General features: G+C 39.8%; 12 protein-coding genes and 1 long non-coding RNA gene across 25 annotated transcripts; 7 read left to right on the forward strand and 6 right to left on the reverse strand.

Moving 5' to 3' along the window:
• Positions 1-1,359: 1,359 nt before the first annotated feature.
• Positions 1,360-334,752, forward strand: camta1a (calmodulin binding transcription activator 1a). Of its 8 annotated transcripts, none has more exons than XM_057363019.1 (24): positions 1,360-1,560; positions 5,162-5,263; positions 22,976-23,079; positions 154,675-154,742; positions 198,629-198,764; positions 269,365-269,436; positions 297,624-297,777; positions 302,924-303,064; positions 304,506-306,709; positions 307,446-307,572; positions 308,261-308,395; positions 322,020-322,162; positions 322,297-322,487; positions 322,585-322,663; positions 322,767-323,121; positions 323,714-324,177; positions 324,531-324,709; positions 324,955-325,198; positions 325,708-325,779; positions 326,172-326,192; positions 328,416-328,615; positions 328,889-328,963; positions 329,174-329,204; positions 330,239-334,752. In XM_057363019.1, the coding sequence occupies exons 1-24, from the start codon at positions 1,536-1,538 to the stop codon at positions 330,269-330,271; spliced, it is 5,355 nt and encodes a 1,784-aa protein (XP_057219002.1). In that variant the 5' UTR covers positions 1,360-1,535; the 3' UTR covers positions 330,272-334,752. The 8 variants fall into 8 exon arrangements, with proteins under 8 accessions (XP_057219002.1, XP_057219008.1, XP_057219000.1 ...); XM_057363017.1 differs by having other exon boundaries at positions 1,361-1,560; positions 322,294-322,487; XM_057363020.1 differs by having other exon boundaries at positions 1,361-1,560; positions 322,294-322,487; positions 328,892-328,963.
• Positions 334,753-337,404: 2,652 nt separating this feature from the next.
• uts2a (urotensin 2, alpha) lies at positions 337,405-338,203 on the reverse strand. Its single transcript, XM_057319916.1, has 4 exons — positions 338,101-338,203; positions 337,772-337,882; positions 337,605-337,648; positions 337,405-337,518 (listed from the first exon to the last, which is right to left on the reverse strand). The coding sequence occupies exons 1-4, from the start codon at positions 338,201-338,203 to the stop codon at positions 337,405-337,407; spliced, it is 372 nt and encodes a 123-aa protein (XP_057175899.1).
• Positions 338,204-340,423: 2,220 nt separating this feature from the next.
• Positions 340,424-356,643, forward strand: ccdc187 (coiled-coil domain containing 187). 3 transcript variants are annotated; one of them, XM_057319579.1, is made up of 13 exons: positions 340,424-340,655; positions 341,530-341,618; positions 346,462-346,524; positions 347,003-347,132; positions 347,531-347,621; positions 351,038-351,116; positions 352,357-353,475; positions 353,936-354,048; positions 354,793-354,867; positions 354,956-355,090; positions 355,480-355,568; positions 355,663-355,724; positions 355,806-356,643. In XM_057319579.1, the coding sequence occupies exons 2-13, from the start codon at positions 341,567-341,569 to the stop codon at positions 355,964-355,966; spliced, it is 2,169 nt and encodes a 722-aa protein (XP_057175562.1). In that variant the 5' UTR covers positions 340,424-340,655; positions 341,530-341,566; the 3' UTR covers positions 355,967-356,643. The 3 variants fall into 3 exon arrangements, with proteins under 3 accessions (XP_057175562.1, XP_057175564.1, XP_057175563.1); XM_057319581.1 differs by lacking the exon at positions 352,357-353,475 and having other exon boundaries at positions 355,806-355,976; XM_057319580.1 differs by lacking the exons at positions 340,424-340,655; positions 341,530-341,618 and adding an exon at positions 342,714-342,883.
• Positions 356,644-358,193: 1,550 nt separating this feature from the next.
• tnfrsf9a (tumor necrosis factor receptor superfamily, member 9a) lies at positions 358,194-361,435 on the reverse strand. The gene is given in 8 exon segments (XM_057319582.1): positions 358,194-358,330; positions 358,425-358,562; positions 358,661-358,830; positions 358,940-359,012; positions 359,115-359,252; positions 359,396-359,515; positions 360,279-360,432; positions 361,244-361,435. Coding segments are annotated over 8 exon segments (1,029 nt in total). The 5' UTR covers positions 361,349-361,435; the 3' UTR covers positions 358,194-358,199.
• Positions 361,436-364,646: 3,211 nt separating this feature from the next.
• Positions 364,647-389,592, reverse strand: dvl1a (dishevelled segment polarity protein 1a). Of its 4 annotated transcripts, XM_057319436.1 has the most exons (16): positions 389,163-389,592; positions 383,584-383,653; positions 382,616-382,737; positions 377,998-378,110; positions 374,733-374,871; positions 374,443-374,536; positions 374,274-374,343; positions 372,025-372,164; positions 371,253-371,329; positions 371,105-371,172; positions 370,845-370,922; positions 370,092-370,226; positions 369,382-369,549; positions 368,948-369,166; positions 367,720-367,757; positions 367,135-367,249 (listed from the first exon to the last, which is right to left on the reverse strand). In XM_057319436.1, the coding sequence occupies exons 1-15, from the start codon at positions 389,330-389,332 to the stop codon at positions 367,753-367,755; spliced, it is 1,668 nt and encodes a 555-aa protein (XP_057175419.1). In that variant the 5' UTR covers positions 389,333-389,592; the 3' UTR covers positions 367,135-367,249; positions 367,720-367,752. The 4 variants fall into 4 exon arrangements, with proteins under 4 accessions (XP_057175415.1, XP_057175418.1, XP_057175416.1 ...); XM_057319432.1 differs by lacking the exon at positions 367,720-367,757 and having other exon boundaries at positions 364,647-367,249; XM_057319435.1 differs by lacking the exons at positions 367,720-367,757; positions 377,998-378,110; positions 382,616-382,737; positions 383,584-383,653; positions 389,163-389,592 and adding an exon at positions 376,351-377,953 and having other exon boundaries at positions 364,647-367,249.
• Positions 389,593-391,006: 1,414 nt separating this feature from the next.
• mxra8b (matrix-remodelling associated 8b) lies at positions 391,007-399,184 on the reverse strand. Its single transcript, XM_057320174.1, has 10 exons — positions 399,034-399,184; positions 397,333-397,359; positions 396,927-397,229; positions 396,715-396,816; positions 395,728-396,219; positions 393,201-393,359; positions 392,637-392,667; positions 392,466-392,536; positions 392,052-392,129; positions 391,007-391,962 (listed from the first exon to the last, which is right to left on the reverse strand). The coding sequence occupies exons 1-10, from the start codon at positions 399,050-399,052 to the stop codon at positions 391,937-391,939; spliced, it is 1,308 nt and encodes a 435-aa protein (XP_057176157.1). The 5' UTR covers positions 399,053-399,184; the 3' UTR covers positions 391,007-391,936.
• A 511-nt stretch (positions 399,185-399,695) lies between these two features.
• On the reverse strand, positions 399,696-401,685 carry aurkaip1 (aurora kinase A interacting protein 1). Its single transcript, XM_057319585.1, has 4 exons — positions 401,598-401,685; positions 400,857-400,951; positions 400,300-400,766; positions 399,696-399,963 (listed from the first exon to the last, which is right to left on the reverse strand). Exons 2-4 carry the CDS (start codon positions 400,906-400,908, stop codon positions 399,847-399,849), a joined length of 636 nt encoding a protein of 211 aa, XP_057175568.1. The 5' UTR covers positions 400,909-400,951; positions 401,598-401,685; the 3' UTR covers positions 399,696-399,846.
• Positions 401,686-403,109: 1,424 nt separating this feature from the next.
• LOC130571803 (uncharacterized) lies at positions 403,110-404,541 on the reverse strand. The gene is made up of 3 exons (XR_008965127.1): positions 404,443-404,541; positions 403,452-403,553; positions 403,110-403,359 (listed from the first exon to the last, which is right to left on the reverse strand). It is a non-coding gene; the product is annotated as an uncharacterized LOC130571803 (long non-coding RNA).
• Positions 404,542-404,617: 76 nt separating this feature from the next.
• Positions 404,618-413,892, forward strand: slc25a33 (solute carrier family 25 member 33). The gene is made up of 7 exons (XM_057319864.1): positions 404,618-404,777; positions 407,129-407,302; positions 410,598-410,675; positions 411,554-411,654; positions 411,776-411,842; positions 412,490-412,770; positions 413,075-413,892. Exons 1-7 carry the CDS (start codon positions 404,737-404,739, stop codon positions 413,275-413,277), a joined length of 945 nt encoding a protein of 314 aa, XP_057175847.1. The 5' UTR covers positions 404,618-404,736; the 3' UTR covers positions 413,278-413,892.
• Positions 413,893-414,730: 838 nt separating this feature from the next.
• tmem201 (transmembrane protein 201) lies at positions 414,731-427,192 on the forward strand. Its single transcript, XM_057319769.1, has 11 exons — positions 414,731-414,922; positions 415,872-415,992; positions 416,146-416,334; positions 416,687-416,866; positions 417,295-417,635; positions 417,743-417,946; positions 423,131-423,357; positions 425,121-425,183; positions 425,337-425,618; positions 425,878-426,006; positions 426,084-427,192. Exons 1-11 carry the CDS (start codon positions 414,813-414,815, stop codon positions 426,179-426,181), a joined length of 1,944 nt encoding a protein of 647 aa, XP_057175752.1. The 5' UTR covers positions 414,731-414,812; the 3' UTR covers positions 426,182-427,192.
• A 1,886-nt stretch (positions 427,193-429,078) lies between these two features.
• On the forward strand, positions 429,079-430,511 carry foxl2l (forkhead box L2-like). Its single transcript, XM_057319710.1, has one exon. The coding sequence runs from the start codon at positions 429,148-429,150 to the stop codon at positions 429,982-429,984; it is 837 nt and encodes a 278-aa protein (XP_057175693.1). The 5' UTR covers positions 429,079-429,147; the 3' UTR covers positions 429,985-430,511.
• A 1,701-nt stretch (positions 430,512-432,212) lies between these two features.
• Positions 432,213-455,849, forward strand: pik3cd (phosphatidylinositol-4,5-bisphosphate 3-kinase, catalytic subunit delta). The gene is made up of 23 exons (XM_057319686.1): positions 432,213-432,680; positions 433,500-433,674; positions 433,976-434,204; positions 434,939-435,165; positions 437,596-437,775; positions 438,426-438,581; positions 439,280-439,369; positions 441,277-441,495; positions 443,306-443,402; positions 443,610-443,740; positions 445,132-445,182; positions 445,370-445,537; positions 445,679-445,800; positions 446,192-446,335; positions 446,424-446,523; positions 448,211-448,389; positions 448,897-448,997; positions 449,098-449,176; positions 449,391-449,558; positions 451,720-451,843; positions 452,078-452,223; positions 452,499-452,631; positions 453,336-455,849. The coding sequence occupies exons 2-23, from the start codon at positions 433,534-433,536 to the stop codon at positions 453,468-453,470; spliced, it is 3,120 nt and encodes a 1,039-aa protein (XP_057175669.1). The 5' UTR covers positions 432,213-432,680; positions 433,500-433,533; the 3' UTR covers positions 453,471-455,849.
• Positions 455,850-456,114: 265 nt separating this feature from the next.
• Positions 456,115-477,287, forward strand: ctnnbip1 (catenin, beta interacting protein 1). The gene is made up of 4 exons (XM_057320079.1): positions 456,115-456,257; positions 463,213-463,330; positions 463,698-463,788; positions 475,517-477,287. The coding sequence occupies exons 2-4, from the start codon at positions 463,235-463,237 to the stop codon at positions 475,573-475,575; spliced, it is 246 nt and encodes an 81-aa protein (XP_057176062.1). The 5' UTR covers positions 456,115-456,257; positions 463,213-463,234; the 3' UTR covers positions 475,576-477,287.
• The last annotated feature ends 8,411 nt before the right edge of the window (positions 477,288-485,698 follow it).

Raw genomic sequence — 485,698 nt, forward strand, 5'->3', positions numbered from 1 at the left:
ACTCTAAAAAATTGATTCTTTCTTTGCTCGTAATCATAGGGGAACCACTTTTTGTGCTATACTGCACCATATCTTTGTGCTTCAGAGGTTCTTTGGGGTGACCGAGGTGCTATATAGCAGCGTTTCTGTATAAAGAACCTGTTAAGCCCCTGTATGGTTCTTCAGCGGTTCTATATAGCACCTCACAGTCATCCCAAAGAACCGCTGAAGAACCACTGAAGCACAAAATATGGTGCTATAGCACTAAAAGTGGTTCCCCTATGATTACAAATCCTAAATTACATTCCATATATACAGTACATCGAGCTTTATTCTGTCCGTATAAGTAGGCTGCTGGGGAACTAATTTAGTCAATTATCAGTTGTATTGTCTGATTGCCTGGTCCAAATGTTTTCTTCACGGGCCATACAACATATTTTAACATTCCAAGACTTTGCTCTTAGAAAATGAACAGATACAAATTTGGAAAGCGCCTATGTTATCAAGCTACTGCAAGCAATAAAGATCACGCTTTGATGATAACATTTCATGGTGGGTTTTCGCTGCGGGCAAAGAAACATTTAAGCCATTATCTATACGGTCAATACAATTACCGAATGCTTAATCTAACAAATAATTAATCAGCTTGGGTAATGCGACTTCCACGACCCTAAATGCAGTTTTGAGGTTTTCTAGACAATTCAAATGGGATCTAGACCACAGGCACAGCATGGGTAAACTATTAGTAAACTATTAGAATAGTAAATCAAAAACTCTCGTGTCCAATGCTTAGCTATTAAAGCTACACTAAGGCTTTTGGAAGAACAGGGACTTTGCTTGAAAACCCTCTGCAAAAAGAGCAGAGTGCACGTGGAGCTGTCCGTTCAGCACCACATCGCATCGCTAAAGTGCATTCAGCGCAACGTTGCATTTTCAAGGTTAACCTATGAATCGCGATGTCTTCATCTCGTTGCGTTAATAGGAACCAATAGTGTTTGTTATAACTCAGAGGGTATTTTAATAATCCTTACTGGTTTAGCTGTCATAAAAATAAACAAAACCCAATAAACAAATATTGTTTAGGTCTCTTAAACAACCTCATGTAATGTTAACATAAACATCACTCGTAAATACTATTCTGTGGCCTGTTGCTTATCAGTGAGCTATACCGTTCATAAACTACCATAATGTAAAGGCGTTATCAGTCCTATTTACATTTAGCAACTTACAACATTTACATCGCCTCTTAATTTGCTCGAGAACATTTCACGAGCGCTCACTTTGGATTGGTTCGGTTCTTCTTAAAGTGTACCTACACAAAACATATCACCCAATGGTTCTCAGAGACATTTGAAGGGGGGGATATTTTCTTTGCTCGCACAAACCATTTCAGAACAACATGGTCAGTCATAGTCCGACAGCCAATGGTGAGTGCGCTCTGATTGGGCTCGCCTCTGCCTCGCCAGTCCCTTCTCATGCTGCTGTCCTCTGCGTGAACGCGCGTGGTACCCAACGCTCGTGAAGAGGAGGAGGAGGATGTGGCGCGCGGAGGGGAAATGGCTGCCGAAAACAAGCCGGAAGGTAAGTGAGAAACATCGGGGATATTTTTTTACTTGTACGACAGGAGTGTGCGAGGGGAAAAATTTGGCGACAGGCAGGGGAGAGCCGCCAGTTGAGAACCGAGGAGCTTTTGGGATTGTAAAGCCTCTGTGTTCATCCTGACACACTCGTATTTCCAGCACGGAGACATCACATCACCCTAGCCAGCATCGATAGCTAGCCAGCAGCGTGCATTACATGTATTTAAAAACAAACAGGAGCAAAAGCGCGAGAACCTCTGAAAATAAACAGAAATCCGTCTCGCGCTCAGTTTCCCTCAGCCTAACGGTCGCGCTCAAAGCCAAACTTGTTATTCGCGGCGGTTGTCGATTCCCAACTTCTTTTTTCGATTTATAAAGCTTCCTCGGTCGCGTAAATTGTTTCGGAGTTGGCGGGTTCTGTAGATCGTAGTTTGACCCAAAATATCATACAGCCTGGAATTTCAAAAATAGTGCTGGTAATCTTGTTTGACCGTAGATTTTTCTCCCAGACAGTTTTACGCGTCCAGCTGACCTTATTTTAAGTTTTTTTTGTGTGATTTTCGGTCATAACAATATATATTTTTATTTGTTTCAAGGACGTAGTCTTTCTAAACACTCCTCCCCATTAGCCCAGATAGACATACATAAAGACAACAATTTAAATCACTGAATAGTTGAATAACCTTGAAATCAGATGTTTGCAGATCAGGACGTTTAACGTTAGCGTTGTGCATATTTTGTATTTGATAGATAAAAAGGTAACATTTCCCCCCCGTTTGTTTTGCAAGGAAATGAGAAGATTTGTCATTAAAGACCATACACGAGCCATCCTTTAGATATTGTTATAAAATACTTTTTAGGTTTGTCTCTAAAACGAACGAGTCGAAAGACACCCGTAGATTAGGCTATGATTTCAATTTATAATAGTAAAGCTTTATAAGGCATGAATATGTCTGAATTATGACATAGATGTTTTGATTATTATTATTATCATTCAGCATTGGTTTAGTTTAGTCATTGGCTAATACATAATTACATTTGATTCGCATTTGAAATAGCTACGTCAAACTGTCTCCTCTCTTGCATGACTCATGTAATATTAAAAATATGGTTATGAATAACGGAATTTTGGAAAAGTCATCATTAGTTGCGAGGATATTTTGTTTGCAATTCACCTTCAATAGCAGATCAAAGCCAGCAATGCTTTATTAGCCACAAGGTGGAGACATTGAGTTAAATAAACCTAATAATAGTCGAATCATGATAACAGATATCTTGTAATTATACGATTGACTCAAGCGGATACAATCATTGTAACACGGTGTTTCATAGTTAACAAATTAACCTTTGAAGAACCTTTGAAGGCAGGAAAACGGGTGGATAATTCATAGTGCGCTGATGAATTCTTAACTGCTCATGATGCTGAATGGCTTAGTGGAAGCTGCAACAAAAATCTCATCACTAAACCTCACTCCCAAGTAATAAATTATGCACAATAAAATATAGAATATATTAGCCTAATATTAGTGACATCAATAATATTGCTCCAGACAAATCCAGGGTTTTGAACAAGTTACGATCCACAGGGGGGTGATATTGAGCTTCTTAAGTAATCACTGTTATATTTTTAATACTGTCAGCTAAGTCTACTGGCATTACCATAAATATACATCTACCTTTGTTTTCAGCACAGCACAGAGGCTAACTACCTAAACTAGCATTGTGTTATGTGTGTGCTTGTGTGTCTACGCATGTGTTTGCCAATCTCTGCATGTTTGTGTACATTTCAGATGCAAACAAAACACATCATGTAATGTGTCTCACACCAGCCTGCTTTCTGATATTGCATCTCAGTTGCCAAGAGCTTTTTAGAAACCCCAACCTGTGACTCCTGTCGCAAAATGGGTTCAGTTATTTTTGTCATACTTGTCAGGTCAATGTTTGGGGGAGGAGCCAGTGCTCCACACCTCCATTTTAATATAGCATCATGCTATATTAACTAACTAATTTCAGGATCAGATATAGCTTGCCGTGCTTTATATTAACGTTGTAGGTTACAGACTTTCAGCAGGTGAATTTGCCATTGTATATGCTGCATGCCATTTTAGCACTGATTGTTGCCTGTAATGTAACCTTTTGTCCTTGAAGCATTTAAAGTGTTTGCATAGAGCGCTGTTCTCCAGGGCCTTATTATTTGGCAGGGTTTTTTTGCACATAAGGACAGGCTGTTCTTAGCTGGAGGCTGCTATGAAAACATGGTTAATGTCTCACACACCCCATAGCGTTCTCCTGTCTCCTGATATGACCCAGCTCACTTTTTAAATTCCCAAAAACTGGGAATATTTCTGTGGAAGGTGGGGTTGGTGGTGGCGGGCTGGGATCTATTATGAAGCTGCACATGTAAACATGTTGATAGCCTTTTTTCTCTAGACAGCTATTTAAAGTCAAACTGACATCAAAACCCTATTAACTTTCTTATTTACTTGAGAATGATCCATCAGTGCATGTTTTTCTGAAGTCTTTGTAATCTTTCATCAAAAATATTAATTTGTTTCACCTTGGAAACGACTTTACGTTTTGGCTGATGTCTCCAGGCCCAACCACCTGTCATACATGGCAAGCACTTTAAAGGGTATTAATGCTAAAAGCTGTTCAGTCATTGACATAATGAGCCATTCCTTAGCAAATTACCTTTTCAAGTTCTCTGCATAGTACTTGTTCCACAGTTCTTAGTTTGTGGATATGCTTTAAGATTTTCTGCTTTAATTGAATTAGTATGGCAGGGATAGATAGGGATGCCACCTCTTCCTGGGGAGCCGTGACAGATCCTTTCAGATCCTTGTCTTCATCCTTCCCTACCTGCCTCGCACAGAAACACACATTAACTCTATCGATTGGTGCAGCTTACTAAAATGCAGACAAAATCGAGCCTCGCCAAATAGCCCTGGAACCACAATGAATGTGATGGCTGCCCCTATTGCTAGCCGTTAGGGGCTGTTTCTTTACTGTTTATTTCAGCACCTAAAGATTTATTAGTAAGATGGAAGAGTTTTGTGAAAAAACACAAGAGCAGGTACACACACTCACAATATTAGGCATTTTCAACAAATCAATTAGCATTCTCTGTTAAATCCAGCGAACGTTCATCAGTGTTATAAAAATATGCATGCAGTCTCTAGTTACATGGAAACAGAGTTTGCCTTTGCATTTCCCATCCACATCACCCTTGCCTGCAAATGAAACTGCATTTTCTCCCCACAAGGCAGCACCTTTGGCCAAAGTAATCCCTTTAAATGCACCCCTAAATGCATTTGATAAAAAAAGGGAAGAAGCAAATAGGCATGCTGAACTCTGAAGCTATACGGTGCGGATTGTTTGGGAGAGGTGTTCTTCAGCATGAAGATGGACACATTTGGGATGCATGGTCTTGCTGACAGGGGTTGGGCAGGCCTGACTCTGCTGACCCCAGTAAACAGTCTTATAAGTTCCTGCTATGTGCATGGGGAAAGTAAAACGTAAAAAATGCTGAGCCGTCGTACATCCGGGAATGTGTACTTTTCCCAGAATTCTTTTTTTCTCCACTCTCTCTTTGCTTCCTGAAGGACTGAAGAAAATCCGTAATCCGGATCGAATGTACAGATCAGCCGTGTGTTATTCGGGCCATGCTGCTCCTAAGAGTGTCAGTGATGACACAGAGACGAACAGTAAGAGCTGCTTATTAATATTGCATTTGTGGCATTGCTGGAAGGGGCCACTTGCTGCCTAATCTATTATTCATCCATCGATTCATTTATTTACCTCTTGATTTCATTTGTTGTCTTTTCCTCTCTTGGGATTTACTGTTGGTGCTTTCTGCCGTGATTGACGAGACAGCGGTTTGACAGGGGTTTGTTGTCAAAATCAGAAATGCTGTCAGTAAATGAAAGTGATGGTGGGTGGGTGAGCCAGACACACCTTGTGCTCCAAATGCAAGCTCACGGTACACATCAACCTTTAAAAACGCATCCATCCTGCACATCCAAAAGCACAGCATGTGTGTTGCATACTAAGCTTTACCATTTGTTGAAATCATTAGTCTAGGCTAGATGAGACATTTTCCCCTCAGAATAGAAAACATGCATATTTTATGTTATACTTCAAGCATAAAGAACTGTTTGTTTGGTTTGGATCATGTGTATGTTAGTATGGCTTAATGTGCTGTGTGGATTTCAGATTACCCTAAAAGTGGCACTGTTTTAATGTTTAATAGGTAGGTTATCTCTTCTCCTGACACTTCTGAAGATTTGGTTGATCTGTGTAATAAAAGCTGTTCCTTTTTTTAGTGTAAATTTGTAAGTGAAGTTAAATCAGCCTCATTTTCTTGTTATGCTGGAGTAAGTCTTTGCTGCTTCAAAACTCAAACATGTTAATGAACATGCCCAGAGATGTAAAGTAAACGGCAGAAGCGATATTGTTCTAGATGGCGCGTGCGTGTGTGTGCGTGCATGCCTGCCTGAGATCCACCTGCGCTTTACGTATCGAGTCTATCCCTCGCGCTCGCATAGTCCCACGATGTAAGCGATGTGCGTGCCTGTCTGTGGCAGCCCGGTTGATGTTTGGTGCCCGGAGGTTTTCGTATCACTGGGACAGTAAAAATGCAGCATGGCCTGGCAGAAGCAGGTAAACCATTCATGTGAGTAATTGTGGGAGTAGTTATGATAAGGATAAAGGGCTTTAGTGGGGATCTGCTGGCGTGTCTCTTACTGTCTGCTGTGTGTGTGAACGCGCGTGCGCGCGCTCGCAGGTCCTCACCTCCTCTCTTCCCGAGATGGGATTTTCATGGATGGGTGAGCTTGGCGGAGGCTGAAAATACATAAGAAGGCTCGTTTTTCTCTTCGGTTTGTTGCAGGCACTTTGGTAGCTGAATTAAGTCGCGGTTGTGGGCTTCTTTAAAATCGTGGATTCAGGCCAGCCACCCACTGTTCTGAATGCAGACAACTTTTATAGGAGATGTTGGTAATGATTTAGTCAGAGTAGAGCCAAAAACTGACAAGCCTAGTTAGGAAACAAGACTGCAAGGTTTTAGTCATCAGCTGAGATACTTTTGGCATTATTAGATTTAGTCCTGAAATAACTTTCATACAAATTTATTAAAGAGGAACCTCAGCCAGAATTGTGATGGTTGCGTCAGGTGCTGCTGGTCATTAATGTCTGCTGAGAACTCATCAGATGTACCCAAGTCTCTGACATCACCCACTAAACCACATCAGTGTTTTTAACAAGGCTGCCTGCTGGTGATTTGTCACAGTGACTATAGCTAGCCTGACAAACAGCACTATGGGCAGACACAGCTGAACACTGCTATGTTATGTGTCTAGTCTGAGCGTTCATAAAATTCAGAACATTATGAAAAATAAAATAAGGGTAACTACTCGATTTCTTATGTTTATTATACGCTAGGCAGTTTGGCTTGTTTCCAGTATAATTGGCTCCTTATAGCACATTTTCCATAAAGTAAACTCATACTTTGTTGCTCATACAATTACCGTTTCCCCATTCAGTTTGCCTTACACATCAAAACGTAAAAGATGATATTGAAATATTACATGATGCTGTTTGTAATCCTTAACTTAGACACCACGTTCCCTTTGTTCAGCCAAGACCAGTGTTTGCAATTAATCAAGCATATTATTGATTTTTCAATGCAACAGCAAAGCATGGAAAATAAATGATGTAATCTATTTTTAAAGAGAGGGCACTGATTAAAGTGTCAATTAAAACACATTTCTCCATTAAAGCAAATGCAGGTGTCAAGACAGAGATTTAAAAATCTCTTGCATGACTGTGGATGCGCCAGCATCTGGACTGGATTGTGCATTATTCCCTTCAAACCTGAATTCTTGGCAGAGTTCGAAAAATACATGTATAAAGGTGCTAAAAAAAGAATACTTAGTGGCCAAAGTTTTAATGGCACATTTGAAATTGGGCTTTCTGTCATACAAATCAGTTTAATGTTGCAATAAATCCATTAAACTTTTATAAGATTGTTAATATGAAATGCAAAAGTCTATTACTCTATGACAAAAGTGCTAGTCACATTTCTCTCAAATAAAAATGCGAAGGGCTATATTGGTATTTGATTGTCTGTTAAACATACAATCAGTCATCCTCAAGATCTGAAGCAATGTCACATGCTGCATTTATAGTAATGCTTGCCAGGTCTAAAAGGTTTAAGATGATTGCCTAAAGAGATGTTAAGTCACTCACACATTTTCTTACCTTATCTCACAGCTATCTGCCTTAAGTGTGACTGATTGCCCGTGATTGGCAGCATACGATTAAGTCAACATTATGTTGTTCGAGAAGGCTTTTGCTATTATGCTTCAATCAATGCTTCTTTATTCTCCTTCATGATAATAGCGAGGTATGGCTTCTCACAATGTAGAAGTACTTTGAGTCAGTAATAGTGAGTAATAGTGGTTTAGCTTTGGGCCTTTTTCCAGGTAATCATTCGTCCTTAGATTGACATCCATTTAAGGAAATTGATGGTTTGTTTTGAGGCATTGATTTATTGATGCGGTGGTTTTAAAGTTGCATCTTAATGATTTCATGCGGTGATTCTCTCTCTTTGATTAGACAGACTCATTCAAAAACCCGCTGTGCATAGAGCCAGAGAGAGGAATATCGCAGATATGTAAACGGAGTAGATAAGAATTGCTGTGAGACTGTGTTCCTATCCACATTAATTCATTACACATCTGTGCTAATTCTGCATGGCTTTTCTAACAGCTGTGTTTTATTTGCTTGTGGGCCTCGTGTACGTAAAAACACATGCCTGTGGCTTGTGCTGTAAGCCTTTTGCTTGTCTTTTCTTAATCTATAATGTTTTCGCAGAAATATCTAAATATTGAAAGGAGCTCACTAGAACTTTTAGCTTGTCTTCTTTGATCTTCTGTGGATAAACATTAAAAACCACGGTCAGCGATATTCTTGGTCAGCGATATGCCTTATATTTCTGTATTTTGTTACATTTGCGAAAACATCAGACCATGGGTTCTATTCTTAAACCCCAGAAGCTTCTGAAAGCAGCTAACCATTTTTTCTCAGGGAGTGAAATTTAGATGACAGTCTAATCTCTGGACAGCACAAGCTTGCCTGAGAAGTGTGTGGCCCGACCAGTCCTTAGTTTAAATTGAGTTCATCAGTTGAGCTGTGATAGCAGGATCAGAGGTTTTGTGCAACGGCGGACTTCTTACAAATAGCCCAATGGCTACGGCTCAATAAGAGCAGCCAGGAATTCAATGATGGAAAAGATGGGGTTTTACTAGATCATTTAAAAAAAGGAATCACAGCCTTCTCATCTTTTTATGATTGTCCTATTTTATGTGTACTTTATCAAAGTTGTGAAATGTTCTACCACAATAACACTCTGATTATTTCACCCCTTTTCTCTTGTTATTTGGTCACAAGAGCTTTATTAAATCACTATTGAATAGATCAATAATGCAGCTGAGAGTGGTTTTGCGAATATCGTCTCTTCTAATGTTTAGTGATTTTATTGGCGGACTACAGGGGGAAACGCCAGAGTCTTTTATGTTTTCATTACGTGGAGAACGTAACAAAGCCAATTGCCTATACAGCAAGTTACAAGGGGGATGCATATTGAAATAAGAATCAATAATATATTCATACATTTTGATACAGACAGACCTCAGATCTGAAAAGGAGGTTGTGTAATAATACGACTTTTTAATCATGTTTAATCTGATGAATCATGCTATTGATGTTTTAATACGTCATTGACGATAACCTTTTATTCTGGAGGTTGTTTACTAGACCTCGCAGAGGGAAGTGACAATTAAAAGCAATTGTCACTCACTGCACAAGCACACAGACAGCGAGAGAGAGAGAGAGTGCTGAGAGTTTTGCGATGTGGATGATATTGATTTTAGATTTGTTTTTTCAGACCTCTCAAGTTTCATGACCCACACTTGTCTCCAGGGTGAGACTAGCTCAAGCTGGCGTGACTGATATTGTTAAAGCTCCTAAACCGTCTCCTTCAGCAGTGGCATCTCAGATAATCTCAGGATCAGTCGCCTTCTCCCCGCAGAAATATATGTCCACTTCTGTGACACACTTGGTACCTCTTACCAACAGCAGCGCATAAGTGTCGGAGGTGAATTCAATAAACAATCGTGATACTTCGTGTGGTATTTTAGCACAGAAAAAGGTATTTGCTAACTGCCCGTAATCCAGTTTAACCAGATGGTAAATAGGCTGAAATATTACTGAATTGTATTCAAATTAGGTCAGTTTTTCAACACAAACATTCCTCCTTTTTATGTTATCTAAGCAAATTTTAAGTTGTACTTTGTTAAAAGACTCAATTTATGTCATGTGCATGTTGCTCATGTGCTGAAATCAGGCAGTAAATAAAATCGTATTGATAAAAAAAGAATTTTCTCTTGATAATGGCAGCAAACATTCATCAAAGGATGGATTAAATTATAGTGTTCAAGAATTTTGTTCATTACGCTTAAAAAATATTTTACATCAAATTGAACATGCATTATGCATGAATGCATGATGTGCTCTCTAATGGAGCAATAGTTTCTTCCTGTAAAATACATGTTAAATAAAGTACTAAATTGATTTTCAATCTCTTAAGAAAATTGAAAACGATGTCAATACATGCATGAAAAGGTTAAAGAACCAGTTGTACCAGTATGTATCTAGATTTCACTGGTGCCGCTTTACAGTTCCATGTATGCTAGACTGTGGCATACCTTTCGTGTTTTAGGGCCAAAATAAATTGGACAGACCAGCTGAGAAAGTAGTTGTCTTCGGTATCTCTAAAATAATAAATAGAAAAGCCCTACTGTATTTGAAGAGATCACTACAGGGATCTTGCAAAAAGCAACATGTCTTTTGGGAAATACTGTGTTTGCAGTTAGTAAGTGTTGGACTGGGGCCCATCCCACTCAAAACCCTCAAACTCCCACAATCCAACAGTTAGACGTTCTGAGTTCAAAAAGAGCTTGTTGTGTGCCCATGTGTCTGCAGGCTCAGCTGTGTCAAGCCCTGCTTGGTATATTTTGTCCTACCTGCCTCTTTAATGAGAGAATTCCCTTCTGAGTGGGTGGCAAGCTAAAGCACGAAAAACATTTTTCTGCCACCTCCACTACTAATCTCACTCACTATTTTTGAGCCTTTTCTATGGCGTATTTATGGATGAGGTCACACAGCAGTAGAATGTGATTGCGAGTCCTGTTTTTGAGGGCTTAATATGGTCACGGTAACACACAGTTCTAAATATGAGAGTTTTGTGTCATCTGAAGGTTTTAGTCACTGTCTTTTATCATAGCTGCTTCCATCAGTTTTGTGAATTGGGTACAACCCATATGCTGCATTCTGTACCCAGTTACAAATAAGTAAAACATGTAAAGCCACTGTCAGATCATTAGGATTTGAATGGACTCATTTATTAAATGTCATATTAAAGGGGTAGTTCACCCCAAAATGAAAATTCTTCCGTCATTTACTCACCCTCATGTAATTCCAAACCTGTTTGGTTTGATAGTTTGAAGTATGTTGGTAACAGAAACTGTTGGTCCCCATTGACTTACATTGGTTTTGCGTCCATACAATAGAAGTGAATGGTGACCAATGGTTTTTGTTTACCAACATTCTTCAAAATATCTTATTTTTTGTTCTGCAGAGGAATGAAAGCTAGGTTTAAAATAACACGAGGGTGAGTAAATGATGACAGAATTAAAATTTTGGGGTGAACTATCCCTTTAATTGTAGTTGTGTTACACTGATGTCGGTTTCACATTAGCACATTCGGTTCATGTGAACTCCAGTACGGTTCGCTGCTGATATGAATGCAATCGTACCAAATCGCGGAAGTGAACGCTCCAAGCTGAGAGCTGTATATCTCATTTCTGTTAGCCTTCAGCGTTCTTAAGAGCATTTTCAGTACATTTGTAAGACAGACAAAAGTGTAGCCTACTGAAGCTTTGGAAACAAACCTAACGGTTCAAAAACATAAATGTATAAAAGTGAAGCGAGCAATGTTATACATTTTGCCGCCTTCTCATGCGTCGTCGTTACAAGCGTTACAGCTGCAAGCTTGATGATGGAAACGAACCGCGGTTCGAACCCAAATAAAATTATATGAACGCAGTCCAGCGGGGGCAGGAGGAGGGGAGAGCAATCGAACTCGGGTTCGGACCAGGCAATCTAACTAAATGTGAAACCACCCTGAGAGATTCTGATGTTTTGGAAGATGCAATTTGTGATATTTACATTAGCCACTGTCACTTTGGTTCCAGGCGTTATTTATAGCTATCACACAAAAACAGAAAAAGGTCTTGATATTCTATAAGCTGAATAGGTCAATTTACACACTTATATAGTAAATACACTTGTCAATACAGTATATTATATTTTCCTGCTTTCCTCTTTTTCTTCTGTACTTATTTTCCTCATACTCCTGACTAGTGAGATACCGTCCCCTGATCAAAGCTTAATAGTCATTTTCTGGCCCCCAGCTCAACTCAGCACAGCACATCTTCGAAGAAAACAGACTATGGTTTCAGCCTGCCTTGCGCTTTAGGATCTGACAACTAAATTGTTGCTCACCGGTTAGGAGACAGAATTATGTTAATGTCCACTTTGTCACCAGTGTTTAGGCAAGAAAATAAGAGAAACAAGGCGGAATTAGAGGCTGGAGACGCGCAGCGGGATGTGCCGTCTGCATCCACGAGATCAAAGCGGGAAGGAGAGCCGTTACGGCTGCAGCTAGGTTGTTAGACAAGACTTCATTCTCTGTTGCTCTCCCGTTGATGTGCACGGCTTACAAAGATGGTCCCCGGTACCGCTGTCCACAGACATAACATCCCCCTTTTACTCTGCAAATAGTTTTTTGCCGTTTGTTCCCTGGCACTCGGCACAATTTTATTTTTATTTTTTATGACGCCGGAGCTCATTCCCGCTCCCAGAGCCGCAATAATGTCAGATAAGAGCGTGTTGACACTGATAGACTGCTCTTTATTAAAGCAACCAGCGTTAGAACTTTAGTGAATTAGCATTCTGCACTGTTCTCCATCGCCTTTAACTGCAGAGCAATGAGCCCTCATTTTAGTGTCATTCATTTTATTTGGTGAAAAAGGAGCATAGCCCAAACATCTCAAGTGGTGTTTCAAGTCGAGCTCTGGGAGGAGTTAAAAAGGCTTTTTATTAGTATGAGGGCTTTTTAATTAACAACCAGTCATCTAATCAGAGCTGGAAATGCTTCTATTCCGCACAAGTCAGTTTCGTACCTGTCTTCATATCCCTAATAGCATTTTACGCTGATAAACGTCTGCTTTTAATTTATAGCGAACACAGTGGACAGCTGATTTGAGATGTTTGCCTTTTAATTATGGCCCCTCGCTCTGTTTTATCACAGTAATATTCTGTTTCATTATTCTCACACAGATAGTAACTCACTGAAGTAACTGTCCTGTGTGGAAGCTTATATTAGTATTCAGAAATTGTTATACGGATTGGAATTTCACTCTGGAGAGGATGATTTTAACAGTGGGTGTGTCTGAGCGAATGTGTTTGTTGGCTCTGATGAGTGGCGGTTCTTGGGTATTTGTCAAGTATGTGTATGTGGTTTGATATTATTACAGAAGAGCAGGTATTAGAATCCTGTCCAAGCTGAGAGGGCTCCACCTACACTGTCTGATCGGCTTCTGAGGGCTGTCTGGAGATGACCAAGGCCCGTTGTCAACCCACCTCCCACCAATACAAAATGAATGTTCACCAGCTTGATTTACTATATTGTATTGTTGTATTTTCTCCATAAATGTTCTATTTTATTGTGCAAGATTACACTTTTTCAATGAATCATTCAAATGTAGCTAGTTGCTCCTCTGAAACTACATTTCTAATAAAGGTAATGTACAATATGATAAAATAATATAGATTTACCATAAGATATCATTAGAATAAACTCTAACATATTAAATTGGTATAGTCATTTGTTAATTTATAGCATTCTGTTTTTTCCTTATTAAAGCGGTCATATGGCGCGAATACGTGTTTTTCTGTGTCTTTGGTGTGTTGCCCATGCATGTATTAGACATGTAAAATTGCTAAATTAAAGTGTCGGAACAAAAGATGCATTCTATCTAAAAGTGAATGCTCACCCAGACCTGCCTGAAACACCTCGTGTAGCCACACCCCCACAAATCTACGTCAGTTCGTGGTATGATTTGACAAAGACCACCCAAATGTATATGCAAGTAAGGTGGGCGTACCTGTCAGTACAATTGCTTTGGAACCTGATATTCCAAATATGGTAAGAGGCGTTACATTTCCGTCACACGCTTGCAGTATTCGACCAATCACTACGCACTGGTTAACTGGCCAATGGCACACCTCACTTTTCAGAGCGATGAGCTTTGTAAAAAATCTGCGCGTTTCAGAGAGGCGGGGCAAAGAGGAGCTATAAACATGCACGGTATGTGAAAAATACAGCGTTTTTGAACCTTAAATCGTGTATAAACATTGCATTACATCTAAGACAAACGATAATATTTGTTTTTGCCATGTCATATGACTCCTTTAAATTAGATTATCCAGATATAGATTGGTTAGTTATTTGTTTAGAATTTACTGACTATGAGTCCAAACTGCTTAAATCAGTTTACTTTAAATATTACAGTATGTGGTGTTCAGGTCTGTAGGACCTTTTTCAATGCTTAAGGCTAAAATACACTACAAGACTTTTGCCTATTCCAGCCATTACTACAAATTCTGTTAATGTTTTTCAACTTTAAACATTTATCTTTATTCAAGATTAACATGTTTTTTATTGACCTATTCCATAAATCTTTCTTTATCAGGAAATAACTTTTCTTAAAAAAAAAGAATGGCACCTTTTCATAACAGTTATTTAGGTAAACGATAAGATATTATATTGTAATTTGGATAAGTATCTGTTCAATATTTTCACATACATTTTTAAAACGGAATAATATTATAAGTCAAGGGTTTATTGAGCAAAATGATAAAACTGACTAGTGATCAGTTATAGCCAGAGATGGGAAGTAACGAAGTACAAATACTTCGTTACTGTACTTAAGTAGATTTTTCTGGTATCAGTACTTTACTCCACTATTTTATTATCCACTATTTATTTTTCTGACGACTTTTTACTTTCATTTCTTACATTTTTACGCAAATACCTGTACTTTCTACTTCTTACATTTTCAAACCAGGCTCGTTACTTTAGTTTTAATCTGTATTTGATGCACAATCAATATTATTTCTTGTCATTGCGTGACTTTTTCAACCTAATGATAGGTCTGACTAAAAGCCGAAGCGCTGTGTGAGGTGGCCACTAGCCAATCAAATGTAAGAAGGCGGGAGTTACTGTTTACAGAGCAAAGCGGTGACCAATCAAATCAAAGAAGACGGAGTAACTGTTCTCAGATCTCGAGCGTGATATTCTGCATCATGTGTGGTGACTCGTGAATGGTAGGGTTTTTTAGCGCCAAAGGACCAGATTTTAAATATGTAATTTAGCTATTTAGCTATTCGCATGTTCTACAAACATATACTTCACGAAAGATGTACTGTAGTTCTGTCAGAAGTTAAGGCAGCTCGTTAAGGTAAGCGCATTATTGTTGTTAATTAGTATGTATTAATTGCATGTTTTTGCTATCGTGGTGTGTGCGTTAAGTTCATGAACGAGTGAAAAATACCTGCTCATTGCGTTGCTTTCGATGAACTAATTATAGTGGGCACTTTTGCACAAAAATGCGCTAATTTCCTGATTGCCATTTGAAGTGGTTTCTGGACATATCCTATTAGTCTTATTTTCTAATTTTCTTAATGCATTTGCTTTGTTTGATCTGTTTGATCTATTTTCCTGATTTTTATTATATTTTTTCATCTTGTCATGATTAAAATTATAAGGAAATAAAAAACGATCCTTATCAACGTTGATTGACATTGCAATAAAATACTATCACATTATTTTGGAAGTTAAAATTTTGGGCTGGTTTTTGTTGGAGTGAGTAGGCTTTAGTGAGCCTTTGGGCTGGAAATCATCCACCCAATCTAGCAACACTGACATCAGTTTTAATGTTGAACGAGTGTAACGTACAATGTAAGAGGCTAAACATTTAATGTGTTTTTAAATTTAAATGTGTTTAACCAATCGAGAAAAACAGTAATGGTTAGGGATGTAACGATTCACTCAGCTCACGATGCGATGCGAGTCACGATTCTGATCTTACGATGCGATTTATTCACGATTTACTCACGATTTATTTTTACAAAATGAGTTGAAACAAATTAGAAATGAACAACTTCCCTTGCATTATTTCTTAAATGCTTCACGTTTCTTTGTATAATTAAATAATGTTTTATTTCAAATAACAAAACTAAACTGCATTTTATAACAAATTAATAATAGAAAAAGTCTCTTTAATATAAACAAACTAATACTGTCTGAGCTTTTCTTGGATTTTTTTGCATTTAAGAAATATCAGCATGTCCTCGTTTAGATTTGCAGTGAAAATAGCGGCCCCTGGTGTCCAAAAAATGTATTGCGATTCAGTTCACACCTCAACCGATTTGAATTGTCACTGATTATAACCAATTTTCAACCGGCTCACGGTGAATCGTTACATCCCTAGTAATGGTTACCAAGTCAATTGACTTGCCTAATTAATTATCTCTTTATTTCTCAGTTTTCTCTTTTTGACAAGATCTCCCAAGTGTCTACAAACCTTTGTATAATGATATGTCCATGAATGGTCTGTGCTTAAAATTTAGGACAGTTAATCTAAAATTGAAAGCAGTGAAATTCTGTTATAAAATGTTTTGACAATCACAGTACCAAACAGTCATTTCCTGGCTATTACGCATCGCAGACATAGGCTAGTAGTAGGGATGTAATGATTCACCGTGAGCCGGTTGAAAATCGGTTATAATGAGAGACGATTCAATTCGGTTGAGGTGTGAACTGAATCGCAATACATTTTTTGAACAGCAGGGGCCGCTATTTTCACTGCAAATCTAAACGTGGACATGCTGATATTTCTTAAATGCAAAAAAATCCAAGAAAAGCACAGACAGTATTAGTTTGTTTATATTAAAGAGACTTTTTCTATTATTAATTTGTTATAAAATCGCAGTTTACTTTTGTTATTTGAAATAAAACATTATTTTATTATGCAAAGAAACGTGAAGCATTTAAGAAATAATGCAAGGGAAGTTGTTCATTTCTAATTTGTTTCAACTCATTTTTTAAAAATAAATCGTGAGTAAATCGTGAATAAATCGCATCGTGAGATCAGAATCGTGAATCGCATCGCATCGTGAGCTGAGTGAATCGTTACATCCCTAGCTAGTAGTCTAAGAAGCTGCCACGGACCAAGGCGGAATGCAACACAAAGAATAGCTAAAATTATGGTTGAGAACTTGAGACAAAGGGAATTCTGTCACAATTATTATCAATACGCTTGTCCTTTACACTCTTATCTTACATCATAATTGTATTATAAATTTGTGTTTTTTTCCACTACCTAGGTAGTGGCAAATAGATTTATTCCATCAGTCTTTTTTATGCTTGTGTTCTACTAATGGTAGTTCAGTTGTGAGGTACGAGCGTGACTCTAAAACAGGTAGTAGTATTGGCTACTTTTTACTTAAGTACATTTTAGAGCCCATACTTTATACTTTTACTTGAGTAAACAAGTTTAGTCAGTACTTCAACTTTTACTTGAGTACTTTTAAACATGAGTATCTGTACTTCTACTTAAGTAAAGGATGTGTGTACTTTTGCCATCTCTGGTTATAGCTATAATGTTAGCTATAGTCTAGCATCGAACAGAAGAAAATTTACGGGTTTGCCTGCTCATCCAGATGTAATGGTCAACTAGTTTGACTTGCTGTCCTTGTAGTATCCAGAGACTAGGTTTGAGTTACGATATAACACAGTTTAGCTATACTATTAATATTAAGAGACCTTCATGATTTCGAATGGTTATCACGGAACTTTCCCGTGTCATACGCCAACCGGGCTGCACAGGGCTGAATCACATGACTTGCCATGTGTCTCGATCAGCTCCCTTGCTCATGAATCAGTATATCGTGTATACGGGTCCAGGCACTGGAAAGCACCCTGGCTCCCTTCTCATTGGGACAATGTTCACTTATTTTGTGTGGTGGTACTTCACAGCTGGTAATAATCAACAACCTGAGAAACACTTTCATTATTCTGTTACATATAAGTGCACAAATTTGTTCGATTATTAAATTTAACTGTTGTGTTGCCTGCCTGTCTAGCAACGTTTGTTTATACATAACATAAAATAAGCGTTTGTCTTTTCAAAAGTTTCATGAAGTTCATTGAGTTGGCTCCTGCGATTTCGTTAAATGTCTTCAAAACTTGCCACGTGATTTCAGGTAAGGGAACATGGGGGAGCATCAATGCTCCCTGGTTTTTGCAGTGCATTGTGGGAATTTTTAGGGAACAAATGTTACAGGGTTGTTGCTAGAAGGGATACAGCTACAGCCGGTGGTTGTGCAAAATCTCGCCATATACTGTAATTACAATAGCTAACGCCTTCACCTACCCCAATCCTAAACCTAACCTTCCAATAATAAACAAACATTAATCAACAGTTTACACGTGACAAAAATTATGCGGCATTGAAGTGCGCATGCCCAGTGGAGGTAGCTGTATCCCTTCTAGTCAAAACCATGTTTCAGTGCACTGGAAAGATTTTGCGAATGAGACAGCCCTTAAAATGGCTGACTACCTGATCAGTGCCCTGACTACTGAACAAGGGAGCTGATTGAGAAACAGTGATTTTAAGTCTGATAAGAGCTCCGAATCACTGATTTGAAACAAACGAATGGGGAAGGTTTCGAAGCTACTTAAGTATAAACGTTCTCGTTTGTGTAAGTTTATGGAACTCGGAACGGCATCAGTGTAAACATTCCGTCACAATCTGTGAACAGAACCCAAGCGCAGGCAGATGGGGGTTAACACAAAAAGGCTTTATTGATAAAAAACTGAAAATAAAAACCCACAATGGGGAAAAACACTCAAAACAAAACAAAACAAAACAAAACAAAACAAAACCAAACACAAACACTTCCCTCAGGGGATGGGCAAACAAAGGAAGTCCAATAATATTCACAAACGGTGTATAAGACAAGGCTAGGGAATTTGGACGACAGGATAACCTCATAGGATAGCACGTAATGGCAAGTCGAAGGTACAACAGACAAACCGATACTGGACAGAAGGAAACTGGGACTAGATACAGGTGAACACTAACAAGGGTGATGACAAGGGCCAGGTGGGAAGAATTAACACTAAAGGGAAGACCATGACATGGGGCAGGTGAAGGGAATGAACACTAAGCGGGATAATGATGGGGAAACATGGAGGCGGGGCCACAGCACGAGACAAGGAGACACGTGGCGTAATGTCAAAACATACACGACAACACACACACAAGACATGGTACTGTCACGACCCTGTCCACCAAACTAGAAAACTCTGGACAGGAGGGACAGGTTCATGACACATTCAGCCAATCACACGTGAGTGTTATGAAGCGAATCGTCTTGCGTTACCTGCAAGCGCATCTTTGTTTAAAATTCCCGCCGGGTCAATAATCTGTGGTATCAGTGTTGCTCTCTCAATTCATTCCCATTTTATATGTCAGGCAGGGAATTTACTGTTAAATGCACCCCTGAACATACACTGAGGACAATTACATCCTTCTACAGTCACAGTAAAAGTATGTAACATTATTTCGTGTTTTGGCGCCATTGAAATTCTGCGTTGTGATAACACTGGTAAATATCCTTCATTGAAACAAACTTGTTTTGCGCTCAAATCATTTTTTGGTTGGTTATTGCTATGTTCATAATTTAAGGCAGGCTGTCACATTTGTAACCGAGAGGGGGTCGCTTGCTTGTTTTGGTGGACAACTGTGTCACCCCATTTGGCTGCAATGTCCCAGATAATAGGTAGTTTGTTTGCAAATATTTTTGTTTGATGTGGCATTTTATGATATACATTGTTATCCAGTATGCTTTCTTTATTGTAAACATGAATGTAGTGATTACATATCTAACAGCAAAGTTGCATAGAAACTCAATTTGCAATTATGAGCGCACTGCAAGAATGCACCTGCTGCTTGTTAAAATGTCATTCTAATTAAACTATTTTTAGGATACTTTAGACTATTTTGAGGTTTCATTTAATTTTTGGGCCGCTGTGTTTTTGATTTACGTTTGTTTCCTTTTACTGGCACTGCTTGCTGCACAGATAAATCTGTTTCCTCTGTGTGTGGGAAGGTGCCTAGTTGTCATCAGCAGGTGTTTTATGCTAATGGTAATTGAGCAAGTCAAATAATTTCAGATAGCAGTATCTGCTCTCCACAGTAAAACTCATTTACCCTTGTTCAATCTTTCCCATCAGTGTATGACGCGATCAGCACATAGCCTACCCCATTCTCCAGAATTATCTCTGTGCCCCAACTGGAACAGTGCAGAGCCACTCTGCTGTTCACGGCATTATCGGGTAGCTGTAAACTCTTTGTTAGGACTTTGCTTCAGGCTGGGATTACACTCTTTTCAAAGAGCCGTTTTCCCCCCCTCTCACCCACCCTTTTTAATTCTTTAAAGATTTCAGTCATCCTTTAAGTCCATATTTTGCAATATTGTCTTTTATGGCTTTAGATATCTAAACATCTGAGCAAATTAAAAATAGAGGTGTTATAGAACGGACAGGCAGGGTGACTTTGCCTTTAAGAAGCACTGGGGACATGAAGTTTACCATTTGAAGTGTGCATCTTTGATTTCTGGTCAGCTTCTGCTTGAGACACAGGCCTTTGTTTTATATTCACAAACAGAAGCCCGCGTCTTCTTGGGGTTCTCAGACAAATTGAAAAGGGTTCAGGTAACAAGAAGAACACACTTGAGAGAGAATCACATTTCTTGAATAAACTATAAGGCTTTGTTGAGCACAGTCGCTGTAAGACATTTTCAAAGGTGATATATAGGTAGACAAGAAGGACAAGTTAAAGTCAGTGCTTCTAAACTAAAACTCACTAGTCTGCAAAACTCCTGAGGATGTTTACCTCATTTGTAAGTCGCTTTGGATAAAAGCGTCTGCTAAATGAATAAATGTAAATGTTTATATTCAATATATTCAGCTGAGAGACGCTTCTCATATTTAACCACTTCTATTCAGTTCACCCTACGATAATTACTTGAATAATGGAGAGTAAAACCAGATCTGGAGACATGACAGTGACAAGTGATTTTTCTCAACGTTTCTTCATTGAATTAATATATTTTGGCTGTTGATGGAACACTGAAGATCTATAATACGATTATGTCATTTAGGCACACATTTCTCAGTCTAAACAGATGACAAAATCCTATTCTCTGACATATACAGATGTCTGCAATATCAGTGTTGATTGCATGACAACTAGGGAAGCATGAAAGATTCAAAACAGGACCACCAACCAGTTTAGCTGATGCTACTGTCAGAGAAAAGCTAATACCTTTCTCACATTACGGGTTATTTTCTGTCATCGCGATCGAGGAAGCGCTGATATGACGAAAGGGGCCTTCATAGCAGGATAATTTAAATTTTGCATAACAGCCCGACTGCGTAACATAAACATGGAGACGGTGTAATTGGCTGCAGCAGATTGATATGTCATCAATGACGCGAGCTGTGGCGTGTAAGCGCATTAGCTTAGAGAAGAAGGAAATCGACTGATTTGCAAGTGTGTCTATAACCACATTCACACGACTTGGTACAGCGTCAGAAATGATTGTTCTGTCACAATTAGAGCCTAAGCAAAGTGGAAGGAGTCTTTTTGATGGTGACTCAGTCAGTCATATTATGTTACAGGTTTGACTCACTGTGTTTGTTTGGATTGTCTTGGTTCTCTATTTTTGTGCTGGTATTGAAATGAGTTGCGCTCACAAACGATTCAGATATATAAAATTAGGGCTTGGTTGTTCTACCATAAAATTAAAAGGAAATTTAAAGTAGATACTGTATGTTGTCTACTTAGTCACTACTCATTTTTTGTTTGTTTGTTAAAAAGAGGTATTGAGAAAGAAGATTGACTTGGTAACAGTGTGAGTGTCTTGATAATGTCCTGTAATGATATAATGTCACTGGCTGAACAATCTAGTGTGTGTGTTCTTCTGAGGATTATAATGTGAAAAATCGGTTGATAAAGTCCTTATGTCGGTGCTCTCCCACAGTTTTAAAATGGGTTAAGATCTGAAGTAGATGACTGTCTAGACATAATTATGGTCTGATTTTCCCCCATTGTTGTTCATATTAAGATTGTGAGGTCATTCAGATGACAATTATTTCAAATTCTGTTATATCATTTGATTCATGTCATTATGACATGGTTTTATTTGATCTTACTGCAGCCAAACAGTAACTTAGCTTAGATTTATTATCATATCAAGAAGCAAACTTTCCCCCTTACAGGGAGAACAACTGCTGTGTGGCCCAATCCTTTTTCTTCCTTGCACAATCTTGCCATATTGCGAGGGTTTTATTGGAACGGGATGTGAATGTCATGTGGGTACTGGTGACAGACGAATATATAATCAGCGGTTGGTCGTAACAAGGTGATAATAATTGGACTCAATTCACTGTTGTAGACAATTTCTTTGTAATTTAGGAATTCTGCCTTGAAAGTGAACTTTCATTTAACAATGAAAGATAAATGGTGTGATTTGACTGGCCTGCCAAGCCCTTAGGAATAGGAAGGAGAGACAGACATGGTAAGAATAGAAGAAAGCCTGATATATAGTCCTGCCTTAATTGCCCCTGAACAAATTGTATTTTCTTTTTCTTTTATCTTTGGCTGGCATTTGTGCTTTTACTGTTCTTTCTAGCAGTGAGGATCAGGGTGGCTTGGTACTTTATTGGGCAGTTAAAGTCTTAATAAAGCTTAGCATCAGTCCCCCTAAGCCTTTGAGAGTGGACTTCCACCGCCGAAACACCTGAAGTTTGATGATTCTCATCACAATATGTCACAATATTTCTTTTTACCTCGCAGCACTGTGGCCCATTAATTCAGAATTTTATTCATCCAAACGTTTTACCTTCATTCTGTGCATTGCTTGTTAGCTGCTGCGCTTTGCGGTCGGAATAATTGGCGGCCATTCATTTATGATCCTTGTTATGTGCCGCGTATGAGAGATGCAGAAGAACCGCAGTGGATAATCATGATGTAATATTAAAATATATACACTTGCTATTTTACCTGTTCACTAAGTCTTGTATGTTGGCATGATGTATTGATTTATGAAAGAAATGCGTACTGCTGCTCCGCTCTAAGACCTTGTGTGCTTTTTCTCTGCAGATGAACATGGACATTTGAAAATATACCTGCCCAAAAAGTTGCTTGAATGTCTACCAAAATGCTCCACGTTGCCAAAAGAGAGACACAGGTGGAACACCAATGAGGTAAGGTCACCTCTCTCCGCCATCTGCTACTGTCTTTTTTTAACTCCTGCTGACTTCATAGAGATAAAACCTTGTTTATTTTAGGCAGCGAAACGGACACAATGTGTTAATAGAAACTTCACTAGGGACTCTGCAGTCAGTTCGGATATTAGCAGCAACTGCTTGATTGCCTCATTTTTGCGGCGGGAGGATTTAGATCTAGCACCCTGTTTTTTCCTTACTGTGATTCTTGCACACTGGACATGTGTCTTTCTGGAAACAGCAGGTTAATAAAGTATATTAATTTTCACATTTGCAGTAGTTTATTATCTGCACATAAAACATTTATGTTTTGGCATTTCATATTTCAGCATATTCTTCTGCTTTTGGGCTGGCAAATCGCACAGCGGTTTGTAAGTGAAAACTTGACGGTTTATCATTTTTGGCCATCTGTTCCAGCACCAGTTTTATTCGTAGATGTTTGAATTCCCTGGAAAATAGGCAGATATGATTTTTAAAACATACTAACTAGTTGACAAGAGAGAAAATCCTGTCGATAGATCTCATATAGTGCTAAATTAGAGCAGAGCTCTGAAATTCATTGGACTGTCTGTTCATCTCGATCTCGTTCATCTTTCTTTGAGTCTGACTCAGTCTTTCTCGCTTATTGCACCGATTAGTAGTATTTCTTGTACTGTTTCAGGACTTCTTGAAATGTTTTCCCAGGAGACAAGGCTTTGCGGTATACTGTTTTAAAAATAATTATTTTTTTAGTCATCAAGTTGTTTAACTTGGCTTTGTTGTTTATTGCCGTTCAGTAGATGCTGGCATGCTGTTTCATACTGTGCCTTATCTTACAAATCCATATACCTAATAATCTACATATGGAAATGCGTTTTAAGTACGTTTATCAAAGCCTAAAGGTATTTCAGAAACAATGCCTCAAACAAATAAGAAAAGATAACAACCCTCTTAGATTTATGCATTGAAAATGAAAAATGTTTTTATTTGTATGACTGCAGGATGAAAAATCAGAGACTGTTTGCTCCAGCTGTCCTTGACCTATAGGCCAGCCATTTTAAATTAGTTCATTTCTTTTCAGCCCAGCTACTTTATCATTTAATGGAAATGAGAGGGTGTCTTGCTTGATTTTTGTGTTTTATTTGTTGTTCGTGTTCAGTCTGTTGTGCGGCGCGTCTCCCTCCTCGCAGTGGCTGCGGGGAGATATAAACGAAACATTGTTTTGCAGCCGCAAGCTGGAGGATTTTAAATGACTGAGTTTCTCTGAGGAGATTCATAAACTCATAGCTCAGTCAAGGCAATGCTGTTTTATTGCAATTGATCCCAATACAGCATGCATGGGGTTCGCATTAAGTGACAGGCAGCAATATTATCAGAGGACATGAGAGGAATTCTGTGTGGCGTGTGCGCATGTTGAGCGTTTTTAGTTCTTTCGTTATTAAAAGTCTTTTTTTTTAATGAATGACATCTGATGAGAAGTACTCAGGTGAGCAGGAGTGCCCGTCTGGCTTTGTAATATCAGAACGCCTGCCACAGCCACATATAGAACTCTCCTGACAAATCACTGACGCTGCCCTCTTAAAGGGATATTTATGAATTGGAAACTCTGCTTTATCCCTCTGTGTTTCCTTTTGTGGAGTGTCAAGGGCTGTTTTGAAGGTAAAACAGTTTGGATATGAATGACAATGCCAAAATAGACATTGAAAGCACCAGCCGTTAAATGTTTGTGTCTTGTCATATTCGGCTTGGATGTTTTCCCTGTATGGTTCTTTTAACCAGAGACTGTTTTGTTGAATAATTCCTCTTTGAAGTGCAAATATGGCATTGTGGAATATGGTTGTTTATTTGGGTTCATTTCCATGTAATATGATGAAATGCACAGAGAAGTTGAACATTCCCTTGTCACTCAAAGCCTGCCGATTCACGTCAGGCATTATGCGTGTTATGTGTATATTTTTAGTCTGGTTTGGAATGGTACATAAGGAAGGAGAGACAAAAATGTTGCCGTAGATCAGCGGCTGCCTTCCTAATTGAAGCTGATGGTTTAACGTGTTTGACCTGCGGTGTTGTGCTTGCAGTCACAATTAATTTCGCGAAATGATGTCATCTTCACCCCAGTATGAAGTGTTTGCACAGACATAAAACTCTGTGCAAAAAGGAAGCGATCTTGAACCTTTCTCTGGATTGATGCCACCCTCATGCATTTTCAAAAGACTAGATGGTACAGCTTCTAATTTAGATCAGGAGAGTTTCATGGGTAGGAGGCCAGGCAACCTTACCCCAAAAGCAAGGGCATTTGTGTGTCACGTGTGCGAGGCAGACACCGCGGCTGGAGTGACTCACCGATGGCAGACTGAGAGGTATTAAGCAGTCTCATTGCTGCTGATTGTGTGACTCTTACTGAATGTGACACCTCCTGTATTTCCTCCATATCCCTCCTGCTGCTCAGGCATCTTTGTTTTTTCTGCCTGAAATAACCATGTGCGGGTAACTGTGAGGGTTCATTCTGAGTGCATGCGACAGGATTTTCACGATGTTGTAATTCTTGTAAAGGTGTTGTTTCTTTGACTTCAACCTCATGCTTGATCACTTCACTATTTTTGTATTTAATGTGTCTGATTATGAGTTTGTTAATTATTAAGATAAGACAAAGGATTTATTGACGTGAAAGATTTGTATTATGTACTATTTCAATATTTCAATATATAATAGTTTTGGAATTTAGATGCAAGGGGAGAGTAACTTCTGTCGTGCCAGCTGGAGTCCAGACGTCATAACCTCTCATTTTTCTGCCGGTTGGTCAGGACTGTCTGTATATCTGTCTTTATATCTCTCCCTGTGTGCATTCATGGGCAGGATGTGAGCTGGAATACATTTTGAAAATGTCAAAAATTATATAAACCAATTTGCTCGAAATGATGGTGTAGGTTTAAGGCGAGAGGGGGAGGCGAGAAGGGAGGTGATATGCACAAAAGCACTGCTCTGTTTTAAATGGTCAGAGTGAGATTTTAAGGAAATACAGGCTGAGGATTGACAATTTATTTAAGTGGAACAACCACAGCACCACAGTCCTGTAAAAAGGCTTAGAAAAAAGCAGCATAACAGAGTTTGAGGCAAACATGAAAACTAGAAAGGGGGTCTGTGAGATCTGACAATGGCTTTTGTTAACAGAAATCAAAGGAAAATTGTTGTTTGTCCAGGTCAGATTTTATTTTTGTAAAGCTAGTTATTTTAAAGTTAGTCTAAAAAACACACAACTTTTACGTGAGGCTATATATTTTTAACACAAGCTTAGTGTAAAGGGTCTGTGAGAAACAAGACATTCCAGGTTTCTTTTACCTTTTTCATTGTGACTTTGATTTAGCTTTTCAGATAAAGTTTTACAGAAACAAGACCAGTTTAACATATATTGTTTAGCATGAGAGCCAGCCAGGTTCAGGCAAAGAATAATGATGTATGTCAAACTTGTAAGATGTCCTCTCATCAAAAATACTCTCATGGGGTGTCCAGCATCTTGAAAAGTGTCAACACTGCTATCAGAAGACTGGAAAAGTGCTGGTCTCTGGAAGGGACCCTGTGGGAGAGAGAGATAGGCAGGAAAAAGGAGCTAAGCTAGTGTGACATTCAGCCTCTAATGAGTGGCAGGCATTAAAGACCTGTGAACCTTCTCTCGACTCTGAACCCAAGCCCAACCGAGGGATAAGTGCGCATCAGCTCAGCTCTACTAAGGAATTCTACACATTTAATGCCCTGTCATCACGACTAATCCGCTCTGCCCGGCACTGCCGTGGCACGGTGCCCACGTGCAATATGCCTTCACTCCTGCTGGGTTGCCATCGTGGACGCACATGGCACTGGAGCAGCCCGGGGAGAGTCGTGGGCAGAGAGAACTGAATCTTCCGGTTACAGTCACGTCCGGTGGCAACGTCCAGCGAGAGGGTTCTTATTATGCAGGATGTGGAGGGAGAAAGAGAGGTTTGGCTCACCGGGCCAGAAAAGACTGCATTTCCCCCACCAAATCAACCACAATACGATACCTCCCGTGAGAGGTGGTGCACCTGCCGGTGAAATCCATTTACAGATTAAATACTGATCAGAGCAATCTTCTGTTTTTGATTACAGGGCATTGAGAGCCTCCCAGTACCATGTTGTTCTGCAGATTACAATTGAGAGGTTAAAGGGGTCAGATCAGCCAAAAATGAACATTCTGTGATCATTTACTTGCCCGTGTGTTGTTTAAGACCATGACTTGCTTTCGTTCATAAAACACAGTGTGTTAGACTATTTGAAGAGTTTGGTTCCAAAACGCGATAAACGGCATTAAAAAAAAAAGAGTTTCCGCCAAAATCAGTATTGTATCAGGTCGGTATTGAAAAGTCACTTTTTAATTTTACACGAAATGCGATATCCGCCGTGTTATTCTGTCATGTTTTCTCCCTTTTTTCCAAACCGCAATATACTGTACGGCAGTCTCACTTCTCTGCAGAATGCGATATATCCGTTCAACCAATCACAGCACACCATTCCACGCACTGTAAACAGTAATGGCGGCGCTCTGAATACGTTTCCCTGATCTACTTTGTATTCAACAAACAAACAAAAAAATGAATAATTTTGACGGCATTGATGAACCTGTGCTGATTTCTGTGGTGGGGAAGAAACGTAAGCCATCAAAATCGAATCATTTACGTGAGGAGATTAAGAAGATGAGGCACTAATTTATAGCATTAAAAAGATGACCCGTTGAATTCATTTGAAGAGCGATGACTGATTGAATGTATTTTTAGTCCAGTGCCTGTATGTAAGATTAGTATTGTATTGAGTTCAGAGGCTGTCATATGTGGATCAACTCACTTTGTTGTATTTTCAACAGTTTCAATATGAAAAATAACTTTTATATTGATTCAATGGATTTATTGCATTTTGAAAACAATTTTATTTATGGATTTATTATCAGTTTTTATAATAAATCTTTTAAAATCTAAATCTGGATTTGAATTTTTTTTGTTACCTAAAGATGCTATATGAAACTTTGAAACAGAAAATAGTGGTTTTCATCTTGCCACTTTCTTTGTAAAGAAAACACATTTTTACTCAAATTAATCAAAATGGATTTATAGCGTTTTGGAACCAAACTCTCCTAATTTGTTCTGATCATTTCTTCCTCAATTAGGAAGTATCATATTGTCTCAGTGTTTTCACCTTGCTTTTACCAAACTGATTTATCCGCCCCTTTCGTTAATATAAGGAAAAAATAAAGGTGTTACTTTTGAAGATTTCACTTTTAAGAAGTCGTACTTTTTACATTACCCACGTTTGATTAGTTTCACTCCTCTGCCAGGGTCCAACAATAAAGGGAACGTCCTTCCTTTTATCTCCTGTCTCCCATCTGAATCTTTCCCGACCCCCCACTTGCCGTCCCTCCTGTGGAATCTGCATCACATCTATTCAATAACAGTTTCAGGTCATGGCTTCAATTATATCCACATCTCTCTGTCGTAGCTTTGAAAATATAATGACTGTTTTGCAAGCATAGACTGAACAAATAATGAAAGACCTGCATACTAACAAAGCGAAACCTCTATGTAACCTTTATGTTACCCATTTGTAGTATGAACTTGTTGGGGTTGGCCAGTGTTGAGTTATTTGCAGCAAGCTTGTTATAATGAAACTGCCTTGGCTGCTACTATGTTATTTATTAACAATGCTTTAATTTTAATATTATGACGAGTAGTGTTGGCTCGATACCAAAATTTTGGCTTCGGTACGATACTAGAATCTAATACCGTAAATATCGGTACCACAGGTGATCAATAACCAGCCCCAAAATAAATTATTTGAAAAAATATTAAGAAGACTCCAGAAACTGCTGTAACTGCTTTAATGCATATTTGACATATTCTTATATTTTACATAGCACCATTTTATTTTTACACTTTTACACTGTATTACTGAAAAATGCTTTGGTTATATAGACTTATCATCATAATCCCACAAATATGAACCATTAAATTTTGAACAACAGTTAAATGTTTCAAGTAGGTCTATTTAACAGTAGCATTCAAGATGAAAACTGAACGATCAATAAAAATAAAACACTGCACAGTCTTCACTGCATGAAATAAATATGCAACGACTCTAAATAAAGCTACAAAAGTATCATTTTCTCTTTAATATGTGACACAGATGTATTAGGTTACTGTCACTTTAAGGCAAATTCTTTTTTTGATGCGGATATACTGTACATTTAAAACACAACGGACTGTGCTTATGTGAACCTTTTGTGTTTTTGACATAACAGCGTGTGTATTTGACAGTATAAGAACATATACCAGACGCGAAAGAGAACTTCATGATGATTAGTAGAATAACTGAGATGTCTGGAACAGAGATAACGTTATGCTATGTATGCCGTTGAATGGGGATGTACAGACGCATCGCATCATGTAGAATTATACGTTACACTGTAAAACAATCTAAAGATCTCCGCAAAAGTAGAAAGAGCCGAATTTGTAATAAATCACTCACAGTGTCTCAGTTTAAATGGTCGCAAAAGTGCTTGTAGAGGGCTTCATCTTGTTCTTCTATTTTGCCGGTTCTGCGTCAGTTCTGTGGCATACTGCCGCATAGCGGTGAACTTTGGAACAGCAGTGTTTGAAGTACCGAAACGAGCAAAATTCTGGTATTGAACCGATTGAAATCTAACATGTACTGGTAAATTTCCAGAACCGGTTTACCGTGCAACTCTAACGACGAGTGAGTCATTTATGTAGTGGCAGGATAACTCTTTTTAAATGAGCACTTTCTTTCTTCTTTTTTATAAATTGCTGTATGCTAAAGTGATAGTTCACCCAAAAATGAAAATTCTGTCGTTTACTCACCCTCTTGTCATTTCAAACCTGTGTGACTTTCTTTCTTCTGCAGAACACAAAAGAAGATATTCTGAAACATGTTGTAGGTAGGGCTGTGACGGTGGCCGTGACAACCGCACCACCGCGGTGGTAAAGTGCCATGACGGTGGAAAACTGCCACCGGCGGTAGTGCACGTCACTCTGACAAATGTAGGTGTAATAAATATGAGAGTTGCGATAACGATTACTAGTTGTAGCCTTTCAGTTGTGGATGGTTTTATTTAAAAGATTTTACATTAACAGAAATTATTGGCATACGTTTCCGTTGGTGCGTTCGAGCGTGGGCCTGCACGGCAAAACCCAGGTTATTCTGTGGGTTTTGCAATGGATCTTGTTGTGAAATGAACAGATATGTAAAATCAAAACTGCTATGACCCGCTTGCTTAGTGTCGGAGCGCGCGCAGGTTTTGCCGCGGTTGCGGAGAGACATCTCTTCATTTGCGCTCCTGTGCACATCTTCTGAATGCGCATTTAGTGCAGCTGTACACATTTTAATCTGGACAATGTCAACAAGTAAGTTTCACATCAACGAGTCGGAAAAAGTAAAGTTTTTATGGCAATCTGAATAGGAAAGCCAATGTAGGTTTAAACCGTTTGTTTCAAATGGAATTGTTAAGGACTGTAAGGGTTAATACTCCACTGACTGAAGTTACTGCAACAAGAGCTTTTTTATTTAGTATTTATCTTTCTAATATATCTTTTCTAATTTATCTTTCTTATATCATTTAAGTTTTCATTATTTACTGATGTTTATTTAAATGTTTTATATGCTGTAGTGTGCCGTTTCACTGATAGATTTGCGCGTTAAACATTGACGGATGTTTCATCCTCATTTATTTCAGATATCATATTTCAATTTCAAGTATTTAACAATTTCAAGTATTTAAATAAGGTCTATATTTCTCTTCCACTCGTCATGTGGTTGCTACACGCAAATATAATAATATAAATATTATTTATATAAATAATATATATTTCTCAACCACCGCGGTCGATTTGTCTATTACCACCGCGGTGGTAAAAAACTGCCACCGTCACAGCCCTAGTTGTAGGTAACCGAACAACGGCAGTACCCATTCACTTCTATGGACACAAAACCATTGCAAGTCAATGGATACCGTCGTTGTTCGGTTACCAAGTCATACAGGTTTGAAATGACAAGAGGGTGAGTAAATGATGACAAAATGTTTATTTTTCATTTTCACCCGAATTATCCCTTTAATTTAGACCACGTTATAATACAGCTTTGAAATGTAATGATGTCTTTTAAGATCTGGTGAAGAATACACAAGTTCTGTTTCTTAGATTTGCATCTAAATGAAAAGATATGTTCTTCTGTAAGAGATTATCTGACAATTACTGCTTTATGGATAAATGAACGAGCATAATTAAAGGCGAAAATAAATCAGTAGAGGTTAAAGAACATTCAGAAAAGCACAACCGTTACATTCACACTGCAGCTCACTCATTTGAAAGGGTTAAATCTGTAGTAATTGGTGCTTTTAAGGGTGAAGTGTGTAATTCCTGCACCATTTTAATTGATTGAACTAAATTTCCAAGCTTTTATCTACATAGAGGTTCAGCAGCAAACACTGCTGTGTTTGTTTAGAGCTATCGTTTCTATCAATGCTATGTGTTTGTCGCTCAGTTTCACAGTGAGGATAACACCCTTTATGTAGCAGACAGACTGTATTGACTGCCAGTGGTGTCATACACACACGCTCATTTTTTCCAAGCTCCTCTTGTTTTTCTTTCAGAAAGGAAATGTTGTCTTTATGGCACTAGTGGCTGCTTCGTATTGCTCTTATTATGGATGTCATAGCGTTATTATGGATGGCAAAGTTTGGCAGAGATCTGTTCCAGCACTGGATGGCCAGCGTGCTGATGTATTGGCCTGTCTACGTCTTTCAGAGCCCAGACTGCTTGTTATTTAGACTGGTAACATCCATCTCTCCGCCTGCTTTTTTGAGTATCAGTGCTACAGTTGCTAAAGGGCCTCACTACCCCACCACACCATAGATGAACCTGAGCTCATAGGATTATTATGGGATTAAATCTGGGATTACATGAGTTAATACGTTGAATCGGTTCTTGTCATAGAGATGAGTATTTTACGTTTGGGTTATTACAGCAGTTTGGTTTTAGAAGCAGTCTGCTTTTTTTATTCTTATTAGTTTGTTACAATTAAACCTCAGTCTACCTGTGATTGAACGTTTTGCTGCTTTTGATGTTGTAAATGCAACGTTCCTCTCAATTGCGACTAATTATAATGACCCCATATGAATTGCAAGAGTTTACTGAGAAGTTCATTAGCCTCTCTGGGGCAATCAGTGGAAATTAAAGGTCATGTTTACTTGTTTGTTTTGGGTGAGAGAAATGCTTTTACTATTTTCGAACAGGTGCCCAGAGCATGACTTGAATATGAAATGCAGCGCTCAGGGGCCGCTCAGGTTGAGCTGCTGAATCTTCTCTGATGTTGGATTTGAGATTAGGGTTCAAATGCCACCTCCTTCTTCTGGGGATCTCCGTTCGCATAAATACATTCATTTGCAAACCAAAACAATTTCCTGTTATTTGTTTATTGATATGGGGAGATATTTATTTCTAGTTATTTCCTGTTGAATATTTTATAGTGTTAGGATTGCTGCCAGTATTTCATTTAGACCATTATGTTTTCGAGAACTACTCTCCTCTTGAATGTGTCGACAAGGACTCCCACATAATGATAGTAATGCTTGTAATGCGAAGGCAGATTTCATGGCAGCAGTCAGATATGATCAGTGCTTTGAGTCTTTTTGTTTGGTGTCCGTTTGTTGTTTACTGTGAATTACAGTCATTTTTTGTGACGTTTGTATTTAGTCAAAATTAAGAAGTCTTCATTTACTCATACTCATGTCATTCCAAACCTGTACGGTTTTCTTTAAACACAAAAGAAGATATTTGGAAGAACGTGGTAACCAAACAGCTTTGGACCCAATTGACTCCCATCGTATGGACACAAAACCACTGTGACATTTCTTAAAATATCTTCTCTTGTGTTCCACAGAAGTAAGAGTCATATACAAGTTTTGTCAAGTAAATTGACAAATTTGATTTCTTTCTCAGGTGTCTTATCCGTAGTAAAATGTCTGCAACGAACAGCTTCTCGTGTTTAAATACACGGGCTTGCTGGTTGTAAAACCTAAAGTGCATTTTACCAGAGTGCATTTATAAGTAAAGTGGAGGCGTGTCTGGCCATTTTGTTCACCGTCATCCTGTTTCCGAAAGCATCAGTTGTGTAGCCTGGGCTGAGCTGCCTCTGTCTGTAATGAGAACCTACCTGCGGGTCATTCTGGGGTCTTGAATGCTACAAGGACTTTTCAGTTTTCTCATGGCTTTAAGGCAGGGGTCTCCAGTACACTGTGATGACAGGGGTGCCTGTTCAAAATTGCCTGACCTCTATTGTTGCACATGCAGGTCACTTCACCTCCTATGGGAACTTCTAAATTGAACCCAGCTTGCGCTTTCATTTTTTATCGCACGCTACGCCTCCCCACCTCCTCCTTTCTTTTCTCTTCCTCTCATCTTCCATCTTTCTCCTCTGCCTCATGTGTTCAGTGAGGTGCAAAGTTATTCAAGGGTGAAAAAATAGATTTCTACCTTCAGTTTTGAACTTCCAAGCCAGTCTTTTGCATTGTGAAAGACTTTTAGGTTATTTACCGGATAAAAGGAGCAGGATACGGCTGCTACGTGGCGCTTATTTGCATGCTCGTCTCAGCGCATTGTTTTGCGGCTAATATTTACAAGAGTCTGAAAGTAAATGCCATCGTGTTCTCAGCTCTCTGGATCAAATGGCAGGGGAACCAATGTGCACACAGTGAAGTCTGATGTATTATTCCATTTCATGGAGTCTGCCAGCCTAGTGCGCATACCCCGGTAATCCATACCCCTGCCGCTCGCCCCCACTTGAAATAAATAGGATTGGTATCTATCTCCCTGACTCTCAGAGATGAAGTGATTGATGGATCTTGTACAGGATTAATTATTGAAGCTAGCGGTTTCCTCTCGCAGGCAGACTGTAGAAGCCTGCCAAGAGTTGCCTGGAAGATGGGCGTACACATACACCGCCCCTCGTTTATGAATGCGATCTCTCTGTGAGAACCCAACGATTTATCGTTCATCATTTCAATTGCATTTATTTACTTTTTAAAGCTTGAATTGAATAGCTTGGGGTGGGAGATAATCTGCATTTTAAAGCAGGGCCGTATTTTGTCAATGCTGAATTTATAAAAATTGTGTATATTTTCACACAAATATTTTGGATAATTCTCCTATTTATGTTTTTGAGCACCATTTGCTGTTCTGTGAGGTGTTTTTTTATTTTCAATGCCCTCTCAGTTTTTTTCTTTTTTACCATAATCAAATCTTGAGATTGAGACAAAATTGTAATAAATCACTGTTTTATATAACTGTAAGCATAAAGAATCACAGTTTTATCAAATTTGGATCCAGAGAGATCTATAATATATTACCAGAACCTACTCATTCTCACACCTTAATAAAAAAACTGAAGTAAATTATTTGTCCTCTTTGAAGCTCTTGTGATCTTGTTTATGAAGGACATTGACCATTGTTGTCTTTTCAGTTTTTTTAATGTCTTGACCCCTTGGAGCTGCAGTGTATCAAGGCTAACTCAGCTTTCTTGGTGTCCTGGTTCTCATGTCCCTCAGGGTTAGTCACATGCTTTTTTTGTATTTTGTTCTGGTCAGATGCAGTCGCTGCACGTCAGTTTGTACGAGCACAATCCTTTTTCTTTGCTAGTGGAAATGACCTCATCCATCTATCCCAGTAGGACTTGTTTTCAGCAGTTTCACAGGAAGCCCTTCATGTCCACATTAGAAGCGGTAACAAGAGAGAAACTGTGCATTGGGGTTGGGCACTGTATGGACAGAGGTGGAGCTGGTGATTTACAGAGACTTCTACTAACTCCACCATGCTGACGGTTTTCTTCTGGTTCAGTGGGAGGAAGTTCTAGCTTAATCAGTGGAAGGACACGCAGGTCTTCTGCTTTGCAGGATCCCGCCTCTTTTTCTCTTTCTTGTTATGTTCAGGGCTTTGATCTTTAAAGGTCCTTGAGAATGAAAAGCTAGCAGGCTGGGACTCGCTGCGTTTGGAGTCCAGCCCATCTGCAGCTCCATCTAACGGACATCCCTGGACACAGCAGGCCTTCATTTACACACACTCTCTCTCTCTCTCTCTCTCTCTCTCTCTTCTGCCCTCTTTCCTCGTACCTCTCATTCGCTCACTATTCTTGACGTTGACTGATACTCTAGCTTCTTTTCGTCAACCAAAACAGGTTTTGTGTGATTGTTTATCCCCCAATGACCCTGTTCCTTTTGAACCGTGATATATGCATCTGCTTTATGTCGTCAAGGGTAATCATTCTCACAAACCCAAAAAGGTTGTTTTTGCTGACAAATGCACTTTTTCCCGTTGGTAAAATCTTTCTCCTAGAGTCATCACAACAGGTTACAAGCATACATCGCATAAGAGGAAAGCATTAGAGTCGACATTTGGCAGCACAGCAGAACTCCCTAAACTCACGGCTAACTGGACTGTCATTAAGTCTAAGTTAAACATTGTGCCGGTGTCAAAATCTGCAAGGTTTTGCCAATGTAACATGCTATTTGCCACATCACATTATTTCCCATTCCTATTTTTTGTATGAATGTATTGTAAGTGGATGGTAGTAGTGAGAGATTTTCCTGCTCTGAAAGGTGTGAGATAGCTGAATCGGGTTGGAGTGCCTATGTCCCTTCACACTTTGAAGACCAGCTCTCTGACGCTACAGGGTCTCCGAACACATTTCCTCTTGCAAAACCCCTTAACATCTTTTTAAATCTTAACTCCACAGCTTAGTTACAAGCAGCTTGTGTCTGCAGAAATTCGCCGGCTCTTCAGCAAGGTACCGAGATCATTAGCGTATGGAAGCCTTTGATCTATGGCTTTATATATCACTATACCTCATACTACTTGTAGGGCTGTCTGCGGACAGCAATGGATGACACCGGCTGACCTTTACGGGACTCCGGCATTCCAATAAATCGCAATATGAAAGGTCGCTCTTCATCTTCTGTTTTTATGCTCCTAAATGTTACTTCTGCCACATTGGTCAGATTCTCCAAACCCCCTGACAGGTGTCCTTCACGAAGGTCGGCCCTTGAGTTTTTCTCATGCGTTGGTAGATGTTGGCCCATGTCCACCATAGATCCATATCTCAGTAAATGCCAAGTTAAAAAGGCTGACACGGCTATAATCGTTAATGCCGCCGGTTGTTGCTTATGGTATATGGGATGAGAGAGCATAGCGATGGCTAGTTAGTCACAGAATGTCTTCGTTCTAATTGTAGACTGATTAGAAATGATCGAAGGTGCCAGACATGGTCATATACCCTGGAGGGATCTTCTCTCGCAGAACTCGCTGTCATTAAAGCCGGTTGAATCGCTAGCTGAAATCACCAGCGTTCTATTGGTTTATTTCAGCATGTGATTTTATTCACACTTTTTTTAACCTGAGATTCAGTTTTGATGAATGAAGTAACCAGTAATTATTCAGATGGGGAGGCAAGCCTCCATGCTTCTTAATCACCTTACACACTGATTCTCTTGCTGAAATCTAATTAGACTATGAATGCTCCTTCGGTCTGAATGAGACGAATTTTAGATGCAAGCACGTACCCCATAGCCAGAGGTGTACGGTCGAATCGTGTATATGATGTGTAGCAGTCCTGAACACAGGACTGTTTTTACATTGAAATGAATCCAGAAGTGACCAGCCAATCAGGAATAGCCGTGATTTGTATATGCTGAGCTGTGAGTTGGAGGCCTCATGTTCCTGTTTGTTTCACTTCCACCTCGGGCCGAGTGCCATGTGATGTGTCTCAAAGTTTCCATCCTGTCTGAATGAGAGAATAGGGACTGGGCAATCGCTATAGAGTTGGTTTGGTAATTCGGTGTTGCGAGGTCTCAGGGCCGCCATCATTGACGGAAAGATTCATGAGTTTATGCTCTACCACCACAGCCGAAAGGTTGAGGTGTTGATGGGGTGTGTTCAGGCAGTTCATTACGTGCCCTCTTCCAACCCCTTTTCTCCTCGCCTGTCTTTTAGAGAAACCTTGAGGTTCTATTGAAATTCCGTTGAGCTTTGCCCCCTTTCGAGATATCTGTTGATGAGGTAATGCAGGGCTGCGATAGCTGTGCTCCCTCCACTGCTTAACATTTCTCTAAGTCATGTTTACATAATTAGCGAGCTCTCGGAGAGCCTCTGCATTTTTAAAAAAACGTAAGGAGCTAGTTAGTAGTCCACTCGGTGTGCCTTCCCCCTTCGATTCCTCTGTGCTGAAGATACGCATAGAAATACAACCGCGTATTACCAGTGTTTTATTAGTACATGTTGCATTTCGTGTTTGCACGAGAAAACAAAAACACAAGCACATAATGAGGTAACTGTGTTTTCTGCGAATAAATGACAGAGGCATACTGTTAATTATTGTAAATTGATTTTTCCCTTATCAAGCCTGTCCAGCATCCCTCTGTGCTGCTATCAGCCTCTGAAATGCTATTGTTTCATTTACGGCTACTCTTATAGTAATTAGATGTTTCAAATCGGTGAAGAAACTTAATTAGTAGCCATTGGTTTATGAGGGCCTGCTCTGTTGTTTACGACAGAGATGTGTCTATTAAAGCTATTTTTGTCCCACAGCGCTGCCGAAGAATTATGCGATTGATTGATTTTAGTGAAGACCATATAAGATGGAAGAATAGACTGTTAAATCTCGCCTTGCCCCTGTTTGACCGTATCGCCGAATATAATTATGTAACTAACTTCAGAAGCCAACGACTGTGACGCTGTTATATTAGCCTAGTTACATGCTGGTGTGAATGACTTTTTCACTTTTTTCATAATGTAATTACAGCAAAATTTTGTTATAAGTTGTTATAAATGTTGTTAAAAGTTATAAGGACGCGTGTTTTACAATTCAGATTTCACCTGGTCGAAGGAGCTTTCGCACCATAGATAGAAAACTACTATTTAATTACAAACCGGATGAGAGCTGTAAATCTCTCTCTCTTTCTCGCTCTCCTTTGGTGTTGTCTTGAGAGATGAATCAGCTAAAGCATTGCGGCATCCACACACAAATCTTCATTAGATGTGCTTGATAAACCATTAATCCATTTTTTCACTCTTTAATTTCCGTGCTTTTTTGGTGCGACAACATTCTGGGTTTGAAAAAGGGGAACGTGGTCCTTAGTCGCCGGGGTAGATGCCGTGTTTAATTGAACACGAATTAAATTCAGGCTGTGAGGGATAAACATGCAGTCTGTTCGATGAATTGCACCGTTGTAAACATTGGTGTCAATCGGACAAGAAAATATTGAAAATACATCTTGCCAAAAAATCTCCGGAAACTTAACATGAGCTGTGTGCAACCTGTTAATGCCACGTACACCTCTCTTAAAGGGATACTTCACCCAAAAATGAAAATTCTGTCATTCACTCACCCTCAGATCGTTCCAAACCTGCATACATTTCTTTGTTTTGCTGAAGTGAACACACAGGAACATATTTAGAAGAATGTCAGATCTCGCCCCCCATTGACTCCCATAGTATTTATTTTCCCTACTTTTCCTAATTTCTTCCTGTGTGTTCAGCAGAACAAAGAAATTTATACAGGTTTGGAACAATCTGAGGGTGAGTAAATGATGACAGACATGGGTGAAGTATTCCTTTAAGGGTTAGGATCCCATGGGGGCATTTGTGGACAAAAGCTCTAGTTAGTATTCTCTGAAATTTCAGTAATGATCAGCTTTCCAAAAACGAGGGATTTAAATGGAGAATAATGAATGTTGTATTTGATAAACAGCATGCAGCTCAGATCACAGTGAGACAGTAATTTGAAATATTTGTAGATCTTTGATTATTTTCTGTATTTGTGCTTCATGCAGGAGGGTGAGTGTTTCATTTGTCCTGCTGATTGCTTGTTACATTTTCTCTGACTAGTATAAATAATGTAAAATCAGAGCATTTTCTGCCCCAGAACCAATACGTGCTGCAAGTTTATTTTCCTGTCAAGTGGCTGGAAATATTCCTCCCTTTGCATGCTGCTCTAGCGGTTTGTGAATTTGATTAACCAAATTGCAGAAATTTTTCAAACATTTCCAGAAAATTGTCGCAGATAGAGACGCCGGGAGATGAAAACCGCCTGCGTGTGACCTTGCGGTAGACAATCAATGGCCTTTATCTTGCCCTGCACATTATAAATCCTAGCACCAGCGTGGTCAACAGGTCCTTGTAATATATTGACCCGCGATGCAGCAATTTATCAGTTTGTCTCTGAGGTTAAATAATTTAGTTTTTTAGCTCAGTCCGTACTTTCTCTTGTTCCTCCTCATTCCCAGAGTTCCTCTAATCAAAGATGGCCATGAGTTTTGTCTGATGTTGATGGATTAGATGTTGCAGATGTGGAAGGAATAACAGCGGGCCTTCTCTAATCGTGGATGGTGTCTGGAGAGGAAACAAACATTGCTGCCTTTGTGTTTACCGCCGTAATTCCGCTCTGCTTTTCTGTTGACACGGACCCTGGAGTTATAACCTCTTGAATCAACAGAGGATATCAGCGTATGCATAGTCGGCAAAAGAAAATTGCTTTCATTTATTGGAGCAAACTATAGATTTTTACTCTGCTTCTCCGTAGCAAACTAGCACCTGAAGGCTCCTTCCTGCTTTTTAAATTGGAGTAATTGAATGAAAAAAAAACGGTGGTGTTTTTTCTCTCTCTTTAGTTTGAAAAAGGTCTGATTTATTTTTAAGGCCACGTATAATATAAACGTGCCTGTAGCCTTCACATGAGGCATGGAAGAGTTAATGGAAGTGGAGATGTGCTTGACGTACCTAGAAAGCAACTCCCCAATGTTTGTGTAAATGCAAGCTAAAATTAAAACCTGTATCTAAAAACTCCTCTTTACAATGTCCTTCATTCCTGTTCCTCTCAGTAGATACTTTGATACTTTTTCCAAGCAAGATATGCAGTGGGGAATTAACAGGAGATTGAAAGTAGATAGCGAATAGCGTACAGAGGATTGAGTTGGGTTTGCATGAAAACACGAGGCGGGGCGTTCCAAGGCTAAACCTTGAGCCAAAATTCCCCCTTAACCAAACTCTGCTCAGTGAGATGAAAGACAGAATTGTTCTGATATTCTGATCAAAACCGACTATCTCTAAACTCCAAAGGAACACCTGGAAATCTGGAATATGGACATGCACGAAAGAGCATTGTAATGCATAAAGCGATGTTTAGATATTTGTGTAAACATTTGCCTGGGGTGTTTATCAATGATTTATTTAGTTGATTTATTTTTGCCCTCCTCTTCGTGCGGTGCATTTAGGGATCATAATTGACTCATCTAAAGGCGTTTGATGAATTCGCTTTGTTTCCCTAGTTTTATGATTATGAGTGGCTGTAAATCCTTAAGTAGGCTATGAGAAATAAACCCAGGTTTTTTTCTAAATAATGACTGACAAGAATGACATTTTTAATTTTTCCTTGAAAAGGGCCATTACACGTTATTCAGCTATTACTGTATTCACCAGTACCCTTATTTGATTGATAATCATGAATAATTCTTCTGAATCTGAACTCTTTCAGTAGGTTGAATTGTTTGCCGGAACCTGACAGCATACTGAGCCGCAAGAAATGCGGCATTCTTGTTTCTTCGCAACCTGTTAACACGCTGCGTTTCCCAGTGGCCTGTTCGACATGTAAGCTTTTTAAATGAGTGAGCCAAGCTGGCAATATTGTGTAGGTTACAACAAGCTAACAGATAAGGTGGAACTTCATGCCTCTATAAATGCCATCACACTCATATCAAACATGGCCCGGCAGTTGCTAAAAGCCAACGTAATTGCCATGCTTTTTTAACACGTTCCTTTCAAGGCCAAAGGATCTGGCGGAGCCCGTAGATTAGCCCACGGGAACAAGTGATGTGTGAACTGATGTTTGATTGTGTGGAGGGAGAAAGGTGTTATTGTCGGAGACGCTCATCAACGCATTTGCAGAGAGCTCTCTTTTTGATACCTGGCCTCTGACTCCGGCACTGCGTACGCTGTTATTAATCCCATGAAAAAGCTTAATGTCTCTGTAATTAGAGGAAGGTAAAAGACGCTAATGCAACAAGTGGACGTTTTCTGCCTTTGGGTTTTATGTAGGAAAATGCGGTTATGAGTGGTGGGCTGCGAGCCATAGGATATTATGTCTGGAAATAAAGGCCTGCGTTATTGTTTGAAATTTCTTTCCACTTACATGCAAGTGCTGCACTTTAGAGAGAAAATGTCCTTAGGGTTTCCTGTTACAAATGTTGTTGCTTGAAACATAGCTTTCAAAGACACTTGCTTGTTTGTTGACAAACAACAGTCTCGGAAAAACGACTCCCCCAGGCACCACCGCGGACGAACCTCTGATTTAAACCGCAAATATCTCTTCTCTGCTGTTATGGATGATAATCTGTTATATAGAGATGCGATAGGAATTTCAGCCCCGTGTCCTCCCCGAGTCGGTCAGGCGTGTTATCTGATGTGTATGTTCACTGATAGTCTGGAAAGTTTAGCTGTTCATTTGCACCTCCCTCAGAGGGTGGACTGCCATGTAAATAATAGATACCCTTGGGCATGACGCACACAAGATAACCTTCAAGACAGTCATGGATCAACAGCTTTACATTAGTTGATAGGATTAAGGGGGAAAAATCTGCAGGAGTCTCTTAATAGAAAGACAATCACCGTGTCTGGTGGAAGGATAGAGACATGTGTGTATTTGCAGCACAACTGGAATTACCACAAAAAGGGCTGGTCAGGTTGTGTGGCGCTGTACTGTATGTAGTCAATGGAGCAGATTTCAGATGGGTCATGTGGTAGTGAGGTTAATTGGATCATGTCATTTCACACTTTTAGTATCAATACAACAGGATGATTGAGATTTGTTACTTTTATACAATAGTTAAAGGGATAGTTCACCCAAAAATGAAAACTCCGTCATCATTTATTCAGCCTCTTGTCATTTCAATCCTGGATGACTTTCTTCCGCAGAACACAAAAGATATTTTGAAGAATGTTGGTAACTGGCACCCAGTTTTGTGTCAACAAAATACGTAGAAGCGAATTGGTGCCGGCGCTGTTTGGTTTCTTCAAAATAACTTATTTTGTGTTCTACGGAAGAAAATCATACCGGTTTAAAATGACAAAAGGTTGAGTAAATGATGACAGGATTTTTATTTTTAAGTGAACTGTCCCTTTAATATAAACACGAAGTTATTGTCAGATAACGTATTTGGCATAATTTTGTTATCGGTTGTATTAAAAAAAGCATTTTTAATGAAACACTACATTAGTTGCCTCTAACACGATGATTAACTGTGAAAAGTGATAACGTTTTCCAAGAGCTAATGACCAAAAGTACAGAAATTGCTTTTTTCCATTTGTTTGTCTTTTTTAGGGATTTAGCATATGGTCTTATACATGAGTGGTAACGCATAGAGAACAAAAGTATTTTGTTTCCCTCCCATCTGTCCATCCAGAGCACTGTACTCAAAATGAGCCGTGTCTCATCTCTAAAGACTGGACCCGTGCTGTGCTATGGATCTCTGTTTTTAGTGTTCTGCTGGCTAGATTAGCAAAACAAAAGCTATAGCGTTTTGACAGCAATATCACAGTGCTTGTTTTTGAGTGAACCACTGTGACAGCGAGAACAAATAATAACCGTCTTTATATCCAATGTCTCGTTTTTTGTGAAGTAGTGTTGGTATCACTTTCACTGGAGTTAAACAGAAGTTTTAGAAGTTTTTTTACTTGCAGACGAAACGGGCTGAGTGACAAGTCTCTTCTCCTTGAAAAAAAGATTTTAAGGGATGCACTAAAATGCAAAGTTCAGGAAGATAAAAACCTAACTTCTTATTCACGGTTAGAGTTCTGCCCCAGTTAACCTTTTTGTTCAGGGGTTTCCTTTATTTGAATAATTGAATGATTTTGGAGGATTTCTTGTAATGTTGCATGTTTAAAACAGTTCTTATAATTCATAATGACCTGATCTGAAGTAATAATGTACGTTTAGATAAGGGGTATTTATAGAAGCATGAATCACTCTGTTCCCCATAAAATAGACAAATCTAGGAATAAAATACCAGTGTTGCAAGCAACGGGGAAAGTGATTGCGGCAGACAAATGATTACAATGAGCATGAAAGTCTTGCTCTCATTACTCAGCCGCGTATGAGATATACTCAGGGCGGCATTAACGTGACTTTGGAAGAGGAATTAGAGAGTAATAACTCATAAAACAGTGCAATTAGTACAAGCAGCTGTAACACGGTGACCCCCATTCATCAAAGCAATTGGTCTTGCGTATTTAAATTGCGAAGCAAATTTGTTTATTTTATTTTCGTGACACGGCAAAGCCCTGCAGTCACGTTTCGGAAGCTAGTTCGGAGAGCAGCGGGTCTTGTCTGACTACTGGTCTTGTCCATGTATAGATTCTCTGCTGCCAGGCTCCTGAAGGACAATGAGACCACAGGCGGTTCCCTGCCCAGGGGCAGAGGGGCTAAACCAGGCTCTGTAGGCATCTTTATTAAAGGAAGTGTAATTAGCCTCCAAGGAAGGTGGGCTAAAGGGGAGACCTGCAATAATTGAAGTCTGGAGAGAGGAGCTGTATATGCCGTCTGAGGAGCTGTATATGCCGTCTGATGTCCTGTGGTGTTGCATAGCATTTGCACTTAGGGACACCAAGCCTGGAGGCGCACACACCTTGGTTTTTATCTGGTAATACTGTTCCATAGTGATCATGTTGCCCAGCCCAGTTTATCAGTCATTTTTAGCCATTTATCCTGCTGGCACGAATAACAGATTTTGTATTTCCCTGTGATCCATATCTATCAATAGACTTCTAGTTAATAACATTTTGTATTTTCTCATTACTCAGATCAAATATTAAATAATGTTTGCATGCTATAAGAGCCATCGTGTAGCTATGTATCTTTATTAAATGAACCTTATAAAACCGTGTATCGGTCAACCAGAACTGTACTGTTTTGGTAATTCACAGAGGCAGCAGACGTTTCTTCTTTTTTATTCTCTCAGCAGCCTATTGGTAAACACCCCGAGTGCCACTAAATTCAGAAAGGAAGAGTCTGAGCTATGAAACAAAGGCCTGATTTGCCTTAATCATCATTTGCTGTGGAATGGAAAATCAATGGCCTTTGATGAGAGTGTTTTGCAGTGTGACAACGTGAAATGTGAGATTGGACTTTTAAAGCGCCTCCTGTCTTTGTTGTTTTGGAACTCCATTCTTTTAATGTGTGGGAAGTGTTCCATCTATTATGGAGCGCTTGTCTGTCAAGGAAATTAGTTTCCTGGGAACTTTGAATGGAGGATAAAACCCAGAAACCTAGAAATGAGGTTTTTTTCTTGCTTTGTTGGAATTGAGCTTTGCACAGGACGCTTTGCTTATGTAACAGACGGGATGAATGTGTCACTCACCGTCACTGACAGTCCTCCGTAGGAACATTTGATTAAACCTACGTTGCCAGTCTGAAGCTCACGTTGAGACTGACTCTGTTTTTTTTTTCATCTGGGTTTATATTTAAAGAAACATTGATGTGCTAGTTAGGCCTATTTCCCAGAGTAACCCATTGGCTGCTCTTATTATGAAAAGCATGTGTACTGTCACTCAGGTGACCCCATGCTCAGATTATTTATTCCTAAACTTTCTGGTGAGGTTTTGGATATAAGCAGTTATATATATATATATATTACTAAAGAATATACACACACACACGCACACACACACGCACACACACGCACACACATACACACACACACACACACACACACACACACACACACACACACACCCACACACACACACCACACACCACACACACACACACACACACACACACACAACCACCGATACAATACATATATATATATATATATATTATATTATATATATATATATATAGGCAGCAATGACAACTACACAACATGTAGGTGCTTTTGTCCTTCAGATGTGATGACCGTTGCTCTTGGTAATCAGGAAAGCTCATGTGAGGTGATTCTAGCTGTTCTCCTGTATCTGCGATAGCACACAGAGCAGCTGTAGTTTGTTCTAATGACGCCCGGGCTGACAGCTCTCCCTCCACTTAAATGAGCAGTGGTGCGCTCACAGCGGGAGCTCCTTGTCTGAGATGAAGTTCAGAATTGCTCCTTTTTTCTGCTCTCTTCCCTTTCTCACTATTTGGATAAGAGATTACAGCTGAATTAGAGACGGATTTGTACTGTAGTTCATTATCTTCTCTGTGCAGCAAACAGAACTTCAGACATCTCAAGGACAGCCAGACGTTTTTGAAGAGTTACTATTGGGCATGAGTGTTTAATTCATGTCACATCTCTTGTGTTACTAAAAACAAGCAATAATTTAGAAGTACATTTGTGCTTCTCCCTACCTACTCTGCATACATCACACATACACACATTAAATATTTATATACCCATGCCTCTTGTTTGTTTTCATCGCTTAGTTCATCGCAAGTCTAATTTTAAGACAATTACATGAAACAAACACATATGGTGGGAAGAGTTGCTGTTCTGGAGAGTGAGGCAGTAGCTCATGTCCGAGGGGAATGGGCCACATCAATCAGGATACAATGATTTTCTTTCATTTTTACCAGTAATGGCCATGTTTCCTCCAGAACCTCCTGGATAGCATTTAGTGATGGAACACTTAAGAGCAATAGACTCAACACTGTGTACACTGGACTAGGCTGCTAGATTGAAAAGTTGCATCAATACCCGCTCGACTCACCTTAGGCCAGTAGTGAGTGGCACAGAGCTGTGCACACAAACCTATTGATGTTATATACAGTATGATCTCACATAATTATCTATGTCTATATCCATGTTCTGTATTCTACATTCTTTTTATGATGCATTTATTCTATAATAAATTCAAACAGGTAAGATAACGTGAAGACAAAGAGAGTCTAGGTTGAGGGGTTTAAAGGGGAAGTTCACCCAAAAATGAAAATTCTGTCGTCATTTACTCACCCTCTTGTCATTTTAAACCTGTATGAATTTCTTTTTCTGCACAACACAAAAGAGGTTATTTTGAAGAATGTTGGTTACCGAACAACAGCGGTACCCTATTGTATGGACACAAACCAATGCAACTCAATGGGTACTGCTGTTGTTTAGTTACCAACATTCTTTAAAATATCTTCTTTTGTGTTCTGCAGAAGAAAGAAAGCCATACAGGTTTAAAATGGTAAGAGGGTGAGTAAATGATGACAGAATTTTCATTTTTGGCTGAACTATCCCTTTAAGGGCCTGCGTTGTGTTCGTTAATGTTTGGGGCTGCATAAGGGGTTTTATCCAGGGTGTGGTGGCTCTGCCTTTTAGTTGCAGACTGTGGCCACCATAGACATCAGGAGCATTGGGTTGCAGCAAATGTGCATAGATTTATGTCCTCCAAGTATTGAGGCTGTTTATCAGCATAAGCGAATGGCGAATGTGTAATTTTATGCTGATGGATACGGTGGCTCTCCGAGGCCATTCTCCAGTGCTGAAGTGCTTACAGTGTGGCTTCATGATGAAAGAAAGTGGGAAGGGCTGATGTGTGCGGAGCAGGTGCATGCCATCTATGACAGCTCGTACCAGTCGTTCTGTGGTCACTCAGACTGTGCGGCAATGCCCTGCTCCATCTGGACTTTGCTCACAAAACACACACACACATGCGAGTACTCTGTCGCACATGCAAATAGCGGACCACCCACATCATCTTCACATACAAAACAACCTTAAACAGTAATGAAATGACATGTGGGTAGTTGTCAAATAAACTGCAAGTGTGTCCTATGGTGTGACAGCAAAAATGTAGAAAACAAACTATCAAAGAGAAATCTCTCTTATGCTATTTTATATTATAAATATGTATACATATACAATTTTTTGCTTTGTCACATAGGACACATTTAAGGTTTATTTGTCAGTGCATGGATGTTTTACTAGAAGCCTCTGGAATTGCAGTTTGGTTGCTTTAGTTCATGTCTGTTCTCTTTTATACCATGTAAATGCTTGCATACTCCTAACAGTTTTGAAAAAGAAATGGACCAAAAATATTGGCGATTCAGTTGATACTTCAAAAGGTTTTTGAGTAATTTTAAATCACTTTTTCTCTAGATTGAGAATGCCCCTTGCAGTAGACTAGCAAATAGCAAATCATTTTACTGTAATATAGCGTGTTGGCATTGACCAGAAAACTGCTTATCAAGTCATTTCACCGGGTCTTTAAACACACATTCATTTGTATTACCTGCAAACAGTTTGGTCTATGATGCTTGCAATTTTGTTTGCCTCCTACTGCATGTATATTTGTGGGATTTGTTTTTGAGCCATTGCCAAGATGTCATCGATTGTTCTGTGGTTGTTCTATCTGTTGACACTAGACAGCACACCGGATGGTGGAATGTATATTCGTATCAGCAGAGGAAATATTGGTTTGTGTTTATACATCTTGTAGTGTCTTATATTTTGGCATCTGTACACTGATACAGTCTTCTTTCTCTTTTTACACTTGACAAGGCAAGCGCTTGCAAGTTGCTGAATTAAATGCAGGTTTTAGACATATTGTCAGGGGAAAGAGAAGAGGAAGTGCTGTTTTATCAAGAGTTAGTCCTTGGCTGTTTATACCTCACTGAATGTTACCCATAATTTAGTAAGTGGGGGATTTGCCAATCAACCGTGGCCTAAAGGCGAATAGAAGGTTAAGGTGTGCCTGTTTAATTTACTGTAAGGATAGGTTAGAATTTAGGAAAAAATCGAGCGTTCAGTTTCTTCGGTTTCCTTTATAAATCTCAACACGTTTTAGAGTCGAGAAACAGATTTAATTTATTTCCTTGGCATGATGAATAATGATTATTTGTGCTAGCCTTCAAGTTGACTTTGGTCTCCGAGTCATTAGCGTGGTAAGATGGAGGTTGACAGTTTCTTACTCTGGTTGTGGTTTCAAGACAGATGCAAATTGGTGTGTTGGGAAGATGTGGAGGGATTGTAAATATGCATGTTTTATTTCCAGTGGAAGCACAGGAACAAACGGCTGACTGATTTTGTGTATATTGTTGATTTATTTGCACTTATGATGCCTCTGTTCCACTGAAGAACACATGACTGTACAACATCAAATGGAACAAGGCAAGTTTATGTTAACATATTTCAATAATAATTAAACTTCAGTATGTAACATTTTTGATGGTGGTACAGCAGGCAAAACAATTCTTAAAGGGATATAAATGAAAATCCTGTCATAATTTACTCACCCTCTTGTCATTTCAAACTGACTTTCTTATGCAAAACACAAAAGAAGAAATTTGGTAAATGAACGACGGTGATACCCACTGACTTTGGCATTGGTTTTGGTTTTGTGTACATACAATATGGGTACTGCCAATGTTCGGTTACCATCATCCTTCAAAATATCTTCTTTTGGTTTAAAATGACATAAGGGTGAGTAAATGATGACAAAATGGTCCTTTTTTGGCTTAACTATCCCTTGAAAATTTACCAGGGACCAGAAAATTATAGAAACTTGGGCTGGGCTTCTTTCTTTGGTCTTTTAGGCAGCCACCTCGCGATGCCCTAGCAACCACAAAGCAACAAATAAGCACACGAAGTAACCTGCTGTACCACTTGCATTTGTTCTCAGAATGTAAAACTTTTTTAAACTTAGGCCCAATGTTGTATTAAACTGTCTAGGCTTGATCTTTTTATGTTCAAGTCTCTAGAACAAGCAGGTGGACTTCTCTTGAGCCACAGGGTCACCGTGGAGATCAGGCTGTGGTTTTTTTTTGAGCGCTGTGGTGAGAAGATGAGAGCCCAGCATTAAATTAAGCCCGGTCTCTTGGCGCTGTGCTTTTTAATGCATTCTGGCCACCTGCAGAGCACCCTGCACCCACCCATACAAGTGCCGAAGTTGTCCAAAATTTGCTGATGTTTCATCGGGCAAAGCTCGTCTGCCATCCGTATACAGATCGATAAGCAGGCAGAGAGATGCACCAGGGTGTGGAGACCCTGTTGCCGGGGGCAGCAGGGCCGTGTCATTACCGCCTCCATTATGATCCCGGCCTTAATGCTGAAATTGAGTCTGTAACAGCCTCATCTCTTGCCCTGATGTGATTTCGAGACACCTGCCTGTCTGGGTCAACAAGCGCAGGCTTTGGTCCTCATGCTACCATGGCAACTTTTTTTAAACTGCCTCGCTGATGTCTGGGGTTGGATGTCTGAATATTGTTCCTGGTAGATGAGATGGAATCAACAGAATTGTCGGCTTGACGCTTTTGGGCAGGCTATTGCAGTTTGATATTGGCTCTAGCTAATGTAAGATCACATGGTTCATTAACACCACAAAGCAATTATAAGAACTGTGCAAAGCTGGCTGTAACTGACCATGCAGAATGCAATTTTATTCACTCGCTTGATGTCTGAAGCTTTTTTGGCATTTTAATTTGTTTGTGACCAATAACAAATGTGTTTTTTCTTCCATTCTTTTCTAAGGGCGTGATCAATAGTTTGAATGAGGTGTTGTAGCTGTCAGATTAGGACATCTGTTGTCGCAAGCCTTCATGAGAAAAACACTCTAATTTCGTGCCCGCTAATGTCCAGATAAAGCCAATTTAAATCGTTGCGGCATCTCATTTATTTTCGTTTCCTCCTCAGATGTTTTCCCACAATGGATATGCAAATCAAAGAGGGAAAAATTCCAGCCTTTCTTTGCACAGACATAATAGAGGCATCACAAACTTTTTGACGGAACAATAGTCCATTTTAAACCCTTAATAGAAATGCATCCTTGTCTACTGATAGACAAGCCCTGACAAGAGACCAACTCTAATAATTACACTTTTATGAAAGAGGCGGAAAACAATGAAAGGACATCTAAAGCCAAGCCTGGGCGTTCTCGTGAACAACAGCGATATCAGGAAAAATGTCTGCCCAAGCGTTCCCTGCTGAATGGTGCATTTAGCTCCGAATAAAGTGATGTATTCTGGGTATTTAAGGCTCACATTGGGAAAAGACATTGCACATTAACTTTATTCATGCCCTGGGATGAGACCCTCAGTAAAGGCTTCTTGTGATATGCTTGTATCTGTGCTGTTTGCATGGGGACAAAAACAATATAAATTATGCCGCCTCTGAAGGATGGTGCGCTCCACACAAGGACCGTGATAGGGTATTGATTCTCACTACATTGCTAAAATTGCCTGTCTGCCTCGCAGCTCCAAACACACATGTGACAGCTCCAATATAGTCTAGGAACCATGCTCTTTTCTGGGCCCTTCTTACCGGGGACCCCTGCACGGGTTTACCTTGGAGAGGTTCAAGAGACTGGAGTGGAGGTAACTTTGGATGTAGTTTATAGAGACCAGAACAACGTAAAACAAGACACTTCTTTTCAGCGATAATACAGATTTAGTTTTTTCATTTTTGTGGTTGTGTAACTTAATGTGAAAATGAGCTTTTTATGAAAATTTCAGATCAAGTTATGGTTTCAAGGACACCAACACTAAATAGATTTTATGCATAAAGACATGTTTCTGTACATATTTAATAGATGAAGATTAGCCTCTAGCATTCCATTTTTTCCAAATGTTTTTAAACAGATTGTAATGCATGGGTTTCCACTGTTAAATAAGAACATAAGTTCGCCTTCTGCCTTTTAACATAAACTCTACAAAATGCTGGGTTATTTTCAAAAAAGGTACGAACCCAGCCGCTAGGGCTGGGTGATGTGTTTAAAAAAAAGATCGATAATCGACTTTAAAATCATCGCAATATCCGATAATATCAGGTGTGTTTGACTTCATGCAACGTTGCACATACGATCAGCGTACTGATGTCATACGCGATCAATCTGTGGATACGGACCGGGAGGGAATTCGTTCCAGACCCGCCAAGTGCCAAACAAACACGCACGCAGGCACGCGTGCACACACACACACACACAAGTGCGCCATGCGCACAAACCAGTGTTGCAGTGACTTCTTTCATCAGGTAAAGCGCGTAGATAAACCATAGCTTTTATGCAGTAGAAAAATGTTGCTGGTACAGCGCGCGAGCATGAGGTTTTGCTTTGCCGTCGCAGCTCGTCTTTTTCTTGGTCTATCTGTGCCGCGACCAGAAGAAAACAGCAGCACATTCAACTGACCGAACAAAACAGCGCTTCCAAAATTCTGTCACTGTTACTGACTGCCTGGGCATATGAACATGAATGTTCTCGCTAAAGCCTACATCGCATGATAATGTTATAATGCGTGTTTTCCATTATTATCGATTATCATCTGGTATCTGTCTGTTGTAATCGACATCGATAACATTGTCACATCGCCCAGCCCTACCAGCCACTGGGCTAAATTAACCCAGAAAATGGTTTGTATTTGACCCAACAATAGGTTAGAACAACCTATACCCAACGGTTGGGTTTGTCCATTTTTGACCCAACGCTGTGTTGAAAATAACCCAGCTCAAAATTGCTTTCGTATGGAGACCTCTTTGATACCTCTCTCTGACATTTCCAAACAGGGCTGGATGGAATCAACATCTTATCTCCATAGGAACACAGACGATTTTATGATTTAAAGCAGTGCAGTGACATGATACCTCTAGCCTTTGATTTTAAGCGTGGGTTGATGCCCAAAGAAATCGATGAAGCCCACAAAGCCCAAACGGGTACCTTTGCGAGGTCCACTGGAAAGGAGAGGCGGGATGAACGTTTTGGCAGAAATTACATCTCTTTTATCAGGATTACTTGAAAGCAGGTCTGACAGTATCTGCATGCTGCTCTCCTATGATAAGCTCCATCATGTTTTGAAGGGATTGGGGCTGTGGTGATGGTGGGGAGCATGGGGCATCAAAAAGCTTTCATTTTTTCATCTTGAGGAACATGAAATCACAGCTTGACCTCACACGCTACTCTATACAATAACCACTGCGATTGGCTTAAAATATCAGGTGGAAAAGTGGCCCCTGTTAGGCGTCTGTCTGATATTATGGACTGAACAGTGCTTCGAAGAACAGTGATGTATGGGTACGTATGTCGAAGTGTTGAAGGTTAGCCATCAGTTGCATCTCTCTCCAACATCACTGTTTTCCCTCGAATTTCTTCTCCAATCACTGCACTTGCAATTCCTTTTCCTTTTGGCTCATCTGGTGTCGCTGGTTTTATTGATAGACTAGGAATGAACACAGGAATGTGCATTTCAATGCACCTCTCCTCTATCTTTATCGCCGTGTCACCTTCTCTGTTTCTCTTCTGTTCACTCTCTAAAGACAATATTCGTGGGCACAAGTTGTTTGAATCTAATAGTTTTTATCCCTGCAGAACATCTCCGGAATAAATATTTTGGGCAAAGGAAAGGAATTGAACCTGCTATACTACATGTATCGATCAGCTCTTTAGCGAGTCCCTGGATGGGTAATTGTGTCTGCGTGCTTCACCATTTTAAACTAACTGCATTTCATCTGATGGGGAGAATAATCCATCGATGAAGAAATAGATTGCAGGCGAAGGCATGCGCCACGGCTGATGTGCAGAAAGCCCATTAATACAATCAGGAATGCGTATGCCATTGTCTGGAAACCATGTTTGAAAGTAGACTCCTTCCATTTGAAGTTCCCAAATATAATTGTGCATATCTTTTGATGACTTGCATCTCATTAGGAATTTGCATATCCCACTGAAGTGTAATTTGTCTTTGATGATTAGCTCATGTTTAATGGGGCTGGAATTGCTTTGTCTCTGCTGCACAATCACACCCTCTCCTGTGCTCTTTTTTTCTCTTTTTTTTGTGGGGTTGGGGCGTAGATCGCATTGTAGCTGTGTGTAGATTTTGACTGTTGAAGCAATGACAACGTAAGTGAGTGAACCTGACCCAAATGTAGCGGAGTAAAAAAAACCTCAGATAGTTTGTTTCCTGTCAGCCAATGATAGAGGAGAGCGAGTGGAAGGGTCTGCGATTCGCTTGACCCGGGCTTTTTTGTAGCTGATTTTTTCTGAGTGAGGAGATTTTAATAGAACATAAAGAACATACTCCAGAGAAAACAGTTTTAGAGACATTTAAGCCCTTCAGAAATGTTTTAAAGGAATAGCTCACCCGAAATCTAAATGTAAAATAAATAATATCTCATCCTCATTCCTCACGTCATCCAAAACGAATTGTCTTGCATTGAGTAAACAAAGTAGTTGTCTGACATACAGTAATGTACAAGCATTTTAATTTAATAAAATAAATACTGTAAGAATGGTGATCACAGCTGGTGACTGTGGTGCCCATTCACTTTCATTTTATTAACAAAAGCAACTTTGACATTCTCTAGAACGATGTCTTTTTTATTCTAAAGTAAGTTATACAGGTTTGAAACAACATGAAATGATGACACAATTTATTTTTAATGTCAGCCATGTGTTTAATGGTCACTCAGCATTTATGTCTTTCTAAAGTTCCCATCATGTAATTGAGATTTTTATGCTGCTAAATGTAATATAAACTGGTCACTGATGAAGGCACTTGATGGCTTCTCCTGTGTTGATTTTATGCTGCAATAATCTGATCAAATTGATTTTAACTAAGAATTCCAGTCGAAACAAGGTTTCAAGTTTTACAGTTTTATAGTTAAAAGTTCAACTTTTAATGTGAAATATAGATTCACCTAGATTTTTTCAAGGTGTGTTTTCGTGGTTTGAATTGATCTGAGTTTGATAATTAAATCAGGAGAGGATCACAACAAACACAGAATGACAACAGAAGTGAGACAGATGATGATGAGGGAAAATCACCTTTTTTCTGTCAATGTAAATTTGATAGAGCTGATGCACCTCTTATTATTAAATGACATGGGCCCGTATTCTTAAAGCTTCTAAGAATCCTCCAAGAAAGCTCTTAATTTAGCTTAAAAACTTCTACGTAGGAGTCTTAGCTTAAAAACGATTCAGGACCAATCTGAGAGAAACTCTGAGCAAGGAAAAGACAAAAAACTTTTATCTTAGTGAGGCTGACCTCGTTGCTATGTATGACACAGTCTTTTAAAGACTTTGATTGGTTGGTTGACCAAGAAGGAAAAAAGAGCGCTTTTAAGTATAGGGTCATTAGTTTGAAATTGCACATGTCTTTTTCCTGTTTTACCGTACTCACGCACACGCGCACACACACACACACGCACTATATATATATATATATATATATATATACATATATAAATATCCTTTCCTTTTTTTTAATTTACCATGCTGTTAACATCAACGTATTTGATAGAAAATGAACAGTGACACAATAAGTTTCTGTAAGTGCTGTAATTGTTTGTGTGATCACTATAGAAGGTTGTGACAACCGAATCATCTCTGCTGCATAGCTGCATTTCTCCAGTTGCTAAATATGTTAATGTTGTGATTTCATCTATTTCTGGTGCTATGGCATTTCTGTGCTGTTTTGGAGATGTTAGCGTGTGTCTCTAATAGGATCGGTTACAAACATGTGTTGTGTCTTATTAACTCACTGTCATTCAATTCAATGTAATTTTATTTTATAGCGCTTTTACAATTTGCATTGCATCAAAGCAGCTGTACATGAAATCAACATAATCAAAAGTTGAACACACACACTATCCCTAACCCAACCCCTAAACCTAAAGATCATAGAAAACTTGTTGCATTTAAAAAAATATCGTTCTGTACAATTTATAAGCTTTTTTGCCCATGGGGACCTCAATTTTGGTCCCCACAGTGACACGAGTCCCCATGTGTTTCTGTGCATTCAGGTTTAGGTCCCCACCGGGATATAAAAACATGAACACACACACACACACACACAAAACAATAAAAAAATCTGATAAACCTTAAAAGTAATATGGAAATTGTCAGGCACTGCAAGACATTTCTTCTCACTTTTCGTGTTTCGTCCATTTTCTTTGCTGCTAAAGAAACTCTTAAGTCTCTTAAAAGTCCTCCTCCATACTCCTAAAATTTTGGACCTTAAGAGCTCTTTTAAGGGTTAAGATCCTTTATAAATTACTTTTTTATTTACTAGGATCTTTTCTGTAATTCTAAGGGGAAACGCCCACATTTCTAAGAATTTTCTTAGAATTTTGTCACTAGGAGCAACTCTTTGCGCTAAGATTTTTCATGAATACGGGCCCTGGTCTTTAAAAACACCTCCTGTGAATGCATCATTGTTACTATTTACAGAAAGTGATCTTTTTATTGCCGCTCGCTCGGACAAACACCACAATTCTGTTGCTAATACTTAAATGTTATAGCTTTGTTAAAATCCCAAACCCTGTATATTAAACTTTTACATGTTACTTGTTCCACGAGGTTTGTTTTTATAGACACTAATGGCACTTTCAAATTACGCAGCTTGTTGAAAAGAGGTGTGCTATTACTTTAATAAGCGGTCTGCAAAAATACCCCGTAGTTGTAGACCGTAGATATATGAAGGAAACAGAATATAATTTGGCTGTTTTGACTGGCCTGTAAGCAACCAGGAAACCCTATCAACCCCCTAGAAAGAAACTACCCAGAATGCCCGAGCAAGTGATCCGGAGCCCTCACAAGCACCTCTCACATTTCCTTGAGAAAGATGTAATGAACTTGTGTAATGGGCTTGTGCCCATCTAAGCTGCACTCCTGACAGGTTCCCACTATCATCACATTATTCTGGAGAGCTTCTGATTACCTCTGTGTGTGTCGGCCCTCTCGGTAGGTGTCATGCTCCATACTTCGTGTATGGATATGTACTCCTGTACTCACCTGACTGAGGTGGTGCGGTGCGGTGCGGTGTGTGTTCTGTTAATCACAGCTGGCGTGAAATGTCACCAAGGAAATGTTAGCGGTTCCTTCACGCTTATTAGTTGGAACATCATGTGTGGGTTTCTTAGACATTAAGGCACAGCCCTTGTATGCTGTTTAATTCACCTAAACTTTTAGAGTGGTTTCAAATATACAAAAGTGTAACTGATGACTCATCCATAAGTAAACGATGTTGTCTAATTTGTGAATACTTCACTTCACTCACATTTCCCACTCTCTCTGCTGGGAGTCTTAGTTTATTAAAAGCACAGCTAAGTTTGAAAAGCGTGACTAGGAGTTTGTCATTCTACCTGAGAGATAAAAAGCCGGATGTATGATTTACTGTGGGGATAAGGGAAGCACACTTGATCCTGTGGTGAATGATGTTCTTGATTCATTGTGTTTATTCTGATTTACTGATTCGCTATTATATTTATTTCCACATACACATCTGTGCCGCTGCCATTATAGTTTATGTTGACCATGACCCCTGACCTCCTGCATACTCTTGGTAACCATATCATATTTATTTATTTTAATGCACCTTTCTGTTTTTCATCATTTATCTGTTTTGCTGATCCCATGTGTTTTGTTACACGCACCGTGTTTACACTGGAGGGGGCATAATGTGTTGTGACATCATGCTGTAACAACTACAGGCTGTCAAGAGCTGAATGTCGGAATGTTTAATATACTTGGACCATAAGCTAAAGCTTGAGGCTATAACAAAACAGTCAAATGAAAAAGAGAACAACAAAGAACTCAAATAAAATCTAGTGGTGTCTAGAATTTGCGTGGGCTACAGAAGAACAGTTTTATAGTCCTTTTTCGAGCTGTCGAGATTTTTATGATGCATTGACAAGCTTATTTGAAAGATTACCGCATTGATGCATAGAAACAAATAATCGATTTGCATTTAAATATAACATGCCAACAGTTGGCGGTTTTAATTATAAAAAAAAAACTCTCGTCCCATCTTAAAAACATTGCTTTCAACATAAGTTATATAAATACGTCTTTCAAACTGCATTTCAAAATCAGTGTGAGTGAATCAGCACCTGGGTGTCTTTCTCGCACTCTCTCTTTCTCTCGTCTGATGAGTTTAATGCGTGCAGGAAGCTGTTGGTCAATAAAGTGCGTGATATTTCTGAACGTGGACTGCTGTTTATAGCTGTTGAAAGTTGTTTAAACTGTAAAGCGCTAATTCGACGCACAGATGATGCACACTGTGTAGCGATCTACTCGCAAAGAAGCACGCGTCTTGTCAAAGCGGCACGTCAAAACTTTAAGAGCCGCAACGGTAAAAGTGCGAGTCTGAAAGAAAGTGAAGTGAAGTGAGACGGACTCTAAGATCACCACCTTATAACACATCTGAGGTTAAATCTGAGTGAAAAAGATAGTTTAAAGCGTTTGTATTATTAATAATACGTTAGAATTGGCGGACAAGATTCATCGAATCGTGACCCTCTGAATCTTAATCGAATCAATATGCGAGGCAAGTAAAGATTCACAGCTCTAGTCCTTTCAATTCAATTCAATTCAATTTTATTTATATAGGGCTTTTCACAATGTGCAGCTTTACAGGAGAAAATAAGAAAAACTGAAAAACACAAAAAAGGTCAAACACAGGACAGTGCATGGTATTTATAGAACAATCAAGATTATTCTAGTAAATAATATCTAATAAATGCAGTCTCCCGGTGGTTTATTTAGCATATTTTGCATTAAGTGAATGCTTGGCTGAAAAGATGTTCACAACTGTGTAAACATATTTAGTTTGTAGACCAAAACCATTGCAAAGTAGCTTTTGTGTTCGCTAAAGTTTACAGTATTGAAATACAAAATACAATTCAATTCAAAACATTAATATTTTACAATGGAACAGGGAAATAATAGAAGACATCCAAAATAAAAATCTAGCATCCATCCACTAAAGGTGCCTCAGATTCCTCTAGAGTTTCTTTATTGATTCTGAACAATACGGTCTGGTTTTGACGCACCACAATGTGCCACTCACATCCTGTGTAGACACAACCAGCACTCCCTGAGTACTTATATTATTTCAATCCCATTTTATTTTCTGTTAATAAATTCTCCTTTTTTAATTAGTTGAATTATGTTGGATGACACATGCTGCTGCATACACTTGCCTTTCAGTAATCCATGCGGTATGCTTCCTTTTCAGGTTTTCCTCTGTGTTTTTCTCTGAGCTCTCAATATGTGATTGTGTGTGTATGTAAGAGAGAGAGAGAGAGAGAGAGAGAGAGAGGAAGAGTAATGTGTGCTGCTGGGAGATGTGTGAATTCAGCATATTGGCCTGTTTGTTTCTTGTGTCTCTCTATAACTTCCCAGTCTTCCACAACAAGCACTGCCTAAATCTATGAGTCGACGTAAATAGAAGGCTGGATAATTCATTTATAGCTTCTTGAGCACAATCAGTAGCCAGTAATTACACTGTTACATGGTTCATATCAACAGCTCCAGCATGTTCTGGTTATCTTGCAGTAATTCTGTAATTAAAATTTGATGTATGGTTACTCCCTCCAGACAAACCCGGAGTTCACAAGTATGTTTGTACGCGTGCATGCGCTTGCATATACACGGGCAGAAAGCGTGCAAGAGCCCGGGTTAGACATGAGGTGAGTTGGCAGCCTCGGAGAGAGACCAGTTTGAAGGTTGCCGCCCTGAGCTGTAGTCTTGCTTGTCTAAGCAAAGAAAACGTCACCTCTCGTCAATAGATAACAGACAAGGACGCGCACGGAAACACTACAAAGATTGTCACGCATGCTTTATTCATTACTTCTCTGTCCTCTTCAAAATCAGGAAGGAAGTTTCAACGTCCTGTAAAACAGCGAGTGGTCCCGGGCCCCGAGTGAGTCGACAGATGCCCTCCAGTGTGCACTAACAAGTGCCCTTCCCGTCTGTCTCGATGAGCCAGTTGTATGTAGTGGCTGCCAGCCGACATGTGAAGTGTGACCGGGGTCAAGCGTGTCCTCACTCCGCCTTATCAAAACATCTTTCTTTCCAGTGTTGTATGAAGCTTCACCTTCACGCTGAACTGTCACACGCGCATTCTATGTTGATGGGATTTCTCTTTGACCCTCATTTGTTTGTCTGAGTGTTGTTTATACATCTTGTCAGCTTGTGTTTCTGGAGGAGAGTTGTAGTGATGAGGAGCACGAGGTCACTCTCAGCAGACTGGCAAATCCCATTATAATATGTCAGGGTTCCAATGACATCATCTGCTGTTTTTTTTGTAATTTTTGATTTTTAGATGTGAACAGGGATCTGGAATACCAAACAAGTTGTGCAAGTTAGTGATTATAAATACGTTAAAGGAACAGTACATCCATAAAAAAATTCTGTCGTTTGATTCACGCTCATGCTTTTCTAAACCTGCGCGACTTCCTTTTATCTCTGGCACACCAAAGGAGATGTTCAGTTGAATTTCTGGCTTTTGTTGTTGCGTCTGTCTTAACCAGTCATGTTGATGCATATTTGAACATACAGCACTGAAGTGAGATTGAGATTTGAGGTCTACAGTGGAGAGCGAAATTGTTATGAACGACGACTCAAATTTCAGTCTGTTCATCTATTGCATGATTAGATTGAACAAATTTGATATATAGCGCACAAGTAAGATGGAGTACTTTTCTGGTGCTTTTTGTCAGTTTTGGATCTTGAAGGTGTCCATCCCATTTTTTTTCAGTGTATGGATTAACTCGCATCTGAGATTTTGTTAAACTGCTATAAAAGATTGTGCAGGTTTAGAACAATGTAAAGGTGAGTAAATGATGACAGATTTTTTAGATTCTTCCGCTTCCTTTAATACTGTAAGTGACTAAGTTCAGTTTCATTCATCTCCTGGCCGCCATCTTGTTATATGGCACCAATTAGCTCCTCCTCCGGAGGCTTCAGATCGAACACAGAAAGCAGCCAAACTGGAGGGTGTATTTAAAATAATCTCCTATATAAGATCCAATCTGCCTTGTGCCTGTGCGCCAAGTTAGCGTGTGCGGAGCGGCTTTTAAAATCTCATTTATTTCTGCTGTGCAGATGACACTGGCACAGAAAGGTCGTCCGCTTGTTTTTGAGCTCGGGGGAACATCCCCTGAATTTATTTGAGAGAGGGGCCGACGCAACGCGAGCGTGGAGGAAAGGACACGGGATGGGGAACGAGATTACAACACGGCCCGTGGAGGCTCGGAACACAAATAAGCGCAGGAAGAGGAGATTGAGGTTCAGGGATGAGGGCGAGAGTGCATGGTGATGTTACCCTGTGGTCATGCCTCGGGGGAAGATAAGCTGCATGATTCCTCTTGCAGTGCTTCTCTGCAACGTCAACAGGATGCCGCATGTCTGATAGTGTGTCGATTCATTGTGCGTGTCTGAGAGACCCTTTTCTGTTGATATTAGTAAAAGCAACCACATGCAAAGTATTCATTTAGAGATGCTTCTATGGAGATTTGATTGCTCCTATCTCAGCACATCAAAGTGTCTGTAGATGCACAGAAGCATGTAGTGAAGCTTCATACCGCCACATGTGAGGAACACTAAAACCCACCTTTATCAGTCGTTCAGGGCCTTTCAGCGCCAGCAGTGAAACCGTGTTAAACCAAATAGCTGAACGGCAGTCATATCGCTGGCTGGCTTTCCCTCCCCGGCACGCTTTGTTAGCTTCGGTGTTGTATTTCAAGGCCTGATTAGATGTCACTCAATTAAAAGCACATTTGGCCTAGGAGAGAGTGTTGCCGTGGCTGCTATGCGGAAGGTGGAGAGCCCCTCGGTGCCTACCCAGAGTGCTCTAATTAAAACCGCTCACAGCGCCTGGAGAAGAGCCGCACGGCGCGGCCGGGAAAGTTTCTCACCGAATCAATGACAGGCGTGGACGCCTCTCAGATGAAATTAAAAAGAATATGTATTGAGAAAGAGGGGAAAAAATGAAATTGAAGGAGTCACAAAGGACTACTCCTGATTTGAAGCTAGCTTTGAGACGGGCTAGGATTAATACCGCTCTTCTAATATGCCGCAGATTGGCGCTCCCTTGGTGGTACAGATCAGGTAGGGCCCAGTGAAGCACACATCACTTTCTAAATGCTTCATTATTTTACTCTGCGAATCCCTGAATAGCGCTGTTTTAATAAGCTTAGATATATGGCTTTTTGAACGAGTCATGTCGCTCTCCATTTTACATTCAACCACCTGTCACGTTTGTCTTCAGAACATTGCTAGTTTCATGTAAATAACATAGACTGTGTACAACATGCACGTAGTGTCCGTGACGTCACCCATAGGTTTCTGATGAGCTGTTTTGAAGCTTAAAGTGGGCGGAGCCAGCCTTCGCCATTTTAGCAGCGCGTCACTCCCGGATAATCGAAAATGGGCAAAGAAGCAGAACGTGGTTGGAACTGAGGCGCCTGGTTGCTGAAACCACTTTTCACTCAAGTGGCCACGCACCTAATTTGCTGAATTTTAAGGCTTAATATAAGTTAAAAGGGTGAGTTGTGAAAACATTCACCCTCCCCACAGTTGTCATGAAAAATTAGTTATATAGACCAACATCATTTTTTGTACCAGGCTGTAAACATGTTTTTTTCTGCTGTAAAGTTACCCATTTTAACATGGGGACGCAATAAGATTCTGCTCTCTTTTGGAGCCAGTCTCTAGCGGCCAGTCGATGAATTGCTGTTTAAGTCACTTCCGTGTTGGCTTTACGAGATAGATTGGAAGGTTACCACATGGTAAATACATTAGCCCACTGGAAAACAGTATACATTAGTGATTCTAAATTAATATGGTGCTTGAAAGACTTAATTTCTGTCGTTAACTTGCGAAGAATGGCACAGAACAACCTGATTGGTCTTAATATGCCAAATTAAACGCTGCCAAGCTTCACAAAACGAGTCCTTGAAGTATTCCAGAGTGCACGATTCAAATCATTCTACTCTGGTAATGTTATTTATGAGACTCTAACCGTTTAAAAACTACCTCAAGATTGGTCATTTGAAACCATCCCCGGATAGACTTGAACAAAATTTATTTTTACTTTATTGCAGTGCTTTAATACGACTTTGGCTAGTGGGAGGGGAAATACCGCACCTGTAGCATATGAGAAATTACGCTCTCTCCCGCCGCTGGTTTCCCCCCAGTTTTTAGACTCCGTGCTGCTTACTAAATGGCACAGTGTTGTCACGTTGACCTATGGATTGATGGATGGTTTGAGATCCCTCACACTATGAAAAGTGGAATGCAGTCGAGTAGAAATGGCCTTTATGGGTCATGTTTGCCTTTCAGCTTGAGCAGATATGTGAGCACTTAATCGTGCAGGGTGGGAGGAAGCGGGTGGACATCTGAATCGCCGTTCCGCTTGGCTTAGGCTGTCGATGCCACATTTGAGTAGCACATTCGTACTGACTTGCACACTTGAATAATATGGAGATGATAAATGGTAAGACGTTGTGACCTTCGAGGGAAACGTCCTGACGTCCTTCTGCTGAGGAACCACATGCCCCAGGGGTGTCTGTGGTTCTGCTTTCATGCTGTGTTGGACATTTTCCGATTTGAATATGACCGGATTGTAAAGTTTTCTTTGGACTTCAATGTGTGGCTGTGTTTTAGAGACAAGGTTTCTGTGCTGAAGCCTGGGATTAACTGTATTAGCAGTGCACAGCTCGGGCGTTTCGAATCAAATGGGAAATGAAATGAAGTAATTAGTTTGCTGGTGTTAGTCCATCCTCCTGTTTGGATCTGCAGTGATTCCACGTTGGTCCCCATTACCTCTATTAGAAAAGATTTTCATGCTCACAGTTTGCTGCGTAGTGTTTTATATTTTTAAACAGCTGTGGTTCCAGCAAGCCAGCAAACAGAAAAATTAGGTCAGTATTAGGTCAGTTGTACTTGTTTAAGGTTCATAAACTTGACTCACACCTAGATTTAGAGTTGGTTGTCGAAACGCCCGCTGTTGTCTTACATTGAGTTAAATGTCATTCTGTAAGAGAAAGCGGAAGTTTTTATTGCATTCTTATAAACATCTGGTAATGACAAGCCAGTAAGCTCTTTGCTAGACAGACATCTGGGCATCATTTAGACCCGCATTACATTTATGTATTTGGCAGATGCTTTTGTCCAAAGTGACTTGCAGTGCATTCAAGTTTATCATAGTTTTTCTGTTCTGTACTGAACCCATGACTTGGTCAGCAAAAATGTAGACCTGTGATATACTAAAACTTCTAATAGTTGTGCAGGAGTGTTTTTTTTTTTTGTCGCTTGGGAATAACCATCAGTTAATGTTTATATAATTAAAAAAAATATATTTTCTTGCCTGTGGTTTGGGAGACCAGCAATATATTTTAGCACATGCACCTGGTGTAGCTGTCAGGCATATTTTATGTAAAACAGTCAGGTATTATTGCATTATGAATTCATTCCAAATGTCACTTAGTGACTAGGCTTATAGAGGTCTTGTAGAAAGTCACATTTCCATAATATATCCTTGCGTTACACATAGTGTACTGAAACCCATCTCCCAGCATGCATTGTTGACATGATTTCTTCTTGCCCTCCAAAAATAGTCCAGCTATCTCCTTGTTCTTGTACAGACCAAATAAATAATGGCGTTTCTGAATGGCTGATGACGTTTTTGAGTGATAAGCTCAGCTGGGCCACCTGTCTGTGCATCGGAGACCCAGGGGGACCAACGAGACTAGCCAAATAAATGGCAGCCTAGAGCAAGCAGCGAGGGTTAAAATAGAAGAGAGAAGAGCCTGTAGTTCTGCTCGGTGTAGTCGGATCAATATGAAACCTCATTACGGGAATGTCATAGAACATTTGTGCACTTTCTGCTCCATCTAGCACCAATTTTGCTGGATAAGCACAGCTCTCATTTGCCCATTTTAAGCATTTTGTTAAAGAGCAACCCACAAACATTAGGCTTATCACTTGCAGCCCCAAGGAGTATTCTCCCGACTTCTGTCTTGTTCTGGACTGTCTTCCTGAGCGTCTGAGGCAGGCAGGTCAGCTAGAGAGCAGATTACTGTGTGCGTGCCCATGTGTGTAAGAGAGAGAGACGGTGTTACACACAGGCTGGGCTTTGACACCCACTGTTAACCCTGTAATTAATCCCTTAATAACCTAGTTAGTATGCTGCTGTGCAAACCTTTTTGTATATGTCAGGTTCTGAGGAAAGCTCCCCATGCCCATGCATTGTTACATTTTTTCTCAATCAACAAAATTCACAAAACAAAAATGTCAGGGTTTCTGTTGTAGTCTTGGGTATTTTACCTGTACTGTTATTGATACATATAGTAGAAAGGGCAGGATGTGATGGAGAGAAAAAAATGGGGAGTCTGACCCAAAATTCTACAGCTGATGAAACATTTGAGAGACGATTCCAAATTTTTATTCAATCAGCATTTCTAGATGTTTTGTGGTCATTCCAGTCCAGTGCCTGTTGAATTTCAACAAAATTAAACCTCAGGAGTGACAAAGTCATCCAACTGCAATGTAAAAGACTGACATCATGACAAGACACACGAAAACTGTGATAAAAAAATCAAGGTTATCACATAAAAAATGTCTTGAACTTTTCCTAAATACATGTACACATATTACTGTTGTATTGCTTAAAAAGTGAATATGAACTTTTCTTTGCAGTATTTGGGTTCTGAAAAATACAGAGAATCTGTTTCTCCAGTTTTTCCAGGTCTTTGAAATGCTCTTTGGAATTTTTTTCGCAGCTGTATATAACTGTATATCTACGTATTGGTCCAAATGTTTCCTTTTTTGACTGTGTACAATATTGCTGACTTCGACAAAATCAGCCATAATCGGATGCTTATACATTTCAAGGTTTTCATGATTAGACCAAATGGAAACCAGAGAGAGAGTTCAGATAGGCTAAAGTGAGCGCTGGTTTTTATGTGAGCGAGCAAAAAATGGTGAGCAGACTTCACATAACACTTGAATAATACATGATCTGATTATAGCCAAAAAGCAAAAAATAAAAATTCCAAAAAGGTCAGTAAGACTCGCAGATGTGATTACGGTCTGAAAATCGTCCAACACCTCGCTAATGAATGGCACCCTCCCCTCACCCCTTCAGCTCTCTCATTGGCTGGCATATTAATCATGAAGGAGAGGCTGTTTTGTCATGCCCATACCCTACTGAATGGTTCGGCTGTCGTTGTGTGGCTCAGAAATGGCTTCTAATCAAATTGGAATGAAAAATGAAACATTGGCAGGCGAAAAAGGTTGAGTGGCTGGCTGGTGGTGACGGCTGTCTAATTAAACTACAAGGCTTTTAAAAAACTAAGCTTTGGTAATGGAGAAGATCACCATTTGTGTGCGAGATGGTCTCGTAGACTGCATTATGCCGTTTAGCCTCTAGCTGTATGTCACGACTGTCTGGATGAGCACGACAGACATTGATAATCTGAAATTTGGGAATTGCGTGGTATGATGAAAGCAGAGATCAGTTCATTCGCTGAAATGTGACACTGATAACATTTCATACCTCAAATAACTCTCCCCCTCGAACCTCCATTAGAATCGCTTTCGCTGAATAATGAAACGTCTTCGGGGCGTTTGAGACCCGCTTACAGGAGAGCGGGATTCCGCAGGCCAGAGCTTGGCAAAAGGATTGATTGGCTGGGTCTGTGAAGAAATCATATTGTGTGGTGTGTGTGTGTTTTCCTCCTCCTTTGGCTTCAGCGCACTTGACAGCCAGCCATCAGGGAGAGTGTTTTACAGCTCCCAGAGAGCCTACAGACTAACTGCACATGACCTCCAGCATTGAATGATGAATGGCAAAAGAAGCTCCTCTCATCCATCGCGGCCTCAACCTCTCCACCGCTCATTCTCATTCCGTCTGAAATGCCATGAAAGGGCCCACTGGAGACTCGGGTGTACGGGTAGCTTGGAAAAACTCGTTCGCTGCCTGTTTTATCTGCTTTTGCATGTGCTTTACTGATAGCAGAAAATCTCGATTCATTTCGAATCACAGGCTTTGAATGCACACGTCAGCAACAAAGACGATGTTTCCAAAGCAAATCTTCGATAAAATGCAGCTCAGCAGCTAGACTCAGCTCTAACGTGGCCATCTCTGCGGCCGGGCGAGGTGGCTATGTAGCTGTGCTTGAAGGATGAAAAATTCAGAGCAGGGCAGATGTACAGTACCAGTCAACATTTTAGACACACTTGAGAAAAATGTATATCATGATGTTATAAGTTAATGAGTTATAAGAAGGTGTATTTTTCAATGTTTGAAATGACGTTTGTAGACAAAACTATAGTTTTGCCAACGTATTAATTTCATTCATTAGAAAGCTAAAACTTAACAATTTTAAATGGATTACTTTGACCAAATAATGAATAAAAAGCACCCAATAAGAGTACAGCATAGAAGTTGGTTCAATGCTCTTTGAAAAGCTTCCCAGGTTAAGACCTCAAAAGGATGGATGTTAAAATTTCAAGTTCTAGTCAAAAGGTGACAACTTTGAAGATGCTTAAATATAAAAATGAAGAGACCATTTCAAAGACCATTTTCATTTTTTGGTGAATTACTGTTTACAGGTATGTGTTTAGGTAAAAAGGTTTAGTTTAGGTTTTATTCTTTAAACTATTAACAATATTTCTCCCAAATTTCAAATAAAAATATTGTTTCTATTTGCATTTATTTGCAGAAAATGAAAACTGGAGAAACAGGTAAAAAACAGAAAAGACGCTCTGTATTTTTCAGACCTCAAATACCGCAAAGAAACCAAGTTCATATTTACTTTTAAGAGATTCAACACTAATATTTGAACATGTATTTAGAAAAAGTTCAAGAAATGTTTTGTCATGACCTCGATTTTGTGTCTTGTCATACTGCCAGTCTTTCACATTGCTGTTGGATGACTTTGTCACTCCTGAGGTTTGATTTTGTTGAAATTTAACAGATACTGGACTGCAATGGCCACAATACATCTAGAAATGCTGATTAATAAAAATTTGAAATGGTCTCTTAATTTTTTCTGTGGCTGTATTTTGGATGTTTTTATCCACAACATAATTCCCCGTTACAATTGTGTTATTATTTCATGGTTTTGATGTGTTCTATGTTAAAATTTGGGGGAAAAGTGTAAATAAACAGTTGCTAAGTGCTTCCAAACTTTTGACTGGTAGTGTAAGTTGAGCATGTCCTAGCAGCAGAAATTGTTGAAGAGATTCTCAGTTATGATGGTGTATCTATAACTGAACTTGCCAGATGTATCTCTGTGGTAATGTTTAAACCTAAACCTGATCTTCTGCATGTTTGACCTGAAATGAAGCCCAGTTGGCTGTAGAAAGGAGGCATTGTAAATGTGGCCTTCACAGTTAATCATAACGCCTGCACTCTCAGCGCTGATTGTATTGCTGGCTCCAGGGATCTGCCATAATTGGATCCTTGTAAGTGGGTTGGAGAAGCTAAACAACCAGATTGCTGTTTGTTTATACCTTTCATATATTAGTAACGTGCCGAGACTTCTCGAGCAGTCTGGGACTTGTTTTGTTACTCGCCAGCCCTAATTAGTAATTTATTCTTAACATATGCCTGGATTGTGGCCCTTTCCAGCTATTTATGATTAACTCGACTTTAATTAGAGTTACTCGTTCTCGTTCGGCTCCGCCCAGACATGCAGTCGACGGAAGACACCTGGAGCTTGCCCAATGAACACAGGCTAATAAAGGTGCCCTTGAGCAGTTTTTTCATTGGTTTCACACCTACGCAGAAGACAATGTGGTTAACTATGGTTAGAATAAATATTTGGGATGTTGGAGATGTTTCTTTATCTCCAAGAAGATAAGGGAAAATATTCAGTACTGTAGAGCATTCTGATCAATGACAGAAGTTGACATTTACTTCTTGCTCCATTAATGATGCCATAGTTTTTTGGTTTTAAAGTGAGAATATTTGTTTCTCTTTTGTATAGGAAAAGAGAGAAGTTTGTTTTCTGTGTGAGTCTGGCCATTGCAAAGTTCGATTGCATGCTTTTTAACCACAAATAGAGACGGCCAAACATTCAGAATTACATTCAGACAACAGAAATCTTGTAAATCACTGACAGAAATATTCATGCACCTGTTGTGATGCATTCAAAGTTTTGTTTCTTAAATCAAGTGTGGTCCCGGCGAAAGCAAAAGTGATTGCTATTGCGTGCTATCCTGATTGTATAGCTTCGTTTGAGACAGCTGTTTACTTTTCCTTGCATTATAAAGAGCCTCTATATCTTCTCATCTCCGTGCTCTTTTTGAATGCTGTGTGGATTCCACATGGCAGACAAACATCCCTGCAAGCACAAGATTAATGTCACAGGAATTAAACTCAAACACACTGATCTCTCAACACGCACCGCATTGCTCTCCTAACTTAATCAAATTGGTGTGCATTAATTTCAGATTAATATCCTCTCTGTATTGGTAATTATCTGACAGCTCTTTGTAAGTTTCTTGTCACCTTGGGGAACAGGAAATGTTCCCATCGATTGTACCGGCGCCGCCTCGGGCCAAGTTACATTTGTGGAACTTCCCAAAAATGTTTCCCATTCCAAACCTCTTCATTCCAAAAGTGGTAATTAAAAATGGATCATTTCCCATTAAGCACCCTGATGGGCTTCAAGGGGGCCACAGGTGTAAAGAGGGGGGCATTATTCATGTAGCCTGAAGTGTCCTGCGATAAAGCTCATTTTCTTTAACAGTAGGGTGGTGAGAACTGAAAAACAGGACAATTTTCCTTCTGCCTTGAATGGGCTCAACAGGGTGTCTGTCGTTTCCTCTAAGGTTACTGGGAAAAATGGTATTTCTGCAGGTTGGGATCACAACTCCTGCTATTTTGGTCTGTTCCATATTCCAAGACTGTTGTACAAGGTTGTTTTTGTTAAAAGAATTGTGTTTACTTTTACCACTTGTGATTGGATTTTGGGGAAGCGTCTTAAATGTCACATGATCTGTTATCTGTCACAAGACCTTTTTTGCCAAAAGTACTTTTTTCTCGGTTCGTTTGATGTGATGTGAACTGTCTTCTGAACCCGGGTGAGCACCGGCAAACTGTACCCGAGTACGCTTAAAAAGGGAGGTCTGGGTGCGGTTCATGTGAACTCCAGTACGCTTCGTTGCTGATATGAACGCAATCGTACCAAATCGCGGAAGTATTATTTGTTAAAAATTAGGGCTGGGTTTTGCGACCAAATTGGCGATTCGATTCTTATTTATATGGTTTCGATTCAATTTCGATTCAATATTGATTAGTTATCAGTACTTAGATTAAAATGCTAGTTTTGCAGGCATGGAATCCACATTTAAGTATATATGCTGGTAACTGAAACTCTCCTTGCGTGTCACCATTGCGTATCTCGGCTCCAAAACATTGATAAGATTGTGAAAGCCCTCGTTCTCAACTATCGCGTATGGGCGTAAATCCTTGCAAATCAGCATTACTATAGCGTCAATTATTTTCTCAGCGCGAGGTGAATCTGACTGTAATTTGCAGGCAAAAGCAACGTCTAGCCGTTGCTGTCCAGAATCGCATGAACCAGATATCGCGTCAGGGTGACATCTTGACAGGTGGTTTCGTAGGTTTGTTGTGTTGTTGCAAAATCGTAGCTCTTGCGGGCACAACTTTCAAACGACAGTTGTTTTGTCGACTTCACCTTTGCCGTCATTGCTTTTAAACATTAAGTGCTTCCACACATCAGACTTTAATTTAGCCGGCTCTGGGGTCCATTGGCTACCGTGAGCTTCCGCCATGATCCGTCCCCCTCTCCCACTTTTTATTTGAATTTGTTTTGTTTTAAATGTATCAGCACGAGTGATTGCGACATCTTCAGGAAGATAGGCGAAATACAGATATCCTTGAACTAAAGCACACGCATTAAGAATCGATTCGGGATTTCCCGAATCTATATTGTTTCATTAAATTGAAGATCGATTAAAATCGAAGAATCAATATTTTTTACCCAGCCCTAGTAAAAATGTGTACGTGTGTATTTCACTCACTTTTCTGACGAGCGTGACTGACGCGCTCCAAGCAGAGAGCTATAAGTCTCATTTCTGTTCGTCTTCATCGATCTTAAGAGCATTTGCAGTACATTGATAGACGAAAGGGCCGTTATGTAACGTTACTGAAGCTTTGCAAACAAAACTCACGGTTCAAAAACAAAAATGTACAGTATAAAAGTGAAGCGAGCAATGTAAGGCATTTTGCCGCCTTCTCCTGCGTCGTCGTTAAGCGACAGGGTAAACAGCTGCAGGCTTGATGACGCAAACGACCCGCGGTTCGGAACCCAAAAATAATTATATGAACGCACTCCAGTGGGGGCAGGGGGAGCAATCGTGAAACCAACCTGAGATAGCTAGTATGGAACGCGTGTCCCACATGAACGCGCATCAGTACAATGGGCGGAGCAATTCTCTCCTGGGAACAGTCCAAGTGGCGGTAAAAAAAACATTTAAACTTTACATATGTATGAAATATATGTTTTTTCGCGTATTTTCAGTTTCGGATGGGCATGCTCATATGTTGGTTTTGATATATTTTAAAATATATGATGTAAAAGATTATTATGGTACTGGAAAAAAGCTGAGATTCAGCGGCACCCCTAGCCAGTTGTCACGGCACCCACTTTGGGAACCACTGATTTACACTACAAACATCTTCAACAGTAATGATATAAGAGAAATATAAATGTTGAAAAGTGGTCACCCTTCATGTTTGTGGGTTTTGCAAGAACTTGTTAACTTTAAACTCAAATTGTTTATTTACAAAATGTTTATTTTCATTTCCTAGCAGTTTTGAAGATATGCGGTTTCCATCCAACAGCAATGAAATACAACATGGTCACATGCATTTCCAGCTGCCTCCAAATGTTGTTTAAGTGATTTCATCACAAAACATAGACATCTGGATATATCATTGTGATCACATTGCCCAACATGTTGATGTCAGGTGTACTCGGGGTCTCAGTCGCCTTACGATTCCAGAGTACATGAGGGATTCTTGAATGCAGTTTAGAATACTGAAGGGAGCCATCAGTCTCTGTGCTTTTTGTGGGGGGTAAGGGTGTCTTAACACCTAACCATGCAAGTGCAAAACACGGACAAGCTGCACTGCCAGCACCTGCCAGCCTCTGACGTCTAATGGCTTCTCACTATTAACGTTTGTGAAGTTCATGCGTGCTAATTGAATAACGAAATGGATGTTTTAGATTGTGTTGACAAGTGGAAACATTGATTTAGTGGCAGCGCTTTGGCTCCTTTTCCATTGATTCAGAGCACGAGTATAAATCACCCACTCATGCCCTATAAAACCACGAGACCCCTAACCTCACAAATACTTACCATTAGAGGAGATGGCATACGTATGTATGATTATGGCCATGTCAATACAACATTCAATGTTGTATCAATGAAGCCTTTTATTGAGTTTCCTCAAGTACACATGTGTTTTGGTACGTATAAACCCAATTATGGAGATTGAGAATGGCTATAGGGAAGTCATCTTGTATACCAGGTGTGTATGTTTCAAGTTGGAGAAATATAGACTCTCACCTTGTTTATCATTGTAATTATTCTGTCTTTGAACTCAGCATGAGAAGCCCTAGAAACACACAAGCCCTGGGACTCAGAGGATGTTTATATGCAACAGCCAGACACGCAGAGCGAATGCGCTCTTCAGCCTCCAGCCGAATTTAGCCAAGATGAACTTGGTGGAGAGCTGCCCCCTTTTTTTTGCATTAAATTTCTTTTGACTTGCTCTCATGCGTCTTCTAAGCACTAAAGAGATGCAGTTGGATGGAGATGCGGAGCGGAATCACTCATTTTTATCTCCCAGATGGGGCAGGCTGGCATCAGCCAGGGCTTTCCTAGCTTTATGGCCTCTTCTCTCACTTTTGTTTTCCACGCACGTTCTGCTTTTTAATGTGCCCTGTTTTTTCCCTGCCATGCCTTGCTGTTTAATATGCTTGATAAATTTTATTCCCATATTTATGCCCCTTTTACGCTGGTCGGACTCTTTCCAGGGGCTGGCCCACTTCCTCCGTGGAGAAAGCAGAAATGAAATGGCTTGCTTCTCAAGAGAATCTAGTTTATTTGTTGCCATACACGCTTCAAGGAAAAAGTGGGATGGTTCCTTATGCCACACTTATCCACGGCCACACCCTCCTGATTACGTGTAAATAGAGGTGGACGATATGATCAAAGTCAGCAAATACTGTATGAGATTTGTTTAATCTAGTTTTTTTCCCCCCTATTTTTCTTTATAATTATGGGCTACTATTTTTACTCTGTGATCAACAGGATCAACTAGCCTGATGAAACAATTCGTTGCTTTATGAGCCACTCTGTCCAGTTTCATGTGGCTCGTGGAAACACCAGAGTTTTGGCAACCCTGTTATTTTTTTCAAGCTGTGCGCTCGTTCCAAATGCTCATTGTACCGAGGACGAGGTGGAACTGTGACCTTGTAGAAGAGGAGGGCATATGTGCTGGAGCACCAATATAATATAAAAACCACATAAGCAGATTTTTGGGGAGAGCACAAGCTGTAGTCATGCTGCTAATGGGTCCAGATGCTTTTTGCTGTCTGTTTGCGAGCACAGCTCAAGAATAGTTAACCAGGGCTTTTTCAGGTGAGTCTGTGAATGTTAAAAGTTCAGCTGACCCTCTAACAACCGTTTGATTTACATTTTTCTTCATCTCCGTTTGCCCTCAGGAAACAGCTAATAAATGGTGGAATATTTCCAGCGAAATGCTCACATTACCCAGCTTGTGAACAAATTTAACACAACGCTAACCTCCTTTTATATACAGAGCACATTTCGCTCACTGTGTGCTGTGGAATGGTGAAGGGGAAGGGCGTGATGCTTTCTGTGAGGGGGATTCAGAACCATCCCAGCATGCGATATAGATATGTGCACAGCAGATGCTCGCATGGAGCGTCGCCTCATCTGTAATTGCTTCGCTATTATGGCAGGATGAGCGATAGTGCTGGTGGCAGCATCGTCAGTGTCTTGACTCACTGTCAGAGCAACCCAGTTTAACCTCCCCCTTATGTAAGTGACATCAGAGTAATGTGAGTATCGTGAATTGAGTAAGCAGTTTTGTGCTGACCTCAACTTTGCTTACAGGTGTCTGTGACTATAGAGTGTAACACTGGCCACTGATTTTCATTTTTCCAAACTGTTTTTATCTGGTGTTTCAGAAATTTTGTTCCTGAATATATTGTTCATTTTCTTTGTAGGAAAAAAACATCCTCCAAAACGTGTTATAAGCCATGAAATATTGAAATAAAACTGATAAAGAATTAGAAGTTTTTGGAGAAGAGTGCACAGTACTTGTTTATAGCTATACGACAAATTCCTATAATGACAAGTTACATTATTTATAAATATAAATAAATAAAAATATATAAATGCCTACCCAGATGTGTGTGTGTATGTGTGTGCTCCTACCGGTCTGCCGTTTAAAAAAAATATGTATGTACATTGTATATCGTCGCTGTCGGGCGGAATCCTCGTATCTCCAAAACCATTATTTTTCAGGAAATTAAAAAAACTGCATATCTTTTGAGTTTAATTAATGATACAATTAAACATTGTATCATAAAGTTGGTATTATACCTTATATTGCTATCATATACTGTTGTGTACCAACATTAACACAACATTTCCCCAAAACCATGTTTAATCGGAGATACAAGGTTTATGACTTGGGAGCAGGGAGATACGAGATTACGCTGTCATTGATAAGAATGGTATGGACACAGACGTCGCTGCTGCCAGCAGTGTTCATCAAAGTCTGCGGTCGCGTTGAGCCTTTTGACAAGAGACGAGGCTTTAAAAGCTAATGAAAGCTAATGATTGTGGTTACATACATCTTCCTAAACTCTATTTTAAACGTTAGAGCTTTGAGTGATGCAATACCAAAATAAAACGTTAAACAGGCTGTCTAATATAGGCGGAAATTAATCTGCACGCAAATTAAGTCGGCAGTCGCGTTGAGCCTCTTGACAAGAGAAAAGGCTTCAATAGTTAACCAAAGCTAACGACTGTGGTTACATACATCTTCCTAAACTCTATTTTAAAGGTTTAAGAACTATAAGTGATGTAATACAAAAAACGATGAGCTGACTAGGCTGTCTAATAGGCGGAAATTAGCCGAATCTGCTCGCAAACTTACCTTCGTGGCTCACGGGCTTCCTTCTGCACCGAAGCATTACAGCTATCGATTTTTAACAAAACAGACCTACTCAAATGTATTTAACCTAACTATTTTCACTCATTATTGTCTAAAAAACTTTCAATCAGGAGACGTAATGCCGAGAGGCTCCCGCGGAGTGAAGAAGAGGTGGAGTTACGAGACTTCTCAGACAGTTGAAGTGTCCAATGGAGTTAAGAGATTTGCTCTCAAGCTATTTTCAACACTTTAGATTGGTTAATAATTTGTAAAAATAACAGACCTACATGGGGACTGACCAATAGCATCGATTTGTGAAAAAATATGAAATTGACCAAATTTGGACATAGGAGGTTTCCGCCCGACAGCGATGATATGTGTGTGTATGTATGTATACAGTATATGTGTGTGTGTATATACGCGCGCACACATATATGGGTTGACAAATACCCTACATGTGTCCTATTGTGGATATAGCAAAAATTTAGGAAATAAATGTATTCTTTTAGTATTTATATTTATAGTGAAAAAAGAATACAGTAGCTTTATCTTCGTTGTTTTTTTTTGCTAAATTTTGCGAAAGGACCCACTGACGATATATCTCTCAACTACTCATACACCTATACATATATTATATATTTATATATACTGTAATAATTATGTCATTTACAATTCATCAACAGTATTGCTTTATTGGCATGGATTGTGAAAATATAATAATTTACACTACCATACAAGGTGTTTAAATGTGCCTAAAGACAATGATGTTGTTTACAGTGCCTAATGAGAGTGGCCTACTGACCTGTTTTTGTTTTTATTTTAATACAAGTAGGATCTCCTCAAGTTAATGGGCATTTGGGCAGATGTAACTGTCCCCTGGTAATTTATGCTTCTATGAAAGCATAAACTACCACTTAACAATCGCATAGTGGCTGTGTCTTGAAAGTTTTTGTTTTTATTAAAAAAGAAGAGGGTCTTCTGCAGAAAATGAATTGGGTTTTACTTCTGGAACCCGAATGCCGCACTCCACTGTAACAAAGGCAGAGCTTCCCACAACGTTTTCAGGTAGAGTTCATAATAGGGACGCCTGAGGGCTCTGGTTTTAGAAAGACAATTGGAGATGTTACGCTATTTCATCAGTCTGTCTCTCATTTTACAACCAGGAAATCGTTTCGATGGTGCAATATTGTCAGGTATTGAATTTTCCGAGGCGCACCGTTGCCATTGTGGTGGTATGCCACATCCGCGCTCAACTTAAATCCATTTAGAGATGTTTATTGGCAGATAGTGCACTTTAAAAAGGCCTGGGAGTAATTCCTAGCTATCAGTATCCAGAGGGAATAATAGATAAGAGAGAATGAGAACAGTCTGGGTGACAGAGGCAGTGAAAACAGTGATGATGAGATACAGTGTTGGCTAAAAGCTGGCGAGTGAGAGAGAGTCTGTGCTGTGACCTGCTTCTGAAACGGGTTTGATAACAGCCCAGCCTGCAGGAGGAGCACGTTCCCACGCCCGCTTTGACGTATCCACGTGCTTCTCGCAGCAACTGGTATCATAAATGAGGGCAGCAATGCCGGCGCTCATCAGTTTATGTAGAAACGTGCTCTCGCACCCCAGAGCCGCTAATTGTCTGACCTCGGATCGGTCGCGTAAGTCTCGTTTCACCGTCAGGATAAGTAACTGCAGCGTAGTCTCGTAGACTCATCAGCAGGGCTTAAAGAATTAATCGAAGGAGATGAGAAACGGCCTGTTCATTTAAGTGAAGTCGGTACGTTGGGGAATAGATGCTTTGTGTTTAGTTAATGCGTTTGCTAGGTCTGCCTCCTGTGCATTTGAATGCGAAAGCTTTTTCTAATACATTTATTTACTGCTTTCTCTCTTTTGGTGCCATGTTGGAATGAGTTCTTTTGTTTTATCTAATTTCCTTTGTTGTGGCGCAAACAAGAAAGTTGTGGCGATTCAATTACCCCGGTCTTTAGAGATTACTCGCGTCACGCAAAAATGCATCGGCTGCATCTCCCACGCCACCTGTGTCTGTCTCACGCAAGGCCTTAATATCTCTTTCTCTCTAGCTTGCCGCATGGTTTCTAAAAGGCAGCTATGCAGTATACTTGCTTTGCCCAAAACACCGAGGGCTTCTTAATTATTACAGTAACTTTACATGTATATAAATGATGTTTAATATTGTTCTTCTAATTAGGAGGTGAAACACCAAAGGCGCATTCAGGCTCGTAGGAAATTACTGATAGCATATTTTTAAAGTAACACGGCGGTATCTCAAAGGCCCCTCCACAGCCCTCCCCCTTCAGTTTACCCTTCACATGTCAATAGTTTGCAGTACAGCCAGCTCCCATTTTGCATTGTGCTACACTAAGACCGTTCAGGAAACATTGCCAAGGTTACAGCCCGTCACTAATTTTCTATAAAGATGCCCGAAAGTTTTAATACGTGCTGCACTCGTCTTCTTAAAACCCTCTCTCGTTCTGCACCTTCGTAGCTGCTCTGATGGAGCAATGTCATAAGTGTCAGGTTGGCGGGGAGTGCTGCATATGCATGCTTGTTAGCGTGGCGTGTGACAGTCCAGATGCCAACACTGGGGTGAGGTGCATAGTGACACCCCTCAGGGTGGCAGGCGAGGTGGCACACACTTTGTGCTGTGACTTACCAGCAGTTTGGTGTTTCTGTAATTTGGAAGTAGCGATTTCATGTAATTGTGTCTCTGAACAATATTACAGAGGATTCAGTACACTAATTCATCACCCTGCGCTTCCTGCTGCTCGCTGATGTAACTTGCTTGAGCGGTTGATTGTAATTGCAAATCTTGATATTTGTGTCCGTGACCGGTTTTCAGGTTTTTTTGGAGGAGTATTTAAATATTTGCCACCTGAATTTTGCTTTTTGGCAGTTGTGGAATTGGGCATTATTATATAGTGCTTGTATTGAAATCCTTAATGTTTGGTTAGTTTTGAAGAAAAACAGGCATAGCATTTTGTGATGGTCACTTCTATTCGACAGTGTTTTATTTGAATTAATAGGTTACCCAGGACTTGAAGGTTCTGTTCTGTTATTTTTTTTGTTAAAGAATATAGTATGACCCTGTACTTTGAATATGCAGGATTGTAATGTCAAATTAGACACTTTTATCATAGAAACGAGTCATGGTCTGGGGCAAACTATTTCTTTAAAGGGATAGTTCACCCAAAAATGAAGATTCTGTCATCATTTACTCACCCTCTTGTCACTTCAGACCTGTGTGACTTTCTTTCTTCCGCAGAACACAAAAGAAGATATTTTGAAGAATGTTGTTAACTGGCACCTATTCACTTGCATTGGTTTTGTGTCCCATGCAATAGAAGTCCATGGGTGCCGCCGTTGTTCAGTTAGCAACTTTATTCAAACTAGCTTCATTTGTGTTCTGTGGAAGATAGTAAGTCTGAAATGACAAGAGGGTGAATAAATGATAACATAATTTTCATTTTTGGGTGAACTATCCGTTTAATATTCCTTTAATGTTTCATTTTCTTCCTGCAAAATATGAATTAGCAACTTCAGTGCACATCTCTTAATCTATTTCCCTTAATTTTGCTTTATTATGCACATTGTTTTCATGAAAGCATCTGTTTTTTCACATTTGCTATTCCCCCTCTCACCACATTTTAGCTGTTGTGGTGCTAGAGATGTGTTAACAAATCTGTTCCTCACCCTGCATCAATATGGATGCATCCAGCTTGCTACACTTGCGTCTGTGGCAGTGTCGCAGCAGATAAAGCACTCTGTATGTCGTTCGCCTCAGCTAATTTTTGTTTATTATGTATTTATGGTCCATGCCTGAGATTCACAGTGATCAAATTCTACATTTCCAGCTTGGCTCTCTGAGTTGCCTTGGCACACAACAGATACTTCCCCCTCTCTCTCTCTCTCTCTCTCTCTCTCTACCTCAAGCTTTTGTGACCCTGTATGTATCTTCAAGCCCTTTTATGTTGTTCTTTCACTCCCTTTCGTCTTCGCAGAATTAAGGCACTCGGCAATCTGATGAGCAATTTGAATTGCGTTTACGAGAGCATGCCGCAATTCTCCTCGAATCTCGACATGTCACGCGGTCGCAGCCAAGCTGCTCGCACAGCAGATTTTCAATTCATATTTACAATGTTTTTGCCTTTTAATTGCCCAGAGCGAAATGTCACACGAGCGCATGGAAATGAAGTACGGGGAGGAAGACAGCTCGAGTACCGGGCTTTGACATCCAGTCACACAGCGCAGACTCCCGCGCACCCGTGTATATTTAGTCTGGTATGAAAGCATTTCTCTTCCACCGTGAAGCAGAGTAAAGGGATGTGCTGCCACATCAGCACTTCCTGCTCTCTGCTCCTTAAGTCTGTGTCAGTTTTTGTGAAATACACTAATGTGGAAGGCACCAGTCATGTGTGCTCTGCTGATCTGGCATGAATACCCAATGAGAGTTTGTGTGAGAGGGGGCTGCCTGTGATGTAAGTGGCGTTTTAACTCTTTCAAAGCGGTTAATTATTCATCCGCCAGCAGGCTGGAGATGACCGAGGTACAGCGGCTTTCTGTCATTTTGAGTCCTTGCCACACCAGTCATCTCTGAGCACAAGAGGACGGGCTGTGAAAGGACAGGGAAAGTTTGCAGCATGCTGAAGCATGCTTCTTTTCCTCATACGTTTTGTAGGCAAAGCACATGCGGTAAATGTTAACAGTACAGCTTACAATTCATAATGATATGGGGAAATTAAAAGACAAGAACTACTCTGAGATTTGACTCATGATAGGGTGAGAATTAAAGGGATGGTTCACAAAAAAAACTGTCATCATTTACTCATTTACCCTCTTGTCATTTCGAACCTGAATGACTTTCTTTCTTCTGCAGAACACAAAATAAGGTATTTTGAAGAATGTTGTTAACCGAACAATGGTGTTAGCCATTGACTTGCATTAGTTTTGTGTCCGTACAAAGAAGTGAATGGGTACCGTCATTGTTCGGTTACCAACGTTCTTTAAAATATCTTCTTTTGTGTTCTGGTTATTGGTGAACTATCCCTATAATATCTTCTGAAGGAAACAATGGCCTTTGTCAGTAAATAGCCTACTTCATCAGTGTTTGGTTGTGTTTCCTTGTCATTTTATTGAACATGTTTTAAAATAGGAGAAATGATCATAGGGTGTCGCACGTTCTGTGCCGTTTATTTGCTTTTTCAGACTAGTTTGGTTGGTTAGAAATTAGAGGTTAAGGGCCAGATTTGCTAACAGCTTGTGGCAGTGCATATGCCTTTTTCTGCTGTCGGTATTTACTAAAGACACGCAGTGAAAATTAGCGCTGAAAGGGCGTGGACACACATGTTTTTTCGACTGACCTTATTGCACATGCATTTGTAGGAGTTTCCTCTTCAGCAGTGATGTATAAAGTACCTAAAAGCAATACTTGAGTAAATGTACAAATATCTTGCCAGAAAATTACTTAGAAGGTAGAAGTGAAAGTATCCTTTTAGAATATGACTTGAGTAAAGTCTTAAAGTAACAGATAAATATTGTACTTAAGTAGATTTAATATAAAAAGCATATACTTTTGATACTTAAGTATTTAAAGTAGTGCTGTCAATCGATTAAAAAAATTAATCGGATTAATCACACATTTTTTCTGTGATTAATCACGATTAATCGCACATAACTATTATATTTTAAAATATACTTTTACATTTTAATAATTTCACATTTAATCTTCAAATTGATGTAGAAACAACATATTTCTTTAACAGCATCGTTTTATGAAAGCTAGCATTTTGATATTAGTACTGTAACTCATGTCTCTATTAAATTGATTATTTTAATATGAATTATAGCCATTCAACAGTATAATTGAGAGCTCATGTAGGAAACATACAGGAATTGAAGGACACTTTACAGTCTTTATTAATGCTAAATTATAAATTAAATGCAGAAGAATTCTCATTAAAGCTACAAAATCACATTGATTTCTTCTTTTATTTTCTTCTTTGATTAACATTAGTGACAGGAGTCAGAGCAGCACGTTTAAGAACGTGGCCCCTTTAAGAGCTGCCCCAGAACGCAGATCTGACCGTCACCGCGCTCCCATTTTCACAACACTTTGCATTCATTTAAGATTTTATTTTACACTTTGAAGTCTGTGCTTAAGAAAATGCTAGACAAAACGGGCTTTCTGACATAATCTTGTGTGGTTTTATCCATTCAAGCACGAAAGAGAACTTAACACGGATGCGCTGTCTGACAGAGATTCACCGACGCAGCCCTTAGCAAGTGACTGTTTACACCAGACTGGACCTCGCGTTGCGTTTTGCCGCGTCCCACAGTTTAGAAGCGGTTTATCTCCATTGAGCGTGTCAAAGCAACTGTTTCAAATCACGCTTAAGTGGTTTAAAAGCCTGTACACGAATAAGAGCGTGATTACATAAAGTAACGCTAGACAAAGGATGTCAAAACAAACGGATGCTGCGTTAATTGCGATAAATATTTTCTCACGCGTTAATTTGAAAAACTTAATCGCATGCGTTAACGCGTTAACGTTGACAGCCCTAATTTAAAGTAAAGTTGAAGCAAACGTTGTTGGTCAATTTTTTTATTTTTTAGCATAAAGATCAAAAATGGTGCTTACATAGAAATTTACAACTTTGAAAAAGCTCTGTCTCAAGCTCAGTAGTTTTATCTGGAACAACATGTTGCCAAATTGCTAAACTATCAAAATACAAGTTCAGAAACCACATTTTTTAAACTTTATATAATATATAATGTTTTATAACTTTATAAATATCTTTATAACTTTACTTTATAAAAGGATAGTTCCCTCCCACCCCCAATATTATCCCTCTAAGAGAACAACTTGGAACATAATCTGAACAAATCTGTCTGGCCCTTACTTCTGTAGAGAATCTAGTTTAAGCCAAATGGTCGGAGTCATTGAAGAGCCATCAACCCCCACTTCCTTTTGTCCTGGTTTCTTTTGCTATCATCATCAAAAGACCATAGCAAAAACCTGGCTCCAGGGGTCTGGTTTTAGAGTGTTGATAACTTTTTGTCTCTCTGTTGGATATTTACGACCCCTATGCTTCAAAGCATTGGTGAGAAGTCTCTGTCTCATCTCTAATTTAACAGCTGAGGCTAACCAGAGAAATGTCCCTGACAATAGGAACTTATGTGATTAAACTGTCCTTTTCTATACATATATCTAACTATCTAGGTTGTGTGTTGGCGCTCGTGCCATTTTAAATAGTCTGTCACAGTTAGATATACAAGTTTAATTCAGGCTTTATTTGTATGCGTTCCATCTGAATGAATCATGACTTGTTGCAATTCAAACCTGTCCATTTTTGATATCTAAATGTTTGTCTTTACAATTCCTCCTTGTATATATACATTGTGTGACCATAGAACACTTTCTTTTCATTATGTTATAATTGGGAATGATATTTTGTAAAGTTGCCAGGAGGTCATAAAGATGCAACTTAGCTGTTGAGTGGACAAAGAACCTCTTCCCTGCTCAACTCTGATTGGTCGATTCAAACTCAGGTGGGCATGCCCTCCTCATGAGGTTAAATATCGAGCCTGCTCTGAAAACCTTCTTGTCTTGTCGTCCTCTCTTCTCTCCCGGCTTCGTCTCTTCCTCCGGTCTCTTCGGAGACTGCCGTTCCCCTTCTGGGGAAAGGGATGGAACAATGGACTTCTACTGCCACGTGGTTAAGCCATGCGGGCCGATCACGAGGCCCGCAACTTTCGGCAGGACTTGCCTTCTGAAACCCTTTGAACAATTCCATCTCTACACGCGCATACGGATATCGGTCCAGCACAGAGCTTGCAAGTATCCGTTTCTATTTATAGAATAGCTGCGTTAAGTCTGTGCCTCTTTGTTAAAGATGATTTTTATTGGTGTTCAGAAATCGCTGCCATGCCCTCTCTCTCTCTCTCTCTCTCTCTCTCTCTCTCTCTCTCTTCTCACTCTTTCTCCCTCCGCGCTTCCAAGCGCATTTGTGTTTCATGTATTTGTTTGTTTTATGCGATCGTCATTGTTTTTGTTATCATGTAGAGTAGAGTTTAATAAACAACCATATATATTCATTTGTGATGGGCTTTCTGTATTCACGCTCACAGACTTGGTCCCTTTTACTGTGTTTCGATTTACGCTACCTTTGCTCTAAATCCTGTTTGGTAAAGTCACGTTACTTATGGCCATGAGTTAATGTAAAGTATATAATATCATTGAGGCATTTGCTGGACGAATGCATACAAGTATTGTTATGCTTCATATTACTAATCAGAGACCGTAAAATATGTATATTTGATCACTAAACTAAACTAATTCCTTGACTGAAATTGATGTTTTAAATAACTTATTTCATGGGTATGACCTTGAAAGATCTGGTGGAGAACCATATTTGGTGAGCTTTGCTCATCAATATAATAACGTTAGCTAAAACCGCTACACTTCTTTCCTTGCATTTCCCTTACAGTAACAACTCAGTCATTTGATAATTCATTGAAACTGAAAAATGAGCTGTTTATCTTTAAAAGAAGCAGCACATTAAAACCTTGTGTTGAAATTAACCGCGGAGAGCACCTTTTTGCATTTGCACATAGAGCTTTAACCAATGATTGGTTCTGCATTGTCATGGTGACCAGATCGCCGACTTGTCTGTTTCAGTTGTGTTTCTATGCTTTTATCTTGTAGTAACGCACATGCTTAGGGGAAATGTTTCTGAGGAAAAGTATACATATTGTTCAGGAAATGTAGTGGAGTACAAGTAAAAGTATGGAGAAATATAAAGACTGAAGTAAAGTACAGATACTCCCAAAAAATACTTAAAGGGGTGCTGCAACGGTATGTCATGCATTCTGACTTCTTGTTAAACGTGCTGTCTTCTCATGCTTAACATGGTCAACTTGTCAAAAATTGAGTTGGCGTATTACGTAGTATTTCTGTGCTCGATACATTCCCCCAGCAATCATACAGGTTTCAGATTTTTTTTTCGAACATATAAAACTGATTCGTAACAATTTTTCTTAGTCCCTTATTGGACAATTCTCCCGGAAAAGCACGCCCACGCGGTGCATTTGGGTGATGAATGTTATATAAATGGTGGATATAACGCTGGATTTGGATATCGTTTGAAACTGATATATGGAGCCGTCCCAGCACTAAAACATGCCGGACATGAGCCGCATGTGGTGAGTGAAACTGATGTCTGTAGTTCAGCCTACCCCTCCTCACCCGCACACGGCGTATGATTTCAGAAATAATCGTACAGCTGTATCTATCTTTTAGAAATGTGATCAAACTAAATACTTCTTGACGATACGAAGTATGCAATACTACTCTATAGGTACTCAAGATTAATATGATATTGGCAGAAACCGCGTGTGTTAGGGCCGCTTTAAGTACTGTACTTAAGTATTTTTACTTCATTACATTACAACACTGCTCTTCAGATGCAAACTTTATGGGAGGAGAGTATTTAAATGAATCACACAAGGCTATTTACTAAGGTTTGCGCTTGTCATTGTACTGGTATTTGCGGCTTTATTTAACGCCCCAAAAAAGCACGTCTTAAACCCTGCACTAGTGATGCGTGGATGAGCTCTAACGTCACCCGAATCCGCTTTTAAAAATAAATCACCCATCTCTCCATCTGAGCTGATGGCGATCTGTGGCGCGTGTCTGTTTGCATTCCGTTATTAGTAGATTAATGAGCAAAACTGTCATGGCTCTGCTTCCTTAGTCATGTTTTTCTTGGTCCTGTAGCAGAGCCATGACAAAGTCTTTGGTTATGTGTGGAGAGAAACATATTATTGTCCGTTTGACAGTAATATACGTTCTCTCCAGTGTCTTGTCATTGGCCCCATTCCTCTCGTTTCCTTGTTATCCTTCCCTAAGTGTTTGATTACCCACACCTGCCCCGTGTCGTTATCCCTCGTTTGTCTTCCCTTTAAATACCCTCTTGTTTCTTTGTCTTGTGCTCGTGGATTGTATCTGTATGTTTCGTGTTCATGTGCTTACCCGTGTTCCTGGTCCTTGTCTGTTCGTGTTTTGTGAGTTTTGTGCCTGATATTATTTAAGACGTTTGGTCGTGTCCTTGAGTTTAGTTCTTTGTCTTGTTTTCATTTTGCCCCCACGTGGGAAGTCTTTTGTTTTGTGTGTATATATATATATCCTTAGTTGATTTTCCCCCATCGTGGGTTTTTGTTTTGTCTTGTTCTGTTGTAAATAAATATATCTGTTAACCCCTTCACTGCCGTTGCCTGCGCTTGGGTTCTTCACCCCACGAAAGTCGTGACACAAAACCTCTTCAAGAAGCTTATTTTACTTTTGAGTACAGAACTTCTACATTGTTGCTCTAATTTGCGCAACGTTTAGTTGATTGCGTTGGTCATTATGGGAATGAGATATTGCGTCTGTGTTTTTTGATGTTTGACTGAAGTGTCCACAGACGTTTCCACTCCCATCGGCGCTTTTTTTGAAATTGTGTTAAAAGAAAGTATGTTAATGTTGGAAAAACACATGCCTGCTTTAATGTAACAAACTTTATGCAACAAAAGTTTTTTTAACTACTGGTGAGGGGATGACTCAAAGTGAAATAGCCTCAGATAACTTTCATCAGGCCACTGTTTTCAGCAAACGTGAAGAAAGAGATCTGCAGAGTGATTAAATAGGGCGTAGCAATGTCTGTGAGTCAGCAAGTGTTTTGTTTTGCAGTTTAATTTTGTTTTAACGGTAGCTTAACTCCCAGCACTATTTGTTACATCTTGTGGTGAGAAACTAGGGATTGTTGTCATTGTTACATATTATTTTATACAGTCTTTACTGTTGCTGTGTGTAGCATACTGAACATAAATTTGTAATAGTATTTTGTCTTGCGTTAAACTCAGGGGCATACGCGTGTTTAATTCCTCACTCGCTGCTGTAGCTTAATTTGTCCCAGTCTCTCATTATCTCATTGAAAATGCCAGCCAGCTAATTAGAAATCGAAACAAAAGTATGAAGGCAAACATTTTACGAGCACACTAAAACTACGACAGTAACAAACATGACGGCCCTATCGTATAGATGTAGGTTTCAGCAACCTCGTCCCCCACTGGCGGGGTGAAGAGATTCATCTTGATCCTGGTTTTATTCATTAGACTTCTAAAGGAATAATTAACAAGGATTTAAAATGGCTTTTATGGATCACCTGCTGTCACCAATATCATTTTTGTGATTGCACAGCAGAAAAGTGGCAGAAACATCGCCGATAACGTCTGGCACTGAATTGTCTTGCAAGATCAGTAAGTCCCCAATTAAAGCAATATATCCCTCAGTCTACATAGCTCAGCACCTGGAACCCACAGAGCACATTTTACCACAGCATGCAGACGACCAGAGGACAGAGGATAATCCCTTCTATTCTTCTATTCACAGCATTCTGTGTCAGCTCAGTACTACCTGATTTTTCTATTTTTAAAGTACTCAAGATTTTTAATATACTATCTGTGCTATTGGGCCCAGGTAAACATATTTAAAGAGAAAGTCTAAAGTCAAGATACTGTAATTATTCAGCAGTGCCTTTCCAAAGAAAAAGTTTTGGTAATCTTTTATCAAAATATGTTAATATCTTTTTCTGCCTGTGATAAAATGTCCTTTTGTGGTTGACCTGCACAGACTATTGAATAATGTTTGGCAAATGACTATTTAGGCATTAATTTAGATTTAGATTTAGATTCAATTTATTGTCATTGCACATGTACAAGTACAAGGCAACGAAATGTGACCTCTGCATTTAACCCATCCAGAGAGTAGTGAACACACGCACAGCAAGTGGTGAACACACGTACTCCCGGAGCAGTGGGCAGCTATCACTGCAGTACCCAGGGAGCAAGTAGGGGTAAGGTGCCTTGCTCAAGGGCACCTCGGTTGTTACCCGCCAGCCCTGGGAATCGAACCGCAACCTTCTGGTCATGAGTCCGACTCTCTAACCATTAGGCCACAACTGCCCCCTATATTTACCAAACTCACGTTGCCTTAATTCTTAAAGGGATAGTTCACCGTCATCATTTACTCATTTACCCTATGGTCATTTCATACCTGAATGACTTTCTTTCTTCTGCAGAACACAAAAGATATTTTAAAGAATGTTGGTGACCGGCCATTGTCCATACAATAGAAGTGAATGGGTACCGCGTTGTTTGGTTACCAACATTCTTCAAAATATTTTCGTTTGTGTTTTGCAAAAGGAAAAAAGTCATACAGGTTTGAAATGACAAGAGGGTGAGTAAAGTAAATGATGACTGAATATGCATTTTTGGGTGAACTATCCCTTTAACACCACTTTTCAGGTTCCAGTCAATTTTCAATAGATTCAATCTAGCCCCTTCCTATTTTGATAATCAATGAATATTCACTGATATTTGACTCAAAAATGTCAAATTATGAAATATATTGAGATGCATTTTTTATACTATGTGCTCTGTATACTAAAAATCCTCTGAAAATGCACAAATACATGTGTTACATCTGATGTGCTGCGACCTGGTAAATATGATCATCCTACAAGCAAACAAACACCCCTTTGACAGCAGAAAAAGGAGCAGCTTGTACTCAGGTAATGGGACAGAGCTATTAGCAGTGTCACTCATTCCACCAGGCCTGTCAATGACGCCCGGTCTAACGCCATCTCCCTGCCCACATCCACACGTTTATCTCTCAGATAAATTAAGTTGGGCAGAATGTGGCTGGGCGGGGCGGTTGGTTTAGGTGTTGCATCCCCACCTATCATGTGATGGCCGAACAGAGTTCCCCGCTCTGTTGACTTAAGTTAATAGCACTGATGTCCGTCGCTGTTCCTGACAACCTCGTCAGAATTCATAGAGCGATTGACAGACGCAGAGAGGGTACAAACACCAGATAATTACATGCAGCGGCGCATTTGTCAAACCACTGACCCATCATGCCACAGTGCCTGAAATGCCACAGATGTACCTCCCCGCATGCCTCCGCAAACAATAAAACAACCAGCCGTGCACCGTCTAACACATTGCTAACTTTTACGATTAGCCACCTGCGTGTTAGAGAAGGGTCAGCGTTCTGTAAAGCACAGGCGAGGTCAACTTCACATACAGCGCCTGTCCGCTACCTCCATGCCACAACGGTCGATCCCGGAGAGGGAATTGCCAATCAAAGAGTATGTCGGGCCGTAGGACGTTAATGGAGGCAGCCGTCAGCGGGAGAAGGCCGGACCCATGACGTTCATGCTAGCTTTTCAGATGACTCTCAGACAGGTTGACAGGCTTGGAGCCCTGACTGCGGCCTGTAAAGGTCACCTGTCACGCTGGGTTATATATGTCTGTTTGGGCAAATATGCCAGAGGAAGAAACTCACAATACCAATACCTATTTATAGTTAAGCCAAACTTGTCTGTCATGGGACAGCTAATAGACCTATTCTTTCTATTCTTTTTCTATTTTATTGGCAAAAATCTAGTTATTGCATTTGGTTTTGCATGACAGAAAACTTCTCACAACATTTGTTTAAAGGTGCTATGTGTAATATTTAGGAGGATCTACTGACAGAAATGCAATATAATATACACAACTATGTCTTCAGAGGTGTATAAAGACCTTACATAATGAAACGTTATGTTTTTATTATCTTAGAATGAGCTATTTATATCTACATACACCGCGGGTCCCCTTACATGGAATTCGCCATGTTGTTTCTACAGTAGCCCTAAACGGACAAACTGCACTACAGAGCGAGTTTCATAAATATGTTATCTCCTTCAGCAAAGAAGCGAAAACGCAACAACATATTGTCCTTTGATATCCGCCTTTATGCTTCGAAATGGAGGGGTAGAGTGAGCCATTGGTTGCAATTGGCAACCTTACCACTAGATGCTGCTAAAATCTTCACATTGCTCCTTTAAATTTCTGCAAAATGAAGTCGGCTATCATTGTTTGTGTATATAATTTGGCTTATTTTATTGTGTTTTTAACTAACAATACATGTTGTCTATATCACCATATTTGAAGAATTTGACATATTTAAAAAATTCCACAGATTCTGCGTCAAAATCAGCACAACAATGGTCTTTAAATTCAGTCTGGGCCAGCCCATAGGCATAGTTAGCCATGAATACATTTCCACCCTTTAAAGCCTCAGTCCTGGTATGCAACGCAGCCAGCCATCCCTCTTCTGGGATGCCAACCTAATCTTGTGGCTGTTTTCCTTTTTGCTTTTCCCCAGGTAAGGTGTGAGACTGTCCATCGCAGGTCCTACCTGAGTGTGCTGAGATTAGGACCTGGTTAAGAGGTGTCCATAATTTAATTTTAGACACCTTAATGTGCATTAAAGTGGACAGTGAGACGAGATAAAGCTTTCCCCAGATGAGAAGCGAGGTGGAGATGCTCTGTCACTCAGCACCATCAGAGACCAGGATAGTGTTAATGCTGAGGGCAAAGGCTCATGGGAAGGGAGCGGGCACCCTGTAAAAACATGCTGATGAGATTCACTCTCTCCTAACTCCTCGGTCTACTTCCGCAGTCAGGGGAGAAGAGATTTTTTTAACCTTTGAAATTGTGAAACACTCTAAATCTGTGCAAATAAAGTGGGGAAGTAATACCAAACAAAGTATGTTCTGAATTCTTAATCTGCTCATTTTCTGGCGTGTTGAACTTCTAAATCTCTCAAAGTAATGATTTTTCCTAACGTTTAATAATATAAGTAAACTAATTAGAGCGGCTTATGTACCATTTGCTTTTCAAAAAATGTTAAAACAATGGAGAAAATTGGAGCGTACGAGTCCCGCAAGTCCCTTCTCATCAGCACCTTATGTGAAATGCAAATGTGAACATACTGTATCCCTGTCATCATCAAGTCATTGTTATCTCATTAGTGAAATGGCAGGCAGTAATTCCTCAGTATGTGTGTTTTGCTTGTTGTTCGTTTATTGGATGCATGTTCATTTCCCAGCAACCGTTTTCATTACGTTTTGTTTACAGACATTTCAAATAGATTTATTCACTGTATTGATTTTCATAGGATTTGTTTTCCAATGCCAGCTTACAGTCCATCGTTGTAACTGTTATCAGCATGATATTCCACCTGTAGACAGGAGGTTAACACCAAGTGAAATCCAGACAGTCTGTAGCAAATTGAAAGTGAGATTGAGACTGATATACTCTCTTTATTCTTATTACTTGTCATTCTGCAAAGCACCTTGGATTTTTATGTCTCTTTTCCTATTGGATGGGGCCTGTTAATTGATCGAGGTCACGCAGATTTCGGTGCAAGTAAGAGGAGGTGCATTCTCCCTCCAGGAGTTTAGCAGAGGAGATCAATACAAAGGAAAGGTTGTAAATACATGGGTTGAGAAAGCACCTGTGTTGGCAACAGGAGCACTCCGAACCCCGCCATCACCAGAGTAATGTGCAGCCCCGAATGTAGTTAGTCAGAGCCAGAAGTTTGGGCTAGGTGTGAAAAATGTGGAGTGTCGGTTTTGGGGATGTTGGGAGGGCTCAGGAAGGCTTGGGCGGATGCTGAAACTCTCAGTGGAACTTCCAGCAAGTGTCTTTACTTTGGAAGGGGAAGATCAAAGAGACGAGTTTAAAGAGCGGGGGGGTGCTTAAAAGTCTCCCTACGGTTTTGGGTTTTGGGAGTGATCTAGGTACAATATACCGCAGGTCTATTGATGTGGTGCACTGTTGTTCCATACACTCCCCTGTACAAAAAAAATCAAAGATGGAGCCTAAATTGCGTCTTGCATCCTTCTGACTGTGTGTGTCGTGTCTGTGTTACACTGTGATGAGGGGTTTTTGATAAACATTTGTGTTTTGCAAAAGTGCTGATGGTTAGGGTTCAATGTCCTTTTAGTATCAAAAGTGAATTTTGCCTCATTTGCAATATCATAATCATAAGGCTTAATCAGGCATTGTTTATGTAAACAACTCGTTGTGCGCCTTTGCAACAACTGACGTTGTCTTTCTTTACCCCTGAGGATGACTGAAATCGATGCGCAGGCCAGTGTTATTTGAGATCAAAAGCCTTTCTCTCCGGGTCAAAGATGGAGTGTCGTATAAACCTTATAATAAACACACAGTAGCTTGTTCACTTCCAGTCTCTCTGATAGGCGTTTAATGAATCCTCTGTGTCACATGATAAGTAGCCAGCCGGCTAGCTTGTAGAACGTGTGTGTTTTCTTTGGCAATTGTGTGTGTGTATGTTTGTTTGTCTTAATTACCTGTCATTTGTGCCACATGCTGAATGTTGGCGGCACAGAGTCTGACATGTGTATTCGGCTGGGATCCAGAAGGTTGCCATGGCGAGGTGACTCTGTGGTTCACAGACTGGAGAGTGGCTCATTAATGACTCTCTGTGCACTGCCACCTGTGGTACCTCATTGGGTTAAGCTTTACTACCTCAATTATTACTGCCCGGCCTTATTTCAGTATAGAAACAAAGAAAGAGCTGGGGGGGAATAAAGATGGAAGTTATCTTGTATATCAGAAAATCTAGCTTTCAGGGCTCAGAGATAAGGATGGTCTGCTTGCCCTATAGTGCCAGTGTTGTGACTATATCTCTTATGTCTTATACATGTTTTCTTATGGTCAGAGTTATTACAGTTATGTTTTTGGTTTTATTAATATTTTGAATTAGCTTTTATTATTTATAGTTTTAGTTTGTTTTAGTTTAATTTTTAGCATTTTTGTTATGCGCTTTTGTCATTTTGTTTTTTATTGGTTTATTTTTTATGTAGCGATATGAGATTAATTTATTTTCATTTTGGTTTTAGGTTACTTTTTTCTATCTTTTAAGTTAAATCAACTTAAAGTAATGTTTTTTCTTCAATATGTTGCCTAAGGAATAAACTGAAATAAAAGTTTTTTAAATAGTATTTAGGCCAATATTTTATTTGATTTCAATAAACTGAATAAACTAAAATTTTAGTAAACTATAGTAACCTTGCTTGTTGTTTTAAAACTTGATTAAATAACTTTCTTGATGTATTGGATTTTGTTGTTGTAGTAAATATTTTTGTTTTAAAGCTGTAGATACTGACACAGTTGAAAAAAAAAGTGAGAGAGGCTTGTTGTAGTTTTGATGGCATCAGTAATAGTGTTGAAAATCATATACAGTCCTTTTCCATTTTCCAAAAGTGTGTTTATGAATTTATAGTCATATTTCAGTTGTATTATGTATAGCTAGCTGTACAGTATACATATATTTTGCTATTATTGCAGGTTAAATCGCAAGCCAAGTAAAAATAGTGAGCTACTGGCCTGACCAACCCTGCCTATTACGTTAACTGTTTTTCTCCTGTAATTCTCTCACACAGTGTCAACATACAGCAGGAGATCTGCACCTTCTGATGCTGGAGGTTGTTATACCAAATCATGACAGCATTTCACAGCTCATCAGTGATGTATGCTAAAGCGAGTGTCACTATAGACCCCTTTCTCGCCGACGTCACGGCTCTAGCTGGAGGCAAAACAAAGGGAAAACTGGAGGTGGCCAATACAAACCAGCACAGATTCGGCTACATAAGGAGTTTAAAATATCATCTTGTTGTGTTGTTTAGTGCCACAATCGACAGAATACAGTCTCCAATTTGATATTTTAACACATGCCACTGCCAAACAAAAACACGGACGACAGCTGTAGTTAAACACAATAAAACTAGCGGACTGAACCGAAACGATCATCAAAAATGCTCGCGTTTCACTTTATAACACTTAAGATTAAAAAGCTACAGTCTTTTGTTGGTGTGGATTATGATTTGGGTATGTGTCTAAAAATATCTCACGTATGCCCAAATCAGAAACTAGGGAACAATGTTATTTTTCACGCAAGTTTTGAACTCATAGGGTTTGCTCGCTAACTTTGTTAGTTATACAACTAAGTTATCAACTATCGGCCAGAAACTAAACATAAAGGAAACTGTTTGTCATCTATTTTTCTTTAGTTGTCACAAGTGCATTAATGTAAAGGGAGAGGGAACAGTGAGAATGCTCATGTTATGTATCAGGTTTGTGTTCAAGTAAATGCATTTGCTACTGTTAGTACACGCAGGCATCTTTAGATTTATACGCTCTCAGGTTATCTTTACTATACACGCTTGGTTTCTCTGTCTGGTAGGTGTAATAGGTGTAGATGTCAGGCCACTTAACTGGAGGTAATCCTGTCAGTTCTTCCCTGGATCCATTGAGTGAGCGCGTACAGGTCGGCCAGGTTTATGGTGTTAAAGTGACCTTAAATGTTAAAACTTAATCTGATTTTTTCTAGTTATTGTCAAAAAGCAAGCAAACAAAACATGCTACCTAGCATTAGAAATGCGGTCAGTGGGATCTTTCTGCCTCCAGCTAAGCGCCGCCCACAAAAACGCGTCACAATGTTTACTAACAGTAAAGGCGTCTATTCTAGTGCTCATACTTTTCATACTGTAGGTATTTCAACACAAATCTGTTGTTTGTTTGAACTATGGACATGAATGATGCTTTTTGTTGGGCTTTGTAAAGACTAGCATCTTTTTAGCTTTTTTGAGAAAGTGTTACCTTTGTTGTTAGCTGGGTAAAAGGTCTAGTGTATGAAATTTAGGGGCATCTAGTGGTGAGTTTGCAAATTCACTCCACCCCTCCCTTTCGAAGCACTACGGTGGCTGACACAGGACTAAGATGCTGTCACCTTTTTGCTTCTTTGCCAAGGGGATAGCGTATTTACAAAACTCGCTCTGTAGAGCAGTTTGTCCGTTTAGGGCTACTGTAGAAACAACATGGCGAATTCCATGCAAGGGGACCCGCGGTGTGTGTAGATAGAAATAGCTCATTCTAAGGTAATAAAAACATAACGCTTCATTGTGTCAGCTCTTTATACTCCTTTGAAGACATAGTTATGTATATTATATTGCATTTCTGTCAGTAGATCCTCCAAAAAATTACACACTGGATCTCAACCTGGTGAAATCTGAGAGTGCTGAGGTTTCCTTTACATATCACTCCCCTCCATACATACTCAAAAAAATTCCTAATTCACTCTCATTTAAAGGTTCCATACCCTGCTTTTACATTTTTGCACATCTCCGATTGAAATTGTTAAACAGGAACCATCATGTTTAAGGCTAGCAGGTGCTATCTGTCAGATGTTAACCTGAAGCCACTGTTCCCACTCGCTGCTACCTTAACAATTGACGTCCAGAAGACTTATTTTTAAGTATTCATGAAAAAGGGGTCGTTCAGAACAAGGTGACTCAACTTTGAGCTTGTCCACAAAGAGACGTGGCTACCCTGTTTAAGAAAACAATTGATTGAAGGTACGAAATGTCTGAAATTGACAAGGTCAGCTTTACTCTGTACGTTGTACATTTAGTGATACAAGAATGTTTCCTTACATCCTCAAAATTAAAATATATTTTATATGTTGACCATTTTTTGTGATTTTTTAGTGATGCTGCCTTTTGTGTGATTATGCACTCCGGAAGTGGTCCATGATATACACCCTGGTCTTTTTTTACACCCTCTCGTATGCCTGGCAAGAAGCAACCACTGAAAAGTTCTGCAACAAAGAATCATCTCTCCAGACACTTGAATGGTATCTGAACACCCTGAGCTTCCTTTTACAAGGCCATTTTAGTGTAACTCAGTGGCTCCTTCACGTAAGAGAAATCCACAGAAAATCTGCTGTTAAGTGTTTTTTTTTCTGGGCTGACTGAAGTGTGTCCTTTCAGAAGTATCCTTTCTCCGGAGAGATGTGAAGACTCGCCCATGCACGCACGCAAACACACACACACACACACACACACACACACACACACACACACACACACACACACACACACACACACACACACATGACCGCTTCAACTCTCCTGTACTGATTGCATGGACAGCGATGGTCTGGAAAGCAGACATATCTGACATTGAAATTGAATCTGGTCCTACGTTTGCGAGGGAAAATCCAAAGTGACAGAAAAGCAGATAATGGTTTTGCTGTAGCTTCACGCCTGAATGTATGTCCACACAGGGCAATTTCTAAAACAATGCCGTGCTTGACGTTTTTATGACAGGCTTTTTTATTGTACTTTTCCCATTACGCTCATGTGCACCATACACTTCAGTCAGACATCTCCAAAGCGTTCAGTTATCTTAACTCCCCCCACTCCTCGAGCGTGCGAGAATCTCATCACTCCTCCTTTTTTCTGACTCCTCTTTTTGAATCCCCTGATCCCCGCCCATTACTTCCACTCTCATTTCCGACATCTCTGCACTTTCCTGTCCTGCACTTTTGAGCTTCCCCTCTAACTTTTGACTCCTTCTGTTAATGTCCCCCTTTTCCCCTTCCTTTCGCATCGTCTCTTTCGCTCTGAAATGTTTTTTGAACCCCCCTCTCTCATTACTTCCTCTTTGCTTATCTCCCTTGTGTTCTTTCTCTTTTACTCTGTCTGTTTCTTTCCATCTCATTCTCTATCTCTCCCTCTGTCTGACGGTGACCTTGAAGGTTTTCCTCCGCTGCGTGTTCAGACACACAGCTCTCTCTTGCTCTCTATCTTCCTCTTTCAGCCCAACTTCCCTGGCTGGGATCCTCCTATGCCCCTAACTCATGTTTCAGCTCCACTGGCTTTTAAAACTGTAGAAATGCAATCGAAATGTGATTCATTACATCTAAATCTGATAACTGCATATCAACCTGAAAGTTGATCTTTGCTTTGTTTTATGAGACGGCGTTGTGTATCATGTAAACTTTGAATCCCCATTGTAATTTATACACTTAAAAGGTTAGTTCATTTTAAAAATTCTGTAATCATATACAGGTTCACGCTGTATTACTTTTGTAAGACCATGATGGCCCAAGTCTCTATCCAATTAACTGTGTAAGACACAGATTCTGTTGCATATCTGTTTTGGTATTCAACAGAAAGAAATCTGGTAAAACTTTACAATAAGATTGTGTTTTTTAACATTAGTTAATGCATTAGCTTACATGAACTAACAATCAACAAAACTTCTACAGCATTTAATTCATGTTAATTTTCGCATTTACTCATACATTGTTAAAATTAAACGTTGTAGTTGTGAACACTTGTTAATGCATCATGAGCTAACATTAATTGTATTGACATTCACTAACATTCACAATGATTAATATATGCTAAAAACGACATTGTTCATTGTTAGTTCATGTTAGTTAATGCATTTAGTAATGCTAACAAATACAACCTTAGTGTAAACTGTTCACAGAAATCCATTTGGGTTTGTACTGAAGTTAATAAAAATGACTTTTTTATTAAAATTTTCCTATCAATGAAAAATTCTGGACCGTTTTACACAGCAGCTTTCTTAGAGCAACTTGCACAACGTAGCCGGCAGCTGTCTGGGACAACAATTAATTGCTGGTTAGCGGTTATTATACAGCAAGAAAATATTTGACTGCTGAAGTCAACGATTGACCAATTAGATGCAAGTATTCCAGAGAGATGCATAATAAACTATGATAAACAGTCCTTAAAAACTCACTTTATCAGCCTGTCTTGTGGATTAGAGCTGGCACTTCATGTCTTTAATTTCCCATGTAATGGGCGATGTGATCGGCAAAATAAAACTAATTGGACTCTGTTATTAAATCAAGGGCGATTAATTTAGCACCACGTGTGTCTTGTGTGATTTACAAAGACGGGCTGTGAATGCGGATCATTTTGCTAAATAAGACATTATAAATGTACCAGCAGGTTGCTGTTTGCAGTGAAAATGGAATAAAATAACACTGTTTATCATCAATTAATAGATATCTTGCCATCTTGCTTTTCTGCTTTAGTGGTGCTCATAAATAATGGGCCCTTATAAAAGGTCACCTCTCCATTGTTTTCAAATGAGAGCAGTGAACACATTTGCGCTCTGTGTCAGATGGCAACACCCAAGAGCATATTTTTGCATATCCTAATGAACATTTGTGAGCTACTGTAGATGAAGGTAACAGAATGAATTGATGCCTTGGTATGAGCAAGATGAGAGTAGTTTAGACAGCATAACCTTAACTCAAATGCTTTTTTTACATTGCAGTTCTTGAGAAACACTATGAGGTCTGTCTTCAGGTTGGTTGGTGAGGCAACATCTAGCATGACATCATTAATTATATTCTCTTGCAGTTGTATGAATTGGTGCACGTAACATTTACATTCATGCATTTGGCAGACACTTTTATCCAAAGCGACTTACATTGCATTATCCTATACATTTGTTTACGTAGGATTTTTTTTTTAATTAAGAAAGTTGCAATTACAGATGACCCTCCCCAAGAATGTTCCTCACGACCCTCTAGACTTTGCAAGTTTCTCTCAGCGTACTTTAAATACAGTGCTGAAAATCTGAGCAATACGATCCAGCGAACGAACCATCCATCTGTCTCCAAAATCACTGCTAAAATCCCAGCCGTTGGGCATGCTCTCACTCATGTGGTAAATAGTCTGGCATTAGCAGAATTAGGAATTCAACCATGTTCCATCAGTCTTGGTGTAATCAAGGGCTTGGCCCTCAGGTCAGCCGTATGTGTGTTTGTGTCAATAAAACTCCATCACTCGTATGACAGCTGTAGACTGCTGAGAAAAATAGCGCAAACCAGGCTAAGAGGGTTTTCTCATCTCCCAGTTGGGTCAGGTTGGCTTGCTAGCTGGCTCTAGGACAGTTTCAGCTTGTTAGGTTGGTAAACTAGTCAAGCACAAGCATGTTAAAGTGATAGTTCACCCAAAAATAAAAATCCTCACTGCTTCCGAAATCGCCTACTTCCATACTATATAGTAGGCGAAAATGAGTATGAGTCATGAATAGTATGTCCGAAACCTCAGTATGCAAAAAACAGTGAGAAATACCCGGGTGGTCTACTACTTCCGCTAAGATTTGTGAGTGTGCATCGGATGTACACTTCTCTATCCCATGATGCCACTGGAGCTGAGCAACGGTCAAATTCCAAAAGTAAATATATAAATATAGCGGAAAACTTTGGCGGACGTCCGTTTTTAATGTTAGTGCCAATAAATGAATTTCTCGTGACTAAATTAAGTTTTTAACAATGCTCACGTATAGGTCGTTGTTAATATGTCATAGGTCAAAGAACATACGGGTCACATGACCATAAAACATGGCGGACGCAGTATGTCCAAAATGTATTCATACTACTCCCACTCATACTATATAGAACGTACTGTTTTAATGGCCGATAGGTAGATAATTATTCAAATTAAGTACGTACCATCACAGTATGCGATTTCGGACAGCGTCTGTCTTCATTTTCTCACCCTCGTGTTTTTCCAGATCTGTATACATTTCTTTGTTGTGATGAACACAGAGAAATATATTTAGTAGAATGCTTGTTACCAAACAGTTCTTGGCCGCCATTGACTACCATAGGAAAACATTCAACGGTAGTCAAAAGTGCCCCAGAGCGGTTTGCTTTACATTCTTTAAAATATCTTCTTTTGTGATCAACAGAACAAAGAAATTTATGAATCAATTTTCCTACTATGGTAGTCAATGGTGCCCAAGAACTGTTTGGTTACAAGCATTCTTTTTTTTAAATATAAAGAGTTTGGTTCCAAAATGAGATTTCCCGTTTTAAAAAAAAATCAAAAATCCTGTTTTTTTATTGTGCAGTCCAGTTAATATCAATCAAAACGCAGTTGGTTTGTTTTGTTTTGAGCCACAATAACTAAAAAGATACAGCTAACTAACACAATAAAACACAATAAAAACATGTTAACATAATACAAAAGAACCAAACTCTTTATATCTTTCTCCGTGTTCATCAGAATCAAGAAGTTTATACAGATTTGTTACTCGAGGGTGAGTAAATGATGATAGAATTTTCATTTTTGGGTGAAATGTTCCTTTACGTTGTTTTATTTCAGCTGAAAGTCACAATCTTTTGCTACTGAATGTAGGCCTTTTGGTGGAGCTTGCCCAGTTCTTTTCTCCCAATCCTCTCTCTCACAGATTTCCATACCCTTTCCCTCTCTCTCTTTGTTGTATTTAATTGTCTACTTCTTAATGATAGTAAATGAAATGCATAATAAGGATTAGGATCAATTTCACGACCGCTTTTTAATTGAACTCTGTCAGTGTGGCTTCCATTGCTCGACAACATTAAGAATGAGTCTGCGTTTGATGAAGCGATTCGGCCTGTTCCCTGGCATCCACGCTCCTGACTGTGTTTGTTCTCTATCCAAACTTTCACCGCTGAGTCCTTTAGCAGGCAGACAGTGTGATGAGCCACCTGATTGGTTGGCACATATGCCATAATCAGTTAAATGACAGACAGGCTCACAGCTGCACAGTGCAAGCTAAGCCAATTGTGTTACAATTAGAGGCAGCTATTTTGAGTTTCGGAGCACAAGATGGCTTTCACATGAATAATTTGGCCCGCAGGCATTATCATTATGCAAAGGCTTTGAAAACTTGTTTGTTCCCACATTTAATTGAACCACCCGTCCCATCTTTGCTCCGGTCCAGGTCAGAGATGTGTAGGAGACATTTTAGGGCAACACCAAGAATACCACACTTGTCCAGATGAGTCATGTGATTAGTGCCGCCTCGCTATAGTTTGTAGCGTGAGAGCTTGACCTTTCGTAATGGTTCTGCACGGGTCTGAGAGAAGGGTGGAACGATATTATGGTGGCTGCAAAACACGCCAATGGGGAACAATATCAGCAAGGGTTAGAGTGGATGGAGGAAAAATGCTGAGCCCAGGAAAAGTGGCTCTCATTGCAAGGGGTGAAGTGGAGGCAGAAACTGTGTCACTTAATCCGCACTTGTGTCAAATGTTGATTTGACAGAGCCACTGGGCCACGGTGCAGCCGAAAGGGCATCTATACCTGCCCTAATTCAACTAGCTGCGCAGCCTTTCGCTCAGTGTTGGGATTGATTTGGCCAAGAGGTCGAGACCTTCTCGGAGACCTTGGTTTGTGTTCTGCTGCCAGGAGATGAGATATTAGAAGACTGTTAGAAAGAGAACAAAACCCTTTCTACACACAAACACTATGTGTCAACCCTTGGCCACATCGAGGAGTTTTGAGATAATAAATTTAACAGACTTTTTTGAGAGTTTCACTGTTGAGTTGTTGCTTGGGTTGTGTGGTGTTGGATGGAGCAAAGAAAAAAAAGTTTTTTTGTGTGTAGTCTTCTTTGCATCATTAAAGGGACAGCTCACTCAAAAATAAAGATTCTGTCTTCATTTACTCACCTTCGAGTTGTTCCAAATCTGTATACATTTCTTTGTTCTGTTGAACACAAAAGAAGGTATTTGGAGGAATGGTTGTAACCAAACAGTTCTTGGCCAACATTGACTACCATAGTAGGAAAAATGACAATGGTGGTCAAAACTGCCCCAGAACTATTTGCATTCTTTACAATATCTTCTTTTGTGTTCAACAGAACAAAAAAATGATAATGCAATTTTTCCTACTATGGTAGTCAATGCTATGGCTAACTTTCCAAGCTGTGTTTCGGTCGCATGTGCACCGAACGCTCAGGGCAAGCTGTTGTACCGAACACGGCAGGCCCGACTGTTGGTGTCGCTCCCCTCGCTGGCCTGCAGGTGTAAACTTGGCGGTCTATTCCGACGTGCTTGTCAGAGGCCCATAATAAAGCATGCTCTTAATCAGGACACATCCACTCCCTTCAGCTCAGCGCGGGCCTTCACAATCACTGGCTGGCAAGCCACAGGAAAGCAAATGAGTTTGCAGTCTAGACATCTGTGCTGCTGGTGGCAGGTTGTAGGCAGGATAGCCTACTGTGTGTCCCCGCACCAAATGAGCTGAGTGACTCACTTCATCACAGTCAGGCACTTCCTGTTTGACATTATGATATGATTTGGACAAGAATGACGCCTTATCGGAAGGCGAAGTTTGCTGTGACATTAATGGAGTCGGTTTTGTCACCGTGGGTTGTACCGGATTAGAAATACACACAGACTGATTCATACATTTTAATACTCGTGGTGTGCAGTGGAAATGGTACATTCTAGTATTACATTGGCTTTTGTGTGCTGCAGAATGTAACACCTCTGCATAAAGGTTTCTGTTCTCCCCGCTGACCGGCCGCAGTGACCAGTGCTAAAAACATCCTCTTAAAAGCATTGAAATTGCTGCATGAGATAAAATGTGCAATTTTCCTCATGTTCTATAAAGTACGCTGTTTTGTCTTCATTACAATGGCTCCTGCAGGTTTCCCTTGTGCTTACAGACTCGGGCTGATTGCGTGTCTCGAAACGTTCCCGTTCTGGGCTGCTGTCTATAGAGCGGAGGCCCATTCCAGCTCTGTCGGAGAGCCGGTGTTTGTTATGCAGGTTTAATTATGTCCAGGGGGCCTGAATGTGTAGGCCGTGTGCACACTCCCCCTCTTGTGCCCTCAATCCACAGCGGACAGACTTGATGTCTTTTTCTCCGCTCTCCTTTCTCAGCGAGCGAAGCAATTAAAGGTCATATCAATTAGAGCGTGTTGTAGTCTCCAGCCTCATTGTAAAACAGCTTGCTCCCTTGTCAGAAGGGCGGGCTGGTATGTTTCGAGCGTACACGGTAGCCGAACCTCCGATTTGGTGATGTTTGTGGGCGGCGGACCTCGCAGAGACATGGCAGTCGGGGAGATGTGATGGAGATTAATGGGGTGATGGGTGGGGTTAATGATGGTCTGTCTAAACAGTAATCATACATGTCTAATCCCCAGGTTTTTCCTCTGTTGATCAGAGATTCTTCGTAGAGTGTTTTTTCCTTTTCAAAATTGTCTGTTACATTTCCATGATTGTGGAGAATTAGAGTCGCGAGAGAGCGGTCAGGTGACAGCACGGTGCACTGTGAATGTTAAAGCATTTTATTTTAAGTTCCTTTATGTGTCTGGTATCGGCAATGTGTTTAGAGCCAGATGAAATCAGAAATGTTGTCACTGATGATCTTCTGGTCCTAATGAAGAAAACAAGCCTGAAAGAAAAAGACAGTTAAGGGCCCGATCAGACAGAACGCGTTTCTTGCTGTTAGACGCGCCTCCTCTGAATTGTTGGCAATTGAATTCAGTTGGCAGGGAGTGATTTGCGCGCTGCTTATGTGCGCTGGGCGCCTTGCATTTTTGCCGCCTGCTGTGGCACACGTTTTTGGCGGAGCGCTCTGAGCGCCTGAAGTTGAAAAAAAAACCTCAACTCTGAGCAGAAAAGCGCTTGATGTCGTCCGTATTTTTCCCATTATCCCATTGTCCAGTTAACTGGCCAATCATAGCACACCTCGCTTTTCAGAGCGATGAGCTTTGTAAAAAATCTGCGCGTTTCAGAGAGGCGGGGCAAAGAGGAGATATAAACATGCACGGTATGTGGAAAATACAGCGTTTTTTAACCTTAAATCGTGTATACACATTTCTTTACATCTAAAACAAACGATAATATTCGTTTTAGCTGTGTCATGTCACCCCTTTAAAGTTTCTGATAATATGACAGTTAACAGGAACTAGAGCGCTCGCTCTATAATCCTTGACTGACAGGACAGCTTTTTCGGTGGTTACCTAGCAACATAAAAAAAACTGCAGCACACTGCTCTTTTCAAAGAGTCAACCAAAAGAGCAGCGCGGCGCGCCTCGCGTTTTCGAACATGAAAAGCATGCTCTATCTGATCGGCCCCTAAGACTGTCAGTTTTTTGTAGCAGTGTTGCCATGCCTTCACAGATTAGTAGTATGTGAAGGGATTTTTAAGTTTTTTTAAAAGGATGGTTTTCTCAGAAATTAAAATTCTGTCATGTTGTTCCAAATCGTTGCAGTTTGACTTCTTTCTGTCTTGCTCAGTCACTATTCACTTTAATTGCATAACATTATTTTCCTGTTTCACAAAAAACATGGGTTTGGAGCAACATGAGGAACCATTTAGTTTAATTTCGGGTGAACCGTCTCTTTAAAACGTGATAAATACAATGTTCTGCTGTATCCATTTGAGTTGAATTCAAATGTCAAGGGTTTTAATGTGATCTTTCATGCTTTTAACCAGACAGCCTTGTCTATGTCATTGCAATTATTAATGTCAAAAGGAAACAAGAAGTTCTGTAAATTCTGCAAACAAAGAGAGAGAATGAAAAAAATATAACACAAAACGCACACCTCCTCAGAGATCGGAGAGAGTGTCTGTGGATGAGTGTGCAAACAGGGATTTGTTTCTGAATATATTAAGTGTGATAAAAGTGTCATAGCCGGTGTGGAAAAAGTATGTAGATATGCAAGCGCTGGATAAACCTCCCATGTTGTTTATGTTAAGAACTATAAAGACCTCATGAATAAATCACAGCCTGATCATGCACATAAACATGCCACATTTAACATACAACCAGAGATCATGTAGAAATAAGGTTTGGGTGGCCATTGGTGGCATTTGCCTTGCAGGTTACGATAATTGCTTTGGACTGTTTGAGTGACAGGGCAGCCAGGGGCAGGCCCCGAGTTCATGGCGCAGTTTACGGGTACACCCCCAGTTCTCTGTCTCACAGGGGAAATGATGCTGTGAGCGAGGAAATCCACAAATTCCCTTGTTAGTCATAATTGATAATGGATGCCGTCGCAGGTCACCGTGACATGTTAATAAATGTTACCATTCAACTCCCAAAGGGCCGAATGAGCATTTACTCTGTGGAAATGCAAATCTGTTACCTTGTTTATGAAGGATGAGGAAGTCAGTGAGCTTGTTACAGCAAAGCAGGGGTCGAAAGGGCATTACATCATATCTATTTTATAGGCGTTTAAGAGTATATTATATTGTTTCGCATGTATTAAGTTAAGCTACATAAACAAGATAGCTTAAACACTCATCTCCAAACCTTTAGGTAAAGGCATCAGCCAAATGATTGCTATTTTATTAGTGATGCTTGTTAAGTGAACCCTACTGTAAGTTTACTGTTGTTTTTCTTACGACATTCACCTGGCATGCAAAGAAATACAAGAAGGAGGAACTATAGGTAACCAAAGATCACAGATGTGGAATTGGCATGCAAGCAACACTCATATATTTAATAGAAAAAAGAAAAATGTAGTTAAATTAAATGAAAGAATCCTTATCAGTGCGTTGTGGGATTGTGTCAGAATGAACCTGCCGAATCACACAGCATTAATGCTACAATAACACTCATTGTATAAACTTTGCCATTGCTTTTGTCCAGAATGTTACCTTAAAAATGACTTTCGCTCCTATTCTAAAAGCTTTCGAAGGTCTCTTTTTACATAATTCGACTCTTACCTTTGCAGTGCTTTTCACTAACTTTCAAATCGTTCTTGTTTCTCCTCTATTCCATGTCTGCTCTGGACCTTCGCTCCTCGGAAACCTGCCGTTCTCTGCTTCACCACAGGTAAGAAAATACTTGGCAATGCTTGATTTAACTTCAGCTGTTCAGGGCATATGTTCCACCCATAGATACGCTTTGGTCCGATCTGAACGTCAATAATCTTGTTGGCTTTGTCAGCCAGCGCCGGTACGAGAGGCCGAGAAAGTACGAGACTTCTTGCAAAGTTTGTAGTTCTCAGTAAGAAAGCTGTCAGCAGACCGCTCTTCGTCTGCAGTTGTTTTTGTTGTTGTTGTTTTTCGGTCCGTGCTGAATAGTAATGGCGAGGCCCCCGCGGCAGAGAGAGCCGGCTGTGTTATTATGGAGGTGTTGTGTGGCCAGGGGTCTCAAGGGCTTACCTTAATGAGACGGACCAGGGCGCCAGGCTGTGATCTGACTGGCATCGAAACAGGGGTGCCTCAGCAGGACCTCTAGTCTCCCAGCTGGCGTCCGACCCTGTGCCTGTTTCGCTGCGTGAGTGTTTTGCTTTACTGCATGCTGGGGAGGCTGCAACGTGCCCCCCTTGCTGGAGAGCTCTTAGGTGGTCCATTGATCCAGGGTCTCTCCACGGGCCTTAGTGTGGTCCTCACCGAAGCCTGCATGTACTTTAAAAGTCATCAGAAAATTGAAAATGATCGATATCAGGTAATTGGCCTAAAATATTCAGCAGAGGTTTCTGAAGTGTTCTGCTCATCCACGTACTTTCAGAAGCAGTTTATGCACACCTAACTAAGTTTTGTGAAAGTTTTGCAGTAATGATTACAGTCACACTGTCGGCTTGGGGTCTGTTCTTTCCCTCAGCTTTGATTCCTGGGGTGGCCCAGCTCACAGACTCCTCACATTCCCAAATGCCTCTGCGGTTTGCCGATGTATTGGTGGTAAATGCCAGTTTAAAGCGCACAAGTCATTACACACGTCAGCAGACCCAAATAATTCATTCACGCTGGCCAGCATTCCATAGACGTCACACCTGGCCTGTGTTTCGGGTCTTGTCACGGTGCGTGGGAGAAAGACACCCTCTGTTCTGCTAGGTACAGCTGGATGAGCAGGCGGACAGACAACACATGAATGTGGAAGAAAGATGTGGATTGTCTGGCGGTTTGGATATACAGATTTATGATAACAGGAAGTGTGGCTAGGAATAAATTGACTACAAGCTGTGTGTGTGTGTGTGTGTGTGTGCGTGTGTGTGTGTGTGTGTGTGTGTGTGTGTGTGTGTGTGTGTGTGTGTCTGTCTGAAGGAAAATGACAAAGGGATGGGCGGGATCGTATCGGAGCTAAACCCTGAAAAGCTAAGAGCTTGTTGGCTCATCGGGTCCCAGCGCAGCACATTGTTGTTTGAATTGATTTTGTCTTACTTACGCACCCTGCATTGAACGTGCCTCTGTTTTGTGTCCTTGCTTTCACTTTGAACCCCAATTCAGCTGTCAATGTACCTCTATTTGTCTCTCATATATCCAGAGGATTAAGGTGTTCTTTTCATTTGATAGAATTGACCGACATCTGAATCGCAGAAAACTGTCTCATCAAATAAAGTGTCTTATCCAATCTGCAAATCTTTATATTTTTAAAATTGTCTAGGTGGTGTGTTTGGAAGGTTTATGTAATCAGGTCTGACAGTAACTATTGTAGTTTATAGCTGAAGATGAGGAATTTGTTAGAAAAGTGTTTTTTGGCTATTTTAAAATGGATACATTTAGAGATACAGATTATGAAAGAAGGTTGAATTGTTTGACTTCCAGCAATGTTCGTAGTTACCTTGCTAACCTACTAGTCAATGTTTATACAACGTTGTAAGGTGACCTACAGACAGTTGTAATGCTGTTGAGCTGTGCTGTTGTTTCATCACTACAAAAGTTAATGTTTGCTGATCTGATGATATCCTTTTTTACACAGAGGCTTTTTAAAAACAGGAAAATTCAATTTACAGAAGACAGCAAGACTTTTATCTTCCAACCAAAAGCATTTTTTTTTCTTTTGTTTACCTTTATTAAAAACACAGCGCAAAATGAAACAAATCTGTGAAAACTACTAACACGAGCTGGGCTGAATTTTCTACGGTGAGAACGCTAGATGACACATAATTTTGACATGTAAATTGAACCTTTTTATCAGCGTCTTATTCCCAGCCAATTGTAATTCTGGTTATTGGTCCAATCCCTTTCTGACAAATAATACCCTTCACGTTTCATCCACTGGGCAAAATATATGCATGGTTTTCGGGGTTTGCGAACACCGAGCACGCTATCTGCACTGCTCACAGGCGTCCCTTCATTTCTCTTTCTCTCTGGCATAGTTGCGACGTCTTTTTGTTGCTTAATTTTTTCTGCGCACTTTGCTGAGTAAGTTAAACGTTAGAGGCACACGTAATGGGAGTTCTGTTCTCAGAGCGACGCTTGACAAAAAGCGCTGGAGGTGTGGTACGTGTGCATTAGGCTTTCAGAGTGAAACCAGGGTTTCAGAGTCCCCCATCGGTGCTCCTGTTGGGAGACTGTGGCCCTACAGAAGTCCCTGAAAGGGGAAGGGAAGATTTGCAGAATGGCAAAAACTAATAGCAGAGATGGAGAGAGAGAAGAAAAGAGAAGCAGAGAATAAAAGGGCCCCTTTTAGAGAATAGCAGGGATAAAGGAATGGATGGATGAAACAGATTTCTATGCACTGTGAGAAAAAGAAGGGTGTGAGAGGGCAAGGCTGTGTGTTATTCCCTGGCGGAGAGTTGATAAACAGAGCCTTTTATCACCTGTGAAAACACTGTGAGCAGGCAGGGTCCTTGGGTTCCTCCAGGGAGAGACACTCACTGGCCCTTTATTGACTATCCGTACTGTAGCAGGAACACAACATGCCACAACACAGCAAAGGATACACAAATTATCTCTTATTTTTATTTTTTTAACCCCTTGAATTATTTATTTTCAAAGGAATGTTACTGGGCATTATTTGTGAAACATAAGCACAACATATCATATCGGAATCCATTATTAGGAAAATTATGGTTTAAAGGGATAGTTCCTGTCATCATTTACTTACCCTCATTATTTTAGACCTGTATGACTTTTGTCTGCAAAATACAGAAGAAGATATTTTGAAGAATGTTGGTCACTACCCATTGACTTGAATTGGTTTTGTGTCCATTCAATAGAAGTGAATGGGTACAGCCGTTGTTCGGTTACCAACATTCTTTAAAATATCTTCTTTTGTGTTCTGCAGAAAGGAAAAAAGAAATACAGGTTTCAGAGCAAAAATTATAACAAAATTTCCATTTTTGGGTGAACTATCCCTTTTAATGCTCAGAGATTTGTCCTGCTTATGGTTAATGAATAAGACCCAGTGTTTTAAAACCTAATGTTTTTTTTCTAGTTTTTGTTAACATTCTGTGTTTTGACCATGAATAAGCAGTGTCTGTCCTGGAGTGCGGCTGTCCTGTAGATTTTTGCTCCAAATCAAACAGACCTGCTTATCATTTTCAAGTAATCCTGAAGACTGGTTAGAATTTTCAGGTGTGTTTGATTTGGGTGGAGCTAAAATCTGCAGTACAGCGGCACTCCAGGACCGATTTTGCCTATCCCTCTGTCAGAGAATTGTTCAAATATTCAGAAATAACTTTATAACACATTTCAGTGCCACAGAATTAGACACATTTTAACTTGACATGCTATCTTAAAAGGGACAGTTCACACAAAAATTGTGTCTTCATTTACTCACCCTCAAGTTGTTCCAAATCTGTACAAATGTATTTGTTCTGATGAACATAGAGAAAGATATTTGGAAGAATGCTTGTAACCAAACAGTTCTTGGCCACCATTGACTACCATAATAAGAAAAATTGCTTTATGAATTCCTTTGTTCTGTTTAACACAAAAATATATTTTGAAGATTGTAGGAAAGCAAACAGATCTGGGGCACTTTTGACTACCATTGTCATTTTTCCTACTATGGTAGGAAAAAACAACAACAACAGGACCTTGTATCCACATTTCAGGTCAGATTAGAGGTTTCTCCATTGGCTGTATGTTGAAACAGCACCGACCGGGTTCTGCACTTCCACGCTGCTACCAGTCAGCTTATTTTAGCTCGATGGCCCCATTGTCAACAGCATGATTAATATTTACCATACTCTCTTTCCATATACAGTTCTCACCAGAGACGTCCAGCCCTCGACAGAAAATACTGAGGAGAGAGCGTGCTTGTGCACGTTTGTGTGAGTTGTGTCTATTATTGCTCCTCACACGTGCCCTTGAGCCACAAAATACAACGAACTCGCAAAAACATAAATGACAGGCTCATTTGAAAGAGGTCTGTGACGGTTGCAGAGAAAGGGGACCAGCGAATAAAGGATCATTCTTGCTCCGATCGGAACGTGGTCCCTGATCGTCGGGCCCTTTCTGCTTGTGTTATCTCCTCGAAGACAATGTAAGCGATGCACGGGATGCATGCTTTACAGAATAACACAAAACAAAACGCGGCTAATGGCACAGAGCAAATCTTAATTACAAATCTGCTAAAGAGTGACAGGGAAAGGGATCAAATGAGCTCGTCCAGAGCGCATCAGGAAGTCTCACCTGGATCACTTATTGATGTAAACCGGCGTGTGGTTTGCTTAAATGTGATCTCTTGATTCATTACGGTTCTATCAGTCACACTGTATTGTTTTGATAAAACAGCATGTTGTCATTATGTAGCCACTTACGATTGTAAAAACTCACTTATGTCAGCTCATTCACAACACTGCCTCCCTGTGGTACTATGGTATTACTTTGTTTTTAAAGGTTGGAGATTATTTGCTTTAGAAGTTATTCCTGTACCGTATTTGGCTCACACCAACCAATCATCTCGCAGTTATGTAACCATGCTTCCCATTTATAGTCTTATCATATATTTTTGGTCTTGAATTTTAGCGGCCTGCGACTTTTCTCCCTCTCGTCCTCTTTCTCTCCCCTGATCTCTCTGAATCTTTCATCATTTCTCTCCCATTTTGCTCCTATTCTCTGTCCTTTCTGTCTCGTGGCTTCACAGGTACATAGACTTGCTTCATCTTCTCTCCTTCACATTTCAGCAGCAGCCCATTTCAATTCTCATCTCTCCTTCAAAGGGTCTTTCACCATCCCTCTCTCGCTTCGTCTCTCTCTCTCTCTCTCTCTGGAGAGGGTGGAGCAAGAGAAGAGGGCAGCCTTGAAAGACAAAGATGAAAGAGAAAAGACGAAACAAACAAGCAAACAAATAAACCCTGCAGTAAAACATCTTTTCCATCTTGGTCGTGGCAGGAAAACCACAGCGGAGGCAGAGCAACAAGGCCCAGGTGGTAACATGCACGTACACAGCCACAGAGCTTAGAACATTGACCCAGAATGCTGAGAGGCTGGGATCATGTTTCCGGATGAAGTTCTCGAGAACTTTGTTTAAACGTTCTGCATTTCTGGTCAGCTTATGTTCGTTTTGTTCCGAAACTTAATGAGCTGCATCTATAGACAGCTGCTTTTTAATAAAGCATCTTAGCCATTTGGCTTGATCTCCATAGACAGCAACATGAATTGCGCTTTGCATGGGAGAGTGCCATTGACTTCCATTGTTTACCTCATTTGTAAGTCGCTTTGGATAAAAGCGTCTGCTGAATGACTAAATGTAAATGACAGTGTTATCCCAAATTATCCATATTTTGCCTGAAATTGATGTAGATTTCTAATTAACATAAATTTCAAGCCTTAAATGTACTAAGATGAGAAAAGCAAAGGTGGACAAGGCGAGAAAAAATGTTGGTGTTTTATAGATGCCACAGTACTTCTGTGACTGCCTCCATTGACAGCTCGCTCAGTTTTGTACCAGTTTAGAGCAGTCCTGTTTTAGATGCTGCAGTCAAACTTAACAAGCCTAACTAGCGTTGCTGGAGAGATTGGACTAGTTAGCCGTTTTTTCCACCAGTTAGATCAGAATAAACCAGCTTGAACATTATTGCTCCTCAGCTATTACATCACACTTTGGCTGATTTCATCACATCATCTCAAGTGCTATTTAATGAACAATGTTAGAAAAGAAACACTCCTGCAATCTATCACAGCTGTAATTGAAAAGCTACAGAAAACACCCTCTATCATATGCCACGCTAAGCCAATTCTTAAACATTCCCCAAACACCCGCTGGATATTTACCCCACTGGGGAGCTGTTCCTTGGGGACAGCGGCTATAATAAGGGGTTCAGAATCTGTCTGTCTCTCCATTTTTATTCATCTGTTTTGCTCATTATCTCCCACTCTCTCTTTTGTTTTGGTCAGAGCGCTGTACAGGGGTTTAATGAGGGCTATATCACAGACGCCGGCCAGTGTCAAATGTCTGGCCTTATTTACAGGTGAGGGCTTGCAGGACATGGAACTGGGCACAGGGAGTTAATTAGAGAAGAAGGTGAGGTGGTCAATGATGGGCAGCCCCTATACAGTACATATACCCCCAGCTGCTCACGCAGCTGATGGGAAGGCTACTTGACCTTCAGAGCTGGCCAACATGTTCTGGGCTGGTCAAACTAGCATGTTTCTGAGTTACATGCCCATAGCTCTTCTAAGACGCACACACATTTCCTTGGCATCTGAATGATGACATAACACACTTCCATTGTTTTTGGATAAATGTTATATAGAGTGGGTCATGTGGGTGGTCAACTGACTAGTGTTTATTTTGTCAGCTAGTTTTAGTCCCACGACAAATATACTTTTTAGTTTTTATCTTATTTAGTCATCCTTGTCCTGTTTTTGTTTAGTCAAGTTTAGTCGACTAAATGTCTATGCATGTTCGTCTCGTTTTAGTCAATACAAACTTGGTCACATTTTGTCACGCTGTATAATGGTTAAAATGATTTTAAAAAATGATTTTGCTAAAAATTATAATCACAGTGATTGTTGTCGTCTGAGAAATTAGTTTTTATATTTCATTATACAGTAAGTAATCGCACAATCGCAAACAAACAATTTACGCGGAGATGAACGTGGCTCGAGCAGCTCATGAGAGAACACAGACCGGCTGGAGATCGCTAAACTCTTGTTTATTAACTTAAGATCCTCAACGGCGCTTCCACAGTGAGAGCATTGGCATATGGTTGCCAGATTGCATAAATAAACTTACTCACTAGCAGAAAACGTATATTTTTTTAACCTTTCATACCTGTTTGGGGTATCTGAACTCCTGTTATCTGGCGACCACAAGCATGAACGCTAGAAAAGCAGAAGTTTGCACTAAATCTGTTATATTTCTCTTCTATTTTTTTTCGACAAAGACTAAAAGAGTTTTGGGTACGTTTTTTTTTCTTACTACATTTTAGTCTCATCGTTTTTCATCAACGATATTGCGTGCTGATATAGTCTTAGTTGTCGTTTAATGGCCCTACATTTCGTCTCGTCATCGTCTTGTCTTCGTCCTGGGAAAATAGTCGTTGACGAATATTTTTCATCATTATTTTCTTTAACGAAATGAACACTACAACTGACAAGACAAAATATTTGCAATTTAGTTTAATTTGGACATTTTTAGTGGTGTTCTAAGCAAACTGACAGTGTGCTGTGCTGTCGCTGTTAGTTTAGTAAAACCTTCTTGGAAAAGTTGTGGCTTTAGGTTCATCCAGTGTCATGCATACAAATATTAAAAGTGTCATCTTTGGCTGTTGTGTTGCATCTTACTTTTTTGGGCAACCCTCCATGAATGAAAACAGTGTGTTGAGTTAAAAATAGTAATAAAAAAAAGCAGACTTGAGGTGTGTTTTAGGTGTTATAATGATTTTAAGCACAAGAGGTTCTGCATTTTTAAGACCAAATGGTAGTCGATGTTGTGAACGTGGCTTGCACCAGTGCACTGAATTAATACTGCTGTCCAATCTATAATGACCCCAGTAAACTTTACTCAATCCTGAGTAAATTGTCATGTGAAATAACACACCGGAGACTACTGTTAGATTTCATCACTGAAATTGTTTCATGTCACTATAGGCGGAGATGGGCTAAAATTTATGTTCTTTTGCCTGTAAAAGCTGTCGTGGGAAGGCGGTCCTGGCTACAGCCACATTATCTGCACTCCCTAATAAAAGGAATGTCACATAAAGTGCACGGAATGTCATTATCAATAAATCACAATTGTTGGAAATTGACCCTCGATCCAGATCACACAGCAAGCAAAAAATCCACTAGCAAGAAAGCCCTTTCTATTTATGTCAGTCACGGCCCACAATCCACCGGTTTATTACTGAAAGAGACAATTAACCTTTTTAAACTGACGTCACTCTGCCAGTGTGAGAGCTGGAAAAACACAGATGAAAATGATTCAAGTTAAACATTCCAAAGTTTGTGTAGGAATTAATGTGATCTGTGGATTTTTAATTGACAGGTAAAACATTTATAAATAATTTTAATATTTGACTGTATTGGTCCAGATTTATCCTTAAAGACCCAGTGAAATCAAAACGAAAGTTTTTTTCCTTTTATTAAAAATGAGTGATCCTTAAGGACGTCAATAAACGGATATGCTAATAAGCGCTGACAAAATTAGCATCTAGGAGATATAATCGTTCAAAACTGACAGTATGGCACGTGCGCTCAAACAAATCTAGAAATTTCATGACATCACACTACACTTCAGCCACTCCTCAAAGTTCTTGTCCAATCATCCATTCTCCGAAGAACTCTCTAGACTCCGAAGAGTCCCGCCCCCTTCACTAGCAGAGCTGCGGAAGTGGCGCCTCATATCAGCCACTTGTTCGCACATTTATTATGTCCTGCATGGTGAATGATGCATTATGCACTAGATGGGAGATAGGGGATGATGCAGTGCAAGCATTTACATTAAAGTCTTAATTTTGCGTTAGTGTCACGCGAGCGGTTGCACGTGAGTGTCCTCCGGTTAAGAGACACTATAGCTCAGAGCTGATCATATGCGTGAACATATGCGCAAATCCGCGGAGAAAACAAAACGTATCTTATTCGTTTCAAGTCTACACAGTATGTTGAATGTTAAGGCTCTATGGAAGAGATCAGACATCACAGCCTTGGTGAGCAAAGTAGAAGACAAACGCCAGTGTCACTCACCAACGTAAATAACAAGCTTTAAATGAGACATCACTGGTAACACCGATCTGCCTATTCTTTTCAATAGACTTACACTGTCACTGTGGCTGTCACGCTTTGCCTGCCTGAGGCTGACTGCTGTAAACGAAATGCTATTGGTTATTTTAAAAGGGGGAGGGGCCACTCGATAGGTCTCGCGCTCTCTGCATTTTTCAGTTGAAATAACTGCACCATATCAAATTATGCTGCGTGTTGCAAGGCATTGCAGTGGCCTTTAAGTTAAAGGTCCAGTGTATGAAATGTAGCAGCATCTAGTGGTGAGGTTTCGAATTGCAATCAATGGCTCACTCCACCCCCTTTCGAAGCACTAAGGTTGCTGACACAGAACTAAGATGTCGTCATGTTTTTCGCTTTTTTGTCAAAGGAGATAACAGATGTTTTTGCTGTTTTGTCATTGTTTCACATTACCTCTGCTATTGGCAGACCTCTGTAGATGTTTGGTGCTCACACAAAATACTAAGTAAGTGTTGCTTGCTTTACAAAATAGGTTAGTCATTTAATTACATGCTCATTGTAACATCAATGCTGTGACAATCCTGAGTCGTGTTGGCTGTTTAGTTTCTGTAATGGATTTTGGAGAACTAGGGACTTTGTGTAAATGTTAGATTATGTCTACGAGAATGTTATTTCAAAAGAGCAAGATCCTTGTTTTCATGTCCCCTAGTCCTGCATATTCACTGTGATGTTTTAGAAGGATGAAGATTATAATCAAATCATATACCACTTGACTTATTTTTAGAAATGCAAACCGTATTTCTTTATCCCCGCTGAGAGTGAAGGAGTTTTCACACTTTAAGATGGTTATCTGACAACACTTTAATTCCATTCAAAAGAAGTCTGCTTTACTTTGTGCGCCAAAGTATACGAATAAATGATATTTGATTATTTTTCCCCATGCAACTACACATCAAATGAAAAATATAATTTACTAGTACTTGAGATTATTGCTCGAGTCCTATTTACTTAAATCTTTATATCTCTTTTTGGGTAAAGTTCCTTATCTCTTTGAAGTGTATTGGAGGATTCTCCTCTTTCTCTAGTGCATTTTATTTCAAATCCTTTTTAAACTGTTTGGGTTTGAGGCTTACTGCACCTCTCAGTCACCTCACTGCAATTTCAGGCACATTTCTGTTGTGCTCAGCTTTTTGCAACTTCCTCAAGATGTTTGAGATGCCACTTGGCTGCTAAAACAAAGTTATAACAAATCAGCATAGCTACTCCTTGAGGGGCAAATATTTGTATTTGTTCGTGTAATCCGCTTTTACTCTGCCAGCTGGTTGATTAGTTTCATTTGGAGGGCATTTTCTCTCTCAGTCTTTCTCTCTCTCTCACTTTCTCTTTCTCTTCATCCCTATCAGTGATGGTTTGAGTGGCAGAGTTTGTGCACCATGACAGCCAGTCTACGCTCTGTTGCATTGAATCCTGAGTACACTAGTCATAAATGCAATATCCTGAAATGGACATGGCTTGAGTTGGGAAAGGAGCCCATGCTAGCAGTATTTGAGTCCAAAATGTGTGTGTTTTCTGTGCGGAAGCTGAGCTACTGTAGAGGAATGTGCTCTGCTCTATGTGTCTTAATTGGATGGACTCCGGACCCCGGGGTCGGCCCACCTGCTCCTCTCATTCTGATGGAGAGCAGGGTGCCAAACCATTCCCAAGAGAGGGTTATTTAGCATGGAAGATAAGAATGAATGCTAACAAATGACCAGATGTCGCCCCCTACAGGTTGGCAGTCATTGAACGGTCAATTTTTGTGATGTACTGTACACAACCGTTGTGGTTTTTGGCAAATCATAGTGTCTTTTGGGGTATTCTGGTAAAACTGTGGATATATTTGGGTGGATATAAAACCTTGCAAACATCTTAGGCAAATTAGATTAGATAATCAGATTTTCATTTTTTATGTAGATCTTGTGTGATCAATGTTTATTTGTATATATACAGTATACACACATCTATTTTTCCTAAGACCTTTGCACCGTACTGTATATAGTACAAAAGGTAGAAGAAAAGAGTTTCAAATCAGCAAAAATAAAGGTACTAGCAAATTGAATATCTGCATGATAACGGTAGGGACTAAAGCAGATGTAAAAACGTGAGGTACAGATTGTAAATATGCATTGTTCTTACATAGAACTAAGGGTTAGAAATATGCGTGATGAATTAAAGTGTTTGAGGTCAGAGGGAAGCGTCACATGGCCAGGTATACTTTTATTTTGTCTCTTCTATTATAAATGTGAGAAGAATATTTTGGCATATGGGCACTTAATATTTCATGGTAAAAGAGGGCTTGTTAGGTGATGGACACTGGTCTGTCACTGTCTTGTAGGACTGAAACGATTCCTCGAGTAACTCGAGTAATTCGAATACAAAAAAATCATCGAGGCAATTTTTGTTGCCTCGAAGCCTCGTTTAATCCATTTAACTACAGTACACATGGAGCACTGCGTTTCCCCACGGACCGTTATTACTGACGCACAGCCCGCTAAACTCTATTCATGTTACAGGGCTCTGAAGTCTCACCGCGAGACACACGCATTTTAGTCTGCTCACACGTATTTCTCATGCTTATAAATAAGTGAGAGCTTATTGAAATGGTGAACTGCTATTTTATTCAGTTTTAGTGTATTTTGAGAGTGAAACTTGTTTTCCGGCTGCATTGAGTCCATAAAACTAGATTCGGATGCCGAATCTTGTTATTTACACATGTCATCTGGCTGTTCTGCGTGTCTGAGTGAATGAACTGCACAGTTTAACGTGCTACACGCATGATGCTCATGAATTTGTCTGCGCTTTATGAGGACATGAACTCATGAACTTAATCTCCAGAGTTGCTCTGAGAGTTTATTTCAGAACATTTTACTGAGTGAATTTAACACACTAAAAAATAAGAGTCTTTCGACGACCTACCAAAATAAAAGACCGGCTAAACCTAGTATTTTTATGTGGACACATATATTACTATTTAATAGTAAAAAAAGAAACTAAAACTAATTTAGATAAACTAAATGCATCATGCATAAGCTGAAGTTAGTTGTTTACCTTTTTAAATTTTTATTAATGTTTCTTATTTATACATTTGTATTAGGCCTATATTTCATTTTGAATGTAATATTGCAATGGAATGTACTAAATGGGTTTAGTTTTCACAGATATTAATGTATGCAATTTCAGCAATAAATGTTAATTTTTCTAAAAAGGAAACAAATTAGTTGTTCATTTTAAGAGACCTGTCTTATTTTCTCTTGTATATTTAGTATTGCTCTTTAATAAAGAAAACGTACTTATTATCCGAATACCCGATTAATTGATGGAAAAAACAGTAGAATACTCGATTACTAAAATAATCGATAGCTGCAGCCCTACTGTCTTGTATGAAGTCTACGTGCCAGTAGCTGTATGGCCACAATCGCTCTTTAAATGGCCCAGATTTAATTTGTAGTGCAAGATGAATCATCAAAAGTTTTGGACTTTTTTTCCTGAACAGAGTGAGACTGTAATTTTTAATGGCCTCAAAGCTCAAAAACATGGCTAGAAGCCACAAAAAATTCAATTTTGATTTCATGGGGTCTTAAAGATACAGGGACAGCGAGAGGGGCGGGAGATAATGTATTTTTGTAAAAGAGAGAGCGAAAGGAGATGCAGAGCTACCAGGCTGACGGAGGCAATTAGATCTATTATTAGTCTGACAGTGGAAGGATTGATGCACACAATAGTCAGTGTGTAAGCAGAAAGCTTAAGACGTGAGCAAAATTATCATTGTGAGAATCTCCTAGATTATAGAGGCCTTCATTAACATTTTCACACATGGCTGCTTAACTAATGAGAAAAGAGCCCCATCATGCAGGCAGATTTATCAGGATTTTACCACCAGGCTACCTGGCCGCACGAGAACTTGCTTTTCACCTTTATAGCAAAGAGAAGGACAGAACCTGCACAAACCCGAGAGAACAGACCGGCCTATGATGCTAACCTTTCTCTGCCATTATCAAATCCTCTTTCCCTGTCTCCCAGTCTCCGTGTGTGTCGCACACTCTGATTGGCTATTCAGAATATTAGCTTTAGGTGTCAGAGCTTACCCCCGTGCGCCTGGGTTGAACCCTTTACATTCCCACCCGCCGACTGCTGAGAAATGTTTTGCGAGGGGAATTTTCCCTTCTGAGAGCTTCATTCGAATGAAAAATAGTTCGCTATTTCACCGTAAGTGGAGGGATCGACAGAGTAGAACCCAAAGAGGGATCTGGGTGACATATAGGAAGTGAAATGGATTATACCCCATTAGTTCTATATGATATCTCGAGGAAGCAACGGACTCGCTTCCACGTCTGTCTTAGGTTTTGCTGACTCACTCATACTTTTTGGAGATCTGTTGGAGGCTTTCTCTTTACACAGAGCGAATGATAGGTGAGAGGTGGAGGAGAGCTCTGAAGCAAACACAGGGCCTTCCAATTATCGGCTGCTGCCGGAGCGGGGCTGTCAGGCTCCGCGATTGGCTGGAGACGCAGGGTTCCCTCCTCCCGCTGGCAGTCAGGTGTGAAAAACTGACGACGGCTGATACAAAAGGGTGGTAGGCTTATTTTGGCCTCACGCCAGTTTCTTCTCAGTATCAATAATGAACATTTTAAAGAACAGCTTTGGCGAGGAGCAAACCCACCTAATGTCCTTAAGACAAAGAGAGATATTGCTGCGGACAGGGGGCTAGAAATCAATTTCCCATTTGCTGCTTTAATTTGGGTGTGATGGGTGGAGAGATTAGGGCTGCGGGTACCTGTAAGCTCCTTTTGGAAGGGCCGTACCTGACGCCGGGGGTCTGGCCGCCTCGACCTCGTGCTAATTAAAATCCCGGATTGATCCGCAAACAATGCGATACCAATCTGTCCTCAACAACCCCGACAAGCACATCTTCTCCAGCCAACATCTTGATAATAGGCTCATAAAGCATGAGCTAATGGCACTTTCTGGGCCTGGCCCTGTCGTGTCAGACTCTTTAAGACGTGTTTGCTTATTTTGCGCCCGAGGTGGTGAGTCGAACCAAGGATTGCTGGATGGCAGCATTTGGCTGTCCTCTAGATTCAAAGCGCGTCCTTTTGGTGAGGTAAGGTGTGTGCTGTCCAAACCAGTTAAACGCACAGTCACGCTCCTCTCTGACTTCCTGTTCCTGGCCAAACATTCTCCGCCCCCTTACAGCTCCCTCATGCAAATGCAATTCACTAAACTAGAACCACAGATAAATTTGTCCATTTTTTTTTTTTAATCCCCAAAGGGAACACAGATGCTGAGCTTCACCGCCTAACTTGCACGTTTTGCATTTTATGTTTATTTCTTTACCCAAAGATTAATTGCAAAAGATACATGAGTGGTGAATCAGCACAATACGTGTTTAATGGGCTGAATTCATGTATTGAAATAAAGCACTGTCCTCAGTGGCAGTGGTGGGATGCGATGTGACCATTTCCTTTCATAGAGGAGCACTCGTGATGTTTATGTGTACTCGTACACATTATCGTGGAGTCCCTAAAGGTGTTTAGGTGTGTCACCCGTCTATAAGCATTGCTGTACTCCTGCATGTGAAATGAGAGGTTTTTTGGGAAGGGTCCCTCAGAGGAGTTAATTAAACTGCTAGCAGCTCGAGCTGATGAGACACCCCACCTGACCTTGAGTCTTCTCTCCCCCCACACGTGTGCAATTACACCTGCATAATCAGCCCTGCCATTAGTGCCGCCTCCCCCCTCAGCCCCTCCCCCTTTCTATACACTGCCATCACATGGGCACCTGTCTTTAATAGCTTTTAATGTTGTTGTTTTTTTCTGTTGTATTTTCAGTTTAGTTTGGCTTTTAGTATGTTAGTTTTAATTTGGTTTTAGTATTTTTTTGTTTTAGTTTTTATTGTGTGTTTTGTTTTAATATTTTACATTTACATTTTGCAGACACTTTAATCTGAAGCGACAAGTTTTAAATAGCATTACATCTCTCAGTGCTTTCTCAGTGTTATGAATTGATATCTATTGTCATTCTAATGTTTGGAGGCAATGAAGATAGCTTTGTAAATAATATTCAGTGTTTCTAGAACTAACATTTTATTTTATAGTATTTAATTTTGATATAAATGTGATATTTAAAAAAATATATATATAATTTTGTGATTTTAGGTAAACCCATGCTCGCCCGAAAAAAGGAACTCCGCATTGGAGTTGTGTTAATACTTTAGTTTAGTTCTCATTATAATTGCTTTAATTTCAGTTAACCTTGTTTTAGACACCCAGCTTTGCCTCTTGTACCGTAAATTACCAGCAGGCCTTGCTCCGGTATGCTACAGTACCTGCTTGAAAGGCTAAATCCCAGAATTATTATTTTAGCGCTCATTCGAGCATGTGGGTAGCACAAGTCCCCCTTCCGAGTGGGAGATGACGGATTGTGTGGTGTCGTGACGAATGCAAATGATCTCTCTGTCAAGGCTCCTTATTTTAATGTGGCAGGAGATTTATTAGACTTGCTTTGCATTGGCTTTCAATTGGAGCCGCGCAGCTCCCAGGACCACAGGTTGGAGATGTACAGTACAAGTGCTTGTCTCCAGGCATCTGCTATGTACAGTAGCACAGCATCATTAATGCATGTTGTCATGTGTAAGGATAGACATACTGTATAAACACACCAGAGGTTTATATTTCAATCCGCAAACTCGATCATGTATGTTTTGTGGGTGAGAAGTGGTTTACTTATGGCCATTAAAAATACATTAAGGAAAGGGCTGATGGTGCAAGGCGTAGACCGAGATGTTCTTGGATGAAGATCCACCGGAGAATGCAGAGCGAACTGGTTTTATACCCACAGAAGCCCTGCGTCTCTGCCCTGTTTCCACCACTCCGGGTCAGCGCCACCCTGCTGGGTCCACGAATCGCTCAGCTGTTTCTTTAAAAACCTCCATCCATGAACGGAACGAAAACTAGACAGAAAAAAAAATGTTTCGTGAGAATGGAATGTCACAGCGGATAAACATCACAAGCTGCTCCATATTTATTATGTGCAACAATATGACTTACAGAGAATTTAGATTAATAACGCTCAGCCCGGGGAAGTCATTTCCTTCGGAACGAGTGATTTACATGCGGTATCGCCTGGAGAGAAGCTTTCTCCAGGTCTTCTTTTAGCGTCAGCTGAAAATAATGACATTTAACACCGTGTCCAAGGTTAATAGGTGCTCTCGCATCTTTTGAACTCCATCCCTCTCCTGTGCTTTTAAATGTAGGAGTGGTTTTTATTACAAAGTTATGCCTCATAGGACATCGATGCGAAAGTCTTTGGAAAGGTCATCGGAAAACTTATGCGTTGTCTAAACTGTTTGCCTCACATACAGTAGGTCCTCTTGTTTTGCTTGTTTTATTGCCCGCAGTACATTTTTTCTTGTGCTAAATTTGTGTTAAAACTCAAGGGCCAAGTTTTGTTTGATATTTTATTGAAGTTACGTGGTCAAGCGTGTGCTTCATGTTGGATCCCAGTCCGTTTTGTTCTGTCGGTTTGGATGCAGGTCTGACGTAGGTGTCTCTGTAAGCATAGGAGATGTTAGTCATGTTTCTACTCGTGTCTGATGCCTCTGCTGCCCTGTGGAGCTAAAGGTGTTCTGGTGAAGTCAGCTCTCCTCCAAAATTAAAGAAAAGTAGTATCTGAACTGAAAGAAGGTGATGCACCACCCAGGAAAAATATATTTTTTACGATTGCCTCTTCCCTGTGTCATATGATTGTTTTTAACAAGCCCGGCTCCCCTGTCTGGTGCAAGATACTTATTGATAAATGATTAACGTCTGCAGAAGGTATGAGAAGCAGGATTGCGCCTTCCTTCGGTGAGCAGGCCTGCTCTTGAATATTTTATCTGCACACAGATGTGCTGCCGATGTCTGTGTAACTGCTCCTGGCTACACAGCTCTGCTCTATTAGAGCCCTTGAACAATGATCCCTTTAGTCCACTCCAGCATTACTTTTCAGACCTGGGAAAGATCTCAACACCAGGCTTCTTTCAATTTTCAGTTAAGAAGTTCATACTATAGGGCCATAGAGCGTTTGTGCCTGTTCAATGGAACTGTGGTTACCATGTCGGCCAGAAGTTCATCATTCTGGGCTAACATTTTTCTTTTGCACTTTTTAAATGTTTCTAGATAGATGACATCTTATGATTAGCTTAGTGTGTATATGTACAGTATGTGTGTTTGGCTATTTATTGATAGGAATAGGTCACCTTCAAAATGAAAATTTTGTCATTATTTTCAAGCCCTCTTGTCATTTCAAACCTGTATGACTTTCTTCTGCACAACACAAAAGAAGATATTTTGAAAACCACTGGTCCCCATTGACTTGCACTGGTTTTGTGTTCATACAATAGAAGTGAATGGGAACCAGCGGTTTTCAAAATATCTCCTTTTTGTTTTGCAAAAGAAAGAATGACAACAGGGTGAGTAAATGATGACTGTTCCTTGAAGTACATAATAAGATAGCATATCCTATTTCTGTAGTTTAGTACAGTACAACACTGTATACTGTGATACTGCATAGTACTGTATCCCACAATGCAATGCCCTGGATTTGCCCTGCAATTTTACTATCTAATATTTTAATTCATGAGCCAAGCATTTTTAAAATATTTCTTTTCATTATTGGATTAGACTTCAGTTTTTGCACAAAAATGAGTAAAAATGCCAAATAACAATTTGTTGATCGTTTGTCAAGTTGCTGACAAATTTGTCTGAATTGAACATGCAGTGTGATGAGGTCAAGGGAAATGTAGTGACGATAGCAAACAGGAAATGTTTTTTATTTTATTTTTAAAATAACAACTAGTAGTATAGCATATAGTAAGTAGTAAGCTATCCTGTCAATCCAGACATGGCCAAGGTGTATACTGTAGTGTACTGTAGTCCCATTCCACCCTTCTGTCTGTCTTACACTGCCATCTCCTGTCGTCCTGGACGAGGAGTCAATAGGGATTTAGTAAGACTGAATGCTAGACAAGCGCTTAAAAATACAACAGTGATCAAAGAAACCTCTCCTTTAATCCTCCAAACTGCCTTTCCAAAAAACACTGCAACTGACCTAAAGTACTACTGCTATTTTTACTCCTGATCACAACACAACAGCAGAAGAGGGAACCCTTCATGTTCACAGAGCGAAATTAAGGGTGCAAAGCATGAGGGAATGAAAGTGTGTTTGTGTTTAGATGACTGTGGGTTTAGGAATGTGCGTGGCACACTACCTGTGTATTGGACAGACCCATTTATCTGGCCACATTGGGATAACCAGTTAATAACCTTGTTCTCTAGCAAGGAGGGTTATGTCCCCCCTGTGTCAGTTTTAAACCTAGAAATGAAGTTGTACCTAAAAAGTGTTGGGTTGAAACAGTGACAAATCCAGCGACTAGTTCTCACAAGCACTCAAAGTTTGACAGGTAAGTGGTATCAAACGATTAAATTAAAGGGATAATTCACCCAAAAATGTATTTAACCTCAAGCTGTTCCAAACCTATATATTGCATTTTTTTTGTTCTGTTGAACACAAAATTAGATATTTTGAAAAGTTCTGGGGGACCTTACCCTTTTAATTTTTCATACTATGGTACAATGTCTCAGAACTGAAAATTGCTGACATTCTTCCAAATATCTTTCTCTGTGTTCATCAGAACAAAGACATTTATTCAGAATGATTGGAACAACTTGAGTAAATGTTGACAGAATTTTCATTTTTGGGTGAACTATCCCTTTAAACTGGGAGTTTTTCTAGTATATTTTGGGTTGTTTTTATAACATATTCAGTCATTTTTACATTTTAAAAGATGGAAAGCCTGATCTTTGCACATGTCTCAATTTCTTCTGTTTTGCATATAGCTGACTGTACACAAACCACTACAGCCGTACAATTGTTGAATGACTTTCTTTTCTAAACCACTAAAACTAAGACATTTTTTTCTTGTCAGTATGATGGAGCCGTCCTGTCCAAATGAGTGATTTTTGTTTTTTACTAATAGTCGAATATCTGGCAACATCATGCATGCTTTTTCAGCTTTTAAGTAAATACAGTATGAAAATAGTGACACATACTTCAAACATCGACAACGCAGCTTTTAAAATATCAGTTATCATGCTAATAATATAAAGTGATAAATTGTTCAAATCAAATAGAACAGCAGTCTCACGTGCACGTGTATGCAGACACATTCTCTTATTCACAAAGAACAGACGTTATTGTTTCGATATTTGTACTGATAGACTGTCTTTGTGCACTCATCACAGAGGCGGCTCGATCATAATTTAACCCAGATGAAGAGAGAGAGAGCCACTGTGATGGGAAGGTGTCATTTTTTTATGAACTGTATCTTGAAGCAATGATCAAAGTCCACAGATGTCAAGTCATCAAAGTCACTGCTCTCATATAGAGTTATAGGATGGCTTCGTGCCTCTGTATGCAGAGCTTGGCAAAAATACATCAAAATGAATTTTAAAATTAAATACCAAATACCTTCATTTTATTTATTTTTATTTGATTTATTTATTTAGTGTATCAAAATAAACTACAAAATACAGAAGCCACACCACGTATCAAAATAAACTAAAGTATTTTTGTATTTTAAAAATACTAAAAAAACTTTTACACGGGAGCATGAAATTTTTTAGCAAACCTTCCATCAATCAATTGCCCTATTTGATCTATTCCTTCACCATTACACTGACTCAGTTGATTAAGTAAACAATGTTTGATATCAACAGCTTTTCTCTGCCTGAGTCATGCAATAAATTTGACATATCCAACCAGTTAACAGATCAAATATTCGAATATCCCTGTGATCTCCCAGATAAAGCTTACAGCAGAGTGTCTACACCAGACATGACACGACACTAGAAAAGACAATAGAACACGCTAGCACCCATTTGATTTTCAATTTTGTCCACACTGGATGCGGCGCAACGTGATAAACCCATTAAGAACAAGCCGTTGTCGTGTCGTGTCGTGCTGGTCGCGTCTGGTGTAGACACAGTGTCAGTTTTGAAGTAACCAACAGTTTAATTTTTAATAGTTTGCGAATGACTCATAATTGTATCCTAATTTAGTTATTTGGTGTTTGGTAACGAAGGGCCTACTTTGCATCAGCAACACTGACTCAATGACAAACAAGTCATTCATAAGAAGACAACTGATGGCTCCTGTATTCATAGCAACTAGTTTCTAACTATTTAATCATCTGATTGTTAATCATAAATATAATAATATAGTATGTGTCAGGCATTTGTTCTTGCAATGGTATACTCAACTAAACTAAACTCAAGTTTATTTATATAGCGCTTTTTACAATTTTCATTGTTACAAAGCAGCTGTACATAAGACATATTGACTATAAGCAGAACAATTAAACTTGTACCTGTAAAAACAAGAAAAAGGTGAAAACGCAGAAAACAGACATACCCACATACAAAACACTCCACACACACAATATGCACGTAGACATAGACACACACACACGGACGCGCAGACACACAGACACGCACGCACACACACACACACACGTACACAGACAAGTACGCACAGACACGCACACACGCATGCCGGCACGCACAGTGAGAGCACACATTTAAGATAATGGAGAGGGAAGCACAGGTCAAATATAACAGACAATAAATTCCTATATGCAATATTAATTAAGTAAAACTTTAAAATTCTAAAGCAGCCCCCCGGCCAGGAAAATAGTGCAAAAAAACAGTATGCAAACAGTGGCGAGGAACCCAAAACTCTAATCGAGAAAAAAAACCTCAGGAGAGCCCAGGCCCAACCAGGGGATTCCAGTTCCCCTTTGGCAAAAGCTGCCAGAGTATACAAAGTATACAAAAACATGATCCTACTACAGCTACTTTGATAAGGGTAAGCAATCAAATATTTATTTATCATCATTGGACACCTATTTGGAAGTAAAAAAAATCTTTTAGCATTTCAACAATAATTAAATGATCAATATGTTTTGTAGCCATATGTTGAAGCCAAATATATTTAAATGTAGCCAGAAATGTAATCGGAAAGTAGAAACAGAATTTGTCAACTTAACAAAGTCTAACAAAAACAGTCAAACTGAGATCACAGGTCTCATTAGCTACTGATGCCTTTCAACACAACACATTATATAAATTGGCAAACTATTTAGCTAAAACAAACACCAAAAGTAACATGAAATGTTACAAATTATAGCAATTTATGCAAAAGACGATGGAAATCTGGCAGCCTGCACGTTTCTTACCTTGACCACCTTTCTTCCATATGGATCTGTTTTCTGTTTTCAAGTCTGGGCAAATCACTGAGTAGGCACCAATCAGAGGCCGCATTTTTATGTCATGATGTAGACTTCTTACAAAGTATTTTAAAGTATTTTTAAACTACAAAAATTCAGTAAAGTATTTTGATACAAAATATGAAGCTATTTTCGTTAACCCTATCAAATACAAATGACAATTTAAAATACGTACTTAAAATACAAGTATCATAAATACTGCCCATCCCTGTCTGTATGGACCTTTTTATTATGCCGCACACTGCTTTGTTGTGGTTGCAGGTCTGGGAAACCTTAGCTAATAAAATAACATGCGAGATGACTTAACTCCCTCCCTCGCTTTCACCCACCCACACGCACAAGATGTGCGCTTCATGGCTCATTAAAATATAAATAGGTTTGTTTACATTTGGCGAAGCCCATATGTACGACAACACGAGAAGAGTTAACATCTTTGACAGGCTGGCTTTAATTGTTTTTGCCATGAACATTATACAAATGCACGTGGTTCATCGCTTGTGCCTCGTATGTTACTAACATCCCCTTTAAATCTCGCCTCCTTCAAGATGCGTCTTAAATCACGGTCCCTGTGAGTTTTAGAGCCAAAGTACTATAATGAAGCATTACATTGTGTTGTGCAGTATGCTTTGGATTGCATCTGCCGTTGTAGATTTGATGTTTTCCCTTGTGTCTACTGTAGATTTGTATTCAGCAAAAAGCATGTTTCAGTTCACTGAACCTGCTGGAAAATCCAGTTTAGGCTGGTAACACAGTAGCTGTACCTGAAGGATGGTTGGCCACCAGCAAACGGTCATCTTAGACAGACTTCATGCTTGAACACCGGAGCATGTGATGTAAGCAGTCTGGGCTGCAATTTAAGACGACAATAAACGAAGATTAACACGGTATGGAGGTGGACCACGGCAGAAGGCAGACAAACAAAGATTACAAAGATTGACGCAGGATAAAGAGCAAGAGAGACAAGAACAGAGTGAACGTAGAGCAATAAATGGCTCTAAAGGGTGGAAGGAAGAGTGGATTGGGGCTCAAGGTGGAGAGCTGGGCCGCGTTGGATGAAGGATGATGGTAGGAGGTGGAGTAATGGCAATGATGAATGGTTCGTGGCTCATCAGCGTTTGCCAGGTTGGTGTGTACAGATTAGATTTTAATACAGTACTTTGACTTCCCACTAGTAGCAAATAATCACAGAGCGACCAAATGAAGGGTCGTTTTGCTCAGAAATGAACCGAATGTGCCCTTGAACAAGAGCCCTTTCAACTATGAATGATACATTCGTTTTAATTAAAAAGAGAACGTTGACAGACAGAAATGAGGGTGCTTGGGAAGAGCAGAGCTGGTTTAATAGTTGTTTGATGCTCAAAGTAAAGTTTGACAGGTCGCTCAGTTAGACATGCCCCCATCCGTTGAACGTGAAGAATGATTGGCACCTCATGATCATAATGGTTTAAATTAGGGCTGTCAAACGATTAATCGCATCCACAATAGAAGTTAGTGTTAACATAATATATTTCTGTATACTGTGCATATTCATTTTGTAAACACTTGTGTTTTATAAACACAATAGCATACACATACATGTATAAATATTCAGGAAATAGATGTATTTATTTATATTTACCAATTATTTAAATTATAAATACACTTTTTAAAAATTCTTAAATATATGCGTGTATGTGTTTATAAATACAAAATTGATATGCATAGTGCACAGACATATACTGTATATTATGTATACACAAACGTTTCATCTGGATGTGATTAATCGCGATTAATCGTTTGACAGTCCTAATTTTAATTGAACTAATGATTTGACCGTGGCCTTCTGAAACCTCCATATTTCGTCGTAAACATTTTCTTTGCCATAAATCATTATAATTTGTCACCCTTTGTGTTAGTCACTGGGTTTTGCAAATATCTAACCAATAAAAAGTATTAGAAAGTGCTTGTCAACTTTGACATTACCGCGGAATCATGAACATTGAACATCCGAGGTTTTGGAAGGACAGCAGCTATGTTTAGCTTTCACAAAAATGTTTAGCAGACACTTTAATGGTGCTTATTTAGTCAGTTCTGTTGGTTTTGGCCTCCAGTCCTTGTTGTTGTAAAATAACCCTCTTACGTTTTCTGCTACACGCATCCACCACCCTAGTGGCCAGACAAGGGGACAAAAATAGTGTCCCGTCTGTTGCCAAGGTTACTACATTGACAACACGACACGGCCATTCATTCTCAATACTGTATCTCTCTGGCCTTCTGTGCGCACACGTCTGCTAATCTCAGGCCTCAATCTGCCCTCCTGTCTGTTTTTGAAGGGTGGCGGGAGGGTTTGGGTAGGTAGGGGAGGAGGGGGAGGAGGGGTGCGTCTTCCCTCTCGTTCTGAGCTTTTCTCCCGCTCTTTAGCAGCCGAGCCCGACGCACGTCCGTGCGCACCTCCACAGCAGCTCACTGATAACACTTCCTGCTCGCCACCAGAGCGTGAGAGCTGTAATTGAAGCCGTTTCTATGCAGGCCCATGTGTCACTTCTCCATTTGCAGGTATGCTCTGTTGAGAGGGGATGGCACTGAGTGGTAGAAGAATGGGAGTCACATTAAAACTGTAATTGAAAGATATGTTATCATGCCTGACTCTTCTCAGGGGCTGGCACTGCGTGCAGAGGAAGGGAGAGAGAGGGAGGTATCAGAAGCTTTCCGCTGCTAAAAGAGAAGAAAGGAGACCTTTTTTAATTAAAAAAGAGCGTTCAAATCGAGATCCAAAAGTTGAAACTGGATGCATGTTTGGCATGAATAAGTCGCCCCTTGCCTTTGTTCGATGACATTGACAAATAGAGTTCTGGGCTGTAGAGAGAGAGGGACACTTATCTTTGATGCATAATGAAATCAAAGTCATGGAAATGAACATGTTCTTTGAGGTTCAAGGGGCTGACGCTGAACTCAAATTATCTTCCTTTGACAAAACACGAGTCAGGCCCGTGTCGTTTTTAAGAGTGGGGTGGAACAGAGTTGACGCCGTCTTTCAGAAGCTCTTTATGAAATCATCGATCAAACCCGTTATCAGATCTTTAATTACTGACCAAGATGCTCGTGGTTAGACGGCTTGATTGACGCGTTTTTTAATTCGGGTTTTGGAGTCGGTTTCATTACGGTGGAGCAGATGAAATCAATTCAAAAGGCAATTTGGTTGCTTGGAAAATCTGCTTAGAGGTGTACTGTAAGGGTCATTGGGAATATTGATTTAAACGTCGGCTCACCTCCGATTTGCTAGTTTGAAATGGAATTAGACAGAACGTTGGTGAATTATCAGTGTTATTCAAATATGGTTTGTTTTTTTTGTACACTGGATAAATCTAAAGTTCATTTTTTGTGAAAATTTCTAGAAGGCAAGATGACTGCTATGATTAGGTCAGCAAAACTTCCACAATGTAGCAGATAAAAACGCCTTCTTGATTATTTTATATATTAAAGACAATCATTTGCATCATTGTTCTTACACTAACATGTAAACATTAAAAGAATGCTGTCGGGTACTGTGCATCGATACTGTATATACAGCAGATGAAAGGGTGTCACATCTGTTACTTACTACAGTGCATTGTGTATCAACCAATCAGCAGCCAGGACTGGAACAGATCTGTTTTACACCGCTACTATATATTTATATTGCAAGCTTTTGTATTTAATATCATGTATTGGACTCTGAACCAGATTGAGACATTGATTAGCAAAGTCATATGCTTGATCACAGAGCCGTTCTGTAGAAAGTGGCTCAACTCCCACGCTATTTTTTCTACCCATCTGTCTGATGCATTCTTTTCCCCCCAGGCCACCAAACACTTTGAACACGGCTATTTAACCAGTCTTACCATGCACAGCCTTCAGATTTTCATGACAGATGCTATTTTCAAGATGTTCACATAGCCGTTTTCACTCAATTGCTCCTAGCAGCGTTCCCAAATAGATTTAGCAATGACACTGTGAGGCAGAGGAGGGCCAGATAGGCTATAAGGAGAAGAGAAGAGACCAAAATAGCAGCGTTCTGCGGAGTTCATTTATGGGTGCCTTGAATGCATTTGAATTACTGGTGCTTCATCTGCCTTGAGCTGATTTTTATTAGCTGCCTCTTTGTGCAGGATTACAACTGTAGCATCCATTTTGGGCCATCTTTTTAATGTTTGAAGCATAACTTCAGCCTAAAAATTTCCCTCACGCACGTCTTGTCAGAACGACGCGTTCGCTAGCTTGTACTTAATGGGTTATTTTAATGTCACTGGTCACAAATTATGAAACAAAGCTCGCAATTAAAAATGTTTATTACGCACATTCGACGCTCCCCGGTTTAAGCGAGAACTCTCTCATCCTAATGTCTTGAGAGAATGCGGCAGATATTCAAATGAGTTACTTTGTTATTGGCAGAGCTTTCGCGTTGCTTAAAATTAATTCTATTCTCATGAGTGGCATATATAACGTTCATCTTGTATCTGCTGAACATCGTCTCTGGTATCGTTCTTTAATTTATGCTGTAATTCGGCCACGGTGATAAATGTCCTGCGTTAGATAAGAGAAAATCGTCCCCGAGCGCGAGGCCCTGGTGCACTCCATCGCATTGTGTTCCTCTTGAATGATTTGGAAACTATTATTTTAATCAGGTTGAAGCCTCTCAGTTGTGCTTTCTTGTGAACAATTCCTAAAAATGCTGTTATTGCAGTAATACCAGAAAGGAGCGAGTCGAAAGCAAGATTTTGCTTTTATCATTCACAGTATCGCTCATAGGTTATGCTGGTTATATAAAATTTTGACATGCAACTTTTCTTGTACTTTTCTTGACTTTTTCCAGGCGGGCGACCAAATGGGTGAAGAAATCGCATAGACTTGCATTAAAGGAGGCCATATCTAGGTATCAGAATATTTTAAAGACATAGTTGGGGACACTTTTGACCTGGCACTTAGCAGTAGCCTAGAAACAACCCGGAACACCCTAGCAACAGCATAGAAATGCACCCAACATAGTGGCGGCGGGTTTCGAACCTAACCATTTTTTTCAATAGCTTGTTTAGAGCATTGTTTTGCTTTTTTGGGGGTTAAACGTTCCTCATTACTGGCAGACATGAGAAGCACATGGCATGGATTTGTCATAATTAAAGCGAGGCTTGGCTCGGCATCTGAGAGAGATACGCAATAAACACTCCGGTTTATTTAGAACACTCTCCTCGCTGCCTCAGGGGACTTGGGGGACCTCCTCGCACTAAATCTAGTTGCCAGAACATATGAGGGGGATAAAGAGGTTGTATTAAATTTGTTGACTCTTAGATCTCCTCGCAGGCAGCTCAGTATTGCATTTGTTGGTTTCCCCGGCCCTCCTAGCCCCTTTTCCTAGTTTGTTGTATTGAATCAGACAGGACCAAGATCCTCTCCACTGCATGAGTTCAACACTATTGAATTGCTTGGCTTGTAGATCCACAATTTTAACTTCTTTAGACCATATTGAATTTACCGTCCCGGGATCAATAATGCTTTTTTTTGCGGACAGTATTGAACCAGGGGTTCTTCAGATGCTGAAATTGGCCAGATTGCTTTCGAATCTCCCGGTCACACCTAGATGAAGGCGTTCTCAGTTTGAAATGATAAGCGTAAAAATTCATTTTATAAACGGCGTGTGGGTCATAAAGCAGAATCAGGTTTTTCCTTGCATATTCACATGAAGATTGAAGAGAGGTTGCGCTTCAGGCGAAGGTTATGAGTTATGACCGAATTCCTCGGTCGGGGAAAGAGTAATGCTGTGGAATTGCCATTTAGACCTGTCTAAACCTGCATAAACAAAAAGAAAATAGGCCGGTGCGCACAGAAGCGCACTTTAGCCCAGATTTTTTTCTTTTTTTAACTTTCAGAGTGGGAAGCGGGTTTATTGTATGGGCAATTGTAGTGCATTTGGATTTTTACCTCCAGGGTAATGAAAGGCCTAATAAATAAAAACATCAGTGTTGCGGTGAGCGGCTCTAGCATATGACTGGAATGTAGTGAGGCCTGGATATGCACGGTCTCAGGGCGGGGGGGTGGCAGTGCCTGGCAGAGCTGATGAATGGATGGCACGCCGCATTTTGACAGAGACGAATGTGACGGCCCCGTGCTATCGGAGCGGGTGGGTCCCTGCTGAACGGGCTGAGGGGAGATCACATGATCAGACCCCGTCCTCCAATCTGAAGCCCCGGCGAGAAACCACAAGCTGCTTAGCCGAGGAAGAAGACGAGGAGCTGGGGCTTGTCTGTTGGGTTTGACAGTGACCTTCTGCCTCAAAAAATACATCTGTTGCCCAGCGTCCCAGATGGCTGTGCCTCACTTAGAGCTTGGGGACGGGCAAAGTGATAGGATTGTGCCGCTCTAGTCTGGATAACCATCAGCTCACCGGATTTGTCCTTCATGGGTCGTCATTAGTGTTTGGTCAGGTTAGGTGCCTGGAGACCAACCCACAGGCGTCAGATAGTTATCCCTCCTCAGCTGAAATGCAGAAAGACTGAATGTGATGTGTTCTCACTACGGTCAGTACATGGGAAGGTTAGATGCCTGGAGAGTGTCTAGGGGCATCCACATTATGTCCCTTCATAGGATGGAAAACCATGGATACTAGTGTCATTTAATATTACATAGCCCTGAATGTTTTTAGTGTTTGTATAAGCTTTATTTTGACAACTATCAGCTCTTTAATGCCTGATTATTTTTATCACTGTTAAATATATTAAGACAAGCTAAATCTTTGATTATTTGCATAAATTACAATATAATTATAATAATATTGGTATATCATAGCATATTTTGCAGCAATGTACAGGCTCGTGTAAATGATGTTGCAGCGTTCTGTTTGCAGACAACATCAAAGAAATTACGTTTTTTTTAAATAGATACTGAATTTTTTACAGATGTAAAAACGCAGAATAAACTGTTGTGCTCTTAAAAAACTTAAGACATGGTGCCAACTTATTGCACCATTGATTGAACGTTTTTCTTATAATCTCAATATGTTTTTATTTACAGTCTGTAACACTTTACAAGTTGTATTTATTAACATAAGTAATTTGTTACCATTATTTATAGTTTTATTTTCAGTTTAATTGTAGTTGTATTAATATTTTGAATGAGATTTTATTTTATATTTTTAGTTTTTATGTTAATTATAGTTTATTATGCACTTTTGTCATTTGATTATTTTTTTATGTAGCTATATGTTTAATTTATTTTTATTTCAGTTTTAGTTTAGCTTTTATTTTCAGTTAATAATGTTAGTGCGTTAACTTGTTACTCAGGCAACATTTCTACTTTTCGTTTTTCTACGTTTATAAGTTATATTTAGTTCAATATTTTATGTAGCCTAATTTAAATGAACAAAAATGTTTTAAATGTTTTACTTTTAGTAAACTATAACCTACATGAACTCACAATTAGCAATTTAGTTATTCAGCATATTTTAATCTTCAGCATTTATTAAATGTCAACGCCGCCGCCATATTGGTGAGGGCAAAAGCCGAAGACAAAGACATACGAGTGAATGGTGGAGATGCAATTTTCTGGATAAAAACACAACATCGTTTTCATTTCTCAACTAATTTCACTACTTTTCTATTTACTTGGAGTACAGAAACGTTTTGGCTCCAGTTAAAAATGGTTTGTCAAGCAATCATCTAGGCTTAATAATTGTGTACACGTCGCTAATGTGAAATAATTTAAGGTAGATTAAATGCTCATGATCAGAAGACAGCTCGCTCACTTTAAAGGGGTCATATGGCGTGAACACGTGTTTTTCTGTTTCTTTGGTGTGTTATAAGTTGCCCATGCATTTATTAGACATGTAAAATTGCAAATGTAAAGTGTCGGAAACAAAAGATGCATTCTTTCTAAAAGTGAATGCTCACCCAGACCTGCCTGAAACGCCTTGTGTAACCACACCCTCACAAATCTACTTCAGGTCGTGGTATGATTTGACTAAGACCGCCCAAATGTATACGCAAGTAATGTGGGTGTTCCTGTCAGTACAATTGCTTTGGAACCTGATGTTCCAAATATGGTAAGAGGCGTTACATTTCCATCACACGCTTGCATTATTCGACCAATCACTTCGCACTGGATAACTGGCCAATCATAGCACACCTCACTTTTCAGAGCGATGAGCTTTGTTAAAAATCTGCGCGTTTCAGAGAGGTGGGGCAAAGAAGAGTTACAAACAATCACGGTATGTGGAAAATACAGCGTAAAGAAACGCGTTTTGAAAAGATGTTGTCAGCAATCACAGACATTCGCATTCGGATGGGATTAGATATCTCAGAGAACCACTGAGTTGAGCGAAAAACAGTAGGTAATTTACTCTAAAATATTTACAGAGATCGTGTAAGAAAAAAACAGACTTGGCAGACTCACACGGGATTAAAATCACAGAGTACGTCTGAGAAACATGAATTTCTCAAACCTCCTCCTGTTAAACTAGTCCTGTCCGAATAGCGCTTTATTTAAAAGACTGTAAGTGTCAATTTTTGTCGTTTAACTGACACTGACCCTAAGGTTAATGAGCATTCTTTTGTTTTTATTGACTTTATTGACTATTTGCACATTTTCTATATTTTTTCTATATTTTTCAATATTTCATTATAGCGTGCATTGCGAGGATCCATGCTAACCTTCGAATAATCAGTGACCCTAGAAGCGCTCCTGCTCGAACTCCACCCAAACACTAATCTTTCCACCTTCATCCACCAGAGAATCGTTTAATGTTGCACCAAGCAGACCCATTACAAATACGCATGAGCAACTCAATGGGAAAGAGAGATGATTAAGAGGCTCTCTGTGTTAACAGAGGAGGATATCAGATTTTATTGAGCTCTCTTCTATTCACTAGCAGGTCTCGCTGATAGTCTGCGTTGCAGACTGAACCGACCGGCGACCGGGCTATTAATAGACTATTGATGAGTATCGATTTCTGGCTCGCGTGACACACAAGATACAATGAGCAATAGATCCCTGTGAAAAGCAGTTTTTTCTTTTAGCTTTGCACCAATTGCATATTATTATGGCCTTAGAGAATTTCTCTGATAGATTGGCCAGCTGGTCTTTCACAGTCTGTAGAGAGAGAGAACTGGATAAAGCGAATGCTCAGATTGGTGACCATTTGTAATAAGCTCAAAGAAACTTTTAATCTTCTCGGCCGCAAAGATTTTAAAACAATCAATAATACGAGCGAGATGGGAGGCGACTGATGCTCTGACAGTTATGTGGACGTGTTTTATACGAGCCTCGGATCGTCCATACAAATGTGGAGAAAAGTTAAAAAGCCCCGACAGACGCAATTACACATGAATTAGGAGGATAATGGCCGGGGAGAGCGTGTTATATCAATAACCCCTTTAATGGTCAATCTCAGCAGGGGTGTCTGTTGACTTGTGTGGATTTACTTAATTGATGAAAAGCCATATAGCAGGTGGCTTACTTGTCTTCAACGAGAGCAAAACTCAAATAGCCAAATTAAAACCTGAATAATAGATGAGAGACAGTGGGATGTGATCGGGGAGAGAAAGTGTTGTAATTATTCGCTCATAGAAAGTGGAGCTTTCCTCCTAACCTGCAGGGACTTTGTAAGCAGAGCCGAGAAGAGTTAAATGCACATCTCCAGGGTAGACCAGAGTTATGGTGATCCACGGTAGAACTTGCATGTCGTGTCCTTGTGGTTGGTTGGGTAAAGTCAAAGAGCTCCACTTATTCAACCTGAATGATTTAAATCCAGAGTGACATCATTTTAATAGAATTAGCCACTGGAATGAGAGCCAAAGTTTCTGTGTTTATGCAAGCACGATGGCTGTGGAAAGGTTGTTTTTGTTGTTACAAGGCCAAATTCCTGTCACGCCTGCTGCGCGGAGTTGACACGATGCTCTGCTTTCTGCCATCGTCAGTGTTGTCTTTCGCTGTCAGCACATGCGTGTTACCAAACATCAGAAGATAATTTGAACGGAGAGGGTGAATTACCGGTGAAATCAGTTCCTTCTCGCTGCGAGTTTTTGTTCATCCATATTCTCTTGTAATAACAGCCCGCAATCCTACGGCTTTTTTCCTGGCAAACAATAGTTGTTCACGTAATGATTCAATTTTTCAACTGTCTTTGCGAATGAAAGAGACCATTTATTCTTGTTTAGCGTTTTTGCCGTAATAATGAAGAATGCTAACTAACAGCGCTGGGTGCTGGTGACGAACCTTCCACGGGGCAAGATAATCTGCATATCAAAGAGGTCCCTCAGAGGCCCCGCTCTAAGAAACGTGTTCGACACGGCTCCCGCCTCCCCTCAGGCCCTGGGTGGCAGCGGAGAATGCGCCCTGAACAAGAGCCAGACGTGTTTGCTACACAGAACTTTCCACAGCGTTGCCTTTGAGACACCAGTTCATCTGGTCAGCTCTTTGTTGTGCGTGAGGATTTAGGCTTTAGGTTTTAGGTTTGCGAGGTATGTGCGATATGACAACAGGCCACAGCAGCATGAGGGCTCGCTGTGTGAGATGGCCAGACTGTTGGCCTGTTGATCAGTGGTAGATAAAATGCCACCTGCTTTTTCTAACAAGAATGCAACTTGCAGATTCCTTAATGGTTTAATGACCGTTTTAGGTAGAGCTACATAAAAAAAATATATACAGTATACATATATATACATATATACACACACAAATATATATATATATATAGTATATATGTATGAAGAGATAACTAGTTTTTTTTAAAAATTCAAAAATCATGTTTTTTTTTGTTATCGTGTTTTTATTGTGTTTTACTGTGTTAGTTAGCTGTATTTTTTTTTTAGTTGTTATGGCTTAAATCAAAACAAATTTTGATTGATATTAATTGGCATGCACAATAAAAAAACATGATTTTTGAATTTTTAAAAAAGTTATCTCGTTTTGGAATTAAACTCTTCATATACCTGTATATATATACTTTGTAAAACTTTAGGGTATATCAATATAGTTCTTTATTTGTGTAGAAAGTGATTTTTTGTAAGATCAGTAAACAGCATGAGTCCGATCAGTATACTGTTTACCTGGCATAACACCTTCTTTGTACAGTAACATTTGTGTCCATAATCACCACTGTTGTTATACGTGAACCAGTCGGCTCACCAGATGGGGCTCCACCTCATGAAAATTTCAGGTGCTTTTGTGGCTTCGGATGCTGTAACGGCTGGATCCCGAGGAGTTATCTGTGTGGAGTCTTCCATATAACTGCACACTGGTTTTAGCTCTCTCACACACAGATGGACGGCGAGCCGAGGGAATCTCACGCGGAATGATCAAAACAGCTTGACATGCTGGAGGAAATGGGACCGAACGGAGAAGAGGAAGAGCAGGAGAGGAGTTAATCACTGCGCTAATGTCGTACTTCATCATCGCTTTCCTCAACGCTACTGAGCTCAGCTTCGCTCGGCCATTTCCATCCGTGCACTTTTTGTTGCTCTCCGGCACAGATGCGACTCTTCACTTGCCCCCTGCCTGAGCCCCACATTAAAACCCCAGGATTACGGGCCCATTCCTGTCCAAATACAGCCACCTGGGCGACAGTCCATTCACGTTATTTAGAGAGAAAGAGAGTGAGGAAAAAGACAAGAGGAAGAGTGAAAAGGCTGTAGTCTGATGTATGAGGAAGTTTCTGTTCCTGTCATTTGAAAGTTGGCAGTGTTTTGAGTAAAAAAAATTAAATTTCTGTCGCACTGGTTTTAACAGTTTTAACATTCACTGGCAGCACATAAAAGGGATCGTTCATTCATAAAAAAATGTAGTCATTTATTCACCCGCATGTAATTTAAAACCGTCATAAGACTATTTCTTCTGTAAAACACAAATAAAGAGATTTTGAGAAATGTCTAAGTGGTTTTGTGTCCACATAATGGAAGTCAACTGGTGCCAATATTGTTTGGTTACCAACAATCTTCAAAATATTTTTTTTGTGTTCTGTTTGAAATGACATTAGGGTGAGTAAATTAGTAAATTTAAAACATTTAAAACTAAGGCGTTTTTTGCAGTATTTGCCCATACTGTATCTTACAGGATTGCATTTTTATCAACAGTTATTCTTTTTTAATTACACAATTATTGTTTTCATGATTGATCATGGCTGTCATTTCCAAGTGCTCGTGTACTCTTGGGTACTCGTGCACATTACTAGTTTAGATGCAAACATTTCATATAGAGCCCACAAAGGGACTGCATTTGACCATATTGGGGGCTTGGGCTCCACCCGGTTGTGCTATCTGGTGAAGGTGAGTGAATTTAAGAGCCTGCTCCCTGGGGTCCATGTTGTGTAGACAGATACAAACAAGATCCCGGGGAGCACCGTTCTGCTCCACATGGCTGGCCATGGATCCCATATTGAAAAAATTGAATTGCGAGTTCCCGCAACTCGCTTTCCCTGAACCCTTCTGGCTTTCTGTAGTCCATAAGTAAATGATTATATTCATAATCCTGATCATTACGTGTAAAACAGACAAGAAAAACTAGAAAATGGTCACTCTTTCTCTGTGGGGGAGGATTTACTTTCTTTAAGGACTGCAGCCAATAGAGGTGAAGGTTCCTCAATCGTCTCCGTCAAAGCATTGTGTGTTTTTATTTGCGTGCTTGCGTCAGTGAAAAGTGACAGCCTGAGTGACGTGTGTCAGCTCCGAGGCACGAGAGGAGTGGCAGAAGTCATTTACCAGGAGCCAGGAATGAGACGGCGATGACTCTTGCGCTTGTTCCAGCCCACCACCCCCTAATAGCTCTAATTAATTGATGAATGAGGTCAAATTGAAGATATCTCGCCAAGTCTCAATTTGCCCCAACGCCCGCTACCATGTTGTTTTTCTTAACGCGCCGTGCACCTCGTCTCCCTCTTTGCTCATCTGCATAAGACCTTGAGATGAATGTTAACTGTGTTTAATTAGACAAGCGGAGGGATGGATGGGTGTGCGGTGCTTTTGGGGGAGGTTTGATGACAGGGCTCCTCGCTGGCAGGGGTGCAGCACCGCAGTGCTTCTGGCTGGGATGGGACATACACATCTGGTTTTAAACAGACTCCTGTACAGCCTCTGTGGGATTTTGTGGGAACGCTTAGCCTTTTTTGTGAAACCTTGGGCATTTACATAATTTAGGAAGCTAATGTAATTATTAACTTTTTAATGATGTTTGGAGACAATGTGTGGCTCGTCTTAGTGCCGGTTTGCGTCTGGGGAGGCATATGCAAAATGTCATGGATCTAGGGTTCGTACAGGGCTTAGAATGTTAAATGTGCTTGAATATTCAATATTGCATTTGCTCCTGGTAAATGCTTGATGCTTTTGCTTTGACTGTCTTGTGTGTTATAAAACCATTTTTAACCTTTTCAATTAAAACTATCCAGTTTTTGTGTTTCCTTATTGTAATTTAACACTCAAATAAATACTCACTGGGTTCTAAATGTCAGAGAAAGATGAATGTGTGGTTAATAACCTGTTGTTTTCATTTTATAAGGAACCATGATACACAGTGTGAATCGGAAAGAATTCTTGGTGATGTAATCGAGGTTGGTGGCCTGATTATAGTTCCTTTAAAATTCCTGAAAAATATTTCACTCTCATTCTTATGAACCCCTACGAGCCCTGTCCATCATCAACCTTGAGATTTTAAAAACCCAGTCTTGAGAATATTAAACTAGAAAAAAATAGAAGCTCAGATTTGTCTCGCTTGTCATTCCACCATCTTCTGACAAGAATGTCGTTCCGTGTTAAAGCATTGTGGTGAGGTGTCTAAGTGCCTCAGGCTTGTCCTTATCTCTGTCCTTCCGACTGAGGTGTGATCCTCTTGGCTCAAAGAATTTCCGCCGCTGTAAGCCGTGAATAACCACTGTGATCCAGAAAATGATGGACATGCCATTTAAACAGCAGTGCCACGAGATAAGCCGAATGCAGATGTTTTCTTATTTATTATCCCCTTGCTTCCCCTGCTCAGTGTTTTGGCTGTGTCTATTGCAGACAGTAGAATGGAGGGTTTCTTTTTTTGCATTTCCTACTTCCTCATGGATGACCTTATCTCTTGTTCGTAGCCAAAACGTGCTGCTTGGCTGTAGATTACAGCTCTGCGTAAGGTTCTGCATTTATTACTGGCTCTTGATAATAAATAATAGATAAAAATGTATTTGTTCAGATGAACTCATAGAAAGATATTTGAAAGAATGCTGGTGACTAAACAGTTCTTGGCCACCATTGACTACCATAGTAGGAACAATTGCTTTGTAAATTTCTTTGTTCTGTTGAACGCAAATGAAAACATTTAGAAGAATGTAGGAAAGCAAACCGTTATTGTTATTTCTCCTACTATGGTAGTCAATTATGGCCAAGAACTGTTTGGTTACAAGCATTCTTCCAAATATCTATCTCTGTGTTCATCAGAACAAAGACATTTATACAGATTTTGAACAACTCGAGGGTGAGTAATGATGACAGAATTTTTATTTTTGGGTGAACTGTTCCTTTAAGGAAACATTTATAGTTGTTAAACTGTTGCCGGTAACAGAAGAAAGGCATGTTTCTACCATCTCTTAAAAAAATGGAATTGATGAATAAATGCTGTCATTGCCGTTTGCAGTGTTGTGTTGTGTTTAGACACTAATTAATGTTGGATGAAGAAGACAATTCCTAACCTCTGCTCTCTCCCGTTAACACTATTTGTCTCTGAATGACCTCTGATTTCACACTGCATTGGTTTTCCCTGTTATGGACAAGAAGCCCTTTTTTCGCTGACAACAGAAGAATTGCTATCTGTTAAATAAGTAATTCCTAACCGCTCTGTGAGTTTGCCAGCAGCAAAACATTGGGATTGCTGAAAAGGCAGACAGACAAAACATAAGGAAACAGCCACTCGAACACATCCTGCATCTGCATCCTGCCTCTTCAGTTTGGTCATCTGATAATACATACAGTATACAAGATGTGTACGCTGTACACAAAAAGTTTGAATGCAAAACTTAATACAGTTGTTCCCCCCCTGAACATTTCCTTAAGCAAAAGCTTTTGATCAGATGTCATTTCGTTTTTACTTAGATAAGGAAAATGTTTTTAGAGGCAAATGCATTCAGTAAGGAGTGTTTTTTTTCTCAGTAGACGTTTGGTATACGGCATATAGACCCTTTTGGAAGATGTAAACACGATCCAAAAGCACTTCTGTGTTCCATTTTCCTTTCTGCACACATACTGTATATACTGTATATAATTAATTCTTAATGATTTTTGTTTAACATTTAGATGCACACTGTAGTTACATTTTTCTTCCAAAATGGTCTATTGGCACAATTGACCCTTGGCAAAGCCCGCCCCCTTTTGCTATGTCCGAGTCGACATCAGCCAAAGCGCTCCCACTGCACTAAAGAATATTTATCGTGAAATAATCGTTTCTGGAAAAAAGTGACGTGTTCTTTCAGCCAAAAGCAATAAGAAAGTCTGCAATATGCATTTGAAGTATATATTCAGGATGTGAAAGTGACTCAGAATAAAGTAAACAAAAGAAGGATCGAAGCTCTAGCCTAAGATCAAATTTGACCTCCGATAAAATTCTGGCAGTGTTGGATGAGATGCAGTCCTTCAGCGCGGATCATTTGACAGTCAGTCTATGAGGTAAAACTCCGGACAAGTCTTCTTGTATGAGTCTGTTTTAAGAAGTCTTTATTGTTGTACATTATGACAACTAGGATTCCACACATGTTCGTACAGTGCGACGACCAGTAACATTTGCGAAGGACTTTTTAAAACCGCATAATGTGCAGCTGGTTAAACTCTGTGCTTTGATTGTCGGACAAAATGGCGAATTGCAACAGGGGGCGCATAATATCGGCGTTATGATTGGTCGATCAAACTCCATGCGAAGAGTCAATTGAGGAATATTACCTGACAGAAGCTTTTGTGTCTGTGATCCAAGATGAGTATGTTGTTTACAGAGTTCAAGGCTAACTTTATAGTATATTTCTCTCTTATCTCTCTCTCTGTCCCTGGAAACAGTTAGAAAAATGTGTTATTTTAATTATTGGTAAACAAAACTATTTTTCCGTCTGTCTTTCTCCCACTTTCCGTCTGTCTCTCTGTGCTCTTCTATGATGAGGGGATTGATGTGCTTGCACCTGGCACTGTGAGTTTTGCCTTATAGTGCCGGAGCAGTTGCCAGTAACATTGATGCATGGCCATGAATTATATTACGCCTTGGCAGCAGCTCACTCCTAAATTCATCTTTGTACTCAATGATTTATTTATTACAGTGCTTGCAAGGCAGCTCTGTATTGATATTCCTCAAACATTCTGGTGAGGGGTTTGTTCGAAAGCTCTAACCCTAAGCTTTAAACTTCTTCAATTAATTCATCCTGGACCACTTAAAATACACACTCCATTCAAACTGTTCCGTAGATACTTTCAGCCCGAGGTGTGCCGTCTATTTTTGGTTCACGTAAACATGACTTTTTAGGACATTTAGGATTAAAGTTTGAAAATTTCTCAACGATTTTTTGCGCTGATACTTCAAAGTGTAACAGTGATGGCGTTATTGTAATATTTGCATACCCAATTGGTATTCTTTTATACATCTTTTGCATATTGAATTTCCTGAATAAATTGTGGTTTCTGAATAAAGTTAACCTTTTATAGCTGTCGACTGGAAAACGAAATTCAGAACCATAGCCTGAAACCATAAACTGGCCTAAAACATTAAGGCTGTTCTTTTGCTGCCTTGCACGCAGTGTTATTTCCTATAGGAAATGCAAATTTTGTTTAGTTTTATTTGTCATCTTTTTGTTAGTCTGGAAAAATAATTCAAAAAGAAAAATGAAAGAAATGGAATATGATAAGGATATGCAACAATGCCGCTGGATGCGTTTCTGGAGCTGAGCAGATGCATTGAATCAAAACTGCATCTGTAGGTTATTATGCAAAGCAAGGTTGCAACACCGTGCAGGTAAACAATCAGTAAATGAGAACGAGCATTAGAAGATATTTCACGTTTTGTCACATTTCAGCTGACCCCGGATATCTGGATTTTACTTTTTTTTCTTGCATGGTTTGCTTGTTAACATCTAAACATGGCTCCTTTGTTTATCCCGGTGAGACTCATTGGTTGCGATTAATAGATTTGCGATATGTCTACAGAAGATCATGTAGCTACTGATGTAGAACAAACAGACAGAGGAGGTGTCTGAGGAGTGGTAGGAATAGGATTATAAATCTTTTTTCTTAATTATTTACAATACTAGGTTTGAGCGGGTCAGTTTAAATTACATTATTACTATTGGAGGCTATGGAGTCATGCGCATTTTATATTTTAGATTCAAAGTATATTCACAGTTTGCCTTTATAACCATTTTGAAAACTTCTTGGCATTCTTCCTCTCATCTTTAAGTACAGTATTTCCTCACACAGTTATTGGAGTTCCCATATATATTCTTGGCACTTGTTGGCTGCTATTCCTTCACTCTCTGGTTGAACTTGTTATTTAAAAATAACTTAAAAAAAACTTTAGTTTTAGATACAGTATAAGAACAACTCAGCCTGCATTTGATATGTTGTCTGTAGTATTTGTCTATATAAAATACATGTAAGCATAAACCTTTAGAATATCATTAGGATTGTGAGAAACACTTGACTGTTACTGTATACAGTATATATATGTATTAATTTCAGTGTATACGCCCGGAGGAAAGAAAAACACAAATGAGGTCTCTCTTAAAGGGATAGTTCACCCCAAAATGAAAATCATCATTTACTCACCCTCTTGTCATTTCAAACCTTTATGACTTACTTTCTTCTGCAAAACACAAAAGAAGATATTTTGATGAAAGTTGGTTACTGATCAGCACTGTCCCCATTCACTTCAATTCTGTGGACACAAAACCAATGCAGTTAACAACATTCTTCAGAATATCTTCTTTTGTGTTCTACAGAAGAAAGAAAGTCATACAGGTTTGAAAGGTGCGATGAAGTGGTGTTGTTTATTGTTTTATACTGTTGTACGAGGTCTACTTATGACGTTTGCGTGGTTTTTACATTAAAAATCATCAAAATCAATAAGTAATAGGCTATTTTCTACCCAGGTTTTGAGGCCAGCTCTGCAAATGCTCGGTTTTAATGGGCGTGCCGCATTGAAGACACTTGGAAGTAAACGCCCACCGCTTTGATTGGATAGCAGTTTGCGTAGTTGGAGCCTTCTGTGAATTTGGTTCGAGACGTAACGTTAGCTTACACGTTAGCACCATTCACAGTTTTCGCACGGCATCAGTATTATCTGGAGACCTCCTGTGATTTATAAATGACCTCCCCACATCAGTATTTCATGTGACGCATTCACACGGGATGATTTGACTCAAATTTACTGACTTATTTCCCGGATGTGATGGCAAGGCTTTGCGTATAGTTTGTATAGCCTATACTTGTATTGCGTTTAATGGTATATGACCGTACCTGTCAGCATTTGAGACCCGTGATCGCGAACCGGACAAAAGATCACCGCAATCACGGGTCTCAAATGTTATGAGAGTTTCCATGATAAATAAACAAATGGGAGACTCCCGGTAACTTATGGATATCACCCAGCACCCGAAATAATACCAAAATACTCTAAACAGCCTCCATTATTCGCAAACGGTGGATAAAACCTTGAAAAATAATATATGAGCCCACCAAATCACAGAGATGGCGATTCGCACGGGCTTAAGATCACAGACAACCTCTGCAATTAATACAAATGACTAGACGTCCCCAGGTAATACTAATCTCGTGCGAATAGTGCTCAGGGCACATCAAGTGATCTCTAACAAAGCAATGGAGATGCATACTACAAACATGTTTTACTCACATAAGATTGCTGCGCCATTCCTATCAGATCCAATATTGATGGCACAGACAGCAATGCTTTTTAATTCGACCTGTGCCTTGTTCACGAAGGAATCCGCAGAGAAATTAAACGAACAAACGCTCCATGTTTTTCCCACATGAGCTGGAACTTCTTTAAAAATAAACTTTAACCACGCATTCCTAATATCGGAATCCGAAGGAAGGTTATGCAGTGACTGTATTCTTCCATAACCAGGGATGGCACAATATTTAGCTATCTTTAATGGCATGTTTGTTTATTGCTTGCTCGCTCTATCTGGTTCTGCGCCACCGGTTCTGTCATGCGCGAACCAGTGGGCGGGGCTAGAGAAGTAGTCGTTGATATTTTTCTTTGGAGGCGGTGTTCAACCTATCAATGTCGTCATAGATAGGTGCATTCCAGAACCTGGCGTTCTCTGGGCCTGGTGTCAATAACAGATGTAATCTCAGTAACAAGGGCGTTTTCAGTTCTGACACTTACATGATGTTCGCGTGAATACGATTCCCTCTTATATAACAAAAGCTCGGGTTAAAATTGTGATTTTAATTCATGCCTCCTTGAAATGACAAGAGGGTGAGTAAATGGTGACAGAATTTTTATTTTTGGGTGAACTATCACTTTAAGTTTCAAATCTTGTGAGCATTATATTTTTATTTCACTTAGCTAATAAAATCTAGCATTACATGTCTGAACTGAAGTAATGTGACATTATTGGCCCAGGACATGCCGTAGCCCTGCCTTGATGTTATTCGAAAGGTAAATGCTGTTAAGGAGAGATTTTGCTGGGTTTGACTCAATCTCAGTGTGACCTTCACAGTCCCACTGACTCTTTATTGTGATCACAGCGCGAGGCGGCAGAGGAGGGCAGAAGCGCCGGGCCACTTGTCTGGTGCTCTGATGGCCAAACAAAGGCAGCGTGGCCGATGCATCGAACAGATAGCACAAACACACTTCAATTAAAGCCTGCCTTCCTTCTCAAAGACAAATCAAAGCGGGCAGTTCAATGGCAAGAACAATACTAGGATAGACAGAAAAAGAGAGCGAGAGGCGATTCTCTCCGAGTGATGACTGGAGTAGAGTTCAGTGCTCTATTAAAGCTCACTTTAGGTGAGCAGCTCATTTGAAGTGAGAGTTTGTCCTGCCTGGCAGCTCTTTCGGTGATTTCAAGGGTTTCCTCAGTGTATATGCTTCTTGTGAAAAAAAAAAATGCAGCACTAGGCAGATATTTCTTTTCCCAGACGTGCATTTTATTTTAAAAACAAAAGTTTTCTTCTCCACTGTTTGCATTGGTTGTTTTTAACAGAGCGGAGAGGAACGCAAATAACGCCCTGGGCTGCACGGGTGACCGACACTGGCAGGACAGTCGAAGTGAGGCATGTTTTTGCTCCGAGCGAAGTAGGTGGTTGTGGGCTCGCCCTGGATTGAAAGTTCGAATTTGGTTTCACGCAAGGGTGCCCCAGTCATTTGCTGTGCTGAATAGTGGAATTCACTGGATAATTCCAGCATTAATTGATTCTGGAGAATGAAATAAACAGTGTGCAAAAGTAGAGGCTCAAGCCAACAGACCTCTTTCCAGAGAAGAGTTGTTGTCGAGACCAGGCATGGGTCCAAGTCATTGTTTTAGAGGTCTCAAAGTAATGATGGTCAAGTCTGGATTTACACAGCTTCAGTCAGGGTAACTTCTCAATTCATGCCACAAGTTTATGAGTCTATAATAATTTATTGCATAACAAAATTGTGTGTGCATATTACAGATCATTACATCTAAAGAAAATGTGTGAACTCTGGGGTGCTTGGCTGTTTGCCAGGGTGTTATGTGGTTTCTAAGCTATGCATTTGCTAGGATGTTGTAGGCTGTTACTAAGCCATTGATTGGTGATGCTAGGTTATTGTCTATTGGTCCAGATTGAAATAGCCCATCCCAAAGGGTCTTATGATATTGTTTGTCAGACAGTAGATCTGGACACGGTACCTCTGGCTTTTTGCACATCTACTACAGTATAGGATAATGGGCTCAATGGCTATGATTAGGCCTATGTAAGGGCTTTGTAAAATAATGAAATATTGATTCATTGCATTTCTCTTTATGAGGTTTTAAATGACGATATTATTGTTGGTTGACTCTCAAGTAGCCCTTTCACTAAGTCAGGTCTAGAGTCTCTGTTTCTGGTTAAAACAGGGCTTTCAGATTAGTCATGTGAATGATCAGGTGTGCCAGGGCTTCAAAGTGTCTCTGTCTCCTGCCCTAGTTTCTCACACATCAGGAACGCCACAGGGACTCCCTTCAATGTGATTCAGTGACACTGTATTAGACTCACTTCTTACTCTAATTCCCACTCCACCCATGATCCCCACAAAATGAGTCTGTCTCACAGAGATTACACTTGGAATGGCGCTGCCACCACCATTAAATCACTCAAGGGTTTGATTGGCAGCTTAAGGTGCCAATGCTTTAAAAAGGCGATTTAACCAACTCGAATTTCATTCGATAACAGTCACACCATCACGATGATGTCATTGTTTCCAGTGGTGATTTTCTTGTAGTAAAATATTGGGAAATTTCCCAAAATAAAAAACCTTCTGTCCACAGAACAGAGTTGATATGAAGTCAATACTTGCTCTCTTTTTACCGGTGTGGATGGTGGTTGGTGAGAGGCTGTGAAGGGGAGATGTCCTGCTGAATGGATGATAAAGGAGGCTCAGAGCATGGACACGAGAGGGCAGATTGGAGGAGATCTCGGCAGGACACTGGGAAGTGAACCTGGATGCTCCCCATGGAGGTAGAGAGAGTGGGAAAGAACGGCCGACATTTACAAATGAGTCTGTTCATCGCCACATGGGGGAATTGTGTATCCTATTGTGTCCCAGCCGAAGAACTGCTCAATCCTCCCCATCATCCATAAAAAGCAGGATAAGGAGAAGGATGTGCGCCTGAGCTCTGGTGCCCAAGGCAAGCGACAGAGGGCATACTTAACTTCCCCTTTTCCCTTCATTTCTTCCACATGAAATTTGAATTGGAAGGATTTATCATGCAGACCCTGCAGGGTATAATGCCGGGGTAAAAACTTTAAGCTCTAGTCATAGTGTTTTTTTTATATTTCTGCACCTAAAAATGTATTTGTCATTTTTTGTGACAAATGTCTGTCATTATTGATGCATATTGATGTCATTTAAAACATGTATGCTGTTATTGTCATAGTTGAGGACTAGTTTAGAAATATCATGTCCCTTATCATAGAAACCTCCTCTAGCACAGATGCCGCTTAAAAGTAGTCCATGTGACTTGTGCACTATATTCCTTTTGCTCACTTTAGTACACGTGTTGTATGGAACTCATTAGTCCTTATAGGGACTTGACCACGATGGGCATATTTTTTGATTCTGTATAGGTCAGTTGGTCAAGCATTGTTGTCATTGGTTTGATCCCAAGGAATTAATATAGATTGAATGCGTTGTACGTTTACAATGTAAACTTTTGTATTGGAAAGGGAGATATGAGTTTTTCATTTTTCTATTCCACTGTAAAACGTAACAGCATATGCGTTTGGAATGCCAAGGGGGTAAATAAATAATGACAGGATTTTTTGGTGAACTATTCCTTTAGTTTATCCGTGACAGCTTTAGATTTCTTTCCATGTTGTGCTTTTCTTTGCACAGCGAAGCCAACAATTTCATCTCTTAATAGAGTTTTGTTTCAGTGCAACTTATTATTCCAAAATAATACAATTTTGTAGCATGGACTGCGGTGTCTGATAATTGTTTTCCTTTGTTTTGCATTGTTCAGCGCTTGGCCTCCAGTCAGTATGCCTTCCCACACCCCCTCTCCGTTTCATACACACGTAGACCTTGGCACATCACCGCCAAGGCCGGGCTGTCTGGCTGGCGGTGGAGATGGTAGAGGGAGGTGACGCTGACCATCTCCAGCATTTTTTCAGCCCTAAATGATGACATCCTCTCAAAGAGCAGTTTCATTTCCATTGCATGCAGTGGGACCTGGCACCAACAGCAAACCAATCTCGCTAAGTGCCAACACTCCCCCTTCCCCACACCCTCCCCCTGCACATCCTCTGCCTGCTACCGCGCTCAGAGGCTGGGCTGTGAAAACAGAAGGCCCAGACGGAACGTCTGGAGCTCAGCCACTCACTCAGCCCTTGATGGGGAAGATTCAGTGCTGTGAGATGGGGATAATTTGTTTCAAGAGGCCTCGAAGTGTCTGGGACCCTGGGAGGTGCCCCGCAGGCGAATCAGCATGCCAAGCCAAACATTGACCACCAGCTGGAAAACATCTAAGCTATTCTGGATCAATTCGGAATTGATCTTAGCACAACTGTATGTATAATGTAGGCTGCCAGGCGGTTAAGACTGGCTGTCTGTCTGACCAGTGCTGGGAAGGAGAAATGATCTGCCCACACCCTTTAAAAGCATATTATGGGAAAGGGCAAAGGGCCTGAAGAGACTTTCAAATGAGCTGAGAGCGATGCCGCTGCGCAGTAAATGGATTCCATCTCGGCCGGTTTCGATTCAGATGCTTTCCAACCGTGCTGACGCGGGTCCTGCGCATCCAGCAGACCCGTACGGCGCGTCCCAATGCTTTCTGTTGAGTCGGCAGGCCGGTGGCCAAAAACTCTCGGAAGGAGGCGCGGCACGAGGCGTGTACAGAGGGGCTGTAACTGCTAGTCGGCTGCGAGTGCCGTTCCTCTTCCTCATTTGGGCAGCTCGAGGAGCCCTCATGCAGGGATTAATAGGTGGTTGACTGGAAAGCAAAGCTTTTTAACCCTGCTCAGGGACTCGTAGAACAGCACCACACCACACCAGCAGATGCCAAGTGCAGCTGTCAGGAGCCAGAGTGCTTTTGTTGTCCGCTCTCTCTCTCTTTTCTCTCTGTGTTACTCTCTACTTCTCTGTGCCTGTTTCCAGACCTCTTTTGGCTGAACTTGCATACCACTTGAATATTTTGGAACTGACTTCAGATTTTTTTTCTTTTCAAAGCCATCTGCTGGATTAATGATTTCTATTGTGTATAATATAACGTTGTGTCTTTATTAATAATGTTTCTTATCTCTGTTGGCCAGTGTGTTGGCTTGGTGTTCAACAACAACAACAAAATATGCTGGTCAACCGGCATGGGTTTTCTGATGAAGCTGGTTGACCAGTGTTTTTGTTGAGTACCAAACCAGAACTTGCATTTACTGTAGGGCACGCATAAAAGCTTCACCCCAAAATAAAGATTCTGTCATCATTTGCTCACCCTTTTGTCATTTCAAACCTGTATGACTTACTTTCTTCCGCAGAACAAAAAAGAAGATAATTGGAAGAATGTTGGTTATCGAACAACGGCAGTACCCATTGACTTGCATTGGTTTTGTATCTATACAAAAGAAGTGAATGGGTACCGCTGTTGTTCAGTTACCAACATTCTTTATAATATCTTCTGTGTTCTGCGGAAGAAAGAAAGTCATGCAGGTTTGAAATTACAAGAGTGTGAGTAAATTGTGACTAGATTTTCAATTTTGGGTAAATGATCCCTTTAAAGCACTCAGAATGTTCTGCAAAGCTTTTACGCTCCGCTCTGATGACCTTCTAAACTTGAGATGTGGAACATAATTTAGTGTTTTCTTATTTTACCATCCGATGATATTGAAGCAGGAATTGTATCCAGTTTATTCTTTTAAACATAAGTGTGTAAAATACAACAACATGCTTGTTTTTAATGAGCTGTGTGAGAGATACTGAGCTCCACAGCTTATTCTGGAGTCCTTGACCTTTTCTCATCCCCTACTGACTCTCGCTTGTCTCTGTTATACTCTCACACCTTCGTTCTCTGTTCATTTATCCTCTCATCTCCCAACCGTCCCTCCCCGCGTATCACTCTCTCCTGTGTCTAATTGCATTTCAATTCGCCCTAAGGGATGCCTGGGTAGTTCAATCCTCTCCCCCGGTTTCCCTCAAATCCATTTGCACCCTGCCCCGGCCAGGTCAGTTTCATGGGTAGCCCTGCAGGAAATATCAGATGACCTCACTTTCCAGTTGAGAACAAGGTATCGTGGGGAATAGAATCAGTTGAGAAGTACAACCCCCCCACCCTCATATCCATCTGCCCCTCCTGCACAGACTTCTTGATCTCAAGTGTACAACAAGGTTGAAATATACTCTGATATCGAGCACACCACCACAAGTTTGAGGATTTTACATGTATCCACTTTATTCACTATTCAATCTAACAAACTGTTCTAAATAAAGTAAACAAATATCCTTCCAAAGGCCTTCTGTAACCCATTTACTCATTCCATCATATCTGGGACTTATTGGTGCCTTTAGAACAAAATGCAACACCGGGGAAACGCATGAAAGTTAGTTTTAGTGTTTGACTCTTTTCAGAGGAGAACGAAAAACAGTGTGTGGGTTGAAAGAATGAGGTTGACATATGTGCTACCCATGAAAACTCATGCTGTGAATGATGAATCCATTTGATCAGTTTTACAAGTCACTTTTTTGTTTCAAGCTCAAAAGAGACATCCAGACCTTTAAATGAAGCGGTCCCAAAGTGCCACATTAGACTTAATAGGGTATTAGTATTCAAATGGAAGGGTTTGTTCCTCTGAGAATGTCTGTGAGCTTTTTAGTCTTTGTCGGCTCAAATGCTCGATGGCTCATGGGAACGGAGAGATGTGTTAAGGATGGTGTTTAGAGAAGAGTGTCTGATGGGTGCTGGGATAATGCCAGTGAGACGTCTATCTCCGCTTTTAATGGAGCGCCTATAGTTGCTTCAAGTGATCGGCCCTGTCACTTCCAACCGCAAATTTTGATGTTCTCGCCGCCACTCTTTACCCTCATCAATCTGAGCTTCAGTGGGAAAAGGTAGCATTGACACACAATGGAGTCACAGGTCAGCCAGGGATGCGGGTACTGTGAATGAAACGAACACCGACATCTTTGTGCATTAAAGAAATAGGATTTGCATTCGAAAAGAGTGGGTGAAATTCTGTTTCCTTTACATTGCTGTTACTGTGTAAATTTTCCACATCAGACACAAAAGAAAGGGGACGTATTTGTCATATTTTATTTCAGACGCCAGACGTTCCTCCATATTCACCAAAGACCCGCTTGCCCTCGCTGCTGTTGCCACTGACAGTTTGAATGAATAGCGAGGTGCTTGTTGTCCAGTATTCTAGCAGCGAGCCTTTTTCAAATTGAATCAGAGATGGTACCCTGTTTCTCATTTACCCGTTTGGGAAATGGCACATTTGCCCTCAGACGAAAGCAGAAGCAGAGGACATGGAAAAAAATGAAGCGTTGTTTGATGTAAGGCATTTCTCCTTGTAAAAGTGACACCATTTAGCATATTAAGAGCATTTTAAACAGGTGCAAGTAGATGCGGTTTCCGGTGATCAGCCTTTCTGATGTAAGCTCCTGATACATGGATTTTACAGACTCTGTAATGTCAAGGTCGTCGGCTTTGTGGTAATGCAAGAATACAGCAAAGGTAACAGGCGTATGCATAGACAGCTCAGAGGTGCATTGTTCTTAGATTTTAAAGGTTTTGCTTCCTTTGACTTGCATTGTATGCAAACCCAGTTAGTGTGTTATCAGGTCCATCAAGCAGATCACCTTCCTAGAGCTGAGAAATGAGAAAGACAATTGCGTAGCTTTATTTTTTAAATATGTTAAATATCTCCTCGAGTGCTTGAACAGGTTTGAAGGGCTGGTTGTAATAGGTGGAGCTCATGGATAGATGACAGCTGTTGGCTAGACTTTGATGCACCATCAACGAACAGTTGCACGCTCTTGAAACTGTGGTCAATCAACCTGAAACTGAGCTAGCCGCTCATTACAACGCCGAACAAACTTTGTCCCTCGCAGATGTTTAATGGCTCTACGTCTGTTTTTGTTTGGGGTGTTTTTTTTCGCCCGAAAGGTTATTGCACCTTTATGGTTGATCAGGGGGGTTAGAATAATCCCCAACATCTGTTCGGGGAACGGGTGGGGTGGGTGGGCGATGCCGGCATTTGCCTTTTATTTGCCGGACCGGGCCTCTTGGCTCACCCCTCTGGCTCCTAGTCGGCTTGTTGACTTTTAATGGGAAAGCAATGAAGAAGAAGAATCTCAGACGGTTTCAAGGTCAACGAAGGAGCTTCACCCCGCTATCTTTCTTGCTTTTAAACAAACAGGCCTCCCAAGCACAGCTGCCCATTAGCGGCGTGCGCCAAAAGGATTCAAGAACAACTTTAGTAAACGAATTTTCTTAAGAGCACGCATTAAATGTTTTAATTGAGTGGTTAGTAAGGCACAGTGTTCTTTTAATTAGAGAAACAAATTAAATGCTTTTTACTCAGGTACATTGTAGGAGACTTGGACATTGTTGAGCTTTCGCTTGCAGCTTATACCAAATTAAAATATAGCAACTCGGCTCCATTTTCATTTTGGAATATCCCCTTTATTCGCAGCCAGGCCGTGAAAGTGTGCAGTTCTGATGATGGAGAGATTCTCTCTCTACCTTTTCAATTCTCTATGGTCATATTCCACAGTCTCTTGCTGTCTTTCCCTCTGGCCCTGTTGACAGGAGAGCAGAACGTTAATCAGAACAGCCCTATCTCTCAGACAGCACCTGCAGGCCATCGCGCCAACCCTAGCATTCGCTGTGCGGGCACTGCCAGTCTTGGCACCCTGGTACCTCCAGGGATGGCTCTACTGCCAAGTGTGACAGGATTAACCATTGAGTTCTAGCAATAGTTAAGCAGTTTCTGACTATAAATATACATTACACCTCCCAGGGGCTACAGCATCCGAGCATGGCACTGGTTGGTGGAAATCTAGTAAATTTTTGGCTATTATCGATAGGCTTACAGTGTTTAATTAGGTTATTAAATAAAACCTTGTCAACCTCAGATGTGTGGAGAATGTTGAAATTGATTGTAGTGCAATTGATTTAGATTACTTAAACTGCTCGGCCTAATGTTCTAGAAAGCACGTATATTGATTGACAGATTTTTTTTAAATAAAGGTATTGGTCTGCCACAAGTATTTAAAGTAATCAAATAGGATTGAAAAGCAAAAACAGAAAAGAGTACAATGCTGCTATATATACTGTATACATGTGATGAATCTATTGAATCTCTGAGCAGCATTAAATAAAGTCAGAAACTGTATGAATAGAATAAATCTGGTTCAATAAACCATTGCTCATCACTTCTGCACAAGTGCGGTCTCTGTCATTGGATTTGTCAGCAAAATTGTAGTGCATCTTTATATTTTGAGAAATTGTGTTCAACTCTTAAATTCTGTTTCATCTCAGTTTACCCAGAACAATGCGTTAGGACCAAGAAATAATCAGATTCCCGTTAGATGGCATCATTTGTGTCCCTCTGCATTTCCTGCTGTCTTTGTATGAACAAATGACAAATGTCCTCAGTGAGAAATGAATGGCTTGCTGTCACAGGTAATCATGAGGTTGCTTGTCAGGACCCGGTCTGCTTTCATTTCCCATGATTAGCTGTGTGAAGGAATGATGGGATATGTTTCACTCATCCACTTGTCTCCTTTGTGGGGAGACAGTGATGACTGGGTTAACATTGATACCAGAAATTGCATCGTCTGCTGTCATGTACATTGTGTTTCTAAGAAAAGATTTCTCTTTTGGCAATCAGACAGCCATTTCTAAACAATACAGTTAGTGTCACGGACTGGCGTGGAGAAGAACCCAATAGCAGGCAGGCGTGAAGGGGTTAACAAAAGACTTTAATATAACAAAAACAAAAACCCACGATGGGGTGCAAAACAAAACAAGGAAAAGAACATGGAAACAAAACAAGAACTCAAAACAAAACACTTCCCACGGGGGGGCAAAAATAAACTAATAAACCAAACAGCGACACAACGTCTTAAACCAAACATAGAAGGGGAAACCAAGGGCAAGGCAAAGTACTTACAGCGACACGCCACGCCATAACATAACATAACATAACATACGAGGTACACAGAACAGACCGCAACATATGTAATACACGGACACAGAACAGACCGCAACATATGTAATACACGGACACAGAACAGAACGCAACATATGTAATACACGGACACAGAACAGACCGCAACATATGTAATACACGGACACAGAACAGAACGCAACATATGTAATACACGGACACAGGACAAAGAAACAAGAGGGTATATATAGGTAAGACAAACGAGGGATAACGACACAGGGCAGGTGTGGGTAATGAAACACTCAGGGAAGGATAACAAGGAAACGAGATGGCGGGAACAGAAACGAGACACTGGAGAGAACGTATATTATTGTCAAATATTGTCAACATATTGACAATAATATGTTTCTCTCCACACATAACCAAAGGCTTTGTCATGACTCTGCTACAGGACCAAGAAGAACATGACTAAATGATGCAGAGCCATGACAGTTAGGGCTAGGTTTGTGTTTGTAATCGTTTTGTTTAGGTTTTCAAAGCCATCTCACTCTGTGTCTCCTAAAGGTTTAAAGGAACCAACTGTTTTTGGACTTGTTAAAGTAACCACAGGATTTTAAGAATATGATCTTTTGCATATTAGTTTTGTTAGAATTTTTGTGCAATAATGTATGTTTTTGTAGTGCCATTTTACAGTTTTACATTAAGTTGTGAGTTGGAAAACTGTTACTGATTTTGCATTGAAATGAAGAACTCTGAGAACAGCCAGAGATTGCAATATGGATTCATTTTTACATTTAATTCTTCCAAGGACCAAAATATATAGACTATCATTCGTTTTTTATATTTTAAATATTAATATTACTTATTTTTAGCCTTTAATTTTAAATCTGTGTTTACTGTACAATGTCACCAGTTGCCTCTCCTAGAAAGTTCAAGCAGAGAATCTTATACCATCTTGCTACTTAAACATTATTGTTTATGGTCCTAAAGAGCAAACCCTGAACTGTAAAGTCTTCCTCTTAGATTAACACACATCCTTATTTCTGTCTTCTAGGAAATTGCAGCATACTTGATAACGTTTGAAAAGCATGAAGAATGGTTGACAACATCCCCTAAAACAAGGTAAGAGACTTCATCTATCAACTCACTATTTAGGCTCCCTTTTACCCAGAATTCCAGGTTGTATCATCACGGTGGCCAAATGAAGCCATTAGCTTGATATTCCACTAATGAAGCACTTGAAAATCTGCCTTCTTAAAAGTTGGGTGTTTGATATTGGTGGACATTGATGGCAGTTTCAAAGGGTTTACTTCTTTTTGGAGTTAGCCTGACAGGTAATGGATTATTAATGTGGCCTAATAACTCCGAATAGCCTATTAGCAGAGCTCTTAGCTCAACGCTGTGTCTCATCTCTTCTGTGAGTGTGATGGTAATGTGTTCATATCTAACAGCGAGTTAAACGTCTGCTAATAAATGAAGGTGTGAACTCTGCGTTGTCTGGGTGCTCAGAAAGTGATAGAAGGATGATGTTAAAGAGGAAAAACTGAGCATGTGTAGTCTCTGAGCAGGTGTTTGTTTGCATGTGTGTGTGCCTGTGAATCGATCTGTCATCAGGGTTTATGGCTGATAGCTTGCTCCTGGGTTCGAAACAGCTCTGGTGAATCTGCATGATCCCAGAACCCACGAGAGTAGAATTTGTGTTTTTTTTTTAAGTAGGCTGTCTCTACAGTTTATTGCCTGTAAGCCAGACCGGCAGTGAGGGATTTGAGGTGTACTTGTGTGGCATTTTTCTAGTGTCAGTGGTGTGGAGAGTCGATTGCATCTATTTTTACGACAACTTTGAGTTTTTGCATTGTGACTGTGTGGCACATTTTCCCCAAACTCTCATTACTCTGAAGGTTGTACTGCCACTTATGCAGTAAAAAGTAAAAAGTAAAAGACCTCTAAAAGTTACAGTATTTAGGATCAAGAAAAAAGTTTTAAAAAATAGACCAAATTAATGAAAATGATCAGAAAAAAATAGTTGGTTATCTGGATACATGGCACATTTAGAAAATCTCATTTTCATGTCATTAGTAGTTTATTATAATAATAATAAAGTATTTACATCATGGTATTATTGTTTTCATTTATTTAATGTATATTTATGCTGATTATAGCAAAAAATGTATTTAAATCTATTAGAAAATAGTGATGATATGGTAATCATCACTGAAACTAATCAGAATATTCTCAAAAAGGATGTATTAAATAATAAAAGATTTTTGTGTTGATTTTGTGTTAAATAAAGAAAAAGGACAACACAAGATTGAGTTTAAATTAACTAAATGGGTTGTCTTTGAACAGATTGTGTTGTTTGTCTTGTGCCCGCCAAATAATTGTCATGTTGTAAGAAATCTTGTTCTAATGATCCTTGTTCTAATATCAGCTCAGATTTTTAAGTAAATTTTAATTTGTTGCTATAATTTGTATAATTTTGGGAAGAGACATGGGATTCGGCTTCATCAGATTCACCCACATTTCATTTGTCCTCCACTCACAATGTCAGTGCTTTATTAGGTGGTATTTTAGGAAGGTCATAGCATGGGCATCTTGCGTTTCTGTGTGTGCACATGCCAGAGTGTTCCATCAGTCTATTTTTCCTGGCCTCAGGTTAAGCCCTCCAGTCTCCCGTTCCAGCCAGTTTGTCAAAACAGAACAGTGCTTTCTTCATCACACCTATTTCCAGAAGGAGGTCCCTCTTCTCTCCCAATTAGAGAGAGTCGTTCTCATACTATTAGACAGCTCTGAGTACCTTTTCCTCTGTGCCAGACAAACTGCTAACTCTCACGCTTTCCTCTGTGCACAGGAAGCGTCGGCCACCATCGTAGCAGAGATAAACTAAAGCTGACGAGAGATGTCAGCACCCAATTCACACTGTGTTTAATGCATCTGGAGGGAGTTCCTTAGAAATGATAGACGGTTTTATTTGCACGTGCTGTCTACAACTTATCAGTGTTGGATTCACTAAACGTAATTACTTAATTTTTTTAAAAACTCAAGCACATTTAACAGCTTGTTCGCAAAACTGCAGGTGACTGGTATGCGAGTGGTTTGCGAATAAGATTTTGCACTGAAATACTGCTCTTAATTGTTAAGTTATATGTAAATTTGCCCCACTTGCCATATTTCTATCTCGATCTCCCTCATTCTGTCTTCGCCATCCCTCTCCGCACCGTCCTGTTGTTATTAACAATCCTAATTCATGTGCAAATGGACTTTGAGTACTCCAACTTCCACCCAATTTTTCCCTCTGCCTCCATGCCTGTAAGCGACATTGATAATAGCTGGACATAAAGCAAAAGCCAATTTAAGACATTTCCTTGTGTAATTGCTGGAGATGAGTTGAAGAGCACCCTCTCGGCTTTTTATCTCCACCACAAAAAAATGAAGCCATGAATAAAGTGTACATCTCGGCACTCACTCATTACAGACTTGGCACTCTGTAATATGTATTATCACTGGCTGGATGAAAGAAGGGAGGCGCTCCCGTATGCGCTGGAATGTTGTAGCGGAAATCACAGTGCACGCTTTGGACGTGTGGATGAATTCAAAATGATTTGTAAATTCAAAAATAAATCGTAACTATTGGTCACCTTCATGTTTTATTGTGAGTTTTGCAAACATTTAAGCAATAAAAAGTGTTAAAAGGAGCTTTGTCAACTTTAACAACACTGTTTAATTATTGAAAATAATGACATTTTTTTAAACAAGTGTTTTGAAAATATGCGGTTTCAATCCAAAAGGGACAAGAGGATGGGCTGTGATGTACATTTTTATGAAAGTGACAAGCCTTTTGATTGTCCTCACCAAAAAAATACTGTAGTTGTCAAGTTGTGTTTTAAAGAGTTTTGTTGAGAGATCTCTTTCTAAAGTGTCAGGACTCTCAGCAGTGTCTATAGTTAGGAAGGGAACTTTGATGAATGTTGTTGTTTATCAGCATGCATGGTGTTTCTTTCAGCATGGGTGTTCCTGAAGAGAAGACAGAAATGGAAACAGAAAAGAGAGGTTTAATGACAGTAGCGCATTGACTGACAGCTTCACATTTTGATCCCGGTGGTCAAAGTATAGTGAAGGGCGAGGTTTAAGGGTTATGAGAGAGGGGGATATGGTTAAGCGATTTCGCAACAGCATGTCATTTACTCCTCTTCCCGGTGGAGGCCAACTGCTCGCAGGCGCCAGGCTACAGGAACTGACTCAGCCTCTGGCCAGGCCAGACTGAAGAGATGAGGGAGGCAGAGGTCAATGGGCCATGGAGAGTGTAATAGCTAAGCAGGTGGCCATGCACGTATGGAGGCATAGCCTGGAGCTGTGGACTCAAACACACAGACATAGAATAAACATGTGAGAAGCTTGTGAAAAAGACAAACAGAATATTGTATTTATATTACTTAGTCTCTATAGAGCAGGGGTTCCCAAAGTAGGGGTCGGTATCCCCGGGGGGTCGCAAGAGGATTTCCAGAAATCACCCGCAGATGACGCAAATGAATGTGTACACGTTTCCAAACATTTTTCACTTAGTGAATGTTTGGGCATATAAATATGAATTAACACTTTGTCTGTAAATGCACTGTAGTTTGTTACTTAGACTGAACTTTGTGCTGCATGAAACAAAAAACTAGTATAGTAATATAACCAAAATCACCACATATTGCAAGCATGGCGCAGACTTGTCATTCTCTGCACTGAAAGCAAGCGTGCACTTCAGGAGGACGGAGTAAGAGTGGGCAGGAAAAAAGGTGAAAGGGACTTTTTCACTGTTTAAATCAGTGGTCACCAACCCTGCTCCTGGAGATCGACTGTCCTGAAGATTTCAGCTCTAACCCCAATCAAACACACCTGAACTATCTAATCAAGGTGTTCAGGTTTGCTTGATAATTACAGACAGGTGTGCTGAAGCAGGGTTGGAGCTGCAGTCTGCAGGACGGTCGATCTCCAGGAACAGGGTTGGTGACCACTGGTTTAAATGGTAAGATGCTTTATTGCATTCCTCCTTTACATGCGGTAAATAAAGTAACTTTATTGGTAGTTCATTGGTAATGAACATGCTGTATTCCCGTTTGTAAAAAATAATACATTATTATCGAGTATAGTTTAAAAATAGTTTTGAGGCTAGATCTGGTCAAGTAAGTGGCATAGCATTGTTACGTGATGTTTAAGGAAAATGTCCATTAATTTTACTATTTGTTGCTTGTGCCTTTATGTTCCCCTGCATTTCAGACATTTTGCCTAAGAACATTTATTTTGCACATTGTGACTTGAATCTGGCTTGTTTCGTTTTCTTATTTATTATAAAGGTATATCCTGATCTAAACAAATTCTAGTGGTCTAAACAAAAAAATGTTTGATTGTTTATTGTTGCGCTGCACTTTGCGCTGTACCCTTGTTAACCACCTGGTTTCGTACCCACATACGCACTCACACACATACACACACGCACGCATGCGATTCGACTATCAGTCGACTATAGGCAAGGCGTGACAATTCTGATTCAACTATGTAAATCCTTAGTCGAGGACACCCCATGCAGATTATTTTTCAGGCTTTAAATTTAGGATATTTGTATTTGTCGAAATGATGTTTGTATACTTTACCCACCTCCTAGGATAGCGGGGGCACGAGTCCCTGGCACTGTTATTTTGGGGGTCGCGGGCTGAAAAGTTTGGAAACCCCTGCTATAAAGAACCACAACAAACACGGCATTCTCCCTGGAAAGCAAAGGCTTACTGCATGATAACAACACAGGAATTAATCCACGTGTGCAGGTGAAGTTTAGCGACGTGTCTTTAAATAATCACAGGGAACTATGGAGAGAAAATACCAGAGTCCAGTGATTGATGTGCTCAGTTCCTGTAATAAACATTCCCTTTTAGACAGGAAGTGCAACAGTGGTTAAAATCAATAGGAGCGCTTGCTTGCCGGCCGCTGGAACAACAGTACAGCTAATTCAGGCCATACCTGTCAAAGCCCAGAAAATCTCCCACAACTCCAGCACGCCGCACTTTAATTTACACTGGCGGCCACCTCCCTTTCCATTTCTATTAAAAGGAGAGCTCTGCATTAAGTGTTAATGAAAGCTAGGCCGCCTTGTGATTTAGGTGAGCTCGGGCCGAAGCCCCGCAGCGCTGACTCCGTGAAAAGCGCCGGGATTCACTGCCTTTCCTCCATCAACTCACACACAATGACATGCACGCTATCTTTAATGAGATACTCTCTTTAGTCTAGACTGGAGAAATAAAATTATTGGAACTTAACTTCAGTAGTACTTTTGATCTCGTGGTACTTGTGTTCAGAGGAGATAAAACTAATATTTAAGATGTTAAAGAGATTGTCGTCTTTTTATTTAAACAGCTGATTCTCTTTTTTCTCAACAACAGGGTTTCGAATGTTTTGAACTAGATCCAAAAAGGGCTTCTTTTAAGTCACAGTCGATACAGAAGAGGCTGGCGTTGTTGACTAGCTCTCCTCTAGTGTTATATGCTGATTTCAGATGGAAGTATTGGATGATTAATATACAGACTTGGTTCCAGGATCTAGTGCATTAATGTTTGAGGGCACATGTCCTTCAGTCAGCTTCATGCACTGTGTTGGCTGGCCTCAGATCTACGTCATATGTTTTTGGAAGGCATCCAGCAATACTGTTCGCTAATTATTGCCATCCCACACCTTAGTCCTTGACTGAAAATAGGACGCACTTATACAAAATACTTGCAAAGTGCTCCGTTTGCAGAAAGACAGGTTGAAGCATATATTTATTTATAGTGGAAAGGAGAGATGTAGCCAATATACAGCCGCGTAAAAAAATAAGAGAACATTCCAAATTTTCATTTCAAATCATCATTTTTAGATGTACTGCGGTCATTCCAGTCCAGTGTCTGTTGAATTTCAACTAAATCAAACCTCAGCAGTGACATAAAGCAATGCGAAAGACTGACAGCATGACAAGACACATACAAACTGTGATAAAAATCAAGGTTATCACATAAAAAAATGTTTTTAAACTTTTCTAAATACATATTAATATTAATAAATGAACGAATATTACTGTTGTATTGCTTAAAGGTGAATATGAACTTGTTTTCTTTGCAGTATTTGAGGTCTGTTAAAAATACAGAGCATCTTTTCTGTTATTTTCACCTGTTTCTCCATTTCACCATTCTCCATTTTCTGCAAATAAATGCAAATACAAACAATTTGTTTATTTGAAATTTGGTAAAAATATTGTTAGTAGTTCACAGAATGAAACAAAAACAATATTGTTACCTAAATTTTAAATTTTCAATATTTTACCTACTGTATACTCATGCCAATGAATAGTAAATTTCAAAATCAGAAAAACTGTCTCTGAAATGGTCTCGGACTTGTAATGCAAGAGATGGGTCGGCCTCTCTTACTGTTGAGCTTGCTATTGCCTCCTATATTGAAGCTATCAAACAATAAGTAGCTCTCTTCTGAGGCCCCGCAGTGACATTGTAGTCTCCCACCTCTGTGCTCTCATGCAATATGCCTCCCTCTTTCACTTCCTCTCTTCCTTCTATTCCTTTATCCCGCTCTTGTTCTCTCTTTCTCACCGCTCGTCCCAGCATGCACTTCAGCACAGATCCCAGCAGAGCAATCCAAAAGACACAGCTTTGATTAAAACCCACGGCAACATTGCCAGCTCAGAGAAAGGACAACACAAATGAGCGTACAGACCCGGCCGCACTAACAACAACAGAATATCATTAAATCAACACGCTCCACAGCGACAATGGTGCTCTAGCATTGTGTGGATGTGTTTGTGGTTTTGCATGTGCATTTGTGAGCGTGTAGCTCCAAAAACTCCTCGATGCTGCCTACGTATGCATTATAGACCTGTTTGGCTGTTTGTTGAGGCAGCCGAGCAATATTCTCATCAAATTGTCGTTCTGTCATGACAATAGTTGACCTCAGAGAAAACAGACCATAGATGATTACAGTATACCCTAATGGTCGTTATTATTGTGTCAACCTAAATCCATATTTGCTCCGTGCTATAAATTGAGCGCCTACACATTTCGAAACAAGTTGACGTCTAAAACTGAGCTCGCGTTGCTTGCGGACTTTGTGTCTACAGGCCAAAGATATGGCAGCTTTAGCCGAAAACCTCTGTAACCTTCTCCAGGTAGAGTGATTAAAGCTTAGCCCGTCTGACGTCAATGCCCCCCATCTATCCACGTGCCCTGAGAGGACACAATGCACCACAAAAGAGCTGCCAAGCCTGAGGCCTGACCAAGGGCAGTTGTGCCACCCACCGGGCCCCTGGGCAAGAGCCATTCACACCCTTGAGGAAAATGGAAAGAGAACGATAGAGAAAGACGGGGATAGGGAACGAGGACAGGGAGACAGACAGACAAGTCAATTGGAAGAGAAACGGAGTGGATGAAAAATGGAAAGGGGAACAAGAGTGAAGATGATGGAGGGATAAAGCGGAGGAAAATGGAAGCATGTCGATAAGGAGAAAGCAGAGTGAGTCAAATGGAGATGGGCTGAGCTATGATGGATGTGCATTTAAGTAGGGAGGGGACATCAGAAACCAGGTAGGAGAGAGCGCTGAGAAGAGGCTTAGATGGCAGAAAAATGCAGAACGTCATTGTAGATTGAGATGGAGACTGACAGAGTAGAAAAAGTCACATGGTTTGAAGCTTGTTTATGGAAATGCATCCTGTCAAGAAATGAGATATGGAGCTCAGTGCAGAACATCACCCAAAATTTGAAAGAATTTATGCACCCAAACATTCCAGTTTTCTCATTATTTACTCACTCTTACTGTGTATTGGCTCAAACCTGTATGAAGAGAATTTTAAAGAATTGTTTTAATAAAATGGAGGCTTTTCATTTTCAAGAAGGATTTCCACAAAAAAGTCATACAGGTTAGGAATGACATATGGATGAGTACGTTATTTTGGAAAGAATTGTTCCTTTATTTGCTGTCTCTTCAAGTTAGCGAATCTCTTCCCCCCCAAGTCCCCATCAGTACAGATTATGTTTTGGTCCATGGTCTCCATTGCCCACAGATGAAACTGTTGCCCGCACAGCGGCAGCAGGAAACACCTCAGCATGGTATTTGTCCACGTGCCAGTGGGCAGAGAGCAGAGAGGTTAACCTGAAGAGATTCAAGCACAATTAAAAGAGCGTGGCCATGTGTAAACAGTAATGCTGGCAGTGTAAGGGGAGGCTGCGGCGCAGGTCCTTCGAATGAGGGGATGCTTGAATAATTAAGCTGGAAAGAAAAGTTGATGTCAAGCAGGTGTTCAAGGAGAAAGTGTCAGCCAAGCGGGCCGAAATGTGGAGATGTGCTGCCACTGCAGTGTAATAATAAAGACTTAATTCAATTAGCGCTTCTGCACCTTTGCACAGCACACTGGCGGTCTGTCAGCTCCAAACAGCCCCTGTACTGTTCTCCAGACATGAAGCACGCTTACATAAACACACGCACCTTCACGATAGCATAGCTAAATGATTGTAGTCATCTGTACTACCTCTGTATTCCGTAGTCTACGTCTTCTCGCTGTCTGAGCTACCTCACTCCACCCTCTTTGCATTACATTTCTTTCCTCCTTATGTGGTGGTGGACATCTTCATGTGAATGGGAGGTCACCCCTGAAAAAGTGAGATCTCTCTTATTTTTCCATTGTTGCTCTGAGGCAGCAGGTGAAGATAAAAATAGAAAAAAGAAAGCCGCTTTTTAGATTTCATACAGTATGTATCTCCTCGGAAGCATTCAGGAGACCTTCAAGTCATATTTTGTAGTCACAAGTCACAACTTTGTTTAAAACATAACTACTGTTAGTCTTTGTATAATGCTAATATTATACATAATATTATAGAGGGTATGCAATTGACGTCACTTTCCCACGTGAACATGCCTTTGATGCTTATTTACTCATAATTGACCCTTCGCAAAACCCGCCCCTCTTCGTTCTTGTTGCTATGTCCGTCAAAGCTTTCGATGTCAGCCATGTGCTCCCAGTGTAAATGTGAGCACCCCTCTGGGGAAATCCCAGCTTGCTCATACATGTAAAATGAGTAATATATCAATAAGAATTATATTCCGCCTTAAAACACCACTTCCCGAATGCTTCCGTCTGTAATTCGTACATTAATGATTCCAACAATATCGTGTCTCGTATCTGTATTGGTATAGTTGTGATGTGAACTCCGCTATTCTCCTTCATTTAGAATGATTTTTAAAAGTTATAACTTATTTATTGTTTATCGTTATAGTATGAACGTCCATTAAAGCTGGATATACTGTATATCTCTGTTTACTATTACAATAATTAAAAAGCAATTTTTTCCATTTTAATCACCAAAGCTCTACTGTCGGACTGGTTTGTTTGACGGACAAAATGGGGTTAGTCACGGGGCCACATTAAATCAGTGTTATGTCAGATCTCGCGTCAATCAAACTGCTTGCGAAGGGTCAATTAGATTGAGACTAGATTATGAACCTGGTTTTTACATGCAGGGTCACATATACTATACTATATTATACACTATATTAATTTCTCACATGTCTATTTTATTTCTCTCAAATCTGGACACATTTTAAAGGTCCAGTATATTAAATTTAGCGGCATCTAGTGGTCGGTATTGCGAATTGCAAGCAATGGCTCACTCCACCACTCATCCCTCCCTTTTAAAGTACTACGGTGGCTGACACAGTATTAAGATGTCGTCATGTTTTTGCTTCTTTGCTGAAGATGATAATGTATTTAGGAGCCGCGTTCTGTGGAGCAGTTTGTCCGTTTAGGGCTACTGTAGAATCAACATGGTGAATTCCATGTAAGGGGACCCGCAGTATTTGTAGATAGAAATAGCTCATTCTAAGGTAATAAAAACATAACTCTTCATTATGTAAGGTCTTTATAGACATCTGAAGACATATGTATATTATATGGCATTTCTTTGAATAGATCCTCTAAAAAATCACACACTGTACCTTTAATTAAGTTATTTAGTAAAATGTTTGAGACAAAGTTAATGCACAAATCAAAAGTGTGTAATTGTGTTGTTTGTTAAAACATTTGCTTCTATCCTTGTTTAATTTGCTGAGACAGCTGTACGTATTGTAAGCCATTAGCAGGTTTTCCCTGAAAAGTGTAAACACTGTGGCTCTTTGGTGCTATTAAAAGATTTTTAATGCATTTTCTTTTTTGAGAATCATTCAACCCAAAACCTGAACATTGTTTCGATCAATGGTGCAATTTAGGGATGGTTATCTGTTTGTCCTAGCATTGGAAGACAAAAGTTTCTGAACAGTCATTAATTTTGCAGGTGCATTTGATGCTAATTGCACTAAACTTGCACACTTTGGCTTTAAATGAAACAACTGAAGACTCCAGTGTCATAAGTTACAATCAGTGAGCAATACAAATTTCCTCTGAGAACTTTGAGATCAGTTCAGCGCTCTCTGGTCAGTTTCAGTAGAAAGAAGACAAATCACGGTATAAGACTTACTGACTGTAGATGACAGGAACAGGTTCTGTGGGTGGCACAGAAGCAGTGGACCAGCCGCTTCTCTCCTGGAGCTGGGAACGATCAGTCCTGCTCTATCTGAAAGCCGAGCGGACGTGAAACCGGACTGGGGTGTGTGCGTTGTGTTATGTAAGATGGATAGAAAAATAGTACCTGGGTTTGTTCCAGGGAGATTCGTGAGTAACCAGCACCACCGCACTTCTGTGATTCACACACACCGGTCCTGTTCCATCTGCAGGTCTCCAGCCGGGTGGAGTGGCACAGGAAGAACACAGCGTGCCCCTGTGGGTGTGTGTGTGTGTAGGGTACATGTATATGTTGGCTCCATAATGTACTTTTTGCAACTCCTGCCAATGCTGGGTAAATTGAGAAAAATTATAGACGGGCTGAAGTTAATGTTTGACATACCTGTCCCCATGGTGGGTGAATTGAGAGAACTTATTGGCCATGAAATTGCATAATGCATTATTGGTTTTGAAAATGATTATTTTGTCCCTGTGACAGTGGAATTGGCTGTTGTTTCTTTGTATTTTTGTGACAAACGGTCTCGCTTGTCATTAAACCCAATGTGATTTACTCCATTTTTTTAGTTTGGATGGCTTAGTGTGTTGCACGTGTCTGTAGAGGAAAACAAACTAGTCAATCTATAACTCGCCTTCCACTGGGGTAAAACTTCGATTTTCTCCTTAGAAGACACTAAGAAGTAATTGTTTACGTCATCGACAGTCACGTTATGATAAGTACGTTTTTAAATATAGATTGGACATTGGTAAGTGATAATTTTGTTCATGTATGTAGGTGTTCGAGTGCACGTTTGCGTTAGATTCTCACATCATAGCACACAGTTGCATGTCAACATTTCTTTGTGTGTGGTTCAGACCCCCGTTACAGGTCATTAATCCACATCCAGAACACATCAGTCCCGCCACGCTGTGAACAGTGTGCTGTCAGTCAGAGAGGAAAGATTCTGTGTGTACAGACACAGCGAGAGAGACATGCAGGAGGGCGTCTGGAATCAATAGCTTATATATAACCCCTCTGACAGGCCAAGGCTCTCTGTAGCACTCACCAGCAGCAGGACAGCATGCTTCAGGAATGGATACCATTGATTTAGGGCCCAACATGGGCCGGGCGACCGCTACACCCGTTTCGTGCTCTCTCACTTTTGCCGTTCGTTTTTTTGTCTTTCGTAAACGAATACACGTGCACGTGCAGTCTCCTTGTCGAGATATATAACTGTTTCTTTACATTATCGTCATTCTGTTATATAAAGCGTCGTTGTCTTTAATGTATTCAACTGCCTCGAGTTCTGACTGCATGCCTTAAAGCTTTTCTTTAAAATGCTCCATTACAAACTGTGAAAGGATGGGTTTGGAAGGGACTACCCATAATTAATTTGCACCACTGAATTAATTGTCTAAAGTGTAAGAAGCCAATTGATAAATTATTCAGCCATTTTTGATGTGTGTGTGTTTGAAGGGAAGATAGGAAGAGAGAGGTAAGAGCCATTCGAAATTGGAAAATTAATATTCATAACTTTTTTATGATGTTAAAAATGGCTATCAATTCAAGGTTTAGGGACGATTTAATGAACGATGGTAGAAACAGGCAATTTCTGCTGGGGGTCAAGGATAATTCAGACAAAGCAGGGCTCTGATTCCTACCTAATTATTCCGCTCTGTTGAGACGTATTATGGTGTTGATCTTGGATTTATTAAGATAGTCAGAATTTGACAAGAGTACCTCTAAAATATTAGATACGGTGTCTCTCTGAAATCATTTCGGCTCTGTTTATCTAGTCTATTAGACATCCGACAAAAGCAATTCTTCAGTTATTTTCTTTCCATTTTCATTTCATTGATCATGTTTGGTAGAGTGAATGTCCTCTTGTCAGGTTAATACTGTGTGTAATCCAGCTAAATCAAGCTGTTCAAAACTAATAGCAACACCATAAATCCTTCATTACAGTGTTGGCAGGGCAGTATTGAATTGATATTCCTCAAACATCCTTTTCCTGTTCTTCTTTACAATTAATTGTCCCTGCGAACTTACAGACTTGATTTAAACTTGGAGTGCAGTCTTAGATGCTACAGTAGGTGCTGTCTAATTTTTGAAAGTGTAAGTAATTTAGTGGCATCTAGTGGTGAAGTTGCAAATTGCAACCAAAGGCTCACACCAACCCTCCCTTTCCAAGCACTGCAGTGGCTGACACAGGGCTAAGATGTTGTCACGTTTTTGCTTCTTTGCTGAAGGAGATAACGTATTTCCAAAACGCGCTTTGTAGAGCAGTTTGTCCTTTCGGGGCAACTGTAGAAACATGGCAAATTTCATGTAACGGGACATGAAGATAGAAAGAGCTCACTCTAAGGTAATAAAACATAACGCTTCTTAATGTCTTTATACACCTCTGAAACATAGCTATGTATATTATATTGCATTTCTGACAATAGATGCTCCAAAAAATTAGACACAGCACCTTTAAATTATTTACCTTTTAAGATCTCCTATTGGCTTAAATCACGACTGTGTAAGGGTACGATCAGACAGAACGCGTCTTTTGCTTTCTGTTTTTGTTTTCAGTTGGCAGGGAGCGTTTTGCGCGCTGATTATTCGCGCCGGGAGCCTCGCGTTTCTACCGCCTGCTGCGCCTCGCATTTTAGGCGGATCGCTCTGAGCGCCCCAAGTTGAAAAAAAACCTCAATTCTGAGCAGAAAAGCGCTTGACGTCATGTGCGCTTTTTTCCATTGTCCAATCGGATGAGTGGAGAGGCGGGGCTTCCCTTGTCGCAATGCTCGGAACGCCTGGAGACATGGAGGAGAAACTTGTTGTGGCTGTTTCGGGTTACCTAGCAAAAAAACGCTGCACGCTGCTCTTTTCAAAGAGTTACCAGAGCAGTGCGGCGCGGCTCCCCTCGCGTTTTCGAACATGAAAAGCGCGTTCTGTCTGATCGTACCCTTAGCCATTCAGAATCTAACAGGCGATTTTGTCGATGCCTCTCTTCTCCTGCACTACCAAAAAAAATCACAAATTGTCTTTAATGTGGCATTTTGTTCATATAGAATCAAGGCCTAAACTTACCTAAAATTGTTCTTTTGCTGTCTTTTAAGCGCTGCTATTTCCTTCAGGAATGCAAATCTAGTTATGTTGTTCTTTTTTGGTAACGGATGGCTCAACGTGCAATATGAATGAATTTTCCAGACGCATAATTGAACGCCGCAGATTCAAAGCGGGATCTGCTGCTGACCTCACTCTGAGAAGAGAGAGATGCATCAATTTGATTTGGATATGATGATGTTGGAATGGACATGAAGAGTGTCAATTATTTACAGGTGATGTGCCTGTTGAATTGGCAATGAAGTGCGCCGTAAATTGCCTCGCTCTGCAATCAAGCCCTCGGAGGAAATAATGAAATAACTGCCGTAGGAGCAGGCGAACTGCTGTTCAGACGCCTGTTTGACTGGGTGATTTTAGAAAGGGTGGCCGGCTTTTAAAATGACACGGGGTGGTGAAAGGCAGGAAATTACCCTGCTAAAATATCCCTAAATCCCCTCGCTGCGAGGAACAGTCTGTGCCGCGGGTCCATTAAGGCAGGACATATTGTTCAGATGGCATTTTTGCAGTGATCACATTTAATGCTCAGCCCTGTTTTCGGTTCTACTCTGCTCTCGTAATGGAATAGAAAGGTCTTTATAAGTAGAATCCATGATCTGGGCTGGTCTTCCCGCAATGGGCAGATCTTGGCCTGGCCGAGGGCCTCGGCTGCCAGAGGCTCCCGATGTGCATTTTTGGATGGGGATGGATGATGGGCAAGGGCCCTTTTGAATTAACTGGTGAAAAAGTTAATTACAAGGAATTATTTCTGGTCCGCTTGATAGCCTTCTTTATGGGGGTGTCTCGCTGACAGGAAGTGATTTGGTGTTTGTCCAACATTGTGTCTTTCAATGCTGGCATGAAAGCCATTCGTTTCACAGGCAAGTGTGTCTCAATATGTGTACCATCTTTTATGTTTCCTTACAGAGACGTATATAGACATACAGTTTATATTTATATAGACCTTTATAGACATATTTCCTTTGTCCTTGAGACTGTGTGTGCTTCGTTTTTCAAGTTTGGTCTCCTTGCGCTCGCTCTCTCTGACCTCTTATTTACCCTGCATCACTCACAATAACATCAGTTCTTACTCGTGCATCTCTCCAGCTGCAGAAATATGCACTCTGATCGTATTTATGGAAACAGAGATGATTTCCCTTCACTTTTTTATATGCGATTATCTCTGCGATGGAGCGACAGGGAGAGAGAAAAACGTATTGTTCCAGCATTAAAGTAGCCAGCAGCTTAGATGGGCGGTAAAATCAACCACGTTGTTTTTTGCTTATTTTGTCAAAGCAGGTGATGGCGCTCCACAATTAGGGCAGTGCAGGATTAACTCTGAGCTGGGAACAGGTTGAGGCTGTTTTTCATATTTGAGATATGAAATGTGTTTTGTGACAAACCAGAATCCTGATAGCAAAACATTTCCAAATAGCAGCACATGACGAGCTAACACTGTAAACTAGAGCGAGGGTTCAGATGGCGGGGAAGTCTGTGTACCGTGTGTCTGTATAGTGTGCAAATCCTGAGGCTAAAGATGAATAAACAGATTAAAAAGGCATCTGATTCAATATCGTGGCATTGTCCCTGTGTGCCAGGCTTGGATGACATCTCAGCAAGAGCTTTTGAAATCTGATAACCATTTACATCTTCTGTAAAGTTTCCCTTGCTGGTTTGAGGTTGTGTTTGTTTTGTTACTCAGGTATTGTCTGATATATGGACTATTATGTAATGTCATTTAGTTTATTAAGGAATATATTTGGAAAAGCGAGGGTGAGATGTCTTGCAGTTTCCTAGTTGTGGACACAGTGTTTTTTGACATTCAGATATGCATATTTTCATTTGTACACAGCAAAATCGCCAGTGTTAAAAAGGATCAAATTAACTCTCCCAGTGTTTATATAATCCACACTTTGAGAGTGTGGATTATATATACACCGTGAGTGTTAATTTGACCTTTTTTAACACTGGCAATTTTACTTTGTATTTTTTCTATAACTAGAGGTACAGTACTGAAGTATTTTGTCTACTCAAGTACATGTTTTAAGTATCTGCACTTTGTGTACTTTAGTGTTTTTACTTTGGAAAATGTGTACTTTGCATTATGAAACATATACCTTTTTTACCTTTAATTCTTAAGTACATTAAAGACCTAGTACTCCCTTAATTGGACATTTCACCTTAAAACGTTACTCGAGTAAAAGAAAGAAAGGATTATATTTTTATTATACTTAAGTATTAAAGGTCCAGTGTATGAAGAGAAGAAATACTGTACCTAAGGACTGTCCAACTCTGCCTTGAACTGACAGACCTATTGGATACTGTTAATAAATTTATTTTTATATTAACCTGCATCCATTAATGTCCACTTCAGGTAAATAGCATAATTAATCTGAAAAGCCAAAATATGAAGATGTACTTCAGCAGAGTTTGTTCACTTTCTATGTGTTTTAAACAACCTTTTGAATATCCTTCAAAAACGCAGCGCCTCAAGGCTTACACATTTTGGCAAATCCTTTAAAGTACTCATTGTAGCAGCCTGGAAACTTGTAAACACAACTTTGATTCCCGACTGACAAGAACCTGTGCACCCTGACTCGCAGAAATTGCGTCAAGCCAGCTAATCAGATTTGAGCTTTATTGAAGCTCTTCCAATTTTTCTGTGCAATATGCGTCAGACGGTCGGTTGAACCGTCCGCTAGCGTGCCATCTGAGACTGAGACTATTCAGATAATATGAGTTTAACAGAGGCACTGTTCACACCGCACCAGATCCGTTTTGTATTACAAATTCAATCTTAAGGACTTGCTGCATTGTCGCTTCTCAAGTAATGAAATCAGATTCATTTGTTCAGCCAGTGTAGTGAATAGGTAGCATGTCTACATTGGCTGCCTTTGCAATGACGTAAGCATCAGTGGTATTGTCTTCACAAACCAAGTTCACTTTTTGGGCCACTAAATAGCCCACACATAGATTTCCACTTTTAAGTGTGAATGAGTAATGAGCGTCTCTGACGTTACAGTCACGTTATGTCCCAAATGAAGGAAAGCAAAACTTCTTGAAATCTGATCTGACTCTTCAGACTGACATGCATTTCAAAAATCCTATTTTAATCAGATTTCAACCCACATGTGGGTGTGGTTTGGATCAGGTTTGTAAAAATTCAGTTTCATGCGATTTTTTTCTTTTTAACTCTGTTTAGACTACAAACAACTAAACGGATTTGAGTTGGATTTGCCAAAAATCCAATTTCTGCTGCCTGTCTAAAGAAAGCCTCGGAGACTCGGTCTTTATGATTTCAATTCTGAGTCTCATTCAGTCTGATTTTAACTCCAGGCTTTGTTCTGTCAAGACAAACAATTTGGGATTTATTCTGTCTCACATTCTTTCTCAGTCTGATCTGGCTCATTTTAATGAACGGTCTGTGTTCATGCGCTGATCTCAGACCAGTCTGTTTCCCCAAGCCTCAGCTGCATCCCCATACAGCAATGTGTGTTTTTTTCCCCGAGAGCCCTGACCCAAGTCTTACTTTTGGCAGTTCTCACAGGACACTGCTGGATGGCACTAAACCAATTGTAGCTCATATGTTCTCACTGTTCTTTATCTAATCTGGCCCCTCCTCAGATTTCTAGCACGCCACATGATTCCTTTAAAATGCTTAATTAAGGATCCGTGATTCAATCGCACTAATTGAATCATGGATGGCATGCGAGGCAACGTCTGTTCCGAGGTTGAATCTTGTAAACAACAGCGGAAGATGACTGTCAGAATGAGACTGGAAATGTGAGGAGAAACAAAAAAGAGGAGATGACAAGGAGAGTTCGGGTAGAGAAGGGGCAAAGAGATGGGAAGTTCCGGAAGAAGACAGGAAGTGGGAATTTAGAGACTTGGATTGTTATAAATTTATATATTTCCATATGAGTTTAGAATGTTCACTTTCGTATATTTTATTTTTAAAGTTTAATATTAATATATTGACAAATTAAGTTAAAACAGTGGAATGTAGCCTTTAAAGGGGTACTGCAACGGTGTGTCATGCATTCTGACTTCTTTACAATGTTAAACGTGCTGTCTTCTCATGCTTAACATGGTCAACTTGTCAAAAAACGAGTTGGGCGTATTACGTAGTATTTCTGTGCTCGATACACTCCCCCAGCGATCGTACAGGTTTCAGAAAGTTTTTTTTCGAACATATAAAACTGTTTCATAACAATTTTTCTTAGTCCCTTATTGGACAATTCTCCCGGAAAAGCATGCGGCACGCCCACGCGGCAGCAAGGAGAGCAGGAGAAGGAGCATGCGCAGACGTCACTTTCACTTGTGTGCAGGAGAGAGAGAGAGAGAGCATACGTTTGCGAAGTTCAGGTGTTTGTTTGTTCACTGCATTTGGGTAATGAATGTTATATAAATGGTGGATATAACGCTGGATTTGGAGATCGTTTGAAACTGATACATGGAGCTGTCCCAGTGCTAAAAGATGCCGGACATGAACCGCATACGGTGAGTGAAACTGATGTCTGTGTTTTGTGGGCAATGGATGCGCACGTGCTTTAGTTCAGCCTACCCCTCCCCCCCGCACGCGCCGTATGCTTTCGGAAATAATCGTACAGCTGTATCTATCTTTTATAAATGTGATCAAACTAAATACTCTTCGAAGATACGAAGTATGCAATACTACTCTATAGGTACTCAAGATTAATATGAGAGTGGCAGAAACCGCGTGTGTTAGGGCCGCTTTAAATAGTGCTCAATTGTAAAAAAATGCATTGTTTTTGTCTATCCAAGTAATTATTTAAGGTAACAAAAAAATAAACAACAAATAAATTAAAATCAACGAGAGGTTAGCTTTTTCATTGTCAATATTGTTCTATGATTATTATTAAAGGGATAGTTCACCCAGAAATGAAAATTCTGTCATCATTTACTCTTGTCATTCAAACCTGTATGACTTTCTTCTGCAGATAAGAAGATATTTTGAAGAATGTTGCAAACCAAGCAACGGCGGGACCCATTGACTTGCATTGGTTTTGTGTCTATACAATAGAAGTGAATGGGTACAGCTGTACGATTATTTCCAAAAACATACGACCTCTTGCACGCGTGCGGGGGAGGGGAGGTTGGGTTTGGAACTAAAGCACGTGCGCACCCATTGCCAACAAAACAGACATGACTCAGTTTCACTTACCACGTGCGGTTCATGTCCGTCATTTTTTAGCGCAGGGACCGCGCCATCTATCAGTTTCAAACGATCTCCAAATCCAGCGTTATATCCACCGTTTATATAACATTCCTCACCGAAATGCAATGAACAAACAAACATAGCTGAACTTCACGAATGCAGTGCTCTCTCTCTCTCTCTTGCTCCAGCTGGTTGATGCGTGGACGTGCTCTTTCTTCTCGGTCTGGCGGGTTGACGTGTGGGCGTGCTTTTCCAGGAGAATTGTCAAATAAGGGACTAAGAAAAGTTGTTACAAAAAGGATTTTCAAAAACTTTCTGAAACCTATACCAATGCTGGGGGAGTGTATCTAGCACAGAAATAATACATTTTTTGACAAGTTGACCATGTTAAGCATGAGAAGCCAGCACATTTAACATTGAAAAGAAGTCAGAATGCATGAAACACCGTTTAATAGATGGTGGCAGGTCTTCAGGCTGTATTTACAGGGCAAAGCCTAATGTACACAGAGGAAAATCTTGATTAACTACTTGATCCTTCTTGCTTGTTGGATGACTAGTTGAGCATCGTGACCCATCTCTAGCCTCAGCCCCTTCAGGACAGAATTAGAGAGAGAGGATGAGAATGTGTCAGTAATTGTTGATGCATGCATGAGTGTCTCAGCGTGTGTGTGTCTCAGGCCTTGTGGCATAGGATTGCGTGCAGATTTGAAGTAGTGGAGCATGGGGGCTGAGGAGAGGTGGCAGGGGACTGCTGAAGGTTGGCCATGACGGCCTTTGTGCTGTTATATTAGACACTCTGTGCCTGTATTTCAAAAACATTGCCAGAATTTTAGAAGCTTTAGCAGTCATTCTTAACAATAAAATACTGAATTCAGACATTTACTGTGAAAACAAATCAGACTAGGTCGGTTTTCCTTTGTGAAACAATACTTTACCAAAAATAAATAAATAAATAGAAATCACCCCAAAAATGGTGCTGCATTGATGGATTGCACTATAGGGGAGTACCCAGAAGCTCTTGCTGTGAATAATTGAATTATGCATCCTTTTGCAAAGCATGGGTATGTATAGGGACATGTAATTAGTTGTTATTTAGAATTAATAGAGGTTTTAGCTCTTATTTAGTGGTGTTGATGTTGTTTTGCTGTAAATAGCGTCTCTCGTTTGAAGTCACCATTATGGTGATTAGTATTCCCTTTGGTTGGAGACTTGGACCTTATTCAATTTTAATTACTTCTCTCCCAACAAGTGCAATAATGTTAGAAGGGTGGTTGTATTTTATGTTTTAGTACATATAGGTATATTATGCAGTGCCACGGGTCATTACCAATTCACAAGCAAGGCATGCTGTGTTGGCTTAAAGTGGGAACTGATGGTTACCGGGCTGCAGTGCTTCTGTGGTTTTATGTAGAGTGACAACATTTTGCAGTACAAGAATCTTTATTATATTTCCTCAACCAGACTTGCACAAACATCAACACTTGGCACACAACAAGTGTCGTGTGCTAAAAGTGGCAACAAAAACAACAACAGCAAATGAAACGATGCAACCGCATAATTTATTCATGCAGCTGTGCATGCTGGGAGTGTGGATATCAGACTATTACACTTCAAATCTGTTACACTATGATGGTTAAAAATGCATCTGTAAATTGCATTAGAGTGTAACAGTTTAACTTTATATAGAACCCACTGAAAAAAATTAAGAGACCATTAAAAATTATAATTTTTTTCTGAGTTTACTATTTAAAGATATGTTTAGGTAAATTTATAATTTTTGTTTCATTCTGTGAACTACTAACAACATTTCTCCCAAATTTCGAATAAAAATATTATGTTTATTTGCAGAAAATAAAAACTGGAGAAACAGGTCAAAATAAAATAAAAGATGCTCTGCATTTTTTCAGACCTCAAATACTATAAAGAAAACAAGTTCATATTCACTTTTAAGCAATACAACAGTAATATTTGTACATGTATTAAGGAAAAGTTCAAAAAAAAATTATCACTGTTTTCATGTTCAGTCTTTCACATTGTTGTTGGATGACTTTATGTCACTGCTGAGGTCTGGTTTTGTTGATATTCATCAGACACTGGACTGGAAGGGCCACAATTCATCTAGAAATGCTGATTCAATGAAAAATTGGAATGGTCTTTTAATTTTTCTGCGGCTGCATTTATATGTCAATATTTTTGTCACACTGCCTTTTTATACATTCAGTTATATAAGATGCAGGCTTCTGCTTGTGTTTCTCATCCATAGCTCTCTCATTTCTCACCCATCTCCCCTGGCGGCCTGCCCAGCCCTAACCCGAGCCCCAGAGGTTCACTTGAAGGTATCATTGTACCACACTGCACAATCCCCTCCACTCAGCCCAGGCCAAGTTCCGGACTCCCTCTTCTTCGCCGCACATCTGGAGCACAGCTGGTAGAGGGCATGGGTTACGCGTCTCCCGTCGTCTCCAGAGCATAAACAGGATGCAAGGTGGAGGCAGGTGACTCACGTATTCGCAATCGAGAAATAATTTCCTGCGCCGCAGATCAATGCGAGCTATTAAGCAGCTGTACGCGGTACTTTAGTGGGCGGAGGAAATCCAGCCTCTGGTCCCATATGCTTTCTGAAAATCCTATCTATCAGGGTGTCAGAGCTGTCATGCCGCACTCACTTCGAGCAGCAGGCAGGGGCCAGATGCAACAGGAGGTCCTTGTTTGAAAAGTCGCCTAATTCACGCCAGAGATGGAGAGATGGATAGCAAAGTGGTTGAGAGAGCCAGAGCGGATTTGTTTACAGCAGCTGTCCAAATCATGAGTGTTAATTCCCATTTTCTTTGCACTTTACCGTGACTTCGCGGACTTTGTTGACATTGAATGTTTGGGCCCCAGTAAGCCAATACCTAAACTAATTAACCGGCCAATTACGGCAATTTTCCAATTTGGAGAAAATTTTGGGTAAAATGCAAGTCTCAGCCAAGCGGATAGATAGCTGGGAGATTGGCCGTAAGTGAAGTTAACTGCAGGGCTGTGCTTGGCGTTCTCCCTCTGGTGACTAATTGATTTAGCATAACAAAGCATAGACTGACATTTATTCATCATCGTGGCATTTAAGAATGCTTAAAACATCCTTCCTCTGTGTTAATGGTGACACGAAATGGATTCTGTGTTTGTGTGCGTTCGCTGTAGGCAGTAGGGTTTTTTTCATTGAATACCTTCCATCTAAAAGTCTGTGACTGCTCATAGATCACTTGACACTTTGTAAAGGTCTGATGACCAAAATGTTCCCAGCTGCACATTATAATTTAGTGACTGAAAGTAGCAGAGCCTCTCTCTCCATTTGTAGCGCACTATACACATTGATCTATTAAGTTTATGTTGTGAGTTTTCAAGTGGCTAGCTCTGAAATCAAGTTGCCTGGGAAGACTCGGGCATTAGTAATCCATACTCTCTAAATGAGAGTCCATTAGCATAGCACTTCTGTTAGCACCTGAAATGATCAGTTTGCTGGGCTGTAGGGCCTTGGGAATCCTTGAGAGAGACTTTTTGTCTTGTTTTAGACTGAAAAAATGCAATAAATTCCCATTGTGCAGCTGTCACGACAACCCAAGAGTCTTCAAAAGTCACTAGTCTTGTTTATTTTGCCACGTTTTGAGATGAATTGCACACACTGGAGAAGCAGTGCCTGAAGCAACTGTGCATTTTATCTGGCTTCAGTTTATTATCAGAGACTCTGTCTGCCTTGATGTTTTTAGTGGTAGAGGATAGGGCAATCGTATGCTCATACTTGTTATTATTGCTCAAACTTGAAAACCTTTGTTCAGTAATACAAGTATTGAAATTTAATGTTTAATTTTATCAGACTTATGTTTTTCTCCAAGTAAAAAAGTAAAACTGAAGAAAAATACAATAGATTTGGACAGATATACACGAGGATGTGTACTGTAGTATTTAGGGACCAGACTATGGCATTGTTGTGTAGGTATGAAAACACCTGGCAACCCAGAATTAAGGGTATGGTTCACCCAAAATTGTAAATTATTTCATTTACTCACCTTCATTTCATTTCAAACGGATGTGGCTTTTTTTTCTTCTGAAGAAGATATTTTGAAGAATGCTGGTAACCAAACAACACTGGCCCCTATTGATTTCCATTATATGGACACAAAACCACCGAGACATGTCTCAAAATATCTTCTTTTAAATGACATGATGATGCACAAATGATAATAAATGATTATTTTTGTCCTTTTAAGCATCATGTTGCCAAATTTTGTATGTAAATAGGTAAAACTCAAGGATACATTTATACAGATTTCATGATAGAAAACGACTTAATGTATTTCTCGGAGGAAAATTCTGATCTGTCTGATGGAGCGATCTGCCTCAGAGCAGGTTGATGGAGAGCAGGTTGATGGAAAGCAGGGAGGACCCGACTGCTCTATATCTTCATTCATTTCCCGCTCCGTAATTAAATAGTCAGTTCCATGTAGTATGGAAGCCATTGACTCGGCAGATGTAGCGCTATGTTAAACTTTATATCACTTGAAAATGGTTTTCAAGTGCATTCAAGACTGAGATCACCTAGCTGTAAAATGATCTGTTTTATGGTGCCATTATCAGCGCAGTATTTTTTAAAGATGCAGTTCACTTTAGACTCACGGGACGCGGGAATATGCGAAGAGAGAGAGAGAAAGTACAGACTTTAATTGTGTCCTTGATAATGGACAGGATTTTAATAGCTCAGAAATGTATTAGTGATACTCTTTAAAATTCTGCATGAAACGAATATTATTTAATGATCCTTTAATGATTTTTGTAGTTACTGTGTATTCTGCTCGACAAAGAGGATTGTTTTTCTTCACGATGCATATTTCATTTCTCATTGTGCTTGTTTTAACTGTGGTTTTATACTCTTTACAGTGTCAGTGCCAAAAGAGGATATCAATAGTGACCTCTATGACATCAAGTAAAAAAGAAAGTTAGGGGCAAAAGAGAGAAACAAAATAGGCGTTGAGTAGAGAAACGTTTCATTGTGGTAGCCAGAATGTGACCAGTGTGTTATATCGTGCAAGTACATCCTTCTTACGGTACGGCCCTCTGCCAGCATTGATACTTCATGCCTGGCAGTGAGCCATCAGCTCCCACTATTGTATACAAGGACTGAAGACACCAGCGAGGAGAGAGAAAAAGTGAGTGAGTGAGTGTGTGTTATATTTATGTTCTTATTTTGTGTCACAAGGGAGGGGCTCTCTTAGCTTCTCAGCATAGACTGGCTGGAGTCTATTGATCAGCCCATGACTTCTGCCAACAGAAATGGAGAGAGCGAAAACAGAGAAAGATAGAGAGACAAATGGGGCAGAAAGAAAGCAACAAAAAAGGGAGAGAGAATAAAGCCGACCTGGCTTTTTTGTCCTGCCGGTAGAGGAGAGCTTAGATGAGCTTGTTTAATTCATCACTGTCTCTCATTCCCATGGACACCACAGGGACTGAGATGTTCCTGAGCAGGGACGCTGTCCCATCCCAGAATGCTTTTGTGTGCCTTGCCGTTGCACTGTATGCTGAACTCTGGTCAAACTTAATAATATAAAGTTTGAGTTCCAGGAAAGGAAGCAGTAAGTAGATTCCAGGTTATTGACAAGATGCTGCCCTACAAAAGTCATCCACGTTCTTGTTAAAGACACGTGACTTTCAAAAGGACAGACTATTCATATTAATATATGTAAACATGCATATACAGTTCGGATCAGTGTTGAAAGCGTAAGGAAAGGTTTTTGGTGCTGGAAGCCAGTGTAGAAAATCTGAAAAATGATGAGATATATGAAAACGTTGAAAAGATTTACTCCCCCAGGGGGTGTTGAGAGTGTCCCTCAAGACCAAAGCACAGCTCAGACTATAAAACATAAAAACATATGAGCTGTCTTCTGCACACATACTGCACGGAAACAGCAGCGGGCCGCTGACTGAACCCAGTGGAGGGGCTTGAGCCTTGAGTCCTGATTGATCATCACTGGTGCTTGTGAAACCGCTGGTCACATCATCCAGTGAACGTACTGTACATATTATATATATATTATAATATTACAGATCAAACAGTGTGGAAGGAAAGCACAGCATATCTAGTGATAAAAGGATGTTATTAATCTGGAACGTGGAAGAACAGTTCCGTAGTGGGAATTTACAAGAAAAGAAATTCTCTCCCGATACAAAATGTAATAAATTGCTGCGGTTATGGTCTATACGCTTCAATTTAATCTGCTGGAGATGATAAATTATTTTGGTTATGAATCCAAAGCGAAGCTAAACATAGGACTTGGAGGAGAACTGTTGGAATGGCTGTAGCCATTAGTCAATAAATTAAAAAGTAATTAGTTTCTGCTTCTGTGCTCTATTTGAAGAGTTATACACAAGTGTAATGAAAATGTACCTGTGCTGTTGATTAGTAAAAGGAAGAACATTTCAAAGTTGAGTTTTGCCTTTGAATTTCCCAGGACGGCTTATCTGCGGCTCCTAAATGCCACGAGGTTTGATGGCCAGAGGAAACTATTATATGTTGGGAAGCTTGATGAAATTATTAAAATGATCTTTCTTTAGTGGTTTTCAGTATATATACTTCATTTCCATCAGTGTCGAGTAATGATTATGTACATGTCTTGAAGTGTTTGATGAATTGGAAACATTCAAGCAAAGGGGGATGACGAGATCTCGACCTTTTCCCAAATGCTGACCTTTCAATCACTCGGCAGCTAGCGTTACATTTATAATCAGCGCTAATCAGATGCATGGAAGCGCTAAGACTCTCAACAAGCCAGATCCTGCGTCTCTCCATATCAATAACAGTAAACGCTCACAGATTTTTCTGCTAATAATACGTGATACGACCGGTAATATGACAGTGTAAAATAAATAGACGCGTCGTATCCCGGGTTCAACTTTATATGGGAGGCTTTCAGATAAATTTATACATTAAACAGGTCTCGATCTGCTGCCAACCTATGGGAGGCATGAGCCGGCATTAGAGTGTGAAGGATGATTTTGAGCTCACCCGTTTAAGTGATTGTTAGGATGGAGGCAGGTGTGCGCTGATAACATTAGTGCATCGGTAAGGCAGCCCCCACCTCCCTGACAGGCTTTCCCGCTCTCCACCCGGACTCGCTCTGTGCCATTGTGCGGCCTCTGTTTGTGGATGTGCGTGACTGGTTCCGACAAGCCCCCGGCTTAACTCGTCAGGTTTACCTAATGGAACCGGACTGCCTTTCTTTTTCACACCATTGTGTGTGAAGCGCGCCAGTCAGCCGCCCCGCTTTTGTGGTCGGCCGGCGTGGAGGCTATTTGTTCTGTCCGCCAGAATGAAGGGTCAGTGGAGAAGGAAGAACAGAGAAAATTGGAAACACAGGCACAATCAGAGTGACAGCAAACGACGACAGCTTTAGAGATAGAGACAGGAAGCCAGAGAAGAGATAGAAATGGCGAGACGGAGTGTGGCGACTTGAGTTGAAGGGGTTGAGTGTGACAGGTACTTGTGCAGAGCCTTGCAGAACAGACCACCTTTGCTGGACAACTGCAATATGTTGTGCATTTGTTGCTTGTGTGCTGGTGCGCCAGCCTTATCTTTTCTGTTTTAGATATAGATTTACTTCTACTTGACATCCATAATACCAAAATAAGTCAATATTGGAGTTAAATTACAGTAGATTGAAAAGACTAGACATAGGATTCAGATGTCATATAAGGTCAATTTGGCATGGCACAGAAGGGTGTGTGTTTTCACCAAGAAATTAAGATTCTGTCATATTTGTTCCCCCACATCGTTCAAAACCTTTCCTTATTCTGTGGGAGATGGATAATCGTTGCAGAAGCTTCTTATTGCTGTACCCTTTTCCATACTGTAACAGTACACAGATAAAGGACGTTGCCACGGGTGGTAGAGTGAAGGTAAAATGGCTTTAATGAAACAAACTGGAACCAGGAACAAAAAAGGGTAATCCACAAAATATAATCCACAGAGTTAAAACATGCAAAAAAAAACAAGAACATCCAAAAAGGTGAGTAATCCACAGAACGATGCAAAAACACATGCAAAAACATCCACGGAACAAGAAAACTAGGGTTAACTTCCACGGGAGAAACACGTATGGAACTAGGTAACATTAAACTTACAACAAGACCTGACAAAACACAATGGGCAAAGGAGCTGTGTCTCATTTCGTAAGGCTGCGTCCTCCAGAGGTCTCATTCGAAGGCTGCTACATCATCGAGGCTGTCTCGTTTCATAAAATCAGGTAGGACTCTCCGGAGGCACCCTTCAAATGCGACCTTCTTTGACAGAAATTCGGTGGATACATGAGCTGTATCCTTCGTTGCTAGAGATAACCCACAATTCTTTGTGTCAACCAACATCTGTTATTTGAATAAACAGCAACAGCTGCACATTCAATCAAATATGTGATGTTTAAATGTTAACAGTTTACAATTTGTGCCACGTTTTTTTAATCTTAGCAGGCATATGTAGTAAATAGGTTTACAAGTGTTTAGTGATTTTTTGATTTTTAAACGTTTTGAAACAGTAAGGCAAAAATTGTGTATTTGTTTAACTCTTTTAGCATTGTTTAGGGTAGAAAGTAACCAACTTTTACCTCTTAAATCATGTAGAAATCATTTAAATTAATTTGACAGGCGTGCGAGACAACGTGTTGTCATAGCAATGTGGTACTTCCCGTTTCCTTTTCTGCCAGTATGTCCTACGAAGGATGTCTCGTTTAATCCCATGTTGAGAATCCTCCCGCATCCGCATCCTTTAGAGGATGATACCTATGGGGGACACAAGAACTCAGCTTTACGAAACAAGACACAGCTATAGTGTCCGGATAACGAGGATGATGGGGTGCAGGTGACAGTCAATGATGACAAACAGGTGCAATGAGGGACTCGTGAGGGAGCGTGGGGAAAGAACATCCTGGTGCAAAAACAGAGAAAACAAACTAGGGACCGACGGGAGTGTCACACATACAATGAAAGTGAATGGTGACTGAAGCTTTGTTATTTTCTATTTTACATGCAGCGAAAGTTAATTGTGACTCAGGCTTTCTACCCTTTTTTTTACAAAGAATGAAAGTAAATGGTGACTGAAGCTTTTTATTCTTTTTTTACATACAGTGAAAGTAAATGGTGACTGAAGCTTTCTGCCCTTATTACAGTGAAAGTCAATCGTGACTGAAACTTTCTATCATTTTCCATACCTGTACAGTGAAAGTAAATAGAGGCTGAAGCTTTCTATCCTTTTTAGTGTACTGTGAAAGCAAATGGTGAATGAAGCATTCTATTCTTTTTTTTACAAAGTAAACTGTGAATAAAGCTTTCTCTCTTTTTTTTTACATACAATTAACATAAATGATGACTAAAGATTTCTATACGTTTTGTTACATACAGTGAAAGTAACTGGTCGCTGAAGATTTCAGTTTTTTACATAAAGGGAAATAAATGGTGACTGAAACGTTTTTTTGTGTGTGTGTTTGAGAAAAATACCTCATTCAGGTTTGGATTAACATGAGGATATACAGAATTAAAATTTTTGGTGAACCGTCCCTTTAACATGCAAGATTGACCAGCTTGAAATCGTACTAATCCAAGCTGGTCTGTTCAGCAGGAAAAGAAGCGAAGGGAAGATGAAATATGGAGAAAGGATAAGGACAATGAGGCAGATCAGTCTCAGCTGAGGGCGCAGGCAATTAGAATAAAATGAGCTGGACCTTGGCAGAGGCCGGGGCAGAGAGAGAGAAGCTGATGACAGAGTGAGAGAGGATGAGGAAGAATATCCTGGTGATTAAAACTGAATGATTAGCTCAGTCCGTAAGCGCCGTGAGCACTGTGACGGGGTCACCTGCGCCCTAAAGGTGCGACGTGTGTCTGACAGTAATGAGATCGCGTCTGTGCATCTCCCTGTTGGAGCTTCGATGGCTGAAACCGCCAACTCCCAGTCTGCTTCTCGCTGTTACTTCATATGTGACACAATGTCTCTTCTGCGAACCGTCTCATTCTGACATCTATCATACTATCTTTTGCTTTGACATTGAAGGGACAGTTGTCCTTGTGAATTCCGTGTCTGTACAGTATCACCACTGTCAAATCTCAGGACTGTTCCAGAAAATAATAGCCGCATGGTCATAGAGCAGACAAATAGATGTTCTGTTAAAAAAATTGAGGTATTACAGATGCCCTCGCGTTTAATATTTCTGCTCTCCAAGATACTGTACCTCAACAAATTCACAGTTTTGTGGAAAAGACTACCGTAATGCACTGTGACAAGATAAGCGAAGTCCAACATAGTGAATGAAATGGAAATATCTCATAATTGATCATAACTGTATTTAATGTAATACTGTTATTGTTAAAAACGTTTAATTATTAATTATATTCATACTGTTCCAAACTAATGAGGTTACAAAATGAAAAATTATGTTTCCATAGAAATCCTGTGTATGCAATAGGCAGCGGTTGTTTTATGATCACGGGTTTGTTATTCTTCCTTATATTCTAAAAAATAAACTACACACTGCTGAATACACTGCAGACAATAAGGACAGCAGCTAAACTCATGCAAATCAGTCATTAATATTTCAGACAGCAAGGCCCCTTTAACAATTCACAGCGGAGGACAAAATGACTGCGCTGGACCGCGACAAACAACTTGGCTGGCCTCTGGAGAGGACCCTTCGTCTGAGAAATGGCTTTGACTAAAAGTTGCTGATGTGGTATTGTGATTTTCTTTGTGGAGGGTCTGAGGGGCAGAGGGTGGTCATTATTGGCTAACGTGAACGAGGCCTGCTTTTGTAAATCCAGGCTGCACTGGGTTATCAGAGCATACAGTGGTTAATCGAGCTGAATGGGGGACTGATGCAGAGTGCCGCCTGCTATCCAAACAGTCCAGAGGGGACACTTTATCCCAAAGGTTCTTGAGCCCAGTATCTCTTTCTAACACTTCACTACAGATGGACACTGAGGGCTCTACAGGTGGTCCGTCTGAGTATAAGTGTTATCAAGAGAGATATCTTATCTACCTAACTCAACTGCATCATACAGTATGCACAGTATTGTTGTAAGCTTTGAGCGTCACTAGAATTGTAAGTGGCGTCTGCTACAGCTAGCTTTACTATAGTTTCTTTAAAGAGTTGTCAAAGTTTTGAAAGACAAATTAATTACAGTACCATTCAAAGGTTTGGAGTCACTTATTCACTGTTAATTTTCATCTTTTTTACAGTTTTTCCTTCATTTTAGGATAATGGTAAACGCAAGTAGTTCCATTTATGCTGGACTCTTGCTGACTTTCTATTGTTTATTGTTCAGTTCAAGTAAAAAGTAAATTAATTGTACTTGAGATTTGTAATAAAATGAATTGTATTATAAATACACTCTAAAAAATGCTGGGTTATTTTCAACACGGGGGGACCAATAAGGGACCATCTCAACTGTTGAGTTGTAATTAACCTATGCTGGGTTTTTTTAATCCATTGTTGGGTCAGATATAATCTATTTGCTTGGTTAATTTAACCCAACGGCTGGGTTCGTCCCTTTCTGACCCAATGCCGAGTTGAAAATAACCCAGCATTTTTTAGAATGAATGTATTATATAATATGTTGAAATATGTTTGTATATGTTAGGATCATGAGAAACATTTCTGTCAGGTGACTCTAAACCTTTGATCGGTATAGTGTATAGAGCGATAAAGGCTTAGATATGGGCTCCTGCGAGCCATTGAACCAGTAACTACCTTAGTGACCACATAGCCACACCATGGCAAGCTACAACTGTTCCATTATAATTTTCTTAAGAAAAAATACTTATTACCGTCAGCTCTGAATTCTAAGGTCCTTGCCGGAATCTTGCCATGTTCTGACTGAGAACATAGATGTCAGTGTTTTAGATGTGGAGGATCTCAAAAAGAGCTTTGCAAAACTTGAGCTCTTTGAGCATCGGAGCAGTTAATCAGCTTCTCTCTGTGACATCTTTGCTGCATGGTAAAGATATTATTGTGTCTTCTGTAAAGACTACCACTGATTCAACAGGCAATCATTTAGAACAGTGCGAAGAGAAAAGGACTAGAGCAATAGATGGCCAGCCATTCCCTTCACATCCGTCAGCTATTCTAGGGCTTGAGTCCAGTCTGATTGATTACAAACACATTGTGTTCTGTGGATAAGCATGCAATAGTGCCAGAGAGAAATTAGCAAATGGTAATATTTGAATTTGTTTGACTTGTTTATACAAATATTAGGATTTAGCAGATTGAAATGAAAACATATTTTTCCTAATATGTGTCATGATTGTGTTCTGCTTCTTCTCTCTCTCTCTCTCTCTCTCTCTCTCTCTCTCTCGCTCTCTCTCTCTCTCTCTCTCTCTGCTGGCTAAATAATCAGTACTGTACAGTAGTTACGTCCACGTTAGTGTGTGCGAGGATGAAATGGACACCAGGATGGTATGTGTCTGTACACCAATGTTTTTTTTTGTCAGGCACCCTTTTAAAAGTAGTAAAATAATTCTGATCAAAATTTGACCATTATCTTGTTTTTCCTGATTGTTATTGTTGGCATATACTGTAAAAGTAATAAATAATGGAGACAAAATTGAATTTATGTTGGCCACTAATAATACTGATGAGTTATGGATATAAAAGTTAGACATTTTGGTTGAAAGATTGCTGTAAGATTCAGCTTGATGTCACTGTTTCTGTTAAGTGGGGGAAAACAAACTAACAAGTAATGAAAATGTGTATACTTCTGTGATCCTCCATGGCAAAAATGGTGTCGTGATGGTGTCTAAAATCTAAGACAGCTACAGCTATGTCTAGGTAGTCAAGAATTGAATAGTCAGTATGAAGGTACTTAAAAGAAGAAATCCATAATATTATGTCAATAAAAAAGCCAAGTAAATATTTAGTGTAAACATTTTTTTTATTTATCAATGTTTTTTGTTAATTTTTCATTAATAATTTAATTTTAATGGTGTTTTCATTGAACCGTAAATGTAAAGCAATGCGTTTATTTTCATCAGTGACGGAAAACAAAAAACGGTTAACTTTTTTATCCATTATTCACCAGTATAATGTGCCAACACTTAATCCATTTTTCCATTATTCATTAGCGTTATGTGCCAACAACACTGTTTAGCATTCATGGATAGCGGAGCAGATTATGTTGTTGTGTGTGTTGGGGGTGGGATGGGGGGTGGAAGAGTGAGGTAACAGGTCAAAGGGACCGGCAATATAAAAACAGAGAGAGGTCAAATCAGCGGTTGAACGTATCCTATGTATTTTTGTACACAGACCAGCAGTATTGGCTGGGCTGCAGTGATGTTAGCTGGAAACAGAACAGCAGACACCTGCAGAGCTTTTTTGAAAACTGGGCATTGACAAACCTCCTACCAGGATGTGTGCGCTCAGACCGCTCCATCAAACCTAAGCAAGCACCTTATGAATGACTCATCATTACTGCATGCTAAAAGCTTCGGGAGTTCAAGGCGACGTGGGGACACGGCTGCTGCCAGCCAGCAAATCGCATGTCTTGCCGCCGCTCTGCTGGGCGTCAGTTGGAGGACAGGCGGTCGGCCTGTTGTAGAGGCTGACAGTGGCGGTCAGCGAGCCCTGGGGGAGAGGACGTCCTGCGGGGTGCAGATGGGGGTTCTGTGGCTCGCCGTCAGGACAGGTGGGCCGCTGTCACCCCATCCCAGCAAGCAGGTGGCCTCTTCCCCCCCGGAGGTCACCTTCACACGCGGCAGCGCAAAACCTCCTGCCGACTGCCCGCTCGCTCATTTGTAACACCTCTACACCCACCAACAAACACACAAACACCATTATTATGAACAGAGTGTCTCTCCTGTGTCCCTTTCACTCACCTATCTGCAGTCAGAGGCCCTTGTGAATCAACACTGTTGTATAAAAGCTCTCGCAGCCAATCGGCTTATGCCTCATCACACCTCCCTCCATTCCGTAACTGGTTCTCATCGTTTCCCAAAATACATCTGTCATTGATCATCCCCGTCTGACACCTTTACTTGCTCTTGCAACTCCTGCAAACCAATATAGCCTAATTAAAATAACAAAGTTCTGTCAATAAACCGAGAACAGTTGTATAATTACGGTCTGCGTGAGGACGTCATAAGCAGGCAATGTCACGGCCCTAACGAAGGAAATAAATCGATGGCAACTAGACAAAGCGCTGCTTTACGATCCCCTTCCCCTCCGAAACACAAAGGCAGTCGTAAAACGCGTCCGGGGGAAAGTTTAATGACAGTCTTAAAGTGTCGGGCACCCTTTGTCAGTTTCACTGCCATTCCCTTAACGTGACAATGGGAACGCCGCAGTCTTTGCTCTCTACTCAGCCTCATTAGTCGACTCTTTCCTTTTCCCAATCGCTCTTTCTCGTCTATTCTCCCTCCGGAGACAATTGAGTGACAGGTTTCCCCCTTAAACTGTGCGTTTCGGTATTGACAGACACACATCTTGCTTTTAAACCAATTTGTAGTGAGAGTGTGATTTGGCGTGAACGTGAATACCCACGATGCCTCTGTGCACTGGATGACGTGTGTTGTGCAGGACTAAATGTCAAGCAAGGGTGATTTCATCCAAAAGAAGTCAATTTCCATCATTCGGCCGCTCGGATTTCAGGCTGGGGGGAAGGCAGCCTTTCTTGCTCTCAGGCCAGAGGTGATGCTGCCAAGACCAAAGGCTGCAGAAGGCCATCCAGCGGCTCAGCTGGTTCTTCTGAAACATGAAACGCATTTGTCTTCACCCGCACAAGTAATCTGAGAGCTCACATTTTGCTTTATTTAACCCTCTTGTTCTGCTGAGATTCAATTTACTATAGTAACTTCATATTTGCTGTCCCAAAGACTGCAACTTTGCATAATACCAATTTATGATACACACCTCTTCATGTTTTTATTCTTTTCGTATGTTTCTCTATCCTAATCAAAATATTTAAGATCATTTAATGACTTGTACAGTATTTACTGTACGTTCATGTGGTGTCTCAGACCCCAAACAGAAGTTTAATGTTTCGTTTTCCATGGTGGACATTTGAAATGTTATCAGGTTAAAATAATAACCAATTCTTGTAGATTTAAAAGGTTTATGAGCTACATTGACTTTCAGACTCATGAGCACAGAACATGAGGCTTAACAAGATGGAGCAGCTCTCACCATGAAGCTCCACCAGGGAGCACCCTGCCCGGTCGGCGTCTGTTTTTTTCCTCCACTATTTGTACCATGACTCTGAGTTGAGGGTTTCTCAGCGGGGCTGTTAAAATGCACTTCTCTACTGAAGGACTGCAGAGAAACTCATCCATCGAAAGTTAAAAAGAGATTAGGTGTGTGTGGAAAGACAAGGTTCACACGCCGGGAGTCCTTCTGTCCTCTTCTTGTTCTCTCAGAAAATGAGGTTGGTTACAGAACACACTGAGATGACTCCGGGTACTTGTCTAAAATGTAGTGATGTGTTACAAGAAAGTACTGAGGGACAATGAACACTTGAGATTCTCTTATCCTGTGTTCACTATATTCTACATCTATCACGCTATGATCTGCTGCTTCTGCTAACAAACTTGTTCAGAGAAATCGTTTGGCTGAGCAGAGCTTTGCTCCAAAACTTGATGTCAATGGAAAGTCCCCAGCATGACTGAAAAGCAAGCGTGTGTGTTTGTTTGTGAACTAGTGTGAATTCTGAGCAGTCACTGACTGGGTGCTGATCTCCGATCTCCAATTAAGTGTGTGGCGCTGGTGGGGCGTGCGAGGGTCATGATTGATGGGTGAAAGGTGAGATAGACTCTTTGATTCGCTCGACCACCCTGAGAGAGATGCAACTCAACTGTAGCTTCTCCTGATGACCTTAGACTCTAGACCAAAAACACTATATCATATACAATCTCTCTCACAAACCCATCCTCTCTCAGTCTGATCAACTGTGATTAAGAGCTTGTGAACCTCCTTTCTTTCTTTCTTTCTTTCTCTCTCTGTCTCTCCACCGTATTTTTCGTGCAGAATTGCATTACGAAATCATAAGTCATCAGTTTTTTGTTGTCGATACAGTAGGTGTGAGGTGAAGGATTGATATGGAGTGGACTCTGGGTTGGTGAGTGAATGACGTGCCCAGGTGATCCATAAGATCTACATTGACATCTCATCTGATGGGAGGACAAAAGATGGTCTGCTCTGACACCAGTCAGTAATATTGAGAAAATGTGGACTCTGGAACGTGAAATTTTAAAGTAAAAGCTATCCATCTTATTTACCTCTGTATCATTTACAGGTCTTGTAAAGCTGTATTGATATTCTTCAAACAATGCAGAAGTTACAGAAAACTGTGGAGAGGCAGTTTTCTTCTACTTCAGCGTTTACTGCAACTGTTTAATTAAAATAACTTTGAAGTGTTGTAGTATTTAGGAAATATACACTCTTAAAAAAAGATGCTTCTATTTTTGGCTAAATGGTTCCATAAAAAACATCTTTAACAACTGAAGACCCTCTTTCTGTCTCACAAAAGGTTCTTTTTTGTGATTATAAAAAGTAAGATAAATGTAAAAGTAAAGTAAAAATGGTTCTTGGTTCTTTGGGTAACCAAAAATGGTCTCATCGGACGCACGTGCCTGACCAGAAGTTAACTTCCGGTCTGTGTTTTGGTTATAATATACCGATTACATTTATTTACATTATTTAGATAAAATTATGTATTTAATAATTTATAAAATAATATTAATACAGTATTTTATTGTATATTTGTATTAAAGAGTACATAACTAGGGATTTTACTTTGGTTTATGGAGTGTCCAACAACAAGTTTATGTACATAGAAGGTGTAAAAACACTATTATTTCATAATAATAGCTAGTTACTTTTACCTTACTTCTTGACTGACTCTCAAATGATTCATTCCACGATTCATCTGTCTAATCCCCTCCTTTCCGCTAGCCTAGTCTGATGTGATTGGTCAGATGGTGTAGTCTGCCGTGATTGGTCTACCGCGAATGAGGCTCACGAGCACAGTGTTTGGGGGAGAAGAGTGAAGTTTTCGCAGGCAGTCCTAGCAAAACGTAGGCGGGGACTATATGTAGTGACGTAAATCCTCGGCAGTTCACGAATCGGACTAGGGACGACTCGTTTGCTTGATTCAGAGTCGACTCCCTTTTTTCCAAGCCAGTAACTTTGTTATTCATTCACCTTTGGATTTACAACTTGGCAGACTGCTTACTTTTCAAACACGGCAACATTACACACTGCATGAAATGTCATCTTCATGATCTCATGTTATGTACTCTTTAAATTACGTTAAAACGATTCAACAGTTATCGATTCTTGGTGGAGATCACTGGCACTGCCATTGTCCATATGGCATCACTGTCAAGAACCTTTTAAATTTTAAATTAAATTAAATCTTTATTTTTAGTGTAAGGTTAAAGATGGAAATTATCTGTTGGCAGATATATGATACATTTTCAGCATTCAGATCTTAGCTGCCAACAATGAACCAAACTGTGGTGTTTTGTTTTCTGTTTCATTTAATAATCCTTATGTGTTAGTTTCATGACACTGGCAAAGCTGTAGAACATTTAATTTACACAGAACCACAGCTTAAGACCTAAGCTCACCTAAAACTTTAACACTTTTCTTTTGCTGCCTTATTTTGCTGGTATTTCAGCTGGAAATACAAATGTATTATGTTCTGTAAACAAGAAGCCATACCATTTTTCCTACATTATTTGCCAGGTTATTATAGAGGAGCGGAGAGTGTTCAACCAGATCTTTGAATTGCTGTAGAGGAATGATGAGATCATCTAACAGGCCTCCTTCCAGCTGCTCTGCCTAGCTGTTAAACGCTTATAAAAATGTCTGCGCTCACTTTCTCCGGCTCTCTCTCCCACTCTTTCCTTCAATGAGTGTCAGCACCACGTCGTGCCTGAAATTATTACGTGAGAGAAAAAGAAATAGAATCTCCATGTCTCCAGGAATGATAAATGTCCCTCCACTCACATCACTTTCTTGGGAGGATAGTCTCCACAGTGATTCACAGACAGTTCTACTTCCTGTTGTTGATGCTCCTGGAGGAGATCTTGATAATTGTGGTTACGGTGCTAATGTATGACACGTCCATCAAATAAAAAAGAGTGTTGTATTTGTGTAGCATGGAACTCTGAATATGCATCATGCTCATTACTAAATATTCGCATAATCAAATAAGCACCGTCGGTAAAATTGTAGCCAATTCCAGTTCTGCGAGGTTTTCACAGCCATGGCGGTTTTAGATTTAATTGCGTGGCTATTCTTAGCAAGAGCACAGGAAAAGCTCTGGAGGCTTTAGATATTTGCGAGCTGCTACACGAAATTAGGCGGTAAGCAATTCCTGCGCACCCAAGTTTTATTGAGAGTACAAAGTATCCTCTTCACCAAATGTCATAATAAGTAACGGCAACGAGAAATCAGACGGCAAACAGCACGCTCTGAGCAGAAGAGAGAGAGGCAGATAGATCTCATTTACAACAATCCCACCAGCGATCAGCACTGGAACCAAAAAACATGCTTCCTCCGTTCACTTAAATTAGCGAATAACAGCCAATATACCGAGCGTGTGCAGCGCATTTCAGGGTTAGGACAGGGAATGTGATTTTAATAGATTAGATTTTACAAACGCTGGATTTGCATAGAAGCGCACGCACTCATGCCCACGTCTCGCTGTAATGCCGCTACTCCTGTGAGATTGAGAGAATGCACCGAGAGCGTTTTGTGAAACAGTCAAAAGAAATGAATTTGCCTCCCAGTGGAAGGTACTGGACAGCCTGAGAGAGGCCCTTTTGAAGAATGAGGCCAATGTAGCGCCCACCCCACACAGGCACAGCCTCCCGAGCCACATCGACCAACGCTTTGATGCCAGCCTGCTCGGTGATTTATTCACGCACGCCTGCCTGCTCTTCAAAAGCTTTAATTAAAGCCGGCTACAGCGGTGTCATTCCTCAGCAGAGAGAACGGCCCAGCAGGCTCGCTCGGTAACACAGTGAACCATTGAACGGAGACCAGATGTTGTCCCATTGCCAAAAATAAAACTGTGATGTCATAAGTACATCTTATTTTGCTGTCACTCTCTCTCTGTATGTGTTCCTCTCTGAGGTCTGAATATCAACCGTCCCATCAGTAGCCGCTGTTAGGCTGAACTTTCCATTTGGGTGGCGTTTCGGGCACAGATAAAAAGCACAGGCCCCTCCCCTCCGACATCTTTTATCTTACCCCGTAGGTCCAGGAAGGCAGAGACATTGTGCGAATCGGTGTAATTTATTTCCTTTTTAAATTGTCTCGACTTCTTCCCATCACGATAACCGAGTCTGGAACATCTGTTTTGTGCTGGAAGCAACGAGCATCAGTTCTCAGGCAATCAGATATGGGAGAGAGAGTTTGGAAGTCACCTGCCGGAGAGGTCAGATTTAGCCTTTACTGCGATGCATTGCCTTCACATAATTTTTGTGTTTGTGCTTTGTAGGATTGTTGTAGAGGACATGATATGCTTATAAACAAACCTACACCATCATACACATGCAGTGAGGTTTAAAAGACCTAATTCTATTGTGCATTATTCTAATTTATTACAGTATTTGTTTTTATAAATTAGGTTTTGATCATCAATAAAAGTTTCATTTGATAAATGAACGTTTCTTTGTGTTTGGTGTTGGCAATATTTGTTATGCCAGACATGCAGGAGATGTATTCGGCTGCTGAATTTCAATCTCAGGGCTGTGGAAGATTTACATTTAAAATAGTTTTACACATAAATCACTTCCTGATGGTTCTGTCTACTCATCTGCACATCATCGAACCCACATCGCGCTCCGATTCACACTGACACTTGTTTAAGAAGTCTGTAGGATACTTGACTTTCAGATAATTGTCATTTGTGCTAATTGCACCAAAGTCTATTTGGCTTGCGCTTCACAGATTGCACATTGAGAAAAATCGAGACTGAATCCAAAATCACTTTTATTTGCTGTCCAGTGGAGTAGACACAGATGCACAGTTTTTTTTCCAGACTCCAGAATACATTTACCTCATTCATTTTAAAGGGACAGTTCATCATTTATTCACCCTCATGTCATTTCAAACCTGTATGACTGCAGAACACAAAAGAATATATTTTGAAGAATGTTGGTAACCAAACAACACTGACCCCCATTGACTTCCATTGTATAGGACTTCCATTGCGACTCGAAATCACTGAGACGTTTCTCAAAATATCTTCTTTTGTATTCTGCAGAATAAAGTTTATTACTTTATTACAGAATAAAAATTACTTATACTGTATCTTGTGTAAGGCCCCTGGACCCCTCCAGGTGTGTGTGTAGAAGTGGTCTAGTGATGCATCACTCTTTGTGAGCCTGTCATTATGACTTGAGGGTATGGTATGCTGAATGCTGATTCAGTGTAGATTGACAGGCAGCTCAGTGTGTGTGTGTGATGTACACAACCAGGGATGCTGTGCGGTTTATTTTATATTCAGGGTGTGTGTGTGTGGTCTGGTTTGTGAGTACGCACCTGTGAATATCCGGGCATGCATGGGTTTATGTCCATTCATATGGTGCACATTGTAGATGAATGATGTGTATATCTGTGTCTATGTTGCTCAGTTTTAACCGGAGGTTAGACGTGGCGTCTACAAGCCTGATGGGTAATTGATGACACTCGCTCCTGTGGAGATTGGCATGAGCCTTCCTGATCTTCAAAGCTCTCTCTGTCTCTCTCTCTCTCACACACACACACACACACACACGCACACACACACCTGTGTATATACTCACAGGTCGAGAGCAGAGAAAAACAACAAGTGTTGCATTAATCAAACAGCCTCTCTTTCCAGGGGAATTGTAGCACTTTAGAAGAACTGCCTGGTCTGGTCCTTTAGTACCACTAGATCACCCAGGCAAACATTGCACCCTCTCTAATGCACTCTGTTGACAACTTTTCTTCATCAGAGTTACTGTGGTCATAATTCTCACGCTTCGCTTTTGGGTGTATCAGTCTCAGAGCAGCAGTAGCCCCAAAATGTATTTGGGAACTTAAGCCACAATTAAAAATGTATGAATGTTATTGCATTAGAGAACAACATATCAAACCAAGTGGCATTTATTTTAAAGAGAGAAAGTGTAGCATAGTTTTCAAGCAAAACGTTTGAAACACAAGAAGACGTTTTTATAGGTTTTGAATTATGAAACAGTAGATGAAAGATGAAGACACATTCTGGTTGTCATGTCCATAGTTAATGTGATGAACTACACCTGTGGATAACTTATGGAAACTAACTTTATACATCCACAGAATATTGTTCTGTAATAAGGTCAGTTTTTGCAGAGGCTGTTTGGTTTGATATTTTGTTATTCAATCTAATGAAATTCATATATTTTTGAGCAATTTTTTTGTTTATCCAAGCCAAACTTCTTCATCCCGCAAAATGATTTTTCAGAGTAATAGTCTACTGGGTTAAATCAGTCTGGGGGAAATGTATACAGTATTTAGAAGAAAGTTTTCTCTTTGGTAGCATTGTCGTCATACTGGTCTCTCTTCCCTTGCCTTTGGTTAATTTAAATTTTCGTTTGATTAATGTCTGACATTCATTTACACTGTAATAGGATGTATTGATTCATGTTTCAGTACAGATCTGTCTTTGGTGTTTCAGTACAGATTGCTTCCTCTGCTATTAGATTTTTTCTTTTTAATTTGCTTTTTGCCATTTTTACCACTTATTTATATGACAGTGGAGAGAAAAAGGAATTGGACAAAGCTGATTGGAACTCCGTCTTTCTGATGAGCTCAATGCGTTAGAACTGACCTCTGGACCGTGTCTCAATCACAGTTCGACTTGGAGTGAATGAAAGTCTTCATCTTATTTGAGAGTGCACGTCACTTTAAATATTTTAAATCTTATATTAACTTAATTTTAAACATGAATTTTAACGGTGCTGTTCATTTATTTACTGTTAAACCTTTTAAGTGGAATAAAACGCTTTAAAAATTAAAATAGATAGGACAAGATTCTGGTAATGTCCTAATGTCATTTGGGAATGTGAAACACATTTGTACAGCGCAGTTATTATATTGCCAGCCACATTCTCATGTAGGCCTAGGCCTTCACTCATTGGGCGGTCATATTGAATGATTAAACTAAATATGAATTGTGAATGTGAATGCTATTATGTTTGGTAAATGAAGGTTCTCTTGAGATTCCGGATGAGTCCGTGTGCAGACTGAAGGCCAAAGCTGATTATCCTCTCGGCTAACCTGGTGAGACTGAATCACATTGAGTTGTTCTGAATAAAGGCGTGATAAATTTCCATATTAATCTGTCACGTTTAGGCCTCTGAGACACACGAGCCTCCTGTCGCGGTGCCTTGATAACAGGGAAGTTGGCATTTCACCGCAAACATATAAATATGTATAATTCTGGTAAGTGTAATTGAATGGCTTATGTACACAGACGGTGAGACAGAATTCTCACAGGCCAAGCACACGCTGCTCGTGCCTCAGAATACGCCCGTGACTTAAAGTAAAAAGTTCCTGTGCTCTCCTTCAACTTCCTCAAATTGAAAAGTGGTGCATTTGTAATGTTTTTCATAGGAAAATGCTTTGCGCCGATAAGTAAGGCACGAAGACCTTTGACCTCCGAGCCTAACCCCAATTCCACAAGCTCTCCCTGCGAGGGGGAAGGTCCTGAACCCTATGAATTTTCTGCCTTATTCATTTTATTCATTCATTTAAAGATGTTTTGGTTTGTTGTTTCACCTTTGGATGTGTAGGTACGTGCAGTGTAGCCGTGGTCTTAGCAAACATTTGAGGTGTGCTGCACTGTTTTCTCGGAAAACACAGGGTTTATTTACTGAGTAAGGGGGCGTATGTACAGAATGATGGATAGCTTTCTCTAGGTATTACAGACTTCAATGTGGTGTTTGCAGTTGTGACTGTCTAACTTGTGAATGTTACAGCCAACGACGTCCATCTGCCACATGTGCATATAGAAATGATTTAATAAAAATGTATAGAACACAGACATGCCTGTGCCACACCTTATGGGTAAATAGGAGTCGTGAATATTCAACCGTGTGCTAATCAGTGTTTGGTGTAACTAGTTACTAAGTAATTAGTTCCTGTAATTGAACTACTTTCCCCTTTAAAAAAGTAAAGTAAGGGATTACTCTTAGTTTTTCTGTAATTTAATTAAACTTACTTCTGATGTTATTGAACTAAATACGGTGTAATGTATACAATAGTGGAATTGACATTAAAATTCAAAGTCTAACTTAAAAATGCATGCATTAATGTATCTTTCCCACATTTGTAATACTTAAGTCAGTTAATGAGAGTACTTTATGTAGTTTTATATTATTTATTTGAATAAGATTTTAATGTCTTTCCTTGAATCACTAATCAAGGTTGATATAGAATATTGAAAGTAATTAGTAATAAGTAATTAAATACTTTTTGGAGAGAGTCATTTGTACAGTAATCTAATTACACTATACTTATATTTATATAAGTACTTACTAATATTATACACCCTTACTAATATTATTAGTAACTAGTAATTAATTACTTTTTCAGAGTAACTTACCCAACACTGGTGCTAATAATGCATGTGTGTGCGTAGATGTGCTTGAAATCTGATTAGGTTATTGTAACTCTTCAGGTCTACCGAGATTTTCCTCCCGTTTCTTCCGTGCCACTTTCTGTCCTTGTGTCTCGGGCTCAATCCCACAGCAGGCATCACAGGCAGCAGATTAATGACTTAAACAGTGTCGACATGGTCCCAAGATCAGAGAGAAACAGAGAGGAGAAGAATAGATGCGTTGCAGCAGGAAGTCTTTCAGAATGACATTCAGACAGAGGAGACCAGCGAGTTGAATGAAAGCAAGCGCGGAGGATGAGAGGTTCTAGATGATGACACGATGGAATTGAAACAATGAGAGATTGGAGGTGGGATTAGAAGTGGAATTAATTACGGTTAAGGTCAACAGATGACAAAGTGTGGTTTTATAGAATGGTGGAATGAAAGAGAGATGGGCAAACCGACGTGGCAACTACCCCTGGCACTTGACAAATTGGCCGAGGGAGAGGGATAGAGGATTTTGCATGACAGATTTTGACTGGCATCTCTAATTAAAAGGTGCTGTCAGGGGGCACGGTGTGGGGAGAGAGGGGCCCCCATCAACCCCTGAGACTCGTCCCCGGAAATGATTGATGAGCAATTGCAAGATAAACAAGACGCCCCATGAGCTGAGCTCCAAACTGATGTATGCAGTATTATAAATAAATGTGAGCTGGAAAGAAATGATAAAATAAACAAGACAATGCAGGCAGACAATGACTTGCTGTTTCCAGAGAGGGAAGGCAGTTTGGGTACATTGGGTGGGTGTGTGTGAGTGTGTGTGTGTGTGTGTGTGTGTGTGAGAGAGAGAGAGAGAGAGAGAGAGAGAGAGAGAGGTGAAGTATCATATGTTCGCTGCCATGCTGGGGTAGAGTGATGGCTGGCTAACAGACGTTAACTGCATCTGGTTTTGTGGCTGAGACTTTGCTGAAGAGCCAGAACTCCCACACTCCCTAACCCTCAAGCAACAAAACTGCAGCCTCCTGGGACCTAACCAGACTCTGCCAGCCATAGATGCACATTAATGCCTTCGCCTGTAGCTTTTTACTGAGTGTGCAGCTCACGCTGTGTGTGCGCAGATGCGCGGCCGAGACTCCGGGTGCGAAGGCGTGTTTTTGCAATACCTTATCACCCTGCAATTATTAGGTGTTGGGGAACATGTGTACTGTCATAAAGAGAAGCAAACCGGGGGCTCTTCAGATACATACACGCTATCATTATCAACCAGAGGGCAGTGGAATGGTAAAGTGAGAATGAATTATGAATGAATTGTTGAGGATGTTTTTCCATGCGGTTTCCTGCGGGACGTACTCCAGCGCGTGCTAGGCGCTGGTCGTCGTTTGGTATAAAATATGCTGTGTGGTGTTGTTCCCTTGACAAATAAACAAAGCCGAGTTTTAGTATGTTTGAAGCCAACATGCGCTGAAAAATGAGCCTATATGTTTTTTTATACACATTTCTGGTCTTACGGTAAAAACACACTAAAATGGACTAAATCCTCTTTCTTTTTTGTCCTTTCTCTCTCTTTTTCCCTCACGTCTGGAAATAGGCCACAGAATGGGTCGATGATCCTATACAACAGGAAGAAGGTGAAATACAGAAAGGACGGCTACTGCTGGAAGAAAAGGAAAGATGGGAAGACCACGCGAGATGATCACATGAAGCTCAAAGTACAAGGAGTTGAGGTAACGCAAGTGCAATAATAGCTGCTTTTAAGGAAAGAAGCCTTGTCCTGTGTTTTTACCTTTTGTGCCCTTTTGTGTCGCGAATGCACAGCGGACCCCAGTCGACTCTAACTTTTCCAGTCCACACTGAGAATAAAAAAATGGCCAAGCAGCAGCCCGAGTTTAGTTTTCCCTTGATAGCAAACAAAATGGAAGCAATTGTTTGTACCTTATTAAGCGCAGGATGTTTGCTCTGCTTCAGAGTGCCGGCATTAATCTTCCCCCATGCTGGGAACCACTTCCATCACAGGTAGACTGCGGGGCCCTTTTCTGCTTTTCCGCGCCCTGGCACGGCCCCTCTGCGTGCGTGTGTGTGCGTATGTGAGAGCTCCCTTTGATTTATATCCACTCATACACACACGCACACACCAAACAGCATGGCTGCTGGTCCAGAGTTTTGCTCTTTTGTTTTTGAGGGTTGTACTGAACATCTATCAAATTTGGTGTCACTTAGATAGCCGAGCCTCTTGTCGTGGTCATGTGTGGCACGTACACGATACACTTGCCAAGATGTGTATTATTCTCAGTTTGTTCTCTCTTCATCGAGCTCTCATTAGATAGTGAACAGACTTCACTTAACAGCCGAATTTCTGCCAATCATTTTTTGGCAGAACATTATTTCACAGCAGATGTTTTAGATGAAGTTTGGAGTTACTACAGATTGTCTTGTTCTCTGGCCTTTTACATTGTAATGGGACGGTGCACCCAAAAATGAAAATCCTGTGATCATTTAGGCGCCCCCAGTGTCAATCTTCGAACCCTGAATTTTGTGTGTTTGTTTTAACATGTTTTTGTTTTGTTTTTACATAGAATGAAAGAATAGTGATCAGTGAATAGTGAATAGAATGAAAAAAACAGTCTAATATAAGTTGTCTATGCATGTACAAGTTATATGTCTACAAACATAAAATTGCTTGGTTTGAAGAAAAGACCCCAATGATTTTTTTTTGTACTTTTTCGTACTTTTTAGCATATTAAAGTCGGCATGAAATTGAAGTAACGATCATATTCTTTTCCGTATCGTGGCATATATCCGAGTGAAACGGCTTCTGAAATGAAAGAAAATGTAGGGCGGACTTGATTTTCCACATCGAGAACTGCTTACTAAATGGAGGTAGATTTGACTGCGAGTTTGCAGTAAATCGTGGAGGATTCACGGACTCAGCATTGGCACCCTCCCATAAAGAAAGCTCTGCCATCGCGTCATTCCTCGTGACAGGAAATGATGAGAAGTCATTTCGAGGATGGGTCAGTGTTTTTTTATTCAAAATTATGAGGGCACAGATAAGTAAATTAAAAATAGATATGTTTTTTTTTCAATTTTGATTTCATGCCATCTTTAAAGTCAGTTACAAAACATGTCATTTGACAGCATAAATTGATCATTTAAGCGATTTTTTAAATTCATGAACGAAAATGAAATTTGAAAGCTGTGGCAGAAAAAACTATTTGTTTGTTAATAATACTTAAATTTCCGTCCGCTTCTTACACAAGGTTGTTGTGTGACTTTGTACAGTTTGGAATACTTGTATTGACTGCTTTCAGCTTCTGGTTGCTGGCTGCTTTCTCTGAATACACTCAGACAGTCAAATTTTCTTCATTTGTAAAAGTCCCGTACTGTGATACTAGGGTGATTAAATGATACCAGAATGTTCATTTTTGAACATTGCATGAACTCCTCCTCAAAGGACATTTACAGTTATAAAAGTTTCTCAGTACGGCAGCCAAAGTTCTTCACAGCTGAAATATATGAGAGTTGCTGCAAGGTTCTCCATATATAATGCTCTGTCATCTTATTCTCTGGCCCTTAGACACGCTCACTTCTGCTAAAGATCTCACATGAGCTGAGGTAACTCAGAGTTGAGCTCACTCACTGAGCTGCAGAAACCCTCGAATAAACCTTGGGTGTCTCAAATAAACATGTTTCTCTCTTTTTTTGTACCTTCAGCCACCATCACCAACTGTCATCTGGCAGGCTCATCCTCTAACATGCCTCCATATGTTTTTTTCTGTATAAACGGCTGTGGCTTACAGTGGGCTAATTTCAGTTGGGCGGCACGACAGCTTTGGGTGCTGAGGTGGACTCAGCAGAAAACAGCATGTCTGGCAAGAGGAAAGAAAAGAGAGAGGAGCGCTGTGGAACACTTCCTAGCTCACAGCAGGCTTTAAAAATCCCACTCTGCTCTCAAACGCGGTGTAAGAAGAGACTACAGTCAAATGACAGAGTCACCATAGGTGGAGTGTAATGAGGACTCAGTTGAGATGGTTCCAGCGGCGAGTGGACTCTGATGGTGCTGTGTTTATACACTTCTTGCGGTATAATGGGGGAGAGGCCGTTCTGTACGTCCTCCCGTAGTTCTCTCTGACCGCGCGGGTGGCGATCAATCAGAGCTGTGCTCTTCAAGATAATAACCTTGCCCTATCAGTCTGCCTCAGACCTGTTTACTGCAAACGCTCATAAATTTCGTGACCTTCACCTTTTAGAGCAGTTTCACCGAGGGCTTTTTCTCACAGACTGAAGTGTCATATTTTTTTATATTTTATATTTAAGACGTAACACAAGACGTTGTTCGTTTGCAGAGCGTAAGGATCTGGCGGGTACATAAGTCTGCATTAGTGAGTGAAGATAGGGGGTGCCAAACCAGTGGTGGTCTTGTAGGCCAGGAGCAGAGTCTTGAATTTGATGCGAGCGACTATAGGGAGCCAATGTAACTTAACGAAGAGAGGAGTGACGTGTGCTCTCTTCGGTTCATTGAAGACCACTCTTGCTGCTGCATTCTGGATCATCTGTAGAGGTTTCGTTGTGCAAGCAGGAAGTCCATCTTTAATGTTTGAATTATTAAATCGATACATTATGGTCCTACATAAGAGGTGTACCATATGCTAGCATATAGATGTTCTCTATAATGTAGATATAGATATATGGGGAGTTGATAGACTAATATGCAAATTTGTCTTATGGTGTGACAGCAAATCACACCATGTCAAACCATAGGACACATGTATAATTCATTCGTCAACTACCCATATATTATAAACCTGTAGATGTAAGCATATAGATGTTCTATAGTCATAAACTAAATGCCACCAACATGGTCTTTTTGAATCACTTTTGGCTGGTTGCGATACAGCTTGTGATGGCATAAAGACACTGAATTGAATTAATTTGCAGCACTATATGTTTGACAAATGACACACGGGGTAATTGTTCTGGAAACCTGTTTGAAAATATTTTGATGACACTTGTGGCACAGCATCACGTCTTCTCGTAAACAGCAGCTGTAGTGCAATTTAGATCTAAACAGTAAGATCTCAAAAAAATGCTTGTACTGAGTTTCAATATTGTGATGTGTTGTGCCTGGATCAGTTGTTGTTCCTTTAAGTGGGGACTCTGGAGTCTCTCTCTCACTTTCTCTCTTTCTCTCTCTATATAACAGATGAACCTTGAGCTCCACAGTAAAACTCCTTGTTCCCTAAAATTGGAGCAAGACGTGTGTTACAGCATTAGTACTTAACAGGGCGTGAAATAGCAGCCTGGCTTCCTGACGTCTCCCCTTCACTTCAGTCGAGGGTGCAGACGGGGAGATAGATGAGCCCCCCCCTCTATCCTCTTTCCCACAATGCAGCAGGGCCACCTGAAACAGGCATGTCCATCACTGCCCGACTACATCCCTTCTCGTTTTTATCAGTCGTCTCCCTCCGCTGACCCTCTGTAGCAAAGACCTTATCAGAAAGTCAATCACCCATGATTCCACCTCTGCAGCAGATCGACTCATTTATATTCCTAATAATTCCTGGCCAGCTAACCACTTTCAAGGATAGCTGTTTTGTCTTTTCATTACTTGCCTTTTTAGCTACATCAATTCAAGTGGCAAAATTGAGGAATAATGTGCCAGGAAAAAATGCTGAACATTAGAAAAGTTTAGTGTCACATACACAGGTAGCTGATCTCAACTCTTCATTTCTTTACTGTATTTTGGCCTGAATTTGATTTCCGTTGCCCATATTAGGGCCATTGTTAAAGGTCTGACCTTTGAGTTGTACGAAATAGGAGAGGCAAGTTTCGTAATATTTTAATAATAATTTTGTATGGTTTGAGGTTAGTATTGTTTTACTCCAAGTTGAGCAAACTGCAAGCTCAGTGTGTTTTGTATGTGTATGTTTTAGTGAAATCTTGCCACTAAGCAAAAACAGTTTTAGTATTTGACAACATCTGGGGCTTAGGCCAAAAACATCAGGGGCATTTAGGGGTTCCTCCCCTGGGAGAAAATGTTTTGCTTTACATTTTACAACAGTTCAGATCCTAAAGATATCAACCCAGATATAGCACATGCTGAAATAGCACATGCTAACTAATGTCGAAAATATATTTTATATATCTTAAATGTATCTTTTTTATTTTCTAAATGTATTACTGGTAAGTATGTGTTTAAGTATTTTTGTTTCATTATGTGAACCAGTGACAAAATTTCTTCCAAATTCCATATAAAAATATAATTTATATGCATTTTATGCATAAAATTAAAACTAGATAAACTAGTGAGGTAACAAAAAAATGCAATGTTGGAGTGGTCTCTTCATTTTCCACAACTGTAAATTTAGCTTATTACAATTTAAGTGTTAATTACCTTAAAATGTATCTGCTAGGTACAAAAAGTGAGTGTAGGAGATTCAGATTAAAATATATATTAAAAATAAATGAATTAAAATCAAGCATTGATCGATTGATAACAATCTTGAATTTGTTTCTAAATGCGCTGTAGCAACTGCCCTTTTGTTTAAAATATCCATGGAGCAACTTTTAGTCCTGTAATTTGGGGTGTTTCACTTCTGATAGGACTTTCACTTTTAATAATTCTCAATTCAGTCACTAAGATGTCTCAGTTTTCTTTTATTAGGAGTGTTTGTTTTTATAACCATTATTTTCAAGACAGGCCAGTGATGAGACCAGATTGTGTGTGTGTGTGTGTGTGTGTGTGTGTGTGTGCGTGCGTGCGTGCGTGCGTGCGTGCGTGCGTGCATGTGTGTAAAAAGAGAAAGAGTTGAGAGAGGACAACCCATCCTTGTCAATAGCATCTGAGTTGCAACCAGCATTTACTCAATAACTCCGACTAGACAGTTCCATTCAACTCCTGGCCAGACCGCTTACATCCAGAGCTAAGCTCAAATCATTTGTGGCTCCAGTCCCAAAAGATTGACCCTATAGCGACTCTCATGCCACTTAGATAGAAGGGCTTTAGCACCTCCCCTCTCCTGATTGGCTATTAATCCAGGTTGCAGTGTTGGTACACAGTTGCTCTCCCCCAGACCCAACTCATGATTCAGGCGTTCTAATAAACTCCCAAACACGTATTGATTTCTCTTAAGTGAGGGCGGCAGGGTGGGTGAGTTTTTCATTACCCAGTGGTAATTATACAGATTGAAATAAGCTTTCTTATTTAGATTCAGTTCCCTCTCTTAACCGCCACCTGTAATGTCCATGCAGCGGCACTGCGCTATTGCGCCATTCCTACCTCAAACAATCACCTGGACCCCAGCGCGTCATTCACGTCGACTCTAATGCGTGATATTAGCCGTGCAAGAATGCGATGAGTACGGTTAATGGAGCATGCCTGCAGCTCAATCCCTTCTCCCTATTGTTAATAATGAAGACAAATGTCAAAAGAGTCGTTTCTAATGCCAGAATCAAGCAGACACCTTTACAGCGGACAGCAGCCGGGAAGGTTGCAGCATGTCAACTGTATCACAGCTCCGCGTCCAGATTAAATGCAACAGCTACTTTGCAGGATCAGCGGTACGCAGCCGTGTTTATTCGTGTTAAAGCATTCCGCCCTCAGATCCAATTATCAGCATGTTTTTTCTCCAGGGGGACGTTTCGTCTGTAATTGTTTAGAAAATGGCTATTATTTTGCGATATGCCATGCTGTTGCGAGCAGGGCGTGTCAACGCAGAGTGTCAATACAGATGCGGTCGCCGATGGCAACAGCTTGCAAAGCCAGATGCAAGATGAGCGGGAGGAAGTGACATAACAGGCTCTCTTAACAATCCGCTGCTTCCAGCTCTTGTGTGAAATTACCAGATAGAAACTGATAGACGTGCAAAGGTAAAGTTTCTATTCGAAGTTTTTTCCAAACTTCCAACCTATGCCTTTTCCCTGACTGTCTGGAATTCATAGACAGCTAATCGATTTACCTAGGGTCCCTCTTTTATATTCTCTCTTCCTCTATCTTCTTCTCCCCCCCCCACTCCATCTGCTCTGTTGTATTTCTCTATATGACTGCTCACTCCTGCAATCTCTGTGTATCGTGTGTATGTGCGTGTGAAAGACCGAAGACGAATCCGGTTATGATGTTTCAGAGTGTGCCGTTGCCATGGTTTTGGAACTCTTCCAAACCCTGGAAGAGCGAGAGATTTGTTGAAGTTTTCGCTCCAAAGGTGCGGGAGGACTGTTTTCCCATGATGCTTTGCTATCTGTTCAAATGTTGTCAATAAGAAGAATTACAGATGAAGAGAACTGTCAAATCACTTTTCTCCTCTTCTGGTTCAATGGCAGGGTCTGTTCTTCTGTGTCAGGTGCAGAACGCAAGGACAGCAGAAAAGGAGCTGCGAAATATAAAATATTCGATTGTTTCTCGCTCAGAATGAAGCATCACTATGCCAGTATGACCGTGGAATGAAGATCAATAGCAGTCTTCCAATAACACATTTCACAAGAGTGCTGTACAACTAATTTACAAAGTGCTTTGTCCCTCCATCCATCTTATTCCTTTGATCTGTTTTTATAAATCTGGCATGAGCCAGACTTCCTAAAGCGTCGACCCTATAGCTCATTAAAAGGAAGTGCTAGTCAGTGAAGTTGTAATGTCTAACTCGTCCTATCATCTCTTTTAAACCCGGTGTAATTCGTTTGCGGTATGTACAGCTCATAATCTTCACATCGTGTTGAGTAAACCAAGTCTTCTTGCATCTTTTACTATCAAACCGTAGGATTTTAGTGTCTTCTCCATGCGGAGGCAGAATTGAGTGACAGAATAAGCGGATATGAATTATCTACTCTTTTCTATAATTTAATTTTCTCTCTGACGCAAGGATGGTGTCGTCATCCTGGCAAGATCCCTTCTCAGAACCCCGGCCCAGAGTACGAAAGAGAGACTGTGTGATTTCCGTCAGAGGTTTGGATTGAATTTTGGAATGTTTATCAGACATATTTTACAGCTCTTGCCAATATGGATGGCATGCAAAAGAAAAATGAACATAGCCTTGGGTATACAAACATGATGGTTATGTTTTTATATTATATGTTGTATAGTTTTAACAGGGGAGATGCTGTTTATATGATTCTCTCCGTAAACTCAGTAAAATAATACACTAATATGTTTTTTGAAGGCTGTATGTATAATACATTAAGCAGGTTTTCATAATTCATAATAATAATCATTGAAAAGCGTTATACATTTTCAATAGTAATTCTGTTTTAATGCATCATAATGCTTAACTATTTATGATTAGATTTTTAAACTGAAGGGTGTAATGTCTCCGCCTATTATAAGTGAATATGATACATTATATTCTATACACAGGCTTTAAAGGTCCAGTGTGTCATTTTTTGGAGGATCTTTTGACAGAAATGCAATATAATATACATAAGTATGTCCTCAGAGGAGTATAAAGACCTTGCATAATGAAGCGTTATGTTTTATTACCTTAGAATGAGCTATTTATATCTACATACTGTACACCGCAGGTCCCCTTACATGGAATTCACCATGTTGTTTCTACAGTAGCCCTAAACGGACAAACTGCTCTACAGAGCGCGTTTCGTAAATACGTTATCTCCTTTGGCAAAGAAGCGAAAACGTGCTGACATGTTTGTCCTGTGAGAGCCACTGTAGTGCTTCAAAAGGGAGGGGTGAGTGGTGAAGTGAGCTGTTGGTTGCAATCCGCGACGTCACCGCTAGATGATACACTGGACATTTAAGTAAATTAAAAAATGTTATAAGATGAACATTGGGATTTTCAGTCAGATGAAACTCAGCGGTCACATGAATGCCACTGATTTTCGCCAGATCAGCGCCAACTGTTCGCTATTTGAGGGACGTCTGGCCTTTTCGCTTTTAATTATCTGCCTGACCAGTGGAGCTGTACAAAAGACATTTAAGAGGAGTATAGACATTGAAATCAAGAAAAGATAAAGGGAATGAGAAAGACCTTACATCGAGGTAAAGCCATGGACTCCACATCAACATCACATGCTCATTCTGTCTATGATTATTAGCTGTGCTATGACCTTATGTTCACTCCGCTGTAAACACAGACAGACATTACTGATGATTTTTTATGGGCAATAACACCTTCATCGCTAATACCTACTCGCTCATGTAGAGGAGAGCGTAATGAAGGAGAGACGGCTTTGTTTTGATGTATGATTTGGTGTGCCGCGCTTTACTCCGCTCATGGGGAACGCGTAGCTTGTGACTTATTTGTCAGCTGGAATTTCAGCATTCAGCACACAAATCAGAGAGCGAGTTCAAAGCAACAACACTTAGCATGCAGCTTTAAACGGACTAGTGAGCTCTTCATAAAGTTTTTTTTTACATTTAAGTCGTCTGCATTTCCTTTTTTAATTACATACGTCAGGGCCTCGGTCAATGTTATCAAGTCTCGCTTTCCAGCCCTTGACTGAGAAGTGAGGATTAGCTTAACTTTGTAGACAACAGATGCTCTCGTCTCAGAGTGATATGTGTAATGTAAGAGTAATTGTGATGAGAGAATAGGTAATAGATGTATTGTGTTGTCAGATCCGCAGGGGATTTCCCATGAGGCCTCTCTACGGAAAGATGTTCACAGAGCCGGCTGCCAATCTGTGTTTGTCGTGGCTACATTCATTCAGTCGTTCTCAGATCAGCCTCTCATTGTCTGTTCTGTCTACTGTGAGCATCAGCGATTGAATTCACATCATAACGGTTTGACGTTCACCCTCTGTGACGTCATTAGCGTGTCAGTTTGTTTTGTGCACAGTCTGCAGAATCTCACAGAATCAATAGTTCAGTGACTCACAGAACTCATTCACGCAGCTTTCCTTCAAGGTTCTGGCCCCTTGCGCTTTACACACCGAAGGATGTTTATTTCTGCGAGATGATGGCTAAGTCATGCATTATTGACATGTGCTGTACGACTTTCAAACTAATTTGTTGCTATATGTTTGCCTAATAACGGTAAAATCAAACGTAGCAATAAACGTAGCAATGTTCCGACATCCAGCCTTCAAAGGCACCGTAATGAGCGCAGAAGGGAGTTCAAAGGGAATGCTAAAGTGTTTATATAGAGTAATATAGTGTCCGCAGAATTGCTTTTTTTTCCCTGATATGGAGGGAGTTGATATTTAACATGAAAGGGCTTCTTAAGAGGGGTTTAACAGAAAAAAACAGGTTAAAGCCTTTGGCTCCGGGCAACAGGGAAACAACACTCCTGCCCACTTCCCGGCGTTCTCATGTCCCGTCTCTCTCTTTTCTTTCTCACAATTGGCTTTGCACAGCGTTTTTTTCTGATAAGATGACTTGTACAAAATACTTATTGGTTTAGAGCAGGGGTCTTCAACGTTTTTCAGGGCAAGGACCCCTTAGATGAGCGATGCATGGAGCAGGGACCCCCTAAATGTGTAAACGGAGCTATTAAAATAGAAACAACCCTATTGTCACAGCAATATTATGTTAAGACATTACATTAGCGCTATTATGTTATTGTTGCACATAGCCTAAATACTTTTCTGTGTGTTATTTTTGTTTTTAATATAGATTGCTTGATTATTTTAAGGGATTTGCAGCATCAAACATTGTACTGTGAGATGGACAATTAAACATTTATATGAACCTTAGTTTTTATTAAGGCTTCAATGAGATGACTGACCCTGGTTAATGGCACAAAGACTATTCTAGTGGAGGTAGGGGTTGTCTCTGGATGCGAAAGAAATTAGTGCAGATTTTATGCATTCTGTTGTAAAATCAGGCGGCCGTTTTATTAAGTGTCATTCTTCTTTTTCCGCTTCTCTGTGTGTTGCAGAACACACCGCTATTTTATAATTCTGAGCTCCTTTGTCTTTCTCGTGGATCAGCATTGTCGCGGCTGTTACACGAAAATTAAGTTTTTTTCTGCAGAGCATCATAGCAGACTGAGGAGAGCAACGAGTCCGCGCTATTTTCGGGGCAACTTCTTGGACGTGCACCAGCAGTACATGGTGCGTGTTTCATTGATTTTAAACACGTACGGTAACGTTAGTTCTGTCAGAGTTTACAATGCAGAAGCGGTGTGTGTCATTTGGCTGTCAAATTAGCGCTTTACAGTTTTAACAAATTTGAACAGAAGTTCAGAAACATATGAGAATGCACTTTATTTGCACGCAACTCCTTTCATGCATACTTTTATCGGAAGGGAGATGCAGATTCTAACCCTACCGGTTTTTATGATGCAGATGTAACGTTTCTTCCATTGCTTGCTTCCGCTGCCTGAATGGATGTTTTTGTCTGCACGCACAGGTGTTAAAATTGCAATGCGCGGGAGCTTCAATGAGTCCGCGCGGCCGCCCACGTGCGCAGCTTAAAGAGAACATTGGTTGTAATATTTCTGTACCCATGCTTTACGTTGCCTGTGAGTAAACAGTAATTAGCGGACCCCTTGCAGTTCCACCACGGACCCCCGATTGAAGACCCCTGGTTTAGAGGGTATGCTATGTTTCACCAATGATTTTAGAATAAATGAGAACTGTTGGATATATCTGTACATTTATGGAAGGGGACATATTGTGAGAAATCATGTTTTCCTAGAATCTTGAATAGTTTCAGATGATCAGCTAAGTGTGTGAGAAGTGATGCTTTTGTTTTGTGAACCGTAAGGATGTACAGTATACTTTGCAGTGAGGCTGAATGATGAGGCAGTTGAATATGGGTTGTTGACAAATAAATGTGTAAATGTGACTGCAAAAATTTAGGGAAAAAACTAACAATGAAAATAAATATGGTATATTTGTCAACTACTATATCATTTATATGTATTGCACAACAAAGCTGTTTCTCATTTCACATGGAATGAGGCAGTTTACATAAAGTCTTATAGGCAACGCACCCATGTGGCCTTAATGATGTCATTGGAAAGGTTATTTTAGACTAGGTTTTATGTATATTGTATCATAAAAGATCATGAAATCTTTTTTTGACCATTTTTTTAGGAATCTGTAGTGATGAATAGTGCACAATAAGGGATTTCTATTAAATAAAGTCAATAGGGACCATTTTAATGTTGTCCTTATTACAACAAAAATACAGCTTTTCAATTGCAAAAAGTCATATCCAATCAGAGTCCTTTTGAATATTCAGATTCCCCATGGAAGCATCGAAACAGATCTCTCTTCAATACAATGACTCTCTCCAGTGTCCTCACCCTAAGTGAGCTGAAACATTTAAGGACTTTTCTGCACACCACAGACTCGACAAGAACCCACAATACGAATCAGCCACTTGTAGCTCGTACTTGAGAGAACGCACAGCCGCTCTCGCATACGCACACACTGTGGCCGTCATGCCAAATCCACTGTCTTTCTTCAAGGATTCGGGATTAAGGAATCCCCGGCAGGAGAGAGATGGATCTATTAGAAATGCCTCCAAAAAATGAATAGGAGAAACGAGAAAAAGGATGGGCTGCAGAGAAAAGGAGGGAGTGAAAAAGAAATAGAGGAGTATCACGCATAACAGAGAGAAAGAGAATAAACGCTATATAGCCTCAGGCAAACAGTGAACAATTGCGACTCTGCCTTGTGTGACCCACTGCAACCTTAAACAGCAAATTTTTTTCAGTCAATTAATTTCTGCTGGTTGGAGATGGAGCGCTCACTCAGGGGGCCTTATATGTCTCAGTGCACAGAAGGGCATTAGTCAGCAATACAGAGCTTCTTCTCGATGACGCCGAGCACAGAATCATCAACAAAGGCATTATCAAATACACAAAGCATAACACTTTCTCATAAACGCAATATCAACACTCCGCTATAATATTAAATGGCTTTTGAAAAGTGTTTCCTCTTGCGAATTATATTTGAGATTATTCCGAGAGATTTTCTCATCTACGAAGAGTTTGTTTAAATGTGTGTGCTGTACATGGCGCTTGTGCGATAGTTATATTTCAGTCCCACAACATTACAGTGTATAAATCAACTGTAGGGTGAGAGCTGAGCTCATTCCTAAAAAGCTTTAGGCACTGTGGGTGCTGATTTCTTATTGGCCAGTAGTGATTGTAATTTAGGATTTAAGAGTAACTGTGTTTGTGAACAGTCAATGTGGTTTAAAGCTTAAATGCCTGTCTTGGTGAGGTTTAAATGCAAACACAGACAATTATGTCATGAATAAATGTAAATTGGCATATTTGAGGCACAGTGCATTTCAAAATATTCAACCTAAAGTGCTGGGTTGTTTTATCCCATTATTGGGCCAAATATTAAGATTTTCTAGGTTAATTTAACCCAATGACTGGGTTTGTCCCTTTTTACCCAAAATTGGGTTGAGCATAACCCAGCCTTTTTAGATCTATGCATTAGGCTTTATATGGCAGTATAAATGTTATTGTTTTCCTTACTCTTGAAAGTCTGCTTAAACATCTGCTAAATGCCCACAGTAAATGTAACTGTAAACCTATTAGATGTCATTGATATTAGTAATCCAACAACTCCTAATCAAATTAAATCAAATTTGTATTGATCTATTTAAGTCAGACAGTAAAAACTACAAGCATTTTATATTTGATTATTGTGTTTCAGATTGTTTAGTCTTAAATTTTGTTTTTATTTGTTGTATTGCTTAGAATTGTTTAAAATTCACTATTAATGTTAGTGTAATAGAAATGTATTTAATGAAATAATAATCAATAAGGAGCAATTCAATTCCAATTACATTTTGCTATAATATTAATACTGTGGAATTATTATTCCAAAGTATTAATATTATATTAATGCATTGGAATTAAATAATAGTATGCTTTACTGGAGCCAATGCCCACCATCCAGTCATTTAGTTAGAGGAGAAGTGATAAAGTTACAAACCCAACTAAATAGACATGCTAGAGAGAAAGAGAAGTGTGTCTGTGAGGAGTAAAGGAGAGACAGCAACAGCATGAATCATGACTTCAATAAAGAGCCCAGCACAGATCAATACAGCCCACAGCGGAGAGAGGACACACTCCAGCCCACACTGTGTGTGTGAGTTGTATGTTTAATGCTTGTGTGTTCGCGTGTGTGTGTGTGTGTGTGTGTGTGTGTTCTGTGCAGGTTTGCCCTTGCCTCTTGCATGTCATCTGTCTATAAATGTTTGATGAAAGGTGGCTCTTTTTAGACCAGAGCAGGTATCTAAGCCCATCCATCTATAGCAGTGATTCCCGGCCATGAGCAGGTGAACCCCGGGGGCTACTGCAGCAGGTTCCTGGGGTTCTTCGAGAGATTTCGATTTAGCCGTGTTAAACCTACAGTGTAAGACTTTAAAATATTAGGGCGTAAAATTCTCAGAATTGTTCATTTGAGAACTTAAGAATCCTACAAAATTATTATAGTAAATCATAACTCATTAAAGTATGAAGGCATACATTTTTATTTACTTTTAGCTTCCATTATTATTGTGGTGGGATTGATGCTGTTTGACTGGATTGCTCAGCACCAAAGTCTTTATAGCTGTTTTTTCCCATTCTCTCTTTACTCCATAAACTCTGTGACCTCATCAGCCTCGAACCGCAGCCAGAGGCTGGTGGCCGTGAAGGATTCGCTGGTCCGTAGCCGCCGGGGAGAATGGGCCGTTCTCCAGGGGGAGAACAGGGACACAACGCTGGTCAATTCCCATTAACACAGAGAACTGCTGGGGAATGGAGTTGCTGAGAGCATTGCAACTGTGATCTGTAGCAGTCACGACAACTCTCAGAGCCCATGCTGCTCTGGACACCGGTGTCTTCAAAAGACACGTGCCATGCAGTTAAATGACTGGAAAGTGTCTTCACTTGGAGGGGGAGAGATGGAGGAAAAAAAAGAAAGGCGCACTGTTCCTTCTTTTTTCCTTTATAATTTGGGCTGTAAAGGTGAAGGACATGTTATAGCTGTTTTCTTTTGTGTGTGTCCGTGCGTGTGTGCGTGTGGTGACTGAGCAGGGAGTAAGAGAGAAATCTTGAGATAAAGCTCCATGGCTTTCTGTGTTTAATGGAGCTTAATCCCAAGATTTCCCATCCACGGGGTTGAGATAATTCAGGCTTTATGAACCAAACACACACAAGATCATGTGATTTGTTCCTTTGACACACATGCCAGGAGTCTAAAGATGAGCTTAGAATCTTGAAGAGACAGGACTATTTTAGGCACAAGAAAAATATCTGAAAACATTAGTATGTAAACTTTCTTCAACAAGGTGCATTTTGAGATTTCATACTTATTCCCTTAAGTCTTTCTTTCCAGTATATTTTTATATCTGTATTGTGCCTGCCGTTTCAGTGCATTGTCACAATTAGATAATTTATTTCTTCCTTCAGCAGTTTTTTTTCAGTTTTTTTTATTAGGTTAGTATGCTCTGTTTCTTAAACATATCAAATTATTTTTATGAAAAATTATATTTTTAAACTACAGTTGAAAGGAAAGTTTGTCAAGGCTTCAAGTAAAAGTTGATGATGTTGGCTCATACTATCGCAAAACATAAAGCGGGGCGGGCCCGCCCACTAGCAGTGATGTCATATAAGCTTTTTAAATTAGAAGTATGACAGATTTGCTGATCGAGACAATTTAGCTGCCTCTTCAATACTTTCCTCTTTTTTCTGCTTTTCTGTGCTAAAACTATTTTCAGTCATTTAGAAAGTGGGATAATGCTGAGCTTTTACATTTTCAACCAACCAGTTTGATGATTCATTCATTTCAATTCATTTTTTCATTGATTTTTTTATTTGGTGACAAGTACTTTTGTTTCATTTACACACACAGATCACCCAAAACTCAGGCACAAACTGTATTTTCTCTTCATTTGATTGTGCCTTTACAACCAAATGTCCTGCTGATTGGCACCAACTGTTTTTTTACAATCCCTGAGCCCAGGAGAGCAGAATATCAGCAGTCCAAGCCCATTCGGGCATTGCCCAGGTGAGCTGAGCATGCTGGGATACTGACCAACACTAATGTGTCTCCTCTGACTGCCCTGGGCTAACATGCACACAGTAATTGTCTAGGGACTTTGACCGGCCCAGCACAGCACTAAACAGACGAACAGCTCGACCCTAGAGAGAGGGAGAGAGAGAGAGTCAGTTGAAGCTGAGAGGTTTGTGCATCGTTTAGATGAGACTTCAGCAAGAGCACTTCCTCTGTGTATCTCTCAGCTTGTCTGACAGTTACGGTGCCACATGATGCCCAATGGCAGCATCCGCACTGCCACTACTATCCGCTTCTCCCAGCGCTCTCCTTTTCATGTAATAAGTCCGATAATTGTGCCATAAATGATTTCATCACCTGTTTCAGTGGAAAGCCGGCGATTATAAACAGCTGGGGTGAACACCACGTGTGGTTAGAGAACGACAGAACAGGGTTAAGGTAGGATTGCAGATGGGTGTAATGTTGCCTTCAAGTCGTGTTAGGATGATTGCGTTTACGAGACCAACCCACACAAAGTCGTAATTGACGGTGGGACACTGTGGATTTGCTCAGAGCCCTGACTTTCAGAGTTGGAGTTGTTGATTAAAGAGCCGTTGTGGAAGCAGACATTACGTTTTTTTTTTTTTTCTCTCTCTCTCTCTCTCTCTCTCTCTCTCTCTCTCTCTCTCTCTCTCTCTCTCTCTCTCTCTCTCTCTTATATATATACACATTACATTTACTTGAACGTGCATCACATCATAATTTCAATTTCAGATCTCATAAGTAGTAATGTCCCAGGAGTACAGAGAAGATCAGTTCAGCTTTTCTTCTGAATTGTGGTTTATGCAAATGACTTTTTGTGGTCAGCCAGACAAAGAAACCAATGAGAAGCAGGTAATGAGAGAGGAAGATGGATAGCTAGACAGAGCATGTGACTGGTGGAGAGAGGGTGAGAGAGGCCTCTTAGGGCTAACGACATTAAGCGCCGCTGATGAATCGACTCCCATTGAGCCGTATTGACTTCACCTGTGCTGTCTGCCAATACCACAACACGCTTCCCCAGCCGCAAGCTCGGCTTTTTTCAATTAAAAGAAATAATGTGATTTCTACTGCCGTGGCCTCTGAGTAAGTGTGGCAAGTGATGGCATGATTAATGTGCCAGCCTACGATTCAGGATGTGGCCCCACAACCTCAGCTCGGTGCTCCGACCGTCTCACATTACCTGCTGAGATGGCCCAGTCTGGCACGCATGTGGGTTTTTACATCTCAGCTGTCCATCACCGAGCTCTTTCCACCGCCGTGTGACCTTACCCAGCTTTAGATATCTGCAAATACACTCCATTTACATCAACTAACCTTTAATCTACTGACACAGAGTGTGTGTGTGTGTGTGTGTGTGCGTGTGTGTGTTTGTGTGTGCGGTGAAAAGATAAGGAGGGGACAGTCAGGTTTCAGCATGGTGCTTTGAAGGAAAGAGGTTCTTTTCTGAAGAGAGATGTGAAATCGATCGTAATGATCACTCGTGTGCACCTCATTTGCCTCCATTATTTCCCTGTAGTGCATTTGATGGTGATATTTGCTCCAGCTCTAATCTGGTGATGTCTTTTAAAGGGTGTACATGTTTGGTCTGCTGATCAGACTGCAGGAATGGTCCTATAGATCTGATGAAAATGTATGGTTATCGTGACTGATTGAATTTTAATTTATTGTTAAGAGGCTGTCTGGAGAATTCAGTCAGAATCAGTTCGACCTCTGACAGCGATGTTTATTTCAACACACTGTCTACATTCAAGTATAACTTCTGCAGTAATTCTAGCAGATCAGTTTTGAGTGTTATCGGTTGGATTGATCGGCTCCATCGTTTGATCCTTATTTGATGAAATACAGATGACATAAACATAAAGGTTTCTTTCCACATACGGCAATAATATATCATTAATTGTATCAGGCAAAAAATGCTGAGTTTGTGTATAAAACACCATCTATAAAGGGTCTAATTTACATGAAACAGGGTGTGTTTGCTATTGAAAAAAGAGGCAATTTAAATACTAACAGCGCAGCACTATTTTAGAGCATTTAGTGTCTGTTTAGGTTGGTTTGCATTGAAATACAGCATGCAAAACTTGCAACAACAAAAAAATGGTTTTAGTGTCGTAGTGGATTCACCTCTTTACAGTATTTATTAGTGCTTTTCACACTGTGTGGTTATGCAGTCTGGATAGTAGCTAATGTACTGTTTCTAATGAACCGATGTGCCTAATACACAATAGCCTATTTTCTCAAGGTCACCTCGGCCGTTTCATTAGCATATTCAATGGCTTCAAATATTTAACATCGTGCTTCTATGCACTGCAGGGTGTTTAGTCAATAACACACTGAGAGGGGCCGTTGGTCAAACAGGAAAAGAAAAGTACATCAAATCCAGTTAATCATTTTTGTAGTACATCATGTATAACGCAAATGTCTTCTTTCTTAATTTTTACATTTTTTCTAAGACAACAGTGTTTGTTTGGGTGCTGGGTGGACCGTTTGTGTTCACTAGGTCTGTTGCCCAACTTGGAAATGACAGCACGGAGTGAGGGATGCCGAGCCCTGGGCTTCTGTTTGTCTCCGCTTGCACAAGGTCAGAATGTACCTTGTCCAAATGTGCAGTCAAGCAGCCCTGCTACAAACATGTGCACGCAAACATAGATTCATGAACTCTCTCTCTATCTCCCTCACTTTCGCTCTTGCTCGCTGGTACGCACATAAATTCACTCGCGGTCCGTAGGGAGCAGGCCAAAATGTCAACCAGAGCACTGGGCTGCTTCCTGCGGCTGCAACTCTAGGCTTAATTCACAGCAGCACCTGCTGGTGGAAATGGGCACAGACGATACACAGAGAGGGTGCACATTGGAGAGGTGTGTAGCAAAAGACACAGGAAAGGCTGCAGTATGTCTTCTTCCTCTTGTTTCATGCATATGGAAAAATCAGTTTACTTGATTTAGATTACAAACACTTGCACTTAAGTTTCAGGCTTTTTAGGCTTGTTTCTGCAAGAAGTCTAAATGAGTGTGAAGTCTGTTCCCAAATTAACTTCTAAAAGAATGATGTCACAGGAGTGATGATGTAACAGGTTGCAGGAAGCCAAGTTCCGGTAAAAGCGTCTGCCAAATGCATAAATGTAAATGTAGAAAAGTTTCAGTTTATGCAAATGTGACACATACCAATAACAGCGAATGCCTCTCTGCTGTGAGATCATATAGTCGAGTGTAGGCAAGACAGAGGAGTTGTTACAGTGAGCAATTTCACAATTTCACTGTTTTCTGTCATTTTCTCACATACAGGGCTATAATACAGAAATAATGTGTCAGAAATTGACGGCATTCTAAGTGATTTTGATTCACGCATCGATAATCGTTCATCCCGTTCATGATGTGATGTATTATGCACCGGTGCAATTTATAAACAAACGATTTCTCGTGCTGAATGTTAATTTCTAGCGGCAAGAAAACTGATCCCTTGTCAAAATAGAAAGACGTTATTTCAAAATCTGCAGTATGGTCTGTTATGCAGACCTACTGTAATGTTACGGCATCCGTTGACAGGAACCGACCAGCAGTACAGCGACACGGTGACCTTTAGAGATAGAATCACTGTCAGTGTGATGGGGCTTGATAGTGAGCTTAGGTTTTGTTACAACCATAAAGATATACTTGTACAAGCATATTCTTACAACTATAGTGACACAGCTGTACCGATGTATACTTAAGTAAGCTCATGCGATCCCAGTTAAATTGATGCTGCCACACAGACACAGTCATATATTGCTATTAGGGCCTATCATAGTTGTTTTAAAGGGATAGTTAACTAACAAATGAAAATTCTGTCATCATTTACTCGCCCTCTTGTCATTTCAAACCTGTATGATTTACTTTGTTCTGCAGAACACAAAAGAAGATATTTTTTTAAAAGGTTGGGACCCGATCAACAGCGGTACCCATTGACTTGCATTGGTTTTGTGTCCATACAATAGAAGTGAATGGGTACCACCGTTGTTCGGTTACCAACATTCTTCAAAATATCTTCTTTTGTGTTCTGCAGAACAAAGAAAGTCATACAGGTTTGAAATGACAAGAGAGTGGGTAAATGATGACAGAATTTCCTTTTTTTTGTGAACTATCCCTTTAACTAACAGACTAGTCAGCCACTTTCAAGTCAGTGCGCAGGATTCTTCTTAATGCAACAAAAAATTGTATTGCTCCACCCCAGCACAGTCTTTTTAAATCACTGTTTATGCTAAGTTTTTTTTTTTTAGGTATATTTGTGTTATCATCATCTAAAATAAGATGATAAATAATGACAGTATTTATGTTTTGACAGCTTCATACCAGAACGATTTTTATAAAAAGCGCTTTTGCTATGGTTACCTCATATGAATGCGATTCCTGTGTGTGAAACTTTTTTTGATTATTAAAATGCTTCAAAAAGGTACTTTTAGGACACCACCCAGCTCTTTGTTTTTACTTTCTTTTGGGAGGGGCGAGAAGGGTGCATACAGCCAAAGCAATGCATGCCAGAAACTACGAAGAGAGAAAATGAAGACATCGACAGACCTGGACTGTGATCAGTCATTTTCCACAGAGAGCCGAGGGGTAATTATCAGTGGAGAACAGGAATCTGTTTTATCAGCAGATTCACACACACACACATGCCAAGCAAGCAAGTGACACAACAATTGCGTTCCAACAACAAGTGGCCTTCGGCCGGCAGTCCCCACCTGCCGAGCGACCATCAAGCATTCGGCCAGGCTAATGAATGTGTGAATGTAATTAGAGCGCAGTATCTCTGAAATTAGGCCTGCCATAGCATTAATTACTCAATTACTGACAACGGCGACTCAATCGGTCGGCACGAGGGAAGGGGGCGGGAGGCTGGATGTTTGAACTTTGGACACGGCTTTGATACATGGTCTAGGCTTTGTGGAAATATCACCTTTGCCAAGTTAATTTGTAAAGCCCAGCATATTTGGGAAGAGAAAATCAGCCTGACCTTTTCCCGAAACAATCCCAGCTTTTGCTCACTCTTTGTCTTTCTCCTCATGCCTGAAATCTTTTGTTTCAGTTCTCCTCACTGCGCTTTGCGCTAACTGAGGGCCGTAGCGTTCAATTAATCAACTCTATTAGAGTAAATGAGCATCAGAATTGTTGTTGGCTCGAATGGATGTTTTTGTCTTCTCTCATTTACTATCAATTCATCTCGAATTAGCTCGCTGCAACGAGAATAGGAGACTAGGTCTTGTTCAATCATCACAGTTAGCTTTTAATCATCTTTTTTGCATAGCGAGCTCTTGGATGTAATGAGCTTCTCGCGAGTAGTTCAGATCTGGACTGTTTGCAGTTGAGTCACATATCTCTGCTGATCTCTCTAGCGATGATCTTTCTCTGTCGAGATCTGCCAGTGGCATGGCCACTCTGGGGAGTGTGTCTTTGTACAGGACTGTAGTGTCAGGGCTCTTTAAAGAGGAAGGCCGTATCGCCAGTCACCCTGTCAGCCCGGAGCTGTCCTGTGGCACCACCTCATCAGTAGGGAAAGCTATTCTGCTTACAAACTATCCCCTGACTTTTTGGGAAGGCCAAAGGAGATCGGGGTGCGCAGGGCCCCTTGCTCTCATTACATTTAAGGTCGATGTCATTGAACCTGTTGTGGGCCAGTGTCATCACTGTTCCTATCAGCTTATATCTTTAACATTATACTTATTTTTTATACTTATTTTTGACCCTGGACCACAAAACCATTCATAAGGGTCATTTTTTAAATTAAGATCTGAAAGCTGAATAAATAAGCTTTCCATTGTTGTATGGTTTCTTAGGATAGGACAATATTTGGCCAAGATAAAACTATTTAAAAATGTGGAATCTGAGGGTGCAAAACAAAAAAAAATTTATGAGAAGATCGCCATTAAAGTTGTCCATCGGGGGCGCTGTAGCAGGTCTTTGCTAGTAAGAAACAGGTTTGTTTGAACACTTTTTATTGGCTTTTCGCTGTAATGAAGTTGTGGAGAGTAGATGAACCCGAAAGGGTAGTGGATAATTCCCAAAGAGCTGGCATGTTCTGGTCATTTTTGCTCGCGATTTTGCAGCATCCTCACAAAAGTTTGATATATTTGCAGTAGGAAATTTACAAAATATCTTCATGAGACATGATCTTTACTTAATATCCATCCTTAAAATCTATAATTTTGACCCATACAATGTATTGTTGGCTATTGCTACAATTATACCCATGCTACTTATAACTGGTTTTGTGGTCCAGGGTCACATTTGACTTATTTTACTTTTATTATAACTATTTTCACTTGGCACTAAGTAAAAAATCTAAGATGCGGTCTCTATTCTAGTAAAAAAAAAGTATTGACTAAACGAAGTCAAATCTGTTGTTATTTTTAAAAGGCTTAATTGTATTATTTTAAGAATTTTGGAAACTAAAATATATCCAAATAAGCATACAGTATAGACAAAAAACAACATAATGAAACAAGACATACTTATGTTTCAAGTTGTGTGTGGTCGGCTGTCTGCTTAACCCAGGTTCAGGTGAGAGAATCTTCCTCTTTACAGCCCTCTGCACCTCAGCTGCTCTATTGATTGCAGCATCTTTTATGGGACCTCTCAAAATTCCCCCATGAATTTTGGAGGCTTATGAAAACACTCTCAGTCGACTTTTAATATGGTTCTGGTGGGAAACTCTGACTAGTATCCCCCTTTGTGAGTGTGAGAAAGTGCTTTAAAATGCCTTTTTATTCCAGTTCCCTCTGTGAGAATGCCATATACATTCAATGTTGATGATAATCTAACGATGATCTTGCAAAATTCGACTTTGTAGCATATGTGTTTGGTCTAGGCTGCCTAAGCATGCAATTAATTTAATACGTCTAAATCATTTTGTCAATTTGACATTATAAACATTTGGTTCTGTGTAATTTCCATAGAAATGTTAATGAGCACCAACGAAGGACAACATCTCTAATGATCTAAGATTACACCCATAAAGTTGTTTTATTATTGAATTATTGCATTTATGTGTTTATTTTTTCCTGGCAATTTGGGAAATTATAACATCTGTTGTTTTTGTGCAAAGTGAAATGAGTAAATGGAGCAGTTGTGTACATTTACACAAATTGTCATTCACTCAAATTGCTAAAGCTTAAAACGTGCATCCCTATAAAAGGAACTTAATGTGTGAGCGAGCGTGTTAGCAAAACAATGATTTTAATTCATTGATGGCCCTAGCTATTACATAAAATCTTCATGTTCATTCAGTATAAAATATTTAGTTTTCGAACCAGCTGCTGTTGTTGTATTCTCATGAACGGGAGTTTTCACATGCTATATCGTTTTTCTCATCTCCTAGTCTATGAAAGGGTGGTTAACCCTTTCTCACATGTAACTCAGATTGAGGGTTTAAGAATCGGCCCTGTTGAAATAGGTCAGCTGATGGCCCATTTTCCCCCTCCAGCTCCAGAAATGAACAGAAGGTGAGCGTCAGTTAAAGTGGTAGGAGGGGCCCAGGGGATGAGCCGTCCCCCGGGGAACTGTCCCCTGCACTGAAGTGCTGAAGCAAGGAATTCATCCACATGGCTTTAAACTTCACCACCACGAAGGACTGTTCTTACCTCTCTGGTGACTCTATTGTGTATCTCTTTGTGTCTAGTTCTGTCTTCATAAAACAGCTGGGGAGCACATTTCAGCCTGGGTGTGTCTCTAACAATGGACCATAACTCTGCCTCAGTTCGGAAAAAGAAAGTGTTTGCAGCTGTACCAAGGGCTTTATCTTTTTTATGTCATACCTGTGCTTGAAATTTCAGCTTCTTGTGAGCATTCTTCTGCTGCAGCTAATTCAATAACATGTGAAGTGTTCCACTGGCAAATCATAAAGTATGTAGGGAGAGAATGAGATTTAGCTTGCATTAGTCTAATGTCGTTTTACGTGGTAGAGGCCCAACAGTAGTTTGCGGCAGGCCAGATATTGATAAATCAGACTTCCAACGCCATCTTCCATGAAGCTTTGGGAATGCCAGCCAAGCTGACGCTCAGACTAATCAAGTCAATAGAAATGCATGGTGTCCGGTTAGCTCTGCTCCTACCGCTGTACTTTCTATGTATGTAGTTCTAGGATAATGTTTACATAACTGTAGCACTGTACACTAATCATGTTTCTCAGAGAATTCTTTCAGGATCCCTTGTGTTTGGAAACACGGATGTTGGATTGATCACAAAGTTATGAACAGAATGCTGGTGCCTTAAGGTGAAAATAAACACAGAAATGAACACAGATATACAGTTTTTATATCTTTTATTGCACATAATATTGGATTGTGTTGGCATACAACAGTCCATGTTTAGGGTCACTTGTCTGACATGTTTCTCATGAAGTTTACAAAAAGAAATATAACTGTGCTTACATTTTCATTTCTTTTAATACAGAGTTCAAAATTGATGAAAAATTAGGCAGAATATTGAAACAAAATAGATGGCCGGTCCTTCAATACTGTCTGAAAAGCATCCTAGGGTGATATCTGGGGATGCTAAAAAAGTATATTTTTGCGACTTCTTTGCAAAGGGCCTTTAAAGATGCCTTTGATCCATTTTAAAGTTTAGTTCCATTTTGGAGTTTTTTTAAAGGGAGACTTTGTTCCAAATCTGTATACATTTCTTTGTTCTGATGAACACAGAGAAAGATATTTGGAAGAATGCTTATAACCAGGTAGATCTTGCCCCCCATTGACTACCATATAGTAAGACACATTACGTAATCATTTTTTTGTTCTGTTTAACACAAAAGAAGACATTTTGAAGAATGTTGGAAACAATTCTGGGGCACTTTTGACCACCATTGTATTTTTTCCTACTATGGTAGTCAATGGGGTGCAAAATGTGTCTGGTTATGAGCATTCTTCAAACATTTTTCTCTGTATTCATCAGAACAGAGAAATTTATACAGATTTGGAACAACTCGTAGTTGAGTAAATGATGGCGTGAAGTATCCCTTTAATTCCCACAATTACATTTGTGTTATTTTAAAGTTTCGATGAATGTACTTGCCATTTTATTTTGAATTGTGGAAAAAAATGATGTTACCAAATGAGTAAGTGACCCTTAACCTTTGACTGCAGAGTACACTGTCAATATACAGTCCATTCATTCAGACAGCAGCCATGAACCAGCACTGTGCTCGAGCCTCATGCTGACCAAACTCTGCTCGTAGAGGAAAGGTCCTGATACCTTCTGCTCTCCATCATGTTTTCTCACACAGCTCTCTGGCAAACTCATAAAATATTCACAACAGGCTCTTTGCAATAAGCAACAGCGTAGAGGAGCATGAAGTGAAGTCCAGCCTCAAGAACAATGACCTTAAGAACAAAAAATGGCAGGCTTTCGTATCTTCTACCCAGAGCTTGCCTCATGCATTTATACAGTATACTGTATATACAGCAACCATGCAAGGCAGCATTGGCAGAACTTTAGGGTTTCATCCTTCTGTTCATGTTCACTTGTAAACCGGAGCGAATACCCATATGCAGAGGCAGAAGGCCCTATCGAGAGGGCGAGAGACATATAGAGAGAGAAAAATGAAATAGAGCTTGGATGAGAGCGCTGTGTTTTGGCTAAAGCCAGATGGCTGATGCATTAGCTCCAGCACCTCAGCCTGTTTCTCCTGCCCTCTAGCTGTGTTCTCCACAAACATTGTGGAGGATATGGTCTTACATGCCTGCGCTGGCTTTATGAGCTGTGCAGAGCTGCTGTTTTAGCCACGAGCTGTTTACGGTCACCCTCTATCCTGTCATAGTTAACTTTACCTCCACCTTCAAACGCCTCGGAGTGCCACAGCGGGGGGAAAGAAGCATAAAAACACATTTAAAAGATCCCGAGAAGCATAAATGAATAAAACAGATGCAGAGGCTACATTTTATTGGAGCGCGAGGCAGTCCGGGCTGCTCCTGTGTGATAGGATTTGGACTCAAAAGTGCTGATTTTAAACCTGTGCACTTTGGGGTAAAGCTTCTTCACGTGCGTTACAGATTCTCAGAGAGTAATTTCCAGCAAGCTTCACTGTATAGGCCTCGGCGCTTGCACAGACCTGGACCATCTGCTTTTAATTGATTGAGCACCTTATCATGTTGCCTCTGCTTCTATTCGAAACCACAGTTGAGAAAATCATTTCAATTTAATTAAATGAAAAGAATATCATTAAGTTCTTAATGATGATTGATGTGTAAATAACAGTAACATTTAGGAAATATCAAACAATTAGACCTCAGGCAGCTGAATGTGAAATTGTCCTTTTACGTGCCGTTTTCTGCAAGAAATTAGTAGTTATTTATTTTTTAATGCAGCCACGGTGTGTCCACCAACCTTTGCATCAGCACATTAAAATATCACAAATTTAATTTTCCTTTCTTCACCTTACTGCTTAATGATAATCCTGTCCGCTCGCTCTGTTCAGGAAGCTGTCGGAACCACACACACACACACACGCACACTCACACACACACACACACATAACCTAACCTCCTCACTCGCGGCTGTCTTATTTTCTTGTTTTTCTCCATTGGCGGTAAAACAAATGGCAACAGAGAGCACCCCGAGAAAGGCTGAAAAGTTGACATTTAAGTGAAATGGGGCCCAAATGGGCCGGTGGGATACAGTAATGATGCTGGAGAGGCTTGGACTCAAAAAGAAGATTTATGGGCTCCGGGAGCCCATCATATTTTAGCCGTCAGTGTGCGCTGTGGGTGGTTTATGTGGGCTTGAGGGCTTTTCTGTTGAGCCCATCACTTGAGGCCTTTTGTGACTTTGTGACATGCAATGCGAGGCCGCAGACACGGCTTCTAATAGTCAGGCACCAGCAATACACCTTCAGTCAGGAGGTCTATTTTACTTACTGTATTTGTGCTGCATCAATTATATTACTGTATGCCTGATAGGCACGTCAAATGTACCCATATGTCTGTACCAAATTGATGCTAAAAAAATGTAATAATGTCAGTTTTTCTGTAATATCATTCATGGCAAGTTGTACCAAACCACATTTGATATCTAAGTGACAGGTGGCTGCTTTTGAACTCTTGCACTTGTATATGTGAACATTACTCACTATAATGCGAGTAGGTGTCAATGGATCAAATGCACTTCTTATGTTATTGTTGTAAATATTTAAACAAATGAATTCGACTAATAATGTAATTTGACCAATAATCTCATTAGTCTGTTTCCTAGTATCAAATTAGATACCATTTTAGATACATTTTATTTTCTCATAAGGTACAGATGCAAGTACAAGCCTTTGCATCAAATGACCGTCCATTTCTTGTAAAGGTTTGATTGTCTTCAATTCAGGCATCTTTCTGTCATCATTGATTGGTGCTTCAATTAATCTCTTCTTTATTGCCAATGATAAGTGTACGTATATTGAGCTATTTTACTTATACCTATATATTCACACAGTTCGTATTCTCTTCCATCTCCGTTTTTCAGTGTTCCCCGTTGTGCTGTAGAATATTTGATGAGTGTGAGTGGCCGTGGTGTCTATGTTCATTTGCCAAGCACTTTGTCTACTTTAATCATGGCTTTAATTGGCAGTGGAATGGGCAATGAATGGCAGCGGGAAGACAGTGAGAAGCAAAGCTTTCTTATATCCCCTGCATCTCTGCCTCCAGGAGGGTTTGTGATAGAACAGAGGTGTTTGTCAGCTGCTGGATTAGGTAAAGATCTGGCAACCTTCACTGAAGACTGAAAGTAAATTGTGGACCTTCCTCTTAGGGCTTTTGGCAAGATTTGCACTATTAAATTGTTAATACCAGTTTGGCAGACTGCCTTCCTATTTTAGTGCTGGCTGTATTTATTCTCATTATTTGACAGAAGATGAAACAAAACAGTAGTGAAGCTTGTTGTTTTTAAACATAACAGTCATAGTTAGGAGAGATGAAGAGTTTAACTTCTGGACATGCTTGTTTCAATAAACAAACCTCGACTTGTACGATGGGAACTGTAGAAGGAGATATGAGAAGATTCAAACTGATGCAAATCTAATAAGACATTGAGAGGCAGAGTTAGAGGAATATTTCCCTTACAATAACTCAAAAATGAAATGTATAAACATCTCATTTCCTATATATGCAACCTGATTAGTGTCAACAGAAGAAAAGACATGCCTCTGCCCTCTCATTCACATGATTTGAGAAATTATATTTTAGCTGAAGGAAGTTGGAAGTAACAAGGAGAAGTATGGATACAATTTAAGACATAATTTCCTGGGAGAATCTTGACACTGCGTTTTAAATAGGGCCAGAGCACAAAAATGTGGATTTTCTCTTGAAAGCAGAACAATGGCAGACAGAGCCAACAGTGAGAGGGTGTGTAATATCTCAGGCCAAATTTGCAAATCATTTTTACAAATATATTTCATTGGAGAAAAAAGGTCGAAATAATAATAGCAATTTTTCCTCCATGCTTGAAGCATCCAGTAATCACACCACTCCAGATCAAAACCAGAATTTTTCTTTTCTTTTCATACTCCACAGTAGTGAAATAATCTCTCCTGAAATCACTCTTTACACTATTTAACTATCCCGTACAATGTTCGTAATTGTCTGAGCACAACATGAAGTACAATCCTATTTGTGCCATTTCCGTACAGTTGCAAGAGTGACGCATTCCCCACCTCCAGATTTAATTTCCACGTGAAATGAACATTTGCTTTAAATTTCACACATTTCTGGTCGTCCCCATGCTCACTTTCACCCTCCGTCATTAATTTTTACTGGTGGAAAGTTAATTTCAACTGGTGGAACTGAATGTACCCGCTTAGTGGCAGGAAGTGTTAACACTGCCGACGCTGTATGAGAGATTGTTTCTTTCACTCATGACTAGCCAAGCTCTCTCTTTCTCTCTCCCTCTCTTTCATGCTCCCTGTTTTTCTTCCTCTGCTTCCTTTTCTCTCCCACGGAGCGCTAATGTCTCACAGTTTACGTGCAAATCACATTTGTTCCCTAAATTGCTCATTACTGACAATACAACCCGCGCGAGTAGGTGTGTGTTTGTGTGTTATGTCGGAGATTCCGTGCTGATAGAGATGCGATACCCTCTTTAAATCAACAAGCGCCGTGTGTGTATTCACCGGGCAAATTAAGAGTCATTCATTTGCTAATGGCGGCCCTATAGAGGTCTGAACCGCTCCTGAACGCTAGCGTGGCATCAGGCGGCACACAGAGCGTAGGGCAGCGTTCGGCTAAATCCAACATAACTGCCATCCTCTGCCCACTCAGCACATCCAAGCCTCTAGTAAAAAATCAAATTGAATTCATTATTTCTTGTTTTATGGCTGCTAGTTTCATTTGTATGGTACCCTCCCGTACCCAGTGCAGTCTTATGAAATGGTCATGGTTTTCATGTCTTCTGATGTAAGGGGTAATTTTAATGATCTAAAATGTTACTGTGATGATATTATTACCATACTGTCAGTTTGGGTAAGTCAAAATTTGTTCTTCTGTGTTAGTGTTTCTGTATAATGTATGCGCTGGATTCTGAAGGGGGAAATCACTAAGAATGAATCTCACCAGCTGATAGTCATTTATTTCCCATTACTTCACTCTTGACTTACTGATGTGTGCACATAACAGGAAGAAAATGAGCTTACTTTAGATGTGTGTGCTACATAAAGAATATGGCAAGTATTTTAATGTCAATTCTATTAATCATCATGATTGTCAAAGGAAATAAGGGAAAGGAATGGCAACGTCGGGTTTGATCGGTGATTCCTGAATAATGTGTAGGATTCTGCATGCAGTGAACATTTGTTTTTGCAGTTTATTTGTTTTGGGAGAAATGCGAGATGTTGTTTAGGGCTCTTCCTCCGTCTTGGCAGTGCTGATTTGCAGGCGTTGCCTGTGGGTCTCCTGCTTTGGCCCTTATGCATATCGCTGCAGGGTGAGAACAAGGACTCCTCTGGCAAACTGACCAACTCACCCATCTTCCTGGCTGCAGGGCCTAAATCTCTCTCTTAAAATCTCTTTTTATTTCAGTCCGGTCAGGCAATCTTCCATTACTCTTGGCTTTACTTCTGGCACCGAAATGGCGAAACTAACCTTCTGCCCCTCGCCAGCGAAACCCGAATAGCAAACTAGTCATAAGTAAGACTCTCTCACACACAATCACCCTGGAGATCTGTAAGGGCTTGCTCTGAGACTCGAATCTTGGTGTAAAAAAAAGAATAAGCTCGTTTGTTTTTGAAGGAGATGCTGCATGGGTTGTATTTTGAGGAAGCTGTGGTGAGGCTGTCACCAGCGGATCTTGACAGCGTGGGTGGGCATATAATGGCACAGCGTGTTGCGATGCCCAGGGAAATCAGCCAACTTGTGGGAAGCTTGAGGATACACATCTCGCAGATGAGCGTTCCGCCACGGGCCTCGCGGCGGCTTCATTTGATGGTGTGGACGTATAAATAGACTGTGGGTCGTAAAGCATGATGACTCGCAGCCAGACACAGCGGTTGTAAATTCACGTTGTGACGATGTCAGGAAGAGATGAAATGTAATGCAACATGCGTTTAAGCGCGGTGGCACAGTAAACGCCTCAGTCCTGACAGTAACGATGCATAAACTTGGACGAAAGTAAAATATCAAAACGGGAGAATGGTCAGTTTTGAGGTGGGCGGGGTTACGTCGGTAACGGATTGGTGCTGAGTTTTAAAAATGTGAGATATGACGTGGCTAGTGGAAAAGAGCAATAAAAAGACGAAAGTAGTTCAATCTTAAAGGGATATTTCACCCAAAAATGTCAATTCTTGTTTCGTGTTATGGCTAATATGGGTGATATTTGAATGTTTATTTATGGATGTTTTTGTTATATATTATAATCATGTAAAAATGTAAAATGTATCTGATATGAGGTAATAGTTCTGGTTAGAGGGTAATGTGCGTAATCTGGTTGATGGACACGCTGCATTAGAAATTTGTAGATCTAAAATAAATAAATAAATCATCCACAATTATACATGGAATTTCCGTTGATTAATGTCTAATTTTGACAAATATCCTAAAGAAATCACTTATGTTAACCGATAGCCAATAGGTCCCTGATAAAGCCTTCGTCTCCAGGAAGAAAAGTAACTTGTAAAATCCAAAGACAAAAGAGTGAAAGAGAGTCTCGCAGGGAGAGAGAGCGATTGTGAAGGAGATATACTTCTCCTAGCAGGCCCTATGTTTATGTGTTTGGCTGTAAAGTTCTGTTTTCTGCTGTATGGATTACAGGTCCCTTTTTCTCTCTGGAGTCTTTTATGGTACAGTACTCAATTTGTGGTTTCTTTATCAGTCACAGGGGCTGCGTGTGCTGACAATGTGTTTCAACAATGTGTGTGTGCGTGTTTTTTATATCCGGAGTGCAGGCTTTATTTATAAACACATGCCCGGCACGTCCAGCCGGCTTCAGGCCAGCAGAGGAAATAAAAAGGGAGGTGAGACAAAAAGCTTCCCGTGGCTCCAGGCTACAGTTGAGGCGGCCACTCAGGATTTCAAAATATTGTTCTTTTCCAAGATCATCTATTCTCACCCCCTCCCTACATCTCCAAAACACCCTCGAAACGCACGTGCCGCACGCTCAGAGAGCGTCTCCCTCTGGACAGGGCGGTCCTCTTTTTGCTCTGGCTTCCCCTCCCTTTCCAGCGTGAGAAATGATGATGTTGGTTTCTCGTTGTCACCTCGCTGTCCTTTGACTGCTCTCCATTTGCATAGGCTGTGTTGTTGCCCGACGATATATGGGCCAGCTTTAAGGAAATTGCGCTTCTGCGCGGGGCCCCTGCTATACAGCGGGCGGAAAGTCATAAGTGTCAGTGATAGACTGGGCGATATAAATAGCTGCCATGATGGCAGGATAATGCATGGAGCTTTCTCCTCGCCACGGCTCAGGACTGGCAGGGGGACGGGGGGAAAAGCGGGCCGTGGATCTTTTTTCAGGTCACTCCAAAAACCTCCTAGAGGTGCAGGAAGAGCCTTTGATTAATTATTATCGTCATCATCATCATCTTTAGCAGGAACATAAATCAAGCCGGGTGTGGAAAGAGGGACTGGGGCGAGGTGGACGGGGGTGCATTGCTTGTAGGCTGTCGAATGGTTGTCAGTTTTTATTGCGTTTGATTTAATACACTGTCTCTTGACAGCCGCCCCCCAGTGATAGATCCAACTCTGTCCTGTCAGTAGAATGGGAGATGATCTGACTGGAAGTGCGCTGGAGCAGCTTTTAAAGCAAGGCTGGAGGGTGATGGTGTATGATGTAGATTTAGGCCCAATCCCAATTCTATTTTCTACCCCTTCGCCTACCCCTCGCCCCTTCCCCTTGCCTCTTGAAATAAAGTGGCAAGGGGAAGGGCTACAAATTTTCCGCTAAGAAATGGGACACCACTACTACACTGTTATACGTCATCATATACGTCGTTGCTAGCTCTTCACGTCAGAGGACATGTGCCGATGCACCGGGTATATGACATAAAAATATATTTTCTAGTATCGTGCAATCAGTGCTGTCCGCTAGCAAACTTTAGCGATTTTTTTGCAAACGTTAAAAGAACATCACCGTAAATACTAACACAAGATTGAATGTAACATACATAAAAGGAAAAATTGTCATAAAAATCCTTATTAATGGCAAAAATTACTTACATTTATGGGTCTGCTTGCTCGAGTGAGCGGCCATGTTGGAAATTTCTCTTAGCCCTTCGTTTGAAGTGAGGTCCCGAAAAATCTTCGTTTGAAGGGCTATCTGGCCCTTCCCCTTACCCCTAGCCCTCCAATCAAAAGAGAATTGAGACACCACTACCCCTTCACGTGAACGCGCCAAACGGAGGGGTAGGGGAAAGTGTAGGGGTAAGGGGTAGAATTGGGATTGGGCCTTATTTACTTTCTTAGTCGCCCTTATTACTTTTGCTGACTTTTTTAAATAACTTGTATGCATGGAGTCCATTAAATATAGTTTGTGAATTATGTGAGATGATGAAAACCGCACCATAGATTTCTATATGATGCAATTGTACAGTTAAGAAAATAATGCAGACGCAACATGCTCTATAGATTATATCTTCACAAATTTTGCTCATTTAAGATCTGAGTGGCTTAAAGAAGATGAAAATTATGTCATCATTTACTCACCCTCTTGTCATTTTAAACCTGTATGGCTTTGTTTCTTTCACAGAAAACAAAAGAAGATATTTTGAAGAAAGATGGTACCACACAATGGTGGTACCCATTGACTTGCATTGGTTTTGTGTCTGTGCAATAGAAGTGAATGAGTACGGTTCGGTTACAAGCATTTTTCAAAGTATCTTCTTGTGTGTTCTGCAGAAGAAAGTCATATAGGTTTGAAATGACAAGAGGGTGAGTATAAAATTACATCATTTTAAGTTTTGGATGAACTACCCATTTAATTCTTAGCCATATCACATATTCCACTATTACTCATCTCTTCCTCTTCTATTCTTTATCTGTTTTTCTCTTTGCTTTCGTGTTACGAAAATTCAAGGCTGTGTGTGTGTGAAAGAGATGTATACCCCACCAAGCCTTTTTTGCGTCACACTGACTGTTATGAATTTATGTACACAGCTGAACCTGCCTGCGGATTTGTCTTTATAAAAACCCTTTGACGTGTCGTCTGCGGAACCACTTCATTTATTCCACTTGCGTAGATTAAGGCTGGCATTACTGGTAAGGTCACACAATGAATCATTGTTACCTTGACACCGGTGCTCTGCCGTGCATGGCAGGGCGGGTGAACGCGCAGGAAAGCGGGTGTCAAAGACCGGAGGCTGAGGGAAATATCCATCAACGCCTCCATTACCTTTTTCCACGCAGGCCAGCACAAGGTCTCCTAGTGTCCATCGGTGTGTCAGTGGCTTGTAATAATCTGGTATGAAAACACTTCTTTTCTCCTGTGTATTAAATTCCGAATTCTCAGTAATCCAACATGGCTGGGCTTTCTTTGTTTTTTTTATATTTCCTTCTTACTCTCTTAAGCACACACACACACACACATAGTTCCACTACTTCTCACATCTGCCACAGACATGCACACACATTTTCATTATTAGTTTTCTCATGAAACTCAATAGATTTGTCAGAGTAACCCAATCTAGGGCCAATGAAAAAAGTAAAACTTTGCAGATATTCTCAGACAATGACTGGCACTGAACTGTAATGAGTGTGTATTAGTGCAGATCTCATTCACACACTGAGGATGGTGAGTTTTTTCAGCTCTGGTTACAGTTAAATACCGGAAGCTGAGGAGCGAGTCCTGTCTGTATATAAGATCCTGTGACCCAGCCTGACCCCACCAGGTACTAAAAGAAAACCTGAAAAATCAACAGTTGTTACATTCCTCCTGACTGCCAGAGTCATTGTAAAAGCACCAAAGTCCAAAGAAAATTTGTCAGAATTAAGTCAAAGATTACATCTTTAAATACCAATATACTACAAGTAGAAAATCATGTTACTGCACTGTTGCCTGTATTTTTTTGGATTACAATCCAAGGTCCCTTTCAAAAATAATGATTTGAAAAACTTTTGTTGAATTCAAACCAAAACAGTTACCAGTCGGTGTCAGGTTTGGTTCACATGACCACTACAGGGAGACACTGATATCACAGCTAGCACTGGTTATATTAAAACAATAAGCCAAGTCTTGTGTTACCGTTATTTAACCACAGTTAAGCACAGAGTACTGGTAAAATTACTGTAAAACTGCCTTGGGTGACTTATTGATTTTATAAATGGCGCCAATAGCAATATGATAAAAGATGCCAAGTGTGGTCACAAGATTCTGTATTGTATTTGCAGTTTTGTGCAATGTTGGTTCATCCAATGAAAACTATTGTGTATCATAACTTGCATTATGTTTTGTTATATCTAATGTCACATGGAGTCATATCATTATTTAGTTTCTTGGGTTACAGAGAACGTCTGATATTGTGGCTGAGGCTAAAAGAGATAGTCAGCATGTACTACCAGCAGTTCCCTATCGATACTTCACTCGTACTGCGTAGCAGGACGTTATGGGGAAAACTCCTTTTCTCCGATGACTGAAGCTTTACAATAACGCAGTGAATACTGCACGGCCATTGGTGCATGCAAAGTAAAACTTTGAGCCAATGGCAGGGAACCTGCACGGACCTATGGCGATGGTGCCCGCCAAAATGGGCGGGGCTTGTGGCTATATAAGCAGACACATCGCCTTAGGGTCCTCAGATTTCTTCTCCTTCAGCGACGACTTCTACCTCGCTACTCGGACTGATAGCTTCGCCGTCGGAAAAGCATCGCAGCGGACTGGACCTCTCTGCTCAGCGATTTTGCTGGTTTCTCAGCAGCGCTGGTTCCTGTTCCCTGCCGCCATCCGGCAAGCTCTAAAACAGCAAATTTCCAGAGCAAATTTCCTGAGCAAATTTCCTGCGGCGTTGTTGCAAATGCCACGCCGTCACTGTCATTCGTGTGGGATATCCCTGCACGCCACTGATGGTCACGGCGAGTGCGTCTCATGCTTGGGAGTTTCCCACGCTCAAGACGCACTCAGAGAGACGGAATGCCCTCATTGCGAGAGCATGAGTCTCTCCTCTCTGCGCTTGCGGATAGCTTTCTTCTCAGAGAGCGAATCTGCTTCTCGATCCCGAGAAGGCGGCATGGCCTCGTTTGGCAGAAGCGAATTCGAGGAAGACGACAGCATGTCGTTAGTGGCTTAAGACGGGGAGGAGCTGTCGGGTTCAGTTTTCGACCCCGCCCCCCTGCCGTCTATAGAGCACAGCGATGGCGTCTCAGGCTCTATCCCCTCTCAGGCAGATGGGAATCTGCATTCTGAACTACCTCGACGACTGGCTTGTTCTAGCACAGTCAGAGGAAGAGCTAAGGTCCCACAGGTCCCTCCTCCTCAGTCACCTGGAATGCCTGGGGCTCATAATCAACCTTGCCAAAAGCGCTCTGTCCCCCAGCCAACGGATTTTGTTCCTGAGGGCGGTTTTCGATTCGAACCGTCTGACAGCCAGAATCGCGCCAGACCGTGCCCTAGCCTTTCAGCAGCTCGTGGCCTCTTTTACGCCCGGAGCATCACGCCCCCTCAAGGCGTTTCAGAAGATGCTGGGTCTCATGGCCTCCGCATCTCAAGTACTGCAGTTGGGCGTTCTTCGGATGCGTCCACTGCAGTACTGGCTGAAACCAAGAGTTCCGCCACACGCTTGGCGTCTCGGACGCCTACGCATCTGGGTGGATCAGGTCTGTGTAACAGCTCTAGCCCCATGGAGGGATCCTCTTTGTTTGGAGTAGGGTGTGCCCCTGGGCACCACATGCAGATGAAAGGTGGTCACAACAGACTCCTCCAATATGGGTTTGGGGGCTCTGTTCGATGGCACACTGGCCTTCGGCCACTGGTCGATTCAGGAAAAGGGCCTGCACATCAACTGCCTAGAAATGCAGGCAGTATGGCTGGCTCTTCGCCACTTCCTGCCGGTCTTACGGGACCGCCACGTCTTAGTCCGATCGGACAGCATGACAGTGGTGTCCTACATAAATCACCAGGGAGGCCTCTCCTCAAGACGCCTTTTCTCCCTGGTACTTTGCCTCTTGGAATGGGCTCAGTGCAATCTGCACTCACTAAGGGCAACTCATGTGCCAGGCAGACTGAACCAGGGAGCAGATATGCTATCTCGGAGCAACGTCCCTTCAGAGGAATGGACGCTCCACCCCAAGTCGGTTCAGAAAATTTGGGAAGTCTTCGGCAAGGCAGAAATCGACCTTTTTGCCTCAAAAGACAACACTCATTGCCCAACCTATTTTTCAAAGGACAGGGACGCCTCCCCCCCGATTGCTCTCATACCACAGACGATCAGGAGGATCAGAGAACAGGCGCACAAGGTGCTGTTCGTAGCCCCACTCTGGAAGAACCAGCCTTGGGTTGCGGAACTGTCTCAGTTGGCCTATTCCCCTGAGATGGGACCTCCTCTCTCAGGCAGGCAACATGATTTGGCACCCCCAGCCAGAGCTGTGGGCTCTGCACCTTTGGCCTCTCGACGGGAGCCTACGGTCCTTCCCGAGAGTGTCATGAACACGATATTACAGGCTATAGCTCCGTCTACTAGACGACTCTATACCCTCAAGGGGTCTGTCTTCTCCACCTGGTGTACAACCCTCGGCGCAGACCCAGAATCCTGTGACATATCACTAATTCTGTCCTTCCTGCAAGAGCTGTTGGATAAGGGCCGCTCCCCTTCCACTCTCAAGGCAGCAATTGCAGCTTCTCATGCCCCCATAGCGGGCCAAGGAGTGGGAAAGAATGACTTGGTCATTCACTTCTTGAAGGGTTCCAGGCGGCTACGCCCTCCTCGCCCCCTCACCGTTCCCATATGGGATCTGCCCATGGTGTTGAGAGTTCTGAAGGGCCCTTCCTTCGAGCCTCTGCAGTCTGCGGACCTCCGTCCCTTAACGCTTAAAACCGCTCAGCTGCTAGCATTAGCATCGGTAAAACGTGTGGGCGATCTACAGGCGCTCTCTGTGAGCCCCTCCTGTCTTGAGTTTGAGCCTGACAACTCTAAGGTAGTCCTCAAACCTAGACATGGTTACGTACCTAAGGTGCTCTCTACTCCATTTAGAGCACAGGTAGTGACACTTTCTGCGCTCCCCTCCTCCGAGCAGGACCCGGAGCTGAATCTGCTCTGTCCAGTCAGAGCGCTTAAGATCTACATTGAGTGTTCCGCCCCATTCAGGCGGTCGGAACAGCTTTTTGTCTGCTTTGGCGACCGCACAAGGGGGTCTCCGGTCACAAAGCATAGACTATCTAAATGGATAGTTGAGGCTATCGCGCTGGCATACTCTTCCTTGGGCCTTCTATGCCCCACGGGAGTTAGAGCCCATTCTACTAGAGGTGTCGCCTCTTCCTGGGCATGGTCTAGCGGAGTCTCCATAGCGGATATTTGTGCGGCGGCCTGCTGGGCTTCGCCTTCCACATTTACCAGATTCTACAGTCTGGACTTTCCGGCCTTACAGGCCTGGGTCTTTTCTGCTTAAGACTACTGCTGGGCTGTGGTTGCCCTCAACCACACCAGCACCTAGCACACTACTGGGACGATTAACCGGATTAGGCCACCTATTAGCTTGGCTTTTCCGCCTTCCGCAGGATTCTCTGCCTCATACCTATCCTCGAGCCACGGCTTTGGGATTATATGATGTTTTCGTTCCACTTGTAGCACGGCGGGATTATACTGGTTCCCCATAGCGTCCTGCTACGCAGTACGAGTGAAGTATCGATAGGGAACGTACTCAGTTACTAACGTAACCTCGGTTCCCTGAGATACGAGTACTGCATTCCTGGCCGTGCTTACAAGCTGCATATGGTCGTCGCTTCAGTCGAAGTAACCTGAGGTCCCTACGGCGATGTGTCTGCTTATATAGCCATAAGCCCTGCCCATTTTGGCGGGCACCATCGCCATAGATCCGTGCAGCTTCGCTGCCATTGGCTCAAAGTTTTACTTTGCACGCACCAATGGCCGTGCAGTATTCACTGCGTTATTGTAAAGCTTCAGTTATCGGAGAAAAGGAGTTTTCCCCATAGCGTCCTGCTACCCAGTACTCGTTCCCGTATCTCAGGGAACCGAGGTTACGATAGTAACCGAGTACGTTCCTTTTATATTGAGGATTTGATGGACTTTGCTTTCTTCTCCTCTCCGTGCATGATCATAGAGGACTATGTTCTCATTATCAGAGCTCCAGTGAAGCGGAGGACTGCCCTTGCTTTGTGTGAGGCTGAGACTCTTTGTGGTAATTCTTCGAAGGGCCATTAGCCTCCTCTATAGCCCAGCCAATAAAGACAGAGGGAAGTTAATGCCAAAGTACACATCATATATATAGCGCGTGTGTGTTTTTGTGCAAAAGAGAGAGAGTGAGATGAAGCTAATGTGTACGAGAGTAACGTGAGAAATGTGTGTGTGGGGAGCAGGGGGGTTATTCACAAGAAATGAACTGATTATACAACGCCATTAAACAACGCTGTCTGCATTGTTTTAATGCCCAATTCGTTAAAGATTATGTAAATCGGGTAACAGCGACGTGAACACACCCACAAAATCTGGGCTAATTTGCATGATTGCTGAATGCTAGGTCATGGAGGATTACAGCAATCTGACATTAAGAGCCTACAGCATCATTCCTGTCATCTGAAAGGGATGTTTAAAATGCAGAAAGTGCACTCGATTGTGCAATGTGTACAAACATTGCTTTTAAAAGAAAACCGAACCTAAAATTTCTCACCGTCTTTTTGTTTCCTATGAGGATGCAAATATTCCCACAGGATTTGACTCAAAGCAGAAAGAGTTACTATAGATTACTACAGAAACAAGACATCTTTCTCAGACACTGAGAAATACAGCGTATTCACAGCGCATTAATGTCTGGTTGGACTCAGGATTGTGGGTACTTAGTGAAATAAGACTCGGGTTTTACATGCAACTGAACTGTTAAGTGAATTCACCCATGTGTTTGTGTCTGTGTCTGTGTGGAATATCCTCCAGCCACTGGTTTGTGTCCCATCATGCCACTGGCTTGTATCTTTTTCACTGGCAGTTGTGAGGAGATTTATCCGTCTTTTACAGCGGTGAGGAGTGCACTCGTAACTCATGAATGAACTCCATTACACTCACTCAGAGTCCTGCACAATCCCGCACATCTCCATGCCATCAATCAGCCTCTCGCTCTCTCTCTACATGTCCATTCACACATCCTATCTCACAAGTTTTCAAACCTCCTGTCAATAGCGCATCTCTTCCTAGGATACAGAAAATGTAATTCTCAATGAAACCTAATACAAAACCCCGAATCAGGAGTTCTTGTTGATGTAACATGAAAATAATTTCTCTGCAGATGGATTCTGGGAGAAAATATGGAGATGATTGAATTATCATATTGATGGAAATAGATATTATATGTCAAATATTGGTACAGGATCCTTGAAAATACTTTAATGCCCACACGACACATTCGAACACAATTTTTAGCCTTGTATTAGTCTCACGTGTGTGTGTAGAGGAGACGATGACTGTACATTGAGAAGGTCATATTGTATTAGCAGATAAATCTCAGCACTAGAAAAGCTTCACCATTGTCCCCTCCCCTCAACGTGAAGAGTGAGGGGTTTGTCATGACTGATTTGGTAATAAAATGAGAAAATTCTGTCGAGTCAGCTCGGGAGCTCTCATTCCACCTGCTCCTCCGTCACCTCAGACACACACACACACACACACCAGATGTTCTGATGCTGTCCGGTTTGCTGTTTTCTGAGGCAGTGAGGTACAAAAAGGTTGTTTAGTTGTTTAGATGGCTGCGCTTTTTGTACTGCATATAAAGATGCATGGCCGCTGCTTTACACTGGCTGGTGTAAGAAAGCACATTATTTTTTCTTTTGCTGATGTTCAGTGAGTGTCTTGATATTTATTCATTTTATTAGGTCTTAAAGGGTGATTTGTTTGTATCATAAGAAGCATTTTGTCTAAACGGCCATTATTTGTTATTTACTTGTTTTAGTTGAGTTGGTATATGTTTAAAGTGAGAACAACTTTTTCTTGCATTTTTTTTCTTGGACTAATATAAACATTCATATTTACCTGCATTTTTTGTAAACATTTTTTATTTGTTTCCGAAATCAAGACGTTTTTCAGTTTTCTTTCGTATGCGACCTCAGTTGGTAAATAAATGATGCCTTTGATACAACTGATGTGGGAGTTCATGTAATGAAGATAACAAGTGTTCTGATCTCTTGATTTCCTCTTCATTGATTTGAAACAGGCACACTCTCTCTCTCTCTCTCTCTCCCTCTCTCCCTCTCTCTCTCTCTCTCTCACACACACACACACACACACACACACACACGCACACATGGTCCAGACACCTGTGAGGTGATTTATCCTGTAAACACACACACTCTTTGCACCTCAGATGAGGCAGAAAGTGGCGCTTAACCCCAGCTGGCTGCACTTTGCTCACATAAACCAGTGCTCGGCAAGTAAACAAGAGTTAGCAAGCCGCCCTCTGAAATGAATATTGTATACACATAGCTCAGCTAAGTGTTGTTGTTTATGTCAGTGATGGTGTTTATGGCACTAGCAAGCCCTCTTAGTGCAGTTATGTTTCCACAGCATCCCACTTCAGCCATCAATCCCGCAACATGATTGCATCCCCCCACTCTCTCTCTCTCCCTCTCTTTTTATCTCTCCACCCTATGCTTCAGCTAATGCTCAGCGCTCAGCTTATGCTGCCTACCTCTCTTTTTCTTTTCTTCTCTGGTTCGTCCACACCTTCCTTCCTTCCTTCTTTCCAGATGGCGCATTTCACAACCTGCTAGGCACGATCAATCAAGCCCAGATGCAGACTGGGCTATTAAGGTCAGTAATGATCGGCCTTTGAGCGTTATGGGCCCAGCTCCTGTTGTAAAGCCATGCATCAACTCGCCTTTCCCCGCTTTCCTCTCACGCCCCTTAACAAGGCGGCTTAAAATATCGGCCGGCGGATAGAAAATGAAAAGGGTACAACCTTATCTCTCCAAAGACAGGCCACTGTAGCCTAGCCCTGAGGTGTAATAAAACTACAGGATTTAGCCGTCGCCTAGAGTCATGTCTTTTATAAGCAATATCTTTCAAAGTTCAGCTAAGCGGTGGGTACTAGGTGCTGCGTTGCGATGTTATGTATCACGTTGTGCATGGCTGGGAGCCGGGCAAGACCATTATGCCTTTATGCCCACTCTGCCTTGGGACCCCTTTTTATTACATCTGCGCCCTCGCAATCCTACACCCTCGTACCTGGCTAGACAGCAGGGTACCCAAATGGACACCCATGCGACACCCGTGCTCTATAGTTTCAAGTTTATTTGTCATGTGTACAGATGTCAGTAACAAAATGTACATTAAATGCTTCTATAGCAATATACAATGTTATACGCGCCTGGCCCGAATTTAACTTCCGGTCTGTATTTGTTTATTGGTCTGGCGAGTGGCTAATAATATAATATAATAATATAATATAATATAATAATATAATAAAATATTTGTATTTTAATCAAGTGATATTAATAGTAATTTATGTTCATATTTTATTGTTCATTTTAAAACATGAACAATTTCTTGAATGGGTCGTGTAACTTTGTCGCATTTACGTTTAGGCAAGTAACGGTTCTTCTACTGGTAACCCAAAATAATACTGGCTAGACATACTTTTAACTGTATAATAAAAAGAATAAAAATATATATTTGCGGTTCTCAAAAAAAGAGAGAAAGTACAGCCACATAGCTTTTGGGTTTACGTTAGCTCTCGTTGGAAGACACACTTCAGGTTTTTCAAAGTTGAATAATGTTTGGTCTCGCTGAGCATTGTTTGCGTAAAAGATCCACGTAAATAAGCTGCACCTTTAAACACAGGCCGTCTTTTGCTCTATCTTTTTCTCCACCCGTCTCTCTTACTTTTTCGCAGACAGCCATAGCGCCTAGCGTAATTTATGATCCACTCTTCGCAAAAGCCTCTTACCCAGACTGCAGCCGGAGGATAAATCTCGCTCGTACCCCGGATAAAACGCTCCTGTCGTCCATCACGTTTTTCTGACATTTATGCCAGGATATAAACAAGGTATTATTAAGACCCGATCATCAGCAATATGAACACAAAGAGCCAGCGTGGCATGAACAACACTCTTAATGAATTAACCAATTAATTAATTACGGATCATAGGGCCACTCTTCTCCCGCACGCTCTTGAAAAAAAATAAAGGCCTTGCGGTGTGGATGAGTGATGACGCTGTTTATCTCCTGTCTGGAGTCCAGGTGGTGTGTTCCTCACACCTCTATCAATGCCACCAGACCGACCAACGTTTGTAAGCACCGCATCAATTGCCCTCTCCATTCGTTACGGAGAGTTTGCGCATGTTGTTGAATCTTGGATCAGCGCTAGCTTCTGTAGGAGCGTGGGAGTGTTAGCATTGTTTACATGAGAGGAAATAGTGTTAGCGTGGAAGCTACAGGGTTGTGTGCCATATATACTGTAGGTAATTAATTTGAGGGTGTGAGTCAGACTGGTGATGAAGTGTTTAGGAATACGTGTGTGTGCTTGTTTGTGTATGAAGTCACCTTATTGAAACCCCAGCATGTTATAATCTTAGATTTCTTGAGTGAATAGCAAGGTTTATGTGGTCTACACTACAAGCATAAGTCAGCCCCGACATGAATTTCATTGCTGGTCCGAGCTGGTCTTTTCAACAGGGCAGTTATCCTGACTCTCATCTGCACAGGTTCAGAGTCATTGCATTAGAGCCATAAAACACAGAGGCACTGGGCAGAAAATTGAGAGCATGATGGCAGTGTCGTACCTTTGGCTGGGAGGAAGATGAAGTCTCACGCTGGAGGGAGAGAGTAATCTGGCCTTGCAGCAATGCATCCTGGGAGGTTTTTTCTCAGTTGGCGTCACAGATCTGATACAAGTTCAGCCGCTAAGGAACTGTGGACTTGTTTGCAGTATTAATAGTTTGTATCTAGAAACACAATATTTAGGGCTTGACCGCAGAGTATCACTCACTGGTTTGGTTCGAGAGTGGGAAATCTGGGCTGGATAGAGCTTGCACTGGGACTATAAACTCGCACTTTTATGAAACTAATCTATTAATCCTATTGTGTTTCACGCTGTTTTTCTGTTCTACCCGCCTGCTTACCTCATGCCAGCATTCAACCACTTCTTTCCATTACAATCCCCATACTACACCAAAACACACACACACATCAAAATGCTGTAGCAGGTTTTGTCAGGGGAGTGAAAGCTAAACATTTATATTAGTGCCTTGTTTTACAACCTAAATCTCACTGTGTGACAATTTAGTTTTGACCTTCAAGAATATTTGGTTCTGACTTCAGACACTAGAGTGGTTTTCTGCCGATACAGTGGAAGTCAATGGAAAATTTTCTGTCCTGCAGAAAAAAGAAAGATGAGGTTTCTAATGACATGAGGGTGAATAATTGATGAAAGATTTTTTTATTTTGGGTGGACTGTTCCTTTAATATTCCAAATGATTTGAACTGAACTAATAAATTTCAGAAATATGGGTAAATCTCTGTTGACCATTCTAGACTGTTTTTCTAAACAAAAGTTTATGTACAATATATATAAAACATTTTAGTATACAAAAAAATGTTTTGTCTGACGAAGAGCCTGTGTGCTCGAAACGTTACACGCCATGCTGTAGTCTTTTAATCAATACAATTTCTGTATTTTTTGGAGCTTTGGTGTGCCGACTTTTGTATATAATCCTTCACTCATTTTTTGGTCGAGCTCCCATTTGAGGTTGGTGTGTGTGCTTTTGTCCTCTTTTTGCTATTCGGCCTGATGCAATGTATTCTGGGATTGCATAATCCATAAGGATTGCATAATGCTGCTTTAATATGTGGCCACAATAAGGTAATTTAACTTGCAGTAAAATTAGACTGCCTACGTCTTGTAATACCCCTTTGCATTGGGAGTCTAGTAATGATGCCTTAAAATACTTTCTGTAGGCAGCTCACTAGGTTGTGTGACCATTACTGGTAATGCAGAATGTGTGTGTGGATGCTTGTAGGTGTGTGCACAGGTGTTTCAGTGATTTCTGGCCTGCCCCCTCCCTCTTCTTCTATTAGAAATGAAGACATTGTTCCTGATTGAATATCAGCAGGTGCTCTTGGCTGTGAGCTGAATTTAGGATGGTGGTAGGAGGGATAGCATATGTGTGTGTGTTATGGTGCTGAGGATTTTGTTGAGCTCACAGTCTCAGGTGTCAGGCAGTGTTGAGTGAGTTCTCTGGCCCTCTGCACTTCCCTCGTTTCACACACACCACGGCCATTTAGTTGGCTGGGAGCTGGAGCGTGACCCCTCAACCAGGCGTTGTGCTAAAAGCCAAGGCCTGTAATGATGCTCCTTCCTCCGCTCCAACAGATCCATCGAAGAGGAGGTGACCTGTGTGGCCCAACCTGTCCCTCATACACCTACTCCCTGTCTGCCTTTTCTCTTGACACCCCTCTGGTCTTTTTCATTTCAGTGTTAAAGTGTCCTTTAAATATTCACTCTGACCGGTATCACTCTCACTGACACACACACACAAACATATATGTTCTCTTTCTTTCTCGTTCTGTTTTTCTCCAGGCTCTGTGCCGGCGGTGCATTCGCTCCTTGAGTCTTGAGTGGCAAGGTGACATTGCATGTCATATCAGCATTCTGTGGCAGTCCCCCTTTCTCTTGAGAGTAATTATTTCTTTCAGAGTGAAAGGTTCAATTTGCTATAAAAGAACGAGAGCTGCAGGTACAGAGAGAGAGAGAGAAGGGGGGGGGGTGTAGGACAAGACATATCTCCACTGTTTGGTGTATTCTGGACATGTTGTTCTCATTGGGGAGTTGATAGAGAGTTTGTTGAGGGTGGGCTGCAGCGCTGACTGACGTCAGGAGAACTGCTGGCCAATGACTCCCGCTTCAGACCACATTACATCAGCGCTCTGACACTGGGCCGTGGCAGCGACTATGAGTTGAATATGAGTCTGGAGGGTATTTTCAGGGCGAAGGCTTGTCTTGTCAGAAGTAGCCGAATAACCCAGAAAGGCTCTATGGAAGAAGATGCTGATGGAGTCCATGCGTTCGCACCACACAGAGAACCAAATGCACTCTGATAAACTAGATTCACAAAGAGTGATTATTCAGTGATTATCTTGTCAAACTGTCGTCACACAAAGTCTGAAATTCCTGTGGTAATTCACACGTGTGCGTGCGTGTGTGGAGCCGCTAATGAGGACAACACCTTAATAAACATACTAAATAATGTTTTAATTGAGAAAAAATATTATTTAAGATTAAGTTCAATTAGGATTAACAACAATTGTGTGTGTGTGTGTGTGTGCGTGCGTGCGTGCGTGCGTGCGTGCGTGCGTGCGTGTACTTGTACATCTATATTTGTTTGAGTTGTAGACCAGCGGTGTGAGGACAAGGAGAGTAAAGTGAGGACATTTTGACCCCTTTAAAGGGCTGTTTGAGGGTGAAGACTTGGTTTTAGGGTTTAGGTTATAATTGGGTTTAGGTTATAATTAGGTTTAGGGTAAGGGTTAGGGTCAGGCATGTAGTTCTGATGGTTAGGGTTAGGGTAACGGGCTAGAGATTGTATTGCGTCAATGTATGTTCTCATAAATATAGCTGCGCAAACATGTGTGTGTGTGTCTGTGTGAGCCTGTGAGAGAGAGAGAGAGAGAGAGAGATATTTTGCTGCTAGTCAATGTAAAGTGATGGAACCGAGGAACTGAGGAACAGACACTCACAGTTTGTGAACACAGCAGTAGTTTCACAGTCTCACTACACACATCACGTGAGAAGAAACTTGCGCACACTGCTCAAAATGCAACAACCATCGCATAATATTCCACTTTGCTCGGAATACATTTGGTAACTTATATTTGTCAGAGAACTTTTTATCATTTTTCGTAAAAAAAACATTTTTTGTCATTGAGCTCCAACGGCCTGAAATCATTCATATTTCCTCCTCGGAGGCAATCTTACTGCATGCCACAGTGGACTGAATAACTTAATATGGACAGCCACTCTTTTCTTACAAAGACAATTCTGCTTGAGTCACCATTAGTCCTGATGAGACATTCGGAAAATCACATCTCTGTACACCGGCACTTAACAGCAATTTTTAAGTTGAATACTGTTAAACATTAATGAAATTGATAAGGCACTACTCCTAGCTTACCAATCAAATCTATACAAATTTCTCCAAAGTCCACTGCTTGTGTTGAGAGCAACACAACTACGGTAAATACTATTACAGTACAGTGCTATACTGTATATACATACAGTTATATATTTTATAATGTACTGTAAGTTATAAAAACACCTATTTGTATTAAAATGAGAAGTAGAGGGAATTCAAAGATGGATAGTTATTTAGAGGGGATGGCGTGGTCTAGGCTGCATTTGTTTACTGGCCATTAGAGATGATGCATGCTTTCGCTTCAAAAACGCACTGCTCATTACTGCCTATTTAAATTGCAAATCCAATGTTGGTCACTGAACTATAATCTCCTGACTCTGTGAACAATTACCTCCTCTCCCAACATCAGATAAATAAGTGCCTGCTCCTAATAAGCATCCACTATAGGGAGCTAATGGCTCCCTCTTGCTCTTTTAATTTCATTCATACCTTAACATGAGAAATTAATTATTAATCATCAGTAAACAACAGTTTAAGATGCTGGCTTCACCATTGTCAGCTAATTGGCTCATTAAGTGTAGCATTAGGAGGGGAGAGGGTGTCGACAGGCCCTGCAGGACCCAGTCGATGCACCTCGCGTATGAAGCATTGATCTCCGCCGAGCGTCGCCCAACCTGATTAAAGCTCAATAAAGCCGCACGGCTGCTCTCCGACGTGCAGAACATCACCCGTCTGCCCCCGAGACCAACCAGAATTGGAGTCGCTCCGTTTCCTTTTCACCTTGTCTGCTCTCGGCCTCGTAAGGTCCTGGGAACTGCTCCTGAAGGTCCTGCTTTGGCTTTAGGGCGAAATGTGCCAGTGGAATGATCAATATTGAGTGGAGGGAGAGGAGTTTAGAAGATAGCAGGCAAAAATTTTCCTGTTATTGGAGGAGGAAAAATAGTGTAGCAAAACCTTAAATAGACAGTGTTGGATTACTCATGCCAGACCGGAACCATCTCATCTGTCACCGTCTGAAATATTCAAGAGAAGTGATGAAAAGTTCAAAGTTGAAAAAGTTTTGAACCTGTACAGAGCAGGCACTGCGAAGCACAAAGGTTTGTGGATATGTGTGTGAAAAAGCTGTGGTTTTTGTTCAGACACTCCCTGTCCGTTGTATGGCTGGTGTCTGTCTGGCTGTACACCATCACTTGGACAGTGCTATTCATGAATGGTTTTAACACTTGAATAAAGTCATAAACCTGTCACCACGTATCTAGCAGGAAGAGAATGTTGCCCAAAGCTAATATTTCAAATGTCTTTAAATTACATATATGCTTAAAGGCATAGTTCACCCAAAAATAAAAAAATTAATTTACATCATTTACTCACCCTCTTGTCATTTCAAACCTGTATGACTTTCTTTCTACTGCAGCACACAAAAGAAGATATTTTGAAGATGTTGGTAAAAAAACAACAGCGGTACCCATTTACTTGCATTGGTTTTGTGTCCATACAATAGAAGTGAATGGGTGCCGCCATTGTTCGGTTACCAACATTATTCAAAATATTTTCTTTTGTGTTCTGCGAAAGAAAGAAAGTCATGCAGGTTTGAAATGTCAAGAAGGTGAGTAAGTGATGACCGAATTTTCATTTTGGGGGGAACTGTCACTTTAAGTACCTTCTACACTAAGCTGTATATTGCAATGCACACAATAATAAAGCTCATTTCGCACCTGTAAAGGTGTATTGCTCGCAAGAAAACTGACATTATCAGACGTTGGCCATTATTCAACTGTATAAGTGTACATTTTACTGAAAAATGTTGTACACTGCAGCAAAAAACACGGTCTGTTTTGTATGTCTTGGGTCATGTTTGATGTGCGCACAGGTTGTCTTAACTTACTGGCCTTATCTCCTCTCCAGTCCTCTTATCATTTTCTCTCTCATGGTAAACACTATTTCCATCTTGTCTGAATCTCTTGCTCAGCTCGGCTCACCTCCGGCCCGCACCTCTGATCTGATCGGGACCTGAAGCAGGTGCAACATGGAGATAGAAAAGACAGCGATCAGGCCTTACAGTCCAATAAATACAGCAGCGATCATCTGTGCATCTAAAGCTCTTCCACACAATGACAAACAAACAGAGCTCGGAAAAACCGATATGAAACTGATACCTCCATGAAGTGGTGCGAATCGTGGGGTGGAGTGTCTTAGCTTTAGTTTCAGCTGATCCAGAAAACACACATCGCATTCACACTGTTCTTTCAGCGTCTGCTGAGCTGTGCTATTCAGTCAAGGTCAGCAGGCCTGCTAGCTGTGGTAGATCTGGATGAAAGTTCACATCCGAAAGAGGTTCAGAGCATTCCTGTAGATCATATATATGTTTGATATGCTTTGATAGCTTTCTCCATAGGCACTTTCAAAATGTCATTTTTGTTCATTCTGTTTCCCCCTGTTCTTCTGTTTTCGCTCTTCCGATAGCCCCCCTCGGACCTCCGCTCGGCCGTGGAGCAGGAGGATGGGGGGGATTAACAGATCAGTTCCCAATTTCCCCTCAGCCTGCTCGCCCATAATCACATCATCTTACACCTGACAAGAGGGATAAATTCCATTAGCTTTTATTAGAAGTAATTATCCTCGGCTCTCACCCCATGCTGTCCCCATCTCCTCCTCACTCTCTCTCTTATTCTTTATTCCCTTTTTGTGCTCTTCTTTTTTGGTTCCCGGGGTCCTTGCTCGCCCAATGCACCACTCACCCTACTCTGGTTGGCTTCACCATGGCTTTTAATTAACACCCTTAGTCACAGTCAAGAAGGCTGCCTCCTGAAGCCCTCCGCTCGCAGGGCATCCCACACCAGTATCTTACACACACACGCAACGTGGGCGAAGGGATGAGATGGGTCACACATTAAATGAGGAGCCGCTGGTTTGTGAAGCCTGTTTCAGTGGGTGCTGTCATGCGAGTCTTCCATTCTCTCTCTCTTTTTCTCTCATCCCTCTTGGCTGTGTTTCACGAGGAGTCAGCAGTGGTTTTATTGGTGGTTATGTATGGAGAAAGTGATCAGGGTTTGCAGGTGCTGAGATCTGCTGCAGATGTCAGTGCTTGTGTGTGTGTGTGTCTCAGAGCTGAATCACGCTGTCGTCCTCGTGAACACGTTTGATGTAATTACGCAATTATTCCCACTTGCCCACCTGTGGTATGTAAGCGTCGCAGCTCAGATTTTGTTTCCCAACAAACACACTCTTACTGTTTATGATATTATCGCACCCTGTCTCTTCACCGATTCAGGCGTTTTATCTGCCCTCATCTCACAGGTTTTTTTGTAGTTTTGCTGCTTCTGTTTGGACCAACGAAATTGTTCACACAAACAGACAATCTGTAAGCAATCGCCAGGCATGGATGTGTATGCAGATTTAGTGGGAAATCTAGAATTCTCTGTGGGGTTTGTACAGAGTTTGGAAGGTTTGGAAAATGCTTGACTTTAACTTATTATGCTTTGAAGCTCAGAAAAGTTCTTGAATTCTGATTGTTTTCATGCAAAATGCTTGATTTTCTTATTAAAAAGAATAGTTCAACCCAAAACAATTATTATTTCCTGTACTTACCGTGATGTCATTACAAACCTATATTTTTCTTCAACAGAACACAAAAGAAGATATTTTGAAGAATGTCGGTGTAACAAAGTTCAATGTAGGGAAGGAAGGAGGCGGGAACCGGCGAACATTTAAACAATAAACTTTAATCAAAAATAAACAAACAATAACACGGAAGTAAAAGGCCGGCAGCCACCTCACGGTCGACTGCCGGCCACACAAACATAAATAAAACTTAACATTTCCGGGCCCGGTCCTCTCTCCTCGGCAGTCCCGTCGCTCGTCCTCTTATGCTCCCTAGCTCCCCGTGAGGCATGCGGGACCGGTGCGCGTACAGCTGATACTCATTATCACTCACGCCACCGGCCCCACCTTCCTGCCCCACGGCTCTCGTCCCGCCTTCCTCGCTACAGTCGGTAACAAACATTATTGGCTCCCGTTGACTTCCATTGTAGGAGCACAACATTTTTGTGAGATTCACAAAATATCTTCTTTTGTGTTTCACAGAAGAAAGTGTCATATACATGTTTGAACTACAAAAGGGTAAATAAATAATGACAGAAACAGGTGAACTATCCCTTTCAAACCCAACTTAAACTGATAGTTCACACAAAGCTGAAAATTCTGTCATCATTTTTTTGGGTGAACTATCACTTTAACCATCCCTGATTCCTCCTGCAATACTCTAACTGCTTTTAATGCATTTTTGCTTATAAATGCAGACACACAGTCACGAGATGCCACATTACTTTTTCATACCTCAATTTCAGACAACGTATGTTCAATCTTCTGTTTCTTTGAACTGTTTCTCATTTTCCCCCATCACCAGTCAGATGTTTTATAGAAAAAGAGAGAGGTAGAAAATATTAAAGTTAACATTCCCAGTCAGCTCTTGATTTAAGGGAATGAAAATATGACTATGCATAGAGAGGAACCCACATTTCAAACTCCATTTCCAAGAACATGAAATTCAATCTTCTGTTCCAGTCCAACACATGCTGTCATTGCTCATGCCCGAAACAGCAATAAGGAAGTAGCATATTATATATTTGCTCTTTCATCCACCATCTCTATCAATCTGCGTTGATGCATCATGTTTATTTGCCCCTAAATGTATTAAATATTGTTTAAGCTGTTTGAAGAAGCTGATTGTATTTTATGTGTGTGTGTTTGTGCGTGCATGCACGTGTGTGCTTGCGTGTGTGTTTTCTTTCCAGACACCGTCTGTTTCATTCTATTTGTCATTCCGCTGGGCTTGTGCTCCGTTTCATTTATATGCCGTCATGGTAACGTCTGCTACCAACCTCTCCCCCACCCCACCAACATCAACTGCCTACATAAATCTCGCACTTCAATTAGACTTTACGGAAGGCAAAACTGCGCGAACGGAGCAGATGAATGAAGCTGCAGAAATATTGTCCAGGAGATGGTCATTTGACCTTGAATGGCATTTCAGGCAGGCATTAGATTGGACGGACTCCACTGTGTAATAGCCCCCCACGCTTTTTGGATGGGCACAGTGATGTACATGTATGTGTACATATGGAAACACTCACATGCTACGTGCAGAATACCTGTAGCATACTACATACAGTATATACAGTATTTCCTGCAATATTTAGTTATGGATACTCAATTCAATTATGTATTCAATTCAATTTTATTTATATAGCGCTTTTCACAATGTGCATTGTTCCAAAGCAGCTTTACAGGAGCAAATAAGAAAAACACAGAAAGGTAAAACACAGCACAGTGCATGGTGTTTATAGACCAAGCAAGATCATTATAATAAATAATATCTAATAAATAAATGAATAAATAAATAAATAAATGCAGTCTCCCGGTGAGCAAGCCAACACTGCACTGCTCTGCTGTGGCGAGGAACCCAAACTCCAATGCTGAATAATGGAGAAAAAAAAACCTCGGGAGAAACCAGGCTCAGCCGGGAGGGCCAGATCTCCTCTGACGTGTCATAGCTGCACTCAGTGACCCCGACCAAAGCCACCGAGCAACGTCCACGAAGAACAGGGAGAGCCCACGAGCCGCGACCCAGGAAGCCCCACCCGCCGAAACCGTGCAGGTCCAACCCGGTCCCATTCCGCGATCAACAACAGACAACAGAGGAACAACCAGGGAAAAGTAGTAATGGCATAATTAACTTTATTCCTCTGTTGTCCGACATCGACCACAAAACAAGACCAACCAGACCAGACCCACACAGTCCCAACAAATGAAACGCCCCGAACCACAACCAACAAGCCCCCCCACTCCCCACAACACCCACCCAGCTACCTCCAATCAAAGTCACTGAGTGCAGCCATAACTTCAAACTGCTGTCGTGTGATGTAAGTTTAGCATTAAATACCAAGTATTGTAAATTTAGCATTTATGTGACAGGTAGTCCGTCTTTGCTCTCGGTTGGGGATGGAATTGTCTGAGCTGGGCCGGCCAGATGGTCGCCTTTTTCTTGGGTGGTGATGGAATTGCCTTGGATGGAGCTGGATGGTCAGTCAGTCCGCAGGCTCTCGCAGGAGGATGGCACGGGATTTTCCGATGTAGCTGGCGTAATCTCTAGTTGTGGATGGGCATATGACGTTCATCTGGGCCTGGCGGAATCTCTCCCTACCTCGGGATGGGCATCCCGAGGCGAGGGCAGAAACAGAAAGAGAATAATTAGCGTAGCTGCTGTTCATTAGCTATGTATTAGTGAATGCTTGGCTGAAAAGATGTGTCTTTAATCTAGATTTAAATTGGGAGAGTGTGTCTGACCCTCGAATAGTATCGGGGAGGCTATTCCAGAGTTTAGGTGCTACGTATGAGAAAGCTCTACCCCCTTTGGTGGATTTAGTTATTCTAGGTGTTATCAAAAGTCTGGAGTTTTGAGATCTTAGAGAGCGTGATGGGTTGTAGTGTGGTAGAAGCTCTGTTATGTAGGTAGGGGCTAAACCATTTAAGGCTTTATAAGTAATTAAAAGAACTTTAAAGTCAATACGATACTTAATGGGTAACCAGTGAAGGGTTGATAACATTGGGGTTATGTGATCGTATTTTCTGGACCTGGTTAGAACTCTGGCAGCTGCGTTCTGAACTAACTGTAGTTTGTTTATTGATGATGCAGGACAACCACTAAGCAGTGCATTACAGTAATCAAGTCTTGAGGTCACAAATGCATGAATGAGCTTCTCTGCATCAGCCACACATAAAATATTTCGCAATTTGGCAACATTTCTAAGGTGGAAGAAGGCTGTTTTTGTGACATTTGAGATGTGATTTTTAAATGACAGGTTGCTGTCTAATATAACGCCAAGGTCTTTAACTGTATTTGTTGGAGTAACAGTGCAGCCTTCAATTTGCAGGTCATAATCCGAAATATTCTGCTCACGTGTCTTTGGTCCGATAAGTAATATTTCTGTTTTATTAGAATTTAAAAGAAGGAAATTACAAGTCATCCAATGCTTTATATCGTCGATGCACTCTGCCAATTTGGATAGTTGGAAGGAATCATCTGGTCTTGATGAGATATATAGCTGAGTATCATCTGCATAACAGTGGAAGCTAATTCCATGTTTTCTAATAATGTTTCCAAGGGGCAGCATGTATATGGAGAATAGCAAGGGTCCTAAAACCGATCCCTGAGGTAATCCATAATTTACTTGCGTTAGATTTGATGATTCCCCATTTAATTGGACAAATTGATGTCGGTCTGATAAGTAAGATCTGAACCATTGTAGTGCCTGTCCCTGAATACCGGTATAATTGTGTAAGCGATCTAGAAGTATTTTATGGTCTACAGTATCGAACGCAGCACTAAGGTCGAGCAGGACTAGGAGTGAGATGTTACCTTTATCTGATGCTATAAGCAGGTCGTTTGTAATTTTAACGAGCGCAGTTTCAGTACTATGATGCGGTCTAAAGCCTGACTGGAATTTTTCGTGTATGTCATTATTTTGTAAGAAAGAGCACAACTGAGTGGACACTACTTTTTCTAGTATTTTAGACAGGTAAGGGAGATTTGAAATCGGTCTATAGTTTCCTAGTTCATTGGGGTCTAAGTTTGGTTTCTTGATAAGAGGCTTAATGACGGCCAGTTTAAAGGGTCCTGGGACATGGCCTAGATTAATTGACGAGTTGATAATGTTATAAATGGGCTCAATTGCAACGGGTAATAACTCTTTTAATAATTTAGTTGGTATGGGGTCTAATAAGCAAGTTGTAGGTTTAGATGTTGCAATAAGTTTAATTAAATCTTCCTGTTTTATAGGTGAAAAACACTGTAGCCTTTCTTTTGGGGCGATGGTTGGTACTAATTTATAGGACAGACTTGGAGGTTGAGTTTTTACTATTTTGTCTCGTATGTTTTCGATTTTCTCTGTAAAAAAATTCATGAAATCATTGCTACCAAGGTGCGGATACCCAGGTCATGTATGCATTATGTATTATGGGTACTTGCACTTGCCAAAATATGCAGTATACAACAGTGTAAATACAATGTCATTAATGTATCCCACAATGCAGTGTGCACAACTGGGCAAGTCATGAGCATTGCATTGTGGGATATATACGTTTTTATTATACAGTATATTTATCTTCCTATTTAATTTAAGTAATATAATAATATTTTTACTAAAAACTAAAATTTTAAAATACTTTATATATACGTTTTAATTATACAGTATATTTATATTCCTGTTTAATTTAAGTAATATAATAACAGTTTTTACTAAAAACTAAAATTTAAATTTTTTTTGTTTTCAAATTTTTATAAAAATTATATTTTCATTACTCTAATGCATCCATAATATAATATATATATATATACAGTATATTGTTTGTTTGCTTGTTTATTTGATTCTTATTTAATTTCAGTAATAACATTTAAACTTAAATCTCTTTTTTTATTGTTAACAAATTTTTATCAAAATAATCTTAATATTTATAATAATAATTAAAAAATTCTAAAATTTATCATTTTATTTCAGATAAAAACTTGACGTCACGTCACTGCAGTGTATTATACTGCTTATTAAAATATTGCAGAAAAAAGCTTACTGACTTGTGCGCTATTTTTAAATACACATGTATTAAGATAGTGAGCAAGTATTCCATTCCAAACATAGCCATGCTTGTCAGCGGACCCCAAAGTGATTGTGACTGTCATTCTGTAGGACCGTGCAGTCACATTTCTAAACAAACTCGCTTCAGTAATGAGCTGGGGGGCGCTGCGGACCCCGAGCGGACTCGGCGGAGAGGGCCCAATCGAGCCGTACTCATCATACTGTCACTCAGAGCGTCTTGGCAATGGCAGCCTGGAACCAAAGGGTCACTGGCACTCTGGAGTCCAAGAGGCAGCCTATCTGCGTATCGCACACAGACACAAGCATGCATGATGTGTGTTTGTGTGCCGATGCAGGAGGACAGCTAATTAGATTCAGTGGTGGGTGGACGCTAATGACGCTGGAACGTTCTTCCCCGCTGGGACCGATGTGGAACAGCACATTACACTGATGGGAAAACTCTCTCACTATCTTATTCATTGTCATACTCTCTGCTGTATACTCGCAATTCCCCGCTTCATAGTTCTTCTTTCTATACTCGGGGACTCATTAGAAAACACCACAAAGCGATATCCACTTGACCTTGTTAATTAATCATGTCATGTTACTGCCATTAAACCGAGCTCCTCATAGAACGACTTCCCGTTGAAGTCGATCGAGCTTCGGGATTGGCCCTGTGCTAGCGTTACTCCACCTTTCCTGGCTAGCTCTCCTGCTAATGGGACAAAATGGTAATTAGTCGGAAGCTTGCGCAGTTGTTTAATTAATACATCAGACGAGTTGAGTTACTCCAAGCCAAAAATGTTCGGGACATTGTGTTCTCTGATCCGCCACTTGCCGTCAGATCACGACTGTCGTCTGATTCGCCGGCACTTCTGATGACCCGCTCTATGGTCATTAGCAGAAGCCGCCGTCTCTGTGGACCCAGTCAGTGCCAGGGTCATCTCTTCCCGCCCCCACAAGAGACACAGAACCCCGTCTCTGTCCAGAGGGCACTGCGTGAAAATGGGATAGAATGGCCATGCATACAGATATGCACTGGCTGGGGCGGCAGATCCCTCAGACACAGAAACAGTAAATTGGCAGAGGATTGCTGTGGGCTGATTTGTGGGTATTGCTCCATGCAGTACATGGAACTTTATTTACAGCCTCTGGAGTTCTGTGACTGGCAGCATCAGCTCGGTTTAGGGAGGACGGATTTGGAAATGGTTTTGCTACTGTAGCAGTGTTAGCAGTGTTGTTTCTCAGTGTCTTTGATCTGTATTTTGATTAATTCATAATTAATCAGTTATATATTATGATGCATTTTGTAACATAAAACTTTTAATTTAGTTGTGTGTGCACGCCCACTAACTATGTGACCCTGTCGGTGAAATCCAGAAAATCAAATCCTCAAAGTTTGATTTCAAGCTTTAATTTCACTATGACATGACCTCACTCAATATTAAAGATATCAGGGTTATATTTTCACACAATGTTCGTTACATTATTTAGAATTATTTTATGTCGAAATCACAAAATCACATATTTTGGATAGTTCGCCTTGGAATTATAAGGTTGTATCTGCATTCTGAGCAGTTTTGAGATATTGAGCTTCAAAGTTTTTGCCTTCCATTTGATAGAACATTTTTGTTTTCTAAAAAGTCCTAAAATGTACACAACATAAAGAAAAAAACATCACATAATGTAAATAGTTTGTCAAAGAATAAGAATATGTGACTAATTCAATTTTGACAAAAATGTCAGAACCTTAACTTCAACAAAAGATGTAGGCTATAATGGCAAGCATTTTTAAGAACATTATAAAATACAGTAAATAAAGTTTTTTCTAAATTGTAAAAATGCAAAAATATTTTAGGGTTAGAGTGTGGGTTAAAGTTAAGTTATAATATTATAACTAGCTGTGTAAAAAAAACAGAAGTCTATGGAATGTCCTTGTGCGTGTGTGTGTGTGTGTGTGTGTGTGTGCGTGTGCGTGTGCGTGTGCGTGTGCGTGCGTGTGCGTGTGCGTGTGTGCGTGTGTGCAGCTACCCAGAAAGCATTTCTAAAGTCAAATTTATATGTATTATATTGCAGTAGATTATAGGAGGAGGCTTTAAAAAGGTAAAATTGACTTTATCACAACATCTGTTTGAGAGTTGTATTATTTGTTTTTTTATACCCTCGTGAACAGAGGTGTCATGCCTATTCAAACAGAAGGGGCACGTGCCCCCTCAGATTTTTGAACAGTCAGTTTTGCATGCAACACCAAATGACGAGTTAGGCATCTATTAATCAGTAGCGCGATTCTATAGAAAGAAACTGTATCAGTTATGTGCCGCACCCTCATCATCTTTTGGACATTTTCGCCGTTTTGATCACGTACAGGAGCTTAACATTTATCAATACGGCTACAGAAGCAACAGCGCTGGCTAATGATGCTAATCAGCGTCTGCACGCGATCAGGAGCTCGGCTCACGGAAACACCCGCATTCCCGAAACCATAACAAGATTTTCATACTCGTTCTACGCTTGTATGCGCCGTCGTTTAGGCAAAGCATTTGTCACCCATTTTCATTTAGACCCCGTGACCAAACGCTGGTGCAAGATCTGGACCCATGAAATGGGTTTTTGACTTAAAGCGGCGCTGCCCAAACCGATCCGTGTATGTCAGAAACTACTGTGAGAACATGCTGCCTCGTATGCTTTTAAATGGCTCGTTGGTTTAGTTTGCACAGTCAAACACACTTCTTGGCAGTTGGCATGCAGGTAGCATCGTTTAAAGTGAATAACTTTTATGTTACAGTATCAACACTTCAATTTCATGGTGCAAAGACTGACAATACTCTTAAAGAAAATATATTTTCCTCTAAATTAACTATCAATAATTTACAAAATCAATACATAGAGTGGTATATTAGTTAAAATAATATATTAAATAATACATATAGAGTTGACACCTTTCATTATGTAATATATTGCATTATATATTTTGGTGTCATAATAGAAGGAATTTTATAATCGACAATAGATTTGTATTGAAGGCAGTTTAACAAAGGGTAACTAATTGCTTCATTTTTTTTTTTTTTGCTTTTACTTTTGTGCTCTATGTTCATTTGTATGCAAACAATAACTCTTTTACTACTAGCACAAAATTGCATACAAGATATTTGTTCTCAAAATACACCAGACTTAAAATGTACATAATTTGTTTTTTTACAATCAGATGGTTTGTGCGATGTTTTGAATACGCTTAAGAGATGTTCTCAATAACATTGCTTTAAATGTATGTATTTGTACGTACAGGACATGTTTCTGTGTGTTGTGCACACGGTGCCCCCTTAAGAAAAATAGGTGCATGACGCCCCTGCTTGTGAATGCACTATATACGCAACTCAAGCCATTGTTCTAACTTCCACTGTTTTGTCGTCCTTAAGCACATGTCCTTTCTCCAAACTCCCACCATCTCAAACAACATGATATCTGTCAGATAGTGGGGACATTTCATGCCTGCTGTTCAGAAAAAAAGTCAGTTCTTCAAAGAAAACACTTAGGGAGCAGGACTGGACTGAGCTATTCTTAATGTCGTAACAACATGTTCTTATGATTTTCTGGAGTGTCACCCTCAACTCATGAGTTCACAGACTTACACAAAAATAGCCGGGCAAGACCAGAGCAGTACAGCTCCCTCTTGTGGCAAGGAGAGACATTAACACCCCTCCCCAGATAAAATACACTCACCAAACATACATTAATAAATCCCTCTGATAATTTAGTTTGTATGCAACTCTACCCTTTGTGTGCATGATGTTTAAATGTTTTCTATTTGTTTCTTTATTCAACATAGCTTTACACAGACAACCAAGCATGTGTTGGAGGCCAGCTTTTGGTGGGTGGGCTGTCGTTGTTTTGACAGATTTAGTTACAGAAGCACCAAGATCAATTATTCAGTAGAGCCATGCATGGTCGCAGGATTAATGATGCATGTGGCGTATAAATCAAGAAGCAGACCTGATCCACTCCAGGAGAGAGGAAACAGAAAAGACTCATGTGGAAAAGGCATTACGTCCACATTCATTCACAGAGCGAGCTTTCCTAACCTTGAGACAGCACGAGGGCCCGGCCCGGTAAGCACAAATAAACCACAGCGATTTTCAACCAATCAGCGCTGTGATAACTAACAGCTGCACCGTGTCACATTACACCATCTATAGTGCGGGATACGCACTGAAGGACAGAAGCATCATATCACTTCTGAGCCAGGATAGGACGGGCCCATATCTGTAATTGGGGAAGGTAAACTATTCAAAGGATGGAGCACTAGAGATACTGTATGTCACATAACTCATTTCCTCTCGTAGCTTTACCTCTCGCTTTCTGTCTCTCTGATGGCCTCTTTCAAACCCCCAACTTAGCCTACTGTCTTCTCTCTCTCTTGGAGAAAGTTTTGGAGATGGAGACTGTTATGGCATAAGAGTTTTATCTCAGTCTGAATGTCAGTGGATTTCAGGTGTCACTCTTCTGATTGATGGGATACAAAAAAATGTTGAACGCAGTCAAGGTTAAGCTTGCTACGCACCAAAATGTAGCTTCTGTGAAATGGGTGTTTTTTTTAAACCAAAATATGCTTTTTTATCAAGATTCATTCCGAACGTTTTAGATCCACTTTCTTGTTTATAAGCATGTTTACATCTGGATCAGAAGCTAGATGGTCATAGTTATGGTCTAGTCTGGTTTCAGTTTATTTGAAGACTACTTGTAATTTTAATTTCTTGCCTCCATTTGCTTCCAAAATATGATACTTCTTTAGCACAAACATGTTTTTAAAGAACATAAATATAAGAGTTGTGTAAAATCAAGAAAGGTTTCAAAACTTCTTGTTTGAATTAAAATGAACCCATTGCAAAAGCATATTTTGGTTTATCAGAGCTACAGCAGCTGGCCGGAGCGTGCCGTGGACAATTGTACATGGTCCGAAGCGTCCGTTTAATTATGATAAGGGTTGAAAAATATCATTCTTTAATTAGGAGAGGTTGCAGGCCTCAAGCCACATCACGAGAAGAGGGCAGCCGTGATGCTGAGGAGAATAAGATGGAGAGGCAGGGTGTATATTTAGAAGGGTAGAGAGGCCTGCTGCCCAGGGCAGATAGAGGCGGTTTCCATCCACCCGTCTCTCTGAGAAGAGAACAGGCTCTGGGCCAGAACACATACACCACCAAGCCAACACCCCATACGTCAGCCAGTCATGAGCTTCTGAACTTAAGTGTCATTTCTCATTCTCTCTCACTTCTGTCTTACACTTGCTCCTTTAGTTTTTGTCTCTTCTATCTCTCTCTCTTTCTCTCTCTCTCTCTCTCTTTCTCTCTCTCTCTCTCGGTCTCTCTCTCCTTATATCTGGGATTTCAGATTGTTTGTTTGGTTGTTTCTCTTGTTTGTGAGATCTGTTTATATTGCTTTTTTTGTTTCACTTTGTAGCTGTAGAAAAGGGTTAATTGACAGAATATGAACATGTATATATATATTTTTTCATTTTCTACTTGGACGTTGAAGTAGCTCATCTGACTGTTGATCACAATGTGGTTGTATACAAACAGCTGCTTCCCTCACTTTAGTGACAAATCTCCCAGCATTCCTCACCACCAGCACTTCACTTGTTTGCTTTTTTTTCATTTCAGTAATTAAGTCACTTAGGGGTAAATGTATAAATATAAAATATATTGAAATATGCTTTTAATCCCCATTATATACTGTATTTTTTGTAGAATGCATCTGCAGTTTTTACTGGCCATTTCACCTTTTGTGTTCTTGAGCCACTTCAGTGTTATTTTGGGATAAATTTGGCCGTTTTGTTCGAGTTAGTCAGGCCTGTATCCATCCTGCTAGGTAATGCCAGTCTAATCACCCTGTCTGTCAATCTGTGAGAATATCAAGCTGTTTCACACTGTTTCTAGCCATCTGGATCCCGGCTGCAGGACCAAGAGGAAAGGCGTTCCGTTCTGCTCCAAACTATAGCAGACCCTCTCTGGCCCACTGGAGCACAGAGCAGCCAATCAGTTGGGTTCATGTGTGTACACAGATGACAAATGTGATGTCAGAAAGAGGGTGTGGCTAGGGTTTACCACCGGAACAGGTGTATGAAGAAATGTGGTTTGGTGTGACATCATCCAACATAGTGTAAAGAACATTCTGTAAAAATATAACCTTGATATCTTTAATGTTGACTAAGACCATGTCAAAGATTGAAATCATAGTGAAATGAATGGTCAAAATCAAACTTTGATGCTTGTTATCTCAAAATGAGATTGAGGCTTGAGCATGATTTTCACAGGCATGTCACAATTTCAACCAAACGCCCGCCATTCTCTCAAGTAGATTCAAAAATGTTCATTTTTATACAAAAATGTAAATATTCAATATATCGTCCAGATTTAGTCTACTGACCTCACTTGACCTCTCATCCCCAAACCGCCACGCACCCCCTCACCACCCCGCATCCCGCTCTTGTGTGGGGAAGATTAAGGCGCTCTGACGAAGCCGTGTTTACAAATATGCAGGCAGAGGAACAGGGCAAGCGACGCTGAGGAGGAATAGAATACAAATTGCTTTTTTATCTCTCTCAGGGCCTGGGCTTGAGAAAATGTGTTTGCGATTGGTGTTCCTCTGCCTGTGAAGGATAAAGCATGTGCTGTGTGTTTGGGTGCTGGTTAGCATTCAGCGTCTCTCGCTCTCTTTCTGTATGACCCCTCTGTTCTCTTTCTTCCCTCCTCTTCTCCTCCTTCGTCCCAGGGTCCGATTTTCTGCCCGTTTCCGTGGTAATCAAGTAGTCTCCGTGCTCGTCCTCTGATGTCTCTGCCCTTTTCTCTCTCTTTTTTTACGATTCTTTATGAGTTACAGGCTCCGAGCTTCTGGCTGCTGGTAGAAATAAAGAGAGTATATACATCAAGCAGAGAGATCTATAACTGTGTGCTAATCACTGCTAACACAATTGTGCAGCGCTACAAATGATCCCCGGCTCCTACAGTCAAGCGGTTTATATTATTGACGGCGGTGCTGCTCTGTACAGAGATTTTTGGGTTTCACATGCTAACTCAAAATCCGCAGATGCTTAAAGGTACAGTTTATCCAAAAATGTAACTATAATCAGAATCACAAGTTTGTAAAGCACAATAAACAATTGGCACCATTTAAAATCCAACCATTCTGTCTTTATGCAGCAAATACAAAAGAAAGCTACAGCAAATAGAATTAAAATGATAGTTCACCCAAAAATGAACATTCTGTCATCATTTACTCACCCGTTTGTCATTTCAAACCTGTATGACTTTCTTTTGCAGAACACAAAGAAGATATTTTGAAGAATGTTGGTAACCGGCACCCATTGACTTGCATTGGTTTTGTGTCCATACAATAGAAGTGAATGGGTGCCGGCACTGTTCGGTTACCAACTTTCTTCAAAATATCTTCTTTTGTGTTCTGCAGAAGATAGAAAGCCAAACAGTAGGGTGAATAAATGATGACAGAAGTTTCATTTTTGGGTGAACTATCCCTTTAAGCATATGAGTTGTATAAACTGCCTAAATAATTCTTTGATCGTGATTTTTGTCTCAAAAGGGGTTTGGAATGAGCAAATAATGACATAAATGTCATTTTTTTTAATAACTCTTAATGTTTCCAGTAATGCTGGGTTAAACTGTAAAGCACTTTTCAGATTTTGACACAGTCATTGTGTTTGTCTGCTCAGCCTTTGTCTTGTGCCTTTGAAGCTGTTCAAAACTGAGAGCATGAGAATAGTTTCCCCAGGGAGCAGAGCTTGTGCATAAATATTTAGCCCAAATGGGAATAAAGCGGTGCGCGTGCATTTGCAATGCTATTCATGCAGCCTCCCATTCTCACTCAAAAGTGCATTTATGCAGTGTTTACAGATCACCATCTCTCTCCTTTCCTGATCGCTGCGAAACATTCAACCTTCACTCGGCACGCTGGAACATCACCAGCATCAGCTGTTTTCTGTTAACCCCTGACCTTTGACCCTCACAGGAGGGACACTTCGTCCTTTTGCCTTTTCCATTAGCTTCCGTAATGAAACGGAGGATTCCACGAATAATGGCTCTCTACATCTGATGGAGACACAGATTCATTATTCAATTCCCTGGTAGGGTTTGGCCCGCCTATGGCAGGGATCGGGAAGAGGTAGAGGAGGGAATGGGATATCGTGTGAGCAGACAGACAGGATAAGGGTGTGAATGGAAAATGAGGAGAGACAATTCCCCTGTACTTTAAAGTTTTTATTCTGAGGGTTGAAGGGGAATTATTATCGCCGAAGCCCTTTCTTTTCTTATTTAGGAGATAAACTCCCTTCAAAGCTTTTATGAAACTTTCTGTAATTGTTATATTAAAGACAAACAATCCCTCCCTTCAGGCATTTAATCTCTAGTTTAAACTCAAGCCTCTTCTCATTTTGGTGTATTCTCCTTCACGGGCGCAAATAACACAGTTCTGCAGAGTCCCAGTGGCCCGCATGCTTTGTGTTAGGAGCTCATACATCACCAGCCCTCTCTGACAGATAGAAATATGCCATTTATTTTTGTTTCACCCTGATAGAGAAAGACACAGAGGAGGAGAAAAGGGTTGCCTGTTTCCTCGCTCGGTTCCTCCTCAGTTAGGTGTCTTGCATGTTAATGTCATGTTTCTGCCCACTAAAATAATCCCAGGCCCCTGTACGAGCCTCCGGCCAAAGTCATTTTGTCACATACATGGACATAGTGGTCTATTACGATACCCCTACATTCTGACGCAGAGACTCTCGTAGTAATGATGGTTCTGTGAGCACCGAGTCTGTGCTCAGCCCTAAGGGCTGATAGGGTTCTGGATGTGTAAAGTGCAGTTTAAGGCAGTTTGTTTCTTGGACATCATGTCTGCTATAACTGTTTTTCTACTAATGATGTAATATATGTAAGGTTTCTAAAATGATAATGTATAAGGATAGCACATTTCTAAGTAGGTAAGTGGTCATTTGGCTCATGCTTACGGAACTGAACACCTTTTTTTAGATGCAGTTCCCCTTAGCAACCCTAGAGATCAGTGTCCTGCATAAATAGACAGTGCTTCATGTGGGATTAAAATGATTTTATAAATATAAATGTGGTTGCGTAATGTTTGCCCAGGTGTCCTAAGGTGGACGTTTAGATTAGTGTTGGATACTGTAGTGGTATTTTGTTTGAAAGAGCTTTAGCTTGGTATTACATCCAGCCACATTATTTTTCTTTGCACATTAAAGGAATAGTTCATCTAAAATGAAAATTCTGTCAGCATTTACACACCCTCTTGTCATTTTAAACCTGCGTGATATTTTGAAATATTTTGGTAACAGAAAACTGTCGGTCCCCATTGACTTGCATTGGTTTTGTGTCCATACAATAGAAGTCAATGGGGACCTAGGGTTTTCTGTTACCAACATTTTTCAAAATATCCATACAGGTTTAAAATGACAAGTGGTCATGTAAATAATGACCGAATTTTTGGGTGACCTGTCCCTTTAAAATGACGCCATTTTAAGTGATCTTAATTAGGATTTGTTCCAAAGTGAATTAAAAATGTCTAAATCCACCCAAAAAAATAAAAATCTGTCATCATTTATTCACCCTTATGTCATTCAAAACCTGTGTATGTTACAATTCTTCTGTGGGAAATAAAAGAAGATGTTTTGAGAAATGTCTCGGTGGTTTTGTGTCCATATAATGAAAGTCAACGGGGACCAATTTTGTTTGGGTTCCAAGTTTCTTCAAAATATTTTGTGTTCTGCAGAAAAAAAAAGTCTTACAGGTTTGGAATGACATGAGGGTGTGTAAATGATGAAAGAAAACTAGCCCTTTAATGGTTTATGATCTGTTATTCTATTGATAGTCAAATCTATTTTTTCATGTGTTTGTTTCTTATATAACATACATTTCCAAAGCTATTCATATTGACTTCAACCACTAAACCACACCACTCCCAAATACACACATACAGTACACCTCAGTCTGTCACTGTTGTCCTTGACAAGTCTAGCAATAGATGCTCAATATTCCACGTATGACCGTCACGTGTAAACCATTATAGGGTTTTAGCGTGTAGAGGAGCAGAAGAGCATGAGGCCTTTGCCACACCATCATCCTATTACCTCAGCCTGCTTCAGCAGGGCTTTAACCTTGGCAGGCGAGCTGGAGGAGAGGGTAATTCTAACCTTAAAAACCTGCTGATTAAAGCTAGTTTTGTGGAATTCGATTTCACTTAATGCCTTTGGCCCTGAGCCCAGAAGCCTGGCATTAACATCAACAGACACTGTGTCTTCAGCCGTAGAGACGTGCACACGCACACACACATTTGTTGTACTGTCACGGGCATGAGTTTGGGTAGCACGCCCACTATTTCTCCTCCTTATCTTTCTTTTTTCTCTCTCTCTCTTCTTTTTAGCGTGTTTAGTGGTATTGAAAGGGCTTAGTGGTACAATATTTTCTCGGTCCTGTTTGATATTGATGTATGGCTGTGTTTACCTGTCCAGTATGAGTAATTAATTCTCGTCTTGGGGTCTGTGTGTGTAAACTGATTCTATTTACAATATTCAACATATTTTTACCATAAGGTTTTTTGTTTAAGTTTAGGCAGTTTTATGTGGTGCACTTGAACCCAGAGCGATCCGCTAGGTTACTGGAGGTCCCATTTGTTATTTCATATTATGTCACCCTATGCAGCTGTAAAGCACCCTTGATGCATACTTGTACAGTATGGCGTGAATTCCACAGTGCACTACCCAACGGTCTATGTGCCACTACATCACCAAAACGTGGACTTTGAGTGGCCCACAAGGGCTTTATAAGTGACAGGGCCTTATATACTACGGATATCTACCTTTCTGTGTCACGATTGTGGTGCAGAGAACCCAAGTGCAGGCAGACGTGAAGGGGTTAAACACAAGACTTTAATACACGAAACGAAAAACAAAAACCCACAATGGGGACAACCAGAACTATAACTAAAATAAAAACTGAAACAAAACACTTCCCACGGGGGGCAAAAACAAACTAACAAAACAAGGCACGACACAACGTCTTACAAAAACAAACACGGCAGGGTGACTAAGACTAAAACACAACACTCACATTACACAAACAGGGCAAATAACAGGACCACGAGCAACGACATGAGCACATACACAACGCAATACACGAGCACAGGACAAAGAAACAAGAGGGTATATATAGGGAACACAAACGAGGGATAACGACACAGGGCAGGTGTGGTTAATCAAACACTCAGGGAAAGATCACAAGGAAACGAGAGGAGCGGGGCCAATGACGAGACACTGGAGAGAACGCATATTATTGTCAAAAGGACAATAATATGTTTCTCTCCACACATAACCAAAGACTTTGCCATGGCTCTGCTACAGGACCAAGAAAAACATGACTAAGGAAGCAGAGCCATGACATTTCTGTGTGGGATTATGATTGTATGCATGGCAGTCTGTGCATCCAGTCTTAATTACTTTCCCTATCTAGTGCAAATTGCATCAGCATACTTAATAAATCAGTATGGGTTGAGCAAGGTAGATATAGAGAGATTCTTCCATTGAGAGAGGTGATGGCTTGAGCCATATTATGTCTTTGCCTCAGGCCAGTGGTTCTTAATCCTGGTCCTGTGGACCCACAGCACCGCAGATTTTGTGTCTCTCTCTGTGCTAAAGAGTCCATGATTTAAATTAGTTGTGTGAAATATGGAAATCCAGCAAAACGTGCAGCGCTGTGGCTCCCCAAGACCAGTATTAAGAACCAGCGCCTTAGGCTGAAACACAGCCCTTAGGCAGGTCTACTTATTGATGCCTGATTGATAACACAGGAACTTCTGATCTTCTTAATGAATCAGCGACACCGCAGCGGAGCAGGACAGAGCTGACAGCTTAATAACCAGGACACAAGCCAGGAGTTAGTATGCATGTTATATACGCACGTAGTTACCCGGATCTGCTCGGTATTGCTGAAGGAAGAGTGCGGTATGACAAATGTACATGTTCAAGTGATTGGTAATAGATTTGTCTTGATTATCTACAAGGTCTCGGCTCACTATATCACTCGACGAGGCAATTTGTCAAGTTGTCTCCAAAGCGTTCTCAAATTGTATGATTGAGTATTCCCAACAGGATTCGCTGTCTGATAATTTATTCCTTGTGTAGCAAGTGCTAAGACAAAACTCCATCAAGGTTAGCAAAGGATTCAGCATAGCAGCTGGATGAAGCTAGGCAAGCACTCTCTGGTGTGTGGTTTCCCTTGACCAACAAAAGCTTGTGGGCCACGGTCAGGGTTGATGGTACATTAAATCGACAAAGCTTTGTTTAAAAAATAAAGCTCTGAGGCATATAAAAACAGTGTGTTTAGTTTTTTTTGAGTATTGTTGAGTACAAAATGCTGAAAATTTGCAGCCACAAACTTTTGCACCACAGCATAAATAAATCATGCCAACTACTTTACTGTTTAACCTTTGTATTGGGGCTCTCCGTTGTTCTTTTTTAGTTTTATTTCATGTGGCGATAATGTTGATAATATTTTCTTTATCATGTGATTTTGAGTGTCATTGCGTTTCGCGTGTTAAAATGTTTAAAAGTGTTGGGTTGGAAAGTCGTATGGCATTATATGTGTGTTCCAAAACATTGTTCTGCAAAGATCCTCTTATTGAAAACCAATGGCAAACCAAAAGATAGGTAGTTTACTTGGTCAACATGTGAAATAAAACATGCTGCTTGATAATGAGAAAGTGCTACAGCAGGTAGTTTGACATGCAGATGTTTACATACGTTCATACTATACATCATTCCCACACAGCCTCATTTCATTACTGTTAAGTTACATAGTGTCTATCCTGACTAAGGTCCATTTTAAGCGTCCTCGTATATATCACAATCACACGTATCGTCACATCATAAAAAAGCAAATTGGCAACATACTTAAGATGCCATGGTCTGATTAAGAGTGCCTTCACACATCATTATGGCCTAATGAAGAAGTCTCACATCTTCAGCAGGTCGGCCTCCATAGCGTGTCTGCTTTGATGGATGGTCCTACGCTACGCCGCTGCTAAATACATTTGCAATTCAACTATCCAACCAAGTGTTCAAGACCTACTCGTTTTCGACCTTTACTGACCTTTATCAGAGCATACAGACCCAGTTCAGTGCATTATGGGTGGTAGGTGGTGAGCTATGCTAGCTCTGTTCTCTTGATCAGTGTCATCACATAAAATGGTCTTAACTAGTCTGTTTTAGATGTACATTGAGAATGGTTTGTAATTTGTAGTCGTGCCGTTGCTTCAATTGATGAGACAGAGTAAGTCAGATTGAGAAATGGAGAGAAGTCCTGTGTTATGTTGGGAATATAATTATGCTTTAATTGCTTGCCATTTGATGTGCTGTCATTTGTCACAGCCCACAGACAGCAAATAATGGCTTCTGTCAGTGTCAGTTTGTCACATTGCCACACAGCCCTGAGAGGGAATCAGCATCGAGCTGAATGATATTTGTCCTGAATTACTGATAAGCTTGTCTGCATTAGAGGGTTTCGATTTTCTCATTTGCTTTGGTGCGTTTATTATATCATCAATGTTTTCGGTTGATGCTAGATGCTGTATGATTACCTGTAATACATACCAACATCCACAGCATAAATGCCAAAGATGCTGGTTTGCGCTGGTTTAGATGGCAGACAGTAGTCGTGCTCTTCACTATCAAAACTTGTAAAGCTGTTATACAACATATGCTGAACCAGTCCTCCAATAAATCAGCACGGATCCTATACTGGGAATCAGCAGTCCATGCTTATGTAGGGTGCCCTGATAGCACACAAACAGCATGTGTGTAGCCATTGGATGCTTTACATCGATTCCTGTATCATCTCTGACAGATGCTACGGTCTGACACAGCCCAGGTGTCTTGTTTACTGTATGTCTGCTGAACACTTTGTGCATTTCTTAAGTTGAGTAAACAGAAGCTGCCTGGGGCTAATTTATTCACTCTCCAGTCCACACAGTAGGAGAAACAGCGAGGAACCGCACACACCTGTCAATAATGTGGAACAGATATTCAGAGCTCTCTGTCTTCCAGATACATATACTTTCAGACTGTGAAAAAAGGCTTCAATCTCATGTGGAAGAATGGATGGCAGCAGGTGTGCATATATTGGCTATTCTATAACGGCTTTAAACATAATTCATCCAATCTCACCATTTTGTAACGGTGGTTGTAGCAAGGAAATTTTGTTAGCCAATAATTCTGTTGAATAAAATAACGTGGGCAGCAGACAGGGTAAGACCTGTCAAAAGTTATAACCTCAACCCAAAAAAGCCATCAATTACATAAAGAATAAAAAAGTTTTTAAAGAGATAGTTCACCCCAAGAAATCTGTCATCCTTTACTCTCAAGTTGTTCCAAACCAATATCAATTTCCTTGTTTTTCTGAACACAATAAAAATATTTGAAAGAATGTTTGTAACCAAACAGTTAAGGAGCACTATTGACTACGGTAGCCAATAGTGCCCCAGAACTGTTTGGTTTGGCATATTCTTTAAAATATCTTTATTTGTGTTCAACAGAATAAAGAAATTTATATTGGTTTGAAACAAATTGAGGGTGAGTAAATGATCACAGAATTTTCATTTTTGGGTGAACTGTCCCTTCAAAGGTTCAGAAATGCTTCTTGGAATTTACCCAGCATTTGCATAGCTGAGGGGTGCGTCGTCTTGTTCACTTTGAAGTATGGACAGTCAAGTGGGTCATTATTCATGTGCACCATTATGCTGTAAGTAAAAACATAGTTCTCCAAATGCCACCATGTGTTAGTCATACAGCAAACACCTTAACAGTAATGCTTTTCTAATGTATAAGCATTGATGTAGAAAGGTTTTATATAAATCTGATGAATCGGTTCATTTTAGAGATTAAAATACCAAAAAATACAGTGCAAACTGTGTATTCTGGTTCACATCACACCACTGCAGTTTTAAATCTTTGGTTTATGACTCAGCGCCTGTTTTTGTTTTTATGTCAGACTTATCATCCATTTTTATGTTTTGGTTACCCAACAAGATAAAGTACATTTCACTTGTAAAGCATACAATTATGATTTATTTAGTAAAAAAAATGTGATGATACATTTTTGCCCACCCAGTAAAGGAAAAGTAAGACTTTTTTCAAGGTTTCTTTTACTTTGTTACCATGTCACAGTGTTCCTTGCCAAGTTCCTAATCTGCATAAAGCTGAAACACTATTTTGTAATATGAAATGTGCTATAGAAATACAATCATTTGAACTGAACTGTAATTTTCATCTTTAATTCAACTAAGGGTTAGTCTCAAACAACCAACACTGGACGCAGCTCTAATTGTATTCCACACCTACTCATGGCTGTATAATTTTGTCCTTAACCTCCCTTAGAATTTTGTATTTGTTTTCCAATTCTGCACAGGTAAATAAATACTCCCTGTGTGCATTGTAGAGGAGCCGTAACCATAGAAATGGATATTTGATTTATTCCAGAAAGAGCCAAGCTCTTTGGCTTGAGTGCTCACAAACAATGTGTTTGGTAGAAAGCTGGAACCTATCAATAGCGCAGCATCGCAGATGTTTTTCCCCCGAATCTTTGCTCAAAATCAGACTTTTTCAGCCCCGACCTCACCATACGTTTGGCCAAATATTTTTTAAGTTTTAATTTATTAGAAAGTGTGTCGATTTGATATGAACATGTTAATATGATAAAGTGTTATGTTGGGTCTTGTGTGTGTGCTCAATAAAAACTGCACCACTTTTTTCAGTTGTGTCATCTCTCCTAGGGCACCAGGAGACAAAGAAAAATACAAGAACAAGATGAAAAGTAGGAAAGATGACCTCCATAACCTCCATCAACCCCCTTCTGTTTCCTTTGATGTTCAAAAATAGCCATGTGCTGGGACTTTGGGATGAGGTTATTGGGTGGGTTGAACCAGTGATGGGTCCTATTGTGTTCTGTACTAACCACATGTTTCTGTGTCTCTCTCTCTTTTCCCAGTGTCTGTACGGCTGTTACGTCCACTCCTCCATCATCCCCACCTTCCACCGCAGGTGCTACTGGCTCTTACAGGTAAGACTGCGAGAGTATTTGACACCTGTTAGGAAAAGGCTTTGTTACCTGTTGTTATTTTTCGGAAGTCGTTACGTTTTCCTCCCTCATTTTCCCTGTGTTCGTTTGAAGCAGCATTCCTTCAACTCTTGATTCAGCTGTAATGGAGGCAGGCAGGGAGATAAAACACAGCCCGTCAGTCCAATGGAGCCTGAGCTCACCGACTGATCAAAGCTAACCTCGAAACTGCAGCCCAGTTCAGACAGAGATCCAGGGCGGGATAGGGAATTGCATGCAGATTAATGCTTTTAAAGGCGATAGGCTATAGTTATTCATGCTTTTAGGACACATGGAGACACATATGAGTTTCTGATTTGGTCATGTTCACCGTTGAAGGTTTTTAGCCCTATGCCGAAAGGTTGAATAGTTTTATTCATGAAATAATTCAAAATTATGAAAGATAAGTAATAGTTGGATATTGACATTTCTAATAAACTGTGTGGTACCTTAGTGGTTTTAGCATGTTGCTATGCAGTTGCCAGGGTGCCCTAGATGGTTGGATGTTTGTGTAATAGTTTACTGGCCCAAGTCGAAAGAACCCTTCTTAAGTCCGCATGATGTACAGTAGTGGCCAAAAGTGATGCCTGATGTTCAATATTTGCTTTTAATGCCCCCCTCAGATTAGATCAAACTATCAAAATATGGACAAAACTCTAAACCTTTAATGTGTTTATTAGTACAGTTATTTAGTATAAAGGCAAACCACAGCGTATCTGGGAATATTGATTTTTATTCTAATATACAAAATAAATCCATAGAGAATCAAAAAGCTCACAAGAATTTAAGCGTACATTGACAACAGTTTTATCTGTCATTAACATTTGTTGATCCTCTATTGTGGTAATATTATTTAGTCATTCTCTTGTTTATGTCTTTATATACTTTGCACATGTTTGGTGTGTACTTTCTTGCCAAACTTCTTTAAATTCTTCCTAAAGTGATATAAGATACACAAAAGAAGATATTCTTCTGTGTATATCTTCGGACAACAGAGGAATAAAGTTAATTATGCCATTACTACTTTTCCCTGGTTGTTCCTCTGTTGTCTGTTGTTGATCTCGGAATGGGACCGGGTTGGACCTGCACGGTTTCGGCGGGTGGGGCTTTCTGGGTCGCGGCTCGTGGGTTCTCCCTGTTCTTCGTGGACTTTGCTCGGTGGCTTTGGTCGGGGTCACTGAGTGCAGCTATGACACGTCAGAGGAGATCTGGTCCTCCCGGCTGAGCCTGGTTTCTCCCGAGGTTTTTTTTTCCTCCATTATTCATCATTGGAGTTTGGGTTCCTCGCCACATCAGAGCAGTGCAGTGTTGGCTTGCTCACCGGGAGACTGCATTTATTTATTTATTTATTTATTAGATATTATTTATTGTAATGATCTTGCTTGGTCTATAAACACCATGCACTGTGTTGTGTTTTACCTTTCTGTGTTTTTCTTATTTGCTCCTGTAAAGCTGCTTTGGAACAATGCACATTGTGAAAAGCGCTATATAAATAAAATTGAATTGAATTGAATTGAATTGAATATTCTGGAGAAAGGTGGTAACCGAATAGCACTGGCCCCCATTCACTTCTATTGTATGGACACAAAACCAATGCAAGTGAATGGGGGCCAGTTAACAACATTCTTCAAAATATCTTCTTTTGTATTCTGCATAAAAAGTCATACAGGTTTGAAATGACAAGAGGTGAACTATCACTTTAAAACTGAGCTTTAGTTAATTCCTACACACAAAAAATAATGCATCTTTATTTAAATATTTGTCTCTCAACTATCCAAAACAATCAATTTTGGCCAGTACTGTATTTCACTTTGTAGTCCTTCCGGAGTGTGATTTATAAATATGAGGGTTTTTCATCCACTGCATAAAAATCACAGGAACAGTTGCTTAGAGCAGTAATAGCACACCACAAAATCTGCGTAGTTAGAAGTAATTTATTAAAATACAGAATACAGGATTTCTTCTAGCCAGTTTTTCTGTTTTCACAGAAATATTATTCATAGTCTTTCGCTTGTCCTCTCTGTATCCCCTGAGCTCATTGTGTTTCTCTGGAACGAATCAGGTTGTTCCAGGATGCCTTATTACCAGAAACATGTGGCATCAGTCTCAGATTCACTGTGTCCCAGCGAGCAGATTCACAAAGGCTACACATCCGATGAGAATGTACATAACCCTGCCAAAAAAAAAACCCTCAGCACGGTCAAGACTCAAGCAATGATACAAAGTTACATTACAGAATGTGATCAGAGAGAGAGCGAGAGTGAAAGGGAAGCAAACTGTGAGCAGAGAAGAAGAGATGAGGTTGAGGGAACGTAGACTGCCAGTGTGACTGCCTTTTTATCCAGTCTAGATCTTCTTTATTGAGAAAGTCTCAGTAATAAGACAGGGAAGGAGAGGAGGTAATGAGAAAAAAAGCCTAGGAGGAATCTCTGCACTCATTCCCTCTTGCTCTCGTTTAAAACGCTTTTCCCTCAGATAGCGCCTCATTCTTCTAGGTATGTCTCGGTGGTATTGCGCGGCTCTTCTCCTTTTGCTCTGCATATGGGCAGAGATGTGCTGAGGAGACGTATTATCACCAGTACCCAGCATGCTTTGCACTTCACTGGCCGTTTTTAAAAGAACTTCTCACTCATTGAATAGAGGCAAGAGCGAATGGAGAGATCCAGATTGGGCGTATTATCTTTCTGGGCGCACACACACACTTTCTGTGTCTATGCTAGTCCCTCACCTGATTGATTTAATCGTCCAACGTCCCGTTCTCTTGTTTAGTGCTAATCGAATGTAATTCCTCAACTCTCCTTCTTCATCAAATCTTGCAAACAGGGCTGAGGTGCGGCGGCCACCGGCCGGGGACAGAGAGCCGGATATCATTATTATATTAATATGGCTGGATGTGAAGGCACACTTCATTTGTCTTGCAGGCTGGCAGCTCTTTAGAAAGCGGTCAATAGCCTTTGCAGAGACCTCTTTATTGTGGATGAGGAGAGGAAAAGGAGGAGGAGAGACACAGGAGGAGGTGGAGGAGAGGAGAGCTGAACTATGTTGGGGAAATGAAATGACTCATAAAACAGAATATTGTCCAGATTAATCAGGGAACTGGCAGCAAATGCGCACCCACCCCCCGCCCCCCACCCCCTTGCTCTCTCTCTCGCTCGCTCACTCCTGAGCCTTCTCCATATGATTGATGGCAAGGAATGGCTTCTTCACTAAAGATCAGAATAAGTCGGATGAGGGATTCTGACGCCTGCATGCAGTATACATCTCGCTGTCCCACTTCACATACATGCTCATTAAAATAAACAAGACCGCTCATATAGAAGGAGAGATGGATGCTCTGTTTTGTCTTACACACACGCGGGCTGTCAGGCTCACTAAATTTGGCGCGGAGCGGTGGCGTGTCGGGAGCTGTCCGCGGTGCTGGAAACTTGTTTAACTGTGATCGGATATTCAGGCCCTTTAAAAAGTGCACTTTACGGACTTTTATCAAAGCTCACGTCCAGCTTTGAAACCGTATTTGAACCCCCGTGCTCGCATTGCACTCCAAAGATCGATGTTACCAGCAAAAGCTGCCAAGAAACAGGGCATTTCCATTTTCTGACCTAACTGATGAGGAAAAGTTGAACTCCATCATCTCTTCATCTTGGCTGGATTTGCCTGTGGCCGCCGGGCTGGTGTAAATTAGCCCGAGGCGAGAGGCAGAATGTTCTTTTGTGTCTGGGTGGGCGCCTCATTCCATTTATTTATTCATAGGCGCTTGTTTGTGTAGCCACACAGAATGCGCGTCGACTCACCCCTGACCGCACACTTCCCGGCCCGGAGTAATGTATATTTGACTTTGCTTACGCTCCCGGACAGAGTCATTTATGAGTCAAAGCTTCATTAGACGGATTTAATGGATGGGGACATTAATACTGCCCGTGTTCGCTTGTGTTTGTTATTGCCGGATTGTTTAGGGTGCTGAATACACAAAAGAGAAATGATGGCATATTGATTTCAGAGTCGTGGGATTAATGTCTGTTATAAGGTGCCGAGGTGGTAAGTTGAAAGTTTATGCTGTCGCTCGGATCAGTGACTGAGTATTGATTCAAAAGTCTTAGGACTTGTGGCTCGCGGCTACAGCGAGGGAACGGGCGAACAGGGCTGTTTCTCTCTGGAATGGCCAGGCAGGATAGATACAGGCCCTTATACAATATAAGAATACTAGGATGTTGGTTATAAGGTTTTGTACAGATGATGTGTATCAATACTTTCTTGAATCCAAAAGTGTCTAGTGTGTTAGTATTCAGACGCCCTCTTGACTCATCCGGCTTGTATACGTTCTATACGTTCTATACGTTCCTTCGTCCTAGTTCTTCATGTCCCACATAAAGCATAGAAAACTCTGGTCATTTCTCAAGACATGAATCTTCTCCCACGATCAGACTTTGTATCTTCTAAATGTGCTTTGCGTGTGTTTTCACTATCTAGCAGAGCTGCTGCGTCAGTGCTACATGAGGCCACCTCCTCTATACCCTTCCCATCAACTGTAAACATCACCGCCCCCACCAGTTCCACCTTGGCCACATCATACCAGCGCTCCAATTTCTGGTCATTGGGATTCAGCTGTTCTCTCATCTCCATCCATCTCGGCCCACACTCTGTGACTCACACGGACACCCCGATTCCCACGCTCGCCCTCTATCTGCTGTGCCTTGAGATGTTCTTCACACGTTTACATCTTTCACACATTTCTATTTATGATCTCTAATTTGATTTACTCGAGGAGGACCTGGATCGACATCCTTGACAGATCGGTGAGATTTTACATTCAGGTTAGGGTTACACAAGTGGGTGATCGCAAGCTAAGCACACCATATTTCACGCGTGGTTGCTTTATGAAATGTGTTACAACGCAATTTAGAACACAAGTGTGCGATGCATTGTCAGCATTGTAGCAAGAAGTGATACAGCAGGCAGATTGTCTTCTACCACAGTCAGCTTTCTCTTTTAGCTAAACTGCTGTTATGGCTGAGCAACAGTTTGAGTTTAGTTCAAGTGAGTTAAAATGTCAACATTTTTGCAGCTACTTAAAGGGACAGTTTACTCAAAAATAAAAACTCTGTCATCATTTACTCACCCTCGAGTTCCAAATCTGTATAAATTTCTTTGTTCTGATGAACACAGAGAAAGATACCAAACAGTTCTTTGCCACCATTGACTATAGTAGGAATAGTTACAATAGTAGTCAAAAGTGCCCCAGAACTGTTTGCTTTCCTACATTCTTTATTTTTATTCTACAAATTATAAAGCAATTTTTCCTACTATGGTAGTCAATGGTGGCCAAGAACTCTTTAAATCATTATTTAAAGATTTCTGTGTGAACTTTTTTTTATTTGTAAGTAGAATAATAAATTATGGAATTTGAGTTTTTGGGTGAACTATCCTTTTGAAACATTCTTGACAAAAATATTTTTCTTAGCTTTAGGGTTTCAGTACTGTTGTCCTGATTTTGTGCATGATGTTGTACTATTTTCTTACACAAATCCATTCAGATTTAATCCTTCCCTGGAATCCCCAGCCACTTTCTCAAACTCTCACACTTTTTGCTCTTCCATTGAATAAGTCTCCTTCAGTATTAATGATCAGTTACCAGCAGCAGAATAGCCAAAATGAGCCTCTCTCTCTCTCACTCTCTCACTCTCTCTCTCATTCATTCTCTGTTATTCTATGTATGTTGGCACAGTGTGCATCTGCCTCTCCTTTCGACTGACCCCTTTGCAAATTTCATCCCAGTCTGTTTTGCATACCGCCATTACCCACAATCCCCCCTGCAATCAAAAAGCCGTTCACATGGACCCAGGGCAAAGAGAGAGACAGGATGTGAGATGGCTGCTTAATAATTCAGAGCTCTGTGAAAGGGCAGGAGTCCGCCAGTGAGCCAAACTGACATTCAGCGCGTTATTGAGCGCTGGCCACTAGCAGCCGAGTGTGTCCGGCCCTTTCCCACTGCACGTCTGGGACATTAGAGCGAGAGATTGACCTGCCTTATTGTGTTAATCCAACTCTTACCTATAGACCCTGCAGCCCGCATCACAAGCCACTGATGGCTCTTCACGGGCTTCAGGAAACGCAGGCGCTTGAGCGTGATCACTGCTGTTCTATTAGGACGCTGTCTGTAGAGACCGCAAGCTTTACGCTCTGTTGGCTTGGTTAACTTGCTCCTGCGTGTGTACTTGTTGTTGGTGGAGAGCAACTGTGTGCGGATGGAGGTGTGTTGGGTGAATCGTATAAGAAAATTTCCAGGTCCAAATTTATTTATTATAATATTTGAAAGCATTGTAACATTATTCATGGAAAAACAACTTCTACTATTACAATACAAGATAAAAAATGTGTTTTGTTTTCTCATTATCACAATATTAAATTAAATAAAACATTATTAAGAAATTTGAGTTTGTTATATTTTTATTGCTTTTGAATCAATACATTGTTCATTTTTAAATAGCAATTTTTACAGTGGTACAGTAAAAATCATCTTTGAAAATATTTTGAAGAATAAAATTAAGTTCATTTGCAAAAAACAGATAACTCAAAAATTAAAAAAAGTTTTTTGATCGTGTTATTGTCTTTTTATTGTGTTAGTTAGCTGGAATGCACAATAAAAAACATGATTTATGACAATTTAAAAAAGGTTTTTCTTCTCTTTTTTCAAAGTTATCTGTTTTTTGCAAATTAACTCCTCAATTAGAAGACTTAATGTAAATAAGGGGGGGTTAAAATGTACTTAACAGTCATTAAATATCACAATACAGAAACCAACATTTTCTTAAAGCAATTATTTTCTTATGATTTTGGTGTGCAATACAACCCAGACGTTTCTTAAAAGGCTTCACCTGTGTGCATGTCCCTCAGATCTCAGCTGGCACAGCTTAGACTTTCTCTGCCTTAAATTTGTGTTCCTTTGTGATCAGTGCCAGGAAGAGACCTCTGCGGTCGCTCCCACCTTCTGATGTGCTGCCTGTAATTTCTGTGCATGTGCAAGTGTCAGATGACGGTAGGCGGTAAGCAAAGGCAGATCAATAGGACATACCAGGGCCAGTTGGCAGACGGCTGCGTTTATAAGTGTGTGTGGCCATGGTGGATACGGGGTGTGTGTCGTGTTGTCACGCAGCTCGCATTGCTCCAACATGCCACTACGTCTAATAACCAGAACTGTCTCATTTGTCCGGCACTGATTACACATCAGAGACCCAATTAGTTTTGGTGGATCTGATGTTCTGATTTCCTCATCACAAACAGAGACTGAAAGAGAAGGAAGAGATGGGAAAGTTTGAAGGTGATGTTTTTCCGTGAGTCTATTCACTGTCATATCGATCTCCAGATCTGTCGTACAAGTCCAGGCTCATCAACATACAAAGCAATGCTCTGACTCCAATTCATGTAATTGGCAATTTGGTGGTGGAGATCTGTTACATCAGTTCAGGAATTTGACTGGTCCCGGGGTAAGAGCTTCATCTGAGAAATCAGCAGATAGATCGGCAGCCGCTCTGTTATGTGACAGTAAGGAGTGATTTGACTTTATTAGACTGCAGAAGATAAATTTGCAGCTACACAAACAAACAGCTATGAATAAAAAAGTGAAAAGTGCTCACCTCTGATTCTAGCTTTTATTTTACACCTTGTATTTGGGCTAAATTGCCCCCCTTGGAGTAAAATACTCAGGTCTCATTTTAATTTTACGGAAGATTATGTCGGAATGTAATTTCATAGAAAGATGTTGAGGAGGTTTAATTTCATACCATGAGGTGATGTGTAGGTCTAATTTGAAATCTACACATCTAAACATGTTTTGTATTCTGAGATGGTGTGTAGGTTTGATTAGATTTTGTGTGAGATACATCGGTCTAAATCTTTTTTCTTGCTTCCTTTTTGTCTGCATTATTTTAAATGTGGCTTTGCTGTCTTTCATCACCCATCATGTTTTATGTAAATGTGTTTGTCAGTTGCCTCAAACCATAGTATTGAAAACATGAGAAGAAGGGATTGTGTTCTGTTGGCATTTGTTTATGTGTAGCCGCTGTAAGGCGATGATTTCATCAGGCAAAGATCACAGATTCAAATGAGCATTGTAAATCACACACCATTAACAAGCTGCCTTGTAAATTAGCAATGCAGGGTGTGTCAGAGCTGGAGTCGGGAGGGGGGCAGCCACATGGGGACACATAAACCACCTCCACAGGACTATTTACTGCCACCATTACCTACTCACAACCTGAGTCTGGCATCCCGCCCTGCGCCCAAAGAGCTTTGATGGCCTTTTTTTGCTGGTCCATCTCCATTGCTCATTAGAAGGCCTGAGGGAGCGTCTGTGCTCTTTGCACCCTCGCGAATGATAGAGGAAGATAAAACCGAAGGCTTCGGGCCTTTGCCGCTCCTCTACAAAAGCCATAACTGATTAGACGGCTTCTTCTATTCTTATTCTCCATCAGATCGTCTTCGTCTTGCTTTATCTCACTAATGATGATGAAGAGGATGGGGAGATGTGCTCAGTCGGTCGGCCCTGTTTGGGTTATGAGTCACGTCGGCTGCCATAACATGCAGAATTGTATCGAGATAGCGATGACACATCCGCCGCTCTGAGTAGATTGAGCGAGCACCCGCCGGCTCTCGGTACGAGGCGTCTGAAAAACATTGACGCTTTGCAATGCTAATTGTATTGCGGCCGAATCGATAGCATGAATGGAACAATCAAAGACGTGGCAGGTTCCTGTTTGGAGGGGACGGTGGGGGAGCTGCTCCTTTAAAAAAGCTCTCTGTCATTCTTTCGTGCCATCCCAAATCTGTCAGTGCCTTATTTTTGAGACTAATCAGGTATTGATCATGCAGAAGACAGTGGCGTTGCATCTCTGCATGCGTGTGACTTAAATGTGTGTGCATCATGCTTGGCGAGAGAAAGGAACTAGACGGGATAGGACGATTGGAAACGTTGGGGAGAGACGGTATAAAATTAGATGGAATACACGTAAACTGTAATTCTGTGACGTTTGCTACTTTGTTTATTGGTATGATGGTAATTAGAAGCTAGCTATGCTGTTCTTTAAGGATGCCACGGCTTGGTTATTGTCAAACAGCCGCGGAAAATATTAAAAGACCTAATTCAATTTTTCTGAATTTACTATATATATATGTATGTGTTTAGGGAAAATGATCTCTTTTTTTCATTCTGTAAACTTCTAACAACATTTCTCCCAAATTTCAAACATAAATATTGTTTCTTGTTTTTATTTGCAGAAAATGAAAACTTGAGAAACAAGTCAAAATAACAGAAAAGATGCTGTGTATTTTTTCACACCTCAAATACTGCAAAGAAAAGAAGTTCATATTCACTTTTAAGCAATACAACAGTCATATTTATATATGTATTTAGGAAAAGTTCAAAAACAAATTTTTTCGCAGTTTTCATGTATCTTGTCACGCTGTCAGTCTTTCACATTGCTGTTGGATGACTTCGCTGTCACTCCTGAGGTTTGGTTTTACTGAAATTCAACAGACACTGGACCGGAATGGCCACAATACGTCTAGAAATGCTTATTTGAAATAAAAATTTGGAAAGGTCTGTTAATTCTTTATCTCTTAAATGCATGTTTGTGTCTGTATGTTTATATGTGACTGTATTACAAAAGGGTTTTTTGGTCGCAGAAACATACATTCCTTTTTTTTGCCACACGCCCTAAAGCTTGAGAGAGTGTCTTTAATTCGGCAGGGTTTAAATATTGCATGACTTCCTGATGGCGGTGGCAGTCCGAGGCTTGGCTGCTCTGGTATTAACCTGTCTGTATAAATCAGCTACCCACCCAGGCTCGTATTCCGCAGCCATCCTTCTATCAACCCTCTCTTCCCTCCCATCGCTCATTTGTCCATCTCGACTCCAGACCGGTCTGATCAGGGCACCGCTCTCTGGGCTATAATCCTGTGCCAGGGGCCCGAACATCAGCGCTAGGCAGGTGACAAATAGTTTTTTAATTGCCTGCACCAGAAAAAGCATTAGTCTCGTCCCTTTTTTCTTGGTAGGGGCGGGCGGGACGACGTGCGTGTAATAATAATAGCTGGGCCGACGCCTCCCTGCTGGCTATTTTTAGAGTGGGTATTTTGAGGGCTCGGGCACTGTATGTGTGTGTTTGTGAGAACGAGAGGAAAATAAAGATTGTTTGGACCGGGGAATGGAGGTACGGCGTTATATCGCTCGTTCGCCGAGCCAACCAGACCCTCTTTTCCAGCGGGTACACACACACTCTTTTCTAAGCCTGGCTGAAATGAAAGGAAATGGGGTGTGTGTGTGTTGAAAAAACCTGATGAAGCTGTCCAGTTTATGTAGCAAGCTGCACACTACTGCTGCTCTGGCTTGGTTTGTGCTTAGTGTTGAGATATAGTATTGATTTTTTCTCCTTTATCCTCTCTATCTCTCTCTCTTTTTCTCTCTCTGTCCCTCTCGCTCGCTCTCATCAGTGCCCTTGCCATATCTGTGTAAGATATTGGCTCAGCATTTGCTGAGCCACACACAGTACCACGTGTGTTTATAGGGCGACACTGACCCCATCCGTTCAGCACAAGAAGATCGAGGTGGGTGGAGACAACTGTAGGAATGGGATCGTTTTAAACTCAGGCTTTATAAAGCTTGTGCAGTCGGTCACAAGCATGTAAGAGAGTTTGTTTACATCTTGAGACGATAGTTTGTGTGCGTGTCGGTGGTTGAGCAGCGACTGTTTAGCCTGAAGGTCTTCAATTTCTAGGACTGAATCTCAGCGTATGATCAGCTCACTGAAGTTCTGAAGACCCTCGGATCTGTTGTCCGCTTCCACAAATCACTCTCTCTTTCACTCTCTGTATTTCTGTTTTTCTGTTTCTTATAACCTTTTTTCACTCACTAAGATATGTTTACATCAAGCTGTAGTGTTATTCTGCACCACCATCAGCACCAAACGGTTCCAGATGATTCCTCTTCTGCCATTGGTCAGACAAATAGATAGCCCCGGCCCAAATTATGGTGTTAAGCTGATCGTGATGCCCAGATACACAAAGCAATGTTTTGATGGTGTCACACTGTTTACACATTTTAGAGAAATCAACTTAAATGACTCTACAAATTACTTTAAGCTCTCAGTGAGATTTTTTAAAGCATCAAGTCAGCGTTTCATTTGCCTCCCACATACATTAAAACAGGATTTATTTATATTATCCTGTCAGGTTTTCTATTTTTTGGTGCTATTTGATAAAACTGTATCCAGTGTCTGTGATATGAGGAAAACATTGTGCTGTTTTATGAAATGTTGCATTTTGTGTGTGTGAGTTGTTCTTTGCTAAAGCAGGTATCTCACAGCCCGCTATAGAAACTGCTTTCTGCCAGTCTTACACCCAAGAGTCAGAGAAGGGACAAGAGAGGACCTTGGCTCAAGCACAGCCCCTTCAACACTGTAGAGGAGACCCTGTGCCAACCATTGACTCGCTCTTCTCTGGGGACCGTCCCATCCACATAAACACCTTTTGTCATCCTGGCATTTGGCGTGTGATCAGAGCGTGTCTAGGCACTACACAATCTGTTATGGACTTGTCCCTTTTAGACGGCGTCCTTGAAACCGGTCCAGGGATTGTCCGTGTGACCTTTGACTTCAGTAGCCGCCATTTAAAATATGGCCGCTGTCCAAGCCTGATCTGCTCTGATCCAATCTATTTGTTAAAACACTCGCATGCTTCCACAGAGCGCCAATGACCTAGAAAGCTCCCGTCTGGGTGTTAAAGGGTTAAATCCACCTGCACCCCCCCCCTCACTGCCCTGCCAGATGTTCGTGCTCTTTCACACCTCTCCTCTCTGTTTCCACAGCTCCCCGCTCTCCACATTACCTCTCGGACCACTAAATGAATGCTCATTTGCAAGTTAGATAAATCCTTTGAATGTATTATGGATGTAAACAAATTAGCCTGTAGGCTCCAGACGATACCAAATTGAGCGGAGGTCTCCTCCTGCGGTGGTTTCCTGCACATGCTCAGTTTCTTGATTGATGCTCGCTCCTCTGCCTTGATTATTTCAGTATAAACCGATTCCTCTCCGTGTGAGGCAGATGCGTTGTCAAAGTAATGCTCTTTACTGCTACCTTTGTAACGCTCCCCGCCGAGCCCTTCCTCTCTGTTCATCAGTTCATAACAAGAGCACTCAGTCTATTAAAACAGACTTAAAAGAAAGGATAGGAACAGATTTATGCTGAGCCTGTATCCACGACGGTGTTTGTGGTCAGCGTTGTGCATTCATACTGGTTACAAATCTACTTTTTAATGCATGCTTATATATGCACACATGTAGCATTGAACACACACATGCAAGCTTTCAAACAGCACTCTGTCTCTGGCAGGACAGAGGTTAAGGGAGAGAGTAGTGGATGGGGAGGTAACATTGTTGTGATTGATTAAGACTCATCATTGATCATGGGCTTTGTGGGTGTGGGTGGGTGTAGGGGATCCGTAGAGCCCAGGTCTCATCTCTCTGAAGACTCTGGCTCTGTTCTCTGTAGCAGACTGGCTAGGGGCTCCTATGGGGGCCGCATCAAAGAGTCTCCCCAGCCGCCCTGCCGTTTGAACACAGAAGCATTTGATGACATCACTTCCTCTATTGTTCCACAGTTGGACAGTGTGAATGTGAGATGTTTTTTGTGGAGCACAGCCTGTATATAAAAGCGAGAACATACTGAATTTTTCTATCACAAGCTTTGTTTACTATAGGAATAGAGTTGTTGATTGGCAAAGATGACGTTTTTCAGACTTCTGTTTGTTTGTTTATTGTGTTTTTGTGCATTTGCATGTGAATGGAAGCGAATAGAGCACATTGTCTATTGTCAAAATAAAATGATGAAGATGGAAGAAAGTATTTTGAAAGTAACCGAACAACGGCTGACCCATTGACTTGCATTGGTTTTGTGTTCATTCAATTGACGTGAATGGGTACCGCCATTGTTCGGTTACCAACATTCTTCAAAATATCTTCTTTTGTGTTCTGCAGAAGAAAGAAAGACATACAGGTTTGAAATGACAAGAGGGTGAGTAAATGAGGACATAATTTTCATTTTTGGGTGAACTATTCCTTTAAAGGGAATGCTGTATTAAGCCATCAACAAGCAGACTGCAGTCTAATGATTACTGACAGGTCAGTGTTTGTTGCCCTTTAGGTTCACCTGAAGCATTGATGTTCTCCACATCTGCTTCACACCTGCAATGACCTCACGCAGACCTCCAGGCCTGACGCTACCAGTGTCAGAGAGGTCAAACATATGGCCAGGCATGTTAAACACCCTCATGCTGACTAATGACACGTCGGACGTTCTCTCCCGGCTAGAATCACATTGCAAGCGTGTCCTTCCAGAGATTTTAATTGCAAAAAAGCCTCAATGAATACATCAAGATATAATATTTTTTTTTGTAAGTCACACTCGATCGTACAGCCAATTTCTCTGTCTTGCTCTCTTTCTCTCTGCTTTGTCTTCTTTACCCAGTTACATATCACAGCTTCAGGGGTTTTCGGACTCTGTATTTGCTTTAACCCCAAATCAATCTGTTTTGAGCAGAACTCATAAACTTTTCATGAGCTCAGTCCTGACGCCTGTGAGAGTGAGCTTGTCAAGACTCCTCTCCCTGTCCCGCTGCTTGTTTGATATGCAGCGTGCTCAAGCGCTCTGCCGGACCCCACGCCGGGCCGCTTTCAGGCGCCACGTGTCTCCTCACCAGCGCTCAGCCAGCTGCTCTGCTCTCCGCATCGATCCCAGCTGCTGTACATCATTTGAGCGCGAGCACCATCTAGCCGCACCATGTTTAATTTATGTAGTGGAATGTCCGCCCAGTTAGACACCCTCGAATGTTTGGAGACGTGCCGTGCCCAACTGCTTAATGTAGTCCCTGCAGTTTGTGCTGTGTTTGCCTGATTAGCGCTGAGTGACGTTCATCCGCACTCCGCCTCGCCGAGGGACGAATACCGCTAATGGATTATGTGTTTGTTCATCAGAATGGCATCGATGTTCACGGTGATGTGTTTTGCTGTGTGCCGTCTTCTCTGTATGTTGGTCAACAGATTCAGTTCAAGCTAGAACCTAATATGCTGTCATTGTTAACTCTCCCTTGTGTTGTTTAAAGGGGTCAAATGGCGCGAAAACATGTTATTCTGTGTCTTTGGTGTGTTACAATTAGCCCATGCATGTATTAGACACGTAAAATTGCAAAAATGAAAGTGTCGGAACAAAAGATGCATTCTATCTAAGAGCGAATGCTCACCCAGACCTGCCTTAAACGCCTCGAGTAACCACATCCCCACAAATCCACGTCAGTTCATGGTATGATTTGACTAAGACCGCCCAAATGTATACATAAGATGGGCGTACCTGTCAGTACAATTGCTTTGGAACCTGATGTTCCACATATGGTAAGAGGCGTTACATTTCCGTCACACGCTTGCATTATTTGACCAATCACTACGCACTGGTTAACTGGCCAATCATAGCACACCTCGCTTTTCAGAGTGATGAGCTTTGTAAAAAATCTGCGTGTTTCAGAGAGGCAATTTTACATGTCTAATACATGCATGGGCAATTTATAACACACCAAAGACACAGAAAAATACGTATTCGCGCCATATGACCCCTTTAATACAAGCACAGGGCTCTATCTGTAATACTCTCTCTTTCCAACTCTATCTCGACCTTCCTTTCCTATCCTGCTCTCACACATACTCTTTCCAAACAGCAGGTCAAACTTTTTAAGCGCACAAATCGCTAACAGGCTCACTCAGGCAGAAGTGCCATCTCAGCACCCGTGCCTTAATGATTAATACCATATTGATGATCTCAATTAATTCCCTATTACGTGGCAGCAGGTCTGTGCTGCTCAGTCTCTGTCACGGCCTTGAGTTTGGACCAGGATAGAGAGAGATCTCTGAAGGCAGCTGGCTGCCAGCGATAGCAGGTGATTTCAGGTTGCTGTGCCTGCACACATACAGGCTAATATTTTGTGCGTAATGGTGACTGCGCTTGAAAAATCGACTGACCTTCACTGTGCATTAGTTATCCAGTGATACGGAGAAAGGCCAGTACAGTATGAAACAACATTTGCAATGCATTTCGCTTTTATTAGAATATTCATGCAGGGTGTAGACTTGATTGTTATATTTTACACCGTGACATTGTAAAGCGAAGACAACAATTTTTTTCTTTGGTGGCATGTCAAGTAGCTCCGCCCTTGGTAAAATCTCTGGTCCAAAACTCATTCTACACATTATTGTAAATATATGTAGGAGAAGCAGGATTAGACAACAAAAAAGCATAGACTATGTACAGATTAGAAGAAAATGTAATCTGTAATTATAGTTGTTTGGAGGTCTGTTGCCCCCTCACTGACCGCTTGGTATTTACTTGCAATTTTTTTCCTTACTAATTTCACCTGACTTTTTTCCACCATCCAACACATCATCTCTCCTTCTCACACCTAAAATGATATAACTCACTCTTGTGGTCACTAGGCAACCGCTGGCTGGTTCTGTGTCCCAGAGGGCTAAGGGTTTATGTGTGAAAGCATCTTAGGGGTTTTGTGAGTGGCTGCACCCCTGAGGCCCTTCAGCTACAGCGGTCAGTTCTCTCTTGAGGGATATTTCTGTTGACCGACTCAGATGCTCAGTATAGTTTGTGCCTTATATTGTTCATGCATTGGTCATTATCATTCTTCCTGTTTTGGATCATTTTCCGCTGTTTTTGGTCCAGTATTTCAAGCACTGGGCCATTTCCAGATTACACAGAGGCGAATCTCTTTTCCAAGACATCTGAAGGCTGTAGATGTTATCTTTTCTCATCTTCTGTCCCTGATCCTATCAGCTTATCGGTGAATCGGGAACCAACGGTGAATCAGCATTCAACGGATTGCCATGGAGAGCTCCCAGAAATATGAATCATTGATGACTACAGCATTATGTATTTATTGTTATTTGTAAAGTATACTATAATATATAATTTATAACTCATTGTTTATTAATTGATATATGTATTATTATTAATAACTGTATTTAAAATCAAAATAATCATCATTATAAATAAATATTTATATATTTACTGTATATGCTATTTTTATTCTAAATGTAGTTATTAATAATAATAAATATATAAATTATATATACAGTATACAAACATAAAATATCTGTTCTTTAATTAACATGCTTAACCCTCTCAGAAAAGGGTATTTAAATTCATCCCATTCACGCACTGGCTGTTGCGTGACATCCCAGGCTGTTTTTTGAACATTTTTAAGATGGTGTGTCAAGTCTTTTTGAAAATGCGTCCTGAGAGCCCTGAACTCTGTTCCGTTCTGTTATGCTCTGTCTAGCTGTTTTTAAACATGAAAACATCTTATGTAAATGCCCCCTAATGAATAAGGAATTATGTTGTGATGAAAAACTAAATCTTGACCGGCATTGAACAGTAATTTAGAGCAATCTTACAGCCCAAGCACATTTACTGTATATGTTTAGAAGCATTTTTTTTTGAAAATTCTGAGCTTCAGAAGTTGGCTTTTGTATCCTCATGACCTTCACGGATTCAAGCAACCCACATTAACTAGTTTTAAAAATACGTTTTGCACATCGCAGCTGAGGGCCAGCATCCACAACCGTACATAAATGGTTGAGCCACAATGCTGATTTCTCTGGCAGAGTTAGACTCAGTGGAAGGGCTGCCTGACTTTGCAGTGTTCTTCATTGAAGCATGCACTTCCTGTGAGAGGCTGTAGGTATTAGTACCACAGTCACCAACTCCACCGAGCCCATCACAGCAGACTGATGGCTCCCAGACGTCCCGCTCCCAGTCTGCTCAGGGTGCACGCTCAGCACAGCCCACCAATTTTATAAAACTGTCAGATGAATAACTAGCGGCAGTGAAGGTGGAATCTGTACTCTTACTGTAACACCTACGTTTTGTCCTCTGTGCGCACCCCAAACTCGACACGATTCGCTGTGGATGCTGTTAAGAACATCTACACTGAAGAGAGTGGAGAATACAGACTTTTTTCTGATCTTTTTTTACATTTTGACACCTGGGCAAACATATATCCACACACACACTCGTGCTGAGCAGATCTGCCCCTGGAAGCTAAGTTATTTAAAGCTGGCTCTTGACTCCATCTGAGTGATTATGGGCTGCTGAATTAAACATCACAGGCCTCAGCCGCTGGCTCCTGCAGAAACGCTCTGCCGTGCTTTGCGTTGGCACCATACCCTTCCTTGAAAAGTTACATTCACTAACACCACTTCACCACCACCGCCTGAACGAGGCCTAAAGAGAGAGAACGGCAGGTCACGGTTTTGTAGGAGCGGAGGATGATGTGCGCTGGTCCAGTGAGGAGTTATCATGTTGAGAAGTTATCTGTTTTATCCCCCACTCTTTTCCTGCTGTGTGTTCACTGAGATGCCTAAAATCCTTTTAAAAAGTATACTTTCAGTTTATTTTATTACAGTAAGTATAAATATCACGTACATTACATAGTATGTATACAAATATCAACTTACTAGTAGTATACTTGTACTGTAAGTGTACTGTTTCAATACTGCTTGGGACTAAATTGGCCCACTTTATAGTAACAGTAGTAAATAACAGTAGTAAATTTTGAGTACAGAACTAGTTGAATGTTTTTCATTCGTGCTGTAACTGTACTACAAATGAACTCATAGGTACACTGATAGTTTACTAGTTTAATACGTTATTCTTACTGTTTAAACTTAGGTTTATGAGACAGAATGTAAAACTGTGGAGAAAAGTATTTTTTAGGCTACCCATTTAAAAACGTAAAACAACTTCAAAAGTAAAGACAACTACAAGCCAAATATACACTAGAGATGAACCGATATATCGGCCAATAATCGGTCGGGCAGTTTTCCGGCTGTCGGCTGATTGTTTAAAACAGCTGATGTTCAGGGCCGATAAATCCTGTAAGTTAAAAGATGACAGGAAAAGGCAATGAATTTGTGCTCTGTGCATAGAAAATGTTCAGAATCATGACCAGTTTGGTGTTCATTATTAATAATCATAATATGAATTAATAACATTCAGAAAGTTAAGAAATATGAATTTAATCTTCAGAATCTGTATCGGCAGATATCACTCTAAATATTTGGCTATCAGAAATTTTGTATCGGTGCATCTCTTTCACTGTAAAAAATGATATGTGATACTGTGACGGGTGGAGGAACAACACACACGCAAAGTCATTGTTATCACACCCCAGAGGGGAGATTTATTGAAGTGCCGACCCGTGGCCGTGAAACTCTGAAATATGGGTCTGCGGGTGGTATACGGATGTGTGTAGTTGTTTGACCTGGAGTAGGCGGCAGAGGTCCGCCATCACCCGGGACATGAATGGCGTCCCCTGGTCAGTCAGGATCTCTGAGGGGATTCCCACACGGCTGAAGAACACGAACAGCTCCTTAGCGATGGACTGGGCGGTGGCTCTTCTTAAGGGTATGGCCTCTGGGTACCAGGTGGCGTAATCGACTATGACCAGGATGTGTTCATGTCCCCAGTCAGACTTGGGCAGCGGCCCTACCAGGTCCATCTGCATGCGCTCGAAAGGCACCTCGATGATGGGTAAAGGGATGAGAGGGCTGGGGGGAGGTTGCTTGGGGGACGTCTTCTGACATGTCGGGCAGGCATGGCAGTACCTCCGGACTTCGTCCTCCAATCCGGGCCATTGGAAGCAGTCTTGGATCCTTTGGGTCGTGTTGTTAACTCCCATATGGCCCGTCATGGGGTGGGTGTGCGCCAGCTCGAGTATGGTGGCCATCTTTCCTTTCGGTACCACCAGCAGATGTTTTTCCTCCCCCCCGTCTCTGTGCGACACAGCACAACAGACCGTTCTTAATGACGAAGTACGTGAGGGGGTTCCGAAGTCGATCGTCTTCCCTTTGCTCTTTTCCAAACGAGCCTCCTCCGGTTAACTGCTGAAAGAGTTCAGAAAAGAGATTAGGGTCTTGACACTCACCCTCCCGTTCGCTTTCCGTAGCCAGCAGCGCCATGCGGCGGTTCCTGGCCTTCCGCCGGGATGGTTGGCGGCCCCCACGGCCGGCAGGGCGGATGGATGATGCCATCAGCTGGTCAAAACCTGGGAAATCCCGCCGCAATAAAACCAGCACGGGAGACACAATTCCTACCTCCATCGTCCAGTCACCTTGTGGGGTAGCCACGGTGACTCGTCGGGCAGGGATCTCCCGCGTATCACCATGGACACAAGTGACGGAGACCATGTATGGCCGCCCGGCGTGGGGCGAGACTATCCCAGGCTGGGCCAGCGTCACAGAACTTCCTGAGTCTAGAGTGGCCATCACCGTTCGGTCGTTGACTTGTACTGACCTCCTCGGAGCTCCGGGTGTTGAGGACCAGGACGGGGTGCAGGCGGTCAACCAGACCTGTGGGCTCGATACAGCCGGCTCCGTGGGCATCGGTTCGTCAACGGGGGTGGGGGCCGCCGGTCTGTTGCCTGGTCAGGAGGTGCCCTCCGTCGGTCGCCATGGTTGTCTCACCCTACTCACGGGCTACGGCGGCCTCTGCCAACTCCACCGATTCAACCAGGTCCCGAAGTGAGACAGGGCCACGCATGCCGACGGAGTGCCGGAGACGACGAGGCAGCGCTCGCAGGATGCGGTCCACCAGGACCCTTTCGGCTACCTGGGAGGCCGTGGGATCTCCGGTGAGCAACCACAGATGGGCTGTCCGGGATAGCTGGGCTACTTGAGTCCTCACCTGAATCTGGTCATCGTAGGCCCACTGGTAGAGTCTCTGGGCCGCGAGGACTGGGGACAACCCCACCCGGGCGAGGATTTCCGCCTTGAGGACCTTGTAATCTTCATTGGATGGGGGAGGGAGGGAATAATACGCCCGTTGGGCCTCTCCGGACAAAAAGGGTGCCAGGATCCGTGCCCATTCCGCCGGGGCCCAGGCCTCCCGGCACCTCAAAGGTGTGGAGAAAGGCCTCCACATCATCCTGTTCACCCAGCTTCAGCAGGAGATGATGTGCTTTCTCCCGGGCATCCGGAAGCGGAGTCCGTGCGGCTACGTTCTCCAACATTTTCTCCACTGCATGCACCGTACGATCCTGACGAAGGGACAGGGCTTCGGAGAGCTGCTGCTGGCGGACGCTGATGTCGTTTTACTATCTCCTCCATGGCTCGTCGATCTCGGGTAAAACAGATAGCGGGAGAGAGCCCGTGGCCGTGAAAATCAACAATAACGGTGAGTGCCCGGGGGTGAAAGTCTCCGTGGGGGTGTGGCGTGACTCCTATCCGTCCTCCGTGCTCTTCGTGCTCGTGCCTGGTGAGTTCCTATTTCTCCTCGGATGCGGTCACTTCCGGGTTCGAGGTGGTTTGGTTTCTGCCGATCGTCAGTCGTCGCTACCTGGCGTGAGAAAACAGAATTCATTGTCAGACACATTGAGTTATGTAGTCGTTGCTCCCCATGCCTCTGGCGAAGCTGGCTTTTATGCCGGCTGAGACGAGCTTCTGACAATCGGCAGCTGTTCCTCGTTGATTCCCATGGCGACACTGAATGCGCTAGGGGTGACTCGTCACAGATACTTAAATATTATATTTAAATATTATGTGTAATATTCTTCCAAACTTTTAAAGCAAGTACTTTTAAAGTTTATTTTTTAAAGGAGTTTCCATTAATAAATCATGGAAAATTAACGAAGACCTGTGTCACATTATCAACTTACTAAATATTTGCATTCAGCTAATAATATTAAGTTGATTTGAACCAATTGTTGGGTCAAATATAAACCCTTAGCTGGGTTTGTCCTTTTTTGAAAGTAACCCAGCATTTTTTATAGTGTAGAATTTTCTGTCACTGTCAGTATAAATCAAGTATATGTGCCATTTTAACTTTATTTCTGAGAGGGACTTTAAAAGTAAACTAAAAGTATACTTTATTGTTTTATAGTTTAACAGCAGTACACCAATACCACACTTGTTTTTAGTAAGGGAAGACTAGTGTTTTTGAATGCTATCTTAACTTAACTTGACTAGTTTAACTGAATTAAATTCAAGTGCATGTGTTTGTGTGTGAGCATCAGATTAACTGGCCATCATAGTAATCATAGTAATCTGGGACAGGTTTATGTTTGCTGTTGCTGGCTCAGCTACAGGAAACAGGACAGGTGCCACATCCAGGAGTGACATCATAACTGAATGCAAAGTGACGGACTTTATCCAATATACACTTTAAAGTGCACTGCATACAGTGTACACTCTCATAAGCACTACAGGGTTCAGGCAGGGGTCTTCCTCAGCGCTAGACACTAGCCGCAGGGTATTTGTTTCACACCATCGTCTTTGACGTGGTGCGTACACCCACACGCAATCCCACGCACACACGCTTGTGTACAAACACAAGCACAGGCACAACAGTCGGTAATGGGAAATAAAACTATGAAAAAAGGGGGATGTTTTGTGCCCCGCGCTGCACTGAGTCAATTGACCTTGAAATGAACAGCAGCACTAGGGGACAGCGAGGTATGGATACATTTAAGAGCTGGGTATGGGTGCCAGGGGCCAGCCTCCTGCCTAATGACGGACACACTGCTTCATCCATCACCATGCCAGAGTCAGGGCACCCGCCAGGGCAAGGCTTTAATCACCTCTCTCACACATAAACACACACAGACACACTGAGATTTTCCCACATGACTTTGAACTCTTGCATTCAAATAGCGGACACACACTTAAAGGGATAGTTAACCAAAAAAATGTAATTTGAATGTTCTTTACACACCCTCATGTTATTCAAAAACTTTCATTTATTCTGTTTTACATGAAAGGAGAATGTTTGTTTTCTCATTTGAGTCTATTTATTCACCCTTGTAGGAGCCAAAGATTATGTGCTATTTCCATTTTTGATCACTGAGTGGCGCTGTGAACGGGGTGGTGCATTTAGGTGGCCTTGCTACTGTTGTAAGCAGGCGTTTGACCCGGAAGGGCAAAAAGGTTTTGACCGCAACAGCGTAAACCTAATGGACATTGTAAGTTTTACTTGTACATGTATTGGACATAGTTGGACATTTTGCACGCTGGCGTTATGTGGAGCCAATAAACGTGTGTGGTGATGTGTATGGTGATGCAAAAAAATGGTCTCTTAGTTCCTTATGGAAATTTGCAAAGAACCAAACAACGGCACATGAAGAAAGCGCGTCAACCTAATTATTCCAGGATCTAACAACTCAGTAGCTTGAAGTATTAGACGTAGCTCCTACAACCCTCATGTCAGTTAAAACTTTTGTTGAAACACAAAAATAAGATATTTTGAGAAATGTTTTTGTGTCCATAGAATGGAAGTCAATGGGAGCCAATGTTGTTTGGTTATCAGCGTTTTTCAAAATTTATTTTTGTGTTCAAAAGAAAGTCTTACAGGTTTGAAATGACATGAGAGTGAGCAAATAAAGAACAAAAAAGTTCATTTTGGGGTGAACCATCCCTTCAAAGCAGAATCAATGTGTTCAGATGTTAGGCCAACACTTGGATTACACATGCTTACTTTTTGCATTTGCATACTGTACATGCTTTCTGAATTTCACACACTTTAAATTCTAAACTTGAGACGCTCACCCACTAATGAACTCAAGTAATCCTACTTATCCTGACTCTTCAGTTGTCTGCTCTGTTATTTCATCCCAGTGAAAACAGCCACAGCAGGTCTGGCCTGATGCCTTTGTCTGATGCTTCTTCTATCTCAAAGGTCACTGTGTGTTTTCTGAGGAGAAGCTTGATGCTGCACTGACCATCACTTTGACCTCTACAGCACGTCTAAAGTACATCATCCTCTCGCAGTGTTGAGGCCGGCGGTACTCTGAGAGCACAAGCCTTCAATCAAGTTAAAAATAGTGAGACAAATCGAGACAAAAAAATTAAATATTTGTTACGGCACATCAAAAGTGCTGTGATTTATGTAACACGGGTTAGTGAAGTGGCTCTGCTTCTACACCCAGTGGGTATGTTTCTCACCCGGCTCGCTAGTAATGAGTCAGAGGATCTGTCCCAGAATCCTCTGGGGCTTTCCTGTCAACTGAGTGCAGCGTTAGGCCATGTCGTTTTTTGTAGCGGCTTTGAACTCCTTTATGTCTGATTTTCCTCCCAAAACACAAGCCTAAATCTTGATCTTTCTTTCTTTCTTTTACTTTCTTTCTTTCTTTCTTTCCTGCTTTCTTTCTTTCCTGCTTTTCTTTCTTTCTTGCTTTCTTTCCTGCTTTCTTTCTTTCCTGCTTTTCTTTCTTGCTTGCTTGCTTGCTTTCTTTCTTTCTTTCTTTCTTTCTTTCTTTAAATAGTTTATTTTCTTTCTCTGTTTCTCAGCAGACACTTTTATGTAGTTCTTTTGTTTCATTGGGTTATTTAATCTTAATGAGGTTTTTATTGTTCCTGTGAGTCCCAAACCGTTTCTTGTTTAGCTTAAAGTCTTTATCATTTCTGATGGTAATGTTGCGACTTGGCATAGTTAGGCTGTACAATCATATTTCGTTTTGGGCTAATACATACAGTTAATGATTAAAAAGAGAATATCGTTCACATTGAAAGAATAACATGGCTAACATACTAAAACCAGAATATGATGCTGGGACCCGTAGCACCAAATCTAAACCCTGTCCACATCTAAATAGGTTCCAGCCCGGATGAAACCCAAATGACCTGCTTTCAAACAAATCTTGCTCACAAACAATCTCTTTTGTCCCTCCCCAACACTTGAATAAATCCATAATATGCAGATATCTATATAAGATCTTGTCCTTCTTAGAAGCCCTTTACGTTGGAGCTGATGCTGTCTGGAATCTGGAGGCAGACACGAGCAGCGGTAATGACCCTGAAGCTATTACTACCGGATATTTATAGTACTCTGGTCAGGCTATGGGGCAGCGCTCATGACCACACCGGTTTCTTGCATGTGGGTGTCCAGCTACTAGTTGCCAGGTTACCAGTGTGCGATACGAGAGTGTTTATGTGTAGAGGTGAGAAAGAGGGTCACACACAGCCATCCTCAGACGCAAACGGCGGAAAATCACAAACGCACCTTTAGAAATCCGATCAGCGCTCTTTATTGTGTGCTTCAAGCTAAGGAAGAACAGGCGTTAATTGTTTTCCGTGCTCGCAAATGAAAAGCACTAGAGTAGGAAAACAATTTCCTTGAATTTAAGCAAAGAAAGGCTCCTAATTAAGTTTTACCTTCGTTTAGCATTTAATGCCATTAACAGTGAAGTGGAAGGATAAATACTTGTTCTGGTAACACAAGCTCTACACACCTTGCTCTCCGGGGATAAACCTAGCGTGAGGTGCTGAGCTCTAATGAATGTCTTTAATAATGAAAAATGCAGCTTGCGCAATACCACGACCTCGGCCGCCTGCAACTATATCCAAACTTCAACCCCTTCCCCCCATCTCGACAATCTTGGAACAAGCCCTGATCCTCAGCGGAGGTGGACCACAAGCATGGTGTAAAGATTACATTGCGCAATTAATCAATACCTTAATGAGATCTCATTTTCTGGCCGAAAGTTTCCTCCTAAGTGTCTTTCTTTAGATCGTTGGCCGAAAACTTGCGCTGTTAAAAGCGAGGAGCAAGCAGGAAATGAAATGAAATGAAGTAAGCGTCCTGATAGATTTATAAGACTCCACGTTCTCATTGTTGCTTTGCCGTTGGAAGCAAAGAAGAGGGTCTGGAGGGGGTGCGAGCGTGATTGTGTGGGTGCGTAAAAGCTCTCTGAAGAGACAGAGCGAGCCGCAGACGTCATAAGCTTCTGGCTCGCTATTGAATTTACGACTGAAGCACAGCTTCACAGATTACTTGTGTATTTGGATGGGTTGTAAGTCTGCCAAACATGCATTGTAAAACAGGGGCAAATGTGTCTGTGTGGGAGGGACCGAAAAAGTGTGTGTGTGTGTGTGTGTGTGTGCGTGTGTGTGTCTGTGTGCACCATCCAAAATTAATATTCGCCAACTGAAAATTGGCTAAGGTGAATAAGTAAAACAGAGTTAATCGCCAGTTGGCTGGCAACTTTGTTTAGATTGCAACATAATACAGGGTTTATATAAAACTGTAAGAATGATACTTTTACCCTCGCTGATATAAGTGATACACACTGGGGAAGCACTGTTTTGTGTCTTTTTACTACTTGTATCTCAGCAGAAACTGGAATATGTGGAATAAGCCATACTGTACACTAGTTTGTGCAGGAAATATTAGTAGTTTCAGGAACCAAAATTGAGAATATGAAGACAAAAAAAAGATGAATGTTTACATTTATGTGACAGATAAAGTTTTACACAGAGTGAATTTATACTGCGAATGACATAAGGACAGACAAACACTAACTTAACAAAAGCAGCTAAGTAATCTCACTATCATATGGATAAAAAATATGTTGTGGCCATTGGCAGGTGCAGCAAAATGTTCATTTTGCACCCTTTGTGTATGTGTATGTGTTTGTGGGATGTCGTGTATTTGTGTGTGTTCATGCTCAAGCAAGCATTTTTTTTGTCTCTCTGTTTTTTAGATTGGACATCTGTCTTATTCTCGGAGCGCTTATGAGCAATTAACACTACACATACACAGTCTCGGCTCATCTGTGCGATATCCATCCTGCTAATTCTGTTTGGTCTGTGTTCTTTGTGTGTACATCTCCTGTATGGGTGAAAGAAATGTCTAGTTTATATGTCAATCTAAACTCAAAATATAGAAGAAACTATTAAGAGCATTAAGATTTTTAGGCATTCTTTTTATGACATGTAATCAGACATGTGTGGTTGGTCTTATTTACCCCTCTCATGCTGCTGGATAAGGATTGAGGGCATGGCCTGGTGCTTTCCACACATGCTTCCACCATATGGGAATGTGCTCACGGCTGACCCCAGATCAGCGGAGCTCGGCTCACCTTCCCCAACCAACCGCCGGTCCACCACGCTCCCACCATCCACATGAAAGAGAATATTACACCTAGAATTTACTCTTAAAATCCTCTCATGACCATAGATAACCTGTGGATTTCAATTTTAAATCAAATCTTTTCATTTTAATCCATCAAAGCTTTTCAAGCACCTCGACACGTTCACCACGAATATCAAGTGAGGCGGTTGGAGAGTTCAATCAAAGGGTCTCGCGCTGAATTACAGAACTTGATTCTTGGTACTTTGAATTTGGCTTTTGATTTGTTCTTTTGCTCTTTTTGCTCCTGCATTTTATGTATTCTCTCCGTGGTCACTGTTGTCGCACTTTCTAATTGCCAAACTCATTTAGCGGTCAGAAGGCTATTTGAGATATGTCATTTGGCACCTTGGTGAACAGCGTTGTTTGATAAAGAGTTTGCATCAAGTCTAATGTGGTCATGTGGTTACCATGGTTTTCTCTGTGTAAGTGCCAGCCGGTGTATGAATATTTCTTTGTGTGTATTACCCCACCGAGCACGCAGTGTGCATAGATTCACTATACTTACGTCGAGCTGCACAGAACTGCAGCCCCCAATTCACTCAGCACGTAATGCTTATAAAACTAATAAAAATGCTAATGGAGGGGACGTTTTTCATCACAGTTTCTGTGTAAAGATACACCTCCCGAGCTGTGTTTCACGTGTTGATGTGTCAGAATGTGTGGGCTTCTGTGAGGATGTGTGTAATCGCCGTGGTGACAGGGGACCGCTTGTTCTGCGACTGTTTACAGCGCTTTGTAATCAACGCTATTTATGATTACATAACAGAACTGATGTTATTCACACTGGCTGGATATGCTTTTAAACAGCACTTTTATTCATAAGCTGTCAAAATGTATCAAACCAACACTCGCTGCCTACAAATTGACACGATTTGTTTATATACACAGAAGGCCCTCACTTTGAGTTGAACTGAGTATTGCAATTTTCGAGAAAGACTTTTTTGAGAAGATGAAGAGAAGCCTTCACACATATACTCTGTTTCATGTTTTAAAAGTAAAAAATATATAGTTAGCAAATATTTCTATGTACTATATTTCAGGATTTTTCATCTAAGTTAAAGTGACAGTTCACCCAGAAATGAAAATTCTGTCATCATTTACTCAACCTCTTGTCATTTCAAACCTTTATGACTTTCTTTCCTCCGCAGAACACAAACAAAGAAATTTTGGAGAAAGTTTGTAACCGAACAGTGTCAGTACCCATTCACTTCTATTGTATGAACACAAAACCCATGCAAGTCAATGAGTGCCAGTTTACGACATTCTTCAAAATATCTTCTTTTGTGTTCTGCGGAGGAAAGAAAGTCATGACATGCAAATGATGACAGAATTTTTATTTTTGCGTTAACTATCACTTTAAGCGGGTGTTATCTGCGCTGATACAGCACTGCGCCATGTGAATTCAAAACAGTACTTCTCATTCTTTCCAGTGCAAACATTGCTCATTTATATGTAAATTAAGCATATCATAAATTGCATCTTTAATTTAACTTGTTACTCGTTTCGATCAGAACTTTTTATTGTTTGCTGAATCCACCTGCATCAGTGTTATTTACAAAACACGCTATTTGCTTGCCGTAATTCACATTGGTCGATTACTGTCCGTGAAAAGGCAGTAAATATAATTTTGTTTAAACGTCTGTGTTAGTTTTCTATCAATAGTGGCAACAGTTATTCATCAAATGGTGATCAAGTGATGGAGAAGAGCTTTATATCATCTATCCAGGCATAGTGTACTGTATATAAAAACACTTTCATTATGTTAAAAAGTGGATTCAGGTAATGCTTTTGTTTGCTTTACTTTTGCTCCACCTGATGAGCATTTCAATGAGTTATGGGCAGTGAGCGACATATTTTATGCTAAGTATGCTGGCGTGCATCCAGATGTATTAGTCAACTCAAAACACACATTACTTAACATTACTTTATCTTTTACGTGTGATACATGAACTGTTGATCTGTGCTGGGACTAAAATTGGCTGTTTTGTATTAAACTACAGTATATAAAATTTTGTGTGTGTGTGTGTGAGGTTGAGAGAGAGAGAGCGAGTGCGTGTATCATTGTCTCATCTTTGCCAGCACGGTGTTAATACCCAATCTGTGTCGTCTCTCTCTCCCCCTATTTCTATCCTTTCTCTTCCATAGAACCCAGACATCGTGCTAGTCCACTACCTGAACGTGCCGGCCATCGAGGATTGTGGGAAGCCGTGTGGGCCCATCCTGTGCTCCATCAATACAGACAAGAAGGAATGGGCCAAATGGACAAAAGAAGAGCTCATTGGCCAGCTGAAGCCCATGTGTGAGTAGCATTTAATTATTGAACTAACTGTATAGCCTTGTCTTTCCTTTTGCATGTCTATGTGAATGTAGAATCCAAAAAATTTAAAGTGAGGTTTATGCTTTGACCACTAACTATTGGTCAAAGCATAAAGCATAGTAGACTGGGAAGAAAAATCGACCCTGGCATTTTTGGCACAGATCGGCCCTCCACCAATTCTGTCGACGTTGGGGGGGGTGCATCGAGTCTGTCGACCGGGGATCCATGGTTAAGTCTGTTGACTGGGGGGGTGGCATGCATACGTGTCTTCTGCATTCCCGTTACGTGCATTCGCATTTATAATACTTCAGTCTGAGCGGCCCAAGCGGCCCTTCCGGCCCCATACGTTAGCGGCCCACCGGGATAACGCCCGGAACGCCAGATGGCCAGTCCGCCCCCTGTCTACATCCCTAATCCTACCCAATACCTTAACCTAACAACTACCTTACGAAGTATTAAAAAGCAACAAATTAAGAGTTAATTGGGGAAACAGTTGTAGTTAATGGTTTGTTAATAGCGAGAATTGTCCCCTATACTGAAGTGTGACCTAACATTTTTTTAAATCAGACCATATTTTTTGAATATGTATTCAAAATGCAATCTCTCAAATCATGTTATAATACCTAATGGTATCACATATGCCAGTTCTGCCCAACTACATTTTTTATTGTTTCTTGAAGGGTGTTTGCTGGAAAACAAGACAAAGATACTGATAAGAAACACGCTGTTTCTACAGTGTAGAGAAGGCCTGTGCGAGACGCCATTTACTCTCCATTCACATTAGATGACTAAATATTGTACATATTTAGAAAATGATCCTTAACACACTTCTGTCGTTTCTGTGTTTTCATCGAGGATGTTGGATGAAATGTTTCATTTAGACAAGCCTGGCACTCTTGTGTAATCCTCGGTCTCCATGTGGGAACTCGACGTAATGATTACCTCATCCCGGGGTCAGCGGAGCCTCTTGTCTGCGTCTCATTCTGTTCAGAGCGATGTAGCTCGTTGCTTTCCAGTCAGTCAGAGGAGGGCGGCAGTGATGTATTGATTGATGCTAGCATGTGGGCGGAGGAATGTCTGACTCACCAGAAATCCCTTCTCACGTCCAGCTCTGCACACCATCGCTTTAATGCTTAGCCTTACACGGTGTTCATGTTTTTGTTTACGGCAGGTCTAGGTCACGGAATTGACCGGTGGAAACATTTCTAATGAGGATATAGCTATATACCAGCAGCTTGCACATAATCGTGTTTACCCATAGTCCTGTTAGGCCACGTCTCTGTGTGTGATGGCTGGCATTGATCATTTGAACTAGGACAGGCCTGTCAATGTAATGAATATATGAAGTCAGATGCATCGCCTCAGCACTTTTAGACACGGGATGTTTGCGAGGAGAATACAGACGAGCTCAGCTGACATTGTAATCACCGCCGCGTGTTACGATCCCCTTAAGAGCTTTCGTTGCAATCGCTTAAGAGCTTCTTTTTACATTGACTTTAAGACGCATGCTGTACACTAATGCATTCTTTACATCTGATGCATGGTCCACGTCGAAACCATTCGGCGTAATGCATGCAAAGCGTCGACTTTGTAAATAGTGTGGACAGTGGCAAAGGTGTGAAATGTCTTCTGATGGCCCCAATACACTCAGACTAGGCTAATAGGTCCACCCTCCGAATCGTCAAACAACTGGCCATGAGCCGAGCTCATGTGTTGAGCAACAGTGCCACCTAGTGTCGCAGACAAATTGTGAACTATATTAGCCACGTATAATTCATAAAAACCAAACATCTTCCCCTGAGTGACCCATATCTTACACAAACAGCTCGCATTTATTAAAACGTGGCATTTTGCACACATCGTCGCATTTCTCTGTTGATATTAAGGGAATTCTTGTGGTCCTCAGAGGAAGACTTATCTGTGTAAATGCTGATTGGTTGAGAAGTCGCTGTCTCTCACAGATCAGATAGCATACAAATGCAACAATGTCGAGGTTTCATCATCACCTGCGTTGCACCATACGAGGATGTTTCATAAAATATAGATCATTTATTTTTACGCTCTGGCTTTGTTATGAAGGCTGATTTTTAAAGTTTGTTTCAAAGCTTTTGGGATTAGTTTTAATTTATCATGGCTCTGGCTATCTAAAATTCTGCTTATATTACATTATTTGGAACATGTCATATAATATTAAAAGTTTCATATTTAAAACAATACCCTGCAATTCGTATCTGCTGAAAAATAAATGTTTAAATCATTTTATTTTTTTAGATTTTTTGTTCAAACCACTATACAGGAAGTAACATGACCCTGACCCTGTGTAAAGCATGGTTGTCAATAATTTTATTAAATCAATATTATATGATCAAAAGTGTGTGTTATACTATTGAACATAAGCCTTTAAAGTCCACACGCGATGAAGTCTGTCAGTATTTCCGAGGTAGACTTACGAGCTGCTTACACCAAGCATGTTTTTGTGTTTCAGCTGTGTTTTTAATATTTTATTTCTTTTTTATAATCAATTGTTTTGTTTCATCTAAGAAAACATCATATAACAGGAGTAAAATGGGTTGTGAACGCAGTTGATTTTAAGGGAACATAAGGTGAAGAGGTCATGTGACCACTCATCTCTCAGTCCTCTGATGATGTCATTTACCAGACCAGAGACCAGCCGTGCCTGAATCTCCCCTCACTGCTGCAGGAGTAGACGTTCGGCTTGTGGTTATGAACACACACACATAAACACAGCGCGGGGTAGAAGATATCTGATGTGATTTACGTTTGATAGTCTGTGTTTAAAGAAGCTGATTGGTGTAATAGTGAAGAGAGTACGTTGAGATGGTGGATGTGGCTGCTGGAGCAGAATCTTGATTTGAGTTGCCTGCATCATTTAATCCAGGAGTTCTCAATCTCTTTTGTTTTTAGAGCTCCTGGGATCTTAATGAAGTTTTACCCGCTGAGATTTTAAGTATAGGCTTAAGATCAACCCTTTCATATATGAATAACAAATGACTATTCTTGCAAGATCAGAGTAAAGTATAAACAAGTTAGACAAAAAAATAATAATTTATACAAATTTGAGTATGAAGTGAGAGAGTAAAGAAGAAAAGTTTACATTTAATTCGGCCCCATTTAATCTTTTGTTTTTGTGAAGGAGGATTGATATGTGCAGTCAGGTTAACTGTCAGTTAAACTGAGAGAAACGTTTGTAATTGTGAGATTAAACGGATGACAATTTGTTTGCTGTCGGTAATGCTTGTAATGTGACATTTTGACTCATAACCAGTCATTTTAAAATAAGATTAACTTTGTTTCAGTTTTGAAACTGCTGCACTACACAGTGCACGTGTCATTTACTTCCCCAGAATCACGCAGAGATGAAACTGAATATGTATCACTGTGTCTTAAAGCAGACACAAGGAACTTCGCCAGATGGACTGTTTGTGCACAAGCCCGTAGTTTGAAGAAGAGCATTAGTAGCGGCAGGCCGCCGTAGACCGAGATGTGAGAGAATCCCTGCAAATCGGAATCTGAGAATCATTCTCCTTAAGATCCTCACAGCAGACGCCCTCTGCCCGTGTCACGCCACATCCACCGAACCGCCGTGACCTTTCATTACACGACCTGCCTTGTGGTGTGACTGGTTGGGCTTCATGCTGTGAGATTGATTTGTCCATTCGGGCATGGTCGTGCTGGTGTGATGGCTTATGGAACGCTGCTGTGATTCTCTGGCCAAGCGCAGAATGGCAGAGCTCAGCAGAGCAGAGGAACCTGCTGTGCATGTGACAACTGTTGTTCTGGCTCTGGCTGGTGACGCAGCGCTGTTTGTGAGTTCAAGCCAAACGCTTTTGTCTCTTTTATCTATTTTTGTCTCGTTGCCTCTCTTCCTTTTCTCCCCTTTTCTTGAACATGCAATTTCACCTCAGCTTGTTAAATTCACTGAGGCAGCAAAGCATGGCCAAGCCATATTAGGGTGGCTAGGTGTTGTTTGATATTCAAAATACCGTTTCTCTCTAGAGACATCCACTTTTATGTTTTTTCTTTTGCTGTTTTACTGTTTTAGACATTGTTATTGTTCAGTTTTAAGAAGAGTGTCAGTGCGTTTGTAATTGTGATGTGGGCTTTAACTTTGAAAAAAGACAAGAACTCTGTTCCAAAGCTTTATAACTTACCTTGCTGCTTGCCGCCTACATATCTGTAGGTAGCTACATCACACGGTGCATACTTCCTGTAATAGGCCCTTGTTTATAAGTGGCTTTGCAACTCTACATAGACAGCATCATATGAACGAGGCTTTGCACATGCAAATTGTGAGAAAAGTAATCAGTTTTTGTATGATCTTCTTTCAAGATGTGTACTCAGTATAATTAACATTTCAATTTGTTCAATTGAACTTTCTCACTGAACTTGACGCAATGCACTATGGGAAACATGCAATGCAGCCTAAAGGGATAGTTAACCCAAAAACTTTAATTCTTTCATCATTTACTTGTCCTCGTGTCATTCCAAACCTGTATGACTTTCTATCTTCTGCAGAACACAAAAGAAGATATTTTGAAGTACGTTGATAACCGAACAACATTGGCCCCCATTAATGTCCATTATATGGAAACTTCCACTGAAACATTTCTCAAAATATCTTCATTTGTGTTTCACAGAAGAAAGAGTCCTATACAGGTTTTGATCAACATGAGGGTGAATAAATGATGGACAGAATTTCTATTTTGAGGTCAGCTGTCCCTTTAGGATTTGGCCAAAATGAGCTGCCTACATTTTGCAACACCCTTCACATCAGGGGCTTTAAAACGCTGCCTACGGAGTCACCTCGCTAGGTTTTGAAACAGAGCTAGCGAAGCAAAAAGCTTCGCTCCTTTTATTCACATCAGCTAAAAAAAGTCACCTTTAACAGCACGGGTTTAGGTCTGTGCTTGAACTTTTCCTGTTCCTGTGCCAGGTCAACACAGAAAATAGACCCCAGAGAAATAAAGCACTCTTCTTTTTTCTCTGTGAAGGGACAGAGTGGTGTGATATGAGGTCTGTCTCTGAGGTGAGGTCAGGGGTGTAGTGTGGGAGGGGTGGAAGGCTTGGCTGGTGGGCTGACGTCTGTGTCTCCTCTCTCCCTCGGCAGTTCATGGAATCAAGTGGACTTGCAGCAATGGGAACAGCAGCTCTGGCTTCTCTGTGGAGCAGCTGGTACAGCAGATACTGGACAGCCACCAGACCAAGCCTCCTCCCCGGACTCACAACTGCCTCTGCACAGGCACGCTGGGTAAGGGACAGGCAGCGGGGCTGGGGGGGTGTGTGGATAGAGAGACAGATAGAGTGAGACAGGAAGCAGCCGCAGGTTAAGCTGTAAATATTGTAGTGCAGATGTTCAAGGTAGTGTAGATAGCAGTGTGTTAGTCTCCACCTGCCAGGCTGGATGCCTTATTAGAGGAGAGTCCAGGCTGAGCATTTTAGAGATGCACTGATTTATTGAGCTGTCTGTTGCAATAATGCCACTGGAGGGCGTAATGGTTCTGTATATGTGGAGAGCTGTGTCCTTAAAAGCCTGAGCAGTAGTTTTTACTCAAGTATACAACGGATGAAGTTTCGCCTTCTCCTTAATCACAAATATCCAACACAGCGCTTTACAATTCCGCATCGTTCCCATAGGGTGCAGTTACTCCAGAGTAAATTGAATTGCATGTTTAAAACAAATGAATGTGTGGGGTGGATGGATTAGCATTTGTTGTGTGGTAGAAAAGAAAAAATCGATTGCCAAGCATGCAGTAAAATGACTAATGAGACATATCAGCCATTTATTTTTTTTTTATGGCTTCTTATGAAATTATTCATATTGATTGATGATATTTTTAAGGACTTTCATTAATTTCCTAGTTTTGCAACATGCATAAAAAGAATCATAACTAAAGCATTTTTTATTTATAAAGATATTTTATAATTCATTTTTGAAGACCTTATATTTTATAATGTTTTGAAAGAAATACAGTTGTGTCATACAGTATCAAAATAGGAATATATTTCTTATTTTTAAAAAGTATTGAAATAATTAACCAACAATGGGAAAATGCTGGTTATGTTCTTTTGGATACTGTTAACTAATAATAATAATAGAATTGTTCATATAATTCTTTAGATATTGTTAATGCCAGTAATGTTGGTAATTTTATTAGGTGGTAATGTCACTATGGCAGAGACGGTTAATATGATTAATTCAGAAAATAAATGTGTAAATAATATTAATAAATATGAATAATCATTATTTGTTTTATTACATTATATTACTGATATTAGTAATATTTATAGTAATTACATTTATGACTAGTTTACTAAAATTAAAACTTTGAAAACATTTCTGTTTATTAAAATCAACTAAAATATTGGCCTAAAATGATTGGAAAAACTTAAACTAAATGAGAAATTGAAATGTTGCCTCAGAAATAAACTGAAATAAGTTAAACGCACTAAAATTAAAATAAGAAATAAAAATGCATAAATTAATTAATTAATTAATCTTATATAGCGAAAGAAGCAAATAAATAATCAAATGGTAAAAGCATAGAACAAAATTGCTAATATCATCATTAAAAATTAAAAATCTGAAATAAAAGCTAATTTAAAATATTAATAAAACTACAATAAAACAAAAAATACTATAATAACTCTTAACTTAATTAAAAGGGTCTGTTTGGTGTATGTCTCCACAGGCGCTGGGAGCAGCGTTCATCACAAATGTAACAGCGCCAAACATCGCATAATCTCTCCTAAAGTGGACCCTCGATCGGGTGGCTACAGCAGCACCCACTCTGAGCTCCAGAATAATGACGTGTCAGAGGGCAAGACAGAGCACAGGCACATCAGCAAGAACAGCGGAGGCGCGGGAGGAGGGAGTGTGCGCGAGAAACGAAATGGAAAGGTGCACAAACCTGTGCTGCTGCACCAGAATAGCACTGAGGTCTCCTCAACCAATCAGGTGGAAGTACCGGACACGACCCAGAATTCCCCTGTGTCCATCAGCAGTGGGCTGAACTCTGACCCTGACATGGCCGACAGTCCAGTGGTCACAGGCATGGGCCACGTTGCCTCCGTCATGAGCATCCTGTCCCAGAGTGTCTTCATGTCTGAGGTAACCGGGGACCCAGTCTACAGCATGTCTCCCACTGGAGGCCCCAACGCTCATATTATGGGCCCTGATGCCACCTCGCACAGCCTGGTCTTAGCAGCCACCTCTGACACCCACAAGTTTGCCTTTCCTGGTAGTGGGAACACAGATGCGGGTGGTCCTGGAGCGGATGGGCTGTCCATGCTGTCTGCGTCCGGTGAGGAGCTTGTTCTCTCCAGCAGCTTAGACTCAAGCAACATGAAAATACCAGAAACCACAATGAACTTCGACCCAGACTGCTTCCTGAATAACCCAAAGCAGGGCCAGACCTATGGGGGAAGCAGATTAAAACAAGAGAATAGTGCGTCGAATGCCTCATCTTCCTCAATGGCTAGCACTAATGGTTTGCAACACTCTCCGTCTGATACAAACTACGGCTACAGTTCTGCGCTGGTGAAGAACATCAAGACCGAGGACACTTCTTTCGAACAACAGCTGGCTAAGGAGGGAAGCTACCAGGTGGGGGCAGTAGTGAGCTGTAGTGTGTCCAGTGGTTCTGGCAGCCAAAACTCGCTTACCTTGACCACTGCTTCCTCTCTGCTGCCATCTGGAGGAGGTCTGAGTCCCAGCACCACCCTGGAGCAAATGGATTTCAGTGCTATTGATGCAAAACAGGACTACTCGTCGTGTGCCACTGCGGTTGGTTATAGCCAGGCAATGAATAACTTAGCTCACCAGAACCGATCGCCCGGCTTCTTCCTGCAAGACGCTCCTCAACCAGCCCAGACCCAGCAGGGTAGGCAGAACGCCGTCCAAAAGGGTCACCTGCTGGAGCACAACTCACCTGACGGGGCGTACATGGGTCTGCAGGTTGTAAAGACGGAATCACCTGGCAGTAATGGGCATCATCATCACACCCAACACAGAGCCAACTGCAATGGGGGCTCACCCACCGAGGGCCAGGCGGGCTCCCTCCAACTCCTGCAGTACCAGGGAGGTTTTCCAGGTCTTGGTCCAGAGCACGAGGAAGTGGTCGGCATGGATCAGAGTCGCAGCCTGGGGTCCGGTCAGGCTGGGGCTGCGGAGAATGGAACAGGCGGTTTACTGAAGTCAAGAGATCATTTACAGGCCTGCGGAGGGGGTGGTGGAGAAAACGGAGGAGCTGAGCATTTCATGCAGCAGGGCTCTGAGAACGGAGCAGGGAGCGAGGCGGTGGCTTTGAGAAACGGAAACGGCACAAGTGTGCCAAACAACGGCTCGCAACAGCAACTCCAGCCTCTCTTGCAGGGAGCCAATTTAGTTCAGGGGCTCTACAACACTCACCATGGGCTTAGTGGAGCGGGAGCCAACGGTGCAGGGGGCACAGGCATGGAAATCAGCCTGGATCATTTTGACATTTCTTTCGGAAACCAGTTTTCCGACCTAATCAATGACTTCATCTCAGTGGACGGCGGAGCTACAGCCGTGGGGGCCGCAGGGACATTATACACCCATCAGCTGGTGGCCCCACCTGGGTCAGATGGAACGGGCACCTCCGGTGGAAATCAACAGCAAGGTCAAGAAGACGCAAGTAACAGGGCAGCAGGATACAGTCCCTCAGAGCTCTGCCTGCAGTCTTGCTGTAGCCCTCAGACTTTGGGTGGAGGTGCCTGTGCTACGGGAGGCTCAGGAGAAACAGGCTCGCTGGCCTACATGCATGTGGCTGAGGTAGTGTCAGCAGCGGTGGTCCAAGGCACTTTGGGTATGTTGCAGGCCACTGGACGACTGTTCATGGTTACGGACTATTCTCCGGAGTGGTCATACCCAGAGGTATGTTTGTTTAACAATATACTTTGCATACTTGTGAAGTAATATCAAAACTCACAAGGGTTTTTACATTTATAAAAGTTGACATTCAAATTTGACAAATATTTGAGGTTTTTAAGCTTCAAATTGTCTGTTTAGAGTAGAATTACGTTAAAGGGTAGTTCACCCAAAAATTAAAAATGTAATTTATTCACCATCACATCTTTTAAAACCTGTATGTGATTCTTCATCTGTGAAACATAAAAGATATTTTGAGAAAAACTTCTATGATTTTGTTTCCATACAATGGAAGTCAATGGGGCCCGGTGCTGTTTTTTTACCAATGTTCTTGAAAATATTTGGTGTTCTACTAAAGAAGTTCATACAGGTTTGTAATGACATAAGGGTGAGGAATTTAGATTTTTGGGTGAGCTATCCCTTTACCATTATCTTAGTTTAAATAAAACAGTTAAAATAAATGTTTTTGATTAAGAAACCTATTTATTATATTCAAAAGCAGTTGTGCCCTTTTTTATTGCATTATATTACTACACCACAAGATGGCAGCATAACATTGGCTTAAATCTAAAAAAGTTGTCTTATTTGCTGCCATTAGGTGGCATCACAACATCATGTTTTTCATTTACTTATTCTTTAACGTTGCACACGTCTTAATTTATATATTTTAATAAAGGTGCTGTGAAACATATGATTAACTAGAGTAAATCAGTAGTGAAAAGTTTTTTTTTTCTTGTTTTAGGGTGGGGTAAAGGTGTTAATTACAGGCCCATGGCAGGAAGACAGCAGTAGCTACACCTGTCTGTTTGATCAGATCTCTGTCCCAGCCTCCCTCATCCAGCCTGGAGTCTTACGTTGCTATTGTCCTGGTAACTTCACATGCATACATACATACTTGAGTGACTTATTGTAAGATCTTATGAAACCTCTAAATAAATGTCATCATCATGAGAAATTACATTTTGCATTAGAACAATTCAACTATTAGCACTATTAAGATTTTTTGCCCTGAAATATTTTCAGCATACTGTACACCCAAATTCTCATTACCAAAATGTATCCTGATGTTTCGCTTTTAATATTTGCTAATTAAATAACATTAATATAAATGTTGTAGGCTATAGTGTTTCTAAATTATTAAAATCAGATTCAATTGAAGACAATAAATGTACTTTCTGTACATTAATGTGACTGTATTTTCAAAATTGAGGCAATAAGAATAACGTAAACAATAATATAAACAATAAGGTGCTATATGTTCTAAATATTTATTATAAATACTTTTTTCTTTTGGTTTTGAAGTGAAATATAGGACATTTTAGACATTTTGATATTTTAAGAAAGATTCATCCAATCCTTAATGAACTGAGAAAAATGTGATTGTTAAAATAAAAATGAACTACTTCAAATAAACATGTCATAAGTGCAAGCCTTCAAGGAATCCCTCTGAAGGCCTTCAGATGTCAGCCCTGTAAAGAGCAGTACCGCATGATCTCTCATAGGTGCCTATATGATTTTCTCTGATGTCTCTAATTACTGTTTTGTGTGTGTGTGCAGCTCATGACACAGGCCTGGTGACTCTGCAGGTGGCTGTCAGTAATCAGATCATCTCCAGCTCGGTTGTGTTTGAATATAAAGCGCGTGCTCTGCCCTCCCTGCCTTCATCACAGCATGACTGGCTGTCGCTTGATGGTAGGTCTCCTTTTCCACATTTGTGAAAAAAAATGTCTTTGCTAAATCTTGATGGAAAAGATTATAAAGATGTCTTGGCCCAAGGCTTTTCTAACCGTCCATTCAGTATAAACAAATTAAAATAGAGATGAAGAGTACAGTATGTTATAAATACTTGCTCATATGAAATGTGGACTGAGAAAGGGTCAGACGCAGGTAAAACCCTGTTTTACAGTTGACCTGTAGATGGGGCTAGAGTGCAGGTTTGGGAAAGGTATCAGTGTTCTGGTGTGAATAAAATGTATTTGAGTGGGAAAGCAAAGTTAGGTATGCTATTCAAAGCTGAATTCAGAGTAAAGGAATAATGTGTAAATAGGGCTCTGATTAGAAACAGGAAGAGGTTTTAATGCCCGTTGTGCTTTAATCTAGCTGGCAGTCATTTATGTAAGTGGTTTATACTTCAGGGTCAAGTGGAAGAGCAATCTGGGAATAGCACTGTCATGACTTTGGTGATATAAGACAAACTGAAGTTTGATTGCTCCTTTCACATCATGTTTTTAGTTTAGAAGTGTGCAAGCAGTTAAACACACGTCCTTTAAATGTCCCATCCCTTAAGCATTGTTTTAAATGTAAAGGTTTAAGCCCGATCATCTCATCGCTGTTTGGGATTTGCTCTCTTTAAGCCTGGCAAACCAAATGCAATTCCACACACACGCTTCTGCGCTGCCCTTGCCGCCTCAAACTGAGGCTGTGGCGTCAAAGAGCTTATGAAAATATTGGAGCATATGGGAAAAGCGGCACGCCTGCCAATTTGACATCTGAAGCTGTAATCTGCTAGCACCGATCAGCTGATGGGAGGTTTAACCCAAGACAAACATTTGCAATGAATGGTTTGGGCAGCGAGAAGTGGCACGTACAGCATGTGTTTGACAAGCCTGATGTTTGGAGAACAGCACACTAAACCAAAGAGGTACAGATTATCATGCATAACAGTAAAGGGGAAACTGGGTGCATCATTGCACACAGTCACACATGGGGATAATTGACGGGGAAGGTATTTAACATAGCAGGTGTGCATGTGTGTGTTATGAGGACAGGCTAAGTGCTCTGTCTCCTGTGAGTCTGAGTGAAGTTGAGAGTGTCAGTGCCTGTGTGTGGTGCTGTTTGTCTGTGGAGTGGGGGCGGAGGGGTGAGTGCTGTTACTGCAGTGTGCATTGACAGGGTAAAGTAGGGCATGGTGGAGGAGCCTGGGTAAGGGACAGCTGCAATGCAGACAGCCCTTAGGGCAGAGAAAGAACGGAACAGAGGACCAGGGACCCACTCAGAACCCCATGTCCATTCGAACAACAGGAACAACAGCCTATTCTCATCTCATAGTCTGCACACAGACGGACATGTACTAGTTCACCTCATCCGTCTAATGTGTTTTTTTCTCTCACTGTTGTCTGAGTTTCTTTGTAGGGGTGGTTGTCTGTATTAAGGCTAGGTTTACTAGTTTTTCTAGTACTTAAATTTGATATTATGAGCTGTTTAAACTTTGTCGAATTTTTGTATAATGGTTACCATATGCTCATGTGGTATTCCACATTTTCTTTAGAACTTCTTATTGTATTTTCATTAAGCTCAATCTTTTTCATGTATCTAAATGTTTTATTAACTTAAGTAGCAACAGGTTAGTTGAGCAGATTAGTGGATAAGAATAAGCTTAACTGATTTTGAGTGAGTCACTGTTTAATTTGACTTTTAAGCTTGTAGTGAAATACAGTGGATATGCCTTACACGGTTATTCTTGACCCATGCATTGACTCCTAAAATAATCTGTATTTAGCTCAGACATAATGAACAGGTTGTCTATCAAGTATCTATAATGTTGCAAAGTTAATGTATTAAATTCACTAGCCACTTAACAGGGAGCAGACTGTCACTGGATAGCACACAAGAGCATCCCTACTAAGAACTGCGTACTTGTTTGAGACGATTATTCTCGAATTTTACATAATTGCTACTTGTATTATGGAAAAGTAAACGACGTGGCCGACGTGACTGTTCTCAGAAGTTATCACGCTGAATTGTTTATGCACGTGCTTGACGTTGATTCTGCATATACTGCACCGGCTTTCCCCTTCAATCCTGTTCCTTATACCACAGCTTGTTATTATATCGCAGCTGTCAAATAAAACGATGTCGAGACAATCCTCAGCGTCTGCTGTTTGACGCTAAACTCGTAGTTTCCTTTTAACTGTGTGCTGTGATGTTCTAATGGCACACACAGCTGCATGCCTTGATTTGTCATAATGCAGAATGGAGGCGGGGCTTCGCGTCTCTCTGCAGCATTGCAGGTACAGGCTGGACGAAAAAAGTATCAAGAGTCGTCGTGCACCGTACCCATGATCAGTATGTGCATTCGTGCCAGATCACAGCGCCGATGAACTGTGCGTCTAAATAACGGTGTGATCAATCGATGTCGCTCCTCACACATTCTCGAGATGTACCAGCATAAATGCCATATCCCACTCTTGCACAGCGAGTATGTAAAAGACTAATAAAAAAGATTACGATTCGTCATTGTGGGAATAAAAGCGCAGTCATTTGTCCGGTCGCGTGCAGTAAAAGATTCCCGAGGTTTTCAAAACGCGAAGCCCGTTATGGGAAAAACATATATTCCTTTCAAAAAACGAAGCCGATGTAGAAATTATTAGGCTAAGTAAAAACACAGAATCCCATGCTGCATTTTATATGAATAATTTCTACGTTTTCTTTCGTTTTGCTGTTGAAGTCTTGTGTGGAAAAACTAGGGCGTCTGTTTACCTGCGGCACGTGCCCGGCGTCTCCTCGCGCGGAGATTCAGGCACGCGCGCTGGGGGCAGTAGTGGTGGAGTAAAGAGGGGCGGGAGTACGAGAGTAAGTGAGCGGGCTTTACATTTCTCTCTTCTCCAGCACGTCGCTTCTTAATCTTCACTTTATCCTGTTGTTGATGAGACCTTTTAGTACCATCCCCTAAATCAAAAGGGATATTTCTACATATCTCGCCCAGTATTACTAAATATAGGGGAAACTGCGTGAGTGTGACACGACCAATTGGGACATTGTGGTCAGGATGCCGATGAATAACATCTGCTTTTCCTAAGACGAGGGGACCGTTTGCTTTGCAGGGGGACTCTCCATGGACAGTGAAATAGAAGGTTGGACATGTTTACAAACCTAATGTCTGTGTGAATGTAAAGTTAGTCTTGTCTCTGAAAGGGGACGTTACCCCGGTATGTCATTTCCATCCGTGGAGTAACAAGTTCTAGTGTGAACAGTGATTTTAATGTGGTGTTATATGGGTACTCCTTTCAATTTCTCTATGCAAAAATTTGCTAGATGTCTAAACGAAACGTACCCTGCTGTCCGTTTACGTCGTGGGATCTGGTTCATCCGTTTTGACTAAATTCATCCTCTGCAACTTTAAGCTGTAAATCTTTTGTCGGTATCTCTTTGAAGCTACATGTGTAAACTTTAAGAATCGACAAAAGGAGACTCAAACTTAAACATACCCACCTGATCGTTCTGCTTTTGTGAACGTTACGCTAAACTATTTATATATTCACTAAAATAAACTGAATTAAAATAATTTACATTTTGAACCGATGTGAAATTTGTTCTCGTGAATGTTCGCGTTTTTAGTCAAAGTACAACTTTTGTGAAATATGACAAAGATTCGCATGTTTGCCAATCAAGCAGCTGTCACACGGGGGGAAAGTGGATAAGATACACGATTCTGAAGCAGTCTTGTAATTTTAGTGGGTTTGTTTGCTTTCGTCGTGACTGGAGAGTGTGTGTGTGTTACGACAGCAGTGTTCTGCGATGTTCTTTTCAGCACTGAGGACAGCGACGCTCCGTAGAGCAAAAGTGAGATCGCTAAACATTAAAATACACGACACCCGTTTGACAAGGAACCTTTATATTGCGCCTGGTTATGAATTGTGTTGGTGAAAGTTAAGATTACCAATTGTTATCATACGCGTTTAAGCTTCTTTCAAAATGTCCATGCTCAACAACCTGTTGATAGTTACAGTTATAGTCTGAGTTGAGACGGTCGGGTAAATCCTCAGGTTAATACACCTGGCAAAATAAAATCTCAATAACTCTCTGTATTTGATTTATTCTCTAGTCCCTGCCTAGCTCCGTATGGTTTTATTTATGTAATCTGATGGTGTTAGTTGTTGCAAATCACAAAATTCACAGTGTTTGTAAATATACATTTTTCCATAGTTGTCAGTTCATTTATATGGTGGTGTATGAATGTATCATCCTGATCATTATTTTTTGTAAATCTTGGAACGATATTTGCACACAAGTTACATTGTATTTAACCAGAGGATGTTTTCAGTTTACCATGAGCTCACTTAATGTTCTTAATTGAATGGAAACTGGAGTTGGATCGACCTTTATTTAGAGTAACGAAGGAAATGTAAGAGCAGTTAACCTGAGCTTGACTCAACCTCTGGTCACGTTATTTCATACAATAGATAGCAATGGTTATGAAACTGACCCTGCTTGTATGGAAACGGGTCATTTATTGTCTGTCAACAGTGTTTTTGTGGCATATAACCACAGGTTGCATCCGTACCCATTATTACTTGCGAGCTTGTTGACTTTTCTTGACTGAGTTTGGTTTGTGAGATCTGAGATCTTAGTTCATGAAATGTGGATTTTCATAATAATTAATTGCCTTTTGAACTTTGTGTTTGACTTCATGAGCACAGTTTTTGGGTTTCTGATTTTAAAAACTGCACTCTAAAAAAAAGCCGTAAAAATAGGGCACAATATACTGTATTAATATGAAGGAATTTTCCGTGTTCATTTTTACAGTTGTTTTACCTGTATTTTACAGTTTGCACTGCATTCATTTGCATTTTAGCATTAATGGAAATGTCCGTAAAATAAAGGAAAATGTACTGGTAATTTTCTGCCAGTACTTTATCTGTTTTTTCACGGGATTTTTTTTTACAGTGTGACTAAGAATGTAACAAATAAAAAGTAATTATTTAACTTTTTTAATAGGTTCACTGTTTAGAGTGTTAATAGCAATTAATAGCAATGTTGATCCTTTTTAAAAACATCCAGCAGTGAAAATAGAGATGATCTTATTTGTAACACCCCAGAAAAGTGCAGGATACTTTAGTGCCTCCTATCCAACTCAGTGTGTCTCAAGGGCTTCATCGTTAATTAGTGTTAAATCAGACAGCAGTTAGGCAGATTGGTGCAGTGCCTCTTAGATTGTTAGAGGCACGCTGAAATTGATTGAAAATTGGATTTGTTAACGCCTGTGGTTAAGGAAAGACTTGTGCCTTTTTAAAAAGAATGACAAGCTCTTTAAGTAACTGGAACTAAAGGTAATAATGTGTATTAGGAAATGACAGATGATATTGCTTCTAGAGACAAGGAGGACTAAAACAAACTGCTGATGAAAGCATTTGCGCTGTTTTCTCACTGAAAAAATATTTGACATTGTACACCGTAGTTAGCATTGTTGCCTGCTTGTTTTGTACGCTTTGTCTAAATGATGACAGGGAAGGCTGAGCAAAATGTAGCTGACTCACATGAACCGTAAAATCATTAGTAACTGTCTTTTGTGAACCTTTTGTGGCCTTGTTTTGAAAAAAGGGGCTTGTTGTGTCTATTCAGAGAATAGCATGACTGTTCGTAGCATTTATATTGTATTCGTCTGGCACTATTGCCAAGCCCTATAAAGAATTTTGCTTGTGCATGGATAAATCGTGTCAAACGATGGCACTTAAAGCAGGAGATTAAACCAGGGCATGTCTTGGAGGATGGGTAAAGCATTTAGCTCATGGAGGGGGCCGGGCCAGCCCTGATTTAATTTGATATTTGGCCTGTTTGTCAGGATACTAAATTGGAGGGATCCATTCACCCAGAAGCAGATGGCAGTAAAGGTTGATCATATTCAGCAACCTTTTGTTCTACACATAGGCTATTAAACAGAGAATGGTACACATGTTGTTTTATTTACTTTTCTGATTATTTAAGGCTTATTTGAATTTTTATCTCTTTGCTACAGACAAACTTTATGTGGCTTGCATTAACTTTAATCTTCCTGTTTGATTGAGAGCACTCCATTAGAATATAATTCCAACCCAGTTTTGATATGGCTTGAATTTTTATCTTATTCTCTTTTACTCATTTACGTTGTCTCAAGAAAACTTTTACAGAACGCTTCCCTTCTTTTATGTCCGTAATAGCCTGTTGTCAAAACAGTGTCTCCTTAGTTTCCTGAGTTTAGGCAAACATGGCATGTAAAGCTTGTCTCCAAAATGTCAATGAGAAATTGAAAAAGCTTCTTAACCTCCATTCCTCATTCAGGCACATGCTAACCCACTCAATCACTAATAATAACCTTGACTGCAGTGTATTGCCTTCATGAATAAACGCTTCCTGGATGGGCTGAGCTTTCTTAAACAGCAGGTCAGATGACCAAAGAGTCAGATCCTGCTAAATTGAGTCAAAGCTCCGTTTTAAAGACTCTATTCTTGCTGTAACACCTGGGGATATAAAGAGGGGATATGTTTGTGTGTGTTCATGCAGTGATAGTGTAGCTTTCTCCGCAGTGATGGCAGTCACTCACTGAGCTTTGGAAGTCTAGACTGAAAGGGACTTGTTTTCCAATTCTGGGGCCAGGACGCCCTGGTGGTGGGTAATAGTGCTGCTTGCAGCTGTGTTTATTTGATGTTCGATATTCAGCATTTGGGGTCTCCGATAGGTAACTATTTTGTCACACATTTAGTTGTCTTCATGTATTTTCATACTTGCATGATTTGCTTTCTTCCACTGTCCACAAAAGATGATGTCAGGCAGGATGTTCATATAAAGTACTTAAGGGTGATCTTATCAAATTTGTTTTGCTCATTTCTGCTTTAAAGAATGTATGGTTTAGTTATTTCAGTCTTTGGAATTATGTAGCTCTGCCCTTATCTTTTACCAATTGAATGTAATAAACTCTTAAACCTCAGCACTGTGTTTTGTGCTGTTTTGGGTCATTTTGGTAAGAAAGCATTTGGCAAGAAGACAATTGCTAACATAACGCTACAACACTTACTGTACATAGCATTTTTTAAAGCAAATTTCAAACCCTGTCATGATTTATTCAACGTTCGTAACTTTCGAAAAATGACTTTTCTTTTATGGCACAGAAAAAGGATGTATTCATATGAAAGTCAATTGTGAAGATCACAAATCAAAGATTTGAAAGCAGTATTTTAAGTAATTAACTTCATCAACAAAATTCATTTAATTCAGTCCTTTTCTCACACCTGACCATATGGTGTGATATGGAATATGGATGACTTTCATGATGTTTTTGTGGTGTTTCTTCGCCCTTTTTAGACACAGTCCTGTTTTTATTGTACTGTATGAAAGAGAGAGAGAAAGTTGTGTAAAAGCATTGGGTTGTGGAACAATATGAGAGTGAGGAATTTTCACTTTAATTATCCCTCTAAGCATACATGCTTTCTAATAGAGGGTATGCATTGACGTTACTTTCCCACGTGAACATGCCGAGACAAGCCCCCTTGAGTGCCAGGACACGTTCACTTGAGTGGTAAAACACGCAGCAAGATATATCACCCTGTAGCCCAAGACGGGTTGCCCACTGAAGCTAAGCAGGGCTGAGCCTGGTCAGTCCCTGGATTGGAGACCTCCTGGGAAAGCTAGGTTGCAGCTGGAAGAGGTGTTAGTGAGACCAGCAGGGGGTGCTCACCCTGTGGTCTGTATGGGTCCTAATGCCCCAGTATAGTGATGGGGACACTATACTGCAATGAGACGATGAGGATGAGACGTTAAACCGAGGTCCTAACTCCCCATGGTCATTAAAGATCCCATGGCACTTCTCGTAAAGAGTAGGGGTGTAACTCTGGTGTCCTGGCCAGATTCCCTCCACTGGCCCTTGTCAATCATGGCCTCCTAATAATCCCCACCCTCTAAATTGACTCTATATCTCTCTCCACCTATAGCTGATGTGTGGTGAGCACTGTGGCTGCCGTCGCATCATCCAAGTGGATGCTGCACACTGGTGGTGGAGCATCCCCCTCATATGACTGTATAGCGCTTTGGGTGTACAGCAATACACAAAAAAGCGCTATATAAAATGCCTCATTCATTCATTCAAGATGGCTGCTTTCAATTGGAGAAACAAAGAAACCTGGACTAAAACACGCAATTATTTGCTGAAATTAAAAGCAGTTGGACTTGACAGTGATCCTTACGACTTATAAAGGAAGCAGGTGTCCTTGGACACTGATATGTTGCGTGGAATTGCGTTTCCTGATGTTGTTATTTTGCTTAGTGTTTTGCCACTCAAGGGAGCGTGATTTGGCGTGTTCACGTGGGGAAGTGACGTCACATGCATACCCTTTATACTGACTGTAAATTTGACTCTAGTTCAATTGTCTCTAGTGCAGTGATTAGTTAGTGTCTCCATGTGTCCCTCTGGGGGAAGTTGGGTCAGTCCTGGACTCCTGCTTGTTTTTGTTGCCACTTTACTGTATAAGAGATGTGAGGCTGAATGCAGATGGTGGGCTCAGCTGGAAGAGCTTATGCCAGCAGCACTCCCCTCTTCTCCTCTAAATATCAGCCTGTGTCAACCAGCGGAGCCTAACTCAGGAAGGGGTTCTCCAGTATACCATAATTTTGGAAATCGGGGGTATTATCCACCACCTGATGGCAATCCATGTGGTTGAGTGATGGCTGAATTAGAGTCTGTGGTATGGATCAGCAGAGCAGAATGGTTTTCCTTGTTAGCTACTTTCAGTATTGTCTTTTTGGTTTTCTTGTCATTAACTAATGCATGCTATCTCACTACTTTCTATACTGTTAGCAGTAACAGACAGTATGCAGTTTCTGTTTGGATGTGCACTGAGGATCTACTACATTTGCCAAAAATTGCTATATCCCACAATGCACTGCAAACTGCTTGACCTGAGTAATATCATCAATTTTTTTCAATATAAGTTGAGAAGTTTTCGTTATTTAATCAGATTATTTAAAAAGTTTTTGATTAATTTACAAACTTGGGCTCAAAATGCAACTCTTTGTAAGCACATCACTGTTTGCAATGTTTGCATTACATAACAGTTCCTGTATCACATATTACTTTAGCAAAATGTAATCAGTATTCAGTGTATACTGTGCTTTCTGCATAGCTTTATGTAAAAATCTCACCTAAATAGACACTGTAAATGCCTAAAATCCTCTGGGCAATCACACTGAGAGATGGTTTCGATACAACAGGTTCGCCCACATAAAGCATATACTGTATTCTCTTGCATATAATCAGATATTAAAGCAGTACATTATTGCTGTGGTTTATTGCAATGACAGAACGAATAAGTTCAGGCCAGGTGTTTGGCCTGTGAGCAACCATACAGTAACTAAACACTCAGCATTATGAGAAGAGAAGGCGCGAGGTAGACCGTGACTCCAGTAACCTATTTTTGGAGAAGACAGAGCATTAATATTGCCTTGATAATTCCAGGTGTGCATGCTGTGCTTATGTTTGTGTGTTTGTGTTGGAGAAGAGACACAGTCATCAAACATGCAGTATGGAAGCAGTTCCTGAGCTTAAAATAAACATACACGCTCTCAGAGTTCAGCTCCTCCTGATTCATCAAGTCTCCCTCAGGAATAAATAGTGAATAGACCCTTAATGAAGTTCTCCTCTCTTGGAGATGTCTGTCAGCTCTCTCTCTCTCTCTCTCTCTCTCTCTCTCTCAGCCATTAGTCCCCAAGATCTATCGGCTCACACCGTATGTCTGACGTCCGTGAATGTGAGGCAGGGCCGTGCGTCATTCTGAGGGCAGTGAAGAAAAGGGAAGAGAGAAGGTTATGGCTGTGTTGAGTCCCTCTAAAAAAAAATTGTGGCAGATGTTGAGAGTGGCATTTAAACAGGAGGTAAAGGCAGTGTTTGCTAGTGTTGTCAGCTTGACAAGAATGCAATATCTGGAAAAAAAATACAAAAAACAGTATCAAAACAACAGTATCTAAAATAGTTCACCCAAAAGGAAATTCTGTCATACCTCCATGTCATTCTAAGCATGTTTGTTGTCCAACATGATTGTTATGCAAATGAGATGTTGAATCTTCAAGCTCAAGTCAATATAAATTAATTACCAGTAAAATTCTACTTTCATGGTAGAGTAACAGCATTTGGGTAAGTTAATAATGACAGGGGTTTTATTTTGTGTAAACTATCAAGAGGGCTGGTGAAAGTGAAATCTGCATAGGCATAGACAGACTGTGAGGATTTATTGCTTTTTTGTTGCATTTTTTCAAGTTAATATTTTAGCAGAATTGTTTTTACATTATGTATATACTGTATATATATATTTTTGCTAGGTTTTCCCAAGCGGGGTCACGATCGCGTTTAAGAATTAAAATGTGTAGAGCATCAGGGACCTCTCTCTGTTGACAGGTGGGCCATGAATGACCATTCATAAATGTGGGAGAAAGGTGGAGAAAAGAAGGATGGCATTTAAATATTTTACTTGAATATATTTTACTTTGTGGTTAACCGTTTTATAAAAACTGTTTTATACAAAGCCTTTCTGCCATGACAATATTCACAGTATAGCATGGTTGGGTAAAATATGGATAAAAACCAACTGTTGGGTTATAAATGAACCTACATGTATGCTTGATTTTTTCAACGCATGGTTGGGTAACAGCAACCCAGCATAACCAACCAATGGTTACTTGTTCCGCATTTATCTGACTAACCAATAACTGTCTATTTTGTATGTCTAATTAAAAAAATCATGTTGTTCATTCTCTCCCTTGCTTACTTCAGCTTTAATCCTCCTAGAAACATGGCCTTGTAAACTATTGGTACTGTTTAGCATGTTGTATGTTCTCCTACTTGAAAGTCGCTTTGGATAAAAGCGTCTGCCAAATGAATAAATGTATGTATGTAATGTAATGGTTGGTTTTGTCCGTTATATTTTACACAACTGTGCGTTAAAAACAAACCTGGATATTTAAAAACAAGCCTCTCGTGTCTTATTTCTGAACTAGGTGAAAATAACATCCAAAACATTTCGGAAGCCCTGCTCATATTATGAGCTCTGAATATCAGCTCTCAGTCACTATTGGCTGTCACAATTATAGTAAAATAAATAGAAGAAATAAAAGAGTGTTGCTTCAGCTCTTATTGGTGGACACTTCCCTATCTCCGCCCTCTGCATGTGGCCCTTCCCCCAAACCCCTCCCTCCCTCCCTCTGCAGTGTATGTGTGTGGCATTTTGAGTGCGCTCGCAGCAGCAGGTGGAGATGACATCATCTGCACTGCAGCAGACTGCAGCACTGTGTCTGAACAAAGACATGTCAACACTGCTGCTAACTGCTGCTGCCACACACATCTATACCGGGACTTACTTTCATTCTCTTTATCTCTCCAAAGTATCTCTGTCTTTTTATTTGCTGACATGGTAACTGTATGACATTTTACGAGCACACTGAAGCCCACTGTACAAAGAAACTCACCCTCTCCCCTCTCAAGAAAATGTATTTCCTTAGGGCTTACGACTCAACTTAAGTGAGGTCTTAAGTAAGTATATGTTTCGTTTAGGCATCATTTTTGTGTTTTGCCTTCAAATTTCTCCGATGAAATAAAAATGAGCCAATTGTTGATATATAGAGAAGGCATACTGTAAAATGAATGTGGATAGTATAAACCAGATTATTTGGTCTTGGAAAAAATGGTGTCTAAAAATGATTTTGGAACTGAGAACTTTGAAAGACACAAGTACTTCAAACAAGCATACAGACCCACATCCTGTATTGCTGAATACCATTGGTGTGTCCTTAGTTATCAAATAATAACACTAATGTACCTCATAACATCGCTTCAGACTTTTCCACGAGGCACCCAAGCCGTTCAATGAGTTCAAAGAATACAAATTCTACTTGCTGCATCATTGTGTTTTTACCTGCCATCACTTTTGTCATCTCCCCTTGTGCTTTGCATCTGGTTCATCAGTAAACTGTCACAGGAGCAAGCCACAAACCAGCATGCCCCTGTCGCTTGGTTACCGCTCAACAGCAGGTTGCCACAGAAACTGTCTCTTCCATGAGGGCACGTGCAGTTCTTAGCGCTGCTGCTGTAGTTAGCCTGTGCTAGTTCTTGCACTCCCAGCACCTTTGCAACGTTTGTGCTTTAGACATGAGCTTGTGCAGCTTGTTTACTTTTTCAAGCACTCTGACTCTCTGTACTCTACCTGGACTGTAAAAAATCTGTATTCGGGTGGCATTTGTTTTAAGGACACATCTGTTAAATTACTGCAGATGTCTGTAATGATTGTATTTGTCAGCTAGCACTGGGTAAAAAAAAGCCAAGTCATGTAATCCGCATGCAACAGCAGTTATGATGCATGTACTGATCTATCATTGACCAACATACATCTTGGACTCTGGGAGAACTTAAAGGAACAGTTCGCCTAAGAATTAAAATTCTGTCTTTATTTACTCACCCTCAGGTTGTTCCAACTGTGTTCTGCTGAACACAGAGAAAGATATATGGAAGAACGCTTGTAAACAAACAGTTCTTGGCCACCATAGACTACCATAGTAGGAAAAATTGCTTTATAAATTTCTTTGTTCTGTTGAACACAAAAGAAGATATTTTGAAGAATGTAGGAAAGCAAACAGTTCTGGGCCACTTTTGACTACCATTGTAATTGTTCCAACTTTTGTAGTCAATGGTGGCCAAGAACGGTTCGGTTACAAGCATTCTTCCAAATATCTTTCTCTGTGTTCATCAGTACAAAGAAATATATTCAGATTTGGAATGTGAGGGTGAGTAAATGATGACAGAATGTTTATTTTTGGGTGAACTGTCGCGTTAAAAACAGCAATAGTCATGTTTTACAGGCTGAACATGTGACGTGTGGCTTTTTACTAGCATGTCAGTTTACACTGGATGTGTTACCTGGTGATATTTTTATGCGCTCTGTATGTTCCAAGTTGTGTTTTTGAAGCTAAATGTGTTGATGTCCCATATTGTTGGTTGAATTCATTTATAATAATGACTGCCATTGCAGAAATGGTGATTGATAACATCAGACACTGTGAATTGATCGGATAGCATAAAGGGTAATGAGTTCGTTTAATTAAACATTCAATAGAGTCTTGCTCGGGGATGCAGGCCAAACAGAAAAACCAAAATAACTTATTTCAGATCTCATTGAGTTATAGCGCCACAGTGTTGTTGTCAACTTTCACATGATGTTGTCAAAGTGTGAATTGTACAATCTGTAACACTTTACAATAACAATCCTTTGGCTGACATTAGTTAACATGAACCCACAATAACCAAGATCTCAGCATCTTAGTACATCTTATTTTACATTTACTAATACATATTTAAAATCGAAACATAACTGTGTTAACTAAATTTAACAAGAACTAATAGATTTAGAATGTTGCTCAGTGTTAGTTCATGTTTGCTAATGCATTACATAATATGCAACATATGAAAACTTGTAACATGTACAATCATTCGATGAACTGGATAAACTAAAGTTGGAACAAATTTTACAACCAAATGTGGTTGATCTTGTACTGAGGTTGTTGTGCTACCTGGGTTCCTCTGCAGATAACCAGTTCAGAATGTCCATCCTGGAGCGTCTGGAGCAGATGGAGCGCAGGATGGCTGAGATGGCCGGTCAGCAGCAGCAGGGCAGTGGAGGAACACAAGGAGGAGGAGGAGGAAATGGAGGCGCTAATAATCAGTCTCAGGTATTCTTAACTGTCTGCTCCAAAACAAACACAATACATCATTTTGGAACGAAAGCACCTTTTATGAACTCCGTTTTAAAGGACTGTTAAATTGCGAGCTTGTGAGGACATTAAACCTAATTATTTTTCAGCAGTGTGTCTCGGGTCAGGCGGGGAGCTCCTTTGAGAGTCGTGTGGTGGTTGTTTGTGAGAAGATGATGAACCGAGCCTGCTGGGTCAAATCCAAACATCTGATTCACTCCAAGACCTTCAGGGGCATGACCCTGTTGCACCTTGCTGCAGGCCAGGGCTACGCAACCCTCATCCAGACTCTCATTAAGTGGCGGTAAGTCAGAGATCAGAGCACTTGGGTTTGTCACCATGTTTGTTTGTTGTGATGTTTGACATTTGTAATAATGAATGGTGCTTGATTTTTCGTCTAGCACTAAACATGCTGACAGTATCGATCTGGAGCTGGAGGTGGACCCTCTCAATGTCGATCATTTCTCTTGTACTCCACTGGTATGTGATTAAATAAGTGCATTATTTTAAGACTACTGTCTGACCCTAGGAATGGAAGGAACTGCTTGGGAAAGAACAACTTGTTTTTCTCTTTTTCTCACAGATGTGGGCATGTGCTTTGGGTCACCTGGAGGCAGCAGTAGTTTTGTTTAAATGGGACCGGAGAGCACTGGCCATCCCAGATTCCCTGGGCCGCCTGCCCCTCTCTATCGCCCGCTCCCGCGGTCACACCAAACTAGCTGAATGTCTGGAGCAGCTCCAGAGAGAGGAGCAGCAACAGCAGACCCCGTCCTCCATGCCCCCCACCTCCAGCATGTCTTTCTCTCCAAATAGTGACATCACCGCCTCCAACAGCTGGATGGTCAGCTGGGCCAGCAACAGTTTGGTGGCACCCAGTGGGCAAAACTCTGGCACAGCCAACACCACCACTGCAAGCTCTTGTACCAACCAGAATCCTGGTGAGATCCTCAGTCTACTCCCGATAGACTTTCTAATGTTTGTATTTTTGTCATTGCTGTGCATTGCTATGGTGTTTGTGTATCTCAACCGGTAGAGCAGCATGCCCCACATTTTTTTATAGATACCATGATAATATCATTCATTTGGTCACGATAACCGTGAAGTAGAAAATCTGACATTGTGACAGCCAAATCTTACTTTTACAAAGTACTTCAAACATTGGAACACACAGATATTGCCTCTTGAAATGGTGCAAGATGGCTCGGTCCACTGCTGGGAAGGAAATTTAGAAACTGGACCTCTTTAAACTTTAATTGAATACCAGGGCTCTAAATCAAACCTCTGAAATGTAAATAAGAACAAATGCACTCAAGACCCATTATTGACAATGATAAGAGCACAACCCCTTCGCGTAATGCAACAGCTTAGTGCATGCGCTTCAGGGAGCAGGACTGCAAATCTAATTCCGTCGCACAATTTTTTAGATTACCACTAACAGCACCTCAGAGAGGAAGCAAATGCAATGGAAATATAATAATCCGAGCCCTCTCCTTGGAGTTTACCTCACATTCATTTCCTCTTTCTCCACAGATTTGAGAAGGCCGAGATCAGAGCCCTCCAGCTACTACAGCAACGAGTGCCAGCGAGATTTTCCCCTCGCCAAAAAACACAAGCCCAACCCCGAGATCGTCCAAGCACAGCTGGATAAACCTGTGATGGCTCCTTTGAGCGTGGAACAGCAGACACATAAACTGTCCACCAGCCCCAAGACTCATCCCTCTAGTCCTGACAAGAGCCCCTCTGGAGAGGGTCTGGGGGCAGGGGGCGTCCCGCAAGCAAAGATGGGCTCTTTCCGTGGAGGGCACTTTCCTAGGGCCATTAGAGAGGCGCTGAGGAAGGGCAGCAGTGGCGGCATCGGGAAAGAGAAGCTGGCCAACCGACTGCGACAGTGTGGAGAGTCCCTCGGCATGCTGGGAATGGTGGACACGGAGATGCTCTCCTATAAGGAGGATCTGGAGAATCAGGACTGCCTCTCACACATGGAGGACCTTCAGGTGAGATCAGCACACACTCACATTACATGACACTTGGGTTAATAACAAAAGAGAGATGTTGAGTACATAAATTAGCATTAGAGAGAGCGGCAGTTGTGGCCCCACACTCTGCTCAGACCTCCGTCACCACATAATATACACCTGACATCGATTCACCCTGATCGCCAAGAGTTAGTCAAGCCTTATTTATCTTGACACTCTGGGGATACAGGAGCTTGTACTGTAGCAATGCGTTCCTTCAAAGTAAACATATCCGCAGTGCCAAGGTTAGATCAATCTGCCGTGTTAGCTAATGCGTCCACTTGAAAGTGTAACTAAGAAGCGTTTGTTTTTCTGCGTTTTGCACCTGACAGGCAAACATGATGAGTCTGGCAGAGCACATCATCGATGCCACTCCAGAGTGTATCAAACGGGAACATTTCCCAGCGGTGAAGTCCGTTCCTCTGGACAACAGTGGGCTCACCAACACCATGAGCTGGCTGGCCAGTTACCTGGGAGACGTGGAACACCTGCCCAGCATCATCCACTTGAGGTTAGCAGGCAGTCAGCTAAAACTTCGGAAATAACAAGTGTGGCGTGATGAGTGAGATGAAAGAAATCGATTTGAGCAGAGCTTCTCAAATTTTAATAAGTCATGGTGCTTCCTCTGATTGATGCCACAATGAGCTGAACTTGCCTTGGCGTACACACACATTCAATTAAAAAATTTTGAAGAACATGTTTTACATTACATCTCCATTCATCCCAGCTAATTCTGTGTTTCTTTTTCTCTCTCAGCCCCATATACAGCGAACCCCTGACCCCATCCTCCAACCCTAGCCTGAGCCCGGGGAACTCGCCCATGAGCGAGGGCCAGTTTGAGAAGCCCACTTTGCCCGCTCCGGCCGAGTGGAGTGAGTTTCTCCGAGCTTCCAACAGCAAGGTGGAGAGAGAGCTGGCCCAGCTCACCCTGTCCGACCCAGAGCAGAGGGAACTCTACGAGGCCGCACGGCTGGTGCAGACTGCTTTCCGCAAGTACAAGGTACAGGCCAGGGCTCGGGTACCGCAGAGTTGATGTGTGATGTGGAAATAGAAACAGGACTTAAGCATCAGCTCTAGGTTGGTATTTGTGGGTAAAAGCGTCAGGCGTCCTGTCTGTTTCCTGCTATGGTTGGGTTTTCCTCATAGACACACAGAGTAGTCAGTTCCCCACAGCTTCCGCATGGGTAAGGTGGCTTAACCAGCGCATGGCCTGGCTTTTAAAGAGCGACTGCCCTGCTTTTTCTTCACCTGTCAATGCAATGTGCTGCCTCCTGCAGCTGCCTGTAATGAGTTTCCACAGAGATTTCACAGCTCACATCGGCTCTCACAGTGTCAGATGGGCCCAATCGAGACGACTGGGTCTATCGCATCGCTCTCCCCAGAGCCCAGTTATCTCTTTTCTTTATTCCCTCTCTCTGTGGACAGCCTAGTGGTGTCTCCCAGGTGTTGTCAATGTGCGGGCTGCCAGTTCCTCAAACCAATCCTTTTCCTCTTCTTGTCCCCCTGCAGGGACGCCCACTGCGCGAGCAACAGGAAGTAGCCACCGCTGTCATTCAACGCTGTTACAGGAAGTACAAGCAGGTAATCCTTTAAGATGCTCTGACACTGACTTTACAAGCCTTTGGTGGTGCTTTGTTTAATAGTCGATTATAAACCTGCAGTATTGATGTTGTTTGAATGTAAAGTAACGAAACAAAAATGCATGGGAATATATTAAATAATAACACACATATTGGAGCCAAGTGCTTATGTTTTTTAGTATATGAAAAGCAGCAATGCCTTGTATTATACCTTGTAGTATTATTATTATATATATTTGAGTATTGTGATATATTAACAATGTATTATTTGAAATATTTTCAAATATATATTAAATGATTAAATATATTGACAGTTATAGAAAATTATATTTTCTTTGCATAAAGGTCAGGGTAGCAACTGCAAAGTCATGCTTTTTTTTGTCCCCTTACAAGCTAACATGGATAGCCTTGAAGGTAACTAATTATTTCTTTAAGCATTCCATGCATTGTTTATGAATTATAGTTTTTTTGTCAAGGTTGGGAAAAGACGTGTTCGCACAGCCGTGCAAAAAATTAAGAGACCAATGCAAAAAAAGTATTTACTATTTACCTTACTATTTTAAGTAAAAGTATAATTTTTGTTTCATTTTATGAACTGCTGACATTTTTCTGAAATATTAAATGTAAATTTTGTTTTTATTTGCATTTATTTGCAGAAAATTGAAATGGGACATGCTGGTCTAAATAACAAAATGTTTAATCTTAAATGCTGCACAGAAAAGAAGTTCATATTCATATTTAAACAACACAATACTAATGCTTTAACGTGTACAGGTACATCTAAAAAAAATTGAATATTGTGAAAAAGGTCAATTTTTTGTCCCTCATTTCAGAAAGTGAAACCCATATATTATATAGATTCATTACACATAGAGTGAAATATTTCAAGCCTTTATTTCTTGAAATTTTGATGATTATGGCTCACATATAATGAAAACCCAAAATTCAGTGTCTCAGAAAATTAGAATATTACATAAGATCAATAAAAAAGGATATTTTAAACAGAAATGTCAGGCTTCTGAAAAGTATGTTCATTTCTATGCACTCAATACTCGGTTGGGCCACCTTTTGCATGAATTACTGCATCAATGTAGCGTGGCATGGAGGCAACCAGCCTGTGGCACTGCTCAGGTGTAATGGAAGCCCAGGTTGCTTTGATAGCGGCCTTCAGGTCATCTGCATTGTTGGGTCTGGTTTCTCTCATCTTCCTCTTGACAATAGGGTTCAGGTCAGGCGGGTTTGCTGGCCAATCAAGCACAGTACCACCATGGTCATTGAACCAGCTTTTGGTACCTTTGGCAGTGTGGGCAGGTGCCAAGTCCTGCTGGAAAATGAAATCAGCATCTCCATAGGCTTGTCAGCAGAAGGAAGCATGAAGTGCTCTAAAATGTCCTGGTATACGGCTGCGTTGACTGTGGACTTCAGAAAACACAGTGGACCAACACCAACAGATGACATGGCAGCCCAAATCATCACTGACTGTGGAAACTTCACACTGGACATGGACAACATGGATTCTGTGCCTCTCCTCTCTTCCTCCAGACTCTGGGACCTTGATTTCCAAATGAAATGCAAAATTTACTTTCATCTGAAAAGAGGACTTTAGTCCACTGTGTTTTCTGAAGTCCACAGTCAACGCAGCCATCTACCAGGAAATTTTAGAGCACTTCATGCTTCCTTCTGCTTACAAGCTTTATGGAGATGCTGATTTCATTTTCCAGCAGGACTTGGCACCTGCCCACACTGCCAAAGATACCAAAAGCTGGTTTCCTCCATGCCACGCCGCATTGATGCAGTAATTCATGCAAAAGGAGGCCCAACCAAATATTGAGTGCATGGAAATGAACATACTTTTCACAAGCCTGACATTTCTGTTTAAAATATCCTTTTTTATTGATCTTATGTAATATTCTAATTTTATGAGACGCTGAATTTTGGGTTTTCATTATGATTAAGCCATAATCATCAAAATTGAAATATTTATATTAATATACAAAAAATATTGACCTTTTTCACGATATTCAATTTTTTTGAGATGTACCTGTATTTTAGGAAAAGTTAAAAAATGACTATTTGATTGAAAAGTGTTTTTTATCTTTCATGCACTTTTCAAGCATTTTGTCTTTGTCTTTCAACATTGTCGGGTGACCTTGTCACTCCTGAGGTTTGTTTTTGTTGAAATTTAACTGGACTGGAAATGCCACAGTGCATGTAGAAATGGCAAAACTGGTCTCAAATGTTTTTCACAGCTGTATGTTTAATTGTTTAAAGTAAATTTATCAAAATTTCATTGATACAACCATTCTGCCCTGCAAAGGCAAACGTCAGTAACTTAATTTTTGGTCAAAAATGAGTTACTAAAACAGTCAAGACCTCCTTTATCGTGTGGATTAGTATCTTGAGTCAATTTCGTTGTTTTTTCCTGAGAAAATAGTGGGTTGTCACCTCGGAAAGCCCATGAGAAAATAACAAATAAAATTCTGTCCTTTGTGGGCAGAAATGTACTGGTTGTTTATCTCATGCAATTAAAGCCATTGAAGTATCATAAACATCTTCATGATCACCGTGTATTGTATTGTGTGAATATCAAAGGATCAATTACTTTTTAGTCATTTCTGTCTTCTGTGTGTGTGTCAGTATGCACTTTATAAAAAGATGACGCAGGCCGCCATCCTTATCCAGAGCAAGTTCCGCAGCTACCACGAACAGAAGAAGTTTCAACAGAGCCGGCGGGCGGCCGTGCTGATCCAGCAATGCTACCGCAGCTACAGAGAGTTCGGCAGGCTGCGGCCCCACCGCAGAACAGTCACCAGCGCGCTGGTCCAGCACAAACTCAGGTACAACCCATAACTCCACTGTCTTCCGAAACATTGTGCTAGCTCAGCACTCCAATTTATTGCCCTGAAATAAATGATTGTCCCATAACGCCGGTCCAAATTTGATATCAACCTGTGTTTGATGTACTACAGTGAGCCAACGTCGCTTATGAATCTGTTCCGGATGGCAAAGTGTTCTGAGCTTTGCCCTGCGAGACATTTCGCTAATGTACAAGATGTAATGTGCAAAATTAAATGTAGCGTACAAGATTGATGCTTGTGTTTCTGTTTCAGAAGCAGTTTGCTCACCAAGAGGCAAGACCAGGCCGCCCGCAAGATCATGAGGTTTCTCAGACGTTGCCGTCACAGGTATTTTCTCATTGCAACACCGCCCCCTACTGGCCGTAACATTCACCTGCAACACAAAAAAATGTTCCAAAAAAAGTGTTTTAGTTTGAGGTGCACACGATTCTCCTCCTCCCTCCACTTGGCTCCTCTTTTCCTTGCCCCCCTCCTCTCCATCATTATATCTGCTGTGTGCTAATAGCTGTCTGGTGTCGTTTTGCTGTTAACGCAAAGCCCCTTTATGGACCATAGACTATTCAAGCGGGTGAGTGCAGCCTAAGCGATTCAGTATGTCTCCCTTTTCTGTCGCTCGTCATACACACGAAAAGACCCCCGACGCCCTCTTTCCCCATCACTGTTGCTTGATGCCTGCTTGCATGACAGCTACCAGACGCACAGATGCCTGAGATCAAAGACCTCGGATGTGATCGGCAGCACCTTGCTATACACTAACCACATTAAACAAGCCCCGTTATTCCTGTCTCAATGATTTAATGATAAAGTGGAAAAGATGGATGGAAGAACTGACGGTGGATTGGTGTAAATGTTGTTGCATGATGATGACAATGATAGGTCTTGTTTTTTGCAAGAGGCATGCTGGGATATGTGACTTGACTGGAGAGAATGTAAATCCTGTATTACTGCATATGTGGGAACTGACGCTCTATCTATCTATCTATCTATCTATCTATCTATCTATCTATCTATCTATCTATCTATCTATCTATCTATCTATCTATCTATCTATCTATCTATCTATCTATCTATCTATCTATCTATCTATCTATCTATCTATCTATCTATCTATCTATCTATCAGACCACTTAAGTTTCTTGTCACAGAAGACAAGATGAAAAGGTTTCAGTGTTTCAGACTGAATTGATATATTAAATGAAATGCAGACTATTTTAAGCTTTTTGTCCTATATATCTACTTCCCAAAGAATTTACAAGGTGATGTAATGAAGAAAATGGGGCAAATCATAAGTGAACTTCTGCAAAGAACACTGGGTTACGGAGTGTTTGCTGTTGACTTGAAAGGGTTTTCTTGAAGTTCACCTACAATCCAGGTCAAACACTACTGCCTTTAAATACGATCAAATGCTCCCGCTGTTTCTGAACTTGTAACTTTTATAGTTCACTTTCAGAGTGAAAACAATGTGTGCAGAATCTGCTGTTGAAAACCGACCTTGTGTTCCTTTTAACTGAGACTCAGTCATCTTTTCTCTTAGATAAATGCTTCAAATGACTGTGAGACGTTTCATCTGTGTTTCTGAATGCCTGTCTGTTGTTTTTTCAGAGTGAGAGAGTTAAGAACGGCCAGGGAACATGAGAGCGTCCAGAAGAGCCCCCTCACAATGTGACATTACTCTCCAGACTCTTCCGTTCACCTTTTCTGTTTCAACCAGAGATGTTTTACAAGAGGAAAAAAGAACAGCAAGAACACTGTAACTTACTACTGTACGACTGATACTACTGCTACTAAACTACCGCATTTATTTCATATCTCTTTATTCCTTCGACGTTTCGTCTATGAAGGAAGGAGCCAACCGCCGGGGATCAAACAAACTTTAAGGATGCCGTTTTTCGGAGGAGTAACATTTGCTTCGTGGCATTTTTTGCACTTTTTAATGGATTGATTTGTCATTTTTGAGGAGCGTTATTTAAGTGTTTCGTTTGAAGAAAGGATGGATGAAGTCTTGCTCTTCAGTGGCTCGCGGATGAAAGGTGGAGAAAGATAGATCGATGGTGACAAAATATGGAGTCGACACAGAAACATGGCCGGGCCTGTTCCAAGTGTGTTTTCAAAGAAAAAATGACTTGTTTAGAGGGACAAATTGTTACCAAAAACGGCGAATAGTTTATGGGTGCATTTTTTGTACATTCGTTAATCAACATCTAGAAAATGTATTAGAAACCTCTTCCGGTCTGTGGTCACCCGTCTTCTTTTAGCTACACTAGGATGCATCTGATGAATGTAAGAGAGAAATGAGGAGGTTTGGGTGATTTTATTTTGATGACAGGCAAAGAAGTATGATAAACAAGGTAAAACTGAACTATTTTGAAATTGATGACCGAAGTATATTCTTTGATCAACAACCAGCTTAATTTGTGTTGTTAAACAAAGCCCAATGAAATCACAGAGAGGTAAATCTTTGGCTCCAGAGAGATCTTGTCTTATGCATGCTCGAAAGTAGGCAAATGCCTTTTTATTTGATTTGTTTAAACTCTTTGAATGTACTGGAGACTCCAAAAGTCCAGAAATAACTATAATTTACCATTTGCAAGTTTTGGGTTTCGTATCCCTTCTATACAGTTTATGCTGTCAGGCTTCATCTTGTAATGAAGCTTTTGTTTTTTAATGCGGTTTAATGAAAAGTTACAAACATTACCTGATATATTTGACAAACTTTGAAGGGTCTCCACACCCGGGGTTAGACAAACCCGTATTTTTGACAATTGAGCGGTTTTCTGTATATAAAGAGGGGTGCTGGTACGTAAAGTAAAACATTTATCAAAGCGGGATTGTATTTTAGAAATATATTATTTTACTCATTGATAGGGATCAAACAGATTAGCATTAAAAATCTGAATATTTGTATAGTTTTGTTTGAATGCCTATGAAGTATGGTTGTATCGTTTGTACATAGTGTAAATACCTGGGATAAAGTCAAGCTACTGTATGTGCATGACAAAAACGAACAAAGATACAAAAAAGACGAAAAGCATTAGTGGCTATGCTCTGTAAAACTATTTCACTATAAGAGTATTTTATTTTCCTTTGAGTGTTCTTGAGAAGAACATTTTGCTGAAGCATGACTTTCCTGCAGTTATGAAAAATATTGTATTTATGAGGTAGGAGAAAAGGCAAACTGATCATTAGACGAAAAGGTTATGTTTACATCTGTTTGTTGGTTTTTTGGGGCTACCAAGAATCTTTTTGCCAACGGTGCCAAGTAATGCGAATGCTACTGCTTAACAAAGGATGTGAGTTCATCACTGCTGAACAGATATTCACACATTCAACCAGTGACGGTCTCGGATGATGGTTTATTTCAAAAAGGATCTTAAAGGTTATCACATATCCCATTTAGTTGATTTGTTTGTTTCGTGTTTCGTATGTGTTTCAAACTGCAATTGTTTTTTTGTTTTGTTTTTTGGTGGACCTCACAGCGGCATTATGCAGCATTAAAGGGACAGTTCACCCAAAAATGAAAATTCTGTCATCATTTACTCACCTTCGAGTTGTTCCAAATCTGAATAAATGTCTTTGTTCTGATGAACACAGAGAAAGACATTTGGAATAATGCTTATAACCAAACAGATCTCGACCCCCATTGACTACCATAGTAGGACAAAATACAATGGTGGTCAAAAGTGCCCCAGACCTGTTTGCTGTCCTACATTCTTCAAAATGTCTTCTTTTGTGTTCAAAAATTCTTTCTCTCTGTTCATCAGAACAAAGTTATGTATACACATTTGGAACAACTCGAAGGTGAGTAAATGATGACAGAATTTTCATTTTTGGGTGAACTATCCCTTTACGTGTTCTGTTTAATGTGGATCGGTAATGACGGTTCATGCCTCTCACGTAGAAGCTGAAACAAATGTGTCAATGACCTCTTTCGAAACGCACACCGATTAAAAGGCGAGAAAAGAGCGCTCCTGTTATGCATGTTAAACGGAGCTCTTTTGGTGCTAAAACGTTTCTGTCAAGGAGCTGATAGACCTCCAAAGATCTGTAAATGTTCCAGTTATGTCACCTTGAAAGGGATTACTGATAAAGGCAGTAAATATCTGAATTGATGATGCACAAAATATGTACATTTCAGTTCCCTCGTGTTTGTCATCTTTTCTATTTGCTTCTTTGTTGATCTGTCGATCTTTAAATTCTTATGTTGGAAGTGCCTGATCATAGCGAGCAGTATTCCGCATGTACGGTTTATAAGGGAATAACTGGCATTAGCAAGAAATGAATTGTCGATTTGAATTTTCCACATTTCTTTACGTAATTCTCAGATTCCTTCGTCCACACTTTCTCCATGTGTTTCATGTTATTGCGTCATGGGCTTATGGATTTGTCATAACTCTCGTCCTCTCCTGGAACTGCCAGATAAACCGAGGGCTGTGGATTTCAGTCCTGCGGTTCTTGCCTTGCATTCACCATTCCGATAACAGCTAAGGTTGTCAGCTAATGCACTGCGGTGGCAGCTCGAGTCTTATAACGCTTGCATGGGTAACATAGATAACCGGGTGGCTTTACAGCACCCAAAGCATGCTTATTTTTGTAGATTTGGTAGTCGGGTAGACTTGTTGAAGAAATGCTGTTCTGTAAAGCAGCTGGTTTCATGAGTTGCAGAACTTCGAAAGATGGAGGGCTTCTAACGGACAAGCAGTCAAATGACTCATATTTACAGGGCAGCGGGAATCTTTCTTTCGAATAGGATTTGGCTTCCTGTTTCGTTTCGAATTGCTTTCACGTCACCGTTACAGAAACAGGTCAAGAAACGCGTACCTCATACAAAAACACACCACAGAACTGTGTCCATACGTCGAAGTGTCCGTGGCACTAGTGCAGTTGAAACCTCCGGTGTGAATCTAACAAGTTCACTTTTGTATCTTAACTCAGGTGCCAAATAGGAGGGAAGTAGAGCGGGTCGCTTGAGATTTAGCTGCTGCTTATTGGGAAACGAGCCAGACCATTCTGATCAAATTACTGTGATTCTGTCATGCTGTTTAGTTTTTTTTATCAACTATGTGAGCTGAGTTGGCATACCTAAGGAAATCCCATTGTCCCTAAAACTCTTTTGTCAGAAGAGCGTCACAAGAACGATGGAGCCCATTTAAATGGAATAGGTCTTTACGAATGTGTAAATAAGCATGGATGTATCATATGATGCATAACCCATACAGCTTCTCCAGATCATATAGTCACTGTATAAACACACTGACATGGATGTGCTATATCACAATATCGAAACAAAGTCATCATCACAACACTTACTATAGCCATAGATAAACTAGAACTTTAAAAGATAAGGACAGCTGTAGTTGATACTGTAAACGTCTGAAAATATAACCTCATCCGGTTGCATACGGGTTCAAGTCTCGAATGCTTTAATGGTATCACAGCTCAGCCCACAGGAGATACCTCAACGCTTTCGTTTTTCTGTAACATCACAAAGTACTGCCTTTTGGAAAACAAGGCCCTTGAAATTATCCCGCTAGTTTTAACACACACGGACACACAGCAATAAGCAATTCCTGAAGTGGAGACCTGTAGACCTAACAGGGATGGTGAGGTATTGGACACACGTAGCTGACTCTTATGCAAATGCCAGTATTGTGAGATTAGAATGCAGTAGTTTAAGGACAGCGCTTATACACACCCTTCACGGAGCTGCACGTTTTCATCCCTTTCAGAATCCTGAAAATAGTGGCCCTGACTTTATTACAAGCTACACATGGGGCGCTCTACACTTTGCATGTTAAACTAGTGTTAGATCTTTCCTCTCCTCTAGCTGTCTTTCTCTCTGTCTTTATCAATTATGTAGCCCTCTCCCTTCCTAAAACCCCCTGTTGAGTTTGACGACTTTTTCTCTTTTTTTATGTCTTCGTTTTCTTCCTCCCCGGGTTTGAACGGTTTATTTTTGTAATTGTGCATGTTAAAGAGTCACTGAATTGATGGATGTTTAAAAAGTGAATTCAGCTGCTGAAGCCATGCAAAATGTTTTGAATTGCCCTTAAAATATGAAAGATGTTTTCTGAATGCTTTATATTCTCTCTGCTGTAAAATAATAAAAGGGGAAAACTTAAGAAAGTTGGTTTCGCGTGTTCTTTCATTTCACTGATTATTTGTGTATCTTTATTACATCAAGAAACATTATGGAGTAAATGTAATAATATTTTATTGAATTTTTAATTATATTTTTTAAAGGTCCAGTGTGTAGTTTTTTGGATCTATTGATAGAAATGCAATATAATATACATAACTATGTCTTCAGAGGAGTATACAGAGCTTACGTAATGAAGCTTTATGTTTTTATTATCTTAGACTGAGCTATTTCTATCTACATACACCGCCGGTCCCCTTACATGGAATTCACCATGTTGTTTCTACAGAAGCCCTAAATGGACAAACTGCTCTAGAGCGTGTTTCGTAAATACATTATCTCCTTCGGCAAAGAAGCGAAAATGTGACGACATGTTTCTCCTCTGTCAGTTGTCTTAGTGCTTCGAAAGGGAGGGGTGGAGTGAGCTGTTGGTTGCAATTCGCAATATCACCGCTAGATGCCGCTAAAATCCCCAAATTTCTAATTTTAATTTAATTATTGAATTCATTATTGAAACAGATTCTGCACACATTGATGACAGTTGTGGTGATATATGAAAAGGTTAAAGGTCATAACTCGGTAACACTTTACAATAAGGTGCTATTAGTTAACATTAGTAAATGCATTAGCAAACATTAGCTAACAATGAACAATTTAATTTGTCATCATTTATTAATCCTTGTCAATGTTAGTTCATGTCAATACAGATATTCATGTGAGTTCATGGTGAATTAACTAATGTTAACTGTGACAACGTTTGATTTTAATAATGTATTAGTAAATGCTGAAATTAACATGGATTAATATTAATAAATGCTGTAGAAGTATTGTTCATTGTTAGTTTATGTTAGCTAATGCATTAACTAATTGCTAACAAATAGCACCTTATTGTAAAGTGTTACCCATAACTCTCATTTGCTGTAACCCACCAGACTGATCAACAAATATTGGCTTTTATTCTGGTCTAGGGAGCCATTAGACGAATGGTTATAGTTAATGGTTAGTTGTTTTGTGTGGTCACGAATTTCGAATAAAATTGCTTGATAACAATAAAAGCTTATGATAACAGGAAACATCTGCTGCGTCTGCAAATATGTTTGTGCTGAGGATGCATTTTTTGGTTTATTATTGAAGACGGAAAGGGGGGACAGTAATGAGGTCAGTTACTGGCAGGGTTTATGGGCCAGGTAACTGCCCTCTGGATCCAAGCACATAGTTATTGGTCAGAGATGCTCTTCTGATGATATAAATTGTGAGACCCCGCTGTAGCTTCAGTTCACTGTACAATAGAGCGACCTGTGAAATCCAGCAGTCAGGTAAGAAAATCTTTATATTTGTCTGTAATATTCCATTCAGTTTATTATTTGCTTGTATGTGTTACAGTACATTACATTATTATAAGTGTTTGATTTTAAACGATAGATGCAATATGATAGATGCACATACTAAATAGATTAACTTGTCCTGAATTGTATGTATTTTCCTATGATTCTCTGCTGATTTACAGATCAATTTTAATGATGGGGAGGTTTGGCATATCACTCTGTCTGTTGCTGCTGTGTGTTTTGTGTGGTGACAGTCGGCCTGTACACAATGCTGCAGACACTGTCAGAGAAGTACACTTACATTTACTTTCTTCCATTGATTCATCTTATCTTGTCTTTTCATAAACTAAAGACTTGCCTTTTCATCATTTTTGTAGTAATTTCCAGTTTAACTACTGCTTGTGTGTGCTGTTAGCTGGTCGAGATCCTTAGATCTATGAATCTTGGTCAAGAAGGACCCGACACAGAGCCCATGGGCTCATCTGAGATCCTGCTGCCCAAGGAGGAGACTTTAGAGAAGAGATACCTGCCGCGTTTAGGAGTATCGGTGTACAGAGTCGTACCCTCAAGAGTCCACAGCAGGTAATCCATTATTAACACTGTTCTCTAATGTGATTCAGTATATGACTTATATCTTTGGCTTTTCTTGTTTGTGTGGTCAGTAAGTCCCTGGACGCATCCAGAGACCGTTTCTCTTCTCCGGCAAAGTGGATGTCCAGTCTTCAAGGCTAAAGGATAGTATGAGGAACTGTGAAAATGCTTCATTCAAATCAGGTGTAAATCAGTCAGTCCAAAGTCAGCAGGTTTAGACAAACACCCGAATCTCATTGGCATGCTATTTGCATGATGAAATAATAGGAGCTACACGTGTGAATATATTATTTTTGCATTTATTTGGAGAGGTTTTTACACACAGCTATTGTGGTCGTTCCTATAAAGACAATATTGTCACTGGCTTTAAATATTCCAGTATTGGATATTAGTCAAATGTAAAGGCACATTAAAAACTATCTTAAGCGTCCACATAATGTACACAAGCGGTTTCTTTCAGCTATGTTTGCTATGTTTACATGTTTGTCCTGTTTATACAGTATTTGCTCTTGTATGTGTTTGCGTGTCTCAGTTTCATGTAAGTAGGGATGTAAATGTGAAACCTAAATGGGGGTTGAAAATATAATGAGCTTATTTAAAACAAATAAATGATGTCAATATAAATATACGAGTACAGCAATTTTTTTGTGTATATGAAAAGGTTTTACAAGCCCTGTCACTCTTCTCATGATGTCACTGCTCACGTACAGTATTTCTCAAACGCAGTACTTCCAGAAACAATCTGCGCTGCTTCCTCTCTTCCTGAACTGTCTCCTGCTGCTCCAGAGAGAACTGGCAGGCATGAGGCGATGGGGTTTTTCTAGCAGAACCTTTAGAAAGATCAATAAAACAAAACATCAATAAAACCAAGACGAACTGTATTTACTGTACATGTTCAAAGTGTTTTTTCCTGTACCTCTTTTAGAGCGTTTTTAGGAATCTGCCCGGACGTTTTGATACCTGTGCATGGAACCGCAAAAGCATTCAAAGTGAGAGATTTAAGGGAATTAACCTCCTGAGCCTTGAAGGATGGTGTAATTGTACATTTTTGGAATAAATGTCCAGGTTATGAGTGAGTCTCACCTTCTCTGCTGAGCAGCGAGGGATGTCCTGCTGTTGCCCTCTGCAGGAGATCACTGAGATCGGCGACAGAAATATCATCAGGACTGAAAGCTCCAGCCTCTTCCACTGAATCTACAGAAGCAAACATACACACATTTCATCAGCTATAACTCAGCATCATTGTGCTATCTGTCCTCTGTTGTTGGGTATCAGTTGAATTTCTATCAGAAAATATCAGATTTCTGTGCACTCTTAAAACTGTAAGAGAGAAGCATTGCTTATCCATGAGGTCAGAATGTGAAATAAAATAAATATTATCCAAACATCTCAAAATGTCTGGGTTCACTCACCAGAGCTGCCGTAGGTCATCTCAGCTGTGTCTGTGACGGGATGTGCCAGCAGATGACTGCAGGAGATCAGGAGAGAGCAGGACAGAATCAGGTTACACATCATCTCTGCTGAAGCTTTAAAGTTCTATCAGGCCTTGGAGTTTTGGTGAATACAGTGAATGGATCACGTCTTATATACCCCACTCTGCCAAAGCTAAATTGATCATATAATAAATTACCTTTTTTATTGAGAGGTTTATTTTAAAATGTGAATCTTGTCCATGAAGAAAACAGTTTTACTGAATTTATATATTGGGGAACCCAGGTGTGCAAATGTTCATCTATCAGTTTTCAGAGTGCAGTAAACAAATGGATGATTTTATGAATTGGCTGTATCACCCATCTTATTTAGCCACAAGTGTCAAGTCACTTTGTCATAAAAATGGATGAAAATATATTTCACAACCTTTTTAGATCGTATAGTTTAAATAACATTATTTATTAGGCATACACTCTGTCGGCAATAAGAAGGAAATAAAAATGTAGATCTACCATAATAGTGAATCTTGATAGTTCAGTTTTCTTTAGGCTACAGGTAAAATATCTATATATGTCCATTTTTATCTTTATAGTCAAGTAAAAATAGGCATTAATTGTCACGTTTTATCTTCAAACTGTGTCTACAGAGGAAAAATGTGTCACAGATTCTTACAAGAACCAATATAAACTTTATACGCCAGTAAGAAGAGCATGACATTTGCACCTAAATGGCTAATCGTATTACTGATGCACAAGTGACGTTTGCAAAGCTTGGCGCATGATCGGACAGAGCTGACGTAAGAAATGAAGAGAGGCTTTTATTTAAGCCTGCCTTGCACTTGCACTTGTTGAAGTTTTAGTTTTATGAAGATTGCTTCCAACACAAAAAACATGCAATATGCAATACAATACGATACAACATCACACAACATACTGTACAGATCCAGGATAATGTAGTAGCCTACAATACAAAACACAGCACACAATATACCCAGTCAGTCCGCATTACGCCCTTGAGGTCCGTATTCAGTGTTGGGTGTAACTAGTTACTAAGTAATTAGTTACTGTATTTTAATTACTTTTCCCATGAAAAAGTAAAGTAAGGGATTACTCATATTTTTTCTGTAATTTAATTACAATTACTTCGGATGTAATTAAACTAAAAACTTTGTGTAAAATGTGTTTGTGCAATAGTGGAATTGACATCAAAATTCAAAGTCTAACTTTAAAATCCGTGCTTCAATGTATAATTCTCACATTTGTTATACTTTGGTCAGTTAATAATCCTACTTTCTGTTGTTTTATATTCTTTATTTGAGTGAACGAAAAGAGCCTTTCATGTCTATGCTTGAATCACTTAACTAATCAAGGTTGATATAGGATGTAGAAAGTAATTAGTAATAACCCTGATAGCACACATACATCTGGTTTACTTCTATTTGACGTCTGCATTTACATCTGCAAAACATCTACAATACATTGTTTGCTCATCTGCAATACGTCTCGGAGATGTCTGCTGTTAGACATCATATAGACATCTAGAAGATGTCTGTAAGATGTTTATGATTTAGAATGGATGCACAACAGCTCTTTCTAAGATGTTTAGCAGATGTTTTTAAGCAGCAGATCTCCAGATCTTTAGCAGACGTATTACAGACGTTCAGACGTCTCCGAGACGTATTGTAGATGAGCAAACTATGTATTTAAGATGTCTTGCAGATGTAAATGCAGACGTCAAATAGACCTAAACCAGATGGATTGTGCTATCTGGGAAGTAATTAAATACTTTTTGAAGTGAGTAATTTGTACAGTAATCTCATTACACTATTGAATATGTAATTAGTAACTAGTAATTGATTACTTTTTCAGAGTAACTTGCCCAACACTGTCCGTAATGCCATAAGAAGGCAGAATATCATATCACAATTGTGAATAAAAGTATATAATAATAGCCTTAAAAATATAAACGGATATATACAACTATTTTTGTTCTATAAATATAAATAGCCTAATAAAAAACTTTGGGTAAATGAATACATATCTAAGGAGCATTATAGCCTACGATAATAAAACGCGTTTGAGTGCAATAATAATATTTACATGCAAACTTAAAATGTATCATATACTGACTGCAAATCCCTTACGAAAATTAACGGTTTTCTGGTGTTATTTTGTAGTAAAGCCATGGTAGCCTAAATAATTTTCCATGATTTACGAACAGTTGTAATTGGACAAAGGAGTGTAGCGTAATGAGCGCAGTGTGTTTAGAGGGAGGGAATGTGTGTGAAGTTTGTCCGCGCTCGCTTACCATCCCTGTGGAAGCTTCATACCATTGTCTCGTTGTCAAAAACAGACCGTGCGTTGTGGAAACTTGGAAACTGTTTTATTACAATTTTGGCTTTTATTCCAAACACTGTCAAATACAAGTGTGCGCTTATTAAACTCTTTCGAATAGCTCTCGTATGCAACAAGTAGCGTTTCGGCATTACAAAAGAGCGTTTGTACTCTATCAAAGTAAATAGCGCAGCGCAGTGCAGGTAAGACACTGTTTTCCGTACTGTACAACTGTAACATTTATGTCAATAGTTAATACTTTAAAGAGAAGTGTTGCATTTTGGCGTTATGAATCGTTGTGGTGATAATCGTAAAGACGTGATAGCCATCTACCAAAGTCCTCAATCATTTTCACATCTTACTTTTACTAACTTACTGGTTTGTTTTCGTTGGTTTAGTTTCGCTTTGTTTGGCTTTTGTGTGGTTTGCATGCATTACTTCTGTTGTATGCTCGTATCGTCATGTGTTTTGTCTCCACACAGCGTTTTTTTCCTTGTTCGTTTATGCATTATAAAAACAAAGATCTAAATAAACATGTACAAGTAATGTATTTAGTGGATAGATTTAGTTAATGGATGCATTTATTTTCTTAAGTCACAATTTTCTTAACATGTGAATTCTTGAAGGATGATTTAACTTAAATTCATTTATAATCTCGTTTAATTGTGTTTTTTTTGAAGAACTCGAACAGAGTAAACATTCATATCTTCTTAATTGTGATACTGTAACAATGATATAAAAACAGAATTACTGTAAAGAGAAATGCATAGCATTGAAAATCACGTCTTGAAATACAGTAAGATAAAAAATAATTCCAAAAAATAAGCACCCATAAAGCAACACAAGTATTGTCATTATTAATATTATTAAATTATGTGTAAATTATTATTTTTGTTACAAACATGCTTCATGCAATGTTTGTGGTGTGTAAATGTTTGAACAGCTTTTTTGACAAAAACGCTTCCACGCAATCCTCTCTTTTAATTCAGTTTTTTATGTAGAGACGTGCAGTGACTAAATGAATTGAACTAGACTGTAAGTTCACTTTTAACTGAACTGTGTCTTTTATGATAATAGGTGCTGCTGTTCTCAGACCTGAATGGCTTGAGCAGAAATGATGGCAGAGCTGGAGGTGGATCAATCCAACCTGCCCAGAGTGCAGGAGGGTAAGACTGGCTTCCTATTTACTCAGACTGCATGTGTTGCTCATGGATGCGATGTAACTGACTCTATGTGTGTGTTAGAGACAGCTGTTCGGCGTTGAAAGATCAACCCTGTGCTATAAGATTTCCAAACTCCACATGCAGGAGTTTCTTTTCTCCGGGCACTGTGTTGGACTGCTTGATTCCTGCTTGGATGGAGAGATTGTGGATGTCTTGCTCTGTTGTCATATTCTGTGTTCTGCATGTTCTTGCTGATAAGCTGGGATCTGATTAACATTTGCTTATATCTCCATTTCGCTAACAAAAGGCCATGCTCTTTCTCTTGGTAATGTCAATGATGTCCACATGATCCTGTTTGTCTAGGATCTTCTCATAGGCAGTGATCTTGTTTATGGGGTTTGAGCTGGTTCTTCTTTTGAAGGGGGAATGTTGGTGAGGATTTCCCTTCCGTTCTCATTCCAAGCACAATGCTCTCATTGTGTTGCATTTCATGTGCACGCTTAAACAAGCACTGGCAGTAGAACAAAGCGCTGTTAGACCTTCACTCCATCTGCAACAACCAGTTATCTCATGTCCACACTGTTGTACATATGTGCGAGCAACTGTGTTTTATTTATATTTACTAAACATCTTTCTCTCTCTGTTAGCTCTTTGTCTTCCCTCAGTTATCAGTTCCCATGGATGTTTTCACTCTGGTAGTTCTCATCATATACTGTAGTGTGACATGCTTTGGAAGGTATGTCTCTGCACCCCCTTGAGAGAAACTCTGCACTTTAACCCCTTTCACTGACCCTTTCCCTCTTCATACTTTAAAACATAGGTTTATAAATCGTTGACTGACGCCTTAACATATATTCCATCAGTGGTACTTTATAATTCTCCTCAAATTAAATTCTTACATTTTAAGATGCATTGACTTCCTGTCTCAACTCCGTAGTCTGATATTGTGTTCACGTACGTGTTCCACTTTGTCTTTGTCTTTGAAATATGAGCATGTTTCTTTAGCCCAGCTTCTGTAAAACTAGTTTGACGGCTTATGATCCACACCCTCTCTCCAGCCGATTCACTTGGATGCCGAGGTCAGCCATTAAAAACTGCTTATAGCCAGAACCGGGCCTGCAGGACGTATGGTCAGGTTAGCTTGTGACATAAGAAGTGTTTATTCAGTGCGGGTTAGCAGGTGCTTATGCTATCATGGAGAATTAGGAGTAAATTTTAGGGGAGTTTTCAAGAGGATCATTTCAGTAGCGTGGGAAGATTCGGCATCTGTGAGTGTTTATACTGTCCAGCCTCTTCAGTTTTTTGGAGACTTGAGAACAAGAACATCTTGCTGTTGTTACGGACTCCTCATAGCAGAATTCCTCAGTGTTGCCGTATCATGTAGACCTCTTGTTGTTTTTAAAGGCTGAATTCCAGAGTGAGGAGCAGAGCGGTCTTATCAGTTTCTGCACAGTTAGAACAAACAAGTTCCAGAAAAGGCTATTGTGTTTTTCTAATAGAAATACTTATGACCTGATCAACATATCAAATCTTGTGTCTTTGTGTTGACCAGGATTTTTAAATGTTGGATGAGATGTTTAGACCAGATTTTGGTGATGGTGTCCTATAGCTTGTTTAGCTAACATGCTAAAGGTGGTTGAGATTTCGAATAATACTTTAGACAAAAAAGAATTGCCATACTACTCTCACCATTCAAAAAAACCTAATGTGATACATGTATGATTTTTTTATTGTGTTGCAAAATTGTGTTATATGTATATAGGATGTAGATCATCACTGTCCTTCAGAAACTCAGGCATCCAAATTCACTGTTTTTAAGGAAATGGTAAAAACACAGTACTTTTTAAATGATCGCGTTGTTAACATTTACAACCACAAAAACTTTTTAATACCTTTTTATTGGTTAGAAATTCGCAAAAGCCAGTAACAAACATAAAGGGTGACTAATAATAATTATTTCTGGCAAAAAATAAAAATCACAAAATATAGGGATAGGAGGGTTTAGAAAGACAGGAGCGATATAAACAGTACATTTGGAATCTGATTTGAAATTTAGTGGCATCTAGTGGCGAGTTTGCGAATTGCAACCAACTGCCCACTCCACCCCTTCCTTTTGAAGCACTACGGTGGCTGGACTAATGTCATCACTTTTTTGCTTCTTTGCCGAAGGAGTTAACATACTTAGGAAATGCACTCTGTAGAGCAGTTTGTCCATTTAGGGCTACTGTAGAAACAATGTGGCGAATTCCATGCAAGGGAACCTGTTGTGTACGTATATAGAAATAGCTCATTCTAAGGTAAGAAAACATAGCGCTTCATTATGTAATGTCTTTATACTCCTCTGAGGACATAGTTATGTATATTATATTGCATTTCTGTCAACAGATCCTCCAAAAAATGACACACTGGACCTTTAATTGATTTGTATTGACCAAAAAAATAGGAAACCTGTGTAGTATAGATACAAAGAATTGCTTTGCTCATCCTTTATATATTTTAGGATCCCATAATATTTTTAAAGCCTGATTCTGTTGATGTCAGAGTTCTTGTCGTGCTCTGTCCCCCTAAGAGTTTCTTGGCTGCTCTACAAAACAAACCAAAGTCTACAGAAGCACGGGCTGTTTCTGTTATCGTTCAGCCACGAACCCCATCACTCTTCTGCCACTCGACTTCTTTATCTTTTTCTGCACTGTCCTGTGCTGCTGGTGCGTCTGGAGACTGTTACTGCTGTGTGCAGCGTGTGTTTGTGTGTAGATGGATGAGGATATTGTTAAGTGCTTGTGTAACGTGATACAAGCTATCACAATGCTCAGGCAGGGAATAGATTTGTTTTGCATTTCATTTCATCAGGGATATCTAACAGAAAGATTAATCCTCTGACGTTGCGATTACATTTTTAGGGGGTCGGTAAGTTCGCCCCACCAGACATTTTGATGTTTGATGTTATAGATAGAGTTCCACCAGATGTGCAGGTCAAAGGTTATGCTGAAGTCAGTAGGCTATTATTGTAATGCTACTACATCTCAGCACATTTGCTCAGGGATCCTGAGGGAAAGCATAGGGTCACATGGAGTTTCAGTTTTAAGTTTCAAGTGTTAAGTGTGAATCCAGTGGTTGCATAGAGGCGGGTGGTTTTTACTGCTTTCAATGTCTGTTTTGTTCTTGGTCCTGACCACAACACCAGTGATAAAGCCCAGTCTGTGACTTGTCAATTACAGGCTTCTGTTCACCAGTGCCCGTCTCTCAACTGTCTTTTAAATAGCTGACCTCAAGGTTGCAATTGACTAAATGAGGTTGGATGGAAATATTGAATGTGGTGTGCGAGGTTTGCGGATGGTCCGAGTGACGGCTCACAGAAATATGTTAATGTTTTGCCGAAGAGAACGTGTTTGTCAGGACGCAGTGTTTAATAACACCGATAGCAGAGCAACAATTTACGTTGAACTTCATTTTTTAAAAGCTACAATTAATCTGGCAAATAATCTCAATTATTTTCTGAATCTCAAGAAGTTGGTGTAATGGTGTTTATTTGTATAACTGGTTTTGTTAATGCTCTAGTGTGCTTCATATGAGCAGCTAGTCTTGTCACAAATAGCAGTGATGAATTAATCGAAGATTTTATTATTTCTGTGTCTACTTGACAGTATTTTCAGTCCATACATGTGGTTCATTTTTTTTATTCAGTCTCACTTTGTAATACAAAATATATAGCCGTGGAAAAAATTAAGAGACCATCTCAAAGACTATTTTCAGTTTTTCTGAATACTTAGAAAAAGTATTCTTTCTTAGGTAAATGATAATGATAGTGTTTCATTCTGTGAACTACTAACAATATTTCTCCCAAATTTCAAGCAAAACTATTGTTTTTATTTGCATCTTGCCGAAAATGAAAAATGGAGAAATTGGTCAAAATAACAGAAAAGAAGCTATGTATATCAGACCTCAAATACTGCAAAGAAAGCAAGTTCATATTCACTTTTAAGTGATACAACAATAATATTTGTATGTATTTAGGAAAAATTGATTTTTTTTTAATGTGATAACCTGGAGTTTTATCACAGTTTTCATGTGTCTTGCTGTCAGTCTTTTACATTGCTGTTGGATGACTTTGTCAATAGATGCGGATTTTTTCCGTGGCTGTATTTGATCAAACATGCATTACATTTCTACTTTTAAACCTTAATGTCTTGCCCCTTAGACTTCCACAAGCGCACATTTTCAAGAAAGTTTTGATACAATTTTATTTTGCCTTTAAGAATCTCTCTAAAGTAATGGAGAGTGTGCCTTGTTACTGATCCTTTAACACAGGATTTAAAATGAAATGTGACACTCATGGGACCAAAACCTCAAGTTGTAATTCTCTTTTCAACTTTCCAGGGTCAGATTTTGTTTTTGCAGACTGTTATTATGGTTTGGAACACGAGTGCCTCGTTGTTAAAATTAGTAAAAAGAGTTCTGGATTTTATAAAGGGATAAAATCTGTTTTGAAATTTGTTTTAGAATAGAAGTCTTCTAAAATATTGTATATATAAACACTCTAAGTATTGATTTATTTTATAAAATGAACCTGAAATGACCACAAAAGACATGAAATAACAGTATACAGTAGTTGTAAAAGTTCTATGAATGTCTGTCAGTATTTCCACAGACATCAAGTCTGACTCCAATTTCAGCGTGAATGTTGAAAGCTCATGGTTGAAACACTGCAGATATCCTAAAAGTACCCTTAAAATATAGACCGTTGGTGAAAGATCACAAGAAGCTTTCCAACAATCTCACAAAAAGTCTTGTGAATCTTTTTCTCTTCTTTTTTAAAATATCTGCTTGTCTTGTTTTTTTCTCACAGTGTGCCAGTGTTTTGCTGTTCTGGAGGATGGAGCTTTAGCACACAACTTGCAGGAACAAGAGAGTAAGATCTACAATTCTCTCATTTCATCTACCACACCTAAGCCATGTTAATGACGGCTTAAAACTATTTTCGAAGCTTTGGCACTTTCACTCATCTTTTGTAAGCGTTTAAAGGTTTCACACACCTACAAGGGCATTGCAATGAATAAGGTAACAAGACCGCTCATGTGAATAAATCAACATGTTTAATGGAAATATCCTGCGAGTCTCAGCATCAGACCGTTCTGTTCTCGGACTGTCTGGTGCACAGAACAAGTACTTTCTTCATCTGACTAACTTTAATCTGATTGGCTGACTTCACACTTTTTTTATTTTATAGGTCATGTCTACAAGGCATGTTTACAAGGTTCTGGCTTGTTAGTTTAAGGTCTTATTACCTTATTTTAATGAAACATTCTGCCACGTTGCTTCCCAAATCAAATGTTTGGAAATAAATGTTACGATTAAATAACACTAAACATGCTCTTTTGTCATTTTAGTTGAACAGTACTATACATCTAATGTTCAGAGGAACCAGCTGGTGCAGAAGGACATCCGTGTAGCCAAAAGTCTTCAGGATGAAGAGAAGCACACGGCGCGGCTCCTTCAGCAGCAGACCACACACCAACTGTAAGATCACAGTGACCCTGAATGACGTTCTTATACTTTTATTACACCAGTATTACATTCTATTATTAACCCAAAATTAAAATGTTATGGACATAAAATCGATGCAAGTCAACAGGTTCGGTTACCAGCATTCTTCAAAATATCTTCTTTTGTGGTCTGCGGACAAAAGAAAGTCATACATGTTTAAATTGACAAAAGGGTGAGAACATGATGACAGATTTTTTTGGGTGAACTATCCCTTTAAAAGTTACTCTATTAAATACCTCTCTCTGACAGATAATGTTTAAAGTCCACTTGGAGTTGTTTTATAATGTGACACCCTTCCTTACATGTAAAGAATCAAATATATTTTTATCAGATAAATATGTATTTAGTAATAACTTTTTTCACACTCTTAGGGATGAATGTGATTCGGAATACGCACGAATGATTCAGGAAGAGATTCAGCGCTGTGCTGAGGAGGCCCGGAGGAGGGAGGTGGAAGACGAGGTGAGTAATTTTACTGCAGGCGCTGTAAAAACCCATCCTGTTTTGCGTTCACACCTCTGAACTGCTTCGTCTGATGGATCGAATGAACCCGTAGTTAATGAGTCACTCGGGGATGTTGTTTGGCTGATTCACCACTAGCAGAGACCACACAAGAGTGAGCAATGATGTGAAGGACCAGTCGCTCACACTGGGTATTAATCAAATCCAGGTGCATTTAATTCCCTGCAGGGAATGAGACAGCGAGACACGAGTCTCATAGCTGAGCCATGATTAACCCTAACACATAAAAAAATAAAAGTGAACATGGACCGTTTTTCTGCTGAGCGTCTCATAAATGTTAAAGCAGCTTTTTTGTGTTGGTGTGGCCATAAAACTCTCACTGGTACAATAGAGCATACATGTATTTTCTTGAGGGTAGCATGCTGCCTTTTAAAGTCTGTGAGAAACTACAATAGGTACAGGCAAGACTCTTAGACCTGCCAAAATAATTAGCTTGATTACGGTTTATTTTCTTTTAAAAGATGTTGTAGATAAACTCAATTAAAGAGCTCTTTGTTCAGAGTTATTAGTCATTCTGGGGAGTGTCTTGGATGTGGGGAATCTTGGATGCTTTGGTGTAATAGCTGAAAATTGTTGGATCAGCAATTAGAAAACTGACTCACTGTGCAAAGCAAACAGTTTCTGACAACACTATTATAATGAAAATCTGACTTGGGCTGGGTCAGCAATACCTGCTGACTCATAAGTTGTTTTCAATAACAGTCTAATCATGTTGTTAGGTTTTGAATTTTAAGATATTCTATGAGTTTGTAAACCAGATTTCTATGGCCCTGCAGAAATGTTCTCACTTGTAACCTGCCAACGGCACTGCAAAAATAAGCATTTGTTTTAAGTTCTAGCAAAACTACCTAAATATTCTGTTAGAAAAAAGGATACTTCACCCAAAAATGACAATTCTGTCATTACTCACCCTTAAGTAGTTCCAAACCTTTGTGTTCAACAGAACAAATACATTTTTTTCAAAGAAAGATATTTAGAAGAATGTTAGCAACTGACATTTCTGAGGAAGTCAAAAAATGGTAGTCAAAGTTGCCCCGTAACTGTTTGTTTTCCTAAATTCTTCCAAATATCTTTTTTGTTTAACACAACAAAAACGTATAACAGAACGTATATTAAATATACGTATACAATAGTAATCAATGGTGCCCCAGAAATCTCAGTTATGTTTCTTTGTGTTCAACAGAACAAAGAAATATATACAGGTTTGGAACTACTTTAGGATGAGTAATTCATGACAGAATTTTTGGGTGGACTATCCCTTTAAGTTTAACCAAATATGAATGAATGAATGAAGCATTTATACAAGTATATATATAGTGAGAATTATCCTTAAAACAAGAAAAACAATGTGCCAATCACGTTAGAAGGATTTTGTTAAACTTGATTTAAGATATAGTATAAAATGTAACAAATGGAAGTTTTATTATCACACACAATTTTCCTTCTCAAATAAACCTATTTTTTTAAGTATGTGTTTTATGAGAAAACAATAAAATAATACTGATTAAGATTTTTTTTCTTTTTGTATTTGACATATAAAAACTATGTGAGGAAAATATTAAAAGTCAGCAATTATGATCAAATATAATCTTTCACCTCTTATTGTATGTCTAATAATTGCTTGTAATTCTGAAAATTATATCAAATGTGCAATATTTTGCAAGATTTAGTCTCCCATTTTGCATTTAATGTCATTCCACTCCATCAATTATACATATTTACACCCCTGCAGTTCTGTGTTAATGAAGGCCTGATGTGTGCTAAATATCACCTGCACACGCTTTTCTGGAGCCTGCTGTCCTCTCAGACAGACACAGGAGCAGGAACACTTAATAACAACATAAAGCTCAGCCAGCCATTCTAACCTTTGTGTACACAAACAAGACTAAAGGGTTTCCTGAGAGGTTAGGTGCAGGATTAGCTTTGGTAGACGTGTGCTGTGTCAAACCCCATTAGCCAGAAACTGGTCCCGGTGTGAGCCATAATCTGTCTAGAGGACAGAAGACAAGAGACCAAAACGTGTCTGTACTGTAGGCACATCGTGCGTCATATTTTTGTTTCAGAGTTCTGGAGGAAAATTGTGTAAGTCTTCCTGGACACATTTTTGAATTTTCCAGTGGGGTTAAAGTTGTTTGAGAATGTTTCAATTTAAAGCATCCATTAGTTACATTTCCCTATAAAATCACCAGCCAGCTGGCAACTACTGTAACTATGTTTTCAGTTCTTGCAGTGGTGGAAAAGACAGAGATTTATTTAATATTTTAAAAGAAAATCCAGCAATATTTATTTATGAAGTTTGCCAAGTGTTTGGAGGCTGTTATGTGGGTAAAAGTTGGAAATCATGTACAATTTGTATTGCCAAGTTTTATTTGCCTTTGCTGCTCTGCAAGTGTACATATCATGACTTTTAGGCCCTTTGTGTTAATTTTCCTGATAATCCAGATTGATCAGCCCAGTTATTGTTTTTCAAATGTGTTTGTTTAATCTTTTAAGCAGAACGCTGCCATCTACTGGTCACATGTCCTAAATCTTGGTATCTCTCAGTTACGGCTCTTCTGTGTGGTATACATTTTATGATTGTTGTTGAAAAGATCTAAAAGGCCGGTCTTTTATAACATAGCTGGAATACTATAATAAAGTCTTTCAAACAGTAACCAATACTGCAGACATTAGTGACTCATTTTTTCTAACCATTTAGTGATTCAGCTGGTAGTTTTACAGCAACTATACTGTACCCTTATTTGTAAATGTATATTACAGTGATTTATTGCTTTTTACATAGTTTTACCACGTGTTTGTAGTTCAGTGATGTGGGCTCCTCATTAAAGATAGGCTTCACTTGTGTACAGTAATGAGAGGGGTATGGTAGTAAACAGAAGCTTACCTATTACTGTACAGCTGTCCAATGTACACAGTCAGTGGAAAGTCGTAAGTCATTGTGGGCAGTTATACGATAAATTGTGCCTTACGTTCTCCTGCTTTGTTGCAAGCACAGCAGCACGTAGCCCTTTAAAGATTCTGCAAGGTGTGCTTTTGACGTTACAAGCAGGCATGTCTTGAGGTCTTTGATGCATAAGCTTGGAAATTCCCCTCCGCTGATGTGTGGGCGCCTTGGCCGAGGGTTCATGGGTTATAATTTTATGTTCGTCCTAACTTCACCTAGATGTGTCATAACTAAGTAACTGTCAATCTATTTTTTCCAACCAGGCTTCGGTGTGTGTTTTTTTTGGCCTTGTGTAGTCACACAATTTATGTTTCTGGTAAATGTTTTTGTACAAAATTAAAAGACAGCCCCCTCCTCCTAAATATGAAGAGTTTAACATCGGATTATTCATCTTCTATGTTTTTGTACACAGGAAATAGCAAAAAGGATACAGGAAGAGGAAGAGCTTTGCATCAGAAGCAGAGGCAGTTACCAAAATAGAGATGCTAGAGGTAAAATAAAACGTCTTGTGTTTTGTGTTATTAAAGTTGATTTTATGAGTTGTTTTAACGTGAGAGCCTCAGGATGTGTTGGGCCTGTAAGATTCTGTGTCTGTCTGCTTGCCCGCAAAACATCTGGTTTTGTAAAACTGTAGGTCTCCATTTATTACTATTTAGAAGCCAAGCATGAAGTACAGAAATAGTAGTTTTAGCCAATTATGCAAAGCGTAGACAACACAACTTCCGTTTTTTTAACACGTAAGTGTTAGTACAAAATACAACCAACAGAACATTTAGAATTGAATTAAATATTTTCATATTAATTAGGATACATATGTGTAAAAAAACAAAAACTGAAATGGGAAGTGCTTCTGGACCAGTTTCATTTACGTATTGCAAAACGGTCTACAGAATATTTTTCTATATTCAGATATTTTTTTTTTTTCTTCCTTTCAGGAATATAAGTAACTTGAAAACGCAACATGACATTTAGACAGTCATAATATTGTGACCAGTTAAATGATGTCTTGTCATATGCCGAATGTTTTTCATCTAGTCATATGCTTGCTTCTCATGCTAACATCTGACCTTATGTGAATGTGGAAAGTTTGATGTTGACACTTTGATATGTCTTGTGTTTTTTTTTTAAGTGTATCGCACATATCCTCCTTGTGAAAACTGTCCAGCTTCAGAAGCCTTTATTTCATTTCAATACATCTGTGAAACAATATGACATTTATAAGTGACTTCACCGGGTTATATTAAGCTCCACAAGACATGACATCATGTAGAGTTAGGTTTTATTTCCTTTTCGAAAGTTTCTATGGTTACATCACATTTTCATATTGTGTGCCACCAGCTATTTTTACCACGTTTTTACCACATATTGGGCTGTATATAGCAGGATGTTTTGCTGTTATCAGTTGATGGACATGAATGGCGGTCTTTCATTTGAATTTGGCCTTTGTTCATGTTGGCAAGCTTCTCATGCTTGTTTTGCAAAACAAACTCGGTCAAGGCCAAAAGCACCTACAACTCTAACATACTAACCGCGCCCTGACTTCATTAAACTTTATTTTACCTCTGTGCTTGTCATTTAGTGCATGACGTAATGGTTTATTTGTCCTTTTTTAACTTGAAATAGTGCTTTATGGTTATGCTCAAATGTGTTAACCGTGTACTTGCCACCTCCTGAGCTCTAACCATTCCCCAAATCCCCTGCTTTGTGTTTGCATGGTTGGCTTTACTAAAGAGACCTCAAGTGCTCCACCATACTCACCTCGGGCTGTTCACACACCTGAGGATCGATACTACAAACGGTCTTCAACCAGAAGGCGGCAGCGCTCCCAATCACCCCCCTACTCAGATTCTGAGGACGACCAGCGTATGCCTACCCTAACCAATACGAGTCAAGCGTCCCAAGACCGCAGCTATTCCACGGTAGGGCAGAGAATGGCGGTCAGCTACAGTGGACCTTCCAGAAGTCATTCAGATCAAGATAACAAGAGCACAACAAGCGGCAGCTCCGTTAGCCAGAAAAGCAGGACATCTCACCTCTCAGGAGGATGGGGAGATGTGATCAAGCTCATAAGGAATGATATGAGCGAGCAAGGCTACCTCAGCCCCAGTTCTGAGGACGAACTCTTCGAACCCGTCTATAAACTTGAGAGGATACTGAAACAAAAGCAGCAGGCCTCAGATCAGCGGGGTGACCGAGGTGAGAGGCTCCACGGCCGAACGAGGCAGGGAAACGGTTGTTGTCGTGAGGAGAGTTGTAGGGAGAGGGACAAAGAAAGACACGTTCATTTTCTGGATGAGAGAAGACTCATAAACGGTGACCATGGCGACAGCTATAGTTTACATGAAAATGGTAGGGAGAGGGACAAACACCTGAACCCTAGAGAAAGTTTAGGGGACCAGCGGCAGACTCAATCTCCGGGTTTTCGGCGTAACGTCTCAATGCGACGTAGTTACCATGGCGATGTCAGGCTGAGCAGACGGACATCGATGCGTGGAGGAAGCAGAACGTGTACCCAGGATGATTCAAATTTAGTTAACAGGGTAAGGCCTTTAAATCATACACAGTTGATAGAGACGGAAGTGAGGCGACCTGGCCCTTTAAGGGAGGCCGAGAGTTGGGAGACGGCCAGAAACCAGCGTCAGAGAGCTCGCTCATTAACCGAGGAAAGGACGATTGACAGGGATCATAGGCGTTACCCTGGACAACACAGAATTAGGCGGAGCCAAAGTGAGCGGCAAAGCTTTGAGGAAGAGAGATCGAGCACAGAGGAGGAGATGGAGGTGAGAGGGATTGAGAGACTCCCATCACGCAGCACCTGTCAATCACGCAGTGGCCTCTCCCCCAGAGCAGGTAACCTCTTCTGAGCTCAGACCCCCAGCTGAGCCCCCCAAACCCCTGGCTTTTAAGAGCTCCCTACATCTGCTCATTGCTTTCCAATTATCTCCAATCAGTAAACAAGAACTCCTCTGCATCCTTGCGTGCCTTCTTTGTACGTCTTGTGGTTGGAAAACATTTTTTTGTGATGCAATGAGACTGAATCCTTCTGCTATCTCTCAGTACCTAGATGTATCATGTTCTTGGTTCTTCCAAACTTCGCCTTGGTTTTCTATTTGATTTATGTGTTCTGGCTTGGCTCTTCTTTTTCTTCTTGTCATTTGTGTGTGTTATTTTCAGGACTGTAATTTAACTAATCCTGCGTTGTGAAAAGGGAATTCCCCCTTTGGTGGTTTTGAAGGTTGGTGATAATGACCATGTGTCAGGTCTATCTCTAATCTTGGCTGACCTCAGCTGTGCTCTTCTCCCCTAACAGGAAACACTGGGAGGAATGGGACGGTGGCTCTTGACTTGGGTGAGCTGGAGCAGGTACTCCTCGATGAGGAGCTGGCTCGCAGACTTCAGGAGGAGGAGAGATTAGCTGCAGAGGTACACATCAGGGTTTTTCCATGATTAGATTTATGTGATGTCATAGTTATGATCTACCAGCGTATAGAGGTTGCCAGTATGAGCAAAATCTCAGATTGTGGGAAAAAAGTGAAACTGATGTTATAAATAGATTTCGGTTTTCGTAAACTTTATTGGATGAACACTAGTCACAGCGACTTTAAAACATTATAAAGAAACTCTAAAAATACACTGAAAGATTCTCCACCCAATAATTTCCTTATAATAAGCCCACTGAGTATATAAAAGTAAATATAAACAGACAGTTCTATAAAATCATGTTAGTTTCTTTTCATCATTTCTTTTAGTTAGATTATTATATAATAATATTTCAATCAATAAATAAATGTATTTTACCATTTATACCAAGTCATTTTAAATTTTAAAGTAAATTTTATTGGGTTTCCCCATATACGATGCAAGCATCCAGAACATGTGACCTTCTACAATCCCATATCTGTATACACTTATACACAGATGTTAGTCTCATCTGAATCAGTAAATTAAGACGTTGGCGGATAACGATTGTAACTCTGATTTTCTAAATGACGTAGTTGGGTTACAATTTGTCTTGTCCAAATAGGGCTTTAGCGTTTAATACATTGCTCGTGTAGGTGACTCAGTCCAGTTCTTTGTCTATCACCATCAATAAAAATGGCAATAAAAAAGGACCAAAATCTAGTTTGGAGTGTAGATGCCACATTAGGTCATTCTCTTCTTTCGCAGACTCAGCAGGGGTCTTCTCCTCTCAGAGGGATGTGTCCTGAAGACTTCAGAATGGCCCAGGTCGCTCAGGATGAGGTAAGCAGTGTTTAATAGACATGTTATGAGAGGGCTATGTTCCCACCCCATGTAACTCATAGCCATCATTTACTTTTATGTCTGTCAGGAAATTGCACGTTTCATACAAAAACAAGAGATCAAGGCTAAACGGAGGTCTGCTGAGCTGGACTCTGTTGGATCTAGACGGGAGTATAGAGACACTGTGGCTGAGTATGACAGGAGAGCACATTGTGACAGACAGGTAGGCCCACTAGCTGCACTTTGAGGGTGGTATGGAATGTTAATGTTCACTGTAATTTCCACTTAATGACTGATACATGACTAACTTCAGCTACAAAGAATGTTTTTTCTGGAGCTGGGGGGGTTTTTTTTTTGGTTGGTTGGTTGATTTCCTAGGAGTTTAGTAGACCATCTTGCAGGTGCTGTTGAACTGGTTACACACATGAACTGGTCGCGTGATTCATTGGTATTGACAAATGTTACCTCGGAAGAAGGGATCTTTTAAATCTAGTTCATACCAGATTAAGATTGTCACCAAATTGCACAACTAATGGGTTTCTTTGGGTTCTTTTGGATATTTCAAGTAATTCATCAGTTCCAGTTATGTGAATTCTGTTATTGACATTGCAGAGAGAGAGAATGGGCTCTGATGAGCTTCAGTCACCTATTGATGACTTCACAGCAGACCATCAGCTCTCTAGCCCCATTTCCATGGCAGCGTAAGTCCCTTTATCTTTTCTCTCTCGGGTTAGTGTATACCATTGGAGATACAGCACCATTTATTCAATGTCTGCCTGTCTGGTTTTGCAACAGACAACCCACCAGGAATGTTGCAGAAGATCTGGACCCCACCTTTCATAGAAAGGAGATTAATGGTAGGGAGGTATTATTTTTAATAGCTGTTCTAATAATTCAATAAAAAAGTTATTTAATTATGAATCATGTTCTATTCACAGGAGCCAATCAAGGTTCCCAACAAGTAGGTTTGTGTAACCCTATAGAGGAGCAACCAACATTTGTGCCACCTACAAAACGACATAATGACAAACCAGGACGAGTGAAGTCGAAGGACAAGAAAGAAAATTTTAAGCAGAAAGAGAATTGCAAGCAGCAGTGATAATGGACAAGGACAAATCAATGTCCGGCAGCTTTGAATATATACTCATTACATATTTAAGATAAATTGCAGGTCCCAGTCGTTTGGGACTTTCCAGTCTTCTCTTGTGGGATGTTTTTTTTTTAATCAGCATCTCTTAAGCAAAACAGGGACACTCCAGATAATACAGCTATTTATAGATAATGCTACTGTTACCACCATTGGACTTGGTCAAGGTCACACATGGTCACACTCTCACACTTTAGTTTTTGTTGTTTCAGTTTTATTCTGCAGCTGGTATGATGCTGCGGTGGGAAAGCTCCCATTACTACTATCTGGAAACCTAAAGTGATACTATATGGTTGAGTAAACTAAAGATTGATTCTTTTAGAATAACATTTTTTACTTGTATTTCAGGAACTGCTCAAATCTTAAGTTGTTGAGTTTTCACCTTAAGTGTTAATGTTATTTCCACTTATTTTCAAGTATTGTTTGGCATTTGTAACGGAAGCAAAAACAAAACCTCGAAGTTTAAAAAGCATATTCTTTATATTTAATAGTTTAAGAGAAACATCTCTTTGTATTGGTCGCTCGCTCGCATAATCCACGTGTGCTGTCAGTAATATGGCTGGAGTAAGTGCAACAATTTGATATATATAATATTTTTACACTCATGCCGAGTGGCACCAATATGTATTTTCATGGTTATCAGTACTTGACAGCATAGTGTATATAATGTGTAAAGAGTTTATGGTTCTTCAGTGCTTATAAGATTAAGCAAGCTTTGTACAGGTAACACAAAATATATATGTTTAATATCAATATCATCACTACCAGTAATAAAAATTTTACATCTACATTAGCAATAGTGTGGCTTTTTAGGCTTAATTTGGGAAAGAGAGGTTAAGACTTTCCCTAATTCCCGGTAAATTCATCATGTAAATTTATGCAAGAACCACCACAGAAATCAAAGAGTCCCAAAGAGACCGCTTCCCTGCCCGAAATGAAAGTGACATCTGTCTGAGCCTCTAGGGATTTTGTTTAGTTTCTGTTTGAAAGAGGTACATTTATTTTTTGTGCAAACAATACATCATAAAACTCGGTGATAAACCAACAAAAAATGATAATTACATATCTTTAATCAAGTTTCAAAATGTCACACAATAAATTCGTGACGTGTCCATTTACGCACATGACTCATTTTATGTGGGGCATGTTGACATTCACATACAATAGGGGTGACCTTTAAACGGCTTTTATCATATTACTACGGGGTGTTTCTTGCCATTCATATTCCTGTTACAACACCATGACAACAAATCTCATTGGAGCTGTATATAATAAACTCATGGACTTGTTAAAACATGATTCCAGTATTCCTAGTCAAGACCTGGGAGGATGCGAAACTAGACTGCAAGATGATTGATTTGACATCTGATTCATATGTTCAGGTAGATTACAGGTGACCTGTGATATGTTGGAACTCCCAGTGAGTCAACTGGGTTAATCCCATCACATTTCAATGTTTTAGATGTGAAGGAGTTTTCCCTTAAACAACTGGTTTAGTGACCTCTGAAATATATCCCTGTAAGACTTTGCCTTCAGGCAAATTCCCCCCAAAAATAGATTGGAAGATTTTCTAAATGTGCAGTACAAAATTATAAACAAATTACAAAACAAGCTGTATAACATACTATTGTGCAATACAGGGAAGACATTGCAGTCCATAAATGTATATTTACTATACATGTAAACATGACAATTGAGGTATGCAATGAATGCATAGCCATGGAATCAAACCTGTGATTCTAGTATGTATTTTCCAGCACCACTCTATCAGTTAAGCTACATAAAAATCATGTTACTATCTTTGCGTACACTTCCTCCATATCATCAATGGTCTGACTTGATGAACCTCATTTACAAAGAGCAGACTCTCTGCTGATACCCAACACGATGATTTAAAGACGGTAAATGACACCATTTTAAATAAAACTGGGGAAGCCCACCTGGGTATTTTTTCAGGGGGGTTTTGACCTCAAAATATGACGCAATCAACAACACATGACGCCTACTCTCAGAAAGTGTCGACATTCTACGCTACTGCACACCTACATTAAGACCTTCTGCAAGTAAAGGTGCTTCTGACATTAAATGTGCTCGACTTGTAGTCGTTGATCGATTAAGAAATACACCAGCTGAAAGATGCTGCCAGCACCCGGTAAAATAAAGTGTCATAATTTGTCCCATAAAGTCACACTATGAGTTTACTTTCAGAGTCCTGCGTGCTGATGGACTCTGAGCTGCCCCCCTGTTCCTGCTGTGGATGGTGAAAACTACAGGCCTCCTGCTCCACAACCACAATCCTTGACTCTTCTGACAGCTCTGAAAGATATTAATGAAGTAAATCAAGAATTCAGACGTCATTGAGGGATGGTTATTTTGTAAATGCATCATGAACGAGTTCTTCATATTGTACCTTGGTCTGACGTAGCAGCTTTGGGCTTCTCTTTTTTGCTCCGTGCTTTAACACATGTAGTCACTGACGCAACGAAACAGAGAACGGCCAGCATCGCCACACCTCCAGCAATGCAGACTGGAATCCATTTAATCTTGTCTACAAGATACAAAAAACATGTCTTTCTGTTAAGAATTAAAATTAGTTTCTAAGAAAATCCACTGCTTATTGTTTGCTGAGCACAGATATATTCGTACCTTGATTTTTCCCAGTCACGACAGGCAAGGAGTTGTCTATGCTGTTCTTTTCGTATTCATTTGATTTTGTGTTTTTGTCTTTGTTTATGTTCGTTACTTCGTTGTCAAATATGCACTCATGGTCCCTGAATGCATTTCCTTTGGTGTCCAAAATTTGGCCATTTGGACAACTAAAGAATACAGGCAAAAGTATAAAAAGATTGAATGTACTGAAGATTATTCTAGGAAATAAGGAACTGGTCTAATAACAAAATGAAAACCAGACAAACTGAACAATACCTTTCTTTCCATTTTTTGCACATACTGTGGATTTTGTCATTGAACGTTCCTTCTGGACATTTCCAACAGGAACCTGCAAGCATTCGGTCGCACAGTGTTAAACGGAAATTTCGACATTTTATAATTTAAATGCATTTAGGTGAAGGTCAGAAATGAGGTTTAACAAAATTATTACGGGATCTTGTAGGTTCTTCTCCCGTTTTGCATTCAGTAACGCAGTAAGAGCATCTCTCGTTTCCACACCGATATCCAGCTTTGCATCCGCATACTGTGTCGCTCGTGATATTGCAAGGTTTAAGTGTAAACTGTGGACCTGAGGAAAAATACATTCACATTAACATTTTACAATGAGCTAAACAGTCATTTGTTCACTAATAATGTTTGCGCATTATGTATCATTCGTTTTATTGTTATTGTTGAGTGTGCAAGGATGATGTAAAGCTGAAACTCTCATACCTGTGCACTGGGTACATAACATGCACTAGTAACTTTTAGGATTGGTCGTGTATTTGTTGGGTTCACAGGGTCTACAAAGCAATGCCGGGTCTTTTCCACAAACTTTCACCAAGCGGTTCCCTGTTACGACAACCACATATAAAAACATATGACGTTATCTGACATTATTAAGTTTCAGTGCAGAGTCATGTCTAGACTTTTTCTGTACAGTGTGATCTAAATGTTCATTGACAATTGTAAGTGAACCTAGAAATGCTTTGTCACTTTTAAAGGAAACTTTACACCGCACTTTATTCAAAATACGATATGTGATAGTTCACCCAAAAATGAAAATTCTGTTATCATTTATATCATTTTATCTTTATGACTTTCTTCTGCAGAACACAAAAGAAGATGTTTTGAAGAACGTTGGTAACTGGCGCCCATTCACTTGCATTGGTTCCGTGTCCATACAATAGAAGTGAATGGGCTTTTTTGGGGGGTGAACTATCACTTTAAATTGCGGAAGCCATAACCAATCACTCTGCTTGGAGAAAACAATTCATGGATTTCCCTTTGAGTGCTAAACCACATTCCTTTTATGTGGCTCTTTCAAAATCATGAAACATCTTTTTCTTGGTCACTTATACATGATTCATCTCAGTTGTGCATCTTTAATATTCCTTTAAATTTCTCAAACTGGGGCATAAAATAACACAGATTGCGAAATGTCTTCTTAAAATACAGATAACACGTTTTCTAGGAATATATCAGCATCACCTCTTGAGATTACGTAACACATCACATTGCGCAATATCTGTTCTCCACTCATCCAAACAGCTTGTGATTATTCGTTCAGCTATTTTATATTAGGAAAGCAGAATGGTATAGCCATAGACTGTACCTGGCTTGCATTTCGTGCAGCACACATCTTGACTATCTTGATCAGAAATAGTCCAGTCATCACAGCCAGAGTCTGCACATTTAGTGTAGGGCACCAGACCAGCCAGTATTAGCCAGATATAACACAGTCCGTGCAAAAATACCAGCATGTCGTCCTGTACAATGACAAAAAAAAAACAATTTGTCAGTTAAATAAACCATTATTAAAATAATGAATTGATCATTTGCTGTTCTATATTTTGTTTATTAAAACTAATACTAATTAATCAAATCCCTTTATTGTCACTCAACCATATACACAAGTGCAACAGTAGGTGAAAAACTTGGGTGCAGTTCTGACCAACATGGTATTATGACATATATGAGACCAAAATTGTAGACTACAAGTAACAAAGAATTATTATAAAACGGTCAGTTCTGGTCCTTGATTCTGATTGGCTGAGCCGAGTTCTAAGCCGTTATAAAATACCCCAGTAACCCACTGCTTCTTGGGGCTTATTGCTTTAGAATACTTTACGATAGACATTTTCCTGTACACATTTACACAGTAAACATTTCTCTACAAGTATAACGAATGACACCTAATTTACATATAACTACACAGTAGCAAATGTACACACAATGTGCGTAGTGTACACATAATAATGACACATCATTTACATAGGAATAGTAATAATAATAATAAATTAAACAAAAAATACATTTAAAAATATTAAAATTATGCTTTGTTATTAATGTTACTAATAGCTGATTTAAATAGCCCTATATATGACCTACATATTCCCCAAAAGAACAAACAGTAAATAAGTCAGATTCGGTTTAAAATGGTTAAATTGAAAAGTAGCACGTAATGTATTGTAGAACACAGGTCAAATAACTCAAACAATAGGTTCGATAATAAATCATTATATACACTTCATATAGCCTATATGAATTATGTAAAAATTCAATAATATTCTCTCTTACTGTTTCCAATGTAGTGGTCTCCACCCTCCACCGCTGCAAACGCATACAATGATGAGAATTTCCACTACCACAGCATTTCAAACTGTGCGCAAATATGTCATACATCCGTGGGCGTGACTAAGTGTCGAAGGAGTGCTGACCTGACGTGCTAGTCTTTACCGGTGTCGTTGTCTTTTTACGTCACTCCCTTACCTCTGTAGTTTGGCACTGTTCTCCGCTTTTATTACCGCCATCGTGTGTACACGTCTCAAATAACCCACCAGAGATGGTAATCTAGTAAAAAGTTTGGCGTGCTGTCCAATATAAAGAACTTAAGCTCGGAATTTTCACGAGTTAAGAATACTCTCTTTCCTTAACGGGGTAAGGAACAACCAGGCAGGAGTCGATGGGGTCCCGGAGGGACGCTACTAAACGACAGCTTTTCTCACGCGGATCGTTTGGATTACCTGAACGTGCTTTCTTTTCATTTCGACTTAATTCGGAGGGAAATGAATTGCGTACACCTGTGTAAACTGTTTCAGAATGTAACCGTTGAATGGCAAACTGTATGAATATAGATATATGGCACAATTTAGCAATTCATTTGTCTTCATCCCTACCTTCTTTTTGGGACTTGAATGGGGATAGCAAAGACGAAAGTTTCCCTTTTTCAACAATCAGGTGCTTGTGAAGTCATTATCCAAGTATGTGACACGTGTGTGGGAAAACACCCACAAACAAAGACATTTTTATAAAGCATTTACATTTTAAAGAAAAATAAAAGTTGAATTTGACATTTCCCTGCAGTGACTACTTTGGAGAAACACAAAGTTACATCGTAAACAAGTCATACATTCATAAAAGTTCCTCTGATGGTCGTGTTTCATTGTCTTAGTGATTCACATCCACATATTCGTTTTCCCCCCACTTTTCAGAAAAAAGTGATTTAAAGTGTTAATTTGTTTGCTTGTTAGAACGCAGGCTGGGAAAACATGAATAATATCCCAAAATGGCAAGATACACTTACCTGAATGTTCATGTAACTTCCAATATTCAGATCAGATGGTGTCATATGACAAGCAGCATATAATAATAATGGTGGGTGAAATTACAGTTGCTCTGTGAAAGTGTTACATTTATTGTCTTTGAAACCCCATCAGATTCAGATATGCCTCCAGATGCTCCAGCAAAACTAAGTGGGCATCTTAGATCATACTTCTGCAGCTCACCTGAGACCAGGGCCATTTTCAAGGGGGTGCGGCTGTAACATTGGCACATTTCCCTGGTTTGAGTAACCTGATTTTCTTTCCATTATTTTTAAGCAAGATAATATAGGTAGCATTTAAATATACTAAATGGCAAAAAACGAATGTCAAGTGATTATAATGCAATACACTTTTTGTCTTACCGAGTCATCCAGTTTCTCTATTTAGTCTCTATAGAGTCTCTCAGTCTCATTTACAGAAATCAGTCCTTGGGCAACAACTAATTGACCGAAAATCCAAGAAAAATATTTTACTAAAATATACTGACATAGTATATGACATCATAAGTAAACTGAAACTGTCGTCTGCTTTGTCCTCCTACGTTATCAAATACTCCCACAATGACCTTTTCAGTGGAAAATTAAATGACACTGTCGACCTACACCCGTCATTTGCGACATCACTCCTGTAAGAGCCTCTCTCTGGTCAACACTTGGGGCTGCCAAAAAAACATATCGTGAAAGTCTAAACTTCAGACTCAGCATCACTCATGCTGCTTAAGGGAAGATATAAATATCAGAACCTGCATGTGTCACATCAAATATCAACATAGAGTCTGTTTTTCCACTTGCTTTTGCTTTTAACAGATAAGCTTTTTCTTTTATATTTATATAAAAAAATCGAGGGGCTGTGGGTTAAAGCTAAACCCAATGCGTCATTTCCTCCCACAGAGAAGACAAGCTGTGCGTTAAAGCTAGAGCGGGGTCGACACCACACAATGCATATCTTTCACACGTGTGTGTGTGTGTGTGTGTGCCAGTAAGTATCTCACACTGGTGGGTTAAATTTACCGTCAAAGACACTTTTCAAATTTACACAATTTATAAATAATGGATTAGCAGAGTAAAGTTAGCATATCCAACACATTTAAAAGAAAGTTCAATATAAAGAAATGTTCTCTTGTCATTTTATCAAGCAGCTCCAGGAACTAGAAACAATATTGAAGGAGTTCCCATCTATTCTGTGTTCTTATTGGCTGCTCTTTCTTCATTATTCAGTAGAAGTCATCCACCTCAAAGCATTTTTATAAAAAAACGTCAGCTTTGCTATGACAAAAATGTTTGTTTGCACAATTATATTTTTCTATATGAAACTATAATTTCAGACACTTAAAAGGGTTAGTTCACCAAAAATGAAAATTCTGTCATCATTTACTTACCCTCTTGTAATTTCAAACCTGCATGACTTTCTTTCTTCTGCAGAACACAAAAGATGATATTTTGAAGAATGTTGGTAACCAAACAATGACGTTAGGCCTACCCACAGACACAAAACCAAGTCAAGTCAATGGGCTGTTGTTCGGTTACCAAAATTCTTCAAAATATCTCTTTTGACTTAAAAACCTTTTTAAGAAAATGAGAAACATTTCAAAAGTTCTAAAAGTTTTGACCGGTAGTATATCACAATTACGGTAAAGTGTAATGAGTACATTGACCACAGAATGCTGAGATGCAGAAATTGTCAATGTGAGATCATCATTAGGTGAATGTGCAAAAACTCATTTTCATGGGAAGTAAAATTATACACTGCATAGCCAAAAGTATATGGTCACCCCATCAAATAAACCGATTCAGCTATTCCAAAGGAAATAAATATTCCAAAGAAAATAAATATCCTAGTACAAATCTTTCATCATGCAATGACATCTAAAGGATGTTGTGCTTCTAATTTGTTGCAACAGTTTGGGCAGGTCCAATTTCTATTCCAAAGCCATGAAACACGGTTCAAAGAAACAGCTGACTAAGTTTCTTCCAGAAGACACTCTTCTCTAGAATCTTAATGTATTCTGCAATTGTATTCTGTGACTTGGACATGTTTTAAAGGAAACCCAACAATGTTTTTACGTATTGACGTCACTCACCCCTGTAACTAAAACCAAGACTTAATGTTCCAGCGGAAATCTTGGAAGTACGTGACAATAAACAAGTGGACTGGAGCCATCTGTTCTTTGAAACTATTCTGGGGTTTAGGCAACATAGATAAAACATCAGATAGTCATGATATTATCACTTCCCAAAGTATTTACTAGACCTCCAACGCTACAAGTATGACCAATGTGACCAAAGTTCTACTAATTAATCTCCATTTTACCACCATTGTTTGTGTCAATGACAAAAAACCAAGACAATATCTGGCCACTTCTTTATACATACATTTTATTTACTCAGGTTTATATATATATATATATATATATATGTATGTATATATATATATATATATATATGTAATCATATTTACAACTTATTATTCCTCTTTTGTGAAGAAACAAAGCAAACTGCTTTCAATCAGCTTTTTGTCTAAACGGCTGAACAGTTACATTGTAAAAGTGCTTGAATTCATTGAACCAGGTGTTTCATTGCTGTTCAGTTCAGGCAAACAGCTCAATGACTGTACAAGACAACCAACAATGAGTTTCTTGGACAACATTTTCACCATAACAACATCATACCCAATCCTCCAAACATTAAAAAAAGTTTCAGAACACACCACAACTCACCGATTGCCAAGAGACTTTGGTTAGCCTACCTGCCGGTTTTAATATTACCTAGGTTTTTAACTTACATCATCTAATATCATTCTCTACTGCATTTTAACACAGTGAACTGTCAGTAATGGACACCGTGATGCGGGTCGTGTTGGAAAAGCGCTTGTTATTCTTTCAAATGTACTCTGTACGTTAAGAGTTCCAGATGAATATTTTTGCAATAATTATTCTAACATCTGCCCAAGCATTGGGTGAAAATACAACTTCAATGATGCTTCCTAGATACTGAAGTGGTTTGGCGGCTGTGAATTGTAACCTCATGGTAAACGGTACATTCAGCAATGTGTAAAGTTGTCAGATGTGACTATAAAGTCTGATTGTCAATCACTGGACAACTTTGTCTTTGAATACTACATAGAAAGTCGAATGGAAACTTTTATGGATACATTAACATTATAAAACGTCTCTGTTTAGAGAGTTATGCTTGTGGTTGGATTGTGAATTGTGCAAAATGCAGAGCAGCAGGGTTTAAGACAGCCTGGCACAATGTAAAAGAGCTTAAAAGCGTTTTCCAGTAAAGTCACTTTTGCTATTTTTGTGCTGCTGTAGTGTTGTGGTTTGTGCGTCAGAGTTAAATGAACTCATTGTGCTTTTTCAGTGTCCTTTACTGATCTAATTAACATTGGATGGACATTAAAGGCCAGTTCACCCAAACAGGAAAATTCTGGCCTCGGGTACTCACGTCATGTTGTTACAAACTGTTTATCATGAAAACAGTTATTTAGACAGAGCTCAGTCTCATTTCACTTTCATTATGTAGTAAAACGTGGCCGGCATATACAATTGTGACCCTGTCTAAAGTCGCAACCTAACTATGGGATTAGTTTCATTTTAAAAATTCATTTAATTTTTGACATGGCTTTACTCAATCAATATTAATGATGTCAAGGTTATATTTTCACACAATGGTCTTTATATTATGTAGGATGATTTTATGTAGAAAACACTAAATCACAAAAAAAAAGATTTTAGCTGGATTTTCACAGGCAGGGTCACAATTGTGTTCAATGTAAGAAAGTCATATCGCTGCTGTCCTTCTGAAATCTCGTATTTTCATATTTCATGAATATTTCGCGGCAGTCCGGTTCATTTTCAAAGAGAAGCATGCGGTAAGCGGCAAAAAGTGGGTCGCTTCGTTGGCGGAGCAGAGGCGGTGCTCGTGCTACCAAAATCCTTCCACGGGCACAGCTCTTTGCGGCAGGCGCAGCTGAAGATAAAAATATTTAATATTTTTGTGAACGGCAGAGGCAGCCACATCGGCTTAGAAGGCGGCTGCCTCGCGGCAATTCCACCTCTCACCGCGTACCGTGTGAATGGGCCATTACTGGTCATCCTTTTTGTTTGTCTCTTGGTTCTGCATATATCTAACCAATAAAATGTATTAAAAAGTGCTTGTCAACTTACAACACAATATTTAGTATTTTTAAAAACTAGTGTTTTTTAAATTTCCTGAAAAACAGCGTATTTGGACATCCGAGAGTTCGGAAGGACAGCGACATTATGCTTTTTACAGCCATGAGGATGAGCTTATAACAGAATTTTAATTTCTGGCTGAACTGCTCTTTAAACTTAAAATGAACTTTCAGTTTATACTTTACATTCTCAGTGCAGGGATCTTCAGTAGCAAAAAATCAAGAAGCGGGCCTTGTCCTCAAAAAACGTTGAAGGCACTCTCCTGTCACATGATATCGACGAAAAATTCACAAGGATTGCCCATGGCGTGTTGAAAAGACTGCCGGCTAGCTGTGAGTTCTGGCGGTACGTTTCCTAACTCCCGAACGGGTGGAGCGCCAGGAGGGCTGTTGCTTGCCGCCGCTTTGGGGGCGAGGTGAGCAATGCAGTATGGTGGAGGCAAACCGGGCGGGCCATAGGAAGAGGCGTGACTTCTGTCACTGTGGGCACAGGACAGATGATTGGGTTGAACAAAGGGGGCGTGGCTATATGAAAAGGAGGTGTGGCTATGCTGTGAGATGCTGTGACACTGGCCGCGGCCGAACCCGGGGTGGGCGTAGCTGTGGGTAGAGTGACCTTGACTGACAGCTGAGCGGCTGTGGCTTTGATGACTCAGCTGACTCGCTGCAATCTCGCCCCGTCTTCCAACCCATGTGCCTAGTTCTGATTCACTGCCCCTACAGCATGACGCTTTATGGTCCTTCTCTCGAGGGGAGGGCCTTCGTTCTTTCCCAGCGCTGGGGTTGGAGCCACTACTTCTGCTGCCTAATGGAGGAGAGAAGAGAAATAAGGTGTTTAAAATAATTTGTATTTACAAGTAATGTGTTATTTACCATATTCACAAATGATCGACAAAAAAGCATGATCATTTTGTGACAGCGATACTATAAAGTAATAAAATTCACAGTACTCCCAAATGGTGTATATAGAAAAATGATTCAGTTATCCCAGCTGATCCATAACCTCAAATAATGAAACTGCATTACATTTTGAAAGGATGAGAATCTGTCTAAATCTGATTCATTCTCATCTGTCTGTTTCACATGCACATCATACTGTTTACACAGAAGTAGTGGTAAAGTGCAGCACACATGCCCACACACAGAAAACAAGCATCACAACTGCGGTCTCACAATGGCCATCCCAATGAGTCCTGTGCCATGACATCCAATCATTAAAATAACAGGATGAGAAGGACAAAAAGTGGAGCGGGACAGCAATTTAATGATTCTTACCGCATTCCCCCAGGCCTAGAAGGAACTATTCCGTCAGTCTACGGATGTCCAGCAAAAACATAACAGAAGGGAATAACAGAATTACGATATGTCGCCCAAGAAGACCTTCCCACCCATTCCCAGCAGGATAAGTCCCGGTTCCTGTCATCCACACCAGCATTCAAATACTGTATAATGCTTCCTGCAGGGATGAAAGCTGAGTATGCTTGACTGGTGTTAAAAGAAAATTGTTCCTTTGGATAAATACGGATACACATTCTCAGCTCTGTAGTAACTCCACCATGCTGATAAATGCAAAGGATTCATTGCCGAAAATGTAAAAAGAAACAACAAAAATGACAAAAGCTTCAAAAGTCATTCCATACCACAAATATGGAATGTCCAACAGAATACAGCGACAAAGATGACGCACTGTAAATGAAATATTACAAAACAAATAATTGACATCAGGGATCTTGACTTAAAATAAAAAAAATATCGTTCACTTAAGAATTTAGGAAAAAAATTCTCACTCATTCTCTCAAAAATGAGAAGGATTATTTATAATTCCAACCTACAAAAAAAACAGTACTAAACTGATTATTTTTTATTGAATCATAATTTCTTTATTACTTTTTTTTTAATAATTAAAAAAAGAATACATAACTGTATTATACATAATACATATACATAATATCTGTGATTTTTAATACAAACCTATTTTTAATAAATAGCAGCATGAAAAGAAGCGTATATATATAATAAGTATTTATATATAATATAAAGTATTTAATAATAATATATTTCATTTTTAAATTAGTATGTAAAACATTGTTGACTGTAAATTTAAGCCACCTGCAAGCACATGCTCAAAAAGTTTTTAAAAAAATGTCATTGATGTCATACTGAATGGGGGAGCTTTACGTCATTCAGTTACTGAAAACAAAACCCAAACATCTGCATAGTGTTCTTGAGTAGTACTGTACCAAGTCATCCTACATGCCAAATTACCATAAACCCACAAATAGTTTTCTTTTTACTGTAATAAATTCCAATGATAACTTTTGACCAATATTAGGAAAGCAATTTTCTTATTCATCATTTCAAACTAAAATCACAACAAATACCAAAAAGAAAGCAAAAGTAAAACGTTGCATGTGGCGATTAAACAGGAAAAAGGGGGTTTTCCCTTCTATGCATCAGTGCACAAATAATGCTTCTCTCTTTTACGCACACACAAACAGCTCACCTTCACTTGGCTGGCTGCCTGCACTGCCACCGTGGAAGCTGTGACAGGGGTCTGTGTATCCAGGTGGAAACCCAGGTGGGGGGGTGGGGTACCCTGGGTAAGGGTAGGGCTGGCCACCAAGGGGCCAGGGGTTGGTGCCCGGTGGAGGAAGAGGGGCCAGACCATCCTGGTCAGAGCCACCACCACTGGATCCCTCATTCAGGTTCAGAGAAGCCATATCTTTAAATAAAAGAAGAATTTTGACTGTCTTGTATGAGCATAAAGACTGAAGCACTCATTTAGGGTGATACGAAATTTAAATGACCCAATATACTGATTTACTAATCACATTAATACTAAATACACGCATCTTATTTGTTAACAATAACAAATAACCCTCCCCCCAAAAAAGCACAGAACAGACATTAAGCAACATGTGCGTGTGTTTACTGTACTTTGGCACAAATCTCCAAAGGTGTAATAGCACTGCTCAGAGAAGGTGATTTTGTTGACGGTGTGTCTCAGGTAGCTGTGTTTCAACAAACTGCTTGCATATTTTCTGGCGTCGCGACGGTCTTTAAAACCCTCCACCCGAGAGAACAACCAGTCAACAACATCCGCACCTGGAACACAGAGGTTGCACAAAAAATATGCTTAAAAAATAGTTACATTTATTATTTATACAACAGTTCCAGTTTTGGATGGTAAATACTCACCCTCGTGTTATTTGAAACCTGTAAGACTTTCTTTCTTCTGCAGAACACAAAAGAAGATATTTTGAAGAACGCTGGTAACCAAACGACATTGGCCCCTATTGACTTCCATTGTATGACACAACACCACCGTGAGACATTTCTAAAAATATCTTATTTTGTGTTCCACAGAAGAAAGAGTCATACACAGGGTTTAAACAACATAAGGGTAAACTACAGGATTTTTATCTCCCTAATGTTGGTATAATATTGTATATCAAAGCAAAAAAGCAGAGGGTGTTGTTAGGTACAATATAGAGTGCTTGCCACCGTTACGCAGTATTAACCTTGTTAAAACAAAATTCATAAACCACAGATGCATGCTTGTGCAATACACCACCTTCCTGTGCAATGAACGTGAAGTATATCAGCAGATCAACTACCGTCAAACCCCTCGACCCAGCAACACTAACCGATGACTGCATTGGCTATGGTGATTTTCAGCCACATTCGGTCTCTGATCTCTATGCCTGAGTCCGGTAACTGCATGACCTTTACTATTGTTGCCATGTCCGTCTTTGACACATTAAGGGGGAGGTCATCAAAATCTGAGAAATGAAGAGGAAATAAGAATGAATAACGCTTGAAAAACAGGATATCTGTTAACTGCTTATCACGAGCGGTTCTCAAGTGAGCAACAACCTAAGAATTTGGCCACAAAAAAGCTTTAGATACCATCACATAGACATTTATTTAACATACGCTGTTGCTTATGCATGTATAAAAATGTCAGATTTTATCTCACTTTGCTTAGAGTTGGGCCTATGCAGTTCATTTTCATTTTAATGTCCATCTTCTTTCATCATCTACTTATCCTCATTTCATTTCAAACCTGTATGACTTCCTTTCTTCTGCAGAACACAAAAGAGGATATTTTGAAGAATGTTGGCAACCAAACAACACTGGCCCCCATTGACTTCCATTATGCAGACACAAAACCACAGAGACAATTTTCTAAATATCTTTTTTTGTGTTTTTCTTAAGAAAGAGTCATATACAGGCTTTGAACAACAAAAAAATGATGACTTTAATGACATTATAGTTTATTTTGTACATTATACAACTCTGGACACGGGTGGCAACCCACTGCAGTGCCAGTGTTAAATCTGTGTCCTTAAATAAAAACAGTCGAGAAAGAAAGTTCCATGAATGTGAATTTGATTTACCGTAATGGGGGTAAGGCCCGGTAAGTGCTGTAGTGTGTGTGATCCAAGCAGCAGGGTCAATGGGTCTCACCGGCTCTGCTGAGAGCACAGACAAAGTACATAAATAAACTACAGAGTCCAACTAGTACAGTAAATATCAATTTAAACTACTAAATATAGTAAGCAAGCGGTCTCCAATGGTAAACATGCAAGCTATATTTTAAAAACACAAAAGTTGATTTCACAGATCAATGTCTATAATTTAGCTGCTATAACTGTACCTCTTGGAATGGTAAAGTAGCTTCTAGGGGAGGGGTCCCAACATTTAGCCACTGTTAGACTTATTGGCCTGTGGGGCACAAAGCAAACATTAAGTGCCACTGTTGAGATATTTACTGGGCTACCAATAAGAAGTCTCCAGAATCTCACCCGGTTTTAGAGACGATCTCCCGCAGAATCCTGACAGCATCATCATTACTCATGTTCTCAAAGTTCACGTCATTCACCTGAGCAAAACAAACTTTCATCAAATCTTCATTTATTGCATGGATTACATTTTATTAACATTTAATATAACAGGCTTGTGGAAAAAGGTATTTTTAAAGGTTTGTTTTGAAATCATCCAACCTTAAGAACCTGAATTTCTACTACGGGCTTTATTTTCATACATTTGTTTTTTATTTGTTTTTAAGATGGCAATTTTGCAGTGATGTTGTTCACATGACTTACAGTCATCACCGTCAAAATTCACCTAACAACACGAGTCATTAACCTTAAGCTTGTTTACTAGGTTACTGAGAAAACCCCTCTGTTAGTATATGTAAATGATTGTAAACAAAAGTGTGGCACATGAAAGCACCCTTCTGTCCACTGGACACGACAGCTCCACCAGACATGCACAAAATGTCCTTTATCAGGAAGGAAAAGGAGTGAGCCTAGACAGTCAGCTGATAAACCATGACAATGCACTGAGGTCATTCAGACACCAAAAACAAGTTTGTTTCAGTTCTGTAAATTTAGATTTATCGGGTGTTTGTTTTCATACTAAACTTCATTATAAATCAAAAGTGTCAGACTTTTATAATCACAATACATCACAGCCTCTCTACCTCATCGCTTGAATACATCATTGACACTTTAATATTTAAACAGTTATTGGAAAGTCTGCATGCATTGCGGTTTGACAATGCTCATCATTCACCTGTAAAAGCATGTCTCCAGGCTCGATCCTGCCGTCGGCCGCCACTGCTCCACCTTTCATAATGGAGCCGATATAGATGCCTCCATCTCCTCTGTCGTTACTTTGACCCACTATACTGATACCCAGGAAGTTGTACTTCTCTGTGGTGAAGAGAGATAAGTGTGTTTACAACGATGACTGCCTATAGGCCTATATTTAGAAAACACTATGCACACCAGACCTTGAACAACAGAAGGACGAGATTATTAAACAGGTGGTGCGGACAGATAGAGAAGTGAGAGAGAAAAGGACGAGTGATTGAGAATCGAGTGAGTGAGAATTGAGTGAGTGAGAATCGAGTGAGTGAGAATCGAGTGAGTGAGTGATCGAGTGAGTGATCGAGTGAGTGAGTGAGAATCGAGTGAGTGATCGATCGAGTAAGTGATCGAGTGAGTGAGTGATCGAGTGAGTGAGTGATCGAGTGAGTGAGTGATCGAGTGAGTGATCGAGTGAGTGAGTGATCGAGTGAGTGAGTGATCGAGGGAGTGAGTGAGTGAGTGAGTGATCGAGTGAGTAAGTGAGTGAGTGAGTGATCGAGTGAGTGAGTGAGTGAGTGAGTGAGTGAGTGAGTGAGTGAGTGAGTGAGTGAGTGAGTGAGTGAGTGAGTGAGTGAGTGAGTGAGTGAGTGAGTGAGTGAGTGAGTGAGTGAGTGAGTGAGTGAGTGAGTGAGTGAGTGAGTGAGTGAGTGAGTGAGTGAGTGAGTGAGTGAGTGAGTGAGTGAGTGAGTGAGTGAGTGAGTGAGTGAGTGAGTGAGTGAGTGAGTGAGTGAGTGAGTGAGTGAGTGAGTGAGTGAGTGAGTGAGTGAGTGAGTGAGTGAGTGAGTGAGTGAGTGAGTGAGTGAGTGAGTGAGTGAGTGAGTGAGTGAGTGAGTGAGTGAGTGAGTGAGTGAGTGAGTGAGTGAGTGAGTGAGTGAGTGAGTGAGTGAGTGAGTGAGTGAGTGAGTGAGTGAGTGAGTGAGTGAGTGAGTGAGTGAGTGAGTGAGTGAGTGAGTGAGTGAGTGAGTGAGTGAGTGAGTGAGTGAGTGAGTGAGTGAGTGAGTGAGTGAGTGAGTGAGTGAGTGAGTGAGTGAGTGAGTGAGTGAGTGAGTGAGTGAGTGAGTGAGTGAGTGAGTGAGTGAGTGAGTGAGTGAGAATTGAGTGAGTGAGAATCGAGTGAGTGAGAATCGAGTGAGTGAGTGATCGAGTGAGTGATCGAGTGAGTGAGTGAGAATCGAGTGAGTGATCGATCGAGTAAGTGATCGAGTGAGTGAGTGATCGAGTGAGTGAGTGATCGAGTGAGTGAGTGATCGAGTGAGTGATCGAGTGAGTGAGTGATCGAGTGAGTGAGTGATCGAGGGAGTGAGTGAGTGAGTGAGTGATCGAGTGAGTAAGTGAGTGAGTGAGTGATCGAGTGAGTGAGTGAGTGAGTGAGTGAGTGAGTGAGTGAGTGAGTGAGTGAGTGAGTGAGTGAGTGAGTGAGTGAGTGAGTGAGTGAGTGAGTGAGTGAGTGAGTGAGTGAGTGAGTGAGTGAGTGAGTGAGTGAGTGAGTGAGTGAGTGAGTGAGTGAGTGAGTGAGTGAGTGAGTGAGTGAGTGAGTGAGTGAGTGAGTGAGTGAGTGAGTGAGTGAGTGAGTGAGTGAGTGAGTGAGTGAGTGAGTGAGTGAGTGAGTGAGTGAGTGAGTGAGTGAGTGAGTGAGTGAGTGAGTGAGTGAGTGAGTGAGTGAGTGAGTGAGTGAGTGAGTGAGTGAGTGAGTGAGTGAGTGAGTGAGTGAGTGAGTGAGTGAGTGAGTGAGTGAGTGAGTGAGTGAGTGAGTGAGTGAGTGAGTGAGTGAGTGAGTGAGTGAGTGAGTGAGTGAGTGAGTGAGTGAGTGAGTGAGTGAGTGAGTGAGTGAGTGAGTGAGTGAGTGAGTGAGTGAGTGAGTGAGTGAGTGAGTGAGTGAGTGAGTGAGTGAGTGAGTGAGTGAGTGAGTGAGTGAGTGAGTGAGTGAGTGAGTGAGTGAGTGAGTGAGTGAGTGAGTGAGTGAGTGAGTGAGTGAGTGAGTGAGTGAGTAAACAAATAAGTGAGAAAGCTATTGAACAAATGAGTGAGTAAATAAAAGTTACTGCAAGAAAAAATTACTTGTGTCAAATGAATAGATGAAGAAAACAAATAAGGGAGTAAACAAATGAGTGATTGATAAATGATTGAGTGAATGAACAAGTGATTGAGTGATAAACTGTGAATAGTTCTTACCCATATTGAGTGTGACAGTGATAATGTTGAGGCTCATAGTTGAGTCTGTTATACTACTGAAGGATGAGGACTGTGAAGAGAACATTCAAATCATTCAAGAACAGACACTCTTATGTTAAAATAAACGTGTGTACTTTCTCTTAATCACTGAGATCACGGGTGTTCTCACCCTGTCCATTTTTGTGACTTTCTGCCTACGTCGTCGACGTTTGTGTCTGCGCATGAGATGCGAGGAAGAGCTCCGCTCAGTAGAACTGCTTAATCTGTGACACAGGGACAGAGGTCAATCTGTAGATTCATTAAGCAAAAACAGCTTCTCACGCTAGACTAATAAAGAGAGATGCAAAGCATTAGAAAGAAATTGTTCTTGTGGCTTTCCCAGACATGATCAATGTCAGCATTACTAACAATGACTCTTAAGTTTTAGGATGGAAAACGAAATGTTGGGGAATGTCTGACCTGCTTGCGTTTTCATCCTCCTCACTGTCTATAAAGGAGCTGGATTCCAGCTCACTACTCATCACTGACGCACTGTCATAGACAGGAGCTTGGTCACGATTAGAACGTTCTGACTTGGAGTGACCGTTCAGACGGGGAACTAAGAGGAAACAATGATGACATTGTTTAAAAGCAAAGAGAAACTGCATAGCAACACATCAAAACCAGAAGTTACATGAGAACATCATCAATTCTGCAAATGGCAAATTTGATCATATAGTAGTTTACGGTTATCTTTAAAAGGTTGTTTAATGTTATTTAAAGTGAATTATATAAATGAATACGAAAAATGGATCTCCAACAATGAAAAATTATTTTTCAAAAAAGACACAATACTGTGGTCTGTATATCTCTTCAATGCTTTCATCTGCCACAATAATGAATGTCTAAATTATATATTTTTTCAGCAAATATTAATTATGCAATTCATTGATTTAAAGATGTTAATTGATCGACAGCCCTAATAACATTTCAGTAGGATTCCTTTCGAAAAACTTTTCCAGCTAGTTGCGAGAAGACTGCTTATGTTTTAATGACTCTACAAACACGATATTTGCAACAAGATATCCATCACGTCTGTTATCGTACGTACAGAGACGGGGATGAAGTTGATTCTCTGGGTGACACTGGACGCGCTGAAATGGTCTTTGGAGACAGTTCGACCGCTGTGGTCGCCGAGAACGTCCAAAACATTCCAATACTGCAGGAGTGCTCATTCTGGACCATTGTGTTTCACTCAAACAAATACATCAATCACCATTTTAACCAATCACACTTTACCATTCATACGCCACTGATACAGATCAATCTATTTCCTCCCTCTGTCTTGTGTGGGTTGACCACACTACTGTATCATCTCAACGATGCGTGCCACAAATTTGGTATTTTCTCAGTCCTATCTGAGCCGATTCAGACTTTTCTATGTGCTAGAAATCAACAGTGGAAAAGGTAGATGCAATCTCTCCAGACACAGATGTGTACAATTATGAGGTAGTTTGCTTCAGTGCATGAAAGGAAAATTCTGCAAAAGCTCCGCATTTGGCCTCGGGAGATGATCTAATGCCTGTGAAATGCAATATTAATTTAATGTAAGTGACCCATATGATTCATGCTACAATCATAACAGGCATGTCATACACCAGTCTAGACTAAACTTTTGTAAAACAATCTATTGTTTGGTGTATGTTTAGTCTTAAGCGTTAAAACTGTGGGTGAAATAATACCATTGGTCATGATATTATTGTAAACTTAGGTAAACCATTTCCAACATTTTCCCCTACAAGATAAAAGCCCTTCAAATGCAGGAAAAACATTTGCGTAAACCACAACGAAACAACGTGACTCATTTCATCTTCATCTTTCATCAGTGACTCATAACATCAGCACATTTTCATTTATACCAAGAAACGATATAGCACTTAACAACATTTGAATGTTTTTACAACATTTTAACAACGTTTTTATAACGCATTATATGTAGTCCCCATTAAACATGCAAATTACGCTAAACCACAAACGTTTGTGAAATATTCCCACATAATTTTCCCTTACAAATCGAACAGCGATGCATTTTCCTTACCTGCACTCCCGCAGTGCATGCAACACAGTGCTGCACCTCTCATTAGCTCGCAGCATTTCAAACCCTCAATGAAACTTTACACTCTTTTATGCCAGTTCCCGTGCTCAGCTGTCCATCAAACCGTCGCACACGCATCGGTTTCCACCAGAACAGACGCACAAGTGTGCGAGAGAACAAATTGGCCCTGAGCAGAGGTGTAGTCTGCTCTACTCAGATGTAACCCTGTGAGCACTGATCGAATAGATGGTTGTATAAAAGAGAGCAGAACAACACAGAATTATATATTTAAGGAGGTTGCTTAAGCACACCGAAACAAACATTCACAAGACCATCACGACAAGCACACCAAAATGGTGCGTCTGCTTATTCTCACACTGGAAACTGTATATTGGTGGTTCAGCTAGTTCAGCTAGCTAGATAAACGCCCGAGGTTTGAAAAGAGATCTCCTCTCCAACTGTTTCTGCCTCTGGGGCACACACCTGTACGGCCACACGTGTTATTCATGCAAACATACCCAGCAGATGTCACCACTAGGACAAAATAACAGATGAACTGCTGGGCCATTCTGGACATCTCTGCATGTCATAAAAACATTGAAGTTTCTCCAGCACACGGTTAGAAATGATCAGTTTAGACGAATTTCATCACTGAAACACACACACCTCCATCGGTCTCTGGTGTCTGACAGTGTCACTGCTAATGATGCTGAACTAATGAATGCATTTGGCACTAATGAGGCGCAGGCAGCAGGAGAAACAGAGAGAAGAACCAGGAAATGATCTCATTAAATAGATAACCGAGCCTTCTTCAACTAATTCTTTACATACTGTACATCACACGGTTGTGAGAAGGAAGCCGTGCTAACAAACAAGTCAATTTCCATACAGTAAAAGGCTTAAAAAATCAGAAATTCTAGAAGTACACGGGACTTTCTCAATCACCCTCAATTAGTATTATTGTATCATTACGGGCAAAAGAACATCTGAGAACATTCTTTGCGGATGACAAATATTTTTCTAAGCAGAGGAAGACTTCATGTTTCCAGGTGTCCTCTCTTTACCCAGAACTCGAGTCAGCATGCACACTCACAAAAATAAACTTTGCGCAGTTAAAACAAGCAAACTTCCAGCAAACATCCAGAGAATCAGCAGGGCAGACTACATAACATTTTGGGGAAATCAACGTCCCGCAACAGACTGTAAGGACTTGAGTGTTTAGTATTAAACAGCATTTATCTCAATTCAGATGAATTTGTCTACTTTTGCATTTCACAGAAGAAACATAAAGGCGTTAAAAGAACTAGTTATAGGAATAAATGATGATAGATGATAGACTTTTGCTGAACCATTCTTGAGAAACATGTCCTGTTTATCCCTTTGATGAATTTTCGAAGGAGAGCAAGCAATCCAGATAAAATTCTACCCAGGTCACCTCTGGAAAGCTACTTGTTTGACCTGAAGACTGTCCTAAAACCAAACATCAGGCCTATATTTTTTCTTGTGAATGGAATATTTCACTTACCTGTGGAAAACCCCTATGAGAATTACCTGTCTGTTAGTATCATATATTTCCTGATTCGATGGCCCTGGCACATGATATGTGATATGTATAGTGTGAAAGTGAGTCTGTTTTGCTAAGTCACTCACGCTCATGAGCTCTCCTACGAGCTCTCTCTCTCTCCCTCTCTCTCCGCTGGCTCTGAAGAGACTCCGTCCCCGTTTCCGTGTCCAATCCATCCCGGCTACTCACGGCGTTGGCGCTATGACACAAATACACAGAGAGTAATTATATGGACTTGAAACCATCTCTATTATGCTGAGTCACAATAAACTCGGTCACATGAATAAGAAAAATGTTCTGAGGAAAAGACTGAAAGCACGATTCCCAACATTCAATTACATCGCCAAAAGATATTTCATTGTGTAGGGGTCTATGATTTACGGCCACGCATTTGCAACAACTGCCAGTAGTTATTTGAAGCTTAAAAAAGTTCCTTAGTACGGAGCATTTAGAGCCAACAAGGGCCTGAGACTTTCAGGGCTGCGGTTTGGAGTTTTTGGGCCCCAGAGAAGCAGTCTGGTGAGGGTGAATAGGACCGCTGTGATGTTTGAGAAGAAATATGTGTCTGTGGATACGTCAGAATGCTGGATATTCTAGCAGAGTGGGTAGAATGGTTTTGCTCTGGGCAGAAAGGAAACCCGAGGCTGGTGAGAACATCTTGCTGTGACACTGATGTTACACCGTGTTCACACACACGATAGCACGAGAGAAAAATTCTAGTCAGGGTTCTTCTGAGAAACCAGGCACCAAACTGTCAGATTCAGAAAGTGAGAAAACACTATACGTTATACTGACTTTACCACCGAAGAATTCACAGACACAACTTTTGTTTAAAAAAAAGAAACGGTGGAAAAGCACAATGAAAAAAATGACTTTCTTTCTTTGGCAGAACACAAAGGAAGATATTTTGAAAAATGTTGTTAACCGGCACCCATCGACTTGCATTGGTTTTGTGTCCATACAATATAAGTGAATGGGTGCCGGAGTAGCTTGAAGTTTCTTCAAAATATTTTCTTTTGTGTTTTGCAGAAGAAAGAAAGTCATCCAGGTTTAAAAGGACAAGAGAGTAAATGTTTGAGTAAATGTTTAGTTTAAAGGGACAGTTCACCCAAAAAAGAAATTACTCACCCTCATATCATTCACAATCTAGGGCTGCTCGATTATGACAAAAAACATAATCACGATTATTTTGGCCAATATTGAGATCCTGATTATTTAACACGATTACTCATTAACTTTTAAAACAACATATAAAATAAATAACTTTGCTTTTAAACTGAAAAATAAATGTAAAGAAATAGCACAGCTGAACCACTGTAAGGAAAGGGGTGCGCTGTGGATTTATACCACAAGAAAAGAGAGGATCCTTGCAAAATGGAATGTGGCACAATAATCATTTTACCTCGATCATTTTGTTTTTGTAATTGTTGAAGGCCAAAATTGACGATTACAATTAATTTTCGATTAATTGCACAGCCCTATCACAATCTGAATGACTTTCTTCTCCAGAACATTGGCCAACAATGACCCCCCCTCTTTTAGACTTCCACTGTATAGACACAAACCACTGAGACATTTCTCAAAATATCTTCTTTTGTGTTCTACAGAAGAAACAGTCATATACAGAACAACATGAGGGTGATGACATCATTTTTATTTTGTGGTGAACCATCCCTTTAAACATGCATGAACAAATATTCATGTTACGCTACAACCATAATTTTGCCTTTTTCTGATTTTCAAATGTGCTAAATCATTTATTTATCTAAGGCTTGTGTAATGTCTTTGCTGTGAATGTCTTCTAGATTCTGTTTCAACAGATGGCTGGGTTTTATCTACAGTATTAGAAGTCTTACAGTGTGGTCCCATTACCTCAAACATAAAGCAGTGTGCTAATGTCTCTCTCTGCTGGATGGAATCTGTTATTTCACCAGCATGTTAAAGTGTGACTATAAACTGTACTATTCGTCTGCCAATGTCCATCAATCACTCACATTTATGCATTTGGCAGATGCTTACAGAACCTTGAGTGCATTTAAACTAGGCATTTTATCAGCATGTGAATAACCCTTGACCAAAGCATCCCTGCTGAAAAAACAAACACTCAAATAGTTTCCATTACAAATACCATTATGAAGAATCGGCTGTTTATCAATAAAACCATAACAATTCTTTATATAGTGTTTTTAGACTTATTCCAGTAGAATTTAATGGTTCCCAGTAGGAATATATTGGTTCCCACTCACCAACATCCCACCAGAACTCGACACATTAACAGTAAAAACCTACAGAGACAACTGTGGTTTCCATTAAAACCAGTACAACTCCCATTATAACCATTAAATTTGTGTAATGGTTTATATTGGGGGTTTTTTCCAGCAGAGATTGCAACCACCATGCTCTATCAGCTGAGCTATACATGAGAGCACTATGAAATATTAAATAACATTTAATTATAATACACAAACATACAAATTATTTATTGTGTCATTTTGATATAAACCGATTTACAATGCCTACAAATATCATAATAAATTCAACACATCTATCTCATTTTGTGTTCTCTATTATGCCATGCACATGTTATATCTAAAGCTTTTGAGTTTAATGAAGGTTTTATGGATAGCAGGCAGACAGTCGATTTGATCCCGGGGGAGATAAACGCAGCTGTGATGCCCCGCAGAGCCTATGGGGCAACAGAGACGGGGTCCTTTTCATGTCCGCTAATCTGGATTAACTGCTCAATCTCTGGTCGAACCTGCACTCCTCACCCTATCAAATGTATTCACCAAGACCCACGGATAATGCACCACACAAAGGGATCGGGCAGTGGATAACATTTGGTTATTTTCTGACGCTTACAGTGAAGCTTTTATAATGGAAATGAGAGATTTCATGTGGACGAAACACACAACTGGGAATTCGTATTAAACTCCAGTAAAGGGGATGATGGGAGAGAAGAATGGAGATGGATCTGTACTTGTGCTTTTAGATATTCTAACACTAGATGGCGTAAGATATACAGAAAAAAACGGTGGGAATTTACTGCTGGGGTGAAAAGGCTTTGACAAAAAGAACAGAGATAAACAACCAGAAAGTCAAACATTAGATAAAGAAGTAGCAGGACTTCACAGACTAAACAGGTGCAATACAGATCCACAGAAGCTGTGAAGCAATACTGAAAACACCCTGAAGCATGCTGCTCTAATTTAAGCCTTCAATACGAACAAAGAGAATATTCAATGGCGTGTTTGCTATTCTCAATATCATAACAAGGCAAAACAAGCTCATGGCAAAACCAGCCGTGCGATTTCCAATGTTAGAAGACTCTATTAAAGCTCATGTCCTGCAACTTCAGCTTTGATGAAGCTTGGATTTGTTCAGACAGGCTGTAAAATTCCAGTTTTTGGCATAAATGACTGGCATAAAAACAATTACATTAAATCTTTACAACCCAACTTTATATATGGTTCAAATCTATCAAAGTCATATTTTAAGAAATGCATTTCAGTCTAACTAATGTATTAATCACAATATGTGTGTAACATGCACATGCATGTGTGTGTATAGCTGTGGAAAAGCTCTGACCGTGTAAATATTTGCAAATACACACTAACATTCATACGAACACACAGTGGGGTTTGTGGGGTGAACATGTGTCCCATGCAAATGCAGCCCAAGAGACAGGAGCCGAGTTTGGATTGCGATTCACACGTGGCTCCCGGAAAGACAAGAAGCAGATTTGACTCTCCGGCTGAACATCTGCTATTGTTGCGACTGCGGTCAGGAACTCGAAACAAACCAAATTAAATTAACGGTTGTGTAATGTTGCTGCAATATTTCTGAAGCTCAGCTGTATGGCGCTAGCAAAAGTCATGGGTTCAATTCTCAGGAACACATACGGATAATAAATATACATCGCATTTTTCACCTTGCGGAGGTCTCCAAATAAATTATTTACTATAGTGCTTGTCATTGTGGAATAGCAGTTAGGTCTGAGCAATGCCCCATTTGGTGTGTTAAAGGAACAGTTCAACCAAAAATGAAAATTCTGTCTTCATTTAGTCACCCTCAAATTGTTACAAATCTGTATTTTGTTGTGATGAACACAGAGAAAGATATTTGAAAGAATGCTTGTAACCAAATAGTTCTTGGCCACCATTGACTCCCATAGTAGAAAAAATTGCTTTATAAATGTATTTGTTCTGTTGAACACAAAAGACGATATTTTGAAGAATATAGGATAGCAAACCGTTCTGGGTCACTTTTGACTACCATTGTCATTTTACCTACTATGGTCAAACAGTCCAAACTGTTTGGTTACAAGCATTCTTCCAAATATCTTTCTCTGTGCTTATCAGAACAAGAGAAGAAATTTATACAGATTTGGAACTCGAGAGTGAGTAAATGATGACTGTGACTTATATCACAATCGTGTGTAATGTAATGCATGCAAAGTGACATGCATAGTGGAATCATGATGGAAAGTATTAATTAAACATCGAAAATGAAATATACATAAATTATGAGATTTCTAGGAACTTATCTGTATTTTTAAATATTTCTCCTTTATTTCATCACAGACATGCTTATTTATCACTTATTTTGGTATGTGTGTCCTCATCTGACCTTACTGGTGCAATGGAGTCTAAAAGTGTGTAATAAATGAGGGTCTGTCAAACGATTTGAACGGCACACACTTACTGGAAGGAGGGCGGCCTGGAATCTCCAATCCCTCCTGTTCGCTCTAAGGGTGGCGGCAGTTCTTTGTGGCTCTCTGTGCACTGAGATCCCCCATCTGAGTGTGAGCCTTCAGCCAGCACCAACTACAGCCAAACACACACACACACACACATACAATTACTCACAAAGGCTTCAGGAAGAAACTGTCCAGACTAACTGCTGGCCACGCATAAATAAGTGGACCAGCTGAAGCAAGAGAAGAGAGTGTATTTGTTTGAGTACACAGGAGTGTGAAAAACAGAGGTGTGTGCAAAGGGGCCTTTAGATGGTGTACGGCACTTTCGTGATCTAAATGCTGAGGTGTACGTGAACATATCTGTAGCTGTGCACATTTCCTTTCATAGGGAAACAGGATATTTATTCATTTAAAATAGGGCTGTCAAGCCTCACGATTAATCGCATCCAGAATAAAAGTTTGTGTTTACATGAAACATGTCTGTGTACTGTGCATACAAATTGTATTTATAAAACATATGCATAAATGCATATATTTAAGAAAAAAAGAAAATATAAAAATGAATAAACATTTATATATCATTTAAATTATTGGTAAATATAAATAAATAATATTTCCTAAATATGTATACGTGTATGTGTACTGTATGTGTTTATAAATACAAAATTAATATGCACAGTATACACAAACTTTTATTCTTGATGCGATTAATTGCAATTAATCGTATGACGGCCCTCATTTAAAATCGATTGGACTGGGAAGTCCGGTGACAGGTGGTTAGGGAGGATCAAATCATGGCAAAGCCCTTGCATACGTTCTTCCTCAACTTCCTGTTTAAACAGGAAATACGGCAGCAGGAAATAGAACTGTGCTGGTAAAGCCTTCAGGCTTCACTGCATTGGTGTTTGCACTTCAAGCTTGAAATACGGATGTTTGCAACGTCACGAAAGAGAGCAGCCTCCATTTAACTTACCCAGGAGACCACTCGGCCATTAAAGCAGGGCAGCTTAGCATTATCATCAGAAATTTCTTCCTTCACGACCCTACGAGAGAAATTCAAACCATTAGGGATCCAGTGAGACAGCACCCAAAATTCCACACCGTTGTTCTTATTCATTTGCGAAGGCATATTGAAATCATGTCACGCTCAAACGCTGGAATTTTCCACGTAGTTCTCAATTCCTGGCTGATGAGAATCCTCAATGCCCCTGTTGACCGACCCGCATTGTAAATTACTTGGTTTTACAACCCAGCCTCCTAAGTACTTTATGCACTTTCCAGACTAGCTACTGAAACTGCTCACTGTAAACAAAATTAATATCTATCCAATCATTTACTTACTAATTTACTAACTGCGTGTGTATATGGGTGTTAAGAACTTGGAGATTGGAGCAAGCGCACATTTGTGTGTGAAGGTACAGCTAGGGTGTCAGGGGCACAGGAGGTTATTAATAGAGTAAGTTAGTGTGTTGGCAGAGTGTCCATCCCAGGCTGTAAATTCCCTACAGAAATACCACGCAGTTACCCTTTAACCCGTGAGGCACGGTTCAGCAGTCACACACCTGCTGCTCTCATGTCAAAGAGCACAGGTCCAGCTTACTTACACATAAACAAACAAACCACCCGATAATATTATTAATGGCTTTAAATGTAAGCTGTGAAAACAGAATGACCATTGGCAACCATGTTGGTTTGGTTAGGCTGATATCAGAAGTAGATCATATCAGTTTCACAACAGTTCTCCGCTTTTTCTACTGAAGAAGAAAATTCAAAATTAAGATCTCTTTAAAAGTTTACATTTTTCTCACAGAAATGTGATTAAATTAAGTGTACATCTTGGAGACTTCTTTAGAAGTCTCCTGATATGCCTCCTTAGAAAAAGGAGCATCCTTCAGAAGACAGACATGTGCTCAGATTTTCCAACATATTGAAGTCTTCAACCAAAAATAAATTGTAGAACTTAAACATTTAGATTTGTGTTTTTTAATAATGTGGTTAATTCATTTGCACAGTATTTTTACTGTGAATAATTGTAGATTACATATTAGCATAACTATCATAACTGTTTACAGTTTTGTTAAAACAGTAGCTTACACAGTAGTAAGTAGAAGTCGTCTTTCTGAAACGTCATATCTCCACATACTTTTCATGTTTTTTTGCCCAAAATGATAATTAGTCACCCTTATGTTTGTCACTGGGTTTTGCACGTATCTAAAAAGTATTAAAAAGTGCTTGTCAACTTTGACAACACAGTATTTAATCATTTAAAAAGTATGGTGTTTTTTTTACTATTTCGTGAAAAACAGCAAATCTGGAGGTTTGGGAAGGACAGCTACAACATTCAGCTGTCTATAAATCATTATTACACATTAATTTAAATGTTAAATGTTTATTTATTAATTCTCAACGTACCTTTCTCATTATTTATTTGATCGTTTTATAAATCAACTGGCGCTTAAAAAGTAAATAAAACATCACTACGGTCAACAAGAAGGATACAGTGATAATAATTAGCAATTATCGTGATATGCAAATTTGATACTGGCACTGCTCATGAGTTAGGCCTCAAAAAACATTATCTGAGCTATTGCTATTGACTGTAAATTCATAGCTTATTTACAATATCGAAAACGCGCAAACATTGGTGTTATTTTTATTTCACCTGTAAAAATTCAGGGGAAAGTTTGAGACAAATGTTTTCAAAGCACACAACGCTTTCAAAATTTGCATTAGTGGTTTGCCTTTTAAAATTATGTTGATCACAGACGCTATTTTACTCATAAATTGAAAACCGCTATTCTAAAAACCCTTTAGAGATTCCTGAGGGAGCCTGTGGCGAATTAGCCTTCTGGGTTGGCATACAGAATGACTAAACAGTTCTATACAACGTCTTCCTCTCAGCTTCGTCATCTCGTACTTTTCTAGCCAAATTTTCAGCCCTCTTGTAGGAGTATTTTCCTTAAAACATCTGCAAAACAAACAAATGCTAATTTATACATATACTTGATTAATAAGCCTGACTCAAGAAGTCAATCCATAAGAATTGGATGTTTTACTGACATGCTAAACTGCTGCAAGGCTTATAAAGTGTTGACAGAGCTTCGTGTCTTGAAAAATTCCATCAGCCTGCTGAAATTGCAACATGTTCCTCCTCACTCCTCCAGAACTTCCAGGTCATGTCACCCACACGGATGTGAGACTGTGAAACAGGGTTGAGTGAGACTGAAGGATGATGATAAGGGGGTCTCGTGTAAAGAGAAACAAAGCAAGTTTCTGCGGCCTGCTCCAGAAGCCTGAGCCCAGCACAGGAAACTGGGGTGTAACTTTAGTCATGGCTAAGAATTGTTTGTGTCCTCTCAAGGGGCCCCTCGATGTACAGCAACATGCAGAAAGAACCGTGAGGGTGACCATAAGGAAGTGTGGTTTGTCCAAATGTGCAAGTTAAGGCAACGCCTTTGGTTACACACAAGAATACAAATCTGTTTTTTGGGGGTAATATCGTCTGAAAACAGCCAATAACATACCTCAGTGAAAAACACCAAACAACTGTGAGCATTAATGTAAACGTGAAACTAAAACTAGAGTTTAACTTTGTTTTAAAACTACTTAACTACTTAACTTCGAAAAGTTAAAGCACCATGCTTAACAAGCCGTTCAATTTGAGGTATATGATCGGTTAACCAATCGTTATAATTTAATCGATTAATCAGCTTCATCACAAATGCATTCAGCAATTATTCCAGCAAATAGCACTGCAAATAAAATCATCTGATAACTAATGTGAAAGAAGAATCAGACAAATATTTCAACTATAATGTGCATCATCTACCATTGCAGCGATTATGCATTTTGTGAATTTAATGATAACCAATTAATAACATTTTTAACCATGTACATCCCTAATTCTCATCATGCACAATAGTCAAGAGTAATGTTCTGACTAACGCGAAAGAGATGTAGCCTAACTGGCAGAGCATGGTACTTGCAACACTATACAGTCATGGGTTCACTTCCCAGAGAGATAAAATAGCCTGCATGCACCATAATCCGCTTTGGATGACGCACCTGCCAAATGCTCATCTGTAAATGTGATGCAAACATGCACTGATGATGACATCATTATATCAGTGACATCTTGCAGGTGTAAGTCAATTTCATTATGTAAACATCAGCCTTCATTAAAAAATCTGAGGCTTTTCTGACTGACAATAACATATTATCTATAATCTACTTTAGAGATCTTCTATGATGCTGTCCCATTCCAGCTGCTAGCTTTTTCCAGATCATATACAGCTCAGCTCAGCTCACCATGATCCACAGAACTAATAATCCAAGCCAGGACAAAACAGGCCAAGCAGGCCTGAATAATGCCGGATAATCAGCCAGTGAATGAGCGCAAGCGACGTGAACCCTCGCTGAATCTCTAATATCTGAAGATTATCCACCTACAAGATGCCACATCCCTTCAAGTCCAACATGGCCACATCTCTATGTGTTACACGTGCCATCAGCACTTTAAAAACGCATCTGAAATCTTTCCGTAAGGTCAGGGCCTGATAAAAAATACACCAGGCACAATATAACTGTAGAATCCATTTTTAAATAAGCGTTAAAAGAAGTGTTGTGAATATAACACACACTAAACACGATACCATAAAGCAAATCAAATCCATGTAAACCATTATTCCCAGTCTTCATTCATATGCTCCACTGATACACCTGCTGAGGTTGTAACTGATATTTCAGATTAAGTTAAACCAGCAAACACACTCCCTCACATCAACAGTGGTGCAACTGAGGTTTATAGACACAGATCGGACCCTCTGCGAGACGTGTTTGGGTGTCTGACGTTTTTGTCTGTCCTAAAAGATTGTTATTAATAGACTGAACAATAACAAAAGATATTATCAGAAGCAGTACAGTGTTGTTTATTATTATGAAAGAGAATGACCGTAACAGAAGGATTAGTGATGTTTATTTTGGATGGAGTAATGCTGGTTGTGCTATGGTGATGGGGGTGTGTCTTTATCCCAGAGTTCATAAATTCATCTCATCGCTGATTTGTTAATAATAGTCGTGTTCCTCTATCCCACATTGCAGAAGCCAATTAACCATTTAACAGTCTCTGGTGATATGTTTCTCAAGACATCAGTTATAAACTTATGGACAACCTATTCTTATCATTTCATATCATTGTAAATCTATAACCAGATTATGTCTTAAAGGGACAGTACACCCAACAGTATTGTAATTATTCTATTCTAAATGTTTCAAACACGGAAAAGCAAACTGCTCTTTTGGACATTTAGGTCTCATAAGAATAAAGCTGTTTTCTCTGTTCTCCCAATGGTCAAAAAACAAACAAACATGATTGTTTGCATTAACATTTGCTACATTTAACCAAATGCTACCTGAAACAAACCCCCCCCCCCGGCCCGCATTTTCAGTTCTAAAATATGTCCAGCCCTGGTTCTGACTCGTGTCACCACAGTTTTACAGTCATGTACTGTTGAAATCTTGAAATATGACACTTTTTTCAGCATTCTCATAACCTCAAACAATACAAGAGCTTCACGTGGAGCACAATACAGCAGCCCATGAGAAGAAACTAAGTAAGACTTTTAAGGTCAAACATTGTGTTTGTTCAAGCAATCTGCTTCACAATCACCATGGCTAACTGAACACACGGTGCTAGGTGTGACAGGAAAGCAACACTGTTAGTAAACTATCCTATGTTAACAGGAAGAGCAAGTTTGGTTTGGAAGGCCGTACTAGAACACCAACACGTGTGAGTTTTGCCTCTGATGTTTAAACATGGTCCCAACTATGTTAAGTGGACTTGAAGAGGCCTTCAAATGTAATTGTGACAAATATCCACATTCCTTAAAACTGCATTAAAACACCTTCATCCAAGTCATATCTGTGTTGACCTGTCTCATCAGATCCAATGAGAATTTGACCTGTGAGCCTAAATAAGTGATTCAAAGACACAATAACCTACAAGCCAAAACATTGTTATAACATTACATAGGAAGACTAGATATTAAGACTAAATATTAAACACGTAGGCCTACTTTGCATAGCAAAATCTGTGTGTGAAAAATGTGAAAAATGTATTTTTGCCCAACTTCTTTTTAGATTTTCAGTCACGATGACAGCAAGGCCAACGCCGATCTTTCAGAGGAACCAGAGAAATATCACGTGCCGTTACAACACACGAAACTGTATTAGGAAACACAAGCATGATACCATGAGGGCAACTTTAGGTGTGTGACTGGAGTTGACAAAATTAGCTCTGTTGTAGTGCATGTGGTGGCGGTTTCTGATCAAGCACACGCGCACATTAGAACACGAGTTCAAAGCAGGTGCCCGCAACAATGTAGACGGCGGCAGCGACGTCATAATGAACAATCAAACGATCCGAGCGCGTTCACGTTCACGGCGGTTTGACAGCGCTGGCAAGACTGCCATAATGCTTAATCGATCATGGGTGTGATCGCTGAATAATACAGAGACTAGAATACGAGCAAAATGACAATTCTCCGTACTCACCCGAAATCCTGATCCATAGATTTGAAAAAGAATTTATAACTATTGACCGGGCGATTGTTGAGGACATTTTTAAAATCCGCCAACGTGACTTTTTCCGGAGAAACCGTCAGTTTTACTAAATAAGGGGTTTCTTCTTCGTCGATATGGTATATGATTTTGGTCTCCGCCATGAGTAGGCTTATATGGGTAGGACAATCATTGACAGAAGGAGCAAGGGTTGCAGCAGCAGCGTGATACAAAAATATATTTGTAGGCTATAACTCGTCAAGTGTCATAAACGCCCTATAAGGCGACATTGCTGGTAGCTGGATTCAAGGAGGAAAACAAAAAGCGTGGTCTTTGACGGAGTGACTAGATCCAGACATAATCGAGGCTAGTGCGTCTATAACGTGGCGTCAATGTTTCTCTCTGATCGGCTGTAAAACAGGAAGGGACGGTTCACATCCCTATGAGCTGGAGTTCAGCAAATTTCTCCCTTACGAGCTTTACCATAGAGTTAGGCTGCCATCTAGCGGCAGTCCGAAAATCCGGGAAATTGTCCTTCGCGGAAAATCTTTTTCTTTCTTTCTGTTTTTTCTTTCTTTCTTTCCTGTTAATAATGTTAATTATTATGGCGTTTTAATTTTAGTTCGTTTTTGTTTATGAAAGAGGGTTATTATTGCACATTTGATCCCTACTTTAAATCCATCATACCAAAGACAGTTCACATACGTAAACACCAAAATATCTAAAGTACTCCATATGAAATCGACATTTACTATTAAGTAAGTAGCCTATAGGGGAGGATTTATTATAGTTTATTGCACACAAGAGACAGTATTTATTTTTGATGATTGATTGACAGTGTATGTTTCATGCTCAGCCATTAGAGTATTCAGAATCTGGCCAATAGCTTTAATGGCAGGTATAGTAAGTAACTGAGCCAGGAATGATTGCAATAGCCATTACTCTGAGTCTGCATGTAGGTCAATTTATGTATTTTAACAACAGGGGGCAGCAGCGCTACGCTTTCCTTTTCATTCTACTCCTGGAGTCATTGTTGAAAGTATGCCCATGCCTTTCAATAGTACCGCAAAATGCAGAGTAAAATCAGACTCAATCAGGGGCAGTTTGGTAAGCAAAAACGGCCCTGGAGTTTTCGGCCCACAGCTGCCTTCCAGCATGTCTTTCGACGGGAGGGGGGTGTTGTATGCAACGTGTCATTGCGTTACATGTATACGTGTCTGTCTCGCTCCTTCGTGTTGCGTGCACCGATGGCCGGTCCGCCCCTGGTCACGGCCGTAAGCCGTCGGTGGGACGGCCATTATGGACTTTATGTCCTACTGGTCAGGCCGCCCCTGTACTAAATTATAATGAAATAATACAGCTACACAGTGCTAACATTCTAAAACTCACAGAAGAATTATTATAAGATGACTTCACATCTTAGTTATTAGAGTTATTATCCATACCAGCTGTGTGTCATTAATGTAATCTACCAAAACAACTCCCTACAAAAAAAATTATGAATTTATGACTTATTTACTCTTATGGCTCTTTAGACTTGCTGCGATATTTACACAGGTGATAATTGTGAAGTTGTCTATAATAACAGACAAATTAAATAAATAATTGATTATATTTCAAATTCAAACAATATAACATTTATTCTAGTCTGTTTTTTCCATTATACACAAATACATTTATTCAAATTTAATGTAAGTTTATGCAAAACTGTTGTTTATAATAATGTTTGTAATTCTAATATAAATGTGTTTTTTTTACTGCAAAACAAATTTCCATCAGCTTTAAAACGTGAGCAATTAAACACAAACTGACAAGAACTGGTTCCACCAGTGTGAATACACATTCTCAAGGTGAAAAGGGAGATTATGGAGCAACATTGTTTTATATAATAAACCATAAATCATACATACGCAGTATTTTCAGAATAAATTTTATTATATTTTACATTGGTCCTCTACACCAATGTGATTCTGTAGTGGTATTCTAAGGATAAATACACTTCAGAATGTTCAGATTATTGTTCAATCATTTTAAACATTAAAAAAATGCATAAATGCTTCATAACCTACAGTGTGTAAATGTGCATTAGTGACCAATAGAAAAGCTCAAAACTGATGCCCATAAAAAAAGATAAAGTGATAAAGATAAATGAGTCTGAACTAAACTGCACTGTGCCATGTTCATAAAACTGTAAAACTAAGACAATGGACCAAAGAGGTCCTAGTCAAGTAGGAATCAAAATTCAAGAAAAGTAATATATAGATACACATAAGAATAGTACAAACAGTACATGTAATTGCCATAAGGTTGTTGAGGTTTACCTCTGTACCATCTTTTACTATTATGTCCTGAAGCCACAGCTATTTGGTTTACTTCCTGAGGTTTATAAGATTCTTTTTCAATGCATCTCTTGTGGATAAGCACCACAGTGTAATGGCTTGATTTAGGTGAGCTGTAAAATAACAGTCTTCAACTACACACAATTGTAGAGTACCACCAAAAGCTAAATTCAGCAAATTTCCATACCACATGTTTGTGATTTTAAGTCAACAGACTATCATTTTACTAAACTGTGGTTAGGATAAGATTGTACCTGTGACTTTCCAATATTAACAAAACTTGAGTGTGTTTCAGATCAACGACGTGAGCAGTAATTACGCTGCAGCTGAAAGACAACAATTCTGTTTGTGTAAAGTAAATGTAAACCTCTTTTGAAAGTCTTTGAAGCACTTCATTTTGCTCTGGTCCAGCCAGCAGCTCAAGATCAATCATTTCCATGACATTCTGTCCATTTCTGTAGGAGAGAGAAATAAAGAGTACACATAACGTAAATACATTTAATTGCATTTGATTGTTAAAGATCAGAATCAGTATAGTGATCACCTCTGTTGAGATCGATAACTTTCGGAGAGGGATAGATATTTCCTTCTGACCTTTCTTTCATTATGTTGTTCTTGTAGTCTAAAGAGAAACAAATGAAGGATTTCTTTCATCAGTAGATTGCAAATATGAAAAATTATAAAAATTATATTGGGATAAAAAAATCTTGAAATCTATTGATATATTTGTCATCAGTGAGGCGTTCATCTTTAAAAAAAAATTGCAATTACAACAGCTACAACAACAAAGTACAACAGCAATTAGACACTTAGAAAGCGTTAAATCTTTGTGTAGCACTAGTGAAAGCCCAGTGAAAATCTGTGAGTCTAGAGAAAACTTCTGAGTGTCATGTCTTTATTTAAATGGCCTATTTCAGCTTTAAGAGAAGCAGTTGTGAGTAATCACGGAAAGTTTTACCCAGCCGCAAGTCCTCCTGATTGTAGGGTTGACGTTCTGTGGCACACAGTTCAATGGATGTCCTTCGGCCCCTGCCAAGTAATGCTTTTCATGTTAAACCTACTGTGTCTCTCTAACTCATCTGGTATAGATGACCATTGAGATCATTATGTATAGTGTTTGAAACCTTACCTCTGAGCCCTCTGACCCTCAAACTCATGCCCTGAAACAGATATTTCATCAAATGTCAAAAGAAAGTTCAGCAAGGAAGGTAATACTTACACTAAATATTTTATTTAAAGGGACAGTTCACCCAAAAAATAAAAATTCTGTCATCATTTACTCACCCTTGAGTTGTTCTAAATTGTTCTGATGAACACAGAAAATATTACAATGAAAAATTGGAAAATGACAATGGTAGTCAAAAGTGCCCCAGAACTCTTTGCTTTCCTACATTCTTCAAAATATCTACTTTTGTGTTCAACAAAACAAATAAATTAATAAAGCAATTTTTCCTACTATAGTCCATGGTGGCAAAGAACTGTTTGGTTACAAACATTCTTCCAAATATCTTTCTCTGTGCCCATCAGAACAAAGACATTTATACAGATTTGGAACAACTTGAGGGTGAGTAAATGAAGACAGAATTTTCGTTTTTGGGCGAACTGTTCCTTTAACCAGCTTCTTATTCCATGTTTTTTATGATCATAAAACTAATACTTATTGTTTATAAAATTATTAACCGTCCACTCTTACCTTTTCTTCTACAGTGTCTTGTGGTCATAATGATTCCAATGAGCATGAGAAGCAGAAGCACAAAGATGGCCAGGATGTAGCCCACCTGATGCAGCAGGTGAGTTTGATTCTCAGGTAGAATGACATTCAGCACATGAGGTGCCTCCACCACATTTGTTTCTGCACACCAAAAAAAAACCCAGAAAACCAGACAAAGGAGAGCGCTTTAAAAATCTGTTTTTAGTACTAAATAAGGCCAAGAGCAAAGCAAAACACACATATTACAGAAATTATTGATTAACTACACATCAGCCCCTGTTTTGTGTAAGCAAAAATACATGTTGTTTGGTTTTCCCATTTCACCCAGGCCTGCGGGCGTGAGGGAGAGGGATGGGGTTTCATGTCAGAATGGCCAAAACAGGGGTAATGAGTTCCAGACCTGATGTCATGTCGCAGCAATGGAGAAAAAAAACACGAACCACCAGAGTAAGAGACGATAGTGCAGGCAGAGAGAAATACCACGGTCAGTCTGTCTGGAGTAATTTTCCATTTATTTCCTGCCTCACAATAAGAATTCTTGATTTTATCTGCCGCAGTCTTTGGAATTGAGTGTCGGTATGCCAGAATAAACCAAATAAAGACACCGAATGCTGCTGTTAGTGAATTGTTTGTCTTATATTGTCTAAAATCGAGAGGCAAGCTCCGTCCTGGCTTGGCAACACAATGACATCGTCACCCACAAACTATTACTATTATAATAATGCATCAGGAGTCTGTATAATTCCAATGAAAAAAAAACTCTTATTGTATGTTGTGTCTAATTTGTATTTGTTCGAGAAACCTGTTTGAAAACAGTAATTGAACACAGAAATAATACACTTCGTCTTTAACGTTAAAGGCCATTCAAAAAATAAAATTTCCACTGAAAAAAGCAGAAAGTTACGGAGCCTTTTTAGGGACATGGTGGTGGAAAAAAATGAGAGGGAAGAGAAAAATATTTTTTTAAGCTTTTGCGTTCTCTCGCAAAACACCTCATGTTTAATGTCCCGCTGGCAGAATTTAAAACTAGCTCCGTACATAAACATTGGTTTATAGTCGCAGATTCCCGGACCAATAACTCGTGAGCTAAACGTTCTTATAACACAAATGACACCTCATTCTATGTAACGTAAACAATGAATTTTAACTTAATTTTAACACAAATCGAGCCTTGTTTTGATCTCAGGCGGGAGCCGGCTGAGACAAGACCGAAGGGATCGTCTGTAAAGTGCAAAACCCGAAGATCATTAGGCTACGAAAAATAGTCATTAACTTCAGTGCTACATACTGTAGTATAACTAAAACCAGTTTAAATTCAGCTGGAGAGCATTAATGTGTACACTGAATTTGGTGAGACCACAGTGTGTAACATTTAAGTTATTAATGAATATTTTTGTAGTAACGCTTTTCGGATTTATAGTCACTTTACAGACGGTTTCTTTGGACTTGTCCATGTCACCTGCTCATATAGAGATGAATTTATATTCTCGTTTTGAGGAAGACTAGGTTGTAGATCATTGTCTAAGGAATTATATGTTATTTGTGTTATAACAACGTTTAGCTCACGAGTTATTGGTCCGGGAATCTACTCTGAACCACTCTGTTGTTAATGTACGGAGCGGGACAACAGGACTTTTGAATGTTTTGCTAGGGAGCGCAATGTTTCTTGCGGGAACGCAAAACTTTTGCGAGATAACGCAAAAGCTTTAAAAAATATGTTTCTCTTCCCTTTCATACTTTTTCCACCCCATGTCCCTAAAAGGGCTCCGTAGAAAATCACATTCAGACAGTAAATCTATAAGGTACTGTATACAGTCCACCAGAAACCAAGTCATCTTTTTCTACTTATAGAGGGCCGTGGCAAAATGTTCACAGACAAGAGAAGATGTGAATCGAACACAGAACATTCCCCCGGTTTGCTTTTATGTTACCGCCAGTCAGATGTTGTACAGATGTCGCTTTTCATGTCGACAAACAGCAGCTGCCTCTGCAAGATGGGAAATATTGTCTGAGGAATGATGATAAAATCTGCAAAGAGAGTGTTAGCCATTCTTATGACCTTCCGTGGGGCTGTAATAGTTTATAGAGTGAGCTCAGCCATTGCTAAACAGAGGAAATATGAAGCTGTTTTCCAATAAAACCTCCCCCACCTCATTTATGACCTATTCACCGCATTTCTGTCAAAAACATTCACTTACACTCACAAACATTTCTTAAGAAGAGTTCTAGTGTGAGCCAATCGGAACAAAGACTGAAGGAGAAGAGAGAGAGAGAGAGAGAGAGAGATAGATAGATAGATAGATAGATAGATAGATAGATAGAGATTACTCTTACATACTCCTTGCATACTCTGTTATGCAAAAAGTAAACAATGAGAAAAATGTAGGCTTTAAACGTAACCCAAATCTCCAGCAACATTCGTCCCACATACCCCAAAAAAGAAAAAAGAAATAAATTTAACTTTCATTTTAAATAATGCACTTTAAATAATGTCAAAATACATTCTTACTCGGGTCATCAGCAGGCAGTGCAGGACGGTAGGAAGGTGTTTCTGGTGCTTCAGTTGGGAAGCGCGCTGGAGGCAAAGGCTGGACGGATGAATCGACAATCACCCGAAAGATTCTTCTTTCATGTAGTCCACAATAGTGATGGTGAAGATGGCAAGAATACAGGCCTTTATCAGACGGCTGAATGTTACGGATGCTGAGGGAGAAATCCCCCAGGTTAAATGCATCGGTTGAGATGTTCATCTTATTCCAGAGGAAGAGGGGCCCATACTGTCGGTTTTCTCCGGAGGCGTATACATCGACGAGGCGGTCTGCTCTGTCACGGGTGATCCCTGGAGCTTGCCAGTCCCAGTGGACCACCTGCTGCTGGCCCTCGTCCCTGTACCCATCTGTCCACAGTGGTCTACGGTTCACGCAGGGAAGCACTACACTCTTTCCTTCAAGAACCACGAACACAGACCTATCACCATCCCAAACACGCTTTTCCATTCGGGCTGCAGCGAGAGACATTTTCATGAAACTGAACATAATGTATGATGAATTAAGGTGAAATGTGTATTTTTTTCTTCAACGTTGTTCTGTTGAACAGCCCAACACATTATCGCTTTAAAGGGATAGTTCACCCAAAAATTAAAAGTCATCATGTAATTCAAATACAAATTGAAAATTGAAACACAAAAGAAGATACTTTGAGAAATGTCTTAGTGATTTTGTGTCTACACAATGGATGTCAATGGGGGCCAAAGTTGTTTGGTTACCAACGTTCTGTTTAAAATATCTCATGTGTTTTGCAGAAGAAAGAAAGTCACACATGTTTAAAATAACATGAGGGTGAGTGAATAAAGAATTTTAATTTTTGGACAAACTATCCCTTAAACCAACTGCTTGAGTTTGGGGCAGTATAGATATAAATCTGCTTTTCCCATTCATCTTTTAGCTAAAACTAAAATAAAAGTTTGTAAACTATCAATAAATGTTTGTTTTCTTACATGATTTAGTGACATTAAGCTGGATTTGAATGGACTGGTGGACCTTGCAATAATGGTGATGTAGGTTGCAGGTATAAATGCCTTTATCATCCATGTCCACATCTGCACAAACGAAACAAAAACACATAAATATAAAGGCGTTTAACACCAAAAAGGAGTTAACCATGTTTTAAAAGAGAATGCAGTGACATTATCTGAAAAAATAAACTCACTATTAATAACTAGTGAGAAGTTGCCATCGCTGAAGGCTTCTTTCGAGATAGTAATACGGCCCCTATTGTAGTCACTGTACAATCGCTCTGTTCCCCCTGAGAACATATCTAAAATGCGCTCCACAGTGTAGTCGGGTCCGTTCCGGACCAGGTCCCAGTGCACCACACGCTGACGGTCCCTCAGGCGATCCTGCCTCCAAAGCATTTTCTGGTTATGACATGGTAAAACAACATCTGACCCTGCGGCAGCAGTAATATTCCTCGCCTCCACGACAACACTCTGCAAGCTGGTTTGTGCCCAGGCTAAAATAAATACAAATAAACACACAATTCACATGCTTTATTCATTATATGAAACACTGGCAGCTCTGCTAATGGAATGGTGTCCATATACTAACTCACTCACCACATGGTAAGAGGAAGGCAGTCCAGACTGAAATGAGAATAGAAATAAGCATTAGGATAACAGTAAACGTAAGACATGATTATTGAGATCTGAAGATGTAAAATTTGGTATTTGCTCTTGATATGTTTTACCATTATCACTGTTTTTAGAGTGATAGTTAACCCAAAAAATGAAAATTCTGTCATCAGTTACTTACCCTCTTGTCAAATCAAACCTGTATGGCTTTCTTTCTTTCACAGAACACAAAAAAAGATATTTTGAAGAATGCCGGTACCCATTCACTTCTATTGTATGGACACAAAACCAATTTAAGTCAATGGGTACTGCAGTTGTTTGTTTATTTTCATTTGTGTTGTGAAGAAGAAAGAAAATCATAAAGGTTTGACATGACAAGAGGGTGAGTAAACGATGACAGAATCTTCATTTTTGGGTGAACTGTCCCTTTAAGTATCAGCATTCAGACTGTAAATGAAGATGTCAATGTTAAATGTTAGTCTTATAGCTGCAGAAGAACTGTTACTAATGTTTTATTTGCTACTATGCCAACACAAAGAAATTTGTGACACAGAGGTTCCATTCATTCTCTCCCAGCAGTCAGGCCTTAAACCCAGAAGCAAAACTCAGAATCAGACTGTTAAAAGCCTATTTCTAATTTTGTTAGATTAAAAAAGAAAAATCAGCAACAAACAAATAAACATATCAATTAAACGTCATAATTATAAATGGAAAAATGTCTCAATAACAAGTCTTTTGTCTTTTCATAAATGAAAGTGAGAATGTCTTTAATAATGAGGCAATGTTTTATTATTAGCACAGCCTGAGCTGGAAAGCAAAGTATGGGCACCAAAGAATGGAAATTCATAACCTCAAACCCTCTCATTTTCTAACACTTATTACAGTGTCTGAACGTGACTCAAGCAGCACTAAACAATGACGTGTCTAGCCACAATAAAAGACTACAATTAACTGAAATTAAAAAACTCAGAATGCAAGACAAGATATATTTTAATTTATGTTAATCTTCAATATTTTTCATGATTCAAGTTGACATTTTAAGAATTTTTAGAAAGAAAAATATATTTTTAAAATTCTAATTCTAGTTCTACATAGGAAAACAATGCAGCATGCACTGACAAATGTGAAAATCTCTTTATAATGAAACACAACACAAATATGATTGTTTACTAAAGCTAAGACTATGAAAGATCACATTGAGGCACTGCCTAATACTGTAGCCTACATATTAGAACTAAGTTAACCAAAGCACAGCATACTGACTGTCCTATTATCAGATCAAGCACTACTAAAATAGAGAGATTGGAAAGAAGAGGTTTATACAAAGTTTTGAAAACAAAGAAATGTATGGGATTCTTAATCTTTTGCCAAATATAGACAGACGAATAAATAATTTCCATACACTAAACTAAAAGCAATGCAAAGTGTGACCTGCAAGTATGAGTAACGTTACATAATCAACAATGTTGTTATTGCAAGAAGAAAGAAAGACGCGGAGTGTGTTGGCATGACGCCTGCAGGAGACTTATTGCGCAACGCGTGCAGATTTTACATCGCAAATGATGCAAAATCCCACACTGATGACACAAAGATAATACAAAATATTCTTTGTGAAGTTCGGCTAAAATAAATATGTAAAGACACATTATAGAGGTATGGTAAGAGTATAACGACTTGGCTACTTACTGTATAACACAAGAAACATATCCGGTAAAGTTCTGCAGCTTTATTCTGATGACCGGTTTCTTTAAAGGACTGTTACCTCCTTACCTGACGAAGTTTGTCGACCCGCGACAACAACACAAAACTTTGCCGTCTGCTCGGCTGGACCACTAACAAGCCCCTCCTCCAGTATATTAAAAACCATGAAATACTAAACTTTCTTGAATAACATATACGTTAACCTTTATAACATCAAGATTTTAGGTTAAAAGTGTACATGTAGAAAGGAAAAAGCTGTGAGGTCGCAAGAACTGAATGTATATTAGTCCTATTTACTAAGGAGAATTGTTGTGTATAGTTTAAGAAATCAGTTTTGACTAAAATAACTATTCAATTAGTTTGGCTAACTGATACAGTTGACTAATATATAACTGAGCATTTAACAAACGTCATCCACTAGCATTAAATATCAGATTTGGGTTGTTTTATTCGTTTTTATGTGTTGCTGTAGATCTGTTCTAAACTGAAGAACTATATAACAAAAGAGTAGTGTTTTTAGTTCATTTGCTTCCCCCTAGCGGTGATTCAAGAAACATGAGTCTTCAAAACATTTGTAGGAATACAGATGAATGTAGAATGATAGTTTTTTTAAATAATGCACACTACTGAAAAGTTAGAAGAGAGGGATTTTTATTGCAGTAACATGTACACATTGATGTCAATGAAAGAAGTCATCTCACTGTTTCGCTCCAAATACAGTAGTGGTGGAATGAGAGGTGTTACGAAAAGTCAAAAATATTTATATTACATGCTAGATTTACATCTTGTCAAAGGTTTTCAATCTCTTTTAGATTGGCTCAGTTTGACAAAGACTTTGGGTGTTGTCCATCCCTCTGGGGCTTTCTTCAGTCCAGCTCGTCTAGCAATTCGGATGAGATCTCTCTCAAACTTGGCCTGTAATAACATGCTCCAGAGTCAAATGCCATGATTTTGTTCTACAAACACACATAGCTTTTTCTCAATTACAGCTTTGATAAACGATATTGGATAAAATGTTAACTTTACAGTAATTCAACTGAAACAAAATCCTTAAGTGATTTCAATATACTCATAATATCCTCATATTAGAAAAATATTTAAGAAATCTGTGACATTGAAATACTTTTTTTCATTTCCATTTTTCAGGTCTGGAAAAATCCCAGTTTTATAATACTCTGATATGTCTAAGTTTTTCATAATATGAAATATATTAAATGTACACTTGCTGCCTAGATGACCAAAACAACAAACCTGCTTTTTCTTCCTCCTGACATCCTTTACTCTCCTTCTCAGGAACTTGGTCCTTTTTAGCAGCTTTCTGTATTTGTGCCTGTTCATCTTCCTTCGCCTGATCTCCAGCACTTTCTTGCAGTGCAGCGGCGTTGAGCATTCTCCTTCTTCCAGTAATGGCACAGCACACGGGGGCAGCGCCATGGATTCACTTATAATCTCACCTTCTTCCAGAGGCGAAAAAGCCTCCAGCAAAGGGGGGAGAGAATAGCGCAGGGAAAGCCAGCTTTCCAAAGGGGAAACGGACAGTTTACGGGGCACAAGGACCTCCTCTAAATCTGGATCAAGAGGTGTCCATAGTTTGGGCTGATACTTGTTGTCAGTAGCTGAGGTGAGGAATCTGTTTGTAGAGTGAAAAGCTTTGAAATGGGCAGAATGGCAATGTTGTACAGCACTGCATAAAGCCTGGCTCTGCTTCGGAAGTAAACCTGAAAAAGAAAAACTAGGAGACATTGTTCTTTGCACAATTTACAAAAAATATATTTGCTAATCAGTACTGTGATATTCAAAACGCTAACCAGACGCTTTGGAAAGCAGGTTAATCTGTGAAACCACTCTTGAGACAAACATGGTTTACAGTCTTGCAGCTGGTGCACCCTCAGAGCATCATGAACTGAAATAAAACATATTTGTGTAGTTTAATGCAAATCGGTTTATTGACAATGGTCAAGTCAACTTTATTTATATAGCGCTTTTTACAATTTTCATTGTTACAAAGCAGCTGTACATAAAACATATTGACTATAAGCAAAACATTTAAAGCACACATTTAAGATAAGGGAGAGAGAAACACAGGTCAAATATTAAACAGGCTATAAATTCCTATATGTAATATTAATTAAGTGAAACTTTATAAAATAAATAAAGGTGGTATAACTTGTAAAGTCAACAACCCACAATGTGTTGCTCTGCACAATAAATTCTCAAATCTTTAAAAAGGGATGAAGGGACATAAAACAGTCAAAGCTACTAAAAGGATATCTAAGATATCACAATAAATGTAATACTAAGATTTCATGTCACAAAACGTTTTCTAGCGTCTTAGCAAAGCTATTGATACACTGCATATACAAGTTACGTTACGCTGTAACTAAAGAACACCTTTCATTCAAACCAATAGCGACTGACAGCTGGGTGAATAGCCTGTTCATAGACTGTGTTACTAGAAAAACACTCGGATGTAAACAACTATTTGTAGAGCGATGTATGAACAAACTACACTATAACATGCGTTTAAGAATATTAACTGGAACACATACCTCGTCATGTCACAATTTTCAATGTGACTCTATCTATTTCCGGTCCGCCGACTGCAGTGTTCCGCCACGCAACGAGTTTAACTTTCAAAGGTTCCCACATGCAGAATTCTTCCGGATTCTCAACGGGCTTTTTTTCTCTTTTTTTGTATCAGTGAGTCAAATAAAACATTTAAATTAAAGTATAATAATTGGAAGGTTTAATATGTCCTCATTTCAGTTACAAGTTGTTTATTTCAAGACTTGAAATAAGAATATACATAGTGCTTTGCAAAGCAAAATCCCAAATGAAATATCGAAAATTTAGAAAACTATGAAAAATTAAACGTTTATTATATAACGGCATGGTTGAATTGGTTTTGCAAGACTTTCTCCGAAAGGTGGTGCTGTTTCAAAGTCACCTGAAGCATGTGCATATCACATCTGTTTTATTATACTGTGCATGACTGTGTATCTGTAGTTGTTAAATTAGTTAAAGTGCAATACAATAAAGTTGTTATTAAATAATGTATTTATAAAGTTATTTACAGAATATCCCATGAATGGCAGTTTTGATAATTGTAGCTCATTTAATTAAAATATAAATGAATGAACTTAGCACAGCACAACAAAAAATGTAGTTACATGCATGCTTCCTAAATAAATACGGCAAATGTTGCTTTTTGCTGGAGGCATTTTGTGTTGGCTGCTTTCTCAAAAAGCAACTTTCTCAAAGGTTGTTTGTGCTGTTGTGTGATAGAAAATTTGGGTGTGGATAACAACTTGCAGGTGGGATGGTGTGTCTCAAATAGACAAAAGAGAGTTTGAGCAGGATTTAAGTGATATGAATAGAATGTGACATGTATATGCATCATTTTTGTAGAATCTGAACAGTAATAATAGACAGTAATTATTTAACGTATTTCATAAGCTAGTTGAACCCACAACAGGTGTGCAGACAACATGTCGGTGAAAAAAGTCTTAAAAAATATTATTTTATGTAAACAACTTTAGTTTTGTATTTTATAAAAAGACAAATATAAACATGAAGCATGCACTACACAAAGGCTAAATATATCACTAAATAGTGTCTTAAATGACATACTACCATAAAATGATAATCTGAAACTAATTTAAAGATCATCTGTGTCATTTTATACATGATATTCTCCTAAAGATAACTAACAGATAAGAACAGAACATGTAGCAAATATTGGATTCACACTTTATCATATGAGTGCCAAGGTTAGGCTTTATCAGTGATAGTAATATTACTTGCCAAACCATAATGTAAGTGTTTTTGTCAAGACTGTCTGTTGAAATTCAAGGCAGGTGTCCAGCATTTTTGGATTAGGATACCACTCAGGTTAAATTTACAGAAGGGAAAACCATGTGAGCAGAAACACCCACATAGCTGTGCAGTATTAAACTGTTTTGGTGCCTTATTATGCACAATTATTTCTAAGTTTAAATGTAGCATTTAAAACTTTCTTCAGTATTATAAACACACTAAAAATGTACCAAAAAAGTCATTTATGGTCAAGACATACACAGAAATGTGAGTATAGTTTTTTTTAAAACAGGGAATACACACCTGACATAACCTGTCATACAGGATGTCCATATGAGTCACTATAAATATTTACAGTTTACTGTATCCTTAAAGCATGCAAAAGCATAGATAACTTTGTTAACAGTTGTTTTGTTCTTTGTAGCTGTTGATGATTGACCAAGGGGTATCTTCAACAAGATGATAATTGTTTTCAGAACTTTTTCAATAGCCACCCTGGTCAAACAAACAAGTCAGTGTCAACAACACTCCACAACACATATATCAGTTCATCCTTAATAGGTGTTTGGTTAGAATTGCACTCTCACCTCCCATCACACACCCCCTTCTGCTATAGGCTGTTCTGCTCATAAACAGCTTGTCCATGTAATGACTGCAATGCCTGCATTCTGGTCATGGTATCACAATCCCTATAAAATCAACAACAAATGCATGACTTTTAACTGTGTCCCTTTTCCATTAAGCTGAATTGAATATTGATTCACTTCGGTAGGCCTACTTTACTTACTGAAATTTTATTTCCTACGTATTTAAAAAAAAAGTTAAATCTTTAATATATACAGTATATTGTAAAACAGTGGATTAACGACCTTTAAAAAGTAAAGGCTGGGTGTTGATTACTTTTATTTTAATGTATAATTTATTGTAAGACAATGTAAGTAGGCGTAATTAAATTCCAGTGATTAAGTATTATGTATTCAATTTGTCATACACATTGTCTCTTATACATGACCACCTGCTTCAGATCCATGTTTACATTTTTTTTTTGTTGTTGACAGTAATATAGTATCAAAACATAGACATAAACAAAACAAAACACTAGGGGCAGTTTACAAAAAGATATGAAAGAAATTACAAAGTGCCTTTTGTTTAAAAGAAAATCGAATTGAATCAACATAAAGTTCCATTTCTTTTTTTAAAGGAAATAAAAACAGGGTTTTCTTTCAGAAAATTAACATGTATATGAAATTTTGCTAACAAAAGGATCAAATTAATCATAAATACAATTGCTGGTAAATTCTTTGATGATTCACCAAAACAACAAAATATAACAGAATATGTTTCCAAAATAAAACAAAATCTCTATCAACATTCTTAATAATAAAATCACAAACATTTTCACAAAAAGGTTTCACAAACGGGCAGTAGTATAAATGAACCAGTTTCTAAGCAATTATTGCAAAAACTGCAATTCGTATCTTTTTTACATTTCATAAGGAAATGGTTTGTGTGGTAGATTCTATGAATAAGTTTAAATGATACTTCTTTAATTAAATATTGATTGAGAAGTAGCCAAACCTTTCCAAAACCGGTTCCAAAAGGAATGAACATAGGGCAAAGATACAATGTTCCATTTTTACAGTTTTGTTTGTTGATGGATGGGGATGATGGCGTCACGGACAACACCCCCGTCCTGCCCCGTGACGTGATCAGTGCTGTCCTGGGTACTTCTCTTGTTCTTTGCGTTATTCCGGGTTGAAGCTAGAGAAGCCGGTTGCCGAGCAGACACCATATCAGGCCGCTTATTCAAGCGACCACATTTATTTTATTTTTATAAATCTAACGTTTAGTGAGGTACGATGAATCTTTGAAATGGCACAGAAAGACACGTTGTTACATCTCTTCGCAGGGGGGTAAGTGTGATTTATTATAAAGCGTGTTTTTATTTCCAGATCAAAAGCGAAAATGGTTGCGAGGCTGGAAGGTCGAAAACAACTTTGAACGGACTCGGGTGGTTTTGCAAAATGTCACACCCGTATCGTGCGGAAAGCAATTTAAGGCTGTTGTTAATATAACTACCGTGTCCTAATTGTGGTGGTTTAAAAATGAATTTAAGTGAAGAAAGCTGTGTTAGCTTTTAGCTAGCGTTGAAGCCAGCCAGTCACGCGACCGTAGCGTTTTGGATTACATTTACATAAACATGCGTTTATTTAATTTCAATATTAATTTTAATAAATTGTGGTATAAAAACAGCTGTGGCAAAATGTTGTCTGGTGAGTAGTTGACGATTATACAGCCCCGCTGTCAAGAAGACACAGGGCAATATCGCGTTACGTAATGATCTAGTTGCACGAGACGAGACTGCATCTCTCGCGAGCTTTTCACGTGCTACTGCGATATAACTGTTACACAAAATCTAAAAATGTTTTTATATATAAATGCAGGTAACTATTATATTTGTTTTTGTATTAGAAGTTACAACAAAGGAAGTTTGTGTTGCTTGCCACAATGGGACAAGCTATACATTTTTAGCTTTTACTAATTCACAATACTAAGTTGTCTTTGCATAATCATTTTTTATTGTAAAACGTTTTAATATTAAAATAGAGGATGTTGGTTGCTTTGGGTGACTCTTATCTTGTTCAAGGTCATCCCACAATCATGTCCTAAAATACATTTCTAACATTAGGCTGACCTACAATACTTATGACACCTATACGTTTTCTCTTTAATCAACATTTTCTTAATAGCTGTTTCATGCTTTTAGCGCATGATAATGCGTCGTTATAACGCAGTCCATTTAATGCCACCTGCTCTCAGTAAAGTAGTTGGAACTTTTGTCTCTTTAAAGGGCATAAAGATTCGTACCCAACTACCCATGTCAAACATGCTTTTAATCCTACTCCTACTAAATGCTCAAAAATGTGTGCATTACTATCACACTTACTCATATCTAAATATAAATTAACATATTAATATATAAATGGACAATAGGAGTGCACGTGTTTACAAGAATTGCTCTTTTGAACATGTTTGAAATGTCATTTTGTCACATCAGTCAAGTCATGTATTAACTATTACAGCTAAGCAAAAAGCTTTTTTGAATAATCAGATGAGAATAAAAAATCCTGTGACATCTATGATTCTGTATTTTCTTTATGTGCGACATACATATTTCTGGATCATGCTTTTATATGCTGTCAGCTTTTCTTCAGTTTTATATTTTAATGCCATATAGTTAACAGACGAGAGCTTTAGTTTTGAGCTCGATTGCCCATTAGTTAGATTCAGGTGACTTGCTTTAAAGGACGCATCGGCATTTTTCTTTTATTCAAAGAACTTTGTCACGATACGTTATGTAATCACGCCTCTGGCTTTGTTTCTCTGTTCCAAAAAGCCTGTTACGAAACATTACCCATAGCACTGTGGGTCTAATCGTTTTTCATGAAGACATGCTGTGTAGTTGTAAGTCGAAATGAGACTTGCAGCAGTGTTTGGCTTAAGGATGTTCGCCCTTGTTTGCACTTCTTAGTCAGATTTGTTATTAATCTGTCCCACTTCCATTCCTGAGGTTGGAGCCATTGTGCTCATCACGCACCCCGTGCTTCCGCCCAGACCCATGATCTGTGTCAGCATGTTGTAGCCGAATTTCTGTTTAGATTTCTGTTTAGCATGATCTATGCTTGTGAAGTCGCAATGTATTTGCTTTGTGTCCTGCCAGAAGTAAACAATCCACATAATAGGTTGATTATGTTGCAGTTTAACTCTTGGTTCTTGGTTGGGATGGTTCTGCAGGTTGGACTGGATTTGGTATTTGCTTTGGTTGGCTTAGTCTTTATATTTTCATTTCCAAATCGCACTTTGCATTTTAAGTGCAGATTTTCTGATAGTGATCCTAAAATCAATTTCGCCAACGTCATGTTGTGTCATTTTGTCGAGGTTCAGTTTGCTCTCCTTGAACTCCGTGACTCCTACAACAACCGGAATGAGCGTTGACTGCTATTATTGCTGACATTGCAATGTCATTTGCGCTTGAGGTTTTGTTTGACCTGGATTTGCCCCAAACATAGTCATGAAGATGGGATATTTTTGTGCTTAACTAATCATTCATCTCCTTTTACATGGCATTTATCTTTTATGCAGTCAAGTCTGTCTGGTTGTAGATTTAAGATTCAAGATTCTTTATTGTCAAGATGGTGATGGAGTCATATAATGGCTCAGTTCAAAGACCAAGCATTCACAGTTGTTTTGTTTATGTTTACAGATGTGGTGGAACGGTAGGTGCCATCATGACTTGCCCCCTGGAGGTGTTAAAAACCAGGCTCCAGTCGTCAGGCTTCACCCTCAGACCCGTGTTCCAGGTCCAGCTGGGTACGTTCAACGGTGCCGGTGTCATTAGACCGGGACACGTCACCCCTGGCTTGCTGCAGGTCTTAAGGTAAGCGGAAATTATTGACAGTTGCTCTGTCTTAAATTTAAATATACTGTAGTTATTGCATGGAGCAGTCAAATAGTGTACATGAATTCATAAATATGTCATATGGATTTAATGCTATCAATTTAGCGACTGGATTTGATCTACTTGAAAGCAGATTACACAGAGAGCTTTTGGGTGATGATGCAGGCAACTCTTATCCTGCTCTTAAAGGAGCAATGTGGGATTTTTAGGAGGATCTATTGACAGAAATGCAAGATAATATACGAAACTATTTCTTCAGAGGTGTGTAAAGACCTTATGTAATGAACCGTTATGTTTGTAATACCTTAGAATAAGCTATTTATATCTACATACATACTGTTGCTATTTACTGTTAGCTATCTCTGCCCTCAAACGTGCTGTGCAATGCAAGCATGAAATGCTTAGCTTTATCATAGCTTAGACCACGCAAATAATAATGCAAATGAATAAAATAAGGGAAGATGACACGAGTATATACAAGCAGCACACTGGTTCCAGATAAACAATGATGCTCAAAACTGCTCTGTTACACAGCTAATATTACAACAAAAACATATCTTGGTTCTAACAAACAGAAAAACCAATGTTACTCGCATAGTGATCCGAATCATAGCAACCTCCTCGGGGGTGATTTTAAGACGATCTTTCTCTCCAACGTCTCTCTGCTGGAAAGTATCTCTGTAGATATCTCTGTTAAAAGCATTAGTACCGTGGGTCCTAACCAGTGCTCGAATTGAAGGGGGGCTGGGGGGATCCGGGACCCCCCATAAGAAGTAAAAAATAGACTTAGGGGGGACCCTCAGATATTTTTATTTGAGTAAAAATGATAATGACAACTGTGATTAAATTCATGTAATGGATATGGTAAATTTCGTGAATTAATTATTTACAATAATTAATATTAAGTTTGTTTATGGGCTAGTTGTCATGTCTCTTTAAATTTTAAACGCCCCGCCCCACGACTAAAGACCGCTAAGCGCAGGATATCGTTGACATAACTGATTGATCGGTGTCGCTCCGGGGAAGCTAACTTCAGCTAAAAAAATTGAGAATAATAAACCTCCACTCGCAGTCGGGAAGAGGAAGCTTCTACTTTTTTAAGGGGTAATTTTCTCTCTCTATATATATTTCCACTATATTTTTCAACTCCATGTCGGAGCTTTTGTATTTCTTGCGTAATTTATTATTAGGCCTGGTTCTGGGGTGCTAGAAATCTCGATGAAGATGAGTGACAGCTTTTTAGTAATTATAAAGGGAGTGCTGGTTGTGCGGTTTCTGTGCTATAATCCATTCAGAATTGTATAAAACTTGTTTTTCATGCTGCTAAAACCAACGGCCACATACACGCTGGAAAGTTTCGGGAATTACATCGGCATATTAATGCGGGATTCACTCTTGAAATAGCTATGATTGACATATTGATAGCCATAGTTAGTTCCTGAATAAAGCCGAATAAAGCTGAATAAAACTTTTGGACTGAAATGGTTGAATAGTCTGCTGACTGACAGACTCACTCATAACAGTCCCTTGCCGCCACCTACTGGACGTAACTATGTAAACTGCACTGAAATCGTTGAAAAATCCCCACAACACTAACACACAGACTGACAGCCGGTCTTGTCACAATTTATATTTTTAATATCTAAAAAACTAGTTTCTTGCATTTAAACATTATTATCATAAAGTGTCAATCATCCAGTTATTTTTAGGGAAAATAGTAAATACTACATTGGTAAATAATGCTATAATTATTCTGTTGAACGTACACTACTGTTCAAAAGTCCTTTCTGTTCACCAAGCCTGCATTGATTTGATCCAAAATACAGTAAAAGAAGCCTGTTCCTTTATGTAAGCCTGTTTTTAATAAATAGTATATAATTATGCATATTATGATCAAATATATTGTGTATTTTGTATAAATTGTATATTGCAAGACTAACCCCCACCAAAAAAAAATCCCCATAAGACTTAACTCAATTCGAGCACTGGTCCTAACACGTCTCTGCTGGAAAGTCTTTATAATATTAACGCAGGTCCTGAATTTTATCCTTCTTTTTAGACTTAAAATCCACAGACCCTTTATTTTATGTAATAAATAAGACATCGCTCTTTCTACAGTCTTTCTAATGCCTGCATGATCTCTTCCCTGTGTCAACATGAGAAGACACGCTGTCTCAGCCGACGACATCTTTTTGTACTGTGGTGGCCACCGCAGTGTTTCGAAAGGGTGGTGTCAGCGGAGGACTGATGAGATTGGTTGCAATTCTCCAACTCACCGCTAGTGGCCGCTATAAATCCCACTCTAGACCTTTAATAAAGGGGTGTTTTACTGCTGGTGCCGTGCCAGTGGGAGGCAGCCCTTATGTAAGGACACAAGAGTTCAGTACATGTGCCATTAATGTCGCTGTATATGTCTATTTCGGGTAGTTTGGGAAGTGGCCAAGGCCTTTAGTAACCTGCACTGTCACATGATTCCTTCTTGCTGTGCTCCGATTACTGTCTGCAAGCACATGGTGTCCCTGACCAGCCATCTCTGAGGGAGTGTACTGGTCTACGTGACTTTTAAACCTTCAGAAAAGACAACCTTCAATTTAGTTAAAATAAAAATTCTGTCATCATTTACTCACCCTCAAGTTGTTCCAAATCTGTATAAATGTCTTTGTTCTTATGAGCACAGAGAAAGATATTTGGAAGAATGTTGGAAAGCAAACAGTTCTGGGGCACTTTTGACTACCATTGTTATTTTTCCTATCATGGTAGTCAATGGTGGTTTGGTTACATTACAAGCATTCTTCCAAATATCTTTCTCTGTGTTCATCAGAACAATGAAATATATACAGATTCTCGAGGGTGAGTAAATGATGACAGAATTTTAATTTTTGGGTGAACTTTCCCCTTTAATGCTTTTGACAGACACATAACAAACTGCAATAGCATACATTTTATTAGTTATTTAGTTTGTGTGTTTCCTGGGAATTGAACCCATGACCTTGGCACAGCTAGCACTGCTATACAGGTTTAGATACAGGAACACTCATATTTAATGGCTTTTCCTTTCAGGAAGGGTTGTATTATTAACATGCGGTGAAAAGTTTAAGGAAGGCAACTTTGATAAATACTTCATCAGTTAAATCAGCTGTCAGGAGTCTATTGTCATATGGGTGAATCAGTGAGGAAATACATTTTTTGAAAAATCACCTTGCAGTATTTCTGCCGTAGTGAGCTCACACTTGATGATTTTATCAGTCTAAATAATTTTCTTCTTTCTCTTCAGGTCAATTCTTGAGAAAGAGGGACCAAGATCTCTTTTCAGAGGACTGGGTCCAAATCTCGTTGGTGTTGCACCCTCAAGGTAATAACTGTGATTTAACACAAAACGCTGCTTGTGTCAAAGGTCAAGAATACGATGTGTGAATATGATCTCAAGGTTAGGTGGTAAATTACATAGGAGTCAAGATTGACATTTTGTCAAACCGAGGAGAAAGGAGTCCTTTTAAAAAAAATGATGTTAAGAGGTCTGTTGCTTTTTTAAATATTAGATTCATCCCGTTTCCTGATAAGACAAGGTTCAGTAGGAAGGGAGGACTCCTGAAATGTTTAACAGTGTTGTGTTATTGTGTCTTATTCTCTAGGAAAGGATTACTGACACAATGACACCGCACTAAACCAAGAAACTATATCTGACTTAGAGCAACAACCACCCTGATATAATTCAGCTATAACTGTTATTTTACAATAATACATCATTTTCAGTGAGTAAATGTAAGACAGGATAAAAAGTGACTAAATTCATAGAAGGTATTATTGTATGTTCTTAGAATTTCTTAAATTCTCTGAAACTATCACCGTGTATTTCCCTCCGGCCTTCTTTAGTTACATATAAATAATATTAACTCAAATATAATTAAATAAGCAAGCTTGGGAACCCTTTTACAGTTTTTCATGTTGGCCCATAAATTTATTAGAGCAATTTTCATTCCAAAGTCGTCATGGTGCTTATTGAGCTTTTGTGCTGATGTACCCACAGTCTGTTCCAGTCCACAGTTTGAAACAGACTGCACCGTCAGGAACTCTCGCAGCATGCTGTTTGGCCGGATAGATAAAGCATTGGCAGTCTTTCAGTTTAACTGGCCCGCTTTGCATTAAAATGAACTCTGCACTATCATGCATGGAGCGAGGAAGCAGTGGTGGTTTGAGTTCAACAGAAGTTCTCTTTCTGTTTGTCTGCAGGGCCATCTATTTTGCAGCTTATTCAAAGTCAAAGGAGACTTTCAATGGCATCTTTGTGCCAAACAGTGGAGTGGTACACATGTCCTCGGCGGGCTTTGCAGGTGGGGTTTTGCCAGTGTTTATAATTGTACATTTGTACAAATTGTACATAAAAGTACATTTGACTGGACTTGAGTATGCAGACTGCACAAGTTTATACAACCCTATTTATTTGCTTTTCAGCTTTTGTCACAAACTCGCTTATGAATCCAATCTGGATGGTCAAAACAAGAATGCAGCTCGAGAAGAAGTATGTTAGTTCTGTTGAGTTTTAACTACTTTTCTGTTACTTTTCTGTAAAACTCCTATACTGTAGAGTTTTAGCTGTGTTTCATGAAGGTTTCGAGGAACAGGATTTGGCACCCCTGAGTTTATGGAGTGCATTAGAGGACATTTGTATCAAACCCTTTCTGGCTTTATAGCCTGCGAGTTAGAAGGCGTCCCCAGATACCACGAAGGTTAATGAGTTTTCAGATGGTGAATGTGAAACTCAATTGGTGTCGTCTTCCTCTTACACAAGCTTCATGATGGTTAGCATGTGATCCAAGCAGGCACAGTATAAATATCCACCTTGACGCACAAGTCGGGGCTTAGCGGCAGTGTTCCATATTTACACTATAAAGAGCACTGGACAGTAGCCTGCTAGGGTCATATGAGAGAAGTATGTCAGATGGGGCGCTCTAAAAATAGTCCGCTATTAAATTATCCTTCCAACCACGTTGCGTATTAAACTTTAAAGTTTCAAGTAGTTTTGACCTTGATTTTGGTATTCGCACAGTTAGTGACGAAACAAGATTTCAAAACCGGATCTGTTAGCTAAGATTTGATCGTGTTAAATTCTTGACCTTTGTAATCTGTCGCTTCCTAATCGCCTGACTGACTGTCTGTGTTCTGCAGGGCACGAGGAGAGAAGAAAATGAACGCGTTGCAATGTGCGCGCTACGTGTACAAGACGGAAGGGATGAGAGGTTTTTACCGGGGCTTGACCGCGTCATACGCTGGCATCTCGGAGACCATGATCTGCTTTCTCATTTATGAGACGCTGAAGAAGCACCTAGCACATAGCAGATTTACCACACCCACCACTGACACGGAAAAGGGGGCTTCGGATTTCCTGGGCCTCATGTTGGCTGCCGCCTTTGCCAAGGGCTGCGCGTCATGCATAGCTTATCCACATGGTATGTACAAACGACCATCCTCCAGGATAAACCAGCATCAGACAGTCTGTCTAAATATATACAACGCATGGCTTTTCTGTTGCAATTAAGCAAACTGACTACATCATGATAATTTCATGCTGATTTTAATGAAAGATTCGCTTAATAGGACTAGGTGTTATAATACCACTATTTCATTTTATTGAATGGAAGTAATAATTTACAGTGATCATTTTTTATTATTTGTTTAATTGTGATGCAAAAATGCAAAAAACTATCATCTTGAAATAGGCTTTGTCTTGTTTTTTCCACTTGTCTCCTACAGAGGTAATTCGGACAAGACTCCGAGAAGAGGGAAGCAAATACAAGTACTTCTTTCAGACGGCACGCCTTGTGGCGGTGGAGGAAGGCTACGCTGCTTTTTACAGAGGTCTCATTCCACAGCTCATCCGACAGATCCCCAACACGGCCATAGTGTTGTCTACCTATGAGCTCATAGTCCATCTACTGGGTGATACCTCCAAATGACGCTTTACACAACAAGCTTAAAGACTTTTTGATCTGCAGCTGGAGTGTTGCGTTGTGAGGAACGTTTGAATATCCAAAGACTTTTAAAAGCATATTTTTTATTTAAGTTTATGAATGCACATGTTATCAGATACGTTTTGCTTGTTTGTGTTACGTGAACGGCGCATATGACATAGTTTTTCCAAGGGTTTGTGTATACTGTATCATTGTAAATAAAAAAGGCCATCTGAGTATAAAAAGTTCTTTGTGTTAACTAAATTATTCTTGTTGTAAGTAGCAGCTTTTTGGTTGCAGGCATTGATTTCTTTGGTTCTACGATTTAGGAAATATCTAACGGGCTTTGTTAATTATTAGTGGATCCTGGTTTTATTATGTTCTTGGAATGGAAATGATGCTGAAATGAGGTCGTGGAATAGCTCTATAGGAGATACTTGTCAACCTCTTTGTGGCACCTACTGTAGGAGCATTCTGGTGTCTGACCAATTAATTCCATTCACCTTATTTGATATGTTTTATCTGTTTTTGTTTCCTTGAGACGTTTGTGAAGTTCTGCAGAAAAGGAAGGCATTGATGCGTATGCAGCCGATGGTTTAATAAAATAAATAATGAAAAGTGCCAGCCGTTTGTTGTCTTTTATTAGCCACAGTAATTGACATGTTAAGTGCACCAGTCTAATGAGAGGAATTTAACACTGTTAATGCATTGCGTTTTTTCCAAGAAACGGTCAATATTCCAACGATCCCAGCTGTTTACCTGAGGCTACAAAAACGATGTTTCTGCCTACTAGTAAGGTTAAGGTCTTATCTCTTGTGTCATTAAAGATGTACATTTGGTGTAAGATATCTGTTACTGTGTAAGTTTGTATCGTTGTGTTTTAACCACAACATAGAACCAGATAGTTTGCTGAAACATAATGAGAATCAAGGTTGAAAAAACGGCAATGAATTCTTTGCAGTTACACATGTTGCCGTAAGAGGGCATGCTGTGCTATGGTTTCTGCTGCACTTACACAAGCTAGTCTAGTCAAGATGCGTTGAAATATAAAATACAGATTATGAGAAACACAAAAAAAATTAAAATATTACGAACACCGTAATGCAATATACATTTTAATATACGTGTATAAAAATAAATAAACAGTGAAAAATAGCTATTACAGGTATGGAAAACCTACTTCGTACGGTATGTGATGAAAAAATGGAAACAATTAATGAAAGGGCAAATGTTTTTTATATTTTTATTTTATTTGAGTGCAGCTGTGATATTAACTGTTAATATGCAATATATCGTTTTATAGTTGTGTTAATAGGACAAACTGCAAAAATAAAGTAAATATTTTTATATCGCCGACGCACGACCCGTTTGAAGTGTTTTCCTTTAGCGGATTTAATGATCATGGACTTTTATTTTGACAGGTCTTGATACTGCACTCTTGACACGGATGTGACCGTGTTGTAGCATTTGTTGCCGCATGCGCGACTCCAGTGTGCGGCTCGTGAACAATAACACTACTGTCAATATTTATTGTTACAATAATGGAAGCATTTAACCATATACTTCTACAATATCCGCCGTTTTTAGTTGGGGGCGTCGGGGCGACGGCGATTGCTGCAGGAGGAGCGCTGCTCTATAAAATTGCAACCAGGTAAAGTGTCCCTGCCCATAAAATGTGGCTGGGCCTCGTATAACAGGCATGTTTAGCATAACAGACGCTGGTGTCCATTGCATATGCATGAATGCCTTGAACATGCAAGAGTATGTTCATCCGACAGTTATGCACATATGCATTTATTTGTGCTTGCGCAGTTTATGAATGTGGCGCGTAATCCGTACTCTTCGGACTTTAAACCTAACAAAAAATCATCAGAGTTTGCCAGTCACAAGTATTGTAAGTGCTGTACTGTTATAAACTAACGTGAAATGTTTTTTTAAAAAAGGGAAAAGAATTCCATTTATTTTTATTCTTTTACTCAACTCGTTTTAATGATAGTTGTTTGTAAAAAACAACATAAACCATCATACCATCATGTATATGAAAACAGATACATACAATATTGGAATATGCTCCATAATATAATTTACATTGTAATTTTTCATTGTATTACACAGGACTCATTGAATGAGTCATGTTTTGTCTAGACTGATGTTCTCCCACTTTATCCAAAATCCACACCATTCATCATATTTTAGTAAAATAGAAATATAATTTCCTAGATTTTAATCCTATCTAATTTCTAACAGAGAGCATGTCATTACTTGTTTATGAGTGATGAATCATCTTTTCAATCACGTAATCTTGTCATTTATATTCTCACACACTGAATTTGTTAATGTCTCTCAAACTCTTGTCATCATGTGAAAAGTGACTTGGACTATTTCTTACTGCTGTGATTTAATCAGACTCGGATTCCAGACTTGGATCTGATTTAAATCCTGGGTTTTACATTAGTTTGCTTTGAATGCCTTGCACGTCCCATGACAAGCGATGCGTCTCAATATACCCTGGACTGCTTGAGTTACATTTATTAACTGCTCTTGAAACTTACATCAGCTCTCCAAACATAAAGTTTTACTGTGATGTTTTTATTCAACAGGAAGAAACCAACGCATGTCAATGTGAACTGCTGGTTCTGCAATCAGGAGACAGTGGTTCCCTATGGGAACAGGAACTGCTGGGATTGTCCATACTGTGAACAATATAATGGCTTTCAAGAGGTACGGATTTCATTCAGCATGGATGATTTTGGATCCGAGGAAGGATAATTAAAAATCATTCATCATCATTCAAAAACAGGTTTGATTTTTATCAAATCTGTGCTATTGATGCCCAACAATTGAAGATTTGTTCTGCACGTTTTTGATCTTTAGAACGGAGACTACAATAAACCCATCCCTGCTCAATACATGGAGCATCTCAACCACGGAGTTTCGGCTGGCGTCCCGGAGACACCCAAGACTCTGCAGTGGGTCAACTGCCAGATGCTGTTGTGCAAGAAATGCAACAGTAACCAGACCCTGAAAATCAAACAGCTGGCATCGTTCATCCCCAGAGATGATGTAGGTTTAAAACCGACCATCTTAATCTCTTACTTTTACGTCAAGTTGTAAACCTCCGAACCCTTTGTAGTATACATTGTTGTGTCTATTAACTACTGTTGTTCAGTTGTTACTATTAAGAATTTGTGTCAGTATTGTTCATTGCAGCTATAATAAGCATCCACAGTCATTTTCTAGAATCTATGACGTCAATCTTTCGATCATGTTGTGGACATTTGGTTAGATAAATGTGTTCCCTAATTTGCATGTGAATTTCAAGTTTATGTCTAATAACCGTCCCTTTGGTGATATCCATCGGCTCGGTAACAGGCATTCGACTAGTAATGTCAAATCCTATTCGCCACTGTTGCAGGACAACTATGATGAAGAGATCGAAGTCTATAAGCATCACCTCGAGCAGACATACAAACTGTGCCGGCCGTGCCAGACTGCTGTGGAATACTACATCAAACATCAGAACCGACAGCTGCGAGCTCTGCTCTTCAATCACCAGCTCAAACGTAGCCGGGATGCTGAGAAGGCCTTTGCCAAGGTGATCTCAACACAGTTGCTCAATATAGCTTCATTTGAATGTTTGGGACTTGGCGTGAAAATGCATTAATTCCAAAAAAACAATATTTGTTTAAACCGTGAAGCGCTTGATACTAGGGGTTTTATTGGGTGCCAAGGGTGTGACATGATAAACGTTTCCTAGACAAACCTGTAATTTTCTGATGACTTGCTTGTGTAGCATGTAGCAGGTGTGATTAATGAACGGTGTGTTACTAGTGTTTTCTTAAACCACAGATAGATGGACATAAGAGATAAGGAAAAGCCTGTTCTCTCTTGCTTGTTCTCCATTTGAAGTATTCTGTACATTGTAGAGCTACCGTTGATTCATGTCTAGTTTGGCATGCCTGTATCAAGCGCCTCATCTGTTCTCATATCAGGTAATCTTTGTTTTTTTTGCCTGATATATAGAGCACATATTCCCTCACTACACCCGGCTGGTTGATCTTGCTCAGGGTCCTTGCGTTCCTCGCCTGTGCCTTTTTGGTAGCTGTGGCTTTGCCGGGATTTGAATATGTCACACAGCCTTCAAGCGGAGGAGTCGCTCCGCCTAAACTTGCCCTCCCAAATGACACTGAAAGCAAGGCCAATGAGACAAGCAAGATGTGGAACGATCTGGTGGGTCTTCTTCCGGATGAGACGGTGGAAAACGTCTGGCTGATCTGGCAGTCCGGTTGTGATCATCAGATGGCCGTGGCCTCCGTTGGTCTCCTGACTTGCATTACAGGTGTCTTAATGGCAGGACCTGTCAGGTGAGCCACTTCAAACAGTTTCTTGAATTTTTCCACTTATTGTACGTTTTTGTAAATATACTAGAGGGGAAATCTTATCTTAAATGCATAATTTCTTTACTATCCAGGTTGAGGAGGATTGATGCCGTGGCATCTGTGCTGTGGCTCCTGGTGATTTGCTTCTACTTGGCCGAGTTTTACCTGAAAACGGACATCCCTGATTGGTTGGAAATGGTCAAGTTTGCCATCACGTCTTTGTGTTGTCTGGTGGGATTCGCTGCCGCAGTGGCAACATGTAAATCAACGAATCAGAGGAGAGCCAGAGGCCGCAGGTCAGAATCTGAACAGTGACACTAAGATGTTTAATGGGATATGTAAGCGGACACTTTTGAGATATGTCAAGGGTTTAATATTCCTCAGATTGGTACCTCAGACCCTCACTTTACACTAACAAACTAATGCACTCCAGTATTGGCCTTGAAGATACTCACTAGAGTTTATATTGGCTTCTGAATCACAGTGCTCGTATTCTGAGCTGTAGAGAACATTATCTGTGCCATAGATGATCTGAACGGCCTAGTCTTTGACATGGGTGCCATGACATAATTTCACATAGACAGGACATCTCATTTTTGTAATGGAGCATCTTTTTTGTAGTTTTGCTTTTTGCTATCGTATAGTAAAAGCGCCAGATAGCACGGTTATCAACATCTCCAAGACATTTTGACCTTGTGTTTGGTACAAGTTGTTCTTCCTGATGAATGCAGCTTCGTTCATGGGTGATTTTTTAAATCTTATTACGTATTGCAGTCCTTTTCTCAGTGCATTGCTCACTTAGACATTGTATTTCCCCAACTGGGATATTTAGTTTTTCCCTCATTTACACTGAATACAGACTTTGATCAATAGCATCATGGTAATTCATATTCAATATTTGCCAAGATTTTTGTGTTACATATATTAAGCACTTGCCAGCACTATATCTAAATATACTGTAACAAAAACACTGCATTACTTCAGTACTGTCTTCCTCCATGTAATCTCTTAAAGTATCTTATGTTTAAGTTAAATGGCACTAGACATAATACTATTACTACCTATGTTCATTTAATGACATGCACACTGTTATACTAATATTGTTTATGCTAGTAATGTAATACTTCAATTATTCTTGTCAAATGTAAGAAAGGCAGGGAAATCACCTGCTGTAACTGTTGACGTTTTTTTGTTTAAGCCACAGCAGAAGATTTTTTTGAGCATTTGGGCTAAATATTTGTGCCCTTATCGAGACTGAATTTATTCACATGCCCAACTTGAATTTTAGGTTATAAAGCCCATAGTAACTCTCCATCTGTTTGATTTCTTAATTATTAATAGAGAATTTATGCAAAGGACATAAAAATATGAGTTAACTAAGTACTTTGCATAAGTATTACATTTAATATAATATACCTCTCTGTCACTAAAATTTAACTACTAACCACAGAAGACTTCTGGTAAAATATAGCCATGTCTGAGTAACTCTGAATAATTTAGACATTAAACCTAATGTGAGAAAACTTTTTGTTTTTCTTCACAAACACAGATAGGCCCATTTGTTGTATTATGGAAGTAAAACTGTAATTGTATTTTACATTGTATGTATGCTGTTTTGGTTAAATGTGAGTGTGATATCATGTGAAAGTACGACTGTAGATTGTTAGGTTTTCTAGTTTTGCATCACTGTATTTCCCGTGTAGCATGTGACGTATAATGTGAAGTTTGTTTTTTGGAGTACTTACTGATTTGACATAGACGTTTACATAATGTCTGCAACTTTCTCCTTTTTGTGATGTTGAAATCAAGTTCAGATCTTGTGATATGTAATTAGCGTTACAAAAGTCAAAATGCTGTCAACCTACTTTCAAGACTGGCATATAGATTAACTTTAAATGTTTATAATTTGATATTACCAAAAAGAGAAATGTGCCTAAGTCAATTAAATGTAATTCTCTGTAAATGCGGAGAATGTCACATTTTCCTAATAGCTTGATTAGCAGTAATCATTATTTTGGCACATTTCACTTGTTTTTCACTAGTATTTGTTACATTCTTGAAAAGAATGAATTAGTTTAATGTTTCCTCATTTTGCCAGATGCCTTTCCAAGAGCTGGTGGTTGGTTAATATTTGTAGTTTATGTCTAGACTTGAAATTGTTTTACCTCAACATCATGTAGATTGTGAACCAGCCAAAGATTTGTATTGTTGTGACTATTCATATCCATCCAATTTATATTTTTCCTGTTCTTTTTTTATAACGTTGAGAGTCCTCAGATTTCATATGATTGCAAATGTGAGCACTGCAGAAAGGTGAAGCTATATTTAACACTGACGGCTGGTTTGGTCTGTCAAGGTCAAATCACAAATCTGTGTTTGTTGTATCAGAAGATGCATTGTGATGTGAAGATTGGCTTCAAGATTGAGAGCAAACAGAATCTCAACAAACTGAGACCTGTTCTGTTTGTATGAATGAATCCGAACTTTAGTGAAGTTTAGCTAAGTCATAGTATAGCCACACTAGTGCCTATACACATTTGTTTTAAAGCTTATTGGTTCTTCGTCGCATGCAAGACCATAAATGTTTTGTTCAATTCTCTTTCACGTCAACCATTTGATATTTATAAAGAAGTTGTCTTTGGCATCGCTGTGACCTATCTGGTACATCAGTCACACTGAGGAGTGTTTTGAAGTGATTTTGAATGACCACACAGTAATGTGAATTAAACTGCATTGTGAAGAATCAGAATCATAAACTTGGATTTGTAGGAATGATGTGTTTGATTGCTGTGTCTTGGGTAAAGAAGCCATTGAAGTCATTCCTGTATTTTGCTTGGGTTTTGTTTATATATATGTTTAACACTATTTAACCCTATTATAAAACTGAAATAAAATACTGAAAAGTGGGAACTGTGTGTTTGGCGTTTCTTTATAGACTACGGCTGGACATTTAGGTTGCATGTTACATTTTAAGATAGCTTGAGAAGTTGTTGTGGTTTTATAATGGAGAAACACCACCATGAAATGCGTGACAGCGTCGCATGTGCTTTCTGTACAGAGCAGGTTGAAATGGAGTGAGATATTTGTGATGTCAAAGTTCACACATTTATTGCTTTAAAGGGATAGTTCACCCAAAAATAAAGAAATCTGTCATCATTTATTCACCCTCATGTCATTCAAAACCTGTATATGACTCTTTCTTCTGTGGGACACAAAAGAAGATACTTTGAGTAATGTCTCTGTGGTTTTGTGCCCATACAATGGAAGTCAACTGGGGCCAGTGTTGTTTGGTGAGCGACATTCTTCAAAATATCTTCTTTTGTGTTCTGCAGAAGAAAGAAAGTCTGACAGGTTTGGATTAACACGAGGGTGAGTAAATGATGAACACATTATATTTTGGGGTGAACTGTCCCTTTTAATTTAATTCCTTGTTACGTTTAATGTGGGGTGCCGATTTTACATGGCCATCTGCATTTAAATCATTACATCACTGAAATCCAACACGTTAACGTAGTCAGGGCCGGATTATCCAATGGGCATTATGGGCCCAGGCGCGCTTGGGGCCCAAGCAAGGTGAAGAACATTTCACATAACAGTGTTTCCGCTATATTCATTCTGCCATGCTCTTCTCTGGCCCGCGCACCTGGAGGTGCGCATACAAAATAGTGTTTCTAACTTAGGATGTCTGTCTCTTCATTTAACTTTTTACGAGCCCTCTAGCGGCTTTTGTTCAGAAGAAGCGCATAGCAACAAATCTAGCGACTTCTTGGATGAACCTTTCATTCAGTGGGAAAATGTTGCCAGTGCTGCCCCGTGAGGTCACTCTTGCCCAGCGCAGGGATCCCCTCTCTCGGTGTCACTCTGTACAGTGAGCGGCAGGAAGAAGCAGCAGCACATATTCACCGTAGGCTACGACAGGTGACTCCTGAATGAAATGAGTAGCCTATTGCGTTTCCAACAACCTGTCACTGTTATCAACTGTTTGGATATATAAGCATGAACGCAGTTCGTCTATAAATATGCACATGGTTACGTAGTCTGAGGCTGTGTGAGAATAGCCAAAATCACAGCTTTTTATGGTGATTAGTTAGATGATGTCACGTTATTAGTCAGAACTGACAATAGAAACTGAAAATATGTCAATGGGAACGGCTTTGTTGTTGTAAATATAATCTATGAGTTAGAATATCCTCACTGTTGTCCCAAATCTCAAAAGGTAAGAGTTGTTTTTACATGTATTTGGTGAATTTTATATTGATATGATGATCAGGCTGAACTGTCTTACTTTACCAATATTTAGCCTTCATTATTAGATAATCCACAGTGCTTTTACATACATTGAAAAATGTTTACATACGCACAAATATTATGATGTCGTAATACAGGTATACAGGCTAAAGAAGTATAGGCTACATATAATATTCTTTAATGCCGTTTTACACACTCGCTTACATAAGAACGTGAGTCGCGAGGTGCTTGTTACACAAGTAAAGTTGAACAAATTGACAAATTACTCTTGTAGTACAGTCCTAATCATTGACAAAGACTGCCCGTTTTTTCTTAGAAAAAAATGAAGATGTTAATAAGAAAGTATTTGAGAAATTCACTTAAAAATATTCTTAAGAACATCCTATAATTTATCTTTAAAAAGTTCTTAAGAGCAGTTTTGTGAATCCGGCGTGTTTGTGTGTGAATTATGGAAGAATCTGATAGAACTGAATTGGTAGAGGTGTGTGCTGCTTGCATATGCCAGTGAGTTACAGTATGCAGGGAAAGGTCTTAATATTGTTGCTGCTGGTCCAGGAAAGCATTGTTGCAATCACGTGGCGTAAATCCTGTATGAGGGAGGACGTGTACAGGTGTTGATATTGTCCTTCAAGGTTGTGATCATAGTTTGTAACTTGTCAATGTAATCCTGTATAAGATAGAGGTGTTTCCTACACATTGTACCCTATAATTCAAAACTTTATTGTGTGCATGTGTGTGTGTATGGGGGGTCCACAAGACACTTGTGCCCAGGGGCCTTTGAATTCTTAATCCAGGCCTGGATGTAGTTAACAGGTTTTTCACGTAAAAAAACAGATATGAAGTGTATTAATCATGATCAATGAGTCCATGTGCTGTAAATAAACTTTTTCAGACTTCCCGTACTGAGTTTGGGGTACATTCTGCATGATTCTCCACATTTAAATATGGTAAAATCTTGTAAATACAGTCGAGAATGCTGCTCTTACATGCTCTGTGGCTAAAAGCATAGTCAAATTTGCCACAATGTTTCTAAACAACCAAGCAAATACTGGAGGATGCATACAATTTTGTGATTGACAGGTGAAAATCTGTTTTCTACTGAGTTTCGTTGTCTGTCATCAAAATGCTTTAAATGTTTGCCAAAGTAACAATAGTATGTTCAAGCAAACTCATTATTTTGAAGGCTGATTTTTACTCAGCGTTGGATCGACTTTGCTCTTCGTCTGTTGCAGGTATCTGTCTAGTAGTTCTCCTGAGCTGTACTATAGTAATCGCTCGCCCCTGCTGTCTACACCTGCGTCTGGATCGTCTTCCTTCATCCCCACGCCTCCCCCCAACCTGTCGCAGCTGCTCGTCCGCCAACAAAGCCACAGAACACGCAAGGCCTCGCCCTCCTCGCTGCCTGGCCGACTCAACAGAGCCCTCTCTCTGGGAACGATCCCCTCCCTCGCACGAGCAGGTGAGTGCATGTCTGCTGTAGGATCGAATGAGAAAAAAATGTGACTGAACAGTAAATTTCAATTTTATTCGTTCAGTTTGCGTTACTCGTAATGACTTTTATCGTAAGACAATAAAAGAAAAGGATTCATTTTTGTAATGTGAAAAATCCTTCATTTAGATTGTAAGGTTGCTAAAGTAAGGCAGGGTGCTAGTAGAGAGGCCCCAGGTGCTGTTCTGTGGAAGCAGTGCAGAGGTGCATGATGGGAAAGATATGGGTCACTGGCTGACAGACTGAAGTTACTTGGCTCAATCTTCACCCCAGAATGTGCCGCACCTAACGGGGGAATTCTGCCAACAGAAAGTGAACCGAAAGAAAGAAAACTGCGAAGAGTGATTGAGAAATAGTCTGTTAAAGTTCTCCGGCTAACTGCAGGCTAACAGGATTTTCCCACCACTGATGGGTTTTGAGTTAAAGGAAGTGACTACTTGATGTTATTTGGTCCACAGATGATCTGTTTCATCTTGTGCTGTAATTAGATTCAGTTCTGTTTGCTTTGATTCCTGTGCTTTTTATTTTGTTCATGTGCTTAAATGTACTTGAATCATGGATGCAAGTAAGTTGGCAAAAGGTACAATTTAAAGAACCATGTTTTTTTTTAACTGTCATAAAATATGACTGCATGGCTTTATTTGCGCCATGCTCCATCAGCTGGGCTGTTGTTTCTTTCCTTGTAATACACACAGGCTTTTTAAAGCCAGGGATCAGGGATGATGTTGGGAGTGGTGTTTAAATGACTGTTGTGAGACGGTAGAAGAATCACGGTTTGTTTCATGTATGGATCTTCAGTCGAGACCAGATGGGATGGCACACTTTAGCCTCCTTTAATCAGATCCAACGGCTCGCCAGGTGTGTTAAAAATGCCAAAGCCTAGTATTCACCTTATTCCTATTGATTTATTCGCACGGTGTTTGATTCCTTTACCACCATATTAACCTCATAACTTCATAAAAAAATAAATATGTACGTTTTTTATTTAGTCTGTTACTTAGCCTTATTACACGGCTCATTTGAATGCTTGATTCTGATTGGTCGCGACATTCCAATGGTTGTTATTTTCAAATAACAACCGCTCAAAACTAATAACACCCTGTAACCCGGATGCTGCAAATCATTTTGAGAAGGCTAGTTTAATATTACACGAAAATTAATTATAAATATGTATTTTAATAACATATATGACATTATATTTACAAATGATTAAACCAATTTGCCTGTTAGTGACGTCTGAACGTCGTTTCTTACTTTAAATCCGAAACTAAACGGCTTTTCCTCGCGGAAGGTCTGCATTCGGTAAAAATGAGCTAATAAAATATTTAAAATTTACATTTTATGTCCAGATTTTTTCTCATGTGGCAAGTAGCCGTGTAATAAGCGGCTTCGCATCAGGTCCTGATCACACTGTCGGGGCTTATTTCTGCGATAACAACCGGCTGCCTGTACATTATCCCTTACATAAACACTTAAAATGGTAAAAACGTCTTAAAGGGACAGTTCACCTAAAAATTCTGTCATTTACTCACCCTCGAGTTATTCCAAATCTGTATAAATGTTCTGTATAAAAGTTTGCACGGAAATGTTTTAAATATGATTTTTTTGTCATTGAACATAAAAGTCTGGTTTATTTACATTTGCAACCCTTGATAATGTTCGATTTTTTTACACATTCCAGGACTTTTTTATCCATATGTTGTGGATTATTTTGCTAAAATTGTCTCTTTTAGATTCAGGTTTTCTGTTCAGTGGAAGTCGACCGTCCTTACAATGCAAAGACCCGCCACCTTCAGGTAACTCCAAACAAGTGGATGAATAAACTCATCTTTATAACCTGAAATAAACCAGAATGCTCTTTTGATAACTTCCTTTTCAATTTACGTAAATGGTTCTCCAGTCAAATCAACATTCGGTCAATTTACTGTTGATTTTCTCTTATCAAATAGACTACTACTCCCTAAAGTCTGGAAGTCGGCCCTCCTCTCCTGCACCATCCCCGACCCCTTCAGTTGCGGGTTCAGTCACTTCCACCTCTAGCTCCGCCAGGCAGCGCCGGCCCCTTATCAGCCCAGCAAGACTCAACATTAGTGGGCAAAAGCTGCAGCTCTTTTCCTCTCCTCTGGAGACTTTCAGTTTGGCCTCACCACCTCTCTTCCTGCCTGAGCAGAGCCATGTGCACGGTGGAGGATCTTTGCCTGATGTGCCACACTTCCATTCACACAATAATGGTATTGTACAGATTTGTATAAAACCTTTTTTTTTACAATGGGTAGTTCACAAAAAAATTCTGTCGTCATTTATTCACCCGTATGTGGTTCAAAACCAGTTCATGACTGGAACAAAAAAGATATTTTGATAAATGTTTCTGTGGTTTTGTATCCATACAATGGAAGTCCCCCAATGTTGTTTGTTTACCAACGTTCTTCAAAATGATGTTGTGCTCAGAATTGTTCTCTAATTTAATGTTTATCGTCATTCTACACCCAGGTTCACTCATCGATGAAGGCAGTGTGTTTGAGCATGCTGTGAAGCGAATGGGCAGCTCCTCTGGGTCTTCAGACTGCCATGCGGACACAACCACAGGAAATGGAACTGACAGCCAGTCTGAATGGAAAGGTAAGTTGATCACAACTTCACCAACTGTTACTCTGCTTTGCATAGTTTGTCTATATTTAGATTTTTTGTCTTCTCAGGTTTTCTGGGTTTGTCCCTTTGGCCCGGGTTACTGTTTGCCAGCCTGACTATCAACCTAAGCTTCATCTGCTTCTATTTATATTACATCTGGAGATGAAAATGTGGGTCAGGCCTCAGAAGTTAGAGGTCACACTCATCTGCAATGTGCACCGGTCTATCCCTTGCTTCATTCATCTGGATTATTTTGCAGGAGAGACAAGGAGAACATTTCTCCTGTGACGTTTGCTGCTATCTGACATACAGAAGGATTGTTTACTGGCAGAACCTGCGTAATGACAAGATCTTATTCTCTTAAGCTCGCTGGGATTCTATTCTATGTGTCAAAGTATGACGCTTGCTTTGTATAAACATGTTGTTTGTGCATGTTTAAGCATCATTTGTTAGTATTTTTAAACACTGGATGTGTGAGAGAATGCGCGTGCTGTGTTTAATTTAACAGATGAATGTTGGCCACATGATTGTATTTTTATTACACACTCATCTGGCTTCTTTGCCAGTTACTGGTGTATATGTTTTTGTTTATCCTACATCCTCCGAGGATAATACCAGGTCACATCATTGTCATATTGATGTTAAAGGTGCATATAAGTTTGTAAGGTTTATAAGGTGCAATATGTTTGTGATGTGAGACTCTGGGAACATTAGTTTAGCAGATGTGTTTTTGCGTAGAGTTTTCAGGCTGTCCCATTGTTTTATTCATTCACGCCACCTGCATAATGACGGGTCTCGGAAGGAAAATGGGATAATGTTGAAATTTTGTACATAAAATTGTGTATCAGGATTGCCAGATTAAAATAAACCATGTAATGGTTACATGATGGATTTGGTGTCTTCTGTATGATATCTACTGTTTCAGTGAAACATTTTAGTGCAAGAGCTATCTATTGATAATAAAGCCAATCCTTCTTCATCCATTCCATTAAATATCTGTGAACACTCATGTATCAAACAAAAGAGGTTTAGGTATGTAGTGTTTTACCTTTGTGATGAATATTACTAGATTCTATAGCGCTTTGTTGTAACTTTTCATGAACAGAAATCCTTGAGATGATGGTTATGAAAGCTACTTTGTTCTTCAGAGCTTTCATATTTGTGATTATTAGAAAAATATTTTTTTTTCTATGCGAGTCACATGAAGGGAAACCTTTACTTGTTTTTGCGTGTTGTCTTTCTGAATTTAATTCATAATGGTAAATTACATAATGAAGCATTTGTCATGTGTCCTGTTGCTGATTTTTGAGAAGAATAGAAATGTTTGGTTTTATTGTTTACATATGCCGGTGACATTTGGCCATATTTCTCATACTATTTCTGTTAGCCAGTTGCTTTATTTAGTATATACATGTACATATTTTTATTGCTATATTAAAGATGTCTTACAAGTCCCAGAAATCTATCTGTGTTGTATTATTTAACTATTTATGTTTTATTTTAATAGGTTATACTAGTTCCTAAAGTTGATGCACTGGAATAATTTTACATAATGTAATTATAACAAATGCATGTGAATTTTGAAGAGTACACTATAGTTTCACAGTTTATCTTTCTCCATCACTGGTTCATTGTCGACAGCTTGTCTACTGAAAGTCAATGATAACAATCTCAGTTCTTCCAGCATTGTATGTTATTTTACATCTGAGTGTGGGTGGTTGAGAGATTACAATGCTGTTAATGTCTATTTCCACAGAAATACAGAATATGATTTGAATTACAAAGCAGCAATCCATTTTGTACTCTGTTCTGAAGATGGAGATTATTGTGCAGGAAATAGATATCTTTCATTAAAAAAAGACTGATGTTAATAGACAAACTTCAAGAGTTGAGGCACGTTTTTTGCACTGTAGTTGCCAATGTATTTGTCTATACACATTAGTCTTATTCAGCATGGATGAAACTGAGTGGGAAATTCCAAAAAAGGGCAAGTTAATACATGCATCCTGCTGTAAGAATGTTTTATGCGGTTTTAAGATAATCATTCAGACTTGAGAACATTAGTATGTGGTTAATTTAATGTGCTTTAGATATCAACAATGCCATTAAAACAAATTGTTGTGATGTTTTGATATTTGATGAATTCCAACTCTAAAAACGTATTTTGTTTATAGACCTGTAATTATACTGTAAACTTTTACAATCCACACTTCACACATACTGGGGTGGTTTCACATACAGGGATTATCCTAAATTAGGACTAGGCCATTGGGTTTGAAATGACAAGACGTTGAATAAATGATGACAGAATTTTCAATTTTGTTTTTAAAAACACAACCAAATACTAGAGATAACCTGTCATCAGATGTTTTAATGATGATGATGATGATTATTGTTTACAAACACAGACCATTCAAATCAATTTATGTCAAACCACGAATTCATTCAAATGTTTCTTTAATAACAAAACTGTAGCGCTGAATAATTTATATGATATAAATTTTTGGTTTTAAAAGCTGCTATAGGTTTCCAAACTAGCTTTACACACTACACTTTACATTACACACACATTAACATAATGTATAAACTTCATGTATAGCTTAATGTATAAACTTTGTTTGTTCTCCTTTGATCGGACAGGCCGGTGGCAGTAAGGAACAAGTTCACAAAATGAATTTGTTATTTAGACATGCATTCCACGAAGTCCAAACGTTTTATTCTGAATAAAAACCTATTTGCGTTAAATAATAAAGATTATAATAATAGGAGAGGTAGAATAAAAAGGAAGGTCAATAAAAGCAGTAGCCTACGTATTTGTCAATCTAAACCGACTGATCTTTTGATTTCATTGATTTTGGCCTTACGCACCTGCGAACCCTACAAATGTTGTCTTTGGTAACCGAACATCAAAGAGCTGTTTAAAGTAACATATAACAACCAGACAAAACACGGCCGCGACCCTCTTTCATGTCAAATCTGCGAACTTTTGACCTGAAAACCAGAAAAAGCGGCCCGTGGGAAAAAGACGGGAGGCAGGGCAGGTGGGCGGAGTTTAAACGGACCTGTAGCACACCTGGCCAATTTCATCCTTACTCGTGTAGTGCAGAACAGAGCGCTGGATCTGACCTATAGATGCATCCATATCAAGTGGACTTACGAGCTGTCAGCATGGATAACTGTGCGGGAACCCATCGCTCCCATGCCACCGTGTCTTCAACTGGGGATAAAAGCTCCGGGTGCGAAGACAGACCCGCTGGAACTCACGCGCACGAAAAGCCACCTTATTCATACGTGGCCCTTATTGCGATGGCCATCAAAGAAAGCGAGGATAAAAAGTTGACCCTTAACGACATCTACAGCTTCATCGTTTCCAAGTTTCCATATTACGAGAAGAACAAAAAGGGGTGGCAGAACAGCATCAGACACAACCTGAGCCTTAACGAGTGCTTCGTGAAAGTTCCCCGGGAGAGCGGAGGGGAGAGGAAGGGTAACTTCTGGACCCTGGATCCAGCATTTGAAGACATGTTCGACCAGGGCAACTACCGGCGCAGGAGGCGCGTCAAGAGACCCTACCGACCACCCACTTTAGCGTATTTACCGGGAGCCCCTGGATTTAATTTCACCGATTCCTGCCTGCAACCAGAGCCCGTTTACTGGCAAACTCCGTTCAGCAGCACCCCCTGGAGTCAGCACCAGTCCGGTTCTCCAACGCTGCAGCCAATGTTCGGTAACGCGCGCCCTCTCTCGCCAAACGATTACGCCAACTCTCCCGTGAGTTTTTACCCTGGTCACCATCACCTTCACCCTTCGTATAGATCGTACCACCGGCACCCGAGCGCTCTGATGCCTTTAAACGCGCGCACGTACACCGGAATGACCCCGCCGGTGAGTCCGGGCGGGAGCTCCATCTCCACCTACAGCTTTCCGCAGCATACAAGCAGCCACCTTGTGCATCATCCATATGAGTGATGGACAGATGTGTGAGAATTGATTTATATCGGCAGTTGTTATTTTCACAATGTTTGCCTGTTATTCCTGGAAATGTTATGTGTTCCATTCCCATTGTTTCTGAATTTAAAGAGTTTGATATTAAGAGTTACGTGCAAAACGTTTTGTTTTGTATAAAATTTGGCATTACGGATTGATTCCATAAGCATCCATTAATAATTGAGACAATTTATTATTGAAACTGTTCGCACTTTGTTTAAACCAAATTGCTAAAGCATATTTAGGTCTGTTTGTTTACCGTTGTGTTGACATATCCTTATATGGATTTACGATTTGCATTGCAATTTTACTGTATAAAATAATTTGGTTAACCAAGTCTTGTTTAAAACTGGTTTACAAGAGTAGGCTACTGTACACATTCGATCGTGTATTGTCTTTAAATATGTTTTCTATATATTGAATAGAGGTTTATTGTGTGTATTACTGGAATTTAAAATATTTTTATATGCAAATGTTCGTAACTTGTTTGAGTATTTCTCTGATAAAATGTTGAAAGCTACTCGCACGATTCTTTCATTTATTTAACAATATAAATTATTGCTTATACTTTAATATAGCATAAAAGCAGAGTAATAACACTTATATCTTATATTTTAACTGAAATCAATAGAGTACTTAAATAAAAAACCAAGATCACATTTAATTGTTCCTGTCACAACTTAATAAGTCTCTTGGTAGTTTAATGGCGCCGCCCTGCGGCAGTATTTTATATTTACTGTATTTTTCACTCAATAACTGTTCAGCTTTGTTTTTTTATTTATCGTTGATCCTAGATTTCAATTTAAAAACATTTTATAACATCATATTAATTCTATTAATAAAATGTGTAATCCTTTGACTTAGTTGTGAATCCATATTCTAGTTGTTAACATGAGACTAGGTAAAAAATCGGTCTGTTCCATGTAATTGTACTGTAATTGTAATTTTTTCTTCCCACTGACTCCAAATTGAGTTAATCGAGTGATGTGCATGATACCGACTACATCTTAAATCAGCCATTTACTATACTGTAAGTGCCACTGAACACACAAAAACATAGTGTTATCATTTCATAACATTTAAACAGAACCGCATATGCGCAGTGATGACATTGCATGAGTTTGGTTTTCCCATCACCTCTAGTAACGTCCCTTCGGTGATTGGCTGTCTGGCAGAGTGGTACGCACTTCGCCCTACAGTGACTGGTGGGCAGGGGGTGAAGGTGGGCGGATGCGGTCACAGGGGTCTTGGCTTTATTTGACTGTGAGTTTCTGTTCTGCACACACACTTCCTGTTTTCTCAAGCTGTGAGCTGCTGTACTCTCAATTATGGCGTTCAATGTTATCATCATAGTACCACCAGAGTCTGACTACAAATGTCTGTGCAGATTAGGCTATTCAACAGCATGTGGTCAGTTACACACAGTTCCAGATACTCCATCCAATAGTGTTTTGAGGGAGCCAGAGATGGTGTGAGAATTATAAACCTACTCAAATTAGAAAATAAGGTTGTTACAGGGCTCTATCATTTTATGCAAGTATTTTTACACATTAGCCTTTACTAGACGGCTCACTGAGAGCAGACAGCTTTTTTTTTTAATGACTGGTGAGCGACTTCCCCACGGACCCATAATCGTAATTCGCTGGCATTGGCATCCAGAAATAGAGCTTCCTTCACTCACAGGGAGACAAGTCTGTCCATTTTTTTTAAATATGAGGAAATAAATCGGCTCGTAAAATACAGCATTTACACGAGTGGTACAGTAAAACGGGGTCGAGTACTGGTAAATATACGTGCAATGCAAGGTTAATAGTTTTTTTTATGCAAAGCTTTTAAAAGGCATGCAGAATATTACTACAGTATTTTTTCTTTGAGTTTTAATGTAGAATATTAAATATAAAACATCACAGGGGACAAGAAAAAAATTACAGACATGCATAAAACTAAAAAGTATTCAATTAAATTAAACAGTAACGATGATTATTACGGATTGCAATGGCAACAAACGCAGTTTTTATTCGACTGTAGCGTATTACGCGTGAAAACAATCGATGAGGAAGCCAGACGTGCCGCTGAGGAACAGTTAGGGACCGTTACTATTGTTTCGACCCTTCGTGAAAAATGCAAACGTTTATTACGTATGCACGAAATTACATTTTAAATACACTGTGTACTTTTAATGTTTGACACAACGACGCCATTCATGTGAGAATATAAATCAAACTGTGAATTATCAATACGAGTAATTTAAATAAAATAACAAAATAGAAGCAGAAAAAATCCCACCATAGTGCCACCCGTATATAGATGATAAATCGGTATCATTTCGCATGAGAGGTGGAGAGAGAAATACAGAGGCACTGGAGGGAGGGAGGAAAAGAGAGAGAGAAAGAGGAAGAGACGGTGAGAGACCACGCAACTATGTTGACGATCCCTACGAGTTAGAAACGCACGGTGTGCAACGCGCAGCGCAGACAGCCACTTTACCACCTCAAGCCACCAAAGGATTATAAACACTTCAGCTTCAAAACAACTAGATCCTTTAAATACTGGCGTTCGCGTCAGTGGTCAGAATTAACGCGTCTGGAGGATATTACATTTCTATGTAACAGTAAAGGAGCATCGCTGGATTTTGAAGATGGTGAACAAATGAATCAAACAACCGGTGTGGCTTGAAGGCAAGTTCAAACTGACATTGTCACATTTGTTTCGCATCACGAGCATTCTCAGATGTGCATTTGAGTGATTTGTGATGCAGTACGCATAAACACCTGCCATTTTTAAACGCATTATCATTAACAAGCGCATTTTTATCGCAACGACGTTTTTGCACCTTGTATATACGTATCGACTTAGTTCAAGGTGTAATAAAACCTGCTTTATGAAATGGTGATATGAAATGATGTGCGCCACGTTTCTTGGATATTGGCCCTCCTGCCGGCTTTGTAACCCTAGACTGTAACGTTAAGACAATTTATCAGAGAGCTGCAGGCAGCGTGTGCCTTATACGTGGACAAATAATATTATATGATATAATACAACGTAACATGATATAACCTCGTAGATAAAGACTGTATGTCATGTGGGAAAGTGACCTATAAACATTTGCATGAGAACAGCTAATGTATATGATTCGTGCTGTATTTTCTGTGGAGAAAGTAAAACTGACCATAGACACAACTGTGCACCATAAAACAAGCTGTGACACAAGAAATGTATCAATTACCATTTATTTTGCCTTTATTTATACATATCCCCTAGTCTGAACCGCTCTCTTTGACTTAATCGAATCATCGGGTTGGTAAAATTATATTAGGGTGGACCTTTGCTACACATTTACAAGCGAAATGTCCTGTTAGGCAGCATATGTTCAACCGACTCTCTTTTCGCCGAATATTAATTGAGGTCACTCCCTGCCTCTCTGTAAATGGTTGAATGGTTTGTAATTTCATGTATTGTATCACTTGATCTGTGCTGAAGTGTCCGTCTGTGTTCAGCGGTGGGCTCAGCTGTAGATGAGTTTCCTGCATCATGCCGCCGGGGGTCTACGGCATGCAGGATGTGTGGGAGAGAGAGGGTCGGCAACAGGTCAACATGGAGTTCCTCCTCCCCACGGGAATCTACCTCAGCTTTCCCGTAGCGTGTAGTGACACCATCAGTACTATCAAGAAGGTGAGGAGACCCCTGATGGCATGTAAACACTTTGTGGCAGAGAAAGTTGCCTTTGATGGTTCGGGAATTGTTAGGGGTCCCTAACTTTAAATAGCCTATTGTTTGTCTTGGGCATGCTGGTCCAGACTAGTTTGGTACTGGTCTAGTTTTGAGGCGGCATAGCAACGAAGCTGGTTTACTAATAAACTCTTAAAGATGAAACTAGATAAAAGTGTCAAAACAACATATGCTTGTGACCAGGACATAAACATAGCAGCAAAACCATTGCAACACATTTTAACATTGATGGCATGTGACTTAGATGTTGTGGAAGAACGCCAAGGATGAACCACTCTTCAGTGCTCTGAGTGACCCCGATGCCTACGTCTTCACCTGCATCAACATGACAGCAGAGCGGGAGGAGTTGGAAGACGAGGGGCGTCGCCTGTGTGACGTCCGGCCCTTTTTGCCCATTCTCAGGCTGGTGGCTCGGGAAGGTGACCGAGTCGAGAAGCTCATCACCACCCAGATCAGTTCGCTCATTGGGAAAGGTCTGTTTCACGCTGCAGATATCAGAATGTACATGTCAGATCGCAATGGAAATAGCTTTGCTCTTACTAACCAATGCAACAGAGTAATGTAGTTTTGGCAGCTTCAGAAATTCAGAAGAATTTGTATCTATGTATCTGTATTTTAGTATAGGGCACAGTCAAAGGACACATATGACGTATTTTTGCATTCGTCTGTTTAATCGTTTGTCTGCAAAACTATGCAGTGTCTCGTACTTGCACACTGCTAAACTAGTGTGATAGTTTACCCAAAAATGAAAATTCTGTCATCATTTACTTACCCTCTTGTCATTTCAAACCAGTATGACTTTCTTTTGCAGAACTCAAAAGAAGGTATTTTGAAGAATATCAGCGAACGACAGCAGAACCCGTTCAATTCTATTGTATAGACACAAAATCAATGCAAGTCAAAGGGTACCGCCCTTGGTTACCAACATTCTTCAAAATATCTTCTTTTGTGTTCTGCAGAAGATAGAAAGTCATACAGGTTTGAAATGACAAAAGTAAATGATGACAGAATCTTCATTTTTGGGTGAACTATCACTTTAAAAGAAATATGCTTCGTTTCTCCCTCACTGGGGGGTTGTAGAACACTATTCTTTGTTTGGTCCCTGAAAAACAGTGTGTTTTTATAATTTTGATTATTGTCTATTTAAAAGATCAGCGTTTTAGCAACTGCATATTGTCTTACAAAGCTTAAAACTTTGTCTCCACAGGACATCATGAGTTTGACTCTCAGAAGAACCACGAAGTCAACGAATTCCGAACAAAAATGCGGGCGTTTTGTGAAGAGCGCGCTCAGGAGCGTCAGATGTTGCCATGGCATCAGTGGATAGAGTACAACTTTGCTTGTGAATTGGAGCCGTGCTCTATAGTGACACACTCTGGGATATCACGTAGCGTTAAAAAGTTCTTTGTCAATGTGAAGTTCGAAGGCAGTGAGGTGAGTGATGTCTCTGATATTTCGATTTTAATTTCTTTTACAGTATAATTCAACCTACTGTATAACGCTTTACGTTAGGGCTGTGCGATTTGGGGAAAATATCTAATTGCGATATTTTTGACAGACATTGCGATTGCGATTTGATTTGCGATTTTAACTTTTCTAATTCAAGCTTCAATTCAATATTGTTGTGTGGAGCACAGTATGGGTATAGTTACCCTGAAAGAAAACAACAAAAATAAAAACATTTAATTGTTTCCATTAAAACCATTACAAAATTAATTTTTTTAGTGTGCTTTGGGCATTATTCAAATAGGGCTTACTGTTGTTCAATTGGTTCCCAACTTCCAGATTACATCACACCAATACAATCCAAATACCAGTGTACACTATTATAGTTTCCATTAAAACAAATACAACTCCCATTGTAACCCTTAAATCCATAACATTTTCTATTGTGTTAGTGAATTATTAAAATAGTTCATAGTTTACATAGGCTGATTTATTATTGTTTAAGTATGTGGGATTTTTTAAAACAAGTAAAAAATGTGCTGAATGTTTAATTTCATCCAAGTGAAATTAGCAAAACAGTTAGATAGAATTTACATTTGTTTGAAACGCGGAGCTAGGCGTGAGTTTACACAGGGTGCGCGCGTGCGTCAAGCCTCGTCCATATTGCCAGATGCCCGAGCCGGACTCAAGTACTATAAACGTCATTACGAAACAGGCTGTGTATGCGCGTCAAGTTTAAACTGCTCGTCCGTGAGACGCTCAACGCGGGGAAGAGTCGCGCGAGTATGACACAGGCTGTGTGTGCGGTCTTCTGAATTGGACGGTTCTTTAGTATTTATTTGCCTAATGATCGATCTGACTCTGCAGATGCCATAATAACACACACTGTCTCTCTCCTGCCTTCTGTATGTTTTTTTTTTTAATGACGGACGTTTATGCAGTTGGCTGGGGCAGTGCTGATTAGGCATAATGGAGGTGCGCTCACTCAGTTGGTTAGCAAGAATGCCACTCAAAGCGGGCTTGGAACAGACGCGTTTCCTATTTTTCACATAGCTTCCACATCGCAGCCTCTTGCGATTAGCAAATCGCAACGTCTCACATCGCGATTGCGATTCGATTTCGATTAATCGTTCAGCCCTACTTTACGTATTCTTTTCCTTTGTGCTGACAGTGTGAAACGAGTTTTGTTGTTATTTAGCCGCAAAACATGCAAAATCTAATTTTAGACTGGCACATTTTCTGCCTCTGATATCGCAAGAGTTAGGAGACGTTTCGACACGGTGATGATGTCACTATAAGCAACATCTGCAGGCACACACAGAGTGACCCAGTTTTTCAGAGCCTTTCATAGTATTTATATGTGCTGCCTGTCAATCCCCCACCCACTCTATATGAATGTCATGTACTTGTGTACTTCAACCGTGTCATGAGAAAAACTCCAGCAACACTTGTTTTCGTATTGCATGACATGGATCAAAAGCTGAAATGTAGCTGTAGAGAAAAACAATTGCTTTGTGAGTAATTAATCTTAGTATTGTGAGTGAACACTTGTTATGAGAGTGACTTCTTCATTTTTAGTATCACTAGAACAGCTTTTCTCCGTCTCTTTTGAACCATGAGCTTCTTTCGTAATCGCAAACTGTTTGCGGCCCCTTAAAAAGACAAAAAAAATTTTTTTGGAATTACTGCATCTGTGAAATTCTGTAATTGAATTAAAGGGACAGTTCGCCCCCAAAACATTTTTTGTCATCCCTCAAGTTCCAAATCTGTATATATATATATATATATTTTTTTTTTTTTTTCGATTAACGCAAAGAAAATTATTTGGAAGAATGCTTGTAACCAAACATTTCTTGGCCACCATTGACTACCATAGTAGGAAAAATGTCAATGGTAGTCAAAAGTGCCCCAGAACTGTTTGCTTTCCTACATTCTTCAAAATATCTTCATTTTTGTGTTCAACAGAACAAAGAAATTTATAACGCAAATTTTCCCACTATGGTAGTCAATGGTGGCCAAGAACTGTTTGGTTACAAGCATTCTTCCAAATATCTTTCTCTGTGTCCATCAGAACAATGAAATTTATACAGATTTGGAACAACTTGAGGTCGAGTAAATAAAGACAGTTTCTTTAAACCTCCGAACATGCTCAATATTTTTCTGTATATATTTGTATATATTTCTAATAGTACGATAACAATTGTGGCATTTTTGGGATTATAATGCTTAAATCCAAAACCATTGTTGTGTTGTTTTATATTGTATCGTTTTTTTTAAATCAAATGTCATATTATTCATTTTAGAGCTGATTTGGTTTGATTCATCGAATGAAATTCTGGACCCCACGAGTCTGCAGACCCCAGTTTATTAAACTGTATAAAAATATGAATTCATGCATTCTGCATTTGCTCCTTATAGGAGACCTTCGTTCTCCAGCAAGTTCTTCAGGACCTACCCATTGTCCTAAAGCAGAACGCCCTGAGAAAGAAATCCACCGTGTTTCGATCTGCAAAGCAGGACAAGCCAGAGGATTACACCCTGCAGGTTAACGGGAGATTGGAATTCATTTTTGGAAAATATCCTCTTTGCCAGTTTAAAGTAAGTCTGTGAAAATCAATAAACAGCTACATGTGACGCATCTAGCTTTGTGTCTAATGGTATTTTCTCCGGTTGTTTCGTTTATATTTCAATTTGCTGCAAGTTAAAGTGTTTTCAGGCTTCTCTGTGACCTTGATTTAAATACGTTGTAAAGTAGAAGGACTTCACAAGTCTGAAGCAGTTGTTGGTTTAGAAACTGCCAGTACCTGCAGAGATGAGTCATAGACCTTCAAAACATCAACTACGTTGAGGATAATATGATTTCGACTAAATGAACAGGCTCTTATGACGATTACTGCAGGAGTACAGGATCTGGTCTGGTTTTTATAGTCTAGATTTTAAAAAGCAGGTACTGATAAAAGCAGTGGTACCTCTGCTGCCGTTTCCATCCTGTACTGTAAGAAATCATGGCAAATGGTATATCATCAGAAACGATCGCTGTGTATGTGCTCTACTTTACCTTATTTATTGCTTTTTACAATAATCTTTACTAGTTAAAGCCAGGTGACTTGAGGGATTTGTTGATTGTGTGTTATGTAGAGAAGCAGGATCGGTTTGGGTCTGAATCCCTCTTGATAGCACCATAGCTCAATGTACTAGTAACCACGACTAATTTTTTTTCTTGTTACTTGTTTCTTCCTTTATTTCAGTATATATTTTCTTGTTTGCACGGAGGTATTACTCCACATCTGACTATGGTGCATCATTCATCCATCGTTAAATATCAGGAGGAACAGGGTGGCCTCAGTAATCAGGTGTCCAGAAGCCGCGCTCAATCCAAACCTCCCCCGCTGCCTCTGAAAAGGGTGAGATAGCACTTTTACACCAGAACATGATCTGTTATTGACATAGGAACTACTTATCATGTTCCTCTTGTAGCTTGTTTTGTAGTGCCGACCCCGCTGAACTCATTTTACAATCATTTACTCTTTGGTAACCGTTTGGCCATCGGTGACCTCTTCATGGAAGTGTTTGGAATTAATGAGATGGAGCATAAAATGTACAACTTGCTGGTTGTGTAGGTTTTATAAATTGTAAAAGTGTAATGCTAAAAGAAAAATATTTAAATTTGATAAACATATCATCGGAAAATTCGGAAATAATAAATTTGTACAGTTTTTAGATATATCTTAATATAATTGATCACATATCGTATGTTGCATTGTTTAGAAAGTTACTTCATTTTTCTTCTGTATCGTGCAGCCCTAGCGCTGTGTTGAAGAAACTTGTCTACTGTACATTCTGATGTATGTGGTCTGATGCAGAAGACTTTTCAATGAAAGCATGTTTACTGTGCCGAATTCACTGCTCGGTTTATTGGTTTAGACTCACACATGCTAGTTTCCCCTTCTCTCTTTTTGGTTTTGTTTTCTCTGTAACTGAAAAGCACGCTCGCATGCTCACACAGATGCACTCCCACACCTGCTTTTTAACTTAAAACTAAAATACGAACAAAGCAGGAAAATGTTTAATTTGACAAATAAATAAACTTTTTTTTCAACAGCAAAACACATCTTCGCTGTGGTCCATCCAGGAGCCGTTCTACATACATCTCTTACAGGGCAGTCGGGTGAATGCGGATGAGGGCATGAAGGTAAGCGTTCTGTTTTGTTTGGTTGTTTGTTTGTCCGTGTGTGTGTACATTGTTAGTAGGATGCAGTTATGTTGTTTAGCGTCTCAACTGTGGCAGGTAGTGAGGGGTGAAATCATGAACACTGTGGTCATGTGACCCTGACCACATATTTCCCATAATTCATCAGAAGCGGTTAAGCGAAACATCAAAACAGGAAGTGGGGAGTGACTATCTGGCTTTACGGCTCTCTCTTGGGCCTAGATTCTTAGAAAAGGCCAGCTCTGCTGCTCATGTATAACACTTGCATCATTTTTTTTTTGTACAACAACAACAATGCAACAAACTGTCATTTGACGGGTTTATACTGATAAAAACATTCGTGAGAAATTCATGCTAAGACAAGTTAGCTGTTGAATCTGCTTCTTCATCTAGCCTGAGGAACAGTTTTTGCAGTGATGGACGGAGCTGAATTGCTTTAATGTCATGACTATGCATTTTATCTTACAAAATTTTCAAGTGTTGTTCTCAAAACAAATTGTTTATGCAAATCATTTCTATCTTTTAACTTAGCCATGTCAGCATTAATGTTCAGGCTCATTTGGGTTCTTTTTGAAATGATGTGTGATTTTGATTTACATTTTCTTTTGGCCTTTTACGTAGTATTAGTAGTTAAAGAAGTAGTTCACCTCTAAATGAAAATTCTGTCATCATTAACTCACCTTCTTGTCATTTAAAACCTGTATGACAAATTTCTTTGTACTGCAAAACACAAAAGAAGATATTTTTTAGAATGTTGTTTACCGAAAAACCATTGGTCCCCATTCACTTTTACTGTACCAGTGTAAGTCAATGAGGACCAACGGTTTTCTGTTACCAACATTCTTAAAAATATCTTCTTTTGTGTTCTGCAAAACAACGAAAGCATTGCAGGTTTGAAATGTCAGAAGGGCGAGTAAATTATGAATGGTCTCAACCATAACTGTCCATATTCCTCATAAATGGGCACATGAAAATTGAAATAAAATTATTTCGTGGTCTATGAAGAGGTATTAATGCTTCTGGTTTGTACATTTTATTTCATAGATATCCTACAAAGTTATTGTCTCTCAAACGTGCATCCTTTTTTGTCACATACGTAACGCACAGATTTTTCTCTTTTAAAACAAAAAAACTCATGCATAGACTGATATTTTTATGTCTTGACTCATCAGAGGTTTAGTAAAACAGATGATTTAATGTATTGTTATTAAATACATTCTGTCAGAATTGAGGCTAAAAGTTTTGACTAAAAGTGTCACATCCATAGCACTGGAATTGCCCCTATGCTACTGAAACATTCTACCATTCTTGTATTAAAAAAGGTATGAACTAAATAAAATAAAATATTATAGATGAAAACAGATGAAGAAATGTTGTTTTAGGCTACGTATCATTTAAATTAAGAAATCTCAACTTTCCCATTTCCAATTGTCCTAAAATTAGGGTAGAATTTTTTATTAAAATATACTTTCCTTATATTATTGACCCCTGCCTTAATGTGTGTCACTATGGCAACTGTTCTCTTGTTTACATCACAGCTGTTACTAAAAATTATATATTAATAAAAATAATTAATTATATATATATTAAAATATAAATTCAGAGGACAGAGATCACTGAAATTCTTGCAATGTATGGACTTTTTACCTAAAACCTAATATTTACAGTACAGATATACAGCCCTTGTGACAACTTTCCCATGTGACAGCTATCCTTGGTTTCCCCCGCATGCAAATGTTTTCCCACCAGACACTCATTCACTTCCTCATTTACTGCATTCATTCATACATAATTTCATTTTCAGAATAATGAAAGTTCCCTTTAAAACTGTATCTTAAAAGCCCTGTTTTTAATGAAGGTGTATTCTCAGATTATTTTCTGTTTCTCAGATGGTGGTTCAGGCTGGCCTCTTCCACGGCAGTGAGCTCCTTTGCAAGGTGGTGACCAGCAGTGAGGTCAGCGTTTGTTCTGACCCTGTATGGGACCAGAAACTGGTGTTCGACATCAGCGTTAGTGACCTGCCTCGCATGAGCCGCCTCTGTTTCGCCCTCTACGGCGTCATTGAAAAGACTAAGAAGCGCCCTACCAAGAAGAAGAACAAGCGTGCGGTATGTTTCAGCTCAAACGCGTCACTTAGCGACCAACAGACAGACAGTATCCGATAAAAGATATATGAATAAGAACAAATGCTAAACTTTGTGTTTTATATATGCTGAATACATTTTATAGGTGAATTTTATAGTCAAAAACTATTCATTATAAAGGGGGTGTTTAGATCTGAGATGCACAAACATTGACATGCAAACCCCAGTTGGGAATTCAATAAAAAAAATTATCCCATCAAATATTTCAGGAAGTCATACCAATATAAAACTATATGCAGTTATTTAAGAGCTACTTTTAAAAGACAAACAAACTATACAAGACAAAGAAAGGCTGGCAAACACTGGTTTAGATGGCAGTCGTGTCTTCTTTAATAATTTAATTTCTCATAAAAAATACCCATCATGATGCAATACTTAAACCCCTTATAACAGGATGTTGTGGTCCAGTGACTGCTTAATGTGAGTAAATGTTTGGAAATATCAGTTAAAGTCAAATCAGAACACACCGACATACATTTTTTGTTTGTGTCAAATAGCGTGCAGTGTCAACTGAAGCCGCAGTGTTGAAATTTCCAGGTGTCAAAGTGTGTGTGTGTGTGTGTGTGTGTGTGCGTGTGCGTGTGCGTGTGCGTGTGTGTGTGCGTGTATGGTGGGCTGCTGTGGCTCAACGCTAACACACGCACTTCTGCTTTCAGTATTACTTCTCTTTCAGTCAGCTAAAGAAGTCTACATGAGTGTTAGATGACACGAGCATAAAAAACGTCAGTATATGCATCTGTTGTCCTCACATTGTTGTGGGAGATGGATGTATTTGACTATCTTCATATTGAACTGTATAGGCACTACAGATTAAACATTTAGGGTCACTAAAATGTTTCTCAAAAGGTGTGTACTCAATTGTTTAACCCTCTTGTGTTTTTTTTGCTAATGTTTGCTGGACTAGTGGACACCCTTTTACAATTAATAAATCAATGTTTACTTTATCCCATTTGCAAGCAACATAGATAACATATATGCTTAGTGTTTGTCTTTTTCCTCTTTATGAAAAAAGAGGTAAGCATTTTTTGTAGATGTGTACTAAAACAGAAAAATCTATGACATTAACTGGGTGAATTTTTTTTAATCTTGAATAAATATAAATGTACTGTATGAGGTTAAAAACAATTAATGGCAGGCACGAACACCACACAAGGGTTAAATTATTTTTGTAGACAAAATGTTTTTGCCACACAAACTAAAATAAGAAACTGAAGTGCATGACTTGGTCTAAAAATTGATCAAAAGCAGCCAGTAAGAGATCAGAGTCGATCATAATACGTTTAATACTGTTTTAAAATGCATTGTAGGGTTTGAGACATTTTAAGAGTAAATTTTACAAATTTTCTTTAGTCACAACATACAGTAATTCCCAGTTACAAGTTACATTTGTGTTATTTTATTGTTTGATGTGTGCACTATTCTTTGAAAATCTTTAGTTAAGTTCTATAAACCAAGGTAGTTCTTTGCAGCAGAGTTTATATTACATGTGGAATGACTGTAATGCCATGGTTGTCTAAAATGTATAACTTTGACTATATACGTTAAAGTACACTGTTAAAAAAAAGGTGCTTCAAAAGGTTGTTTGATGCCATAAAAGAACCTTTTGGTTCCGTAAAGAACCTTTAACATCTGAAGAACCTGCTGCTGCTGCTGCTGCTGCTGCTGTATTTATTCAACATAATATTGGATTATATTGGTTATTTAGTGTCAATGAAAATGACTGTTGTGTAAGGTCTCATGCCAGCAGACATCCACATGAACCCTCTTTCCACAGGACTGTCCTTTGGCCTGGGTGAACACAATGGTGTTTGACTACAAGGACCAGCTGAAGACCGGGGAATTTTCTTTGTCCACTTGGCCTTCTGTTCCAGGTACACAGTGATATTTCACCAAACATGTACCTCTTATAGTCTGACCTTTCATCACTGAGACATTTTAAAGATTCTGTAGTACACAGTTGTAGGAGTGAACTTCCTAGTAATCTGGCTGAGTTTTCTGATTTTTTTGTGACTTCAAATACAAATGAATCAGCATGGAGGTCCCGATCGGTTTTAACGGGTCCATTTTTTTGTTTTCAGATGATAAGGGTGATCTGTTAAATCCTATGGGTACTGTGGAGAAAAATCCTAATATTGACAGCACGGCTGGTCTCCTGATTCGCTTTGCCAACATTAGGCCACATCCCCTGTATTATCCACCAATCGAAAAGGTTTTTATGGTTTCATATATTGTTTCTCGAAACGTCTTACACACTGTACAGCTGCGGAGAAAAATAAGACACCATTTCAAAATTATTTTCAGTTTTTCTGAATTTACTATTTTTAGGTACACTTTTAAAAAAAGGTGCTTCAAAAGGTTCTTCGATGCCGTAGATGAAGAACTTTTTGGTTCCATAAAGAACCTTTAACATTTAAAGAACCTTTCTCTTTCACTAAAGGTTCTTTGTGGTGAAAAAAAGGTTCGTTAGATGATAAAAAAGTACGAAAGAGATGGTTCTTTAAAGAACATTTGGCGGAATGGTTCTTTGTGGAACCAAAACTGATTATTCTAATCTATGGCATCGCTGTGGAGAACCTTTTAAGCACCTTTATTTTTAAGAGTGTATGTGTTGAGGTAAAATGATCATTTTTGTTTCATTCTGTTAACTACGAACTATTTCTCCCGAATGGTTTCTTTTTGCATTTATTTGCAGTAGCCTAAATGAAAACTGGAGAAACAAGTCAAAATAAGGGAAAAGATGCTTTGTGTCAGGATCCTGTCCTTCCTGTCCTGAGTTTTCGTGCCTTGTGGACAGGGTCGTGACAGTACCATGTCTTGTGTGTGTGTTTCGTCTTGTGTGGAGACACGTGGCGGTTTGTTTTGACATTTCGCCGCTTGTCCTCCTGTTTTTTGTTTAGCTCCGCCCCCTCGTTTCTCCGTTAGTGTTTCATCTCCCTCACCTGTCCCAATCATCTTCCCGCCAGTTCCCAGTAATGTTAAGTTTTGTCACCTGCCCGTCTCCGTCCCTGTGCAATCTCCCCTCGTTATGTTTCCTTATTTAATGTCTCAGTTCCCTTTTTACCTTGTCATTGCATTGTTCCTTGTTCATGGTCCTTGAATGTTTACCTTGCCCTCGTGGTCCATGCTCCTGGTTTCCCGTGGACTTATTATTTGTTATTCAAAGGTACTTGTTTTGTTTTGTCCCCTTTGTGGGAGAGTTTTAGTTTTGATTCTTGTTTTGTTTGTAGTGTTTTCCCCATCGTGGGTTTTTGTTTTGTTTTTATTTATTAAAGTCTTTTTGTTTAAACCCTTCACCTGCCTGCATTTGGGTTCTGTCCACATATCCTGACAGCTTTGTATTTTTTTTTTCAGACCTCAAATACTGCAAAGAAAACAAGTTCATGTCTTGTCATGTTGTCTTTCACGTTGCTGTTGGATTTATTTTGTTGAAATTCAACAGACACTGGACTGGAATGGCCACAATACATTTAGAAATGCTGCTTGAATGAAAATTTGGTCTCTTATTTTTTTTTCCGTGGCTCTATTTATGTTTTATGTATATGGCTTGGGTATATTACACATTTTAGACTAATAATTTAAATCTGTTCTTATCGCTTTCAGCTAAATGAATTTAGTCTTAATGGGGGAAAAGTTGTTGCTACAAAAGAGGAGGTAAGAAATGGCATTTAATGTTCTGAGGAGACCCATTATATAAATATAAATGTTCTTGAATTAATATTATTTTCATATGATATGAAGTTTAGATAAAGACAGAAGCTTTTCTTAAGTATTGTTGTGATTGGAATTATTGATTCAAATTAATAAAGTTTACTTGACGTCTGTCTGTCTTTCTCTTCAGCAACAGAAACTGAAAGAGATAGTGGACAATAAAAACTACACAGAGTTTTTTGAAGATGAGAAGGAGCTTTTGTGGAAGTTACGGGCAGAAGTGAGGCAGCACTACCCGGAAAGCCTCCCCAAACTTCTGCTCATCACTAAGTGGAATAAACACGAGGATGTGGCTCAGGTGAGATGAAACACTACTGGATCTACCTGAGAAGAGATACTCAATGTGATACAACTTCATGTATGATATTGGAGTTGATAGTATAATGTACATTACAAAATGCGATACGCTTTCTCTCAGTGCAGCGTTGATTTTTTTCAGATGGTTTGCTTGTTACGCAAATGGACAGATCTTCCCGCTCTGCATGCTTTAGAACTTCTGGACTACAGTTTCCCTGACCCTCACGTGCGCTCCTTCACCATCCGTTGCCTCAGGAAGTTGCGGTGGGTGATACACTTGCTCTTTTATCTCCGAGTAACTGAGCAATTTTAAATTATCTGTGAGAATCGTGTCAAAAACCAAGTGTTGTTTTGTGGCTAGAAGAAACATATTAAATTGTTTTTAAGTCAAATGCCCCAGAAGAAGAGTCTGTTTATGTGCTGAAGTAGGTGTTATGCGATCACGCTACATCAATTTGTGGTGCTTGGAGAACAAGTTAAATGGGGATTTAAAATAGCTGCTGCATACCCTCAGTGTTTTTAAGTTTCATTTGAAAAAAAAATCATCTTTAGTTGCCTCAATTGTGTAATGATGAGAAGAGTCATTTATAAATTGTATTTAAATGGTTCGTATTAAAATTCAAATCATATAAATCCATGTTTTTTTTTCCAACAGTGATGGCGAACTCTTTCAATACCTCTTGCAACTGGTGCAGGTTCTGAAGTATGAATCTTACCTCGATTGTGACTTGACCAGTTTCTTGCTGGAGAGAGCTCTTGCCAACAAGAAAATAGGTCACTTCTTATTTTGGCATCTCAGGTACATTATGGCTTTTGTAGTATTGTAGAAATCTATAAGCATTATGACTTGTTGTTGGGTGTAATTTAGGCTTTTTCATGCTTTGAAGGTCTGAAATGCACGTGCCATCCGCCAGTTTGAGATTTGGACTTATTCTGGAGGCGTACTGCCGTGGAAGCATCTACCACATCAAGAGCTTGTTGAAGCAGGTTTGTTCCAATTATTTCTGAATTAGGATTGAAAATGAACCTATTGTCCGGGACAGGTGAATGTTTTGTATGGGCAAGTGAGAGAGAATTTTACTTGCCCGACCGGACAAGTAACTTGAAAAAAAATAAGTGCTACGAAAAAAATTGTAATCTACTGTTAAGCACTTTGGTCAACTCTGTTGTTTTTAAATGTGCTGTGTACATAAATATAAGTTGAGCAGAGTTGAGTATGATGTTATTCACATACTCAACTTTAGTCTAGTCATGAAATGAGTAGACATCAGGCAAGGAGCGAGCTGCTGAAAATTCTGCTATATGACTAAGGTGAATGTATTTTCTATATAAATAATAATAATTGTCAAACAGGTTTTGCACAGATTTCACTCCAAATTAATGTTATTGGCTGAGCCACTATAGATGTTCAAACAAACAGAGGAATGATTTCATAGTGCCACAGGTTTCTAATGGAATCAATATACAAATTACAGTGCTTTCTGCATGTTTTTTCCCCAGTAACCTGCTGCGCTTGATGTCAGTATCTGTTTAACATTACTACTAGTCTTATTGACTTTAAGCATCAGAATAGTCTTGACCTGATGTAAACTGCTTTGGTTTCTCTATTGTGCTCTTTTTGGCACATGGGGCCCAGTGTTAGCACTTGGCGTTTTCTGGTAATTGTCACTTCACTGCGAGCTGTTTCTCAGAAGTTGCTTTACAGTAGTAGTTAAACGCTTTTTTCTTAAGAACATACAGTACATGTATGTGTGTAAATATAGTTAGTGGGTACATACTGTACATTTGCCCAGTGGGGAGGAAATATATTTCTACTTTATGGCAGCAGTTCCACTGTGATGAATTTGTTGTTTATTTGAATTGTTAAAGAAGTGTTTAATGTCTTGTAATAATGTAATGTAATAAAATAATTTTTCTGGCCATTTTTATGTAAGCTGATAAGGCATGTTGGGTTCAATAGGATACCTGTTATCTATCATATACATTTACATTTACATTTTTGCATTTGGCAGACGCTTTTATCCAAAGCGACTTGCTTTGTATTATACATTTTTGGGATCGAACCCATGACCTTGGCATTTGCTAGTGCCATGCTCTAACCACTGAGCCACAGGAAAATATTCATTGACAAAAGTAGATTACTATCTTCTCTAAGTGGACAATTAAAATGGCAATAATGCTAAGTGTTCTATTCCATATTTGTGATTTATTTATTTGTAAAGCTGCTTAAGACAATGCAGTAAAAACTATTGTTATAAATAAATAGGAATGGAATTGGTTTGAATTGAAATGAGTTGAATTGTTTAATTCAATTAATGTTCATCATTACACCTGATTTCTGAGTCTTTTGCTGCAAATACTTTTAATTCACTATCGCCGCAGAGAACTGAATGAATGTGTTTATGCATATCTGTTGTTATATATGAAGATCAGATTCAAAATCCGTCAAATGCTCCTACATGTACCTTTAGCAATACCAGATATTTCAGACCGGGCAGAGTGTGGTATTTCGGGGGATTTGAAGCAAAATGATTTGAGTAACGTATACTTTGTGTGAAGAGCATTCACTCAACATTGTAATCTCATTTTGACGGACGTGGCTGTTAGAGGGTTTTGCATCTGAACTTTTCATATATAGATTTGATATATTCACTTTATTGTTTGTGTCCTGCAGAATGAGGCTCTGAATAAGATGAAGGCTCTGAATGACTTTGTGAAGTCAGGCAGTCAGAAGGCAACAAGGTTGCAGACTACAGAAGACATGAAAGTGTGCATTAAACAGGACACGTACATGGAAGCGCTCTCTGACGTTGTGTCGCCTCTTAACCCCAACATCTTGCTGTGTGAAATCTGGTACTATTTTTTTTTTACGTGTTGCGTATAAGTCTTGTGCAATATAATCTGGACCCTTGTCTAGTAACCTGAATATTAAGTAATTAAAATCATTCTAAATACTGAATGGAGGGAAGCACATGCCCTCTTGTGTGCAACGGGCATGACGTCAGTGTTGTCCACAGTGATGTGTGTTTTATTTAGATGCTTTCTTAGAAAGTTTTTAGAAGCGGTTTTATCAGATCTCGGTCAGTTTCAGTGTAAGCTTATTTCCATATGTGGTCGATATGCCTCCGATGGTGTGTGATACAGTAGCCTAAAGTTTGTGATAACAGGAATAATTGTGCAAAACCGCTTTTTCTAAGAAATCACTAAGATTTGGAGGATAAAACCGCCTAGTCATAATTTCATTGAGCGTACAATGACTACAAATAAACAACGACAACTAGAAAGAGAAGAGACTAGTTTGCAAGCGTTTGCGTGGGTGTGCGTTTTCTGTTTCTTGACTTATGCTGTTTTTGGCTTCAGTGCAGACAAGTGCAAGTTCATGGATTCCAAGATGAAACCGCTGTGGCTGATGTACAAGAACAAATATGACAACGTGGGGCTCATATTTAAGAACGGAGATGGTATGAAGGCAAATTCGATTATGATTATCATTAATGGCATAGTATTTGCACAGATTTGTATTGTTTATATAGCCTTTGACATGGAGTCTGTGGTTTTTAGATCTGAGACAGGATATGCTAACCCTTCAGATGATTCAGCTAATGGACGTTCTGTGGAAAAGAGAAGGTCTCGATCTCAGGTTTGTGTTGTTGACTTCCGCAGAGCTTCTACATTTACATAAGATGGAAAACAATGTAAACCACATGCATCATGTTGATCATTTTAAGAAGATTCGAATGAAATGCTGGTTAGCATCGATTCTCAAAATGAAACGTGGTTAGCATCGATTGTGGAAACCGCGGTGTGTTAAAAAACCCAATTTTGAAATCAATAATTTGTTTGTTGGGTATCAGGATGCTTCCGTACGGATGCATGTCGACAGGGAATAAGACGGGTCTCATAGAGGTGGTGAAGAACTCGGACACCATCGCCAACATCCAGAGAAACAACAGCAACAGCGCGGCGACTGCGGCCTTCAACAAAGACGCTCTTCTCAATTGGCTCAAGTCCATGAACCCTGGGTGAGCATTGTATCCAGACACGGGCCTGTGTGGTGTGAATGTGGCGAGCTATAGCGTCTGCGTGTTCTAGTTTTCTCAAATCTCACTCTCTTGTTTGACCTGAAACTTTCATAGCGCTGCTATAGCGTAACATCAAGTGCACTTTGGTTGCAAAAGGTGCAGCGCTGGAGTATATTTATCCTGCATACTGCAGTGTTTTCAATTACATTTGCTCTTGGCAGGTGTTTTCCACTAAAGTGGCTTAAAGTGCAAATTGTGTTTGTGTTGATAACTTCAGCAGGCCGTTAAAGATACAACCTGAGTTCTAAGAAAAAAACACTGCACAACACAATCTTTTGCCAAGTTTTAGATCTGGTAAGATCTGGTGAGAGAAAATCATGATGTCTTAGTATGAATTAAGGGTTAAAGTGATACTGTTTGAGCCTGTACGCACAATAACTCATCAGGGTCAACATACTAAATACATATTATGTAGTGTACTTTCAAATATCATGGTTTTTGCATCATTTTTGTTTACCATCTTGAAATGTTTTCAACCAATACATTTTTACCTTAATAATGCTTAGATACACAAACATGGTATTTTTATGAGTATACTTGAAGTTTGGGTCCAAAATGAGATAATAAAAAAACATGATTTTTGAGTTGTGCATTAATATCAATCAAACCGCAGTTGGTTTGTTTTGATTTAAGCCATGATATCTAAAAAAATACAGCTAACTAACACAATAAAAATATGATAAAATAATAAAAACATGATTTTTGAAAATGTTTTAAAACCAAACTCTTCATTTTTAATAGCACTACAAGAGTACTGCAAAGATGCTGCGTACAAAAATACGTCATTTTCCGGTTCCATCGCCCCAAAGTCTATGGGTTTTTTGGTTAATTGCTTGAAATAAGATCTGTGGTCAACAAAACCTCTAAAAAATCACGAGCGTGTTAAAATATTTAAAAATATTTAAAGCTTTATTGTGTCTTAAAAACGGCGGTTGCTAACAAGTTGCTAAAAGCGACTACATCCTTTGGCGGTGACGTTAGACGTCATTGCGCATATAAATCTCACAAATAATGCTACATGGGCACAAATCTCTAAAAACATGGACAGGGATTAATTCACAGAGTAATTACTTACCAGGGAACATGTTTGCTAAAGTTGTCGGAGGATTGGTGGTGGTGGTGGTGTCGAGCGACCATAGTTTAGTCTGTTTATAGCATAATGTAAGCTTTTTACTTCTGGCGATTGCATTTAAGCTTCAAGCGTTGTGTTAATTTGTAAAGATTATTTTGATAGACAAAACGTGTAAACATCATAAACCTTTGTTAATCACAGATCTTATTTTTTTGCGATCTTCTAAAAGTCTAGGGAAAAATGCATAGGCTTTCGCTCAAGGGAACCGGTGCGGCACTAACTTCCGGGTTGGCCTACAACAATGTCATCTATGTGGTACTCTACACTCATATCTGAATAATGAATGAATGTAGGAACACTATAGGTCAGGAGGTTAGTGATGTTGGATTATATTGTTTTTAAAGGAATTTACAAGGCTCAATACAAGTTAAGATCTTTTGACAGTCATCAACACCATGTCACAGATGCTGTCAGTCGAGCTTAGCTTGTATTGAACCTCCAACATCAATGAGAAGCACGTTTACAGAATTAATTCGCAGTGTACAGTCACCCGTCTCACTTGAATAATAATAAAAATATCCATTTATTTGGATACAGATAAGATCATTTAGTTACAGAATTTAGCGTCAGGGCCTATTTTTTGCCCATTTTATTATTTGTATAATTTTAATACTGGAGTATATTGCATCAAGACAAACCTTGCATCATGTAGTCAGGGGTCTTGCTTGTGTGAGACTATTGTAATACAGTTTTTTGGGGGGGAATCTGAGTTACAGTAATAAGGAAATAATGTGAAGCAGGAAGATTCTTCCTGTTACATATTTACCCTACAGATTATCATTGAGGATCTCATGTGAGTCATTTAGTCTGAAAATCATCAAACGGGAACCGGTTTATTTAATCCTCTTTAACACTATAGGAAAGACAGATGTATGTGAGTTGGCACACATGTGGCTTTGCAGACAGGAAGCCAGTAGGGATGAGAACTGGTGAAGAATTAAAATGTTCTTTCAATTATTTTTCTAACAGGGATAAACTGGATCAGGCCATTGAGGAATTCACGCTGTCCTGTGCAGGCTACTGTGTAGCCACATACGTTCTGGGAATAGGGGACCGGCATAGTGACAATATCATGATCAGGGAAACGGGTCAGGTAGGAGGAAACTTGAACTCGTCCCTCCAAGTGCAATGTTGTGTAATCATTTAAGATGAAACAAAATGTTTTCAGCGTGTAATGCATTTGTATAGTTTGTCAGATCGTAATCTTACACAAATTATGATTACCGTATGTAAATAAATGTTTTACAGAATTTGTTTCTTAACAGTATGCCAGAATGTACAACGTCAATATAATTTAAGTCTGAGATTTTCTGTCTTCTGTTTGCAGTTATTCCATATAGATTTTGGGCACTTTCTGGGGAACTTCAAGAGCAAGTTCGGGATCAACAGGGAACGTGTTCCTTTCATCCTGACATACGACTTTGTCCATGTTATTCAGGAGGGACGGACCAACAACAGTGAGAAATTTGAACGGTACATTCAGATATATTTTAGTAACTCAAGCGCCTAAAAAAATCTATATTTCAATTGACACCACAGAGTTAGTTCCCTCAGGGCTCATAATAATGAGGCCTAATATGTCAATAGAATGAAATAATGGGACATACACTGTTCCTTGTGTGAATCCATCTCATTTGTTGTGTATATAACCTTACTGCAGACTACATTTATATGTAGCCTGAAAATAAATTGAGGGAAGGAATACTGAAAATTAAAAAGTAAAGAATATGTGTGTGTGTCCTTGTCAGGTTCCGGGAGTGTTGTGAACAGGCTTATAAGATCCTCTGTCGGAATGGGACTCTTTTTGTGAATCTCTTTGTCTTAATGAAAGCTGCCGGTCTCCCTGAGCTTAGTTCTTCCAAAGACATCCAGTATCTGAAGGTAAGCATCACCCCTGGGCAGATTGGATCTTCACGATAATTTATTGCGATACCACTAAATCCTATTGTAATCGAGCTGGCTGAGATATGCAATGTGTCTATATGTTTTTTTAATGCGTAGCTTGTCCGTGAAGCACGGCTCTGGGATCAGTAGGAAATGCTGCTCGATCTAAAAGCAGTGCGAGTTTGAGTCGCTTATAATGTGCATTTGGAAAAGCAACACCCGTCAAACATGATCATGATAAATATACTTTATTATCATAACACCTGATGAGGCTTGCGTAACAGTGATAAAAAGATGTCCATAGGCATTTACTAGATTCTAGAACGTGTTATGGTCTTCTGCCGTGCGTATTTGGAGTTTCCGCACGAGAGCGCCCTCTGGCTTTCGGATGCAGCATTTTCCCGTTCTTCACTCAAAAGCTGTGTATAAATCACGTGATATTTATCGTGACAGCCCTACTGTGTATAGATTTTATTTACACATATATATATATATTATTTATTTATTTATTTATTTATTTGTGTATGTATATATATGTATATATATGTATATATATATTTATTTATTTATTTATTTATTTATTTATTTGTGTATGTATATATATATATTTATTTATTTATTTATTTATTTGTGTATGTATATATATATTTATATTTATTTTTGTATATATATTTATATTTATTTATTTGTATCTCTTGAAGGACTCTTTGGCCCTGGGAAAGTCTGAAGACGAGGCATTGAAGAACTTTAAAGTGAAATTTAATGAAGCTCTTCGAGAAAGCTGGAAGACCAAGGTGAACTGGATGATGCACACTTTTGCCAAAGACAACAGATGAACTTGTTCACGAACTGCAACGAGAGAGCCACCAAAATCCTCTTGATGCTGAGTTTTTATTTAAAGTGATGCAGCTTCGAACAGAATATATGTTGCACTTCTGTACGTCATTCCTTGTATAATAGGTGAACACCAACAGCTGTTTAGAGATTGTTTACATTTTAGGAAATTATTATAAACATTTGTTTTATTGAGACTTATTGCTTGACAGTGAGCGTAGTCTCAGAGATATGTTGTATTTGCAACACAATGCACTGGAAATTCAAGCTACTAATTTAAGAAACAGTTGGCGTGCCACTAATTTAACTTGCATCACTGGTTGTTTGTGTAATTCAGTATCTGCACAGAGAAAAAGTCATCGCAAGAATAATGTATTTATCATTTTTAACTGTACAGCATAAATAACCGGTAGCTTTTGGTCAGGAGAAGGCACGTTGTGTTTTCTTATTGTTTACATTTGGTTTTGGCATTTTAGTTTTTCCGTTTACATGAACGTGTTTGTTTGTATATATTGGTTTGTGCTCCGCACTTATTTACATTCCCTGAACAGTATTTTCAATCATTTCAAATTATTTGTACAATAGGAAAATTGTTCATCAGGAAAGCCTTTGTATAGTGATGTATATGACGAGACATTTTCTATCTCAGTGTAGAAATGAGCCTTAAATATTTTGTATTTGTGTGGGGTGTTTTGTGCCTTTTGGATGTGACACAAGCCATCTTGAAGACGTGTCCGAAGAGTTTAAATTTTGGGGGGTGAAATGACTTTTAAGGGTGTATGCCTTGTACTACTGTAATATGAATCAGGGCAAAGTGAACGGACAGTATTATTGATTTGTAGAAAATCGCGCCTGGTTATTGTGTGCCTATTTTGAATAGAGAGTAAGTCTAAATGAGTTTTTTTTCTGGATATACCTTAACAGTTGCAGAATGTATAGCCACAGTATACACTGCTACCTGAATCACGAAGAGATATCTGCTTGATGCTCTCAAAAGAAGCGTAAATACGGTTTATTTTGAATGTTCAGATGTCCTCTAGAATGTGAATTTGTAAAGAAGAGATTAAAGCCTAATTCAAATCCATTTCATCTTTATATGAATATATAAAATGTCCATTGCGTATGATTTTAATTATGTAAATAACCTCGGTGGAATGAAGAATAGCGGTCACAAAGTGAATGGATTTCAGCATTTGTTTGGTTTATTCTCTACTGGACAAACTGAGTAACTCTCAATATTCTTGTCCAAGCCATTGATTCTTTGACATTTGTTGTGTGCCATAATGAACATCTGGATTTAAAACGGTTTGGTTTTCAAATGCGTTGTTTTCATTTTAAAACTTGACAACTGCTGTAAGTTGTTTTGAGTTATGGAAGTGTGCTTTCATTGTTTTTGCCATAAATTATTGATTCTGAAACTGTTTTCATTGAATGTTTTAATATTAACACATTGAGGCCGTAATCATAAATATAGGAAGTTGATTTTACTTCATTTCCAGATAGCAGATTAGATTAGAAGAACAGTATTTTGAATGTCAAATGCACTGGGAAAATGGAAAAAGTGAAAAAGGAACCAAAAATTGATGGTCAAAGGCTTTTGCTGTGTGTAGAAGAATACATTAAGACTTCTGAGAATCTCTCAGTAACTTGCTTTAAAACTATAAGGCACATGTAAGTGGTGCATGGTCACTTTTAAAGACATTTATTTTTTGACCTTTTTTTCTCATGTATGTACTTTATACAATGAAAGCTATGACCATGTTTAGTGGTAGCCTACCACAGAAAATATACAGTTATGGGGGAAAGGACACAAGCAATGTGGTTTGTATATGCATAATTGGTGGGTAAATTCAGCTATTGGGGAACATCCAGTGTGTGCAATTTTAAAATACACACTGTCAGTGTTAGAAAATTGTCCCAGAAATGCTGACAGTAAAAGTTCAAAAAATGTGCGAGTTGTGCTCTTTTTACCCTTACTGTCATGCACCGCTTGGTAACATTTTTTATTTATAACTAATGTGACCATAATATGAATTGTGTTCTTTGCTTTTTGAATGAATGTTTTCCTGTTCTTTGCCTATTTTCTGTCAAATCTGTTCTGCAAAAACTCTCTGGCTTAACCTCATGCACTTCTGACATAATGAGCAGATCTCTACAGTATAATCTGGTGTAGCCAACAAGTCTGGGTCACTGTCATGAGACATTGTATGCCAAACAGCCCGCTTTCTATCAATCCATCAATTCCAATGCACTGTTAATTTACATATTCTTACTTTTTCGATAGTCATCATTTTGTATGATCATTGATCAAGTATTAAATGCAGAAAGATACAGTGTTTTTTTTGTAATAAATCCTTAATAAATTATGAGTTGTTTTAACTGCCGAATATTAGTAATGTTTGAATATATTGAGAAATATAAGAAATTTAATATAATAATTTGAATTTATTTCGTCATTATTTCTATGATGTGTTATTGTTTGGCTTTTTACAAATAAGGCCAGCATATGACAGGACTACATATAGCATCAAAAAATATAACACTATGCATTGCAATACAATACAATATAATATGTAAAAAACAAAATATCTTGCAATGACAGAGTCACAGCGCCCTCTAGCGGCAAGGACGCCGCTCGTGCAGGAACTGATTCAGCAGCAGCGCGTTTATGTTCTTGATTCACTCCAGCGCTACCGACTGTCGGGATGTGACCCCGGAACCGGACGCCTCTTTATACACGACACAGCTCTCATATACAACAAAACCGACAGAACCCTGGACCAGGAGAGGTAAGCCGTCAAACCGGAGATAATTTCGGACATTTAGTACCCGAACGAGGCGAGAACTGGAACGTTGTGGCTTTTTTCTGTTGCTAACGAGCTAGTGTGTGTGTGTGAAGGGGAATTGTGGGAACTTCATTCAGGGCTTTGTTATAGCCCGACTGTTCAGTTTTCCTGTAAAAATATCTTCTGTACTAGGTCTGGATTAACTTTTCTTTATTAAACATAATAGGTTTAAATAAAAAGAGGGTGTGTTTTAGTGACGTGCTGTATTTTGAAGAGATATGAGAGATATGTGCGTGCGTTTAGTAACTGGAAGCGACGGGAAGAGAGAGATGAGGTCTAGAGTAAATCCAGTCTGCTATCGACAGATACTTCATAACCATATTCGTTTCGATAAAATTTTATTAACACATTGGTTATGAGATGTTTGCGATTTGTACTGATTACATTAACGGCTTTTCGCCACATTTCAGTTCATGAATCTGCTTCAGTGAATGCACAGATATGTTTAAATGCTTGCAAGTTTATGGTCGTTATGTCTTTTTAATATTTTACTTGTCAAACTGCAGAGTTTTATAGTTGCGTTACTTTTAAGCAGTCTATTAAATATATATATATATATATTAAATATTTATTTATTCATCTCCGACTGGCTTGGGTCCCATAGTTATGTGAGATATGGAATTTTACTGTTGTGATTTCCAAGGCCTGGAAACCTCAAGGGAATTACTAATATGGCTGCTCGATTATGACAAAAATCATAATCACAATTATTTTGGCAAATATTGAGATCCCGATTATTTAACACGATTACTCCTTAACATTTGAAACAACAGAAATGTTTAAAAGCTTGGCTTTTAATATGTGAATTCAACCGAAAAATAAATGTAAAGAAAATAGCACAGTTGAACCACTATAAACGAAAACTGTGCGCTGTAGTTTTATACCACAAGAAAAGAGGGGATCCTTGCAAAATGGAATGCGGCACAATAATCGTTTTACCTCGATTGTTTTGTTTTTGTAATTGTTGAAGTCCAAAATTGCCGATTCCGATTAATTTTCGATCAATTGCACAGCCCTAATTACTAATGTTACAGAAAACTGAATATATTTGCTAGTTATGCTCAGCTAGTTGGGTAGGAATGGCTCAATTATGTGGGAAGCAAAAATAACAGAAAGTCATGGAAATTTGTTGGTTAAAAAGTGTAGGACTGAATCACTTCGACTTATTATGATGTCTTAGTGGTGGTGATAATCTATTTTTAGTCTCCCCACACCCTGAACTCATTGTGAATACAGAATACCTCTGCACTTCCATCTGTCAGCTAACCAACTCACATTTGCCTATGAAACTGGCTGTTTGCCCGCGGTGGGCACTTGAACTGTGATGGCTTTTCGAGAGCTAACAGGGCATTCTACTTGTGAACTTGGAAGTGCAACTGTATTTTCTTCAGTCTTGACATTCTACCCAGGGTTTCTGGCTCTTTGAATCCCAGACAGTCAGGGGGCAGCTGGGGCTCATGAACTGCTCAACCTCTGTCCCAATGGGAGACCATCAGCTGCCTTTGAGCAACAAGCTTAAGCATAGGCTCAGACCTCCTGCCAAGCTTCAGCACATTTTTTGTTGGGGTGCCCAGCCCTCCTGTGCGGCTTGGCACCCCAACCCCCTCTTTTCTGTCTTTCAGACGCTACGCAAGCTGGTTTATGCCTTTAAGGGCTTCTTCTTCATGATCAAGGCTGGTATCCTGGCTTAAATCAGACTCGCTCGCTGCAAATGTAGCATCTTTCTGTGGCAATTAGCGAAATCCTCCTCGGCCCACTTAATTTTTCATTAGATAGCCCCTGTTGATTTTGAAGATGAAACCTTTTGCAGGATCTCGCTCGTGTGATCATTTTGTTCGGGGTCATTTTGAAAGGCTGTGGTTGAATTCTTCATTGCTTTTACGTATTTAGATAGATAGACAAATTAGCCACACCTGATAAGCAAAGGCATGAATGTTTGTGTTATAATATTATTTTGAGAATCGTCTTGTCATCGTTCAGTGTAGACAGCCGTTGCAACAGTGATCCCAAAGGGACCTTCCCTCTGCAGTGGGTTTTTGTATTGTGATTCATGACAAGCAGTCTGGTGCATGACAACCATCTTGTGAAATTCTTACCCATGACAGATTTGAATTGAGAATTCATTTTCGGAACATTTGTCTGGATTGGAGTTAATTCCATTGATTTAAGCCAGCATCACATAATGTTTATGATTAATTGAATTTGGGTTTGGTTGTGGAAGTGTATGCACAATGCATATGTTTAACATTTTTAATAGGCAGGAATGAAATGCTGGGTGTCATGCGTTGCTAATAAGTCATGATCTAGTTATCAGGCATTCTCATCTTTATTGTTGTCAAATACAGTGACTATTGTGTTTACAATAATCAGTCTTTGCATGCATGTCTCTTAGAAATATTTATATTTTTAAAATTCAGACATTTTTTTTCTACTTACATTTGTCTTCTTGTAATAGCCTATATTTTTATTTAAGTCATTTTTTTATTTTTATTTTTTATCTATAACATCAGAGAGTTGACACTTACATATGCACTAAAATCTCCCATCTGTGCAATTTTTATTTTTTTGCTGAGGTCTGTCTGGTCAGGTTTGGGGGATAAGAACTATATACGGTCTCACTAGCCCCCTCTGCTGCCCATCCATTTATCTTGGCTCTAACAAAAACTGAGCATTTTCTTCATTCCCCTAGTGTTGTTGGTGTATTCATTATTCATTCAGCACAGCTGCTCAAAGATGCAACTTAATACTGCAGGGGAAGCTCGCTGACAGATTTACCTTGGCCGTATGATTTCTTTTGGGGGTTGGTAGAAAGTCCCATCCCATAATTCTTCAATGATGTATCTGCCCACACAAGACAGCATCTTCTGTTTCCACTGACAGGCACACGTCATGTGAAATCTGCTTGTATTTCATACATGGCAAAATACACAGTGGACGTTCTGTATACTGTAGAAAACCATGCCGCCTCACAGTCAGTGCACTTGTGCATGTGTTTTTAATGCTGGTCTATTTGGTACATCTTATGTGCTGCAAATACAACAAGTTTCAGTTTTATGCGTATTTTCGGCAAGTTGTAAATTAAAGAGGAACTGAGCTTCAAACTCCTCCTCTTTGATCACAGTTCTTGCACCCTGGTTGCCCGAGGAGGACTAAAGATTAAAGGTGTTGGATTCGCTTTACCAGGATAAGTTCAGGTTTAACAAATCAACAGACTTCTGAAGCCCACAGTCAGACTCTGGTGTGACTTTCGCCTCCAAATTACAACACTGGGATTAGTTGTGGTCGAAAGAAGGGTAGCTTTTCATAAGGAAACCTCACAGTCAGTCAATACAAACTTATCACTGTCTCAGGGTGCCATTTATTGGCAATCTCTTAAAATACGCATCATTTACTCACCCTCTTGTCATTTCAAACCTGTATGGGTTTCTTTCTTCTGCACAACACAAACTAAGATATTTTGAAGAATGTTGATAACCGAACAGCGATGGCAGCCATTGACTTCTGTTGCATGGACACAAAACCAATGCAAGTCAATGGCTGCCATCGCTGTTCGGTCAACAACACTTTTCAAAATATCTTCGTTTGTGTTGTGCAGAAGTAAGAAACTCACAGGTTTGACATGACAAGAGGGTGAGTAAATGATGACTGAATATTCATTTTAGGTGAACTATGACTTTAAGGTTGGTTTTTGGAAATGTCTACCTTGCATCGTGTTGGACCTGGGCAGAAGCAAACAATTGAGGAATCTGTCTCTGCAAGCTGCTTATGAGGATTCAAATGACTTGATGAGTCTATAAATAGAAGCGCTATCTGGTTTGTGTATCTCCTTGCAGGGCTCGTGCACCATCCCTACATGGATGGTGGCGGCCGTTGCTGATGAGGTGATCTTTTGTCTGATTCGCTCAGTGTTTTGAGTTCACGCCTGCACACGCCGGTTCGTTTTCGCTGATGACCCTTTATGAACAGTTTGCTGGAGGTTTATACGCAGGCACTCTGTGGTTCACACAGGTAATTTGTGTAAATTGCCAATTTTACCGTGCGCAAGCGAATCGGGATTCACAGTGCAGCTTGGGTCGTGACTGAAACGGCTGATAGGTGTTTTATTTTTAGAAGTCCGGCCCAAAGGGCTGTGCCCACAGTCACATGATTTGACATGTATGGAAGCAGGCAAAGTGTAGAATGATATTAATATTTTATTTTGTATTATTAATATTTCTATTTCTATTATAAAATGGCATAATACAAATTCATCTTCATTTTTTGTTTTTTTTCTACATTTTTGCTGTCGCACCATAAGACACGTACATTTTTTTTGTCAACTACCTAGTGGTATTTTAAATTGCATTTAATGCTGAGGCATCAATCTTCAGTGTATAAACTGCAATTCATCTATCTGTTTACTTCATAGTACGGTGGATTTTTTAGAGACCCGAGTTTTCTGGAATGGGTGGCGTTGTTATGCACAGGCTATGAACTGATGTTTCTGATCGAGCTGCCCAGGGTACGGCTGCTGTCTGGCCTGCCTCGTCTCCAGCTTGGAGGACAGCGATGATCAAAAGAGATGGAGAGAGATCCAACTCCCCCCTGAAGGTGTGCCTGGTGTCACAGAGCGGCAGAGCTGACACACCAGTCCCTCTCTGGCTTTCATCTGCGTCCTGCCTCTCTCAGCGAGCGCTCCTCTTCCCCCACGGCTGCCAGCGAGACACGGCAGGATAAAGTGCATGCGTTATTGAATACGAAGCCCTTTTGATGCCACGGCCCTTTGGTGGCTGATGAGTCTGTGATTCTGAAGGAAATCTGGGTTAGTTATTTTGCCGTGGTCATTTGTTTCGATAGCGTTTTCTGTGTTAAATGACGAAACCTTATTGGTATTTGAATTTATTCAACTTAAACACCTGGAGAAAGACATTTACGCCATCAACGCCAAGAACGTCGATAGGTCACGTGAGGTGCTGTATTGTGTGAGTCAAGACCAAGCCTACTGTCGGCTGTCTTGAAATGGAGGGTTAAGCCAGCTTTTCAATTAAATATAACCCCACATCTAACAAGCTGTCAACGTGTATTAGAGGCTCTTTGTGCGGATACGAGCGTGTGAGACATCACAAGCTAGATGTCGCCAAAGGATTGAGTCTGACGGATTCACAAAACCCGCAGAATACATTTGATGCCATTTCATGTAACGTCTCTTCTCTCAATGAATGATGTACTTCGTCTTTGTGATTTCTATTCACATGACATTGATGTGGGAGGAATTATTGAGTTAATTATGGATTAAATGGTATTAATGCATGCTGCGTCTTTTTATGTCATTGCGTGATGCTATTCTATGGAAAATAATTTGTGCAGCTTCAGAAATACAGCATTGCTTTGCTGATTTACCGTGTAGCATTAGCCTTGTATTTTTCTTCTGTGATTATATTTCTTCTTACACCTCTCAGGAGTTCCACGCCGAGAGTGAGTTTGAAAACAGATCATTAGGAAATGAAGAAGATGAGAGGAAGCAGGATCATGGATGGATCGAACATTAAATATGCATGAGGGTCATTTATGATGCTGTCAACTTGTTTCATGATCTAAAGTGTGTTCAGACTTCAGACACAGACATACTGCTGGGTTTAAAGATTTCTGTATTCTGCAGAGGGTTAGCTTTAAAGCCAAATATGTTGTGACAGCTCAGCTGTTGTTCGCACAGTTCAGAGGACTTCATTGTCTTATAGGCGGTTTTATCGGACACATGTGCCTGGCCCGAAGTTGACTTCCGGTTTGTTGATCAGTCTGGCTAGTTTTAATTTATATGAATATTTTATTGTATAATAAGTGTATTAAATAAACAGTTTGTTGAGTTTTATTGTATATTACTTTTATTAAATAAACAATTTGTTGAATGGGTAGTGTAACTTTGTCACATTTAAGTTTAGCCAAGTAACGATTCTCCTACTGGGAACCCAAAATAAACTGGTTACTAGACATACTGTTAACTCGCTAGCTAATGTAATTGAATTTTTTTTTTTTGCTTGTTATCAGAAATCTACAGGGAGTCAGGGACTCTATTCTTTGTGGATGTGTACCAGAGGTTAAGTTTGGGCCACAAAAGCGCGCATGCGCAGTAACGGTTGTTATGTTTTTGCTTTGAAACCGTCCACAGTTCCCCCCCATATTTTTGTCTGTCAGTTTCATGTTTTGGCAGGTACTGTGTTGTTTGCTTTTTGTTGCTCTGTTTTGAGTTATATTGAAGCACCATGATGATCGATAAGTAACTTGTAGTTCAGACACAGTTGGCAGTGTGTTACTGGGCCAACACATGAGTATTTGTTTTGTTTTATAATATCTGTGAAATAGTGCTGGCAGCAAAGATACAAGTTTTAAATGTTTGATGCATTTGGGCGTTAAAAGGCTTGTGTCCGCTGAAGTTTTCTTTTTAACGTGGTCAAAAAATGCTTTAAGTGCTTCCTTTTAGATGTTTGATGCATTTTGGCGTTAAAAGGCTTGTGTCTGCATGCCGACAAAAATGCTTTAAGTGCTTAATTTTAATGCGTTTTCCTTCCTAAATCAGGCATAGCTATATTTTTGTTTGCTACTACACTAAACTATGGATCTGTTTTCCTTCTCACTAAACCATGGTGACAGAGTTTACTGAGAAATATTTTCCTATTATTATTACATTGAGTTATTTTTAAACATTTGATCTATTTTTAGTTTTTACATTATTCTTTAAATAAATTATAGATTTCAATCTGACTCACAAATTCACACCCTGCATGACAGTGTTTGTAAGTCTAAATGAATGCAACTTTCAATGCTCTCCCTCTCCCTCTCCCTCTCCCTCTCCCTCTCCCTCTCCCTCTCCCTCTCCCTCTCCCTCTCTCTCTCTCTCTCTCTCTCTCTCTCTGTGGTTTAGCGGTGCGTCAGGAGCAGGGGGGATGAACCGTGAGGAAGCCCCTGGCAAGTCTCCTGAGGAGATGTACGTCCAGCAGAAGGTGCGGGTGCTGCTCATGCTCAAGAAAATGGGATCAAACGTAAGTCAATTAACAAACCAATAAGTCTATAAGAACATTGCATTCAGTAATGTGACAGAGCAAAACACAAGAGTCGTGGAATTGGAAGTAGGGCAGAGTCAGATCATTTTTGGTTGAAATGTTATGAAAACAAACATTTGGTTTCATAGATGCTCATACACTAACATAATTAATCATGCAAAATAAACCAGGTGCATTTGAGAAAGCAAAAGATTACATTTTAATAAATTATTTTCTTTGATGTAAATAGAAACCATTCTAAATTCTAAACAGCCTCTGACTGTTTATTGTCCTGGAGTGATTCTGAACTCGACATTGGCGTGACTTTTTATTGCCATGTGTGATGGTTTTTTCCCCACCCTTGCAGCTGACACCAAATGAGGAAGCGTTTCTACGGAATTATGCAGGCGTGGTGCACAGTCAGATGAGTCAGTTGCCACAGCACCCCATTGACCAGGGTAAGTCAACATTTATCATAGAAGGAATCGTTTCACATTTACGCAAAAATTCTGAAGGACGTTGTTCTTTCCTGATTGTATGTTTTAGTTCAGTGGTTCTCAACATTTTCATGGTCGCGCCCCCCTGTAAACCCATAAAATAACTGGCGCCCCCCCATACTGTACATTGAAGATGGATAAGATAATGTGTAAAATATCTTGGATATAGTTTATATATATATATATATATATATATATATAAGAAGCAAAAAATACCTGTATATGACAGATTGATCAGATTATAAATGTAACATACCCTGCTGATAAAAACAAAAGAAACCATCACAGAAATGTTTGGTTTCCATTAAAATACCATTGTGAACCATTAGCTTTTTGCATTTAAACCATTACAAAATTGTAGCGTTTTGTGCATTATTCCCAAAAGGATTAATCTGCCAGATCATGAGAACGGTGCGCGTTTCATTGATTTTAACATCGCGATTTATAATACAGACGCAGTGTGGTGTCATTTGCCTGTCGAAAATTGCGCTTTACATCTTTAATAACACTCAACAGCTTTAAACAGCCATCCAAGTTCAGAAATATATGAAAAGGCACTTTATTAACACTTCACTCCCTTCATGCGCACTCTGAACTCATCGGGAGAGAGAGACTTGCGCTTATTCTGAAATTACAGTCTGAAAGACAAACATACTTGTATGATCTACCTGTTTCTTAAGATGGTGTAGAGGTAATTGCTGCTGCTTCCAGAGTGTACTTTTGCATACTTTGTAGATATTATTATTTTGTGCGCAACCTAAAATTGCACTGCGCAGGACCTACAAACAGTCTGCGCAGCCACGCACGCAGACGGAACATTGCCGTCGATCAATTTGCAATCGCGTTCCTCTGTGCATTCGTGATCGAGTTCCAAAGGTTGGGGTTTCGGGGAACCGTCGCGCCCCACCTGTAGTACCTCTTTGCCCCTCTGGTTGAGAACCAATGTTTTAGTTCATGTTTTGATATAGGTGGTGTTGGTAAGATGTCATGCGTTATGGTGTAGGGTAACTCACGTCACTTCCTGTTTGCTGAGAGCGCATGGTTTGAGCCGGAGCTCTTTCAAACTTATTCTTAATACATCGTTTATTCTTGTTATATCTTAAGACTTGTGTTTTAAATTGTTATTCACCGAGGGTAAAACTTATCCTTAAGTATATCCCATACCAAAATTGTCCTTAAACGCACTGATAAATTATTTTTATCGGATCACTCGCTATTAGCCCTCAGGCTGTTAGCATTACCAGCCTGCTTACTGCTTAACACACTGTTCTCATTATTACATCACTAATGGCTAATGTTTCAGACGTGTTTGTACCTCCGAGTGCAGATGAGGAAACGTTCGCATTTCAGTCAGAATTGGAGGCTGTGGAGAAGCAGATCCAGGATTTACTTTAGACCGCATCATAGTACTGAAACTGCGCTCGTTAAAATTACAAACGACCTGCTTATAGAATCAGATAAAGGTAACATCTCACTCCTAGTCCTGCTTGACCTTAGTGCTGCTTTCGATACTGTAGACCATAAAATACTTCTAGATCGCTTACACAATTATACCGGTATTCAGGGACTGGCACTACAATGGTTCAGATCTTACTTATCAGACAGACATCAATTTGTCCATTTAAATGGGGAATCATCAAATCTAACGCAAGTAAATTATGGATTACCTCAGGGATCGGTTTTAGGACCCTTGCTATTCTCCATATACATGCTGTCCCTTGGAAACATTATTAGAAAACATGGAATTAGCTTCCACTGTTATGCAGATGATACTCAGCTATATATCTCATCAAGACCAGATGATTCTTTCCTGCTATCCAAATTGGCAGAGTGCATCGAAGATATAAAACATTGGATGACTTGTAATTTCCTTCTTTTAAATTCTAATAAAACAGAAATATTACTTATCGGTCCAAAGACATATGAGCAGAATATTTTGGAGTATAACCTGCAAATTGAAGGCTGCACTGTTACTCCAACAAATACAGTTAAAGACCTTGGCGTTATATTAGACAGCAACCTGTCATTTAAAAATCACACCTCAAATGTCACAAAAACAGCCTTCTTCCACCTTAGAAATGTTGCCAAATTACGAAATATTTTATGTGTGGCTGACGCAGAGAAGCTTATTCATGCATTTGTGACCTCAAGACTTGACTACTGTAATGCACTGCTTAGTGGTTGTCCTGCATCATCAATAAACAAACTACAGTTAGTCCAGAATGCAGCTTCCATAGTTCTAACCAGGTCCAGAAAATACGATCACATAACCCCAATGTTATCAACCCTTCACTGGTTACCCATTAAGTATCTTAAGTATTGACTTTAAAGTTCTTTTAATTACTTATAAAGCCTTAAACGGTTTAGCCCCTACCTACATAACAGAGCTTCTACCACACTACAACCCATCACGCTCTCTAAGATCTCAAAACTCCAGACTTTTGATAACACCTAGAATAACTAAATCCACCAAAGGGGGTAGAGCTTTCTCATACGTAGCACCTAAACTCTGGAATAGCCTCCCCGATACTATTCAGGGTCAGACACACTCTCCCAATTTAAATCTAGATTAAAGACACATCTTTTCAGCCAAGCATTCACTTAATGCTAAATAAACCACTGGGAGACTGCATTTATTAGATATTATTTACTAGAATAATCTTGCTTGTTCTATAAACACCATGCACTGTGCTGTGTTTTACCTTTTTTGTGTTTTTCAGTTTTTCTTAACTTCTCCTGTAAATCTGCTTTGGAACAATGCACATTGTGAAAAGCGCTATATAAATAAAATTGAATTGAATTGAATTGAACTCTACATCAAATGTGTACAATTTGACATCATAGATTAAATGTCTTTAGATAGGACAACATTGTCCTCTAGCTGTAAATCGTTGAATGGTATGTTGAGCCAACACAAGGGGGCGCTAGCACAACATAAATAGTTCCTGTTGTGAGTCAGGTACACAAACTGAATACTCCATGTTTTGTAAGGATTATGTCCTCTGTTTTTAACCAAGGTGATCAGCTGAAATAACATGTCAGAATGAGATTGTATTGCTTACTCACACCATGCTCAAAAGGTCACATGCTCCCAAAAATCTGACTGTATGATCACATTTTTTGTTTGGGGAAAGAAGAAGAATTGTTAATGTGGCAGATAACACTAGATGTATAAAAGGATGAAGCATAGATTTTGCGTTTATTAATTATGTATACCAGCCTGGTTGTTAAGCAAGGATATCAATGCTGTGCTCTTTTTGGAAGGCTCTTTATAAATAATGCAGTAGCATAATAGAGATGAATAGAGATGCACCCGTGGGATTTTTCCTCCACAGAAATACTCTTCGCCCGTGTTTGTTTCAACGTTATGAAATCTTCCACCACCGATGAGCCAATATTTTCATGTGTGGGATTTTAATAAGACGCAGCGATGTGATGCATCTATAATAAGGAATGAAAATGGCTGCCTCAGATAAAAGCGATCTCTGTCTCTTAAACTCGGCTGAAGCCTGTGATCATCATCAATGAAGCTGAGATGAAAGAGAAATGCATTTAATGAACAACACAAAAGAGTCTTCTGCAAAGCCCTTGTCAGAGTGAGAACAAACTCTTTATTTTGCCATTAGTATTTTGCCATATGCAATGACTAATGTTCTTGTTATTTAGAGATGTTTTAGTTTCCATTAATACAAATTGTGAGAACTTTCTCTCTCCGTCTAAAGGCGATGAAAATGCCAAAGGGTCATCTTAGGTGAACAGGAGTGCATTAAGTGGTGACATTTATTTTAGGCAAATGAAACTGAGACTGTAGGACCACAACAGCGTTATTTGAGGATTTAGGTAATGAAATATTTTTGCAAATGGATGGCACTTTAAATCTAGAAAGACTTGTTTTTCTCTCCCACAGGACAAAATTGGAGCAGAATCTCAAGGGAATATAGACCAGTTAGATGAATTATTTACGTAGTAAGCTCTCTCAGAGGGCCACCTGTGTTTGCATGCAACACCTCGGAAATGAGTCACCCTGCGACTAATAAATCAATGCAGATAAGGCTATATTTACCTCTCATTCTGATACGTTTCTTTAGGCTTACAAAATAAAGAGCTGTTACGTGGCCTTCCATTTTTATATATGAATGTTTTACAGACCTATCAGACGTGTGGTGTAAATGCCGGCTTTATGGTAAAATTCAATTCAGGATGGGAATTCATTTGGCAATTGACACAGTGAAGCATTTGTGTGTGAACAAGAAAATAAACTAGAAATTCAGAGTCTATACAGACGGACCACTGCAGTGACCCTCAGTCTCTAAACAGCTATTCTCTCATGAACAAACTTCTTTGTGTATTGAGCAGCCCCCTTGTTTCTTTTTGAGGAAAAAAATGTTAAGCCTAATGATGTTGTCACATTTTTGAAGATGTTGTATGTAAAACGTATGCACCTTAGCATTTCTTCTTGGCATTTGCATTCGAGATCATCTAATTAGCTAATTACCATAATCGCACATTATAAATGTTGTGATGTATTTTTAATCAGGTCGTAGGAGTTGGAGTTTAGGTGATAGAGCTGGCTGGTGGTGTCGGGGGATGATGAGGAGGGAACTGTAGAACTTTTGCACTTTATGAAGCTTGAGGCAGATTCATTAAAGGAGTAGTTCACGTCAATCAATTTGCCCCATTGATTTTACATAGTAGGAATAAAAATGACTAGGGAAAGTGAATGGGGGGAAATTTTGAAGTGAACTACTTCTTTAACATGAGGAAATAGCTACAAAAATGTAGAAAAAGCTAACAGTAAGGATAAATCTCTCCTATGCTATTTTATATTATAAATATTAATAATTTAAAATAATATATTATCAACAGTTCGTTATCTAAATTTTTGCTATGTCACACCATAGGACACATGGTATATTTGTCAACTATATATATTTTTATATATATATTAGGGCTGTCAATCGATTAATCGCGATTAATTGCATCCAGAATAAATGTTTGTGTTTACATAATATATATCTGTGTACTGTGCATAATAATTTTGTAGTTATTAACACATACACATACATGCATATATTTAAGGAAAATCTAAAAATGAATAAACATTTATATATAATTTCAATTATTAGTAAATATAAATAAATACATGTAAATATTTCCTAAATATGTATTCATGTGTATGTGTTTGTATTTATAAATACAAAATTAATATGCACAGTACATAGACATATATTATGTAAACACAAACTTTTATTCTGGATGCGATTAATCGTTTGACAGCCCTAATATATATATATATATATATATATCCATATTTTCTTATGATGGAAGATGAAGTTACTAGATCCAGGTGGGCTGTTAGTGGCATGCCTCCACACAGAAGCCTCACCATTGGCTGAAATCGGACAATGAGGCAGTGAGAGAACCTGCCAATCCTTTGTCAGAGGCCTTGGGTACTGAACAGCACAGTGAGTACAGTAGTCAGTTTCCATGGCGACGGAATGGGTTGCGAGCAGGGTGGACAGGGGCACCGTGATGTGGTGAATGAGGAAGAGGAACTGGCCTCATTAGAGGACCTTCAGGCACGCCGCATTGTTCATTACAGATGAATGGTGCAGGAATGGCACATTCGCTCCTTTTGGCCCTGTTCGTGTGACACGCAGCGTTTGAAAGGATGCTGCTCTTTTACATCAGCCTTACAAGCTTTAATTGACGTCGGACAGGAGAGAATTGTATCTACTCAATGGCAACACTGTGTAAGCGTTTGAGTTGTGTGTATTATCCATCTGAAGCAGAGTCAGTGCTTTTGTCTTGTGTCTGTCGGTATAATCCTTAGATGGAGTAATCCCAGACTGCACTCCATCAGTTTACTGATGCGACACGGAGCGGTTTCAAGACCCTTCATTACCAAACCAATGAGTCAGTCATTTACAAAAACATGCCCGAAAAGCTTTTTTGTAATGTGTTTACCCAGTAAAGTATCTGAGAAAAACCACTTCTAAAAATATTCAACATTATGTTTTAGAAACTCATGAAGTCTTGAATAAATTACTTCTGGCTAAAATTGAAAGAGGGAAAAATAGCATATTAAAGTTTTACATAATGCGTTTCTCTCAGGCTAGTACAGCATGACAAGACGCATGAAAACAATTTTTGAATTTTTCCTAAATACATGTGGAAATATTACTGTTGTATTTCTTAAAAGTGAATATTAACTTGTTCTCTTTACAGTATTTGAGGTCTGAAAAAATACAGAGCATCTTTTCTGTTATGTTGACCTGTTCCTCCAGTTTTCATTTTCTGCAAATAAATCCAAATAGAAACAATGTTTTTATTTCAAATTTGGGAGAAATATTGTTACTAGTTCACAGAATGAAACAAAAATTATAATTTTACCCATACACATACCTATTAATAGAAAATTCATAAAAACTGAAAATAATTTAAAAATGGTCTCTTAGTTTTTATCCGCGGCTGTATCTATAGCATGTATAGTATGTTTATTATATTTCATATAGTTTTTATATACATTTCCTTTATATCTTGAATTCCAAGCCTGTAAAAGCAAATAAAAGTCAGGCACGGCAATGGAAAAAACTCCTAAACATACATGTATTTTGTATTTTAATTATAGTTTCTATATTTTTCTATATTTTATTTATATTTTGAATTCTAAGCCTAGAAAAGTAACACATACAGTATGTATATGAATGTATGTATGTTTGTATATATGCTATTCTTTTTATTTTACTAGCCTGCATTTACAGCGCTAACCTAATGTGTTATTTAATACACGCAGTGCCATAAATCATAATTCATTAATCTCAAATGTTATTGCAGTAACTTGCACTGCTCTAATTAGGTAGTTTATACAGCAGTTGTCATGGTAACTGAAGCTTATTAGTCTAATACAGGATAGAACTCTCATTTGAGTCTCTCAAGCTAAAGCTCAGGGTTGGAATGGCAAAGAAACTTTAGAGAAACAGTCTGGGATTGTGAGTCATGTGTCTTTGTAGATGTAAAATATGGTCATTTACACAGCAAGGTGTGGGTGTGTGTGTATGTGTATGTCAGCCCCACACACTCGCTGGTCATGATTTATCACAGCCGGTCATATTGAATCGTGTTTCCTGAATTGATCCTCTAATACCATATCTGTCACCATCGATCAACTCCTCAGCCGTGATTCACCCTATCACTGTCAGAGATTTTATTATTGCCATTGTAAGTGGATTCATAGACTTGATTTAGCTCAGCAGTATGTCTGTTATATTTTAAATAAACCCCATTTAAACCATACATTCGATTTTTTTTTTTTTAAGAGTATGTGTATTCCCTGGGGTCAAACCCAAGACTTTGCGTTGCTATAGGAATACCATCACAGCCAGTGTATTTCTGCAGGTCTGTAATCAGAGGTTAAACCAGCCAGTATAGGGATGCGAGACGGTGATATGTGGAGACAGACAGCTGCTGTTTGTTCATAGGTGTTCGTAGCCTGCCAGATCGTGATGCAATCTGATTCCGAGCTGTTGCCAGGCAACGGCTCATTAGGGCTCTGATGTCTATAGCGTGTTGGCTGTTGCTCGTGTGACACAGCGTGCATTGCTGGGAGTGGCACAATCATGATGGAAAGCAGAAGATGGAGAAGGAACATTTCATCCATCTGTTCACGGTTTCATGTCCTCCCTTCTGCTTCTCTCGCACTTTAGTGCAACTGAGGATTTTAGGTCTGGCCTGTCGACACTTGTAAAGCCTTGTCCTTATCCTTGACCCCTCCCTGCATGGATCACCGTTATGTAAGCGTTATGCAACCCTAGATCAAAGATGTGCTTATAGGTATTGAGTAGCCATGGTACTTAGCATCGGTCTTGATGCTAAGAGTTTGATCTTATTTGGTTCACTTGACGTTAATTGTCTATACAGCACAGTCTTTATTGTTTTTGAATTGCTTTTGAATTAAAGGGATAGTTCACCTAAAAATAGAAATACTGTCATCATTTATCCTCATGTCAGTTAAAACACAAAAGAAGATATTTTGAGAAATGTCTCAGTGGTTTTGTGTCTATACAATGGAAGTCAATGAGGGCCAATGTTGGTTGGTTGGTTAGCCACATTTTTCAAAATGTCTTCTTTTGTGTTCTGCAGAAAAAAAAGAAAGGCATACAGGTTTGGAATGACATGAGAGTAAGTAAATAAGGGGTAAAAATTTGTAAATAATTGGGTGAACAGTCTCTTTAAATGTCCCATTTTATTTCACTGAAAGGCTTTTGACACTTTACATTGTGATTGAATTTTAAAAGTAGGGCCTTTAAAGGTGTCACATGGCGGGAACACGTGTTTTTCTGTCTTTGGTGTGTAGACATGTGCACGGTTAATCGTGGTTACCACTAAATTCTGCTGAAACCGAGCTGGCTGCGATAATGCAAAGTATCGATTATTTTATTGATGCGTAGCTTGTCCTTGAAGCACGGCTCTGGGATCAGTAGGAAATGCTGCTCGATCTAAAAGCAGTGCGAGTTTGAGTCGCTTATAATGTGCATTTGAAAAAGCAACACCCGTCAAACATGATCATTATAAATATACTTTATTATCATGAAAATACCTGAGGCGACTTGAGGAGCAGTGATAAAAACATGTCTTTAGGCATTTCCTAGAACTATGTGTGTTATGGTCTTCTTCTGCAGTGCGTATTTGGAGTTTCTGCACGAGAGCGCCCTCTGGCTTTCGGATGCAGCAGCATTTTACCGTACTTCACTCATAAGTTGTGCATAAATCACGTGATATATATTTTCGGTTAATCAGGCAGAAGTCTATTGGTGTGTTATAAGTTGCCCATGCATGTATTAGACACGTAAAATAGCAAAAAAAGTGTGGGAACAAAAGATGTAGTCTATCTAAAAGCGAATGCTCACCCAGATCTGCCTGAAACGCCTCGTGTAACCACATCCCCACAAATCTACATCAATTCGTGGTATGATTTGACTAAGACCGCCCATATATACGCAAGTAAGGTGGGCGTACCCGTCAGTACAAATGCGTTGGAACCTGATGTTCCAAATATGGTAAGAGGCGTTACATTTCCGTCACACGCTTGCAGTATTCGACCAATCACTACGCACTGGTTAACTGGCCAATCATAGCACACTTCGCTTTTCAGAGCGATGAGCTTTGTTAAAAATCTGCGCGTTTCAGAGAGGCGGGGCAAAGAGGAGATACAAACATGCTCGGTATGTGGAAAATACAGCGTTTTTGAACCTTAAATCGTGTATACACATTCCATTCCATCTAAAACAAACGATAATATTCGTTTTAGCTTTGTCATATGACCCCTTTAATTTTGTCACTACATACACAACTTATATCCGCAAAAAAATCAATTAAATTGGGACACAGCTATTCTGTCTCGCAGATATATTTTTTATTTAAGCTCCAATGTTATGTTAGATGTTACATTTTCTGTTAGTTTAGTATTAAAGTTTTTAATACTTTTTAAGTCGAAATTGTCTGGTTTTATGAAAACAGGTTAGTGTTTAGACTACAAATGCAATGTGCTCACATTTTCAGCTACTTCCGAATTTTCTGATCAGGTCAAGAGACCCCATAACTCCGCCCACCTGAGACGGATCATAATACCAGCCGTAAACAGGGTGTATGACTCAAATCAGACCCATATTCACTAGTCAGACCGTTTGAGTAAGTGTGAACTATGCCAGCAGGGTGTGATCTTTCACTGTTGAGTAAGGTGTTAACAATCCCGTTTGCCGGTGTCTGCATTCACGTTCTCTGTATGCTAATGGTTCTGGTTTTGCAGAAAGATGATGAAAATGACTTTTTTCTTCTCCCAGTTGAGAGAAAACATCTTCAATATAGTTATGCATATCTAAAATGTATGTTGACTTTAAATGATCAGGAAACATTGACATTTTGATAGAATATCTAAAGTCCTGGAGAATGAAATTAGTCATTTGACCTCAAAGGGGAGGTGTGTCTGATTTTGTGGGCTGGAGAACATGAAAGGCAGAGGATATTAAAATGAACCTGCCCTGTTCTGCAGTGTGCTTATTAAGCTTATCCAGGGTCAGTTAAAACACAGTGTACATGTCCTAACAAGAATCTTTGATGTGTGCCAAGAGGACGACCAAACTGCACCATTAAACCTAAACCAGCTATAACCCATCCACCACTTCGCGGTCTGGTACAAAAACAGACAGGAGCTTGTTTAAGAGTCTTTTATCTTACCTCATAATTAAATCCTTTGAGGCAGAAGGTGTTATGGGCAACTGTGAAACCTTTTTATAGCAAAGATCTGGAATGATCGACACAGGGTTTTAGCTAAAAAAAACCCGACTCCCTGTAAATCCGAATATGACATGTGGCTGATTCAAGTTGAAGCCTGTTGGCGGAATTTGGCATGTTATTTTTCACATCACTTGATTCAATTATATCTCCCAGGTTTTTATTGAAGTGTCAGTGGGATTAAAATGCATGACCTTTTAGGAAAACACAGTTTCACAGTTTATGCAGCCGGCGAATATTCTTGCGAATCTCTTCTTTACATAAATGGTCAAACGAACTCAAACTCAAACGAATACACTCTTCAAAACGAATACACTCTTCGCTGCCATAAATGAACCTTTTGGTTCCACAAAGAACCTTTAACATGTGACAAAATGCGAACCCTTTAAAATAGTTGCATGAACAGAAGGATTCATTTTATTGGTTAGATGTTTTATTTAGCTTTTAACAACCAAATCTACGTTGCACTTTGATATTAAAGGAACATTTTACCCAAAAATGGTTCCCATTGACTTGACCATAGTAATATTTGAAGAGTTTGGTTCCAAAATGAGAAAATTAAAAAAAAAATGTATTGTGCATTCCAATTAATATCAATCAAACTGCAGTTGGTTTGTTTTGATTTAAGCCATAATAACAAACAAACAAACAAAAAAAGTCAACTTTACACATTAAAAACATGATAACATAATAAAAAAATATGATTTTAGAATCATATCTCATTTTGGAACTGAACTCTTCTTTATTCCTACTATGGAAAGTCAATGGGGGCCATTTTTGGGGTGAACTATTCCCTTAATTTAGATCAGCCCAAGCACACGAGAGCTCTTCCTCGGCAGAAACCTCGCTTGACCTTCAGACATCCACCTGCTCTGAAATAATCCCTTCAAAGCTCATGCCTTACCATTTATTTACTGTTTACACATTTGTGCTACTGTTATTAATCCATGTTCATCTCGGGACAGCTGGCCCTGCAAATCCTGTTAACCTGGTTTGCAGGGGTTTGTGTTCCAACCCCAAGCAGAATCATTAATTCAGGATTGGAATTGATTAGTGCCGTGAGTCTAGCCCGAACATGACTGAAATCACAAACCATCTCACTCCTCCTGCAGACTTCCTGCAATCCAGCTGTGACATTATAGAGGACATCAAGAGCGTTTGTTTTGTTTTTTTAGACTGGTCTTTTTGTTCCCTGTGTTTTTTTATTATAGATATGGACTGTGGTAGATTTGGTATATGGGGTTTCTTGTCACACCTCTTATCTGTGCTGTGCAGAACATGCCATTCAGTTGTGATGCAACTGTTGTGTATTTAGAGATTTTCCGTCGTGTGCCACATATTACAATGCACATTACTTGATCTATCATTAGTTTTGACAGTCTTGTCCTTTTCCCAGGTGCTGAGGATGTGGTGATGGCCTTCTCAAGATCAGAGACTGAGGACAGGAGACAGTGACCTCTCGCCAAGTCACTACAGCTAAATACCACATAACACTGTTGATGGAGAGGGCGGGACCTGAGATGGGAGAGGGGTGGGGCTCTGCCATGTGCTCGTTGCCGCACTTCCCTTCGCTACCCCATTCCCCTCCTCTTCCTCACGAACTGTTACACTATCAGGGCCCGCGGCCTCAATAATACCTGCTGACTTACAGCAAGAGTCAGAAAGAGCGGGTAAACGTTTGATTTTTTTTGCTGTTTTTTAGGATTTTTTTGTTTTGTTTTTTGTTGATTTATGCTTCGGTGAGAGGCGTTTCTTGTTTGTTCCCATGAGAGACTGAACGGACCAAGAGTTTCATTTTTCTGGTCAAACCAAGAAAGAATATAAATCGCCTTATGGGTAAATTAGAGACAAACCTGTTTGTTTAATTTAGTAGTTTCCTGTTTTGTTGTCCACAGGATGTTTTTGTTTTCAGGGTTGTTAAGTAGCTGTTTACATCATAATGTCTTCAGAATAACATTCTTATTGGTGTGGAGATGAAAGAATTACGACATAATGGACGAGGCCCGTACGTAAGCACACACTCAAAGAATGATGTCCTACAAATGAACTGATGTATCACGATCTGTTTTCTCGATGTTTGCATCAATGTGAGATTTCCTAGGCTTTTTTTGTACAGAACGTAAGAAAAAAGTAGAAAAGTGAATAAATTGTGCCAATTGTGTTATGTAAAATATTTCTAAAGGTATCTAATTAATGTCTTAGGTCCCTATTTATTTTTCCAATGTCTTAAAGTCTAGACAAACATGAACCCCACGTCCAGGAAACTTTTAAAGCTCTAAATTTGTAACGGCGTGTTTTGAGTAAAATGACCTTAGTAAAATAATAGCCAGAAATGTGCTAACACGTCAAATAGACACGACCTCCGCCTTAAGCATTGTGACAGAATGTGCTATTCTCTGACACGAGTATTTCTTGCCGCATATCTAACAGCGTGAAAGACACATTTTAATTAAGTGTGGTTATTAAGATGACTCCAGACAGCCCTGCATAACATGCATTTTGTCTTTTGGCCTCTGACCTTTTTGGTAACATCGGTATTTAATGTTTTGTTAACCTGCTTGACATAATTATTGTATCTCAGTGTTTTGAAATGATGCATGCCTGTATTGAGGTTTATGATGTACGTTAAAGTAGCTCTAATGATCACGAGAGCCTGGCAGCATTAAACATCACCTCTTTTAATCTGTGGACGTCCTTTTTCCAAAAAATGTCTTTATAGTTCCCTCCGATCTCCTCTCAGCAATAAGCATCTGAATGGATGTCTTCAGTCATTGAGTCTACTTGTCTACATGGCCAAACAGCTATATTAACAGGCATCTGTTTGCTTTTAACTGTTGTTTTAAAGTTATTCTTATTTTGTCTATGCATTTTTTTATTCTTAAGCATACAAATGTGTCTTAACTGCCATCAGGCTGGGTCTATGACCCTAGCCGCCCATACATATGAATGTCACTATGTCTGGATTCATGTTTGGTTCATTGACTTCATTGTATTGTTGTCCCTTCCCCCTCAAGCTGTAAAACTATTACATGTGAATTGCTTTTTTATTGTTTAAAATTCAATCGAGTAGATGTTTTATGCTGTTGACTACGTCCCTCGACTACAATGCATCCAAAATCTATACCAACCGAACATTAAAGGAGTTTAAAACTGCGCTTTGTTTGGAATATTTGTGCTTCCAGTGGAATTTCTGAAATTTGGAAGACTAGAATGTTCTGGACTTTCTGTCTTTATGATAAGAACTGCAAGCTAGAGAGATTACATTGTGCCAAGCTGCTCATGATAAGGGCATATTGCTCCTCTTTCTGAAAGGCTCTGTAATCTATTCTGAGGTCTGATAAGATAGACACAACCAAGACGAGCAGTGTGCGTTTTTTGTAAATATAAGAATGGAAGGACACTTTAAGTGATGGTCTATGAGTAAACGTGCATTATGGAGACCAGGGTGCCATTTGCAATTGGGTTAACTCAAAAACAATGTCCATTACACCGTGTCTACACCGTACACGGCACGATGCAACGCAACAAAAGACAATAGAACGCATTAGAGCCTATTATCATTTTAAACGTTGTCCACACTGGATGCGGTGTGAAGCAACAATCCCATTTGAACAAGCCGTGTGTCGTGTCGCGTCTGGTGTAGACACGGTTGTACAGTTGACAAATATGTAAGACATTTTTATGCATTCAGAGTGTGATGAAACAAAAAGCAAAATACCAAAACTAAAATTGTTATGTACAATAAATGTCTGTCTCCTTGGAGATAATGTAACTCAATTGTGTTTAAAAGTCAACCCATCCCAAAACAGGCATAATTTACAGTACAGTACAGTCTGGTGCTAACCGCAGGTCTGTTTCCCCATTCTGATTACATGAATTCCCAATATAATAACCAACATCTGTTCGCTGTTTCTCTCGCCATCTTCCACAGATGGTCAAATCCTGTGATTTAGACGAGGCTGGCTCTGGGCTCGAAGCGCCAGCTGCTGCAGAATATAAATGGGCATGAATCGCCCTCAAATGCATTGCCATTTTAAGACACGGCTCCATCACCTGACATCAGTCAGACATCTGACTAAAAAGTATAAATACTTGAATGCATTCCCTTGCCCAAGATATAACTTGAATATTCATGATGTCTGTTTAAGAAGTTGGCTGGTGGTTTGAAGGCACACTCGGATGGGTGCCCAGCTTTTTGGCTGACTTGAAAAGCTGTCTGGGGCGAATTGGGTGCAATGTGAGGGTCATGATGTGCCTGTGAAGCTTCGGCAGTTCTTTCTCTTAATCTGTTCTGGACTACAGTTGTCCTCAACACTGTATGTTATGTAACACTGGGTTTGTAAACAGTATGACACGGAACCACTATGTGCTCATGTTTTTTTTAAGCAAGTCTTAAGTCACACATTTATTATTATAGTGGATGTAAAGCTTTTGAACAGAATACTATACTATACACTACTAAAATGAACTGAATGTAGTATTATTAGACTATGGTGAGTATTTGGTCATTAGATGAGAAGACATTTAATAAGCTTATTTGAAGAGCCGGATTCAACATATTGACTAAGTATCTCCTTCTGGCAATAATAGCACTACTTAATTCAAAGACGCTTTCAAATTCATGGTCAGACTCGGCCAGACATCAGCATATATGTTAACATAAATATGAGAGAATTAAATAGAAATTCTTAACTTTAATGCACATTTGCTTTGAGGCTATATGCTACAGCCAGCCCCATATTCAGTAAAATAATTGTTTTCTTTCGGTAAAATTACGTTTTTCTTTTGAATTTTCAGTCTTTTCAGTAATTTGATGGTTTTCATCTGTATTTCAAAAATACAGTAAAATCTTTAAAAACACAGTAAAATTCTGTAAATCGTTTTTTACATTGAATATATAACGTTTATTATTAGCTGATACTCATTTTAAATGTACATTATTGTTATATAGTGAAATACATACATCACTATTAATTTCACTAAAACGTCAGCGTCATTCACGGTAGTGTCATTTTGTATCACAGTATTATTTTCTTCTGGAATTACCTGAAAATAATGCCTGAGATTTTCACATAGGCTATGTACTATAAAAACCTCTAAAAGCATATTATCATGGTTAAATTTCGATCCATTCGTAGCTGGATTCCTGTAATATGATAAGAAATAGAGGTAATGAAATCCAAAGCTTTCTGTGAAATGGTAAACCTCGCTCCTCTTCTTTATTGTTTTTAGTCATATACTGTACAGATTTGTTTGATATTAATGACTCATATGCGGGTGGAGAGCCAGTGTTTTTTTCATTCTGTCCCTCTGCTGAGGCTTCTGTCCTCAAACGGCTCTCTGCTTAAACGAGTATCCAGAATTCAATGCATGACGAATAATCCTGGATGCTTCTCATCTCACTTAACCAGAGATGGCTATATCCGTTTGTCCCGGATTACAAAGAGGACATTAGCCCGACCATCTGCTGCTCAAGTTTCATCCTTCAACAATTAAAAGGAAAGTTGAACAGTTTTACGTAACTGCCACATATTTTATTTCATTTCTGATTATTAGTTTTCTTTGGGTTGTTTAAGTTCATTTTATTTTCATAATTTTTTTGAATGTGCCTACATACTGTTTCAGCTTTATTTTAACCGCATCTTATATAAATATGCAACATTATAAGCTATTAAATACCCTTCAGGATTCAGGTATAGGCAGTCCATCATTCCTGGTGTTTGGCCTGTCCACCTTCTCACAAACTCACATGTCCTCTGCTTTAGCCATCAGGATGTCTTTCACCTCCACTGAAGGTTTGACACATGCGTGGGAAAATGAGAAGACCACTGAAAATAAGAAAAACAATGAACAGGATGCAGTTTTATTGCCCATGGGGCATGTAAAATAAGCTTCCTTTGAAACCTATTCTCTCATATCAGTTGTATTGCTTATGTGATCACTAATGGAAAAGCATGTGTTGATATTGGTCATGGCATGTAACTCATTTAGCTGCTCCCTGTGGTTACCATAGAAACAGCACATGGCATGCTAATTATGCAGTGGTTAGACTAAAGGGTCTGACTCTTTCATTAACCTAAATTTCTGCTCCTAGAATCCCACTGAGGCGTAGTTTTTGTTAATCAGTAATGGTTGTTGACAAAGCTCCATAAGATGACAGCCTCACTGAGGTGAGCTAATGTGGATGTTAGAGACACATTTGTCGCTTTTCCAAGATCAGTGTGTGTTTTAGTAAGAGATATTTATAAATGCTTCTGACACTTTAAAAGCCGCTCACACATATGACTCACTGCAGGGGCGTAGCTACATGGTGGCCATGGGTGGCCACGGCTACCCCTGAATGATGGATGGCCACCTATCTGGCCACCTCTGTTGTGCGAAGCAGTTTTAAGATGTGTGTCGGAGTTTACGGAGTGCTGCGCAGATCATTTAGCATATGCACTGAAAGTATGTCATAATTTAATATAATATCATATAACATCATAATATGATGTCATACGCTGATGCACTGACGCAAACAGTCTGAGCGCTATAGCTGAACAGCTGCTAACCGCTTCGTGACAGGTACTGTCTGTGTACCATGGAAGTTCATCGCGAGCAGAAGGATCAGGTCAGTAAAATCAGTCTTGTTTAACTGGATTTCATTCATTAATTACATTTTCGCGAAAGTTGGGGTACTGCAATGTTTATTTTCTATAAAAAATTATTTTAAAATAATGTTAGCACATGAAAGCATTGCAAATAAATTGCTTACTTTACGTTCATTGTGCATGTTTTTGAGCAGCAAACTATGTGTAATGAAGAATTGTTGTAAATTACAGTAGAAGTTAAAGAATTTCTGTCTGTAAGGATTTTTTGGTCACCCTAATAAAATCACTGGGTCTTACCTGGCCACCTCTAAAAAAAAGTTCTGGCTACGCCCCTGACTCATATATTTAAAAATGTTTGTCTAGCCCAGTGGTTCTCAAGAATGGTTCTTCAAGAATGCTGAATAGGCAGTTCCCAGAGCAGCAGTATCATGAGTTTGACAGAGCTGAAAGTTAGAGACATATTTTTTGCATCCATTTATTAGTGTTAGACAAGGGCAAAATGCATAAAACATACCTTAGGTATATATAAATGAATACTGAATAAGTAAAAAAACTACACAATATATACTGTATATTTTTATTTCTAACTTGTACAAAGTAACATAATATATACACAGCATAGTGCATTTTCAACCTGATATACTGTACATCACACTCGTCTGGTTGAATTGAACCTGGCGTGGCTGTTTTAAGAGACAGTTAATGAGGTCTCTGGTGCGCTCCTGGTGAGGGCAGGACGGGCGTGCAGTGACTCAGCACAGCCCGGCATAGCATCCATCAGTCAGCAGACAAACGCTGGGGAAACTGCTGTTCTTTTGACTCCTGGCTGATGCTCTCCTGCTGAGCACAGACGCCGAGCCCTTGAATTAAATCTGACAGCTTCCTCCACTCGTGTTGCATTCCTGTCTCATAGATGTTTTTGGCATAGGATGAGCAAAGCCTCGTGTAATTTGAATCACGTTATAGCCCGTGAATCAGAGCAGCTATTTATAATGTGTCTGTGATGGAAGTGATGGGTGAATAATTCTTCCAGCTGTCTGTGTCTTTTACTGTGTAAAAAAGGGCAATTTGCCATTGGTAATTTGTTTTAGCATTGAGTCAAAGTTCAGAATGTTTGACAAACTTTGGAAGGAAATTAGACAGGCCGATTCATTGCCTTGGGCCTTTGGATGATGCACTAAACTGCAATGTGTTTAATACGTCCCAGTGAGATCTTTGGCACAGAGGCGGAGATGTAAATGGGTTCAGTGTCTCACCAGAGTGTATTTCTGTACTTTTGTCCTTACTGGCTCTAAAATGAAAGACGTGTTCTTGTTGTCTTGTTGGAAGCAACAAAATGTACCCTTCGTTGTTGTTATATTAGGGCTTCACAATATACTATAGAAATTATTGAGTGCATTTTGCATATCGCAATGGTTTGCAATAACGAAATAATTAAAAAAATTCCAAATGTTACGTTTCATGAAAGTTTCAAGTTGACGCAGATAACAGAGCGACCATGTCTGATGTGTGGAATATGATCAATAATCAGAAAGAATGTATCATATGAAAATATATCATTTTTAGTTTTTACATACATTTTAAAATAGTGCAGACTTAAAGGAAACACATACTAGATATGAAATTTCAAATAATGTCACAAATATTTTTCTAATCTGTAGTTTTCCTGTCCTTCAAGAAGTCGGACACATGCAGTTAAACTTTTGCTGGTGCATAACTTAAGGGATACTTTTGAACCTGGTATGTTATGCTTAGCTATGTTACACTATATAAGTCCCGTGTACCTCCTTTGGCTCGTGGATAGTTTTCACAGTACCCAGATCCACAAACACTAAACTTAAAATTAGACAGCAGCTGCTCTCACAGTATCTTATCCTACGATTCCCAAAATACCTCTGTGATGGGTAGAAGAGTGCAACTGACTTTTTGAGACAGGGTCATTCTGGGCAGGTTTGTCCACTCTTCCCAGCAAATGTGTGAGCGTTACTGTGGCTTTATGGGAAAAGGAAAAACAGACATTTTTTATGAAATTTAACAGTGAGAGGTCAGATGCTTATGATGGTTTTCAATGTCCATGAGAATGACAGTTGTAATTATTCATTCAGTTGTGATAAAAATAAAGCACTGAGACATAAAAGGCTCCGAGTTAAACATAGTATACAGATCAAAAGAATCAGTAGCTGACTGGATGTGATTTAAAGAGAATGAGCACTCCTCACTGTGAGCTAATGTTTCTCTTTTGTTTCAGGGAGGGAAATATCCTCTCGCCTCGCGCTGTGTTGGCAGGCTTATATGAATCACCCTGGTTTATTCTGCTGACACTGCATGTATACGGCAGGCAGGAATTTAATATGCAGCCGATGGGAGAGAAGAGCTATGGGTGCTGGAGCTGATCAATAATTGAAAGGTCACAGAGAGTAGCTGAACTGCTGCTTGTGAGCTATAAGAGGAGCTGCTGAAACTGTGTGTCACCTACAGATAAGGTGAGCTTTATTGAGAATGTGTGGATGACACTGAACATAATGTTCTTATTTCTGTGGCATCATTTGTAAGAGCTCTCATTTTATTAACATTGCTGCTTGTATCTTGTGGGAATCAAAATCTGAGGCTACACTGAAAATCTAGGCTTTATATTGTTTAATTGCATATGAATAAAAGTGCTTACACTTTACAATAAGGTTGTATTTCGCTGCTGTCCTTCTGAAACCTCGTATCTCCTTATTTCGTGTTTTTAACTTTTTGCCCATAGTCACCCTTTATTTTTGTCACTGGGTTTTGCAAATATCTAACAAATAAAAAGTTTTAAAAAGTGCTTGTCAACTTGGACAACACAGTGTTTAATCGATTAATAAGTACAGTGTTTTTTTCACTTTCTGAAAAACAGCGAATTTGGACATCTGAGGTTTCGGAAGGACCGCAATCATTTGTTAACATTAGATAACGCATTAGCTAACACAAAGTAACAATAAACAATACTTCTACAGCATTTATTCGTCTTAGTTCATGTTAATTTCAACATGAATACATTTTTAATGTTTAACTGTTAACATTTGTTAATATACTGCGAACTAACATGAAGAATTGTATTGCCTAAGATGAACAAATGCTGATAAACTATAGCCTATAGTTTATTGTTTCTTCATGTTTGCTAATGCATTTACTAATGTTAACAAATTTAAAGCATCAATAGTTTTAGGATTATGAAAAATGTTAAAACAGAAAAGTTATGCAAAATGAATATTTCTAGGTCACACCATTTATGACCAAAGGTTAGATTTCTTTGCTTCCATCGAAGTACAAAATGTTTTTTGGAACATTCTCATATCATGCTGGGATAATGTTTACAGTACATTCATGCATTTGGCAGACACTTATCCAAAGTGTCTAACTGTGCATTCATGCTCACAATATACAGTAATTGGCATTTTAATATTAAATGAGAAAAAATGATTGTGTTTTGTATTCTGTTCCAGCATTGTGCTCACTTTTCATAAGCAGTCTTCACAAAACACAACATACCACAGGTTTTATTCATTTAAATAAGCAAAAATCATCTTTCTTTGCTTGAATGAAGGGCTTTGTTTAAAAAAACTGGCAATGAATTTTTTCCCTTCATTTTAGTGTGAAGCTTTTTAACTGAGCCAAATCTTTCTGTGATTGTTTTGACCTGCTGCTGATTTGGCGGAGCATCTTTCCAGATTATACAGTTAACATCTTCAGCGATAAACCCCTCGCTAAATCAAACGTCACCCCTATTAGGTCTGCTTGTCATTCGGGAGAAGCCCCCTGTCCCTTCCACGGGAAACTGTAATAAATCCAGCCACCTTCAGCTTCACCCACGCTCCATATAAGCATGGCCACGAAATAACAGATGTGCGTATCCACAGCTGTGTCCGGGCAGCGGATTTTCTCATATGTTTCCAGTAAATATTATAACAGAGGAAGTATTGGTCGGCCTCCTACATCTCTCGACCCAATTTCACCACAGATAGAGCAATTTAAGTGTGTGTTTTTGTGTAGTCCTTTGCTTTCCTGATTGTGTGTGTGATTCTGGTCTGTGCTGGTTTTTCATGCCAGGATTGCAGTGACCCGTGCAAAAGCACTCCCCATATAGTGCTCACCCGTAAAGGGCTTTACAGGTTACCTTCAGAAGCTAAAAAGGGTGTCTCGGGGATGGCTGTCTGCAGGTGACTGATGGGGTCCGTGTGGTTGTGTGTGATGGCAGAATCCTCGCCCCTGACTGCTCTGTGTTGGGAGGTGCGGGGCATGATCCAGCATGTCAACATTGAGCTTTTGTGTTGGTCAGAGATCAGTGCCTTTTAAACTCAATTGTCAATCCTCTTTATAAAGGGATTCTCTCATCAAAGGAATGCTTTTAAAACAAAGAAAGTGTGTGTAAGAAAATAAATACTGTAGATACGTGTAAAACAACATGTATTTTGTCATCTAGAGGTATTCACGTGAGACAGATGTTCTTGCCAGTCATTAATAAACAAGTCAGCGCACATTACAAGATATTAGGGCAGCAGGTCTAATGTAGGTCATATTCCAGTTAGTCTTTTCTCCAGGGAAAGTAATCTATTTTTCTTTCAGATTTAAGCATCCGCACGTTTAAACACCCAGATTCATCCTAATAAGACCTTACAGCTTCAAAGAATATACAGCTCCTGTCTTCTGCTGTGTTTGACTCTGATGCACTCTCGTCTCTTCTCTGTGGACGCCTCTACCAGGCAACAGATGAAAATGTTCTCCACAGCAGAGTGGCAACACCTCTTAAGATGACAGCTCAATAATTGACAGATCTCTGACAGCTCCATCTTTCACTGTTTGTGAGTGTGTGACATGTTTACACGGTAAACATGTCACGGTAAAAAAGCCTTTGAAATAGCAACCTTGCGATGTCATACTAGTTTAAACGTATAATTTGAAAAATTAAGATATGAATCGATCATTTATTCAATATATATTTTTAATTATGTTTATATAGG

This window comes from Triplophysa rosa, linkage group LG21, assembly GCF_024868665.1.
Source record: "Triplophysa rosa linkage group LG21, Trosa_1v2, whole genome shotgun sequence".
In the NCBI taxonomy this organism is placed as follows: Eukaryota; Metazoa; Chordata; class Actinopteri; order Cypriniformes; family Nemacheilidae; genus Triplophysa; species Triplophysa rosa.

Bases quoted from the DNA above. Each gene is read 5' to 3' on its own strand.
- foxl2l (XM_057319710.1), top strand. From the start codon at position 429,148: ATGCATCCATATCAAGTGGACTTACGAGCTGTCAGCATGGATAACTGT.
- camta1a (XM_057363017.1), top strand. From the start codon at position 1,536: ATGGCTGCCGAAAACAAGCCGGAAG. The intron at 297,778-302,923 runs GTGAGTAGCATT...CTCCCTCGGCAG, and splicing joins TGGCCAGCTGAAGCCCATGT to TTCATGGAATCAAGTGGACT. The intron at 328,616-328,888 runs GTACAACCCATA...TTTCTGTTTCAG, and splicing joins CTGGTCCAGCACAAACTCAG to AAGCAGTTTGCTCACCAAGA.
- mxra8b (XM_057320174.1), bottom strand. The intron at 396,817-396,926 runs GTGAGTTTATTT...TCGTTTGTGCAG, and splicing joins CTTCTCACTAGTTATTAATA to ATGTGGACATGGATGATAAA. The intron at 396,220-396,714 runs GTAAGAAAACAA...CTCTCGCTGCAG, and splicing joins GCTTAATGTCACTAAATCAT to CCCGAATGGAAAAGCGTGTT.
- slc25a33 (XM_057319864.1), top strand. From the start codon at position 404,737: ATGGCACAGAAAGACACGTTGTTACATCTCTTCGCAGGGGG. The intron at 404,778-407,128 runs GTAAGTGTGATT...TTATGTTTACAG, and splicing joins TTACATCTCTTCGCAGGGGG to ATGTGGTGGAACGGTAGGTG. The intron at 412,771-413,074 runs GTATGTACAAAC...TGTCTCCTACAG, and splicing joins ATGCATAGCTTATCCACATG to AGGTAATTCGGACAAGACTC.
- aurkaip1 (XM_057319585.1), bottom strand. From the start codon at position 400,908: ATGTTTGTCTCAAGAGTGGTTTCACAGATTAACCTGCTTTCCAAAGCG. The intron at 400,767-400,856 runs GTTAGCGTTTTG...TTTCTTTTTCAG, and splicing joins CCTGCTTTCCAAAGCGTCTG to GTTTACTTCCGAAGCAGAGC. The intron at 399,964-400,299 runs GTTTGTTGTTTT...ATGTTATTACAG, and splicing joins TCAGGAGGAAGAAAAAGCAG to GCCAAGTTTGAGAGAGATCT.
- tmem201 (XM_057319769.1), top strand. From the start codon at position 414,813: ATGGAAGCATTTAACCATATACTTCTACAATATCCGCCGTTTTTAGTT. The intron at 416,867-417,294 runs GTGATCTCAACA...CCTGATATATAG, and splicing joins CTGAGAAGGCCTTTGCCAAG to AGCACATATTCCCTCACTAC. The intron at 425,184-425,336 runs GTAACTCCAAAC...CTTATCAAATAG, and splicing joins CAAAGACCCGCCACCTTCAG to ACTACTACTCCCTAAAGTCT.
- dvl1a (XM_057319432.1), bottom strand. From the start codon at position 389,332: ATGGCGGAGACCAAAATCATATACCATATCGACGAAGAAGAAACCCCT. The intron at 378,111-382,615 runs GTAAGTGTGTGC...TTTGTGTCATAG, and splicing joins TCCAGGCCGCCCTCCTTCCA to CGCCAACGCCGTGAGTAGCC. The intron at 370,227-370,844 runs GTAAATCAAATT...TTCATTTCTCAG, and splicing joins CGGGCCTTACCCCCATTACG to ATTTTGATGACCTCCCCCTT.
- pik3cd (XM_057319686.1), top strand. From the start codon at position 433,534: ATGCCGCCGGGGGTCTACGGCATGCAGGATGTGTGGGAGAGAGAGGGT. The intron at 433,675-433,975 runs GTGAGGAGACCC...CATGTGACTTAG, and splicing joins CCATCAGTACTATCAAGAAG to ATGTTGTGGAAGAACGCCAA. The intron at 437,776-438,425 runs GTAAGTCTGTGA...CCTTTATTTCAG, and splicing joins ATCCTCTTTGCCAGTTTAAA to TATATATTTTCTTGTTTGCA.
- ctnnbip1 (XM_057320079.1), top strand. From the start codon at position 463,235: ATGAACCGTGAGGAAGCCCCTGGCAAGTCTCCTGAGGAGATGTACGTC. The intron at 463,331-463,697 runs GTAAGTCAATTA...CCACCCTTGCAG, and splicing joins TCAAGAAAATGGGATCAAAC to CTGACACCAAATGAGGAAGC. The intron at 463,789-475,516 runs GTAAGTCAACAT...TCCTTTTCCCAG, and splicing joins ACAGCACCCCATTGACCAGG to GTGCTGAGGATGTGGTGATG.
- uts2a (XM_057319916.1), bottom strand. From the start codon at position 338,203: ATGATGTGTAACCTGATTCTGTCCTGCTCTCTCCTGATCTCCTGCAGT. The intron at 337,649-337,771 runs GTGAGACTCACT...TTCCATGCACAG, and splicing joins CTCGCTGCTCAGCAGAGAAG to GTATCAAAACGTCCGGGCAG. The intron at 337,519-337,604 runs GTACAGGAAAAA...ATCTTTCTAAAG, and splicing joins CTAAAAACGCTCTAAAAGAG to GTTCTGCTAGAAAAACCCCA.
- ccdc187 (XM_057319579.1), top strand. From the start codon at position 341,567: ATGATGGCAGAGCTGGAGGTGGATCAATCCAACCTGCCCAGAGTGCAG. The intron at 347,622-351,037 runs GTGAGTAATTTT...TTTTGTACACAG, and splicing joins GGAGGGAGGTGGAAGACGAG to GAAATAGCAAAAAGGATACA. The intron at 353,476-353,935 runs GTAACCTCTTCT...CTCCCCTAACAG, and splicing joins TGGCCTCTCCCCCAGAGCAG to GAAACACTGGGAGGAATGGG.